This window comes from Schistocerca cancellata, chromosome 2 (assembly GCF_023864275.1).
Source record: "Schistocerca cancellata isolate TAMUIC-IGC-003103 chromosome 2, iqSchCanc2.1, whole genome shotgun sequence".
NCBI lineage: Eukaryota > Metazoa > Arthropoda > Insecta > Orthoptera > Acrididae > Schistocerca > Schistocerca cancellata.
Window position 1 is genome coordinate 744,440,700 of NC_064627.1, and position 576,716 is coordinate 745,017,415.

Below are 576,716 nucleotides of genomic sequence, written 5' to 3' on the forward strand. Positions count from 1 at the left end.
AACAAATATAATTAATATTCGAATTCGGGGGTCCGCAAAATACATTACGATGGTAGTGATAAATTTTTCATTTGACAGATGTGTAGGAATTTTAATATTAGATTTGGGAAACATACACATCTGCAGAATAAAACTTTATTTGGATAACACCTTACTAAACAGAAGCATATTGTAAACATCGCAGATTACAACATCCATGTCGTACATAATGCACCAAAGGGCCACCTATTAACCAACCTGAGAAAATAGAGATCTATGGGTATAAGATACGCCACACTACTAAAATTCTGAATGAACAAAACAAATTTACATCAAATGTCTGTTTTCACTGCATGACAGGCTGTTGTATGTCTTGATATTCTAACTCTGTCCCTTTCCCAGAATGCCCACATCTTCTTGGCTTTGTTTTCATGTGATTGTTGTGCCTGTGGCTTTCTTTCACATCATAGTATGCTGAATTCAATTAATTTTATTTGTACAATATGTTATAGTTTGTGTTTAAGAGCTAGCATTTATAATTTACTGTGGATTCATTTTTATGCTCTAGCTCTTTTTTAATTATTTTTTTAAGCTCACCCTATTTTAGCTTACATAAAATTTTAAACATCCTTTGTCTCACTTTCTGGTGATGCGCCGTTGTAAACTTAATGTAAGCAACACCTAGCAGTTGAGCCCTCTCAGCTGTTTGTACTGCAGGTATAAGCACAGTGTGCCAACAGCCCTACATTGCGAGCCACGATTGTTTATCATAGTTATATCATGTTTCATATACATGACAATGCTAACCCTGGCTACAAATTTTATTTGCTTCTCTCACTAAGTTTAAGGAGACAGGTACGTTATTTGTTAGATGCCTCTCATGTAATGTGAATCAAAGCTATTATGTTTTGTAACTTATCATAATGTTGTTGCTGATAAATATGCACATTCTTCTCTAGATCAGTCTGTTGATCAAAAATGGTTACTGAAATGAGTAAAACAAATTTGTTGGCAAAGACTGTTTTGGTTTCTACATAGTCTCTTGATTTTCATTATTCATCCTAAATTCACTCTTACTATTAATCACAAATACCACTAAAGAGTAAATGTGTTAGTATGTCAGCATGAATCCCAGGATTAGCAGGATTAGTGAAGAAGCTTTGGCAAAAGATTGATTATCAGCTTTACATACTATTCTTGCTGCACATTTCTGCAGAAATTTATTTATTTACTTTTTTTATCTCAGCTATATTGCCCCAGATTAAGAGATAAGAACATCATTGATTGAAAGTATATTAGCTGTTTCATCTGTAGCTCAACGCAATCAGAGATATTTCAAAGTGTGAAAATGTAAGAACATAGTTTTTTTACTACCTTATTGCCTGCTGCTGTCATCTCAATTTGCTATCAAGAGATCTAGATTCTTCACAGAGCAGAGTCTAATTGTGTAGCCGTTATGACCAGTAAGTCATTTTTATTTACTTGGGATTACTTAATATTAATTTCCCCCACAAGACATGGACGTTGCTGCCATGTGGTGACTTGGGTGCCTCAACGATATAGGTAGCTCTGCCATAGATGGAGCCACTTCAGAGATGTATCACTGTAGATGCAAGATTAATGGTTCTTGAAGAATGGCAATAGTCTTTTAAGTAAAGCAGGGCCAGCAGGCTGGATGATTGACTGATTTGGTGTTGTAACATTGGCCAACATTGCATTGCAAGTACTGCAAATGGCTGAAAACCAGGAGAAACTGCAACTGTTATACTTCCACAAGATGCACATCTATACTGTATGTTTTAATGATGTTGGCATCATCTTAGGTGAAATAAGCCCCATTTGGATCGCCCAACAGCGATTACTCAGGAGGAAGATGTCTCTGGGGAAAACAAATCTCGTGTTCTATGGATTGGAGCATGAAGTGTTAGATTCCTTAGTCAGGTAATTAGGTTAGTGAATTGAAACTGAAAAATGGATAAGTTTGAGTAGTGGGAATTCGTAAAGTGTAGTGACAGGAACAATAAAAGTACGTCTGATCAGGTGGGTAAGGGATTATCAAAACAGATGCATGAGCAGGCTTACCAATTAATAAGAAAATGTGAGTGCAAGTGAGCTACTATGAACAGCATAATGAATGCGTTACCATAGCCACAACAGACACAAAGCAGTCACCCACCACAGTAGCTTAAGTTTATATGTCAACTAGCTTTGCAGATAAAGAGACTGAAGGAATGTATGATAAAGAAATTATTTGGGTGGTTAAGAGAAATGAAAATTCAATTGATGGGGGACTGGCATTCAATTGTAGGAATGACTAGAGGAGAAGTGCAAAGCCGTAGAAGCATAGATGACACATGGGGTAATCAAAGAAGCATTTGGAGAAAAGAGAAGCAGCTGTATAAGCCTCAGGAGTGCTGATATCACAACAGTACTAAGCAAAGATGGGAAGATCGAAAAGTGGAAGGAATGTAATATAGAGAAGTTAGAGGAATTGGATGAGGATGAGATGGGAGATGTGATACTGGGAGAAAAAATTCATGGAGCACTGAAACGCCTAAGCCAAAACAAGCCACCTGGACTAGGTGACAGTCCCTCACAATTATTATCCTTGGGAGAACCAACCATGACATATCTGTTCTAACTAGTAAGCAGGATATGAGATGAGAAATACCCTTAGACTTACAACTACAGGGGGGAAATAGGAACACATGAGGTAATGTTGACTGTACAATTTATCTTGGAAGACAATTTCAAGAAAGGCAAACCCACGTTTGATAATATTGACTGGAATGCACTGCTTGGAATTCTGAAATAACCAGATATAAAATAAGGGGAGAAAAAGATCACCTATGTCTATAACTTGTGTAGAAACTAGACTGTAGTCATAAGCCAAAGGTTAAGAAAGGGAGGCTGCAGTTGAGAAGGGAGAGTGACAGGGTAGCAGCCAATTACCCCATGTTATTCCATCTGTACACTGGGAGAGCAGTATAGGAAACCAAGTAAAAATTTGGAAAGGAAATTATGCTTCAGAAAGAAGAAATAAAAATCATAAGGTTTGCTAATGTCATTGTAACTCTGTAAGTCAGCAAAGGTAATGGAAGATCAGTTGAACAGAATGGATAGCACTTTGAAAAGAGTTTATAAGATGAAAAAGAAAAGTGTCAGAAGGAGGAATTGAATCAGGTGATGCTGATGGAATTAGCGTAAGAAATGAGACATACAGAGTTTTAGATTAATTATGCTATTTGAGTATCAAAATAACTCACAGTTCAGATTGCTGAATTTGTTGATATTTGAAGAGCAACTTACAAAGTCTTTATAGCCGTTATGTATTAGAAAATGAAACGTCAGACACAAAAATATGTCACTGACCACGGGCTGATGTCCATACCGCTAAGATAACCAAGATTGTAAATACTAGCCATGTAAGCATAGTGTGTATGACGATAAGTAAAGCTGATATAAAGTGCAGTGGCCAGATTGCAACAGTCCAGAGTGGGGTGGGGAAGAGGAATTGGTACTGCCTGCCAGGGCATGCTGGGACTAGAGGTGGCACCCGGGAGGCTGTGGAGGAGGGAGAGGGGTGGGGGGGGGGGGTGGGGGGAATGGGGAGCAGAAAGGAGATGAGAGGAGCAGAGAAGGGCAAAAGACCGGTTGGTGCACTAGTTTAGAGCAGTGCACAATGAGGGAGGCAAATTTTGAGGTGGTTACAGGACAGAGGGAGAGGGTGCGGAGACAGTAGGTAATCATAGGTTGAGACCAGGATGATTTCGGGAGTGGAGAATGTGTGGCAAGGATAACTCCCAGCTCTGCAGTTCAGAAAAGATGATTGGGGAGGGAGAGAAACCAGATCTCTCGAGTTGTGTAGAAGCCATTAAAATCAAACATATTGTGTACAGCTGTATGTTGTGTCACAGGATGTTTGTGCCTGTCTGCAACTCAACATATAATCTTTATGTGAGTTGCAGTCTATCCTTTTAATAATATTGTTGATGGAGCAAGGAAAGCTCTTTTAAAAAAGGGAAATATAAATTTAAGTGTTAGGAGTCTTTTTAGAATGTTGGAGTGTGCCTTTATATAGAAGCAAAATGGGGGTTTTAAGCTTTAAAATGCAGAGCAACAGATTAGATGTGTAAATCAGATACCAATGAGACGATAGTGAATCAAATTGGGGTAAAATGAAACAGACTGGTTGATAGGACACATCCTGAGACATCAATTTGGTTATGGAGGTTAAAAATCGTAGAGAGAGACTATGGCTTGCATGCAGTAGCAGGTTCAAATGGATGTGGTTTGAAATAGTAGGTATGAAGAGGCTTTCAAGAAACTGATCAGTGTGGAGAGCTGGATCAAACCACTCTTCAGACAAAAGATCACAACAAGTTTTGTAAGATTACTAGTTAAGCTATTTGTTATGAATCAGTAGTCCCACTATTCTCCTGACACTGTCTGGTCTCACCACCAAACATCACAATTTTTGAAGAGTTCTACAATGTCTTTGGTAGATAATCCCTGCAGCTCAAGAGCAGGAGAGGGCCAGGTACTAAATCTTATGGGATACCATATTTTATCTTTCTCTGACCTGAATTTAGTTTTAGTCCTGTGGTACCATTTGTTAATGTAATTCTTTGTTTTCTGCTGTAAACATAAGACTCTGTCCATGCAAGGGGGGATAGCCTCTAATGTCTTAAAATTTTTATTTCCATAGTAGAATTTTCTGATCTACACAACTGAAGGCCTTACCAAGATCACAGTAAATGTGAACAGGGTAGTTTTTCTTGTTTATGTCTATGAAAGCTGAATTTGTAAAAACACGTATTTCCTGTACAGTGGAACCTTGCATGGTGAGCACAATTTATTCCAGAATCTTATTCAAAGTGCGAAACACTCGTTCAGCAAAACAATTTATCCTGTGTAAATTAATGTAAAATTCCATGCAGAAAAAGTACTAAAAATGTATTATATTTTTTAATAAGTAAACACAGTGAACAGTACAACAAGAATCAGCTTAATTTTTCAAGGAACTCCCTGACAGAATAGGAGGAGTGAGTGACCCATGAGGAAACTCTTCAGTTTCAATATGAAAGTGCGTGTATTACTGCTACTATTTTTTAACTCTTGTGGTAGCTTATTGAAAATTGATGCAGCAGTATACTGCACACCTTTCTGCACAAAAGTTAAGGAAGTCCAATCCATATGCAGGTTTGATTTCTGACTGAGTTCTTGGGAATAAACTGATATTGTTGACAAGAAATGACAGTAAAGAAAGTATATGTCAAAATACCCAGACTCGTGAACAGGGGTCGACAAGGGTTCATGAACTTACATCTCTTATTGCCTGAACCGCCTGTTTCTGAGCCAAAAATACCATTTTAGAATGGGAAGAGTTAACCCAAAATATACCGCCATATGACATAAGCGAATGAAAATAAGCAAAGTGGACTAATTTTCGTGTTGAACGATCATTCACTCCAAATAACTGTTCGAATAATAAAAATGGCAGCATTAAGTCTTTGAACAAGATCCTGAACATGGGTTTTCCATGACAGTTTACTATCTATCTGAACACCTAGAAATTTGAACTGTTCAGTTTCACTAATCATATGCCCATTCTGTGAAATTAAAACGTCGTCTTTTGTTCAATTTTGTGTTAGAAACTGTAATAACTGCATCTTACCGTGCTTTAACATTAGTTTATTTTCTACAAGCCATGAGCTTAGGTTATGAACTGCACTATTTGAAACCAAACCAATATAGCACACAACATCCTTTACTACCAAGCTAGTGCCATCAGCAAACAGAAATATTTTAGAGTTACCGGTAATACTAGAGGGCGTATCATTTATACAGGATGTTACAAAAAGGTACGGCCAAACTTTCAGGAAACATTCCTCACACACACAGAAAGAAAATATGTTATGTGGACATGTGTCCGGAAATGCTTACTTTCCATGTTAGAACTCATTTTATTACTTCTCTTCAAATCACATTAATCATGGAATGGAAACCCACAGCAACAGATCGTACCAGCGTGACTTCAAACACTTTGTTACAGGAAATGTTCAAAATGTCATCCGTTAGCGAGGATACGTGCATCCACCCTCTGTCGCATGGAATCCCTGATGCGCTGATGCAGCCCTGGAGAATGGTGTATTGTATCGCAGCCGTCCACAATACGAGCACGAAGAATCTCTACATTTGGTACCAGGGTTGCGTAGACAAGAGCTTTCAAATGCCCGCATAAATGAAAGTCAAGAGGGTTGAGGTCAGGAGAGCGTGGAGGCCATGAAATTGGTCCGCCTCTACCAAACCGTTGGTCACCGAATCTGTTGTTGAGAAGCGTACGAACACTTCGACTGAAATGTGCAGGAGCTCCATCGTACACGAACCACATGTTGTGTCATACTTGTAAAGGCATATGTTCTAGCAGCACAGGTAGAGTATCCCGTATGAAATCATGATAACGTGCTCCACTGAGCGTAGGTGGAAGAACATGGGGCCCAATCGAGACATCACCAACAATGCCTGCCCAAACGTTCACAGAAAATCTGTGTTGATGACGTGATTGCACAATTGTGTGCGGATTCTCGTCAGCCCACACATGTGGCGGTGAATCGAGGAACTACAGTACATACTGATGAAACACATGTCCACATAACATCTTTTCTATATTTGTGTGTGAGGAATGTTTCCTGAAAGTTTGGCCGCACCTTTTTGTAACACCCTGTATAAATAAGGAACAGGAGTGGCCCCAACACTGATCCTGGGGCACCCCCCACATTTGGAGGAACAACTAATAATATTCTTAAAGGATCTATTTGGCTCTATTCAAAAACATGTTAGCAAAGCCTGCCCTTAATTAATTCCAAAGTAATTAACAGTTTTGTCAAAAGTATTGTTTTCATAACAATATTTGTTAGTTTCAGGATTTAAACAAATAATTCGGCCTAACTCTTGTAGTAGAAGAAACTATAAAAAATAACTAATTTAATGAGTTAAGTTTTAATTGTAATTTCTGTAAATTTAACTTCAAACACTGTGTAGTTTCAGTACCTATTATTGTGAGGATATATAAGAACCCGATTTTTTGTCCCGAGACAGTCAGTCCATGGCTGAGTTTCAGACGAGAAACCTATATTGGTTAGATCAACAACAATGCATCTGTGGAATAAATGTAAAACAATTAGGCCGTGTGTTAAAACAATGACAGTGTCTGTTTCATATGTACCTTTTTGTTCTTCAAGAACTGTGGACTATGTGGTTAGGTTTTCACTGCTTGTAGATGTTCAATAGTAAATGATGGTAGCAGTATGTCTATGTTCACCTGCAAACTATCAATGAGGCTTGTCGAAAGTTAAACAATAGTGCACTGGCCATATTATATGTGTGAATGAGGAGTTGTGAACAGTGAACACAAGGGTGCACCTGTCAGCTACATCATTTAAAGTCGTCTGTGTTCGACTTCCACCCCCCATTTTTCAGCCAGTATAGCAACACAGTATGTCGACACCGACAACAACAAATGAAGGGGGGGGGGGGGGTCGGGGTCGGGGTCGGGCGAAACGTCACATGTCTGAATACACAGTGCACCGAACACCCCTAACAATTGGCCGCCACAACCAACAACCCATGCATGTGCCAATGTTAACATGACGATGTCAGCAACTATGGCTCAAACGAGCACGTGACCATCAGCACTGGACGTTGGCGCAGTGGTAGTGTGTTGCATGGTCCAACAAATCCCGATCCCTTCTTCATCATGCCGATAGGGGACATGAATCCACAATCTTCCAGGTAAACAGCTTCTTGACACATGTACTGTGAGACACAGACAAGCTGCCGACAGCTCCATTAATATATTATCCACGAGTCCAGCAGAGTTTGTGCAATGCACCATAACGGTCAAGGAGTATTGTACACTGGTTGCAGACCACATATGCCCCTTCATGACAATCATGTTTCCCAAAGGCAGTGGGATTTTTCAACAAGATAATGTGCCATGCCATGGTTTGAGGAACACAGTGGTGAGTTTCAGTTGATGTGCTGGTCGCCAAAGTTGAACACATCTAGGTTGTGATTGAATGTGGCGTCAAAGCTCAATGCCCCCTCCATGGAATTTACAAGAATTCAATGAATTGTGTATGTAGATGTGGTGTCAACTCCCCCCAGCGACCTACCATGGCCACATTGCTTCCATTCCGTGACATGTCTTGACTGTTATCTGTGCCAAAGGTGGACATACCGGCTATTAGCTAGGTGGTCATAATGTTCTGGCTGATCAGTGTATACTTTCCCGTAACTCGTCCTCCCCCCACCCCCCACCCCATCCCTCCTCCCTGTTGCACCCTAAGTGTTGACACTTCTGATTCAAAATTTTCTTTTAACAATTTCTGAATTCGTCCTTGCAATGACCATGTCTTTTTCAATGTGTTCCAATTTTTCTACAGCAATTTTGCTTTTACTCTCTGATGGCATTTAATGATTTTAATTTCTAAGTGATCAAGTATTTCCCCTGTTACCCATAATTTCTTTGCAGGTGGTGCAGTTAAGAGCATTAATATCTGAAACAGATCTACAACTGCCGTAGTATGGTATATTTACTGGAGCTAAAACGTTGCTTCACAATATTTACTTAACAGTTCCCAATATACAACACTAACTACACAGTGTCACTTCCTATTTCTTTCTTTTTTAATGGATCACACAAAACTTTTATAAAAATCAAAGGTATTTCAAGATATGAAATAGCACATGAATAACAGTGAATCCCAATTATTTTTCCTGTTATTACAACAAATAGCTTTTCCAAAATTTCTCCCAGAATCACTGTGAACTCTACACTACTCCCCCACCAGTACCAAAGCTATGAATTAATATGTGGTGGTGAAGACAATTTCTTACAGAGGCCAATACAACATTAAAATAAAACACATATTATAATGACAAAAAAAAGATACAACATAATTACTTGAACTCTTTAATGTGTCTGATGTGACAGTTCATTAATTCTGCACAGAGATAACTTGCTCCAAGAAGAGAAGTGCGAACCTTATAGTCCTTCCTGACTTCAATACTCTGATACTTGGAGGTTGTTGTTCTGGGGAATACTGTAGCTGGGGAATTTTGGACAAGCATTTTGCAATTCCTTTTTTCTCTGTTAGAGATAGGCTTGTTTAAGGCTATCCACTGACACGTTTGTGTGTTTGCATTTCCTCTTGATGGTGAAAGGATCATAATATATAGTATCTAATTATTTTCAAACCTATCACATCTCAGGAAGATGTGGGAACACATCTGCAGGTCCCTTGGGACAAACACTAATCTTGATGTGCTCCATGTAGGTCTACTACGTTTCAGATGTAGCATTTGCTTTTTCAAATCAGATGCAAGTGAATTGGAATCAATCTTCGTAGTTGGTTCTTCAAAAAATTCCATATACAATCTGTTCAATGTACAGAAGTGTGCAACCCCAATAGAACAGTAGGTACAGTTTCTGTCCAGTTAAAGTGTTATGGGCCAATCGCAGACTTCAGAGTTCTAATAATCGCTCAACCGTACCGTTGCCTTGAGGATGATACTTGCCCAAATTATTACACGATTGTGATCTAAACTCTGTCTCTTGGTCAGTGATTACACATGATGGAACACCGAATCTTACAGTCCAGTACTGATAGAAGGCCTTTGCTACTTTTATTAAGCTGTGATATTTTCAAGTGGTATGACTTCTGCCCAAGATGTGAAACAATCAATACAAGTCAAGCAGTAAGTGATGTCATTAGGAGAAGGCAAAAGTCCAATGACGTCAATGTGTACAACACTGAAAGATTCATCAGGTTCTACAAATTTTTCGAATTGCTATTTTGTGCGGTGAGTGATCTTGGTTTTCTGGTAGCCAACACACTATTTAGTCCATTCTCACACATCACTTTTTATGCTTGATCAAATAACTCTACCAGTAAGCAGTTTCACTGTAGTCCTTATGCCAGGACGAGCTAAACCATAAAATAGGGAAACGCTTGAGGAATGTACAGTCGGATATTTGCAGTTGTGGTGTCACACCCTAGTGTTTTTCCTGATGGAAGTTGATATGTCTCTAATTTTAAGGAACTGTTCCCAGTTTGTAATTGTTGCAGTTTTTGATCTTGTAGCTGGCTCTTGGCAGTTTCATCATAGTCCATTATCATCAATTATTGATAGGGCATCTGCAAGAATATTGTCATGGCCAATGACATGACGAATGTCAGTCAAAAACTGTGAAATGTATTGCAGTTGGCTCATCTGTTGAGGTGGTGCCTTTTCATTGCGTTGTTTAAAAGTAAATGTGAATGGCTCATAGTCAGTGTCGATTATGATGTCTCTTCCTTCCAGTAAATGCTTAAGCTTCTTTATGGAAAGGTAAATTCCCAACAATTCTCGGTCGTAGGTACTGTAGACCTTCTGCTATCAACTCGATTTCTGTGGAAAGAATGCAGTCAGTTTCCTACCTCCCTTTTCTAGTCGTTGGAGTACAGAACCAACAACATCTGAAGTGTCTGTGCCTAATGGCAGAGGTAACTCTTGAGTTAGGAAAAAGCCAATACTGCAGCATTCGCAATATCATGTTTACAGTTCTTGAAGATTTTCTTCGCTTTCTAAGTCCGCTGTATTGGGCTTTTATCCTTCCTTTTTGCTCCCTTAAGACAGTCGTGCTGTCTCCCACAAGTCCAACTCCTCGTCCAAGTCGTGGGAGATGCTCAACAGCATGAAGTAGGAGATTGCCTGTAGGTGCGAGGTACAGTGGAGACTGCGTGTGCCCTGGGACCGCTACGGTAGCTATGAAGGTCCTACAGGAACCCTGAAAAGTGATGGCTAACAGGGCTCTGGTGAATCTACGACAGGCCCAACATACCAGTAGTGGATTATGCCTACTTTCAAAAATAGAATGGGCCTCGGAAAGGACAGATTTAATCGATGACGAACTAGCCATAAACAAGGACTAAGATTTGGAACATTGAAAATACAAACGTTGACAGGAAAGGTGGAGGAGATGGTAGACATGATGGAATGAAGGAAGTTAGACCTATTGGGGTTAGCTGAAAGGAGAAGGAATAAGAGAACTGAGGAAAGGCTACTGACTGTACTGGAGTGGAAATGAGTAGGGAAGGAGAAATGGAGGGGGAATAGTAGTAAGATATGGATTAAAAGAGGAAGAGAATAAGTGATAGGATGATGAAGATCAATATATCACTCAAGGGGAAGACCATAGAGGTAATACAGGTGTATGTGCTGCAGGTGGTTCTGAGGAGAAGCAAGAGTTTGAGGAGGAAATGCAGGAGCAGATGGGAAGGAAGGATGTGACAGTAATTGAGGATTTAAATGCACATGTTAGAAGAGAAAGACAATACTGTGAAAGCGTGCTTGGACCAGAGGTTGGGGCTGCCAAAATGAGGATGGTGAAAGACTATTGGAGTTATGTCAAAGGAATGGCTTGCTGGTTGGGAACTCTTGGTTCAGGAAAAGAGAGAGCCACAAGATTACCTTGTACAGTCAAGACAAGAAAGTCGATAATTGACTACATCCTGTACGATAGTGAGATGAATAGGAACATCATTGATCGGTTGGTTGGTTGGTTTAAAAGTAAGGGGGGGAGGGACCAAACTGCGAGGTCATCGGTCCCTTGGAACATCACTGACATTAAGGTAATACCATCAGAGGCCTTGGTTAGCAACCACCGTTTGCTGGTAGTGAACCTGAGAGGGACTATGGATAAAATAAAGGGACAGAAAAACAGGAAAGACGTATCAGGGTATGGAAGTTGAAGGAGGAAGAAAGCAGGCTACAGTATCTACAAGTAGTAAAGGAAAGCATCCCAAAGGGTGAACCAAAAACGGTAGAGGAGGAATGGGGTAGACTCAGGGGAACATTAGTAAGTGTGGCGGAAGCAATATGTGGGAGGACAAAACAAAAGAGACAGAAAGAAACACCCTGGTGGAATGATAAAGCAAAGGATGTAGTACAGAAGAAGAATACAGCCTTTAGGGTATGGTTCAAGAAGAGAACAGTAGAGACAAGAGAGGAGTACCAAGCAAAAAAGAAAGAAGCAAAAAGAGTGGTGGCAGAGGAGAGAAGAAAGTGGGTGGTACAGTGGACCAGAATGATGGAAGAACATGGTGAATGTTCAAAAATGGCATTATATGGGACAATTAAAAGTAAAAGGAAGATCGGTATGACAGATTATGTCCGAATGGTGAACAAAAGTGACCAAGATGTAGAGAATAAGGAGGAACTCAATATGTGGACGGGGTATTTTGAAGAACTCCTGAACCCAAATGGAGACCTGGATGAGGAGGAACAGCAAACAGAAAAAGACTTTAAATTGAGAGAACTGGAAGAAGCATTGGGCAAGATGAAGGGAGGGAAGTCACCAAGCCTAGAGATGGTGAGAGCAGCAGTAGAGCTGAAGATACAATGGCTATATTGAGTAATGAAAATTGTGTTGAGACAGAAGGTGATCCCAGAAGACTGGAAGAAGGGAATAATTGTCCAGATGTTTAAGAAGGGAAATAGAAAATAGTCCAAGAACTATCGAAGGATAAGACGTTGTGCAAAGATTTTTGAGAAAATTTTAGAAGCATGAATTCAGGCAAAATTAGGAGGGATGGGAGAAGAGCAACATGGCTTCAGAACAGGAAGGTCAACAGTGGATCTAATTTTTGCTGTAAGACAACTGGAGGAACAGCACTATGAATATGGAATAGATCTACTAATGACCTTCCTGGACATTGAAAAAAACGTATGATAGTGTACGTAGAAGCAAAGTGTGGAAAGCCCTGGAGAATAGAAAAGTAGCAAAACAGATTATTTGGAGGATAAGGGAAATGTACCATGGAAGTGTGAGCTGTGTGAAACTGGGAGGAGGGAGATCAGCTTGGACTGAACAGAAGAATGGCATGAGGCAGGGAAGTGCACTTTCAACATTACTCTTCATTGTAGTGATGGATGATATAATGAGTACAGTAGCACAAGTTAATTGTTGAAGGAAAGATGAAATCTATGGTGTTTGCAAATGATCTGATGATTTGGGGCAATAAGGAGGAGCAAGTACAAGAGCAGTTGGACGTATTGGAATGAACAGTACAAGAATATGGGATGAAATTTAGTATAAGTAAGAGAGATGATTATCACAACAAGAACAAAGGAGAGAACAACTGAAATATCAATTGATGGAAGCCTGACACAGGAAAATGGAAAAACAACAGAGAAAAGCAGAAGCATTTCGAAAGAGTGTCAGAAGCCTGATATGGAGCACGGATGTACCCGAATCAGGAAAAAGGTTATATACCGGTCATACTATGTCCCGATCCCGACATATGCATCTGAAACCTGGGTTATGAAAGGAAGAGACAAAAGCAAAGTACAAGCTAGTGAGATGAAATTCTCAAGGAACAGTATTGGAGTGACAAAAATAGACAGGTTAAGAAATGAGAGGATCAGAGAGTTAATGAAGGTGGAACCATTACAGGAGGAGATAGAGAAATCAAGGCTGAGATGGTTAGGGTATGTTAAGCAAATGGAGGAAAAGAGGATACCCAGGCGGATACTGGAAGGAAAGAAACCAAGAGGCAGATGGCTGAAAGGAGTGGAGGAATGTGTCCAGAAGAAAGGAGAAGACTGGACCAAGGTGAAGACAGAGAGATGGTGGCAAGACAGAAGACAATGGAGAGGCCTATGTTGCAAACAGACTGTCCATGATGATGATGATGATGATGATGATGAAGTCAGTTGTGCAGTACAGTCTGAATTTGTGCCACATCTTAGAGGTAGTGGCAGTAGTAGTTGACAATACCAAGCAATTTATGGGGCCCATGGAGTTTATCAGGCAACTTATACTCCAAAATTGCTTGCACTTTCTCAGAAAACTGACAAGATTCCTCTGACATTACGAAGTACCCTAGGAATTCTGTTTCATTTACTCCTAAGATTGATTTTGAGATGTTGATTCAAAATCCGTAATTAGACAGTTGCTCTAGGATTAGTTGTAGGTGTGCTTGGTGTTCAGTACTGGATGATGCGATTAAAGTTGTCAAGGTAATGAAACACAAAACCCATTCCAAGCAGAATCTCATTAACGAAACTCTGGAATGTTGAAGTTGCATTCTGCAGCCAAGAAGTCATCACATTAACTTCATATAATCCAAATGGTGTTGTTATAGCTGCCATGGGCTTGTCTTCTTCAAAATGGGTATTTGATGGCAAGCATTAAACACATCAATTTTAGAAAATATGTTTTGCCTTCAGAATGCAGTGAAAATCTTCTATTTGAGGTACATTATAATGGTCAGGAACTGTTCTTTCATTTAACCATCTGTAATTTCCACACAGACATTAATTTTGGGTGTCATGTGAAAGTGCTAGCCCATGCAGATTTAGATGGCGTAATTAGTCATTGTGCAACATTAATTTAAATTCTTGTTTTGCATTCCCATGTGGTTTGGGTCTAACTTTCTTGTCCTAGAAAACACAGGTGGGTCTTCAGTAGTAATGTAGTGTGTCACACATTTAATTTCACTAGGAACCAAATTAGGTTTAGCTGTAACTGTATACTGCAACAGCAAGTTTGTAAATTTTGTATTTTGACTCACGTTTGTTACATTTTCCTCTAAGACCGCCGTAACTTTTCCCTCAGAACTGAGCTTCGTTACATCCTCTACTAATCTCGTTATGGACATCTACTAATAATTGGTATGTATTCAAAAAAATCATTTCCCAATATACCTTTACTGATTTTTCACAATGATAAATAGCCACTGAAACTGATGTTGCAGACTCAAATCTATGGTATGCAGTTTGATTCCGAATGTATGAATTTTGGTTCCATTATTATTATTATTATTATTATTATTATTATTTTACAAAAATGCAATACATATACAGTGAAAAAATAATCTGTGTAGAATCTTATTACTAAATTCACAATAATTGGACCTTATATGATGATAATCTGCAACACTCCAGAATGCAAAGTGGAACTTTACTCACAGTATCAGCATAATGTTTCTTTTCTGGACTTTTCACTGGACAGGTTTTTTCTTGTGCAAACTTTGCACTCTCTTGTGAGATGCACCTTCTTTTCCATGGAAGGAATTCTGTGAGCAAAATGCTTTCCTAAAAGTCTGTTGCTACACACATCTTGGGCAGTACCAGTATTTTGATATATGCCTCCTCCCTTTTGAAACTCCTCACCTAATTGTAGGAGAAAATTTGCCAAATGGCAGCCTTTGTCGTGATTTCTTGTTTTTTGGTACAAGATGAAAGTGTTCATTGCTGCCATTATAAAAAGGTGGAAAAATAATTTCTTACTACACTTTCAACAGACAGCCAATGAAATGTAAGGTAAGAGTTGATCAGTCCTGTCTTTTTGAGACAGTAGTCTAGAATGACATTAGGTTTATCTTCTTTGTCATCGCAGTTTTACTATGAACTTCTGCTTTTGCTTTTGTCATCTAGTGAAAACTTGATACACACAGAACATCTTTACTCTCCCTCCACTTCAGACAAGAAAAGTTTCCTCCTCAGGAATACAGTAGTAGTCTTTCTTTAGTTTTTTGTTGATTACACCTTGTCTATGAAGTCCTCTACAATTGGATGTACGTTATCACAGCCTTGATCTTATTCAACCACAGAAAATAAAAACCACTTGTGAACTGTAATGACTGTCAACATGAAAGGTAGACTGAATTGTCTTCCTGCTATTTACCTGTATAAACTTCAGTGCATAATAGATATCCTGTCTTTGAACCACAAGGAAACACTGATATTTTTGTCAGGTTTGTTGTTTATATAGACATGGAAAATAACTCTTACCCTGAATCCACACACATCAAGTTTTCCTCAGGTGAAAAAGATGCTAGAAACTGTGATCACAAACAATCCGGGAAAGATCTGATTTTACGCATGGCATCATGAGCAGGTTCATTCATTGAATATATGAGGCACTGTCATTTACAGGCAGATGGGAGAGAATAGTGAAGGCTATTTCTAGCCAGAACTGAAATGTGGAAATGGTTTTGAAACAAAGTTGTTTGTAGACTGGTCATTTCTTCTTTTTACATGGCACATATGGACTATAACAGCAAAGAACAAATTTCATAAAGTTTTGTCCCACATGTGCTCCACTGCATATAGGTTCATTTTGTTTGATCTTATTTTGTGTCAATGGCTTTCCCATACTTATTAGTTTATGTCTTGATGTGCTTTATCATTGATTAAAAGGGGGGGGGGGGGAGGAAAGGACTGATGTGCTGCTGTCATCCACTTCTGCCACACATCCACTTTCTTTTTTGAACTCAGATAATGACGGTTCCTAGTCTGAACTGGCCCATCCTAATTCCACACTTTAATTTACATAGCAGGTTTCTCAACCAGAACAATGAAATGGTACAATTGAAATAATGTTTTCATACCCACTGTACTTACTTTTTAAAACATTCCCTCTGGACTCAGAATCTTAAAGTGGTTCATTCAAAAGCTTCTCAATCTCAGTATTGGGCAAAAACAACATAGTCAGTGGATAACCCACTGCTAGCATAACAAGAAACCCACAAAAACTACAGTGCCATGAGTCAGTGCAATGGCTTTGAACAAATGAGGGTTGTTCTTGAGAATTCTGAAAATGTTTATGAAACATCTACATGATTGCAGCACCATGGACATGTCAGTTCACACATGCCCGACCGAACTAGAAGCTGTGAATACTATGAAAACAATGCAAATGGAGGAAGACAATTGGAACTAACTGCTAACATGTCTTATGTTTCTGAAGTTGGGTAACATTCTATGCTGAATCACTTTAGAAATAAGGTAAAAATGCATTGATAGCATTGGTCCAAATGTACCTTTGTGAGGAAATTTATTGTTAATGTATTTTCTCTCTCAGCAATTCATCTTGAGGCTTTCACTATTTCTTCACTTATACTGTATTTTTCCACGTGTAATAAAAACCATTCAGTGTCTACTCTTAAACTTTAGTTTATTTTGAAAATTATCAAATACAATGACTAGGTTGTTTTGTGATTAAGATAATGAACAAATACAAATGAGACATGATGTGACTGAACTTTTACTACCAGCTTTTAGTGGTTGATAATGACATTCAATTTTTCCACTTCTCTGAATTCTTTACACACAACACAACACACATAATGGGGAATAAATAAATGAGGCTTGCCTTTGACAGGAGAGTTGCAATCAGCAAGTTACTGACTCAACTGATCTTGTGACAGTCCTCTCAACCATTGGTGTAATTAGGTAACTGTTTCTGCTAATTAGTCCTTAAAAAGGTATGACACACGAAAACTACAAGTTTATTTGTTTTCTATGCAATTACTCATTGTGTAGTAAAATAGTTCTATGCATGCTCACAGAACAAGAGCCAGTTTGGAATGACATTTTCCAAGAAAACGCTAAACACCATTTTCTATCAGGGATTAAAGATTTTTTGTAGAACTCACAGTATGAGTTAGTAAAGTGATCACTAGTACATGCACTAGCTCTCCATTTCACTCATGAGGGGATGCTGACTTGAGTTTTTCAGAAAGGCAGAGGGGAAGACACAGAGATGCAATAGAGGGATGGCTACATGGGTGTCGTCCTAAAGTACCTTGCACGAGTGTGGGGTTGTGTGTAGTGAAAAGTACGAAAAACGGAAGGAACAATGCATAATTACTTTTTATGTTATTTAGCTAATGTGTTCCAAGTGCGTTAAATATAAAGCCACGTCCACACTGCCACTAGAAACATTGTTTCTTGTGTTTCGCATCTGTTTCTGACTTCGTTTCCTGTCCACACTGGCAGTGAAAGTTTCTTGTAGTGTATTCACATTGTCTGCAATGCTATAGTTTTCTTATAGTCTGGTGCTATGTTGGGTGACGAGGAAATTGTAGCGATATGTTGTGCTGCACTATTAATACTGGAAGCTAAACGCAAACAAAATGAAAGACTGTGGCGGCAGGGGGTGGAAACATATTATAGAAGAAGTGGTGGGAATAGCTATGGGACATGAATATGGAAAACAGCTCTGGTTTCTGTAACTTCACTTGGATGTCATGCACTGATTTTGAATTTCTGGTAAATATGATAGCACCACTTGTTTTTTAAAAAGACACTAATTTCAGGTAAGTAATTACAGTGAACCAAAGACTTGCAGTTACTCTTCTTTTTTAGCAATGGGAGATTATTTCAGAGCCTTGCATATTTATTTCACATTTTGAAGGAAGCTATATTTCAAATAGTACCTAAAGTTTGTGGAGTACTGGTGCAATTACTGAAGGATTATGTAAAGGTAAGTAAATGAAAAATATTGTTAAGTGTGCTTATTACCTAATTTTTATTTCTTCCGTATGACGTTACAAAAACGGTCAAAAATTATTTATCCCACCACTTTAGTCATCAGTGTTACTTATGAATGTGACAGGGGAATCAACACAACTTGCTGATGACCATGACGCATACACATCCACTAACGACTCCACGTTTTCATAGTAGTCTATTTGCCCACTTAATAGCATTGCTTTGGTTTTTTTTACCCGAGGCAGTTTTCACAACATTGATGCCACATACTGTCGATGGGTATTACATTCATCATTTAATTGCTCTTCCTGTCACTCAGTAACATGGAAACCACGTTATATGTCCTGTTTGGCTTCGCACGACCCACTAGCGCCTTAATAATGTCCTCTTCCTCACCATACCCTCAACCTGTCAAAACTTCCACTTTATGAAATCAAATTTCTTTCTTTCAGATGCCGATGACTTAAAATAACTTTTGGGCACTGTTCACACAAATACTTCACCCCCCATTGTGTGGGAGCAATTGAAGACAAGCACCAGTCCTACAGAGCTCTGTTGCTATTGGTAGCGAATTTTGTGAGGGTCATTTAGCATTGTGCTGCTTGCTCTCGTTGACACTAGCTGCAACGTTTTGTACACAAATATTGGCTGCCAAGGAAGTATTTTAGATGTAAGTGTCTTCAAAAATCTGGGCATAAGAGAACTTATTAACCAGAATAAACCGAACTTAGCATAAGCTGGACGCCTGCTTGGGGGTGAAGTGGAGGGGGGGAGGGATGAAAGCCCTATCTTAAGTTTTCGTGGCAGACAATGCCTTTCCATTGCAGGAAAACATTATGAAACCTTATCCAGGAATGCATATCCTAGTTCCAAAGAAAGAATTTTTGACTACGGATTGTCTCGGACAAGAACGGTTGTGGAGAACACATTCGGGATTATGGCTACGGTTTTTCATGTCTTTAGAAGACCAATGTTGCTGCAACCTGAAAAGGCACAAACTGTCACACTTACAGCTGTATATCTCCAAAAAATTTTAAGGTGAAGTGCTGAAGCACGGAATCAATATAGCCATCAAGGAAGCTATGATTCGTATGACACAGACAGGTGAGATAATCCTGGGAACATGGAGATGACACTGCATTGATTTTTATTGTGCCCCAAAATGAATCCATAAAGCCTTTTAACATAAACAAACAAATTCAAGAATTTGCAAATTTCTTTGTAAGCGCACATGGAAGTGTACCGTGAGAAAATAACTATGGGTGAATGTTACTGTACAGTATGAAATACAAATAAAGACAGGCAAGAATAATTTTTACCTCTTTATCCATAGTGTCTGTTTCTTATTAGTCATGAACTCATCCAAAAACTTTAACAGTTCGTAACCAAACCAGATTGGTGTAGACATCATGTCTTGGCAATAGGTGACCACAAGTGAACATTTTCATAAACAGTTCTCCACCTGGTAAAATCCCAGAAATTCCACTGTTTGCTGCCTGGTCCACTTCATTTTTTTAAAAAAATCGATCAAAATACTAAAGACAACATGACACACAAACAAATGCTAGTGCCATAGTAGCTGTGACATATGGTAATGGAGCTTAAACATTGTTTCCTTTGACCCATACTGACACTGCAACAGATATATGTTTCAAAACATATTTCCAAACTGTGACCACATCAAATAGGCAGAAAACGTGTCTCAGGCTCGGTGTGTCTGAGGCTTACCCCTTGTGATGATATGGTTTCATTAGAAGCCACCCATGATATTTTGATTCTGTGGGAAGAGCACAGTGGCTACATTCGTAACCATGCTTCTGGATGTAGATGGTGCTGCTATCTAGCAATGAAAATTTGAACTACGTCAATATTTCTCACATGGTTGCAGTTAGCGATTCAAGTACAATTGTTTGTGGTGAGCTAGTTCTCTCTTTCTTGATTTGTGATTAAATTTGTCTTTGAAACTTAAGTTTCACACATGGAACAAATTCAAAATACTTTCTTATACAAGTACATGCTGTATGTATTGCAACAATAATAAAAATCACATACTTTTTCCGTATTTACTCTGGTGGTTTTGTTTGAAACCACTGCGGCTGCAGGGGTAGTATTAGAAGCTTATCTTTTTTTTTAAATTTCAGTTTCGCAAAATGTTTTCTCACAAATTAAAGGATGAGGAAGTTTTGGCATGTCTTTTAGAAGAAATTCCTTCTGATGTGGACTCTGAGATTGACAGTACCAGTGATAATGAAAGTGATATTTTGGCTGAAGACAATGATCTTGATTCACAAATGCCAAGACCAGTGATATCTAATGTTGTTTCCGAAAGTGAAAATGATAATCGCTCTGAAAATGACAGTGATTACGGTTTCAGTTCTGAAGATACCGTGCCACTAAAAAGGTCTGTGAATTTTACATGGGCAAGGGATGACAGTACGATGCATTCGTCAATTTTTTAGAGGAAGTTGGTGTCAAAGGTATGCTGCCAGTTGATTTCTTTTTATATCTATTTGGGGACAATATGCTGGAACACATAGTTTATGCAACTCAAGAAAGATAAGAATTACAGACCTCTTGAAAAAGAAGAAATCAAGGTGTTTTTGGCTATAAATATTCAAATGGGTATCAAACAACCTTGCGCATATCTTGATTGCTGGTCATCACACAACGAACTCAGAGATCAGTACATTTCTTCACTTATGTCATTGAAAAGATTCATCTGAATTTTATCTCATATACATGTAAATGACAATGCCCTTATGCCACAAAAAGGGAATAAATGTTATGACAAATTGTATAAAATTTGACCACTAATAAATCAATTACTGACAAGGTTCAAAGAATGTTATGCTCCAACTAAGGAGCAATCTGTTGACAAATGCACGGTGAAATTCAAAGGGCGAATATCTTTCAAACAGTATATGCCTCAAAAGCCCATCAAGAGGGGGTTCAAAATATGGGTCAGAGCTGACAAAATGGGATATATCTGCAATTTTGAGGTATATACTGGGCAATCAAATAGTGCAGTGGAGAAATGTTTGGGAGAGAGGATTGTAAGAGATTTGTGTGAAGGCTTAGAAGGCAAAGGACATCATATATATTTTGACAATTTTTTTTACTAGTGTTCCACTTTTGCAGACACTAAAACTTGATGGTATCCTAGCCTGTGGTACCATTAGAGCCCACAGAAAAGGACTTCCTCTTCTGAAACCGGACAAAGAGTTGCAAAGAGGAGAAAGTGATTGGTCAGTTCATTCTGATGGGATTGCATGTATGAAATGGAAAGATAAATGTGTTGTCACATTACTATCAACAATTGACTCACCTGTAACTTTGAAAGAAGTCGGTAGGAAAGAAAAGGATGGCATAATTACAAAAATACCTTTCCCACAGATAGTGAAACCTTATAATTCGAACATGGGATGTGTAGATAAAGCAGATATGATGAATAGTTTCTATGCAATTGACAGAAAATATAGATGCTGGTGGCTCAGCCTGTTTGGTATATGATTGATATTTCTATTGGAAATGCATTTATATTGTTTTGACTAACCAAGCCGAATGAAAAGAAAAAGCTAAAGGAATTTTGGCAGTGTGTTGTAGCTGGGCTTGTAGGACCCAGTGTTTTCAAAGATAGTCCTGGTTGCTCAAGTGCATCATCTGAACCATGCGCCAAAAAGTGTAAAACTGTTGTTCCAGTGGAAAAACACACAACTGAATCAAAACATCTGCCAGTACATGGCACATCGAGGCGATGTGTACACTGCATCTGCACAAAAATTAACCCATATAGAAGCAGATGGACATTTTGTTCCTGCCAAGTTGCTAAGTGTTTATCAGCAGACAGGAACTGTTTCGTGCCCTATCACGGAAAGTGATGAAGTTTATGGTGGTAGTCTCATTTGAAGCCACCACATTTATTGTGCAGTGGTTTCATTTGAAACCACCAACCACCCTGTACCTGCTGAAATACTGCTCGAAATTTTTTTTTTCACATTTTTCCATAATATTGTATGAGTTATATCCTTAAAAAAAATGATTTTATTTATTTTGCGCAGTGTTTTAATTTGCATGCTTGAAATAATGTGTGTGACAGTTATTACTGAAAATTAGCATATTAATTGCTAAACATTTTACAATCAGGCATTATACAAGAACACATTTATTACAGGTTTATTAAAAATACAATAATATGGTATATAAATTGTGAATCCTAATCTAGAAACAGGAAATCACTATCCACATTATAAATAAAGCACTGAAGGTCATATCATCTGCAGTTTCTATTAGTCTTTACATCAGTTTAACAACTGTCTTTTCTTCACAAATGGCCATGCAATCATGTCTCCTTAACATTCATTTCCCTTATATGGTGGCCAAATGTATCACTGTTCAGATGCTTTACGTAACTGGCGAGCTAGTGATGGCTGTGCAAGATCCAATGGAGTTTTCTTCTCCTTGTTCTGTATGTCCAGTCTTGCACCATGTGCAACAAGCAATCTGGCTTCAGTTTCACGATTCTCTTCACATGCTAAGTGCCTGAGGGTATGAAATGAGAAAAATTAATGCTGGAGTACAAATTCTACTCACAGCTAGGAAATAAGCAATTACACAAAATCTTACAATGGTGTGTTTCCACATGAATCAATTGGATTGATATTCAATTCAGATCCCTGATCAATCAAGAGTTGTACTACTGCAGTATTTCCTCTTGAAGCAGCTCTGTGGAGAGGTGTAGCACCACGTTTGTCAGCAATGTTTATATCTGCATGGTTGGCTATCAGAATCTGAGCAATCTAGAACAAGAAAGTTAAAACAATTAAAACAACTAAAATGTGAAGATTTTATAAAAATTGCTGATTAATAAAACTAAAGGAATCACTGGTTGCAAGTGGAACAGCTTTCTTGGCTACCCTCACAAAGCATGGACTTTGCCATGTTGGCGGAGTAACTTGTGAGCCTCAATGATACAGACAGCTGTACCATAGGTGCAACGACATCAAAGGGGTATCAGCAGTGAGACAAGATTAATATGTGATTCCTGATGAGGGTCAACAAAGCTGGTGACTGATCTGACCTTGTAGTGAAGCCGTTGGCAGATGGACCGTGCTGTCAGACGTGAACGTTGAGCATACCGAGTTCATCATGCTGCTGAATGTGAGAAACTATACGACTTGTGCACACGGTAAGTGAGCCCCAATGTGGTATATGCAATCGCAACGTGCTCCAGTGGCAGTTGTCAGCTCTATCTGGCTCACAAATCACACTATTTACAAAAGGGCATGCGTAAAATTCCTATATTAGTTCTACTAAATCAAACTTTCCTGCCTTGTCCGTATGTTAGTCAGCTTGCTCTGACTGTACTACACAGAAATAAAAACTTCAATGTCCGTGAAAATGTTATAAGGCAAAAAGCATTACAAAACTATTTTACTGCAAGTAGTGCACGGTATCCTGCTCATTAAGCCAATCAACCAAACTCACCCCTCAAAGACAGTGCCCTTATATTTACATAATATCGAAGATCATAGTATATGCTTATATTAAACTAATAAGGAAGTATCAGAACCTATAAAAAATGAAGTTTTGAAAAAAAAATTTTTGGGTACAGTGGGACCTGAAACACCAACATTCCTCAATGTCGCTACAAAACTATGATGCTACTCATTACGCTACCACGACAACGAGAACTGCGAGACCATATGTAATATCTTACCATGTCCTGAAAGCTTTAATTGTAGCTATATTACTAATTGAAATTTAATTATAAAAATTGTACCAAGAGCAATGTGTTTTTAATGGATCCTAAACCTGCCGTTTATTTCAAATGGCTGACTCTCATAGTACACAAGTTACAATAAAATTTCTCTTACCACAAATATGATGCTTCTTGTCATTTTATTACAACAAATAATGCAATTAATGGAGTGTTTTTGAGAACTCCCCAGTTTTCTGGAGCTCAAACGGGATTTATACATATGAGCTTCAACTGGAAGCCAATATGTTGCCTTACAACTCTTCACCAAAGGGAGATGGCGTGCATGTGACATAGGCAGCGTTGTGCCATCTCATTGGTCAACGCTCAGACGCACGCTCAGAATATCTGACATGTTAGATACTGCTCTGCATGTTTGGAAAGACTCCCCCAAACATGCTATTCCATGTTATGACATCAGAAACTTGGCACACTTAATGTTCGGATGGACGGTCTGTGTGCTAAAGGCTTTAAGCCAATGTAGCTTTGCTATGTTGGTACAGTGAATTAGTTGCAAGCAAGAAGACACTATAGCATTTATATTTCTCAAGAAAATCTGGCTGTTAAAATGCCAAAAAAAAAACTTATACTCACACTTATGTAGTTTAAGTGGCATGCACGAAACTTCAGTTACTGTATATTTGGCCTTCACACTGGCATATTTTAGTCTTGCAACTAACAAAGCATTAAATAAAATAAAGAAACATTCCACATGGGAAAAATATATTAAAAACAGAGATTCCATGACTTACCAAATGGGAAAGCGCTGGTAGATAGGCACAATAAAAAACACACAAACACAAAATTTCGAGCTTTCGCAACCCCCGGTTGCTCTTTCCTGACGAAGCAACCGGGGGTTGCGAAAGGTCGAAATTTTGTGTGTGTGTTTGTGTGTTTTTTATTGTGCCTATCTACCAGCGCTTTCCCGTTTGGTAAGTCATGGAATCTCTGTTTTTAACAAAGCATTAAAACACAGAGAAACATTATAATAGACAAAAAAAGGACAACGAAAATTAAGTATTCACGAAACGGCTTTACACAATAAGACTAATGTCGGGAGGCCACTCTAAAAAATTCACCATCTCTTCCACTAATTATATCTGAGAGAAGTAATGTCACGTCAAATTTGTTCGAAATTAAGCAGATTTCTGTACATATGGTGGCTTGTTGCCCATGAGGTGTCAGGTTGTATGATGACAAATTAATCCAATTTACTATCAGCCTTAGTGGGGTATTCCAGAACCTCATATATTCTAGATGCAGTACAACTTGAGAAATTGTTCTAGTTGCTGTGTCTATACCTGACTTAGTTATGTAATCTCCTATATGTTTCTTATGTACCCTGTCTATATGTATGTCTTGTACTTTCTTGCTACAGTCCATGGATCCATAATCACTCAGACAATGCCCCTGTCTGTTTGGACAAAGAAGTTATCGTGTAGTTTCTCGGTTATGTAATGGCCTGTCATTTCTTCCTTGGAGACACCTGATTTTCATGGTTTAATGTGTGACAGAACTCCCAGGTTTTTGCTAGCTTTTTTGCCTCAGCTGGGGGCTTTATAAAGACTTTTAAATGCAACCACAAACTTAAGCCCCTTATCCAGAATATCTATAGTAACACCCCTAAGATTGTGGCTCCAAAGCTGTCAGCAAGAAGTCCAGCTAAGATCTGTTCCTGCAGTATTCTCAAGAAGAACAATGAGTATCTTTTATGATCACAATCCAGTCCCAAAGAATTTATGTTCACCAAAGACTACACCATGCACAACAATTCCCCAGAATTTTTTGCCAATGCCGCCTCTTTTGTATGAGCACATGACTGCAATGCCATAGTGTGGAAGTTCTGTGGTGTTTGCTAGAGTCTCATCATGTGACATCTATCTGACCTTCACATGTGAAAGTTTCCGGGAACAGTGTCCTTAACAAAACAAAAACTACCTAACATACATTGTTCCTTAGAGGGTAAGGAATGCGAAAATGTAAATCAGTGTGATTGGGACTGTCAGTTTGAGCACTATGGAATACTCTGTGATCTCATATCTTACCCATCCTTTTTCATACAGCCAGTACATGACCTAAAGATGTCACAGTCATTTGACATAGTGAAGTACAGCAGAGTCCCATTATTCTGAAGCCCACTACTCTGAAAATCCGCCAATTCCAAAAGAATTCGGATAAATATACTGATTTTTTTTTAAATTAAAAACAGGGGAAATTAAAAAAGTTCGTGAAAAAATGAATATTTATTATTAAATAATGAAGTTAAATACAGACATACACAGAGACTAGGCATTATTATTATTATTATTATTATTATTGTTGTTGTTGTTGTTGTTGTTGTTGTTGCAAATCTCATGAGTGGTGATGAAGGTTGTTCCCACATGCAAACCAGTTTGTAATGTATTAAAGTCTCCTGCCCTTCCCCACCAATTTTCGGATGGGGCTTGACAGTTTACAAAATTTCACCACCCTTGTAACACTGGAATTGACATCTGCGAGGATGGTGGGCAGATCTCCAGCGAGACTGAGGTCTGCCCTAATATCAGAGTATAGGACACATGCAGCCACAATATGGTTAACTGAAGGGCCACATCACATATTTCACACAGTAGTGGATCCTCCCGCCGGAGGAGGAAGCCATGTGTTAAAGGGCTATGCCTGATGCGCTGTCTGGTAAGCAGAACCTCCTTCCAGTGGTGAGGCTGACATGAAGTCTGCCAAGCCTTTGTGATTGATTTGAGCGACTGCAGTTTGTTGTCTGTCATCTGCAACCATTCAGTCTCCCACTGGGACATTGATGGACAGCACTATTCCAACATGCTTCCTTGGAGGTTTTGTTGGCCATGTCTGGCCAGGTACCCAGCAAAAGGTCACCTCCTTGCGACAGTGTTGGAGCCACTGTAAGGAGTCACAGATGAGCTGAATCAGTGGGTCTACTGGATACATTTGATGAAGTGCTTGCAGTCCACTAAGAGAGTCGGAACAGACAAGAAACCTTGTACAGTGGCGTCTGTGAACACTCTCCAGTGCCATCAGAATGCTGTTAATTCCGCATTATAAATTTTAATGCTGTATAATTCTGCATCATAAATTGTAAATTGCTCTGGAAGACACATTTTAAAAACTGTATAAGGGAAAACAGCAGAACAACTGAAAGCATCCTCTTGTTGGGATCCATCTGCATAAATAATGACAAAACTGTGGTACGGACTTAAAATGGATGAAAAAGTCGTAAAAACAAAATCTGGAGTACAAGTTTTAACTCTAGCTATGTTGTTGTTGTTGTTGTTGTTGTGGTCTTCAGTCTTGAGACTGGTTTGATGCAGCTCTCCATGCTACTCTATCCTGTGCAAGCTGCTTCATCTCCCAGTACCTACTGCAGCCTACATCCTTCTGAATATGCTTAGTGTATTCATCTCTTGGTCTTCCTCTACGATTTTTACCCTCCACGCTGCCCTCCAATAGGAAATTGGTGATCCCTCGATGTCTCAGAACATGTCCTACCAACCGATCCCTCATCCAGTCAAGTTGAGCCACAAGCTCCTCTTCTCCCCAATTCTATTCAATACCTCCTCATTAGCTATGCGATCTACCCATCTAATCATCAGCATTCTTCTGTAGCACCACATTTCAAAAACTTCTATTCTCTTCTTGCCTAAACTATTTATCGTCCACGTTTCACTTCCATACATGGCTACACTCCATACAAATACTTTCAGAAATGACTTCCTGACATTTAAATCTATACTCGATGTTAACAAATTTTTCTTCTCCAGAAACGCTTTCCTTTCCATTGCCAGTCTACATTTGATATCCTCTCTACTTCGACCATCATCAGTTATTTTGCCCCCCAGATAGCAAAACTCCTTTACTACTTTAAGTGTCTCATTTCCTAATCTAATTCCCTCAGTATCACCCGTCTTAATTCGACTACATTCCATTATCCTTGTTTTGCTTTTGTTGTTGTTCACCATATATCCACCTTTCAAGACACTGTCCATTCTGTTCAATTGCTCTTCCAGGTCCTTCGCTGTCTAATTACAATGTCATCAGCAAACCTCAGAGTTTTTATTTCTTCTCCATGGATTTTAATACCTACTCCGAACTTTTCTTTTGTTTCCTTTACTGTTTGCTCAATATACAGATTGAATAACATTAAGGATAGGCTACAACCCTGTCTCACTCCCTTCCCAACCACTGCTTCCCTTTCATACCCATCGACTCTTATAACAGCCATCTGGTTTCTGTACAAATTGTAAATAGCCTTTCGCTCCCTGTATTTTACCCCTGCCACCTTCAGAATTTGAAAGAGAATATTCCAATCAACATTGTCAAAAGCTTTCTCTAAGTCTACAAATGCTAGAAACATGAGTTTGCCTTTCCTTAATCTTTCTTCTAAGATAAGTCGTAGGGTCAGTATTGCCTCACGTGTTCCAACATTTCTACGGAATCCAAACTGATCTTCCCCAAGGTCCGCTTCTATCAGTTTTTCCATTCATCTGTAAAGAATTCGTGTTAGTATTTTGCAGCTGTGACTTATTAAACTGATAGTTCAGTAATTTTCACATCTGTCTACACCTGCTTTCTTGGGATTGGAATTATTACATTCTTCTTGAAGTCTGAGGCTATTTCACCTCTCTCACACATTTTGTTCACCAGATGGTAGAGTTTTGTCAGGACTGGCTCTCCCAATGCCATCAGTAGTTCTAAAAGAATGTTGTCTACTCCCGGGGCCTTGTTTCGACTCTGGTCTTTCAGTGCTCTGTCAAACTCTTCACGCAGTATCATATCTCCCATTTCATCTTCATCTAAATCCTCTTCCATTTCCATAATATTGTCCTCAAGTACATCACCATTGTATAGACCCTCTATATACTCCTTCCACCTTTCTGCTTTCCTTTCTTTGCTTAGAACTGGGTTTCCATCAAAGCTCTTGATATTCATGCAAGTGGTTCTCCTTTCTCCAAAGGTCTCTTTAATTTTCCTGTAGCCAGTATCTATTTTGCCCCTAGTGAGATAAGCCTCTACATCCTTACATTTGTCCTCAATCCATCCCTGCTTAGCCATTTTGCACTAACTGTCAATCTCATTTTTGAGATGTTTGTATTCCTTTCTGCCTCCTTCATTTACTGCATCTTTATATTTTCTCCTTTCATCAATTAAATTCAATATTTCTTCTGTTACCCAAGGATTTCTACTAGCCCTCATCTTTTTACCTATTTGATCCTCTGCTGCCTTCACTATTTCATCCCTCAAAGCTACCCATTCTTCTTCTACTGTATTTCTTTCCCCCATTCCTGTCAATTGTTCCCTTATGCTCTCCCTGGAACTCTCTGCAACCTCTGGTTCTGTCAGTTTATCCAGATCCCATCTCCTTAAATTCCCACCTTTTTGCAGTTTCTTCAGTTTTAATCTACAGTTCATAACCAATAGATTGTGGTCAGAGCCCACATCTGCCCCTGGAAATGTCTTACAATTTAAAACCTGGTTCCTAAATCTCTGTCTTACCATTATATAATCTATCTGATACCTTTTAGTATCTCCAGGGTTCTTCCATGTATACAACCTTCTTTCATGATTCTTGAACCAACTGTTAGCTATGATTAATTTATGCTCTGTGCAAAATTCTACCAGACGGCTTCTTCTTTCATTTCTTACCCCCAATCCATACTCACCTACTATGTTACCTTCTCTCCCTTTTCCTACTCTTGAATTCCAGTCACCCATCACTATTAAATTTTCATCTTCCTTCACTACCTGAATAATTTCTTTTATCTAGTCATACATTTCATCAATTTCTTTGTCATCTGCAGAGCTAGTTGGCATATAAACTTGTACTACTGTAGTAGGCGTGGGCTTCGTGTCTATCTTGGCCACAATAATGCGTTCACTATGCTGTTTGCAGTAGCTTACCCGTACTCCTATTTTTTTATTCATTATTAAACCTACTCCTGCATTACGCCTATTTGATTTTGTATTTATAACCCTGTATTCACCTGACCAAAAGTCTTGCTCCTCCTGCCACCGAACTTCACTAATTCCCACTATATCTAACTTTAACCTATCCATTTCCCTTTTTAAATTTTCTAACCTACCTGCCCGATTAAGGGATCTGACATTCCATGCTCCGGTCAGTAAAATGCCACTTTCCTTTCTCCTGATAATGACATCCTTTTGAGTAGTCCCCGCCCGGAGATCCGAATGGGGGACTATTTTACCCCCGGAATATTTTACCCAAGAGGATGCCATGATCATTTAATCATACACTAAAGCTGCATGCCCTTGGGAAAAATTACGGCTGCAGTTTCCCCTTGCTTTCAGCCGTTCGCAGTACCAAAACAGCAAGGCCATCTTGGTTAGTGTTACAAGGCCAGATTAATCAATCATCCAGACTGTTGCCCCTGCAACTACTGAAAAGGCTGCTGCCCCTCTTCAGGAACCACACGTTTTGGCCTCTCAACAGATACCCCTCCGTTGTGGTTGCACCTATCTGTATCGTTGAGGCACACAAGCCTCCTCACCATCGACAAGGTCCATGGTTCATGGGGGGGGGGGGGGGGGGGGGGGGGCGCGCTATGTAGCCTATTAGTATTCAGTATTAGCGAGAAACAATGGAACAATCTTGAGAACATGTACAATACCTTTCTTCTCACAGGTGAAGTAGAAGCTGCTTCTGCAGTAGGAAACATTGCAGAATCTGAATAACGATGTACTAACAAATTAAAACAGTTACCAAATAAAATGGTAGTTCACTCTTAAAATGTTTTGAGATAATACACATTAGTGTTCTCACTTATTTAACAATGTTGTTACCCGTTCACATCAAGGTCTATCCTTTCCTCCTTAATTAAATTTCCAATACATGATGAGGATGGAGAAAATATGGTAACACACAGGTATAATTATCTTTTCACGAAACACTTCACATTTCTATTGATTTAAGGAATTGAATGTTGAAGACTTAGCCTTTCTGAGAAATTCTTTGTTGAAGGTTTGCTGAAAGCAGTCACCCTGTAGTCTTGATTTTACTGTCAACAATCTCTCCAAATTTTCATCACCGGTAGATGATCTAAACTGTGTCCTTGTTTTAGTTACTTGACTAAATATCCTCGCACATTCTGCATTACTATGAGGGACCGTTAGAATACCTAACATAACACGAATTAATTTGTCAAATTTTAGGCTCCCATAACTATTTCTTAGTTTTCCTATCAGAGACCACTGCACATCAATTCTTTCTTCCCTTAAGATTTTATCCGGTATATCATATATCTGAAATGCACAAAACTGGGATTGTAATTCATCCATGGCAACATGATCTTTACCTGCATCTGCATTCAATAATACTGGAAACTTTTCCACAAAATACTTTAGGGTAGAAAAGGATGCATTGAAACAAATCTGATTTGCACAACGGCTGCATTTTTCAGCATTTCACTCTTCAATGGGAATTCGTGAACCATGTAGTCACAGGCGGCAATTTAGTGTATCCGAACAGATGAGAAGAATTCCACCTTCTCATCATGCTTGAGGCAATTCCCAAGTTGAGAAGTACAACTGCCAATGACCAAATCACAGTCATCCTTCTGGTTTCTTCTGCTGTGGTAATCAACCTCAAAAGGAGAACAGGATTTTATCACTGTAGGTAGTACAAATTTAGACATCAAATTCTGTAACTTGTCCAGCAGCAGATCTTGCAGTAAATGGATGTGAGGTACACTTGACTACAAAATTACATTTGTTTTGTCAAATGTAGGTATAACATTTGACAAAAACAGACACAAAGCCATATTTAAATCTGATGACAGAAACAAAAGTCCTTTCTTCACGAGACAGGTTGTACTTACTTGGGGAATCCTGTTTACTTATTTTATGACCAATTTCGTCTCTCCCACAAGCACGGCAGCCGCGGGAAGGCCACACAGCACACCAGCTGCTGCGCCTAACTGCCGAAACCGTACAGGGTGCGCTCCTGCCTCTTCAGGGCGTACATCACGTCCATGGCCATCACAGTCTTGCGCTTGGTGTGCTCAGTGTATGTCACTGCGCCGCGGATCACGTTCTCCAGGAACACCTTCAGCACTCTGCAGGTCTCCTCGTAGATCAGACCAGAGATGCGCTTCACACCGCCCCTGCGAGCCAGGCAGCGGATGGCAGGCTTCGTGATGCCCTAGATGTTGTCGCACAGCACCTTGCGGTGCCGCTTGGCGCCGCCCTTGCCGAGCCCCTTTCCTCCCTTGCCCTTGCCCCTTGATGTAAATGAACATGGAATTGGCAATTCACTAGTTCTTTTTCTTGAAGAGGCACTACTCTCAATTGGTGACTGTTTCACCTTTGGTATATGATAAGTTTGGATACACCCAAGCTGATCATTCTTCACTTCATAATTCAGCAGTCTGGTCGAAGGCTTCCACTGTTCCAGTAACCGAAGTAAACATTTGCTCACAGAAAGACAAGGGGTGCACACATGTTTCAATATTTTCTTCATCTCGACATATAATTTCTGAAATTCTTTCAGTTTCTCCTTTCTCTGTACTCTTTTGCAGAAAATAATATATGTCCAATAAATAGTCATCAATCTGGAATGGCAGACATGCAGCTCCCTTTTTCGCTGCCAAATTTAACCTCGTACTTTCCAACTTAAGAGAACTATATTCTTGTTTTAAATGGGAGAATCCAAACATTAACATTGATCTTTCTAAATTTTGTTCATTAACAAGGAGAGAACACCTACTCGTCATTGCCAAATTTGTCCACATTTATGGTGAGACAATGTGCCCCAAGTGGAAACTCCAGATGGCTAAGTGTTTAGCAAATAAAAGGAATTTTGATACGGATCTATCACCATGTGCAACTTATCAATTGTCCCTGTGACTGTTTTCAGCAAGCGGTGTTTGGCTCAGCAGTAAGACATCAGACTCGCATTGAAAGTGTCGCAGGTTCGAATCCGCGCGGAGGCAAATATTTTTGAGCTCCTTGGCAATGTGTAAACTACTGACATCACAATTAATCGAAACAACATATAGGTTATTTTATTAATTTATATAAGCACAAAAGGTATAGGCATAGGATAAAATGAGGGACTGAAAACATTTAAAAAGGGATTGTAGTTAACGCATACACGGGAACGTCGTATATTGTAAATCAATACTTCCATTCTTCTGCAATTGATCAATTACATGTACCAGGGTCATATTCATCTAAGAAACAGGGGAAGCAATAATTCTGACCGCACCTTGCCAACATTATAAATGCTGCCTTTTTGCAGTGACACGGGTTTTTTAATGTCTCCATAGAAAAACAAACTTGATTGCCATTCTGAAAACAGCTTCTTTCGTCACACGGTCCAGCAGCAAACCACGCGTAATGCAGCATGTCACTGAATACGTGCAACGATAGCTGGTGATGTATAATAGAATGTAGTTTGATGCAAGCTTCTTGGGAAGTGATTTTTTTCCTTCTTTCTCGATGAGGTAAGTGCAGTTTTGACATCTTTTTTATTAGATTTTTTTACCTGAGGATAAATATATATATCGCAGGGTTGCACTAGTGACCTACATTTGGGGGGAATTACTTTGATACTGCACGCTGGCAATCTGTCTTCATCTTGGAACAATTCATCATATATTTTTGGATTTGTTTGTCCTCCCAATGAGTAATCAAAAGAAGACATTTACTCTCTTGCATGCAGTGTGCTTCATCACATCAGTTAAATATTTTTTGTACAAGTCTGCTATCAGTTTACCGGATTTTGAAGAATCGACGATAACATTTATATATTTTGCTGCGTAAGCAATAGTTTTCCTGAAAGGCTCATAGCATATTGTGCTGTATAAGAGCGTGTTACTTTGTTCATATCCTTTTGTTTCACGCACACCACTTTTGACCCTTGGTATTCTAGGGTTCAGTCCTATGTCAACCAATACTGGCAGCCTGGAAAGAGAAGATACAAATGTAAACCCAATATAAGTGACAATGCAAAGAGTATGTCGACTGACGGAGACAAATAAAACGTCTGGCTTATCTGTCTGATCGGAGTTGATAACAAAGTCCTTGTGGTATTTTGGGACAAGAGCTTGAGTCTGGCGACAGAAATTCTGCCACAGCAAGGGTTTCCTCAATAGTTGCAGTCTCTCTTTACAATACAAATTTTGTAAACTTTTTCTGTTGGATTTTATCCCTTTGTTTAAACCCCTTGACCCATGTTGCTGAAGCTTTGAATTCCAAATCTAAAAATTGTATCACAGCAGCAAGTGCCCACTGTTGCAAGTTTCTAGTAATGTCTTGCTGATTAAGCTCCGTGCTTCTATGAAGTGATCATACGTCCAGGAATCAATTGTGTGATATTTGTAGTTACAAGTTCCACCCTGTTTAATATGTTCTTCCCAAATTTTCAAATCCCACATATGCTTCGCAAGCGTGATGCACCTTTTGTTAGCAGACCCTTCTTTAACTTCCACTTTTGTTGTGCTTCTGCAAGGTTAACCACCATTATTTTGTAATCCACTGGTACAGATTCTTGATCTTCTTTCGTTTTTTTGGCATCTGATTCATAGTAATCACCTGACGAGAAGCATATTCCCATTCTTCTGCGACACCATCAAACTGAATCAACTTCTCGTCGAACACAAATGTTTATTCGGAGAAAATGTCTAGTATTTTCTGGTGTACAAGGGTTATCCACAAAGTACATTACGTTTTGGAATTAAAAATAAATAAAGTATTGGAAATTTTTTTTATTATATACAGATGAAAGCCACACTTCAATACTACTTTTCTACATAGTTGCCATTTAAATTAAGGCACGTATCGAAGCGATGGACGAGCTTGGAAATTCCTTCGTCGTAAAATTCGGCTGCCTGCGTCTTAAACCACGTGGTTAACTCTTCTTGAAGCTGTGCGTCGTCATCAAAACGCTGCATAGCCAACCACTTCTTCATTGCTGGGAAAAAGTGGAAGTCGCTCGGTGCCAGGTCGGGACTGTACGGCGGATGAGGAAACAACTCCCACTTAAAAGATTCGAGAACTTCACGAGTGGCATTTGCCGTGTGAGCCCGGGCATTGTCGTGAATCAGCAAGATCTTTGAGCCCAACTTTCCCCTGCGCTTGTTTTGTATTGCTCTTCTGAGGCTGTGCAGAGTTTGGCAATACCTTTGAGAGTTTATTGTAGTGCCTCTTTCCAGGAAATCCACAAAAATCTCACCTTTTCTGTCCCAAAAGACAGTCGCCATCACCTTCCTTGCCGACATTGTCTGCATGCATTTCTTGGGTTTTTGGGGGGAATTTGTGCCCCCCCCCCCCCCACTGCATTGACTGCAATTTTGTCTCGCAGTTCACATGCTTAACCCATGTTTCGTCACCAGTAACGACGCGATCGAGTAATGAGCCGCCATCTTTCTCGTTAGCGTCCAAAAACGTTAACGCTGCACCCATTTGCTGATTTTTGTGAATCTCTGTCAAGATTTTTGGTATCCGTCTTGCACAACACTTGTGGTAACCAAGCTTTTCAGTAATGATTTCGTGCAATAAACTTCGTGAAATTTGTGGAAAACTCAGAGAGAGTTCCGTTATTGTGAAATTACGGTTTTCAAGGACCGCGGCATCGATTTTTTCGACAAGTTCGGCAGTCACTATGCTGGGTCTTCCACTTCGTTCTTCGTCGTGAACGTTAGTTCGGCCATTTTTAAATTTTATGACCCATTGATGCACTCCACCTTCAGTGATTATGTTGTCCCCATACACTTCACAAAGCTGCCGATAGATTTCTATCAGTGTACAGTTTTTTGCAGTCAGAAACCTTATTACAGCACGCACTTCACACTTCGCGGCATTTTCAATTAATGCTGACATTTCAAACTGTCACAGTAACTCAACGGAGTACAGCACGAACCTCTCACTAGCACTGAGCGGTGGAATGCCGCGCTAGCCCCGCCCCTAACGGACACAAACGAAAACGTAATGTACTTTGTGGATAGCCCTCGTATTTGGACGAATTTGGCGATGTCGAGTAGGCATCCTCTCCTTGTAGACTGAAGTGGTGTATTTTAGCTGGTGCTGCCTGCACTCATACAGTGAGTGTGTGTGTGTGTGTGTGTGTGTGTGTGTGTGGGAGGGGGGGGGGGGGGGGGGGGGGGTAATCCACCAAGCTGTTAAACTGCTTTTGGATGCAGAACACACTGAAGAAACATACAAAGAACTTAAGAACTTATTGAGTTCAGCCAGTGGATAAACTCAGATCATTGGGCAGAATTGGTAAAGCAGTCTGCAACTGTTCGTGAATACATAGGTTTGTTGGTAACACAATTACAGGCACTTAAACCACAATAATTGAAAAAATTTAAAGAAAATCTAACCCAAGAAGAAGCAATTCTTTTAATGGACTTTGCTGAAAACTACGGCTTTGTAATTTGGAATGAAATTCAGAGTTACTGCTGTACAAGAAGCAGCTGTACAATCTATCCAGTGTGTGTTTATGTGGTAAATTAAGTAAGTAAATTGGTAATAGTGAACCAGTGCTTTATAAGTAATGATATGGAACATGACGTAGGATTTCTAAATGCCGTCCAGAAAGAAGGGGTTAAGTGGCTGGCAGAGCATTACCCATGAGTGAAGAAAGTGCATATTTCACTGATGGATGTGCTGCTCAAAATAAGAATAGAAAAAGCTTTAAAAATTTGTGTGAGCACAACAACAATTTTTCTACTGACGCTGAGCATTCCTTTTTTGCTATTAGCCACGGTAAATCTGTGTACAACGGTTTAGGGAGGAACTACAGAATGTATATTGAGAAGAGCTAGTCTTTAACTAGCGGATGATGCACAAATAACTGCACCTGGTGTTTACTATTTCTGCAAAGCTAATACTGACTCCCCCACCACTTCTTAGATAAAGTCAATGTAGATTTCATATGCAAGAACCTCGAGAAGAGATTTTCAGCAACCGTAACAATACCTGGTACCAGAAATTTTCACCGTTACAAACCACTTTCTTGTGATTCTTTAGAGATCAGAAGAGTAACTTCTTCTGAAAAGCCTTCCTTGATTTTTTCATTCAATGACAATGCCCCACAATGCACATGCACTCATCCTCAACAAAATTCTTTTGTAGTAGTTGTATATGATGACAGGTGGTACTTTGCCTTCGTCACAAATGTCTGTGGTGAAGGAGGAGATGCTGAAACACTTTTTCTATACCCATCTGGACCAGCAGTGTCTTTTTTTTTTGGACTGAGAAGGAAGACTCTTGTTTTGTGCCTCTGTAAAACATTTTATGTAATATTGGTGTACCTACATCAACATCATTAGGCAGAATATATTTATTTTATTAAAAAGGCACAAAGTTAACAGAATATAATTTATCACTGTGGATCAAAACTAAGAGATGCTCTTAAGAAGTTTCACTGATAGTTTCAGGGGTCTTCACTGCTGAACATGTACATTTTAAATTAACATTAATTAGTGTTGCTATAATAATTGTTGTTTAGATATGCTAATTTGACACCCTAAATTAAGTTAACCTGTGCAATGAAAATGTTTCAATTAAATTTATAACTTTTGGCTCTGTACTTACATGAGGCAGCCTTATTATAGGTTGTTAGTTTACATCATCTGATTTGAATAATCTTCTGAACAATTATGTGATATATATTAAATGAACATACAATATCTATTACAACTCAGGATGCTTTTTTTAAACGATATCAGAGTTTGATAAAAATAAATATTGTATCAACTGCCAGAAAGTGTTTTACATATTTAAAAATCACTGTTTGAAACACAACAGTGTAAGTTGATTTTCTACAAATATTTCCCTAAGTCAAGAATAGTGATTAATTTTTTTCCAATAAAGATACATACCTTCTGTGACATCTGGGGAAATAAGACAGTGATGTGTTGAAAATAAGATACTTTCTGTTGTTATTTTTGTCCAAAATAATGCAGTCCAAATGACAAACTTCAGTCGTGGCATTTACATTTGTAAAAAATTTCCATTTTTCCCCTCAAATTACATGAAATATGTGGAGAAATTTTGCACTGACTATTGTCATACAGAAAGTAACAAGTAGAAAAATTTTCATGAAAATCTGAAGCAGTGGGTGTCAGAACTTATTTATCCCCATCACAACATAAAGTACTGTGATTTCTGATTTGTGTGTTCATTCATAGAAAACCCTTTAATAACTTTATTTTATTACAATGTGTACTGTCTTGGGAATTATTTAAGACCATTTGTAGGTTCCCACTAGGTTGGAGAAATGTGATATAAGCATTTTTCAATGTGTGTGTACTTTTTCCAGAAATTGGAAAGTGACACACATTAATTTTTTTCATTGTTCTCTGTAAATTTACTGCTTAAGTAATTATATGTATGTTAAGTATGTGCTTCTCTTAACTTATGAAAAAAAAAATTCCAAGTCAAAAGGTTCATAACATCTGAGTTACGGGCATTTATGTAGATAAGTACCATTTTGCGCTGACATTCTTGCAGAGTCCAGTTATCAGGATATCATTACATTTGAAATTTGATATTAAAAAAAAGTTTCTGTCTGAGGGCAAAAAGATTTTGCACAAGTTCCTATGTAATAAGTATAAGCAAATGTGCAAAGTTTCATGAAAATCTAAGATGATGGGTGACATGACTTGTGTGATCTGAGATGGAATGATCCTGCAATGTTCCACCACGTCACATAAACATAATATCATTTGGTGTGATTAACTGTGCTGTTCAATGTAGTGTAAGACAAGGTCAAAAGCATTTGCCACATCTGTAAATTGCATCTTTTATTGTAATTTTCTTAAGTTTTTGTAGGTTTGTGGTTTCATTTTCACCCTCTTCAAGTAAGGTAAGTGGCCTGCGACACACCCTGGTCCATAGGCTCACGAACTGAAGTTCATTCAGTGGCAGAAAAAGTGCTTTGATGTCTCCAGAAACAAGCTTTGTTTCTTTTGGATGGGACAGAGCATAGTCTATAAACAGTACAGTAAGATTAGGCAATCCATTTTCTCTACTGTACGCAGTCACTTTAGGGACAAATTTGTGCTTTGAACCATTTCTTGAGCAAGTTGCACTCCATCCAAGCATTTTTTTGATTACGTGAGCTGATGATAATGTTTTTGAATGCTCGTGGTTTTGCCAATTTGCCTATTACCAGCAGTGGAAGTTAGTTTGTTGCTGAGGCATTGCTACAGGTGAAACAGACATTGTTTGTCCATTTTAAACCCTGGGACATATATCTCTTCTTGCAAAGGAAGACTTTTGGTAAGCAAAGCCTTAAAACTGAGTTCAGTTTCATCTGCTTTGTACACTTGCTGCAGTGAGCAGTTTTGAGAATAAATAAGGTCTTTAAATTCTTTTAGGTGATTGGCAGCTGCTCCACTGTCAGCTGACAGCATCTCCCCAGTAATTGTAAGCTGTAATTACGTGTCCTTTCTTCCAACGATCCAAAAATCAACAGCTAGTTGAAAATGATAGGTCACCATAAATAAGCTAATTCAACTGAAGTTGTTGTTTTTTTTTTCTTTTTCTTTTTTTGCCAAAGGACCAGAAACGGGAATTTCTTTCTGTCTTGAGTGAATCACAAGAATAAGGTCTCATCATATGAAGACACTTGTTATCTGCCGCTTTTCAAGAGTTATTTCTTTAAACACTTCAAGTTTTTGTTTTAAAGTACATTAAGAAAAATTTCGTTTACTTGCCATGTTTAATGTTTAACAGTTGACATCAAGGATTATGAACGTAAATAAAAAAGGCACACTGACTTGATAAAGTAACTCAACACTCACGGAACAAAGCTTACCAATAAATTTGCAATAATGGGTTTGAAATGCGCTATGAGTCGTCAAAGGTCACTAGCAGATGTCCCCACACTTAATTTACACCTTAACAAGTCAATACGTTGATATTATTCATGAAATCCAACTATTCGTTATTCCCACTAGACTGAACAGTGTTTGGTTCCAAGTAATTCGGAATAGCAAGACTCTCTTGTATTCCATTTGTCGAGATAGAAGTCACAATGACTCTGCAGCATGGCATCTCTGTCAATTCTTGTCAGTATACTCCACAACTAACAAGTTCTTCATGAGATTTTCCCCTCTGATAAAAACTAAAGATACAGTACTATCATATAATCTTCTTTTTCTCCTTATATATTTTATTGACAATATTGTAAATTCCAGCTTTGGCTTGTTTTTATGTGGTCCTGGATTCATTCTCCACCTGAAGGTGCCACAAATACACGCTCACCTTGTAATAGTATCTTTGGAACAAAATAAAGCATCACCAGTCTTGCACAGTAAGGCAGTGTTTACACTGATGTTGAAGGTCACACAAGTGGAGCAAGAATGGGTTTTTCTGTACGGAAATGCAAGGCTGTATTGGGCAACAACAGGTTTTCAGACATAAAACTTTTATATTACAATCTTCTGGGGATCTTTAAGGATGACGCTTGTTGATGAAGACAAAATACACTGAAAGGTGGACAGGATAATATCAAAAGTGTTGTGTTCTGCTTTCACACCGATGACAACCACAGTTCACTCAGAAGTTGTCTTGTTTCTAATAGCATCTGCTCTCCCCCCTCCTGTCTTTCACTTTAAAGTGAGGGAGGGCATTCATATTAAATTAAGCTATGCTGAGTGAATTAAATTAAGAAATGAAGCATTAAAGTAGTAGATGGGTTCTGTTAATTGAGCAGCAAAGTAAGTAACTCCTGGCTAAAGTAGCAACGATATAAAATGCAGACTTGCTACAGCAAGCAAAGCACTTTAATATAAATTTAAACATTAGGAAGTCATTTCTGAGGGTATCTGTCTGGGGTGTATTAAAGGAAACAAATGTGCATAACATGATTGAAACTGTTGTCACATGTGAGGAGAAAACCTATAAAATGACATTCATTCACTCACTCCCACTTCACTCACGTTGGCCCACATAATCACTCTATCTCCTCTATCTCACAATCTCACATGCCTTAAGATGACAGAAAATAGTTAAAGTTGCTATACCTGGGATTAAACAGAAGTAAAACCACAGATGATCTAAAAGAAAGGTACAGGTAAATGTGATTGGCTGACCACTTCCAAAAGCATGGGTGAGCCAGTCACCCTTTAGACACATTAAGAACATGTCCCTCAAATTTTAGGAAACAAATTGGACAAATCACAAAACTTCAAAACTCTCGCCACAGTTGTTTGAATGTTGCTTAAAATAGAGGGCAGATCTGCTGCTACCCTCTGGTCAGAAAATGAAACACGGTCTAATAAAATTTGGCGCACTGCGATCTGCACACCACAAGCACCACACATTGGAAGACTCTCTCACTGGAGCAAGAAGTCATGCGTCACAGGACTGTGGCGCACAAAAAGATGAATAAGGAGAACCTCGTCTCATTTGTGTGGCTGGAAGGAAGTACACCTCTACTGCATTGTAGGCTGTACTACACGGAGCTTACTGTCCGTCACTTCCAGCCACTCGTCTGCCCATCGACGTATCACTCTGTACCTGAACAGCGCAACAAGAGCATGAAGGGGGATGGAACACTGAACTAACTGAGGATCACAACACACCACCTTGGCTGCTACATCTGGTCTGTAGTTCCCAGCAATACCTATGTGCCCTGGATCCCAGCAGCACACCACCATCCCCAGCCACTGTAGCCAGAGAAGGATGACTGGGATATCCTGTACTACTTTATCAGCTGGATACAAGTGTTGCAGAGACTGAAGGGCACTAAGGGAGATGGAACAGATGGAGAATTTAGCATGCATGGCACATCTCGTCTGCTATAGCACCCTCGAGATCGCAGACAGTTCAGTATTGAATACAGTGAACTCTGGAGGCAACCAAGTCTTGGAGACACGATCTGGAAAAACAATACAGCAACCTGTGGAGTCCCACAGTTTAGACCTGTCCGTGAAGAAAGCTTCATAGTTGTGGTGTTCATTTAAAATGTCACAAAATTTTGTATTACAAACAGAAGCAGAAGTGCAATTCTCCTGTAGTGCACTAAACCAAAAATTACTCTGGGCCTCTTCAGTAAACAGGGTGGTAGTCTGTTAAAACCCCAGATTTGAACCTGTATATGCCCTACACCAAGAGAGTCCACCACACACTTTACAGGGATCCCACACGACCTCATTGCTCATGGGCGATTCATAAAGAGGCGTTATATAGCTGGATAAGCAACGTCGTGGTATCCTTAAGCAGCAGGAGTAGCAAGGAGGTGACACACCTGATGCACCCTGAGAAACTGCCACTGAATGGTAAGTGGTTGGTTGGTTTAAAGGGGGGGGGGGGGGACGACACCAAACTGCGAGGTTATTGGTTCCTTGCTCCCGGTAAAATAATTACGCAAGGGAAAGAAGGTGGTGGTGGTGGTTAGTGTTTAACGTCCCGTCGACAACGAGGTCATTAGAGACGGAGCGCAAGCTCGGGTTAGGGAAGGATTGGGAAGGAAATCGGCCGTGCCCTTTCAAAGGAACCATCCCGGCATTTGCCTGAAACGATTTAGGGAAATCACGGAAAACCTAAATCAGGATGGCCGGAGACGGGATTGAACCGTCGTCCTCCCGAATGCGAGTCCAGTGTGCTAACCACTGCGCCACCTCGCTCGGTAGGGAAAGAAGAAAAGAAAAGAGACATACAGCACAATAGCAGGAGAATCGAAGAACCAGAAGAATGACAGAAGGACAACCAACACTACTATGGACAAAACAGGAAAAGAAGACCACAAAAAGAAGCAAGAAACAGGTAGAAGGGAAAAAAACAAGAGAGCAGATGACCATGGCTGGTTGACCACGAGAATAAAAAGGGAAAGCCAGACACTCTGAGACACATTAAAACATCCAGCTTTAGAATGGAGAACACAAAGGGACAAAGGACATGACCGAAAACTTATATAAAATGATAAAACCCACCGTCACGTATAAAATGCAAAACTAAATTAGCCAATGAGGTGTTGTCAGCTAAAATTAACGGCAACAAGTCCGGTAACTGAAGAGTCTATCGCAGGGCAGCCAAAGGAGGACAGCTCACCAAGATATGGGCCACTGTCAGCTGGGTGCTGCACCGACACTGAGGAGGGTCATCACGGCGCAGGAGGTAACCATGTGTCACCCAAGTGTGGCCAATGCAGAGCCGACGGAGAACCACAGAGACCCTGTGAGAGGTCCGTGTGGAGGTCTTCCATACATTCGTGGTTTCCTTAATGGCACGCAGTTTGTTGTGCGTACTGAGATTATGCCATTCCGTCTCCCAAAACCACAAAACATTGCTGTGTAGTACTGAACACAGGTCAGTTGCAGATCTCCATAAGCGGTTTCCACGTACCTGTTTGGCCACCCAGTCGGCAAGTTCGCTGTCTGGGATTCCGACGTGACCTGGGGTCCAGACAAACATCACCGAACGACTGGACCGTTCCACGGGATAGATGGACTCCTGGATTGTTGGTACCAAAGGATGACTAGGGTAGAACTGGTCGATACGTTGTAGGCTGCTCAAGGAGTCAGTATACAGAAGAAACGACTCCCCAGGGCATGAACTGATGTGCTCAATTGCATGAGATATAGCCACCAGCTGCAGCCATTGGGCAAGGAATGCTGCTCAGTATGTCCTCCATGGACATATGTGAAGCCGACATGATCATCAGCCATCGAGCCGTCAGTGTAAACCACTTCATGGCATCGGTACATGTCAAGAATCGAGAGGAAGTGGCAGCGGAGAGCCGCAGGAAAAACTGAGTCCTTAGGGCCATGTGAAAGGTCCAGGTGAAGCAACGGCCTATGTGTACTCCATGGAGGTGTACATGAATGGACCTCAAGTATAGGTGGTAAAGTCAAGGACTCCAGTTCGGAAAGAAGGCATCGGACATGAACTGCAATTGGAAGCCCTCACCTGGGCCACCGATGCAGGAGATGAACCATCGTGAGTGAGAAAAGGAAACGGTACTTTGGATGCGCAGGAGAACTACGAACGTGTGCAATGTGGCCAGCAGTTGTGCACACCTAACATGCAATGGAAGGACTCCGGCCTCCACAAGGACGCTGACCACCGGACTCGTCCTAAAACCTCCTGTCGCTAGGCGAATGCCACAGTGGTGCACTGGGTCGAGTAAACACAAGGCTGAGGATGCCGCCGAACCATAAACCACACTCTCATAGTCACAGCAGGATTGAACAAGGGGTCTGCAGACCTGCAGCAGCGTAGAGCGAGCTGCATCCCAGTTGGTGTCGCTCAGGCAGCTCAGGCAGAGGAGGGCATTGAGATGCTGCCAGTTTCCGCTTAAGCTGACGAAGGTCAGGAAGCCAAGTCAATCGGGCGTCAAAAACCAGTCCTAAGAACTGATATGTCTCCACTACGGTGAATGGATTATCATTATGATAAAGTTCTGGTTCCAGGTGAATGGTACGACACCAACTAAAATGCATAACACATGACTTTGCCGCCAAAAACTGGAAACTGTAAGCTAGAGCCGATGCCTGCGCCTTGTGGATGGCTCTCTGTAGACGCCATTCAGCAACACCAGTACTGGTGGACCTGTACAAAATGCAGAAGTCGTCTGCATACAGAGAAGGTGAAACGGACGGCCCTACAGCTGCTGCTAGACCATTAATGGCCACTAAAAATAGACACTCAATACAGAGCCCTGCGGGACCCCATTCTCCTGGATATGGGGGAAGTACGGGAGGCACCAACTTGGACACGGAAAGCATGAAGCGACAGGAAATTTTGCATAAAAATCGGGAGGGGGCCTCGGAGACCCCACTCATATAATATGGCAAGGATATCATGTTGACAGGTCATGTCATACGCTTTTCATAAATCAAAAAGACGACAACCAGGTGTTGACGTCTGGAAAAGGCTGCTCGGATGGCAGACTCGAAGGACACAAGATTATCGGTGGCAGAGCGACCCTGGCAGAAGCTGCCCTGACATGGAGCCAGTAGGCCATGTTACTCCAGGACCCAACCCAACCGCCGACACACCATACATTCCAGCAGCTTACAAAGAACGTTGGTGAGGCTGATGGGCCGACAGCTATCCACATCAAGCGGGGTTTTACTGTGTTTGAGCACTGGAATGATGATGCTCTCCCGCCATTGCGATGGAAAGATGCCAGATCTGGTGGAAGATTATGAGGAGATGTTGCTTGCAGTCAAATGAGAGATGTTTAATCATTTGACTGTGGATCCAATTTGGCCCAGGAGCAGTGTCGGGGCAATGTGCAAGGGCAATGAGGAGCTCCCACTCTGTAAATGGGGCGTTATAGCATTCGCTGTGGTGTGTAGTGAACGAGATGACTTTCCCTTCCAGCCACCGTTTGAGAGTGCAAAGGCAGGGAGTGGGGGAGGGGTGGTGGTGGTGGTGGTGGTGGTGGTGGTGGTGGTGGGTGTAATTCTCCTATGAAGAGGCTCGAGCATAGTGCAAAACCAGGAACATTTGTTGGAGTCTGGTACCTGAAAACACATTTGATACTCGCCCAGACTTTCTCTCTCGCAAAACCCCTGCTGCTGTCATTTGATAAGTCGGCGAATGCAGGCACGGAGCCGTTTAAAGGCTATGAGGTGCTCCAGGGAAGGGTGCTGCCTTGTTTAAAGCCCATCTGGGCAGGCGTCCGTGGGCCTGACGCAGGGACTGTGACAGGAAGATGAGGAACTGGTCACTACCATACAGGTCATCATGTGCTCTCCAGTGGATAGATGAGAGAAGTCTTGGGCTGCAAATTGATAAATCAATGGATGAGTAACTACCATGAGCCACACTAAAATGTGTGGTGGCCCCAGTATTAAGAGTCAGAGGTCAAACTGAGACAGTAAAGTTTCGACATCTCTGCCTCGGCCAGTAAGCACAATGCCACCCCACAAAGCGTTATGGGCGTTAAAATCTCCCAAAAGTAGGAAAGGTTTAGGTAGTTGATCAATCAGTGCAATTAATACATTCAGGAATACTGAACCATATGGAGGAAGATATACATTGCAGACAGTTATTTCCTGCGTTGTCCTTATTCCGACAGCCACAGCTTCAAGAGGGGCTTGAAGAGGCACAGTTTCACTACAGACTGAGTTTAGGAACATAAACGCAAACTCCACCTGACACTAGATTATAGTCACTACGGTTCCTGTAATATCCCTTATAGCCATGGAGGGCAGGGGTCCGCATTGCTGGGAACCAGGTTTCCTGGAGTGTAATGCAGAAAGCAGATGTAAAGCTTAACAGTTGTGGTAGCTCAGCCAGGTGGTGGAAAAAACCGCCGCAATTCCACTGGAGGATGACGACATCATGAAACTGGGAAGGCATGCAACATTCAATGAGTCAGTTTACACCTCAGTGTCACCTTCTGCCACCGACTTATTGCCTGAGCAGTGTATGTCCATTGTGTCTGAGGGTCCGGTGAGATCTAGGTCCTCAGCGGACGCCAGAATCTCCACCTCATTCACAGACGCAGAGCTTGTAGGTAGCAGTGGTGTGGGTGCCACCGCAGTTCCCTTGGCTGGACTATGGGGATATTCTCTTTGGATTTCTCTCACTGCTCCTTGGGTTTCTCTGGCTGGGAGGACTTTACTGGTTCTGTCTCTGGGACTGAGAATGAGTGTGAAGCCCTACGACCAGCTGCTTTTGGGCTCTTCAGCCACTGGCGGGTGTCACTTTTCCCACTGGCAGAAACCTGGGAGAGTGACCCAAGGGACCCCTTCCTAGCGAGAGGAGCCAAAGAAGACTTATGCTTCTCCGGCACAGAAGTGGAGACTGATAACCCCGATGGTTGGCAGGGTGTTGCTCCCGAAGTAGGTGGTGCAGGAGCAACAGGGAGGGAAGTGCCCCCCACCATCAAGGGGGCTGGCATAGTCTTGTGGCTCTGAGAGGTGACTGGGGTTGACGGAGCTGATGGGGCTAGAACTGTTATAGTAGCAGCATAAGACGATCTCATACGTAAAGGATGTAAGCATTCAAATTTCCTCTTAGCCTCAGTGTAGGTCAGTCGGTCTAGGATCTTGAAATCCATGATTTTCCTTTCTTTCTGGAGAATCCTGCAAGCAGGCAAGCAAGGTGAATGGTGCTCTCCGCAGTTGACACAGATGGGAGATGGGACACATGGAGCATAGGGATGTTATGGGCGTCCGCAATTTCGACATGTGACGCTGGAAGTACAGCGGGAAGACATATGGCCGAACTTCCAGCATTGTGATATTTTTCCAAGTTTGGAATATATATATATCCACGCGGGAAAAATATATCTAAAAAGAAAGATGATGAGACTTACCAAACAAAAGCGCTGGCAGGTCTATACACACACAAACACAAACATACACACAAAATTCTAGCTTTCGCAACCAACGGTTGCCTCGTCAGGAAAGAGGGAAGGAGAGGGAAAGACGAAAGGATTTGGGTTTTAAGGGAGAGGGTATTGTTCATCTTCGAATGTAGCAGAATTTCAATGTACTAAGAAAATCCGACTGGTAAGACTGTTTGGGATGTTTGTCAATATGGCCAACTCTACGTTCTGAATTTTTTCCTACCTGTGAGAAGAGGTGGTTGCTAATAGGAACCTGATGAAATGTGAATCACATGCAGTATTCTCTTCACCATAATAATAATACGAATATAAACATTTTGCCGTGTATTCTTTCATGTTTGCTGCTATCTTATTTAAATCCTGTCTGCCCAATAAACTACGAAACTAGAGTGAAACAACAGCAAACGCAGAAGAATATACGTATCGTGTCATGTTTATATTCGTATTATTCTTATGCGTAATAGTGATACTGTCAGAAATGAAGCACGGCAACTGACTAGATTTTTAAATCTAAGATGACTAATTTCTGTGCAGAATTTGATGTACTAAAGAAGCGGCCGCAAAGATTTTCAAACGGAGAAAGCTTAACTGCCAAGCTTACGACTCGAACCAAACTACTGTAGCTGTATCATCATTCATTCGACCTAAATTGTGTCTCATATTACAATGGATCAACTTTGTTTCGATTTGGAGGTGCGGCCTAAAACTTTTCTCTCCGCTTGAATTTCGAGTCTCATTTTTCAGGTGCGGCTTAGATTCGAGTAAATACGGTGTGTGTATATATACACACACACACACACACACACACACACACACACTCTCTCAGAGTTTTGCAGTCCTCATCTGTCACATATGGCCAAACTGCACGGACTTTCTCCACTATCACTGGTACTTTCTCTTTTCCAACATGCTGAAATAATGCAAGAGACGCAATCAAATCAAATATGAACTTTTGTAAACTAACGCATTACGACACAAATCGAAAAACCATATAACGTTATATGCATATTCAGAAAGAAATGATTGCCAATGTACCTTCTTATTGTGATACAGCAGGCTATACATGCACCTTTCCTCGTTGTATGCCTGAATTAAGACGCTTAAAACCTCTTTGTTCCATTTCATTTCTAGTATACAAAGCAATAAATAGAAAACAATGCTTTCACAAACAGCTAGTATAGAAGAGCCAACTGTAAAATGAATTTTTTCTGCATTTATGAAACCTACTTACCGAAAAAAATGCAGAAAATCCCCAACACGAAAATATATCTGAAATGAGCCACTAGCCACCTAACAATAAGCAAACAACAAGCAGAAAGCACTGTGATACCCCTTCTACACATGCACGAGTTATCAGTGCCTACTGCGCATGTGCGGATTGATGGCAGTTTAGAACTGTTCTCTATTCTGGCGTGCAGATAATGTGTCTGCTGATTTTTGTAGTTCCACCCATTCTACCGCTAGATGGCTGTCGCACTAGACCAGTACCATTCAAGGTGGACTGTCGTGTAATACCCGCTTAAAAGTCTGATTTGATAAGATTGCCATACACTCTTTTCATGATGTTTTGCACGTCAACAATGCCTTCTTTGGTTCAATAAGTTTTCAGTTCCTCTTTGGGAGTACTGACCAGATCTCTACAAGTCCCAAAACCTTTGCTGTAGTTCAAGGTGTTGTGCAGTTTAGTTTCAATTGCAAACTCCCAAGGCACTGAGCTTACTGGAGTTTCTTTACTTGTTGGGAACTAGATGTTTCTACCAACATGGTTTCCAGCAATATCCTCTAAAATTTTTTGGCTGTAGAATGGCGAAACTGCATCAAAGTTGCCCTTTTCCCATTTAACTATTAGAAACACGTTCTGACAACCAGCATGCATTCTATTACTGTTAACTGAGTCGGGAGAAATAGCTACCCAAGCCCTCGTTAGACTGAGTGTTGGTACCTACCAGTGGCCCATCCACTCTGCAAGGAAAAGGAAGAGACAATTTCAAGGGTTGAATCTGTCTCACGAATAGCACGGGAACAAGGTTTCACCCAGACAGAGCCCCACGAGCCTAGGTAAGCCTTATAAAAGATTTTTACAATCCTCAAGATCCAAGTAGTCAAGCCAAGACCCACGTTCCCTGTGACACATAATGTTCCAGTGCAACACCACATGGAGCTTGCTGAAGCATGCACAGAGCTTACAGTGATAAAGGGTTGGTGGCACTCGGCAGCCCCAGCTCATTTGATATGACCTCCTGAGGCATCGTCAAGGAACTGTTATTTTGGTAATAGAGGAAGTCTGTGGGGCTAAAACAGTAGAGGGAGACCAACACTTCATTACAGTAAACTGGTTCAAATGGATACAAGTTTTAGAGATGAGGAGTCCTGTGTACGACAGATTAGCAAGGAAAACTGCCTCAAGCTACTCTTTAGACTGAAGACCGCAACAAAATATATCAGCTTTGTTGCCTAGCTTATCCGTCTCCAGCACCAGACTTCACACAATTATTCCACCATAGTATTAACAATTATGAATAATTAAATGTAAAAGTACAGAAGAAAATATAAAAATTCTTTCCTTACATCTTTCCAATTCTTAGAGCAGGCATATTGCAGGGACGAGTGCCCACCATCACTTGTGGCATTTACATCAGCACCATTTGCTATTAATGTTCTAACAATTGTTTCTTTTCCAGCAGATGCTGCTAGTATCAAAGGCGTCATTCCAGTCTACAACAAAACAAAAAAAATATTCTAATGCCTTAGACTGACAAAAAACATTTAGTATAAACTAAAACAAGGAATAAAATATAATTATTGGTGATTAATTATGGCTACAAACACTTTAAATTTGTGACAAATACAGTCAAAACTATCCCTGCACACATCAAAATTTCAACTACATCTTTTTTTAAATAGTAGTATTAGTAATAATAATAATAATAATAATAATAATAATAATTATTATTATTATTATTATTATTATTATTATAATCATTATTATTCATTCTGCCTCAGTGACCAGGAGGCAGCTCAGGATACAATGCAATTATGGTGTTGGCATCTCTTGTGTTTTACCCTGAAGTTTGTGGTGAGTCAGATTTTATTGAGCAGTACTATTCTTACTTTCTTCTTAAGCAACATAAATGTATGATTTAATCATGTAATTTTTTTACATGATGTGTGTGCTAAAATGCTGTTATTTTTCTGTCTGTTTCATGTACCACTGATGAGATCCTGGCCAGTCATTCATCAATGTTCCAAAGATGCAGCAAATCAGCAGTGTGGACCACTGATCACAAGAATGGTGACAGTCCACAATGGTGAGAACATTGGGTCATCACTTAACACCTCTCTGGGTATTATTGTAAAACTGGACTTTAAAATGAATTTATGAAAATGAATCAGTTCAGGAGGTGGTCCGAGCTTGTATGACCATTGTAAGTGACAACAATAAATAAAATGAATGTCATTTAAATGTATATAACTATGTCTATTGAGTAGCATAGTAAATGTACCAACAAACTATACAGAAGTTACTGAAATTGAACTGACTTCAAGTTAACATTTATGAGTTAATGACTGATGCACTCTTGGAAAGGTAGGTCTTCTATTTTAACCTTTTGCTGGGCAATGAACACTGGTCTCAAATTATTTGTGAGCCAGAAAATTTCGAAATATCCACAGCATAATCTGTAGCGGAAGTGTTATCGATTTCAGAAGAAGCATCAGAATGTAGGTTTTGGAAAATTACAAAAAGGAAAAACTTAACTTCTTTTAAAGTGATTAACTTTGAGCAACACAGCAAAACAGTTTAAATTTACTGCTTTAGTGTAAATTCGAACCTGGTTGCCATTCACAATCACAGAACAACATGGCAACAAAAACTCTACTTCTCTGAGAAGCTTACTTATTAACAGTTTTGGATTAGAGGTGTCTGACAGGAAAGGGCACATAGGAATTTTAAAGAGTAAGAAATCTCACATTTTCACCACAGATATGAACAAACATTTAAGAAGAAAACAGTTTAAAGTGTAACATTTCAATGTTACATAGCAGAGCTGGTTAAGAGCATCTGTGGCCAATCAAATTTTATCAGTGCAATGTGTCACTGTTTGAGTGCAATGGAAAGAAATTCTTTTGTTGAAATCCATTTTCCATTAAGAAATTAACTATGAAGAAATTTCCTTATGAGGTATGGCCTCGCCAATTAACACGGTCACTGATATTAACTAAACAGGCCTTTGAACAATTTTAATAAAGCTGAAGAAAGAGTACAATGTCTTGTCTTATCCAGAATACACTGGCTAGACTCTGTGAGTTATTGAAGACAGAGAGGCATTCAGTTATCCTTGATATATCAAGCAAAAGGGTATACAACTGATGGAGCATGGCATTGCAGCTAGTATCAGGACGGAACATCTCAAGCTGGCAATTCACTGATGTTAGTTGTAGCCAATCTGGTGATGGTACACAGCTGCAGACAAAAACTGTTTAATCTCATATGAATTCATTACATTTGTTTTTGACGAAATGTGACAGTATGGTCATGAACGTAAATAGAATAAAACTAAATATGCTGACAGACTGACCTGCTGTGTAGTCCGAGGCCTAGGATAGGTTGGAATGCTTGTGAACAGGTGATGCCGGTAAATCTCAAAATGAAAATATGATTGCAGTAACAGACTGATTTGTAGTGTAGTGGTCATCATTGCGTAACCTACTTGTACGTATTATTCCCGATTTTTTTGAATGTTGCAATGATGCGATTTAATATTAACATGATAGAACAAAATATCAGCTAACTTTATTTGCAAACAATAGTAAATTACGAACAAGCATTCTGATTTGCTACCAACAACCGACACACTATTCCTCACATGAGTTGTTACAAACATCAACACACAACACAATGGCTGCCAACACAGTTAACTTCAATTGTACTAGCAGCTCACTAATTTTGATGCTGGAAACACAATGTGGAAAATTGCTGTAACCCTTACCATGAATACCTGTAGGTCTTAGTTAACAGCAGAATGACATTTCATCTGTTGGACATAAATGTGAAAAATTAGACATGTTTATTTTCTCTGTGGAATAATCTGAATAATCAAACTCAGATTCAACGTGTGTATGTTGCACGATTGCACCAGATACTATGTCCTCTGAAAAATATGATGCAACTACGCAATTGTATACTTTGATTCTAGCAATGTACTGCATCCACACCTCAGATGTGTTAAAATGTAAGATGGAAACACATCCAATATTACAAGAAAAAAATAAAATCTACACTGTGTATCCATTCCTTTGATTACCATCAGCTGCAACTGTAAAATCACAGTTGCGAGGTGAAAGACACTACTCAATTGAAATAGTTGGGCGGTTGCTCTGAAAACTCTGAAAAAAAGTCTCGATTGATTGGTTTCTCTGGAACTTGTGTTTATAACATTTTGTTTATTACTACTACTACTACTACTACTACTACTACTTTCATTCATCATTACACAGACAGTTTTTGCAAACATATGAAGCCCAACTTGAAAAGTTAAAAGAAATGAAACTGTGATAACTATAAATTAATAAGAACCTATTAGCTACAAAAAGATAACATAATTATTGCTGTTCTACAATCCAACACAAATAAAATTGTTATCACCATTACTAATGAGAACCACTGTTTGTGACACCACTTTATTGTGCCAGCTCTTGCACCATAAAATATATCGGAGTATTTACTGTGATTCTTGAGTTTCTCCCGGCGTATTTGATAATCAAAATATCCACGGGTGTGCTGCCGGTCTATAGTGTCCAACGGGCACAATATTTTGGCGATCATACATGTCGCCATCATCAGGTGAACTGACGGACTGAGCTCCTGTGTATGTGCCGGCACGGAGATCCGTACGCTATGGCTGCTCAGAGGGAACTGGGTTCGGTCGCAGCGGCGGCCGATTTAAATACCCTCCGCCCGCGGCGCGCTCCCTCTGCCGTCCGCTTCCCTCTGAGCAGCCATAGTGTACGGATCTCCGTGCCGGCACGTTCACAGGAGCTCAGTCCGTCAGTTCACCTGATGATGGCGACATGTATGATCGCCGAAATATTGTGCCCGTTGGACACTATAGACCGACAGCACACCCGTGGATATTTTGATTATCAAATACGCCGGGAGAAACTCAAGAATCACATCATACACCTTTACGGGGAGGAGATGTATCGCAGCATGAAGAAATTTGAAAAGTTGTGCCACCGTAGATGTCGTTTGCTAAGTACTCTTGCCTTTCTAAAGAGATGTCGTTCCGAGAATGTTGTTCCAAATTTTGCTACGGTTATGCATTACATCGATTCTGCAGCAGCTAAGAGAATCAAGAAACGAGCCAGCCTCGCATTGGTACGTGAGAGAGTGCAATTCACCCGCCGGAGCCTTGAGTTTATCTCACAGGAATTACTCAAACTACATTTGCAACTGGCTAGTAAGTTCACTTCTTTTTCCTGGGATTGGATTGATGGTGTCACCTGGGTGTCAGCTGATTCCGCCCATAAGAAGGCCACGGGACGTCAAACGGCTAAGTTCTCACGTCTCCTTGACAAACCATCTCTGCAGGTTCCGTGCAAGACTGTCATCAATTTGAGTGGCATGGTGTTGAGTGATGATGCGGTCTCGGTTTTGCAGAAAGGTCTCAACTTCGCTCCCACCCCCAAGTTCACTCTGGTCGCAGAAATTGTTAGTGCTGTTGAACAGGTTGCAGCTCGACTTCCGCCAGAATCAGCCAAGGAAATACGTCGTGAAACTTGTTGTGCGTAGACGAAATCCAAGCCGATGAAGTCAAATATCAGCAGTAAAGAGAGGGCGGCCATTCGTGATCTGAGGGAGCGCTCTGAAATTGTTGTATAACCGGCTGACAAAGGCCATGCTACAGTTGTTGTCTCCCATAAGGACTACACTGATAAGATGCAGAGCCTGCTAAATGACGATTCCTACCGGAAGATCAGCGTTGACCCTACAAAGAAGGTGGAGAACAAGACGAGGGCGCTTCTCAAGGACGCAGATTTACCGGAGGGTGACGCTAAGAAATTGTTACCCCAAGGTCCGGTACCGCCTAGACTATATGGACTCCTGAAGGTTCACAAAGAGGGGGTACCACTACGCCCCATTGTCAGCAACATCAGGGCACCTACATATTTGTTGGCCAAATACCTGATGGGAATATTAAGTCCCTATGTGGGTAAATGCCCTCATCACATCCGTAATTCCGTGGATTTTGTTAAACGCCTTGATAGCTTCAGGTTGGATGAGTCAGATATCATGGTGAGTTTTGACGTCGTTTCCTTGTTTATGAGGGTACCCCTTCGAGAGTCACTAGAATTGATTAGTCAGAAGTTTGACGAGAAGACCACTGAACTTTTTAGGCATGTCTTGACTTCCACGTATTTTCTTTTTAATGGAGAATACTACGATCAAACGGAGGGAGTCGCCATGGGTAGCCCACTCTCACCAGTGGTAGCGAATTTATACATGGAGAACTTCGAGGAGGAAGCCTTGTCGTCATCCGTATGGAAACCTACTTGCTTTTTCCGTTACGTGGACGACACGTTCGTCATCTGGCCACATGGTACGGATAAACTCCTTGACTTCCTTACACATCTAAACTCCATACACCCCAACATCAAATTCACTAAGGAGACTGAAACGGAGGGTAAATTACCTTTCCTTGACGTCTTGGTCAAGAGAAGGGCTGACGGCACCCTAGGTCATGGGGTGTATTGGAAGACAATGCACACTGATCTGTATTTGCACGCAGACAGCTGCCACCACCCTTCACAAAGGAACGGGGTACTTAAAACTCTAGTACATAGGGCGCGCACTATCTCTGACGCAGAGAGTCTACCCCAGGAATTGGAACACCTGAGAACTGTATTTCGAAAAAATGGGTACTCAGAGAGGCAGATTCAACGTGCTCTCCGCCCAACCACTGCAGCACAACCTGTTCAGATGGATGAAGTCACGAGGGAGGAGGTAGGCACTGCATTTATTCCATACACAGGCGCACTCTCAGGGAAAATCGCCCGCATTCTGAAGAAACACCAGGTCGGAACTGTGTTTTGTCCTCCAAATAAAACTCGTGCACTGGTGGGGAGCGCCAAAAATGACCTCGGTTTGAGGAAGGCCGGCGTGTACCAGATTCCGTGTCAATGTGGCAAGTCGTATATTGGTCAGACGATGTGTACCGCCGAGGATTGATGCCGTGAACACCAGAGGCACACTCGACTGATGTATCCGAGCAAGTCGGCGGTCGCTGAACATTGTTTGTCGGAAAATCACGCCATGGAGTATGACCGCACGAGGATTCTGGTACAGACGTCGAGATACTGGGACAGCGCTGTTAGAGAGGCCATCGAAATTTGCACCAATGACGACCTCATAAACCGTGACTGTGGCTATAACCTTAGCAAGGCTTGGGAACCAGCGATTGGGTTAATCAAGAGTAAATCGAGCAAACGTATAGTTGTGACGACCACGGCGGACAGAGCCATCAGACAAACGTCATCTCAGACGCCGTCGCAATCTGTTCCACCGCGCGACCGTGGCGCGGACGGTGGAGGGAGCGCGCCGCAGGCGGAGGGTATTTAAATCGGCCGCCGCCGCGACCGAACCCAGTTCCCTCTGAGCAGCCATAGCGTACGGATCTCTGTGCCGGCACGTTCACAGGAGCTCAGTCCATCAGTTCACCTGATGATGGCGACATGTATGATCGCCAAAATATTGTGCCCGTTGGAGTATTTACTGTTTCTGATTCACATGGTGCAAATGCATTTGAAATTGAGTCCATGTGGACATAATCCTAGGCACCCATGTACGAGAAACACAAGCCACAGCGAGTACACAGAGTCATCAAATGTTTCCAGGAAAAAAAAAAAATGCTTATTGTGCAAGGAATACAAGGAATAACACTGGAAATGTATCACAGCTGAAAATTAAATAGAACACTCTATCAGTTATGGTGTCAGAAAAGAAAGTATAAGTAAACTTACAAGAAGCTCGATAAATTCCATACCATCATCCAGAACAGGAGACATATCATAGACCGTGTGGTGTCACAAGGCTTAGGCCTGGCCCACCCCTCATTAAATCGACCAAGACTTATACGAATAATTGTAAGAACAGTTATTATTATTATTATTATTATTATTATTATTATTATTATGTTCTTTAAGTTTGTTTTTGGGTTTTCAGAAATACTGTGGGAAGAAAGTTTATTAATGTTGCAGATAACGTGGAAGACATTGCCCAACGATCACCACGAAAGTTCGACGTAGCAGCAAGTGGGCAAGGAATAAAACAAATGCTGCAAACTACCGCAAGCCATGGAAGAGCCTGGGCCGCGACGGCGTCGAGCTTCCTAGGTTGTCGTTGAACAACGTCAAAGGAAGAGATACTCCGCTTTCTCTTTGTAAACAGATCGATCAAGTCTTGAAAGGTTCATGTAAAACGTATATGCGGGTGACACATTAGGTGGGATCCAATGCCTGTAATACTTCCACAGTTATTAAAAAGTTGTTAGACGGCAAAACCAATAGTTCATCATTTAGATAGATAAAAAGTAGTAAAGATATAGGAAAGGAAGAGTTGCGGCGTCAGAACGAAAAGTGATACATCGCACAGCAACGAAGGAGGACGTAAACAGCGAGCGTTACGTGGTAAAAACAAATCAACTGATAAAATAGTAAGTCTGTAATTAAGCATAAAGCCACGTAACATTGCAACTGCCATCTCATCAGCAAACCTTCTAAATATGATATATTGGTGTGTGTGTATACACCACAAGCATCTAATGCTAGTTGCTTCTCCTTCCAATGAGAAAAATACACCTTGAGGGACAGAGTACTATTCTGAAGAAGCTCAACAAACTTCATCTTGCCTGAGTTTCCAGCCACGCATCCTTATGCTGAAAAGTGACTCGATGACATTGTTACTGTATGTAAGGGGATGGCACCATATGAATCATATACGCTTTCTTGACAACTGGTAATAGCTTTACACATTGTGCTCACACAAACCTTCACCTGAAGACAGTTGACTGTGTAACCAGTGCAGATTTGCCCTATGTCCCCAATTAACATGTGAGTGAATCTTACTGAGCAAGGTAACTCGCAGTTCCTTAGCATTATGATTACCGTATTTACTCGAATCTAAGCCACACTCGAATCTAAGCCGCACCTGAAAAATGAGGCTCGAAATCAAGGAAAAAAATTTTTCCCGAATCTAAGCTGCACCTAAAATTTGAGACTCGAAATTCAGGGGGAGAGAAAAGTTTTAGGCCACACCTCCATATCGAAACAAAGTTGGTCCATTGTAATATGAGACACAATTTAGGTTGAACGAATGACGATACAGCTACAGTAGTTTCGTTCGAGTCGTGAGCTTAGCAGTTAAGCTTTACCAGGTAGCCATTGCTATGCGTCAGGCGCTCCGACTATATTTATATGGGTACCCTTCCTTTTTCACGTGCTTCGTCTGGTTTGAATCGATTTCTTATTTTTCTGTGATCTGATAAGTGCCGTTCTCTTTGTTATAGGTGTTTACGTCACACTAAGCTGAAAATGCTGTACTGTGTCCTGCACTGTTTGTCGCATTCTGATAATGAGTATTTATGGCCTGTCGCCGCTCGCGGCATGGCTTGCTTTTGTGCGCGCTACTGTCGCTTACAATAAATAAAAGAGAGGAATCGTCTCATTGGCGAAACAATGGCAAGAGACTGCTATTTGTTGTTACTCACACTGCTTCTTTCAATGATAGACTGCGTATGATAGAAGATGTTCTGAACGGGAGTTTAGTGAAAATTTTTCTCCGTTTGAAAAATTTTGCAGACGCCTCTTTAGTACATTACATTCTGCACAGAAATTAGTCATCTTAGATTTAAAAATTTAGCCAATTGTCGTGCTTCATTTCTGACTGTATCACTATTAGGCATAATAATACGAATATAAACATGACATGATATGTATATTCTTCCGTGTTTGCTGTTGTCTCACTCTAGTTTCGTAGTTTATTAGGCAGACAGGATTTAAATGAGATAGCAGCAAACACGAAACAATACATGGCAAAATGTTTATATTCGTATTAATCTTATGGTGAGGAGAACACTGCATGTGATTCACAATTCATAAAAGTTCCTATCAGAACCATCTCTTCTCACAGGTAGGAACAAATTCAGAATGTAGAGTTGGCCATATTGAAAAACATCCCAAACAGTCTTGCCAGTCGGATTTTCGTAGTACATTGAAATGCTGCTACATTCGAAGATGAACAATACGGAATTTGTATTTACTTCATTGGATAATGTATGAAAATGCAGTGGTCGAAACTCGAGGTGGAGAAAAAAGCTCGTCTTCTACTTTTTTTAAATTTTTTATTTTTTTAATGACACAGAGGTTTTGGCGCCAGTATTTATCTTTGTGCCTGCAAAGCATGCCTGTGTAGCGCTACATATATTCAATGGCAGAAGTTAGTTGTGGCGGCACCTACCAACATTTTTCAGAACTTTCGCTTACTTTGCACTCGATTCTAAGCCGCAGGCGGTTTTTTGGATTACAAAAACTGGAAAAAAGGTGCGGCTTAGATTCGAGTAAATACGGTAATTGCTTCCTTGTGGATTTTCAGCTGTATTGTCTCACTGTGGTCTAGGAGTAGCATCCGACTAGTAATTAAAATGTCCTAGTTCCCAGCTTCTAGCCCAGCCATTGGTTAAATTTTGAACAGAAATCGTTAGCAATGGTGGGCAAAGACACCCAGTATAAGGAGAGAGCCTTGTTCTGCCAACAACCTTGTCAAGGAGAGAGGATGAGTGGATGGAGATTTGAGGTATCCTCTTGTCCCTGAGATAGGAAACTATCTGGGAAAGTTGAAAAAACCACCAATCATCAACCAGCATAAGGACTCAGAATGCAAAGAAAACTACTGCATTAAAGAAAATGAAGAGAGGAACAACACAAACAGCATAGTCCAATCAAGGGGAAGGCATAACATGCAAACAAAGAGGGAAAAGTGCCATCAGGGCAGCAGGAAGAGGAAACGACAGGAGGGTGGTGGGTGCAGAAGGGGAGAGCAGGGATGCACCAGAAACATTAAGTGCGGTGGGGTACGAGCCCCACCACCGACCCATCCCGACACCCACACCTTACCATCATAATGATACAACAGATATAACACCAGGGGAAGAAGACAAGAAATGGGGAAACAAAACAGCATGACACACTAGACAAAATTTAGAGGAAAGGAGGGAGAACCCGGCCGGCAATGAGGAAAGGTCAAGGCCCCCATAACCAACACCTATGCAAACTGCAGGCTCAAATTCCAGAGGAAAAATCAAGGACTTCTAGCTGAGAGGACAAACCACTTTTGCAAACAAAACCAAGAACAGATATAACCATGCAAGGGTCACCTGCTAACACCTGAGACAAGATAGGGCATTTCGCACAAAGAGCCTACAAGTGGGGGCAGTTGAGTAAAATATGGATCACTGCGGGGGAGAGCCCCACAACTACTGCGAAGATGGCAGAGGAGGGTAGATTCCCGCCAAGAGAGGCAGAGGAAAGAATGCCTTATGATGGGAGTCTCCTCAATGGTGCAAAGTTTATTAGACATATGGGTAGCATCCCAAGAGTCAGCCGACGACTGAGCACAGAGGGATTTGATTTAAAGCTGTAAATCTGCCCCTGGAGGAGTCACAGAGAATGGGAGGTAGGTGGCCACCCTCTCACCCAGATGATTAGCAAGTTCATTACCTAGGATACCTACGTGGCAAGGAACCCAAAGGAAATCAACCGAACAAGCAGCACCACCAAAATCAGTGAGAAGGTCGTGGATGGTAAAGACCAAGGGGTAGCAGGAAATATTCCGAGCAAAAGCCTGAAGGCCGCTCCTTGCGTCCATACATAAAAAAACTTGGGTGACTGAGGACTTTTTAATGAAGCAGAGAGCCCGATAGATGGCCATCAATTCCACAGTAAACACCCCATACATACGAGGCAAAAGATGGTGTACCGTGCCAACAGCACACATAAAGGCATATTCCACAAGATCAGAGGATTTAGAGCCATTGGTGTAAATAGCAATTGCATCCTGAAACCCCTGTAAGAGCATTCAGAACAAATAATGGAACACTATTGGAGCGATGGGGGCTTTCAGATTCCAGATGAGATCAATCCGAATCAGGGACCAGGAAACTAACGAAGGGGTGTGGGGAGTGGTCAGGAGAGAATGCGAGGAAGAGGACAAGCAGAGGAGATGGAATTTACAGTGGAGAGAAGCGATGTGGAGCCCAATTGGTAAACCTACCCAAGGGCGGGCAGGCAACAGCCTGAAGTCACACAAAGAATAGAATAGCAGGGTTGAGCAGAGGAAGAGCAGAGAGCGATGGCACAGGAAACCAGAAGTAGAGACCGCTGAATCAAAAGGAGAGGGATCCCAGTGTCAACCAGAAGACTATCAACAGCGCCAGTGGAAAAGGCATTGGTGGCTAAATGTAAATGTAAATGTAGTGTGACTAGGGCCTCCCGTCGGGTAGACTGTTCGCCAGGTGCAAGTTTTTCGATTTGATGCCACTTCGGCAACTTGCGCGTCGATGGCGATGAAATGCTGATGATTAGGACAACACAACACCCAGTCCCAGAGCGGAGAAAATCTCCAACCCAGCTGGGAATCGAACGGGCCCTTAGGATTGACATTCTGTCGCGCTGACCACTCAGCTACCAGGGGCGGACCGGATACCGTAACAGTGAACCATGCCCAGGAGATAAAGAGTGGAAGGGACAACTGATCCATGAACTTGACAACCATAATCCAGACAAGACAAAACTAACGCCAAGTAACGGCAGAGAAGGGTTGAATGATCCGTGCTCCAAGAGCCATGGGCAAAGAAGTGAAGAACATTGAGTTTATGAAAACAAATAACCTGCAGATGACAGGTATGGGGCAACCAAGTAAGCTTGTTGTCAAAAAGAAGACACAAGAAACTTAACTGGAGGACGATGGTCAGTTATTGGGCATCAAGGTACAGCTCTGGTTCAGGATGACAAATAGTGCAGCAACAGAAATGCACCATACTCAACATAATTGAAAACTGTGCAACAGTGTCCACATGGAAGTGCACCGGATGGCACCGCGGAGTAGTAGTTCTGTGGAGGCCACCGAGTGAGAGCTAGCCCAAATACAGAAATCATCCACATACAGAGCAGGGGTGACCAATTGTGTGGCTGACAATCTTCCCTTCCTCCAATTGTGTCCATCTTTCATTGCTCCAGAAAGTTCATTAATAGCGATGAGAAAGATGACACTAATATGGAGCCCTGTGGAATGCCATTCTCCTGTGTCCACAGAGAGCTGCCAACAGTGCCAACCCAAACTCTGAACGACCACGACAAGAACCTGGTTACTAAAAATCAGCAGGGGGCCCCTAATGATCCAACTAATGGAGTGTAAAGAGGATGTGATGACACTAAGCTGTGTCATAGGCCTTACAAAGATCTAAGAAAACTGAAAAAGAAGGCAGTGCTGAGAAAAGGCCTGCCAAACTGCAATTCCCAATCAAAGATGATGATCAATCACACTGTCCCTCCCAAAAGGGGATAGAGATCCCAAGCTTCAAGGACACAACTGAGCCAACGAGCCACCATCTGTTCTAATAACTTGCTACAGACATTGGTCATGCTGATTGGCTGGTAACTTTAAACAGAGAACGGATCCTTGCCAGGCTTAAGAACAAGAACCACAATACTGTTTCTCCATTGAGAGGATAAAATGCCTTGGAGTCAAATATAGTAAAACACCTGGAGGAGATATTGTCATTGTGGAGGACTGAGGTGTTGAAGCAATTGATTATGGATGCAATCAGCACCTGGAACTGAATGTTGGGAAGAAGTTAAGGCCAGAAGGAGCTCCAATTCAGTAAAAGGTTCACTGTAGGATTCCACCTAACAAGGGGTAAAACATAAATGGGAGCTTCAGCCCGTTGTTCCTGGAGGAGGAAGGCAGCTGGATAGCAGACTGATGCCAATACCATTGCAAAATGGGTCTTGATGTGCTCTGTGAGAACTGATGGATCTTTACGAAGGCCAACTGGAAGGGGAAGGTCCAGAATGGAAGACTGTTGCTGACAACCTTGGATGGTGCAGAGTGTAGCCCACACCTGTGATGAAACAACAGAATAACCCAGAGACTGGCAGAGTACGCATGCCGCTTAAGATGTTGCAAGACACGATGACGACTGTATACAGAGGTGGCAATGGCTGTGCTCCACAGTGGAACTGGCCTGAATGGGGCCTGGAAATCAGGCAACAGCAATGCTGGCAAAACAGATTACTTATCAGACATATCACAGACGATTTCATCAATACAACATGACAAAGAAAGTGAAAACATGACCTGGGAGGTATACAGAGGCCAATCAGCGTGATGGGAAGCCCAGCTGGGTAACATGGTCACCGGGAGGCAAGAAGGAAACGACAGAATTAAGACACTTTTGAGTAGGGGAAGCGTCATTAGGGAGGCACAAGTCATGGTCCGCACCAAATTGTTCAGTGAGGAGTCCCGGACTAGACGAAAAAGCCCTGCCCCACAAAAAGTGATGGGCATTAAAATCCCCAAGGAGGAGGAAGGGAGGGGGAAGTTGCTGAATGAGGGCAGTTAGAACAGCAGATGCAGGTGGCCTTCCAGGAGGGAGATAGAGACTGCAAACCGTGACTGCAGAGTCCAAGCTGACTCTGACAATAACTGCTTCCAATGGCGTACTAAGTGGGATCCATGTACTAACTATATCCATTTGTACCAATGTGCAGACACTGCTGGATGTCCTTAAAGGGTCAACCTGGTTCTGACAGAAAGCACAGAACCCACAACGGCTCGGTGACTGAGCATAAAAAAACTGCGATTCCTGGAGAACGACACTCTGGCCAAAATAATCACAAGCACGAAGAGCAGCAGATTGGGCAGCAGAGGAAGTTTAGATCAACAGTGAACATGACTGCATCTTACTGAGAGACTCCACTCTGCCAAACTCGTCTTCGTTTTTTCCACAAAATGTAATGGTTTGGTGGTGATGGTGAACGCCTCCCTATCCGTCCTAGTACTGACCACTTAGCAAGGAAAGTGTTTCACCCCAAGTTGATGAGCCTGGCCCCTTTCTCAATGTGTAGCCAGGGAAAGAAAGGCTGCAGGCTTATAAGAAGCAGCAGTCAATGATCTGTTACCACCAGAAGAGTCAGCTGTAGAAAAATGCCCAGATTTTTGGAGCATAATACATTTCACACGCAACGCATATGCCCTGATTCAACCTGTTCTGATAAGGGGATCTCCCCTTGGCCACCAGCCAGCCACAAAAATGGCTGTCTGGCACAGCAGCCATTGCCAGGAGTTCCGATACTCTGAAATGAGAAGCAACTACTCCTAGGCTGTTGCCACTATTCGACATGTTTCTGCTGCAGTCTGGTTGGAGGTAGTGGTTGTATGTCCAAAAATGAGACTGTGCAAAAACTTCCTAGTGTTAGGTACCTCAGTAGAGTTCTGGATCACGACAGACTGTGGTACGAAATGCACAACCCCCATTTTGGCAAAAGAGAAATCAAAACCATGGGAAAGGGTCCACCCTGAGGTCCCTCGGATGGTGCCTTGGAGCTGGTGTTCTGCTGAGGCTACTGAGTGAGAGATGTACCAAAGGCAGAAGATGTAAACATACAGTGGAGCCCATCAGAGGTCACTAGCCCACTGGTAGCAAAGAGGGAGAGAGTGACACTTAGGAGAGAGCCCTGTGGCATACCGTTCTCTTGGACCCAAGGAATGCAGACTGAACTGCCGACATGAACCCGGAACAACAATTAGGATAAAAGCTGACAAATAAAAATTGCTAGGGAACCAGAAAAACCCCAATCATGAAGGGTAAGGAAAATGTGATAGTGCCAAGTGGTGTTGCAAGCCTTATGTAGGTCAAAAAAGACTGCAATGAGGTGTTGGCATTTAGAAAAATGCCTGTCAGAGAGTTGTTTCCAACTACCAGATGGTCAGTCGCAGTACGGGGTTGGGTACGGGAGGTGGCATAGAGATGTACGAATGGAAGTTATCTGTACAACACGTTCTCTGGTCCCAAAATCATCCCAGCCTCAACCCACAGTAACCTACTATCCTCACACCCTCCACACAACTGTTTCTGCCCCTTCTGCCCTGTCATCTCCTCATTATTCACCTCAGTCTCCACTGCTCTCTGCATTACACATCCTCCGGTTTTTTCTCCTTCTCTGCTCCTCCTTTTCACTCCCCATTTTTCCCCCTCCACTCCCTCCCACACAGCCTCCCGATGCTGTGCCTGTCAGCCCTGCCCTGCCACCTCTAGCTACTGCAGGCTCCACCTAGCAGTGCCAATTACTCTTCCCCCACCTGTACCCTGCTATCCCTCCCCCTTCCCCGCCCTTCTCTGGACTGTTGCTACTATTCAACATGTTTCTGCTGCAGTCTGGCTGGAGGTAGTGGTTGTGTGTTTGTGAGCTATGCTTGCTTTCTGAAAAAGGCATTGGGTGGAAGCTTATTTGTAAGAGTCCTCTCATCATGCCTGTCTACAACTCAACGTGTTATCTTTATGGTGAGTAGAAATATATCCTTTTCATAACAATGTTGACATTCCAATGTTTTATTTTGCCTAACAGCTTTTCTTCCATCCCAAAAACATTACACTATGCAGTGACTGCTCTTTCTTTCTGTCCTATGTTTTTTCATCACATCCCAAACCGCACACCCTCCAAGCCACACTGTATCAACGGTCCCGTCCGCGCACAACACACAGCTGCCCAGATTGTTGGTGCAGCACTTGATGCCCCAAATTCTTCACAGCAATAATGAAAGTTATATTATCCCCTTTGATCACATGTCCTGCCTCATTCACTTGTATTTTCATGTGTTATTTCCACGCCTACTGGTGCCACACAAACTTGTGAACACAACCAATCCCCCCTATTCCTCTTCCCTTACGCCAACATGCGCATACTCCTATACCTCACCCATTCTGCCCCCCCCCCCCCCCACGCTTCTGTACATATTTTAGGTATTTCTGTACGTGTTTTTGCGTATTTTATGCATTTGTGCATATTTTTATGCATTTGTGCATATTTTTATGCATTTGTAAGTGTTTTTGCATATCTATACGTGCTTTTATGCATCTTTTCCAGCTCCCCTCACAACCACAATAACACCTTCACTTGCTCGTTGGAAGGGAGGGGGGGGGGGGGGGGGGAGATTCCACGATTTAGGGCAGCATTTAAGGAACAGGATGTGGGACTGGATTTTAGCCATGGAAATGGATACTTTCCTGAAATAGTGCAGAAAGATGGAGCAGGGGATCATTGTGGCAGGGCTGGTTTTATTTGGGAAATACGAAATGTGGGAAATGAGCAAGTGAAGGTGTTATGTGGTTGTGAGGGGAGCTGGAAAAGATGCAGAAAAGCATGTATAGATATGCAAAAACACTTACAAATGCATAAAAATATGCACAAATGCATAAATTACGCAAAAACACGTACAGAAATACCTTTCTCTGGATCCCACTCCTCCTTTCACAATAACCTTCATCTTTTCAGATGCCACCAGTCCCTGTTCTCACAAACCTGGTTTTGCAACAACACATCTCCATGGCAAGGCCACCTCTACTTCCTCCACAAGATACTGCTACTGTGCAAGCCCCACTACATACATCACATCTCTGAAATTTCCACCAAAATCCTCAGCCCCAAAGAAGTTTCAGTCCTATCCAAAGGCACCAGTTCAGCCCTACATCCAAATTGAACTGTGTTTGACTTGCTCTCTTCCTACTGATCCTGCAATGGAAACACTTCTTTTTTACCAATTCTTCCAACCAAAGCCAACATAATCCCAACAATGAACCCTGCCCCTCCCAGTTCACACTAGGGCTGTTGATAAGGTATTGATATATTGATATTTTTCCCCAAAAGATATCGATATGGCAATATTAAGGGCCGATATTTTTATTTTATATTTTTTTCACAATTTACGGTAAATATTTGAATCTTTTTTTTTTTAATTGTAGTAGAACAATTTTACTTTCACTGTATGAAGTAGTCTTCCTGCTTTTTGAGCTTTCATCATGTCCAGTCTTTCTCTTTGATTGTATGAATAACAAGATTTCCGTTCCACACCAGTTCCATTGAAAACTGTGTTTTTAATGCAACTGGTGTGCTACTTCTTCACATCAGCATAATTCAAAAACAGTTGCTGAAAATGATGTACAAAAATCTAAATAACAAGACTGGTCTTTGCCCTGGGCAAAGGATATGCTGACTGACTGTGTTACTAACAGAAATTGCAATGTTTAACTTCACCATATGATTTTAACACTACAACTGCTACGTCGTCACTAGTGTTTGCAGAAATGAAAAATCAGTGAAGTCATCATGAAGTGTTCCAGACAAATCCGATATGTGATGAAAACAAATGACAAACCCATCGGACATCTTTCATTGTGCCACTTATGTGCAGTTACCATTGTCAGCAAAGTGGTTATTGCCAAGCATGAATATGCATCATTTTCCTTTCAATTCTTGCTCTCAGGGAGTAAGTAGGCTGCTAGCTTGCTGATGTATGAATATTTAATAATAAATCAATACTTAAGCATACAGCTCTAAAACTGGAAGTATATTTGTAATGTGCAGCCTATTTTTTTTTTTTTAATTTTTTGTTGATACACACACACTTTTTTAGATGTATCGAGGGCCGATAATGACTTTTTTAAACACTGATATACTGGATTCCCCATATTTTAAAAAATATCAACAGTCCTACTTCACACCACTGTCATCCTCCTCCCTTCCACATAGCCACACCCTGGTCAAGTTCCAGGAATTATTTTCCTCCAGCTTGGCCTCACAGTCATTCCCCAGATTCCTTCCCAATACCACCACCCTTCCAGCAGAAGAAAGAATATCCACACACAACCTCAAAATAGATCCTGACCTTATCATCCTAAAGGAAGAAAAGTTTCCACCACTGTCATTGCGAATCCCAGTGATTACCTGGCGGAAGGCTGCTGACAATTGACTGACTACTGTTATATCGATGAGAAAAGCCAAGTCTGAAATACATTATTAATAACAAAATGGGCAACTGTTAATAAGAAATAATGCAACAGTAAGGCCTTAAGGCATGGTGGGAGGACCTAAGACCTGGGAGCATGCTGGCCAACGCCCGGCTGATGGGCAGCTATGCTTGGTAACAAGATGAAAGCTGTAAGTTATAAACACACAAAGAAAGCAGTAAGTACTTTTGACAATGGAGTCCTGGGTAATGAGCTGAATTAAAACTAAGAGGCATACAGCATGTCTGGTAAGAGAGAGATGCTGGGATGAGAGGGAGGAAGAGAGAGGGCTTCCTAGTGGGTACAGCACTATGTCATGAGAAGTCTACGCAGGGCGTATGACACAGTGCGTGACAATATTAAGACAGATGTATCTAACCTTTCACCCTGTCTCTGAAGAACCACTTAATAATAGTGCACATATACAGCCAATATGAAGTGAGTAGTCCTAAACATTACCTCATGGCAATAGCTGGCAGGGTCAAAGGGGAAACGTGTACAAAACTTGGGAACAGGATGCTCCAAGCATAGAGCATTATGAAGAAGTTTTAGAACAGTGTAAAGCATGGCGCAGCAAGCAAGCATTTGGGAAAGCCGGATTTCATTGCAGAGTTAGCAACAAGAGATGATGCACTTTTATGTTTGTTTGTCTATTTCATTTTAGGGCGCAAAAACAACAAGGGTCATACACGCCCATGTTAGGACTGTAGAAAATGACGGAAGAGAAGACAGGTAAACCCGGGGACATGGAGAAAGGTCTATAAAATACACCATAGAGAAATGGAGGCCCTGAACTAAAAATTAAATGTCCTTTGCATATTGCTACGAAGATAAAAAGTAAAATGTGGTCGACAACCGTGCGTCATTCACTGAAACAGATCATAAATAAGATGCCAAACACAAATGAGAACAGAAGTGGTTACAAAAAGGGTGTTCCATCAGGAAATGGCAGACCATCAAAGGTTGAGTGCAATGAGCACAAAGTGGTGGGGCAGCACCACTTAGCAAATGGTGATGGCTAAAAAGACAGTGCCCAATACGCAACCTAGGTAAAATGATCTCCTCGCGGCAAGAGGGCTGAGAGGTGGTCATCCAAGCTGCTGGGAGAGGCTTAATAACCTGGAGCTTGTTCCCATGAAGGAAGGAACAGTGGTGATTCAAAGTGACACCACCTGGTGACAGACAGCAACACAGAGATCATTGGAGGGAATGTAAGAACTAGCGGGCTGAAGTATGAGGATTGCAGCCTTAGCAGCAGCATTAGCGGCCTCGTTTCCTGTCAGACTGACATGGCCAGAAATCCAGATAAACATCACAGTGACTCCATCAAGAGTGAGCAAGTGACAGCTTTCCTGGACCCACTGCACTAAGGGATGGACAGTGTACAACACGCAGAGGCTTTGAAGGCACTTGGAGAATCGGAGCAGATGATGCAATTGAAAAGCCTGCGACATTGGGTGTACTACATAGCCTGAATCAGAGCGAAGAGCTCTGCTGTAAATACTGAGAAGTGTGCCCGAAGCAGATACCGAAAAACGTTGGTGCCAATGATGAAGGCACACCCGACACCACTGTAAGTCAAAGAGCCATCAGTGTACACAAAGGTACTATCGCAAAGTTCCTTGTGAAGGTAATGTAACTGAAGCAGATAGAGCGAGGCTGGAGTGATATTCTTAGAAAGTGAATGAAGGCCAAGGTGAACACAGGCCATCACATGAAGCCAAGGTGGTGAAGGGTTCAACCCATCAGGAAAGTAGCAGGTAGTGTGAAGGTAAGCTGCCAAAGCAAGAGCCTAAAGCGCCTCCAGGAGGTAACAGAGAAGAGAGATGCACACCATACCAGCGATCATAGGAGTTATCGAAGGAGAAGGCATAGGATGTGTGACCACACATGGCAGGCAGACGGCATGCATATCTGCTGAGGAGAAAGTCACAGCAGTAGTTTGGCAGCTTCTGCATACAGACTCTCAACTGGAATAGTGTAAAAGGTGCCAGAGACCCAACAGATGCCACGTGGATAGTATTAAGATGAATAAAGGAAACACCCCTAGTCTAGATTCGAAAAGACAAAGGAACAGTACTAATGGAGGAGGGTGGTTCAATCTGCTCCCCAGGTTGTACCACTGAGGACACGTAGGACATTGAGGGACCACATAAAGCGGGCCGCCACGTAAGACATATGGGAGGACCAAGAAAATTTCCTATCAAGCATGAGCCCCAGGAATTTTGTAGTTTCAATGAACAGAACAGCAACAGGCCCAAAATGTAAAGATGGTGGAAGAAACCAATTGCACTGACAGATAATTCATACAAATGGTTTTGTCAGTGGAAAAACAAAAGCCACTGTCAATGCTCCATGAGTAAAGAAGATCAAGACATCGCTGAAGACGCCGTCAAAGAGACAGGTCTGTGTAGCACTGCAACAGGTGGCACAATCATCAAAGAAGAGGGAGCCAGAGATGCCCGGCAGGAGACTGGCCATTAAAGGGTTAATGGCGATATCAAAGGGGACAATGCCCAGGACGGAACTCTGAGGCACATCTTTTTCATGGATACAGGTGTTCGACAAGGCAGAACCCATACGGGCCTTGAAAACTCAGTCTTCCAAAAATTCCTGAAGAAAATGGGGCATGCTGCCATAGAAGCCCCAGGTGCAGAAAGTACAGGGGAAACCAGTCCTCCAGCAGGTGTCATAGGCTTTCTCCAAATAGAAAAACATAGCCACAGTCTGGGATTTCCACAGAAAACCTCTCATGGCATGGGTGGACAAAGTAATGAGATGGTCAACTACAGAACGGCACGTTCGAAATCCACACTGAGCAGTTGTTAGTAAATTGAGAGACTTGAGCCACCATGCCGATCGGGCACGAATCATATGTTCCATCATCTTGCAAACACAGCTGGTGAGAGAAATGGGGCAGTAGCTGGAAGCAAGGTTTTTGTCATTACCGTGCTTAGGTATGGGTATGACAGTGGCTTCACATCAGCATCTGGGAAACGTGCCCTCTGCCCAGATGCAGTTGTATGTACGAAACAGAAAGTGCTTGCCCACAATAGAGGTGCTGCAACATCTGAATGTGAACACTGTCTGGCAATGGGGTGGACAATCAGGACGAAGTGAGAGCATGATCTAGCTCCCTCATAGTAAAGGCAGTATTATAGCACTCGCAATTCTGAGAAGACAAGAGTGTATTGCCTGAGCCTCCTCTGCTTGTTTCCAATGGAGGATGGCTTGGCGATAGTCTGAGGAGCTCAAAATCTCCACAAAATGGTGACCCACGGTGTTGGAGATAGCAACTGGTGTGTGGAGTCTGAAAGGAACAGGGGTGCTCCTGTGTTAAGGCAGAGGAGGTTAAGTTGACTGAGAAGGTCAGCCAAGAGGGCACCTCTTGGACAGGTTCTGGGCAAGCCACAAATGGGGTGGTGCGCATTAAAGTCACTGAGCAGCAGAAAGGGATGAGGTGGCTGCCCAATAAGCTGAGGAAGTCTGCCCTGATGACATCGAATGATGGAGGGTTGTGAACGGTACAAAGGGAAAAGGTCCAAGTGAGGAAGGAAAACGCAAATTGCAACAGCTTGAAGGCAGGTAGTCAGGAGATGGGCTGACTATGATCATCCCGCATGGGCAGCATGACTCCCCCATGAGATGGAATGCCACCCTCAGGGGGAAGGTCAAAACAGACTGGGAAGAAATGCAAGAACTCAAAACAGTGATGAGGATGCAATTTTGTTTCCTGGAGGCAGAGAACAAGTGGACACTGTAATTCTTGTTTGATCGAAGGACACAAACGTTCCACTGAAGGAGAGTCATAATGAGGAGAGGGAAGGAGGGAAAAAATGAAGGGGTGTCACCTTGGCAGCTGCCGAGTGCCAGCCTTCAAAGACACACTGCTACAGGGCATGGAGGCTGGAGGACCCCACTTCATGAGATCTACAAAGATGTAAGCATTCTCCCTCTGTCGATCTGCAGAACCCAGGGAAGAAAAATTGTTGGCAGTGCACAGCGGTGACATGGAGGTCAGCAGGGTGACGGTATGACACGGCCACACCATTGAAGAGGATCTCCGGGTTGGCGAAGGATAAGACTGTTTGCCTTTGACTTCTTGGAGTCTTTCTGGCTGGCAGAGGAAAACTCAGATATCTGTTGGCTGGAGGAATGTAGGAAGTCTTTGCGGGATAGTCCTTCTGTCCTTTATGGCCTGCCAGGTGTGTAGCAGATGACTTCGTCCTGTGAGGTGAAACTTTTGTGGCTTGTTGCACAGCTGGCTGAGGAGACGGTGATGCTACCATGACACTGGGCGATTTCACAACTGCAGTGTTGAATTTGAGGTTGTACGTCTGCATGGCCATCTCCTTTCTCGTGTCAGATGTAGCAAGAATAATACTGTAAGTGTCAGATGGTAGAACGCAGGGTTTGCGGCTAGCCAATAACTTGCTGCGACCGAGTAAAGCAATTTTTCCTTTATCCAGATCTTCTGGACAGCACACTCATTGAGATACATTGAACGATCTCAAGAGGAGGCAGCATGGTCGCCACTGCAGTTGATACATCGAGGAGAAAGAGGTGGACAATCACCCTCGTGAGCATCTCTACCACAGGTTACACATTTGGCCGAGTATCAACACGACATTCAAGTGTGGCTGAAACGATGACACTAGTAGCAGCGCATAGGGTACGGAATGTACGGTTGGACTGTGATAACTTCATAGCCTGGTTTAATCTTGGACAGAAGCTTCACTCTATCAAAAGTGAGAAAGAGTGTGAGTGGCACTAAGGTGATCAGAGAGGTATGTTTGAATTTCTACCTCAGTCAGACCATTGTGCAATCTAATGTAAATAACACCATGGGAAAAATTCAGAGTTCTATGGGCCTCGACACGAAGAGGATAACTGTGGAGAAGCAGAACGGCAAGCAGCTGTTGTGCTTGAGAATCTGTAGCAGTCTCCAAAAGCAAAATGCTACTGCACAAACGAGAGCAGGATTTCACGGGGGCAGCAATTGCATCAACAACTTTCTGAATAAGAAATGGATCTAACTTTGCAAAGGACTAAGCGTCCTCAGTACGGGAAACCACAAGGAACCATGATGCAGTTGGGAGCACCTTTGAATCAGGAGCTTCATTCGGTTTACTTTTTGTAGATGTGGACTGCAAAGATGATAATTGGCTCATTACGAGAAAATCCCCCATGAATGCCAGCATCTCCGATGGCGCGCTCCTTCCAACTGGAGACCTGGGACCTCCCCCCTCACCGCCACTACCACCGAGGGAGCCTCACCCATGTTAGGTGATTGTTCATACCTCCCGAACACCCGACAGAGGGACCAATCAGCAATCTGGGAAGGTAGAAGCTCAGGCAGTCATCCCTCCCTGGGGCTGGCCTGTACCAGGGAGAGCTTGCCAACCGTACCTGTCGACCCATGGTTGAGAATTACGCTTTACCCAGTCACCTGATACGCGTCAGCCAAGCAGGTAGCAGCCGATGCAGTGCAGATCACAGGCACAAGGGCAGCACATGCGCAACAGGCAACACAGAGCAGCACAACTATGCACCACAATAAAAATGCTACATAACTGGTCCATTTGATTTAGAACATAAGAGTGCACTGTATTTCTATTCTTAAATTGTAATTTTGAAGTTCAGTATGATGGCTCCAGGTAGTGAAGCATATTCATCTACCAGTGTTGGTGGGACGTCAGTTAAAGAGGCTCTATGCATTATTTCTAAGTATTCGAGGTGAATAAACAAGATCTTAGCGAATTCAGAGAAAATGTAGACACTGCTTTTGAGTTGGTCAAGCCAGATGAACATGAAATCCTACTGAATTTCAATAAAGCAAAACTAACTGATGAGGAAAGGTTGGGACTGCAAGTGTTTGAAAGAATGGGCACATGGGAGGAAGTAAAGTATGTTATGGAAGGAAATTACACAAGTAAATGGATGATAAATTACTATGCTTCTAAAATATTTCACGCAAGGCAAGGGCAAGGAGAGCAGATTTCTTTGTGGACAAGTAGAATCGACAAAATGTAGAGAGATCTCAGGGAAGCTGTAAGTTGGGTTTTAAGTCAAGAGAATGTAAAAGGGAACCATAGAGTTTGTGTACTCCTTGGGAAGAGCTTACTCTCTTCAGGGTCTAACTAACAGTAGAATTCAACCAATAGTAAGAAACCAAGGAGACAAGATCGGACTAGCAACAGCAGTAGAGTTAGCACAGCAGGCAGAAAGTGCAATATATCAATAAGAGAGCTGGGAATAGCCCCAAGGGTAAAATTTAATCGCAGAATGGACATGATGAAAAGACCAAAGGAAATTAAAAATTTGAAATGCTTCACATGTGGCTTGAGAGGAAACATTGCAAGCAAGTGCAGAAACAGTAAACAAGAGGGTAGGGTCCAAGTCATGATGGGCAAAGAGTTTACAAATTTTTGCTACATATGTGACATGCCGGGTCACACCAATGCTGATAGTGAATGAGGGACAAGATTATAGAAAATGTCAGAGAATTCTGGGGTAATCAAAGAGAAACTGACGGAGGACTACGGGAATGAAGATGCCCGCAATGTAACCTATCGGGTAATTGTGGCATAACGTGCCTGAGTGTAAAAGACATAGCGTGTTTCAACTGTAAGCACAAGGCCATTACACTAAGGATTGTCGCAAAAGACCCTGGCATGCCTGGAGAAAAGGCCGGGTGCCAATATTGAGTACAATAGGCAAAGTGGTACAGGGAAACTAAAGGGCAGCAAGGCTGCACAGTCAAGTGTTTTCACACTAAATACACCTACAATCAGGGTGATAACATGTCCAATGGAAAACGATGTTTTAACATTATATTGTGTAGAATTATGAAAAGAATTGAAATTGTTAACAGACATGGGAGCAGAGATATCTCTCCTGATAAAAAATAGTATACCTATAAACACGCCAATTAAATGAAGCAGAAAGGCTTCTGCTGAACGGTGTTGCCAGTGAAGGTGTGAGCACAAAAGGTGTGATGAAAATACACCTAAGTGTAGCAGGCACCAGGAAATTTGGACGTAAGTTTCACATGTACGTATCAAGGTTAGATATTCCATATGACGGACTAATAGGCCGAGACTTCGTAACAGAGCATAAAGTCAAGTTAGACAATGCGGACAAGGTCTTAAGAGTACAAAGGTTACACATACTCTTGATAGTAGAGGAGGAACCAAAAGGTAAAGGGTTTGAAGCAGATCAAGAATCCAACATGGAAATGGCTTCCCTGAGAAGAAAATGTAATGTAGCTGAGAGTGGAAGGCAAGGTACCATGAGAAAGCGAAAGGGAATTGGTTATTCCAAGGCAGGAGACTGCACACATAGGGTGCACCTACCTGAATTGTTGGTGAGTGTTTGAAATGGCAGGTGCATTGAATTTGTCCAAAGACAAGTGTTCAGCTGAAGACTGTCAGGCTGCTGAAAGAGGAATCAGATCCACCAGGCAGTAAGGAAGTCACAGACAAAATGAAAAGTTGCACTAGTGGAAACAGCTGGGAATTGATCATTTAAATGCAGAAGAAAGGTGTGCATTAGTGGAGGTGTGTACCGAGTATGGAGATGTGTTCCATCTAACAGGTGACACAAGCGCAGTATAGCACAGAATACTGATAGATACGGAACATGCAAGTATGGTATAAATGCTAAACTGTACCGTATCCCTAAAGTGCAAAAAGAAGTTTTAAAAAGAGCAAATTGAGCATATGCTGAAAGATGATGTAACTGTTGAAAGCAAGAGAGCCTGGAACACACTATTACTCCTCATTCATGCCAGTGGCTAATAGAAGCAGAGAATCATATCGAACAGCAGGCAATTAAATGATATTACAGTCGGCGATGCATTTCTGCTACCAAATATCACTGACAGCTTGGACCTACTAGAGAGAGAAAAGTACTTCTTGATGCTTGATCTTGCAAGTGGATACCATCAAATATTGATGGATGTGGACAGACAGAAAACTGTATTCAGTTCAAATTATCAGAATTACGAATATAAGATAATGCCATTGGGACTGAAAGGAGCCCCAGTACGTTTCCAGTGACTGATGCACACAGTTTTGGCAGGGCTGCAAGGAGTAAAAAGTTTTGTCTATTTAGACGGTGTAGTGTACTACAGAAGAAACCTACAGGAGCATAATGAGAAGAGCCGTGAAATCTTTGATAGATTACAAGAACATTACTTGAAGTTGCAACTGGAGAAGCGAGAGTTCCTAAGGAAAGAAGTGATCTTTCTAGGTCATTGTACTGTGGACAAGGGAATCTCACTGGGCATGCAAAGGTGGAGAAGGTAAAGTTCTTCCTGCAGCCAAGAACAATGGAAGAACTGAAAGGATTCTTAGGATTAGCTGGATACTACCATCAGTACATAGAACACTTCCACAAAATTGCAAAGCCTCCACATGAGTTATTAAAGAAAGGAGTTGAGTATAACTGGGGTGAAAGGTAAAATACTGTTTTTGAAGAACTGAAGGAAAAGTTGATAAATCCTCCGCTACTTCAGTAGCCAGACTTGACAAAACTCTGTTGTCACCACGGATGCTATCAACACAGCTATGGGGGCAGTGACACAACGAAAGAAATTTGGTGAAGACTTGCCCATCACATTCGCTTCCAGAGCATTAAACAAACCAGAACTAAATTATAGCACCACTGAAAAAGAATTGAAACTTCCTGGCAGATTAAAACTGTGTGCCCGACCGAGACTCGAACTCGGGACCTTTGCCTTTCGCGGGCAAGTGCTCTCCTGCGAACCAGGAGAGCTTCTGTAAAGTTTGGAAGGTAGGAGACGAGGTACTGGCAGAAGTAAAGCGGGCAAGTGCTCTCCTGCGAACCAGGAGAGCTTCTGTAAAGTTTGGAAGGTAGGAGACGAGGTACTGGCAGAAGTAAAGCTGTGAGTACCACGCGTCGTGCTTCGGTAGCTCAGATGGTAGAGCACTTGCCCGCGAAAGGCAAAGGTCCCGAGTTCGAGTCTAGGTCGGGCACACAGTTTTAATCTGCCAGGAAGTTTCATATCAGCGCACACTCCGCTGCAGAGTGAGAATCTCATTCTGCAAACATCCCCCAGGCTGTGGCTAAGCCATGTCTCCACAATATCCTTTCTTTCAGGAGTGCTAGTTCTGCTAGGTTCGCAGGAGAGCTTCTGTAAAGTTTGGAAGGTAGGAGACGAGGTACTGGCAGAAGTAAAGCTGCGAGTACCGGGCGTGAGTCGTGCTTTGGTAGCTCAGATGGTAGAGCACTTGCCCGCGAAAAGCAAAGGTCCCGAGTTCGAGTCTCGGTCGGGAACACAGTTTTAATCTGCCAGGAAGTTTCATATCAGCTCACACTCTGCTGCAGAGTGAGAATCTCATTCTGAAAAAGAATTGTTGGCTATTCTACATGCTGTGAAACAGTTCCAACTGTACATATATGGATGAAGGTTTACAGCAGTAACCAGACCATAAGCCACTGACATGTATCTTCAGCGTAAAGGATCCAACTTCACGACTCCTGAAATGGAGACTGAAGCTCGAACAATATGATTAAGAAGTAATATACAAACCAGGAAGGCTAAACAGTACTGCAGATGCTCTGACCAAAATGAAGCCTGCAGAGTATGAAAATGTAGATGTGAAACGAAAGGTAGACACAGAGAAAAACCTGTTACAGAAGCAACAGTGATCCTACAAATGTCCCCAAAGTGTAAGTAGCGCCAGAATAGAAAGTGAAAGCGTTGGCGAAGAAGAAATTTGTATCTAAACGAAGGAGAATGATATTCCTTTTGAAGGGCATCAAGGAAGGCTTAGGACATTAGAAAGAATAAAGGTATACAAGCAGAGGCACAGAAGGAAGCACAATAGTAAGGATTACATACGGAAGTGTCTGTCCTGTCAAATAAATAAGCACATGCAAGCCTACCCTTAAAAATTACAGACACAGCTGAGACTGTGTTTGAAAAATGTTCAGTGGGCATTGTATATCCACTAGACACATCAACTACAGGTAAAAGGTGCATGTTAATATTTCAGGATGATTTAAGTAAGTTTACACTCAGTTCCGATTGAAAGGCATGAAATATTACCTACAATAAGGAATCCCATGGTTTGAATTTATTAAATGATTTTTCAGACAAGAGAGTAAATTGTTAAAGGTTAAAGCATGTACAAACTACTACAGCTTATCACCCAGATCTAATGGTGTCTTGGAAGAAGCCATCAAACACTTGCTGAATACCTAAGACACTTTGTAGCAATGATCAAAGTTCATGGCACAAGTGGGTACCATATGCAATATTTGTGTTCATTACTACACCACACAGCAGCACAGAGTACACACCATTCTAACTACTGCTTGGACGAAAAGCAAATATACCAAGAGTACTGCAACAAGAGTCAGTGCAGGTAAATTACGATTATGAATCACATGTCAATAGGCTACAAGTAAAAATGCAGGATGCCCACCAAACAGAAAGGGAGTCAGCAGTAACACGTAAGAAAACCAGTAAGGAACAGTATGATAAGAACCAAAACACAAGAGTTCAAAGAAGGAGACAGGGCGTTGCCATACGATGAATCAGTAACATGTGGCAGATCCAAAAAATTAGATTTCCAATAGAGAGGTCTATTCGAAGTATTGAACATTGACAACCCTAACATAATAATAAGAATTAAAAGAAAAAAGGAAACAAAGGGACTTGTCAATAGACTGAAACATTTCTTTTAACTTTCAGGTAGGGCACTCAGATGGAAAATATTTCAACTCCTCATAATAGTAGTAACAACTACACAATCTATATCAGCATACTCGGCAAATGACTTTCAAGCTATGCAGTTTCCAACATCTTCAGGTTTATATTATGGCAATGTAGAACAAATGAAGATATACATTATCACATGGAGAACAGTGACATATGTAAACCTGGACTCTGTTATAGTGTGTTTTCGAAAGGCTGAATGACACAGTAAGGCAGCAGTATAAAGGTGCAGAGGTACATTACAGCAACTGAATGTAAGAGTAATGGAGTGTTAGGTATTAGACCAACAGGTCCATGCCGAAAAAATTACTGACTTGCAGTACCTAGTACAGCAGCTAACAATGCATGACACGCAAAGAAAAAGGGGAGTCGTTAACTTTGTAGGCCAAGTAAGTAAAATAGTTTTTGGCACACTGGATGAAACAGATGCTACATACCACAAAGAACATATAGATGCCATAAAGAGAAACTCAGAAGCATTACTAAGGTTAACTAAAGAACAAGTGACAGTGGTACGTGCCACATTATCAAGAGTACATAGAACAGTTTATAATTAGGAACCAAATAAACATGCCCTAAAGACTGGGATGGAGAGAGTAGAGCATTTTATGAAAGCATATGTGAAAGAAACAGCCATGGATTTTAAAGAGGGTAGCCTCATTTGTAACAACAGCAGAACAGATGTTGCAATTGTCAGCAGTATTTTGGCCAGTTGGAGAAATGAGCAAATGATAAACACATTTGTAAATGCATAGAAGGGCATCCAACTAATAGACTTCGCCGAGGCAAGGAGAATATCCATTAAAAACACATACTTTCCCCACAAAATAGTACATAAAGTTACCTGGATATCCCCAGATGGAAGTATGATGAACCAGATCAACCATGTTCTTGTTGACCGAGATCACCATAGTAGTGTGATTCTTCCGCGGGGTAGATATGAATTCCGATCACTTCTTGGTGGTAGTCAAACTACACCTGAAACTATCTACCAAGTGGCAAAGAAATCGTGAAAAGATGGCCCGCTTTGACAAGGATAAGTTGGAAGATGTAGAAGTGAGACAACGCTATCAAGATAAAATTGCAGAAAACCTTGCAATATCGGAGAACCTTATCAACATGGAAGACATATGGTTGGTGTTGAGGAATGCAGTGTTACAGAGCACAGGAGGAGAACTTGCTTGTCATCCACAACACAGAAGTAAACCTTGGTTCGATGGAGAATGTAAAGAATCTCTTGGGGCGAGAACAGTGAAGAGGACACAGTAGTTAGAAAAACTCTCAGAAGAAGCAAGGGTAGCCTACTGTGAAGCGTGGCATAACACGGGCAAATTCATGAGAAAGAAGAAACGGAAACACCATAAAAGACGGTTTGAAGTAGTAGAAGAAGCAAAGTCATCACGCTCATTTTTCCTGGCCTCAAGATTTGCCAGATGTGTCTACCGACAACATACATTGGTTCTAAAGGATGAGACTGGTGAAGTGGTACTGCCAGAAGAGCAAGAAAACCTATTTAAACAACATTATGAGAACCTATTGAATCGGGACATTCCACTGACGGTGACAACCCATACGAGAGTCCATTTTGGTCACCCATACGGGAGTCCATTTTGATAGAGTAGAAGTCCCTGAACCATCAGAGGCAGAAATCAGTGTTGCCCTAAAACTACTCAAGAACAACAAGGCCCCAGGAGGTAGTGGTACCACAGCTGAGATGCTTCACTTGGGAGGACAACCACTGATGGACGCAGTGAAACAATTAATATCCACCATCTGGGCAACAGAAATAATTCCTGAAGAATGGAAGGGATCAATTATAGGTCCCATCTACAAGACAGGTGATGCTACCCAAGTATCCAACTATGGACGAATTTCACTTCTTGAAATTGGATACAAAGTCTTTACAACTCTGCTGCTAAACCGAATGAAGCCACTGACTGAAGGAATTGCAGGCACATATCAATGTGGGTTCATCCCCGGACGGTCTACCATTGACCACATATTTACTTTGAGGCAGCTGATAGAAAAATTCTATGAGTTCAATCAGGAACTACACCTCATCTACATCAATTTTCGGCAAGCTTATGACAGCACTGACTGTGTCACATTATGGGAAACATTAGAGGAACTTGGCATCCCATCAAAATACATTCGTGTAATTGCAGCTTGCTACTCCCAGTCAACTTCTACAGTACGTTTTGGCAACCAACTGTCACCATCTTTCACTATACAAAATGGACCGAGACAAGGAGATTCATTGGCGCCAATATTATTCACAACTTGGCCTTGGAAAAAGTAAGCCATTACAATTGCTGAACCAGGGAAATGAAGATGGGGGGAGCAGACAATTCTGGAATTTGCTGATGACGTTGTGATCCTTGGCAGCACTCTAGAGCAAATGTGTGCTCATCCCTCCAAAATGCAAAGGAAATTGGGTTGGACGTGAACGAGGACAAAACTAAATATCTTTCAGTATCACATCGTCGAGTTCTCCCTCCTTCCATTGTTGTAGACGGGCATACCTTCGAACGAGTTGAAGAGGTCAAGTACCTGGGCTCAATATTAACCAACAAAATAGAAGTGACGAAAGAAGTACATCAACGCATAACAAGTGTTAATCGCATGTTCTTTAGCCTGAACTATCTTTTTAAATCTCATCTGATATTTAGAAGCTCAAAGTCCGTCTGTACATGACACTGGTGAGGCCAGTACTTTTATAGAGTTGGGAAACTTGGGCGACATCAGCGACAACAGAAGATTCAACATGTGCATTTGAAAGAAAGGTACTTCGGAAGATCTATGGACCTTTCTACAATAACATGGAAGGTAAATGGGAAATAAGAAAGAAAGAAAGAAAACCTGTACCAGAGGTCTGGAAAGCAACACACTGAACGAGTATTGGGACAGAGGCGACTACTATAGTTTGGCCACATCAAGTGACGATTATCGTTCAAGAAGGGGAACCAGCAGCTGTGGAGGATGATGCTAGGGACCGAAAAAGATGATGTGCCGTATGCTGTAAATACCTCTTCTCTCTCATTCCTTTTATTGGGGTTTTCTGTGCTTGCAATTTTTTTTCCTATAATTCTTCTGTTGTAGGTCTCAAAGGCCTGTTAATGCAATAAATGATGATACAAGGGGATACTGCAGCCTCACATAATCAATTCTGCACAGATTGTAAAATACTTAAGCTTGATGCATGATGAACTAAAAGATGCTAAATTTCATGTTTCTCTTGCTGACTCATCTGGTTATTTATTATTACGAAAAATTGATTTAAGCTTTTATCTCTGGTAGTACATTTGGGCACGTCATTAATATCCCGTTAATTGCTAACAATGTTTTTAACTAGTATAGAGTACTTCCATTGCCTAGAGAAACCCCTCAAATGAAAGGGAAATACATTTTTATACAGCCAGAAAAAGAATTTTGGCTGACGAGTCCAAAGGCAATATGCAAAACTTTCAATGGGAACAGAACTGAGCAAAAACAGGCATATGTGTCGACAGACCTTTGAATTATCATCAACCTTTGATCACGAAGGGCACGAAGCAAAATTACTGCAACCAGTAAGAGCAATTCCTGGAGATTGTATGACAGGGATAGCCTCAGTGAATCACAGCATTTGGACACATCTAAACAGTGATGAATGATTATTTGTAGCCCTGAAGGAAGGAGGACAAACAGTTTTATGTGGAAAGAAGCACCAAAGGATTTACTAACAAAAGGTAGAGGCAAAATAAGTTTTCACAGTAAGTGTAAACATTACAGAACCAGGGTATTCATACAGGTAGAGTAGTTCGTAATAATACTACAAAGAAAGATGTAACACTGCAAATAAGTTTAGAATTTTACTGTTGTATTGTAAATGAAAAGAAGAGAAAAGAAACATTACTGTGCTAAACTTAGGTTAATGATCAGAATACTTAGTAACCCAACTGGATGATTTAAAAGTTACAGGGAGTAGGTTGGATGACCTCCAATAAATTGCTGACATGCAGGAAGATAAACACTCCAGATATCTCTCACATTATACAATTATTACACGTGTTAGCGTTAAACAATCATATTAGATATATTAACGTGTTGTTGCAAGCATTGCAAATGTAAAGAATGTCTCAGAAGTCTATGGACTTTGATGCTACTGACTGTTGTGGAAAGATACGAGTACGAACAACCATCATGAATCAACGTCCAGAAATTAGTCTAGCTAAGAGATCTCTCAATAGAGAGGCCGAAGAAGTAGTAACTTACAAATGGAGTGCAAAAGACCAAGTCGATCCAAATTCATTTAGAAATAGACATCAAGATTAAAAGAAATTTCTAAAACTTAATGTTGTAATGTAATTGTTTACTTTCAAGAAAAATGTATGAAATAAATATACCCATTAAAATGCACCTTGATAATGTGTCTTATGTGAAACGAAATGTTAAAATGTCAATGTATTAATGTCAGTGTACTACTGTCAGTGTGTTAATATCGATGTATAAAATGTGTTTCAAAGTTAAAAAAGCAATTATGTCAAAGGAATGTGATAAAATGAAGTTCTGCAATGTAATTTTGTCAAATGTAAATAAAAAAATTCACAACTGACACTACTCTGAAGAGCAACACCACTTTTACTCGAGGGGGAGGTTTTACACCCATGAGAAAAGCCATGTCTGAAGAGTGTGGGCTCAGATGCCTGAGACTGCAGTCGTGTGTGTGTGTGTGTGTGTGTGTGTGTGTGTGTGTGTGTGTGTGTGTGTGTGTGTGCGCGCGCGCGCGTGAGATCTAATTTTGATGAAGGCCTTACTGGCTGAAAGCTATATTTGTGACAGTCTTTTTGTTGTGCCTATCTGCGACTCAGCATCTCCACTATATGCAACTTTTCACAATGTTGTTACAAGTCTGAAATACATTATTAATAACAAAATGGGCAACTGTTAATAAGAAAGAAGACAACAACGAGGTCTTAAGGTGTGGCGAGAGGAGCCAAGACCATATAAGGTTTGACAAGAGCAGCCAAGACCCAGAAGCAGGCTGGCCAACGCCAGGCTGACAGGCAGCTGTGCTTGATAACGAACTTAAAAGCTATAAACACACAAAGAGGGCCACATGTGACTTCCTGGCAGTTTAGAACTGTGTACCGAACCAGGCAAGTGCTCTACCATCTGAGATACCCAAGTACAACTCACAACCTGTCCTCACAGCTTTAATTCTGCCAGTACCTTGTCTCGTATCTTCCAAACTTCACAGAAGCTTTCCTGCGTAGCTTGCAAAACTAGCACTCCTGGAAGAAAGGATATTGCAGAGACATGGAGGATGCTTCCAGAATGAAATTTTCAATCTGCAGCAGAGTGTGCACTGATATTAAACTTCCTGGCTTTGGAATGATGTGCAAATTTACTGTGATAACGTACAGAATCAGAGGATGTGTCATTTTGTAGCATACAACATCATAGTTGACAACATATGGAAGTTTGGCTCTGGCCGTGAGTCATGCACGGATAGCCAAATGGTAAGGTGACCGCTCACAATAAGCAGGACATCCGGGTTCAAGTCCTGGACCGGCACAAATTTTCATTGTCATTCCATTCTACAGCTGATGGTATTCATTACCTGCAATTGTGAATTCATCTGAGGATAGAGAAATAAGTGACCACAGGATGGAATAAAAAACTGAAATCACTAAAAACAGGAAAAAGTACTCTATTCACGGGATACCAATAAAATTCCATAAACAGTATTTGAAAGAAATTGCTCCCCTTCTAGAAGCAGCGTACTGTAGGTCATTGGATGTGTGAAGTGTTCTTAGTATTGGAAAAAAGAGTGCAGGTCATTCCTGTTTTCAAGACTGTTAGCTGAACAGATGCACAAAACTATAGGTATATGTTTCTGAGTTTGGTCATTTGTAGAATTCTGGAGCATGTTTTATGTTTCCAAATGGCACTTCTGGAGACCAAAAATCTCCTCTGTAGCAATCAACATGGGTTCCAAAACCAACAATTGTGTGTAAGCCATCCCACTCTCTTCATCCATGAGATCCCAAAGCAGTAAGTACTGGCACCCACATTGATGCTGTGTTGCTTGACATTCAGAACACATTTGATAGTTCCCCACTGCCACATTGTGAACAAAATATGAGCATATGTACTATCAGACAAGCTGTGTGATTGGAGAGAAGAGTTTCTAGCAAACACATTGTGTAATTCTCAATAGAGAGAAATCAACAGACGCGAAGTAATTTCAGATACACCCCAAGGGAGTGTTACCAGGTCATTAATTTTCACTATATAAAATGCAATCAAGGAATATGAGTGTGGAGAGATTTAATGTGAAACGACCAAACAAACTACTTGCAAGTAAGGCGGATACCAGAAAAATTTGTTGAAAGAATCCACAGTAGTCACCCATATACGGAGTAGCTTTAAAAAGTCTTGTTTGACCAATACTTCAATATTGCTCATTACTCTGGGATCAATACCAGATAAGATTGATAGAGGAAACAGGGAAGATCCAAAGAACACAAGAGTGTTTCCTTACAAGTTCATTAAGTAAATGTGAAAGCATCACACATATGCTCAGCCAACTCCAATGGCAGGTGCTGCACGAGAGGCATCACGGTGTTGTTTACTGTTAAAGTTCCAAGAGTCAACAAGGACTTTACTGCTTTGGAATGATGTGAAAATTTATTGTGATAACTTACAGAATCAGAGGATGTGTCATTTTGTAGCATACAACATCATAAAGTTTGATTCATGTAGCACATCAGTACCCCGTTCTGCCACCTGGAGCACGAGTGTGGTGCACAGTTAAAATGTGCTACTTTCACCGGTGCAGTGTTTTCTAGATGTGTGGTTAGGTTTCATGAAACAAACTCTACAACAACTGTTCGGCGTAAAGGTCAGTGTATTGGCTGTGAAGGGCCAATTGCATGGCCACCTTGCTCCCCAAACAAGACACCAGCGGATTCCTTTCTCTGAGGTTTCATTAAACACTGTGTGTATGTTCACGCCACACCAAACAATTTAGCCAACCTGAAAAATCGAATCTACGCTGCCACTGCACAAGTGACTTGAGGTGGTCTGCTACAGAATAACACATCTACCCATTCTGTAAGTTATCTAACTAAATTTCTAAATCATTCCAAAGTTGTGGTCCTTTTTGACTCGCACATTATATCTCATGAAAAGAAGGTAAAACTAGACACACTTGAGCTCATGTGGAAGCTTACCGACAATCATTCTTACTGCGAACCATTAATAATTGGAACAGAAAAGAGGGGTGGGGTAGAGCTCATTATCAGGGTGTATACATGGACAAGGAAATAATTTCCGGATTTCTCAGTTGAAAATACACTTTCTCCGAGGTGAAAATTCATTTTCCCCGTGTTATGTGAGAGTATACTTTTCCTCGGCACTGTAAAACATATCAGTCATCAGTCTTTTGAATATTTATGGTTTTATATGCCGACATAGAATTTCCCGGCGCTTTAAAAAACCAAACTCGGGGAAAAAAACACGTTTTGGAAAGATCTTTGATGTGCAGCAGCAACATGTACACTGCATATTTTCGTGTTACGAAGATATAAATTTGAATTCCACCAAACATGACGTTACTTTCCAAGGCATTGAAATCGAGATTGCGATGCGCTTTTGTAAGCCAGTCATAGCTCATGTCACGTGATCTCGCCAGCTGATGACAGCATAGGACACGTGATGTAGTCAGCCAATAACAAGGTCACTCTTAAGTACCACAAACACACAAATAAGAAAAGCTGATGGTTTAAATTAATATTCATAGTGTTGCTACTAGAAAAACAGAGGTTTCACATATAATCATAGTCTCTAAGATTAATAAGCTGCAAAGAGAAGCTACGCTTCCACATATAATGTTGATCTTTCTTGCACGTGTTACACTTTAAGATATATCACATAAATGTGCCAGTAAAATTTTTAATAATGACATAAATGTCTGATCTTCTGGGCTCGAAATTCTTCTAGATGGTCGTCCTCAAAGAGTTTATTTTTTAATTGAGAGTCAAACACTCTGTGATATAAGAAATTCGTACATTCTCGCATATAGTTCATCTTGTGTAAAAGAAATTTACTTTGAAATTAACGCTTTCCGTGATCTGTTAGAAACTGATTCATTTCAGCATTTCCCAGAGAGTGCCGGATAACAGGCGCCACCATTCTTGCGCAGCTACGATAACACAGGAAGCCTGTATGTTCATATGTGTAAAACATTAAAACATCTTGCACTATGTCACAAAAGAAACAAGACATCAGAGGACACTTCAAGTTCATCGGAATTTCGTGAACCACACTAAAATGCATAACTGGGCTTACAGCGCACATTCGTATGTCCAGATTAGGATGTAAATTTTCTTGAGTATCAGTACTGTATTATCTCATGTTTGGTTCTTTATTATGGCATAATGCCGTGCGAGCAAAAAGATGGAAAACGTGTACCGAAATGCAGAGAACAGTTGAAACTAGCCAACAGTGTGAAACTAAACACTTCGTTTCAAATAAATTGACTGGCTCAGCGCAAAAGATTAATAAAAGCCAAATCTCTTTAACTTCATTGTTCTGCAAGGTGATTAATGCTTGACTGTCAGAGAGGTGGAAATAAAACTTGAAAATAATAACATATTTTAGCCTTCCGTAATTATGCGAACGTATTTTAATTCATTTGATAGCTCCCAGTCACAGAAATCCGTTTTGTTTTCATTTTATGTGAGAGTAATAAATGAAGAGGAAACAGCAAAATCACTATACGTAAACACAGGTCACATGGAGACTACTCACCTCCCCACCACAACTCAGACTGCTCTGTGCATCAGCCCCTGATCTACAATATTTCCGAACCGGGACAATACTAGATAGTGACGCCCAGCCACACATCCGTAGCCAGAAGCGGGAGAAGGTACTACCCATACGTGCATGCACAAGAGCCCGCCCGCAACTGCTCAAACGAATCTCATGTCAACAGCTGTCGCGTCACGCTCATTGGAGGCAACTTGTCGTTATGGATTATTGCATAGTCTTTCTAAAGCCTTTGACACATTTTGCTGTTGGCAGACACTTGTATGAGCACTATGTTTTGTTGCTGTATATGGCAGATTTCCTTTACGACTTAAGTTTTATTTTCGTTTTTTCTTCCTCTTGTTAATGTTTTGTTGCTGCAGTATTATCCTGCAGATGCAGGATACAGTAATATCCTTTGTTGGAGTATTGGTTCTTACGCATCAAAATCACAAAAATTCAATTGAAAACTAAAACAATGAAACATTCCCGGAATTCTAAAAAATTCCCGGTTTTCTCCCAGATGAAAAAATTCCTGGGTTTTTCCAGGATCTCCCAGGTCGTATACACCCTGATTATACAAGAAGTGTCCTCCCCCACATATTGAAGAGTTTGGAGGTAGCATCTTACTTTATTACATCTTAGGTAGAGAAATGTATAGGGAGACAATCAAAACACAACTCTCTATCTCTCTCCCCCCCCCCTCCCCCCTCTAACAGTCTACCATAGTGCCATTATCCTAAAAGTAATTTTGTAAGTTCTCATGCTATCACTATATCTAACAAACTGCTAAACTGCCCACAGTAGCCCCTCATTTACACACACATACTAGCAAAAAATAAAATGAGAATTTCTCACGATGACAAAAGACTCTGCATTACTCAGCAGTAATTTATCCTACAATGAAACAGGAAAGCTCATTGATAATTTGAAGATTGAGGCAGGTGCATGTCAGAACTAAAAAGTCATGGAGATTTTAGCTTTCTTAACAAGAGTTTTGTGTTCCTAGCAGGAGGAGAGGGATAAGGAAATTAACAGTTCGTGGCTTACACAGAAAAACTGCCAAGGTGCCAGAGTAAAGGCAGAGAGAACAATGAGGTAGAAAATGGCTCTGAGCACTATGTGACTTAACTTCTGAGGCCATCATCAGTCGCCTAGAACTTAGAACTAATTAAACCTAACTAACCGAAGGTCATCACACACATCCATGCCCGAGGCAGGATTCAAACCTGCGACTGTAGCGGTCGCTCGGTTGCAGACCGTAGCGCCTAGAACTGCACGGCCACTCCGGCCAGCCAATGAGGTAGAATTACACATATTATTCACCTTAAAAGTTGTAAGACTTTACAGAGAGGTTGAAGATTCATTTACAGGCCCTTGAAAGGAAAATGAACCTCTGAATAATCTCCCCCCCCCCCCCCACTATAACCCATGATGTCATCAACATGGTAGATATAAATAACTCAATGAAAAAAAGAATATACAAGCCCTCTTCCTGCTTCTTCAGTACTGCAGCCTTCCCTTACGAGGGCATAGTACATTTTTAATTCTGTTGTTCTTTTAATTGGACAATTCTTATTAAACCTGTAAATCTGCAAAATAGGATCTACTTCCTGCTTGTATCCTTCCTTCAATACATTGTCCCTTGTTGTTATTGCTAGTTTTAAGGACATCTAGATAATGTAAGCTACTGAGAGCTTCAAAACAATGGAAAATCCAGGCTGGAATAGCAACAGTATTATGAAAATGATAGAGTGCTACTCACCATACAGAGGAGATAATTCCCACACAAGTACAATAAAAAGACTGCTGTATATTTGAGCTTTTGGAAAATACACCTTCTTCCCCACACACACACACACACACACACACACACACACACACACACACACACACACACAGAGAGAGAGAGAGAGAGAGAGAGAGAGAGAGAGACAGAAATACGGAAGCATCCGATTCCACCCGTCTACTTTGACCCATGACGTCGCAAATATGGCAGATACGACCATCCATTACGACTCCAATATGGCGCCTATGATGTCAGTGCGTAAACATGACAACAAACACGAAAATACATCGAAAAACCCACACCCACCTTCCACAAAAAACCTAATCAAACTAATGGGACAAGCGTGGGAAATTGGGGGTTTTTGGGTGGGGACAAACTAAATATAAACACACAATACTACACCAAACGACAAAAAACGCTAAAATAACAAGACCCCACAACCTTCCCAAATTCCACTACACACAAAATCCACTGGAATCAATCACTTCCCTTGACCTATATAAGTCAACAAACAGCCGATACCACACTATAAATCTCAAAACTTTCACCACCATCACACTTTATCTTGCCACAAAAAACACCTAGAAAATCAAAATTGGAATCGAACACTTCCCTTGACCTATATAGGACAACAGCAACTACCGATACCGCACTATAAATCTCAAAACTTTCACCACCACCACCACACTTAATCCTACCACAGAAAAACACCTAGAAAATGAAAACTGCAATCTAACACTTCCCTTGACCTGTTATCCTTACAACATCTCCACATATAGCCGTCCCTGGTCAGAGACGCTGGAACTTTAGTAAGACTCATTTCTTCACAACACATTTAACACTACACAACAGGCCGAATAGCTGAAGATATTTTACTAGAGACAACGCACTATCCCCATCATTGCTGACAACCAAAACTGTTGACCTTGTCAGTCATATCCATACCTGCCGAAGACATAAACAAAGCAATTTACCAAAATTCACACACGGAGAACAGAAAAAAACTATAATAATGTCGACATAACAAAACCAAAATCGTTAACTGACTGAAAAATATTCCGCTGAAAGCACAGTCACCACTGATACCACACACGTGCAATGCTACCACACAAGTGAACCCCATACGCCACATAACAAGCTACCCATAAACATACCACCAGAGAGAACCACTGACCACAACAATACACCACCTATAAACACGCCACACATGCAAACTAAACCAATAACATCACCCAACACACTACACATAAACACACCACCAGAGAGCACCACCAATTACATCATCAAAACGACACCTACAAACACGCCACTCTCACAAACTAAACTCCGTGCCGTCGTGACGTCACATACCACAACAGCCTTATGTCATGGGGCAAAGCAACCAGGTGAGATTGGACGCTATCATCGACCCCCCCCCCCCCACACACTGTTTCTCGCCGCTGAAGTCAGTCTTGCGTACAGCAAATGAGACTGATGGGAGAAGCAATCTATGCCTGTTGGGTGTAAGGAGAAGGCCGAGGTGGGAAGGGGGATTGATTGCAGGGTATGGGTGGTGGAAGATGTAGTGAGAATGTGGTAGAGACAGGGTAGGGCTGCTAGATACAGTTGGATTGTTTAGTGGGGGGAGGGGCGAAGAGGAGGAGGAGGAGGAGGAGGAGAGAAGTACAAGAGAAGAAAATAAAGGAATACCGACAGTGTCTTCGACAAAGCAATGTCCCATGGGAAGTTCCATAAAACATGCCACAAAAATTTATACCACTCTTACGCAATAACATTTGTCGGCTTTGGCAATTCACAACCAAACTAAATATAAACAAATTTAGACGCCTTGCGTAGCTACAACGTGTAAGTGAAGACAGCCATGCATGAATACCCACCCACCTCCTCAGGGGTCGTAACCCCAGCAACCCATAGAAGATAAAGATGCTTCAGTAGCTGATTAGTGTTTTTTATCTTAAAAAAAAAAAATCTCACGGGATAGAACGAACAGATCAGAAAGATAAATATAATAAACTAAAACAGAAATTGGAGGAAACAGATTATTAAAATAAGTAATAAGCGTTTTTAAATTTAAAAAAAAAATCTCATGAGATAGAACGAACAGATCAGAAAAGTAAATACAATAAGATAAAACAGAACTGGAGACAGCCACACTCAAACCAAACTCCGCGCCGTCATGACGTCACACACGACAACACCCTTACGTCACGGGTCAAAGCCAACGTGTGGGATTGGATGCTTCTGTCGACCCTTCAAACAGATGTTATTTTTCAAATAATATCCAGGAAACTAGTACAGAATTGTATTCATATTTCTATCTACATTATTATGTTCTTGCTAATACCATTTTCTATCAGGTCATTAATTGCATTCTTTGAAGGCATTTTCTACAAACAGATTATGTGAGAATCAACTAAACCTCTTATATATATAATTTTCCTGCCTTTTAAAACAGTGCACACACAATTGATTGCCACCAGTGGTCAATACTGTTATTAGCGAGTAAGTCATTCAAGAGGTACGTCTCAATTTGGAAGTCTAAGTGTGCCACCTTACCTCCTCCAGAAATGTTGCAGGAGTTGACAGACTCGTAAGTAACGTAGCCCGGTACAATGACTGAGTATAACAGAAAACTTACAAGTGTCTTTAATGCATAAGTTATCGTCCTAAACGTTTAAGTTTCAATATGACTAAGGAAAACCACACAATAGTAACAACAGACTTGTCGCCGTACTATAACGTTAATTTTAAATCGTCATATCCAAATTAATAACAAATAACTATACAACTTCGAGATATCCCATTAACAAATAATGTAACTAAATACAACTGATGCTTACCTCATCTGCTGGATCGACAGGGGAATTGTTTTCCAATAGATAATTAACGATCAACTCATGTCCACCTAACGCTGCCCAGTGAATCAGCAATCTTCCATCCTGTCAAGGAAAACAAGTACCAACTACACTTCAATTACGCATCACATAATACGGAAGTTTATGGTACCGTAAGCGGAAACTCACCCCATCTTTTTGGGTGATTATTTTACTATCTTTCGATATTTTTTCTTTCAGAGTCAGTATGTTCCCTACGTAAGCAGATTCAAACACCGTACCTGACGCCATTTTGCTCAAAGATGCATTGCTAATAACAAAAACAACTCACTGACAACTCGAAGTAAAATTTAGTTGAATTCTTCAAGCACTCAACACTGGCGCCAAAAAAGTCCAATGCCAATCGCTCGAAGGCTGCAAGATGCACGTGAAATTAATACTACCGATTTATGCCAGCATTTCGCAACGCTAGACTTCGTTTTCAAGCACTGCGGCCAGATTTCTAGTGGTTATATTTTACAGCATGATCAAATCTCCTTGAATATGATATATAGTGTGATAAATCATGAAGCTTGACACAAGTTGAGAGAAATCTAAATAGAGGAGGGAGGAAGTATAAGTTACATACGCTTATACAGGCTAATAATTTTTGTATAGAATTTTTGATACCTAAACGAGGCAAAACTCATCAGGAATGGGGAGCCATATCCGACAAAGAAACACACATTAGAAACTCATAGTTCAACACTGTAAATCTATCATTAACTTATCGATAATTCCACAAGTGAATTGCAATCACATTCCCTTTATTTGTACCAGCTTGATACAGAACTCCATTATATAAAAAGGGCATCATCCTGTAGTGTTAGAATCACAACACAAAACAAGTGAAAGAATAACTCGTCATAATATTGTCACATCTGTTACAAGCAGTAAAAATAGATCAGTGTGGAACACTCATGAAACTCTTTCAGTTTCATAGCTCTTGTTGGCTTCCCATCATGAGTACAGAGCACTGCAAAATTCACACAGACCACATATTTTTAGATAACATCGGATATAATGTAAAGGTCAATTCATATTCATACTGGCCTTCATGGCACCGTCATGTCACGACACAACCACGTCAAGGTGTATTCACACTGTCTGTCACGTCAACGCTCATCACATCAATTCAAATCAAGTGATCTCAATTCGAATGGTATTCCTGAACTGTTTTTTTTTTCGCTGGAATTGAGATCACTGGAAGATGATTTTCAACTTTTTGGGGGCGAAGTGCATTTACACAATGCAGTAGCTTACACGTGTGGATGCTGGACTCCACACTTGAAAGGAAATGACATTTATTGGACTCGAATGACTTGCAGCTCTTGCAGGGATAGCTTCCATATTACAGAATGGAGACAGAAATGCAAAACAACACAAAGAAATAGCGTCAGTCCAAAAAAAAGTCATTGCATGCCAGAGAAGAGAATTTCACACACTTGTTGTGGTACCAGACGCCAAATGTAGCGTATTGACACCAAACGTAGTGGGTGGGTGCCAGGAGGTGCCATATTAAAAATCGGCGAGAACTTTCGAAATGATTTATTCGTTTCCACTACAGTGCTTCGTACGCACTCCACATTCACTTCACTCATTCTGAGATGTCCACTTCTCTTTGCTGGGCACAAGCAACCTGTCGTAACGAATTTGTTGTGCCAATGGTAAATGGCGTTCCTTGTTGGTGGCTTCTTACCATACTTTATTCTAAACATCCGTTGAACAGCTGTAGCACTCTTGTTTTTGTCGAACTCCAATACAGAGAAAGCATGCTCCACACCTGAATTCGCTATGTTTGCGACTACTGCTGACTACTGGCAAATTACCAAACTATGCTGTGGCGTTACACATGGAAAAAACTTTCAGGCTTTCTCTTCAAAATGACATATGTATGATAACTGTACAATGTTTGGTTCTTGTGCAATAAATAATTGAAAGTGTTCCCAGACTTTATGTACACCCAGTAATATACATCCATATACACATACATAAGAAATTCATAATACAATTATACATACAGCGTGTTACAAAAAGGTACAGCCAAACTTTCAGGAAACATTCCTCACACACAAATAAAGAAAAGATGTTATGTGGACATGTGTCCGGAATCGCTTAATTTCCATGTTAGAGCTCATTTTAGTTTCGTCAGTATGTACTGTACTTCCTCGATTCATCGCCAGTTGGCCCAATTGAAGAAAGGTCATGTTGACTTCGGTGCTTGTGTTGACATGCGACTCATTGTTCTACAGTACTAGCATCAAGCACATCAGTACGTAGCATCAACAGGTTAGTGTTCATCACGAACGTGTATTTGCAGTCACTACAATAGAATGAAATTTTCACTCTACAGCGGAGTGTGCGCTGATGTGAAACTTCCTGGCAGATTAAAACTGTGTGCAGGACCGAGACTCGAACTCGGGACCTTTGCCTTCCGCGGGCAAGTGCTCTACCAACTGAGCTACCCAAGCACGACTCACGCCCCGTCCTCACGAGTCTCGGTCCGGCACACAGTTTTAATCTGCCAGGAAGTTTCATATCAGCGCACACTCTGCTGTAGAGTGAAAATTTCATTCTAGAAACATCCCCCAGGCTGTGGCTAAGCCATGTCTCTGCAATATCCTTTCTTTCAGGGGTGCTATTTCTGCTAGGTTTGCGGGAGAGCTTCTGTAAAGTTTGGAAGGTAGGTGACGAGGTACTGGCAGAAGTAAAGCTGTGAGGACGGGGCGTGAGTCGTGCTTGGGTAGCTCATTTGGTATAGCACTTCCCTGCGGTAGGCAAAGGTCCCGGTCCGACACACAGTTTTAATCTGCCAGGAAGTTTCAGTCAGTTCAATGTTTACAAATGCGGAGTTGGCAGATGCCCATTTGATGTATGGATTAGCACTGGGCAATAGCCGTGGCGCGGTACGTTTGTATCGAGACAGATTTCCAGAATGAAGGTGTCCCGACAGGAAGACGTTCGAAGCAATTGATCGGCGTCTTAGGGAGCACGGAATATTCCAGCCTAAGACTCGCGACTGGGGAAGACCTAGAACGACGAGGACACCTGCAATGGACGAGACAATTCTTCGTGCAGTTGACGATAACCCTAATGTCAGCGTCAGAGAAGTTGCTGCTGTACAAGGTAACGTTGACCACGTCACTGTATGGAGAGTGCTACGGGAGAGCCAGTTGTTTCCGTACCATGTACAGCCTGTGCAGGCACTATCAGCAGCTGATTGGCCTCCACGGGTTCACTTCTGTGAATGGTTCATCCAACAATGTGTCAATCCTCATTTCAGTGCAAATGTTCTCTTTACGGATGAGGCTTCATTCCAACGTGATCGAATTGTAAATTTTCACAATCATCATGTGTGGGCTGACGAGAATTCGCACGCAATTGTGCAATCACATCATCAACACAGATTTTCTGTGAACGTTTGGGCAGGCATTGTTGGTGATGTCTTGATTGGGCCCCATGTTCTTCCACCTACGCTCAATGGAGCACATTATCATGATTTCATACAGGATACTTTACCTGTGCTGCTAGAACATGTGTCTTTACAAGTACGACACAACATGTGGTTCATGCACGATGGAGCTCCTGCACATTTCAGTCGAAGTGTTCATACGCTTCTCAACAACAGATTCGGTGACCGATGGATTGGTAGAGGCGGACCAATTCCATGGCCTCCATGCTCTCCTGGCCTCAACCCTCTTGACTTTCATTCATGGGGGCATTTGAAAGCTCTTGTCTACGCAACCCCGGTACCAAATGTAGAGACTCTTCGTGCTCGTATTGTGGACAGCTGTGTTACAATACACCATTCTCCAGGGCTGCATCAGCGCATCTGGGATTCCATGCGACGGAGGGTGGATGCATGTATCCTCGCTAACGGAGGACATTTTGAACATTTCCTGTAACAAAGTGTTTGAAGTCACGCTGACACGTTCTGTTGCTGTGTGTTTCCATTCCATGATTAATGTGATTTGAAGAGAAGTAATAAAATGAGTTCTAACATGGAAAGTAAGCGTTTCCGGACACATGTCCACATAACATATTTTCTTTCTTTGTGTGTGAGGAATGTTTCCTGAAAGTTTGGCCGTACCTTTTTGTAACACCGTGTATACACAGTTTATCACTGCATTACATAAGGCAAAAGAATGTGCTTCAACCAAACAAGAGAAATAAATCATAAGACTCCTCCGATAATAAATCTTCGTTTAACATTGCATGATGTAAATTACAAACTACAGTGTGTAGTGTTGTTAACTACCATACTCCATCCTCTTTGTCTAGTTTGTAATTGATCAACTTAATTATCTGTTTGTAATGATTTTATGTTGCATGAACTCTCTGATAGAATAAGAACCAGCTTTTAGTAAATATTCTTTAAAATATATTTTACGTTTATAGAGTCCCTTTATGTTCTTGACTCTTTGGTAAAACTTAGTAGTTTGGGTCTTTGTTCTACTCATTTTCTCCAGGTACAAGCAATCGCAGAGTTGTTTGATGCATATTGCTCAATCTTTTTATGCATATAAAAACTGCAGTTTCGAAAATGAACTCACTTGTTACTGTCAGAATACCCAATTTTTTGAATAGCTCAATGCACTGGGCCCTTTTCTAATTCTTGCTCATTTTTCTGGTGGCTTGGCTTTGCAGTTTGAACACATTTTCCACATTCTGAGCATATGCGTCCCACAACATAATCCCATAACTGATGTTAGACTGTACATGTAGTATGGTGCTTTTAGGTTTGAGATGTTAATCTCTGAACGTACTATTGGTAAGGCACTGCATGCTGTGTTAATTCGTTTTCCATGTACCCAGACATGTTCATCCCATTTTAATTGTTGATCAACATACATACCTACAAATTTTCATTATGTATTTAAAGTTTTGTTATATAGTAGCAGATGAGTTTTGCTGTGTGGGGGAGCAAAATAACTGATGATGGTCGAAGTAGAGATGATATAAAATGTATACTGGCAATGGGAAGAACAGTATTTCTCAAAAAGAGAAATTTGTTAACATCGAGTACAGATTTAATTGTCAGGAAGTCTTTTGTAAAAGTACTTGTATGGAGTATAGACATGTATTGATGTGAAACATGGACGATAAACAGTTTACACAAGAAGACAATAGAAGCTTGCGAAAGATGGTGCTACAGAAGAATACTGAAGATTAGATGGGTAGATCACATAACTAATGAGGAGGTATTGAATAGAATTGGGGAGAAGAGAAATTTGTGACACAACTTGACTACAGGAAGGTATCGGTTGATAGGACATGTTCTGAAGCATCAGGGGATCACCAATTTAGTATTAGAGGGCAACGTGGAGGGTAAAAATCGTAGAGGGAGATAAAGAGATGAATACACTAAGCAGGATGTAGGGTGCTGGAGTGCAGTAGTTACTTGGATATGAAGAAGCTTGCACTGGATAGTCTAGCATGGAGAGGTGCATCAAACCAGTCTCTGGACTGAAGACCACAATAACAACAACATATATCAGGTTTTTCATTTACGTAGAAGCTAATGTTTCTAGTTTTCAACCTTTTTTAGTATACTATCTCTACTATCTCTAATTATTACACTGCTGTCATCAAAAAATAACTTACTTTCTCCTTGTGTGATCCACAGTAGGAAGTCATTAAAATAAATAAGAAACAGTAGTGGACCTAACACACTCCTTTGAGAAACTCCAGTGTTCAAATATTCTGGGTCTGAAAGATGTTTCACAATATAATCAGAGCCAATTGAAATTTTGGATATCTCTAACCTCTGCACTATGGTATGTAAGACTTCAATCATTTATTTACCCCTTCCATTATTTCTAATGGTGCAAGTTTATCTAACAAATTTACTCCTTTTCTAGGGCTTCTAAAACCAATTTTGGAAATTTTGCTGTAGCAGCTTCTGTTCTATTCCCAGATCTGAAGTCCAACTGTTCTTATCATGGAAGTTGGTATTTATTCAAATAATCCATAAATCTTTTTTCATAATAGTTTCTATTATTTTTAAAAATGAAGAGCGCAATGAAACTGGTCTGTAATTGCCCATATTTCCTGTATCACATTTTTTTGTGTTTGAGAAGAACCTTTGCCAACTTGAGGTAATCAGGGAAGCAACTTGATGAGAATGACCCCTTAATAATATCTATTAGGGTTACTTTTATGCTGCTGGTGCTGCCTTTTAGTAGACAAATTGGAACTTCATCTCGACTCGTGGACTGTTTACTCTTACATGTATATATAGTCCTACATATTTCTTCCCTGATTATAGGTAGCAGCAGCATTGTGTAAGGTACATAGTTATTTGTAGCTATAAATTGTATTTGTGGAAGTTTTTCTTGCCATTTGATTACTATATTACTGAAGTAATTATTTACAACATAGGCCTGCTACATTATTGAAATAGTTATTTACAAAATTGGCCAGGTTCTTAGGATTATCTATTAAACTACCTTTATTTCTAACCCTTATGTTCATCTGCTATGGCTTTGTGTTACCAGTTCCTTGTTTTACTATATTCCAAATGGCTTTGCTTTTATTGTTTTAGTTCTGTATGGTCTTATCACTTCAGATTTTTTTCTTTTTTGCATCTTGTTTCTGTTTTCTGTATGCCCTTTTGTATATGAGAAAGAAATATAAGAAATAATTATTTTCTTTAATAGAACTGAGATATTTGAGAGTTTAGAATGATTTTCTAATACCTTGTGTTCTCTAATTCTTTCTACTACACACATCAAAAAAGTTTTGCTTCACCCCAGTTCCCAGAACTCCTGAAGATAAATGTTGACTGTGGATATTGTATCACAGTCACAGTCCCTTTGACTCTTCAGAGATGTCACTAAACTTGCCCAAAGATGTAAACAACCATGCATGAGCGGCGTCTATTAGACAGATGGGGTCCAACAGCCAATCAGTTCCAGTCATTCCTCCAGGAAGAAGGTATATGGCTCATGTTGTATGTAGGTCAACCATGCCTAGAAGGTCACTACTGCAGTTTGATCATGTCAGCATTGTTACTTTGTGCCAGGAAGGGCTCTCAACAAGGGAAGTGTCCAGGAGTCTCGGAGAGAACAAAAGCGATATTGTTCAGAGATACAGAGAGACAGGAACTATCGATTATATGCCTCACTCAGGCCGCCCTAGGGTTACTACAGCAGTGGATGACCGCTACCTACAGTTTATGGATCGGAATAACACTGACAGCAACCCCACCATGTTGAATAATGCTTTTCATGCAGCCTCAGGACGTCGTGATACGACTCAAACTGTGTGCTATAGGCTGCATGATCTGCAACTTCACTCCCGACGTCCATGGCGAGGTCCATCTTTGCAACCATGACACCATGCAGCGCAGTACAGATGGGCCGAACAACATGCCACATGGATCACTCAAGATTTGCATCACGTTCTCTTCACTGATGAGTGTCGCATATGCCTTCAACCAGACAATCATCGGAGACGTGTTTGGAGGCAACCTGGTCATGCTGATCGCCTTAGACACGCTGTACAGCGAGTGTAGAAATGTGGAGTTCCTCTGCTGTTTTGGGATGGCATTATGTGGGGCAGACATACTCCGCTGGTGGTCATGGAAGGCGCTGTAATGGCTGTACGATACGTGAATGCCATCCTCCGAGAGATAGTGCAACCAAATTGCCAGCATATTATCGAGGCATTCGTCTTCATGGACGGCAGTTAGCGCCCCCATCGTGGACATCTTGTGAATGTCTTCCTTCAGGATAACGACATCCCTCGACAAGAATGGCCTGCATGTTTTCCAGACATGAACTCTATCAAACATGCCTGGGATAGATTAAAAGGGCTGTTTATGGATAATGTGACCCATCTACCACTCTGAGGGATCTAAGCCGAATCGCCGTTGAGGAGTGGGACAACTGGACCAATAGTGCCTTAATGAATCTGTGGATAGTATGCCACGACGAACACAGACATGCATGAATGCAAGAGGATGTGCTACTAGGTAGTAGAGGCACTGGAGTGTACAGCAATCTGGACCAACACCTCTGAAGGTCTCGCTGTACTGTGTTACAACATGCAATGTGTGGTTATCATGAGTAATACAAAAGACAGAAACGATGTTTACGTTTATCTGTATTCCAATTTTCTGTACAGGTTCCGGAACTCTCGGATCCGAGGTGATGCAAAACTGTTTTTCATGTGTGTATATTCCCCAACAGAATGTACTATGTTAGGAAACACCTTCTCAAATTTTAATTTCAATATGTTCATGAATTCGTTAATTTTCTCATTTACACATGTTCCTGCAAATATTTCTGATCTTAACTAACTAATCTCTTTGCAAATTCGCACCTTCTTGACTTCGAAGACACGCTTCTCTAGTTAACCTCTTTTGTTTCTTTTTTTGTAGGTATTCTGAGTTCTGTAACTTGACCAAAATGCTCTGATACCACAAAGTTTTTGAGAACTACCTTACAACGAGTGGAGACATGTGAGTATATATTTCTGATTCAGAAGAATATAGGAACGTGATATTAATAGGATCTGCTGTATAACAATTATGCTTATTAACAAGTTATACAACTACAGCCACTGCCAATAATAATAACAACAGTAAAAATAATAATAACAATAATAATAAGATAGATAACTTGTCTGATAATGCAAATAATTGTTTTTGGGGAATTTTGTTGATTTGTTAAGTACAGATTATCGCAATAACAAAGTAATGTGTAAACCTTCACAACTCTCCATTTCACATTTTTGTGTATATGGGAGTTTTTACACTTTTTCATTTTTTTGCTGAAATGTACCAGATTCTAATAGATTTATTAGTTCTCGAATTTACTTCTGGGCTGAAAATCAGATATTCTTGCACTGCACCCACACAACAACTTGTGGTAACTGTACACTGCTTTGTTAAATGTTTGCTTGTAGTCACACTGATTTCATTTCGTCACACTCTTAACCAAGGATCTCTTCTCGCAGGCCCCCATTCCTTTGCAGCTAACTTTTCTTGGTAATTTACTTTTCTGTTCCCAGAATGAGATTTTCACTCTGCAGCGGATTTTGCACTGATTTGAAGCTTCCTGGCAAATTAAAGCTGTGTGCCGGCCCGAGACTCGAAATTGGGACCTTTGCCTTTTGTGGGCAAGTGCTCTTCCAACTGAGCTACCCAAGCAGGACTCATTACTGCTCTTCACAGCTTTACTTTTCTGTTAGCATCTAAAATAGATTCAACATAGTTCATGTTTACACTGTACATGAAAACCAATTCCTGCACAGTAAACAACAACTCCAAACACAAAGTGCTGTTTATGGAAACGATTAAACTCAGGCAATGATGTCTACCAATATGGACCACATGACTAGAATACAAATGGGGCACTGAGATCTGTAAGGGCCTAAAGCACACTGCTATCGACCCTATATTTAAGTGACTATCAGAGAAATCAGTGCGACAGCTTTTCGTGAATTTTCATGTATACATTGTGGGCCTATAGCCTCACTCACATTTATGATCAACAGATTTCAGAAGCATGAATAAACGTAACAATCTCACAATCGACAGTGATGTGCTTCAGACCCTTAGGAGTCTCACAAGGGAAACTTCCCATAGCCCCTCGCCCCCCCTCCCCCTTCCTCCAACAGATTTAGTGGTAAGAGGGCCTAGTGAACAGCCCATCACAACTTGAACACAGATCAAGCATGGAAACAGGAAGAAGGTGTACCGAACTGTTAAAAAAAAGCAAAATAGAAAGAGTGAACGGTCCAAGCTCACGAAGTACAACGAGCAAAGACACAGAGCCATGGCGGCATGGCTAACGCCAGCACAGTATCTCAGCATGTTCAGTCATCTGTGCTCAGTAATGAAAGAGTTGAGTGAACGGCTCAACGATAAAATTGAATGGGTGTCCTGGGACATCTGTCCCGAACAAATGCGATGAACAACAACTAACAAAATGAGATTAAAAACAAAAAGGAAAAAAGGGGTGACTTAGCTGGACTATGAAGTGAAGGCCCATGTTCAAAGCTCTATCGCGTCATTTTTTTTTCTACAAAGTTATGAACTGTCCGTCCACTTATTACCGTGTCTCTTCGTTATATTCAAATTTATGTATGTATCGTGGTGTAACGTTCGTTTGTAACAGATGTAAGGGAGAGGCCTATAACGAAAGTTGATTTTGCACAACTAGTAGATTATCACCCGAAAAGAAGTTGCTTTCGAATGGAGACCTCAAACGTTTGAAGCCAAGGCGACTTGTCAACCGAATCCTCTACCGGAAAACACGTCTTGTGTGTCTCATGTGGCATTAATGACAGTACACGTATCATATGATAGAAATCATTTATCGACGCACCTAATTTGTTCGACTGGTGAGTGAGCGAGTAAGATATTGTCCTCGATGGTGAGTGTTCATCGGAGGTGAGGGTATCATCTGGAGTGCCCCAGGGAAGTGTGGTAGGTCCTCTGTTGTTTCCTATCTACGCAAATGATCTTTTGGATAGGGTGGATAGCAATGTGCGACTGTTTGCTGATGATGCTGTGGTGTACAGGAAGGTGTCGTCATTGAGTGACTGTAGGAGGACACAAGGCTTGGACAGGATTTGTGATTGGTATAAAGAATGGCAGCTAACTCTAAATATAGATAAATGTAAATTAAAGCAGATGAATAGGAAAAAGACTCCCGTAATGTTTGAATACTCCATTAGTAGCGTAGCGCTTGACACAGTCACGTCGATTAAATATTTGGGCGTAACATTGCAGAGCGATATGAAGTGGGACAAGCATGTAATGGGAGTGGTGGTGAAGGCGGATAGCCATCTTCGGTTCATTGGTAGAATTTTGGCAAGATGTGGTTCATCTGTAAAGGAGACCGCTTATAAAACACTAATACGACCTATTCTTGAGAACTGCTCGATCGTTTGGGATCCCTGTCAGGTCAGATTGAGGGAGGACATAGAAGCAATTCAGAGGTGGGCTGCTAGATTTGTTACTGGTAGGTTTGATCATCACGCGAATGTTACGGAAATGCTTCAGGAACTCAGGTGGAAAGGAGGCGTTCTTTTCGTGAATCGCTACTGAGGAAATTTAGAGAACCAGCATTTGAGGCTGACTGCAGTACAATTTTATTGCCGCCAACTTACATTTCGCGCAAAGACCACAAATACAAGATAAGAGAGATTAGGGCTCGTACAGAGGCATATAGGCAGTCATTTTTCACTCGTTCTGTTTGGGAGTGGAACAGGGAGAGAAGATGCTAGTTGTGCTACAAGGTACCCTCCGCCACGCACTGTATGGTGGATTGCGGAGTATGTATGTAGATGTAGATATGCTTCCTTACCAGATTTCGGTATTCGTATATATGTGAATGTGATCACTCCCAAGGAAATGATGAAAACTTAATAGTTTTTCACATGAACTTCAGCAAATGGACGCAACATTTTCAAAGTCACACAGTTTTCTGTGCGCTCTATCAAAACATATGTTTTTAAGATTTTTGAAGTTGCCTTCCACTTTGGAAGTTTTTACTCCTGAATTCCTTTCTTGTAACATTGTTCACATCTTTTTATTTGCTGTTTTCATTTCTGTGAGATGTCTGTGTGGAATCTCGCCCACTCTCACTTTTTATCACACTTACTGGCTAAGTAATGTATTCTTACCACATGACTCGTATTCTGTAACCAATGCATAATATAACAATTGCCAAGATTACAGAAAGAAAACAAACATTTCAATGACTGGACGAACAGTTGCAAAAAATAAATTAAAAACACTGTCACAAGGGAGTTTTGAACACTGCTTGGCAGTCTAACATCATGACCACTTAACCACGACGCCATAGCTACTCAAATGCGATGAATGTTGTACTTCTTAAGTTTCGACCATCCGCCATTTCTATTTAATTTTTTTTGCTTTTTTGTCTTTTTCTTTTTACAGTTCACTACACCTTCTTCCTCTCTTCATGCTTGATCTGTGTTCAGTTTCTAATGGGCTGTCCGTTGGACCATCTTACCACTAAATCTGAGGGGGATGCGATGGGGAGTTTTGCTTGTCGGAGCCTCATCTAGCGGGATTTATGGCGAGAGAACGGGGGTAAAAGTCTACTGCAATGTGCTACCACCTGGAGGCATTGATGTAAACAAGCAAGGGCTAGCTGTGCACATTGTGAACCGTGCACATGATCTAATCTGTACGACTATTTGCAGAACTGTAGGTTATGAATGTAAACATAACCCTACATCATCACTCCTCAGTTTGTAGTCAATTACTTGACCTGTCTGCACACTTTCACAAATTGGGCAACTTTCTTTGGAGAGATTGTTGGAGGTGTGGGTACTTATTCACTGGTAAAGTGCACTGTAGGTTATCCTGTAGATCACTGGTGTTTGAGATCACAAGGTTATAGGCTGGTTTCAATCTGTCAAGAGAGTTGTTTGTTGGCACATTATTAATTTTTACAGTGAAATATTTTGTTTCTTGCTCCAGGACTTCATACGGGCCTTCATATGGAGGCGCTAGTTTGAATTTCATTTTGTCATCCTCACAAGTACATGATTTGTATTATGCAGATCTTTACTAACAAATGGCGTTTCCTTATCCTTGTGGGAACGTTCTTTTCGTGTAAATCGTAGCTGAGAATTGAATGCTAGTAGATCTACTTTTAGCTTGTTTCCCAACCTTACAATGAAATCACCAGGCAGAGTTAGGATTGTGCCATAGAGCATATCCATGGCTATTGAGTTATTTTCTTCGGTCACACAGCAACGCAGTCCTAGGCGAATCGTCACGCTATTTATCTAACAACGTGCTCTGATGGCTGCCTTCAATGTTCCATGTAATCTCTCGATGTTCCCATTTGATTATGGGTGGAATGCCGTAGTCTGTGCTAATATAGAACCACAAATCATAGCTAATGCATGGAACAGATCCTACTGGAACTGTGCCCCTTGGTCAGTCACTATTTGGTTAGGTGCTCCAAATCTAGTGATTCAGAAGTTATAAAATACCCATGCCATGGTTTCTACTCGAAAATCATGGAAATGGATGACTTCTGTCCAGTTAGGGAACCAATTGATCCACATTAAACAATGCATTAATTCATCTGAAGGAGATAGAGGGCCAATTAGATCGATTTGTATCACCTTAAGTCGTCCATCTGTTCTTGGAAACTGCTCAATAGTAGGTATGGGATGTCTAGTCATTTTGATCTTTTGGCGTGCTATTCAAGATTTTCTCAGTTTTAGATATCTCATCTTATATTTGAGCAAATAAATATACATTGGGTAATTTGACGCAAGACTTTATGCCAGGATGTCTATAACTATGGTAATGCTGAAAAACGGAATATCTAAACTATTGAGGAATGTAAGGATATATGTTACTTATTGATACGCCACACCATAATAATCTTCCACCACGGGTTTCATGCTGTTTAAATTTCAGTCAGGTTTGAGGACTAGAGCGAAGTCTCTCGAGTTCTTCAACACCCACTTGAGTGTCTGCTATCTTCTCGTAATCAACTGATAATTCTACTTCCACTCTGGACAGTTTGTCATCCACATTATCCTCTCTACTAGAAATGTGTCTGATATCTGTCATAAATTGTGATATGAATTGTAGGTGAAGCAGTTGCATAGGTGTTGGTTTATCGTTTTGTTGTTTAAAATCATGTATTAGAGCAATATGGTCAGTATACATTGCAAATGAACGTCCTTCAAGGAGGTATTTAAAATACTTAATTGCCAGGTACATGCTGAGAAGTTCACTATCGTATGTTGAGTATTTCTGCTGGGATAGTGCGAACTTTTTGGAGTAGGAACTAACTGTAACTATATTCCTTCCATAGCAGCACTGAACCTGATGCAAAATCTGAAGGGTCTGCAAATAATGCAAGATTGTTGTTTATATTTGGGAATGTTAAAAGAGCTTTGTTTGCAAGGTCCATTTTGCACTTCTCAAACATTTATATTGCTTCTTTTGTCGTTTATCTCGGTATTCTTCAAGTAATCATTTCGAATAGCTTGATGTTCTGTGGCACATTTCAAATACCTTCTATAAAAATTGAATATGACAATTCTGACACAGTCCCTGGAAGTTTTGAAGTTAGTTATCACTTGTATTCGTTTTGGGACTGGTTTGGTAGCTTCTGGAGTAATCACATGACTAAAAACAATTAAATTTCTAAGGACTCCAAACACCGATTTTCCGTCATTAATCCTCAGACCAGTCGTTCAAACAGGACATTAAATGTTGAGTATGTTCTTCTGGAGAGCTAGAAGCTATCAGCACCTCATCTAAGTATTCAAAACAGAAATCGTAATCTTACAAAACGTCATTAATATAAATCTGAAAGATACTGGGTGCATTCCTGAATCCAAACAGCATGAAACTGTGTGATCACAGCACTCTTTTCCTTACCACATTCAGGTAGTGGGTTTTGGTAATATTCTTTGAAGAGATCGACTTAAGAAAATCTTTTCTTGCCCACAAGGATGGAATTTACATCATTTATGTGAGGAATTGGAGAATGGTCAGGAAGGGTCTGGTTATTAAGATATTGGCTGTCTCCACAACTGCAGCACTGATCATCCAACTTTTCTACCATGTGCAGCGGACTAGCCCAATGTGATTTAGATAGGCGCCTATCATTCATTAGGGGCTAGTTTAGCGAACTTTAGGTTTTTTGGATATAACCTGTGGGCTTTTGATTACACTGGTGGGCCACTGCTGGTTGCAATATTATGCTTAATTTCTTTTGCTGTAAGGGTGGGTTTTATCAGGTCACGAAATTTTTTAAGTAGTTCAGAGTATTTTTCAGTTAGCATGGAGCGAACTGCTGGAGTTACACAAATCAGCTGCACACTGTAGTGCAGTCCCATGTAACTGAGTATTGCTGCCAACTAATAATTTTCTTTTCTGGTCTAACAACAAGCCAAACTGATGAAGAATGTCTGGGAGATTGTACCTTTTGTTGTGTTAGCTACAATGAAAGGCCACTCAAAACTTCATTGTAAGTTTCAATCAAGATTCAATAGCTTTGATCCATAAGTTGTAATCTCAGATCCATTTGCAGCATAAAGTTTGTAGCTGGTTTTTTAACTTTATCCTTGGGAGACGCTGATATAGCGGAAAAGTCAGCATTTCTGTCAGCCAGGAAACGCAAAATGAAGTTCTGTCTCTCCCAAACAATGGATATTGGCGACCTGGTATAATCGTTACGGCAGAACACTCAGCAGCTACTGTGTCTATCGACTTGAGTTTCCCTCACTATTCCATTGGCGAGGTTGGACACAATTCTCAGGTCTGCATTTTGAGAAGTAACAAAAATGAAAATGGCAGTGCTTGCCTGAACTATTATATCATGGCTTGCTGTGGCCTCTGCTACGAGAAAGTCGTTGCAATTGATACTGTCGCTTCTTATATCTGGATTATCAGACTTCATTTTCCAGCTCTTTGATCCGTACCAGAAAATCTTTCCCTTATACAGAAGAATCACAAGTCACAGGAGACACTACCGTTGAGGATGACTGAAGTTTGAGAGTGCTTCGCATTTCCATCGTCCAATCAGCTTTTAGTGCCAGTTTGTCTAGATTTTTTTTGGAGATTATTAAAATAATTGGATCACTACCTGGAAGTTTGTCTAGTCGGAGATTCCCTAAAATTTTATCTGAAATGGTCGTTTCTCCATAGTTTTTGATTTTCCAAAGCGACAAACTGGGTTTCATATCACCAATTTCTAATTTGCTAACTAATTTCCCAATTGCACATTCTTCACTTTGCTTAAAAGTCATTAACAGTCTTTCTTTAGCTAAGGAATATTAAATACAAATTTTGTTGTTTTTGTCACTGTTCATGAGATCCCATATATTTTCGACAAATCGAGGCTTTAAATGTGCTGCCAATTAACTGAATTTTGGTGTCTCAGTCTGTATTCCCATGACTGTAAATTGTTCTTCAGACTGAGTAAACCATATATCAAACTTTTCAGTCTAGAAGGGTGGAAGTTTCGCACTAACTTCGGACACTTCAATTTTCATATTACTGTCTGGACATTACTGTTCCCTCCATCTGCCACCATATATGTTCCTTGTTTAGATCAAGTTGGGGTCACCAGTTGTTGGTCTTCTTGTACAATTAATCAGAAAAACACTGTATTTCATTTTCAAAATTATTATTTGGAATTTTTCTTTTTGTTACAGGACCAATATCACACTACATCAACAACAAAACAACTGAATTCTCAATCTCTTACAGTGTATTTGAAAATGTCTTTTAATTTGAAAACAAATATAAAGTTAACACAATGAACAGTTATTTACAGAACTGTAAGTTATAAACGTAACACACTCGATTTTTTTCGATATTTTGCGGGTTATAAGTGAGCGTTTTCGGGTTTTGTTAGGTTTATCCCCTCTTCAATCCCATCAAGAAAACACTCTCCAGAAGTAGTGTAGTGTTTAAAGCAAGGAATAAGAAAAGAGATACATGGCAATTGTGTGAGAAATGTCTAGTGGCGTTGCAAATGCTTGTATTTTTCATGTATAGCACCCCAACAAAACCTCCTCAAACAGTAATATCTTCACTCCTCATCACTTCAAGTAAATACTAAGGATAGATTATAAAGAACTCTTATCAAAAATGTATATGATCTTGAGGAAAGATGTAACACAAAAATGATGAGATCTATAGTGGAAAGTACTGGCACAATTCCTATCGACTCTCTTTTCCCAGACTTACTTTGGGCAGTATCTGTCAAAACAGCAGCCTATACATTAAATCACTGTTGGTGTAAGTCTAAATGTGATCAGGTGCCTTATAAAAATGGTTCCAGAAGAATACTCATATGAGAAGATTTGGTGCTGAATGCTATATGCATACTCCCAAACCGTTTAGATTCAAATCTCAAAGTAAATCAAGGAAGATGGCAATGGTTGGTTACAGTGGTTACTCTTACCATTATAGGCTGTATGATCTTGTAACAAAGAAGACAACTATTTCACAAACATGGTATTCAATGAAAATACCACAGGCTAGCCTACAGAACTCAGGCTGAACAACATGATTTACTATTACAACTTTCTGACAGATGCAGAAGGAAATAAAGTTGAATAACTTGTTGTAAATGAACAGGAATTTGTGCAAGACCAAGGATCCTATGCTACTACTGAGAAGACTGACGTAATATCCAAGCCTATATTTTCGTCAAAATAATATTCACTACAGCATTATATGGGGAATGTGACTGAACTATAATCCAATTCTTGTAATACTAATAAAATAATAAATAATTATTTTCAACAACATAATTATTAATTTGTAAGAAATTATATTTCAGACAATATGCATGTGAAAAGATAATGAAAATTTTAATTTTTCGCTACCTATGATTTGGTAAAAAATCCTTCTTCTTGATCGAACTGTTGTACTCATAGGATGTGATTGATATCTTATAATACAGAGGCCTGTAAAAAACTGTGTTATGTTGCTAACCGATATTTGACAATAGAGTTTATGTGCTATTTAAATGAATCTTCTTTGTTTGGAGCTTTATTTCATTGTAATTCTAATCCTATATAGATGTTAAGTCTTCTGCTCTGCTACAAAAGAGCACAGCCATAAGTGCTACTGATCTACAGTGCAGTTTATTGGTAAATGGTGAATATTAAGTCTTGTAACATTGAGAAATATTTTAAAATGTCCATACATATACTGAAGCTGAAGGTGAGAAAAGAATTATATATATATATATATATATATATATATATATATATATATATATATATATATAATTTATTAGGAGTAAAACACAGCCTGAACCAAAATCAACAAGTGATTGTTTTTGTTAGCCGCCATCTAAGTAAAATATTGCAGCTGTGGTTTTAAATTGATTTTCTATACAGACATTAATGTTGTTGGTTGTAACTGCGATAATAATTGTGTATTGGTGGCCAAGGACCCACTCTGAGGTAATAAATTCCAGTTGGAATGTGAATACACTGAACTTCAATGAAAGCAAACAACATCTTACGTGTAAATTCTTATCTACTGCTGTATGAAGCCTTTTTATTTCGTAACAACTTTTATGAAATATTTTAGTGTTGTGTATGTGTGTTATTGTGTGACAAAACTGTTCATTTTGCTTAAAGAAAAGTGTTGCCACCTTGAATAACAGTAACATAAAATTCGATAAACGATCTGCAGCTAGCAAAAAATGGTTCAAATGGGTCAAATGGCTCTGAGCACTAAGGGACTCAACATCTGAGGTCATCAGTCCCCTAGAACTTAGAACTACTTAAACCTAACGAACCCAAGGCCATCAAACACATCCATGCCTGAAGCAGGATTCAAACCTGCGACCGTAGCGATCGTGTGTTTCCAGACTGAAGCGCCTACAACCACAGCTCGCAAAGAGTCTTTTAAACAACAGCACTGAAATTACTAAAAATCACTACTCTTGTTTAGTTCAGATTACTTATCATACACGTAGCTTGCTGGTTATAAACGATTACTTTTGTGAATGAACTTAGAGAAATTTACACTGCTTGACGTACAGCATTGCCTCACGTTCCCAGGTGGAGATTTCTTTAACAAAATAACGATCATTAGCCAGGAAAAACAATGATTAAATAAAACCTTGTGTTACATTAATAATAAATAACTAGTTTTATTGTAGTTTGAAATTATTGGTATCTGAAGTGTTGCAAGCAGTTGCCGAGAGCGATTGAGCTGTACTGTCTGCTTACAACTAGAACAATGATAGGAACAGATTTTCATATTCCAGGCTCACACACACACACACACAAACACACACACACACACACACACACGAAGTTAGCATTAGTAGCATGTGTGCTGTTAAAAATGGCAACAGTTCAGTGAAAGTGACAGTAGCCTTAAATATCAGTGCTTCAGTATTCCAGCTGTGAGCGTAATATTTTCAAATATACTTTTTCTGGTAGATATTTTGTACACAAATTTAGCTATTGTTATTTGTATTAGGGTTAGTTGTAAGATATTTTGTGGGATTTATTGTTACTGTTAGTGATATATTTTTGTGCAATATTATTGTCAAACATGGTTAGGCTGAAAAAGCAAGTAAAGTCGCATGAGCATGCTGATGCAAAAAAGGCATCAGATCCTCAAATAGATCAGTCTATGCACACTTCAGTACTAGTCCTTGATAATGTAAATATAGATGATAACAATTTATTACCTAATATTCCGAGCGAAAATGAAACTGAGGAGTTGTCTACACAGATGGACATTCCTGCAGTTAAACCTTCAGAAGCGAATGATAACATTTCTACATCTACATCTACATTCTACATCTACATTTATACTCCGCAAGCCACCCATCGGTGTGTGGCGGAGGGCACTTTACGTGCCACTGTCATTACCTCCCTTTCCTGTTCCAGTCGCGTATGGTTCGCGGGAAGAACGACTGTCTGAAAGCCTCTGTGCGCGCTCTAATCTCTCTAATTTGACATTCGTGATCTCCTCGGGAGGTATAAGTAGGGGGAAGCAATATATTCGATACCTCATCCAGAAACGCACTCTCTCGAAACCTGGCAAGCAAGCTACACCGCGATGCAGAGCGCCTCTCTTGCAGAGTCTGCCACTTGAGTTTGTTAAACATCTCCGTAACGCTATCACGGTTACCAAATAACCTTGTGACGAAACGCGCCGCTCTTCTTTGGATCTTCTCCATCTCCTCTGTCAACCCGATTTGGTACGGATCCCACACTGATGAGCAATACTCAAGTACAGGTCGAACGAGTGTTTTGTAAGCCACCTCCTTTGTTGATGGACTACATTTTCTAAGGACTCTCCCAATGAATCTCAACCTGGTACCCACCTTACCAACAAATAATTTTATATGATCATTCCACTTCAAATCGTTCTGCACGCATACTCCCAGATATTTTACAGAAGTAACTGCTACAAGTGTTTCTTCCGCTATCATATAATCATACAATAAAGGATCCTTCTTTATATGTATTCGCAATACATTACATTTGTCTATGTTAAGGGTCAGTTGCCACTCCCTGCACCAAGGGCCTATCCGCTGCAGATCTTCCTGCATTTCGCTACAATTTTCTAATGCTGCAACTTCTCTGTATACTACAGCATCATCCGTGAAAAGTCGCATGGAACTTCCGACACTATCTACTAGGCCATTTATTGTGAAAAGCAATGGTCCCATAACACTCCCCAGTGGCACGCCAGAGGTTACTTTAACGTCTGTAGATGTCTCTCTGTTGATAACAACATGCTGTGCTCTGTTTGCTAAAAACTCTTCAATCCAGCCACACAACTGGTCTGATATTCCGTAGGCTCTTACTTTGTTTATCAGGCGACAGTGCGGAACTGTATCGAACGCCTTCCGGAAGTCAAGGAAAATAGCATTTACCTGGGAGCCTGTATCTAATATTTTCTGGGTCTCATGAACAAATAAAGCAAATTGGGTCTCACACGAGCGCTGTTTCCAGAATCCATGTTGATTCCTACATAGTAGATTCTGAGTTTCCAAAAACGACATGATACTCAAGTAAAAAACATGTTCTAAAATTCTACAACAGATAGACGTCAGAGATATAGGTCTATAGTTTTGCGCATCTGCTCGACGACCCTTCTTGAAGACTGGGACTACCTGTGCTCTTTTCCCATCATTTGGAACCTTCCGTTCCTCTAGAGACTTGTGGTACACGGCTGTTAGAAGGGGGGCAAGTTCTTTCGCGTACTCTGTGTAGAATCAAATTGGGATTACGTCAGGTCCAGTGGACTTTCCTCTGTTGAGTGATTCTAGTTGATTTTCTATTCCTTGGACACTTATTTCGATGTCAGCCATTTTTTCGTTTGTGCGAGGATTTAGGGAAGGAACTGCAGTGCGGTCTTCCTCTGTTAAACAGCTTTGGAAAAAGGTGTTTAGTATTTCAGCTTTATGCGTGTCATCATCTGTTTCAATGCCATCATCATCCCGGAGTGTCTGGATATGCTGTTTCGAGCCACTTACTGATTTAAGGTAAGACCAGAACTTCCTAGGATTTTCTGTCAAGTTGGTACATAGAATTTTACTTTCGAATTCACTGAACGCTTCACGCATAGCCCTCCTTAAGCTAACTTTGACATTGTTTAGCTTCTGTTTGTCTGAGAGGTTTTGGCTGCATTTAAACTTGCAGTGAAGCTCTCTTTGCTTTCGCAGTAGTTTCCTAACTTTGTTGTTGAACCACGGTGGGTTTTTCCCGTCCCTCACAGTTTTACTCGGCACGTACCTGTCTAAAACGCATTTTACGATTGCCTTGAACTTTTTCCATAAACACTCAACATTGTCAGTGTCGGAACAGAAATTTTCATTTTGATCTGTTAGGTAGAATGTAATCTGCCTTCTATTGCTCTTGCTAAACAGATAAACCTTCCTCTCTTTTTTTATATTCCTATTAACTTCCATATTCAGGGATGCTGCAACGGCCTTATGATCACTGATTCCCTGTTCCACACTTACAGAGTCGATAAGTTCGGGTCTGTTTGTTATCAGTAGGTCCAAGATGTTATCTCCAGGCAAGGTCCAGAAATTCTCAAGCTATGCCACTACCAGATGGTGCTTTGCTGGCATTATTATTTGAAAAGTTTAACATCATGGAATAGGAAAAGTGTAAGCAAAAAAAAAAAGGCAAGTAAAAAGATTGAGGCCTGCACTAGAAACCCATATTCGGTGGATTTTATGTAATGCCTTACACTCAGTGAATATTTGCTGTTTCCAAACACCAGCACACGAAATGTCTCGAGAAAGAATTGGTCAGCGCTAAGGTGGAAAGAAATGTGATATAACAGCACTCAAATCCTATACTAGCCCAACATCTGCTCCATAAAATAGAGCCTCTACTCACTACGCTATGCTGTAGTTTCGTTATCAGCTTCTGTGTATTTTGTCTTATACTCTTCTATAGTCCTTAATCTCCATAATGCTTTTGATTTACATTTAATTATAACATATCCTAACGAGAACGACTCGTTTTTCACGAATCTTCAATGTTCCGTTCCCTTAAAACACCTTACTCTAATAACACATGGACTACAACGCAATAATAACAGAATTCGAAAATTCTTTAACCACCAATGTGACGTTTCTCATTGTTTTATTGCAACAAATAGTATCAGCCCTGGATCTATGATATTTCCAAACTGGGGAAAAACATTATGGTGGCGCCCCCCCCCCCCGCCCCCTCGATCGTTTGAGATAGGATGTTAAAAATTTTAAAAAATCGGTTTTTTCAAAATACGTTCATTTTGTAGTGCATGTCGTTCTGAAAAGTATGATATATAAAATATGCATGCTCGAGGAAATGTAAGACATGTTATTGGTATTAAGTGTGCCAAAGTGCCATGTCACCTCTCTTCACACAGCATTCATCTATTGCACGTCACTGTATTTGGCTCTGTGGAATTTAGATGTGTATATTTTGTAACAGAAGCAATCAGGACAGTGGAAATTAAAATATTTCATGGTGCCTCTCCTGGTCCCAGATGGCTGGTAGTGGCTAGTAGTGGGTGAAATTATTTATGACTTTGAGAATAAGAACTCTTCAGAAAAATCTGCCTTTTAGCTAATAGTTTTCTCTTTTGTCTAACATAAAATCAAATATAGGAAATATAAAACCGGTGAAGACAAGAGACAAGCAAGCCAGTACACATCAATCCTTAGGTCACAGCATTTTTTTCTTTCTACGCTTCCTACAGCTTTACAAGGGGTGCTTTTTTTCTGCATAAGAGTCTATTACATCATCAGAGTTTGTCCATCGTTTTGCTAATGACAAATCAAAATGCCGTTGTCTAATACTGAAAAAGCAGTTAATACGAATAGTACCCAAGAGTGGTATGATCTCTCGATTTGATTACATCTATTTTGTCACTATCAGCTAGATAATACGAAACAGGACTTTCTAATATTCCAGCAATTATAACATACGCCAAACAAGCGAGACTTTTTTGGCACAAAAGGTCATTTTTTATCTACCTCATTAACACAAATAACATGACAGAATACCATTAAAGAAGTACCAATATCAGATGCTTATTAGTCCTATTACAAGCAAAAAGTCTTATGTTAGGAAACAGTTTCACATTTCATTCATATGCACCAGTTTCTCAAGCTTGAGATCGAAACATAGTAGTAAGAAATTTTTATATAAATTTGGAGTCGTCATATTCGTCCAAACAATTTGTGTGATGTCCCCATTTCTTCTCCTTCCTCTTTCTAACAAGCAATCTTGTCATCATTAATTCAGCGACTATTCCTGTCATTGCCAGAACTTATTCTCTGTTTAACATCACTAACCCTGTCAGAATCACCTGTTTAGTTATCCCGCGTTTATTCTCCGGTTAGGCGTTATTAAGTGTTTGTACAATGTGTTTTCCACACAATTCCGAGAATAGAAATCGGTAATTTCCAAGAATGACTGCCTTTCGAACACTCGGGCCCCTAACGAAATCTTATCGAAGGTGCGACTCTATGTCGACAATACGACTCTTGCGGTGTGAGTTATGGAAGGTGAATTTTTCCAAACAACCTCAAGTTGTGGAAGTATAGGCTTTGGAAGAGGTGGATTTCATCCCTATCTGATGGACACCCCTCCCTTCTTATCGACGATTTGACAGATTTCTACAAGTGCTCCCTGTTCTGTGTGTGGGCAGATGGGCCACCCAATGACACAAATTCAACAGAATGATCACAGATTCATGTTGAAATCCTTGTTTCTTTAAAGTTTTGTATGACTGAAAGCTGTATGTTGCCACTTCATGCCTGATAATATAAAGAATATAAAGTGCATTATCACAGAGACAGTCAACCAAGGTTGCTTTTCAGCAGTAAGGATATCTTTGTGCCAGTTACTATTTTTGTTTCAAATAGCTAGTGTTCGACCTACTCGTATAATTTTGTTGTAAAAGTAACTTTTATTGCCCCTGTTATTTTTAGAATAAAATTGGTGGAACACCTGTTATTTGAAACAAACATAGTTAGTTGGAGAAAGATACCATAACTGGTAAAAAGTTACCCTTATTGACTGGACTAAGATTTTCTTCCACCTTGAACAAACTCAGTCTATAAAGCACTTGCAGGATTCTCTTTCAATGTCGCCAAATAACCAAATATGTTCAGCTTCATATTTCAATGGTCGCTATGTTGAATCATATTATTTTTTCCTTTTTATAAATGTAAGCTATATGTAAACTGAATGACTTATAGACTGTGACAAAGATAAATTAACGATTTGTTTTGTGGCAAGGATAATGTTTTGATACATCTGCATGAAAAAAGGAAGAAGAAACACAGTCTTCAATTTATTAATTCCTGTATCTTCAGCTGTTTGTTTCTATAAGTGGTAGCGGGCAGACATATGATTACATCCGTCGTACCAGTTTTGCTTAAAAAATGTGTATTTCAACTTTACATTAAAAGTGTTATAAAAAGTTGTTAGGAAAGCAAAGTTTATTTGTACATTCCAATGACCACACCTGTCTTTTAATCATTTCGCCTGCCACTGAGATCCTGCATCAGTAGGTTTGGAGCAGACAAGAGGAATCTTCACGAGCAGAGAAGGAGCGATCCTGCATCAGCACTGTTATAATCAGGACTACCCACAATGGAATTAATGTGAAGCAGTATGTAGCGAAAATTATGAATATTAACCTTGAATGTATTGATATTGAAGGTTTGTTGATACTGGTATCAGTTAAAGTTCACCCAATATATGTGTGCAGATTTATAAATGACCTTCCAATTTATTTCAACTGCTCTTTCCAATCAGCTTTTTTTGAGTTATTCAAGCAGCAATTATTAACCAGTTTCCATTATTCGTTCCCACACACGTCACTATTCATTGGCCTCTCTGGTATTTCCTAGTTGCTATATGTGAGTCATCTATGTCGCCAACCTTGTTTTTTCCACCGATTGGAACACTAATGTTCGTGACTGTGAGATAACATACTTCTCAGCAAAAACTCACAAACAGTGTTTGTGGACAGTTGTGTTTCAGAAGCTGTCACTTATAGCGTATAGTCTCTTGTCCAACAAGAAAATGATGTTCTTCTCGATTGATAACTTAGAAATGTCAGACCATGTATTCTTTTTATAGATGGTCTCTTCCGACACTGGAAGCAGTACAGCTGCAAAGAAAAATCAGCATCTGCACCTTTTTTGCGAAGTTTCACGGAGTTGGGTCCATGACATTCTATGTAATTCCTGCTAGCTCATTTGGGAGTACTACATAACCGAGAAATTAGATTTCGCCACTTGAGAGTATTGGCACTCGAAACTCCAACCACATCACTCTACTGTGCACAGGTGAAAATAGTAAATTATGTTCCCCTGGCAATGCACTAAATATTTACCAACATTCGCGCTACCAGATTGGGTGAATGTCTCATTGACATCGAGCCTAACATACGATATATATATATTCTTAGGTGTCCGCTCATACGATAGGTAACAATTCTTGAAAATACCCGAAAAACTGAACGCCGATTGATACTTACAGTTGTTTTAAGGACAGCATCCAGCGAGTGAAGACAAGAACTCCATGAAAATATTCCATTTCGTGATTTGCTAGGTGGATTAATGCTTGCTGCCACAGTGACAAGACCTGATTTAATGTTTTCTATCAGACAAGTAAGGCGGTTTCTTAACAACCCTTGATCTGAGCATTGGACTGCTGCTAAATGCGTCCTAGGTACAAAAGGCAAAGGTATTAAATACAGTGGTATTAAGCTTAAACTTCATGTGTATTCAGATGATGATGTCGATACTCGACATTCAACAGCAGGATATGTCAATGTACTGACCAGTAGACCTGTCAGGTGGGGATCTCACAGTTAAAAATGTGTTGCCACATATATGACAGAAGCAGTGTACAATGCAGCATCTCCTACAGCTGCCTAAATCACTTGGCTTTGTACATTCTTAAAGAAACTTGGACTTAACATGGAGCAACCAACACAAATCTTTGTGGACAGCCAAAGTACATTACACTCAAAAAGAAACAAAGAATATTATAAAAAGACTGAACACATCGATATAAAGATCCGTTTAATTCATGAAAAAAAATGATGGCCCTATTCTTGTTTCTAACATTAAGTCAGAAGATCGATTGGCAGACTTGTTAAAAAATGCACTGTCAAGAGAAAAGTTACAAATTAATTGTCAATCATTATCGATTATGTCTTTAAATACAGCAAACAAGAATGGGAGTTTTGCATAGTACAGCTTGTTATGCTGATATACTCTTTTTGTATGAATGATGTTTTACTATCTTTGACACTTCTGACCAGTTTCTGTGTAACCAGCATACTGTATTTTGTTCCTTTCCATATGCATTGGCGGAAAAAAATCGTAACACTAAAACATTGTTAATGTAGAGTAATGAAATTTTGGGAATACGCTTGCTTGGGTAACATATTTAAATGATTAACATTGCGAGGCCACAGGTTAACGTAAGCACGAAATAAGGCGTTGTAAATGTGAAATTACTAGTATGACCGCCAGAATGTTGTATGCAAACATGCATGGCTTTTGTTGTACAGGTGCCAGACGTCAGTTTATAGAATGGAGTTCAATGCCTGTTGCACATGATTGGTCAATACAGGGACAGTTAATACTGTTAGTGGATTATGTTGGAGTTCTTGTCCAATGATGCTCAATTGGAGACAAATCTGGTGATCGAGCAGGGCAAGGCAGCATGCCGACACTCTGTAGAACAAGTTGGGTTACAACAGCAGTATGCGGGCAAGCCTTATCATGTTGGGAAACACCCCCAGAATGCTATTTATGAGTAGAAGCACAACAGGTCGAATAACCAGATTGAAGTACAAGTTTTACAGTTAGGGTGCATGGGATAGCCACGAGAGTCCATCTAGCATGCAGACAGGTTGGTTGCAAGCCCTCAACTGGCCTTCTTCTAACCAGCACACAGCCATTGCTGGCACCAAGGCCGAATCGGGTTTCATCAGAAAACATAACAGACCTACACCTTTCCTCCAATGAGCTCTGGCTAGAAACCACTGATGTCGCAAATAGCAGTGGTTTGGGGACTGTGGAATGCACACTACAGGGCATCCGACTCGGAGCTGTCCTTGCAGTAACTAATTTGTAACAGTTTGTTACGTCACAGTGGTGCCATATTGCTGCTGTAGATACAGTACGATGCCCACAAACATATACCAAACCTGATGGTCTTCACTCTTGGTAATGCCAAATGGTCGTCCAGGGCCCGGTAGCTTGCAACCGTTCTCTTAATCCTATTACCCAGCCACAGTGAGGTGTTGATAATGATGTCTTTGCCACCTTAAAGGCATCCTTGACTAACATCCAGTCTCCAAAGAAACTAATTTTCACGACTGTTGCGGTGTCTGTGTACAGCAAACCTTATTTGTATCATCATGGTGCCACTGGCGCGAAATTTGAATAGACATCATATATCAGATGTAAAAACAGGCCTACCAGCTTTCGTTTGTCACACAGCTCCTTATTGGTGATACAACTTTTCCATCGGTGTATTTGCTTTGTTTTCTAGGAAATACTGTGTCTTCAGTTTTTAAGTGCCTTTGTTTTATTCGAAACATAAAACTTGTTCATCATATTCTGATGTAATTTAACTACAGCCTGTCAAACACAAGGAAAACCTAAAAATCTAAGACAAAGGTATTGAGGGAGATGTGACCATTGTAGAAAAATTTGTAACTAAACTTAAACAAACCAAATTTTCACAGAGTGTGATCTCAGTTCGTAACACTGTGTTCCTTCTAGTAAGTCTGGGTGCAATTTGATGTAACAAATGAAAACAGCGATGCTTCGATTTTCTAAAACATTTACAATATGCAAATTTCTCTTCCTAAATCTTCTTCTAGAGCGTGTGAAATTCCCTTTTCTGTACCTTTTTTTTTGTTGTTGTTCCGCACTTCAGTCTTCTTCCTCTAACATACAAGGTATCTCTGCAAGCTGCAAACTGTTTGAGTCTGGTAATTGATAATTTCGTACACGTGTAGTCTGCAGCAACCAGGTTACTGCACTGTGAATGGCTACGTGTACCTCACGCGTAAAAACACTTGAGACCCTCTTGCGAAGACCGCCATCACAGTTTAACATAACAGTCGCGACACTCACTGCTGTAGAAATTCTTACCGTTTGACAGCTGGAGCGACGCTAGCGCTCCAAGCGGCGAGAAAGGGGAACTTCAGATTCGTCGTAAGCGTACTGTTTGTTTTGCATATCTTACCTACGAGATTTACGAAATATTTAAATTATTTTTTGCCTCCAAGCATTTGTGTGATATCAGAAGACGGAGATGTCGTCTTTCCATCTTGCAGATGGCATGCTAATCTGGCTTATCAACAAGTCAATGGCACCATTTTTAAATATCGAGATCCTATAGTCTTCAAAATTTGTTTGTCCTTCTTCACTTGATCCTTTTGATACAGTTTCTATTGCTCTCTGTATCTTTTTCTAGGCACGAATAACTGCCCTTAATTTTACCACTCGTCAAAGCAGGCGAATCTGGCACTGCTATATGGAACTGGCTGCTTCTGTGCCGTGGGAGTGTTTTACAGCTTTAGATGGATTGTCGAACCTTTGTGGCAGTTTGCTCTTCATCATCAGCTGATATGGCTCATTTGGGGTCATCTGAAGAACGGGAAACAACTCGTCGGCTTTGACCAATGACGTCATAGGTTGCTCATAGATATTAATGTCTTTACTTTCGAGCCATAGATAATAAATCAGTTGCCTGCTGCGGATAAGCGCCAACCTTGTAAACTGAAGTAAATGAATGTGTTTTTAAAAGATTGCGCTAGACATTGCGTAAGATTTTTTTCGTTTGCGTTGATTTAAATAATTGATTGTTTTCAACTCTTTTGGTACTTAATTTCATTCTTAGGGAGTCTGAGATAATTTGGAGGAATAGCTTTTCATTTAGAAGAATGTTTAGTTTTTCATTTTCGTTTGTAGTTATGGATTTATCTATTCCCATGAATCGAATGTCGAACAATGTGGTTAACTGCATTCCTCGCGAGTGTATTATTGTCTGGCTTTGTTCGACGTGTAGCGGACAAAACAGGGTCTCTTTTCTTCTCATCTGCCATTCACTAGTAATTTTCTGCTCCTAAAACGAAGCAGTAATCATCAATATACACGTAGTTTGCAAGCGAATCCTGACGATACAGTTTAGGAACGTGATGGTATATACCTCTCAGAGACCTTAGGAAAGGTGTGGTACCTTCTTCTTGTTGTTGCTGCAATCTACCGCGCTACGCTATGCTGTCATTTGTAAAAGCCATTGTACAAACCAAAATAAACTACTATTTGCTTCCACTTTCACGATCGCGCCAATCCCAACAGTTTAACTTGCTGGTCGCTTGGCGCACTACTGCCACAGTAGGTAACAAAATCGAGCCGCAGTGTCGGGAGTGTTGTGGTAGACTGTGCCGCCATGCCAGCGAAAGAAGGACAGCGATTTGATTTTAGATCAAGTGACTTGAATTGATTTGCCGTGACGTGACGGACATTGTGAATAAACCCGGACTTGACGGTGCTGTAACGGCCAGTCTGAATTGGTCTTTAATTTTTCGCTTTCAGATATTATTTTTATTATGTGTGAGAATCCTGGAAACCCTCATTCATCCTTTGCAATATGTCACGAGAGAAAGCAAGCTAGAATGTTCTGTAAAGATTAACAAGACACAAAGCTTAAGCCCGGTCCACACGCAACGATCTGTCTGCGCAGACATTGGCGCAGATGTCTGTACATGCAAAAGATCGCTGCAAATGTGGTGTGTTCACACGACACAAACCCCAATCTACTACTCGCCCGCCATCTGTCGGTGTAGAAAAGAAATATCAGTGGCAAGCGACTACGCTCCCCGTAAACGTCAAGAATTTAATTCAGTTATTTTGAAATATAGAAATGGAGGAAGTTCTGTTGTGGTCTGTGTTCGCAACTTGTGTTGCAATAAACATTCAGACCAACCGCAGGAAAGAGAGAAAACGGTCAAAATTGTGTAGACAGTGGTTGCTAAAGCGAAAGCCGTTTTCTCACGTCAATTTACTGCCGGAGTTGCAGGGCGAACCTAAAACATGGACAAGTATATTCGTGTTTCTTTTTATAACAGCAGTTAATTTTAATTATGTTTGCACACAAATATATTCTTTTGAATAAACTTTTGATAAACGTATGTGAAATATATTGTTTTACATCACGTCGTGTTCCATTTCCTCGCACATTGACACTCCAATTTCATCTTCAATTGTACTCCTGCTTGGTCTCAGCGTTTCTTGATCACTAAGACTGCCAAGCAGATCAAAATACCATAACGTATTAGTATAATTGATCTACTCTGAACTTTGGATAACTCTTTTCAGTAAACAGTTCGCAACGATTTTTTTTTATTTTTCATTTCTGTTTGCCGAGGCGTCAACTGCCCGAAATTTTTCAATTAGAGCATTGTATGCTGCTGTCTTTTTGTCTCGGTCACTATATTCTTTACTTTTAATCTTCCACAAACCTGGGTGGTTTCTATATATTTCAATGAATTCACTTACAAACTCTCGGGAACGCTGACGAGCATCAGCCATTTTAATACCCTGTGCGCACAAATACAAACACTAGACTTAGCAAAAGGCTGTTTCGCGCCAGATTTGCGGCGATCTCCTGTCCACACGCTCCAACTTGTCTGCGCAGATGTGGTTTGAACCCACAGATTTGAGAGGTTTCGCTCAAACCTCCAACTCCAACTTCCAGGTTTGCACACACCTTAGGTTGGTGCAAATCTTCTGTCCACACGCAACGATCTGTCTGCGCAGATGTTTTGTGCGCAGCCATTTGCGCAGACAGGTGGTTGCGTGTGGACGGGCCTTAAACTATAACGTGAATGAACGCAATGACAATGGTTTAACTTCGATTCCGTTTAGCAAATTATATTACTGCCAGAAAAGAGATCTTTCTTGAACAGCAACCAAACATGAACAGCAGATACCGTGTCACGAACTTCACATAATTAAAAAAAAATACCCTTCCCCCCACCCCATAAAAGGAACCTTTGGGGTTTTGTTTATTCATTGAGTATCTTTGACATCATATGAAAATAGTTGTACCAACTGTCAAAACGAAACCACAACAAGTTTTGCTGTCAAAACACGTTTGTGCTTACTGTGGGTTTACGATGGTTTGCTATTGACATGTTCGAAAATAATTCTGGAAGGACTCGGAAGGTTTAAGTGGTGACGGTCATCAGTTCGGTGCCTGTCTTATTATTTCCGCGGTTATTTAAAGCAGTTTAGAATTGTTATTATTTAAAGCTAATGTGAAGTGAATGTGCGAAGCCCATCATATTTTTCTGAAAGTTAATTAACAGGAATCTAGTATCCCAAAATGACATCGTTATTTGACCAGTATGAACAAGCTTCTCAGCGTGTGAGAGGAACAACCGCACCAATTATTCGCCCAGAGATGGTAAAAGAATACTACACTTGTAAATAACCACCACATTTTTCTATCAGCTAAATATAACTTGCTACTCATTGGATTTTCAGAGTACAACAGGTTTCATACATATGAAGTTGGAAGAGGAAACACCAATATTCAGTAAACACAAAGTCAATTTTTCACCTGCAGAAAGTATAACACATTTAGCTGTCAGTAATGATCACGTTGTAGTAGCCATGGCAAATTATGTGCTTTTAAGGATTAGTGTTCAGCCACCAGAGAAGAAAGAAGGTAATAAACTATCCAATGCACAGTGAATTCCATTCTTATGTGTAAACCAAAGAAGGCTTCAATACTGTCTAATGTTCAAATGAGTTCTGTAGTTGTATCATTCTTATAAAAACTATGTTTATTCTTTAACTGATTGTACGCCTGTAGATTCTGAACTTTTTATGCAAGCGTATTAACCAGTTGTGAAAGAGAATAATGAAAGTCCTTTGGATTGTTTAAAGTAGTATAGCAGTTTGTCAGTACAAGTATATCTGAATTATAAGTTATTTGATTTTGGAGAATAATACAGACACAGGCAAGTGCATCTGTGGGAAAGGAATTTCGGACAAAGAGGACTATCCAGTAATAGTCGTTAGCTTTTACCAGTGTTGTAGGAAACATGCAACAAACGATGTAAACAGCATGGCAACTGTAACGTGATTTTCGTAAAACAGCCTAAGCTGCAGCACAATCTGTCATCATAACCTCTTGCTTTCACATTTTGTGGCTTTGCCATCTAACAATAAAACTCTAAACATGTGCTTGAAAATGTGACGTCACAGTAGCCATTAACATTAGGCCACTGGCCAAAGCGGACAGCTCATCTTGAATATCCCTCATGAATTCGAATTTCTACAGTGACCAAAACTATGTGCCCCCAGGGGGCTCATAGAGAGATAACAAATACAGGGTTCCAGAACCGAATTGTAGTCAGCACCATCAGTCATATAGTACACGCTACTGCAAGAGGGCTAGACATAACAACTGCACAAGAAATGCACTCATTAAATCAGTTGGAGATTGTAACAAGTGTGCTAGAGTGTCAGTATGCATTTATTTTAGTAATTTTCAGAAGGTATCTCCTTTCTGCATTGATGAAACTTCAGAGGGTATTGTTGATAATGTAAAATGAGTTAAGACTCCACAATGGAATGCTTCTTATTGAAGTCATTACTACTCACCTGCTGCTAGCAGGAGAAAATACATACACACTTAATTTCAGCTAGGGATTCTTTAGTGATGGGAGGCATCACTGACATGCATACTGCTTGAGTACAAACGGGATGGGAAATGGATGGTATAACAGTGTAATGGTGGGACACAGAAGACTGCTACCACCATCATAACATTCAGTTTCCCTATCCTTACTCAGCAAATCAGGGCAGGATTTTTTCACCTTAAGGTGAGACTTTGCATACATAGTACGATACTGTACCAAGTTGCCAGAAGAGTGAGAACTGGGCATCAAAAGCCAGGCTAACACTTTCAATCATTTATTAAAATTAGATGTTAATTACACTTTTGTAAGTTTTTACATCCAAGTGGACTAAAAAAATCGCGATCTTCCAAAAGAACAATTACTTCCAGTCAATCAAATTCGAAAACATAAAACTAAAAATCATTCACAAGAACTATATATTTACACAGCAGTAACTCCTTGTAAAATTTCTAAATTCTTAAAACACACCGGTAAAGGTACTCATTTGTTTTTTGAATCATAGTCTAATCATTTATACAAACTCCATTAGTATTAATTAAGTATTAAAGAATAAATGTTTAAAGGCCATTTATGCACCTTGAGAGAAAGTAAATATTCAAAGTTTGTGATACAATCAAATGCAGTGAAAATGGTTTAAACTATTATAAAATACAAGGCTCCACCGAAGTAAGGTAATTTCACATGAACAAACGTCGCTCAACAAAATCAAGCAGCCCCCGTCTGCAGCAAGCCTGATATTGCTAACAGCCGTGGGTTCCCATTCGGTGCCGACTGACATCTGATTATTTCAAAGCCAAACATTTACTGGACCTCCAATGCCCATCCAACACCTCATAAATTACACATTTCTGTACACAACTTGAAAAGAACGATAGGTAACACTTGGAAAGAAAAAGTCTTACAACTGATAACCACTGTGAGTCCCAAGGTACAAGATAATTACAATGACAACCTTAACAAGGATTTCCTCATTCTCAATTTCGTTAATTATAGTAATCACATGATGGTGTCCATGATGAGTTAAACACTCACACGATACTAGCAGTTTTAGGTAAGCTCACACATATGTAACATACAGTATTTAATCAAACCCTATGCATGCTAGCAGCAGCCTTTTACAAATTTCTGTGTCCTTATGCTAACAAGTAGTACAAATTTTTGGACTCACGATACCTTCCCCACATACAGTAGCATGTGCCTTATCGGATCAACAGATGTAGGCAACATTGTGAAATTCAGAAAGACTATAATGAGATGACAAAAACATTAGATGGTATGTAACAACGTCACATACTGTCAATTACTTGATATAATATGCCTGTTGGCTTTATGATTTATAGAGTGAATAATTTGTGCACTTATAATACACCAGTAAATTAAGCCACCCAGTGCTGGATGTTTATCAGCACAGCAGAAATACTGGATGCAGGAGTGTTCAAGTTAAGGTACCAAATCAATCCTTTGCAGGCTACAAATAAAGTATCATTTTACTCCTGTAAGTAAGATCAATAATCCTCAATATTCTCCTTCTCAATTCACGATTATAAGACATCTCCATGTGCAGATTAAGCCATCAGTCCAGGTAAGCACTGCCATAGTCCAAAACTCAAACCAGTGCTATTTGCTATACAATTCCTTTAAGAAGCCAGCACTACTCGTATACCGGGGCAGCCATGTGTTGGTGCACCGACCTTCACCTCTCGACGTCACACTCTTTCACTTTATGACTCTTGATGGCATACCAGCACGGTTTTAAAAGGGGATAGTTTGCAAATGTTTCATTCATTGGCACAATAAAATGCTCTAAATTTCTGATATGTGGGCATATCACATCAGGTTGTAATTGCATGGCATAAGGTGAGAAATATGTGGGGGATCCTTGTTAGACAGGATCACTGCATGTTACGCCAGAGTTTTGCATAAACTGCACAAAATACTCTCTGGTTGGAACAAGAAGTATTTGATATTTAATGGGAAAGAAAAGAAATTAAAGTGTTCAAACAAATTTTCATGTAATGATCTTGCAAAATTGTGACATTTCAATTTTGTTTGCCACAACTCTAAGGAAAGTGGTTCTATAAAATCCACACTAACACAGGCAATAGGTAAGCATATAAACACATGATCATGTTAATAAACCTATAGCTGTCTCCATACTATTGCCACAGATGCCAGTAACAAATTAGAGTGCTATTCTTCTGTAACAAAACATGAGGTGCACAGTAGTTCAGTTTTTCAAATAGCCACATACTATTCAGAATGCGTGTTTGGTCCTTGTGTATTTTAACTAGATCATCTTGAGTCATATCTAGGTGTAATTACCCACTGAGGGATAAACTGTAATTTTCTGATGGATAACAACAAAAGGTTCAGTTGTGATCCTGTCACAAAACTTACTTATTTTTGAAAGACCATTACTGCTATCTCTATTTAGTAAGACTGTAATATTAGTTACAAAAATTACCAATAATTTTGTTTTTTAATCAAACAGCAGCATTAATGTGAGAGACAGCGTGATAGAGGTGACGGCTTGTGAAACAACCATATGAATATCACCTCCCTCACATAACCCACACCTACATATACATTTGGCATTACAGAAGTGTCCGATACTACCCGTCTACTTTGACTCATGAAGTCACCAATATGGTGGAAACACCTATTTCCAGTGTATACGATACAGCAACAATGACATCACTACATACAGATGCCAACAAATATGAGCTAAAATAAAAATGACACAATAATGTCTCACTCCAAAAATAAAATGAAACTAACAGGACAACCATAGAAATTGGGGATTTAGGGCAGGGCAAGCTAAATAAACAACAATAAAAACTTACCACACCACCCTAAAACAAATAAAATAAAAAAATTAAATTGCACCATACTGCCACACCAACAAAACCACAGGAATTGGATACTTTCCTTGACCTTTATAGCTCAATGGCAGCTATCGATACCAAAAAGTGGTATGACACATTTTGCTTGACCTATATAGCTCAACTGCAACTATCGATAACAAAAAACCAAATATGTGGAACCAAGGACCGCCAACTCAAAAAACGAAATACACCATATTCACTATATGAATTAAAACACAACTACCTACTGTAAATATACAACAGACACAACATCACAATTACTGTAGAATAAAACCAAAACAAAAATTACTGACCAATAAAGCCTCCAGCAGTACCACCTAGATTGGCCACGTACACACACACACACACACACACACACACACACACACACACGAAAAACAAAAAAATCTCCTAAAGCATCCTAATTGAATAGCAATAAAAAAATTAGACTTCTTTCTGCACAACAAACACCAAACTAATCAGACCTAACAAGAACGTAAAAAAAAAAAAAAAAAGAAAGATTGCCTTATTAGTCGCCTCCCAACGATAAGTAAACTAACTGACAGCACAATGCAACAGTAACTATGTTATGGCTACACTATTTCTGTAGGGCCTAGATAATATTATTGTTATTATTATTATTATTATTATTATTTTCAAGAGTCAGAAGCAAAGAACTGCAAACTGAAAACTTCAAATTTCTGTGCAATCTTAGAAGTAAAGAGTCCAGCAGTCAAGTTATTTAGAAACAGTAGGAATAAGTATAGTGCACACATTTTAATTTGGTTGATTTTAAATGGGGGTGCAGGATGTGGGCGAAGCAAGGGAGAGGAATGATGCTGAGAAAGCTTGTAACGATTGTCTGCCATCAGTGTGGATAGCTAGCTTTCTTTTGTGAGAGGAATGGTGGGTAGGATTCATGACGCACAGAGAATTGCTTCCTCATCCTGTAAAAAATGGTTATTATAAATAAGCAGTACCAATTGATTCAGTGACTCATTAGTTTGCAGTTTAAAACAATGCCTGCAAAAACTAAATATTTTTCAAACTTCATCATTTTAATAATAAAAGTATTCAAAGAAAATTCTTTTTCATTCTGAAGTACAGTTTTTTTTTTGGGAGGGGGGGGGGGCAGGGTACAGTGCTAAGGTAATATCTGATTGCACTTAGGGATAATGTCTTCAGAAAAGTTGGGAACCAGTGTGGGGCAACATCAGACACAGGGCAGCTGATATTTTTGTTCTAAATTTGTGTGTTAAGCCTGCCAGAGGGCAGATTCCAAGATGGGGAAGGAACCCGCTATCAGGGGTAGGCAGGCAGCATCACAGGAATTTTATTGCAGTCCACCTGCTGACAACTTTAGGGCATTTAGAATGTTACAAGCAAAGCATGGTTCATTATAAAAGAGTGAAAAAAAGTGACAGTGGAAGAATTCTTTCAATCCAGTAACTGTTGTACACCATCTGCAATGAATGGGAAGGAATGAGAAGAATAAATGGAAAAGGTAATGCATGTACTGCAGTGGCCATACATAATGATGGATATCTGATCATTACAACTGAAGCTGCATTCCAGATAATGGTTGAATCCTTAGGCCAAATAACATCCGCAGCCTAGACCACACATTCCAACACAGACAGAAATTATCAGGGAGCAGTGCTGAATTTAAGCTACAACTAAACTGAAGAGTACAGGTTTCCAGTTACTGTGTGGGAATTAGAACATGCTTTGTATGTGGCTCACAATCCAGCACCAGAGTCAGAGTGCATTAGATACATGATGCCACCTAAACCCCACACCCGAGGGCTACCTCATCATACTTCTAAACAGTGTTTGCCTGAATGACAATACTCCAATTCCTGGATAGTAGCAACTGTGATGCTGCTCCTGAAACCAGTTAAGGATTGCACTAGTTATCCAGTGTAGCACTTGCGTGGAAATCATTAGAATGAATAACAGCTACTTGTTGGCTCTCAGTCACTATCAGAGTGGTTTCGAAAAGTATCTTCCACACTCAGTAATCTTATTCACTTAATGGCAGCAATAAAAGAAGCCTTTTTCATAGGCAACATTTAATAGTTCACCATATTGCACAGTTACTATGTGTACGGAGTTTCTGGGGGTTGTCTTTTGTTATAACGCAATCCTTCCATTCAGAATGTTGTTTTATGTTAAGCATTAGCAATCCGGAACATCTTTACCATTAACCTGTTTCCAATAGCAGTTAATGGTATAGTATCTACACTGCGGCACTTTTTCTGTTGTTCACTGTGTGTGGATAATTTAATCATGCATGTATATCATGTTAATAATCAGTCCAAAATTATAACTGGGTGACAATGTACTGAGTTTTGATCAATCTGTAAAGCTCGTGGACCTATTTTTCAGTGAGAAACACACGTGTTTGTCATGTCTGAAGAATTTCAAGACACGAGCTCTAAACTCACTAAATTTCTTAGTTTCTTATCAACATATCATGATGGGGAGACAGATGATATTGAAGAGCTGTGGCTGAGCTATGGCTGCAGTATGTATGGTTCTGGATGATCATCCTACCTGACCTTGACTCTCATTTTATGGTGAGAACCTGAGATTGTTGATGGGAGCCTTCTAAATGAGTCCAATACCTAACCTTTGTGTCCAACTTGGGAAATAGCACTTGACCACCCAACACGTGAGTGTATGTTGTAATAAGCATGTAATATCTGTTCAGTCCCAGACTTGACTATTACTACTTGATCATCAGTGGAATAAGTGAATCTAATCATAGAAGAGAAAAACACCAATTTCTTTCCAAGCAGAAGAGCAGCTCATTAAATCCAGTGTGACAGAACTCAATGTCCTGACATAAGTTTGAAGCATATTTCTTCTCTGATTGGTATTGAGTTCTGAGGTGTTTTTAACATTGGAGAAGTACAAGAAAATAAATATGCCAGAATTTATTTTTAAACAAGCTGTTTTCATATTTTTAGTTAAGTGGTGAAACTTTACAGCTATATACACTGATGGATCTAAGCATGGGAATAATGTTGGTTGTTCAGAAGTTTTACTCGACAGTGTTTATAGCATTCTTCCTTCAACAAACTTAGTCTTTGACAAACAACTCAAAGGCAGTGGAGCAGATGAGTTATTATAAAAGTAACTGTATACTCATTTGCTCTGATTCTGTAAGTGCTTTTAGAGCATTAGAAAGATATTTCTAACAGAGAAAAACATAGATTTGATGTCCTTAGGATGGCAGTATGTCTAGAAAACAGCTTATCTTGTTTTATGTGACAATGGAATGCACATGGAAAACATTTTAAAATGTGCACTATGTGGAACATTACCAAGATTATTGGGTAGGATGATTAATCTGTGTCTGAGAGGCTGCTTCATATTTTATTTTTGTGAAAGTTAACTAGGCACTTGAATCATAATTTTACAGTTTTCGGTGTCTGAACATTCCTCCTCAAGTCTTAACAGAGAGCCAAGTTTTTTATTACTCTATTATAAAGATGTATGTATTCAACTGCAAGTGATTTCATCTTGCCCCTATTTTGATTTTTTTCCCACAGAACATGTATGTTATTTATTTAAACCATTTTTGTCTTGTCTCACATTAATATAAGTAAGGATGGAGTTAACTATGGGGCCATTTATCCAGCCAGTACTGAGTCGGGACTCATATTACACTCCTCCAACTGTGTGGAGAACCAACAGTAGCCTTATATAGGCAGCATGAAGCAGCTAAAGCATTACCTAGAACCAAGACCTCCAGGAAGGATTCTACATAAAGTTGGCAGGACATTAGTCACTCAAATGGTAATGTTTAATTGGATAGATAAAAAATATACTCACCAAACGGCAGCAGAACACGCACGTAAAAGAAGGTTGTAATTAGGCAAGCTTTCAGAGCGAGTGGCTCCTTCTTCAGGTAGAGTGGTTGAAGGGGAAGGAAGAGGGGTGAAGGAAAAGAACTGGAGAGCTCTAGGAAAAGGGGTAGATTTAAGAAAAGTCACCCAGAACTGTTTGGGATGAGAAGGAAAGACTGATTGTTGGGGACTGCATCAGATGAGATTTGAAAACCTGAGAGCTTAAAGGTGGAAGACAGGGTAATATACAAGACAGAGATTACTGCTTAAATATCATACATGAGTTAATAAGAGTGAAAAGCTAATTGCATTGTACATAACAGAGGAGGCAGGGAGCTGTGAAAAATAGACAGGTAGGATAATGAAAGATGTGGAAAACTAAACCAGAGTGAAGAAAAGATTAGTTACTATGAATAAATGCTGAGACAGAAGAAATTAATGTAAATTAAGACCAGCTGGGTGGCAAGAACCAAGTGCTAGTTACCACCTGCAGAGTTCTTAGTTCAAAAGCATATTTCCTGGGCCATCACATCCAACCCTGGAACTGCTGATCCCTCCAAAAAACTACTTGCCATGACTTCCTAGAATTATGCCCTGAAATGAAATCCATTCTGTCTGAAATCTTGCCCACCGCACCTATAGTAGCTTTTTTATTGCTCTCCCAATCTCCGCAATATTCTTGTTAGACCCTATGCTCCTTGTGCACCCATCTCCCTACCCTATGGCCCCTACAATCTGCTGTTAAATTCATTCCAGAGATCTCAAGATACATTCAGAGGTTGCCTGTGTTTTGGTAGAGTTTATCATGAAACCATAGACCAACCTGTTGAAGTGCAAACCATCTGGTCAGAACCTCACAGCATTTCATGGTGCCAATTCCAATTGCTGGTATCTAACTACAGAGGAAAATAAAATAATCTGACAGAGGTACTGAATTGTCGATTGCCACAGTATCAAGGTCAGAATCCCATAAGATCAATGGAAATCATATTTCAAGCTGGAATCAAAGATTTTGCTGCATTACTGTCGTAAAGAACTACTGTTGACAATTGATCACCTGCCTTAAATGTTATGGTGCCATTGATTTTTCCTCTTGTTTCATTGAAATAAGCCGTGTGGGGTAGCCATGTGGTCTCAGGCGCCTTGCCACGGTTCGCGCGGCTCTCCCCATCGGAGGTTCTAGTCCTCCCTTGTGTGTGTGTGTGTGTGTGTGTGTGTGTGTGTGTGTGTAGAACTTAGCACAAATTTCCAATTTTCATTGAAATAAATATTTCTGAAGGTTCCTTTGCTGGTATTATTTCATGTCCTTGAATCTTCATTCATTTCCCTTTATTACCTACATCCACTTTATGCCAATGAATTCAATTTAACTGCCATTTTCCTTGTATTTTAAGCTATTAGAATTACAGATGAATCTTTTAAACTTTTCTGGGCTTCCTGTTTTATGATAAGCTAAATTTGCTGTCACACCTAAGAGTACTGCAAACCAGGGCACTCAATGTGGAGCAGGCAGAACATGATCTTATGTGGTGTACACCATGATGTAGGTTTGCTAATAAAGGCATTTTTAAAACCAGCTCAATATTCCTCCTCAGTACTGTGATTGGTGAACTACCTCTTATCACTGAGTAGTGACTCCTTATGGGGCATTATTCTTATATAATTTTATCTTTTATGTAATCAGCAACAAATGCCAATGGCTGACTCCTGCAGATATTTATCATTGATCACTTCTCCAAATTTTTCTGACTTACTACTTTGAAGCAATTAATGCAATGTACTTGAATTTTAAAGATATGATATTGACATTGATTATGTGAGTGAATAAACGCAAGAATGACACAGAATGAATCACCTCCTAAGAAATGTATTACATTCCAAAAATGAAATTTTTTAAAATTTTGAGCCACTTCCATTTTGTATTATTCTGGAACGAGAATTAATAACAGTGCTAGAGAATTCTTACAGACCATCATAATCGTCATTGCAATAAATACTGTTACACAATGAATGACAATATTTTAATATTATCAATAGAAATTACTTATCAGGAAAAGGGTTCAGTGTTGATACTTTACAGATACTTTATGCACAAATGAGATAAATAACTGTGTAAATTCTTATGTTTCCTAGTAATTTCAGATTTGTGGAAATGGCTTACACACAACAAATATCTGTTGCCTCAAGTACCTTTGCCTTGTTGATTACAGAAATTAATGAACAAATGGCTTAGCTGCAATATGTAATGTTTTATTAGCCACTGTATTAACTTTTCTTTTGACTTATAATTTTCAGGGTATCTTTTCCTTTGATAGTGTACCAAAAAGACTTCTTGGCTACTAAAGAGAACATTAAAGTTACAACATAATTATATATAATGCAATTGGGTAGATAAAAAGTCCACTCACCAAGCTCAGTCTGTCCAACATTTTGCCTGCTATACCTAGAATAGCTTTTCATCACACTCCCAATCCCCGCACTATCCTTGTCAGACCCTATGCTCCTTCTGAACCCATTTCCCTACCCTGTAGGTCCTACTGCTGTTACTGTCCCACTGTAGGATTTGCCCTATGCATCCTCATTCCATGCCCTGTAATTGGCAAAAGATATACTAGCAAAGGGAGAGCCACTTGTGAAATGACATGTCATGTACCAGCTGCTATTTATACACTTTTCAGCCTTTTACATTAGTGTGACTACCACCAAGTTATCAGTTAGGATGAATGGGCATAGGCAGAGGGTTTATGCTGGCAACACACACTGTGTTGTTGCAGAGCATGCTCTACAATGTGACAGTCAACCCTGATGCCTGTTTCATCACATATGCCATCTACCTTCTTCCCCAGGCATCAGTTTTTCAGAACTCTATGCAAGTGGGAACTGCATTACAGCATGTCCTCAGTTTTCACCGCCCACCTGGTCTTATTTTACATTAATTTCTTCTGTATCAGCAGTTCTTGTCAGTAACTATTCCTTTCTTCACTCTCTTTTAGTTTCCTTTATCTTTTATTTCCTGATCTGACTGCTCCCCCCCCCCCCCCCCCCCCCCACCTCACTCACTGCCCCCCCCCCCCCCCCCAAAGGTTGCAAATTTCAATATGTTTTTAAACGTGTGTTCTTCTGCTGCTGCTTGGTGAGTAAATTTTTTATTCATTTAGTTACACTATATAGTTACAAAAACTGATTATTGTTGTTAACTTTATTATACATGTATGTATGTTTTATATGCAGAGCAGTACTCATTGTCATAAATGTTTCATTTGCAGAAATAGATCTGGGGAAATACGCAAACCAGTTCAAGCTTAGTGGTCTGTTCCTTGATCCAACAGGGAACCATGTACTTCTGAGCATGATTTCACGGCATACAGATCATGGTTCAGAACTGTTTTATCTTTCAAAGAAATCCATCAAACCTAGTAAGGTAGGTTGTGCCCAAAACAACAGAACTCCTGTTCATTTCATAAATTACAAGGTAACCTTCCAGCTGTGTTTCACGAAATTGCACACAAGTCTGTGGGTGTTTGTAAAGTTTTTCCGTGTTTTAATGAAAATCTTTCTTTCTTTTTTAATGAAAGTGATCTATTCTTGTTTTTTAGTGTGCTAAATCCTAATGTGATGGTAAAAACAGCAATTAAAACTCAGTATTCAAAAAATGCATTTTTAACAGTTTTAATGATTAGTGTTTCAATTAATGTTATAAAAGATAGTGGACCAAGGGACCAATATTGGTCTGGAATAAATTGACATGCAAGAAAATCTTTGAAGCCTTGTGGGACGAGTGTTTTATGTAAGAATGTGGATCTACAAAAAATCTATTACTATGAAGTGGATCTAATGAAACAGTTTGTGAAAGCCATATGAAATTTGGAGAATTCTTCGTATATATATATATATATATCTATATATATATATATATATAGATATATATATATATATATATATAAAATAAAGGGAAACATTCCACGTGGGAAAAATATATCTAAAAACAAAGATGATGTGACTTACCAAATGAAAGTGCTGGCAGGCCGATAGACACACAAACAAACATAAACATACACACAAAATTCAAGCTTTCACAACAAACGGTTGCTTCATCAGGAAAGAGGGAAGGAGAGGGAAAGACGAAAGGATGTGGGTTTTAAGGGAGAGGGTAAGGAGTCATTCCACTCCCGGGAGCGGAAAGACTTACCTTATGGGGAAAAAAGGACAGGTATACACTCGCACACACACACATATCCATCCGCACATACACAGACACAAGCAGACCTTAATCCTACTCCCAACATCACCACTGCTGAAGCCCAGGCTATCCGTGATCTGAAGGCTGACCGATCCATCGTCATTCTTCCGACAGACAAGGGTTCCACGACCGTGGTGCTTGATCATCGGGAGTATGTGGCTGAGGGACTGCGTCAGCTTTCAGACAACACCACATACAAAGTTTGCCAAGGTAATCCCATTCCTGATGTCCAGGCGGAGCTTCAAGGAACCCTCAGAACCTTAGACCCCCTACAAAACCTTTCACCTGACTCCATCAACCTCCTGACCCCACCAACACCCCGCACCCCTACCTTCTACCTTCTTCCTTCTCCCTAAAATTCACAAACCCAATCATCCTGGCCGTCACATTGTAGCTGGTTACCAAGCCCCCACAGAACGTATCTCTGCCTACGTAGATCAACACCTTCAACCCATTACATGCAGTCTCCCATCCTTCATCAAAGACACCAACCACTTTCTCGAACGCCTGGAATCCTTACCCAGTCTGTTACCCCTGGAAACCATCCTTGTAACCATTGATGCCACTTCCTTATACACAAATATTCCGCACGTCCAGGGCCTCGCTGCGATGGAGCACTTCCTTTCACGCCGATCACCTGCCACCCTACCTAAAACCGCTTTCCTGACCCACAACTTGTTCACTTTCTAAGGCCAGACATACCAACAATTAAAGGGAACAGCCATGGGTACCAGGATGGCCCCCTCGTACACCAACCTATTCATGGGTCGCTCAGAGGAAGCCTTCTTGGTTACCCAGGCCTGCCAACCCAAAGTTTGGTACAGATTTATTGATGACATCTTCATGATCTGGACTCACAGTGAAGAACAACTCCAGAATTTCCTCTCCAACCTCAACTCTTTTGTTTCCATCAGGTTCACCTGGTCCTACTCCAAATCCCATGCCACTTTCCTTGACGTTGACCTCCACCTGTCCAATGGCCAGCTTCACACGTCCGTCCACATCAAACCCACCAACAAGCAACAGTACCTCCATTATGACAGCTGCCACCCATTCCACATCAAACGGTCCCTTCCCTACAGCCTAGGTCTTCGTGGCAAACGAATCTACTCCAGTCCGGAATCCCTGAACCATTACACCAACAACCTGAAAACAGCTTTCGCATCCCGCAACTACCCTCCCTACCTGGTACAGAAGCAAATAACCAGAACCACTTCCTCATCTCCTCAAACCCAGAATCTCCCACAGAAGAACCCCAAAAGTGCCCCACTTGTGACAGGATACTTTCCGGGACTGTATCAGACTCTGAATGTGGCTCTCCAGCAGGGATACATCTTCCTCAAATCCTGCCCTGAAATGAGATCCATCCTTCATGAAATCCTCCCCACTCCACCAAGAGTGTCTTTCTGCCGTCCACCTAACCTTTGTAACCTCTTAGTTCATCCCTATGAAATCCCCAAACCACCTTCCCTACCCTCTGGCTCCTACCCTTGTAACCGCCCCCGGTGTAAAACCTGTCCCATGCACCCTCCCACCACCACCTACTCCAGTCCTGTAACCCGGAACGTGTACACGATCAAAGGCAGAGCCACGTGTGAAAGCACCCACGTGATTTACCAACTGACCTGCCTACACTGTGACGCTTTCTATGTGGGAAGGACCAGCAACAAACTGTCCATTCGCATGAATGGACACAGGCAGACAGTGTTTGTTGGTAATGAGGATCACCCTGTGGCTAAACATGCCTTGTTGCACGGCCAGCACATCTTGGCACGGTGTTACACCGTCCGGGTTATCTGGATACTTCCCACTGACACCAACCTGTCAGAACTCCGGAGATGGGAACTTGCCCTTCAGTATATCCTCTCTTCTCATTATCCGCCAGGCCTCAATCTCCACTAATTTCAATTTGTCTCCGCTCATACCTCACCTGTCTTTCAAAAGGTCTGCTTGTGTCTGTGTATGTGCAGATGGATATGTGTGTGTGTGCGAGTGTATACCTGTCCTTTTTTCCCCGTAAGATAAGTCTTTCCGCTCCCGGGATTGGAATGACTCCTTACCCTCTCCCTTAAAACCCACATCCTTTCGTCTTTCCCTCTCCTTCCCTCTTTCCTGATGAAGCAACAACAAAACAGACCCACATTTTATTTATGTAGTCGTCACCATGTTGTAAAACTTCAGTAAGTTAGGCTGTTTGATGAGCCATAGGTTTCACTCTTTGAACAGTCACCTTGAATTTGGGCAATGTTAGTAAGGAACACTGTGAGTGATTTCACCAAGGCATCAAAGTGATGGGAACAAGCTATCAAGGCTGCTGGAATACAAATAATTATGGGCGACTCTTGTGAGTCACATTACTAAGGCATTAAAATGCAGTTCATCAGAGAAAAAGCTATGTTAGATGCTGTAAGGAGAACACAAAAAGGAAATATAAACCAGCTGATGCATAATTCCTATGTAATAAAGAGATGCTTCCATGTTAACACTTCAATAAAATATTAGTTCATACTGAAAAATTAAATTGATTCCAGTTCCATGTATTTTGCTTATTTTCTAGTTCATGACAGAGCCACATTGACAAAACTGTATGTTATAGAAAGAAACTGTGTTCTTATGTGGATTTAATGCCTAAAGTATCATGAAATTAAACCATTACTTAACAATAGGTAATATATCTTTTTCAATGAGCAGTTTCATCTGAAGTTTGTATGTTAGTGCCCCCCCCCATAAAAAAAAAAATGCAATATTTAACTATAATTAACTATCACTATATACTCTACCTCCCACACCCTACTTTCACTCTCTGTCTCAAAAAGAGATCATTTTTTCCTAATAAAAATCGGATAATGAATTGGTAAAGAAAAGAAATATGTAAATGAGTATACAATAACAGTATTTTGTGACATAAGATACCATTCAGCTTAGTCTTGCGTAGATCAATCAGAATTAATACGCGAAGAATGTCTCCACCAATGGTTCTTCAGTCATATTCCACGAAGCAGAGAAACGGCCTCTTGTTATGTTAGCTGTTCCTTCTATTTTTAAATACACGAAGATTAATAATATTTAGGGAGAAATGAAACAGATAAAATTAACATTTTTGAACATTTCAAACCATTGAAATTATGTCAGTGAGAAGTTTGGTCTTGATTATTTCTAACAATCATTTCTTATATTCACTGAGGAGTCAACCAATGAACATTATAAATTACCCACCAAGTTCATTTTGGTTCTTCAGTTTTGTTTCCACTTCCAGTCAAGAATACTTTTCCAACTGCAGATTGCAGAATCGCATACATGACCCTTTTTGTATTTCATCAAAATTTACTTACAGTGATCCTGAATTGAAAATAATTGCACTTTGCCTCAAATTTCACTTTTCTGAAAATATCCTTCATTCCCTGAAAATTATCCTAAATTACCAGCATTTTCTTGCTGATTTATCGAGTCAGGAAAATAGTTGCCAGTAGAAAGCTTTGCTGATGACAAGTGCTGACAACAGTGGGTGGATGCACTTGAAAAGAAATAAACAGAAGATTAAAAGTGACATGGAATAACTTTTTTATTTTCATTTATTTATTTATTTATCGACTGAATAGAATTTTCAGAATAAGGGTGGATTTGATGTGATATGCAAAAACCATTCAAGAACTGAGATTTACTCAGTGATAAATGGAGAGACACACATTGTAGATTACTAGCAGACAGGAAATTAAAGAAATGAAACAGGGAACAGACTATAGTGGAAGATGGAATGAGGGTGAGCACGAGACGTAGCTAGCTGAATGAATGGTAGATGAAAGAAGGAACTCCCTTTCTGGGTGTAAAGAGATGAGGAAAGTTGCAGTGGAAGGTTGGTAGGTCAAATTAGTAAACCTGCAGGGGAAGCACCAGTGTTTATTGCCACCCAGAAGTGAAGTTTATGGAAGCTTCTAGAGGAAGCCTTTATCTAGCAGCTGACATTAAATGGCTGATGATGGTGTAATAAATCATAGATTCTAACTAATAGTGGTATCAGAGGTTATTTGAGAAAAATAATAATTTAGGATCAGTATTAAACCATAATGAACAGCTGTTTAATTCCCTCCCCCCCCCCCCCCCCCTCCTCCTCCTCCTCCTCCTCCTCAAGCTTTAATTATGTGCAGATTTGAGAACCACTGCCCTACTGAGTATCAATGTAGTCTATTGCAGAACTGAGGAATTCACTGTCGCTTTTGCCCTTAGTTCATTACAGCATGGAAACTTTTCTGTATTAAACCAAAAGACATTTTTACTAGTAACTTCCTTTTTACAAGGAATACTATTTTGATATTTGTAGTAGTGGTGACATAACAGAAGTATTATAGATTGTTTCATGCATGGCAGCATCATCTATATAAATAAAAATGTAAATGTTTGTTTGCTCAAAACCTTAAATCCTCGAATGTTTCCCACTGATTGATTTGAAATTTGAAATTCTGAGCCAGCATAGCATTATAATGCGCATGTGTGTTTATATACCAACTGGGTTGTCATCTGTTGAGAAAACACACACACACACACACACACACACACACACACACACACACACAAAGGTTGTATCTGAAATGAAGGGAGAAAGTGAATAACAAATGGTGCTAGGCATAATTGAATAGCGTCGTTTGGCACCAAGTAGATGGGCACACATGCCACCCTAACCAACATGGTAGGAGGTCTGCAGGGCAATGATTTCAATATACTTGTTGTTGGTACTGTGACCAGGACAGTAGCACTGACGGAAGGCGCGGTGGGACCCGCGGAGAGGCCCGCGAACAACAACACAATGGAAAAGGACGGACACGACCAACGTAGGACAGAACAAATATGACAAGACTGAACAACAGAGTCACAAGGAAACAAGCTCATACACGAACCAGGAAGAAAGCAGTGTAGCGCCAGTGAGGTGTAAACCGACGTAAGCGAGTGGCCGGCACTTCAGTACGCTCTTGGGGGGCGCCGCTATTGGCCGCTGGGACCACGTGTTCCACAGTGGTGCCCCCACACTAAAAGCAGGCCAGGAGGCACGCGCCACCACAGCTTACGGTGCAGAGACCTCTATGGGTCTTCGACGTCCATGACGTCTGGCGCGGATTCAAATTCTGCGGCGCGCGGTACCAGACTTATGACATCAAGGTAAAAGAGACATCAGGTTGAAGTTTCAAGACCTTAACACTGTAGTCAACATAGTTGCGGATATTCCAGGTGGGACAACACTACAGGTTTTCTGCCTCTCACTGGGACATGCAAATGCCTCTTTGGTAGGTGTTGCATAGAAAGCAACACATGTGCACACAGTGGAGTCTGGTCCACCCTGTGTCACTCTTCCATCAAACAGGGAAACTCTTGTGTTTGTTACTGTATGGACCAGAGAAGAAGTGGAGCGCTATTATTGGGGGGGGGGGGGGGGGGGGGGCGGCAGACATTCACTATGCGTATGGGGTGGTGGATGGAAATGTTGATGCTGCCCAATGTTTGTACATTCAGTGGTTTCTGAATCTTGAGTGTCTGATCCAGGTGCATTTACTGCTATCCACAGGTCCCTATGACATACAGGTTCACTTGAGGTATGTTTTCCACTAGCTCATTCTCATAATGGCACATGCGCATTTAAGGCCTACTTCAAAATCTGGTGTATTCATTTTGTGTTATAGATGCGAAGGCATGGTGGATGTGGTTGTCAGTGCACAGTGTGTACACCAGGGCTTGAAGGGAGGGCATTGACACTGTTGGAAAACACACCCATAACAAGCTCGGGGCGTCTTGCACGGGACATGGATGTGGCATGAAGATTATTTGCACACGTACTGCCTTCAGCAGATTCACACCATTAACACAGACAAGTTTCCATGTCAGATTGAATTGTGCCAGTGGTTTTTGCAAAGGTGTGCCATTCAACTGGACTTTCCAAACCATGTAATTTTTATGGATGAGGCATCCTTTACACAAGAGGGTACGTTCAACAGTCTCTGTCAACACGTTTGGGCTCGGACAAATTGCCACCTTTGTTTGTGGTCACCAAGACTGCTCCACTGTCAACATTTGGGTTGGCTTGGTGGGTGATAATCTGGTTGGTCCATACATGTTTTCTCAGTGACTGAGCATGAACAGATACCTAATCTTTTTACGAGAAATTCTGCCAGAGTTGTTGGAACATGTTCCACTCAGTGTGTGACGGCGAATGTGGTGCCAACACGATGGTGTGCCTTGGCACTTTGCAGATGCAGCACAAATGCATTTGGATGAAACCTTTTTGAGAACTGGATAGGGCGCAGTGGGCTGGTGGCATCACCTGCACATTCCACCCAACTTGAGGCCCATTCATTTTTATTTTATTTATTTTTTCTTCTGGGGCCACCTGAAATCTGTTGTCTATGAAACACCCATTGATACTGATGAAGAGGTGATAGTGCACATTATGGCAGCCTCTGATGCAATTTCCACTTTGCTAGGAGTGTTTGAAAGATTACGTAGGCTTTCCTGGTGTAATAAGTCATGAAAGTCTCTTCGGGTTTGCTGCCGGATCCTCTCAGCAGGACTCATCAGCAGAAGCAGCATTTTCCTGAAGATGGCGACCAGTTGGATCACCGAAATATCGAGTCAAGTTGATTTTAGGATCCGGCAGCAAACCCGAAGAGACTTTCATAGTGTTTGAAAGAGTACAACAGTCACTCCAGTGTCATTGCACGGTGAGAATGCAAGCAGGAGAGAGTAACTTTGAGCAGTTTTTGTAACTGTTTTTAAATAAGGGTTATAAAACTCCACCCCAACTTCTCATTTATTTTGATGCCACAAATACAATGAAAATGTTGCTCAACAGTCCTGCTACCATGACGGCTTGGATGGCACGTTGTGTGCCTACCTTCTTGCTGGCATATGACACTGTTCAACTATGCCTAGCACAGGAAACGCACGATGAAGACATTGAGCTACGACATCAAAATATCATGCTGTGGAGATGTAGACCACCGTCAGTACATCCAATTCTTTGAGACTTTATTGTATGGGTTTTCTGTTAAAACAAACTGCAAGGGAAAAATACTGTATTGTGCTGTGAAAATGTGTGGTTTCATTTTCTTTCGTGCGGTCTATTTTACTTGTGATAGCAGGTCATTTAAATCACTAGACACATTGTTATATAAAGGGTTATTCTAAATGATGGACCCATTTTCAAAAATTCGTGTGTATTCAAGTGAGGATCAAAAATGAACAAGCTTTATACCAATGAACAGAGGTAGTTTTAAAGTTTTTGGCAGGCAGTGGTAGGCGGGGAGTGATGATTTCAGAAGTGGCTAGTAGAGTTTGTGTGGCAACGGGGCCATCATTCTGTTTCACTGTCAGTGGTGAGTGAGATGGCGGCTGTGGAGCACAAGCTTTTCTGCATTCTTGAGTTCACGAAAAGTGAGTTGCAAATTGGAGTGCAGAGCGGGCAGTTTGTACCAAATTTGGTATTCAACTACCAACTCACAAAAGCATTAGCCACTGGTTTAAGCAATTTAAACAGACTGGGAGTGTGTGCAAAAGTAAAAGCACAGGCCGACCACATATGTCAGAGGATGATATCTGACGGATTCAAGAAAGTTTTGTACACAGTCCCAGTAAATCTACCAATAGAGCCAGTTGTGAACTTGGAATACCCCAACCAATAGTATGGAAAGTTCTGAGACAGCATTTGCTGTACAAGCCCTACTGATTACAACTTGTGCAGGCTCTCAACCCCAGTGACAAAGAGAAGCATCTCACAATGTGCTAGCAAAGATGGAGGATGGTGCATTTCTGCAGCTTGTAATTTTTAGCAATGAAGTGATGTTCCACCCTAGTGGAAAAATCAACAGACACAATGTTCACATATGAGGTTTTGAAAATCCGCATTCACCATTGCAACATGAAAGAGACTCACTGTAGATCAACGTGTTCTGTGCCATATTCCATACAAAGGTTTATGGACCATTTTTCTTTGCGGAAAGAACTGTAGTGGGAAGCACGTATCAGGACATGTTGGAACAATGGCTGTTCCCTCAAGTTGTGGAAGATTCCCAGGACTTTATTTTCCAACAGGATGGAGCTCCGCCCCATTGCACCGTGATGTATGAGGCTTTTTGAATGACTCCCTTCCTCAGGTGCTGGATCAGCCACAGGGTACTTGAGGACCTGGTTTGCACTTCTAGCCACTGAGATCTCCTGATCTCACAACCTGCTGCTATTTCTTATGGGGTTATGTGAAGGAAGCTGTTTATGTCCCTGCCTCTACCAACTGCTCTGAACGATCTGCGGAATGGATCACTGTTGCTGTGCGCTCGGTAACAGCAGATACACTTTCGTGTGTGTGGGATGAGTTTGGCTACTGCGTCGATGCTTTCCGTGCAGCAGATGGTTGCCACATTGAACATTTATAACATTTATCATATTTCTAATTATTAAATAATTATTAAAAAATAATTACAAATTATTAAATTTATTTGAAACATTATGAAAGAAAACTTTGAAACTTCCTCTTTTCATTGGTATAAAGTTCGTTCATTTTGGATTTGTACTTGAATAAATGTGAAGTTTTGAAAATGAGTCCATCATTTAGAGTAACCCTGTATATTTCTTGTCCAAATAAGTATAATTTCAAGCAAAAAATATATGCATATTATTTAAATGTGTTTTCTTCCTCACAGTCAGTTTTCCATAGTCAAGGAAAGTTGTATTTATGGCTTATGGGCATTTGAATAGAATACTACCAAGGAATCTGAACTGTCCAAAAGTTTGTAATCCTACACTCTTGCAGATTAAACGTACGCAAAATATTGCTACTGAAACCACTATCCTCCCAGACTCTGCAGCTGGATAGATCTCTCTCATACCCTTTAACCAATGATTTCAACTGATTTATCCATTCATTCTAAGCAAATTCTGTTGTGTCTGACTTCTTGGATGCTGAGGTAGCTAGTAGTAATGCAGTTAATTAGAACATATGAATAAGTAATACTTCATTAATTACAGCAAAACTTATCTTTGTTGTAGTTATGAAACTGCACAAGTGAACTTGTGGTTCAGAACACAGTAAATGAGCACAATTACTGAGTGGCAAATTGATACAAGTTCAGAATGGCCTTACTATAGCTTCACTACAGCCACTAAAAACAGAAGTTCGAAGACACTTGTTGACACAGTTCTGAGAGCTTTGTTGCATGGGCACAGTTCACAGGAGATGGAAATCTCTTCACTCCCTGATGGCTGACATGGCTGTGTCATGGCAAGTAGGCAGCACAGTGACACTACTCTGACAGGAGCTTCCTGGAAGTGGGCAGGATCTGACCTCAAACAGAACTGTCCTCCTACTGACTGGCACAGCTATTTCAGGATAGAGGCATGGCAGTGGTGCCTAGGAACTACTAATATCTCATTGGTGCCTGATGATACCAGTTTGCTGTGCAGTATCTCTCCATCAGTTGATACTTCTTGCACTGTGTGCCATTCTCAGTACTCAACAACACCACAACCTCAATTTCCAATCAAGGTTTCATTTGCAATAACAGTAAACAAGGGTCAAGTTCAAAGAAAGAAAGAGAGAGAGAGAGAGAGAGAGAGAGAGAGAGAGAGAAAGCGAGAAAGCGGAAGAGGAGATCGATTTTTTTTTGTGGGGGGGGGGGGGGGGAGGGGAGACATAGGCAGAGGGAGGAGTAGACGGGCAGAGGGATATGGGCAGAGAGAGGAAGACGCAGACAATGATAAGCGGGGTGGTAGGATGTGATGGACAGAGAGAGGGGAAGGAGGAAACTATGAATAAAGAGAAGAGGGAGGATGAGATGGACAGAGAGAGGAGGAGATTAGGACATACATCCAATTCTCATCATTCTCACATATCTTTAGCAGTTGCGAAGCATTGCCAGGTTTGATAGTTGATAATACTTTTGTTAACAGGTTAGTAGAAACAAGAACCATGAAGTCACAGCTGTTGGATGGAATCATGCTAATGAATCTGAGTCAGTCACTGGGCCAATACTTCTTGGGACATCAAAAGGATTAATCCTTGAAGCAGAAATGAGTTTTGAAGGTGACAAAATATTCCAGACAGGACAGCAGTATTGGAAACAGGTTTGTTCAAACTAAGCCTTGTGTAAAAAGTTATTGTTCATAGCAGCAGTTAACTCTTTAGCTTCTCAGTTGTTTAAATGAGTGTTTGTTATTTACTATAAGTGATCTGTCTATTCACTAACTAATGAACTATTGACTAATAAAATATCCATGCACACACACACACACACACACACACACACACACACACACACACACACACACACACACACACACAAACTCGTCTCTCATTAAAGTTTCTCTCTTCAGAAGGAAATTCTTTTTCACACTTACCTCTGTAAGGCGGTCGCAGAGGGTGGGCTTACTGGTATTTGGGAGCTCCTACGTCAGGCGCGTAATGGGGCCCCTTAGGGATACGGCAGCAAGAGAGGGAAGAAAACCAATGTGCACTCTGTGTGCATACCGGGGGGAGTCATTCCAGATGTGGAAAAGGTCCTTCCGGGTGCCATGAAGGGTACAGGGTCCACCCATCTGCAGGGGGTCGCTCATGTCGGCACCAATGATGTGTGTCGTTGTGGATCGGAGGAAATCCTCTCTGGCTTCCGGCGGCTATCTGATTTGGTGAAGACTGTCAGTCTTGCTAGCGGGATGAAAGCAGAGCTCACCATCTGCAGCATCGTCTACAGGACTGACTGCGGACCTTTGGTACAGAGCCGAGTGGAGGGTCTGAATCAGAGGCTGAGACGGTTCTGCGACCGTGTGGGCTGCAGATTCCTTGACTTGCACCATAGGGTGGTGGGGTTTCGGGTTCCGCTGGATAGGTCAGGAGTCCACTACATGCAGCAAGCGGCTACACGGGTAGCAGGGGTTGTGTGGCGTGGACTGGGCAGTTTTTTAGGTTAGATGGCCTCAGGAAAGTACAGAAAGGGCAACAGCCTAAAGGGCAACAGCCTCAAAGGGTGCGGGGCAAAGTCAGGACATGCAGGGACCAAGCAGCAATCAGTATTGTAATTGTAAACTGTCGAAGCTGCATTGGTAAAATACCGGAACTTCAAGCGCTGATAGAAAGCACCGAAGCTGAAATCGTTATAGGTACAGAAAGCTGGCTGAAGCCAGAGATAAATTCTGCCGAAATTTGTACAAAGGCACAGATGGTGTTTAGAAAGGATAGATTGCATGCAACTGGTGGTGGCGTGTTTGTCGCTGTTAGTAGTAGTTTATCCTGTAGTGAAGTAGAAGTGGATAGTTCCTGTGAATTGTTATGGGTGGAGGTTACACTCAACAACCGAGCTAGGTTAATAATTGGCTCCTTTTACTGACCTCCCGACTCAGCAGCATTAATGGCAAAAAAACTGAGAGAACATTTGGAATACATTTCACATAAATTTTCTCAGCATGTTATAGTCTTAGGTGGAGATTTAAATTTACCAGATATAGACTGGGACACTCAGATATTTAGGACGGGTGGTAGGGACAGAGTATCGAGCGACATTGTATTGAGTGCACTATCTGAAAATTACCTCGAGCAATTAAACAGAGAACCGACTCGTGGAGATAACATCTTGGACCTACTGATAACAAACAGACCTGAACTTTTCGACTCTGTAAGTGTGGAACAGGGAATCAGTGATCATAAGGCCGTTGCAGCATCCCTGAATATGGAAGTTAATAGGAATATAAAAAAAGAGAGGAAGGTTTATCTGTTTAGCAAGAGCAATAGAAGGCAGATTACATTCTACCTAACAGATCAAAATGAAAATTTCTGTTCCGACACTGACAATGTTGAGTGTTTATGGAAAAAGTTCAAGGCAATCGTAAAATGCGTTTTAGACAGGTACGTGCCGAGTAAAACTGTGAGGGACGGAAAAAACCCACCGTGGTTCAACAACAAAGTTAGGAAACTACTGCGAAAGCAAAGAGAGCTTCACTGCAAGTTTAAATGCAGCCAAAACCTCTCAGACAAACAGAAGCTAAACAATGTCAAAGTTAGCTTAAGGAGGGCTATGCGTGAAGCGTTCAGTGAATTCGAAAGTAAAATTCTATGTACCAACTTGACAGAAAATCCTAGGAAGTTCTGGTCTTACCTTAAATCAGTAAGTGGCTCGAAACAGCATATCCAGACACTCCGGGATGATGATGGCATTGAAACAGATGATGACACGCGTAAAGCTGAAATACTAAACACCTTTTTCCAAAGCTGTTTAACAGAGGAAGACCGCACTGCAGTTCCTTCCTTAAATCCTTGCACAAACGAAAAAATGGCTGACATCGAAATAAGTGTCCAAGGAATAGAAAATCAACTAGAATCACTCAACAGAGGAAAGTCCACTTGACCTGACGTAATCCCAATTTGATTCTACACAGAGTACGCGAAAGAACTTGCCCCCCCTTCTAACAGCCGTGTACCGCAAGTCTCTAGAGGAACGGAAGGTTCCAAATGATTGGAAAGAGCACAGGTAGTCCCAGTCTTCAAGAAGGGTCGTCGAGCAGATACACAAAACTATAGACCTATATCTCTGACGTCGATCTGTTGTAGAATTTTAGAACATGTTTTTTACTTGAGTATCATGTCGTTTTTGGAAACCCAGAATCTACTATGTAGCAATCAGCATGGATTCCGGAAGCAGCGATCGTGTGAGACCCAACTTGCTTTATTTGTTCATGAGACCCAGAAAATATTAGATACAGGCTCCCAGGTTGATGCTATTTTCCTTGACTTCCGGAAGGCATTCGATACAGTTCCACACTGTCACCTGATAAACAAAGTAAGAGCCTACGGAATATCAGACCAGCTGTGTGGCTGGATTCAAGAGTTTTTAGCAAACAGAACACAGCATGTTGTTATCAATGGAGAGACGTCTACAGATGTTAAAGTAACCTCTGGCGTGCCACAGGGGAGTGTTATGGAACCATTGCTTTTCACAGTAAATGGCCTAGTAGATAGGTTTGGAAGTTCCACGCGGCTTTTCGCGGATGATACTGTAGTATACAGAGAAGTTGCAGCATTAGAAAATTGTAGCGAAATGCAGGAAGATCTGCAGTGGATAGGCACTTGGTGCAGGGAGTGGCAACTGACCTGTAACATAGACAAATGTAATGTATTGTGAATACATATAAAGAAGGATCCTTTATTGTATGATTATATGATAGCAGGACAAACACTGGTAGCAGTTACTTCTGTAAAATATGTGGGAGTATGCGTGCGGAACAATTTGAAGTGGAATGATCATATCAAATTAATTGTTGGTAAGGTGGGTACCATGTTGAGATTCATTGGGAGAGTCCTTAGAAAATATAGTCCATCAACAAAGGAGGTGGCTTACAAAACATTCGTTCGACCTATACTTGAGTATTGCTCATCAGTGTGGGATCTGTACCAGATCGGGTTGACGGAAGAGATAGAGAAGATCCAAAGAAGAGCGGCACGTTTTGTCACAGGGTTATTTGGTAACCGTGATAGCGTTACAGAGATGTTTAGCAAACTCAAGTGGCAGACTCTGCAAGAGATGCGCTCTGCATCGCGGTGTAGCTTGCTTGCCAGGTTTCGAGAGGGTGGGTTTCTGGATGAGGTATCGAATATATTGCTTCCCCCTACTTATACCTCCCGAGGAGATCACGAATGTAAAATTAGAGAGATTCGAGTGCGCACGGAGGCTTTCAGACAGTCTTTCTTCCCGCAAACCATACGCAACTGGAACAGAAAAGGGAGGTAATGACAGTGGCACGTAAAGTGCCCTCCACCACACACCGTTGGCTGGCTTGCAGAGTATAAATGTAGATTTGATGTAGAATAAAACCGATAAACTGCAGGGATGGATTCCTGACTTGAAATGGAGGAAAAATGTCCTGTGAACTTGTGTCCAGAACTGCCTCATTGCCACAGTAGACGGCACTGACAAATGACAGTTCCTCTGACCATGGGCTGTTCATTCCATGTGTTTTGCAGGTGATAGGGGTATTAATGGTTGTCATGCAGGATACACATAATTGTACTTTGGCTTACACCATATTGGTGGGCCACTTGCCTGGAGCTTGTACTAGGGTTTGTCACAGTATCCCATAGAACTGGGTCCTCCAAATCTAGTGTACACACAGTCCACTGCCTCCCTGCACATTCATCTGTCTGGAAGGATCCATCATCAAACAAAAGCCCAAAAAGGGCTTAAAATGTTGTGTGATGTGGTTGGTGTCTGTGAGGATACTTGTTTTGGTATAGCCATGCTGCCTCTCAACCATTTCCATCTTCTTGGCCGTACACAAATGCCATCTCAGCTTGTTCCTGACATGAATACCAGACCATTCTGCTTCTTACAGTACACTGCGTCAATCACACAGCCTTCAACACACAAGGACTGCACAGCAAGTGGTTGGAGGTACTGTCATTGGTCAGTGCCATCTATCATGGGAGTGATGCATTTCTGGACCCATTTTCACAGGCGTTTTTTCCCTCCATTTCCAGACAGGAATTTGTCCCTGCAGTATGCTGGTTTTATTAACGTTCATCCTACACACACACACACACACACACACACACACACACACACACACACACATTTTAAGGAGGTACTTAATGCCCCACATGATCCAAGTAGATGTATCAACAGAAATAAAATGGTCTTGACTGGTATTTACAATATCCTGGCACAGTCAGCTTTAGTTAGGAGACAATACTATGTTTAATGCATAAAAACATGTGATATGTGGAGTTCAAGATCACTGAAATGTTACATAATTGAAAGTGAAATCATCTTAACATAATGACATGATCAATGAAGCTAATACACTACAGGGCATTAAAATTTCAACACCATGAAGACAGCATGTAACACTCAGGATGTATACACCCCAGGACACCTGGGAAATCGGGGAAAAACGTGGGAATTTTTTCATCTAGGAGAAAACTGGGAAAAACCCAGGATCTATTTATAATTCCAGAAATTTTTCATTGTTTTAGTTTTGAGTTGATATTTTGTAATTTTTCCTGGCAAGAACTGATACTCTAACAAAGAATTTTACTTTAGCCCGCTACTGCAGAATAATACTGCAGCAATAAAACATAAACAAGAGAAAAGCAATATCAAACTTACATTGTAAAGAAAATGTGCCAGTAACAACAACAAAGCACACTGTGCACACATCTCTGATGACAGCAAAATTTGTCAAAGGCTTTAGGACGAAGATTGTGCAATATTTCATAACAACAAATTGCTTTCGATGAGCATGATGTCACAACTGTATTCATTATAACAGGTCATGGGAGAATATTGCGAATGGTGGCTTGAGAAGTGCTATCTTCAAAGTAAAGTTCCTTTTACGCAAGATGAATTACATTACGTGTGAGAATGTGCGATAAATTTCTTAAATCGCAGAGCATTTGACTCTCATTCAAAACTTAACATTTTGAGGACCACCGTCTTAGAAAAATTTCAGGCCCAGAAGGTCAGACATTTATGTCATTTAAATTTTACTGGCACTTTTGTGTTTGATATATTTTAAATAATAACATACACCAAAAAAGATGAATATTATATGTGAAAGCTTAGCTTTTCTTGTAGCTATACTATATGTATATTAATTTAAACCATGAACTTATCCTATTTGTGTTCATGTTACTTAACAGTGATGTTGGTATAGACTGACTACATCTTGTGTCCTATGCTCTGAATACCTGCTGTCATTTTCTGGCAATATAACGTGACATGAACTGTGACTGGCTACCAGAAGCACATCACAATCTTGAGTCAGTGCTTCAGAAACTGACATTCCGTGTTTGATGGAATTCATCTTTATATTTTCATAATACAAAAATATGCAATGTACATGTTACTGTGCATCAAAAATCCTTCCAAAATGCATTATTTTTTTGATGGCCTGTACTGGGAAGTTCTATGCTGGTGTATAAAACCTTTTCCATTCAAAGAATTGAAAAGTTTTAAAGTTCCAAGGGAAAGTATACTGTCACATAACTTGGAAGAAGTGTATTTTCACCTGGAAAAATGTGTATTTTCACCTGGAAAAATGTGTATTTTCACCCGGAAAAATGTGTATTTCCACCCGGGAAAAAGTGTCTCTTTAACTGGGAAATATGGGAAAAACCCTGGAATTTTTTTTCCGTGTCTGTGTATACACCCTGAACAAACATCAATTTGACAGCTTCAATGTGCAGATGGTTAGCATTTTAATACAATTGCACAAAGGAGTTATGGATAACACCATCTACATTCTGTACACAAGGAAAGATTACACAAAGGGCATGTCATTCAGAAATCAAACTTTTATGTTGATAGTTTGTGAAAAGATTGTATTATATCTCACTTAAGAAAGAGAAACATCTCTCAGCACATCTTGGAATTCAACAGCAGCAGAAGAATTGCCTATTGAGAGTATGGTTCATCATTCCACAATATTTCTGCATTGGTCAGGATTCTGCGACTGTCATTTGAATATGGAATTAGTGGATTTGGAAGATGAACTATACTCATCACCACGTAGGATCTCAGTGCCTCCACACGACTGGTGCCCAAGAGGACAGACGTATTGTTCACATGGCTGTGGATAAGTTTACTGACATGTTGTGTACCTCAAGTCAGGAAATGGTCTAGTTTGCAGTGAGACATGTATCCAAATTGACAGTACAACATTGTCTGGAGCACCACAGACTGTCAGCATGTTGACCATTGTTGCAGCATCATTTTATGGAAAAGCAGAGAGAAGTGTGTTGATAGTGGTGCACCTCAGTGGCAGCCTGGACACAGGCGTGACACCACATCATCTCTTCAGACAAGTGCCAATTCTGCTTACAGTACTGTATCTATTTGTGGAGGCTCTGAGGAGATTGAGCATTGCCAGATTGTATTCATCATCATAATAGAGGCCTAGCGCCTGTTGTGGTAGTATTGGCTGCTATTGGGTATACAACATGATTACCTCTGTTTTGCATAGCCAGTAATTTGGACAGCTGCTGTTACATTTTGGATGCATTAATGATGGTGACTGTGCCATGTCATTGAGGTTTCTGTGACGTTACCTTTATAGTAGAGGAGGAGGAGGAGGAGGAGGAGGAGGAGGAGGAGGAGATTAGTGTTTAACGTCCCGTCGACAACGAGGTCATTAGAGACGGAGCGCAAGCTCGGTTTAGGGAAGGATGGGGAAGGAAATTGGCCGTGCCCTTTTTTAAAGGAACTATCCCAGCATTTGCCTGAAACGATTTAGGGAAATCATGGAAAACCTAAGTCAGGATGGCCGGAGACGGGATTGAACCGTCGTCCTCCCGAATGCGAGTCCAGTGTGCAACCGCTGCGCCACCCCGCTCGGTGCCTTTATAGTAGACAACAAGACTTGCAGCGAATAGTATATTTGGCCATATGCAAATACCGAGTATCCTGCGGTCTTTGTAGTAGAATATCAGGCAAAGGTATTCATCTGTCACATGGCAGGAAAATTGTATCGACATGTTTTTTCCTTGCTCAAATGTATTTGCCTCCCTCCCATGCCATGCAGTCCCACGCACTTGATTGCTACTGTGCTGCTTGTTTTGTTGACAAGTTTAGTTTTGATACACATAATCAATATGTAAGCATAGTTTATTGTAGTCTCTATTTTTGAATTTGCATAAAAGTGAAATGACTGTGTGTAAACTGAGCAAAATAAAAATTTCTCATGGTGGCATTGGAAGGAAGGTGACTATTTCATGAATGATAAATCATTTGAAAAATAAATGCAGCAGTGAACATCGTAAGTTGCAGCCTACGCTTCCTAAGGGGCAAAAAATTATGGATTAAGATACAGATGTAAGTAAACTTTCGAGATCAAAAAAGCAACTGACTTTTGAAGAATGTGCTGAAATGTGGAAATCATGGGATATTAATGACCCCATGGCAAAGAAACAAAAAAAATACCTACTCTTAATTGCCAGAATGATAGCACTTGCAATGAGGCAGTAGGTTCAGTAGAAAGGGTTGATTTTAGAAGACTGATTTAATAGTGCTTTGTCTTGGTGTAAAATACCAAGCTGCCGTTACTTCTCAGACAAAATAATTCCAGAAATATATCATAAGGTGGAAGACAGTTAAAAGACTACTTTTAGAGACTGATTATATTTCCGTGACATGCAAGATGCTTGCATAATGAAAACAGTTTTTTTTAAGTTTTACTGCACATTTTATTGATTGTGAATTGAATGTCAAACATATAGTATTGAACATCAAGCATTTTGAGGGACATCACGCAGCTGAAAACAGAATGATTAGTTTACTGGAAATTGCAAGTTTATGGGACATCCAGTTCGCAGAAATTCATGTCGTTATTCATGATAATGGATGAAACATAGTGAGAGCTGTTAGTAATGCAGAGTTGGCCTCAGTGCGTTGTTTCATTCATACTCTTCATTTAATTGTTGATGATTGTCTGAAAGCTCCATCAAATGTGACTCAAATAATAGCAACAGGTAGGAGGATTGTAACTTGTTTTAATCGTTCTGGCACTGCACAAGAAAAACTGCATTCTGTCCAAAAAGATTTGGATCCCCATCAGCATGAATTGGTGCAAGGTATTAATATGCAGTGGAATTGTATGCTTGCAAGGCTGATGGAACAAAAATGTGGCCATTTCACTCTATCTCGCAGTCTGTGATATTGCCAATCTGACTACTGTACAGTGGGAGCTTTTAGAGCAGCTTTGGAAATTATTACAACCATTTGAGGAAATAAATATTTTGAATTCTGGACATGATTGTGTTTCTTAAATTTTTCTGTATGTTATTACAATAACGTGATAAAATGAGCATATCAGAACTAACACCCAAATTAAGCCAGTTGATGCTTGTCATACAGCAAGGATTGCACAAATGATTTGAAGACATCACAACAAGTAAAAATTATTTGGTTACTACTGCTTTAGACCCATGCTTTAAAATGAATGTTCTCATTAGTCAACTGCAAAGAGAAAAAATAAGGCAGTATATTTTGATTGATAGCCTAAAGAGGATCTCTGAAACAAGCAGTGACAATAGCACAAACTTTTCTCCTATTTGGGCCAAGAGGATGAGAAACAAAGTGCACAATCTAAGCCAGACTATTCACTCATCTTTTATTGATTGCTTTGAAGAGATGGTTGGAAAAAAACATATCATGAACTGAAATAGATTAACAACATATCATGTCATGACAATCCATACACATGGTGGCCAGCAAGAAAAGATAAATTACTGTGTTTGGTAAATCTTGCGACAAAATTTTTGTCGGTACCAGAAAGTAGTGTTTATTAAGAATGCCTTTTCTCTGAAGCTGGGAATATCTATGAGAAGAAAACAAGTAAACTATTGCCAAAAATGCAGAAAAATTAATTTCTCTGCACCTTATGTTCCACTTCTAATTTTTAACTATGAGAATTCAAATGCATAAACATTCATTATTTTAAAAAATGTGCTCGAGGATTACATAAATCTATTTTTTTATACCGAGTTTTTTGTTAATTTTTATAATACAAAAGTTGATTACATCCCTTTGATTTCTTTAATGATTACAAGGAAAATACATTATTATTATAAAATAAATCAATATTTTCATTTTACCAGTATTTGACTACAACCATGTATCTTACGTATTTGATATTAAGCCGAATAGTACCTAGATGTTCAATATTCATCCCAGTAGTACTTAGATATTCAGTGTTCGGTCAAATAGGATAAAAGTAGCTGAATAGGCCAAATTTCAGATAAAAGTCAAATATTTGTTGCTAGTCTGCAGATAGCAGAAGACTGCATGTTACCTGTGCTGTCTGGAACCACCTTGATATTGGGACCTGTTGTCCTTGCCAACATTTTCTCCATGTTTCTCACCCATTAAGCAAATTCCAGTCTTTGTTGCCAATGAACAGCAGTTGGCATGGGTGAATGAACCAGGCACGTGCTGCAAAGGCCCTGTAAATAGCAATGTTTGCTGAATAGTCCCTTGGTTCCTGAGCACTTAGCTGCTCAACAATTGCATGTCTATTTGCTTGTACACATCTCTGCAGCTGTTGTTCACCCCCTGTCATCTATGGCCCATGCTGCTCCGCAGTTGCTATGGCACCAGTTTTGGGGCCATTTTGCCCTGCACAGTATACTTTAACCATGGCAGCACATAAACAGTTTACAAACTTAGCCATTTCAGTAATGCTTCTACCCTTGTCCCGAAAGCCAATGATCAGTCCTTTTGGATGGCAGATAAATTGTTCCGTTTCCACATTGTGATGATGACCGCATTGTTTGCTGTATCTACCGAACATGCTTTACATACCCTCCTCTGCTAGTGCCATCAACTGTTTTCTGTAAATGGTTATTGCTTGTTGATGTTGAACATAGGCAGTGACCACATCAATGTGGCTGGACCACGTAAGACATTATCTCAGGGAGCATTGACTCCAGAATCCCCTGCTAGAGAAACAAGCCACAGATGCTACATGTGCAACACATGCAAGTCCAGCTGCAAGCCACAGACTCCAGAATATGAGCATAGGTAAGGTTTTGGTGCCCGGCTTAGCTGTCCTGTTGTCAATTCCATATCAGTGTTATCTCATTGAATTCATTGCCTGTGACCAATGGTGTCATAGTTCTGCCTGTGATAAGGCCACATTGGGCTTCCTTCATTTCTAGAACATTTTAAACTCACTCCTATCTGAATACATGTTTCATCATTAAATTGGAGAAGAATGGAGACCTCTTGTTTCTGGATGTAAGGTTTTGTTGAAAAGAGGATGACTCCTTGGGTCACAGTGTGTTTAGCAAACTAATACATATCAACCTGTATCTATAAGCTGTAAGCTGTCGTCACCCATCTGAACAGAATAGTGTATTACAGATACTCATTCATAGGGTCCAAGCTGTATCTGATGGAGTGTGTTCGTCAGCAGAGCTTAGCCATATACAATCTCCATTTTTCCAAAAGGGGTACTCCAATAATCCAATTCACAATGCATTTCAGCCAGGCACCCATTAAACCAGGAGTCAGAAGAACGGGAGACCTCCATTAGAATGGCTTTTCTGCTGTATGTAGGTGGTGGGACCTTCAGGATCAGCAGATTTGAGGAAGCACCGAACAGAATTTCTCTTCCATCTTCTGGTTCAAGTGTAAATGATGGTGGGATGCATGAAAGATGGCTTGGGTATAAGAATATGATGAATATACCAGATACTGAGGCAGTGTGGGAAACAATACATTGGCCAGACATTTTGCACCGTTAAAGACACAGGATTTCAGTGAGGTAACACCGATGGGAAATTGAAGGCACGCTGGATTAACCAGGCACTAACATCTGGAGGGCAGACATGTTCTTGAGTCCGAGGCTTGTGCCTGCCTTTCCCATGCCACATGTGGGGAGTCCGTGATTGCTTTCTCTGCCATGGGGCTCCAGATGTCAACATTCCCTGGAGTAACATTACAGCTGTACCTGTCGGCAGCTTCACTTTTCTAGCAAATCATCATAAAAATTGGCAAGCCACAATAGCTAACTGTGTTTGCACTTGAAGATGATGAGCAGATGCCTCATAGAAATAGTCTGAGTTTTAGACAGTACCATTCCACACAGTGCATGGAAAATTTCAACCCATTACAAAACTTGTTGGATTCACTCCAGCCACTGCTGAGGGATGTCTCTTAATCCATTTCTAATCACTAGTGACAATGTCTTTAGTTTCATGTATTTCTATCTGGCAAAGTGTGATATTCACATTCACTGTCTTGTAAATCTTTGTTTGTGTTAAGTATTTCTACTCTTTTTTTTAATATAAAGACATTGCACTTGTCAAGTTGCATTGTAGAACTGGTTGACTGTTAGCTCCCAGATACAATAAGATGATGATATTGTATCAGAAAAGAGAGAGGTAATTATGATATTTAGGAAAAGCGTTTGCTATGTCCTTTGCAAAACTATAATTCATTCCATAAACAAAAACTTTTAAGAGGCTGCTTTCCATCCAGCTCTTCTGCATGTAGGTTTGTTTCTGGATTAAAGCAGCCCATGTATATACTACAGCTATAAGTACTTTAATTTAAAAAGTTACTAAAATACAATTCTGTGGATGAGATCATGTGAGGTGTGTGATGCATGAACTATACACAAAATAAATTTTTAATTTGTAAATGTCTAATCTAACCATCATTTGTGTTGGACGCAGCTCCCAAGCTATCTGCCTCTGTACGGAACTAGAGAAGTTGATGGTCTGGTAGGTTGTGTGTGTGATCAGTGCATGTTCTTATTACACTTTTTTTTTGAAAAAAATTGAATTACTTAGCTTAATTGCAAGGATTTCCAGGTATTCCAAAACATTTTATGAATTTGTATGGTTCCACAGAGCATTTTAAGTCTCAAATGTTTATTATGTACATTAGCAGACTGAAGTGACAAATGAAAATTTGTACCAAGGCTGGGATTTGAACCCGGGTCTCCTGCTCCCTAGACAGATTAACTAATGACTACGCTGTGTGGGCACAGTGACTTTGCACAACTGCATGGACTACTCTAGTATGCTTCCTTCCTCAGTCCAAATTACATATTAATGCCCTAGCCTACTGGTATTCCCGCTAAATTCAAACAGCATTGCAGAGGCTCTCTAACTGTATTGGAATAGCACACCAGCATCAAATGAAGTGGAGGATCCTGCCTGAAACCCAAGCCTTGGTGCTTTAATCAAATGAAACTATGTGGTTCCAGAGATCTTTTGAAGTCTCAAACATTTATGATATTTATATGCAGACTGAAGTGACAAATGAAAATTTGGGATTGATGCAGGATGGGAAGGGAAACTGACTGTACCTATTCAAAGGAACCATCCTAGTATTTGCCTTAAGCAAATTAGGGAAATCACGGAAAGCTTCAATCGAGGTGACCGGACACAGATTTGAACCGTCCTCTTCCTGAATGAGAGTTCAGTGTGCTAAGCACTGTGTCACTGCACTATGTCACTGTATCAAATGTACAGAGCTCTGCCTAAGTTGAATTTCCATTGTGGGAATACCAAGAGTCCTATTGACTCTGTGTATGTGTTTGGGGGGTGGGGAATCTTTCAGAGGAGTATTTGTAGCACTGGGACACCTTCTGACACAACCAGTTAAGAAAACTTTGCTGTCAAAAGCAGTCACAGCTGAAAGCTATCGCTCATTTTAACAGGACACAAGCATGTTAGAATGCATTCTTGATTATAAAAGGAGGTGATGGATCATTTGAAAATGTCTCCAGGACTATATCTTCACCCACATATAACAGAACTGAAGCAGTGCATGTCAGAGAGCTTTTCGCACCAGACCAGCCAGGTGCCACCAGCATCTGCCATCACATAGTATTCCACTACACATCAACCACTTTTGCCTCACCTTGCTGCTGCCCCTGGAGCTAATTTCATCCATGCTGCTTACTGGCAGCTGATTAACTTTGGAAAATTGCCTGGGCTCGTACAAATTAGCATTGCCTGATAGTCTGTAAATCTGCACCAGTATTCAAAGTGCTGTTAATTACTGGCTATAGAACTGAGTAGGTGTCAGAGTCTCCTGAATAATATTTCTTGTCTAGAACTACAATTCCTGAACTATTATTTTATGCTTTTTTCGTCCACTGAAGGATATTTTTTCTTTTTTTTCTTTTTCGTAAGTTTACCTAATGATAGATAAACTAACTGTATCCTATCAGACATTATTTGATGTAGAAGACCTCAAAGTGACAATGAGATATTAAGGATGTATTATATGTATAGTGTAGTAGAAAATAAGTTTACATTGTGACCCCTTCAGTGACAGGATTTAGAAACAGCACTGGCAGATACAATAACAACAGCTGATTTTTAAATGTCGGGAGCTGCAACTACAGCAACTCTTGGAGCAGGTGTTGACCTACCGTGAGGTAACACCACCCATATCAACACAGACCATGCTTGCACCATTCCTGGCATTTGACAGCACTCATTAGGACTGGAGTTCATGTGTAGCACACCTGGGCCATCATCTGTGGTCACACACGTAATAGATGCTGCCCGATGATGGAAATATGGTCTTGTTTTGTATCGGCCAGAGTCTTCTTCCCTCACCCTGGATGAGCTTGTGGACAGACTAATCCACAACTGTGACCTAACCCCTAGTCGCAGATCGTATCTGAATGACTGCAGTTCTTCCAGAGTTCTGAACAACCAGGACAACTATATTTACAATGAGTTGCTTAACATGATAACATCAATGGATAATGGGAATTCACTTGCATGACGGATAACTGTGGCAAAATGTATGCAGATATCCTCTTATAGGAAAGGCTGGTACTGAACATGAACAATCAGAAAATCTGAGCCAACACCCTCAATCTACCAGATGCTAGCCATGAGAAAATACATAGCCATTGCACAGGTTTTTGAACTGGCATGGGCAGGCTCATGAGAGATTTCTTACACCATAGAGCAGCTAGTTGTGCTGCAACATTAAGGGCATTTTAGTGCTAACTCATAATGCTTGAAATTTTATTTTGAGTGTAGATTCACGGAAGAAAATGATCGAGAATACCAGTGCTTCATACATTTATTATTGTCATTTCCACTCATCTGAGAGGAGAAGTATAAAATTTAAATAAAAATTCCTTCTTTGCTATAAATGGATTTCATTGTTTTGTTACTCAGTACATTGCGTAACTTTAAGTGATGAAGCATAACAGTCGATTTTTCAGTAACTTGTAGTGCAGATGTTACGGTAAGCATTATCTCCATCTTCATTGAAGTATTGCAGTTCTGCAGCTTTCATTTTCATATATTAATAGTGCAGTTACTGTTCCTGAATTTAAATGGTACCAAAACAATCTTGTTTATGACCAGTAACAAATGGAATAGTAGAAAGGGAAAAGCAGAATTGCTTATGAATACACCAGAATGTTCCAAACCAATAAATTTGATTTGCCAGCATAAGTTCTTCTATCCGCAGTGAGTCCCATGATACATTATTATTACTTGACTGGTTATCACTTGATAATAGCACACACTATGAGCAGTCTTAATGTTACTCATAATTTGATGCTCAAGAAATTCTCATTGCACGTGAGCCCTGTCCTGGCTCTTTTTCCCATCCTAGCCAACAGATTGCAATGCTTGTGGATTCAATTTTAGTTGAGGATGTGTTGGAAGTTGTGCATATTTTGAATTTTTATATGTAAGGAGTCTTTTCCAAACAGATAGGAGGCAGATTTTAGTATAATACAGAATTTTTGGATTTTACATTCATTGTTAGTGATCAGGTGGCTCCACATACCTGTTTTTAAGCTGCTATTTGTCTCGTACTGTTTTCCTCTTTGGGAGGCAATTTAATATGCAATTGCTTTATGTTTTGTGCTTGTTGTGTGAATATCTTTTAAGTGTATGGTAGGCAATAGTTTACCACATTCATCCCTGATTATGCTAGGGGAGGGTGCCGAAGAGTTAGTGATTGCATCCCAAATAAAATAAATAAACAAATAAAAAGGTAGAGAAGCTGGTGTTATGTCATTTTGAATCTTGAATTATTTTTTCAGATGTTCTCTAATCTTTACTTTATTGCACATGTTTTACTACCCAGACCTTCTTCATGTGCAACGGGTTCTGCAGCAGGAAGAATGGCCACATCTGGAATGATGATTTACTCCATGTGATATTCATTGGAGTTTACCAGGAAAACATGTCATGTTATCAGATAGGTTATAATTGCTGATAAACATCTCAATTTACTTTAATGACACCTTTAAGAAACCTTTAGAACAAAGCAAGTTTAAACCAAGTGGGGATATCTTTTACTTGCATTGTATAGCACATCTGCTTCTGTTGTCAATTAAAAAAACAGGTGCAGTTCATCGTAGTATGACTGTGTCCAATTCATATGAATAATAATTATGGAAAGGAGAATGCAGTCATTAAGATGTAAAGAAATATAGTTACAGTAAGATGGTAACTCATGGCTCTGTCCAAAAATAACCATGCTTCCAGTTGAAGTCCACTTTTTGAGAGACAGGAGACCTGTCATTATCCTCAATTCCTCAGATTTTCTGATGCACTCTGTGTTAATAAGATATTAAACTTTCAGTAACAGATTCTAAATTCGTGGTTTTGAAAGTGTGTATGAGCTGTGTCTGTTCGACCTCTAACAATTTATTGTATTTCAGTTGTCAGCAGAAGACAATGAAGTCATTCTGCAATGAACCAGTGACTGATAAATATTTTTATGTATGTTAGGTCTTACTTTGGTGATAGTTCTAATTTCTGTGTTGTCACTGTAAATTTCAATCTAAATTAAATTTATATTCCCAGCCAAATGCAGTATATTTAAATTATTCAAATATCACATCTTGGAAACTGAAATAATTGTTCATGTAACAGGTGTTTGATATTGGCAAAGGAGAGAATGTACCAATAACAGGATTGGAATTCCATCGAATACCTAGTACAGATACATATTTCATTCTTGTGACAACTCCTTGTCGCATGTATCAGTTCATTGGCAGCGTGACAAATGCTGAAGAAAAATTGTTTTTCACACAGATATTCAGCAGCTATATATCAAACCCAGGTAATAAAGAATAATGTTATTTTCTAGGTTAGTATGAGATATTTACTTATTAGATGAACTTCATGAATTTATTTCAGAACGATTTCAAGAAATCCCTAGCAGTTTGAAATATTCCAGACTAGAGTTTCAGTACCAGGCACCTAAAGGACTCCCAAAAATCATCGCTTGGCTAACTGAGCCTGGAATATTTTATGGACAGGTAAATAAATAAAAAAACAATCATATACAGTAGAGACAAGGAAATTATTTATGTTGTGTGATCAAATTAAAAGGACAAATAAGTGAAAAATATTTCTGAAACTTTTTATGTTGACCATATTGTAGCATGAAGAACACTTCAGTCAAAAGATGTTTGTTTGTTTTTGTTATATCAGTGTGAAAGCTAAAGTGATTGAGTGTGGCAGAGGTAGGTGTCATAATGAGCTTTATGCAGCCATGGTTGCAATTCTTTTCTTGTGATTTGGAAAACAAAGGAATGTGAGTAGAAGTGCAAAATTAAGAGGCAGACAGATTTAATTTCGTTTTAGTTTTGAAACTGTACGTTCTATTCCTGATGCAACATAACAGAAGGCGAGAATATTTCCATAGGCGTTATTTATGTATCGAAACAAAGCATAGCAGACCTTGGCTCCTCATCACTTTTTAGTAGAAGATTTTTTAAATTCTTTATCCTTTTCTGATAGTTATGGGAAATCAGTGCAGCAGACTCTGAATGTTGAATGTTTTAAGAAATTATTGCAGTGTTGTGCTGGTAGTATAAAGAAGCAACATACCTATAGTCTTAAGAAAATGTATTTGTAAGGGCTGCAGCATAGCGTATACCATGTGTCTGGCAATTCCTGGTTTTATGTTCTGGTCTTGAAGCTAATGAGTAGTGCAAATGTTATTAATAAGCTGAAGCAATGGCACAAATGATGATCATTTTGTTTAACCTTGGATACCAAGGCATGCCAAATTATTTTCTGGCAAATTATCTTTGTGTGTTTTTAATGCAGTAATGTTGCATTCCATGATGATTTCACAAGTTGAACATACAAATAATAATTAATAAAATTTTCTCGGGCTTCCAGCCATGTCAGGTCGTTAAAATCCCAAGAGCTTTCAGCCAAGCTCTCCTCAGTCATTGTGAAGTGGTAAGAAGACTGCTGTGTCACCGTGGCCACATCATTATATAGCTCCACTGCTCGCTGTGATGTCACTGGTGCTCTGTTCCTTACCATATATGGTAATGTTTTCATCCTGCGTCCGTCGCGCCTGTTTTAACCTCGCAATGGCCAGGTCCCAGGCTGTGCTGAGCTGCAAACCGCTGCCCTTGTTGATGGTGTTTTCAGAGGTTTTTATTTCAATAGCTTCTTTTATGACACTATCCCAAAATCCCTTCGTCCTCATAATGAGAGATGTTTCGTCGAATAGAATTCGGTGTCCATTTTCTAAGGCATGTTCTACCACAGCTGATTTTTCTGGATAGCGTAGCCATAAGCGCCTCTCGTGTTCCGTCCGGTGTTGCTCCACAGTACGTACTGTTTGGCCAATGTAGTAACAGCCAGACTGACATGGTATCTTGTACACTTCATCCTAGGTCATCCTCACAGGCCTCATGAGCAGTCGGATTTTTGCTGGGGGCCTGAACACCGATGAAATGTTATATCTCTTCAGGAGCCGGCTAATCTTTCCCGACACAGTACCACAGAAAAACAAAAACACAAGTTTCTTGCTTTCTTCTTTGGTGGTGGTCTCTGTTGGTGTGTTTCTTGTGTGTCACACCAGATATAGCGTGTGACACCTGTTCGTGGCTGTACCCGTTTTCCCTGAAGACTTTTCGGAGGTGGCTCAGTTATACAAATAGTAAATTTATTTTATTCCTTTACTCATAAATGATCTTAATTTTTGTGTAATTTAAGGAGCAAAATTATAACATTGTCATCTTAAATTGGTGAAAGCCCCTCGTATATGTTAAGTTATAAGTGTTTTGTACAATCATCAGGAAAAGTAGTCTGACTTAACTAGTGAACTGAACTGTGTTCCTAGATCTTTCTTTTACTGTACCACATTTGCATGAAGTTAATATTCATTTTCACTTGTTAATATCTAGTGTGGCTGTTCTGTCTGGTGATTTTATCTGTTCATTATCCTACAATTAACTTTTAAGTTTGGTTACATTCTAAACTCTGATGCTAGTCCCAAAGTTGCTTGATGATTTATGCTTCTTCATCATTGCCATTATCATATCACCACCACTGCTGCCACAACCACCACCATCACTATTTCTGTGTGCTGTGAACCAATCCTCTATAGGTAAGTGGTTGCCTTTCCCTTATTTTACTTATTTTTCCATCCAGGAATTTCCAATATTGCTACGGATATAGGTCAGACATCTACGTAAAGCATCATATGCATGCAAGCTCCTGTTCTCCACAGATAAGCCAAAACATTGTGACCATCTGCTTAATAATGTGTTGGTCCCCTTTGGAATGCAATACAGCACAGATTCTACCTGATAATATCCCAGATGTATTCCATCAGATCAGATGAATTTAGTGGCCAAGACGTCAATGTGAGTTCACTATCGAGCTCCTGAAACTACTTTAATGTGATTCTGGCCTTGTGGTGAAAGTTATCCTGCTGGAAGATTACATTGCCGTCAGGAAAGACATCAAGCATCGTGGAATGAATGAGGTCTGCAGTAAGATTCACATACTCCACAGCCGTCATGATGACTTCAGTTATTACCACAGATCCCATGGTAGTCCATTTGAAAATCCTCCATAGATAATAGTAAACCCTCCGCTTGCATCTGTTTTGGGCAACCATTTACCTGTATGACAGTGTATCCAGACATGACCATTGGCATGGTGTAACAGAAAATGTGCTACATCTGACCAGACAACATGTTTCCGTTGATTCATGGGGCAATGTCGATGATACTGTGTCCACTACAGTCATAACCTAGTGTTGCTGGGTCAACATACATAGGTACACGTAAGGTTCATGTGCTATGGAGCTACATGTTCAGCTGCAAGGAACATTGTGCTCTGAAACACTGCACCAGCATTGTATTCTGTTGCCACATCTGTGTTAGAGAGCAGGCAATCATGTGACCACCTCATTCTCTGATGGGGCATGGATGTCCAACATCATGTTGCCTACTGTGGTTTCATGAGCCTTCAGCCACTTTCCATAAATGCTCACACCAGTAGAATGTTTTGACATTGTTGATGTGCCCATTCCCAGCCACTGGACTGTAATCGTCTGTAACAATCTGTCGTGTCAAAGTCACTAATGTCAGTGGATTTCCATTTGTGGTTTGAACCACTGCTAAAATAATTTACCATTTTTCTCCACTCAAGTTATATACTTTCTTTACTGAGTCACTTGCTCACAATATGACCAGAGAGCAATTAATCTAATGGTGGGCAATGGTATAATGTTTTGGCTCATCTGTGTGCAATTCGTGTAAGGACCATAAGAACAGTATGCACAAAATTCGGGCGTGCACAGAGGAATACAGATGCAGATCTGTCATCCACTTCAGTTATGGGTGAAATAGGGGAGAAGTGACTAAACAGTGGTTTGCATGATATATTTGGACTGGTATTTTGTAGAATGAGAGAAAGTATGTTGTTTTGTGCTGAACCTTTTCATATCAAGTGTATTCTTCAGTGCACTGTATTTATTTTGTTGTTATCTGCTCCACACATTATGTGCCAATCTTGAATTAGAAACTTGAGATAATTGTGTATAGATAAAAATTTTAATTTTTGGATCAACAAGACGTGATATTAGATACTCAGTGTATGATACTAAATGTAAAGATGCTGCTTTATGTATAAATCTGTTACATGTTCTCTGTTCATGAGGAGCTCCTTGTCTTGGATCTATGGAATGAAAAGTGTATATATATATCTATGTAGCCTTGATGTAAAAAAATTTTGAAGTACAGAAGCACAAAACTTGCCAGCATTCTCCATATTTTATGTTGTTATGAGGTTACTTATAATACTGGCAATGGAAAAAAATGTTTTTATGTGTTTACCTCACAGGTGTATTACTGATTCGTGTAGAAATGTTGCTTCAGTCTCTGATGGGCTATTCATTAATATGTAATAAATATTTCTAGTCCTGTGAGTGTTCATTATCAGTTGACCTTCTCTTTTCTCTACAGCTTGACACTAGCAATAGTGATTCTGTCCTGAGCAACAGCCAGCTGCTGCATTACCCTGCACCATCTGAAGGGGCTCCACTTGCATTTGTCATCACAGAATTTCATACATTATTGCTTTTTGCAGACCATGTGAAGGGAGTTTCCTTGCTAAATCATGAATTGATATTTGAAGACTACTTCAGTGAGGTGAGGGTTCTCATATTGGATAATATTAATTTTTTAATCATTTTACTTTCAGTTATCGCATACTGAGCAGCAACACTTAAAAAATTTGATGTTGTAGTTAGCAACCCAAATACATTTGTGGTCCATTTTTTATCATCTTCTTTGGTGCACTTTAATTTGGATTTTTCTATGTAGTTTTTACATTTTATGGTTAGATGAGACAAGAATAAATCTTTTGTAGTTGTATTTGCATGCAACTGAGAATTTTGTTTCTTTGTTGAATACTGATACCGGTGTGTGGGAGCTATTTTGGTAATTTACCTTCATACGTGTGGGCGAGTACATTCTCGGAGAGCAGCTATTGCTCTTGCATTAAGCAGTTTGATTAACTAGAGAATTCTGACCAACTGCATAATTGTTCATACAACAAGTTCAGCAGAACCTTGCATTTTGTTTATAAATTGCTAGTTCATTCTTTGCTTGTTTGATTGATGCTTACTTACACTTCAAAAGACCTCTTGAAATTATCAAGTACATAAGAGAGGTAGGTTACTTGTAGTTACATCAGAATACTGAAGTAGTACCAAGTTCTTGTCTTGAAATGGAGAGAGAAATGTGTGTGTGTGTGTGTGTGTGTGTGTGTGTGTGTGTGTGTGTGTGTGTGTGTGCGTGCGCGTGCATGCGTGCGTGCGCATGCGCGCATGCGGGGTGGGCGTAGGGTGGGAGAGGGGGGGTTGAATTAGAGAAGATGAAGATGACAATCATTTCCTGCAGCATTTTAACCCTCAACTCTTAGCTTTATTTGTGTAATTTTCATTACATTATTTTGAATTTAAATAAAGAGGTCCAACTCAGTGGTTTCTCTTGTTACTTGCAGAAGTGTTGCTGCAAGATTAAACATGAAGCTAGATATCTCTCTCTTTGTATGTGTGTGAGGTGGGTAGGGGAGGATAGAAGGATGGAGGAGGGGGGGGGGGCACTCTGTTTTGAACCCTAGACAATGAAGCATGGTCTATATGGAAATTATTTGTACTTTTAGTGTTGTGGATTTGAATTTCAGAATTCATTCACATTCATTATTAATCAAAAACACCATTAGGGAGTAAATTTATTGACATATGAGCATAAGAAGCCCAATGTCTTTGAGGAAGCTATTGCAAGATTTTCAATTTTTGACTGCCTGCTTTTATAGAAAAAATATACTTTTGACCTTAACTGCTTTGTCCCATAAAATTATTCAATGGTACAAACTGAGGGAAAAAGTATGCTAGCAATCCTGTCGTGTGGTTGCCACAGTGAGAGAGATTTCTAAGTATAAAGCATACAGAACAGAGTTTTTAGATTAACTAATCCACATGCTGATGCCATCTCTGAATGTAGGGATTTTACACACGTGGTGTTTCATTTAGTGTGTGCTTATTAAACTATACTCCTGTTACCTTAGGTCATGCTTTTTAGTTTAGTTTTAGAATGTGAGAGGGAGTTAAAATATTTTGAGTTTTGCCTTCATTATGTGAAATTGAGCACATTAACAGTCACTTTTTTGGTTCATAAACAATTATTTATATCCAAAATATCCAGAAGAATTAAAATGATCTACTTATATCCCTTATTTATCTGAAAACTATCAGCTCCAAATCACCAAAAAAAATTAAAAATGTGTTGCTCTTACAGCACTCCAATTTTCATCATTTGTTTTAAAATGCAGTTGGGTTAAGATTTCCTTCAACATGAATTTCTTGAAACATTCAAGGCTTACTAAAAGTGTCTTGTGTCCAGATCACACTGACATTAAGCATTCATCTATGAGGATGGTTTGAAAAGTCCTCAGAACAGAATAGAAAAAAAATATTTACATCTCCTGAAACTCTCTCTATTTTTCAATGTAGTTTCCTTGTAGATTAATGCACTTGGTCCAACAATGTTCCAGTGTCTTTATCCCATTTCAAAAATGAGTTTCCTCCAGGCCTGCAAAATAGTTGTCAACTCCAGCTATCAATTCTGTGTTTGAAGTGAATCTTCATCCATTAAGAAAAATTTTCAGTTTTGGGAAGAAATGGAAGTCTGATGGGAGCCATATCAGGTGAATAAGGCAGATGTGCCAACAATTCGTACGTTAGTTCGTGTAATTTTGTCATGGCGACAGCACATGTGTGCGTATGCACAATGTTGTGATGGACGATGATTTTCATCCTTGCTAAACCTGGCCGTTTTTTGCATATCTTTTGTTGCAATTTGTCCAGGAGGTTAGCATAGTATTCTCCCGTAATTGTTTGCCAAGTGGGGAGATAATCTACAAACAGAATCCCCTTCGCATCACAGAACACTGTTGCCATGACTTTTCCCTTTGAAGGAATTGTCTTCGCTTTCTTTGGCAGCGGAGAATCAGCATATTTCTACTGCTTTGACAGTTGTTTTGTCTCTGGGGTATAGTAGTGCACTCAAGTTTCATCTGTGGTCACAAACCATCACAAAAATCTTGTTTGTTTCTCCTAAAACGGGCTGAACTTTGTTCCGGTATGTCCATTCTCCATTCTCCTGCATTTTTGATCCGGCGTCAAGAGTTGTGGCACCCATTTTGCAGATAATTTCATTTCTAATTCTTCAGTTAAAATGTTATATACTCTTTCAGATGACATCTGTCAAGTGTGAGCAATTTCAAGCGCTTTCAATAGGCGATCCTTCATGACCATTTTGTGCACTTTTGCAATGATTTCTGGAGTAGTGACACATCTTGGCTAACCACTGGGTGGATCATCATCTAAGATCTCCCAACCAAATTTGTCCACTTGGCAACAGTTGAATATGAATGGCTGAGTCCCTTAGTGTATTCTGGAAATCGGCATGAATGTCCTTTGCTTTCATACCTTTCTTTACAAAGTACTTAATCACTGCTCGAATCTCGATTTTTTTTCCATCTTTGTAAATCACTACATGGGAATAACAACAGAGCCACGTCACCGCCACAACTCTCTTCCAAGGACACTTATGTGGCACGTGTTTACAGGAAACAGTCCAATGAATATCACATGAACAACTCGTTGCGCTAGTGCTGACCTCTTGTGGTGATTCCGAGAACTTTTCAAATCACCCTCGTACATTGAAACTTATACTTACTTTCAGCCACCTGGATACTCTTCCTCCTCACTGTTTGCTCCATGGGTGTCTGGTTAAAGAGTGTGGTAGTCGGCGTGATGGTTTTCAGGGATGTAAGGAATCAGAGACAAGTCCTTGTGTTTTGCAGCAGCAATCTTTCTGCCACCAGAATACAAGTGGTCCTCATTTTACAAGCATGAATAAATTGTGATGAGTTTGAAATGTTGAAATCTGTTGGTGTCCTCTTTCTGAGGTTTTCCATTATGTTTGTTAAGAATCTCAACTTCCTTACAAAAATACAGTGGAGAGTAGTTTTCTTTAAATTGGATAATGCAAGGTATCCTGACCTCAATTTTCATGACAAAAATTTGATGCAATTTCATCTTTTGTCCAGATGTGCTCATCTGTTTCTTAGCTAGATTTTAAGTTGGTGCTTGTAAATCTTAAAAATCGTTCTTTGTCATCCTCTGCACAGGCAAAGGGTTCTTCACTTGGGCCTTTTTACCAGTCCTCTGAAGTAACAACATAGTCCATTTTCCTGATCTCTTTCTTAATAACACCAAAGTCACTGTGAGAAGACAAAAAGGTTTGCCCAGGAACCGAGTAAACAAACAAGCGATGATTTCTGAAGCACCTCTTGAAGTCATGTTTTCATACTATTTACACATAACACCACCATCATTGGTACATATGTGGATATCAAAGTTGTGTACACAAAATTGTGTCAAATAGTACACCACTTAAGCAGATATCTTGGGTGTTGAAAGAGTTTTCACCAAATCAAATTTATTAAACATAAGTCTGTTTCTTCTGTGCAACATTTGACTCGATACTGTCTCAGAAGGGTATAAGTTTGATGTATATGAACAACCAGAGGTTTTATATCCTGTTGTTTGGATATCCATGCATCACACACCATACATGTATTGGTATTAGGCATCTTGAAACCTATATTAAACTTTCTTGTGAATATTGTTCTAACAGTATTATACCTACCGCACCACAAACCATTTCTTCTATCTTCATTTTTGTAAAGTCAGTGCATTTCAGCTACAGATTTCACAGAATCTCTCTCTCTCTAGATGTTTATGCACTTTGGTCTGCTCTAGCAATAGATAAATGCCACCTAAATATCACAAATATGTCACAAAATGCTTTAGCACAAACTGTTACTGAAACACTGTTCACATTCTTTATGCAATATGCATGTGATAAATTTCTTTTAATATCACTGTCAAAATCTGCACTGTTTCTATAAACTCTGTTGCTTGGTTTACCGTGCACAACACTGTACAAAAAAACATTTTTCAGATTGTATTTTCATAGACTATAAAACTCAGTGAAGTGGTTGTCCTTATCATTCTCCATAAGTATGTGATACTCACCAACTGGTGTTAGCTTTCATAGACTTCATAGCACATTCATAACTACAACCCTGTTTCCTCCCTAGAACAGCTTTGTTAATTTTTTCACTTTCTCTTCTTCCAGTCATTTTAATTTCTTTCATGTTTTCTAGATCTGTCGCAGCCGCTAGACACAAAATCATGTCACTGTCAGCCATGATATCAACACTAAAACATGTGACTACAAACACGTGTGCCATTGGCTACCACTAGCTGACATAAATGTTACTCTTTGACTAAGCTGAGTGTCTCACAGATTTAAAAAAGAGTCTCAATGAAGGATGTGGAAAATATTATAGTATTAAAAAAAAAAAATAAAGACTCTGCTGGGTGGGGTGGGATACCCACTAAAGTGAGTAAAGCAGTATATCACGTAATAGCACCTGCACTAACTCAAATAATGAACTGATCTTTTGAACAAGAATGCTTTGCTGGTATGATGAAGTCAGACCTCTGTTAAAAAAAGGGTTGAGAGGAGATATGGGAAACTGTCACCCTATTTCTTGTCTTCCTAACCTGTTGGAATTATTAGACGAAGTAGCCGCAAACCAAATTTAAAATTTTGTTGTAAAAATGATATTAAAAGTAACAAATATGGATTTCAACAATGGGAAAAAACCCCTCTGGATGCAATGAATAACTTTAATGAAAATGTACGCAAAGCATTGGACCAGAGAAGTAAAGTTTTAGGTATCTTCTGTGATCTGACAAAATCCCTTGACTTGATAAAACACATCTTGCTTACTTGAAAATTAGATAAATATGGCATTAAGGACAATACTCTGAAATGGCTTATATAATGCCTGTACAACACAAAACACAAAGGGTAGCTATCAGCACAAACACAGTGACTTATTCTAAATGGAGTAGGGTATCACTGGGTGTGCCCCAAGGCTCCAAATTAGGGCCAATCCTGTTCCTATTGTGTATAAATGACTTATCCGCAAATATAAATTTCCTATCTGTTCTGTTCACAAATAATACTTCTGTTTTAATTAAAGATGAAAGTGCAGAAAAAATTCAAAGCTTTATTGTGAGCATGTTGGCTACCCTGGAAAACTGGTTCCAGTTAAATGGTCGGTAACTGAACACTGCAAAAACCCATATGATACCTTTCTAAACAAACATTCAAAATGTGTGGAACTTAAAATATAACATAACAACAACTTATGGAAGAAGCTGACATAGTCAAATTCTTTGAACTAAATGTAGACAAGAACTTAAGCTGGAATACATGTATTGACTTCCTATCTAATAAATTGAACAGTTTTACATTTGAAATGCAAATAATAGCAAATTCTACTCACATGAGCACACAAAAAATAGCAAATCATAGTTGTTTTAAATCTGTCATTATGTATGGTATAATTTTTGGGGGAAGAAAATTATCAGGTACATGTGTACTGTACAGCAAAAAGAAGCCTGTCGCCCATTATTTCGGAAACTATGAATCATACCTGTTCCCTCTGTATAGTCCCATACTCAGGGAATGAGTGTAGGGGAAGCAGATGCAAGCAAGAATCCTGCGTCATTGCTAACGTCAAGGGCCAAGTGTAGGTGTTGCATTCTTCCAAGCTATTATAAAGGGTCAAACGTGTACCTGTGTTGTGTGGATGACTGTAATGAGTGCGTGTACAATGTGTGTTCCCTCCATATACATTTACGAAGTTATGATGTTCCTAGACTGCAGACAAAAATTATTTGAGAAGAGAAATAAAAAGAATTTTATGCTACCCACACATCAGTAGAAATTATATGCTTGGTCCCAACAGAATATGAGGATGACGAAATATAATAAATAAATGGGCAAAAATATATTTAATATGAAGCCAGATATTCTAAAAATAAGGCTACAGCAGATTATAAAGATTCACAGAATTTGAGCAAGATGTAACATAGTGTTATATTTTTTAAATTATGTTTATAACAAAATTGAATTATTATTGGCATCAGTTGTTCTATGTTTATTACGAAGTATTACTACAATTTTGATGAGTCTCCTGTACCTGAATCAAATGTGTGTGTTTGTGTGTTTTCAGACCGAAAATTTGCTTGATACTGCTCTCGTTGCTTTACTCTGTTCTGTGCAAGTCTCTTCATCTCCAAATAATGACTTGACTACAGCCTACAGCCTTCTGACTCTGCTTACTGTATTCATCTCTTTGTCTCCCTCTATGATTTTTTTTACCCCGTTACACACACACACACACACACACACACACACACACACCCTCTCCCTCTCCCTCTCCCTCTCCCTCTCCCTCTCCCTCTCCCTCTCCCTCTCCCTCTCCCTCTCCCTCTCCCTCTCCCTCTCCCTCTCCCTCTCCCTCTCCCTCTCCCTCTCCCTCTCCCTCTCCCTCTCCCTCTCCCTCTCCCTCTCCCTCTCCCTCTCCCTCTCCCTCTCGCTCTCGCTCTCGCTCTCGCTCTCGCTCTCGCTCTCGCTCTCGCTCTCGCTCTCGCTCTCGCTCTCGCTCTCGCTCTCGCTCTCGCTCTCGCTCTCCCTCTCTCTCTCCCTCTCTCTCTCTCTCTCTCTCTCTCCCTCCCCCTCCCCCTCCCTCCCTCCCTCCCCCCCCTCCAATAGTAGATCGTTTGATGTCTCAGAACATGTCCTATCAACCAATTCCTTCTTTTAGTCAAGTTGTGCCACAAATTTCTTGTCTCCCCAGTTTCGTTCAGTACTTTCTCATTAGTTATGCAATCTGCCTATCTGATCTTCAGCATTTTTCTGTAGCACTATATTTCAAAAGCCTCTATTCTCTTCTTGTCTAAAATGTTTATCATCCATGTTTCACTGCCATACATGCCTACATTCCAGACAGATACTTTCAGAAAAGACTTCCTAACACTTACATCTATGTTTGATGTTAACACATTTCTGTTTTCTGAAATGCCTTTATTGCTATTCCAAGTGTGCGTTTTATATCCTCTCTACTTTGGCTATCATTAGTTGTTTTGTTGCCCAAATAGCAAAACTTGTCTACTACTTTTAGTGGCCTGTTTTCTAATGGCCTGATTTAATTCAACAATATTTCATTATTCTTGTTTTGCTTTTGTTGATGTTCACCTAATATTCTCCTTTCAAGATGCTGTCCATTCTGTTTAACTGCCCTTCCAAGTGTTTTGCTGTCTCTAACAGAATTGCAATGTCATTGGCAAACCTCAGTGTTGTGGGACTAGTAAATCACAATTCACAATTCTTAGCTTCCTCTTGCATTGTAAAATTACTTTTCGGAGGTGCTCCAAAATCTGGGAGAGTAAAAGTGGATATTAATTATTCATACGTTGTGGTATAATAAATATGTAAGAGTAACATCCAAATATATCAGTAACTCTTTTTTTAAACAATTTATGGGTTAGGTCCCACTTGCATTGAAGCACACAACTGCATAGTAATAGTTTTTGTAGAACTAAATATTTAGCTATTTGCTATGAACTGGTTATAAGCCTGTTTCACTATTTTCTTGGCTGTGTCTGGAATGTATGTGTTTGGGCATTGTTTACTAAACTTAACATCACAGTTTTCGAAAATCCCTCCAATGTCTTTGGTAAATCATTTATGTATATCAAAACTGGCATGACCCAAGTCCCGAACATTACAGGACAATGTATTTAATGTTTCCTCAATCTTAATTTTGTTTTACTCCTGTGTTATTGTTTGTTAACGTCAGTCGGCCAGAGTGGCCATGCGGTTCTAGGCGCTACGGTCTGGAGCCGAGCGACTGCTACGGTCGCGGGTTCGAATCCTGCCTCGGGCATGGATGTGTGTGATATCCTTAGTTTAGTTAGGTTTAATTAGTTCTAAGTTCTAGGTGACTGATGACCTCAGAAGTTAAGTCGCTTAGTGCTCAGAGCCATTTGAACCATTTTGATTTGTTAACGTCATCCTCAGATGTCTGTTGTTAACATCTGATTCCACCCAGAATGTTGATGCATTTGACACCATAACATTTTAGATTCTCAGACGAGCTCACAGAAAATGTCAGTAGGATAGCTTTTCTTGTTTATTTAAAGTTTTTTGATTAAATCACATGTTGCTTTCTCTATACTGAATCGTACATGTAATTCCAATTGAGCATTCATTAAAAGATTGTTGCCAGAAATGTTATTCTGTTATAAGCTATTTGTCAAAATTCTTGATGACATTGAAAAGTGGGAGAAGGGTGTATAATTGTCACCACTTCTAAACATGAGTATTACTGATGAAATATGCAATATGCAGGACATTAATAGAACTGCTGAATGTGTTTAAAGTTGAGTCAGCTTGTTGCCTCTGTCACTCTTAAAATGTAAAACATTAGACACCTTCAAAAACTATGTGATATGACATGTTCTGCTGCACTTTCTTAATGTTACTGCAATAAAATTTGTATTACTGCAGTATATTTATAGTTTTAGTACAGATTAGATATTTGTTCTCTTTTGTGTATTTTTATGCTTTTAGCTGTAATTTTTTTTTTTTTTGCAGACTGTAGGAAAACTAGTCAGCATAACAAAGGATCCTATTAGAGGCACCATTTGGGTATATACAGAGAAAGCTGTGTTTCGTTACAAAGTAACACAGGAAGAAAGAAATGTGTGGCAGGTATGTTAACAAAAACTGACTTCCTCATGAGTGTGTTTACATATGTAGATAGATGGAATGCACCTCTTTATCACTTACTGGAAAGGAGCAGTTCAAAGTTTCATAAGGGCCATGAGTAACTGTAGTCAGTAGAAATTCTCAAATCTGAGGTTCTTTTACACCCATCGAGTAGGGGTCTGGCAGAACCAAATTTCAACTATGTGTTCTACAGAGAAAATACTAGTGTATAAAGTGTCTGCACACGGCATTACATGTCTGTAGTTTGTGTGGGATGATGCTACTGCATGTGTAGTATTTGATAAGTTAACTATTCTTCTGAGTAATGCCAAGTAGTGAGCACTTCAGGAAGTTCAATAAGCACTGAACAAGTTTAGATTTGGTATATATCTATGTGAAAGACAACCAATGCTTTACTGCAGAAGGAAATTATCTGCCCTTATACACTGCTGTCATTAGGATTGCAACACCAGGTATGGTAGCAAATAATGAAATTTTACTTCTTGCACATATACAATATAGTGAATGGATGATTAAATTTGTAGGTGATTTGGAAGTACACAGGTTGCAAAGACTAATACACAGAGCTGCTCCCTTCTAACATCAACAATGGATTTAACTTGGCTGGGGATTAAGTTGAACTGAGCTTGGATGACGGACATGGGTATGTTGTTCTATACTACTTCAAATCTATGCCAGAGTCCATCAGTTGAGTGAGGGCTTGCCAGTCTCCCAGCAATCCACAACCAGATTTTGTCAGTGACTGAGAGACCTGAAGAGCTAGCTGCTGTTCAGAAAAACAATAGAATGCCCTCTGTATTGAAATAGGAAACAGGCTAGGACAGCATGGACAACATGTAGTATTGCAGCCTGTTGAAACATAATGTCATGGAGACTTCAAAGATAGGCCACTACTACCAGTCTTGAAACATTGGAAATGTAATGGCTACTGTCCAAATGATCAGCTGTGTGAGGCAGAGGAGACTGAGTTGTGTACTCAATGGCTCCCCATACCATCACACCTGGTGCTGGATCTGTGTGATGACGAAGAATGCAGTTGGCAACACTCATCAGAAAAGGTGAGGTGGTACCGCTGCTACATCTGCATCTACATCTATACTCCGCAAGCCACCCAACAGTATGTGGCGGAGGGCACTTTACGTGGCACTGTCATTACCTCCCTTTTCTGTTCCAGTCACGTATGGTTTGTGGGAAGAACGACTGCCGGAAAGCCTCTGTGCGCACTCGAATCTCTCTAATTTTACATTCATGATCTCCTTGGGAGGTGTAAGTAGAGGGAAGCAGTATATTCGATACCTCATCCAGAAACCCACCCTCTCAAAACCTGGACAGCAAGCTACACCACGATGCAGAGCGCCTGTCGTGCAAAGTCTGCCACTTGAGTTTGCTAAACATCTCCGTAATGCTATCACGCTTACCAAATAACCTTGTGATGAAACGCGCCACTCTTCTTTGGATCTTGTCTATCTCCTCCATCAACCCGATCTGGTACAGATCCCACACTGATGAGCAATACTCAAGTATAGGTCGAATGAGTGTTTTGTAAGCCATCCCCTTTGTTGATGCACTACATTTTCTAAGGACTCTCCCAATGAATGTCAACCTGGTACCCGCCTTACCAACAATTAATTTTATATGATCATTCCATTTCAAATCGTTCCGCACACGTACTCCCAGATATTTTACAGAAGTAACTGCTATCACTGTTTGTTTTGCTATCATATAGTCATACAATAAAGGATCTTTCTTTCTATGTATTCGCAATACATTACATTTGTCTATGTTAAGGGTCAGTTGCCACTCCCTGCACCAAATGCCTATCCACTGCAGATCTTCCTGCATTTCACTACAATTTTCTAATGCTGCAACTTCTCTGTATAGTACGGCATCATCTGCGAAAAGCCGCATGGAACTTCCGACACTATCTACTAGGTCATTTATATACCAGGTGATCAAAAAGTCAGTATAAATTTGAAAACTTAATAAACCATGGAATAATGTAGATAGAGAGGTAAAAATTGACACACATGCTTGGAATGACATGGGGTTTTATTAGAACCAAAAAAACACCCCATATTGCTAGACGCATGAAAGATCTCTTGCGCGCGTCGTTTGGTGATGATCGTGTGCTCAGCTGCCACTTTCGTTGTGCTTGGCCTCCCAGGTCCCCAGACCTCAGTCCATGCGATTATTGGCTTTGGGGTTACCTGAAGTCGCACATGTATCGTGATCGACCGACATCTCTAGGGGTGCTGAAAGACAACATCCGACGCCAATGCCTCACCATAACTCCGGACATACTTTTACAGTGCTGTTCACAACATTATTCCTCGACTACAGCTATTGTTGAGGAATGATGGTGGACGTATTTAGCATTTCCTATAAAGAACATCATCTTTGCTTTGTCTTGCTTTGTTATGCTAATTATTGCTGTTCTGATCAGATGAAGCGCCAGCTGCCGGACATTTTTTGAACTTTTGTATTTTTTTGGTTCTAATAAAACCCCATGTCATTCCAAGCATGTGTGTCAATTTGTACCTCTCTATCTACATATTTCCGTGACTTATTCAGTTTTCAAATTTATACTGACTTTTTGATCACCCAGTATATTGTGAAAAGCAATGGTCCCATAACACTCCCCTGTGGCACGCCAGAGGTTACTTTAACATCTGTAGACGTCTCTTCATTGAGAACAACATGCTGTGTTCTGTTTGCTAAAAACTCTTCAATCCAGCCACACAGATGGTCCGATATTCCGTAGGCTCTCACTTTGTTTATCAGGTGACAGTGCGGAACTGTATCGAACGCCTTCCGGAAGTCAAGGAAAATAGCGTCTACCTGGGACCCTGTGTCTAATATTTTCTGGGTCTCATGAACAAATAAAGCGAGTTGGGTCTCACACGATCGCTGCTTCCGGAATCCATGCTGATTCCTACAGAGTAGATTCTAGGTTTCCAGAAACGTCATGATACTCAAGCAAAACACATGTTCTAAAATTCTACAACAGATTGACGTCAGAGATATAGTTCTATAGTTTTGTGCATCTGCTTGGCGACCCTTCTTGAAGACTGGGACTGCCTGTGCTCTTTACCAATCATTTGGAACCTTCCGTTCCTCTAGAGACTTGCGGTACACGACTGTTAGAAGGGGGGCAAGTTCTTTCGCGTACTCTGTGTAGAATCGAATTGGTATCCCGTCAGGTCCAGTGAACTTTCCTCTGTTGAGTGATTCTAGTTGCTTTTCTATTCCTTGGACACTTATTACGATGTCAGCCATTTTTTCGTTTGTGCGAGGATCTAGAGAAGGAACTGCAGTGCGGTCTTCCTCTGTGAAACAGCTTTGGAAAAAGGTGTTTAGTATTTCAGCTTTATACGTGTCATCCTCTGTTTCAATGCCATCATCATTCCGGAGTGTCCGGATATGCTGTTTCGAACCACTTACTGATTTAACGTAAGACCAGAACTTCCTAGGATTTTCTGTCAAGTCGGTACATAGAACTGTACTTTTGAATTCACTGAACGCTTCACGCATAGCCCTCCTTACGCTAACTTTGTTATCGTTTAGCTTCTGTTATTCTGAGAGGTTTTGGCTGCGTTTAAACTTGCAGTGAAGCTCTCTTTGCTTTCGCAGTAGTTTCCTAACGTTGTTGTTGAACAACGGTGGATTTTTCCCGTCCCTCACAGTTTTACTCGGCACGTACCTGTCTAAAACGCATTTTACGATTGCCTTAAACTTTTTCCATAAACACTCAACATTGTCAGTGTCGGAACAGAAATTTTCGTTTTGATCTGTTAGGTAGTCTGAAATCTGCCTTCTATTACTCTTGCTAAACAGATAAACCTTCCTCTCATTTTTTATATTCCTATTAACTTCCATATTCAGGGATGCTGCAGCGGCCTTATGATCACTGATTCCCTGTTCCACACTTACAGAGTCGAAAAGTTCGGGTCTGTTTGTTATCAGTAGGTCCAAGATGTTATCTCCACGAGTCAGTTCTCTGTTTAATTGCTCGGGGTAATTTTTGGATAGTGCACTCAGAATAATGTCGCTCGATGCTCTGTCTCTACCACCGTCCTAAACATCTGAGTGTCCCAGTCTGTATCTGGTAAATTGAAATCTCCGCCTAAGACTATAACATGCTGAGAAAATTTATGTGAAATGTATTCCAGATTTTCTCTCAGTTGTTCTGCCACTAATTCTGCTGAGTCGGGAGGTCGGTAAAAGGAACCAATTATTAACCTAGCTTGGTCTTGTCATTGGGCACAAAATTACTGTCATGCCTCTCTCTGCTACCATGGCAAAAGAAGCCGCAACAGTGGTATCTGCGCTGACAGACGTTGTCACACAGTCTGTGTGGCTACTTTTCTTGCTGCAAACAAACTCCCTTCCTGACTTGAGGTATGTAATATGGCTGTACAATCCTGCATGGCTGAGTGAACAGTGTGGCTGTCCTCCCAGGCATTAATCATGTGGAGCTGCTAAGATCCTGTCTGGAATTGTGTGTGGCTGACATGCTGTTGTACGTTTCTTCTTCTTGCACAAGGCATAACAGAATTGTCTCACTAAAAAACAACATTCATGGCATGAAGTTGGCATTCCAAAACATCCCAAAGGTGTTCTATAGGATTCAGGTAAGGACTCTGTGCAGGCCAGTCCATTACAGGGATGTTATTGTAACCATTCTGCCAGAGGCCGTGCATTACGAACAGGTGCTCGATCCCCGAATTGCTCTTCAACAGTTGGAAGCAAGAAGGTGCTTAAAATATCAATGTAGGCCTGTGCTGTGATAGTGCCATGCAAAACAACAACAGGTGCAAGTCCCCTTCTTGAAAAACATGACCACACTATAACACCATTGCCTCCGAATTTTACTGTTGGCACTACACACACTGGCAGATGGCGTTCACACCCTGCCATTGGATCGCCATATTGTGTACTGTGATTCGTCGCTCCACACAACATTTTCCCACTATTCGATCATCCAATGTTTACATTCTTTACACCAAGCGAGACATTGTTTGGCATTTACCGGCATGATGTGTGGCTATGAGCATCTGCTTGACCATGAAATCCAAGTTTTCTCACCTCCTGCCTAACTGTTGTAGTATTTTCAGCGGATCCTGATGCAATTTGGAATTCCTGTGTGTTGGTCTGAATATACGTCTGCCTATTGCACATTACGACCCTCTTCAACTGTCAGCAGTCTCTGTCAGTCAACAGACGAGGTCGGCCTGTATGATTTTGTGCTTTACGTGTCCCTTCACTTTTCCACTTCACTATCATATTGGAAACAGTGGACCTAGGGATGTTTACGAGTGTGGAAATCTCATGTACAGATGTATGACGCAAATGACACCCAATCACCTGACCATGTTCGAAGTCCGTGAGTTCCACACAGCGCCCCCATTCTGCTCTGTCACGATGTCTAATGACTGCTGAGGTTGCTGACATGGAGTACCTGGCAGTAGGTGGCAGCACAATACACCTAATATGAAAAACGTATGTTTTTGGTGGTGTTCAGATACTTTTGATCACATAGTGTATATTATATAGACACACACGCACACGCACACACACACACACACACACGCACACACACACACACACACACACACACAAACACACACAAAGGTTTACAACTTGGTCATTCTCCAATACAGTAACTAACCAGAGGTGAGGAGCCCAGACTGCTATGAAAGTCTGTAATTGTTATGAAATGGAAAACACACAAAATGCAAAATGGGCTCTGTGCATCAGTGTTTGAAATTAAGTAGACCTGCCACTGGAACTTTGAGAGAGAGAATGCTTGCACATCATTGGCAGCAGCATAAAGGTTCGTGGCAGTGCCCTCATGCCACAGTGGTGGGTGTGGGAAATACGGCATGATTGGCAGTGCATGTGTTTTAAATTGCGGCCACCTGGAAGGTGGTCAGTACCATAATTTCCTAGTCATAGTATTACAACAAGTTGTAGCTCGAAACATTTTGCAGAACACTTGCTGAAATCTGGGTGAGAACTCAGTGTCATTCTGATTCTTGTAGCTTGTCTTAAGACAAAATCAAAATTCCATTAAGTGCATATTTGTGTAAAATTTATTAAATGACACTTTCATGCTGGTTTCTGACATTTCGATCAAAAAGTCTTGAATGATCAGAAATTATACTGGATGATTCAAAAAGAAAGAACAAATTTCAGTTATTAATTACTGCATAACTAAAAGGATAGAAAGACATCCCTCATTTCATTGGAAGGTCCAAAGTTTTGACACAGCTGTGCTGTTGTTTGTTTGTAGCAACGTGGTGACTACACCATAAGAGAAATCATTTTGTGTGTTGGAATTTGCGCAAGAGTCAGTCCATTGTTCCACTGAATGGGCATTCTGCTGTCAATTCAGCAAGAAACCACCTCCACCCTAGCAAATTCATGGCTGAGATACAAAAATCTTGGAAATTGTTTGCATATGCAAAGGGAAGAGCACTGGTCGGCTATGCATGTCTGATGAAGATGTTGATTGTATTCAAAGTGCATTCACATGGAGCCCTCAGAAGCCTGCTAAGATTGGCAGAAATGACACCTGCACGTGAAGCCTTATAATTTGCAGTTACTGCAGCAATTGAATCCCAGTGATCATAACAGAAGCTACAAATTTTGCATTTCAGTTCTCAAGGTACAGGAGAGGACACTTTTTCTGAACGACTCATCTTTTCAGGTGAATTGACATTTCATATATTGGGTAAAAGTAAACCATCATACTGTAAGAATTTGGGGGATCACAAAATTCTGCCATCATCATTGAACAAGGAGATACTCACTGAAACTGAATCTGTTTTGTGCCATTTCTGTTCACAAAGTGTATGGACCTTTCTTTTTGGTGGAGGAATCTGTGACAGGAGTGGCATACCTGGATATACTGCAAAATTGCTTGTTTCATCATCATGAAGATTCCAGTGATTTTGCTTTTATGCATGACAGTGCCCCACCTCATGTTTACTTTAAGTTGCAGCATTATCTTAACAGCACCATCCCTCAACACTGGATTGGAAGAGGTGGCCAACAAGATCTTGTTCATTGCTTTAGGCCTCCTTGGTCACCAGATTTCACACCTTGTGATTCTTTTTCTGTGGGGTACATAAAAAACAGAGTCTTTGTCCCATCTATGTCAGCCACTCGTCAAGAGCTGAGAAATTGAATTGTTGAGGATGTTGATTAAGCAAACAGGGATCTGTTGAGTCATCTGTGGAATGTTCTTTAGAAATGCATGGTGCTCATGTTGAGTGTATGTGGGTTCGGGGGGGGGGGGGGGGGGGGAGTGGGGGGATGTTGCTGGTGGGTATTGAGAGAAAGTGGAATCAAAGGTCATATTACAAGGACCCCTACATGTACACCTGCTTCTGTACTCCACAGGCCACCTTGCATTATGTGGTGCAGAGTAATTTGTGTACCACTGTTGTTTACCCCTTCCCTGCTCCAGTCGTGAGTAGTTTGCTGGAAGAACGATTGATGGTAAGCCTCTGTGTAGGCTTGAATTCCCCTAATTTTATCTTCATGGCCTTTTTGTGAGATAGTTGTAGAAGGAAGCAATATATTTCTCTTCTTAGGATCTTTTCTATTTCTTCTATCAGTCCTATCTGGTATCGACCCCATACTGATAAGCAATATTCACATATTGGTCAAGTGAGGGTTTTGTAAACTGCCACCTTTGTTGATGGACTACATTTCCTCAGGATTCTTTCAATGAATCTCTGCCTGCCATCTGCCATTCCTGCAATTAATTTTACATGGTCATTCCACTTTAAATCCCTCTGCATACATACTCCTAGATATTTTACTGAAGTAACTTTGTCCAGAGATTGTTCTGAAATTGTGTGCTCATGCGATAATGGGCTCTTCTTGTCTATTTATATGCAATACACTATGTTTGTGTATGTTAAGGGCCAGCTGCCACTCCCTATGGAAGTCGAGGAACACAACCTCTTTCTGGGCACTGGTATTGACCAGTTTCTGGGCCTCATGGACTAACAGGATGAGCTAGGTTTCACAGGATTGTTGTTTTCACAACCCATGTTGATTCATACAGAAGAAATTTTCACTCTCCAGAAATGTCATAATACGCGCATATAAATTATGCAACTCACAGATGTCAGATATGTAATCCTACAGTTTTGTACAACTGTTCGACAACCCTTCTTGAAAATGGAAATGACCTGCACTTTTTTCCAATCATAGAAACACTTTGCTCCTTCAAAGCCTTCCATCTGTTGAACAATTTCAGTTGCTTTTCCATCCCGTGGTCACTTATTTTGGTATTGGCCGTTTTGTCATTCATATGATGATTTAAAGAAGGCACAGCAGTGTGATCTTCCTCCATGAAACAGTTTTGGAAAGAGATGTCTAGTGTTTTGACCTTTCTAGTCATCCTTCATTTCAGTACCATTAAAGCCACAGAGTGTCTGAACAGATGGGTTCGATCCATTTACTGATTTGACCTAAGAGAAAAATTGCTTTGGATTTTCTGTCATGTCAATAGGCAGAATTTTATTTTCAAATTTGTTTAACACTTCACACATGGCTTTCCTTATGCTAATTTTTTGCTTCATTAGATTTTTGTTTTTCTGCAAGGCTTTGGCTATGTTTAAATTTGCAGTGAAGCTCTGTTTGCTTTTGTAGCGGCTTTATAACATGGCTGTTGAACCATAGCAGGTCTTTTTCCATCCCTCACAATTTTGTTCAGTCACAATTTTGTTCAGTCACAATTTTGTTCAGCACATATTTGTCTAAAGCATATTGTTCAGTGGTCTCGATATGAAATTTATGTGCTGACCATTCAGGTAAGCTAAAATCTGTTTCCTGTTGCTCGTGCGAAACAGAAAGATCTTCCTACCTTTATTTTTATCCTGATTTATAGCCATATTCTGTGATGCTCTAATGGCCTTATGACAACTGATTCCCTGTCCTATGCTTACTGCATCAAAAAGTTCAGGTCTGTTTGTCACCAACAGATCTAAGATGTTACCTTTTACATCTGCATCCGAATTTACATCTATACGTACACACATATTGCACAAGACACTGTAAGGTGTGCGGCAGATGGCACCTTGTATCATTACTAGTCATTTACTTTCCTGTTAACTCTACTGATCTGAATTAACTTATATTTTTCAACATTTAAAGCTAGCTGCCATTCATCACTCGAGCCAGAAATTTTCCCTAAGTCATCTTGTATCCTCTTACAGTTATTCAATGATGACAGCTTCCCATACACCACAGCGTCATCAGCAAACAGCTGCAGATTACTGATCACCTCGCTTGTCAGGTTATTTATGTATGTTGCACTTGCCACCAGGGACAACAAACTAGATGCTATTACTTAAGAACTTGTGGGTGTTGGAGAAAACAATTCCTTTATTCCCACATATATTTAGCCATAACTTAACAATACACACATGAATGAATTGTGTAGACATGAACAGCACAGAATAACTAACAAAAGCTAAGTCAAAGAATGACTATATCACTGCACGTAAATTAACACTTTACGGAATGTTTATGGAGCACTGTACACTTGTAGGGATCGATTGTCAGAAATTGGTCACTACATGACTCTCCCCATTAATGCTAATGATACCGCAATTTAATTTCACACGCCGTCCAGCTCTTGTAACTACTTCTTTCTTGAAACTGGGTGGTGCGTCACGTGTGTCAGTGGTTGTGTCAGGGAGTGGTGTAGTAGTCCTCGACGTCGGTCTTGGTGTTGCAGTGACTGGTGTTCGCTGAGCGTTGTGGTGTTCATGGGGTACAGGAACACATCTTGTAGCTTCTCCTGTCTTCTCTGGTTTGTGTTCAGTGGTAGCTGTGGTGTCTATTGCGTCCAGAAATGCAGGCTTGATATGGTCCACTGCAACTGTGGTGGGTGTACCGTTAATCATTATGCCGAAAGTATTGGTATCCCTACTGACTACCAGATATGGTCCGTCATATGGTGGCTGCAGTGGTTTACGCACAGTATCATTGCATAAGAATACATGAGTGCACTTGTCTAGCTCCGCAAAAACAAATGAGTGTCTTCCAAGCTGGTTTCTAGGCATTGTTGGCCTCAATTGGCGTATATGCTCTCTTAATCTTGTGGCGAATTCTGAGGCTGTGATTGTATCATCTGCCATGCTGTGCAGAAATTCTCCTGGTAGGCGTAACGTTTGTCCATACACCAGTTCTGCTACTGTTGCTTTCAGATCACTTTTGAATGATGTTCGTAGACCCAAAAGTATGATAGGTAGTGTCTCTGTCCAATTTGGTGTTGTGTGACATCTCAGTGCTGCCTTTAACTGTCGATGAAGACGCTCAACTGTGCCATTTGATGTGGGGTGGTATGCCGTGGTTCGTATCCGTTTCATACCTAATAACATACCCAATGTTTTGAAAATGTAGGCTTCAAATTGTCATCCTTGATCAGCTGTAATTCTCAGTGGAACTCCAAACCGGGTAATGCAACCACGAAAAAATGTTTGAGCTATGGTCAGAATGCTGATTTGGTGGAATAAATGTGCCTAATGGTGCCCTGACGTGCTGTGTGATTTTATTCCTCTGGCACGCCAAGCATTACTTCACAAATGTTTTACAGTCTGTGTGCTTACATGGCCATACAAATTTTTGTTTGACCAATCTGAGTGTGGCTCTTACTCCTGGGTGTGACAGATTGTGCATTGATGCAATTGCCTGTGTTCTGAATTGCTGTGGCACAAATGGGCGTATCTTTCCTCTTGCTACATCACAGTACAACTCAATGCTTGCTTCAGTAAATGTCATGGGCTGTAGCTTCAATCCTTTCTCTTGTTGCAGTAGATCACGCAACTCACTATCACATTGTTGCGCATGCGCGAGGGCATCGTAATCAATGGCCTTTGTCACTGCTTCCACCTGTGCGATGTCATCTGCTACTGTGGACACTGCTTCTATGCAAGAAAGTGCATCAGCTGGAACATTTAGCTTCCCTTCCACATACACAATGCTGGTCGTGAACTGGCTGATATAATCTAAGTGTCGCAGCTGCCTGGGCGATGCTTTCTCTGGCTTTACCTTAAAGGCATAGGTAAGCGGTTTATGATCTGTGTAAATCGTGAACTGTCACCCTTCTAAAGTGTGTCTGAATTTTTTTACTGCCGCATAAGTGGCGTACAGCTCGCGGTCATATGTTGCCCAATGTTGCTGAGATGGTGACAACTTATGACTATAGAATGTAATGGGCTGCCATAACTGATCAATTTGTGGCTGAAGTACGGCACCAATGGCAGTGGACGAAGCATCAACCATGAGAGTGAGTGGAGCATGCACAACCAGGTTTGCTAATTGTGCAGCCTCTGCTAGAGCTTTTTTTATAGCGTGAAACGCGGTGTCCGCCTCGATAGTCCAGTGCACACTGTGGTTAGGTTTAGGTGCGCCTTTAAGTAGTTCATTCAATGGTGCAGTTATCAGTGCATGATTGCGAATGAAGCGTTGATAGAAATTCACTACTCCAATGAATCGTCATAATTCTCTGACTTTGAAAGGGCGGGGGTATTTGTTTATGGCCTCTACTTTACTGTGTGGCGGTCGAATACCCTGTGCATTCACCAAATATCCTAGAAAGTGGACCTCTTTCTCACCAAAAACACACTTGGCAGGATTAATTACTAGTCCATGTGTGTGTAGGCGGTCAAACACTTGTGCCAAATGCTGTAAGTGCTCCTCTTCCAATGCAGACATCACCAATAAATCATCTATATACACATGGCAAAAATCTAAATCTCTTGTAACCTCATCCATAAAACGTTGGAAGGTCTGGGTGGCATTACATAGTCCGAATGGCATTCGGGTGAATTCAAATAGACCGAATGGTGTTGTCATCGCTGTTTTAGGAATGTCTTCTGCAGCTATAGGGATCTGATAGTAAGCTTGAACTAGATCAATGGTAGAAAATATAGTCTTACCGTGAACATTTGCAGAAAAGTCTTCTACATGTGGAACTGGGTACCGGTCTGGAATGGTCCTTGCATTGAGTTGGCGATAGTCACTGCAGGGGCGCCATCCATTCTTCTTTTTAGGCACGATGTGAATTGGGGATGCCCAACTGCTACTAGAAACTCTGCAGATACCTTGTGACAGCATGCTGTAAAATTCCTGCTTTACCACTTTTAGCTTTTCGGCCGTTAAAGGTCTAGGCCGAGCGTGAGTTGGCGGCCTTGGCGTGGTCAAAATGTGGTGGACGGTTGTATGCTTGACTGGAGGGAGAATAGGCGATTGCTGTGTGATCTCGGGGTATCCTTTCAGTAATCATATATATGGTGTGTTGCCTGTGACAGTGCGTACCTCTAGTGGTATGATACAACGGACTTTTCCTGTTGTATGCAGACTAATAGTCAAATCTTTTAGTCGCTGACGTTACAGATCTGGCAGTAAGTCATAGAAGGACAAAAAATCTGCCCCGATAATAGGCTGTGATATGTCTGCCACTGTAAATTGCTATTCAAACACATGGCATAGCCCCAAGTTAAGGAATAATGTTACTCGACCGTATGTTCTAATTTTGGAGTCATTGGCAGCAAATAGATAACAGTCGTCGCAACTCCGGCGTGATAGGTGGTTTGCTGGATATACGGACACTTCTGCACCTGTATCGACGAGAAGCTAGTTTTGTTTCGCGGTCTGTCACAAAAAGTCGGCGAGTGTTTACACTGGAAGTTACACTGCTACGGTGTCTGCTTCATGTTTCCACTTGCATGGTGGCGTACACTTTCGTGCGTCATTACAAAATGTCTTGTGGTACCAGCATAAGTTTTGTAGTGATAGTGATCGATTGCGATTTCGTGACCGTCGGCGGCGTGGCCGTTGGCAGTTGTGCATTGTTTGTAATGCAGCTACCTGTGCGGTCAACTCTGCCAGTTGTGATTGTAGGGAGACTAGCGTCACTGTGGGTGAATTTTCTTGTTGGGGCGTTAATGTTGAGACACTTGATATGGGATACATTTCAATTAACCTGTCGGCCGTTTTTGCCAGTGTGTTTAAATTGCCTGCACATACCGTGAGAATTTTTTGAGTATCTGACGGCAACTGAGACAACCATATATTTCATAGCACATCATCAGTTACAGTGTTACTTGCCAGTGTGCGCAAACGTCGTAAGAGTTGTTATGGAGTGCGATCTCCGAGTTCTTCAGAGCGCAGTAGCTTCTCTAGCCGTTTTGCCTCTGATTGTGGCAAACGCATTATTAATGCGTTTTAATGGATGCATAACGATCGGTATCCGGTGGTGCAGCTAGGATATCTTGTACTTCTGATGCTAGATCTTCTGTAAGTGCTGCAACCACATAGCTGTACTTAATTTCGTCCGCCGATATTTGTGCGAGGACGAATTGGCTTTCTGACTGGGCAAACCACAATAGAGGATTATGTAACCAGAATGGTGGAGGTTTTATCGTCACCCTGTTAATTGCACTGCTGGCTTCAGGTTGAATTGAGACTGGCGAATCGGTCATTATCGTGCTGAAACGAGCGCGACACGGCTGGCGCGAAAGTTACAAACGTGAACATTGTGGAACTTCGTTAAATGCTGAAGCCGACGCGGATGTTAACGTAGTTCATCGGGATCACCAAATGTGGGTGCTGGAGAAAACAGTTCCTTTATTCCCACATATATTTCATGGACGGTAAATAGTTTGGACAAGAAGAGAATAGAAGCTTTTGAAACGTGGTGCTACAGAAGAATGCTGAAGATTAGATGGGTAGATCACATAACTAATGAGGAAGTATTGAATAGGATTGGGGAGAAGAGAAGTTTGTGGCACAACTTGACCAGAAGAAGGGATCGGTTGGTAGGACATGTTCTGAGGCATCAAGGGATCACCAATGTAGTATTGGAGGGCAGCGTGGAGGGTAAAAATCGTAGGGGGAGACCAAGAGATGAATACACTAAGCAGATTCAGAAGGATGTAGGTTGCAGTAGGTACTGGGAGATGAAGAAGCTTGCACAGGATAGAGTAGCATGGAGAGCTGCATCAAACCAGTCTCAGGACTGAAGACCACAACAACAACAACAACAACAACAACACATATATTTAGCAATAACTTAACAATACACACATGAATGAATTGTGTAGACATGAACAGCACGGAATAACTAACAAAAGCTAAGTCAAAGAGTAACTATACCCCTGCACGTAAATTAACACTTCACGGAATGTTTATGAAGCACTGTACACTTGAATGGATCGATTGTCCGAAATAGGTCACTACAAACTCTTTGAACCACTCATATATCTGGCAACCTATCCAGTATGGTCATTCTGTCTTTAACAGTGTGCAATGGGGCACCATGTTAAATGCTTTTTGGAAATCCAGAAATATGGAATCTGCCTGCTGCCCTTTATCCATAGTTTGCAGGTTATCATGTCAAAATGGCAAACTGAGTTTCACATGAGTGATGCTTTCTAAATATGTACTGATTTGTGGGCAGAAGCTTTTTTTCTCAAGGAAATTTATTGTATTCAAACAGAGAATATGTTCAAGAATAATGCAGCAGATTGAATTTAGGGATATTGTTCTGTAATTTTATGGGTGTATTTTTTACCCTTCATGTACGCTGGAGTCTCTTACATTTTTTTCTAGTTACTTGGGACATTGTCCTGAGTGAGAGATTCATGATAAATGCAAGCTATGTAAGGGGCTAAGGCCGTAGAGCACTCTTTGTAAAACCGAATTGGGACTCCATCCGGACCTGGTGACTTATTTGTTTTCATCTCTTCAGTTGTTTATTATTAAACCAAAGTGGGTCTTTTCCATGATTAATCCACTTACTTGGCACATACTTCTCCAGGGCATGATTTACAATCTGTTTAAACTTTGCCCATAATTCCTCTACATACATCATACTGTAACTAAATGATGTCCATTCATTGTCTAAGTGGGATGGTAGCTATTTCTTAATTGCTCATCTCCTAGCCTTCTTGCTTGATTTATGAACATTAGTAACCATTTTCGCTATGATGACGTGATCACATATCACTATCTCTGTACCGACACCATCTATAAATCTGAACTTGTATGCAGCTACAAGTTCTAAAATATTTCCATCATGTTGGAGACCTCGAACTAGCTTCTCAAGACAATTTTCAGAAAACATTTTCATCAGTACTTCACAAGACTGCCTGTCCATACATCCTCCAATGAATCCATAGACATGCCAGTCTGTACTCATTAGAATCAAGTTTCCTCCAACGAATATTGCATGATCTGGGCATTTTCATGCTACTGAGCATAGGCTTTCTATAAATGAGACTAAAACTGTCAGGGCAGAATTAACTTGATTTCACCGTGACCTGTTATATGTGTCCACATATCTTCGCAGTCACATTCAAATTGAGCCTCAATAGATACAATATTTTTGTTGACTGCAGTGAACACTCCTCATATGGCATCTAATCTGTTTTTTCAGTATACAAGTCATGACACACTGAATATTGCAGAGCTTTCTACTTTGGGTTTCAGCCATGTCTCGGTCCAGAGTGTAATTTGAGTATGACAGATTTCCTGGAGGGCAGTAAATTCGAGAACTTTGTTACAAATACTTCAACAACTTGCTGATAACATTTTGACGAAGTTTCTTGACTCTGAGTGCAGTTTGATTTTGCTGTTTGTGCGTCGACTGGTAGTCAAACTACCGCCTAGCGTAAAAAACTGACAGCTGCACACCACAAGTATTCTGCTACCCAAGTAGCTGCTTCCTTTATGTAGTGCACCCCTGACCTATTAAGGGGATTTCCCAAGTTGGTTCTCTGATTAACTGATCAAGGTAATTTAAAACAGTTTCTTATGATTCATAGTCCGTATTGCCTGCCCTAACCAGTTGTGTCTCCCAGACTATGGCTGGTGAGTTGACGTCTCCAACTAATACTACAACTCGACCAGGAAATTTATGCAGAATGTTCTCCAAGTTTCTCATTGAAACTTCCGCCACTATTGCTCTTGAGGCAGGGGGTCTATAAAAGCATCCAATGACCAAATGTGATCCACCTGTAACAATTGTCTTTGCCAGAATTATTTATCATTCAGAGTCTGCACTATTATCGTACTTTTTTATGGCTATAAACATACTTGCAGTATCAGTGTTCAACCTATCTTTGCGATATACATTCCAGTTGGTATTTATAATTTCATTGCTAATGGGATCTGGTTTCAGCCAGCTTTCAGTCCCTAATGGTATGTGGGCATTGTTACTAATTATAAATGAGACTATTCTGGAACTTTTCCATAGATTCTCGTGCAATCAACTAATGCTGTGTTAACATTTTCTTTCTCTGAACAATTATGATGAATGTTGCTCTGTCTGGAATCAGAACATATCTTATCGGTGCAGTGTAGGAATTTGTCTATCTTATATATATATATATATATATAGAGAGGGAAACATTCCGCGTGGGAAAAATATATTTAAAAAGAAAGATGATGAGACTTACCAAACAAAAGCGCTGGCAGGTCGATAGACACACAAACAGACGCAAACATACACACAAAACTCTAGCTTTCGCAACCAACGGTTGCCTCGTCAGGAAAGAGGGAAGGAGAAGGGAAGACAAAAGGATATGGGTTTTAAGGGAGAGGGTAAGGAGTCATTCCAATCCCGGGAGCGGAAAGACTTACCTTAGGGGGAAAAAAGGACAGGTATACACTCGCACACACACACATATCCATCCGCATATACACAGACACAAGCAGACATTTGTAAAGGCAAAGAGTTTGGGCAGAGATGTCAGTCGGGACGGAAGTACAGAGGCAAAGATGATGTTGAAAGACAGGTGAGGTATGAGCGGCGGCAGATTGAAATTAGAAATTAGCGGAGATTGAGGCCTGGCGGATAGCGAGAAGAGAGGATATGCTGAAGGGCAAGTTCCCATCTCCGGAGTTCTGACAGGTTGGTGTTAGTGGGAAGTATCCAGATAACCCGGACGGTGTAACACTGTGCCAAGATGTGCTGGCCGTGCACCAAGGCATGTTTAGCCACAGGGTGATCCTCATTACCAACAAACACTGTCTGCCTGTGTCCATTCATGCGAATGGACAGTTTGTTGCTGGTCATTCCCACATAGAACGCTTCACAGTGTAGGCAGGTCAGTTGGTAAATCACGTGGGTGCTTTCACACGTGGCTCTGCCTTTGATCGTGTACACCTTCCGGGTTACAGGACTGGAATAGGTGGTGGTGGGAGGGTGCATGGGACAGGTTTTACACCGGGGGCGGTTACAGGGGTAGGAGCCAGAGGGTAGGGAAGGTGGTTTGGGGATTTCATGGGGATGAACTAAGAGGTTACGAAGGTTAGGTGGACGGTGGAAAGACACTCTTGGTAGAGTGGGGAGGATTTCATGAAGGATGGATCTCATTTCAGGGCAGGATTTGAGGAAGTCGTATCCCTGATGGAGAGTCACATTCAGAATCTGATCCAGTCCCGGAAAGTATCCTGTCACAAGTGGGGCACTTTTGGGGTTCTTCTGTGGAAGGTTCCGGGTTTGAGGAGATGAGGAAGTGGCTCTGGTTATTTGCTTCTGTACCAGGTCGGGAGGGTAGTTACGGGATGCAAAAGCTGTTTTCAGGTTGTTGGTGTAATGATTCAAGGATTCCGGACTGGAGCAGATTCGTTTGCCACGAAGACCTAGGCTGTAGGGAAGGGACCGTTTGATGTGGAATGGGTGGCAGCTGTCATAATGGAGGTACTGTTGCTTGTTGGTGGGTTTGATGTGGACGGACGTGTGAAGCTGGCCATCGGACAGGTGGAGGTCAACGTCAAGGAAAGTGGCATGGGATTTAGAGTAGGACCAGGTGAATCTGATGGAACCAAAGGAGTTGAGGTTGGAGAGGAAATTCTGGAGTTCTTCTTCACTGTGAGTCCAGATCATGAAAATGTCATCAATAAATCTGTACCAAACTTTGGGTTGGCAGGCCTGGGTAACCAAGAAGGCTTCCTCTAAGTGACCCATGAATAGGTTGGCGTACGAGGGGGCCATCCTGGTACCCATGGCTGTTCCCTTTAATTGTTGGTATGTCTGGCCTTCAAAAGTGAAGAAGTTGTGGGTCGGGATAAAGCTGGCTAAGGTAATGAGGAAAGAGGTTTTAGGTAGGGCGGCAGGTGATCGGCGTGAAAGGAAGTGCTCCATCGCAGCGAGGCCCTGGACATGCGGAATATTTGTGTATAAGGAAGTGGCATCAATGGTTACAAGGATGGTTTCCGGGGGTAAGAGACTGGGTAGGGATTCCAGGCGTTCGAGAAAGTGGTTGGTGTCTTTGATGAAGGATGGGAGACTGCATGTAATGGGTTGAAGGTGTTGGTCTACGTAGGCAGAGATGCGTTCTGTGGGGGCTTGGTAACCAGCTACAATGGGACGGCTGGGATGATTGGGTTTGTGAATTTTGGGAAGAAGGTAGAAGGTAGGGGTGCGGGGTGTTGGTGGGGTCAGGAGGTTGATGGAGTCAGGTGAAAGGTTTTGTAGGGGGCCTAAGGTTCTGAGGATTCCTTGAAGCTCCGCCTGGACATCAGGAATGGGATTACCATGGCAAACTTTGTAAGTAGTGTTGTCTGAAAGCTGACACAGTCCCTCAGCCACGTACTCCCAACGATCAAGTACCACAGTCGTGGAACCCTTGTCCGCCAGAAGAATGACGATGGATTGGTCAGCCTTCAGATCACGGATAGCCTGGGCTTCAGCAGTGGTGATGTTGGGAGTAGGATTAAGGTTTTTTAAGAAGGATTGAGAGGCAAGGCTGGAAGTCAGAAATTCCTGGAAGGTTAGGAGAGGGTGATTTTGAGGAAGAGGAGGTGGGTCCCGCTGTGACGGAGGACGGAACTGTTCCAGGCATGGTTCAATTTGGATAGTATCTTGGATCATTAGGAGTAGGATTAGGATCATTTTTCTTCGTGGCAAAGTGATATTTCCAGCAGAGAGTACGGGTGTAGGACAGTAAATCTTTGACAAGGGCTGTTTGGTTAAATCTGGGAGTGGGGCTAAAGGTGAGGCCTTTGGATAGGACAGAGGTTTCGGATTGGGAGAGGGGATTGGAGGAGAGGTTAACTACTGAATTGGGGTGTTGTGGTTCCAGATTGTGTTGATTGGAATTTTGAGGTTTTGGAGGGAGTGGAGCTGGAAGTGGGAGATTGAGTAGATGGGAGAGACTAGGTTTGTGTGCAATGAGAGGAGGTTGTGGTTTGCTGGAATGGTTGTGAAGGGTGAGTGAGTTGCCTTTCCGGAGGTGGGAAACCGGGAGATAGGATAGTTTTTTAAGGTGGAGGGTGGCATGCTGTTCTAATTTGCGGTTTGCCTGTAGGAGGATGCTCTGAACAGCCGGTGTGGATGTGGGAGAGGAAAGATTGAGGACTTTTATTAGGGACCTCCTCTCATTGCACACAAACCCAGTCTCTCCCATCTACTCAATCTCCCACTTCCAGCTCCACTCCCTCCAAAACCTCAAAATTCCAATCAACACAATCTGGAACCACAACACCCCAATTCAGTAGTTAACCTCTCCTCCAATCCCCTCTCCCAATCCGAAACCTCTGTCCTATCCAAAGGCCTCACCTTTAGCCCCACTCCCAGATTTAACCAAACAGCCCTTGTCAAAGATTTACTGTCCTACACCCGTACTCTCTGCTGGAAATATCACTTTGCCACGAAGAAAAATGATCCTAATCCTACTCCTAATGATCCAAGATACTATCCAAATTGAACCATGCCTGGAACAGTTCCGTCCTCCGTCACAGCGGGACCCACCTCCTCTTCCTCAAAATCACCCTCTCCTAACCTTCCAGGAATTTCTGACTTCCAGCCTTGCCTCTCAATCCTTCTTAAAAAACCTTAATCCTACTCCCAACATCACCACTGCTGAAGCCCAGGCTATCCGTGATCTGAAGGCTGACCAATCCATCGTCATTCTTCTGGCGGACAAGGGTTCCACGACTGTGGTACTTGATCGTTGGGAGTACGTGGCTGAGGGACTGTGTCAGCTTTCAGACAACACTACTTACAAAGTTTGCCATGGTAATCCCATTCCTGATGTCCAGGCAGAGCTTCAAGGAATCCTCAGAACCTTAGGCCCCCTACAAAACCTTTCACCTGACTCCATCAACCTCCTGACCCCACCAACACCCCGCACCCCTACCTTCTACCTTCTTCCCAAAATTCACAAACCCAATCATCCCGGCCGTCCCATTGTAGCTGGTTACCAAGCCCCCACAGAACGCATCTCTGCCTACGTAGACCAACACCTTCAACCCATTACATGCAGTCTCCCATCCTTCATCAAAGTCACCAACCACTTTCTCGAATGTCTGGAATCCCTACCCAGTCTCTTACCCCCGGAAACCATCCTTGTAACCATTGATGCCACTTCCTTATACACAAATATTCCGCATGTCCAGGGCCTCGCTGCGATGGAGCACTTCCTTTCACGCCGATCACCTGCCGCCCTACCTAAAACCTCTTTCCTCATTACCTTAGCCAGCTTTATCCTGACCCACAACTTCTTCACTTTTGAAGGCCAGACATACCAACAATTAAAGGGAACAGCCATGGGTACCAGGATGGCCCCCTCGTACGCCAACCTATTCATGGGTCGCTTAGAGGAAGCCTTCTTGGTTACCCAGGCCTGCCAACCCAAAGTTTGGTACAGATTTATTGATGACATTTTCATGATCTGGACTCACAGTGAAGAAGAACTCCAGAATTTCCTCTCCAACCTCAACTCCTTTGGTTCCATCAGATTCACCTGGTCCTACTCTAAATCCCATGCCACTTTCCTTGACGTTGACCTCCACCTGTCCGATGGCCAGCTTCACACGTCCGTCCACATCAAACCCACCAACAAGCAACAGTACCTCCATTATGACAGCTGCCACCCATTCCACATCAAACGGTCCCTTCCCTACAGCCTAGGTCTTCGTGGCAAACGAATCTGCTCCAGTCCGGAATCCTTGAATCATTACACCAACAACCTGAAAACAGCTTTTGCATCCCGTAACTACCCTCCCGACCTGGTACAGAAGCAAATAACCAGAGCCACTTCCTCATCTCCTCAAACCCGGAACCTTCCACAGAAGAACCCCAAAAGTGCCCCACTTGTGACAGGATACTTTCCGGGACTGGATCAGATTCTGAATGTGACTCTCCATCAGGGATACGACTTCCTCAAATCCTGCCCTGAAATGAGATCCATCCTTCATGAAATCCTCCCCACTCTACCAAGAGTGTCTTTCCACCGTCCACCTAACCTTCGTAACCTCTTAGTTCATCCCCATGAAATCCCCAAACCACCTTCCCTACCCTCTGGCTCCTACCCCTGTAACCGCCCCCGGTGTAAAACCTGTCCCATGCACCCTCCCACCACCACCTATTCCAGTCCTGTAACCCGGAAGGTGTACACGATCAAAGGCAGAGCCACGTGTGAAAGCACCCACGTGATTTACCAACTGACCTGCCTACACTGTGAAGCGTTCTATGTGGGAATGACCAGCAACAAACTGTCCATTCGCATGAATGGACACAGGCAGACAGTGTTTGTTGGTAATGAGGATCACCCTGTGGCTAAACATGCCTTGGTGCACGGCCAGCACATCTTGGCACAGTGTTACACCGTCCGGGTTATCTGGATACTTCCCACTAACACCAACCTGTCAGAACTCCGGAGATGGGAACTTGCCCTTCAGCATATCCTCTCTTCTCGCTATCCGCCAGGCCTCAATCTCCGCTAATTTCTAATTTCAATCTGCCGCCGCTCATACCTCACCTGTCTTTCAACATCATCTTTGCCTCTGTACTTCCGTCCCGACTGACATCTCTGCCCAAACTCTTTGCCTTTACAAATGTCTGCTTGTGTCTGTGTATATGCGGATGGATATGTGTGTGTGTGCGAGTGTATACCTGTCCTTTTTTCCCCCTAAGGTAAGTCTTTCCGCTCCCGGGATTGGAATGACTCCTTACCCTCTCCCTTAAAACCCATATCCTTTTGTCTTCCCTTCTCCTTCCCTCTTTCCTGACGAGGCAACCGTTGGTTGCGAAAGCTAGAGTTTTGTGTGTATGTTTGCGTCTGTTTGTGTGTCTATCGACCTGCCAGCGCTTTTGTTTGGTAAGTCTCATCATCTTTCTTTTTAAATATATTTTTCCCACGTGGAATGTTTCCCTCTATTATATATATATATTAAAAAAACCACGTGTGCACACAACACACAGCCCACTACCCTAGTAGCTGCTTCCTGCATGTATGTCTGACCTATTAAGGGAATCCCACAGTTCCCTACCCAGTAGCAGAGGTTGAGAAATCTGCATTCAATACCATCACAGAATCATCTGAGCCTGTGATTTAGACTTCCACTCTGCTCCAAACCAGAGGACCATGATTGGTTGTGGGAACAATTATGCAAAATGATAATTCTGCTAGCATTCTGCAGGCGAGGCTAGCTGTCTTTAGCAGATCAGCCAGCTGCCTGTAGGAACCAAGGATGGCCTCTGAATCCAGGCAGCAGCGATCATTCCTGCCTTCATGAGCCATGATTTGTAGCCCAGCGCATCCAGTGTGCTCAGTCACTGCCATCAGAGCCTCCTCCACATCTTGGACAAAACCCCCCAGCAGGCAAACAGAGTGGACACTGGCCTTCTTTCCTGACCTGCCTGCTATTTCCCTGAAGAACTCCATCACCCACCCAACATTGGAACCCCCCCAGTGAAGGGCAATCCTACCCTCTGCACCTGTTGGGATCCCTAAGGAAGATTGGCCGCATTCCCAACAGGTGAGGTGTCCTGTGCTGGCTTAAATGTACTTTCTCATGTATACAATTCAGAGGAGCTAATATTGTGCAAGAATGGGGGGTGGATTACATGGCACAGGCTGTGAAGCAGCCATTGCGGTCAAGCATTTAGTGCTCATTAGAATGATCTGCCTCTTGGCATCAACTTTGCTGTGGCCCATAGTTTGAGCTGGCCATTTGGTGAAGTGGACAGCCAGTTGGTACTCATGAGCACATAAAAGGTTTTGCAGAAATTGATGGATGGTGTCACTGCTTTCCCAAGTGTACCTGGCTCATCAGGGTTAGCATGGGCCTTTGCTATGGAATAGGATGTGCTGGGTGAAGGTATGGGGCAGCTCTTGCACCTGAGTGTTTCACAGATGTATGACACAAGGGCAGGGGATTTGGCGTGGGCATGACATAAGGGTGGACTATGATATGTTGTAGATTGATTGGGTAACATAATACCATGAAGGGAGAGGAGGAAGGATTTAATGAAAGCTGTACCTCATTTCAGGTCACAGTGAAAAGTAATTGAAGCCCTGGTGGGGGATGTACATAAGTTGTTCCAGACTGGAGTGATATTGGTTAATGAGAAGAATGCTCCTTTCCAACTGTTTTATGGGCATGGTTGGAGAATTAAGGACGTATTTATATTCACAAGTTGTGACATATTCATAATAAGGTTTCACAGCGATACAGGAAATATTTATTTTGTTATAAATCCAGTTATGGATCACAAAAGTATATTAACCAGGTAATTAATTTTAGTAAACAATGACCTCCTTCAGATCTAAAAATAGTAAACATACATAGGTAACTTGAGGTACAATTTCTACAAATTACATAAAATACAGAATTGTAAGTCACCATTAACAAACATGACAGCGTTTCCATACCTGAGTAACTCCAGTATACTACATAATTTGTGTCATTGTATATATAGATGGTACATTCATAATAATCTGCCATACATCCTTTGTAACAAAATCAAAAAAAATTATGAGTACCGTGGACATCATTATACCAGACATTTGGACACTTTAGAAGACACAATTTATACTGCTTTGCAGCAATGAGCAACATATTTGCACTCTGGCATCCTAGATGTTGCTCCTGCACATTAGTGGACATAACTTAAAAGAAACATTGTTTTTTAGTTAATTGTACTCTCTTAAATAAAACGCGAATGACTACGCTTATATATCATGTAATAAAATGTAATGATAAAAGAGACTGTATTAAAAATAATACTAGGTTTTATACAAAATGTAGTATTGTTATACAATGCAGTAAACCATTAAAACAAAATCTGCAGTTTGCTAATGAAACGGACCATAAAAACACTTCCTCCAAGCTCACACATCGTGCCCACACAATCCATCTGCCAAAAATGATCTGACAAATTGGCTCTCAACCATATGCAAAGAAACCAACAAAAAGTCACTCAGGGCTGTTGTCACACAGCATTTACTTATTAGCTACAATTAAAACAAACTGTAACAAAGGAGGTTTTATTAAAAAATATAGTTCCATGTTACAAGACATACACAATACAATTGTACAATGCATTTGAATCATCAAATAACAAACAGGTATGCAGCTCACCAATCAAAAAGAACAAAGATTTTTTAAATGGAGAAACTGTGTCTCCACAATCCACCCGCCACTGGAAAGCACATAGGCTGGCTCAGCTATGTGCAACAAAATGTAAAAACAATTGTCAGTGGACATAATCAGTGTATTTGTTACACCTACCATTTACTTCATGTGAGCTACAGATGAACTCATAAATTGTAATGAGGAAGGAGACTTTATTGAAATACAGTGCCAACTAATTTACATTATTAACAGTACAGCTATACAATACAATAGGTAATAAAAACATCAGGTCTGTAGTTGACTAGTGAAGTAGACCAAAGATTTTTTAGTGGACAGGCTGCACCGGCACAGTTTTCCCCTATATCCGGAGCACACAAAAATAGCCTAGAGTAATATACAATGGAGTGGAAAAATAAATGCCACTGGACATAGTCAGCACTAATATCCTGAGTATTATCTAACTGTATGAGCCACAGATACAACTAAATAATTGTAAATTGAGGCTACAGAAATTTCTGATGCAAGACACAAACTGTGCCCAACCAGGAATCAGCCAAAACTTCAATATGTAGATAGTCTGTACGTTGAATATATAGTTATAGCACATACATCCATAATGTTCAAAGACAACTGTCAAAACCTAGTCCGATATACTGTGACAACACATGGTTCTCTTTAAATGTAACAGCCTCTAGATAACAGGAAGAAAATTAAAAAGTAAAAAATGAGCTAGAATACATAGGTATGTTATAAATTATAAAATGGTCTACAAATATAGAAATTAAAAGTAAATAGGAAAGCTACAGCCAAAGAACACAATCTTCAGAGATATTTTTGATGATAATTATCTGAACTATTATACTGCTGTGGTTTATTCCACAATTTATGCTACCAAAGACACTATGCATTTCATGAAGAAAACTCATGACAAGTATTCATTACGGACAAATTTGAAGCAAGAAATGGACTTTAGGTAGAATAGTATTTTATTACAATGCTACAATATATAGCTAGGCACTAGAATTGACTCATAGAAATACATAAGGACAATGGTGTCACTGAAATCATCATAGTTACAGCAGTGTCACAAGAGAACTCGTAAAATTCTTAGAACTATTCAGAGTTGCAGTTGTTCTTGAAGGTGAGAAATATCCAGTCAGTAATATAGTTTTGTTGTGGAGGCATAAATACAGTATAAGTCACTGCTGTGCAGAGCACGGTGATATAGGGGTATGTTCTTTGTATTTGTGTAGTTCTAGTTATAAGGTTTAATACTTGCTGTGTGTTCAGCAAATGGAAATTGTACTTTGTTGCCAAATATGATTTCAGTATCCTTGACATTTGGAACTTGTTATTTCTAGATAGTACAGCTCCTGATAGAAGATGGTTTCCATCCCATGGAGGAGTAAGTTGAATTTATTTTTGGCTAATTAGGGAACATTGGTCACACTAAAAATGAAAATAAGTCTTTGTTTTTGAGCAGTTGGTCTGTGGACCAAGTGATGCTCAGACCACCAGTGAGACTGGTTTATATGCCCGCAGGCATACAAAGGTGATGTAGGCAACCCGCCAGACTGCCGAATCGCATGTGTTCCATGCATGCTTGTTGTGCTTGGCCCTCCCTAGCCACTTGAGCTCAGCCAGTGGACTATGGTCACCCACTCTACAGCCCTGCTCCAAGATGGCCCTTACCTCAGCTTTTTGCCCTTTCTGTGCTTGTGTGTGCCCTGCTGCTCTCAGGTGTGAGCGTGAACTGGAACAGCCTGCCCTAGTGGGTAAGATTTTTGTTCTTGACAAGCAAGAGACCCAACTCTGTGTTGCAGTCTTCTTTTTCCAAGTTCTACTGCATATTCTGTTGCTATAAAATGTTATTGAATCCAAAGTTGTATTTCTGAAAATATTTTTTTTGGCTTCAGAAGTGAAAAATAACAAGCAGTACTTCGACTTATGAACCAAAAACCTTGAGCAGGTTTTCAGTCAGTACATGTCATTGCTGATGTCAAGGGTAAGCTAATTGATGTATGTCCTCTCTCACTGTTAAATTGTGAGACCAGCCTTAGACTGCACTTTTTATCACAAGAAGATTTTTTTTTCACTGTAAAAATACAGCAATCAGCCACTTTTTAATGCGTTTTATTTAAGCCAATATGCATTTCGGGTTTGCACCCATCTTCAGCTGGCAAATTACATGGATCTTCAGTTACTACAGTAGTACAATCTCGACAGCAGTTTGGATGCTGCAGCAGGCCTGTGCAAAAGCAACGATTCCAATCATTTACTTCAATTTCACGAGTTTTTATTTTTTATTTTTTTTATTATTTTTATTATTATTATTATTTTTTTTTATTAGTGGATACTCACAGCTTGAAGAAAACATTAATGTACAATGTAATTAAATACGATACAGATGTTCATAAATGATAGACCCTAGTAGGTTCCACAGATAGTGAAATATCATGTGAAACTTTGTGATAAAATGGCACAGTCATACATTAATTCTTTCTGTTTTTCATTCACACACAGTCTTTGAATTACAGCACACAGGACCAAATGAGATGGCGTAGTGGTCAGGTTACTGTACTGGTCAGTGGTTTCTATTCAGTCGCTCATGAACCAGTGTGGTGTGGCAGTAGAAGACAGCAAAAGGAAAGTTTTAAATTTTACACTTGGAAAATCATTTGTCCAGGAGAGTCATACAAACATAGCATTGTTCGACCACCGAACAAATTCCTGTTTGGAGGACATACAAATAGGCATCACTGGCACTGAAAAGCAGCTCAAAGAATTGAAAACAAATAAGTTGCCTGGTCCAGATGGAATCCCAGTTCAGTTTTACAAAGAGTACCATCGGCGTTGGCCCTTTATTTAGTTTGCATTTATTGCTAATGCCTCACCTAGTGGAAAGTCCCAAACAGCAGGTCAGTCCTTAATATGAGAAGGGTAAAAGAATGGATAAAAGAATGGACTGCCAATTTCAAACAAGTGTTCTTTATGTCTGTTTGCTGCAAAATTCTTGAGCATGTTCTAAGTTTGAGTGTAATAAAATTGCTGATATCCTGGAAATCATAGATGAAGGGAAACAGGCAGATTTGAGACATAAGTTTCTCCTGGCATATACAATTTTCAAACAACTTATGGGAATTCAGCCAGGTACTATTTACAGTGAGAAACTCAGGTCTCACATTGTTTACCTCTACAGGGAGGAAATGTTTTGGTGTGTATGAAGTTGGATAAACTTCATAGCTGTCGAGTTAGAATGCAATGTGCTTTGTCATTTTTATTGGGGTGTCGTGATGAAAACCGTGTTCCAACATTTGCCAAGCTTGTGCACCATTGTTGTTCCGGAAGGGAAACTGGATGCTCTACCGGCAGTTGGCTGTTTTTGAACGGTGTGACGGCGTCCAGGATTGGGTGGATCACATTACGGCGGTGATGCACCATGCCGCTGATGTATCCATACCAAAGTCAAAGGGAACACCTGTGAGGCAGCCTGTCCCTTGGTGGAATGACGACTGTTGTACCGCCATCAGAGACAGACGGGCGGCTTTGAGAAGATTCCGTCGGTGCCCCACTGCTGTGCATCTGACAACTTTCCGAATAGCACGGGCGTGGGCGAGAAAAATCGTTAGGGAGAGTAAACAGAGGTCTTGGCGTGAGTTCCTGAACTCCATCAATAGGTCCACATCTTCAAGCAAAGTATGGGAAGCCATTAGGAGGACCTCAAGGCGATACTCTCAACCGCCAATAGCAGCTATACGTGAGCGGGGATGTCTCCTAACATCTCCAAGAGACATCGCCCGGGCGTTTGCAGAATCTTTTCAAACTATTACGGCCAATTCTAGCCAGGACCCAGAATTTCTGCGCTATTGGGGTACACAGGAGAGGGCTGGTTTTGATTTCCGTTCAAAGAACGCTGAGGAATACAACCAGCCTTTCTCTTTGTGGGAGTTGGACTCTGCACTGTCCGTATCTCGGGATACCGCACCTGGTCCAGACCTGATATCGTATAGCATGCTGCAGCAGTTGGATCTGTGGTCAAAAGAAGTCCTCCTTCAACTTTTTAATGAAATTTGGAAGACAGGCGACTTTCCTAGTTCGTGGAAAGAATCGATTTTAATTCCCCTTTTAAAACCAGGGAAGGATCGGACCGAACCCAGTAGCTACCGTAGCATTAGTCTCACGAGCTGCGTTGGAAAGACATTTGAGCGTATGGTCAATAGGCGCCTGGTGTGGGTTCTCGAATCCAGATCCTTACTTACCCGCTGCCAGTGTGGGTTCAGGAGGTATCATTCCACCCTAGATAACCTGATCCTACTCGAAACAGCGATACAAGATGCTTTCCTACGTAAGCAACACCTTATCGGGGCTTTCTTCGATCTGGAGAAGGCTTACGATACTACCTGGAGGCATACCATTTTGCGGCAGCTTTATGAGTGGGGTTTCCGTGGGCGTTTACCCACACTCATCAGATCCTTTCTGTTGGACAGGTATTTTAAGTATAAGGTTGGGAATGTCCTGTCTGACCGTTTTAAGCAGGAGAACGCTGTCCCTCAAGGAAGTGTCCTCAGTGTGACAGCTTTCGCAATTGCCATCAATAGTATTGCGTCCACAGTATGACGGCCCGTGCAGTGCTCCTTGTTTGTGGATGATTTCTCCATTTTCTGTCCGTCTTCCTCCCTCACAGCTGCTACACGCCAATTACAGCTGACACTCGTGCGATTGGAGGAATGGTCTAAGACCACGGGCTTTAAATTCTCTTTGGAGAAGACCGTTTGTGTAGATTTTAACTGTTCCCGTTCTCTTTTTAATCTCCCTGTTTTAAAACTAGGAGACACTGTTCTCCCCTTTATGGAAAAAGTGAAGTATCTCGGGCTTATTTTTGATGAGAAGCTCACATGGTTGCCACACTTAAAGGATCAAAAAGTCCGCTGTTTCAAGGCTTTAAACGTCCTTAAATGTGTCAGTCATAGATCCTGGGGCGCTGACAGGGCACATCTGCTCCAACTTTATAAGGCCTTTGTGCGACCTCGACTGGAATACAGATGTCAAGCTTATGGCTCTGCAAGACCTTCCTACCTCAAAATGTTGGATGTGATTCACCATGAGGGTATTAGGCTTTCAACGGGGGCTTATTGCACGAGTCCAGTTGCTAGTCTGTGTGTCGAGGCGGGAGAGCCTCTGCTATCCATTCGGCGTCTTCTCCTCGTGGTACGGCACACGTACAGGGCCAAGTCCACTCCTCTTTCATTGGCGTCCAACACTTTTTCCCAGCCGGCACTGGCATGTCTCTTCCACCACCGTCCGGCGGCAACAAAGCCGTTTGGCATCCGTGCAAAGGAGAGTCTCGAGTCAGTACACCTGGAGGGCATTAAGGTACTCCACTAGGGATTGGAGTAGGGGATCTCCCTGGCGACTACAAAGGCCAAGATTACTTCTTGATCTGGCTGATTACAGGAAGTATTGTACCCCGGACCACCTTTTTAAAATTAAACTTACTGAGATTTTAGAACGCCATTCCGATTTTATTACTGTTTACACGGATGGATCTCAATAGGGGGATTTTATGGGCTGCTCTGCTGTGTTTCCCAATACTGTCCATTGGATAGGGCTCCCAGAGCAGTTCTCAGTTTACTATGCAGAACTGTTTGCCATTCTGCAAGCATTAGAGCATATGCGCCGACATCGTGGCACGAAATTCATCATCTGCTCCGATACCCAAAGTGCTCTACACGCTCTTGAACAGATGTACCAAGCAGATCGGATGGTGCAAGAGGTGCAGGACGCACTCCTGCTCTTGCAACAGCAGGGTAAGTATGTAATTTTCTGCTGGGTTCCAGGGCACATAGGGATTGCTGGAAATGAACTTGCAGATGCGGCCTGCCAAGGAGGCTTGCTCCATCCCACCTCCTGCTCGCTGTTCCGTCCCCCTGCAGGCCATTACGTCTTTCGTGACTCAGAAGGTCATGCGTTGGTGGGAGGCTCAGTGGCTGGATGTGAGGGATAATAAGTTGCGAGCGGTGAAGGATTCTGTCCGACCGTGGCTCACCTCCTTCCGACAACGACGCGCTGAGGAAGTGGCCCTTACACGGCTTAAAATAGGACATTGTCCTTTGACACATGGTTTTCTGTTACGCCGTGAGGAGCCACCAACGTGTCAGACATGTGGGACACAGCTGTCGATACGACATATTTTAACCGAGTGTGTTTTATATGCGGGTTTGAGGGAAGATTTCAGTTTCCCACCAGACCTACCTTCTCTTTTAACTAATAATGAGGCGAGTGTCGCTAGAGTTTTACGTTTTTGTGTGATGTCTGGCCTTCTTCCCCAAATGTTGGGATTGAAGTCTTAATGTGCTGTCCAGTGGTTTGGTCACCCATTATTTGTAAGTGGTCACTCAGCCACCATTAATTATTTTTACCTGTTTGTGCTGCTATTTTCTTTTTAGTTTTATCTCCCTGTTTTGATGTGCTGTGTCCACTCTTGCAATTTGAACAATACCAATTCTCTCACACCTCGGCTCTGCATTGAACTTTTGGGAACGGGCGCTGATAACCTCGTTGTTGTGCGCTCTAAAACACTAATAATAATAATAATAATAATCATCATCATCATCATCATCATCATTGTGCACCATATTAATTCTCCTGCCACCAGTTGCATCAAGCAATGTGTTGGCTTGGCCCTTATGCGTGAAGGGATCCGTTTTACTTGTCGACGTTTGGATTCTGTTTCCAAAGAATTGTTTCATTTCCATTTAATGGTTGCTTCAAACTTGTCTGATTTCACTTGGGATTAGTTGGATGGTGCCTCATTGACTCAAGCTGATTGGGAATACAATTCAAGTGGCCACAAAAGCCTTAACAATTTTGAATTCTGTTACTGCTCGGCATTTGGCAAAGTTTGAATGTTTCCATCGCTTGGAGTCTGATTTTATATCTCGATGTTCTGTTATAAATCTCACAGGGAAATCTATTGATGACACAATCTTATCTGTGTTAGGGAAGCGTTTAAATTTTCATTGCACACTGAAGAGTTTGCCGGTAGTTGATTTTATTAGTTCAGTTGAACAGACAGTTTGCAAACCTCCTGATGCTGCAGAGGAGGTTATGAGGGATGCATGTCATGTGTTGGCTAGGGCTCGTCCACCCAAGAGTAATATAATAACAGCGGAGAGGGCTGCTTTACGCTCTCTCAAAGTTGATCCTGACGTCATTATTTTACCTGCAGACTGGGGCAATACCACCATTGTTTTAAACAAACAGGATTATGTACAAAAGATGCAATGTTTATAATCTGATTGAGCGTATCATAGGATTGGTACTGACCCACAAAAAGTGTTGAGAGAAAGACTAGCAGCCTCCTGAAGAAAAGTGGTTTGTCGTAGGATGCTATCAAGAGTCTTAACACCTACAGTGCTGTTCCCCCTAAGTTATATGGCCTTCCGAAGGTGCACAAGGGAGGGGTTCCTTTGTGCACTATAGTTAGCAATATCGGTTCTCCAACATATCCTGTAGCCAAGCATCTTGCTTCTCTGTTAAGCCCACAACTTGGTAAGTGTGAACATCATATCAGGAACTCAGCTGATTTCTTATGTCGTTTGGAGAGAATGTGGTTGAATGACTGATATTGTATTAAGTTTTGATGTGGTCTTTCTCTTCACTCGTGTTCCTCTGTCTGATTCATTATGGTTCATTGAGGTTAGATTTGATGTTGAATTAACTGTTCTCTTTTGACATGTGTTGACAACCAGTTACTTTTTTTTCAGTGATCAGTATTATGAGCAGACAGATGGAATTGCGATAGGTAGCCCATTGTCTCCTGTGACTGAAAATTTGTTTATGGAAGACTTCAAGGAACATGCATTGGAGTCAGTGCCTTTGAAACCTGCCTGTTTCTTCAGATATGTTGATGATATTTTTGTTGTTTGGTCTCATGGTAGGGAGAATTTGAATGCCTTTTTAGAACATCTGAACTCAATCCACGAGAACGTTCATTTTACAATAGATGTGTAAGAGGATGGTTGCCTTCCATTTCTTGACGCTTTGGTTTGGAGGAAGGTTGATGGATCATTGGGACATGCAGTTTACAGGAAATGTACTCACACTGACTTGTGTTTACAGGCTGATAATTGTCACCATCTCGTTCAGCGTTAAGGGGTACTTTGTACCTTGGTACACAGGGCACATGTCATTTCCGACTCTGAGACTTTGCCAGCTGAGCTGGCCCATCTTGAAGTTACATTTCGTCATAATTGTTATAATGAAAGACAGATTGAACGTGCGTTGTGCAATTGACCAACTGTGCATTGGGTGACTGATGATAATACTGAGTTGACACCTAAGTCTACTGCCTTTTTGCCTTACGGAGGAAGCACTTCCAACAAGATCGGTCATGTTTTACGGAAATACAATGTGAAATGTGTTTTCTGACCTCCATCTAAAATTAGAGTGCTTTTGGTTTCTGTTAAGGATGATCTTGGTTTGCATAAGGTGAGCATTTATCACATTCCCTGTAGCTGTGGCATGGCATACATTGGTCAGACTATCAGGACCATGGGGGACCTATGTACTGATCATAAATAGCACCCACGATTGCAGCAGCCAAGTAGTTCTGTTACTGTTGAACATTTTTTGGATATTGGTCACCCAGTTTTATATAACAATACTGAGATATTGGCACGCACATCCAGCTATTGGGTCAATGTTATTAAGGAAGCTGTTGAGATTAAATTAGTGAGCAACCTTGTAAACAGGGATGGAGGTTTTTGTTTAAACTCTGCTCTCTCCCTTGTCAAAAAACAGAGGGACAGAGTCAGTGTTACTTCACCTGCTAGTTCGTAGCCTTTCACTTCAATACCTGTGACTTTGGTCATCTTTGGTGACACTAGTGTTCATTTTTGTGTGTGTGTGTGTGTGTGTGTGTGTGTGTGTGTGTGTGTGTGCGTGTGTGTGTGCGTGTGTGTGTGTGTGTGTTATCTTTCCTGAATTACTTCAAGAACTGAGGTTTTAAATTTGCTTGTACATTGCCTATCCGTTGCAGTTTGGCCTTGAAAATGGCGGGGTGTACTCCCACTGAAATATCAACGATTTCTCTAAATATTACCTGCCTCAGTTCCCATAAGTTGTTTGAAAACAGACAGATTCCATATACCTAAAATTCCAGAAAGCATTTGACACTGCCGACCGTTAATGAAGCATATGGAATATGTACTCAGATATGTGAGTGGCTCAAACATTTTTTTAGTAGAACCCAGTATGTGTCCTGGGCAGCGGGTTTTCAAAGGTATCATCAGGAGTGCCTTGGTGAAGTCTGGTAGGACCACTCGCACTCTGTATATAAGTAACTGATCTGACAGACAGGGTGAACAGCAATCTATGCTTCTTTGCTGATGACACTGCAAGCCACCATACAGCATGTGATGGAGAGTAGCCTGTACCACTACTAGTTGTTTCCTTTCCTGTTCCATTGGCAGATAGAGTGAGGGAAGGACGACTGTCACTATGCCACCATATGAACCCTAATTTCTCATGTTTTATCTTCATGGTACTTAAGCGAAATTTGTGTTGGTGTCAATAGGATTGTTTTCCAGTCATCTTCAAATGCGAGTTCTCTAAGAACTAAGAGCAAGCTGAGGCTCACACAAATGATGCTTTCTAAAACTTTGCTGATTCATGGACATAAGCTTCTCAGTCCCTGAGAAATTTATTATATTCAAATTCAGAATATGTTTGAGAACCCTGCAGGAAACTGATGTGGAGGATATTGTTCTGTAATTAGTGGATCTGTTCTTTTACCCCCCTTATATAAAAGAGTCACCTGTACTTTTTCCCTAGGTGCTCAGGGCTTTGTGCTGGCTAGGAGGTTCACTATAAATTCAAGTTAAGTAAGGGACCAGTGCTATAAAATTGATTTGGGTTCCTGTCTGGATCCAGTGACTTATTTGTTTACAACTCTTTCAGTTGTTTATGTATGCCAGGGATGCTTGTTACTATATTGTCCATATGCGACTCTGTGTGACAGTCAAATGATGATTCTCCTGCATGAATGATTTCTTAAATATGAACTTTAAAACTTTAGCTTTAGTTTTGCTGTCTACAACTACCACCCCAGACTAGTCAACAAGGATGGAAGCTGTAGACCTGCATAGTGATTTTACATAGGACCAGAATTTTCTTGGTTTCTTGGCCTGATCTTTTGCTAAGGTACATTGGTGGTAGTTGTAAGCTTTGCACATAGACCTTTCCACAGATGCATAACTCTCTGCTAGTCTTCGCTTTTGTTATTTGTGTGTACTCCTTTGAACCAAGAGCACAACAGTCGTTGCTTGCTCAGCATTTTCTGTTCATTGTTAAAATATGGTGGGTCTTTTCTGTCCTTAATACACTTACTAAGCACATACTTGTTCAGAACATGATATACAATCTGCTTAAACTTTGCCCGTACTACTACTATGTTCATCATACTGGAACTAAATTATTGCAGTTCGTTGTCTAAGTGAGATGCTAACAGCTGCTTATCTGCTCTTTGTAGCAGAAATGCTGCCGTGCCCTTCTTGACCAATTTATTAACTTTCAAAAACGTAGTCACTATGATTACATCATGATCTATAATCCCCATCTCTATACTGACACAATCGATAAGGTCTGGCCTGTTTGTAGCTGCAACGTCTAAGATATTTCCTTTGTGTGTGAGCTGCTAAACTAGCTGCTCAGAACAATTTTTGGAAAATGCTTTCTAAAGTATTTCACAAGACTGTCTGTCTGCACTCTCTGCAATGAATCCATAAATGTCCCAGACTATAATCGGTATGTTAAAGCAACTTCAAACTAGTATTGCATGATTAGGGTTTTACTTTCTACTGACTGTAGACTTTCTTGGGATGACTCTAGCTAGACCTGCCACAGCGGAATTGGGTGGCCGGTAAAAACATCCAACAATTAGCTTGCTTTCACTGTTATATGCGACCAGATAACTTCACTCTGACACTCAGTTTCAAACTCAACAGAGACAATAGTTTTGTCAACTGCAATGAATGCTTCCCTTCTTATGGCATCTAATCTGTCCTTCCGATAAATGTTCCATGACTCACTAAATATGTCAGAGCTTTCTACTTTGGGTTTTAGCCAGCTGTCGGTCTCAAGAGTAATTTTAGCATGAGAACTGTCCTCGAGAGCAGTAATTCCAGAAACCTTGTTATGAATATTTCACCAATTTACTGATATAATCTTGACAGTCAAAGTGTATTTACTCTCAATGCTGCCTGATGCCTCTATCTGCATATTGACTGGTGAATGTTCATTAGAGTGCCTCAAACTACAGCCTAACCTACGAGAACCCCATGTGCCCTCCACAAGTACTCTGCTGTCAGAGTAGCTCCTTCCTTCATGTAGTGCATTCTGGACTATCATGAGGAGTCCTACAATTCCACATCTGGTAATGCACATTTATAAATCTGCAGCAAAGATCATCAGAGTGTTGACAAAGCCCTTGGTCAAGACCCTCCACTCGGCTCCAAAACAAATGATCCTGATCAACTCTGGTAACAATGCTGCCAATTGCACCCCATTTATGAGGCTAGCAGCTTTCACCACCTCCACCAGCCACCTACATGAACTGAGGATAGCCTCAGAAGCCATGCAACAGGTGCCATTGGTGCTGACATGAGCCATATCTTCCAGACAACTCCAACCTGCACTTACAATGGCTGCAGGTAAGCCTGCCTCCACATCTAAGATGAGGCCCCCCAGCAGACATATGAAGCACACATTGGCTTTCTTTTCAGCTGTGAACGCTATCCTCCTAATTTGTCCATAGCATGCCTAATGTTGGAGCTCCTGATATCTAGCAAGCTCCTGCCCATGTGTCTGCTTGGACCTTACTGAAGGAGTAGCCACCTATTTACTCACAGGGTAAATTGACAAGGCCAAATGGCTAGCCTCCCATTGACCCTTCGTCTCAAGTGATATGAACACCACTCACACTTTCACTCACCCCGCTGTGAATGGGGATCCACCATGTTGGGTACAATAGGAAGTGCCTCAGCAGCAGAGCCCATGTGTGAAACAGGTGACACCAGAGGTGTCCAATGCAACATGTCACATTATCTGCCACCACTACACCCTGAGAGAGCGGCCTGAAGGCAGGTGGCTGTAGCCAAAACCACATTCATCTGTTCGTGAACTGTGGCCAGATCCTCCTGCGTCTGCATACAGCAAGCACACCTGCTATCCATCCTAGAAAAACTAACTGAAGGAGTAAACTATAAAACTGAAATTTCCCTTGTTAGGCAACTGTTGCCCTCCTGATGTGTCACCAGGGGATGCTGATACCTTAATGAACTGTGTAGTTGGCTGTTCAGAAAAAAATAATAACTGAGCTACACAAATGATCAGTTGATTAAATTATTATCTGAGTGTAATGTTGCAGAGTGACAATAAATGGAATGAGCTCATAAGGTCATTTATAGGAAAAGTGAACAGTCAACTGCAGTATATTGGGTGAATTCTGTGAAAGTGTGGCTCATCTCTAAAGGAGATTGTGGGGCCCATTAGTGAGTTCTGGTTGAATATTTGGAATAACCATTAGGTTGGATTAAAGAAAAACATCGAAGCTATTCTGAGACGTGGTGCTAGATTTGTTACTGGTACATTTGAGCAATACATGAGTGTTACAGAAATGCTCCACAAACTCATATGGGAATCCATAGAGGGAAGGCTATGTTCTTTCAGCGAAATACTATTGAGAAAGTTTAGAGAACTGGCATTTTAAACAGGTTGCAGAACAATCCTACTACCACCAACATAAATCTTGTGAAGGATCTTGAAGACAAGATAAGAGAAATCAGGGCTCATATGGAAATATATACACACTTCTGTTTTCCTAGGTCCAATTGCAAGCGGAACGGGAAAAAGGAATGACTGGCAGTGGTGCATGGTACCCTGTGCCATGCGCCGTAAGTGCCTCGCAGAGTATGTATATGCATGTAGATGTAATCTTCCTCTTTTGTAAATGAACTTGTGTTATTTGTTTAATGATTTTAACATTTATCGAATTCTGGATTCTGCCTTAACTATTTTCCATAACTGTAGACAGGAGAATCTGTTGAATGTGGTACACTGTACTTGAGACTTATAATTTGAGAAAATTAAGTGTTGTAAACTCAGAAGTTGGATACACCATGCTGAACCAAATTTCCATCTGATTTGTCCTATAAAGGAAAGAAAATAATCTGTACATAAATGTTTGCACAATTCGAAAAAAATATAATGAAATTGAACATGTGAACCAAAGCAGTTAATGCTTTTCATGCTACTAGATAATTAAAGATTTTGAATTATTAGGGACTGTGTGAACTCGTACATTTTATAGAACATTTTGGATAAAATTGTTTAAATACTTGGAAGTAAGTTTCCAACATACAGAGCATGTAATAGAAAATGCAGTATGATTTAAAAAGAGTTATTCTTCATATTTAATAACTAGATTCAAAATATAAATCTCAGAAATGGATCTCTTCTCTCTCATACCAAATTGTTCTACAGTGTTCCAATGTCCTTTTTGTAAATTAAATTTTACTTGTTTCCTCACAGAAAGAAATAAACTTTTTGTTCTTTTTTTAAAGATATTTGCGAAGAAAGGGGAATTTGAATTGGCAAAGCAATATTGTAGAGACAACCCAGCACATTTGGACCAAGTACTTGTAAAGGAAGCTGAAATGTACTTCAATAAAAAAGAGTGAGTACCTTTTTGAAAGCTCCTTTGGTTATGGATTTTTACATATATCAACACAAATTATTCTGGTACAGTGGTTGTTACATTTCTGCTTTTGTTCTGACATTTCTTTTGGTGAAGTAAAGAGAGTTATTAAGTGGCTAAATAATTTCTTCACAAAAGACACTTGGACTGGGATGTGGAAATTTTGGAAGTACACATTACTTAACATATTCATTTGTTGGTCCATCAATCCAGAATAGTGTTCTGTAAATCCCAACATGAAGCCGAACATTCAGGGATTGGCAGTGATTCTAGATATACAGTAACAATGGGAAGAAGCTGTTAGGAACTCGAAGTTGTTTGAAACTGTACTGCCAATTAACTTTTATTAAAATGCCCTTGTATCCAAGTACCTTGGCAGCAAAGAAGAAAATTGACCGGATCTTGTGTGCCACTCACCAGGAGAAGTAAACAGGAAAAGTATATTATTTAACCTCTCCTGTTCAGTGGCAGATATATGCTAACTGTGAAACTCTTCCACCTGCAAGCCTTGGGGCATAGTGATCCTGTCTGAGAAATGCACTTAACCCGAAACCTCTAGACTCAAATAAGTCTCTTCCATTCCTATCTTTTCACCCATCTTCTACATGCTACCTAAGATCTGTAAACCACATCATTGTACCTCGTTACTGTGCTTCAATGTAAAGAATCTTGGCTCATCTTGAACAACACTTCCAACCACAATCCTCAACCTACCTACCTATTATTCAAGAATGTGATCCAATGCATTCATCACCATTCAACCATTCCCATCCCATTATCATCTTGATCTACACTTGTTATTGTTGAGACAACCTCCCTACACAGTATCATCCTCTATGTTCCTGGCCTTCCCATCACTGAGCACCATTTTTCTCAGTGTTATGATGACCCAATCCCACCATGTCATTACTTACATAACTGACTAATAATATTCTTACCGATAAGTACTTCTTTATCCAGGGAAGATGTACAAGAAAACTGTTGTACAATCATGTGCACCCACATTGCACCCTTGTTTGCCATTTAGTTTATGGGCCATCTAGAGATAACCTTTGTAACCATGTGTGTGTTTCAGGTTCATTCATATTTGTCTTTATGGTATATAACCATGCGGAAAACACTCTGTCCTCAAATCTCCATGGCCTCAACACTTTTTCTCCCAGCCACATCACCATCGGCCGCTCAGCTCAGTGTGCCACCTTCCAGGATGTTGAGCTTCACATCTCTGATGGCTCCATAAAAACCTCTGGTTGTATCAGCTCCACCAACCATCAACAGTACCTCACTTTTATAGCTCTCGTCCTTTCCAAGCTAAAAAGTCTCTTCCATACAATCTATCCTCCCATGGATGTCATATGTACAGTGACGAACAATCCCTTGCTCACTATACTGAAGATCTTACTAAGGCTTGACATTCAGGCACTATCTTCATAATGTAAAACTGCAAACGCATATCCTGTGTCATATTACCATGTGACCTTAATTATCCAACCAGCCCAATGAAATGGCTGAACCTTTGCACTTCTTCATTCCCCAATGTCACCTCAAGCTGTAACAACTTAACCACATCCTTTGCCAATTCTTTGACTACCTTTCATTGTGTCATTAAATGGTGAACATCCTTCCCATAAACTTCCTCACCTTTCACAACGGTGAGTATGGGGGAGGGGTAGGGGGGGGGGGGGGGATTTGCTGAGCACCAAAGTTACAAAATATACTAGTCCAGCCTTTTGCCACACGTACTCCCAAACTCTTGCCACATGGGTTATACCACTTTGGGAGACCCAAGTACAAGATCTGTCTTATCCACCTAGCACATCCTCTTCCATTCTTCATTTTCTCAAATTGTGCCCTCATGTTCTGATTCTCTGAGTGCCCTTCACTCTCTACAACATTTGTAACCAGCAATAAGGTAGTCCAGAATATCCAGGATGCCCTTCTGCAATTACAACATCTGGGGAAGGAGGTGTCTTTCTGCTGGGTACCAGGGCACAAGGTTATCCTGGGGAACAAAAGGGAGGAGCAAGCAGCCAAGGTTGCATGCATGTCTTGATCCGAAGTTATTTCAGTGTGCCATACCTCAGCATACTATAGCCTTGCTGTTGAGATCCAGAGTGATTCATTAGTGAGATGACAGATAATAAGCTCGTGTAGTAAAGCCTACAGTGCAGCCATGGTGTACCTCCTTCCAGCCACATCAAGGGGATGAAGTCCATCTTACTTGTCTTCACATAGTCCACATCCCTATGACACACAACTTCTTGGTCCCGCGAGAGGACCCTCCAATGTGTGGTGCTTGTGACTATTTAATCTGGTGTTCTTTTGGCTATTTTTTTGTTTATGGTGATTTTAAAAGTTTGATGTGCTTACATGGCTTCTTTCTTGTTAAGTTCTAGCAGTAGATTTTGTGATGAAGCATACATCAGTGTGCTGGATGGGGTGGCCTAGCTGTTCTAGGCGCTATAGTCTGGGACCGCGCGACCGCTACGGTCGCAGGTTCGAATCCTGCCTCGGGCATGGATGTGTGTGATGTCCTTAGGTTAGTTAGGTTTAAGTAGTTCTAAGTTCTAGGGGACTGATGACGTCAGAAGTTAAGTCCCATAGTGCTCAGAGCCATTTGAACCATACATCAGTGTATCTCAGGGACATGGAAGAAGACAAAGTTATCCAGGATTTAGGTTAAATACAGTTCACTTTTTCATGTACTAAACATTGTTGATTTACTTCTCTGATAGAAATCAATCACAGATAAAAAATGTCTTTCATTATCTGGTTTTATAGTTTTGGGTGTAGCAAACTGGAATATATTTTGGTTATATTTAAAAAATACTTTTTCATAGCAAAAATGATTTCAATGCTTGCTTTCTACAGCAACCAGAGATGCTAGGCTAATAGTTAATATTCGCCGATTATTGAACAATGGTCTATCACTTAGTGTCATGTTCACTATGTTAAAATTTCAGAAAATGAATATCAAGTATTATCATTGCAATTCTGTTCATAATCTATATTCTTTGTCTGTTAATAATTTCAGTCTCTTTAACTATCTCCAAAAATAAGGCTTTCTATTTCTTTAACTGATTTGTCACACATGGGGAAAACTCATCTTTGGAATCAATGCTGACCACACGGCGAATCCATTTTTTGGAATAAATTGGGTAAAACATTATTTTAATAATACTGATATATTGTTTCAACTTCCAGTTTATAATTACACATCACGTCAAAGTGATTAGTGGTAATCGAAAAGATTCTTACAGAACAGATCTAAACATAGTGAGAGTGAGACACTATTGTCTCTATAACTTTATACAAGCAAATGAATTCTAATCTAGAGAATTCTTACTGCTTTACTGTCTTAGAATTATATTGTATTCCTTTTTTATAACTAATACTATGGCTAAACTAATTAAAGTTTATTTTTTATTAAAATTGTGGCTTAAGGGCACCAAAGCATGGCTACAAAGCCTACAGATAATGGTGTGCCACATGTTACTGGTCTGTGTTTATTTTGTGATCAGTGGGTCACGGCAGGTTTGCCAATGGGTCTGCCCTCTATTTAAGACAACATTTAGATGAGTGTGGTCAGAGTTTTAAAGTTTTGTCAGTTGTTCAACATTTTTCCTGAGATTTTAGGGAGATGGATTTAATGTGTTAACAGAGTGACTGTCTCACCCATGTTTTTTGTAAGTGACATTTGACATTTCCCTGTGCCTCTATTTTAGCTCCTCTGTTTTACTTGTGTTTTAATCTCCTGTATAGTACCTTTTACTCTTTCTCTTCTTTGTTAGCATGTACGATAACATTCTCGTAATTTTATCCACATTCGTTTCTTTTAATGTGTGTAAGGGTACTGATTCTCTCTCTCTCTCTCTCTCTCTCTCTCTCTCTCTCTCTCTCGCTCTCCCTCACACACACACACACACACACACACACACACACACACACACACACTATTTCAGTCCTCTCACAGGTATGTCCTACCCCATCTACAGCAGGGCCAACTGTGAAAGCAGCAGCGAGGTCTATCAACTCAGCTGCAATCACTGTGGAGCATTCTATGTGGCACTTATATGCTGTCTGACCTCTGCCAAGCTGTGGGCAGTAGACAGCTGGACCACTCAATTGCTGAGTGTGCCACCCAACTCGGTATGCTCTACTTCAATGACTGTGTTATGGCCTGTGCCATCTAGATTCTTCGCACAAACACCAATTTCTCTAATGCTCTACTTCAATGACTGTGTTATGGCCTGTGCCATCTAGATTCTTCCCACGAACGCCAATTTCTCTAAATTGCTCAGGTAGGAACTCTCCCTGCAAGATATCCTTCATTTCCATAACCTCCCTAGCCTCAACCTTCTCTAGTCCTTGCCCTCCACCTGCTTCTATCCCCTTCCCTGTTGCCAATCCAGTCTTACACGTGCCTCGACCCCCCACCACCCGCCCCCCCCCAGTGCACCTGCACTATTACCCTTTCTCCACTACTACCCTTTCACTTCCATCCACTGCAGCCTCCCGATGCTGCCGCACGCAGCCCATTGTAGTGTCCCTGTCACATCCCTACACAATGCCACATGTAGCTTACAGCATCTTTCTCTGTCCATACCCTGCTGTGTCTCCCTCTCTGTCTCACACCTCTTCTGTAGTGCCACTGCTCAGTCCATCTGAGATTACTACTCACCGTAGTTGAGCCTCAGCACCTGGAGTCAACAGTGACTGGCTCTGTGTGTGTGTGTGTGTGTGTGTGTGTGTGTGTGTGTGGGGGGGGGGGGGGGGGGTCTAAGAGGGGTGCAATACTATACAATTCATCCCCTGAAAGGGAAGTACTGACAACAATTTGGTCCCACAATTTAATAGTTTTTTGTTGATTTTTTTCCTTTAATACAATTAATATAATATAATACCTGAAAAGAAAGTGAAGTATCTAGAAATCATGGTCAGATACCAGTGTAGCTTCATACACATTCACACCATCAGTAGGTATGTAAACATTTACACATCATCAGCAGGTATGCAAATTATTAGAGTTGCAATTCTCTATGACAGGAAGAACAGCTACCAGACTGTATTAGTGTTATTGTATAGTGCTGTTACCAGGTGTGGTAGGGTATTAATAGTATCAGATATTGAGGGAGCCCTCTGAAAGACATTAAGATGCTGCTTATTTATGTGAAGTGGTTTTATCAACACTTGATAGAGTTTGAAAGGGGCCTCATTTTGGGCCTTCATGTGCTAGTTGAATCGTACAATATCCAGATTTGCGGTTGTGGTGTTGTCTGTAGAGCGAAGTGCAAAAGCAAGGTAAGCACCTTGCACTGAAACCATGGAAGAGTACATTCCACATAGAATGACGTGTCCAGTAGATACAAGGCTGGGAGGGCACTCATGGGGAGAGTGGTAGTGTTGGAGGTTGGAGGCAGGTGCTGTAGGGGAAATGCCAAGCACTGGAGCTTGCACTCACATTTTTAGTAATATTAAGTGCAGCCCCTCCACACCCACACTTGCACAGTTACCATTCGAAAAGATCTCCTGTCATCTCTACTTTGGTTAGTATCTAGAAAGAATTCTGCTGAAAATGCAATAAAAACAGTAATTTATTTTCACCTTACTTGTTAACCATATGTAACTTTCAGAGAAATGTTATCTTGTTCTCATGTTAAAATTTGCTTTTTTTTTTGCTAAAACACAGCAGAGTTTGAAAAACGTCATCTCACTAACGTGCAGTCGTGAGAGAATTCTTAAACTGTGGTTTATTAAGTTTCTTAAGTGAGAAACTGAAGAAAAGGAGGGTCAATAGTTATGAAAAAGCACTTCCTTAGTACAAAAATAAACGTGTAATGTCTTCACTCATGCTGTTCCAAAACACACAGCATTTCTATGGCCCTTCATTGAAAAAGTGTGTAGCTAGTGGAACAGCATGGTAGATAACGAAGTTTTGCATAATAACCATGTGGAAAAATACTCTTCTCTTTGCATGCTATCATTTGCCAAAATCTCAGTTGGATTTCTCAAACTATATATGAAATATAAGAAATGTTGTGGATATTTCATTTTGGCTTTATGGCTGGCAAGTGCACTGCAAATGAGTGTGCTACATCAGATTAATTTTCTCAAGATTGGTGACAAATCGAGATCTCCATCCAAGTCTAAAGAAAAATTCAATATGTTACCTAGATTTCATACACAGCAACTTATTATGTGATGTGCACCAAATGGAAGATCGTAGTGACCCCTAGTTTTCATTGCAAACTTTTTCAAATTTTACATGGTGTCTTACTTAAAAGCAGATATCACAAAAACAATGACAATTAATGAAATGAGGGACATGTCACCATGGAGCTGGCATATAACACTAAAAGTAACACAAAAATGAAATTTTTGTACAAAATAGTTTCCGTAAAATCATTTGAGAAAGATTGCAGAGCAAATTGTGTCATCACAGGGCACAGCTGACTGGCCAAAAGTGAGCAATCAATATTGGCCTCCCATTCTGAACAAACGTATGAAGTCCCCCAGTGCTTTGTCTGAAAATTGGTCACTGCACTTTGACCACTATATTGTGCACAGACTCTACAGTTGCTGCATGCCGCACCAATGAATGAGAAACTCTGTTGTAGCCATACCTCCTAGAGCTATGCTACACCATTGCAATGGCTGAGCAAAGGAACACTCATTCCAGTTTGTAACCTAACAATCAGGACTACAACTTCGTCTTAAATATGCCACCAGTGCGTTAAATATCATAGACAGAAATTGATGTGGACACTATGTTAGTTATTCTTGCAAAATTGTCAATGTCATGTGCTACTTTTAATATTCAGAAACAGTTGTAAATATTCAGAACTTTCCTGTGGAACTGGATTGTACAATGTTAAGTAAATCTTCATACCTATGTTGCAATAAAGTGAACTAATATTTTACGTGTTATAGTTCCTCCCAATCTCCTCCCAGAGCAAACCAAAGAACTCATCATTGTGCCGGCAAATGTAATTTCATACGGCAGAACAGTGGGACATCCACATGTGACAGTGGCCTGATGTTGGACTGCATGGGAATGTGAGGGCAGGCATACTGATCATCAGGGTTCCGGGTGACCACATCTGACCACAAGGGAGGATCGCTGTATTGTGCACCAAGCACATCATAGCCCCTTCACATCTGTGCCTGCCATCTGAGAACAAGTAATGGGCCCTCCGCAACATTCTGGGTAGTCCCGCTCCAGTAGTCAGAGACTAGGAGCACCTGGATCAGGGAATTACTGTTCCATGCATAGGCTGCCATAAACAACACAAGAAACGGCTGTGTTTGGTGGGGACTGCTGACGAATGACATCGCATTGTGCTCACCGATGTATTGGATTGCTGCACTAACCCAGATGAACATCATCAGCTAGTATGGTGACTATCTGCGGAGAAATTCCATTCTTCCAATGTTTTGCAGGGGCTCAGCAGTGTTACTTTTGGCATCATTGTGTGAGGAGCCATTGGGTATGACTTCAGTTCATGGCTGGTAGTGATTGAGGGAACCCTGATAGCACACTGGTTTGTCACAAACATTCAGCATCCTCTTGTGTTGCCTCTCATCTGACAGTATCTTGGTGCCATTTTTTGACAGGCCAATGCTCATCAATATGTGGCATGTGCCTCTTGTACTGTCCAGATGATGATGTTGAGTTGCTCCCATTGCCAACAAGATCCCCAGATCCATCCATGATAGAACATTTGTGAAATCTGGTTGGATGTCAACTCTGTCCTTGTGTCAGTACCCAGGATATCAAGGACCAGTTACAACAATTGTGGGCCAGCTTTTCTCAGAAGAGAATACAGCAGCTTTATGACACCTTTTCCAAATGAATCATAGCATTCGTCCAGACCAGAGGGGATGCTACGTAATGCTGACAAGTGGGCTCATACTACCAAGTTCCTTGTAAATCTGACTCAGTTCTGTAATCACTGAAACAACATCACATTCCTTCTCAACCTATGAAGCTTCAATTCATTTCCTCTTCTCCTTGTGGGTGCTTCACTTTTTTTGCCAGACAGTTTCTCTCTTAATATACATGACACTTTTGTCACCCATCATTTTTCTTGATCAAATGGAATCATTTTTCTCTAAGTACAATATATTAAAAAGTTCTCAACACGGTTTCAGGAAGGACAAGTCTACAATAACAGCCATAGCCACATTTATTCAAGCAGTATTGAATAGACTTGATGATGGAAACAAAGGTATTGGCACCTTTCTAGACCTATCTAAGGCTTTTGATACTGTAAATCACTCCATTCTTCTACATAAGTTAGAAACTTATGGGGTCAGAGGAGTGTCATTAGATTTGTTAAGATCGTACCTTGCTGACATGAGACAATGTGTTAAATTGTATTACACAACCGGGGGACTTATACAAACAGTAAAATCATCTTATAAAATTCTGAACTGTGGAGTCCCTCAGGGAAGTATTATTGGGCCTTTTCTATTCATTGTGTACATCAATGATATAATAATTCCAAAACATGCAGACCTTGTGAATTATGCAGACGACACCTCCTTCATAAGCTGAGGCCCTACAAAACAGCTAGCAGTGCAAAATGATATGAAGAACACTAGCCTCATCACAGAATATATGACTAAAAATAAATTGGCATTAAATAAGGAAAAGACAATTATAATGGAGTTTATGCTAAATTACAAATCAAGACAAGTGGATACTGAGCAAGAGTTATCAATTGATAAACATAAAACCTGGGTATTATAGTTGATGAACATCTTACATGGAAGGAGCACATCAGCTACATGTGTAAAAAAAATCTCGTGTAATACCTACCCGCTAAAACTCCTTTCTAGCATAATAGCGTCACCAGTCTTAAGACAAATCTATTTTATCTATTTTAGTATTATACACTCCCACCTACAATATGGTATTGAGATTTGGGATGGGGCACCAACGGTATACATGGATAGAGCTTTTAGAGCCCAGAAGAGAGCAATTAGGATAATATCGAATATTAGTAAATGTCAATCCTGTAGAGAATACTTCATTAAGTATAATATACCAACAGTGTATTCATTATATGTTCTAAGGACTACACTGTTTGTAAAAGAAAATATGGAGCACAGTATAATAAATAGTAATATCCATAGTTATAATTAGACCACGGATTTTTAGGTCGTAAAAAAGTGTTTTTTAGGCACCTAAAATAGGTTCCTTCAGTAGTTCATTTAGGCTATATCAAACCTAAAATAGGCTCTAATAAAAATGATGCAGAGAAAATAAAAATAAATTAAGATACACAGTGTTAACAGTATGAACATCTTATTAGTCATTAAAACAAGGAGAATGAATATTTACTCAGTTACAGAGCACAGCAATCTACAACATTAATGTTGAACATAACTCCAGATATTTTTGAGTTCCTGCAAGATAAAGATCTCCGTAAAAAAGATGTGGCAAAGGTTTAATTAATACATTTGTAGTTTCACATATTCTGACCATAATTGGCTTCACAATAAATAACCAAAATCTTTTATAGGTTTTCTAGTGAAAAATTTATACGCTGAAAACGAACGTTCTACATCAACAGATGTGACAGGGGTGTACTTCATTTTCGGCACATGTTGGACAGGAATGCTACAGTCAGGAGTGCTGGATTTTCCACTAACTATGTCGGCAGCTGCACACAACTCCTTTAGGCCAGTGTTCTTCTGCAAAACCGTTTGCATTTTTGCCTGTACTTTTTCCCCTACTTCACCTGGTGCTTCATTAATCTTCATTTTGACTTCTTCAAGCAAAGAAATACTGTTGTAGATAGGTCTCCCTGAGCCTTCTAATTCTGAAATTATTCTTGCCATAAATGTGTAGTGGGCCCTAATGTAAGATAAGTCCCGTTTTAAAGAAGAATCTTTGAGTGACTCCATTGCTGCAGTTACGGATGCAGCATCCTCAGGTATATTTTCAACCACCTTCTGGACAGCTGAGAGATGCGTACTATAGTATTCTGCTGCTATCAGCCACGTGCCCCAGCGGGTGACAACAGGCTCTGGCAGCAATGGGACATCTGGAAGCTGTTCTTTGAATGCCTGTATTCTGATGGTGCATTAACAAAAATTTTCTTCACCATAGATATTACTTTATTTACTTTAGGAAATTGTAGCCTTACTTGCTCTTCTATGCGGTTGATCCCATGCACTACACAAGTTACGTGCAGCATCAATGGGTAGAATACATTTAATAGTTGAAACGCTGCTATCATATACGCAGGAGCATCAGTGACAGCCAGAAGCACCTTGTTCTCATCCACCCCGTTTGGGTATAGCACATTGAGCCCATTGTTCACAAACTGTGCTATTGTTTGTTGGTTACTTTTTGCAAGCTGTTTTGAGTAAATCAAATGAGCCCTGGACGGAGCATCTGGATCTAGCTTGCCAATAATCAGGTTTGCAATGTAATGGCCAAGACTGTCAGTAGTTTCATCCACAGAAATCCATATACAAGATCCTCCAACATCTTCTCAGATTCTGTGCAATGCAGCATTGTAAGCTGAATCCACATATTTCTTACATAAAGTTGACTCTGCAGGAATAAACAGATGGCAGTACTTCTCAAGAAAACCTCTGAAAATAGGGTTTTCTAGTTTCCGAAAGGGGATGTTTATGTGCGTTTCCATCTGCATCCTGAGTTTAAGAAAAACATCAACTAACCTCCTTGTTGCATGCTTGGCAGAAAATAATTTTCCCATCTCTTGTATAATGCGGAAAACTGCCTTTTATGAGTAGACTTTGAACTAGCTGTTTTCGGCATGGCGCAGTATTCTCACACAGAAACTAGAATTTATTTTGCACTTAGAACGTCAGTAACACTTAACACGTCAGTCGCCACACAATATACTGATTTGTTTTCACTGGGAAAAAGTGAACGAAGACCTCTTTTTTTTCCTTTTACTGCGCTGCATGGGAGCGGTAGGGAAAGTACCGTACTCGTTGCTGGACATATGGCACCTGACAAATGGCCGCCTCTTCTGAACAAGCGAATGGAATCTACCGGTGCTTCAGATGAAAACATCTCACTATTGACAAATTATTTTTCGAACCGGAAAATTCACGTGTAATACCTTTCACAAAACAGAATAGTATGATAGGACTGCCTTTAGACAGCAGCGAGAAAATGCGCGAAGGGCAGTAATTTAGCTATAGAGGGCATCTACGATTAACAGTGTGATTTTTTAATCCATGCTCAGCTTAAAGCCTATGAAACCATTTCTTTGCGAAAATACACAGCTGGCCAGAACCCTACGAACGAAATCTTTTCAAATATAACATTTAGTACTCCTACGTTCGATTCTAATGTGTAACTCAAATCTTTGACCGGTTCCCTTCGCTCACCGAAGTCAAGCACTGTCGCGCTCGGCGCGTACTTGGATGGATGACCATTCAACCGTGTCGAGTGCTATTGGTAGTAAGGCAAGCAAAGGAATTGTAAACAGTCTCTAACGACCTTCGCCTTCGACGAGACGTAAAGCCCTAAGTTTACTTCCTTTTTATAATCTTTAAAAACACAAGAACTCTATGTCAGATTAACGAAATAGGTACTTTTTAGGATTTTGATGCTGAAATAGGCAAAATTAGGCGTCAATGTCGAAATACGCAATTTTAGGTCCTATAGAACTAAGGGTATTCAGTTTAGTTAGTCATGAAATGCATAAGCACCAACTTATATGCAAATTGGAGCTTAGGAAAAAAATAGGATTTGACCTAAAGATCCGTGATCTATTTTTTTACATATGAATAATAAAACACCTATAAAGAGTATTTGGTATTAACAGGGACAGCGATATAAAAAAATAAAAAAAGACCGAAGTGATAGGCAAATACGAAGCATGAGTGCATATCGACTAGCCACCTTGCTGCACGCTGGGCAGAAAATATTTTTTTCCATCTGTCGTATAGTGTGGAAAAACTTGGAACCACTGTCTTATATGATGAAATAGGCACTTTTTAGGATATTAAAGCCGAAATAGGCAAAAATAGGCACTAACGTCGAAATTGGCTTTTTTAGATTCTATAGAATTAACGCTATTAAGTGTAAATAGTCATGAAACGTATAAGTACAAATTTTTATGCAAATAGGAACTCAGGAACAAAATAGGTTTTTACCTAAAATCCGTGGTCTAGTTATAATACAAGGAAGGAAGAGGATTACCACATAAAATTCAGAAATCAAAAAGCAACCGATCACAATCCATTTTCTGCTGGAAGATTTTTTTACAACAGACTACCAAATACCATAAAAATGTTAAAAGGAAACATATTTAAAATAAAATTAAAGCAGCTGTTAATTGCTAAATGTTTGTACTCCATCAAGGATTTTTAATGTTGTATGTACTTTATTTCTACTACTAAACTATTATTATTGTTCATGTATGTACTGACTGACTATGTCCACGACTGTAAAAGTTATTATGGACAAATAAACCATTATTATTATTATTATTATTATTATTATTATCATTATCAGTTTTGCACTACACAAAATTTGAAATGTACAGATACTGTTAATAGGAATGACCATTGACAGACTAAAACAAAAACACATACACACACACACACACACACACACACACACACACACACACACACACACACACAATTTATGGGGAAAAAGTTATGAAAAAGGATAGTTGCTACTACCATACAGTAGAGATGCAGATAGGCACAACAGAAAGACTGTCACAAAATAAGCTTTCAGCCAACAAGGCCTTTGTCAACAAGCTTATTTTGTGACAGTCTTTTGTTGTGCGTAACTGCAACTCAGCATCTCCGCTGTATAGTGCATAGCAACTATCCATTTCATAATATGGTTACATACCCTCCTGTCTTTTCCATTGTTTGGTCAAGGGGAAAATGGATTCACACATTGAAGTTGTGAGTTAATTTGTTCTGTTTATGATTAGAACCCACAGAAGAGAACCAGTGTGTTCTTTGTTTTGTTACGACTTTTTTTAAAATATGGGAAAGTGACGTGATAGCACTACTATGATTTTTATATTGTATGTATGAACTTAGTCTTGACATATACATGTTGAAATCTGCTATTTTACAGATATGAGAAGAGTGCTATCCGGTATGCAGAAACACATTCTTCATTTGAAGAAATTGCTCTGAAATTTCTACAAGCTTGGCAAATTGAAGCATTGAATACATTCCTCAAGAAGGTAAACTTCATTTCATTGTTGCTTACAGCCAGCTAGCTCCTTTCAAATATCTGAAACTCTGTAGTATTTGAATTCAAATATCTGCCTGCTGCAGCCAATAATTTATCAACTTGCATATGAGAGCATGTCCCATGAGCCAGTACCTCTTTTTTGTTCAGCTAAACTTTACTGAGACTTCCTTTTAAACTCTGTGGCACTGATACTGATAAGATAAATGATAATGTCAGAAATTATGTTGGTAGAGATTAAGGTTGTTTTGAGACACATTTTCTCTCTCTGCTGCTAATTGGTATGAGCAATGAATTTCTGTTACACTTTATTTCAGAGTGAGAATTTTCTAAAGAAACCTAAATTGCTACTATGCTAACATGTGTGTACTGTCATGGAAATAGGTATAAAGAAACCTAATTACTATTCTTCACTGAAAGCAGTTGTATTTTCACAGTAAGCCAAGTGCAATATGGCTAGACCTTTCACTCTCATTTGTTAATATGTTTTTGCAGCTGTTGGACTCAAGTTCGATGGCTTTACTGAGAGAATGCAATTTGTTAGGAAACAAACCTGACCTTGAGCCTAATATGTACATGCCTCTTGCACCTTTTGAATATTAAAGTTGTTTAGATTAAAAATGGAAAATGTCACTTTTAAATATAATAACAGTACAAGTCAATTTTTTGTTTTATTGCCCCTTTAGCATGTTAAACACTTCCCTGAAAATGCCTTAACTTATCCAGTCATGTGTTAACTGTTAAGCTTGTTTCACAATCACTCTGCACTAACTATTGCTACATAGCATTTCCACATTAATTAAACAGATAATAACTGATCATGGAAGCCTCTTCATTTACATTCTACTATCAATATGTTCCTCCACAAAAGTTACTGATTAAAAAGTGCAATACTGTTTCAACCATAAATTTCATGCACGTTTCTGCGAAACAACAGTGTGTCTCAAACACTTTTTGTGTACAGACCAACATAACAGTTGCAACTCTTATTTATACTTTCTAGCATATTTCCTGTACTATTTATCTGTGACACGGCTGCACATGACTGCTCTGTGATGAAGCCTAACAGTGACTCTGTTGCACACACCAAGACAATGCATAGCCACTACTGCTGGGGCATTGTTGACAGTATACAGCAAAGCAATACTCTGTCCAGAGAAAAGCCCTTCTCAGCTTTGAAAATTCCAGAAGACAGCGATACGTAAGGAATACAATATAAGTATGTTATGATATCAGAGGTAGCAGTACTCCTCACATCCTCCCTGCCCCCCCCCCCCCCATAACATCTTTTCAAAAAAGTGAGAAAAAAGGTTTTTGGAAACGCAAAAAGAAAATAGAAATCCCACAGAAATTTTGGCCCAGCAGCAAGATTGCCATGAAAACAAATAACCACATGTTGCAAGTAACCCAACAATGGCTCACTCCTCATTTATTATACTATAATACATTAAAAATATCAGCCACACCTCACACTGCCTTACCCTTATATCAAAAATTTACAGTTGCTTATATTTTGGTTAATGTATGTGACAAGTGGGCAGTCAACGCTCATAGAAATGAAACTGGATGAGGGCGAAAGGAGAGGGGGGATAATATGAGGTGCTATTAAAAATTTTCGGGACTGGTGCTGCCATTTGTTGAAAACCTTATCTTTGGACTAATGGTCACCATCACCCTCAAAATAGTTCTCATCAAGTACACACCGGTCCCAGCACTTCAGCCACTGGTAAAACGTTTTCTGGAAGTCCTGTTCTTTGAGGGTTTTTATCACCGCCAGCGATGCTTCTTGAATCCTCTCTAGTGTGTCGAACTGATGGCCTTTCAACTTGAGTTTCAGTTTTGGAATAGTGCAAAGTTGCAAGGTGCCAAATCTGGCATGTACAGTGGGTGGGGTACTACCGCCATGTTGTTTTTGGCCAAAAAGGCCCTGGTGAGCACGGATGTGTGACAGGGCGTGTTGTCGTGATGCAGCAGCCAGTTCCCTTGATGCCAATGTTTGGGCCGTCATCACCACACGTTTTCACTGTTTGGTTAGGTAGGACGAATTCTTTGTGCACAATTCCCTTGGTGTCAAAGAAAACGATGATTATGCTCTTCACCTGTCTCGCTTTTTTGGATCTTGGAGAGCCGAGGCTCTTCCACTCAAACACACACATACGGCTCATGCTCTGTCCCCAAAACACTTGTTGAATCATTGCAAGGGTCTCTGTTGCACTTTTCCCAAGATTCGCACAGAATTTGATACACTCTCTGTTTGCAGATCCATCATAAAATTGCCACACACCAAACACAGAGTATTACAGAAATCACTGTGGACACACAACACGTCCTCCCAGCTGTATACTACTCCGTCCCTGACTCATCAGATATGCAGCTCTCGCCACCTAGTGGTGCAAAGATCTACTGCTCCTACTTTCCAGATGGCAGCACCAGTCCCGAAAATTTTGGATTCCATCTTGTATATCAGAATTCCTTATGCTAATAATTAGTTTTTCTCATTAAACAGGATCATATGTTACTATGATAAAGGCACATTCACCAAGATCTGTAGACATTACGTGCAAAGATTATGCGAAAGACAGTGCTATTATGATTTCATCAGTTCTCAAACAATTTAAAACCTTGTATACTTTTCTTTTCTCTAGTTCAACATCACTGAAAAAACTTCTTTAACTGTAATAATGTATGACTTTTACATCTTTCAACTGTACTTCCATAAGTCAAGCAATTATGGTACCTCAACTGGTCTCTAGTTACAAACAGTGATCAGTGTATGTAAAAAGAATGTTATTATATGTATAACTGCTTCTCAGTACATAGAAGAAATTAAGAAAATCCAAACTATAATAATAAACTGGAACCTAATTAGTTACCTAATGTGGTACAGCGTCTTACAACAGTGCATCAAATGCTATGCCATTACACAATTGGTAATCAAATAATTTTGAAAAACTTGCCATAAAAATCAAGTATATGGACTATCACAGCATTTATGTAGGTAATGTAAGACAGGCAAAGAGTCTGGTATTTAAATTTGAAAATGCATATTTAACATAAAGAAATCCAAGGTAATGATTAGTTAGCTGAACAAAACGCTTGCAAACACTGACATAATTGACATATTACTCTTTGGCACAACACTTTGAGCAATGTTCACACTCAGTGACAAGTTGCTGTAGCACCTAATTTTGAGATTTCTATTCCTACTGGAAGTTCTCTAAGTGTAATTGGTGCATTTTGCATTTCATTACACCATATGTGTGTTCCTCTTTTTGTCTCTCTTCAGACATGTTCACTATTTCCTCTGGAGCCTCCTTAAAGGCAGATTTAATTGCTTCCCAATTCCTTCAAGATGTCTTTCTGACTTTCTTTTAATTATTCTGCAGTTTCCTTCTAAGATAGTTGATTGCCTTCATTGTTACCATAATTGTGTCCTTGGAGCGTAAATCTTTGAATCTTACACTATCATGTTCTCCTTCTTTATCAAACTGATATCCAAGAAACTGATATTTGCCCCATTTGTGATGACATTTTTTCACTTGAAAGTCAAAAGGTACAAAACACTAGCCTAACTAACTTCTTCCATGCAAAATTTGTCACATGCAAATAATTCGAAAGTTTCACCTACAGCAGTAATTTCAAACTAAATAAAATTGGCATTGTAATACTTGTGTCTCTTACTGTGACTGTTAATTGGTGTGCTGTGGTGTGATACTGCAAACAATGCCTTTTGTGTTGCTGAGACAGTCATCTTGAACCACTGCAATTCTAAATGTAGATTTCTGTTTCACATATGATTCTCTCAGTGATGGTGCACTCCTGTTATTCTATTCACATGTGAATACATCACTCTGTTGTTCAATAATAATTACTACATACCACCTCACCAGTCTTCATCAAAACAACAGCTGTCTGCACATGATTTGCCAAATGTAAAGAAACCTAAGTTGCTACAATGATAAAGTATAGAATGTGTCCTGTCATGGAGACAGATGTAAAGAAACCTAATTATGTACTATTCTTCTCTGAGGACCAGTTGTCTTTCTGCAGTAAATGAGGTGTAATATGGCTGTACCTATCACTTAAATTTGTTAAGATATTTCTACAAATACCAGACTCAAGTTTGATGGTTTTACTGGGAGAATGCATTTTGCTATCAGATAAACATGACCATGAGCCTTATAACTTCTTTTATTTCATCATAAGGTTTCTCAATCCCCTCCTCATCTGCGTAGCTAGTAGGCATATAAACTTGTACTACTGTGCTGGGTGTGGGCTTTGTGTCTATTTTGGCTACAATAATGCGTTCTCTATGTTGTTCCTAGTAAATTATCTGCATTCTTATTTTTTCTTCATTATTAAACCTACTCCTGCACTACCCCATTTGATTTTGTATATGTAACCCTGTATTCACGCGACGGGAAGTCCTGTTCCTCCTGCCACCAAACTTCAATAATTCTCGCTATATCTAACTTTAACCTATTCATTTCCCTTTTTAAATTTTCTAACATACCTGCCTGATTAAAGGATCTGACATTCCACACTCTGGTCCTTAGAATGGCAGGTTTGTTTCTCCTGATAATGACATCCTCCTGAGCGTTCCCCACCCGGAATCCAAATGTGGGACTATTTTATCTCTGGAATATTTTCCACAAGAGGATGCCATCATCATTTAACCATACAGTAGAGCTGCATGCCCTTGAGAAAAATTACAACAGTAGTTTCTACATCTACATCTACATTTATACTCCGCAAGCCACCCAACGGTGTGTGGCGGAGGGCACTTTACATGCCACTGTCATTACCTCCCTTTCCTGTTCCAGTCGCGTATGGTTCGCGGGAAGAACGACTGTCTGAAAGCCTCCGTGCGCGCTCTAATCTCTCTAATTTTACATTCGTGATCTGCTCGGGAGGTATAAGAAGGGGAAGCAATATATTCGATACCTCATCCAGAAACGCACCCTCTCGAAACCTGGCTAGCAAGCTACACCGCGATGCAGAGCGCCTGTCTTGCAGAGTCTGCCACTTGAGTTTGTTAAACATCTCTGTAATGCTATCACGGTTACCAAATAACCCTGTGACGAAACGCGCTGCTCTTCTTTGGATCTTCTCTATCTCCTCCGTCAACCCGATCTGGTACGGATCCCACACTGATGAGCAATACTCAAGTATAGGTCGAACGAGTGTTTTGTAAGCCACCTCCTTTGTTGACGGACTACATTTTCTAAGGACTCTCCTAATGAATCTCAACCTGGTACCCACCTTACCAACAATTAATTTGATATGATCATTCCACTTCAAATCGTTCCGCACGCATACTCCCAGATATTTTACAGAAGTAACTGCTACCAGTGTTTGTTCCGCTTTCATATAATCATACAATAAAGGATCCTTCTTTATATGTATTCACAATACATTACATTTGTCTATGTTAAGGGTCAGTTGCCACTCCCTGCACCAAGTGCCTATCCGCTGCAGATCTTCCTGCATTTCGCTACAATTTTCTAATGCTGCAACTTCTCTGTATACTACAGCATCATCCACGAAAAGCCGCATGGAACTTCCGACACTATCTACTAGGTCATTTATATATATTGTGAAAAGCAATGGTCCCATAACACTCCCCTGTGGCACGCCAGACGTTACTTTAATGTCTGTAGACGTCTCTCCGTTGATAACAACATGCTGTGTTCTGTTTGCTAAAAACTCTTCAATCCAGCCACACAGCTGGTCTGATATTCCGTAGGCTCTTACTTTGTTTATCAGGCGACAGTGCGGAACTGTATCGAACGCCTTCCGGAAGTCAAGAAAAATAGCATCTACCTGGGAGCCTGTATCTAATATTTTCTGGGTCTCATGAACAAATAAAGCGAGTTGGGTCTCACACGATCGGTGTTTCCAGAATCCATGTTGATTCCTACATAGTAGATTCTGAGTTTCCAAAAATGACATGATACTCGAGCGAAACACATGTTCTAAAATTCTACAACAGATCGACGTCAGAGATATAGGTCTATAGTTTTGCGCATCTGCTCGATGACCCTTCTTGAAGACTGGGACTACCTGTGCTCTTTTCCAATCATTTGGAACCTTCCATTCCTCTAGAGACTTGCGGTACACGGCTGTTAGAAGGGGGGCAAGTTCTTTCGCGTACTCTGTGTAGAATCGAATTGGTATCCTGTCAGGTCCAGTGGACTTTCCTCTGTTGAGTGATTCCAGTTGCTTTTCTATTCCTTGTACACTTATTTCGATGTCAGCCATTTTTTCGTTTGTGCGAGGATTTAGAGAAGGAACTGCAGTGCAGTCTTCCTCTGTGAAACAGCTTTGGAAAAAGGTGTTTAGTATTTCAGCTTTACGCGTGTTCCTCTGTTTCAATGCCTTCATCATCCTGGAGTGTCTGGATATGCTGTTTCGAGCCACTTACTGATTTACCGTAAGACCAGAACTTCCTAGGATTTTCTGTCAAGTCGGTACATAGAATTTTACTTTCTAATTCACTGAACGCTTCTCGCATAGCCCTCCTTACGCTAACTTTGACATCGTTTAGCTTCTGTTTGTCTGAGAGGTTTTGGCTGCGTTTAAACTTGGAGTGAAGCTCTCTTTGCTTTCGCAGTAGTTTCCTAACTTTATTGTTGTACCACGGTGGGTTTATCCCGTCCCTCACAGTTTTACTTGGCACGTACCTGTCTAAAACGCATTTTACGATTGCCTTGAAATTTTTCCATAAACACTCAACATTGTCAGTGTCGGAACAGAAATTTTCGTTTTGATCTGTTAGGTAGTCTGAAATCTGCCTTCTATTACTCTTCCTAAACAGATAAACCTTCCTCCCTTTTTTTATATTCCTATTAACTTCCATATTCAGGGATGCTGCAACGGCCTTATGATCACTGATTCCCTGTTCCACACTTACAGAGTTGAAAAGTTCGGGTTTGTTTGTTATCAGTAGGTCCAAGATGTTATCTCCACAAGTCGGTTCTCTGTTTAATTGCTCGAGGTAATTTTCGGATAGTGCACTCAGTATAATGTCACTCGATGCTCTGTCCCTACCACCCGTCCTAAACATCTGAGTGTCCCAGTCTATATCTGGTAAATTGAAATCTCCACCTAAGACTATAACATGCTGAGAGAATTTATGTGAGATGTATTCCAAATTTTCTCTCAGTTGTTCTGCCACTAATGCTGCTGAGTCGGGAGGTCGGTAAAAGGAGCCAATTATTAACCTAGTGCGGTTGTTGAGTGTAACCTCCACCCATAATAATTCACAGGAACTATCCACTTCTACTTCACTACAGGATAAACTACTACTAACAGCGACGAACACTCCACCACCGGTTGCATGCAATCTATCCTTTCTAAACACCGTATGTACCTTTGTAAAAATTTCAGCAGAATTTATCTCTGGCTTCAGCCAGCTTTCTGTACCTATAACGATTTCAACTTTGGTGCTTTCTATCAGCGCTTGAAGTTCCGGTACTTTACCAACGCAGCTTCGACAGTTTACAGTTACAATACCGATTGCTACTTGGTCCCCGCATGTCCTGACTTTGCCCCGCACCCGTTGAGGCTGTTGCCCTTTCTGTACTTGCCCAAGGCCATCTAACCTAAAAAACCGCCCAGCCCACGCCACACAACCCCTGCTACCCGTGTAGCCGCTTGTTGCGTGTAGTGGACTCCTGACCTATCCAGCGGAACCCGAAACCCCACCACCCTATGGCGCAAGTCGAGGAATCTACAGCCCACATGGTCGCAGAACTGTCTTAGCCTCTGATTCAGACCCTCCACTCGGCTCTGTACCAAAGGTCCGCAGTCTGTCCTGTCGACAATGCTGCAGATGGTGAGCTCTGCTTTCATCCCGCTAGTGAGACTGGCAGTCTTCACCAAATCAGATAGCCGCCGGAAGCCAGAGAGGATTTCCTCCAATCCATAGCGACACACATCATTGGTGCCGACATGAGCGACCACCTGCAGATGGGTGCACCCTGTACCCTTCATGGCATCCGGAAGGACCCTTTCCACATCTGGAATGACTCCCCCCAGTATGCACACGGAGTGCACATTGGTTTTCTTCCCCTCTCTTGCTGCCATATCCCTAAGGGGCCCCATTACGCGTCTGACGTTGGAGCTCCCAACTACCAGTAAGCCCACCCTCTCCGCCCGGATCTTGCAGACTGAGGGGCAACCTCTGGAACAGGACAAGCAGCCATGTCAGGCCGAAGATCAGTATCAGCCTGAGACAGAGCCTGAAACTGGTTCGTCAGACAAACTGGAGAGGCCTTCCGTTCAGCCCTCCGGAATGTCTTTCGCCCCCTGCCACACCTCGAGACGACCTCCCACTCTACCACAGGTGAGAGATCAGCCTCAATGCGGGCAGTATCCCGGGCAACCACAGTCGTAGTTCGATCGGGGGATGCGTGGGACGAGCTGGCCGTCCCCGACAAACCCCCATCCGGACCCCCACAGTGATGCCCATTGGCAACAGCCTCAAGCAGTGTGACCGAAGCCAACACTGCCTGAAGCTGGGAGCGAAGGGATGCCAACTCAGCCTGCATCCGAACACAGCAGTTGCAGTCCCTATCCATGCTAAAAACTGTTGTGCAAAGAACGTCTGAAGTGATCTACACAGAGCGCAAACAAATCGACCCAAAATTTAAACGGTTATTAAAATACAAGATTGCCTAGTAAATGCAGTAATGCTGCTACTTGCGCACTGCTGACACACTGCTCGGCGGCGGAAGGAGACTACGCGATTTTAAACTATTCAGGTACTAAAACGCGATGCTACAATTCTCAAATACTATAATACGCCCGAAATTTATGAATTAAACAATGCAAGTACCAAAAACATGCAAAGAAATTAAGAATTAAACTATGTAACAAATGAGTGAGCTAGGAGTATACGACTTACTGCTGCAGCTGCGTATCCAATGGCGGCAGGGAGCACACTGACTGTGACCAACCGACACTGGCCGTTCAAAACAAAAACAGAAGACAAACGACTACGCAAATTTACACTATTCAGGTACTAAAACGCGATGCTACAACTCTCAAATACTATAATACGCCCGAAATTTATGAATTAAACAATGCAAGTACCAAAAACATGCAAAGAAATTAAGAATTAAACTATGTAACAAATGAGTCAGCTAGGATTATACGACTTGCTGCTGCAGCTGCTTATCCAACGGCGGCAGGGAGCACACTGCCTTGCTTTCAGCTGTTCACTGTACCAGCATAACAAGGCCGTTTTGGTTGATGTTACAAGGCCAGATCAGTCAATCATCCAGACTGTTGCCCCTACAAATACTGAAAAGGCTGCTGCCCTTCTTCAGGAACCATATGTTTGTATGGCCTCTCAATAGATACTCCTCTGTCGTGGTTGCATCTATGGTACGTCTGTTTGTATCACTAAGGCGCGCAAGCCTCCCCACCAACGGCAAGGTCCATCGTTGAAGGGGGAGACCCAAAGAGCGAAGAAAAGTAATAATTCATGGTTCCATATTTATCAGAAAGCTTAAAGAAAATATCTGACAGTGGAGAGCGATTGTTTTTCACTAACTTAACCTATCTTTGGAAGATGGACTGGACATAATGATCTACCAGAGGACTTGCAAGAAGGGAACTACGTCTTCAAGAGAGTGATGATATAACAGTGTACAGAAGTGGAAGAAGTGTCTGGTTATGGGATGGTGTTTACAAAATCTGACACAAGATGAGTGCTACACTTGGTGCCATTTCTAAGAAGGGAGAAGGAAGCTTTGAATATCTTCAATTATTTGTTCTGGGATTACTTTATAGGGAGAAAGTAAAAATTGAAAATAGGTAATGGAACAGAATCCATAGGGAGAAAGTAAAAATTGAAAATAGGTAATGGAACAGAATCCACTGGGAAATAAGCTACTGCTGAACATTCCTAAACACATGTTGTTTTAGAAATTTTACTTCACTCTCATACTGTTGCTTCAGTTTGATTGCTCTCAAAGAACAGCAGCCACAAGAGGTTTTATTTACCAGCACCACAAGGATCATTTGGATGCATTACAGACTGGCAAGAAGTCACAAAAAAGTGATTTGCCAACAGTCACTTTGACATCGTACGTCAATAACACCAGTCAATAACCTCTACTTAGATAGTGAAAGTAACTTCCTTCAGCACTTTTCATTGATAACTACTATGAGAGAAATATATATGAGTGTTTCCCAGAAAGTAATGCACCGAAATTTTTTTCTTGGCCAAAACAGTGCTATGAAGCCAAAATGTTATGTATGTATTATTTGAATTCTTCTGAGTGAGCACACCAAGTTTCTGTCACTTCCTACAGATAGTGTAGCTGCAGGACAGTTTCAAAAAGGTGTCTGTAGGTGATGTACATTACAAGCAGTGTGCTGTCATTGAATTTCTCACTGCAGAGAAAGAAACTGTGGGGAATATTCACAAATGCTTGTGCAAAGTCTATGGAGCATCTGCTGTCGCCTGAAGTACAGTTAGTTGGTGGGCATAGAGGGTGAGGTCATCAGAAGGCGGTTCAGTGGAGCTCTACAATTTGCAGTGGTCGGGGAGACGATCAATGGCTGTCACACCTGATGTGTTGCAGGCAGCTGATGTTTGGGCCATTAAAGGAAGCCATTCATTGAAGACATTTTGAGAATGATGAGGAGATGATTCACACAGTGAAGCACTGGCTCCACCACCAGTACAAGGGTTGGTGGCATACACACCCTTGTTTTGCGCTGGAGGAAGGGCATAGAATGGGATGGAGATTACGTGGAAAAATAGGATGTGGAGATAAAACACCATTCTTTTGTGTTTGTAATTCTCATTATGTTCAATAAAGAATTGTTGAAGGAAAAAAATGTGGTGGATTACTTTCTGGGCAACCCTCATACTTGTGTTTCCTTCTAAACTTGTACATCACAGTGACCTCACAACTTTGAACATAGTGTTCATCCTGCAAGTCCTCAGATGTTATGGTCAGTCAGTCTAGTATTTAATTTTTCACTTGCCAGTCATTGTGTTTAGTGACAAATTGTGAGTATAATGTGAGATCATCATTGTACGCATGTGGCAGGGTTGTAGAGAGGTTTGAATATATCAAGGTGAGTGAAACAGAGATGCACAGTCAAAAGATGATGTGTACTACATGATGCATCTGTTTATAACATAATTGTGCCACTTTCTTCCTTCATTTTGAGAGCAATGTGAACATAAAGTGCTTATTTTTTGTTCCTGTGAGGGTGGTGATAACAATCTTGTCACTGAAGTATTTGCTGCAGCTGATAGGTAGGAAACTTCTAAAGTATGACATGAATAAGTAGGGGTGAAAGTGCTTTTCCAAACTGTTCATAAATATTGTGGACCATTCTACTGACCTGTATAGTTTCTGGTGTGTGTGTGTGGGGGGGGGGGGGGGGTGGCGCACCTGTGCTTGTCAGAAATTTCTTCCTTCATATTTCATATGCGTTTTGACCATAGGAAATGACGATGTAATGGAGGTAAAAAAGATAAACCTGCACTTACTATGTAGTCCATAAGAGTGCACTGGGTTTACAATTATGAGTGAGACAATGTGCCTTTTGTGCTCTGTTTAATATGTTGACATGTGACTAATTTGCTGAGGAAGAAGTAGCAAAGAGGCGCGATACAAATGTGGCACAGGTGTACTTGCTCTGGTGCACCTGGCACAATATGAAATGGAGAAGTGGATTGGGAAGGGGGACACAACAGCAGAAGAAGGAGCCTGTGGACAAGAGATTGTGAGTACAGAGTGAGCAAAGAGGGGCATGGGAATGGCGCAGAGGATGAGTGTAGGACAGCTTATTAGAAATTCAGCCCAGGAGGACTGCAGGACTGAAGGATGTGTTGTAGGGACAGTTCCTAACTATGTAATTCAGAGATCTAGATTTGGGTGGAAAAGAGGGGGGGGGGGGGAGTAGGCAGATTGCAGGGGTCGTTTAGCAGCCAAGTATGTTGTGTTCGCTACGTTGTTCTGCCAATGAATGGTGAACTCTGCTCTTGGTCACAGTTTGGGAGTGACCATTCATTCTGGTGGACAGATGGTTGGTGACCATGCCAACATAAAGGATTATGCAGAATTTAAAGAAGAGCAGGTATGCCTCTACCTCTGATAGTGTAGGAAATGCTTATGATAAGACTGGAATAATGTGTACTGGGTGTATGGATAGGACAGTTTTTGCTCCTGAGTCTCCACAGGCGTATACTTATGTGGCAAGAGAGTGGGAGTGGGAGTGGATATGGCATAAGCATGAATCCAGATATTTCTTCAGTAGGTGGTAGAATACCACTTTGAGTGTAGTGTGGACTGTGGGTAGGATGTTGCTCATTAACAGGTATGGTGACTGATATTCAAAACCTTGGCAATGGATGTGGTTAAGTTGTTTTAGCCCATGATGATATGGGGTTTGATGCAGGTACTTTCATGCAGCTGGTTTTTGGTAGCAGTTGGAGGATTAGGGTCGGGTATGGACATGGGATAGGAGATCTGCTTTGATGGTAGAATATGTCTGGAAAGACCTCTAGCATACTGAGGAAGGTGTAACTCATCAGTACAGATATGTAATCGAGGCGTGGCCAGACTGCAGTTGAGAGGCTTTTTAGTGTAGGAAAGATGACATAATAAATTTGGAGTAGTTGTTCACAGTGGGCATGATGTGTGCAGAGTTTGCAGAGCTCTATCAGAGAGGTGTGAGCAACACCCATGAACATGGCGTACTGGGCAGAGCAGGACCAGGTGAAGTGTATGAGACAGAAGGTGTTGAAGCTGTGAAGGTATAGGGATAGATTGGCCCTGTATCTGATCATGAAGATATCACAGTTAACCCAGAAGAGACAAGGGGTTTATGGTCGTGTGTGGCTAGGAAAACATGATGTAGACCATGTGAAAGAAATCAGTGGTGATTACAGTATTAATTGTTTTATATTAAAGGGATGAAAGAGAAAGAGAGAAAATATACAACAACCTATGACATGTTGGAAATATTATTCCAACTTTACTCGTACTTATTCACTCTCGTTCATCTATTAACAGCAGTGCTACGTTTTAGTCATTTCTTTAGATGAGGAAAAAGTTTCAAAGAAGATTTCATTCATTCTTGTGAACTAAAAAAGATTTGGCATTGTATGTTCCTTTTTTCTCATTGTTTACCAATTGATATTATCCAAATCATGAATCAAAAATCTTTTGACAAGTAGTTTTTTTTAATGTTATCTTGCATTTTTTATAGTGTCTGGTGGAAAAATTAAGCCATTTTTCTCTTAAAACTGTTGTCACCCTTTTTAACATTCCAGCAATATCTGTTGCAGTTACACAATTCCTGTTCCAACTTATCATATTATTTCTGTATTTGTTGCAGAAATTGGAAGGCCTGAGGCCTCAAGACAAAACACAAGTTACAATGATTGTAATGTGGGTCCTGGAACTCTTTCTTAACCAGTTGGGTTGTTTACGTGATGAAGGGAAAGAGAGAACTCAACAGTACAGCAGTTTGCAGAAAGAACTAGACAGTTTCTTAAACCAACAACAAGTGCAGGTAAGATGATACATCATCTCTGAAATGTTCTTATTTTCTTGAATCCTCTTCACTTCAACTTCAGTGCACTAGGAAAAAAGAATGCGTGGTTGTATAATATTGTAATTTTCAATCATTTCCATTTCAGTGTCTTACATGTGAAAAGTGATCATGTCTACTAAAAACAAGTTCCAAGTGCTTCAGGCCATCACCTTTAACAGTTTGTGACTGTTTAAAAGCAACACTATATTGAGAATATTCACATACATTAATTTTTTCCAAATTTTTCTTGTGCTGGGAGAATGGATTATACTGTTGCAACATAGTGTGTTCCTATTCCCAGTGACATATACACACATAAAAAAAAAAAAAAAAAAAAATGTTTGCGTCACCTCGGTCCCGAGTGTTCTGGAACCTGTACAGAAAACTCCAATAGAGATCAGCATAAACATCATTACCGCCCTTTTCATTGCTCATGAAAACCACACATTGCATGTTGTACCACCATACATCAAGACCATTAGAGGTGGTGGTTCAGAGTGCTGTACACACCGGTACCTCTAATACTCAGTAGCACGTCCTCTTGCATTGATGCATTCCTGTATTCGTCATGACATACTATCCACAAGTTCATCAAGGCACTGTTGGTCCAAATTGTCCCACTCCTCAACGACGATTTGGCATAGATCCCTCAGAGTGGTTGGTGGGTCACGTTGTCTGTAAACAGCCCTTTTCAATCTATGCCAGGCATGTTTGATATGGTTCATGTCTGGAGAACATGCTGGCCACACTAGTCGAGCAATGCCATTATCCTGAAGGAAGTCATTCACAAGATGTGCACAATGAGAGCGCAAATTGTCGTCCACGAAGACGAATGCCTCGCCAATATGCTGCCAATATGGTTGCACTATCGGTTGGAATATGGCATTCATGTATTGTGCAACCATTATGTGTTGTACAGCGGCGTACGTCGGCCCCACACAATGTCACCCCAAAACAGCAGGTAACCTCCACCATGCTGCACTCACTGGACAGTGTGTCTAAGGCGTTCAGCCTGACCGGGTTGCCTCCAAACATGTCTCTGACGATGGTCTGGTTGAAGGCATATGCGACACTCATCGGTGAAGAGAATTTGATGCCAGTCCTGAGCGGTCCATTCGGCATGTTGTTGGGCCCATCTGTACCACGTTGCATGGTGTCGGGGTTGCAAAGATGGACCTCGCCATGGAGTTGGGGGTTAAGTTGCGCCTCATGCAGCCTGTTGCGCTCAGTATGAGTCATAACACGACATACCATGGCTGCACGAAAAGCATTATTCAACAAGGTGGTGTTGCTGTCCGGGTTCCTCCAAGCCATAATCTGTAGGTAGTGGTCATCCACTGCAGTTGAGCCCTTGGGCAGCCTGAGCATGGCATGTCATCGGCAGTTCCAGCCTCTTTGTAACCCCTCCATGTCCGAACAACATTGTTTTGGTTCACTTCGAAACGCCTGGACACTTCCCTTGCTGAGAGGCCTTCCTGGCACAAAGTAACAATGCAGACATGATCGAACTGCAGTATTGACCATCTAGGCGTGGTTGAACTACAGACAACACGAGCCATGTACGTCCTTCCTGGTGAAATGGCTGGAACTGAGCAGCTGTCGGACCCCCTCCATCTAATAGACAGTGCTCATGCATGGTTGTTTAGATCTTTGGGTGGGTTTAGTAACATCTCTGAACAATCAAAGAGACTGTGTCTGTGATACAATATCCACAGTCAACGCCTATCTTCAGGAGTTCTGGGAACTGGGGTGATGCAAAACTTTTTTTGAAGTGTGTATTTTCTATTTCCGTCAGTTCCCCCCAATTCCATTTTTGTTCCTCTTCGCACTGTCTCTCCGTACTCCACACAACTACCCTCCACACATCCCACATTGCTACATCCCGCCTCCCCACATCATTCCTTATCCACATCCCTCCCTTGCTCATCCTTCCCCCCGCACGCCCTTCCTCCCCACATCCCTTCCTCCCCACATCCATTCCTCCCTTCCTTCCCACCTTTCTTGCTCTCCCATTTGTCCACTCCCTGCGTTTACCCCCCTCCCTGTATTACCACTCATTTTCCCCTCTTCTCATATTTCCCCCCTCTCCTTGCATTTCCCTCTTCTCCCCACGTGCCCCCCTTCTCACCACATGCCCCCTTCTCCCCACGTGCCCCCCTTCTCCCCACGTGCCCCCCTTCTCCCCACGTGCCCCCCTTCTCCCCACGTGCCCCCCTTCTCCCCACGTGCCCCCCTTCTCCCCACGTGCCCCCCTTCGCCCCACGTGCCCCCCTTCGCCCCACGTGCCCCCCTTCGCCCCACGTGCCCCCCTTCGCCCCACGTGCCCCCCTTCGCCCCACGTGCCCCCCTTCGCCCCACGTGCCCCCCTTCGCCCCACGTGCCCCCCTTCTCCCCACGTGCCCCCCTTCTCCCCACGTGCCCCCCTTCTCCCCACGTGCCCCCCACTCTCCCCACGCTTCCCCCCATCTCCCAATGTTTCCCCCACTCTCCCCACGTTTCCCCCCATCTCCCCACGTTTCCCCCATCTCCTCACATTTCCCCCCCGTTTCCCTCCCCCCTCTTCCCACATTTCCCTTCCTCTTCCCACATTTCTGCCCCCCTCCTCCCAGATTCCCCCCCTCTTCCCACATTCCCCCCTCTTCCCACATTTCTGCCCCCCTCTTCCCACATACCCCCCCCCCCCTCTCCCCTATTTGGCCCATTCCTTGTAATTTTCCTCTTCCACCCATTTCCCTCCCTTCCTTGCATTTCTTCCATTCCCCACACTACAGTTCCCCTCACATTTATCCCATCCCACATTCCCCTTCCCCCCTCCCTTACACCAAATTCCTCACTTCCTGTAGTATGGTGTGGGATTTCAGTGTGTGACAGGACTATAAACAAATAAAGAAGTATTTGTGTAACTTTGTTTTTTAGGTGATAGTTGAAATGTTGACTGTTCTGTGTAGCATGTACTTTATTTTTGCAACATGAAAATATGCAACGCTACATATTATGCTTGGGAATTCCATTCAGGAAGTGTGACTCTGTGTAAAGGAACCATCACTGTGCTTGCGAATTTCTTCACTGAGATAACTCTCAGGTCTTCGTTGTGAAATAATGCAATTTCAGATTAAAATTAATTTTTCCATCAGTGATTGTAAAAGTATCATAGTAATTTCAGTATTTTATTTTTAGGAATGTGTCAAAAATAACAGAGGTACTGTTTATGACCTTATGGCGAGCCATGGTGATAAGCACAACCTTATAAGGCTAACAATAATGAACAAGGATTTTGAAAGAGTAATTCGTCACCATATCAATGAAAATAGCTATTTGGCAGGTAAAGGTTACAGTTGTAAAAATTTTCTCATTTGTAGGTATAATTCTATTTGGTTATTGTATGTACAAGCTACTTACAAATTCCAATATGTTGATATGCATTTTAAAAATAATCTTGGTTGCTCAAAGAATTATATTCTGATCTTATAAATGGATATTATTTTAAACTCAAAACTGTTTACATGCGTGTCAGTAATGTTGGCTTTAGGGTTCAACTATTTGACTAAGAATTCCTTCTGCATGAGATGCACAAACTTAGTACTGTAAGAATATGTTAAATTGTAGAAGAATTTAGATTAATGATCAGTGGTGTGTAGCTAATAATCAGTGGTATGTAACTTGTTGTTGTTGTTGTTGTTGTTGGTGGTGGTGGTGGTGGTGGTGGTGGTGGTCTTCAGTATTCAGTCCGATGATTTGATTTGATACAACTTTCCAAACTAGCCTGCTATGTGCAAGACCCTTCAAGTCTGTATAACCACTGCAATAAAGTAATACATCATTATAGATTAGCATGAGTGTGATAAACTTTCAAGTAGGATTGTACCATACCATACATTACTTCTGTACTCATTCACTTTTGCAACATGTCTTTTAGATGTGATCAGTCTCCAGACAAATTGAAATACTTATTGGTGAAACCACTCTATTAAAAGCTGGACTGAATTTGATGCATTCCAGCTGTAAAGCCTTATAAGGAAATTTGGTACAGATTTACAAATTCAAGAAGAAACAAACATGTAAAATGCTAATGATGTTGCTACCTAACTAATAAACATTTCAAAAGCTAAACTATATAAGGCACATAAAAAACTGCGAAGAAACAGCTGTACACAAAGAAATCTTGTTTGGAATCCCTCCTCCAATATGCATATGACTCTGACATACGGAACCCTCCTTATTCCTAAACTCTCTGAGGACAAATAAATTTGCAGGATTTGATGGGATCTATTCAGTGTTCCTTAAAGCTGTAGGCCTCCAGACAAAACAATGGCTCCTAGAATTCTCCAACAAAATACTGCAAACTGCAAAACTGCCAAAGATTTTCGTGAAATCGAAAGTAATCATTGTTTTGAAACGAGACAAAGAAGGAACTGATGCAGTTAAGTATCAATCCATCTCCCTTGTCAGCATGAAATATAAATTACTGGAGAGACTAATTCTCAGCTGCATCCAACAGATAATTGATAAAATAATCCCAATTGAGCAGGGTGGCCTTAGAAAAAATAGGAGTTGCTGACCTCAAGTGCTAATGCTCACAACATTGGTTCAATATGGATTTCAGGAAAGCCTCAAATTCACAGAAGCTTTGTCGACATGATGGCAATATGTGAAGTAGTGTGGGGAGAAGAGCTGATGTTCAAGTTTGTTGATGTAATTCCATGTTAGGAGCGAGCAATGATGGAAGGTTTTTGGTTTTTTGAGTGAGAGCTGCATCAAACCAGTCTCAGGACTGAAGACTACAACAACAACAAGAGTTACCAGATGCAGAAGCCTGAACACGCCTGCCTCAGGGATCAGTCCCAACTCTGGTATTGCATAATTTATATGTCAACAACATTCCAGCTACTAGCTCCAAGAAAATCCACTGTACAGATGACCTGACAGTAGTATATCAGAACAAAGATATCGAGCATTGTAAAAGTGCACCCTCAAGTGACTTCACTATACTAAACAAGTATTTTTGCAAATGGAGTCTCCAACCAAACCCAAGTCAAACAGAGGTAAGAGCATTCCATCTCCATAATACAGAGACCCACAGGAAGATAAACGTTATGTGACAGGATCAGATTTTCCCATAACTGTATCCATAAATATCTTTGTTACCTCAATTGGACACTGTCATTTAAGCAGCATGGCACGAAACTGTCAAAGAAGCTTGGCTCAAATGATTCTACTCCACAAAGTAAGTGGAAATAACACTGTAGCAAATGTATATTCACCCACACACTGCTGCAGTTTCTCTTGTTTACTTAGCTGCTGAATGTTAAGCATGGGAAAACAGCACACTTACAACTGAGATAGTTGTATTCTAAATGAAAAAAGAGGACCATTATTGGCACTTACATCTACTCCCAGTCAGTCGTTTCCTGTTCTGTCCAATGTTCTGTCCAACATTTCCACTCTGGATATCAGAAGAAAAGTTGGCAAGGTGCAAATTCTCAAGAAGATAGGACTGCATAAGAATTCATTTATAAGTAGCATTTTCCAGAATCTATCAGCTATCCACCTGAAGTCACTCAAGCCACTATGGGCTGATCTTTGGGCCGCATACAGTGTCAGTGAGAAACAGAAACAATGCTGGAATGAATATCCATCCCAGAATATCCATCTAATTCAAAGCCGATTGAGGACAGTTGCAGGGTTCGATCTCCTCAATATGAATGGTCGAAACTCGACCACATCTTAATGGGACAATGGAGATTTGACCAGTCTTGAAGAAGTGGCTATAGTGAATGTGCTGCATGTGTCTCTAGTGTGGAGAAACAGTCATTAACATATCTTGTAAGAACTGCCCACTCCATGATTTTAAATGTGGTCTGAAAGACTTGGATGAAGTGATACCATGTGCTGCAATCTGATTGTCAAATTTGAACATTAGCCTATGTGCATGTATATGTTATGCTAACTCAAATGATTATAATAAAATTTTTTTAAAAGGGTGAAAGAGATACATAGACAATTAACAACCAGTTTATTTGCTATCAGTGTTTTCAAAAGGTTTTGAGAAAGTATCGTGTAGGAGAATAATGACAAATCTCAGTACATATAATTTGTCGTCAGACTATGTTTCTACCAGGAAGGGAGTGTCCACAGAAAATGCTATTTATTACCTTGTATGCAAGACACTAGCAGGACTAGATGACAGGATGAAGAAGAATGTATTTCCTTTGAGTTAACAAAAAGCATTTGATTGTGCTTGACTTTGTGATGTGTTATGGGAAGGTGAAGGAGAGTTGGTTTCTGGAGAATATAAGCTGTTTTACAAGGAAGGTAGGAGACCACAAAGGAGGAGAAGTAGGCATATTATACAAGAAGAAACTGTATAAGAACATAATCAAAAAATGCCTGTCAGCGACAGGATGTTAGCAATGAAGATATTGAGTGACTCTTTAGATACCTAATTTTTTCAAGTGTACATCTTACATCATAAGCTAATGAGAGAGAGAGATGAACAATATCTTTAAACAGATAGAAGAGGTTTTGAAGAAAATAAAAGGTCATATAAGAACGATGTTGACTGGAGATTGGAACCATATGGTGGGAAGATGTAGGCATGGAAATGCTGGAGATTGTGGATTGTACAAGGGAATGAAAGAGGAGATAACCTGATAGGGTTTAGTGGGAGTCTTGGCTTTTAGATTTCCCACACCTGGTCCAGAAATAGTTAATAAAGATTTGTGTATGGAAAAGCCCTGGTGATAAAGGCAGGTACCAGACAGATTATGTGTTAACCAATAAAACATTATAAAGAAAGCATGGAACACAAAGATAATGTTCCTTATGTTGTTGCTAGTCTTTCATTAATACTTTATGTATGTATATGATTTAATTGAAATATTCAAGAGTAGAAAATGTAGGCTCATATCTTACATGAATAAACACAATGCTGAGTTTTTGGTAATTTTTCTTAAGTGTATATTAAATGAACAGGGTTCAACGTCATATAGGAATTGAAATATTGGGTTGGTGCATAGGTCTGTAGCATTTTTATATAAGTTTAATAAACATGACAGATACACATAACAGAGACTTTAGTCATCAATAATATATTCTCCTTTGCTATTTACAACATTCTGTCAGTTCTGGGGTAGCTTTTTGATTCTGTGATGGTAAAAATCACATGGTTTTGAGGCAAAGAACTTAACAGGCCATGTTTAGAACACATTTTCACCTGGAAAGGAAGTTACTTCAAGGCAGTTTGATAGAGTGTTGTCAGGGTGAAAATTTTGGTGCACAGGACCAGGTGAATAAGGTGGGTGTGGAGTGGCTTCTTGACCCAACTCCTGTATTGTGTTATTTGGCAGTCTAGCAGAATGTGGGTGGGTATTATCATTGAGTAGCATCACTGCATGCAGTCTTCCTGGTTGTCATTCTCAGACTGCGTCAGCAAGACCTCTCAATTGTTGACAAATAATGTCAGCAGAGATGGTTACACCTCTGTGAAGCAATCTTTAGTACACCACACAGTCACTGTTTTACTAGAAGCATAACTGTATCTTTTCTGGATGCACACAGTCTTTGTATGGAGAGTTGCTGCTTTGTTTGGGCTCAACCATTCCTTTTTGTTTCTTGTGTTAGCAGAAAGACACCGTTCCCATCATGAGTAATGATACAGGATATGAATGGTTGGTGTTTTTATGAACCAAATGATGACGAACAAGCAGAGATGCACATACGGCAACCAGCTGATTCTTGTGATTTTGGCTTAGAGCATGCAGTAGCCATACACCCAATTTCTGAACCTTTTCCGTTGCATGCAATTGTCGAACAGTGTTGGAATGAACACAGTTCATCACATTTAACAGCTCTCGAGTACACTGACATGGATCATTGTGGATTAATGCATTTAAATGATCTTCAAATCCCAAAGGCCTTCTTGAACATGGGAAGTCATTAATGTCAAAATTTTCTGTCTTGAAACAAGAAAACCATTTATTCTCATGCTCTGTCCAGTGACATTATCCCCATACGTGGTGCAAATGTTTCTGATTACTTTGCTGCTGTCATTCCTCTTTAGTACACAGACAGAAGAACATGTCAGAAACATTCCGATTTCTCCTCTTGGAACTCCATTTTGTAGTGTTCACAATTCCACTTGACATCCCAAAACGACAAAATGGCAATATATAAAGTCAGATAGTGGCAGTGAACTACAAATGAAAGATCACAATCAGTAAATAAACCCATAACAACCAGAATACCAACATGAAAAGCAAGAACACTATGAACTTATGCACCAACCTAATAAAAATATGATGATTATGAAAGGTTCAAGTGATTACTGCTGTTCTAAAATAACAAATTTAGAAATTAAGTTACCATATTCTTCATGTATGTGGTGTTTTTTTCCCTTTTCACAATTTACTTAAAAAGCCAATTTGCAACTCTCACATAATGAGAGCGTAGGCTTTATTTGGTGTGCATATATGACCATTAGTTATTGATTTATGAAATATGGTTGGCTATCAAATCAATAAGCAATATTGTGCAGTTTTAGCACTATTAAATTGTAATAGATTAAAAGTTGTTCAAAATCTTTCCTCCCAGGTGGGGACATTAAAAACTATTGTGTGCATGCTCATGCTGCATACACGAAAAAATAAATGAAATGAAATGTACAGTAATAAATTTTCATTTATTATTATAATGTTTATTTATTATAATGTTCATTTATTATTATAATGTTGTTCTACCAAGAACCGACGGAAGATGCTGTTAATATGAAATGTACAGAGCTACAAAGTGTGTATCAATGAAAGAGCTGTGAAAAATTAGCAATTAAGGGACACCAAACAAGTAGGGAAAGATAACAATGAATACTGGAGAAAATTAATGTATGGAAGGCATACATAGCAGATCTGTATGATTCTATGGCTGAGCATGAAAGATTAGTCTTAGAACATGAACAACAATGTCACAAAAATCACTGGGGGCCAATAATAGTAAAATGGGAGACAAAGAAAGCAGTCTAGAATCTTAAGGAAAGGAAAGTGATGGGCTATGATCAAATACAGTTTGAGGCACTGAAGACGTGAGAGAGTGATGCTATAACTAGAATTACAAATCTGATAAGTAGGATAAATGACGCAGGTATCTTGCCTGAAAATCTTCTTAAGACCATAATGGTCCTGTCAACCAATATAAAGATTATAAGACAACTAATTTCAAATGCCAAGTTACCAAGGCTGTGACCAGAATATTGCTGAGAAGTATGTAGAAGATCAGTTCAGACTGGGAAAAAGAAGAGGGACCAGAGATGCAATTGGGTGTCTGAGGGTGATGGCAGAAAGATTTTTATACATGAAGAGAGAAATGTGTTTGTTTTGTCGACTGGGATGATAAAGCATTTGATAGAATAGTCTGGTGTATGTTATTGAGGGTTCTGAAAGACACTGGACTAGATTGGAAGGAAAGAAGTTTGATAAAGCAACTGTGATGGGACAGAAAGTGGTAGTTAGAGTAAAAGAAGCAGCAACTGAAGAGGCGGCTATAGGACGAGATGTGGGCAGGGTTGCTATATGCCACCAGCATTTTTCAATATATATGCTGAAAAGCTAATCATTAAGGCTTTGAAAGATCAAAAGGACTTGTAGTGAGAGGAGAGAGAACAACAGTTTTCAGTATCTGATGGTATGACTGTGCTAGCAGAAATGGAGGAAGTGCTGCAAGTAATGATAGAAAATATTGTAACTGTGGGTAAAGAGTTTGAAACGAAACTGAATCAAGACCAGAGTGGTGAGAATCAGAAAACAAGACAACATGATTAATATATCACCATATGGAGTGGTATTAGTACAGGTTCAGTCATTCCAGTATTTGGGAACCTCAGTAACTTCCAGTGAAATTTGTACAGAGTAAGTGAGACACAGGATCTCCATGGGAAAGAGAGCTTTCGGGACAGTGAAAGGGTTTCTGATGGCCAGAAGCATCTCCATTTCAAGTAGGTAGAGGTTTTCCAAATGTCTTGTATCGAGTGTGGTATCTTATGGTTCCAGAACATTGACCTCAGATGGAAAGAATGGAAATACTTAGAAAGATTTGAAATGTGGTTGTAGAGAAAGTGAAATGGATTGACAGATTGAGAAATGAGAAGGTTCTGAGCAGAGTAGGAGCTAAGAAGAACTTCACAAGGATGATACAGAAGAGTAAAACATCTTTGATGGGGCACATATTACATAGGAATTGGATCATCATGGAGGGCAAAGTAGAAGGTAAAAGAGGTAGAGGAAGAAGGTGGTTCGGAATGCTAACAGCTGTGAAGAGAGGAAGAAGTTATAAGCGAATGAAGGAGGGTGCCCAGGACAGAGATATATGGAGGATATCCAGTTGATACCTGTCTGAGGACAAATTTACTGATTGAATGCATCATACAATACTTTTACCTCAGTTGGGACTTTGTGGGATTAGGCAAAACCTCAATAATGGTTCACTTCACCTCTGGAAGGTAGTGTCAACAAACTGCGGAGAGGTTTGAATCTCACTTTGGGTCATATAAAGTGGAGGGCAGTGGTGGGGGGAGGGGGAGCCACAGAGTTCTGTTCTGGCTCCATTGCTGTTCTTGATATATAGGGTGTCCCATTTATCTTGACCACCCTGCTTCATTTTCTACAAAGATATGAACAGCGGTATGACTTGTTTAAATGGCAACCTGTATTTTTTATTCGGAAATTCATTTCCTCTCCTAAAGACCTATTCAAAAATGTATCACAGTATACCATTCACTGAAACACAACGTTCTTAATTAAACAACACAACATTGATGTTGATGCTCCCAGCACTTAGTGCAGGTACTCGGGGTAATGGAAAACACCCACATGCTGGCATTGACCAAGTACAAATGTAAACACGATTAGAATACACACCTGTCAGTTCGTCAACCATCGTAAGTTGAAGAGTTGTGTGAGTAGAATGTACACCAATGAAGAGAAGGTAGAAATGCTACTCATCTATGGGGACTGTAAGTTAGAACAGTAATTTGCAATACTGTTTTCTTATGTGCGGGTACATTTAGTACAGTAGTTTAGTCCTTTTAAATACTGTTGTGTAGAGTAGGCATACAGTAAAGGCTTCCTTCCTACAAACTGCATCGACATATGTTTCTTTTATTGTTGTTGTTGAAGGTAGACGAAATGCTGCACAGGCTGCAGAACTGTACAGAGAGTGATATCCTGACAAGAACCAGCTTCCCAAATGATGTTTTATCATCTTGTTGCGACACTTCAGGAACCGGGAAGTTTCAACCCATAACAATGCATTTGTTGTAGCACTCATACAGACGAAGCTGCCAAAGTTACTGTTCTCGCTTCCATTGCTATGAATCCACATGTGAGCACATGGCAGCTTGAACACAAGATTGGCATTCCTAAAACCAGTGTACATCGTATTCTTACACGTCACCGGTTCCATCCTTACCATGTACACCTACATCAAGAATTGCATGCAATGATTTCCAGAATCGTGTACAATTCTGTCAGTGGACACAGCAGCAAATCCTCGCCGACCCAACTTCTTCTCCAATGTTCTATTTATCAATGAATGTTCCTTCTCAAACAAAGGGTAGTTAAATACAGTGGTGTGGGATGCTTGTTACTACAATTATTGGCCCTTATTTCATCCATAGTAGCCTAAATGGTACAGCGTATGACAACTTCCTCAGACGAATTCTTCCTCCTTTTCTGGATGAAGTGCTGCTAAGAACAAGAATGCTTATGTGGTATCAACATGATGGATGTCCAGCATGTAATGCCTTGTGTGCATGTCATGTTCTGAACCGAAGGTATCCTGGCAGATGGATTGGTTGAGGAGGAACAGTTACTTGGCGTGCTATGTCTCCTGATTTAAATCCTCTGGACTTTTGTCTTTGGCGATGCATTAAAGATGTTGTCTATCGCAACATTCCAACAACTCCAGAGGACATGCAGGAACGTATCGTGCTTGCTTGTAACTCTCTTCAGCAGGTAACACTGGAAGCAGTAAATAATTCTTCCAATCAGTGAGTGCACCAGTGTATTGGTGTCCAGAGTCACCACTTCGAGCACGTTTGAACGTTCTACTCCTTGGCCATGGTACAGGGGGGTCAAAGTCAATTTTTTGTTATGTTTTTACTTGGTTTTTATTTGTTTTCTGACAACTCCAGTAAGTGAATGAGTTTGCGATCCCGGGCTCAAGGTCAATGTTGTGTTATGTAATTAATAATGTTGTGTTTGAGTGAATGGTACCCTGTGATACATTTTTGAATAGGTCTTTAGGAGAGGAAATGAATTACCAAATAAAAAATACAGGGTGCCATTTAAAAAAGTCATACCGCTGTTCATATCTTTGTAAAAAACAAAGCTACAATGAAGGGAATCGTGTTGATTGATGTCCTCCTGACAGCTAAAGAACATTTGCATGAAATGCTTTGTAATTTGCATCTGGACAAACAAGTATTTAGGGCAGTCAAGATAAATGCGACACCCTGTATATAAGTGATCTGCCCCTAAACCTGACAGATTACACAAAAATTGTTCTCTTTGTGGATGACCCAAGTGTTATTGTGAAAGACATGGAACACAATATAAATGGTTTAGCTATTAAGGGAGTCAGCAACATCTGCATGTAGCTTTTGGGGAGAGCAGATGATGCCAAACTGTAACAAAATGCTATGCATACATTTCTATTGTGAAACTCTTGTAAAAGCAAAATTTTATTGTATAAAGAGGGAAGGTTTTCTTGGAAGTACCACATTCAAGATCTTTTGCAGAAACTGAATGGTGCTATCTTCACGATAAGAATGATGTCCACTGCCTCTGACACAAAAATACAAAGACCTGTTTAATTTGATTATTTTTGCTCTATTATCTCAAATATTTAGGAGTAACTCTGTGCACTCATGAAGCACATTCTTAGCTCAGAAAAGGGCAGTCAAACTGATCTGCAATGTCATTTTGCAAACTTCTTGTAGACCATGTTTCAGGTATCTCTGAATTATAACTCTTCCATCCGTGTACATATACTGAGGTGACAAATGTCATATTGTATTGGACTTACTTTTGCCTAGTGTAGTGCAGAAACTCAGTGTGGCATGGACTCAACAAGTTGTTGGAAGTCCCCTTAGAAATACTGAGGTGTGCTGCCTCTACAGCCACCTATAATTGTGAAAGTGTTGGTGGTGCAGGAGGTTGTGCACAAAATGACCTCTTGACTATGTCCCATAAATGTTTGATGTGATTCATATCAAGCAATGTGGTTGGCCAAATTATTGTCTCACATTGTCCAGAATGTTCTGTGGCCTGGTGATGTGGCACACTTCCATCCCTAAATTCTCCATCATTGTTTGGGAACATGAAGTCCATGAGTGGCTGCAAATTGTCTACAGGTACCCGGCCATACTCATTTCCAATCAGTGATCTGTTAAGTGGGACCAGAGGACCCAGTCCATTCCATGTAAACACAGGCCACACCATTATGGAGCCACCACCAACTTGCAGAGTGTCTTGGACTTGGGTCCATGGCTTTGTGGGGTCTGTGCCATGCTTGAACCTTACCATCAACTCTTACCAACTGAAATTTGAGCTCATCTGACAAGACCACAGTTTTCCAGTTGTCTAGGGTCCAACTAGTATGGTCACAAGCCCAGGAGAGGTGCTGCAGGAAATTTCTCGCTTTTAGTGAAGGCACTGGTGTGAGTGATTTGCTGCCATAAACCATTAACACCAAATTTTGCCGCACTGTTCTAACATATACATTTGTCATACATTCCACAATGATTCCTGTGGTTATTTCGCTCATTGTTGCTTGTCTGTTAGTACTGACAACTCTACGCAAACACCGCTGCTCTCAGTCATTAAAAGAAGGCTGTCGGCCGCTGCGTTGTCCGTGGTGAGAGAGAATGCCTGAAATCTAGTATCTCAACACTCTCTTGACACTGTGGATCTCAGAATATTGAATTCCATAGCAATTTCCAAAATGGAATGTCCCTTGCATCTACCTCCAGCTACCATTCCATGTTCAAAGTCTGTTAATTCCTGTTGTGTGGCCGTTTTCACTTGAATCGACTGAGTACAAATGACAGCTCCACCAATGCACTGCCCATTTATACTTTGTGCACACAATACTACCACCATGTGTATGTGTGCATATCATTTTCCCATTATGTTTGTCACCTCAGTGTATATTCCAGCTTGGAATTTGTTGATTAGACTTTTGACTCTTTCAGAAGAAATTGCAACATTCATTCAGTGAACAGTAGATGAAAATACCATATATACATTGAAAATGCTTCCTCCAGTAGTGTACAGAAAGTTTCACAATATTCAATATGTTTAATGTTCAAATGACTTCCAGATGAAATGAAAAAATTAAGTGGTAAATGACAAGTATTCAAATCCAAGTTTAAAGGTTTCCTTATGAGATGCTACTTCTGTCGTGTACATGACTTTCTTGCAATAGTTGAGGACTCTCCTATGTAATGCGTTATTTATACATGTACTCTCTGTTTTTTGTGTTTTGTTAATACTTTAATTCTTTGTTTACAAATTCTCTAAACAGCATTCTGTAAATTATGTACTGCCTCATTTTATGATCAAATAGCAATGGCTTGCATGATTCCATGGAACCTTTTAAATACATAAATATACCTACATCCAATTGAACCTGCTTTCTATAATCAATCCTTGATATCCTTCTGAAATTTTTATCCCACACACCTCCTTTCATTATCAAACTGACAATTTGTTGGTGCCCCATCATGATGTCATATTAACCAGTCCCTTCTTTTAATGAAATTCAGTATCTTCTACGTAGTTATTTAATCTACCCATCTACTCTTCTGCATTCTTCTGTATAACCAGATTTCAAAAGTTTCTATTCTCTTCCTGTTTGAACTGTTTATCATTCACATTTCCCTTCCATACAAGGCTGCACTCTGTGCAAATTCCTTCCCAGAAGGCCTTTCCCGTATTTGGTGTTAACAAATTCCTCTTTTTCAGATATGATTTTCTTATTATTACCAGGTTGCCTTTTATATCTTTTCTACTTCAGTTTCAACACATATTTTGCTGCCCAAATATCAAAACTCATCTACTACTTTTAGTATCTCATTTTCTATTCTAATTCCCCCAGAATTGCCTGATTTTATTTGACTACATACCATTACGCTTGTTTTACTGTGGCATTCACACATGTCAGCACTTGCATTCGTCGTATTCGGAATTATTACACTCTTTTCGAAGTCTGAGGGTATTTCACTTGTCTCATATGTCCTGCACACCAGGTGGAATAGTTTTGCCAAGGCTGGCTCAAGTTATAAGTAATTCTGAGGGAATGCCACATATTCCAGGCACCTTGTTTTGAATTAGGTCTTTCAGTGTTCTTTCAAAAGCTTGTAGCAATTAGCTCCCATTTCATCTTCATCTACTCCTTCTTGCTTCTGTATAATATTGTTTTGAAGTTCATTTCTCTTGTATAGCCCTCCTATATATTCCTTCCATCATCTAGCTTTCCCGTCTGTGCTTAGTAATGGCTTGCCATCTGAGCTAGACATAATAAAACTATTCCCCCTGGTGTGCAGGCTATATGAGATGGGAAAAATACTTGCATAAATCAAGAAGAATGTAATAATACCATTTCATTCAGCTGCCTCTCCTTTTCCCAATAGGTCTCTGTAATTATCTTTCCCAAAGATATTTCTTGTGTCTTATCCATGGATGTTCACTGGAACTTGTCTTTTTGTGTATTTGATCCTTGACTGCCGTTACTATTTCATCTCTTAAAGCTACCTATTCATCATCTATTGTGTTCATTTCACTTTTCAGTCAGTCATTACATAAAACTCTCTTTGAAATGTTTGGGGAACTCTCATCTTTACAATTTATCTGTGACCCATCTGCTAATATTCCTACCTTTCTACAGTTTCTTCAGTATTAATCTGCTATCCGTAACTAAGAGCCCTTATCTGCTCCTGGAAATGTTTTTGCTGTTTAGATTTTGGTCTTGAAATCTCTGTCTTACTGTTGTGTAATGTACCTGAAACTTTCCAGTGTATTTTTCCTTCTGCACCTTTTCCTGTTCCACTTGCCACAATCACAATTAAAATTTCCTTTCCTTTAATAACCTTAATATTTTTTTATATCAGCAAACATTCTTTCAATCTCTTCATCTGTAGAGCTAACTGGCATACAAACTTGATCTACAGTGAAACCTGTTGGCTTCATGTCTGTCTTGGCTACAATCATAATTTAATGTAGCTATTCAAAATGCTTTACTACCAGCTTTCCTAATTTTTTTTTCATTACTAGCTTTTTATCTATGGCTTCGATCATGTATATGTTTGTCACATATATTGCACATGTCTCCTGCTCCCCCTTCTCTCTTTTTCCAGCTCTTCCTCCCCCTTCTCTTTTTCCAGCTTTTCCTCCCCCCCCCCCCCCCCTCTCTGTCCAACCCATCCTGCCCCCAATTTTCTGTCCCCTTCTCCCCACTTCTCTGTACATCCCCACCTCCTCCATCTCCCTGACCATCGCCTTCTCCCCATCTCTCTGTCCTTCCCCTCCTCCCCCATCTCTCTGTCCATCTTCCTCCTCCTCCCTCTGTCCATCTCATCCTTCTCCCCCCTCTGTCCATCTCATCCTTCTCCCCCCTCTGTCCATCTCATCCTTCTCCCCCCTCTGTCCATCTCATCCTTCCACCCTCACTTTGTCCAATTCCTCCTTATCTCTCTCTTTTCTCCCTAAAGGGGGCTAGGTGGCACACACACACACACACACACACACACACACACACAAGGATTAGACCTTCTTGTGTATTGTATTTGATTTTGTCTTTCTTTTATAAATTCAAATATCTTTTCTTGCTGCAATATAAAATTTGTTTTCATTCTAGATGCATTTGCCTTTTTATGTTCAAGGCATCTTTATTGGATTTTTTTTTTTAGATGTCATGCCAAAATCTGTGCAGGTTTTGGTAGGATAAAAAAAAACCCACTGATATGCATTTAATATAAACAGCAAAATGTGTCTGTAATGTAAATAAATATTATATTGCAGTAAGAGAAAAGTATTTTGATTCCTATAATGAATTTAGAACTTTTCTTCACTCCAATGCATGCCAGGTGTGACTTAGTTATTTTAATCACATACACACATCAAAAAAAGTTTTGCATCACTCCAGTTCCCAGAACTTCTGAAGATAGACATTGACTGTGGGTATTGTATCACAGATACAGTCCTTTTGACTGTTCAGAGATGTCATTAAACCCACGGGCAGCACATATTAGATGGAGGGGGTCTGACAGCCAATCAGTTCCAGTCATTCCTCCAGGAAGGGTGTACATGGCTCATGTTGTCTGTAGTTCATCTATGCCTAGACAGTCAATACTGCGGTTCGATCCATGTCTGCATTGTTACTTTGTGCCATGAAGGGGTCTCAACAAGGGAAGTGCCCAGGCGTTTCAGAGTGAACCAGAACAATGTTGTTTGGACATGGAGGAGATACAAAGAGGCAGGAACTGCCGACGACATGCCTCGCTCAGGCTGCCTAAGGGCTACTACTGCAGTGGATGACCACTTCCTACAGATTATGGCTCTTAGGAACCCTGACAGCAATGCCACCATGTTGAATAATGCTTTTTGTGCAGCCACAGGACGTCGTGTTATGACTCAAACTGAGCACAATAGGCTGCATGATGCGCAACTTTACTCCCAACTCCATGGCGAGGTCCATCTTTACAACCATGACACCATGCAATGCAGTACATATGGGCCCAGCAACATGCTGAATGGACTGCTCAGCATTTTCTTCACGTTCTCTTCACTGATGAGTGTCGCATATGCCTTCAACCAGACAATTGTTGGAGACGTGTGTGGAGGCAACCCGGTCAGGCTGAACGCGTTAGACACACTGTCCAAAGAGTGCAGCATGGTGGAGGCTCACTGCTGTTTTGGGGTGGTATTATGTGGGGCTGACATACGCCGCTATACAATATGTAACGGCTGTACAATACATGAATGCCATCCTCCAACCTATAGTGCAACCATATCGTCAACATATTAGTGAGACATTCGTCTTCATGGATGACAATTCGCGCCCCCATTGTGCACATCTTGTGAATGACTTCCTTCAGGATAACGACATGGTTCAACTAGAGTGGCCAGCATGTTCTCCAGACATGAACCCTATCGAACGTGCCTGGGATAGATTGAGAAGGGCTGTTTATGGATGACGTGACCCACCAACCACTCTGAGGGATGTATGCCAAATCACCGTTGAGAAGTGGGACAATTTGGACTAACAGTGCCTTGATGAACTTAGGGATATAATGCCATGATGAATACAGATGTGCATCAGTGCAAGAGGTTATGCTACTGGATATTAGAGGTACCAGTGTGTACAGCAATCTGGAACACCACCTCTGAAGGTCTCACTGTATGGTGGTACAACATGCAATGTGTGGTTTTCATGAGCAGTAAAAAGGGTAGAAATGATGTTTATGTTGATCTCTTTTCAATTTTCCAAACAGGTTCTGGAACTCTCGGAATTGAAGCGATGCAAAACTTTTTTTGATGTGTGTATTTGCAGCTCATCAAACTGATAGGCTACTTACACATCTACTGACCGTCTTCAGAGGTGTAACAGTTTTCTGACAACTGCTCATTACTTGATGATAGGAGAAACACTGAATATATTAAGGTGTCCAGCATAACTACAGATGAAATGCTATGCCCGGTATGAAATAGAAATTTGATGTACCAAACTCAACTACGAAAATCAGATCATTATATAAAGGTACATCAACTATAAACTGGCCTTCTTTTGCTCTAGTGACCTACAAGGGGAACTGGACCCTCGGATTTAGTCGGGCATATTAGGAGGCTCCCACCATATAGTTATAAAATTCCTCGTGGAGACAAATGTTGGGTTGAAGGAAATTTGGGGGAGACACAGCAATACTCAAAATCAGTGTTGTCAAAATCTCAAGTCAAATTTAATCATAAAATTTTTTACCGTGCACCACAAATTGTACAGAAAATGAGCCATTGTCACCAGCTCAATGACTATCACTCACTGTAACACTGAAACAGTATCCTGATTAGGAGCTGTCATTAGTTGATGGTTACGGCCATAAAACGGAAAGTTCACAGTAGTTCTGAAATATGCTATCCATAAAAAGAGATGAAATTTACAGAAATTACTCGGCTGTGACTGTATAATTACACACACATCAAAGTTTGTCAGAGGCTTATGATCACTATGATATGGAAGGGGATAAAAAAAAAATTGTTACCTGAATCAATATGCAACAGATCCAAAAAGAACCAGCAAGAGACGATGAAAAAGGAGGTGAACAGGATCCAGTCAATGTGAAATTTGTTTGTTAATGTGCAACGATGGGTCATTAGTTTCTTTGGTCTTAAAAACAAATGTTTTGGGCAGTAGCACAGGTATCAGATTGATCTGGGAATAGTTTTGTATACAGAGCTTTTTTTCCTGGTTCTGTTTGTGTGTGTGTGTGTGTGTGTGTGTGTGTGTGTGTGTGTGTGTGAGAGAGAGAGAGAGAGAGAGAGAGAGAGAGAGAGAGAGAGAGAGAGAGATTCAAATGGATCCATCATTAAAAAAATTAACATACAAAATTGATGAAGATTTATAACATATCTGTTCCTTCCTGTTCAAGAGTTAAGAAAAATGGTGACTGAATTCAGTTGTGACCATATTCTTTTGAATATAACATAACAAAGGACACAAAAAACTGCAATTGCAGATGAAACTATCACAATTATTAAATCTGCCAAGTTGTTACTGTGTATAATACATGGTGGCCTTGCTCTGAAAAGATGAGACGGATTTAAAATTTTAAAAAAAGTTACTGTTGTTTGGGATAAGAAAGATTTTTCTTATTGATTATGTAACAGACTTTTTTCTGATGTACAAGAAACATAGACATAAGTGACAGCTTGTGGAGAATATCACCAATGTGCAACAATGTGGTGGCCTGTAGTCTTTTAACTTACAAGGGCAGTAATCATAACTAAATTGAATATATTAATTTTATGTATATAAATTGAACTGTTTATCAGACTGGAAAATCCAGGATGGAATGTAACAATATTGTGAAAAGGAAAGTTGCTACTCATCATATAGCGGAGATGCTGAGTCATAGATAGGCACCCCCACTCCCCCCTCCCTCACCCAGCCTCTCCAACCCCTCCGTCTAACCTCCTGACTACATATAGCTGCCCTATCCTCTTTCCACCTCGTCCCTCCGCGCTCCCCAATGGCACATCACTGTCGGCCACGCGTACCCTACTATCCTTTCCCCTCCTTCCCCCCAGCCTCCTCCTATCCCCACTCAGTTGCCACTCCTATCATGCACTGGTGCTGCTGCTTGTAGTGTGGCCTCAGTTGCCTGAAACTGCAGTCATGTGTGTGTGAGTTGCATTTGCGTGAGTGTGTGTGTGTGTGTGTGTGTGTGTGTGTGTGTGTGTGTGTTTGCTTGCTATCTAATTCTGATGAACTATTATTTGGGACAGTCATTTTGTTGTACCTATCTGCAACTCAGCCTCTCCGCTATATGGTGAGCAGCAATTTTTCCTTTTCACGAAATTGAACTATTTAAATATATTTAAATTTAACAATTAATAATTTAACATTGCGAGGAATAAAAAAGATGATGTTAGCAATGGGTATCAAACTGGAGCCAGTGAATTGCCAGTCAGTGTACATCTACATCTACATCTACAACCATACTCCGCAAGCCACCTGACGGTGTGTGGCGGAGGGTACCTTGAGTACCCCTATCAGTTCTCCCTTCTATTCCAGTCTCGCATTGTTCGTGGAAGGAAGGATTGTCGGTATGCCTCTGTGTGGGCTCTAATCTCTCAGATTTTATCCTCATTGTCTCTTTGCGAGATATACGTAGGTGGGAGCAATATACTGCTTGACTCCTAGGTGAAGGTATGTTCTCAAAATTTCAACAAAAGCCCATACCGAGCTACTGAGCGTCTCTCCTGCAGAGTCTTCCACTGTAGTTTATCTATCATCTCCGTAACGCTTTCGCGATTACTAAATGATCCTGTAACGAAGCGCGCTGCTCTCTGTTGGATCTTCTCTATCTCTTCTATCAACCCTATCTGGTACGGATCCCGCACTTGTGGTGAGCAATGTTCAAGCAGTGGGCGAACAAGTGTACTGTAACCTACTTCCTTTGTTTTTGGACTGCATTTCCTTAGGATTCTTCCAACGAATCTCAGTCTGGCATCTGCTTTACCGATGATCAACTTTATATGATCATTCCATTTTAAATCACTCCTAATGCGTACTCCCAGATAATTTATGGAATTAACTGCTTCCAGTTGCTCACCTCCTATATTGTAGCTAAATGATAAGGGATCTTTCTTTCTATGTATTCGCAGCACTTTACACTTGTCTACATTGAGATTCAATTGCCATTCCCTGCACCATGCGTCAATTCGCTGCAGATCCTCCTGCATTTCAGTACAATTTTCCATTGTTACAACCTCTCGATATACCACAGCATCATCCGCAAAAAGCCTCAGTGAACTTCTGATGTCATCCACAAGGTCGTTTATGTATAATGTGAATAGCAATGGTCCTACGACATTCCCCTGCGGCACACCTGAAATCACTCTTACTTCAGAAGACTTCTCTCCATTGAGAATGACATGCTGCGTTCTGTTATCTAGGAACTCTTCAATCCAATCACACAATTGGTCTGATAGTCCATATGCTCTTACTTTGTTCAAGAAACGACTGTGGGGAACTGTATCGAACGCCTTGCGGAAGTCAAGAAACATGGCATCTACCTGGGAACCCGTGTCTGTGGCCCTCTGAGTCTTGTGGACGAATAGCGCAAGCTGGTTTTCACACGATTGTCTTTTTCAAAACCCATGCTAATTCCTACAGAGTAGGTTTCTAGTCTCCAGAAAAGTCATTATACTCGAACATAATATGTGTTCCAAAATTCTACAACTGATCGACATTAGAGATATAGGTCTATAGTTTTGCACATCTGTTCGACATCCCTTCTTGAAAACGGGGATGACCTGTGCCCTTTTCCAATCCTTTGTAATGCTACGCTCTTCTAGAGACCTACGGTACACGGCTGCAAGAAGGGGAGCAAGTTCATTCGTGTACTCTGTGTAAAATCGAACTGGCATCCCATCAGGTTCAGCGGCCTTTCCTCTTTTGAGTGATTTTAATTGTTTCTCTATCCCTCTGTCATCTATTTCGATATCTACCATTTTGTCATCTGTGTGACAATCTAGAGAAGGAACAACAGTGCAGTCTTCCTCTGTGAAACAGCTTTGGAAAACAACATTTAGTATTTCGGCCTTTAGTCTGTCATCCTCTGTTTCAGTACCATTTTGGTCACAGAGTGTTTGTCTGCAAGTCTTTGGCTATGTTTATGTTCGCTGTGAAGTTCCCTTTGCTTCCGCAGCAGTTTTCTAACTCGGTTGTTGTACCACAGTGGCTCTTTTCCATCTCTTACGATCTTGCTTGGTACATACTCATCTAACACATATTGTATGATGGTTTTGAACTTTATCCTCAACACTATCTGTACTTGAGACAAAACTTTTGTGTTGAGCCATCAGGTACTCTGAAATCTGCTTTTTGTCAGCTTTGCTAAACAGAAAAATCTTTCTACCTTTTTTAATATTTTTATTTACGGCTGAAATCATCGATGTAGTAACCGCTTATGATCGCTGATTCCCTGTTCTGCGTTAACTGTTTCAAATAGTTCAGGTCTGTTTGTCACCAGAAGGTCTAATATGTTATTGCCACGAGTCGGTCCTCTGTTTAACTGCTCAAGGTAGTTTTCAGATAAAGCACTTAAAAAAATTGCACTGGATTCTTTGTCCCTGCCACCTGTTATGAACGTTTGAGTCTCCCAGTCTATATCCGGCAAATTAAAATCTCCACCCAGAACTATAACATGGTGGGGAAATCTACTCGAAATATTTTCCAAATTACCCTTCAGGTGCTCAGCCACAACAGCTGCTGAGCCAGGGGGCCTATAGAGACATCAAATTACCATGTCTGAGCCTGCTTTAACCATGACCTTCACCCAAATTATTTCACATTTCGGATCTCCGTGAATTTCCTTCGATACTATTGCACTTCTTATTGCTATAAACACGCCTCCCCCTTCACTGTCCATCCTGTCTCTGTGGTATACATTCCAATCTGAGTTTAGAATTTCATTACTGTTTACATCTGGTTTCAGCCAACTTTCTGTCCCTAGTACTATGTGGGCATTGTGACCGTTCATTAATGAGAGCTGTTCTGGGACCTTTCTATAGACGCTCCTGCAGTTTACTATTAGCAGATTAATATTGTTATTCCCTGTTGCATTTTGCCTACTCCTACCTTGCCGCATTTCAGGAGGCGTCTTGTTGGGCCTAGGGAGGGAATTCTCTAACCTAAAAAACCCACATGTTCATTCCACACATACTCCGCTACCCTTGTAGCGGCTTCCTGCATGTAGTGCACGCCTGACCTATTCAGGGGGACCCTACATTTCTCCACCCGATAGTGGAGGTCAAGAAATTTGCACCCCAGATCTCCGCAGAATCGTCTGAGCCTCTGGTTCAAGCCTTCCACTTGGCTCCAAACCAGAGGACCACGATCGGTTCTGGGAATGATACTACAGATAGTTAGCTCAGATCCCACCCCACGAGCAAGGCTTTCCGCCTTCACCAACTCCGCCAACCGCCTGTATGAACTGAGGATGACCTCTGAACTCAGACGGCAGGAGTCTGGTGCTGACATGAGCAACAATTTGCAGTCGGGTGCACGCAGTGCTCTCTATCGCCGTGGGCAGGGCCTCCTCCACATCTTGGATGAGACCCCCCGGCAAGCAGACAGAGTGAACACTGGGCTTCTTCCCCGACCTTTCCACTATTTCCCTAAGGGGCTCCATCACTCGCCTAACATTGGCGCTCCCAATCACTAATAAACCCCTCCCCCCGCGTGCCTGCTCGGACCTTGCTGAAGGAGTGGCCACATGTCCACTCACAGGCAGAGCGGACGATGCCACATGGCCACTCTCCACATTGGCCGGAATCTACTTGACCACTTGGCCCCATCACTGTTAGGTCAACTGCTACTCAAAAATCCCTCATACTCTGCATTTGCACAGTACTCTACACGCACTTTGAAAGAAAAATACTGGCCTTTTGCTCTGAGAAATGTAGTACTCATAGTGCCAGAAGTCACATCAGAGCATACATAATAGAAAGCAGCTTCCTTCTCTGAGACGATCACAGCATGGCTGACCATCATTTCAGCGCTCGACACTGGTTTCTAATTATTGTGGAGAGAACACCACAAAACATATCTTCATATGTTTTATTTGCACATTAGCATAAATTAAAAGAGAAATAGTGTAAATTTAGTGTGATACTTGGTCCACATTTGAAGAGAAGCGGCATAATGTTAGTGTGATATTTGCAGTTTGCTGTGGCAAATTAGCACATGATAACGGGCCGCCCCTTGCAGAAAGGCCATGACTGATGCCCAGTCTAGTCTGTGACTAGGAGAGAGTTGCTAATTCAGTTTAGGTTACATTTACAATCACAGATTTGGATTGATAAAGATTCTTTAACAGGTCTTTTTTGAAAGGTAACTGCCTGAATAGAATACAGGACTATTGACTGGTTGGGGCAGGGAAATTTTCAGGCTCTTGGATTAATTATTGCTAACAATTTGCAAGATGGCAATATTCTGTAGTGGGTCCAAGCTGTTACATTGAATTTCGAGCTGTGGCTACTTTGGAGCACTATGATACAAGGCTTTCACATCCTCGCAGAATTGGCATCACTTCAGTCTCCCAACAGTAGTCACAGGTTGGCTACAGGACCCTCTCTCTGTTGTCAGATGCTTATGTGGTGAAGTGCACGAGTCTATGTGAGGTGCCCGAATATACAGAAGTGCTGAGGGGTGCTCTCACCACCTCATTTCATTGCAGTTCTTAGATGGGACCACCCTACTGTGGTAGCAGCAGTGAGGGTGTTGCACCATTTTCAGAGCCAGTGTGCTTGAATACCTTACTTGGTATCATCCATAGTTAGAGCAGTTGGGTTTACTACCACAGTTTCTGAATAAAATGCTCTAATTAATATCAGTCATGATTTCGAAGCAATGCAACTCTTTGCACAAAGATCAACAGGCAGGATGACTTTTTCTGTGCAGATACGATAAGCTAGTTTGTACCACCTCTGTCTGCACTATAGTTCAAATGCAGATATCATGGTTGTCAACTGTTTCCCCTTTGATTAAATATCTAAAGTATCTTCATGACTTTTCTTTTAGCACACTCCCAAATGGGCTGGAGAAGTAATTCATATTCCAGTTCTTGAAAGTTTATTGTTTCGTCTTGACCTGCAACAAGATGTTGGCATGCCAGGTCATTTCTTTAATTGTAAGTGATCAGTCTCATGTAGAAGACAACAAGCTACCTTACATTTCATGTGTTTTATGGTGAATATATCTGAATTATGTACCAGATTTGTCTGTTTGCTGGTCTAGAGCATTCCTCTGTTGCCCTATATAAATGAGTTTTCATTTAGCAATTGAAATCCTGGCTAGATAAGAACCAGCCCAATGCCACCACAGTTGAGGGAACAGAAGATTGGCATGTAAAGTTAATTTTCCAGCTAATTGGGAATCAGCAGCAGACAGCTAATTAACTCAGTTTCACATTACTGTTCGTCCAGTTTCAGTAAACAGCTACTATTACCTTGCAATGGGTAACAAATACAGTAACAGGCAAATACTATGGTTGTTGTCTGAGTGAGAAAATAAAAGAGAAGGTGAAGAACCCTGTTTCTTCGCGTCAATGCAACTACACATAAAGATATTTTGGTAGTGTGAAAACTGAGGAATTTAAAATACAAAATGTTGGAAAATTCATTCTGTTGATCAAACTTGCACCCTCTGTTTTTCATCTCCCCAAATCTAAAAACAGTTTATGACTCAAAAATGTTTTGAGTCCAAGTAAAGTTTATGAAAACTGTTGTTGTGTATTTTGCAGTACTTTCAGAATTACATTACTGTGGTGGAATCTACTCATTGAGAAAATGTTGGACAAACAATATTGGCCTATAAGTGGACTGTATTGGGGAGGAAATATAAATTTATTTGCTAAAAATACAGTATTCTACTGGCAGTCAGGAACTTTTCAGCCTTTTCTTATAGCCATGGAGACGCAAGTGCTGAGTAAGTGGATTGAGGACCTGCTTTTGTTTAGTAGCTCATTAGAAAGTCTTGCATCTCTAGAAAGAGCAGATCACTACGCATAGAACTTCCATTGTCATACCTCAGCAAAAGATCTTGCTGAGAACCAGAGAAAATTCTGGTTCTACAAAGCATCACTAAGTGGTTTGAAGGCTACTAGCCAGTATCCAGTCATGTGTTGAGCAGTCCGCTGTGAAAATAGAAGACACCAAAAAGGAAGCTAAAGATTTAAATTTTGCACTTAAAAATCATTCCAGCAGTAGGATTGTAGAGATATACCAGTTTGACCATTGCACAGGCTCCTGTGTGGAGAAGATAGAAATAGGTGTCTGTGGCATTGAGAAGCAACTGAAAAAGTTAAAGACAAAGAGGTCACCAGGTTCAGATGGAATCCCACTTCGGTTTTACAGAAAGTACTCTTTGCCATTTATCACAAATCTTTTGCCCAGTGCAAAGTTTCAAGTAACTGGAAAAAAGCATGGGAGACCACTGTCTATAAGAATGGTAAAAGACATACAAAATTATGTAACAATGTCCCTGAAGTTGGTTTCCTGCAAAATTTGTGAGCGTATTCTAAGTTTGACTATAGTAAATTTCCCTGAGACAGAAAAGCTTCTGTCACAAGTCAGCAAACCTTTAAAACGCATAGCTCATCAAAACTCAGCTTGTTCATTTTTTGCACAATATCCTATGAACCATAGAGGAAGGGGAGTAGGTAGATTCCATATTCCTGGATTTCTGGAAGGTGTTTGATCAGTGCCTCACTGCAGACAGTTTGTGAAGATTGAAGCACATGGAATATCTTCTCAGATATATGAGTGGCCCAAAGACTTTTTAAATAATAGAAGTCAGTATACTGCCCTGCATGACAAGTCTCTATTAGCGACAAGAATATCATCACTAGTGCCCAAGAGAATATTGATTGGGCAGCTCTTGTTTTTTATGTACATAAACTATATGGCAGATAGGGTGAGCAGCAACCTGTAACTATTTATTGATGATACTGTGGTATAAGGGAAAGTATCATTGTTGAGTGACTGTAGGAGGATGTAGAATGGTGCAGAAAGAATTTCTGTTTTGTGCGATGAACAGTGTTCTAAATGTAGAAGCATATGAGTTAAAGCAGATGAATCATAAAACAATTCTTTAATATCTGCATACAGTATTAGTAGTGTGCTGCTGGACACAGTGATGTCGATTAAATACATAACAATGGAAATCCCAGGTTGGAATATCAACAATATTGATATTGGAATATCAACAATATTATGAAAATATGCTCACCTTAAAGATGTTAAATATAAGCTTCTGGCCAAAGGCTTCTTCAGAAAAGAAAAACGTACTCACATTCACACAAGCAAGCACACTTCAGACACACATGATGATTATCTCTGACCACTCCAGCCAGACTGCAACAGAAACGCGTCAGACAGGATCAACAATCCGGGCCTTTGCAGGGAAGGGTAGCACGGTATGGATGGGGGAAGAGAAATTGGCACTGCCTGGCAGAGTGTGCAGGGACTAAAAGTAGCAGGACAAGGCTACCAGTCACAGCATTGAGAGGCAGCAGGGAAAGGAGAGAGAGAGAGAGAGAGAGAGAGAGAGAGAGAGAGAGAGAGAGAGAGAGAGAGAGTGAGTGAGTGGGGGGGGGGGGCAGAGAAAAGGAGAGGGACAGAGAAGGGAAGAAAGAAAGATTAGTAGGCATGCCAACAGAGAGCAGTGCACAATGAGGGTGAGGCGAAGAGAATAGTGAGGAAGTGACTGGACAGAGGGGACAGAAACAGTTGGGAGGAGGTTGTGGGCACAGCAGATTACTGTAGGTCGAGGCTGAATGTTTTCAGGAGCACAGAATGTGTTGTAAGGATTATGGATAACTCCCATCTGCACATTTTGGAAAAGCTGATGGTAGAATGGGGGGAATCCTGATAGGCAGGATTGTGTAGCAACTATTGAAATCGAGCAGGTTTTGTACATCTGCGTGTTATGCGACAGGGTGGTCCAGTTTGTTGTTCGCCAGAATTTGGTGGTGGCTATCATCCTGGGGACAGCTGGTTGGTAGTCATACCAACATAAAAAACTGACCATTGATTGCAGCAGAGCTGATATATAACGTGGCTGCTCTCACAGTTGGCCTGACCTCTGAAGGGGTAGGATAAACCTATGACAGGTCTTGGATAGGGAGTGCTGCATGGGTAGATTGGGCTGGGTTTGCACCTGGGTCTTCCACAGGGATATTATCCTCGTGGCAAGGGGTTGGGTTTGGGAGTGGCATAGGGGTGGACTGGGATGTTGTGGAGGTTGGATGGGCAATGGAACACCACTTCAGGAGAGGTGGGAAGGATCTTGGTTAGGGTATTCCTAATTTCATGGCATGGTGATAGATAATCAAAGTCCTGATGAGTGATGTGATTCAGTTGATCCATTCTTGGGTGTTATTTGAAGACGAAGGTGGTGCTCCTTTGTACCTGGTTCTTTGGGGTTGCGGGAGGATTTGTGGTATGTAGGGATATGGAATGGAAAATCTGTTTGTAGACTAGTTCTGGGGATAGTGTCTGTCTTAGAAGGTCTTTGTAAGACGTCCAGCATACTGGGCAAGGGAGCTCCCGTCACTGCAGATACTCCATCCGCAGGTGGCCAGGCTGTATGGGAGGGATTTTTTGGTACTGAAGGAATGACAACTGTCAAAATGCAGGTACTGATGGTGGTGGTGAGTTTAATGTGGACAGAGGTGTGGATGGAGCCATCAGAGAGGAGAAGGTCAAAAATTTGAAGGTACACCCATGCACCATGATGTTTCCCTACATCATAACACCTGGACCCCCAAAATGATCCTGTTCAACGATGGTCATGGATGCATTATATGTTACACCTCTCAGCGTATGAGGGTACATCCAGAATCACTGCTCAGACTGAATCTGCTCTCAACTGAGAAGAGCACATGACACCAATCCTCTTTGATCATCCAATCCATTTGCTCTTGCATCACAAATAGTGCTGCTGTTGTGTGGGTGTTAACAGAACACAGTTTATTGGCCATCAGGCAAAGAGACCACTGCCATGCAGTCACTTTGCCACTGTTGAGTGTGAGACTGTATGCCTTTCAATCCTGTTAAATGTGGTTGCAATTGCATCTGCTGTTTGACTTGGAAACATTCTTGCCTCTTGCACAATGTGGCTGTCAACTGCTGCTGCAGTTGACCATGGTCAACCACCACCTCTCCTTCAAGCAGCAGTGCTTGTGGTTTGGAATGCTGCCCATGCACATGAAACAATTCTGTGAGCAGTAACGAACTCTTGAGCTACACTGGTACACTTCATCTTTCTCCCTGTTTCATGATGATTCTTCTCCAGGTGTAGTTATCCATATTTTGTCTCCAGATCATGCTGTAATGAAGTACACCACCATAGTGCACTGTAATGGACTGCTGATACACAAATACAGTCTTTCCCCATTCCTTCAGCTGCCTCGTGTTGCAGGACCAGCCCCATCTGGTGCTGTAGTCTCGCTGATCTCGTTCCATGTGACACCAAGCTTTCTGTGCACAACTCGCAGACCTCTGGCAGCAAGCCCCCTCACTTTCATTCATTTTTACTGAGGAGTTAATATATTATGTTACTTTATCTGCCTCATTCGTAGGTTCTGCAGAGCAGTACAGAGCACTAGTGTGACTCATTCTTGAAATATTGCTTGAGTGTTTTGGATCCCCACCAGATCAGATTAATGGAAGACATTGAAACAGTTGGGAGGCATGCTGCTGAATTTACTAGTACATATTATGTTCAATATACACACAAATATTACAGAGATGCTTTGCGAACTCAAATGGGAGACCTTGGAGGAAAGACGACATTGTTTTCGCAAGAAACTATTGAGAAAATTTAAAAAATCTTTATTTGCAGCTGACTGTCTAGCAAACCACATAATTGTCACAAAAGTTAATGTAATCTATTACACTGTGAAGGAAAAAATGATTGAAACGAGTTTTGTCAGTGCATTGGATATATAATAATACATAAACATGTAGTACTGCAGAGCTGAACATGAGTCCTGCCTCAGAGTAGCTAACATGTGAAGCAGCCAGAGCCTCCAAATGCAGTATGTAACGAAAGATGGGCTGGATGTGTTCCTGGTGAAGTGCTCTCTTCACAGTTTGTCAGAGAGGCCACCAACACCAACAATGACTGTTGGAGGACTGCAGTGAAAAAGTTGTTGATGAACTATGGCCTAGAAATATTTGGCGGGTGATAGGGCAAGTGAACTTTCAGGCCATAATAGCAGTGATTCCTGTCTTCGTAGCTCTCAATACATACGAATCTAGATTACACGCTTTGTATAATGGCCTCCTAAACAACCAAATTGGTATTTGTCTGCTGTGTCAGCTCAGCAATGGAGGCTGCAATATTGATATCACCACACTTACATGTAACACTCAAGTACATCATTTTAGGACAAGTTGTACCAAGATTTTGCCAACCAGCATGGTAGGAACGGTATGTAAAGTGTACTTTGTAGTGGAATGTCTTCTCTGTTTTGGGACAATGTAAACTAACATAATGGCATACATATTATGATCCCAGCCCACAGTAGATAAAATGGGACAATTGATGCAGAGAGATCTGCTGTGCTGTGATCGCAGTGCATGTTGCTATGCCTGCTTGTTCATGTGTACAACCCTTTTCTACCCACTGGTTCCACTCGCCTGACTGCTAAGCAGCATATCGTGATATTAAAAACCCATCTCACAGACTTTGACATCACTTGCTTTACGTTTCTGTATTATTTTTTGGATTTTTATTAAATAAGCTACTATAACAGACATTTCTAGGCATGTAAGAAAGGGCACTAGCACCTGTGTGCAGATCATTTGTCTGCAGTTTTAACTACTTATTGCTGGTACACTGATCAGCACATCCTGTGAATAGGGAGTGATCTGGGCCATCCTTCCTGTATATTAAAATTTTCACCACAAACAGTAGTGTATGTTGGAAAGTAGGACTGTTTTGTTTTGTGATATTATGTTTTGGTAGGGGGAAAAATGCAGTAAATTGTATTTCAGCCATACACATCCATCTTTGATGTTGTCTGTGAAAACCTTAGCACCGAGAACTTTCTATAAATGTTGTTAAGTGATGTTTTCTTGTCCTGTAATAATTTTGTTTGAATGAACATAAGTACAAAATTGACTTACCATATGCAAAATATACGTGATACAATTTTATTTTTCAATGTGTTAATTACATAACTCATTCTTCCAGCACTTGATGTATTAAAGACTCAAAACAGGAAGGAACTCTTTTACCAGTTTACACCAGTGCTAATACAGGCAATTCCTCGAGAAACAGTGCAAGTCCTCATTGAAAAAGGTCGAAGCCTTAGTCCAACTAAACTACTGCCAGCACTTGTGAGCTGTGATCGTGAGCAGGTTTGTAGAACTGAAAGTTCTTCGGTATTGAAAGAATATTTATTAAAATGAAATATCAGGGTATTGAAGGAAAATCCAATCAAGAAAATAATAAATTTGAGACAGGACTGGTGGCAAGAACTTCCAGGACAAGAAATATGTAGTACTGGCTGTAGATACATAAAAAGTAGAAATGACACACTGCCTAGCTTTAGAAACTAATAGTTCCTTCCTTTGGGAAAAGAGGGAGCAGATTGAGGAAAGTTAAAAAGGAAGGGTAGGTCACTCATACCCCAGAATGAGACAGACCTACCTGTATTGAGGATAGAAGTAGTGTCATTTTTGTTCTTATATGTATCAGCAGTACAACAAAATTTCATTTCCTGGAGGGAAGTAGTGGCCAGAAATTCTGGCTTAAATTTACCAGAACTTTAATAGTCTCTATAGTTAAAAGAAAATGAAAATCTATCCTACACATAACACACAAAATGACAGGTAAAATACATAGCTTATGGTATTACAAGTATTGTTGAAGAACTTCTTCTTGGAAATTAAATACACACACACACATACCTTCTTTATTTTTCTGTCTCCCTCTTTTCTTGCGTTTTTGTCCCCCACCCTCCCTCTCCATCTCATTGCTTCACTATTCTCTCTCTCTCTCTCTCTCTCTCTCTCTCTCTCTCTCTCTCACACACACACACACACACACACACACACACACCCACCCCTTCGTTATGATTCTTTCTCCCCCTCCCTTTTGTTCTTGTCCCCCACTCTTCCTCTCCATCCCTCATTGCTTCTCTATTTTCCCATTCTTCCTCACTGTCACTGCGTGCCAGTATTCAGCAACCACTTTGCAGAGTGAATATCTCATTTTGGTATGGGAGAATTTTTTGTCACCTTTTTTTTTCATAAATGATGCTGCAATTCAAGCAACTCAAATAGCATAACACTGTGATAATTAAATGCAGCTTCGAACGATCCTCCTGCCTTAGTCAAAGTTTTATTGGACACAAGAAATGTGAAGACCATAGAACCCAATTGGAAATTGCAGAAGTGAAGTTATGACAGTGGGAATTTATGACATAATATCTACACTGCTTGATACTAGTTAGGCAGAGGGTACAGGGATACACCAGAAGTCCTTCTGCAGCTCATACACAATCCCCTTGAAAAGATATGATTAATATATTTAGATATTAAAACACTTCCCCACTGAAATACACACATGACTAACAGTAGTTTGTGCCTCCACAGTGACAGTGAAGGGATGTTGACTAGAACTGATACCCCACCACTGGTTGCATCAATACCACTTGAGGTGACCAGTGGTGTTAGTTGCTGGTACTGTTCATCCTGCAGAGGTAAGGTTGGGGTTAGCTTTTTGACATATTCATTACTGCCAGGGATTTCTGAATACAAACAGAGTACCAGTGCATACTGACTACTGTTGACTGTTTAAGATGAAGCTATATGTAACTATTGTATTAAGGATAAGGATGCAGATGTTTTGTTGCATCGAGAGATCATTGATAAGGAATGCCTTATCATTGATAAAGAATGACAATATAGTCTTTTCAATTGTGGGATGACATGGGAAACCTTAGAAATAACATTTGTGTAATACTAATGATTAATGTAAACTACAACACCTGTATTAATAAACATTTCCTAGCAGATTAAAACTGTGTGCTGGACTGAGGCTTGGACTCTGGATCTTTGCCATTGTGGGCAAGTGCTCTACCAACTGAGGTGCCCAAGCATGACTCAACGACCCGTCCTAACTGCTTTACTTCTGCCAGTATCTCATTTTCTCGTTCAAGTCTCAGTCTGGCACACAGTTTTAATCTGCCCAGAAGTTTCATGTCAGCGCACAGTCCGCTGCAGAGTGAAGAAGTTTCATGTCAGCGCACAGTCCGCTGCAGAGTGAAAATTTCATTCTGGATTTATTGTGTTACAGCCAGTTTCATCCGTAGAACATCTTTGTGTTGCTGAGTTGTGCTAAAGTCGTGGTATAAATGATCTTGTCATATGTACTGCTAAACCCAAATCCAGAAACAGTGTCCACAGACATTCTGCCAACTGCCTGGCAAAAGTATGCTGAGCAGGCACAAGAGAACAACACAGCAGGCTGTGTGTGTTTACTGTACTACCACCAGGCAGTCAGCAGAATGTTTGTGATTATTGTTTCTGGATTCGGGTTCAGCCTACAAATGACAACTAGACCATTTATATCATGACTTCAGCACAACTGGGCAACCTGAAGATACTCCAAGAACAAAACTGGTCATACCACAATAAATGTTTAGTTATGCAAGTAAGGTAGTTTTCATTTATCATTAAATTAATGTCTATTGCAGTGCTCAACATAATCAAGATTATTTGTGTAATAACTCACAATGCGTATAGAAGCATTACGAGTTTACCCATGGTCTAGGTGTTTTATCTTCGACTGCTAATCCTGGGTACTGGATTTGAAGCCAGCCACTTCTTAACTTTTGAATAAAAATCATTGACAATGATGGCCAAATATTACTGGCTTAAGAAGTCACCCTCATTATGCCAACAGCCTTATCAAAGAGGGTGAAGCAGCCGACAGAGGCCCAGGACACTCACTGCTCATGGGGTGGGAAATTGACCCTAAAAGGTCAAAGAATCAGATATTAACAATGGCATGAGGATACATAAGGCAGTGGAAACCACTGCATTATAGACACATAATTTAAAATGTGTAATGAAGATATCTCCATTGGTAAGAAATTCTGGATCTGTCCCACATTTGGATCTCCGGAGCAGGACTGCCAATGGGTTGGTGACCATGAGGAGAAAAGTAACTGACCATTGATACGAAAACATTCTATGAGTCATAGCATGGAATGTCAGAAGTTTGAATAAAGTAGGAAAGCTAGAAAATATAAAAAAAAGGATATGAAGAGGCTCAATCTAGATATAGGAGGGGTCAGTGATGTAAAACGGAAAGAAGATAAACATTTCTGGTCAGACAAATATAGGGATATCAACAGCAGCAGAAAACGCAATAATGGGAGTAGGATTTGTGATTAGTGCAGAGAGTGAGTTATGTTAACGGCTCAGTAATAGTGTTGTTCTCACCAGATGCAACAGCAAACCAGTGCCGACTATAATAGTTCAGGTATATGTGCCAACATCACAGGCAGCAGATGGAGAGAGAGAAAGTATATGAGGGTACTGGATGGGTAATCCAGTATGTAAAGGGAGATAAAAATCTAATAATCATGGGGGGCTTGAAAGTGGTTGTAGGTGAAGGAATAGAGGAAAGGGTTACAGGAAAATGTGGGCCTGAAAGTAGGAATGAGAGAGGAGAAAGCCTAATTGAGTTCTGAGATAAATTTGAGATGATAATAGTGAATTCTCTGTTCAAGAGTCACAAGAGGAGGAGGTATACTTGGAAAAGACCCGGAGACACAGGAAGATTCCGGTTGGATTACATCAGGACCAGACAGAGATTCCAACAGCAGATATTGGATTATAAGGAAAAACCAGGTGCAGACATAGACTCAGATCACAATTTAGTAATGATGAAGAGTAAGTTGAAGTCTAAGAGAATTGTCTGGAAGAATCAGTGTTGAAGGAAGTGGGGTACTGAAGTACTGAGGAATGATGAGACCTTTTGAAGTTCACTAATGTTGTGGGTACTGCAATAAGAGATACCAGAGTAGGCAGTTCAGTTGAAGAGGAGTGGACATCTCCCAACGGAACCACAGACCTGTGAACCGGGGATTTTGATGAGTCTTCGGTATGTTGTAGAGGGACATGGCCTGGGTACCTGGCTAGCGGGTTTTCTTGCCATGGCCCCTAGTTCTTGAGAAAATCAATGTTGGTGTTTTATGAGTACCTCCTATATTTGCAACATTTGACACATTTAAACCAAGCGAGTGTACTGTTGCGGCTAAGGTTCATAGGTACTGTGCTTGTGGTACTCATTTGTCAACCCTGTAATGTTTACTTTTACAGGCAGTTAAAATTTTCACAAAAAAAAAAAAAAAAAAAAATTCACAAAATGCTTCTGACTTGCTAAAGACTAACAGGGAAATTGCTTTGAGGGAAGTAGTAGTAGTAGTAGTAGTAGTAGTAGTAGTAGTAGTAGGCTTCTAAGGGACTCGAAGCTCCCGTGCCGATCTCACATGATTCCTTCAGATGCTCCTGTCTTGTGCTGCCTCCTGCCAGTTATTTATTCTGAATCTGGTACAATACAATAATATAATCAAGATAATAAACAATGCAATACAAAAATACATTGCACCAAGTACTCCTGGATCTCCCCCTTGGTCTTTTGCCGTATGGCTTTTCTCTGTACATTCTTAACACAATTTGGTCTTCTTTCATCCTCATCAGATGTCCAGCCCATTGCCATCTTCCAGCATTTATTATATTTACTATTGTTGGTTGTTGTGATAGCTCATGGATTTCTATGTTGTGTCTTCTCTTCCAGCATTGTGATTCATTGTCAGAATGTGGACCAAAGATTTTTCTATAAACTTTATTCCCAAACACTTGTAAATGGTGGTGGTCTGTTTTTGTTAGGCTCCATGTTTCTACCCCATAGATTAGAACTGGTTTAATGATTGTATTATATAACTTTATTTTAGTTTTCCTAATCAGCAGTTTGGACCCTAAGAAATTTTATATTGAATAATAGGCTTGGTTAGTATTTTGCAGTCTCACTTTTATTTCTATATGTCTCTGATTTTGTTCATCTAACACTGAGCCCAGAAATTTGAACGGTTCAACACACTCAAATTTGTGTTCACCAACTATTATTTATTTATTTATTTATTTGAGATAGATCCAGTATGGCATGATTACGTATGGATGTGGAACGAGTCAAAGCAGATACAATATAGATATCATACAATTCAATGCATACTGGTATATTACACATGGTAGATGAATGATTCAAAACTGGTACAATACAATAATATAATCAAGATAATAAACAATGCAATACAAAAATACAATAGTAATAAAAAAACAATACAGATAACAATGACAAAGGAAATAATCCAAATTACTACTCAAATTATTTCTCTCTGTTGAAGAATTCATCTAAAGAGTAGAAACATTTTTCCAGTAGGAATTCCTTTAGCTTTTTTTTTAATAGCATTTTCTTTTCTTTTAGACACTTTATATTACTTGGGAGTGTGTTAAAGATGTTTGTACTTGTGTACTTTACCCCATTTTGTACCAGAGAGAGATTTTTCCATTCACAGTGCATATCACCTTTTCATCTTGTGTTATAATGATGGCATGCCTCATTTGTTTCATATTCAGAGGAATTGAGAAGAGTGAAAGCCATGAGTGAGAGGAGATATTGTGAGGTAGTGGTTAATATACCTAACTGTTCAAAAAGATTTCAGCATGAGGTTCTTGGAGGGACACTACATATAATTCGGACTACTTTATTTTGGCTTACAGAAATTTTTTTTAAAGTGGTGAGTTGCCCCAAAAGATTATTCCATAGCACATCACTGAATGAAAGTAGCCAAAACATGCAGACTTTGATATGTTGATGTCTCCAATTTTGGAGATTATTCGGATGGCAAATGTTGCTGAGCTAAGCTTTTTTAGTGTTTGCTGTATGTGGAATTCCCAGTTGAACCAGCTATCTACGTGAACGCCTAGGAACTTTGTGCACTGAATGCTCTGTAACTGTTGGCTCTCATGTGCAATGTTAATCTCTTCTGGGCTTGTGTAACTGGATTGGAACTGCATGTAATTTGTTTTACTGAGGTTTATTGCTAGAGAATTTGCCGTGAACCAGTTCAGAGCATTTGCAAGTGCTTGGTTGGCATTTAACTCTACGTCAGTGGAAGTTTTTCTGGCTGTCACTGTACTTGTGTCATCTGCAAACATTGTGATATTGCTAGCACTATTTGAGGACAGGGGTAGGTCATTAATATATATATAATAAATAGGAGGGGACCAAGGACTGACCCTTGTGGAACTCCATGATGTACTGTTCCCCAGACAGACTCCACCTCTCCTACTTGGGGATTGTTAACACCTAACACTATTTTTTGTTGTCTGTCTTCTAGATATAGTCTGAGCCAGTTACCCATTTCTCCACGGATTCCATATTGGACTGCTTTTCCTAAAAGTATTGTGCGATTGACACAGTCAAAAGCTTTAGTCAGCTTACAGAATATGCCAACGGGTAATTTTTTCTTGTCAAAGGCATTCTAAAACATTATTTGTAAATGTGTAAATTGCTTCAGTTGTAGATATGCCTAATTGTTGTTTACTAATTAGTGCAAATTTTTCAAGGTGATTGACAATCCTGATGTATATTAATTTTTCAAAGACTTTAGAAAATGCTGTTACAAAAGAGATAGGATGATAGTTGGAAACATCTGTCGGATCACATTTTTTGTAGAGGGGCTTCACAGTAACATACTTCATTCTGTCAGGGAAGATACCTTGATTTAGAGAGGAATTGAATATATGAGCTAGAACTTTAGAGAGTTGATTACATCTGGCTTTTAGCAGTTTGCTGGAAATATTGTCTACACCAAATGAATTTTTCCTTTTTAGAGACACTATGGTTTTTCTTACTTATTGCACGGTTATGGGAGCCATACCCATCATGTCTATAGAGTCAGGGAAAAGTTCTTTCAGAGTTTTTATTGCCTTTTCTGAAAAGCCTTTGCATGCTATTTTCTCAGCAACAGTTAAAAAGTGCCCATTAAAGATTTTAGCTACAATATCTTGATTTTGAACTAGCTTACCTTCATTGTTAAGAGCAATATTTTGGGTCTCTTTGAGGTAATTTGCACTAGTCTTATTTTGTATCGCTTCCCATATAGTTTTGATTTTATTAGTGGAGTTATTAATTTTTGAGCACAGATATATATTTTTTGATTTCTGAATGACTTTGTTCAATATTTTACAGTATTTTGTATAGTTCTTTAAAAGGTTAGGGTCATCTGTTTTTTTTTTTTTTTTTTTTTTTTTTTTTTAGGCAATGTACAACTCTCTCTTCCCTTTGCAAGAAATCCTAATTCCAGTGGTAATCCAAGGATTGTTGGTGGATTTTTTAGTGTGGGTTTTATATATTCTTTTTGGTAAGGTACTTTTAAATATTAGAGCCACTTTATTACTGAAAAGGTTGTATTTGGAACTGGCATTTTCTACATTATATACTGGACTCCAATCTACATTTTGGAAATGTGATTTAAAGATCTCAATAGTTTCATCAGTAGATTTCCTAGTAATTTTCCAGTTGGGACCGCTATTAATCTCACAAATACTGGAATTGTTAATGGTGAGTCTTTGTCATCATGGTCAGAGAGACCATTCAGGACTTGCCTGACAGCTGTATCATCAATCTTGGTTATGTCAATAAATACATTATCAATTAATGATTTTGTTCATGAAGTTATTCTGGTGGGAAAATTTACAACAAAAGCAAGATTATATGAGGACATCAAGTTCTCAAGATCTGCTCTGTCTCTGGAGTTTGTTAGGAAATTTGCATTGAAGTCTCCAACAACTATGACATACCTACTGAGTTTTTTAGATGTGATTGGTTATCCCATTGATCTCTACATCTTTGAACTATCGTGTATTTCATTTTCTCATCATTTACTTTCAGGCCAAGTCTTGACACTTCTGTTGCAAGCTCCACAAATAATTCCTAGTCTCTATTTCACTGTTTCCAGTGAGCACTATGTCATCTGCGTATGCTAACATGTTAATTTTCATTTTTGGAGGATCCCAGCAGGTACCAGTTTGAGTTTCCTCACAACTCTTTCTAAAGCTATATTGAAGAGAAGGGGGGGACAAAGCATGTCCTTGTCTTACCCCAGTTTTATTTTTAAAATGATCAGACTTTAATCCATTTAGTAAAACCCTGCTTGTACTTTCATCCATGCATACTTTGCAGAGATTTGTCAGTTTAATTGGGAAACCAAATTCAGTCATTACATTCCACTAGCTTTGTCTATGGATGGAGGGAAGATTCCTTTAATTCATTCTTTGATTCTGCATCAATTTGGTACACCTGTTTTCATAGTAATCTTCAAGTATGCATGAGTCACATCAAAGGAAGAAAATCTTTTGGAAAATAAACAAACTGTGTTTTCCAGTATAGGTTTTGAAAAATTCTTGTTCCTGCAAGGCAGTAGCTTTCATTAAATGTGCATGGTGTTCTACAGATTGGTGTTATGGTTGCTTCTATTTCTGTTTTAGCATGGCAAGCGACAGCAAGTGACACAATTCTGTAACAAACGGAATACATTGAAGAAAGTTCCTTGTAGTTACTGATTTATTAAAATAATTACTATGGTAAAAATGACTAGATTTTAATAATTTTGCATGACATTTACTATTTAATGATGTTCTGTTTGATGGAAAAAGAAAAGAACGAAACTAACATGAAAATCTGCTCAGGACAGGCCTCTGTACAAGATACTGAAGATTCATCAAAATCTGTGATTAATAGGTCTGGCGGTCCCCTTGTCAGTTGAACAGGAGTGAACATCTCTGAAAAGGGCAGTCTCTAATGTTGGGCAAACAAACATAGATACAAGGAAGATAACTGCAAAGAAACCTTTGGTAACAGGTGAAATACTTCAATAGAGCAACAAAAGAAGGAAGTACACAGATGTTCAAGCAATGAAAGGAATACAGCGATATAAATCCATTAAGAATGAAATAGAAAGTGCAGGACAGCCGAAGCGAAATGGCCACAGGAAAGATGGGAAGAAATTAAAAAATGGACTGATTCAGCATATAGAAAAGCCAAAGCAGCCTTCAATGAAGTTAACAGCAAGGGTGGTAACATTAAGAGTGCAATGGGAATTCCCTTGTTAAACACAGAAGAGAAAGCTAGTAGGTGGAAAAAATACGTTGAAGGCCTCTATGAGAGACAAGGACTTGTCTGGTGATGTGACAGAAGAAGAAATTGGAGTCAGTATGGAAGATATGGGGGTTTCAGAATTAGAGTTCAGAATTTATGAGGGTGAGTCAAATGAAAACCTTAAATTTGTAATAACAAATGGAAATTTCGCGCCGTTATCCTGTAAGTTGGTAGGCGTGCTACAAACAGCATGTAGAATGGCCTGTAGGTGGCAGCATAGTGCAGATGCACACATACCGTCGCAGTATCGGTGTAAAGATGGCCACCCCACTTGCGACTTGCACCAGGAAAGAACAGCATTCTGTTATTTGGTTTTTGCGTAGTGAAGGTGTGAAACCTATTGAAATTCATCGACGAATGAAGGTTCAGTACGGTGATGCATGTTTGTCACAGCAGCAAGTCTACGAATGGAGTAGGAAGTTCGCAAATGGTGTGACTTCAGTGGAAGATGGTCCTTGTCCAGGTCAGGCACAACAAGTTGTGACTCCACAGAACATTGCAGCAGTTGAAGCCATAGTGAAGGAAAACTGCCGAGTGACACTGAATGCCATTGCAGCATATTTACAGATTAGTCATGGGGCAGCACACCACATTGTGCATGATGTGCTCCAGTTTCACAAAGTGTCTGCAAGATGGGTGCCATGGCAGCTGATTCCTGAAATGAGAGAATGACCTGTTGGTGCTTGTGGAGAACTTCTTCGGCGCTTTGAACGAGAAGGTGATGGCTTCCTTGCAAGAATCGTTACTGTGGACGAAACCTGGGTTCACTTCCAACAACTGGAAAAGAAGAGAGCGAGCAAGGAATGGCGCCTTCCTCATCACCAAAACCAAAGAAGTTTCGAACAGAACCATCAGCAGGGAAGGTTATGCTGACTCTCTTTTGGGATGAAAACGGCATCATTTTGGAGCATTACATGCCTAGAGGGACTACTGTCACCAGTGCATCATACACAGGTCTCCTAAAAAATCATCTTCGGCCAGCAATCAAATCAAAGCGACGTGGATTGCTGTCAGCAGGTGTCCTTTTGCAATAAGATAATGCAATGTCCCACACTGCTGTACAACAGTTGCAACAATCACAGACCTGCATTTTGAGTGTCTTCCTCATCCACCATACTCACCAGACCTCACCCCATGTGATTTCCATATTTTTGGACCACTCAAAGACACAATGGGAGGAAAGAAGTTCCATTCTGATGAAGAGGTACGTTATGTGGTGCATGAGTGGTTGCACGGACTACCAAAAGAATTTTTTTCTAAAGGAATTTATGCACTTTGTAAGCACTGAAGGACTTGTATTGACTGTGGGGGAGATTATGTTGAAAAGTGATACAGCTTTGTACCACTTCTGCACAAAAAATAATATTAAAAAAAGTTTAAGGTTTTTGTTTGACTTTCCCTCGTAAAACAGCTTTGGAAGGCTTGACATAAGATAAGAGAGAAGGGTAGGTTACATTCTGTCAGAATTTGTAAAGTCATTGGGGAAAGAGGCAACCAAATCACTATTCACATTAATGTGTAGAATCTATGAGTTGTGACATACCATCGAACTTTTGGAAAAATTCCATCCACACAATTCTGAAGCTAACAGGGCATATAAGTGCAAGAACTATGACACAATCATCTTGACAGCTCATGCATTGCACCTGCTGACAAGGATAATATACAGAAGAATGGAAAATAAAATTGAGAATCTGTTATATGACAATCAGTTTAACTTTAGAAAGACAGTGGCACCAGAGAGGCAGTTCTCACCTTGCGCCTGGTAATGGGTGCAATGCTGAAGAAAAATCTAGATATGGTCATAGGATTTTTCAGTCTAGAAAAAGTGTTTGAAAGTGTAAAATGCTGTGGGATGTTTAAAGTACTGAGAAAGATAGGATCTAGCTCTGAAATATTACTTTGCAAACTTTCAATTGAATCTGCCATCACAACTAAGTCATCCGCATATGGAAGACTGCTTATTTTGTGTTCACATATCTTAATCTCACCCAGTCAGTCTATTGTTTTCAACATATGATCCATAAATAATATGAACAACAGTGGAGACAGGTTGCAGCCTTGTCTTACCCCTGAAACTACTCTGAAACATGAACTCAATTTACCGTCAACTCTAACTGTTGCCTGACTATCCATGTAAAGACCTTTAATTGCTTGCAAAAGTTTGCCTCCTATTCCATAATCTTGTAGAACAGACAATAACTTCCTCCTAGGAACCCAGTCATATGCCTTTTCTAGATCTATAAAGCATAGATACAATTCCCTGTTCCACTCATAGGGAATTGTATCTATGCTTTATAGATCTAGAAAAGGCATATGACCGGGTTCCTAGGAGGAAGTTATTGTCTGTTCTACAAGATTATGGAATAGGAGGCAAACTTTTGCAAGCAATTAAAGGTCTTTACACGGATAGTCAGGCAGCAGTTAGAGTTGACGGTAAATTGAGTTCATAGTTTAGAGTAATTTCAGGGGTAAGACAAGGCTGCAACCTGCCTCCACTGTTGTTCATATTATTTATGGATCATATGTTGAAAACAATAGACTGGCTGGATGAGATTAAGATATGTGAACACAAAATAAGCAGTCTTGCATATGCGGATGACTTAGTTGTGATGGCAGATTCGATTGAAAGTTTGCAAAGTAATATTTCAGAGCTAGATCAGAAATGTAAGGACTATGGTATGAAGATTAGCATCTCCAAAACGAAAGTAATGTCAGTGGGAAAGAAATATAAACGGATTGAGTGCCAAATAGGAGGAACAAAGTTAGAACAGGTGGACGGTTTCAAGTACTTAGGATGCATATTCTCACAGGATGGCAACATAGTGAAAGAACTGGAAGCGAGGTGTAGCAAAGCTAATGCAGTGAGCGCTCAGCTACGATCTACTCTCTTCTGCAAGAAGGAAGTCAGTACCAAGACTAAGTTATCTGTGCACCGTTCAATATTTCGACCAACTTTGTTGTATGGGAGCGAAAGCTGGATGGATTCAGGTTACCTTATCAACAAGGTTGAGGTTACGTATATGAAAGTAGCTAGGATGATTGCAGGTACTAGTAGATGGGAACAATGGCAGGAGGGTGTCCACAATGAGGAAATCAAAGAAAAACTGGGAATGAACTCTATAGATGTAGCAGTCAGGGCGAACAGGCTTAGATGGTGGGGTCATGTTACACGCATGGGAGAAGCAAGGTTACCCAAGAGACTCATGGATTCAGCAGTAGAGGGTAGGAGGAGTCGGGGCAGACTGAGGAGAAGGTACCTGGATTCGGTTAAGAATGATTTTGAAGTAATAGGTTTAACATCAGAAGAGGCACCAATGTTAGCACTGAATAGGGGATCATGGAGGAACTGTATAAGGGGGGCTATGCTCCAGACTGAACGCTGAAAGGCATAATCAGTCTTAAATGATGATGATGATGATGATGAAAGATAGGAGTGAGATGTAGGGAAAGACAGGTAATATAAAATATTTGTGAGAACCAAGAGAGAACAATGAGATTGGGGGATCAGAAGTGCTTGGATTAAAATGGGATACAACCTTTCACCCTTGCTGTCCAACGTATAGCTTTGGAGAAATAGTGATGAAAATAAAAGAAAGATTCAAGAGTGGAATTATTCATCACTTTCACTGAAGATTGCAATGTCATCAGTGAATCTTATCCTGTCACCCTGAATTTAAAATTCAGGGTGACAGGATATCCATGATAAGATTCGCTGATGGCATTGTAATCTTCAGTGAAAGTGATGAATAATTACAGGATCTGGTGGGTGGAATGAACAATCTAATGAGGAGAGATTATGGATTGAGAGTAAACAGGAAAAAGACAGAGGTGATGAGACGTAGCAGAAATGAGAATAGTGAGAAACTTAGTATCAAAATTGGTGATCATGAAGTAGATGATGATAAGGAATTCTGCTACCTCGGAAGCAAACTAACCCATGATGGATTAAGCAAGGAGGGCATAAAAAGCAGACTAGCACAGGCACAGAGGGCATGTCTGGCCAAGGGAAGTATCAAAGAAATTTCTAAGAATGAAGCATTGGAAATATGGTCCTACAATAGAATGTGTTAAAAATCGGGTCCTACAATAGAATGTGTTAAAAATCAGGTAGACAAATACTCACATTAGGTAGCAAGAAAACATAAATAAAATGAAAAAGTATATACAGGATGAAAATACTACAAAATCCAGTCATTTTCAGATTGGTGGGAGGGGGGGGGGGGGGGGGGGGTAAACTACGAAACTGGTTGTGTGTATAAATAAAGGACTCGTGGCTAAAGTGATCATATCTTTTCAAAATAATCTTATATAAATGAAAGATTTTAAAAATTTAATTTGGAATTATTTTGCACTTGCTATCCATCATTGGATGCAGGTCATAGAACAGTCAAAACAAAGGGTCTTCAATGAAAATGTATCCTCAAGTGCCAAAGAAACGTATACAATGATAGCAATAACCAAAACATGTCGCGAAATGAATAGCAAATAAAAAAATAAATGTGAATTATTTTTAAGTATGAAATGTCACATGCTCATATGTAGATTTTCTTCATTAATAAAATTAAGTACATAGAATTATGCTAGTGCTGTAGATAGTAGCAGGACAATGTGGACATAAATGTATTTTTCCTCCTTTCAGGCTAATGAGGCTATACGATATCTTGAATTCTGTGTTAATACCCTACACTGCCAACAACAAGCTATCCACAACTATCTGCTGTCACTTTATGCTAGAATGAAGCCAGATAAGCTTATGCATTATCTTGCCTCACAGGGTAAGTACAGACAAATTGCATATCATTTGCAGCAAATGTGTCAGTTATAGGTAAGCCCATCCCACTGTCGAATTAGAAAGGACAAAATGTAGATATATATTAATGTAATGGCCACATGGTTAGAGGCACCATGTCACTGATTGTGCAGCCCCTTCTGCTGGAGCTTCGAGTCCTCCCTTGGGCGCGGGTGTGTGTGTTGTTCTTAGCGTAAGTTAGTTTAAGTAGTGTGTAAGTCTAGGGACCGATCACCTCAGCAGTTTGGTTCCTTAGGAATTCACACACATTATTAAGGCCTGCTGTTTTAGATCTTGGAGAATCTTTCCCAACCAATTGTGAAGACTTAACCTTGGTCTGAACATCATAATCATAGACCCATATCTCATCACCAGTTATGATTCTCTTAAGGAATGTCTTATTCTCATTTGTGCTCTTCACAGACTGCAAGGTGCAGGTCTTTCTGTCTTGACTCATGAGCCATGGTGCCAACATGATGCATTGCGAGATGCTGTGTCAGTATTTCATGACATGATCCAACTGAAATGTCACATTCTTCTGCAGTGTCTTGGGCACTTAGACTTTGATTGGAATGCACAATTTTGTTGATGTTCCTGACATGAGCTTCGTTGGTAGATGTAGAAGGACATCCTGAATGAGGGTCATCTTTAACTTCCGTCTGGCCATTTTTAAACTGTGTGAACCATTTTTAAACTGTGTGAACCATTTGTAACATTGAGTACGGTTTATGTACTCATCTTCATCTTGAGTTTCATGCAAACTTTAAAGTAGACGCCTTGCTCTTCTAGCTCTTCCATTGTGAAATTTGCAAATTGCGCAACACAATGTTGTATTCAATACAGCACTGAACAATAACTAACAGACATACAATGACGAAACTTCCGGCAGTTGTACATTAAACACAGGCATGTGTAGGGATGCCTACCACATTTCGCCCCAACACATCCATTGGTGCAAAATTATGAATGTTTCAGAATTTTTTGAACCGACCTCATATGATTTGCAACAATATGCTTGGTTCACACAGGTGCCACCTACACAGCTCACTCATGTTCCACATTGAAATTCTTGCTGCTACTTCACTGTTGTATTGTAGGATCTCAGAGGTCGGCAACTGGTACTGAAGCTAATCTGCTATATGGCCAAAGGCTTCCGATTTATGCTGACTGAGGACTGAAATGAGACTGTTTGAGCTAGAGTGTTTCAAAATATTTAATAAAATAATACACGAAATGGAAAACAGATCTCACATTTTTCACACCATTTCAACTGACCTGATATTTTGGTTAAGGAAATGCCTAAAATAAAAATTTGTATCACATCGTGGAAAATTAACTGCTGTGGGAGCCAAATAGCAGACATTGAAACAGCAGAACTGATTAGCAAAATAGCTGCTTTCAAGTGCCAGCTGATGAAAAGCTTTGATACAGCTTCCTATTTGGATATTTTGAAGTTTTTTTATTATTATTTTTCATATAGCTTCACATTTGGATATTTTGAAGGTGTTTTTTCCCAAACTGTGGGTTAAGAGCTGGTTAGCCTTTGTAGGTGGAAGCAGACTGTCAGATTCAGCGATCTTGTTGATAAAATGAGACAAAGTTGCTAAACTGAACTTCAGTGGTATAATCAATGAGGTAATAGCACTCAAAGCAAGGAAATGCAAAGCAGAATTATAATTAAAACACAATTTGGGGAAAGGAATATTTTTGCAACCCTTAATTATAGCTATTTTTCTTTATATTTAATAATTTATCCAGTAATAATAATTTATGAGGAGCAGATGAAAACTGTTGTTTATAATACATCATACTAAAACAGTTTACAGTAGCTGCCATAAACAATAAGATTCATATGTTCTTTTACTTCAATCTTTTTAGAAAGTGCATACAATTTGTAATTTATTTACTACAATGATACATTTTGGTTGTTATGTGCAGTGTCATGAATATGTGTAATATTTTTCTCAGTAATTTTTAATTTTTGTTAAACCTACTTTTGAAGTTATAAAATTTACTAAATCTTTGAAGTTTTTGGGGGGAGGGGGGTGGGAATCACAGTTTTGACAGCTCTGCCAGGGTCACAGGATCACCTCAGTACAGCCTTACATGCACATGCTAATCACTCTTCAACAGTGTAACTGTCCGTTTACATCAGCCATGGCTTCACAACTGAAACAGTGCAATACTGAAAGAAAACAGTACAAGATTGTCAGAGATGCTTTTTGTCAACTTTCAAGCAAGGATACCAATAAAATAACTACTTATTTCCCCAGATGTAAAAAGTCTACGGTTGTATGGAGACTTCTTAGACACAATGATACACTACATATTATTATAACATACATGCTTTGATGACAAAAAATATCTTCATTATCTAAAAACAGGTCAAGAACCAAGTATGGTGTGCTATGATATTCACTACGCCTTACGGCTTTGTCGTGAGCTTCACCTGACTGAGGCCTGTGTCCAGTTGTCAGCACTGCTCGGCCTGTGGGAAGCGGCAGTAGACCTCGCACTGACTGTGGATGTTGGACTGGCAAAGCAAACTGCGAATTTACCTCAGGCAGACAGTGAGCTGCGTAAAAAGTTGTGGCTGAAAATTGGTAAGTGTCTTTACTTTGATATCTTGGAGTTGTATGATCATGTGCTTGCAGCATGTGCTTGTATTTTAGAAACTGCTCAGTAGTAGGTCATTGATCAGTGTTCATTATTTTTTTGGATTACATGGCTGAGGAAACTGATGCAGTTGTTAAGATGCTGGACTCTTGTCCTTGAGGATCAAGATCCCATTTTCTGTTCAGCCAACCCAATTTACCAAGCAAAGTGGCACAGTGGACTCGGATTCGAGAGGATGATGGTTAAAACCCACGTTCAGCCATCCTGATTTTGGTTTTCCAAGATTTTTCTAAATCACTTTAGGCAAATTCCACGATAGTTCCTTTGAAAGGGCATGGCCGACTTCCTTCACCATCTTTTCCCTAATCCCCCCCTGCGGGTTCGGGGGTCAGAATAGGCCCGCGGTATTCCTGCCTGTTGTAAGAGGCGACTAAAAGGAGTCTGAAACGTTTCGGCCTTAATGTGACGGTCCCCTACGGGGTTTGACCCCTATCTTTCAAAATTTTCTGTTAGTGCGTACCATTTGGGGAAGGACGCCTTACGTGGTGTATTACATATCCCTCTTGCCCTAAGATCTGGCACAACCGATATTGTCATGGAGTTGGCCTTACACCGTGCTTCCAGCCACATCAGCTGCTGTGTGTTCCGGGCAGCATACATGCCCTCCATTATGAATTTCCATCTTTGCCCTCCTGACGCATATGGATATTCGACACCCGACATCCAGCACGGTAGCCAGTCCGTTGTGGTGGGGTCGTCATGTACCCTCTTGGTGGTAGCCCCCTGACTACACAGGGATCGCACTGCTGATGCCTAAGCTGCTACCTCCCCACGTATGCCGAGGAGTAGATGCCTATCCCTATGGGGCATCGGGACTCTCAGCAAAGGCCATCCTGCCAGGTGGTCTTTGCTGTGGCTGGGTGGCGCCCGTGGGGAGAGCCCCTGGTCAGAGTGGATGGCGTCAGGGCGGATGACCCGCAATGAAGCGTGGTACATCATCTCTCGCTGGTGGGCCTCCACCACCAGTCTCTAAGTGATTGAGGTCTAACCTCAGCGGCAGGAAATACGAACCACGATCATTTCCCTCCCTGGCCACTCCATGGGAGGAACGTATGGCAAAAGAAGGCAGTGGAGAATATTCACCCCAGTTCCTTGTGTGTACGCGAGTTGATGGGGAATCGTTTATGTCAACCAAGCCCCAGTTTTTTGTGGAGCATTTAGAGGACAAGTTCGGGGAGGTGGAGGGCTTGTCCAAAATGCGCTCTGGTTCAGTACTCATCAAAACAGCATCCTCTGCCCAGTCACGGAGGTTGCTCAATTGTGGCAAGTTGGGGGATGTTTCGGTTAGCATCGCGTCGCATGAGTCTCAACATGGTCCAGGGTATTATATTCCACAGGGATCTTCTTCTGCAGTCCGACGATGAACTACGTGCCAACCTAGAATGACGAGGTGTTCACTTCGTCCGGCACTTCCATCGGGGTCCGAGGGATAATCAGGTAGCCACCGGTGCCTTCATCTTGGCCTTCAAAGGTGATGTTTTACCCGAAAAGGTCAAGGTGATGGTTTACCATCGTGATGTGAAGCCTTATATCCCTCCTCCGATGCAGTGTTTTAAATGCTGGAAGTTCGGGCACATGTCATCTCGCTGTACTGCCGGCGTCACATGTCGAGATTGTGGACGTCCTTCGCATCCCAATACTCCATGTGCTCCACCTCCCATCTGTGTTAACTGCGGAGAGCACCATTCACCCTGCTCACCAGACTGTCGGATCTTCCAGAAGGAAAGGAAGATAATGGAATATAAGACCCTGGACCGCCTGACCTACACCGAGGCAAGGCGGAAATATGAGTGGCTACATCCTGTGCCCATGACGTCTACCTATGCTGCTGCTGCAACACCGGTTCGAACCTCTACAGTGTCGTCACCTACAGTTCGATCTCACCTCTGTCAGAATTCACCGGCCCCCTTGGTTGTGGGGGCACTTCACTCCCTGTTGCTCCTGCCCCATCTACTTCAGGAGCAACACCACCCCAACCACCGGGGACATCTGTTCCCCCTTCCCAGTCGGAGAAGCGTGAGCCTTCTTCAGCTCCTCTCGCCCGGAAGGGGTCCCTTGGGGCCCTCCCATCCCAGGCTTTGCCCAGCGCCAAAGCGGACACCCATAAGTATCTCAAACAACCGCCGGTCGCTGGTCGTAGGGCGTCACGGTCATCTTCAGTCCCTGAGACTGAGCCAGTGAGGCCCTCCCAGCCAGAACCACCTACGGCACAGCACGCAAAGCAGTCCAAGAAAAAGGCTCCCAAGTATCCTGACATTGCAGTGGCACCTGTCCCCCCACAACCTTCTCACTCTGCGTCCGAAGATGAGGTGGAGATTCTGGCGTCCGCTGAGGACCTGGATCTCGCCAGTCCCTCGGACACAATGGATGGCTGTTGTACAGGTGGTGACTCAGTAGCAGCAGGGGCCCAGGAGGCGTAATCTGCCTCCCCAGTCCCTTCACGCCTTTCCCATCCATGGACAATACAATCCTCCAGTGGAACTGCAGCGGTTTCTTCCACCATCTCGCTGAGCTCCGCCAACTTATCAGCCTTCGCCCTTTCTTCTGCATTGCTCTTCAGGAAACTTGGTTTCCAGCAATGCGAACCCCCGCCCTCCGTGGCTATCGGGGTTATTATAAGAACCGGGCAGCTTTTGAAAGGGTGTCTGGTGGCGTCTGCATATATGTCCTTACCTCTCTTCACAGCGAGTCTATCCCTCTACAAACAGCTTTAGAGGCTGTCGCTGTTTGGGTGTGGACGCCACAGGCTGTTACCGTCTGCAGTCTTTACCTTCCACTGGATGGTGATGTCATGCAGCATGTCCTGGCTGCGCTGATAGCCCAATTGCCGCCACCTTTCTTATTACTGGGCGACTTCAACGCCCATAACCCTCTGTGGGGTGGGTCAGTGGCAACAGGTCGAGGCGCCACCATTGAGCATTTATTGGCACAGCTCGATCTTTCACTTCTAAATGATGATTCCTTCACACACTTCAGCGTGGCGCATGGCACGCACTCCGCCATCGACCTATTGATCTGTAGCCCTCGCCTCTTACCGTCTGTCCAATGGAGTGTGCATGACGACTTGTGTGGCAGTGACCACTTTCCGATCTTTCTGTCACTGCCACCATGTCACTCTTCTGGGTGCCCCAGCAGATGGGCTATGAATAAGGCTGACTGGGATTTGTTTTCCTCCACTGCCGCTATTGAGCCTCTCTCTAGTGATGATATTGATGCGGTGGTTCAATCGGTCACCACCGGCATCGTTACTGCCGCCGAATCTGCCATTGCCCGTTCTTCTGGGTCCCCTCGGCAGAGGTCTGTGCCTTGGTGGTCGCCTGAGATCGCTGAAGCGATTAGAGATCGCCGGCGGGCGCTCCAGCGTCACAAGCGACATCCCTCCATAGACCACCTTATCGCCTTCAAACGGCTGCGTGCGCGGGCCCGCCTCCTTATCCGCCAAGGCAAGAAGGAGTGCTGGGAGCGGTATGTGTCCACCATTGGCCTCCATGTCACTCCATCGCAGGTCTGGGCCAAGATTCGACGCGTCTACGGCTATCGGACCTCTGTCAGCGTCCCTGCGCTCTCACTGAATGGAACAGTTTGTACTGACTCCGACGTCATTGCAAACCGCTTAGCAGAGCATTTTGCTATGAGTTCCACTTCTGCGAATTACCCCCAGGCCTTCCGCTCCATTCAAGAGCAGATGGAACGTCGGAGCCTTTCGTTTTGCACCCACCACCCAGAATCTTACAATGCTCCATTCAGTGAGTGGGAATTTCGAAGTGCCCTAGCCGCTTGCCCTGATACCGCTCCTGGGCCAGATGGCATCCACTGTCTGATGCTGAAACACCTTTCAGTGGACTGCCAGTGATGCCTCCTCGACCTTTACAACCATCTTTGGGTCGAGGGGGAGTTTCCGTCGCAATGGCGGGAAAGCATTGTCATCCCCGTTTTGAAACCTGGAAAGAACCCTCTGGAGGTGGACAGCTACCATCCCATTAGCCTCACCAACGTTCTTTGCTAGTTGCTTGAACGGATGGTGAGCCGGCGCTTGAATTGGGTCTCGGGGCCTTCTGGCTCCGTCTCAGGGTGGGTTCCGTAAAGGCCGCTCCGCCGCCGACAATCTGGTGAGCCTGGAGTCGGCCATCTGTACTGCCTTTGCCCGCCGTCAGCACCTGGTCGCTGTCTTTTTCAACATGTGGAAGGCGTACGATACGACATGGCGTCATCACATCCTTTCTACGCTTCATGGATGGGGTCTTCGGGGTCCTCTGCTGATTTTTATTGGCAATTTTCTGTCGTATCGTACCTTCCGCATGCAAGTCGCGGCCTCATATAGTTCCTCCCACGTCCAGGAGAATGGTGTGCCACAGGGTTCTGTTTTAAGTGTCTGCCTGTTTTTAATAGCCATTAACGGGCTCGCTGCGGCCGTGGGAAATTCTGTCTCTGCTTCCCTGTATGCTGACGACTTCTGCCTTTACTACAGCTCTACAGGCATTGCAGCTGTTGAATGTCAGCTACAGGGCGCTATCCGCAAAGCGCAGTCTTGGGCTGTAGCTCATGGGTTCCAGTTTTCCGCAGCCAAGACCTGCGTTATTCATTTCTGCCGGTGACGTACTGTCCACCCGGAGCCGCAGCTTTCTCTTAACGGCGAACTTCTTTCAGTGGTGGAATCACACAGGTTTTTGGGGGTGGTTTTCGATGCCCAGTTGATTTGGCTGCCTCATATCCAGCAGGTCGTCCGCCTCTCGTGGTCTCGCAGTAGCGTTCTCGCTTCCCGAGCATGGGGTCCCGGGTTTGATTCCCGGCGGGGTCAGGGATTTTCACCTGCCTCAAGATGACTGGGTGTTTGTGTTGTCCTCATCATTTCATCATCATCCAGGAAAGTGGCGAAATTGGACTGAGCAAAGGTTGGGAAATTGTACGGGCGCTGATAACCACGCAGTTGAGCGCCCCACAAACCAAACATCATCATCCAGCAGCTCAAACGGACGTGTTGGCGGCATCTCAATGCTCTACGATGTTTGAGCCACACCTGCTGGGGCGCCGACCGATCTACCCTGTTCCGGCTCTACCAGGCGTTAATCCAGTCTCGTCTGGATTATGGGAGCCTGGCTTATGGCTCAGCTTCCCCATCTGTGTTGCGGGTACTGGACCCAATTCTCCACAGCGGGATACGCCTTGCTACTGGTGCTTTCCGCACCAGCCCTGTGGACAGCATACTAGTGGAGGCAGGTGTCCCTCCACTACAGTTACGACGCCAACAATTACTGGCTGCTTATGCTGCCCATCTTTTTAGCTTGCCCGGGCATCCCAATTACTGTGTCCTGTTCCCGCAGTCAGTCGTCCATCTGCCAGAACGTCGGGCCCGGTCGGGTTGTCCGATCGCCGTACGCGTCAAGGAGCTTCTCTCCGGGCTTGGGTTTTTCCCTGCTCCACCTCCTTTCCGGGCACCTCTGCGTACACCCCCGTGGTGTGTTCCTCACCCTTGCCTTCGGCTAGACTTGGCACAGGGCTCAAAGGACTCAGTCCCTCCAGAGGCCTTCCACCGCCGCTTTTATTCCATTCTGGCCACGTATCAGGGCTCTGGAATTGTTTACACTGACGGTTCGATGGTTGCTGGTCGTGTCGGGTATGCGCTAACTCTAGGGGACCATTCCGAACAATGTTCCTTGCCGGATGGCTGCAGCGTTTACACTGCTGAGCTGGTTGCCATCTTTCGTGCCCTAGAGTATATCCGCTCCTGCTCAGGTGAGTCCTTCATTATCTGTAGCGATTCCCTGAGCGGTTTACGAGCTCTTGACCAGTGTTTCCCTCGTTCTCGTCTCTCGTCTGGTGATGGCTATCCATGAGTCCCTGCATACTCTTGCGCGTTGCGGCCGCTCTGTGGTCTTCGTGTGGACCCCCAGGCCATGTTGGGATACCTGGCAATGAGAATGTTGACTGCCTGGTGAAAGAGGCCACTAGTAAATCATCTCTGGGGATTGGCCTCCCGGAGACTGATTTGCGGGCAGTCTTACGCCGCGAAGTTCTTTCGGTTTGGGATGCTGAATGGCACAATCTGCCCACGCCCAACAAACTCCGTCCAATCAAGGCAACGATGACTGTGTGGCGGTCGTCCATGCGGGTCTCCCGCAAGGAGTCTGTTGTCCTCTGCCGGCTGTGCATTGGGCACACTCGGCTTACGCACGGCCACTTATTGCGCTGTGAGGACGCACCTCTATGTCACTGCGGCTCCGTTTTATCTGTGGTCCATATTTTATTGGAGTGTCCACTCTTAGCTGTGCTCAGGCAGTCGTTCGCACTGACTGACATGCTCCCTGCCCTTTTAACAGATGACTCTGCTACGGCTGACTTAGTTTTACGTTTTGTTCGGGCAGGGGATTTTTATCATTTAATCTAAGTATTTCTGTTTTATCTTATTGTTTTGTGTTGATTCTGGCCTTTGGCCTCTGGTTTTAAACTGATTTTTTAATGTGTTTTAAGTGGTTGGCTTTTCCTTTTTTATTTCTATGGTCGGCCAACCACCGCCACACTCTGTGTGATTTTAGTTCGTTTTGTCTGGTCTTTGTCTCAGTTTCTCTTGTTCTGTGTCGTCTGTGCTCTATTCTGTTAATCGTTTTTATTCTCTGTTGGTGTTTTTAGTACTTGGAAAAAGGAACCGATGACCGTAGCAGTCTGGTCCCTTTAACCCCACAAACCAACCAATCTTTTCCCTAATCCGGTGGGACTAATAAACTCGCTGTTTGGTCCCATCCCCCAAATCAACCAACCAACCAACGCAATTTAGGTTTTCTACAGTTCCCCTAAATCATGTTATAAAATACTGTGATAGTTACTATGAAAAGGACACAACTGCTTCTCTATACACCCTAAGTCTGACCTTTGTCTACCTCTCAAATGGCCTCATTGTTGACGAGACATTAAAATCTAAACTGCCCTGCGTTTTTTTATTTTTTTCTATTTTTTTTTTAATTTTTTGCATCCATGGTTTACTTCCATGAAACCACAGAAAATTATGTGTGCATGACAAATTTCAAATAATTAAAGAATAGAGAAGCAAAGAGCACCTTGAGCTCCCTGCTTCACAACTCTACTTTCATTGTCTTTGGATGCCTGTGATTTTGGGATGAACTGTCACTTCTGCATAACATTAAGAATGAAGATGAATCTGCAGAAGTCCACAAATTACTGGAATGTGCCAAAATCTGATGCAGAGAAACGGGGAAGTTGATTTGGTCTTAAAGCTGATTGTGGGATTAAAAATATTGTACAAAGTGTACTGGGAAATTTTTACAACACAACTCCGATTATTATACATTTTCAAAATAATTCCTGCTACACACAGTGAATCTCTCTAGTCTTCTTAATCACTAGTCAGACAACTTTTACAAATAACTTCTGGCAACTGTGATCACCTGTCATGCCTCACAAGCAGGAGATTTTTCCTTGCAGAAATGCTTCATGCTGTGTATAAAATTTTCTCAAGGGTGCTCAAGAACTTTCAGGCCTGCTGCAGCCAGTCAGTCAGCACAAATTTGTGACTGGTGCACTGGAGTATTGTAATTATGTGAGCTCAGCGTTCATTGGATGGTATTACTTGCCTTGGGGCATGTATGCTCTGTTTACTATTTCTTAGTGAATTGTCTTTTTTCTTTTGAGAATAATGCCCCCCCCCCCTCCCCCATTTCACTATACAGTGTATCTAATTACTGTGATATTTTTGATGTTACCAAATGAGTGGCCATCACATTTAAGTGAACAGTGCTACTAGGACTTGGCAGTTCATTTACAGAGACATTCAGACTTTCAAACCATCGCCAGTAAACAAAGAAACCAACTCAGTTCTCACCTTAATGTTGTGTACAATTTATAAATTACAGATGCATTGGAAAACCTATCTTAATATTCAAGATGAAACAATTTCTCGTAACATATGTTCTGTAACATGACTACTGGCTGTTCACTACATGCTTTAAATCACAGTAATTGGCAAAACTTTGTACGACAAGCTGCTCAGCATCACAGCTACAGCACTGACAAATTATTAATGAGAAAAATGAAGCTTATTTTGTTCTTTGGTAATAGCCAGTCTTGTAATAACTTAAGTGAACCGATTAATGCAATGAATAACATTAATATATTTATTCCAGCTAATAAATAATTTAGGACTGTATGTGACAACTCATGGAATAGTAGACGCATTGAGTCATCAGTAGGCGCGCGCGTGCGCACACACACACACACACACACACACACACACACACACACACACACACACCTGCCTCATGGCAGACTGTCCCAAAAAAATGACAGATAACGCATGTAATTTAAAAGATCTCACTACCAGGGCAGGTTGGTAACATCAACATTGTGGTTTTCAGAGAACAGATTAACTGCAACAGAGAACAGAACGTACAGTTTCTGACACAGAACTCTTAAAAAAGTAAAATGTTGCTGTCCCAAAGTGACCAAATAGTTAGTGATCAGTCATTTTAAATTCTTAGGACTGGGGGGTAGGTGGAAAACTTACTTGGAAGTATTGCATTTAAGATGTTGTGCAGAAATACTGTGATCTTCACCATAAGAATGACCTCCACTGACTCTGACACTGAAATGTGGGCTTATTTACGTTGTTTACTTTCACTCTATTGTCAATTATTGTATCATATTCTGGTTCAGTTCTGAATCAGGTTTCTAGTAAATAGAGAGACCACACACATGTGCTTATATAGAACAGAACAAACAGCTAGATTTATCTGTAAATAGATTATTCATGTATTCAATTTGTGATGGTGTGTGTTATTTGCACAAAGTGAAATGTGCAAAGTTTTGTGGCATTATGTGCATTCTCTCTCTACTCTTTCCTTGCTTGCTCCTTTTTCCCCTCCTTCCCCACATCTTTTTACTGGCATTCACTTGCAACGCACTTCAAAAGAACAGTAAAGCAAGACAGGCGTTTTGGCTGGGGGATATTTCTTTCTTCATGGAAAAAATGCTGGTTGTACTGGTGGGAAGGAATATTCAGTGAATAATCTGGATGAATTGGAACAATGCTATGATTCCTCACTCTTAGGTATCTGTGGATCACTGGTGTTTTCTGCCATAGATCACTGTGAGATCTGATACCTCCTATAGACTTTCATCATGTTGTATGTTAGCCCATTTAGAGCATTGTGAGATCTGCTACATCCACAGACTTCCATGACGTTGGATGTTACCCGATTTACAGTGTTCCTATTTCTGCATTACCTTGCAGTTCAAGACGTTGGGCATCTTTAAAAACTTGAGCAATTGTCAAAATGTCCTCCAAACAGGGAGGTGATAGTTTGTATGCTGCAATGTGAACCTCCTTTCCAGCAACATTATAATTATTAGGTTGATGCATAAGTTTGTAGCATTTTTCTTTTCCATTTTGGTATTCTCATTTCTATGGATTTATAAATAGATTGCCATGTTTTTATTTGTAGTTCACTGTTGATTCTTGAGTTTGTGTTGTCATTTTGTTATTTGGAGATAGTGAGTGGACACAAGAAAATGGAGTGCTAAGTTGAGAAATCAGAAGATTTCCTCTGTTTGAGTTCAGTAGAGGGGTGACAGAAGCAGATTCAGTCAGAAATATGTGGTGGGGATAATGCCACTGGACGGAACACAGCAAGGATGACGGTTTTGATGTTACTTATTCCCCATATTCAGGAAGAACTTCGGGGTTTGATGGAGATCATTTAAACACATTAATCTACAATGATGCATGTCAGTATACTCAAGTTACATGCATTGGGAAAGGTTCAAAAATCGGGTGTATGAATACAGCACATTCTAAGCCAAAATCACAAAAATCAGTGAGTAGTCATATGTGTATCCCTGCTTGCTCATCATGGATTGGCTCATGAGCAACACCGACCATTCCTATCTTGTACCACTACTGGTGACAAGAAATGGTGTCTTTATGCTCACATAAGGCAAATAAGTGAATGGCTGTGGGGGGGGGGGGGGGGGGGAGAAAAGGCAGCAACTCCCTGTACAAAGACCTGGTCCACATCCACAGAAGATAATGTTATGCATCGGGTGGAACAGTGTCGGTATGGTGTACTAGAAATTGTTTCCCCCCAGGTGTATCCATCACTGATGACATTTATTGTCAACAACTGTGATACCTTGCAGACACAATCCAAGAGCAATGACCAGTATGAAGTGATGCTACTACATGATAACACTGCCCACATTCTGCTAGAGTGACAAGAAACACTGTTGAGGAGTTGGGTTGGAAAGTAATTCTGCACCCACCTTATTCACTTGATTTTGCACACTCAGACTTTCACCTTTCAACTTTTCCACTTTCTATTGAACAACTGTCAAGAAACTTCCTTTCCAAATGAAACTGCGTTCTGAACATGGCTTGACAAGTTTTCATCTCGAAACCACATGATTTCTACATTTGCGGAAACAAAAAGTATCCACAGCATTGGCAGACTGTTGTAAATAGTGAGGGGGAATATAAGTTATTTAACTTATGTAACAAGTACAGAACGTCCAGACAGAAACAAGAAACATTGTATTTGTGAGAGGTTACCTGACTAACTTGGGAATGGTGTTGAAGGTGCTATAAATAGATGTATCTGTCCTCTGTCATTTCAGGAAATAGGACAACTGTCAATGGAGGCAGAGATGGTGCCACAGAACAATGAAACAACAAAAGCCTTGTCTATTCCTGGTATTGTTTCTATAACAGCACCAAATGCTGCTAGTGCAGTTTCTCATATTGATGGAAAAACTGAAGCAGAACTACATACATTGTCTATTTTAATATCTCCACCAGAGTAAGATATCGAAAGATCTGTGACATTGCAGCTCATGGGTGAGGAACTCTGCCAGAAATGTGAAAGGCGGGTCATTTGGCCTGAGTTACTGACAGCCACAGGCTAAGCCAGCCGCAACAGCTCAGTCTGGTATTGCACGCCACATGAGCTCTGACAGATCACGTCTAGCTTCTATACTGATACTGACACTGCTTTGGGCATTAACTTGTTGACTTACATTCTTGGTTTTTATAGAGTTCTCTGCTCACAATGACCTTGGCATTATTTTTAGATTATGCATTAGTCTCAGGCATAAACACTTTAGTGGTGATGAGTTCTTACCCTACCATGTTTTCAGTACACATTCACACTCTATGCGAGTGTCATAGAGACCAAGTTTTTTTTAACTTCAGCAGCAACATATGTTGCTACAGCAGCGGCGGCAGCAGCTATTTGCCATCATCACCATCATCATCATCATCATCAGCAGCAGCAGCAGCAGAAGCAGTAGCAGTGGCAACTATTGCTGCAACAAGAACAGGAGGTTGCTCTTCTGAAGCTTCTGTCTCAACAGTAACAATCCAGTGTTCATTAGTTTCTTATCTCATTTCTGGTCAGGGGGAATGTCACTTTCTTTTTTCTTCTAACAGTCATTTATACGAAGTTATTTAAAAGTTACAACCTCTTGTCGACCCTAGAGATTTGTCTTTCAGTGACCTATGTGCTTGGTTAACTGAATACTATAATTATTATCACCAAAACTTATTGTGGCAAGATTATACAGTTTAATCGCTGCCTTGCCCCCGAGAGAGAGATCACAGCAAAAAGTATGACCAAGTCTGATGCTAGTGCTTGGTGAAGTGCTTAAAATTGCTAAATCTTTCAAGGTTGCTGTGGCAGCTCAGCATGCTTTTATTACTAAGATCACAGGTTAACAAGTTGTTAGTTACTATCACAAACAACAGTTAACTGATGATTGCAACTCGTTATCATTTAATTATGCCTGTAAGTTTCAACCAAGTCCACAGGTTTACAGATAACCAGCATCTTGTTAGGGACCTAAGCACTTTGATCATTCTGCTTCCTCTTCAGTGCAGGGTGACCATTTTTGTAACATTAGCTGGTGGATCAGAAACCCTCTCCCTCCTTGGTGTCACATTATCACTCACATAAATTGAAGGAACTCCAGTCCTGTTTTGAATGTGCCATTGGGCATAACGGAATCCTGTGCCCACATCGTGCAGTGGACTGCTGGGCCTGCAGCAAGTGCAGTCATTGGGCCATTATGTGTCAGCAAGTGCCTACTGGCAGCATGCTGGGTTGTAGCATGAGAACAACAGTGAGGTCCATGTCATCAGGGCTGGAGATATGATGCCTCCCATTGTGAAAGCAAGCATTCATCTTGTACACATGACCACCAACTCCACCCACCATCTCGGGCCAGAATGCAATATCATGTGGGATGCAAGCAGCAATCTGGAGGTGGTGGGGAAGGATAAGGGGAAGGGATAGTAATTTACGGCTGGGGAGAGAGATGGATCCTGTTTTGTGGAGTGTGCAGGGACTAGACTGCCAACAGGTGCAGCGTCATGAGTTTGTGTGGCAGGGAGGGGGGAAAAGGAACAAAAAAGGAGAGGAGCGGGGAAAGATGGGTGGATGCATTGGCAGAGGGCTGCAAATAAACAGAGTGAGAAAAGAAAGTGGGGAGGAGGTGATAGGACAGAGGGGGATGGTATCTGTTGGGTGGAAAGTGTGGGGACAATATGTTACTATAAATTGAGGCCAGGATAATTACAGGCGTGGAGAATATTTTGTAAGGATAACTCCAATCTGTGCAGTTCAGAAAAGCTGGTGGTGGAGGGAAGGATTCAGATAGCTTGGGTAGCGAAGCAGCCATTGAAATCAAATGTATTATGTTCAGTTGCATGTTGTGCCACAAAATGGTCTACTTTGCTCTTGGGTACAGTTTCACAGTGGCTGTTCATCCTGGTGGACAGCTGGTTGGTAGTCATACCAATATCAAAATGTGCACAATGATTGCAGCAGAGCTGGTATGTGACATGTCTGCTTTCACAGGTGGTCTGGCCCTTGATGGGGTAGGATAAACCTATGAACGGAGGGGAATAGGAAGTGCTGGGTTGGTGGCTTGGGCAGATTTTGCACCTGGATCTTCCACAGGGATATGATCCTTGTGGCAAGGTGTTGGAAGTGGGAGTGGCATAGCAATAGACTGGGATTATGTGGAGGTTGGGTGGGCGACACAACATGACTTTAGATGGATTGGAAAGTATCTTGGGTTGGACGTCTCTCATTTTAGAGAACATTGACAGGTAATCAAAGCCCTGATGAAGGATGTGGTCCAGTTGTTACAATGCAGAGTGGTACTGGGTGACAAAGGGGACACTCTTTCTGGGTGGTTTTTGGGGGTGGTGGGAGGATTGAGGTTGTGAAGGGAAATGGCGTGGGAGATTTGTTTGCAGACTAGGTCTGGGGGATAGTGCCTGTCTGTAAAAGCCTTGGTGAGACCCTCAGCATACTGAGCAAGGGAGTTTTTGTCACTGCAGATATGCTGTCTCTTTGTGGTCAGGCTATATGGGAGGGATTTTTTGGTGTGAAAGGTATGCCATCTATCAAAATGCAGGTACTGTTGGTGGTTGGCGACATAGGTGCAGATGGAGCTGTCAGAGAGGAGGTGGTCAACACATAGGAAGGTGGAATGCTGGTTTGAGGAGGACCACATGAAGTGGATGGGAGAGAAGGTGTTGAGGTTGTGAAGAAACGAACATATGGTGTCTTGTTCCTGGATCCAGATCATTAAGATATCATCAATGAACCTGAACCAGACTAGGGGTTTATTGTTTTGGGGGGCTAGGAAGGTCTCCTGTAGATGGCCCATAAAAAGTTTAGCACAGGAAGTTGGCATGCAGTGTCCATGGCTGTGCTGTGGATTTGTTAATATACCTTCCCTTCAAATGAGATGTAGTTGTGGGTTAGGATAAAGTTAGTAAGGAGTTGAGGAAGGAGGTAGGAGATTTAGAGTCTGAAGGACTTTGGGAAAGGTAGTGTTCAATAGCGGTAATACCGTGGGAATGAGGGATGTTGGTGTATAGGGAGGTGGCATCAACAGTGACGAGTAGGGATCCAGGAGGTAAAGGGGTGGGGATGGTGGAGAGTCAGTGAAGTAAGTGGTTGGTGTCTTTGACATGGGAGGCCAGATTATGGACAATTGGTTGGAGGTGTTGGTCAGTGAGCACCAAAATTCTTTCTGTGGGGGCATAATAAGCAGCCACAATGGGGCATACAGGATTGTTGGGTTTGTAGATTTTGGGGAACATATGGAAGATGGGTGTGTGGTGTGTCATTAAGGGCGAGGAGAGAAATCGATTCAGGGGAGATGCTCTGGTAAGGGCCTAAGGCTTTAAGCAGGGATTGGAGTTCGTGTTGGACTTCTGGGATGGATTACTCTGGCAAAGTTTATGGGTGGAGAAGTCAGACACTTGGCAGAAGCCTTCTGTCAGGTAGTCACTGTGATTCATAATCATTGAATAATAATAATAAGAACCTCATTCCTCATACACATTACTAACTTTATCGTAACCAACAACTATTTTTAATTTGAAGGAAAGGTATATAAACAAATCTGCAGGACAGCCATGGGCACCCGCATGGCACCCTGCTATGCCAGCCTTTTTATGGGCCATCTAGAGGAGCCCTTCCTAGCTCCCCCAAAACAATAAACCCCTAGTCTGGTTCAGGTTCATTGATGATATCTTAATGATCTGGACCCAGGAACAAGACACCCTACCTTCATTCCTTCACAACCTCAACACCTTCTCTCCCAACCACTTCACATGGTCCTTGTCAAACCAGCAAGCCACCTTCCTAGATGTTGACCATCTCCTCTCTGATGGCTCCATCTGCACCTCTGTCCACATTAAACCCACCAACCACCAACAGCACCCACATTTTGACAGCTACCATCCCTTTCACACACAAAATTCCTCCCTTGTAGCCTGGCTGCCCAGGGATGGTGTATCTGCAGTGACAAAAACTCCCTTGCTCAGTATGCTGAGGGTCTCACCAAGGCCTTCACAGATAGGCACTATCCCCCAGACCTAGTCTGCAAACAGATCTCCTATGCCATTTCCCCTCACAATCCCAATCCTCGCAGCACTCCCAAAAAACAACCACAAAGGAGTGTTCCCTTCGTCACCCAGTACCACCCTGCACTGGAACAACTGGACCATATCCTTCTCCAGGGCTTTGATTACCTGTCATTGTTCCCTGAAATGAGAGACATTCTACCTGAGATACTTACCATCCCATAATTGTTCTGTTGCCCACCCAACCTCCACAACATCCCTATCCATCCCTATGCCACTCCCAATTCCAACCCCTTGACACAAGGATCATATCCCTGTGGAAGACCCAGGTGCAAAACCTGCCCAATCCAACCATCCAGCACTGCCTATTACAGTCCTGTCACATATTTATCCTACACCATCAGGGGCCAGGCCTCCTGTGAAAGCAGCCATGTTATCTCCAAGCTCTGCTGCAATCATTGCACAGCTTTTTATACTGGTATGACTACTAAGCAGCCTGTCCACCAGGATAAGCGACCACTGTCAAACTGTGGCCAAGAGCAAAGTAGACCACCCTGTGGCACAACATGCAGCTGAACATAACACACTTGATTTCAATGGCTGCATCACTACCTGAGCTATCTGGATCCCTCCCTCAACCACCAGCTTTTCTGGACTGCACAGATGGGAGTCATTGTTTCATCATTTCCTTTTCTGAACTGGACAGATGGAAGTTTTCGTTACAATACTTTCTCTGTTCCCATAATTATCATGGCCTCTACCTACCGTAACACATTTTCCCCTTACCTTCCACTCAACAGTTTCCACCCCCTCTGCCCTATCATCTCCTTCCCACTCTCTTTTCCCACTCTATTTATTTTCAGCCCTCTGCCAATGCATCCACCCATCTTTCCCCGTTCCTCTCCTTTTTTGTTCCTTTTTTTCGCACCTCCCTGCCCCACAACTGCCTGATGCTGCCCCTGTTGACATTCTAGTCCCTGTGCACTCAACCAGACAGTGTCGGTCTTTCTCCCCACCTATACACTACAATCCCTGGCCCTTCCTCTTCCCCACCCCCTCCAGATTGCTGCTTGCATCCCACATAATGTTGCATTCTGGCCTAAGATGCTGGAGTTGCTGGTCGTATGTGTGAAGGTGTGCTTGCTGGTGTGTGTGTGTGTGTGTGTGTGTGTGTGTGTGTGTGTGTGTGTGTAATCACGCCTGTCTTCAACTTGATGTGTCTTCTTTTTTATGGTAAGAGTAGCAATCTATCTTTTCCTACATTGTTGATATTCCTAACAGGAGTTTCCATTGGTTACTTAACTTTATAGTTGTCATTTCTCTGAAACTTTCCGTGGTACCTAAATTTTGCTTAGCTCACCCACTTCTTTTTGTGGCTCTCGAGGCTGTTCAGTTAGAACTCATGTAGCTTCAGAACCATTTCGTTATTTCCTCTGTTTCCACCTGTCAGTGGGCAGTGACTATGGAAGTCATTAAAAAACTAAATGGGTATTATGTATTTGTGGTGATTTTAAGTCTACTGTTGATTCCCATTGTAACATTTATCTTTATCTCCTGCCCAAAAAATTTTTGTCTAAACTGACAGGGGCACAGTTATAAAAAATGTGTATCTCATTTTTCCTCTTGATGATGCTTCACGTCTGTTGCTAGTTTTAAATAAACCATCTTGCTTATTCATGTAAAAATGCTTACTGTTTTGGGTGTGAGTGCACTCTCCATTTTCCAAAAGTTCTTAGAACAATTGATTCACAGTATTATGCAGTGTGTTAATTATTTGGATGATATTATCAATATTGGGCCAACATGGCCGGAACATTGCAAGAATCTTGAATCCTTGTTTAAATGGCTCGTGGATAATTATTTATGCTATCAGTTGGAAAAGTGCAGTTTCTTTGTACCTAATATCAAATACCCTGGGCACATTCTTAGTCACAACAGTGTCACACACACTCACGACCATTTTGACATGACAATCAACAAGCCAGCTCCTACTAACCTTAAACAATTGTTCTGGGAAAAGTTATATAACATACTAAGTTTTTCTCAAGTGCCACAGATTGTGCACCTTTCACTCCACTGCTGTTGAGAAGCTAGTGACAGATGGATTCCAGTATGGCATTGTGGTGGTTTAGTCCCATTGGTTGTCAGATGGTTTGGAGTGCCCAATTGCATTTGTCTTCAAAAAGTAAATGCTGCATACCTCAGCTATTTGCAAGTTGAAGAGGAGGCTTTAGCAGTTATTTATGGATTCAAGAAATTTCTAGTGTATTCCACCTGCTGACGGATCCTGAAACATTGGTTTTTGTGTTCGGGCATTATTCTGAGTTCCCAAATAAGACTGTGCAACCCTGCTATGTTGGGTGCTGTTCTTAGTCTGGTGCCACTACAAAATTCACTTTCACCCCACCGACCAATACACCAATACAGACACCATTTCCTACCTATCTGTTGACCCTGATGGGGAATTTAACCATCAGAGAACTGTTTGTTTACCCTGGGCCAAGACCTCCAAAAGATCCTGAATGAATTGCCACTTACAGTGCACAAGATAACATCAGCATTGTCCCACAACCAAGTCATGAGAAGATTTTGTGGGCAATCCAAAAAGGGTGACCAGATCGTATTTCCCACCATTCCTAACCGGTTTTTAAAAATTATTTCACACTACACTACTAGCTCAATGCCATGCAAAGCTTTTAATGCTGATCATGGAGGACTCTGGTTGCTGTGTCATCATTCCACCCTGCTTTGGTCCCTAATCCTCTAGCTTCTTCATGCATCACATTGGAGGATGATTCATTTGAAGGCATTGGCCTGGCAGGATGTCTATTGTCCTGGGGCCAAATATCATCCCCAGCACAATGTTTTTCATCATGGTCCCACGTGACTATTCAAAGGACAGGTTTCATGTTGATTTTACTGGGCCATTTCAGGGAGCTGTAGGGTTTTTGTTGGTGGACATCCTTTCCCATGCACATCTTTGAGTGGATTTTCACCATTTAGGATGTCAAACAGTGGAGTCCACTTTACATCGACTCTGTTCCAGGCCTTCTGTTGCCATAACAACATCAACAATCAGACCACTGCTCCTTTTTGCCGCACCTCCATTGCAGAGGCTGACCTGATGGTCCATACCTTTTAAACACAAATGAGGAAGGACTTGCTGTCATTGATCTTGGATGCATTACACAGCTTCCCTTCAACCTATATGTTCACCCCCATTAACGTCAACAGCTCGTGGTCTAGTGGCTAGCTTTGCTACCTCTGGATCATGGGGTCCCGGTTCGATTCCCGGCCAGGTTGGGGATTTTCTCTGTCCTGGGACTGGGTGTTTGTGTTGTCCTCTTCATTTCATCATTATCCCCATCATTAGTGACAGTGGCTAGATTTGACTGTGAAAAAAATTTGACCGTGAAAAAAATTGGACTGTGAAAAAATTGGGACTTGTACAGATGCTGATGACTGCTCACTTGAGCATCCCACAAACCAAACATCACCACCAACCCGATCAACAGGGTCAGTCGGGCCAAAATCCTCGGAAAGGGACTGACTATGTTTTCATTCTTCTAAGTTGTTTTTCCTACTCATCATCGTAGGCTAAAATTCAAAGAGCTTTTAGAAAGGTTGTATCACTTTGGCAGTAAGGAGAGAACAGTTCTAAGTCATCATTTGACAAAATAACAATTCTAAGTTTCATTTTTGTGTGTTTTGTATGATGAATTTGTGGTACACTGTATATGCAGTGTGGGCCCGAGTATAAAAACACTAATTATGAGCTATGAATGAATGATGATATTTTCGTTTGGTAGAAAAAAATGAAGTTGCACTGAGAATTAGGAGTTTCAGAAATTGGCCATTGATGATATTTTCTAAAGAAAAAGAAAAAACTGGATTGAGAGGAGGAGGGGCCAGAGGGTGAGGGGGGAGGGGGGGGGGCGCATGATATCCCGTTACACTTTGGTTGTAGAAGTGATGAAAAACGAAACTCAGCTAATTATTATATATGTGTCACAACAATTTTCATTCCAGTTTTACTTCATAACCTAACTTTGTAGTAAACAAATAGTCCCCTGCCCTATCAGTAACTGTGACACACACTATTAGCCCTCCATTTGTGACGATCCTTTTTGGTGGGATATGGTATGATGTAGCCTAACAGATAATTTTAGTTCATAGAAGTCAGCTGGGATGTTATTGGTTCATGTTGCTTCAAGTACTGAGTTCTACAATGGGAATTTGTTGTAATATATAATAAAATCTTCACTGAAAGAAGTTACAAAATCCTCAAGGGACTAATTCTTGAACATAGTTCATCAGTTTGAAACCCATAAAGCGGCATTAATTAGATAAATATAATAGATCCAAACAGAATCTGCATGGCCTGTCATATGTTAATTTAGCACAACTGGAGTGTCACAACAGAGATTTGTAGGACAAATGTATACAGAAGCCATTGTGCATCATGGAAAAAGACTGCACTAAAATTTTGCTAGGGCCTCCTCTGTTGTGAGTAAAGAAACATATTACTTACAAATACAAATGAAAATGTATAAATGTAATACTTATTGCATCCAGTTGCTCTACCAGGTAAACATTGGAAGCATATTGGTTAATATGTCATCTCTAAACATGAATGTTGGTCTCCATTGTGTTGTAGCATTTGTGCCACATTTTATTATTTAGTATAATGTCGACAACTTTGTAATTTGCAGCATGTTAAATGTTCTGTGTGTGGTAAGCAACACATAGTTCATAAGTTACACATTCATGCTATGTTTGCTTAAGACTTTTTCTAAGCAACTGGAAGTTTTGAGAAATTTTGCATGTGGTGCACTGCTGTACTGCAAAGAAATGTAGCTGTTAGCAGAATTATATTGTTCCAAATGTCAGTGATATGTTATACCAGATAGCATACTTAAGTAAGTTAATAAATAAGTCAGCACTTATACCAGATAAGTGCTGGAAGAACTTACATTTTTATGCTTAGTGCAGACAGACAGTGCAGCTACAATTATCTGTGGATTTCAAATATAAAAATTTTTGTGTGATGATTTTTTGTGGTTTAAAAATGAGTTTAACTGAGAATCAGTGCCTTATGCAGTTGAATTTGGCATTCAGGGATTGTACTTCTCCCATATCACTGTTTATTGGGTCTATGAAGGCAAAAAGAAATTTTCTCGATGACCAAAATCCTCTCAAGTACCTAGCAGCAGTCACTAATGAAGAAATCACATTTTTATCTTCAGTGAGTTACAGAAGTGGTACCTACAAGCCAGCCAGGAAATTCACTCGAGTCTTGGGGTTTTCATTAGCTGTTGCATCTTGTATCCTACTTGAAGGTTCTTATGTTGGGGATATTTGCATTTGATGTTGTGTCAGCAGAAACCTAGAAGGTTTAATTCTGGTATGCCAAAATCAACATTCAGTGACACATGTTATAGTGAAACATAGCTGTTTGTATTTGACTCAAAGGCAATCAACAGTCATGCACCTGGCTTCCCTCAGAGATGCTTCACCAATGAAAGTGGTAAGCGCAAAGAATAAGAGCAACAGAATGTTGTATGCTTGAATTGCTTAGGGTGTACACACTTCCGCAATCACACATGAAGAAGGTTGGACAGTAATCTTGGCATAGAATGATGCAATATGCATTCCTAAGATTTTTGAAAATAACTTGGAAGAAACAATTGAAGTTTGAGGTATTGTTTTACAATGACAGTATGCCTCATTGTAAGGTAGATGCAACACACACATTTTTTGTGGAATCCTGAATGGACACACATCTGTACTCACTAAGGAAGAGGCACAGTTCGACACATACTTGGAAGAACCGGGATTCAAATCCCCTTGCAGCCACTCTTTTATAGATTCTCCAGGACTTTGTTAAATCTTTGTAATTGGATAGGTCCACAAACAACGTGGAAGCCAATTTTCTGGCCAATGCAAGATAGCGTTGCTTCTGCACTTACTGTGACAGTAACTTAAATTGTGACCTATTTGTTTTTTATACATCCACATCCATTTTATAGCCCCTACCTGACTATAAACTGCGATCATGTGCACGTGAGTTTGTGTGTGTGTGTGTGTGTGTGTGTGTGTGTGTGTTTTTGTGGGTGTGTGGCTGTCTGTTGTGTATTCTCGACAAAGGCCTTGTTGGCCGAAAGCTCATTTTGTGGCAGTCTTTTTATTGTGCCTATCTGCAACTCTGCATCTCCACTATATGATAAGTAGGAAGTGGCTCTGCCTGCTTATATATGCTTAAATACATTTTGTTAGCAGGCATAAAATGGAGATGTTCACAGAGTGATTTTTGAGGTTATACTAGTGAATGCAACTTGTGAAGACATGTAGATAATGTCTGAAAAGTGGGAATTTCTGTACTTTTCTAAAAATTTTCAGTGAAATCTCCATAACAAAAGTGCAGTACACAGTTTTTCATTCACAAAGGAAAAATGATTGTCGATACATCTGAATAATACTGAATGAATCAAATTTTGCCACCTTGATCTCCTCCGTTCCCTCTTTATCATACGTTAAACCAACTTAGGGAGGTTTCCAGACTGTTGAACTATGCCCAAAAATCAGAAATAAATGGTTTGTGTGGTTTGTGGAATCAGTATCCTTCATTCATAAATTACTTTGGAATCTTTCACTAGATCAAAGTTCGGTATTGGCCTTCCCCATAGTTATATTTGTATAGGTGTTCTATCTTCAATTGCTTGAGACTGCTGCCCAGTAAATATTTGACAAGAGTGACAGATTCCTGTGACTAATCGGTGATAGTATACATAAAAGTGATATTGGGTCTTTTTGGCTATTTAGATGCATTACATGTGCTTATTTGAGGATTAACTGCAAGTGTTTATGCCAGGAACTGTTCATCTGTAGTCCTTTCTGAATGCATCATCAGTTTTCCACTGATGTGACTTTCCTGTAGGCTGTTGAATCATTTATAAACAGCCTTGAAGAGCTACCAACATAATCTACAATTTGTCTTGAATGTGGTGGACAGTTTTTCGGGGTCAGCTTCCTCATATACAAATGAAAAGAAAACTTTATCATTCTGTGTCCAGACATGCTTAGTTTCAAATTGTGAAGATGCCACCATAACATATCACTTTAAAGAACTCTTTATTACAATCATCATTTGCTACATTTTAAAAATGGTTCACAACAACTTGCACATATTGTTCAAAGTGTCTATCTTCTGTTAGATCGTAGGCTTGAGCTCACCACTGCAGTGAGTTCCATACATATTGGGATACTTTTGGAATATACTGCTTAATGGATTTGCAAAATTCACTCAAGAAGAGAAGCTTCATCTGCAAACTTTCTGAATAGTGTTGTGCAAAAAGAACATCTTTTCCCCTCCAGGAATGCCCGTTTGAGTTTGTGGAGCATTTCTGTAACACCCATATGATGGTCAGACCTACCAGTAATAAATCTACTGGCATGCCTCTGAATTGCTTCAGTGTCTTCCTTTACTCCAACCATGGTGGGGACCCCACACACTCAAGCAGTACTCAAGGAAGGGTTACATAAGTGTTGTATTTGTGGTCTGCTTTACAGATGAGCTACACTTTCTTTCAGTTCTCTAAATAAATCAAAGTCAATCATTCATCCTCTCTACAACTGACATTATGTGCTTGTTCCACTTCATGTTGCTTTGCAGTGTTACACTTTGATATCTAGGTGACTGTAAATATGTCAAGTTTCACACCACTAATACTGTATTTGAATATTACAGGATTGCTTTTCCTGCTTATCTGCATATTTCCTCATATAGAACTGTCTGCCACCAACTAGAAATTCATCTAGCTTATCCTATACTCTCCTACAGTCAATCAATGACGACTCCTTCCCCTACACTGCAACGTCATCACTTGTCAGCAAACAGCTGCAGATTGTGCCCTCATAAAGAACTCAAGAATTGGTCCTAACACAACAAAGAGGCTCATCACCAAAGTTCCTGTGCCCTGTAGAATGTTTGGCGTGCTTAAGCTCGATAAATAGAGTTTTACCAGCTGAGTCCTCTAATGAACAGAGTCGACTCATCTACCTTTTACTAGTGAAACATCTGGCATCTAAACTGTGCCATCTTGTGGGACAAACAGACTTATATGTGAAGAATTCGTCCCACTTTGTACAACTAATTAAGGAGCAGTGTATACAGTCAACTTGCACTAGGATTAGTTTCGATATCAAGTCTCTCTTTAGCGACGAAGCTGTAGAGGAGACCATTTGCATCCTGCAGGAGCAGGTATCACCACATACATATGATTTGGTGTGCTTATGCCCGATCAATGTACTTCGGCTGGTGGGAAAATGTTAAGAGCAATTAGATGGGGTGGCAGTGGGCTCATCCCTCTCCCCAGTTGCTGCAGACATCTTCATGGAAGCTTTTGAGCAAACAGCCCTAGTTGCCACACCTTCACACCCCCATTTCTGGCTACATTATTTAGATGACACATTCATTATCTGGCCACACGAGGAGGAGGAGCTGGGAAGCTTCCTTCAGTATTTAAACAGCCTGCATAAGAATATTTAGCTCAACTACAAAATTAAAAACAATGGTGCATTACCATTTTTGGACCTGAAGGTTTATAGAACTGCAGATGGTGCACTGGGACAGAAAGTGTACTGGAAGCCAATCCATACAAATTGGTGCCTGCATGCAGAGAGCGAACATCACCCAGCTCAGAAGGATTCATTTCTACACACACTGACTGCCTGTGCCACCGCTTAAGTGACACTAGCAACATCAAAGAAGAATTGAGGTAGCTGCACCACATGTTCCGCACCAACAGTGATGACAATATTATAAGAAAGGCAACCAAGGCCAACAGAAATAAAATGGGAGAAGTTGGCAAGGAAGAGAACCTTGCAATACTGCACTTACCATGTGTGAAAGGTGTCAGTGAACGGCTATGCAGTGTACTCTATCGACGATGTTTGAAACCTACTTACCGCGGCAGCCACAGGATCCACAACATGATATGCCACCAAGGATGCAGTCAACAAACTAAATATTGCAGGAGTATGTGAACTACATTGTGACTGTGGAGCTGCCTGCATAGCAGAGACAGGGAGACCAGCTAGCACACAAGTAGCAGAACAGGAACACTATGTGCGATTAGCACAGCATAATAAATTGGCGATAGCAGAACACCACTGTGGCTGTGGATGGCCTGTCTTGTTCCAAAAAGCCATTGTGCTGATGAAAAAGTCATGGACTAAGCAACATAACATTCAAGAGGCAAATGAAATTATTAAGCAGCCTGACAAGATCAATAGAGAAGTCGGCTACAAACTTCCGGCGTCCTGGGTACTAGCTATCCCAGTCCAATAGGCTGCGAGTGGTCGTGGGACAGAAGGCTCACAGGACATGGACACAGTAGCCCAAACAAACAACTGTAGGGGAGTCAGTGCATTTCTGCACACATCAGGAAGGAAATTTGCTCACCAGAAGCCAAGTGCTTATATGCCAATTGTCGCCAATCACTGACAAGCTGGGTAGCATACGAAGCTTCTTTCCTATCTTCTCCCTCCTGTCATGACTAGCGTATTATATTCTAGAGCCAATGAAGTTGGTTATTTTATTATTTATTTATTTATGTAATTATTTTTAGGTGTATTGAAACTGATCTTTTGCAATAAATAAAGCCACCTTTCCTCCACAAAAACCAGTCTTGCCCCAATGGCACGGTACAACACCCAGAAGAATTTTAATCATCATGAAACTGATCACGAAAGCCTACTTACTTATGTTGTCTGACTAGTTGCATTTAACAAAAACTTGTTATCAGATTGCTTCAAAATTGCAGTTAAACTTCTCTATTTGCTAGGTTGTGTTGGAAGAGGCACAGTGTAACATGTCAACAATAGGAGAAATATATGGGTTTCCCAAAGTTGTCATTACTTACTGTCAAAACTTTAATTTAGGTTGTAAGAAAATGAAACCCCTACAGCCATCCTTATGATCATATTTATTCTGTTAGCTACCAGTTTCAGCACTTCAGTGCACCATCTTCAGGCAAAACAGTTGACAGTTGATAGTTGGAGGTATGACATCACAGTTTACGGATAGTCTGCATAAACCTTTATGTTGGCTACTGATGCATCGTATGTATGGACTGTGATAACCCCTTCATCATCAACTAAGGCCTGAAGATGGCACATCGAAGTGCCGAAACTGACAATAAATAAGATCGCAAGGACAGCTATAGGCATTTCGTTTTCTTTTTAACATTTTTATGCAGCGACAGCAACTGATATTGTTTATATAAGAATATACAACCTACAGTTGCAGGTTAACTTTATCGTTTATCTAGGTTTCAATGTTAGTAATAACGTTATTTATTTAATATTATAATGTGCTAGCACATTAGAATATTAACTTTTTGCAGGTTCTGAAGAAGACGTTATTACTAATGTTGAAACCTAGGTAAACGATAAAGTTCAACAGCAACTGTAGACTGTATATACTTATATTTCATTTTCTTACATTAGTGAATGGCCGTGGTCCCCCAGAACTCCAGTCAAAAGGATCGACGTACAAAAGATTTAATATAGGTGTATCTCAAAATTAGCATGGAGAGCTGCAGCAAACCAGTCTCTGGACTGAAGACCACAACAATGACAACAACAATATCTCAAAATTTTACCACACAGTTGGTGTTCCATAAACATTCCACTCATGTGAACTCAGCTTTAAGATGTTTAAAGAGCTGAATATGTATCCCACTTTTCTTTTATTTTTCTTAGGACACACTATAACTCAAAGAATTGTGCCTGAAACATGAAAGACAACACAAGAACAGCTGCCACCTGACTGCTTACCAACACTAACTCAATAATTCTGAACTAAAACAGCTGATCATTACTGGGAACTTTGGAATATATGGAACTGTACTGATACCTCTGACAGAAATTGCTTTAAACTTAAACCTTTACCAGAAGAAACAGCAGATTTCCTTTCTATTTTGCTGCAGATGAAGCTTTTCCTCTTACATACCACGTTATGTGACCATATACATGTAGAAAATTAACTATTGGAAGGCACGTATTTAATTAGAGATTATCCAGGTGAAGAAGGTCTGTAGGATGTTGTTTTGATATGCTAGTGTCGAAGATCCGGGTGTTGGATACTTCAGTAAACTGTGATATGAATAAAACCCAAGTGGTTGTTCAAGCTTTTTGTTTCTTTCATAATTTTATATGGACTCATGATGTTGTATATTCTAATTCATCTATACAGCACCGTGTAGAAGTTCCTGTTGAGAACGCACATCAAAAGCCATAAAACCAAAAGCGAACTACAAACAATGCTATAGAGGAGAGTTATCTGCCCTGTAGTTTGTTTTTTAGGCCAAGTGGAGCATTGTCTTGTTATAACAAAGTATGTAGTTACATTCCAAAAGGATCTAACATTACATTAGATACAACAAATCAGTAAAAAATTTGAAGACATGTTTTAAGGAAACCACCTTACATAATTGTATTTATAGATTTGATATAATTACATTGTTGTTGAGACATATGGGTCTCAACTTTATCTATGATAATGAGGAAGCTGAAAAAAGAAATTAAAATTTGTGCAATGGCTGGCAAAGAGAGCTGAAAACTTGAATTGAAGTTTGTGTTAGGGAGTGCTTTGGACTTAGGTAGTCCATGCGGCTGTGTTACTTATACTGTTATGGTGGTGTAATGGCTAGCACAGCTGCTTAATAACAGGTAGACCCAGGTTCAAGTCCTTGCTGTAGCACAAATTTTAATTTATGTCTTCAGCTTCCATCATTATCGTAGATAATTGTATTTGGTTCTATATCCTCTGTCTTGCCAAGAAACAATTTAATTTCAGTTACCGCATCCATCTATGATATTTCAATTGCAATCCTTTCCCAGGATTTATTTTGATTATTCCTGTTTCTGTATTCGGCAATGCTGTGATCATAGGTACAAGAAAATTTTTCCAATACACCAACAAAGATGACTGTTGAATTCAGGATCATCTATCATTTTCCTGGATGCAGAGACAGTCACACAACCAAAAGCAGAAATGTTTGTAAACTGTCATTAGCATGCTGCATTTATCAAGCAGTAATGTGGCATGCCATATGACATAGTTATGTTGTGCCTGTCCAGCGGGGACTACTCCATAAAGTGCATGAGTTCCACCTGAAGCTGGACTCTAGGTGCATGCCTTGTACCATGCTAGTCACCAGTCAGTCTCCAAATCATTCCAGCAGAAACCTTGCCTAATATTTCCTAGTTAGTGCTTAACCAGTTGTAAGGTAATTGGCAAACACTTGCCATGACTTTTCCAGCACATGGGTTGACCTGGGACCCTCTTGGAGGGACTGGAACGAGGAAAAATCCCTGCTCCTACATAGGAATTCAGGACTGGAACTATTGCTATACCCACTGGACCACCACAACTATGGGGAAAAGCTTTATCAAAGACAGTTCCTCAGGAAAAATATACTATATTAATTCTTCTCGTTCAATAAGCCAACTTCACCAGCTTTTTCATACATCTCTAACGCCACTTGCCGAATAAAGTTGTTGCGCAGTTTCTGAGCATGCCTTATATGAACATTCAGTTTATCCATTTGAACTAATCATGTACAATTTGAGTACTTTGAAAAGCCGTGTATAGTGAGTCCTCCAAAAAGTATTCATTTAGCTGTATATTTTTTTGTAAAGTAAGTCTGTGGCATGCGAAAAGATGTGAATACAAAATCTGACTGGCCAGTCCTGTGGAAAGTACCTCAGTAAATGATTTTTAGTGACAAAAAAAGGTTAACAAAATGGAAAATGCCATGCAGAAACTATCTCATAAAGTACTAATCAACTCATGTTTTTAACATTTAGAGCTTTCGCATGCTTTAAGTTGCAGAAATTAACTGCTTGCAGTCGTCTGGACATAGAGGTGACTAAATCTACTGTGGCAGAGGATAGAATTTTGTCCCATTCTTCTTGAAGAGCTTACTTGCCTTTCTTGTTAGAAGTGGGTCTTGCTGTGATGTTCTGTTCCAGCACTTTTCAAAGATTTTGAATGAAATTAATATCTGGGCTCTAAGGAGAGTTGTTGAGTTGTTTCGGTGTGTTGTACAGGAGCCACACTCTCGTATTTCTAGCCGTACGCTTCGCGTTTTTGTCCTGTTGAAAGATATAATTTCCTTGGAGACCTATTTTTTCGACACTAGCGTTTGTTTTTTTCCTTTAAGATAATGACACACATATATCTGCCACTATTAAACCCACGCTATTCGCTCCCATCCGACTGGAATATGTTATATTTACTTTCATCAGAAAATAAAACTAAAATCAACTTCTGATTTTTTCACTGAGCCAAAATTTCTTACGAGATACCAGGTCATTATATCGGTACTCCTTGCAGGTATTCGTGACTGTGGCGACGCATAACTTCTTGCCCCTCGACTCTAACCCCCCAGCCAACATAGGAGCACTGATTTTAGGATTTTTCCTAATTTCCTTCACGATAAACCTCACGCCTTTATCGGTCAACGAGCGAGGACCTCCGATTTGTGGCTGGCTTCTCAGTGTTTCGGTTATGCAGAAGCGATATATTACCAACTGGACTGTCAGTCTAGGTCTGCCGATTGCTCGTAAGAGGATTTGCATTGATTATGCAAGCGTAGAATAAGTTTTGTTTCAGTTAGAATCGTCTCACTACCCTTACGGACCATAATGCAAATTGTACTATCCCGGCGCCGCTAAAACCATGCGGCCGTCTCTGGATGCGGGGGTTTGACGCTAGTGTATGCCGTGGGTCTGTCAACACTAGGGCGAAAATTTTAGACTATTCAGATGGTGGAAGCTTTGTATAGAATTTTTTAATTTTTAACCTTGTTTTTCAATAAAAATGATTTGCTGAGGTGCTTTCCACTTTATATTCTCTTCTTTTCACGTGCTACAGAATTAGTGTTTAAAATGTATACAGGTAGACAAATACTTTTTGGACTCACTGTAAACGAAGCAATTCCGCGGCTCAAGCGAACACTTGACGTACGTAATTGGGCAATGCATATCAGCGTGATAGATATCAACACCATCTGTGTGCCAGGACAGAACCTAATCTTTTCGCACGTACTATCTGCGCTCACTGTCAGTGTTGTTGCAACTGCGTACTGGGCAGTGTCTGCCAGGAACAAGAGGTGGCGATTGTTCGTTGGAAGCGTTGTAGGAGTAAGTGGAGTAGCGGCGTCGCGACGCGACAAAGTGGGGTCCCCAGGCCGGTAACGGCGTCGGCGTAGCTGGCCCTGCCACGCCCGTGGCTCACCTTGGGAATTAGCCGTGGAAATACCGGCCGCTCCAGGACACGCTGCCGGAGACTCCGTCCGCCCGGCTTGCATAATGGGCCCCAGGACCTCTGCCTCAGCGCCATATTTCGTGCTCCTGTGCTTCCTCTCTATACGGCGCCCCGGCTCAGTAGAATTGTAGAGTAGGGCGGTTGAAGACCTAATTACGTATATCTGTAACGAAATTGAAACTGAGTGGGCGGGCATGTAGCCAGGCGAATGGGTGGTACATGGATGCCAACAGATAATAGAATACTGAGACGATCATCCAGGGGAAGGTATTCTGATGATATTAGATAAAATACTGGAGCAATATGGCTGCGTAAAGATGAAGAACGCGGTGCGCGAAGTCAAGAGGAAGTCTTTGTCCAGCAATAGATGTCAAGTTTATGCTCCTGCTGCTGCGGTGACGACCGGGCCGCGCGCTCTGGTGATCAGCGACGGTAGATTATTTATCAGCTCTCCTCTTTTATTCGATCAAATACTGGTAATAAAAATTTCAGTCGCCTTCAGAGCTGGAATAGTCTAAGGCTGCGTTCACAGTAGCATCTGCAACGGTCGTCAGACGCCGTCGCCAGTGGTTGCTCGGTAGCGCCGGCCGCAGTGTGTGTGTATACAACCCGGGACAACCGAGAGAAAACCGGGAAAAACCCGGTAATTTTTTCATCGGGGAGAAGACCGATAAAAACCCGGGAATTGTTTAGAATTCCGGAAATTTTTCATTGTTTTAGTTTTCAGTTAAATTTTTGTGATTTTGACTGGTAAGAACCAATACTCTAACAAAGGATGTTACTGTATCCCGCTATTGCAGAATAATACTGCAGCAACAAAACATGAACGAGAGAAAAAAAAAAAGAAAAGAAAAGTTAAGTTGCAAAGGAAATGCGCCGTATACAACAACAAAACACAGTGCTCATACAAGCGTCTGCTAAGAGCAAAGTGTGTCAAAGGCTTTAGGAAGACTATGCAATGCTTCATAACAACAAATTGCCTCTGATGAGCGTGAAGAGACAACTGTTTAAATTAGATTCGTTTGAGCAGTTGCGGGCGGGCTCTTGCGCATGCCCAGTTGAGTCGCGTATGAGTTTACCTTCTTTCGCTTCTGGTTACAGAAGTATGGCTGGACGCCACTACTTAATATTGACCCGGTTCGGAAATATAGTAAATCTTGCGCTGATGCCGAGAGCAGTCTGAGTTGTGGTGGGGAGATGGGTCGTCTCCACGTGACCTGTGTTTACGTTCAGTGATTTGGTTGTTTCCTCTTCGTTTATTGCTCTCACGTTAAATGATAACAAACGGATTTTCGCGGCCGGGAGTTATCAAATGAATTAAAATACGTTCACATAATTACGGAAGGCTAAAATATGGTATTAGTTTTAGATTTTATTTGCGCCTTCCTCACATTCAAGCATTAATCGCCTTGCAGAACAATGAAGTTATTTTCGTCGGTTTGCTAAAGAGATTTGGCTTTCTTCAACCTTTTCTGCCTTATTTGAAACGAAGTGTTTAATTTCACACTATTTGCTAGTTTCAACTGTTCGCTGCATTTCAAGTGCACGTATGGCATTATGCTATAATAAAGAACCAAACATGAGATAATACAGTACTGGTACTCCAAGAAAATTTACATACGTATCTGGACGTATGAATGTGCATTTTAAGCCGAATTACGCATTTTAGTATGGTTCACGAAATTCCGATGCTCTTGAAGTATTCTCTGATGTCTTCGTGAAAGGAGATTTTTCCATTATATGGTGCACGGATAAAATTTCTGTGTGAATAAACAACTTTATTTTATTAATGAAAGGTAGATTCGTAGTTTCACAGCGGTTCACTTTATTCTAAAAATGGTGAAAATTAGTATAGTACTGGCAGTATATGCAGATAATCAGATTCTAGTACCGGAAACTTCACTGCTCTTTAATTCTTGCCAAGAGGATTTGAGAAAGGAAGTAACAAAATTTCTGGTGACAGTATTATTTCAGATTCAGCGAAGCTTTCAATAAAGAACATCAAATATATTGCAGTGTCTTCTAGTGCACTTGCACGACGCATAGCTCCAAATTCTGTGTAGAATAAATTAAAAATTTCGTAGTACTAGGGGTGCAAGAGAGAAAATATTAACGTTTAAATTAGTTTTTAAGACATCGTAAACAGCATCCAAAATATCGTACAAAAACTTCGCAACTGTGCTTTTCAGAACGTCGTATAGGACTAATTATTGGAAGATGGAACCGCCATACGTCAAATATCAGTATGTCACTTGTAGTTTTACTTGAGGCAGAACTGCGTCTTTAATGTGAATTTCAGATTTTTTTTTAAATAGAGCTCGAATCACACCTCTACAAGTATTCGAAATCTGTTTTGCTGAATTAATTTGAAGTTGTGCAGACATACGTCAATTAACTTTCAATGACTGTTATTCAGTATAATTGTGGTAGACAAAGACAAAGTTTATAAAAATGAGAGGAAGTAGTATTCATAATTTGTAGACAGCTAATGTCCACCTGCCACAATCTAAAAAGATCCATTGCAGTAACTTTAAGCATAAAATTCGCTATCCTTGTCACCAGAACAATTTTTTTTCTGGGTTATACGTACACTGAAATTTCCGATAAAGATTTTGCCTATTTGTGGTTTCCAATAAACCTACGATTTCAATCCATAGTTTGCGAACTCTATCCCAGTTATTATATTTTTCATCCTCGATATACCATAAACTCCTCTTTTGACTAAACATGTCAGTTTCTCACAGTCCATGTTTCGTGTCGTATCTGCCATTATGACGATTTCACCGATTGTCGTCCGAAATCTGTACGCTCGGGCGATGAGATAGACTACATTGTGACCGCGCACGTAGTGACATATTAATGCGAAAAGATCGACCGATGTTTGTCGTCGGCGGAATCCACTGACATCGTTGCCACTGTGATTGCAGCTTAACTGGGAGTCACGAGCTGCACAAGCGTGCTTCAGCGACCTTCCAGTCAATGTTGGATGTCGGCCAGGTACCTTACATCTGTAGTAATTTGTAAAATTATCTTAGTGATGTGTAAATTACAAACTATTTTGGTCTTATTGTAATTTATTTTCAGGACCAGTTTCAAACCAGCTCTGTCAATATCATTAAAATCCTTCCGCATGTAATGCCGCGTCATCTTATAAAATACTAAAATCAACTAAATGTTTCAGCAGTCTTGCGGCGGCCCTCCGCCTACTGGCAAAGACCAATTAGCAGAGGAGTGGATGCTGCAATATATCGTTTTTCTAACGGTGACAGTAGACTACTGACGTTGCATGTTTCGTAATTTATTGCTCCTAAATAACGTTGATGGGTGGTAGGAGAGAGGGAATGGCTATGTGGCAGATTATTTGTAGTTTACACGGCTTGCTGACAATAGGCAGCAATTGGAAGGCCTACGCAACCCGGCCAAAACGTAGGTTTATTTTGACTTTTTAGTATTTTGTGAGATGACGCTGTAGTTCAACCAGAAGGGTTTTAGTGAGATAGGCACCACTCGCGGAAGCCTTCGTATTTATATTAACTCATTAACTCTACCAAGCTCTTTCTTTTGTTTTTCATCGTTGGGGAAGATACTAGCGTGAATGTTTTGCTGTTATCATCCTCAGACGTAAGTTACGTGTCCATCTACACCGAAGAGCCAAAGAAACTGGTACACCTGCCTAATATCGTGTAGGGCCCCCGAGAGCACGCAAAAGTGCCGCAACACGTCTCGGCATGGACTTCTACTAATGTCTGAAGTGCTAGAGAGAACTGACACCATGAATCCTGCAAGGCTGCCCGTAAATCCGTAAGAGTACGAGGGGGTGGAGATATCTTCTGAAAAACACATTGCAAGGCATTCCAGATATGCTCAATGATGATCATGTCTGGGGAGTTTTGTGGCCAGCGGAAATTTTTAAACTCAGAATAGTGTTCCTGGAGCCACTCTGTAGCAATTCTGGGCTTGTGGGGTGTCGCTTTGTTGTGCTGGAATTGCCCAAGTCCGTCGGAACGCTCAATGGACATTAATGGATGAAGGTGAATAGACAAGACACTTACGCACGTGTCACCTGTCAGAGTCGTATCTAGACGTATCAGGGGTCCTATATCAGTCCAACCACATACGCCTCACACCGTTACAGAGCCTCCATCAGGTTAAACAATCCTCTGCTGACATGCAAGGTCCATGGATTCAAGAGGTTGTCTTCATACCCGTACACGTCCATCCGCTCGATACAATTTGAAACAAGACTCGTCCGACCAGGCAGCATGTTTCCAATTATTATCAACAGTCCAATGTCGGCGTTGACGAGCCCAGGCGAGGCGAAAAGCTTTCTGTCGTGCAATCACCAATGGTATACGAGTGGGCCTTCCGCTCCGAAAGCCCGTATCGACAATGTTTCGTCAAATGGTTTGCACGCAGACACTTGTTGATCGCCCATCATTTAAATCTGTAGCAATCTGGGGAATAGTTGCACTTAATTGAACGATTCTCTTCAGTCATCGTTGGTCTCGTTCTTGCAGGATCGTTTTCCGACCACAGCGATGTCGGAGATTTGATGTTTTACCGGATATCTGATATTCACGGTACGCTCGTGAAATGGTCATACGGTAAAATCCCCACTTCATCGCTACCTCGGAGATGCTGTGTCCCATCACTCTTGCGCTATCTATAACACCACGTTGAAGCTCACTTAAATCTTCATAACCTGCCATTGTAGCAGCAGTAACCGATCTAACAACTGCACCAGACGCTTGTCTTATATAGGCAGTGCTGACTGCAGCACCGTAATCTGCTAGGTTAGGTTGGGTGTCCTCAGCATCTCCTAGTCAGACCTTAATTGCTTTCTAGTTCTGTTGGAGTTGTGTTGACAGGTGAATTCTTACTGAAAGTAAAAATGAACTAACAAGCAGTGTTGCTTGTCCTACTTAGTAAGAAATAATCCCATTACAAGTTTTGAAATGACACTTTAATCTTCAGACGACTGTTCATGTTCATTTTGTATCATCTACATTGTGGTGTTCACAAGATTTTGGCGGTTCTGTCTGTAGTAAAACTTTATTGCAACTGATGACGGTGCCTTACAGCAAACACCGATACTGGGAAATGGATTTGTCATTTTTAACAGACCTAATGACGAGCTGGAAGTGTATAACTAGCTTTGTAAGTGGATAAATGACTTCTTTTGTGTTACTTATGCCAAATTCCCTTGTCGTTGATCCGATTTTGATTTCAGATGTACATGTACTCGGCAGAAATGGGGAAACTTTATGGTACAAAATTTACAGAAACCCCTCTCATAGAGATACACATCCACAAATACCAAAAAAGGGAAAACAGGTGATCATTGGTGGACCAAACTAATAAAAGTTGAGAACCGAACAGGTAAATCCACCCAAGGGATACACTTCGATTATCGGCTTTTAATACGTTGTAGTGTAAAGCAAGATGAGAGAGAGACAGTTTTTGTGTGTGTCCATATGACCGTTAAGGAGACGAAACAATCCCTTGAAGAAGGAAAAAAAATTAATATTTCTGAAAGAATACCGTTGAGACGGTAAAAAATATGAAATTCTTTTAAAAAGTTCTATATTTTATAACGTACCTTACAACGGCGCACCAAGATTTGTCGAAAAAGTCTTTTTTTCGATATACCCCCCCTCTCACTATTTTATTTTTTATTTCGGCACTTTACTAATAGCGAAACGTATATAATCATTACTACCAAATTGTCATATATGATGAGGTGGTGTTCCAAAGACGTATGTGGTTATGAAACTTCCTGGCAGATTAAAACTGTGTGCCGGATCGAGACTGGAACTCGGGAACTTTGCCTTTCGCGGGCAAGTGCTCTACCAACTGAGCTACCCAAGCATGACTCACGATCCGTCCTCACAGCTCAGTTGATAGAGCACTTGCCCGCGAAAGGCAAAGGCTTTCCTACATATGTAGGAGAGCTTCTGCGAAGTTTGGAAGGTAGGAGACGAGGTACCGGCGGAATTAAAACTGTGAGGACGGGTCGTGAGTCGTGCTTGGGTAGCTCAGTTGGTAGATCACTTGCCCGCGAGAGGCGGCACACAGTTTTAATCTGCTAGGAAGTTTCATATCAGCACACACTCCGCTGCAGGGTGATAAATCTCATTCTTGTATATGCTTATGTTAGGTGGGCGAAATGAAAGTGCAATTTTTTTTTTCGCGGGCGTCGCGTCGGATAATGTTGTGGAAGCTGCACAGTGTTTCACGAGACAGCTGCTCGTCGTCTTCAGGTGCTGACTGACGTGTTACTGCAATGGCTCGCCAATATATACGCTGGCTCGCTAGAGAAGCGCAGGCACCAAGGGTTAAGGCTATAGCGTCATCGTAGACGAATCATAGGGCACGGCGACCTCCAGTGGCCCCTTCCGTACAAACAGGCCACGGGCTTCTCATTCGCGACGCGGGAAAAGCACGGTCGCAAGTAGCGGCATAGCGCGCGTGCGGGCAGAGTGTTGGCGCCCAGTTTAAATGTGCTGACATTGTTTATCTGTATATGTTGACTCGGATTCGTTTGACTGCGGCCGACGATGCCTTATTGCCGCCAGTGATGGTTCCCATGCTTTGCTGAGTTAAAATTCCTTGTCTCTATTGATCAGGTCGTTACTTATATGAATTTCGACTGCTTCTTTGAGGTGGAATCCCAGTACGTGGAAGCGGACGAAAGGATCTTTGTCTCTCCATAGTTCATGCTGTGTCTCATGTCAAGAAAGTGTTCAGCCACAGCAGACTTTTCTGGCTGACCCAGGCCGGTGTGACGCCTATGTTCAGTAAATCTATTCCTAACAGTGCGAAATGTCTGGCCAATGTATGATTTTCCACACTGGCACGGGATTTTATATGTCCCTGTCTCCTTAGACCTAGGTCATATTTAACAGAACCCAGCATAGTTTGTACTCGTGCTGGAGGGCGGAAGACACGTTTTATTTGATGTTTTTTGAACAGCCCGCCTATCTCAAAGGACACGCCGCCAACATAGGGTAGTAAAACCATCCTCGTGGAGTTTTCCGTTTCTTCTGGCTGTTCTAGAGCTTTAGTGCGTGCAGGTTTAAATGCACTACGGATCTGTATATCGGAGTTTTGTGCAAACAGGAGTGAAGATGACTAAGCTCTGCTAATAAGCTCCCTGCATCAGAGATAATTCTGGCCCTAAGAACGAAGTCCGCAATACGCCACTGCGTTGGGATGCGTGACGGCAGCTCATAGCTCGTATATATAGGTCAGTGTGAGTTGGTTCGCGAAACACACTGTGAGCCAAGGTGCCATCTTCTTTTCTGTGGATCATGACATCAAGAAATGGGATCCCTCCCATTTTTTCCACTTCCATGGTGAAGCAAATGCTGGGATGGACGGAGTTAAGATGTTCCAGAAATGCAGGAAGCGTTGCTGCTCCGTGTGGCCAAACAACAAAAGTGTCGTCCACATATCTACGGAAATATTTAGGTTTCAACACCGCTGACTAACGTGCTTTATCCTCGAAGTCTTCCATAAAAAGGTTAGCTACTAGGGGACACAAAGGGCAGAGCAGAGCAGTGAACGGATTTGACGTGTCTTGAAAGGAATATATAAGATGAACATCAACAAAAGAAAAACAAGGATAATGGAATATAGTCGAATGAAACCAGGCGATTCTGAGGGAGTTAGATTAGGAAAGGAGACACTGAAGTGATGGATTAATTTTGCTATTTTGGCAGCAAATTAACTGACGGGCCTAAGTGCAGAGGATATAAAATGTAGACTGGCAATAACAAGAAAAGTCTTTCTGAAAAAGACAAATCTGTTACCATCTCATAGCAATTTAAGTATTGGGATGTGTGTTTTGAAGATACGTGTGTGGAGTGTAGCCGTTTACGGAAATGAAAGGTGGACGATAAGAGATTTAAACAAGAAGAGAATAAAAGCTTTTGAAGTTTAGTAACACAGAAGAATTCTGATGGTTAGTCGACTATATCGAATAACTAATGAGGATGTACTAAATCGAGTTGTGGGATTGAGGGACATAGATTTTTATGACATAAATTGACTAAAAGAAGGGATCGGTTGATAGGACATATCCTGAGGCATCAAGGAATCGTCAGTTTAGTAGTCAGGGAAGTTCGAAAACAGTAAGCAGGTTCAAATGGGTGTAGGTTGAAGTAGTTATCCAGAGAAAAAAATGGTTTGCGCAGGACAGATTAGCGTGGAGAGATGCATCAAACCAGTCTTCAGGCTGAAGACCACTACAGCAGCAAAATACTGAAATTACTAACGCATATAACAATGAGAGTTTGACTGGGACAGAGGGGGCGGAGGGAGAAACACGGGATTCTTATGAGTCTACATTAGTGCAGAAGAGGAATCTGGCAGCCAGCCACAAGCGCAACACCTTCTCAAAAATGCCATCTTGTTGCGTGAGACTGATAGGTCTGTTCCCGTTGCTGAGCTGTCTGCACGTCAGGCTGACAAATGGAGCCAACGATTTTTACTTTGTACATCTGGGGCGTGGTCACCTTACTGTGAGCAGGAGGAATGAGGAGCTATTTAAAAGTGTGACCGTGGCAGAAGATTAAGGAAGCACTAGTCGGTCAGTACATCTCATGCCGCTGGGTTTGACAACACAGTGTCATAAATCGTCTGACGAATCGTTCCTAGTGTTGGAACAAGGAGAAACTGCACCAAAGCTGTATACACTGTTGCACTCGATAAGGCACAGAACACTTACTACTTCTGTTTACTACAGAGTTTAAGCTTTGTGTGGTCGTAAGATGGAAATATATTGCTGTGTGATATACTGGTACTTGAAACTTAGAGGTGTAACGTATGTACGCTGAAACACTGAAGAGGCAGAGAAACTGGTACATCTGCCTAATATCGCGCAGGGCCCCCGCGAGCACGCACGCGTGCCGCAACACGACGTGGCATGGACTCGACTAATGTCTGAAGTAGTGCTGGAGGGAATTGACACCATGAATCCTGCAGGGCTGCCCATAAACCCGAAGTGTACGAGGGGGTGAAGCTCTCTTCTGAACGCCACGTTGCAAGGCATCCCAGGTATGCTCAATAATGTTCATGTCTGGGGAGTCTGGTGACCAGCGGAAGTGCTTAAACTCAGAAGAGTGTTCCTGGAGCCACTCTGTTGCAAATGTGGACATGGGGGTGTCGCATTGTCCTGCTCAGTGCCCAAGTTCGTCGGAATGCACAATGGACCTAAGTGGATGCAGGTGATCAGAAAGGATGCTTACGTACGTGTCACCTATCAGAGTCGTATCTAGACGTACCAGGGGTTCCGTATCACTCCAGCCGCACACGCTCCACACCATTAAAGAGCCTCCACCAGCTTGAAGAGTCCCCTGCTGAGACGCAGGGACGGATGGTTCATGAGGTTGTCTCCATACCCGCTTGATACAATTTGAAACGAGATTCATCCGACCAGGCAACAATTTTCCAGTCTGCAACAGTCCAGTGTCGGTGCTGACGGGCCCAGGCGAGGCGTAAAGCTCTGTGTCGTGTAGTCATCAGGGTACACGAGTAGACCTTCGGCTCCGTAAGCCCACATCGATGATGTTTCGTTGAGGGGTCGTACGCTGCTACTTGTTGATGGCCCAGCATTGAAATCGGCAGCAATTTGCGGAATGGTTGTATTTCTGTCACGTTGAACGATTCTCTTCGACCGTCGTTGGTCTCTCTGATGCAGGATCTTTTTCCGGCAGCAGCGATGTCGGAAATTTGATGTTTTAGCGGATTCCTGGTATTCACGGTACTCTCTTAAAATGGTCGTACGGGAAAATCCCCACTTTATCGCTGTCTCGAAGATGCTGTGTTCCGTCGCTTGTGCGCCGACTATAAAACCACGTTCAGACTCATTTAAATCTTGATAACCTGCGATTATAGCAGCAGTAACCGACCTAACAACTGCCCCAGATACTTGTCTTAATATAGGCGTTGCTGACCGCAGCGCCGTATTCTGCCTGTTTACACATCTCTGTATTTGAATACGCATGCCTATGCCAATTTCTTTGGCGCTTCAGTGTATTTCCGCCATTGTCAACCACGTTTTGTAAAAGAATGTACCTGCTGTGACATTATCTTGCAATGTTGTGCCATTCGTATGTGCAAAAACACCAACGCAGTCATTACTTATCAGTTACAGCTCTTCGATGCGTTATGTTTTACTTTTTAGTGACACAAGTGAATGAGTGTCTCAGTGGGTAGAGGATGTCAGGCACCGAATTGAAAGGTATGTGGGTTCAGTCATCATGCGACCGGAGTATTTTTTTCTCTCACTTATCGCATCTTTCATTCCTGGCAAAGATTTGTAGGTCGACGTTGAAAAAACAATACCGCGTGACTGACCCTGTGTCGATGTGCCGCGCACAGCCACAGCGCATCACCTGTTATTTCAGTTGCGCTCTACCAAAACTACGGTTTAGTAGTTTTGCTACAGTATATAAATGACGTAGTAAATGTTAGGATTACCGGTCGGACTGGTAGCATTGGTAGGAAAAAGAACGTAAATAATGTGTGTGAAGCAAATGAGAGTCGACGACTTCTCATTATTTTTTTAAATTTGTTTTTCCACATAATTAAAACTGCACATTGTTCAGTGTTAGTCCAGTGTGTAGTCTATCTATCTATCTATCTATCTATCGATCGCTTGCGCCATGTCCCGCAGGATCCGCCATGGTTAACCGGATTTGGCATGGTAATTTTAAGGGGTGGCCGGATTCACTCACTGCCGCTACCCCGTACCCCCCAGGACGGAAGTAGTGTACCCCAGCTGTCTGCGTCTAGTGTAAATCGTGAAATAGTGTGAATGTGTTGCAAATGTCTGTGAGTCGTGTAACTGAGTCTGGGCGTGGGGACCAGCCCGGTATTCACCTAGGAGGATGTGGAAAGCCGCCTAAAACCACATTCAGGCTGGCCGGCACACCGGCTGTCGTCGTTAATCCGGCGGGCGGATTCGATCCGGGGCCGGCGCGCCAACCCGAGTCCAGGAAGCAGCGCGTTAGCGCTCTCGGCTATCTTGGCGGGTCTCCAGTGTGTAGTCTGTATCCCTGGAAAATATAAATTGCGTTTTATAAGTGATAGAAATGAGTTGATCGCGTAAATTTTACGCTTTTATGTAACCAAAGCAGTCATTTTTGATGAAAATACAGTTTACATGCTCAAACATAAAAAAATCTATATGATTTTTGTTATTATTTTGTATCCAATAGAACGCTCTTCAGCAAAGGCTAGTTTTCTGTTATAGCTGATAAATGCGAAAGTTATTTATGAAGAACAGAAACATGTTTTATATAATCTCGACGATGTATTGAAACGATATCTGATATGTTTCTATTTTGCGGATTTTTTTAAATTTTACCTTTGTTTGGGGGATTGTGTTTTATAGCACTATATGATAAACCTGAATTTTTTATAATTTTTAATACATCTGTGATGGATGTTGTAAATCAACAATTTTCGAATAAAACCGGAACTAAACATTGACATTTTCAACTTTGCCATAAACACAGTTTATTTTCGAACAACAGACAAGAGAATAATTATGTATAACAAAATGTTCTATAGGTTACGCAGCTCTTTATTGATCCTCATTCAGTTTCTAGACGGTTAACCACTTCTGGTTTCTGGGGGAATCTAGTAAGACACTGATCCATCCGCAAACAAAGGGATCTAAGGGAGATAACACCCGATAGGTATGCAACATGTCTAACGTTAAGGTAATGAGGTTACGAGCTTTACTGACCAAGGCTACTAGAAAACTTCACGTGGTCTACGCTTACTTTTCATAGTCTACAGTAGCCTACGGTAGTTTTACAGCTCTACCTGTTACCTTCATGGTGGAAATCAGTTCTTGAGTGAAGACATCAGTTGATAGAAATGGACTGCGTTTCACAAGACGATCTTTTCACCGAGAAAGAAATCGGTGCTCACTCGAAAGTAGCATATGAAAGTGGTGACATGCTTCTGAGATTGATTGACAGCTGTCAGCCACTGCACGAGTAACTGATCCTCTGCACGTCTCCTTTCATTTGCCACGGTTTTCTACTTTTACAACCACTCTATGGGCAACAGCATCGTCGGCGAACATCCTCACGTACCTTCCCACGCTCCAGTTACGCGGGATTTAATTCATTTGAAAGTACGTGGAAATTACACCACTATTACCTTGTTTGACTTACACAGTATTGTTTCAGATTTATTTTCATAGTAAAAAACTGAATATTCATCATTCCTGAGGTAATGGAAAGTGAGCTGAATGAAGTCTGCCAATATATCTAAATCCGGAAAGTCGAAAAAGTTACTTACGCTGGATTGTTTCTTTGATGACAAAATGTGTGAAGTTACTACACTGCTACTGCTGTGGCAGTCAGTCAATGATAACACTTTCAGGTCACCTCAGGGATAAGCATATCTCCCAATTTGCCACAATTAGCAGATGATACATTGGGCTTAATCGAGTATGTTTGGTTTCACGGAGAATTCCAAGTATCGTAAGGTCCTAGTTCATGAGGTTCTTACCTAGCATAAATGTTAGAAGCGGCCCATGATAATGTTAATTGAAACAATTCGTGATAATTGTTGCTCAGTGTTTAAGTAGATAGTCGTAGGACCAAAAATCCAAAGATCTTCGGCTCAGTCCTGTCGATTCTAGGATTATTTCTGTCACTTATCTCTTCTTTCATCTCTGGAAATTATTTTTATATGTGGAAATCACGAAGTTATCCTGTGGTTTGGGAGTCCACCTTAAACTGTAGGTCACCCTATACTTGGTTGGGTCAGTCAGTTCAAAAGTCGGAGGACCTCAGCGACGTATCACCTCAACAGGGCCTTCACAAGTAAAAGTATTGCAGTGTTCTAGTCAACGCCGTGGATGGGAACAGTTTTACCTTAATCTAATGGGATATGGCGACGCACGTCGAAGAAAATCTGTGTTTGCTGTGTCAAGAGTGTTAAGTCCAAAAATAACTTTCTGAGAAAGATTAATTTAAAACTTTGAAGGAACTTGCTACATTAAATTATTACGATAAAATAATCTAGTAATTGAATTAATGCTTGCCATTGTATCTCAGAATACTGTTCAGTTTCACTTTCTGTATTTCATTAGGCTAAGCAAAGAGGATTGCTTTGAAACTGTGAGGTTTCCTTGTAGTTTGTTCATCATTATCAAGTTTTCGTGATGGGATGGCAACCATTCGTTAACCACCAACCTGGAGGTCCAGTGGTTTAGATTTTGGGGTAACCTTCCTGTAGATAAATTGCTTTCCTTGCAGCTGTCGACGTACACGTCCCCTTTCTTTAAAAATGTGAAAGGTGAAGTATGCGGAGTGGAATGGTAGTGTTCTGTGAGACATACATCATCTTCTTCACCAGCGAAGCTCTGCTCGGCTTGGGACATACCAGTAGCTAAGCTCTCTCCCGGCATAACTTTTAGCATCATATCCACCCCGGCAAGAAAAACGGCATGTTAAGTTTATATCCGTGAAACACACGTATGAAGCGCCCCAACTTGTAGGTAATGTAATGTAATTTACTACCAATGATGTTTACTTGACATTTAGAGGAAGCTTACATTATTTCAATCTTTTGTAGAATTAATTTTTCAAGTCGTGTTTCCTCAAGTAGTTATTGTACACTCCTGGAAATTGAAATAAGAACACCGTGAATTCATTGTCCCAGGAAGGGGAAACTTTATTGACACATTCCTGGGGTCAGATACATCACATGATCACACTGACAGAACCACAGGCACATAGACACAGGCAACAGAGCATGCACAATGTCGGTACTAGTACAGTGTATATCAACCTTTCGCAGCAATGCAGGCTGCTATTCTCCCATGGAGACGATCGTAGAGATGCTGGATGTAGTCCTGTGGAACGGCTTGCCATGCCATTTCCACCTGGCGCCTCAGTTGGACCAGCGTTCGTGCTGGACGTGCAGACCGCGTGAGACGACGCTTCATTCAGTCCCAAACATACTCAATGGGGGACAGATCCGGAGATCTTGCTGGCCAGGGTAGTTGACTTACACCTTCTAGAGCACGTTGGGTGGCACGGGATATATGCGGACGTGCATTGTCCTGTTGGAACAGCAAGTTCCCTTGCCGGTCTAGGAATGGTAGAACGATGGGTTCGATGACGGTTTGGATGTACCGTGCACTATTCAGTGTCCCCTCGACGATCACCAGTGGTGTACGGCCAGTGTAGGAGATCGCTCCCCACACCATGATGCCGGGTGTTGGCCCTGTGTGCCTCGGTCGTATGCAGTCCTGATTGTGGCGCTCACCTGCACGGCGCCAAACACGCATACGACCATCATTGGCACCAAGGCAGAAGCGACTCTCATCGCTGAAGACGACACGTCTCCATTCGTCCCTCCATTCACGCCTGTCGCGACACCACTGGAGGCGGGCTGCACGATGTTAGGGCGTGAGCGGAAGACGGCCTAACGGTGTGCGGGACCGTAGCCCAGCTTCATGGAGACGGTTGCGAATGGTCCTCGGCGATACCCCAGGAGCAACAGTGTCCCTAATTTGCTGGGAAGTGGCGGTGCGGTCCCCTACGGCACTGCGTAGGATCCTACGGTCTTGGCGTGCATCCGTGCGTCGCTGCGGTCCGGTCCCAGGTCGACGGACACGTGCACCTTCCGCCGACCACTGGCGACAACATCGATGTACTGTGGAGACCTCACGCCCCACGTGTTGAGCAATTCGGCGGTACGTCCACCCGGCCTCCCGCATGCCCACTATACGCCCTCGCTCAAAGTCCGTCAACTGCACATACGGTTCACGTCCACGCTGTCGCGGCATGCTACCAGTGTTAAAGACTGCGATGGAGCTCCGTATGCCACGGCAAACTGGCTGACACTGACGGCGGCGGTGCACAAATGCTGCGCAGCCAGCGCCATTCGACGGCCAACACCGCGGTTCCTGGTGTGTCCGCTGTGCCGTGCGTGTGATCATTGCTTGTACAGCCCTCTCGCAGTGTCCGGAGCAAGTATGGTGGGTCTGACACACCGGTGTCAATGTGTTCTTTTTTCCATTTCCAGGAGCGTATTTTTGAATTGTGTCAGTGTTCTTGCCAGCTAGCGCATTGATGAAAGCAAAGCTCTCTGCCCACATGGGCAGTGCTACTTTAAGGTATCCACTGGAGGAGCAGAGATAAAAGTGAGGATACAAGCCGGAGATCATTTGTATTTCCGTCTCAGTCAGCTTTTTAAGTCTCGCATTCTGTCAAGGAACTTCAAATTCCAGCTGTACAAAACACTGATCCAACCCGTAGTGCTTTATGATTGCGAAAGTTGAAGTGTCCGGAGAAAATACATTACTGGCCATTAAAATTGCTTCACCACGAAGAAGAGGCGCTACAGACGCGAAATTTAACCGACAGGAAGAAGATGCTGTGATATGCACATGATTAGCTTCTCAGAGCATTCACACAAGGTTGGCGCCGGTGGCAACACCTACAACATGCTGCCATGAGGAAAGTTTCCAACCATTTCTCATACACAAACAGCAGTTGACCTGCGTTGCCTGGTGAAACGTTGTTGTGATGCCTCATGTAAGGAGGAGAAATGCGTACCATCACGTTTCTGACTTTGATAAAGGTCGGATTGTAGCCTATCGCGATTGCGGTTTATCGTATCGTGACATTGCTGCTCGCGTTGGTCAAGATCCAATGACTGTTAGCAGAATATGGAATCGCTGGGTTCAGGAGGGTGATACGGAACGCCGTGCTGGATCCCAACGGCCTCGTATAACTAGCAGTCGAGATGACAGGCATCTTATCCGCATTGCTGTAACGGATCGTGCAGCCACGTCTCGATCCCTCAGTCAACAGATGGGGACGTTTGCAAGACAACAACCATCTGCACGAACAGTTCGACGACGTTTGCAGCAGCACGGACTATCAGCTCGGAGACCATGGCTGCGGTTACTCTTGACGCTGCATCACAGACAGGAGCGCCTGCGTTGGTGTACTCAACGACGAATGTGGGTGCACGAATGGCAAAACGTCATTTTTTTCGGATGAATCCAGGTTCTGTTTACAGCATCATGATGGTCGCATCCGTGTTTGGGGACATAGCGATGAACGCACATTGGAAACGTGTATTCGTCATCGCCACACTGGCATATCACCCAGCGTGATGGCCGGCCGGAGTGGCCGAGCGGTTCTAGGCGCTACAGTCTGGAGCCGCGCGACCGCTGCGGTCGCAGGTTCGAATCCTGCCTCGGGCATGGATGTGTGTGATGTCCTTAGGTTAGTTATGTTTAAGCAGTTCTAAATTCTAGGGGACTGATGACCTCAGAAGTTAAGTCCCCTAGTGCTCAGAGCCATATGAACCATTTGAACCAGCGTGATTGTATGGGGTGCCATTGGTTACACCTCTCGGTCACCCCTTATTTGCATTGTCGGCACTTTGAACAGTGGACGTTACATTTCAGATGTGTTACGACCCGTGGCACTTCCCTTCATTCGATTCATGCGAAACCCTAGATTTCAGCATGTTGCAGGTCCTGTACGGGCCATTCTGGATACAGAAAATGTTCGACTGCTGCCCTGACCAGCACATTCTCCCGATCTCTCACCAACTGAAAAGTCTGGTCAATGGTGGCCGAGCAACTGGCTCGTCACAATACGCCAGTCACTTCTCTTGATGAACTGTAGTATCGTGTTGAAGTGGCATGGGCAGCTGTACCTGTACACGCCATCCACGCTCTGTTTGACTCATTGGCCAGGCGTATCAAGGCCGTTATTACGGCCAGAGGTGGTTGTTCTGGGTACTGATTTCTCAGGATCTATGCACCCAAATTGCGTGAAAATGTAATCACATGTCAGTTCTAGTATAATATATTTGTCCAATGAATACCCGTTTATCATCTGCATTTCTTCTTGGTGTAGCAATTTTAATGGCCAGTAGTGTATTCTCGTTTTCGAGTGGGAAGTCTTGATGCTTAAGAAAGATCTGTGGTTCGGTATAACACCAGATGCTGGGGATTTGGGGATCTGGCATAATTGTGAGCTGGATGAGACCTACAACAGCCCAGATGTTGTAGGCCTGATGAGAACGAAACGGCTTGTATAGGCAAGTCATGTGACTCGTATGGACATACGTCGATGGCCTTTGAAATCCACTCATTTCATTTCCTGAAGAAGAAAACCGTTAAATAGGCCAAAGGAAAGATGGAGAGATGGAATACATGACGACTTGGTGCAAGTCGAAGTAGAGGGTGACTGGCGGCAGGCAGCAGGAAATAGAATTCAGTGGAAGAGAAGTCTTGGAGGTATGCGCGGTCCTCTGGGTCTGTTTGCGTAAAGTAGAAAGGCATCCTCCCACGGGACGAATACATTCGTGGACGAGGAGCGGATGACGTCATAGTGTGCAATTTCACGCTCCGCTACGCTGCTAAGTGTGAAAGGAATCATCTTCCATGTCAGATTTCATCCTGGTGGCCAGTCGGATGAAGCATCAGTTTTACGTCACATAGAGTTCAACTGGTATTTGGTGGCTTTTGTATTACAGCGTACGTGGAATGAATATAAGCTGTTTCAAAACACTAGCACATTGATGTTACCTGGAAAATGCATCGTTTTCGGTACGATTTATAATAATTAAATGAGAGCAAACTACATGTCGGTAGTTAAAGGCTTGCCATATTTCATGCTTTCAGTTTTATTGACTTGCGTGCTATGAGAGGGTACTGTTTCAGTGCTACGGCACAGTGATGATCTATCACAAGCACTTCGTTTTTGATACAGTTGGTCATAGTCAAATTTCAAATAATGGCATTTGTAGCGACAGCCTTTACACATTGTTCGAGGTGTGTGAGAAAAGTAATGAGACTGACGACACTGCCAGCGATCTGCCAACGGAACCGCGCGACTGCTACGGTCGCAGGTTCGAATCGTGCCACGGGCATGGATGTGTGTGGTGTCCTTAGTTTTAAGTAGTTCTAAGTTGTAGGGGACTGATGACCTCAGATGTTAAGTCCTATAGTGCTCAGAGCCATTTTGATCTACCAACGCTGTGTTTTTGTACTCGTGTAGACCGGAGTGTTCATCCCTTCCAGGTGCTCAGTGTGAGCTTCAGCTTTACCCAGCCATCACGTGATTTTTGATAGCGCCATTAGTGAAATGGTGTTTTTGTTGCGTGTTAGGAAAATGGAACAGCGGTATGTGGAGCAACGTTTTGCCATCAAGTTTAACATAAAACTTGAGGAATCCGCGAATGTGACCACTGAAAAATTGAAACAGGTCTGTGGGGGATATTCCTTATCAAGAACACATGTTTGTCGTTGGTACAAATCAATTTTGGAAGGCCGAGAACACGTTGAAGGTGAATCTCGCTTAGGGAGACCTTCAGCTTCAAAACCTTGCTCTTTTTTCGCAGTGCAGGTATCGTGCACAAAGAATTTGTTCCTCCAGGACAAACTGTCAGTCAAGTGTTGTACAAAGATGTCCTTGAATAGCTCAGGAAGAAGGTGAGTCGAGTGGGACCGGACATTGCAGACGAGTGGTTGCTGCATCATGACGCCCCATGTCACACGGCCACTTCCATCACGGAAATTTTGACCTCAAAAGGCATTCTTCCTGTTAACCCCCTCACCTCCCCCTTCCCATCCGCCTGATCTGAGTCCTTTTGACTTTTGTCTTTTCCCAAAATTGAATTGTTGTAAAAGGACATAGTTTAAGGACTCTGGAGAGCATTCAAAATAATGTAACCGACATGTTAAAGGCCCTACCATTTGAAGCCTTCCAGTGCTGCTATCTTGACTGGGAAAGGCGGCAAGCCGGTTTATAGCTGCCGAAGGGAAATACAGTACTAGGAAGGAGACAATATTGTTGTTTAAAAAAATAAAGATTGGTAGATAAAAAAATCAGTCTCATCACTTTTCTTACAGCCGTCGCGTAGTTGATAGTAGCAATGAGAAGTGCACAAGGCGATTTGTAATCGACAAACTGTCAGTAGCAAACAGAGAAATAAAAAGAAATGCGCTACTGTAGTGTATAATTATTTATTAAACCCAAAACACACACATACACACAAATGAAGTCGAAGGTAAGTCAACGCAGAGCCGGTATCGAGAAGTCAGTGACGGGCTGGGTGGGGGAGCGGGTTCAGTCGACCCTGTAGGAGACGGCGTGTCCGGGGTTGTTCACCACCGTGGTGAGGGTCGCCGTCCTCACGGCGGGGGCGGGGGCGACGACGGCGGGGGCAGCGACGGGGGCAGCGTAGGCGACCGCGGGGGCGGCGACGTGGGCGGCGTAGGTCACTGCCGGGGCGGCGACGACGGCGGGCGCGCTGTAGGCCACGGCGGGGGCCACGGCGTGGGCGACGACGGGGGCGATGCCGCGCTTGGAGCGCGACTTGACGGCCTCGACCTCGGCCAGGTGGGCGGCGCGCGCGGCCACCACCTCGGCGGTGTCGGCGACGGCGGTGTGGACGGGCGCGGGCGCCACGGGCAGCGCGTTGCTGGCCACGCGGTAGCCGAGCGCGTCGGCCACGTAGTCGGCGCGCACCACCTCGCCGGTGGGCGCCACGTAGCTGTAGCTACCGATCTTGTTGCCGGCCGCGTCCTGCACGGCGACGTGCGCCTGCAGGGGCTCCGTGTGGCCGTAGCTGGCCTGTCCCAGTTCGTCCTGCGCGTGGTACTGCGTGCGCAGGCCCACGGGCGCTACCACGCTGACGGCGGGGGCGGCGACGGGGGCGGCGGCTACAACGCCGTGGTAGGCGGCAGCGTACGGCAGCGCGCCGTAGCCCAGCACTCCGGCCACCGGGCTGTAGCCCAGCGCGTTGTACGCCACCGGCGACACGAAACCGGGCTTCGCCAGCGCGCACGCGGCCACAGCGGAGAGGACCACCTGCGTACAATACACACCACACCACTCAGCTCCCAACTTGTAATGGCCCCATTGTGTGGCTTCATGGCTCAGTAGCAAATTGTCACGCTGCGAAAACAAACCGCTGGAGTTCTACGTCCATACTCTGCAGAACGGTACTTATTTTCGTACCGGTTATTACAGCATCTTCCTGTTCCATCTATGTTTCGAGTGCGGAAAGAATGTTTAAATGCTTCTTTGTGCGCTATAATTAGTCTGATCTTGTCTTTGCGATCCCTTCATAAACGATACGCAGGGGGTTGTAGTACATTCCTTGATTCATGACTGAAAGTTGCTTCTCGAAATTTTCTAAGGAAGGTTGTGTGAATGAATGATGTTTGTTCTTTCGGGCATGTCCGGGCGCTAAGTGGGAGTGTTGGTCAGCCGTTGAACATGCCGAGATAGTAGGCGCGTTTGCGATAAACACTGTCCGGATGGCGCAGTGGTTAACTTGACTCCCTAGTAAGCAGGAGAACCCAGGCTCGAGTCCCAGTCCGGTACACATTTTCACTCGTCGCTGATTCCACATCCACAAGTCTCAATCTCAATGCAGCTGATATCCTTTAGTTCCTTCTCTTCCCTTCGCCCCCCCCCCCCACCCACCCCCCCCCACCCACCCACCTTCAACTTACATAATTTCTAAGTAAGCTTTCCCGGGATTGTTTGCGTCTATCTTCAGGCGTTTGCCAGTTTAAGGGAGCTGCACACGTTCAGTATTTATTCACAATGGTAGTCTGTCGAACCTTCAATATCTTGAAGCAACCGGACGCCATGAATGAAATCGACAAAAACTGCCAGATGACAGCGCGATTTTACAAGGTTAAGATGCCGAACACTCAAAAGAAAGCGTGTGCTGCAATTACGTTACTAGCTTGCAAGCAACAGAAAAATTGCGGAAAAGAGGAACTGTGTCCGATAATGGTTGAAGAAAAGAAGTGACAGATGAGATGCTAATTTACTGTCAGATCAGAACCACGTATTCGAAAGATTCCGTGCAAATTGTTAATGATGATAAGAGATAAAATAGAGAAACAAAATACGTTAATGTGAGAGGCAGTTGCAGTCGACGAGAGATTAGGAATAATGAGATTTCTGACAACAGGCAGGTTATTCGAATGCTCGAAATTTAATCCTTTAATATCAGTAAACACAGTTAATAAAATTCTGTGGAAACCTGCGAAGCAATAATAATATCTGCCTGGCAAGGATATGTTGAAGCAATTAACGTAAAACTTTTTTTAACGTTTTCTAAAAAAATTGTTGAAATTGACACATATTTCTCAGACCTCTTACTAGCAGTGCAGATATATGGGCTGTTTTTCGAAGTGGAAGCATTTCTCCAAGCTGCTATTTGATTCACGAACCTATACTACATTTTCAAATAAGTAAAGTAAGTGGTGTCATAGAGGATCCTCCGTTGACTATCCTAAAGTGGTGTCTACAATGATTACTCTCACAGAAGTCCATTAAAATTGTTTTGTGTAGAAAGACAACTTGAAGAATTGAATCTGAGGTATGATATGCACAAAGCCGAACTGAAAAGATAAACAGTGCACACTAACGCCGTGTGGCTGGTTCATCAAGCTCTGCCAATACCCGAATGGAGAATATTGTCAAACTGTCAATACTCGACATCGCGTATTTAGTAGATATTGCCAATACTAAGAATATTTCGCGGGACATCAATACTGCTCCTCAGTATTTCTAATATTGATAATATGTAGATACGCGCCCTGAGACGGTCAAAATATTGATGGTTTGACAAAATATTGAAAGTCTGAGGGTCTCTTGAGTTTCTTCGGCCGCTATTCTCCTCTCCCTTGGGTCAGAGAAGCCGGTGACTATTTGTGCTGCCCTTCCCGTATACGTCAATGTCCCCTGTTAGTCTATTTGGTATGAATCCCGCACACTTGAGCAGTACTCTAGGACAGATCAACAGTGTTTGGTGAGCAGTCTCTTTTACAGAATGACCGCATTTCCCTACCATTCTGCAGATCAACCGAAGTATGCCACCTGCTTTACTTACGAGTGAACCTATGTGATCATTTCTTTTCACAGCTCTACAAATTCATGCATCCGGTTATTTGTACGACTTCGCCCGTTCCATCTGTGGCGCCCTGATATTGTAGAAAAATTTTACAGTTCTGCTTTTTTAAAGCTAGTTACCAAGTTCTGCACCACTTAGAAATGTTATCAAGATCTGCTCAGTAGTTGTGCTGATGCTCCTAGGGTTTTTTTTCTGTTATTTATTAATTCTTTCACTTCTGGCAATCCGGAATTATACCGTGCTTTGACGTCCACGTTGTACTGTGCTTTCCAAACAAGAAATTGGCACAAGCATTGAGCACAGGTTCCCGATCTAAACTCCATGACAATTAGAAATTTATTACTTGATGTTTATAGAATAAGTTTATGCATAATGCGCGTCAGGCAAACATGTAAATTCAACTATTACATAGAACAAGCACTATGCTTGTCGTACATTGACCAGCGTTTTTGCAGGTAGCGATGCCAAGTGAGAGATAGTAGCAAAATATTTTCAGTAAGGACAGCAAAAAAAGACGTTGCGTGATGATTGTAGACTCGAATACTGAAAGGCTTCGGTTAGTCTTTAACCTGTGGTCCTCACGATTTTAATTCGTCACCTCATGTTTGTTCAGAGTATTTCCTTTACTAGGAATATATGTGTGGTATTGGTTGAGCAGTACATGGTGTTAAACACTGACATTGCCAATGCAGGCATTACAATTGACTGTTAAGAAAGGCTAGTACCTGTAGCATTACGATTAAATGGAGATGGCACTCCATATTTTTTATGAGCATGAAATGATTATCTTTTAAGGTGCACTACGTTGTACCCCAGAAAGGTATAATTGGGATAGATGCTTGCAAAGTGGTATGTCGCGAACCGATCTGTAGGGATTTGACACTATTGAAGTTGAGCGAATTTCCGACCTTTACATAGAATTAAATACTCCAGCGATAGTGATCTTATAAAAGATACTGTGGCTTCGAGTAAAATAGTAGTCATTCATTGGTAATCATTCATCGCTTCGTTATCTGTGCATAATTTAACTAATGTGCACACGTTTTATGGACGTAACGAATCTCACCCAGTGCACTAAAAGTGTCTAAGTATTTCTGAAGTGGTCTGCGTTAGATACCGTACTTCGTGCTTTTAGAATGTTTTTACTAAGCCATTTATTCAGCTGAAGTTCTCTCGGATGAATATGCTCTATTGTTGAGATAATATACCGAAATTTATGCACTGTACCCGGAAAACTACACTGGAAGTGCTATAAGCACCTGAAAGGTTTCATTTTGTTTTGTTCCATTTAGTTGACGTTGCTTCAAATAACTACGTGATACTGCATTTTTTTAGGCGCGTGTGACATTTAATTTCTCCTCGTGTCTTCTACACTCGTTGTTTATGGTGAAGAATTCTGGAAATCAAAAAGACTCATTTGCCGTACTATTATAATAATTTGCTGAAATGCTGAAATACTTGACAGACTCCTAAATTTGTCACTTTTCGCGGAAGCTGCTCCCATCAGTGTAAATGATGTTTCTCTACGAATATGCATAAACGTTATTTTAAGAGAATTTCACTTCCAACTTCAGTGAGATGTAATCACACGGGCAAACAAAAGCGACGGAGTGTACCGTGGGTGTCTCTCCTATATTAATTACTCGATACATATGACGAAGCTTAAAACTTAACAGCGTAAGCGACGACACTTACCAGGAGCTTCATGGTGTGTTTTGTGGTGGACTTTGCTGCCGTAAAGTGCCTCACATTCGGCTGACCACACCTTTATATACCAGTAGCATCCAGTCCACACCCATACGCCAAGGTCGGCCGCTGGACCTTGCAGTGAAACAGAGACTTCCTTAGAGTTCAGGGACCCCCGCTGGAACTGGACCTGGTGGATTGAATTCAGATCCCCACTCCTCCGTCCCACCCCTCGCGCGTTATGCAGCGGTATGTTCTTACTACAGAAACGACCTACTTGGAAGCGTAACTTCACTTTCCGTACTGTCGTTCCACTTTGTCTTCTTCATTGAAGGAGTTAACATATTTGCAAGTGCTTTGTTGCATTTCATTACTTTGAACAAGTAAGTATGTTAGCTATCGGTTTTCTGCTGAGACAGCGTATATTTAACAATTTTTGATAGGCTGTGAATGAAATTCGAACTAGAGATGCTGGAGTTACTGGAAACACATTGGAGAGCTGTGTTTTGGACGACATAACCGCTGAAATAATACGTAATCTGCAGCGCTATGGCAGCCGTGTGTAGAAAACTGACTAGATGGCATTGGGCTGTTCTAGCCTTAACTAAACGTCTGTCGGCTCGCTGATGTCGGTGTTCTAATTTCACTAATCGTCTTATTAATCTGAAAACAAATACGGGGAAAACTATGGTGTAAGTTAGAGTTTTCACGGATAGTTGCGGTAGTAAAACATGTCTGTACCAAACAACCAGCACGAGTTCCGGATAAATGACGAATACGAAAGAATCACGTGTGTGAGGCACGTACCGTTTCCGCAAACACGAAATGTTGCAAATTGTGAACGTAGTCGAACAGGTCGATTCAGTCTGCCTAGATGTCTGACAACCTTTCGATACTGTACCCAGTTGTCGACTGATAATATAGATACAGCCGCACAGAGTATCTTCAATAATGCGTGATTAGTGCTGAATGTTCGACAGTAATGTGTACAGGACACTGAAAATTGCACGCGAGGGAAATTGATATCGCCGTTGCCGCAAAAAAGCGTAGAGGGATCTTTGACATTCTCAGTATACCGAGTGATTAAAAAGTCAGTATAAATTTGAAAACTGAATAAGTCACGGAATAATGTAGATAGAGAGGTACAAATTGACACACATGCTTGGAATGACATGGGGTTTTATGAGAACCAAAAAAATACAAACGTTCAAAAAATGTCCGACAGATGGCGCTTCATCTGATCAGAATAGCAATAATTAGCATAACAAAGTAAGACAAAGCAAAGATGATGTTCTTTACAGGAAATGCTCAATATGTCCACCATCATTCCTCAACAATAGCTGTAGTCGAGAGAATAATGTTGTGAACAGCACTGTAAAGCATGTCCGGAGTTATGGTGAGGCATTGGCGTCGGATGTTGTCTTTCAGCATGTCGGTCGATCACGATACACTTCCGACTTCAGGTAACCCCAAAGCCAATAATCGCACGGACTGAGGTCCGGGGACCTGGGAAGCCAAGCATGACGAAAGAGGCGGCTGAGCACACGATCACCACCAAACGACGCGCACAAGAGATCTTTCACGCGTCTAGCAATACTTTTTTTTTGTTCTAATAAAATCCCATGTCATTCCATGTCATTTTGTCTATGGAAAAGTATCGTTACTGGATGACTGAAAGGAAACGCTGAACTAAAAGAACAGTATTTCCAGTTAGTGAATGCCTGGTAAGTATCTTATGAGTGAAGTGCAAGAAGATGGCGATAAATAAGAGAAAAAAACTCGATAATATCTGATAGTAACTTTACTCGTAAACGTCTATAAGCTCGTACACCAACACCGTATAAATACTTACGAGTAATTCCATACAGCGTTGCGAAAGACGTGAACACGTGAAAGTAGTTGGGCAGGCGAATGGAAGACTTAAATTTGGGGCAGGATTTTGGGAAAGAGCGAGCTTTTCGTAAGAAAACTCCATACGGTACGCTGGTGTAACCTGCCCTCAATTACTGCTTCAGTGTTTGGCGTCCTTGTCTTGGACGCCTGGCAGGAGGCATTGAACGTGTTCCGAGACACTCTGGTAGATCCTTTAACTTGTTAGTACAGGACTTGAAAATTCCACAGGAACGAAACTGACATCGGGCGTGCCTCAAGAAAGCACAACTCGGGTACCGAGCAAAATTAAATGGCTGTCTTTATATGAAGTCCGACTTTTTTCTCGGAAACTATGGAAGTTGTAGTTCAATGAAACTGACCATAATTGCTTCGTGTAGTGTAGAGTGTGGACTTCGGGCTGTGTTTTTGATCACGAGAGAGAGAGAGAGAGAGAGAGAGAGAGAGAGAGAGAGAGAGAGAGAGAGAGAGAGAGGGGGGGGGGGGAGGGAGGGAGAGTGAGTACTGCACGCTACCAACTCTCCTTCCTTTGCTGACCAAAATTGGCGATAAAATTCCGTTAGTCCGTTACCGGTATTCGATTGCTTACCTCCTGCTCTAGAGCCAATCAACTAATGTGCATACAAGCGACCTTTGTTACGTGGGGGGCATGGGGACAGTTTGTGTTAAGAATTCGCTGTATTTCAAGGTACTACTCTCTTCTTTTTCTTCCCTTAATCCTCCTTTTTCTTCCCTTCATACCACAATACACTGAATTCTGGATGAAAGTAAGCCACTGAAATCTTTCTTACTTCTTAAGACACTAGACTTCTATTTGGGGAACACGCAGAGTTAATTAGAGTTCAGCTGCACTAGATATTATTGTTCTGGTAAAAAAGAAAGATTAACAATACCATTAGAGAAATATCCTGAAATTACGAATCACACGCTTTAATAACAGAGCAGCCAAGCACGTGCGTTTTTGTGATAATAGCGTTCATTGCATAAGTGTTAAAGCCAGCCATACTAGAGAATGTTCTACAGCTCTAGCCCATCGCAGAGTATGCATTTTGCTTCATCTCCATTTTCACCTTTTTTTTTACACTTTTTCGAGTGACATTAATAAATAACTTTTATTTTATTGAAGCGAAAACCATAAAGGCTGTATAAACATAGAACCAAATGTAAATAAATATCACCTCAGAGCAGAATTGTATAGTGTGCCAGTGGAAAGATTGAAGGATATAGTTATGTATTGCTGTGCCCCTTGCTCTGAAAAATACCTAAATATGAATGTCAGAAGATACTTTTTAATGTGCAATGTATCTAAAGTTTTCTTCATTACTGATGCAGGGAAGACTGTTAAAACGGCTCTGCGCAATCTAAGCGCCAAGTTAGCTTAAGAATTTTTGTAACCCCGTTACAAAACAGGTTCTTGTCATTCTCCAAGTAGGTTAGATACACAGTTTGTATATATTCGTACGCACATGTAAACACACATCCTGAAAAATGTGATCCATTAGTTAAACAATGTAGAATACGCAGTAGTGGGCTACAAATTAATTGTAATTAAGCACTCACATGTCGCAGGTACTATATACTACCCGATATATATGTTACCTCTAACGCTAGCTTGTGGAAAAATATTTTTATTTTGTAATATGACGAACGGCACGAGCCAGTTTGGCCACTGATGTTAAGGAAGAATGTTTACAATTGATTAGTGATACCTATGTATCCATTAAGGTCTGCAACTTAAGGCATTGTGTCCTGTACAGACAATTGTTTCTCTACCTAACTTATGTTACATTTTTTACATTGCGCCATTGTACAGAGAATTGTTTTTCATACTTTCCCGTGTTGTGCAGGGCGATTGTAATTAAACTGTCACTAATTGAGCCAGTGTAGGCGGAAAACTTATATACTGTATGAGTACATAGCTTGATAGGAATTATGTTCAGACTGTGCGCTGCAGAATCTGCGTCGTTAGTATTGTCAGTGTCATGACTTGCTGTTACCGCGGCGGTAGGGCTGAAACACAAGCACCAGTGTGAATTAGGGTTGCAGGTAGTGAACACGGGTTGAACAAGGAGAGCAGGGCTTTACTCTAAAGCAAAACAATATCAATAATGGGGCTGCTCTTCTCGAGTAGCGCGCGTTGAAGAAATTTACGGAGAGGCCCTCTTTCTGAACCGGGGTAGAACAACATGATTCGGAAGTTCGAATCGACTGGCGATTTGAGAATTGCTCCTGGGAGAGGCCGACGGCCAATTGCACCATAAATAACTGAAGAAGTTACCGTTGCCATGGCTGAGAATGCAATATGCAATCTTCAAGCAGTACACGAGGGGTGTACCGACAGATGAACATTCCATGGGCCATTGTTGGAAAAGTGCTGCAAACATTTGTGAAATGGATCCTCTAGTGCGGTTCCAGGCTGTCTTGAATGCAGATTGTCATCACAATGAGCAACGTTTGTAACCTGGAACGTAAACAATTAACAAATGTTATCCTCTCGTGTGGAAATTGAAATGTGTTTCTGTCGGTGGTTTATTCTTTATCCCTTTACCGTTTGTCTTTACAAATGTTTCCACAAAGTTTGATTGTCGTGCAATCACTTGTTTTTCATGGGTGTCCTCTCAAGCAGCGAAAGTTTAATTATAACGACGTTATATCTATACCACAGATCTGATAATGCTGAGGACGAAACTTATCATAAGGAGTAAAAAAATAGAAATCAATATTGGCGACCAAGACAAGAGTAATTTATTAGCACCGAACATGGTCGTAGATTCTCTAAAGGACTTCATGTCTAAGCAGATTTCCGCGAGATATTACTTGTCGTTCTTCAGGCGTACGCCATATGAGATATTTCCAAAGTTCCTTTGCACTCGCTCGAGTCAAACCAACCTATGATAATTTGCGCCGCTCTTCTTTATATAGGTCCTGCGTAATTTTTCCTTCGATGTCTTAGTCCACCTAGTCGATGTTGGTTCCACACAAGAACGAAGATTACTGGGACAATGCGAGAATCCCGCCTTGCTGACCCTGACAGGGTCCTTGTGGATGTTGTTTCGCATTGCTTTCCTCGATCTATTATGAAATCTCACGCCTGTATCCCTAAATTGTGGATGCCTGTGGCAAGTGCATTTGTAATGTTGTGTTGTGTTTGTATTGTTTCGGATGAGTGTGGAGTGAAAGGAAGAGAAACGCAGAAACCTAACACATAACCTGCTGCTTTGCAGTAACCCAAGGAGTGACATGGAGGAAGACCTCAACCTCAATAGTGTTTGATGACGTCACTATGATACACTGCGGACAGATCGGAAATTTCATACACGATATTGGGGTAATGTCTGATCATCCTAAACCTCATACCGCTACCTATCTTCCCTTGCAGACCAAATACTGGCGACGAAAATTTTCTCCGCTATCTAGGCTTGAACAAATTCGATCCGCTCTAAATCGTCACCTCCGTCTCACGGGCGTGCATTAGCGACCCCAGCTGCGGAGGCATAAAAATGTTCAATTAGCGACCTCTTTCGTAGAGAGATTGCAGTTTCTCTGTTTCTTATTCATGAACCGAAGCTTGCTGCACCCATGCTTGCACCTACTGAGAAAGATGCGGACAATTGTACGTTTTGGATGACAGCTTGCGCCGTGTGTGGTGGTGTTACGAACTGGGACTAGCTAGAGTCCGAGAATATAATAAATTCTAGAGGTTGTGGCTAGATTTAGATGTCTTATTTGATGCATTTGCATAAGTTGTAAAATCTTTTCTTTTTCTTCTCAATCCGAAAGTCGATGGGCTCATTCATAACTCCTCGCTTCTTGATGCTAGTCTCTTGGGTTGTTTTTTGTCAGCTTTAATTTCATCCGTGAAGTCGTGTCTCGGTCATCCTCCCTGTCACCCTCCCTCTATCATTCCTTCAGAGCAGTGAACGGGAATGAATGTTTTCCTTCACGCTTTGATTGTTTTTAGTACATTCCTTGTCCCTTCTGCTCTCTTAGTACGTGGTGGTTCGAGACGCTTTAGGTCCATGGTGTCTTCAGCATTCTCGTAAGATTGCAGCCTTTTGTTTTCCGTCACCCCTATCTACCAAGTTCCTTCCTCATAAAAGCTTATCCTCCCAATACAGCCTTTTAGGAATAGGTTCCTGGCACTGTTTTACCTCAGTAGTGATCTTTACCAGCTAAATGATTCGTTTGCGTCGGCTGTTCTAACTATAAAATGTAATGAACATGCGCCACCCGTTGTGATAACAACTTTCGAGGTGCACGAAGGAAGTCACTTGTGCCAGCTTTTCCAGGTGCACGACTGAGTTCTTTTTTCCATTCATATGCCACTTTCATGATTTTTGTTTCACTTCTGTGGGTCTTCAGCTCGCAGTTGTCTATTAAGATGTGATTCATGTAGTAAAGCACCTTCGATGACATTTATGTAGTTAACAAGAATCCGAAGGCAGTGGCGGAGACCTTCATTGTACTTAAGAATAGGCCAGTTGGAAATGGAATCGAGTATCGGTCAGCAGAAAATAGAACATATGGCTGATGAGAAAGGACGTGAGTAGAGAATGCCGACCGCTGTGACTTTGGGCAATTATACTTTTGAGAGAGATGCGCTGTTTAATAAGTGCAATCAGTAGTCATCAACTAAAATAACATCTCTTATGAAATTAAGCAGAGATTACTAGCAGCCAGCAGAGCCTGTATTGCATTTAAAAAAATCTGTTTTCCTCAAGGCTTTTAACTTGTATTACCAAATCAACCATTTATAGCTCACTTATAAGACCAGAGCTTACACGTGGCTCAGAAATTTGATTATTAACATCGTAAGATAGAGGAATGCTAGGTGTCTTAGAGATGAAGGTACGTCGGAGGATCGTTGGCCCAACCTGTGTTAGAGGGAGATGCACATTGTGTATAAAGATCCACTTATTATAAGAATAGTGAAATCAGTCAGATTGAGGTGGGCGTTACACGTGGCAGTAACAAAAATGCTATTAGATGGAAATCCATGGGATCAAAGAAGTGGAGTGGACCGAACCAGATGGATAAATGGACCTGAAGGAAATGTGCTTTAGGGGATGGAAACCTCGAGCGTTGGATCGTGATAACTTGCAGGGAACAGGTGACGAGGCCAAGGTTCACAATGAACTGCAGAGGCACTGAAGAAGAAGGAGGAGGAGGAGGAGGAGGAGGAGGAGGAGGGGGGGGAGTAAAGCGCTTTCCGTTCGTCGTTACATTTTTGCCCTATAGCGCAATGTTAGCTTCAAGACGGATCTTGTTGAAACTTTCGTCATTGTTATGCGATTGCTGTCAGTTTCTGAGAGTCCTTCCATCGAATTCTCTGTGTAGACAGTAAATAGTGGTGAATAACTCCGCGTAAATAAAGGCGTAGTCGTGAGACGTTGCCAGTGCGATTATAACAGTGTGCCCCGGAGAGCGGTGTCGCCACTGTTTCTTGCCGCGCCGCGGGGCACTGCGGCCGATTCTCTTCTCTTTTGTCCCGGAACGCGGGCAGCCCAGCCCAGCCGGTCTGTTGGTCTGTCTGTGACTGCCTGCGTGCGGCCATTGTCAAGGTCTCGGGCGTTGGTTGGGCGTGGCTGCCTTCGCTACTCCGCCCCAGACGCTGTTCTCAGCAGATGTTCCGACTATTTCACCATTAGCTGTTTCTTTTATCCGCAGTTCGTCTGCCGTGAGCAAACATACGATAGAGGAAAATAAATTACATTTTTACCTGCTTCCAACTCTAATTTACACTACTGGCAATTAAAATTGCTACACCATGAAGATATGCAGATGACAAACGGGTATTCATTGGACAAATATATTATACTAGAACTGACATGTGACTATGTTTTCAAGCAATTTGGGTGCATAGATCCTGAGAAATCAATACCAAGAACAACCACCTCTGGCCGTAATAATGGCCTTGATACGCCTGGGCATTGAGTCAAACAGAGCTTGGATGGCGTGTACAGGTACAGCTGCCCATGCAGCTTCAAAACGATACCACACTTCATCAAGAGCAGTGACTGGCGTATTGTGACGAGCCATTTGCTCGGCCACCATTGACCAGCCGGCCGGTGTGGCCTAGCGGTTCTAGGCGCTTCAGTCTGGAACCGGGCGACCGCTACGGTCGCAGGTTCGAATCCTGCCTCGGGCATGGATGTGTGTGATGTCCTTAGGTTAGTTAAATTTAAGTAGTTCTTAGTACTAGGGGACTAATGACCTGTGAAGTTAAGTCCCATAGTGCTCAGAGCCATTTGAACCATTTTTGAACCATTGACCAGACGTTTTCAGTTGGTGAGAAATCTGGAGAATGTGCTGGCCAGGGCAGCAGTCGAACATTTTCTGTATCCAGAAAGGCCCGTACAGGACCTGCAACATGCTGCCGTGCATTATCCTGGTGAAATGTAGGGTTTCGCAGAGATCGAATGAAGGGTAGAGCCACGGGTCGTAACACATCTGAAATGTAACGTCCACTGTTCAAAGTGCCGTCAATGCGAACAAGAGGTGACCGAGACGTGTAACCAATGGCACCCCATACCATCACGCCGGGTGAGACGCCAGTATGGCGATGACGAATACACGCTTCCAATGTGCGTTCACCGCGATGTCACCAAACACGGATGCGACCATCATGATGCTGTAAACAGAACCTGGATTCATGCGAAATAATGACGTTTTGCCATTCGTGCACCCAGGTTCGTCGTCGAGTACACCATCGCAGGCGCTCCTGTCTGTGATGCAGCGTCAAGAGTAACCGCAGCCATGGTCTCCGAGCTGATAGTCCGTGCTGCTGCAAACGTCGTCGAACTGTTCGTGCAGATGGTTGTTGTCTTGCAAACGTCCTCATCTGTTGACTCATGGATCGTGACGTGGCTGCACGATCCGTTAAAGTCATGCGGATAAGGTGTCTGTCATCTCGACTGCTAGTGATACGAGGCCGTTGGGATCCAGCACGGCGTTCCGTATTACCCTCCTGAACGCACCGATTCTATATTCTGCTAACAGTCATTGGATCTCGACCAACGCGAGCAGCAATTTCGCGATACGATAAACCGCAATCGCGATAGGCTATAATCCGACCTTTATCACAGTCGGAAACGTGATGGTACGCATTTCTCCTCCTTACACGAGTCATCGCAACAACGTTTCACCAGGCAACGCCAGTCAAGTGCTGTTTGTGTATGAGAAATCGGTTGGAAACTTTCCTCATGTTAGCACGTTGTAAGTGTCGCTACCGGTGCCAACCTTGTGTGAATGCTCTGAAAAGCTAATCATTTGCATATCACAGCATCTTCTCCCCGTTTCCGTTACATTTCGGGTCTGTAGCGCGTCATCTTTGTGATGTAGCAATTTTAATGGCCAGTAGTGTACAATCAGTATTTGTCAATGAATAATTTTCTCGAAAGTGGCAAATAATTCCATGATATAAGGATCGGGAAGCTAACTACAACGTATACGGAAACCAGATAGCAGTTATAAGAATCGAAGGACATGAAAGGGAGACAATTGTTGAGAATGGACTGAGACTGGGTTATAGGCTATCCACTATTTTATTCCACTTGTACAATACGCGAGCGGTAAAGAAAACCATGAGCAAACTGGAAAGGGAATTAAAGTTTAAGGAGAAGACATGAAGAATTTGAGTTTTGCAGAGGACATTGTCATTTTGTCAGGGGCGACAAAGGAGCAGGAAGCTCAGTAAATGGAATGGATAGTGTCGTGGCGCGGGAAAAGGTTATCACATGAATATCTGCAAAGGCAAAACAAGAGTAATGTAGAAAAGTCGAATTAAACCAGCAAATTAGTAGAGGATTTTTACTATTTGGCTTGCTCAATAACTGACCATGGTCAAAGTAGAGACGATATCAAAGCCACGCCGCTAATAGTAAGGAAAAAATTTTGAAAATGACATGTGTTAAGATCGAATGCAATTTTGAGTGTTAGGGTGTGTTTACCTGGTGTATAGCCTTATATGTAATGAAACGTGGACGGTAAACAGTGCAAACAAGAAGAGAATGAAACCTTTTCAAATGCGGTGTCATAAAACAATTCTGAATATTAGATGGTTAGATCGAATAACTAATGACTAGGTACTGAATCGAGGAGAAAAGATATGTATGGCACAACTTACTACAACAAGCGATCGTTTATAGAAAAGCATTTTTATTTACCAGTCAGCTGTATAAATTACATTTATTGGACCGGTTTGGGTTTTTTCAATCATCATCAGCTGGAAGAACTGAACAAACAGAAGAAACTATATGTAATATGACATGCTGTTTGTTCACAGCACCACATGGCCTGAGATGTCAGTCGCGTGTTTGCTGTTAGGAGTGTATGTATAATTTTTCTAAGTTTTGTACGACTTTGTCAAAAGCTGATTGTGTAGCATTGTGCGTGTAGCAATTGCTACATTTGGTACGTGAAAGTGTCTTCTGTTAGAAATATGCATTTGTAAACGAACAGATGCCATAATTTTTTAAATACTGCATATGATGATGGTTTTCAGAAATACAACTCTTAATTTTTTCGTATGTGTCTGCGTGTAGTACATGTAGTTTCGTGTGTATGTTGAGATTTCCCAGTTGATGATAATTGAAACAACCGAAACCGATCGAATAAATATAATTTATACAGCTGATTAGTAAATAAAAATGCTTTTCTATAAATATTTCATTGCTGTAGTCAGTTGCTTACATAAATTCTTAACAAGGGAAGGGTTGTGAGAACACATCCTGGGGGAAGCAGGAATAGCAAATTTGGTAATGGAGGGAAATGTCAGTGGTACAAATTGTACAGACAGACCGTGACGTGAATACAGTAAGCAGGATCAAATGGATGTAAGCTGCACTGGTCATGCAGAGAAGTGGCTTGTTTGGATTGGCTATCTTGCAGAACTGCATCAGACCAGCTTTCGGCATGAAGACCACAATAACATAATTGCAGGGAATATTTCCGCCAACAAACTCGAAAAAAGTAAAGTCGCATGACATCGTTGACAGAGATGCCCACGAGCGGTTGTTGAGCCACGTAATAGGAAAAGACTTTGCTTCCTTGCGCGCTATGGCAAATTTCTCTCACGAAACGTATGTTTGTGCCTGTAGTATATCTCTCCAAAGAGACTATGAGTGCACATAGACATTAGTGCGACGTTTGTGTTCTGCGATGATGTAAGAAGGGAGAGGATGAAACCCGCTACCGACACTCATCCCCCTCCCTGGAATAACGCTAAGGGGGCCATATGGGCTAAGGCTCCCCATCCGGCGTACGGATCACCGTCAGCCACACGCGCCGTCCAAGAGATGCTGTGGAGGTATGGTGATGTATGGTGAGTCCATACTAAGCGACGCTTGAGGTGGTGTATAGAGCGACACCAATGGTCAGTGGATGCCTGGAGCGAATAATTTGGACTGATGAATCACGATATACCCGGTGGCAATGCTGTGGAAGGGATTGGGTTTGGCGAATGCCTGGATAAAGTTACCCGCCATCATGTGTAGTGGCAACAGCAAAGTACAGATGAGGTGGTATGTATGGATGGATGGATGGATGGATGGATGGTGATCATGAACAGTACGCCATCACCTCCATCTAACCCCTCCCCCCTTGAAGATAATTACTTCCACTCCCAGGATTTCAACTACACGCCTTCGAGCTAAGCGCCAATGTATAGTCGTGCCTTAGCGATCTCTGATACGGACGCTGGTAAAAAATTGGAAAAGGTTGTTTGTAATGGAACCATTGTTTCTCACTTCCACCTAGGTCGAGTTCTGGTTTTAAGTTGCTGAGGTACTGAAATAGTGAATTTCAGTGTGGCACCAACAGTGTAGCTACGCCATCTTAAAGAAATGGGAATGCTCATATATTTAAAGTTACGTTTATTGCAAATATGTAAGTAGTGTTACAGAAGCTAAATGTATGAGCTTTTCAACGGCAGGTAGTGCACATACGTCGAACAACAACGACGACAACAATATTAGGTTGGTGCATAAATTCGTAGCGTTTTTGTTTTGCATGTTGGTATTCCGCTTGCTGTGGATTTATTTATCGATTGTCATTTTTTATTTGTAGTTCACTGGTGCTATTGGAGTTTACATACTGATATTTTGTCATTTGAAAAAAATGGCTCTGAGCACTATGGGACTTAACAGCTGAGGTCATCAGTCCCCCAGAACTTAGAACTACTTAAACCTAACTAACCTAAGGACATCACACACATCCATGCCCGAGGCAGGATTCGAACCTGCGACCGTAGCGGTCGCGTGGTTCCAGACTGATGCGCCTAGAACCGCCTGACCACAACGGCCGGCTATCATTTGAAGATAGTGAGTGGAGCTCGCAAGCATAAATGTTTTAGTCTCAACTCAGAAATTAAATAGCATACAAAATTAGTTTCACAGAAAAGGAATTCTTGGTCACAGCTGATAGCCGGTCTCTTAATTTCAATGAAACATTTGCATCTAGTTTCATACAATAGTGTTCGTATTGACGTTTAATTTTGTTACAGTGGTAGCACGATTAGTGAAGCAGGAGACACGTTTTCTGGGCATATATACACGAGCTCTTGCCAAAGCTGATACAGCGGCCTTTACGATCAGAATGTTGTTCACAGTCAGCACTGGTGATACACCGAAAAGTGTACACTTTGCATAATTGCATTCCTTGATGTCATTTGGAATGATACTTTAAGCCATCTCATCTGAATTGGGAAGAATATTCTTTAGCCGAAAGAGTGTCATCTCCATCAGCGGTGTTAAATCATCAAGTCATGTAGGGCTGTATTTCACTTTTCGGTACGTCTACCAGATTGTCGTATTTCTAGTCGGCAGAAGGTTCCGCTCAGTGAAGAAAAGATAGAGGAATGATGTTCATATTGCGAAAAATTCAGGAAAGTACGTAGCCCTCAGCGTACATTGCAAGAGGCTTACGCATGAGTTTGAATGCAGTTAATGACAAATCAATGCTGTGCAAACCCGTATAGTTCATTGCAGGAATATTTTCGATCTGCTTAATTTTGTTATGAGAATGTATTCATTAAAATGAATGGACTAGCAGACAGTACTGTTAATTTGGTGGATTTTGTTGTCATAGTTTTTCACGTGAGAAGGATATAGGGTCGTTTACCTTAATCAAATCGCCTTGGTCTGGGTTTTCAATCTGTGTGTGTGTATATTTTTTTAATCGTTCCAGAGGAATGCTGGAAGGTTCCCTTTAATAGATCATTGCCGAAACTTTCCCACATCAATTTCCGTCATTAAAATTTGTAAACTGAAGTGAATTCTTTTTGTTGTTCTTGTACCAGCGTTGTTTGCATTTCAGATGTTAGTAGTTCCATGTTTGGTTATCTTCATTCGTTTTTCCGTCTTGACATTATGACACTGATACGGGTCACGTTTGATAAAAATAAAGTGTCATGCCTGGCAACTGTATACTGTACACTAAAAAACTGATGGTTAATCCTCGGAGTACCAAGGAGTGACTGGGAAGGGGGGTACTTTGTGCCACCTTTTGAAAAAATTGTAATCTACTCAGTTACTTTATATTTTAAAATTTTGAAAGAAAAAATTTTATTGTATTTCATGAATTCTTGTACGAGATTCCATATCTGTTTTACATTGTTCAGGTAAGCGTAACCCAAAAATTTAAGTCCCCGTAGCAATGTCAGTTTCCCCAAAATGTCGTATTCAATATTTAGAGGTTTGGAGCTTTAGTTACACATCAGTATCACATTAATAAGTATATTGAGCGTAAAAGTCAACAATTGTGAATGAAATTTACGTTTTTTAAATTTTTTTGTTTATCGTGAAGCTGGTAGAACACGTTATTGAAAGTGCGTTGATACTGATGAGAGTGAGCTAAAAGGTATTTTCGGGTTATGGACCCTTCTCACACATCAGTACCTTTTTAAAAAGTATGCTGTTAAGGCAATTCAGGTACAGTTAACGAATTTACCTGTTTTAAATTTTTTTTCGGATGAGCATTTTGTAGCCCACCTGCCCTTCTTGGCAATGTGACTTATGGAAAATGCCTTGGTATTGCTAGGGTTAAGGAATAAAAATGGGACTGGAAACTTGTCCGTACTATCGGACAGCTCATAGGCCTTACTTCTCCTACTCGATGTAGAATAGCCGTTAGCAGCAGCGCTAGCATGCAATTCTTGAATCCGTTGCGCAGTGCTCGGAGACCAAGCGGGTCAGCGTTCACGTGGTCGCAGACGCGACGACGCCCGTCCTTGAGAACTGGAGCTGCCGCCTGCCCTACACAGAGCGTCGGCTGCCCGCTTGTTACGCCTCCCCCCCCCCCCCCCCCCCGCATCCTTCGTACCCCCCACCACCCCATACCACGCCCATAGCATACATGACACGACCGCGACGACGCCGGATCATTCCTGTCGTGGAATCATCATCGGAAGTTGTCGTTTAGGTACTACTGAAACCCAACTCGCTATTTTCTCATACGACTTTCTGAAAACCACAGATCAGTCAACAGATGCAGTATTTCTTGAGATCGCAGGGGAGCAACATAAAGAACTGAGTGGAGTATAACGTGGCATACTTGCAGAGGCTCGCAAACCCAGATATTCCCTCAGAGAAATCTAGTTAAATGCGACCAAGTCAACAGTTAGTTGAGAAATCGATCCGGTGGACCGAAGAAACTATCAGAAAATGAACGCAGATCTCTGAAGCGTCAGCTATTCCAGAAGGTTTCCCTTGCAGTTCTGGTACAGAGATAGATGACACGTCAGTCAGTGGACAACGATTGTTGCCTCTTCCACGGCAGTGCCGATGTCCAGAGGTTAGTGATCGCAAGAACGAAACCTCAGCGACTTCTAAAATGATATACGAGTATACAGGGTGTTCATAAATTATCTTCAAGACTTAAGAAGACTTTAATAGCTTTAAAACAATACTAGGTATTAATAGATGGTTTTCAGCATGTGGCACCTCATAAAGTTTTGTTTCATCAGTATGTGGACCCTTAGTGGCACGGATAATGTCTAGTCAATTCTCTACACGTACGATTCAAGATATCCACGGTGACATGTTCAAATGCATTGCGAATGTATGCCATCAAGTCCTGTAGGAGTCTAACCTTGGTTCTGTACACCAGATCATTTACAAAAGCCCACAGGAACAAGTCTAGTGGTGTGATGCCAGAGGATCGTGGCTGTTATCATACTGGACTATCTCGTCCAGTCCACCCTGACTTGAAACTTTTCATCTATAAATGGACGGACAGTTAGGGACCAGTGGGGTGGTGTCCCATCCTGCAGGAGTATGACATCAGGTTGTAGGTGTTCCAACTTCTGGCACAGCAAACTCTTGTAACATATACATGTAAACACCACAGTTGACGGCAGATTCGATGAAAAAGAAAGGGCGAATGATGGAACTGTGCAACTTGTGCGTCATTCCGCACCAAACTTTCACCTTTGGACGTCTCTTTCCAATTCACGTATAACGTGAGGACGCTGTGAGCCCCATATGCGAACATTATGACGGTTCAGTTTCCCAGATGCATGAAAGGTTGCCTCATCGGAGAAACAAATCTTTTCCAAAAAGTCATTGTTTGCGTCAATATTGCCTAGCATATCTACTGCAGACTGCATGTTGATGTTTGTCCATAGGTTTTTAATACCTGAAGCAACTGCACCTTGTAGGGATGTAGCCGTAACCTCTTGTTTAAGACATTGTGCTCTTTGATCATCTGATTTCCAACTCACTGGCTGCCATACCGATTTCGTTGTTGCAAACTCCTGCCGTACCTTGTTCACGTTGGCGTCTGAAACAGATGGAGGACCCGCTCCTTTGTGTGGGGAACGCTTCCTGTTTCCGTAAATGATGTATGCCGAGCCAGAATGGTTGTCGGGACGGTGTTTGCCTTTTATACCGTACTTGAACGTTTCGTTGCACTTGGATATCGGACGTCATCTGTATGAACCAGGCCACACACTGAGCTTTCTCTTATGGCGTCCACATTTTATCTGGTTTTCAAGTTCCATTTTGCGTCAGAATCACGTCAACTGGAAACTATGAAAACTGTATGAGTTTTCTTACGACATGTTGAAAGCATTTGTTAATATCTAGTATAGTTTTAAAGATATTGAAGTATTAAGCTGTAAAAATGGTTTATGGGCAACCTGCATTTGGGAAAACTGGGAGAAACTTTTCATGGAGTGATGAATCACGTCACATAATCTTGATATCAATATATGTGGACCTGGCTAACGGTATTAACCCAAATGAAAGTCAGTGGAGTTAATATGATGGTGTTGCCCTGTTTCCCGTGATTTGGCCTCAAACCATTCGTTTTGATTGGTTGCAAACGAAAGCAGACAATCATGGAAACCTGTTTTAAAAAACTTCATGCCACTTAGACTGTGCCAACACTTTAAAATTAGACATTTTGTGTTTCATCTTGGACCATTACACCGCTACTCGAAGGAAATCGAATGAATTTACTAGAGTGACATCATCAAAGATCAGAGTGACTCCTGTGGAACATTGATGGGATGAAATAGGGCGTACCACATGTAGCGTACCATATCAATTCAACCAGTTCAAATGCATCAGACGGTATGGAAAAAAAAGCCGCCTCCATCGATCCAGAAACTGGTAGTTAATTTGTGAAACAGGATAAACTGCATTCATGGATTCTTGGTGTTACGTTCCCGTTCTTATGAGATGGTGACTATCGCAATCATCTCAGTAGGAATGAAAGGAGTGTACGGTTTAACGTCTTGTCAACAGCTATATCATTAACCATAATAGAACGAGGATTGGGAATGAAATCGGCCTTACTCCTTACAACGTAACCATCCCTGCATTTGCCTTGACCGATTTTGGTAAAACGCGGAAACTATAAATCTGGGCAGCGCGGAGTGGCCGCGCGGTTTGAGGCGGATTGCGCGGCCACTCCTGTCGGAGGTACGAGTCCTCCCTCGGGCATGTGTGTGTGTGTGTGTGTGTGTGTGTGTGTTTTTTTTGTTCTTAGCATAGGTTAGTTTAAGTAGTGTGTAGGTCTAGGGACCGATGACCTCTGCAGTTTGGTCCCTTAGGAATTCGCACACATTTCACTATAAATCTGGAATACTGGACGAGATTCTGAACTCCGCTCCCATAGGCTATGCTAGTGTATTTATTATCGCTGCTCACTTGGTTACAACATCAGGAATCTAAGAGAGATGTTTTTCTGTTACAATATCATGAACTTTATCGATCATTTATGTGAAGCCGGCCGGAGTGGTCGAGCGGTTCTAGGCGCGCAGTCCGGAGCCGCGCGACTGCTACGGTCGCAGGTTCGAATCCTGCCTCGGGCATGGATGTGTGTGATGTCCTTAGGTTAGTTAGGTTTAAGTAGTTCTAAGTTCTAGGGGACTGATGACCACAGCTGTTAAGTCCCATAGTGCTCAGAGCCATCTGAACCATCTGAATAACATCGGAGATAGGCTACAACCCTGTCTCACTCCCTTCCCAACCACTGCTTCCCCTTCATGTCCCTCGACTCTTAAAACTGCCATCTGGTTTCTGTACAAATTGTAAATAGCCTTTCGCTCCCTGTATTTTACCCCTGCCACTTTTAGAATTTGAAAGAGAGTATTCCAGTCAACATTGTCAAAAGCTTTCTCTAAGTCCACAAATGCTAGAAATGTAGGTTTGCCTTTCCTTAATCTATTTTCTAAGATAAGTTGTAGGGTCAGTATTGCCTCACATTTCTGCGGTATCCAAACTGATCTTCGCCGAGGTCGGCTTCTACCAGTTTTTCCATTCGTCTGTAAAGAATTCGTGTTAGTATTTTGCAGCTGTGACTTATTAAACTGATAGTTCGGTAATTTTCACATCTGTCAACACCTGCTTTCTTTGGGATTGGAATTATAATATTCTTCTTGAAGTCTGAGGGTATTTCGCTTGTCTCATACATCTTGCTCACCAGATGGTAGAGTTTTGTCAGGACTGGCTCTCAAGGCCGTCAGTAGTTCCAATGGAATGTTGTCTACTCCCGGGGCCTTGTTTCGACTCAGGTCTTTCCGTGCTCTGTCAAACTCTTCACGCAGTATTGTATCTCCCATTTCATCTTCATCTGCATCCTCTTCCATTTCCATAATATTGTCCTCAAGCACATCGTCCTTGTATAGGCCCTCTATATACTCCTTCCACCTATCTGCTTTACATTCTTTGCTTAGAACTGGGTTTGCATTGAGCTCTTGATATTCATACAAGTGGTTCTCTTTTCTCCAAAGGCCTCTTTAATTTTCCTGTAGGCAGTATCTATCTTGCCCCTAGTGAGATAAGCCTCTACATCCTTACATTTGTCCTCTAGCCATCCCTGCTTAGCCATTTTGCACTTTCTTTCGATCTCATTTTTGAGACGTTCGTATTCCTTTTTGCCTGCTTCATTTACTGCATTTTTATATTTTCTCCTTTCATCAATTAAATTCAATATCTCTTCTGTTACCCAAGGATTTCTACTAGCCCTCGTCTTTTTACCTACTTGATCCTCTGCTGCCTTCACAACTTCATCCCTCAGAGCTACCCATCCTTCTTCTACTGTATTTCTTTCCCCCATTCCTGTCAATTGTTCCCTTATGATCTCCCTGAAACTCTGTACAACCTCTGGTTCTTTCAGTTTATCCAGGTCCCATCTCCTTAAATTCCCACCTTTTTGCAGTTTCTTCAGTTTTAATCTGCAGTTCATAACCAATAGATTGTGGTTAGAGTCCACATCTGCCCCTGGAAATGTCTTACAATTAAAAACCTGGTTCTTAAATCTCTGTCTTACCATTATATAATCTATCTGATACCATCTAGTATCTCCAGGATTCTTCCATGTATACAACCTTCTTTCGTGATTCTTGAACCAAGTGTTAGCTATGATTAAGTTATGCGCTGTGCAAAATTCTACCAGGCGGCTTCCCCTTTCATTTCTTACCCCCATTCTATTTTCACCTACGACATTACCTTTTCTTCCTTTCCCTACTATCGAATTCCAGTCCCCCATGACTATTAAATTTTCATCTCCCTTCACTATCTGAATAATTTCTTTTATCTCATCATACATTTCATCAATTTCTTCATCATCTGCAGAGCTAGTTGGCACAGAAACTTGTACTACTGTAGTAGGCATGGGCTTCGTGTCTATCTTGGCCAAAATAATGCGTTCACTATGCTGTTTGGTAGTAGCTTACCCGCACTCCTATTTTTTATTCATTATTAAACCTACTCCTGCATTACCCCTATTTGATTTTGTATTTATAACCCTGTATTCACCTGACCAAAAGTCTTGTTCCTCCTGCCACCGAACTTCACTAATTCCCACTATATCTAACTTCAACCTATTAAAGAAATAACATTTAAATAATCTTTTTTGAGTGGACTTTGAACTGAAACAATTTACACTAATTTAAATTTTTTTAAAGAAACTTAAAAATATAATTAAAACATATATATATTCTTTCGAAAATGTGCGTTACGTCTTCTTGGTATTCATTGGTGGTGGAGAGGATTTCCCTACGTCAGAACGTATACAGCACCACGCCCTCTTCCGCCGCGCCCAATTCACCTCGCCGCCAGTAGGCTGAGGGCCATTCCGCTGCAGCTGGTTCTTACTGGAGCGTGCTGTTGCATTCAGAAGTAAGCCTAAAACATGTCTTTAAAAATCTCATAATAATTCCTGTGCACAAAATCACTTTGCTCATTAAGTAGTAGGTCTGGCTCCTGACCTGTATAGCAGATCTCGAAACCCCACCAGCCGACACCGCTACAGAACCGTGTGAGCCTCTGATTCAGACCGTCCACTCTCCTGTGTACCAGAGGTCCGCAATCAGTCCTGTCAACCTAACCTAACGACTTCTGCAGCTTGTTGCACCCTACGCTCTTCATGGCATCCAGAAGGACCCGTTCCACATCTGGAATGACACCACCCAGTATTTACACGGAGTGTACGTTGGCCTTCTGCCCCTCCTTGGCAGCCATATCCCTAAGAGGCCCCATAACGCGCCTGACATTGAAGCTCCCAGCTACAAATAATCCCTCCCTCTGTGGCTGCCCGGATCTTGGAGGCTGAGAGGTTTCCTCTGAAACAGGACTCGCGACAGCATCTGGCACAGGCACACTGTCAGCCCTAGATAGCACCTGGAACCTGTTTGTCAGACTAAATGGTGAGGCCGTATGTTCGGCCCCACTGAAAGTCTTTCGCAGCGTGCCACTCGATCAGGGTGAAGGAGTCAACCTCAGTGCGAGCAGTAACTGGGCTGGCCACTGGTGCGGACTGATCGGCCAACTCGTGGGTCGTGCTGGACGTCCGTTGGATCCCCACGGTCGGTTCACAACATAGCCCATAACACTGCAGCTTCAAGTTGTGAAAGCGAAGCCAACACAACGTGAAACAGAGTGTGAAGTGTCACCAACTCAGCTCGCATGCGCGTACACTAATCATAGTCCCTATCCAGAGTAAAGACGGTGGAAAACAGCAGTACATAGACAGTAAACGACTATCGACACGCGCTACGAAACTGACGAAAACGCCAGAACTGTGTCTAGTAAATTAGATCACTACAGAGAGATTCAAAACTAAACTACCAAAGCACACAGATGAGACTAAATACGAGGGCTGTTTGGAAAGTAAGGAACGATAGGTCGCGAATTGGAAACCACAGTGAAAATCAAAACTGTTTTATTTGCAATAGTTAGCTATAATTCCAGCTACTTATCTCCATAGTCGCCGATCCAACTTAGACGTTGTCGTAGCGTTGTACTAACTTTCCAATATATTCGTTATAGAGGGCAGCCGCCTGTGCTTTCCGCCAATTCTCTACGCTGGACTACAGTTCCTTGTCTGTGCCAGACTGTTGTCTTCATAACCAGCGGTTCATGTGAGCAGATATGAATCTCATTGGGAGACAATTACGGGCTGTATTGTGGATAATCAAACATTTCCAATTGCCTCTGCAGAATGCGGCTGAGAATTGTCTTGAAGAAGAAAACGCACGACAGTTATGTAATGTTGGCTGCATAGCTTCAGGCGAAATTTCTCACCAGACGCTCGTACTTGGCGGGAGACACGATTGTTCTAGGTATCTTTATATGCTCCCTGTGTGCTCAGAAGTAAAAAGAACGACGTAACGCGATCGATGGGCGTACTAGAGACACTGTCCAACACACCGGTGCAAAACTTTATCGGATTTTCTCTGTGGTTTCCATTTCGGGACCGATCGTTCCTTACTTTCCGAATAACCCTCGTAATTCACTCCTGGTTAGGAACTTGTAAAATGTCACAAAATCGGTTGCTTTCCAACACAAACGAAAACCCGAGAACTGCGTCTAATAAATATTATATTAACACGCAGAAATTAAAAACGTCACCTACCAAAGCACGCAGATGAAACTCTGTAATTCGCTCTTGGTTAGGAACTCGTAAAATTTCACAAAATCGGTTACTTCCGTGTTACTGCTTTGCCTTGGTCGGCGGCTGCTAGCTGACTGTCAAGAGTGTGCCGAGAATACCAATTTTCAGGTATTATTTCTCACCACGGACAACACAGTGGCCTACGTCCTTCACCGAGAGCAGCGGCGTTTACGTAGATTTGCTAGTGCTAACAGACAAGCAACACTGCATGAAATAACTCCAGAAATCAATATGCAACAAACGACTCCGACCGTTTGGACAGTGGGGCGAAATTTGGCAGACGACCGACTCGAGCGCCTTTTCCAACAGTGTGACATTGCCTTCAGCGCGTCTCCTGGGCTCCTCACCATATCGGTTATAACATATACGACTGGAAAACTGAGGGCTGGTGAGATGAGCCCTATTTCAGTTTTCAGGAGCTGATGGTAGGATTCGAATGTGGCGCAGACCCCCACGAAGCCATGGATCGAGGTTGTCAGTAAGGCACTGTGCGAGTTGGTTGTGGCTCCATAGTGTGTTTGCCCTGTTTACACGGAATGGACTGGATCCTCTTGCCCAACTGAACCGACCACTGACTGGAAATGGCTATGTTCGGTTACTTGAAGACCGTTTGCAGCCCTCATGGACTTCATGTCCCGAAACAATGATGGAGTTTGTATGGATGACAGTGCGCCTTGTTTCCAGGCCACAGGAAATTTTGAACTATTCAAAAGAATGATTTAGCCACCCAGATTTCTCGATGTGAATCACATCAAACATTTATGGGAGGCGTCTGGCCATTCTGATTTAGGTTTTCCGTGATTTCTGTAAATCTCTTCAGGCAAATGCCGGGATGGTTCCTTTGAAAGGGCACGCCGACTTTCTTCCTCATCCTTCCCTAATCCGATGAGACCGATGACCTCGCAGTTTGGTCTCCTCCCCCAAATAACCCAACCCCAACCCATTTATGGGACATAATCGAGAGGTCAGCTCGTGCACAACCTCCTGTACTGCCAACACTTCCGCAATTATGGACGGCTGTAGAGGGAGAATGGCTCAATATTTCTGCAGAGGACTTCCAACGACTTGTTGAGCCCGTGCTACGTCGAGTTGCAGCACCACACCGGGCGGAAGGAAGTCCGACACGATGTCAGGATTTTCGTCACCTCAGTGTGCATGTAGCAAAGGCACATGGCGATCTAGACTTAAGCCTCGTTTTTCTCAGTTCCATTCGGAGTCTGGTTAGTCTATACCCCACTCGTTGGACAGACCACGTAATGAAACTGAAGTATTTTGCAGCGAGTCTTGCCACCTGCTAACTTGAAAAGAGGCCTATAGCAGGGAGCTGGCAGGTGACAAGGCCGCGTGCCTCGCGGTGAGCAGGCGTCACAAGTCAGGGCGAGGCCGCCCCGCCCAGGCATGAGGCAGGGCGTCGCCGAAAAACAGTTTGCCTTGCCTCGCCGTATGCTGTGGCAGAGCGGAACGGCGCAGTTCCGCTACACAAGTCTCCCCGGCACGCGCCACACACAGCGCTGACGCGGCCAGGCAGCTCATTTACTTTGACGTGCCTCTGGGGCGGGCCCCTTTAGTGCTGCTCACTGCTTCTTGCATGTTCCTAAGACCTCGCATACCAGTCGACTCGGAACAGACAACAGATCTATCGAAGAGATTCAAACACGTTAAGACCAGTATCTCGTATATTTTCGTCTGTTTGGCATATTCTGGCCTCGATGAATTGGAATTTGTCATTCGCCAGGATGAAGCTGCTACTTCCTGTTCCTCGCACTGTTGCGTTAACTGAGCGAGGTGGCGCTGTCGCACAACATTGGACACGCATCCGGAAGGACGACGGTCTAAATCCTCAGCCGGCCATTGAGATCCAATTGCTTAAGATGAATACCGCGATGGTTCTTTGAAAGGCCACGCTCAGTTTCCTTTCACAATCCGAACTTGTATTCTGTCCTTAATAATCTTATTGTCGATCGGACGTTAACCACTAAACCAACCAACCTTCCTTCGTTCTTGTCACGTTATACGATATCGGCTTCCCTGAGGCGCCATTGCCCATATTATTCGACGACCCAGCTTTTTCACCTCCCTTTCTACTGTTGTCGACCAGATCGCCAGAGGCCTGCATATTCCTCTAATACTTGTTGAAATGGAAGGGCCTGTCCTCACGGCGTAGTCATCACTTCTGCATAAGAAGTGTCTACGCTGTCTCAACGTGGATCCCGCAATCTTATCTGTAACGAGCGCTGTTTTCAAACTACAGCTTATATATTTTTGGGCGTAGTGCCTGAGGTTCAAATGGCTCTGAGCACTATGGGACTTAACTTTTGAGGTCATCAGTCCCCTAGAACTTAGAACTACTTAAACCTAACTAACCTAAGGACATCACACACATCCATGCCCGAGGCAGGATTCGAACCTGCGACCGTAGCGGTCACGCGGTTCCAGACTGAAGTGCCTAGAACCGCACGGCCACACCGGCCGGCGTAGTGCCTGAGGATCACAGCGTAGCGACTGAGGAACACAGCGATTGGTTGTTAAAATTGATATCTACGAACAGTAGGGACACGCTCACCGAAGTCTTACATGATCAAAAAACGCTCATTCGCACCAAAGTGAAGCATACAAAACAGCCATTTTATCATTGGTGCCTTACGGTACTGAGATATTGGAGACGAAAAAGACGTATGAGGGAACGAACACTATTTAAGAGATTCAAGTGTTACGCTGTCCAAGAACATTCGCCCTTTTGGGTGAGGTAAGGATTGATATAAGGGGGGAAGTTGATCACTAAACCAACAACCGAAGTGAATAATGCCCCATATTAGATTATACTTCTCTTTATGGAGAGGATGGCCCCGCACATGTCAAGACCGTAACAAAAAATTTAAATATCTTTGCGTACTTTCGTTAAATTTTTCTGTATTGCAGTTGTACCCAGAAGATAACGTTTGTACTTCGAAACATATTTCTTTATTAAATATCCTAAGTAAATCAACAAAATTTGTGAACAGGTAGCGGCCTCTGAAAAACGTTTTCACGTCGTGTTGTTTATTCGGTGGCACTCCATATTATCATGCCAAGTGCTGGGCTCGGTCGTCGATGACGAATGCAGTCTGGCAACGTTCGTTTTTCTGGGAGCCTCCACACAAGGCTACATCCATCCTGAGTGTATGCAAAACAGAGGCTCGTCTGAAAAGACGACATCAATGACGATGCTGTCATTGGACGCACCACTGTCGGTGCACCTCTCTCTGCTACTGCGTCAGGTGGAAGCCCAGCGATAGTCGCCAGTCGCCGTGCTTGACAGTCCGTGGTGCCCCAGGAGAGCCACACTGTCCATATGGATTCTTGTCTTCCTGCAAACAATCCCGTTTCCTCACTCAAATTACGTGATGTGGCTGTACGATCAAACACGGCCGAGGGAACAATATGCCTGCCCTCTCGAGCGCTAGTATCGCATGGTCGCTGATATCCTTCATGGCGTGAATATCACTCTCCTAAATCCATCGATTGCATACTGGGTGGTTATAACGAAAGAGGGCCAGTGTGGCCTGTCATTATCTTGTAATTATCATATAGCAAGGAAACATGGTAGGTATCCTACTGCGGTACCGACTTACGCTGGGAAGAAATTAGTTCCAGTTTTTGCCACCAGGTGCAAATGTGGCGCTGTTAATGCAAGATGGGCTTATAGAAATGTTTCCATGTCTAATGGATTAGGAATGGGGCGAGGGCAGAGAAGGCCAAACAAGTGAGAATGGCATAATGTTGATATTATTAAGCAGAGAAGGCCAAACAAGTGAGAATGGCATAATGTTGATGTTATTATTAACCGCCGCTTACACAGTTTGTTTAGTATGCGCACCGGAGACGTCAACGAGATGCTGTACAGCGCCAGATTGGCACCTGGTGGCCAAAATTTGAACTAATTTTTTGCAGCGTAAATAGGTTCCGCATAACGCATTAGAATATCTGCCATATTTCGCTTCCATGCGTTAATTACAGCCCACAGTGGACTTCTGTGAGTAGCTGCACTTTGATTATAATCACCCGGTATTTGCGTGACTGTCACGGTATCTCGACCAATGCGGGTAGCAATATTGTGGAATGATAAACTGATATCTCGATAGATCACGACCCTGCTGTTGGACTCCGACACATACTGGCAGATATTTCTCCTTGTAAGAGTCGTAACACGATCTTCTCACAAAAAAACATTCAAATACAATTTCTGACTGGCAAACCCGCTACGTGACCATTCCTTATATACAGAATGTAGATGGCATTACTACCACCTACTTTGTGCGGTTCTATTGAAATGCTGCTCATTAACATAGCCAAGCATGTAGAACACTTTGTCATAATTTGACATTTGTTGCATGCCATCTTCACGTTGTTTCAATTGTATGTGAACGTCCGGGAATACAAGGAGCTAGAAATCAGAGTGGTAAACACCAATCCACAGAATCACTATAGCCTGGTGCTATCATTAAACCTTAATTTACTGTAACTGTAAGAAATATAAAATTAGAGTTCAAAATTTTTACTTAAATGCTTTTTATTGAATTAACTGAATTAATAGTAAATTATTTTATTCCAAAAATGATACGAAGCCATTAAAAAACATAAAATTTTCAGAGGACTTGTACGTAAAAGTCTCATACAGCTAGCGTTATTACTTCTGGTAAATGTAAATGTGTGACTAGTTCTGGTAATACTTATAAAACAGTTCGTTTTACCATTAATACTCAGCCGGCCGAAGTGGCCGTGCGGTTAAAGGCGCTGCAGCCTGGAATCGCAAGACCGCTACGGTCGCAGGTTCGAATCCTGCCTCGGGCATGGATGTTTGTGATGTCCTTAGGTTAGTTAGGTTTAACTAGTTCTAAGTTCTAGGGGACTAATGACCTCAGCAGTTGAGTCCCATGGTGCTCAGAGCCATTTGAACCATTTTGAACCATTAATACTCAAAAAGATTTTATACTCTCTGGTAATTTTTAATGGGATCTAGATTGTACCGTTGCATAAGAGCATAGTTCACATCTGTCTCTTGAACTGAGAAACGTTGACCAGTAAGAACCTCTGTTCCGAAAACATACGTCGTTGGGTACCGAAAATTCTGCTTTCTTCTCTTCGGAACTGCAAGAGAGAAATTTCGACCCTTTTGGGCAGTATCCATGCTGTGGGCATTTGCTTTCGAGTTGTGAGTAGACCAGATATAGTTCTGTGTTTGAAGTCAATCAGTCGAAGTGCCCATTTTACTCCACAGTATGAAATATAGTAATTCACAAGACTTAGTTCCACCAATGCATAAAACAGCTTGTATCAATAAGTTTTTGACACTGTGTCAGTTTCATAAACAGAACTTACATATCAGCTTCATCTACGCCACCCATTTCATTATAATCTTGTACAACTGTCAGTGCCCCCACTTCAATCTTCGTTCCATATTTCTGGTTCTGGGTACACTGCGTACTTCATTTCCATGATAATCTGAAAGAAAGCGAAATGCACGTTTGCCCATCCATACACTATGAAGTAGTAGCACATGCCGAAAGAGTTACAGTTAGCACATTCTTCATTGTCTACCTGTTCATCATTAGCACTTAGTTCAGGTTCTGTAATATTTTGTGAAGTTCTAGCACACGCCTGGAGAGTTTTTGCATTATTATTCCGCGTAGTGCTACACAACTTTATCTTCACTGTCGTTACTACATTAATACGATGTACCAATATTATCGGGAGGATTTTCTGTTTGAGCACGGATTTCTTCGTCTGTAAGACCCTTTCCGTAATAGGCAGCCAAAGCCTGAAACAAAACAAAATCTAACGAAGTTCACTTATGTTTTACAACTCACGCCTTGTTGCTATTTTTTTTTACAAAATTAAACGTCAATAATCTTAAGCAATGATTTGTTTTTATCTACAAAAGCTCCTTAAAGCAGAAAAAGCTATAAATATCAAAGCTAAGCAACCAAAAGTCAATGTAACCTCAACTTGTGAAGTCACTGCCCGGTATCTGACGGGACTTTTAAGTCCCAACCATTTTTACTTCATAATTGAATGTTACAAGGGTATTTTATCGGTATTTTTATCCAAATCAACAATATTATATATAAAGATAGCTACATAGAAATTATCACTACCCTTAGTTCACATATAACTACTATTACTTATGCAACATTGCAGCGTTATTTCACACACCAAACAGCCATTTGCAATACAGCCGTTAAGATTTCAGGCTGACGAATAGGCTTCGGAATAGCGTGCAGCCTTTACTGACATCCAGCGTAGGAAGCGCAAACTGTATGGAATTGGAGCTTCCGGTCCATATAGGTCTAATGGGCTGTTGAGGTACGGAATTTGCCGAGACTTCGAAGTCCCGCCAGTAAATAAAGGGTTAAGAAGGAATACTTCCACCACTCTGTATGCCTCCGACCAGTGTTCAGGGCATTGTTCGCGATTGTCCGTGCCACAGCAATATTGACCATCGATTCCGGTTATTGGCGTTGCTGTACGGAAGAAACCGTATACCATCGGGGTGTTGCCTTGCTAGTGATCTCCGACAACGGCTGCGGCCCACTTTGCGTAATTCGAGCCTTGCAGTCGGCCGTAACCAGAGAACATGCTGCTGGCTCGTCAGGTGAGTCGTGCCGTATTGCACCGACTCTTTTTTTACAGCCGAGGACACGCGCCTTTCGTCGGACCATTGGTTTGCGTAACGCCATAGACTGTTTGGCATATTTTGAAAGCAAATAAAACCACTGAACAGTATTTCACGTCCCTCCACACATTCATGAAATACTGCTGAACGCTAACAGGTACTCATGGTTCTGACATTATTAGCAGTAAGGTCTCTCAGAAAGTAACATCCTTTGTTACACTGAAAAAATGTGCTGGTTGTAATTGGACGTAATCCCCTTCATTCCGTATGATTTTATACCTTTTTGAAATACGCCACCTGTATCTACAGAGTACAAATCCTTGTCTCGTTTCCTGACCAAGCCCCTTAGCATCTTGTCTCAAACTCTGATGCTGGAAATGATTTTTCTGAAGGTTCGCTATTAACAAATTGAAGAGGTGACAACTGGGTCACAGTAGATGCAGAATGATTTCTGGATGTGTTAAAACCTTACAATACAGTGGTCCAGTTTTGTCCGTGGTGTCCGGAGAAATTTTGTTGTGGAATGAATTCATATCTCGTCATGCGTTCAGTGATAGCTTCTGGCCTTCCGCGTTGTAGTCCTTCAAAAGATCAGCTATTGTTTCCTTCAAGTTTCTAATGGACGTAGTCAAAACTTTGGGTTCCAACCTTGTGATAATCCAGCTTTCAATAATTGATACTGGCTTGACCACTGAAATATAAGGAACGAAATTAACGCGTTGTTCACTGGCGATTGCCAGGAATCACGCAAGGTGTATCGTGATGTAATGTGTGGGAATTGCAGGTTGCCTATCTAACAGCATCCTGGGGCAACCAGAATTTATCAATGTTTCGCGTAATTATTGGTCGAATTTAAACATTAAAAACTCTGACATAATCTACTTATTAAGAGGTGTAATCCTACGTTAAATGTTTAACGCAATAAGTATTACAATTAGAAACTGTGTGTTGTGTTGAGGCAGCGTAACTGACGGCGCGCAAATACTCAGATTATTCATTGAGTATTTGACAATGACAGCACTTAGCGACTTCCAACAAAACTTTACATACACTATTGGCTATTAAAATTGCTACACCAAGAAGAAATGCAGATGATAAACGGGTATTCATTGTACAAACATATTATACTAGAACTGACATGTGATTACATTTTCACGCAATTTGGGTGCATAGATCCTGAGAAACAAGTACCCAGAACAACCACCTCTGGCCGTAATAACGGCCTTGATACGCCTGGGCATTGAGTCAAACAGAAATTGAATGGCGTGTACAGGTACAGTTGCCCATGCAGCTTCAACACGATACCACAGTTCATCAAGAGTAGTGACTGGCGTATTGTGACGAGCCAGTTGCTCGGCCACCATTGACCAGACTTTTTCAGTTGGTGAGAGATCTGGAGAATGTGCTGGCCAGGGCAGAAGTCGAACATTTTCTGTATCCAGAAAGGCCCGTACAGGACCTGCAACATGCGGTCGTGTATTATCCTGCTGAAATGTAGGGTTTCGCAGGGATCGAATGAAGGGTAGAGCCACGGGTCGTATCACATCTGAAATGTAGCGTCCACTGTCCAAAGTGCCGTCAATGCGAACAACAGGTGACCGAGACGTGTAACCAATGGCACTCAATACCATCACGCCGGGTGATACGCCAGTATGGCGATGACGAATATACGCTTCCAATGTACGTTCGCCGCGATGTCGCCAAACACGGATGCGACCATCATGATACTGTAAACAGAACCTGGATTCATCCGAAAAAATGACGTTTTGCCATTCGTGCACCCAGGTTCGTCGTTGAGTACACCATCGCCGGCGCTCCTGTCCGTGATGCAGCGTCAAGGGTAACCGCAGCCATGGTCTCCGAGCTGATAGTCCATGCTGCTGGAAACTTCGTCGAACTGTTCGTACAGATGGCTGTTGTCTTGCAAACGTCCCCATCTGTTGACTGAGGGATCGAGACGTGGCTGCACGATCCGTTACAGCCATACGGATAAGATGCCTTTCATCTCGACTGCTAGTGATACGAGGCCGTTGGGATCCAGCACGGCGTTCCGTATTACCCTCCTGAACCCACTGATTCCATATTCTGCTAACAGTCATTGGATCTTGACCAACGCGAGCAGCAATGTCGCGATACGATAAACCACAATCGCGATTGGCTACAATCCGACCTTTATCAAAGTCGGAAACGTGATGGTACGCATTTCTCCTCCTTACACGAGGCATGACAACAACGTTTCACCAGGCAACGCCGGTCAACAGCTGTTTATGTATGAGAAATCGGTTGGAAACTTTCCTCATGCAGCACATTGTAGGTGTCGCCACCGGCGCCAACGTCGTGTGAATGCTCTGAAAAGCTAATCATTTGCACATCACAGCATCTTCTTCCTGTCGGTTAAATTTCGCGTCTGTAGCACGTCATCTTCGAGGTGTAGCAATTTTAATGGCCAGTAGTGTTTTCAAACCTCATTGAAACTTTTCCTCGCTGGCACCCCCTCCCACCTCTCGTCAGAATGATGAAAGTAAATAACTTCATCACTTACTACACTTCCGCCGTCCATCGAGTAAAATGACGTTTTAATTTATTACTTCTGTACTACCAACTCTAATCGCAGCGCAGTTTGCAAACAGTTTCCACATATACCACTGAAGTTACCGGCAAAATTATATCGTCGTACGACACCTAGTTCAGGAGATATAACGTCATAAACATACGGATGCTTGGAGAAACTAGCTTTTATTTATAACGGTGCGCAGTAAAACTTCAGCATTAGGCATGTTGTTGTTGTGGTCTTCAGTCCTGAGACTGGTTTGATGCAGCTCTCCATGCTGCTCTATCCTGTGCAAGCTTCTTCATCTCCCAGTACCTACTGCAACCTACATCCTTCTGAATCTGCTTAGTGTATTCATCTCTTGGTCTCCCTCTACGATTTTTACCCTCCACACTGCCCTCCAATGCTAAATTTGTGATCCCTTGATGCCTCAAAACATGTCCTACCAACCGATCCCTTCTTCTAGTCAAGTTGTGCCACAAGCTCCTCTTCTCCCCAATCCTATTCAATACCTCCTCATTAGTTACGTGATCTACCCACCTTATCTTCAGCATTCTTCTGTAGCACCACATTTCGAAAGCTTCTATGCATAACGTTTCAGTTTATTACTTCTCTACTACTAATTCTATTCGCAACACGCTCTACAGGCCGTGTCTACTACATAATTCAATGAATGTCTTTTTACGACACACATTTCACGAGACATGACATCATAAACAATGAAAAGCCTGAGAAACTAGATTTTTCCTTGAAATAGAGCAAAAATTACCCAGACTATATTCACCCAGTGTTTGATAATGAGAGCACTTAGTGAATTCCAGCCACCTTTAAGTATAATTTCAAACTTTCCCTAAGCTTTTCCTGGTTACTTGCTTGAAGTCAAATGCTTAACACATTAGTAAAGTAATCAGACGTTTGAAGCTGTTTTATACATGAGAGTTCGATCTTTTAAACGGACCCATCCCTGAACAGGCTATGGTCTTAACAGTCTCTCCGCTCTCGCTTTATTATTATAAAGCAGAAGTAGCTCAGAATTTGTACATGCAGTTACGGTTAACAGTCGAAGTATTTCTGAGAAAATCGGTTAGATATCTATTATATTGTGATGTTGACAACAACGTTTACAAAAGACTGAAAAAAATCAGAACACACTTTAACAGAGGTATCATTTCCTTTGGCACCACTGACTGCACAACTCAGGAAACCAGTCAGGCTACAGAAAGTATTCAGGACAGTATGTTATACCTCAAGTTTCCTCTTCTGATGATAATCTGTGAAAAATATACAAAATATTAAAAATTCGGATCAGTAATCCCACACATCGGCCAACGACCTTACCGCAGTGGTAACACCGGTTCCCGTCAGTTCACCGCAGTAAAGCGCTGTCGGGCTGGGCTAGCACTTGGATGGGTGGCCATGGAGTCTGCCGAGCACTGTCGGCAAGCGGGGTGCACTCAGCCCTTGAGAGGCAAACTGAGGAGCTACTTGATTGAGAAGTAGCGTGTCCGCTCTCGTAAACTGACAACGGCCTGGAGAGCGGTATGTTGTTTTTGTTTATCCTAGCCTAATTGGTAAGAGCTTCTGCAGCTCCTTCCGCTTTGGTTACAACCGAACAATAACAATTAGGGTATAAACCATATTCCTTCCAATCTGGATTTCGCACTTTTTCAGAACATGAATCTTAGAAATTGTCCCATCAGTGAACGTCATTAATGTATCTAATACCTTTTCTTCAACACTGCTAGCCCGACAAATAGTTTTCGATACTCGCTGCCCTGTGCAGCTTTCTTAGGGATACTGGGAGAAGCCGGCCGGAATGGCCGAGCGGTTCTAGGCGCTACAGTCTGGAACCACGCGACCACTACGGTCGCAGGTTCGAATCCTGTCTCGGGCATGGATGTGTGTGATGTTCTTAGGTTAGTTAGGTTTAAGTAGTTCTAAGTTCTAGGGGAAGGATGACCTCAGAAGTTAAGTCCCATAGTGCTCAGAGACATTTGAACCATTTGATACTGGGAGAGAACATGGAAAATACCCCTAAGAAAACCAGCGCTTCGTGTTAAATTTCTTCATTCTCGGCATTTCTAACACAGAAAACACATACACTGAAATAGAACAACACAGCATTATCTACTAACCAAACTTGTTTCAAATTTCGAAAGCAAGAAGTAAACAAACATAAGATCATTGGTTGCAGCTAAGCCACAGCCTTCTAGATATGCCAGTACGTAGATCACAGTAGTCAGAGCCCTCTAGAATACACATACGTTTACGATCCACATCTAAAAGCTGAAAAAAGTAAGGAAAAAAAATACTTCATGCATCCGTAGACACTTTAAAATGAGAGAGTGACGTGGTACCTTTTCAGCATTGCATTCAAACTAAGTTTATGGACAAACGGAAAATGAAAATGTCCATAAACTATAGATTTTTGTAATTTGCATGAAATGCTCTGTTCATACACCAGAAATAATTAATTTAAATTCTTGGCATGTTTCACGAACAGGACCCCTCAAAGAATCATGGGTTTACTAGTATATCTCTAATGACCTCAGCGATGATGATATGCTGATCTCTGTCCTTGCCATCTGGTGTGAGAATTCTGCAAATATTCAGAAATTCGAATGGCGTTTCATCTTCCGCAGTGAATAACGCCATGACGACGCAAAGTTTTAACCTCACATCAGTGCTGTTTTTTTTTAATGGAAAGCAATTAATTTGTTTTTTTTTTTTTTTTTTTTTTTTTTTTTTTTTTTTTTTTTTTTTTTTTTTTTGAATGGTAATAAGAGGTGTGGAGAACTGTGGGCATCCCATTGATGGCGCTGCGGCGAGTCCAAGCTCCGGTTTTGTCACGCTGTTATTCTTGTGTCTTGTGCTTAAATCACCAACGAAAGTAGGTAGAAGTCATATATGCAGGTAACGCGCGCTTAAATGTTTCGTGTTGTCGAAGTTGTAAGTGCGTTATTGATATGTCCCGTAAAGGTATTTATTGTTAGAAGTTATCCCAAAGTCCTCAAAACCTTGTATTCAGTAGCTTTTCTATTTCTCGTGACACAGACAAAAATAAAACGTTACTTATGCCGCGCTGTACGGCTACGCAGCTAAAAGATAGGGTGAATCAAAAATGGACTGGTATCGAACTGTGGGGAAGATTAATTTCTCAGTATTTCCATTAATGCCAGTCTGGTTATTTTTCTGCTACAACTCGTAACTGACGAACACTATACAGTTCTTCTTGGTCTTTGCATGAATTGTTACGTGACAGGATTTGAAACTAAATTGATATGAAATATGAAAATAAGACGACAGTTTCAGTGCGTACGTTCTTTATTGTTGTTACGCAGTTATGTCAGCATGTAGGGCTAGCCCTCACCTTTTGTCGACCTGGCGTGCAGGTAAGATTTGATTAAAGCGATTCAGAGAAAAAGAAGCGACTCATGTTATGTAGAATGTCGCAAAACGTCTCTCGACGACCAGTGTGTTACTCATTGTTTCCCACATGAGCCATAGACAGTTACATTTTCCCGTGAGCTTGAGATGGAATATTAATATTAAATGTCCGAAAGAACAGACACCACTTTGATCACACAGCCACTGGTGTCTATTCGTACGCCGGCCGCTGTGGCCGAGAGATTCTAGACGCTTCAGTCTGGAACCGCGCTGCTGCTACGGTCGCAGGTTCGAATCCTGCCTCGGGCATGGATGTGTGTGATGTCCTTAGGTTGGTTAGGTTTAAGTAGTTTTAAGTCTAGGGGACTGATGACCTCAGATGTTAAACGGTTCAAATGGCTCTGAGCACTATGGGACTCAACTGCTGAGGTCATTAGTCCCCTAGAACTTAGAACTAGTTAAACCTAACTAACCTAAGGACATCACAAACATCCATGCCCGTGGCAGGATTCGAACCTGCGACCGTAGCGGTCTTGCGGTTCCAGACTGCAGCGCCTTTAACCGCACGGCCACTTCGGCCGGCTCAGATGTTAAGCCCCATCAGTAGTGTGTGGTATAAGTTGAGAAATTGGGTCTGACGGGAGGCGTGCTTTTATTACGTGCGGTTTTGGTGACCACTGTGTCCGAATGGCGTAGCGCCTTTGCCTTGTAAGCAGGAGACCTGGGTCCGAATCCTGGTCCGGCACAAACAACTTGCTCCATTAATATAAATCAGTGTCCACTGGCAGCTAATGACTTCAGTTTCTTTGTGGCTTGAAATACTAAATGTCGTGTAAATAGTAAAGACAGGTTCAGCCGCGCCAAAGAAATTGGTATAGGCATGCGTATCAAATACGGCGGTGCGGTCGGCAACACCTATATAAGACAACAAGTGTCTGGCGCAGTTGTTAGATCGGTTACTGCTGCTAGAATAGCGGTTTATCAAGATTTAAGTGAGTTTGAACGTGGTGTTATAGTCGGCGCACGAGTGATAGGACACATCTCCGAGGTACAGATGAAGTGGGGATTTTCCCGTACGACCATTTCACGAGTGTACCGTGAATATCAGGATCTCCGACATCGCTGCGGCTGGAAAAAGATCCTGCAAGAACGGGACCAACAAAGACTGAAGAGAATCGTTCAACGTGACAGAAGTGCAACCCTTCCACAAATTGCTGACTTCAGTGCTGGTCCATCAACAAGTGTCAGCATGCGAACCATTCAACGAAACATCATCGATATGGGCTTTCGGAGCCGAAGGCCCACTCGTGCACCCTTGATGATGACTGCACGACATAAAGCTTTACGCCTCGCCTGAGCGCGTCAACACAAACATTAGACTGTTGAATACTGGAAACATGTTGCGTAGTCGGACGAGTTTCGTTTCAAATTGTATCGAGCGGATGGACGTGTACGGGAATGGAGACAACCTCATGAATCCATGGACCCTGCATGTCAGCAGGGGACTTTCAATCTGCTGGAGGCTCTGTAATGGTGTGCGGCATGTGCAGTTGGAGTGATATGGAACCGCTGATACGTCTAGATACGACTCTGACAGGTGACACATACTTAAGCATCCTGTCTGATCACCTGCATCCATTCGTGTCCAATGTGCATTCCGACGGACTTGGGCAATTGCAGCAGGACAATGTGACACCCCACACGTCCAGAATTGCTACAAAATGGCTCCAGGAACACTCTTCTGAGTTTAAGCACTTCCGCTGATCACCAGACTCCCCAGACATGAACATTATTGAGCATACCTGGGATGCCTTGCAACGTGCTGTTCAGAAGAGAGCTTCACCCCCTCGTAGTCTTACAGTTTTACGGACAGCCCTGCAAGATTCATGGGGAGAGTTCTCTCCAGCACTACTTCAGACATTAGTCTGAGTCCATGCCACGTCGTGTTGCGGCACGCGTGCGTGCTCGCGGGGGCCCTGCGCGATATTAGGCAGGTGTACCAGTTTCTCTGCCTCTTCTGCGTAGTTTCTTTTAACCATTTAATTATACTGCATGCCTATGTAAGAAATGTTCCCTACAAGGTAAATTTCTTTCCTTGTTCAAATTGTGGGTTACGCGGTACTGAGTCAATCACTTTTGCAACGGTGATACCCGTAGTGGGAGAAATTACTCCAAGTGGCGATGCAAGATCCACTGTTTTATCTGTAACGGTGGGCCCCTCATCATACAAGCAATGTCTTATTTAAAAGTTTACAATTCACATTTACGTTTACAGTTCGCAGTTACCAGTTACCTGCTACGTGCTACCACTTTATTATGTTTATCTTTCGATGTATGTTAATGAATTACACGCAATTTTGTTTGTAGCGTGTATCATTTTTCTTTGGTATAGTATGGCCTTTTGCCTGTTGTGGAATTTGTAGTAGAATATGAACTGCCAGAAAGCTCACAAAGTGGATTTTGGTAGTATTCAGCGGCAGCTCTTGAGGATGTTTTTCTTCTGCTCCATCCTCGAAACTGCAAGTTTTTGTTTTGAACATTTGAAGATCCTCTTTTTATTACACTTTATGTGATTAGATATCCGTGTTGTAGAGACATGTAGGGTTCGTGTAGTGACCCCTACGGTGCAAGGTTGATTGAAGTACTGACAGGTCAGTATGAAGTACAGTTCCCCCGCCGGCACGTGGTCTGCAGCGGCAGGGGTGGTGGTGGTGGTGGTGGCAGTGCAGGAGTCGGACGGTGGCCCGTCAATAAAACATCTTGGTTAGAAAAATCGTTTGTTCACAACAGTTGCAGTGAAGGAATCGTAGTTGGAGGGACATTGAGTATCCTCCCGTGACGTAGTCGGACATGGTCGCTGCAGCGTGCTGGATGCAGAGGTTGCCCGCGAGGAAGTTGGTGCGTGCGTGACGGTGGCTGGCGGCAGCACAGAAGCGGAGCGCTGTCGCAAGGCAGCACGGCTACTGGCGACGGACAAGAGAAGGCATTCTTGGCCACCGACCTGTTTGCGGAGCCAGCGGGGCATGACTGATGATGATGATGATGATGATGATGGCGGCGGCAATAGAGCGCTCCTCTGGGCGACGGACAGCAGCAGTGTAGGCCCGCCCGGACTGGCGGACGGGGTCAATGCGGCTGGGCACTAAATAATAACTCGCACAAAGATAACGTGTCCCGCGTGAAGCTTCCAAATCGTCTAACGCCTATACTATTGCGCTACGCACGCATGCTTAATAATGGGGTTCGGCCCCTTCCACAGCGTAACAGCTGACGCATCAAGAGTCGCTGCGGCCGGCCGTTGCCTGTGTGGCGTCCCTGGCCGCAGACTGGCCCGGCCTCCCGCTGTGCCGTCCGTCTTAGCGGCAGGCCGGATTGTGTGTGGCCAGGCCTTTAGACGGCGCAAGGTTGAACCCACTGTTCCCCAGGGAGGCGAGCGTCGGCAGAAGCTATTCTCCCATCAGGTGACCCTACTGTGCGAAGGCGCCAAGTTGGCTGCATAGACGAGTAGACTTAGCTCTGCCTGCAGCTCCTGACAGTAAAGTCAGTCGGAATGTAGCACTTCCTATTTAAATTTTACCGATTTTTAACGGGATGTTGCCCACATAAGATATGACCTGTGTAGCAACTCCTTTTAAATTTACACCCCACTGCCTAACTAATTAATCTGAATGAAATATAAGGAATGTTCCTGACATGACCCCACACATTACTGCGTCCGACATGCTAACAGCGCGAATTGTTCCTTGCGAACTGTTTGTTCCTCACGAACTGTTGAGGTAGGACTACGTAGACCATCCCGTAAAGAGAAAGCGTCTAGCACACCTGTAAGTTTCCTGATTCACCGTTACGAAACTGGCTTACTTTATGTCCGGCAAAGTTGTCTCAGTGTCCCAATTGGTCTTCTTCTCCGCCGGTCGTGGATCCGAACATGCATACAATCAACTGTGAATGATGGAATGTAAAGTGGGGAAACTCTCGACGCTACTTCAGTGAGTCTCGAAATAAGAGAATGTCGTTTTGTCCTTAGACCCAATCTAACAATAATACTTGGATCTAAGTTCGCGGAGTCTAACCTTACTTTTCGATCACCATTGAAAACTCACAGAAATCTCCACATGGGATCGAATGTAAACGTTTTCCGAGGTCGAATAATGTTTTCACTTAGAACGCAAAATATCCACTTGCAGTAAGTACATTCTGTCTCACAAGCTGCGACATGGTCGCGAATCGAACAGTGACCCGAATATGGAATAAATTTCCCTTACTGCACATCTGTGATCACAAATTTACACAATTTTTTTGTCATCAGATACCGGTTTCGTTCTGTAATGACCATCTTCAGATCTGCAGCAAAAATGGGAAAAACAACTATACACTAACAGATTTTCTACAGCTTAAAACAATAAAATAGACCATAATGAAAAGTAATACTGACGTACATGTGCATTTGTGCGCTTTAAATGTGAAGAGGCATACCCGTTTTATAAAAACATGTCCACATACTAGGGCCACAGTGCCATCGTCAAGTGTTAAACACAAAATCAGCAGCAGCATCGTCAAATTCATATAAATAACAGCATATGCAAGAGTCACCTTGATAGCAGTACTACTGTTCGAAACAAACTGCCGTACATTAGCCACAAAATGTTTATGTTGCAAGTTTACCAAATGGCGCGACTTTAGGTATACACATGTTATTCAATGATTAATTGTTCATCGTACAATAAAGGGGGATACATTCAGTAAAGTCAGTAATGGGGTTATAACGTGTCAGAGCATTACAGTAATAAAAAGCGATGAAATAAAACACGACGAACGTTAGATTGTTAGAAAGGAAAAAGTTAAGAGAAGTTAAGAGACAGTAATTGACATACACTCAAGTGTCAATATTAAAGATAGTGACATAAATAATCTAGAGCTTTCAGAGTGCACAGAATAATATAAAAATTATAATACAAATAGCTAAAGAAGTCACAGTGAAGGAAAACAGCGACCTCTGTTAGCGCTAACTCCAGAATGCCGCATAGGCGAGAAGTGGTAGAGGAGCGTGACCGCCAGAGGGCCCCTCGTACCACGCGGCACGCCGTTCCAAGAAGATTAGATTAGATTAATACTAGTTCCATGGATCATGAATACGATATTTCGTAATGATGTGGAACGAGTCAAAGTTTCCAATACATGACATAATTAATTTAATTTAACAACATACTTAAGTTAATATATCAACTTTTTATTTTTTGTGTTTTTATTATTATTTTAATTTTTTATTTTTTAAATATTTTTTTTCTTAATTTATATCTAAAAATTCCTCTATGGAGTAGAAGGAGTGGTCATTCAGAAATTCTTTTAATTTCTTCTTAAATACTTGTTGGTTATCTGTCAGACTTTTGATACTATTTGGTAAGTGACCAAAGACTTTAGTGCCAGTATAATTCACCCCTTTCTGTGCCAAAGTTAGATTTAATCTTGAATAGTGAAGATCATCGTTTCTCCTAGTATTGTAGTTATGCACACTGCTATTACTTTTGAATTGGGTTTGGTTGTTAATAACAAATTTCATAAGAGAGTATATATACTGAGGAGCTACTGTGAATATCCCTAGATCCTTAAATAAATGTCTGCAGGATGATCTTGGGTGGACTCCAGCTATTATTCTGATTACACGCTTTTGTGCAATAAATACTTTATTCCTCAGTGATGAATTACCCCAAAATATGATGCCATATGAAAGCAATGAGTGAAAATAGGCGTAGTAAGCTAATTTACTAAGATGTTTATCACCAAAATTTGCAATGACCCTTATCAAAATTCAGTGAGAGTCCGTTTACAAGGAACCACTTAGTAATTTTCTGAAAGACAGTATTGACAATTTCATCAGTTAATTCTTGTTTGTCAGGTGTGATTACTATACTTGTATCATCAGCAAAGAGAACTAACTTTGCCTCTTCATGAATATAGAATGGCAAGTCATTAATATATATTAAGAACAACAAAGGACCCAAGACTGACCCTTGTGGAACCCCATTCTTGATAGTTCCCCAGTTTGAGGAATGTGCTGATCTTTGCATGTTATGAGAACTACTCATTTCAACTTTTTGCACTCTTCCAGTTAGGTATGAATTAAACCATTTGTGCACTGTCCCACTCATGCCACAATACTTGAGCTTGTCTAGCAGAATTTCATGATTTACACAATCAAAAGCCTTTGAGAGATCACAAAAAATCCCAATGGGTGGTGTTCGGTTATTCAGATCATTCAAAATTTGATTGGTGAAAGCATATATGGCATTTTCTGTTGAAAAACCTTTCTGGAAACCAAACTGACATTTTGTTAATACTTCATTGTTACAGATATGTGAAGCTACTCTTGAATACATTACTTTCTCAAAAATTTCGGATAAAGCTGTTAGAAGGGAGATTGGACGGTAATTGTTGACATCAGATCTATCCCCCTTTTTATGCAAAGGTATAACAATAGCATATTTCAGTCTATCAGGGAAAATGCCCTGTTCCAGAGAGCTATTACACAGGTGGCTGAGAATCTTACTTATCTGTTGAGAACAAGCTTTTAGTATTTTGCTGGAAATGCCATCAATTCCACGTGAGTTTTTGCTTTTAAGCAAGTTTATTATTTTCCTTATTTCAGAGGGAGAAGTGGGTGAGATTTCAATTGTATCAAATTGCATAGGTATGGCCTGTTCCATTAACAGCCTAGCATCTTCTAATGAACACCTGGATCCTACTATATCCACAACATTTAGAAAATGATTATTAAAAATATTTTCAACTTCTGACTTTTTCTTCGTAAAGTTTTCATTCAATTTGATGATAATACTGTCTTCCTCTGCTCTTGGTTGACCTGTTTCTCTTTTAATAATATTCCAAATTGTTTTAATTTTATTATCAGAGTTGCTGATTTCAGACATGATACACATACTCCTGGATTTTTTAATAACTTTTCTTAATATAACACAGTAGTTTTTATAATGTTTGATAGTTTCTGGGTCACTACTCTTTCTTGCTGTCAGATACATTTCCCTTTTCTGGTTACAAGATATTTTTATACCCTTAGTAAGCCATGGTTTGTTACAAGGTTTCTTACGAGTATATTTAACTATTTTCTTGGGGAAGCAGTTTTCAAATGCATTTACAAATATGTCATGAAATAAATTATATTTTAAATTGGCATCAGGTTCACGGTACACCTCATCCCAGTCTAACTGCTGTAGGCTTTCCCTGAAATTTGCAATTGTTAAATCGTTGACTGAACGTACTACTTTGGAGGACTGTTTAGTATTGCTGAATGGAGCTATGTCATATATTGTAACTAGCTGTGCACCATGATCAGAAAGACCATTCTCAACAGGCTGAGCATTTATCTGGTTAAACTTGTCTTGGTCTATAAAGAAGTTATCTATCAGTGAGCTGCTATCTTTTACCACCCGAGTAGGAAAATCAATAACGGGTGTCAAATTGAAAGAACCGAGTAATACTTCAAGGTCATTTTTCCTATTACCCTCTTTCAGAGAATCTACATTGAAGTCCCCACAAATAATAATTTGCTTCCCCCTGTCTGACAGATAGCACAACAAGGAGTCCAAATTTTTCAGAAATAGATGAAAATTTCCTGATGGGGACCTATAGACAGTTACAATTATAAATGTTCCTTTATTTAATTTAAGCTCACAGGCGCATGCTTCTATATGTTTCTTTACACAAAACTTTTTTGTTTCTATACTTTTTGCACAATGATAACTTTTGACATATATGGCAACTCCTCCTTTCTCCATATTTTCTCTCATTACATGTGCAGAGAGCTTATATCCACTTACATTTACCTTATCCATATCAGTGACAATGTGATGCTCAGACAGGCATAGTATATCTATTTCATCCTCAGCTTCTAAATCTTCTAAACAAACCAGAAGCTCATCTATTTTATTCTTTAAACTCCCAATATTTTGATGAAATATACTTACATTATTTTTAATTATACTTTTATGAGAACCTTTCCTTATTCTAACATTTGCAGTACTCTCCTGTCTGAGTTTCTCATTGTGCTTAGGCCTAGTTCCTATACCAGTGGTCACATGGTGTTCAGAGAGGCAGATTATGTCAACTGGGTTGGGTGACTTTAATTCATCAATGCAATTACCTAGGACTGAGATACAACTTGGTGGAGATAAAATTTCTGGTGATTGGTGAAAATTTATAATTGACAGCTGTGATTGGTGATCCAATGTGCTAGAATTGTGCTGTTTAATTTCTTTCCTAAACTGAAGATTTGTTTCAATCCTGACCTCTCGTAGAACCTGACATCTTTCTGTCTTACCTATCCTAAAAAAGGTGCTGCTCCAACACCTATAACCACTGGTATTTTACCACTCATGGCAGTGCCTCCCCCCCCCCCTTAAATTTCCTGCTATTACCCCAGCTAGTTTCCCCTTCCCTTTCCTGTTGAGATGTAGGCTGTGCCTGGTATAGTCCCACCTACTGAGAGAATCAACAGGAACCACACCAATATGAGCCCCCGCACCCGACCCAAGCAGCCGTTCCAACTCCAAATTAACTCTCCCAACAGAAGAGTTCAAATGAGGTCGGTCATGGCGTCTTAGGATAGATACAAATTCGACATTGGTGTGTCTCGATGCCGACGCAATCTTTACCAGGTCACACTCTATACTGTACCCAGGATCTCTGTCGATGCTGTTCCCTGGCCCTCCCACAATAACCACGGTGTCGTCCCTGGTAAATCCTTTACTGAGTGAACCTAAATCCTCTGTCACCTGATCCAGACTAGCACTTGGTTTGAAAAAATTTGTGACCTGGTATTCTGGTCCTAATTCCTCCTGCCGAAGTTGGCCTACACCTCTGGCATTAGAACTGCCTAACAACAAAACTTTCTTCCTTTTCGATGACTTTCCTACATTCTTTTTCAATTTCCTATTGAAAGTTTGTTGTGTCCTGTCTACACCTACCTCTGCTTGAGGCTCATCAGTTTCTAACTGAAGCAACAGGTCAAACTTATTTTTGACATTCACCACAAAACTGTCAGACTTAGTTCTAGGCCTATTCCTTCTGCTACCTGTTGCCACTTCCCACCTCTCTTTGCCCTTCTCCCTCCTTAACCTGTCCAGATCTTCCCTAGCCTGATCTAGCTCAGCCTGAAGGGCAGCAATTTTCCCCTCCTGTTCCACTATCTTCCTATCTCTGCTGCAAATCCTACATAACCACTGATGAGCCTGGTCCACTTTCCCAACACCCACGCCACTGCAGTCCCCCCCAGTGAAAAAAACTACTGCATCCATCACACCAAACCCCGGAACTAACAATTCTACGGCAAGTCAGGCACTTCTCACTCATGGCAAAAATAATACTTTAGCTAGAATAAATCAATTAAATTACCGAAAATCAAAAAAGACGTTACTAGAATTAAGCCTATTCACAAATGTATATAAGCAAGTTTCTGATTTAAAATTCCGCTGTTTTTCTGAGATCTGTATTAAAACAATGAAGGTATACGCTATTTATTATATATTTTACTCGATGGAATGAGAAAAGGACAATTAAACGAGATACTTTAACTTTGATTCTCCAAAAACGTTACGAGAATTAGGCCTATAAACAAATGTATATAAGCAAGTTTCTGATATAAAGTTACGCTGTTTCTCTGAAATCTGTATTAAAACAATGAAGTTATACGCTATTTACGGTAGTTTTCTTATTTGTTACCGAGAAACTAGTTAAGTTACCGTGAAACAAGAAACAAACACGTTTACAAAATTTAAGCCTAAGCGCGACTTCGCAAAGTTACGATCTTTTCGTGTTTTCTGAAAAAATACGCTAAGAAAAGTCAAACCTTTAACGGCAAGACTAAACGATACACTAATGCACGTATTTAATTTGTTGTCGGCGTTAAACTAAATTATATTCCTGTCTAAATCACTTAACTTTCTGGAAATGGTTTCTGGCGTCACTTACTCGGCGGCCATCTTGGAGTGATAAACCCCGTACCAGTGTATGAGCATGATTATCTGGTTAATGAAATATATTATATAAACAGAGAAGGAACTAGAAAACACTAGAGTTATGCACATACAACGTAAGAAAACGAAGTAAATACGAGGTGATATCCAAAATTTTCGGGACTGGTGCTGCCATCTGTTGAAAACCTTACCTTTGGACTAATGGTCACCATCACCCTCGAAGTAGTTCCCATCCGCAAGTACGCACCGGTCCCAGCGCTTCTGCCACTGGTCAAAAGTTTTCTGGAAGTCCTGTTCTTTGAGGGTGTTTATAACCTCCAGCGATGCTTCTTGAATCCTCTGTGGAGTGTCGAACCGACGGCCTTTCAACTTGAGTTTCAGTTTTGGGAATAGCGCGAAGTCGCAGGGTGCCAAATCTGGCGAGTACGGTGGGTGGGGTACAACCGCCATGTTTTTTTTTTTTTTTTTTTTTGCCAAAAAGGTCCTGGTGATTAAGGACGTGTGACAGGGTGCGTTGCCGTGATACAGCAGCCAGTTCCTTTGACGCCTAAGTTCGAGCCGTCACCGCCGCACGTTTTCACGGAGCCGTCGCAAAACGTCACAGTTGTACGCGAAATTCAGTGTTTGGTTGGGTGGGACAAATTCTTTGTGCACAATTGCCTTGGTATCAAAGAAAACGATTATCATGCTCTTCACCTGTCTAGCTTTTTTGGGTCTTGAAGAGCCCGGGCTCTTCCACTGACACGATTGTTGCTTTGTCTCTGGGTCATAACCGTAAATCCATTTGAATCATTGCAAGGGTCTCCGTAGCACTTTTCCCGAGATTCGCACATAAATCGATATACATGCGCTGTTCTGTTCGCGGACCCATCGTAAAATCGCTACACACCAAACACAGAGTATTACGGAAATCACTGTGGACACGCAAAACGTCCTCCCAGCTGAATACCACCCCGCACACTGACTCATCAGATATGCAGCTCTCGCCACCTAGCGGTGCAAAGATCTACTACTCGTACTTTCCAGATTGCAGCACCAGCCCCGAAAATTTTGGATTCCACCTCGTATGTAAGGTACTCTATACTAGGTGAAACTATCAGCTAAATGTCAGCACAGTAGCTCATCGTATCCGGTCAGTGAGCTGGCCGGTCTCTGTAATAAAAAAACTGAGTGAAGGGATCAACAGTGAATTTCAACGGATGTCACGTGACACCCACTACAATCAAATACAAGAAAGAATACTGAACAAAATGCAAAAAAGAAGAAAAGCAGACACGGGACATGAAATCGCTCTGCCAGTTAAGCAGTTTTGTTGGTTCTTTCTTTTTCGCTTTATAAATTTCATGCTCCTCTAACAAATTGAGAGCACGGCCTTTTCGCACCCTATGGAGAATACGGATACTGTTCTCAATGTTCCCTATAAAATACTGCCCCAAAGCAGCTTTGCTCTGTGGCTGTGAATGTTCTTTAAACCTTAAGTTATAAGAGCGGCCCGTTTGACCGACACAGGTAACTGCAATCAGTCCTGTATACAAGAGAGCCATCAGATTAGTCATACGTCCTTTTCAGTTTCTCTTTTACTCGCAGTTTTAGGGTGTTGTTAACCTGAAAGCCACATCTGACATCAGATTTCCTAAAACATTTTGCTGTTTGCAGGGACAGTTTGCCGTTAAATTTCATAGGAATAATTTTCGTTCTTCAGTTACTGGTTGTATTTTCTGTGTGTGCATGTGCCTGCTGTTTGTTATACGTTTCTTTAGCTTACTGTAAGGGCGCGTGACGTCATTTACAGAAAGGCCATTAGCCACCGCCATCTGTTTTAAAATCCTGTGCCGGCCGTGGTGGCCAAGCGGTTAAAGGCGCTTCAAATGATAGCCGGCCGTTGTGGTCAGGCGGTTCTAGGCGCTTCAGTCTGGAACCACGCGACCGCTACGGTCGCAGGTTCGAATCCTGCCTCGAGCATGGATGTGTGTGATGTCCTTAGGTTAGTTAGGTTTAAGTAGTTCTAAGTTCTAGGGGACTGATGACCTTAGAAGTTAAGTCCCATAGTGCTCAGAGCCATATGAACCGTTTTTTAAAATCCTGAGTTCTTTTCGCTTTCGGCAAAGGTAGACGAAGGGGCTGGTGCATCATGGAGGTGAAGAAGGCCTTTTTTGTATCGGGAGAAGATGGCATGAACTGGCATTGATGATACTGCCTGTACAGGTAGGTTTTCTGAAAATCGAAGACTGATGTTTGTTGTCAACTTTCCTAATAGTAAGGTCAAAGTAGTCAACGGAACTCTTTCAACTTCAGTAGTAAAGGTTATTTTTGGGTGCATGCTACCTGCTGCTTTGGTAAATGCGTTGACCTCTGGTGTCACCATCTATCAGTAATAAAGTGTTGTCATACGGTTTATAATAAGCCGTTTTATCTTTTAGCTGTGGAAGCAAAAAATTTACATTCGAAATCGTTAACAAAAATGTAAATTTCGTGTCCACTGAGTACTTTGACCTCTTTGGCAATGTTCTACTTTAAATACTGAATACCTGTTCAACATGGTTCAAATGGCTCTGAGCACTATGGGACTTAACATCTGAGGTCACTGGCCCCATAGAGCTTAGAACTACTTAAACCTAAGGACACCACACACATCCATGCCCGGGGCAGGATTCCAACCTACTGAAGCGCCAAAAACAGCTCGCCCATACCGGCCGGCCTGAACACCTGATCGTTTCACCTAGTATAGAGTGCCTTACATAAGTACTTCGTTTTCTTACGTTGTCTGCATAACCGGTCTTTTCTTGTTCCTTCTGTGTTTATATAATGTATTTCATTAACTAGGTAAACTTGCTCATGCACTGGTACAGGATTTTATCATTCTATTCTTGCAACCGCATTCCGCATGTTACGAGGGGCCCTCTGGCGGTCGCTTTCCTCTAACCAATTCTCTCCTATGCTGCATTCTGGCGTTAGAGCTAACAGAGGGCGCTGATTATGTGCGGCAGTCTGTTTTCTTCCACTGTGGCCTCTTTATCTTTTTGCTTTCTGAAGGCATGAGCTTCAGCTTTGTACTGCTTGCGAGGTAAGGGATTTCTGTGGGAGGTAATCTAGTATGAAAACTACTGGCTTGAAAGGAAAGGCACGTTTCACATGCTTCAGTTGTTGAAAGAGGGTAACTCTGTTAACGCAACCACTCATGGTCTCTCCTTGGTATGTTACAGAAAAACGACTTTCAACAAGCGAATATTACCTACTTGTGATAAACAAGGAGCAGGAGTACTGTCAACTGGAATTTGTTGACCCCCATTGGATCGCGTAGTGTGTCGTGAATGATGGGACGTTCTCCGCCAATTTATATTTGCTTTCATGTTGAACATTGAAGTTGTCCATTAACCAAATCGAGCAGGTTTTCACATAAATAAGGGTTTTTCTTTCTATCCGTTCCTGTGATGGTACTGTTGGGATCAATATTTCTTACTTCTTTAATACTTCTACTTGGTCGTATATACCACATAACAGTATGCAATAATACACTGTGTGATCAAATGTATCCGGACACCTGGCTGAAAATTAATTAAAAGTTCGTGGCGCCCTCCATCGGTAATGCTGGAATTCAATATGGTGTTGGCCCACCAGTAGCCTTGATGACAGCTTCCACTCTCGCAGGCAAACGTTCAGTCAGGTGCTGGAAGGTTTTTTGAGGAATGGCAGCCCATTCTTCACGGAGTGCTGCACTGATGAGAGGTATCGATGTCGGTCGGTGAGGCCTGGCACGAAGTAGACGTTCCAAAACATCCCACAGGTGTTCCACATGCTTCAGGTCAGGACTCTGTGCAGGCCAGTCCGTTACAGGGATGTTATTGTCGTGTAACCACTCAGCCACAGGCCGTGCATTGTGAACAGGTGCTCGATCGTGTTGAAAGATGCAATCGCCATCCCCGAACTGCTCTTCAACAGTGGGAAGCAAGAAGGTGCTTAAAACATCAATGTAGGTAGGCATGTGCTGTGATAGTGCCACGCAGAACAAGGGGTGCAATGCCCCTTCATGAAAAACAGAGCACACCATAACACCACTGCCTCCGAATTTTACTGTTGGCTCTACACACGCTGGTAAATGTTCACCGGGCATTCGCCATACCCACACCCTGCCATCGGATGGCCACATTGTGTACCGTCATTCGTCACTCCACACAATGTTTTTCCACTGTTCAAATGTCCAATGTTTACGCTCCTTAAACCAAGCGACGCGTCGTTTGGCATTTACTGGCGTGATGTGTGGCTTATGAGCAGCCGCCCGGCATGAAATAAAAGTTTTCTCACCTCCCGCCTACCTGTTATACTACTTGCAGTGGATCCTGATGCAGTTTGGAGTTCCTATGTGAAGTTCTGTATAGCTGTCTGCCTATTACACATTACGACCCTCCTCAACTGTCGGCGGTCTCTGTCAGTCAACAGACGAGGTCGGCCAGTACACTCCGCAGCTCGTGGTCTCGCGGTCGTGTTCTCGCTTCCCGAGCACGTGGTCCCAGGTTCGATTCCCAGCGGGGTCAGGGATTTTCACCTACCTCGAGATGACTGAGTGTTTGTGTTGTCCTCATCATTTCATCATCATTCATGGAAGTGGCCAGATTTGACTGTGCAAGGGTTGGGAATTTGTACGGGTGCTGATAACCGCGCAGTTGAGCGCCCCACAAACCAAACAACATCATCGTCATCATCGGCCTGTACGCTTTTGTGCTGTACGTGTCTCTTCACGTTTCCCTTGACTATCACATCGTAAGCAGTGGACCTAGGGATGTTTAGGAGTGTGGAAATCTCGCGTACAGACAATGATACAAGCGACACCCAATCATGTGACCACCTTCGAAGTCCCTGAGTTCCGCGGAGCGCCCCATTCTGCTCTCTCACGATGTCTAATGACTACTGAGGTCGCTGATATGGAGTACCTGGCAGTAGGTGGCAGCAAAATGCAACAATATGAATAACATATGTTTTCGGGGGGTGTCCTGATACTTTTGATCATATAGCATAAGTACAACCAAACACCAGTATTACTGGAAAGTAGTTGCAGAAGGCATATAATCACGTGTATTTCAGATGCACTGATGAGCCCAAACATGGCACTGCCCACCGCGAGATTTAATGCCGCCTGATAGCGTTGCGGGCGTGGACGGTATAGAAACGAAGCAGAGACAAATGGGGAATAATTCTAGGGACGATACGGACAAAAAATGGGGAAATCCAGTGACAGATGCGACCCTGACAAAGAGCAGATTGCTATGAACCCACACCTAGGAAAGGGCATCTCGGAAACTGCGAAGCTGGTCGAATGTTCATTTGCTACTGTCGCGAGTATCTATGACAGGTGACTGAAGAACCGTGAAACCACGAGTAGCCGATAAGGTGTTGGACGGCCACGCCTCATCACAGGACACGGAGTTCGGAGGCTTGCCTGTTCTGTGAAGCAGTATAATCGACGATCTGTTTCATATCTAATGGCAGAGTTCAGTGCTGTGTCAGACTCAAGTGTTTCGGAGCACACCGTACAGCGCCCATTGCTGAACATGAGGCCCTGCAGCAGACGGCACCTACATATTGCCATGTTGATCCACGTTGACGACATTGTCTGTTACGATTGCAGTGGGCACGGGATCATTGAGATTCGACGAAACAGGTCACAACACTGTTGCAGAAGCAACGAAATATGCATGCCAAATTTAAATGAACGTAGGGTAAGAAAACCAATGTGCACTCTGTGTGCATATCGCGTGGAGTCATTCCAGACGTGGGAAGGGTCCTCTCGGATGCCATGAAGAGCACAGGGTGCATCCAACAGCAGGTGGTTGCTCACGTCGGTACCAATGATGTGTGTCACTTTGGATCAGAAGAGATTCTCTCTGGTTTCGAGCGGCTAACAGAAGTGGTAAACGGTGCCAGTCTTGCTTGCAAGATGAAAGCAGAACTGACCATTTGCAGCATAGTCGACAGGAGCGATTACGGACCTCTGGTACAGAGCCGAGTGGAGGCTCTGAAATCAGAAGCTCAGACCGTTCTGCGACCGTGTAGGCTGCAGATTCCTCGACTTGCGCCAAAGGGTGCTTGGGTTTCGGGTTCCGCTGAATAGGTCTGGTGTCCACTATACGCAGGAGGCGGCTACACGGGTAGCAGGGGCTGTGTGGCGTGGACTGGGCGGTTTTTTAGATTAGAGGGTCTCGGGAAAACACAAGAAGGGCTTCAGTCACAAAGGGTGCAAGCTGAACACAGGAAGAACGTAGATACACGAACCATTGGTATAATAGTTGTAAATTGTCGTAGCTGTGTTGGGAAAGTACCAGAGCTCCAAGCGCTAATAGAAAGCACTGATGCTCAAATCGCTATAGGCACTGAAAGCTGGCTAAAGCCGGATATAAGCTCAGCCGAAATTTTTGCGAAGAACCTAACCGTGTTCCGAAAAGATAGGCTAGACACGGTTGGCGGTGGCGTGTTTGTTGCTGTCACAAGTAGTTTAACTTGTCGCGAAATTGTGGTAGATGCTTCCTGTGAGTTATTGTTGGCAACCGGAATAAATGAGTAATTGGATCCTTTTACCGACCTACCAGTTCAGCTGATACAGTTTCTGAAAGGTTCATAGAAAATTTGAGTTTGATTTCAAACACGTACCCGACTCATACGATAATAGTTGGTGGTGACTTTAATTTACCCTTGATATGTTGGCGAAAATACATGTTTAATTCCGGAGGTACGCATAAAATATCATCCGAAATTGCACTAAACGCATTCTCTGAAAATTACTTCGAGCAGTTAGTTCATGAGCCCACGCGAATAGTAAACGGTTGTTAAAACACACTTGACCTGTTATCAACAAATAATCCTGAGTTAATAATGAACATTAAAACAGATATCGGGATTAGTGAACACAGGGTTGTTAGAGATTGAGTATTTTAATCCCCAAGTCCTCGAAAAATAAGCGAAAAATATACCTATTCAAAAAAGCAGATAAACATTCACTTGACGCCTTCCTGAGAGACAATTTCCACTCATTCCAAATTAATAATATAAGTGTAGACCAGATGTGGCTTAAATTCAAAGAAATAGTATCGGCAGCAATCGAGAGATTTGTACCAAATAAATTAACAAACGACGGAGCTGATCCTCCTTGGTACACAAAACGGGTTAGAACACTGTTGCAGAAACAACGACATAAACATGCCAAATTTAAACAGACGCAAAATCCCCAAGATTGACGATATTTTACAGAAGCTCGAAATTTAGCGCGGACTTCAATGCGAGATGCCTATAACAGTTTTCACAACGAAACTTTGTCTCGAAACCTGGCAGAAAATCCAAAGAGATTCTCGTTGTATGTGAAGTATGTTAGCGGCAAGAAAAAATGAATGCCTTCTCTGCACGATAGCAATGGAGATACTACGAAGACAGTGCTGCCAAAGCAGAGTTATTAAACACAGCCTTCCGAAATGCCTTCACAAAAGAAGACGAACTAAATATTTCAGAATTCGAATCAAGAACAGCTGCCAACATGAGTAACGTAGAAGAAAATATCCTCGGAGTAGTGAAGCAACTCAAATCACTTAATAAAAGCAAGTCTCCTGGTCCAGACTGTATACCAATTAGGTTCCTTTCCGACTATGCTGATGCATTAGCTCCATACGTATCAATCATATACAACCGTTCGCTCGACGAAAGATACGTACCCAAAGACTGGAAAGTTGCACAGGTCACACCAATATTCAGGAAAGGTAGTAGGAGTAATCCACTAAATTACAGGCCCATATCGTTAACGTCGATATGGAGCAGGATTTTAGAACATATATTGTGTTCGAACATGATGAATTACCTCGAAGGAAACGATCTATTGACACACAGTCAACATGGGTTTAGAAAACATCGTTCCTGTGAAACACAACTAGCTCTTTATTCACATGAAGTGCTGAGTGCTATTGATAAGGGATTTCAGATCGATTCCGTATTCCTGGATTTCCGGAAGGCTTTTGACACTGTACCACAAAAGCGGCTCGTAGTGAAATTGCGTGCTTATGGAATATCGTCTGAGTTATGTGACTGGATTTGCGATTTACTGTCAGAGAGGTCACAATTCGTAGTAACTGATAGAAAGTCATCGAGTAAAACAGAAGTGATTTCAGGCGTTCCCCAAGGTAGTGTTATAGGCCTTTGCTGTTCCTTATCTATATAAACGATTTGGGAGACAATCTGAGCAGCCGTCTTCGGTTGTTTGCAGATGACGCTGTCGTTTATAGACTAATAAAGTCATCAGAAGATCAAAACGAACTGCAAAACGATTTAGAAACAATATCTCAATGGTGCGACAAGTGGCAGTTGACCCTAAATAACGAAAAGTGTGAGGTCATCCACATGAGTGCTAAAAGGAACTCGTTAAACTTCGGTTACACGATAAATCAGTCTAATCTAAAAGCCGTAAATTCAATAAATACCTAGGTATTACAATACGAACAACTTAAATTGGAAAGAACACACAGAAAATGTTGTGGGGAAGGCTAACCAAAGGCAGCGTTGTATTCGCAGGACACTTAGAAAATGTAACAGACCTACTAAGGAGACTGCCTACACTACGCTTGTCCGTCCTCTTTTAGAATACTGCTGCACGGTGTGGGATCCTTACCAAATAGGACTGACAGAGTACATCGAAAAAGTTCAAAGAAAGGCAGCACGTTTTGTATTATCGCGAAATATGGGAGAGAGCGTCACAGAAATGATACAGGATTTGGGCTGGACATCATTAAAAGAAAGGCGTTTTTCGCTGCAACGGAATCTTCTCACAAAATTCCAATCACCAACTTTCTCCTCCGAATGCGAAAATTTTTTGTTGTCACCGACCTACATAGGGACAAACGATCACCACGATAAAATAAGGGAAATCAGAGCTCGTACGGAATGATATAGGTGTTTATTCTGTCCGTGCTCTATACGAGATTGCAATAATAGAGAATTGTGAAGGTGGTTCGATGAACCCTCTGCCAGGCACTTAAATGTTATTTGCAGAGTATCCATGTAGATGTAGATGTAATACGTCCAAGATTGGCCGAGTTTTACAGACGTTCGAAATTTAGCGCGAACTTCAATGCGAGATGCTTTTAGTAGTTTTCACAGCAAAACCCTGCTTTGAAATCTGGTAGAAAACCCAGAGAGAGTCTGGTCGTATGTAAAGTACACTAGCAGCGAGGCACAATCAATACCTTCACTGTGAGATAACAGTGGTGTAACTGATGACAGTTCCACTAAAGCAGATATACTAAACACGTTTTTTTTTCGAAATTGCTTCACCAGAGAATGTGAACTAAATATTCCGATATTAGAATCAAGAACAATTGCCAACATGAGTAACTTAGACGTAGAAATCCGCGACTTTGGCTGGTTGGTTTGGGGGAGGGGACCAAACAGCGTGGTCATCGGTCCCATCAGATTAGCGAAGGACGGGGAAGTAAATGGCCGTGCCCTTTCAAAGGAATCATCCCGGCAGTTGCCTTAAGCGATTCAGGGAAATCAAGGAAAACCTTAATCAGGATGACCGAAGCGGGTGTGAATCGTCGTCCTCCAGGGTGCTAACCACTGCGCCGCCTCGCTCGGTACACGATATAACGATGCAGCCTAAATCACCTCATAAAGGCGAGTCCTCCGGTCCTGATTGTATATCACTAAGGTTCCTTTCAGAGTACTTAGCAATCATACACACCCGCTCGCTCGTCGAAAGATCCGTAGCTAAAGCCTGGAAAGTTGCACAAGTCACAAGAGTACCCAAGACAGAAAATAGAAGTAATACGGTGAATTACAGACCCCTACTGCTAATATCGATTTGCTGTAGGATTTTGGAACTTGTACTGTGTTCGAACATTAGGAATTATCCCGAAGAAAACGATTTAGTAAAAAGTAGTCAACAGTATTCAGAAATTATCTTTCTCGTGAAACACAAATAGCTCTTTATTCTCGCGATGTAATGAGTGCTTCCGGCACGGGATGTCAAATTGACTCCGTATCTTTAGATCTCTAGAAGGCTTTTGACACCGTTCTTCACAAACGACTTCTTATCAAATTGCGTGTTTATTGGGCATTGTCCCAGTTGTGCGACTGGATTTGTATTTCCTTTCAGGAAGGTCACAGTTCGTAGTAATTGAAGGAATGTTGCCGAGTCAAATAGAAGTAATATCTGGCTTTCCCCAAGGAAGTTTTATGGGCCTCTGCTCTTCCTGATCTACATAAGTGATTTAGGAGACAATCTCGGCAGTCCTCTTCAACTGTCATTTACCGTCGTGTAGTCATTAGATGATAAAAACCAATTGCAAAACGATTTTCACAAGCCATCTGTATGGTGCTAAAAAGTGGCAATTGACTAAATAATGAAAATTTTGAAATCTTCCTAATAAGTGCTGAAAGGAATCCGCTAATTTCGGTTACATGATAAATCACGCAAATCTACAGGCTGTAAATTCAATTAAATACATAGAGATTAAAAGTGCGAATAACTTAAATTGAAACGATCACGTAGATAATGTTGTCGGGAAAACAAACCAAGGACGAGTTTTTATTTGTCAGAATACTTAGAACATGCAACAGGTCTACTGAAGATATTGCTTACACTAACTTACCGGAACTCTTTTGGAGTATTGCTGTGCATTGTGGAATCCGCATCGGATGGTATTGACGAAGGACATCGAAAAAGTCCAAAGGAGAGCAGCCTGTTTTGGATTATCGCGAAACGGACAAGATAGTGTCACGGGTATCATGCGCCAATTACGGTGTTAATCATTGAAACAAAGGCATTTTTCGTCGCAATAGAATATTCTCATGTAATTTCGATCACCGACTTTCTCCTCAGAGTGTGAAAATATTTTGTTGGCGCCCACCTACATAGAGAGAAACGATCAGCGTAATAAAATGTAATTGTTGTTGTGGTCTTCAGTCCTGAGACTGGTTTGATACAGCTCTCCATGCTACTCTATCCTGTGCAAGCTTCTTCATCTCCCAGTACCTACTGCAACCTACATCCTTCTGAATCTGCTTAGTGTATTCATCTCTTGGTCTCCCTCTACGATTTTTACCCTCCACGCTGCCCTCCAATGCTAAATTTGTGATCCCTCGATGCCTCAGAACATGTCCTACCAACCGATCCCTTCTTCTAATCAAGTTGTGCCACAAACTTCTCTTCTCCCCAATCCTATTCAATACCTCCTCATTAGTTACTTGATCTACCCACCTTATCTTCAGCATTCTTCTGTAGCACCACATTACGAAAGCTTCTATTCTCTTCTTGTCCAAACTAGTTATCGTCCATGTCTCACTTCCATACATGGCTACACTCCATACAAATACTTTCAGAAACGACTTCCTGACACCTAAATCTATATTCGATGTTAACAAATTTCTCTTCTTGAGAAACGCTTTCCTTGCCATTGCCAGTCTACATTTTATATCCTCTCTACTTCGACCATCATCGGTTATTTTACACCCTAAATAGCAAAACTCCTTTACTACTTTAAGTGTCTCATTTCCTAATCTAATTCCCTCAGCATCACCCGACTTAATTCGACTACATTCCATTATCCTCGTTTTGCTTTTGTTGATGTTCATCTTATATCCTCCTTTCAAGACACTGTCCATTCCGTTCAACTGCTCTTCCAAGTCCTTTGCTGTCTCTGATAGAATTACAATGTCATCGGCGAACCTCAAAGTTTTTACTTCTTCTCCATGAATTTTAATACCTACTCCGAATTTTTCTTTTGTTTCCTTTACTGCTTGCTCAATATACAGATTGAATAACATCGGGGAGAGGCTACAACCCTGTCTCACTCCCTTCCCAACCACTGCTCCCTTTCATGCCCCTCGACTCTTATAACTGCCATCTGGTTTCTGTACAAACTGTAAATAGCCTTTCGCTCCCTGTATTTTACCCCTGCCACCTTCAGAATTTGAAAGAGAATGTTCCAGTCAACATTGTCAAAAGCTTTCTCTAAGTCTACAAATGCTAGAAACGTAGGTTTGCCTTTTCTTAATCTTTCTTCCAAGATAAGTCGTAAGGTCAGTATTGCCTCACGTGTTCCAACATTTCTACGGAATCCAAACTGATCTTCCCCGAGGTCGGCTTCTACCAGTTTTTCCATTCGTCTGTAAAGAATTCGCGTTAGTATTTTGCAGCTGTGACTTATTAAACTGATAGTTCGGTAACTTTCACATCTGTCAACACCTGCTTTCTTTGGGATTGGAATTATTATATTCTTCTTAAAGTCTGAGGGTATTTCGCCTGTCTCATACATCGTGCTCACCAGATGGTAGAGTTTTGTCATGACTGGCTCTCCTGAGGCCATCAGTAGTTCTAATGGAATGTTGTCTACTCCCGGGGCCTTGTTTTGACTCAGGTCTTTCAGTGCTCTGTCAAACTCTTCACGCAGTATCTTATCTCCCATTTCATCTTCATCTACATCCTCTTCCATTTCCATAATATTGTCCTCAAGTACCTCGCCCTTGTATAAGCCCTCTATATACTCCTTCCACCTTTCTGCTTTCCCTTCTTTGCTTAGAACTGGGTTGCCATCTGATCTCTTGATATTCATACAAGTGGTTCTCTTCTCTCCAAAGGTCTCTTTAATTTTCCTGTAGGCAGTATCTATCTTACCCCTAGTGAGACAAGCCTCTACATCCTTACATTTGTCCTCTAGCCATCCCTGCTTAGCCATTTTGCACTTCCTGTCAATTTCATTTTTGAGACGTTTGTATTCCTTTTTGCCTGCTTCATTTACTGCATTTTTATATTTTCTCCTTTCATCAATTAAATTCAATATTTCTTCTGTTACCCAAGGATTTCTATTAGCCCGCGTCTTTTTACCTACTTGATCGTCTGCTGCCTTCACCACTTCATCCCTCAGAGCTACCCATTCTTCTTCTACTGTATTTCTTTCCCCCATTCCTGTCAATTGTTCCCTAATGCTCTCCCTGAAACCCTCTACAACCTCTGGTTCTTTCAGTTTATCCAGGTCCCATCTCCTTAAATTCCCACCTTTTTGCAGTTTCTTCAGTTTCAATCTGCAGTTCATAACCAATAGATTGTGGTCAGAATCTACATCTGCCCCAGGAAATGTCTTACAATTTAAAACCTGGTTCCTAAATCTCTGTCTTACCATTATATAATCTATCTGAAACCTGTCAGTATCTCCAGGCTTCTTCCATGTATACAGCCTCCTTTCATGATTCTTGAACCAAGTGTTAGCTATGATTAAGTAATAAAGTAATGTAATAAAGTAATGTAATAAAGTAAGAGAAATCAGAGCTAGCACGGAAAGGTATGAATATTAGTTTTTCCCACGTGATGTTCGAGAGTGGAACGGTAGGGAAATACCTTGAATATGGTTCGAGGACCATTCTGTCAAGGCACTTAATTGTAAATTGCATAGTAATCATGTAGATGTAGATGAATATTGTACCGTGGGTCAATGGAAACGTCTCATCTGGATGGATGAATGACGTTTCTTGTTGCCAACGGTCGATGGTCGTGTATGGATCACACGCTATGCCACGGACGCAGACCGATGGGACCAGTATTGTGCTATGGTGGACACTCAGCCGAGCTTCCATGGGAACAGTTGTAGTGATGAAGGTTCCATGGCAACCGTGGACTAAGTGAACTTTATTGCTGACCGTCTGCATTTCTTCATGCCTGATGTCTTCCCCGCTTCCCTGATGGTGACAGCACCCCCCCCCCCCTCCCCTTTCCGTCGGCAGGATAATTGTCCCTGTCACAAGGCAAGAATCGTCCTAAATTGGTTCGGAGAGTATGATAATGAACTGACGTCGATATCTTGGCCACAAAGTTCACCTAATGTGAACCCGATAGAACGCTTATATCAGGCCCCAGCTTCGCGCACAAGTCACTTGTTCCTGATTACCCACTGCGACCCCGTAAACATGTAAAAAAGGGTTCAAATGGCTCTGAGCACTATGGGACTTGACATCGGAGGTCATCAGTCCCCTAGAACTTGGAACCACTTAAACCTAACTAACCTAAGGACATCACACATGCCCGAGGCAGGATTCGAACCTTCGACCATAGCAGTCGCGCGGTTCCGGACTAAAGCGCCTAGAACCGCTCGGCCACCGCAGCCGGCTCGTAAACATGTAAAAAAACTCATACTCTATATGATTAAAGTGTTGATCGTCCAATGACAGTACGGTATATATTCCTATTATCATCGCTTATAAACTCAAAAAGGACTTAATGTACAATTGTATCGTGATTATAAAAAAGATCTCGTCGTTTAGTTTGAGAATCCGTCTGCTTTCCTATCTCTCTTGTTTGTTACAAGGAAGTAATTAGCGATTTTCTTCTGTGAAAAGCGAGTGTTGCTTGTTTTAACAGTGCAGAAGAAACTTCACGTTACCCTAGTTTCACGGTCACAACTCAAGCATTCTCTTTGTGTTTAAAGTAGAAGGTACTTTAGATCGTATTATTATAGTTTTGACACACAGTAAAAGTGTAGGTGGTTGTGGCGGCTTTGTGGCACTTCCGACACTATAATGTCACTAACCCTTAACTGCTGTTAGAGTTAATACCATCGTTATCATTAGTTACTAGGAGTTTGTGTCTGATAAAGTTGAAACTGAATGGCAAGGAAAGCGTTTCTGAAGAAGAGAAATTTGTTAACATCGAGTATTGATTTAAGTGTCAGGAAGTCGTTTCTGAAGGTATTTGTATGGAGTGTAGCCATGTATGGAAGTGAAACGACGATAAATAGTTTGGACAAGAAGAGAATAGAAGCTTTCGAAATGTGGTGCTACAGAAGAATGCTGAAGATTAGATGGGTAGATCACATAACTAATGAGGAGGTATTGAATAGAATTGGGGAGAAGAGGTGTTTGTGGCACAACTTGACAAGAAGAAGGGACCGGTTGGTAGGACATGTTCTGAGGCATCAAGGGATCACAAATTTAGCATTGGAGGGCAGTGTGGAGGGTAAAAATCATAGAGGGAGACCAAGATATGAATACACTAAGCAGATTCAGAAGGACGTAGGTTGCAGTAAGTACTGGGAGATGAAGAAGCTTGCACAGGATAGAGTAGCATGGAGAGCTGCATCAAACCAGTCTCAGGACTGAAGACCACAACAACAACAAAGTTGAAACATTGGTATCTGCAAATTACAGGGATGAGTACGTTCAGGTGATACTGCAACCATTCGTTGAACGGTGTACGGTGTCTCACTTCTATCCAACTGACGGTTTTAGAACCTAGTGATATTTTCATAATATTTCTCATTATTAATTAGTATGGGGATTATTTAATTGTTGCCCGTAATTCATAAAAAATTCTGCATTCCCCAAAAGTCGTTCACGTTGTCGATTATACTGACACCTACAGAAGTCATTACAATATTTTATTCGGATTCGCGAATTTAAAAATGCCTGGTTTTGTGTAAGAGAGGACCTAATGACTTAATGTTGCTGGGATAAACAAATAAAATAGAAAGATAAACTCGTTGCTCATGTACAAAATGAAACTTCCAGGTGCACTTGAATCCTCCACCTGTGTAATCTGTAAAGAAAGTGGGAAAAGCGGCTATACAGAAAGAAGGGTGTAGGAGGAATTATATATAGGTGATGGTTCAAATGGCTCTGAGCACTATGGGACTTAACATCTATGGTCATGAGTCCCCTAGAAAGTAGAACTACTTAAACCTAACTAACCTAAGGACGTCACACAACACCCAGTCATCACGAGGCAGAGAAATCCCTGACCCCGCCGGGAATCGAACCCGGGAACCCGGGCGTGGGAAGCGAGAACGCTACCGCACGACCACGAGCTGCGGACCAAACTATATAGGTGACATGAGGCTTTCTTACACTTGTGAAAACCGCTGGTTTGTTAATTCATTCTATAACCTGAACTCGCACTTTTCAAAACTATTATGGCATAGTTCTGGTTGCTTTCACTGAGAAATTGGCGAACGGGGCGAGAGAGAGAGAGAGAGAGAGAGAGAGAGAGAGAGAGAGAGAGAGAGAGAAAGAAAGAAAGAGAAAGAGAGAGAGAGACGGGGGGGGGGGGGAGTGAGAGAGAGATTGAAATTGATTGATTCATTCTGTCATTCATCCTAGCTTTATTAAATGTGCCGTTCAGATACATTCTGCCAAGATGCACGTATTTTGCTCGTGTCATGATTCCGAAGAAACTTACGAAGACTTTTTTCGTAATGTTGCATTTGTCGCGAACGAAAATTTCAATTTCATTTCACTGAACTGCAGGGTGTTGGTTATTCAAGAATAGAAGTTTCTGAATGCAGTCCTATGCCTCTAGTCAGTTTTCCTATGGAGCATTTCTCTATAGTACACTACTGGCCATTAAAATTGTTACACCACGAAGATGACGTGCTACAGACGTGAAATTTAACCGACAGGAAGTAGATGCTGTGCTGGATCCCAACGGCCTCGTATCACTAGCAGTCGAGATGACAGGCATCTTATCCGCATGGCTGTAACGGATCGTGCAGCCACGTCTCGATCCCTGAGTCAATAGATGGGGACGTTTGCAAGACAACAGCCATCTGTACGAACAGTTCGACGAAGTTTCCAGCAGCATGGACTATCAGCTCGGAGACCATGGCTGCGGTTACCCTTGACGCTGCATCACAGACAGGAGCGCCTGCGATGGTGTACTCAACGACGAACCTGGGTGCACGAATGGCGAAACGTCATTTTTTCGGATGAATCCAGGTTCTGTTTACAGCATCATGATGGTCGCATCCGTGTTTGGCGACATCGCGGTGAACGCACATTGGAAGCGTGTATTCATCATCGCAGTGCTGGCGTATCACCCGGCGTGATGGTATGGGGTGCCATTTGTTACCCGTGTCGGTCACCTCTTGTTCGCACTGACGGCACTTTGAACAGTGGACGTTACATTTCAGATGTATTACGACCCATGTCTCTACCCTTCATTCGATACCTGCAAAACCCTACATTTCAGCAGGATAATGCACGACCGCATGTTGCAGGTCCTGTACGGGCCTTTCTGAATACAGAAAACGTTCGACTGCTGCCCTGGCCAGCACGTTCTCCAGATCTCTTACCAATTGAAAAAGTCTGGTCAATGGTGGCCGAGCAACTGGCTCGTCACAATACGCTTAATCACTACTCTTGATGAAGTGTGGTATCGTGTTGAAGCTGCATTGGCAGCTGTACCTGTACACGCCATCCACGCTCTGTTGGACTCAGAGGTGGTTGTTCTGGGTACTGATTTCTCAGGATCTATGCATCCATATTGCGTGAAAATATAATCACATGTCAGTTCTGGTATAATATGTTTGTCCAATGATTACCCATTTATCATCTGCATTTCTTCTTGGTGTAGCAGTTTTAATGGCCAGTAGTGTAAATAAAAGCATTTCAACTGTTCCTATCGGTGTCTGTTTCTTGGTGTGCCGTAAATTCTTTGTTTTGTGGAAGATGCTGCAGTTGTCGTTCCCCGGCAAAGATGAGTGATACAGACGTTCTGCTTGCGGTGCTGAAAAGAGCGTGAATTGATAAAACTAAACAAGGCCATAGGAACCAGACCAATTTAGTCCAGTCAAGCTATAGACGGACATCCTATGTGAACTGGCGCTATTGTAGTCACAATTTACCGCAAGTTAGTTGAGCAGAGAACTGTTCCTACCCTCAGCCCATATGACATTCCAAGCGCCACGGCTAGACACAGAAATGAGGTGGGTTACTGATGTGGTGTGGAAGGATCATAGGGGTAAGGGAAGTGGCGGGCATCGATTCATCGACGGGATTCGAGGAAACTTCGGACTGTCCAGCAGAGAGATTCATAACACATGTAGTGCCTACAGCGGAATAATGCTCAAAAGTATGGCTCAGTTATCCCGTCCAACCATCCTAACTTAAGTTTTCCATCGGTTCCTTAATGTGTCATCTGACTGCAAGGATAGTTCATCTGAATAAGCAGGGACCTGTTCCCTTCAATCAGCGTTATCCAACTAAAGTATTGTCTTTAAAAGACAAGTTTAGTATGATACTTGTTAATGTTAATAGTATGCACGCCCATTGGATGGTTGTATCGGGTTTATTTTAACTATATGGGAGCTACATCCGAAGAGGAGATAGCGAACTTATTGAAATCATCGCGAATGGGCATAGCGTTGTCGTATGGTTGGGGGGGGGGGGGGGAGGGGGATAGAGTGTAACTGAAAAATTACAGGTTCCAGACCGACAAACATTCGAAGGAACCACCGGTAACACTCGCGAAAAAATACGTCAAAAATTCAAAGAAACTGTCTGCACGTGCCCTGTGTATAACTTCCGGGGAGACTGAAGGTAAAAAAATACATACAGCTGATGGCAGAGAGGCATATTACCATTTACCGAACGTTCCATCTTCAAAACGCTTCAAAACGATGGCTAAGAAAACTCGTAAGGGATACAACAAAAAGTACCCTCTGCCAAGATTTTACATTGTTTTTCAGAAACTTATATGTATATTTTTCAATTGGACAGTTGGCAGAATGCAAAGTGCTTCTTAGTTCACACTCACGCTTGTCGCTGCACATATTGCAAAGTAGAGCGAAAAAAGTTGTAACGGTACAAACCTTTGGCGTGACTTTTCTATGCAGATTAGTAGATGCAGGTTCGATTCCTGGCCCACGACATTTTAGTGTAGTTAGTATTTTTATGAGCCTCGGGGTCCCCTTCCAGGTAGGGTGCAACGTAGTGGATCCAGTGACACGCAACCAACAAAACGGGTCAAAGTTGCCCAATCGCAGATATCGGACATCGCCGATCGAACTGGTGGAAGCCTTGAAAACTAGCCAAGGAGGAAACGCAAGCTGTGCGCGATTACGTGTAGTGACGTCACAATGTAACTGTGTGTGTGTGTGTGTGTGTGTGTGTGTGTGTGTGTGTGTGTGTGCGCGGGGGGGGGGGGGGGGGGGCACTAGGAGTGTATGATGCTCTACGCTATCTGAATCCAGAAAAGTGTTAACACTTATTAGCACACGGCTGACGTAATATTATGCTGCTTGCGGGAAATGGGAACGTGCGGAGGACGTAGTATTACGTCACGCCAGTTATAATGATTTTCCTCGGTTTCAAACGTATGTTTATGGCTCCCACAAACGTTTGTTAGGTCTTCAGGCGTTGTAGTTCCTGCTAGATGCTAGTAGTGGTGTCGTCTTTTCTGAAAGCTTTGTCATCGTCTCCTGTTTCGTAGCTGTTAGCTGTCGTCCTTCAAGTTCTCTGTTTCGTTTATTTTGTGTGCTTTGTGTTGATTTTGTGTCCAGAATGAGCAGTGAACGGGCGAAACGTCTGGAGCAAATGATTTGCAAAGTCCTTGACGAGTCAGCAGATGATCAGAACGAAATAGTTGATGAAAATTCAGATTACACGTTTATCGTACTATTTTCGCAGTTTGTGTCGTTATGAAAGTTTTCCTGTGGGTAAATCAAGACATCAATCCGAGCCTATGTTTCCAGTGAGCGTCATGGGCTATGTATCTCCATGTTTCAGTTTTTATCACACTGTACTCCATAATGAACGCTAAATTTTACAGATTAAGCTTAACCATTACATATATTTTAGAACACGTGACTGTTAATTGAATGTAAATACATGAAACTGCAACCAGTCACTTTTTTGAATAGTGATTTATTTTTTCATGAACCGGTTTTCAGACATTTTTAGGTTCATCTTAAGATGATTTTCAGGAAGTTACATATGTTTCTAGCATAATACTGGGTACTTTTTTGCACCCATATCAACAGATAAACAGTACTCATGGCGATACATTAAAGCATGTTCCATCATATTGTCACAGAGCCTGCATTCGGCATTATGCTGGAAACAGATATATAAATTCCGAAAAACCATCTGAAGATGAACCTGAAAAGGTCCGAAAACTGGTTTATGGAATGATAGATAACTATCCAAAAAAGTGACTGCTTGCATTGTTACGTGTTTACATACGCTAAATTTTACTTTGTTCTTGTGTTTTGTGTATTTCTTGTTTTGTGTATTTCTTGTTTTGTGTATTTCTTGTTTTGTGTATTTCTTGTTTTGTGTATTTCTTTATATTTACACAGTTTGTGAAAGAAATTTGAACAGAAAGATCACTTTTTTGCTTAGCAGGGTATGTATTTGAATACCGAAACTCCTTTTCAATTTTTTTCTCGGCGATAATTACTGTTAGATTGAAGTTTGACCTGTGGATTCAGATTTAACACTAGCAATGCCAAAACATGTATATTTAATATGCAAAGCCAAATTAACCTAAAAATGTTTTAAATTTCAACTACATATTTGTAAACACCAGTTATAACTTCCAAAATATCACATATTGCACCCAGTCCACAGTTAATGTTAACTACGTACAAGAGCAGTATTGTAAGTGTTAAATCTTGCTTACTAGTCGGCGAAAGATGCACTACTTCCAAATAAATGAATAGTTGTGTAAAAGACGCATGATTTTTGATGTCATGAATTAATTCAGCTCTTATAGATTGGAGGGCAGCGTGGAGGGTAAAAATCGTAGAGCGAGACTAACAGATGAATACACTAAGCAGATTCAGGATATAGGTTGCAGTAGGTACTGGGAGATGAAGAAGCTTGCACAGGATAGAGTAGCATGGAGAGCTGCATCAAACCAGTCTTGTATTTTGCTATGGGACACCTACAAAAAAAAAAAACGTGGTTTATTGCTGTAGAACACCCACTGCAAAAAAAAAAAAAGTTTCACTGCAATGAAAACTAGCCAACATCGCATAATTATGCAACATACACAGGGCCGTTGCTAAGTGTTTTGCTCCCCTTGACGAGAACTGAAAGATGACGCCCCCTCCTTTTTACTACCATCGGTATTCCTGATACCCCCCTCCCGCTTCAGTCCTCAGTTTTCATGCTTTTCCCTTAATGCCTTTAAAATGGATGGAGGACAACAAATTTTCTCTGTTCTAATTTTTTTCAGGTTCTGAAATTTCCCAAAATAATTGAAATAGGAAAATTTGCTGCACATTTTAAAGTAGAACTCAGCTGAATATACCAGTGCAACCAAATTTTCCATCAATTACTTATTTTATTTAATTGCAGCAAAATTGACTAATAAAGGTGTGGAACTATTTTGTGTTGCGAATAATTTTTTCTTGAATTAAGAAACAATGTTGTACTGATGGGAGACATGCCAAAGCATCAAACTAGATCGTTTGGATAATCGTGGTATTTCGTTTCCGTTTTAATTGAAATATTTGTGGAGTGAGGAATAGATCTCATGTTTTTCAGCATCCGCTTTCGTGCAATTAAATAAATAAATAAATGACGACTTGTTTGCATTTTCTGTTGAGAGTTCTACAACTTTTATTAGCCGGCCCGGTGGCTCAATGCTCTAAGCGATCTGCTTCTGATCATTTGCCCGAGATGGGTATGAGTTCGAATCAGTCCGAGACAGACTTACAGACGCCAACTCATTATTATGTGCGGGTATGATGAACTGCACTTATCTTTTTCTCAATTTAGACGTAATGAAAGAGAAGTACAAAAGCTAGCTTGTGAATACATGATTGATTGTCCACAGAAAATAATGACAGAACTAAAAACATCAACAGAACCACTCAATACAACTGATGATTGACAAATGATCTGGAGAGAGAACAACAAAAAGTCGGTCTGCGGGAGGTATTGTATCAAGTCGCAATATGATCGCGAGCCATACCCATTTCAAGCGCTTGACAGAGATAAATTAATTCGATAATGCGGTGCCTGTGTTATTCCGAATTAGCGATGCAAAGTTCCTTCAGAGATGGATTCATGTCGGAAGGAACAAGCACTAAGGCGACTACAGCCGTTATGAAATACATGAAATGTATTCACAATTGCGAACTATCAACAGCAGTACAATGGAATGGTGACAGTGGAAATTTCCCGCTTATCGCGAGCGGTCGCCTTACAATTTGGCTGTCCGAGTACGACTCACAACCAGACCTAAAGTTCCTTATGTCGTCAACCATGTGCCGACGTCTTGTACTCGCTGATGTCCAAAGGAACTTTTCATCGTAATTCGAAATAACACAGGCACTGCAAATCGCATTTATCCGCCGACACTGGGCAAGCGGCTTTCAAGTAAAATGGCTCCCCTGTATGGGAATATACATAATGGATGTGCGAGTACAGGATGTAGGCACATGGTTGACAACGTATGGAAGATTGGGTCTGGCTGTGAGTCGTGCTCGGACAGCCAAATAGGGATTCCGCGCTGGAGTAGCCGAGCGCTCAAGGCGCTGCAGTCATGGACTGTGTGGCTGGTTCCGACGGAGGTTCGAGCGCCAGCACGGTAGCTCAGCGTGGTCAGTCAGAGGGTTAGCTACCCTCTGTAATAAAAAACTGAGTCAACGGATCAACAAAGAACCTGAACGGTGGTCATCGGACGTCCGTCACGAACAAATTCATCGACCAATATAGAGCAAAATGAGACCTAAAAGGGGGAGAAAAAAAGAAAATGGGAAGGCGAACGCTGGCGATAAGCAGGAAATCCAGGTTCGAGTCCCGGACCGGCACAAATTTTGGGTCTCGTCATTCCATTATACAGCTGATTGAAGTCCATATTCGCAACTGCGAATACATTTCGTGAGATGAATTAAGGGCATTTTTGTTTCTGTTTCGTACTCAATAGCGGCTGCTTAAGTTTTGAGGTAGGTAGTGGCAATGTGTTTACTTTCGTAAAAGTAAGCAATGACGTAATCAGTGACTGTTCTGTATGGTTTTGAAAACAATTCGATATTTTAATTTTTCCTGTTTTTCGTTTTTTTTTCTCCTCATTTGCTCAGTTTGTTCGCTGTTTGAATTGAAAATTATCCCTCCTCCCCCCCCCCCTTTTCCCCCTTTGCCAACATAGGCGGCCGCCAAGTCTTGCGTAATGGTGGAAAATACCATGAGCATGTACCGGTTGATGAAAAAGTCTGTATAAATTTGAAAACTTAATAAACCACGGAATAATGTAGATAGAGAGGTAAAAATTGGCACACATGCTTGGAATGACATGGGGTTTTATTAGAACAAAAAAAAGTATTGCTAGACGCGTGAAAGATTTCTTGCGCGCGTCGTTTGGTGATGATCGTGTGCTCAGCCGCCACTTTCGTCATGCTTGGCCTCCCAGGTACCCAGACCTCAGTCCGTGCGATTATTGGCTTTGGGGTTACCTGAAGTCGCAAGTGTATCGTGATCGACCGACATCTCTAGGTATGTTGAAAGACAACATCCGACGCCAATGCCTCACCATAACTCCGGACATGCTTTACAGTGATGTTTACAACATTATCGCTCGACTACAGCTATTGTTGAGGAATGATGGTGGACATATCGGGCATTTCCTGTAAGGAACATCATCTTTGCTTTGTCTTACTTTGTTATGCTAATTATTGCTATTCTGATGAGATGAAGCGCCGTCTGTCGGACACATGTTGAAAGTTTGTATTTTTTTGGTTCTAATAAAACCCCATGTAATTCCATGCATGTGTGTCAATTTGTACCTCTCTATCTACATTATTCCGTGATTTATTCAGTTTTCGATTTTATACTGACTTTTTGATCACCCAGTACGTAATTTTAAAAGCGGACAACCGTCTGATGATGAACCTGCAGTTCCAAGCCGGTAACGGCGCTCTTTTTTCTTAATAAATATTATTATTAATCGTGGCTAGTTGCTCCTTTTACATTGTTGTAAGAATAAACCAGTATTTTTACGCAGCCACCTTCTCAACACTCCAGTTTTCGACAGAATAGCAGTAATTGCTTCCACGGCTGACAATACGACTTACAGATCAATACTGGTGTAAGTTATTAATGAGTTAATAATCTTGAGGGAAATTAAAAAGTCTTTGGGAGTTGGAGCGTAGGAGGGAGGTTCCAGATTAGAATTCGTGTGACGTAGATTTCTGAGTGATGTTGAGTGGGTCTTAAAAACGGAAGGTAGCCATGAGAGTGTGGTACCTCGCAAAGGTTTTTACGAGAATGAAATAGACTGGAGACTGGTTTTGAATGTATGTATTTGAAAGCAGAGTATATGGGCGGGTGGTATCCGAAGGAGTACATTGAGGAGGTGGGCGACACGAGCTGCAGCAGCCGTAGTGCGCGGTGGCAGGCTGCCAGCTCACTCGACCCTGTAGGAGACGGCGTGTCCGGGGTTGTTGACCACGCGCGACAGCGAGGCGCGCCGCGCCGTGGGCACCGCGACGGCGGCGGCAGCCACCAGCGGCGGGTGCGCGGGCAGCCCCAGCCCGTACCCCAGGCCCAGGCCGGGGCCGTAGGCGTAGCCGTAGCCGGGCCCGAGCGGCGCGAAGGGCGCGGCCGCTATGGCCAGCAGCGGCGAGGGGGGCGGCGGCGGCGGCAGCGGCAGCGGCGCCGTGCTGGCCGGCGTCTCGGGGCCCCGCAGCCGCAGCCCCAGCCCCAGCCGCGGCCGCAGCGCGCGCCGAGACCGCGACCGCGCCTCCGCCTCGGCCACCTCGGCCAGGTGCGCGGCGCGCGCCGCCGCCACCTCTGGCGTCTCGGACACGGGCTGCGGCAGCGCCTCGGGGCCCGGCGGCTCGGGCGCCACCGGCAGCGCGTTGCTCGCCACGCGGAAGCCCAGCCCGTCCGCCACGTAGTCCAGCCGCACCACCTGCCCTGACGGCGTCACGTAGCTGTACGTGCCCAGCTTGTTGCCCGCCGCATCCTGCCACACCGACACGCGTTACGCATTATTTAATAGAAATGTAGTGAGAATGCAATATTCATCTTTACCATTAGGCCGTATGACCACGCCTACAGGTCTGATTGAAATTTCCACTGCCATCGATGTTCCCACATCCGACTTTCAAAAACTACAGTGAGATATTGAGCGCAAAGGGTATTTTCGTACTAATTTTCCCCTCAGTTGTGTTTATTTTATTTGAACACGATTTCGAAGCCCTTAACAGTAGAGTGCCAAAAACCGTAATTCTGAAGCTCTCAGGTTCGATGCTTGATCGACCCTACGATTTTTGTTTGCCGCTTTTGTCACTTCTGGAATAGTCTGTGAAAAAAGCCTACTTGTACTCTCGTTCACTGTCCACATTTAACTCAGTCTCCTATTCAATACGACTGTGCCTAGTAAAGCATTGTGGTGTTCGAACCGAGCTTGACATTGATAACAGTGTTATAACTTCATCTTCAGGCACTTTGGTTTGGTTATCTTATTAGTACACATCCACAATTATGTCCTGTCGCAGTACTAGTGTTGTCTGTATGGTAAATATGAGACACAATGTTACATTTATCACATTAGAGGACACTGAGCTACTGCAGGAAAATATATAACCGAGTGAGGTGGTGCTGTGGTTGGCACACTGGACTCACATTAAAGAGGATATCGGTTCAAACCAGTGTCCGACCTTCCTGATTTAGGTTTTCCGTGATTTACCTAAATCGCTTCGGGCAAATGCCGGGATAGTTCCTTTGAAAGGGCACAGACGACTTCCTTCCCCCTCCTTTCATAATCCCGTGGGACCGATGACCTCGCTGTTTGGTCACCTCCTCCAAACCGACCAACCATCCATAATGTTTCCAGAACGAGATTTTCACTCTGCAGCGGAGTGTGCGCTGATATGAAACTTCCTGGCAGATTAAAACTGTGTGCCCGACCGAGACTCGAACTCGGGACCTTTGCCATATCCTTTCTTTCAGGAGTGCTAGTTCTGCAAGGTTCGCAGGAGAGCTTCTGTAAAGTTTGGAAGGTAGGAGATGAGATACTGGCAGAAGTAAAGCTGTGAGTCGTGCTTCGGTAGCTCAGTTGTTAGAGCACTTGCCCGCGAAAGGCAAAGGTCCCGAGTTCGAGTCTCGGTCGGGCACACAGTTTTAATCTGCCAGGAAGTTTCATCCATAATGTGCTTGTAGATGTATATTATTTCAAGTTCCCTGAAGGTGAAGCCATAAAAGATCTAAAAAATTGATTGCAAGTAAAGGCTGAGTGGAAAATTAGTTTAAAATACCCTTCCCGCTCCGAAGCAAAATAATTTACAGTGGAAGTCCCCAATATCCAGTGCCCATGGAATCAACAACATTACAGCTGGAAATAGCATCTCTCTCTCTCTCTCTCTCTCTCTCTCTCTCTCTGTGTGTGTGTGTGTGTGTGTGTGTGTGTGTGTGTGTGTGTGTGTGTGTGTGTGTCTTTCAACAAATACATTTAAACAGTTAAACTGAGCATACTGATCAATGGAAGCATAAATCTCCTTTAAGATTTGACAGTTTTGTGTGGGAAGCTTCATCCACCTACTCTGCAATATACATTTGCTCATTAACTACTAACACTGACTGTTGACATTTTTCTTTTATTTACTAATATACAGGATCACATACTGATTATTATGTGATCTGAACAGATATTTTTCCATTATGTGCCAAGTGTCGCCAGTATGAATTATTCAAAGTTGAATGAGTAGAAAGATAGACAGATAGATAAACATACTTTTTATTCCATAGATGCATGGCAAGGAGATCCTTATGGAAGTAAAAAAGTCATAAAAACAAAACTACATGTTTAGGAAAGAACAGATATGCTAGTGTTTCTTCCATAGAGTCTAACTGAAATGAATGTTGAATACGTACAAAATCTGAAACTCATTCCTGCTTAAAAATTAGTATGAAACGTCCCATAAACTTTTAAATGTATTGTTTCTGACCAGCATAACTCTCTGGCTATTGTTGTAGCCTCTCTAACAGAAAATAGTTTTAAACACCTACTGACACAAAGCACATTACTGCAGTGAAGATGTGTGGAAGTCAGATTTTACGTAACATTCACATTATTTGATATTATTAATAATAGATACATAACTGGTTCTGCTATGAAATGTGTCAGTAGAGTTGTGAATTTCTTGCAGGACATTCTTGAAATCACACCAAAAATAATTCATATTACACACTGTTGGACTTGGAAAACTTTAGTTTGGATTGATGTGTTGCTCCAAAACATGATCCCGTATGATGTTATGGAATATATATAACCTATATGTGCCAGCTTTTTAACTTTTATGCACAGATTATTATTTACAATACTGAATAATCAGCTCCAATGACACAATATTTTGTTGGCACAACCAGTTTTTGTTAATCACTAAGAATGTTCAGGCATTGATAGTACACTTTCTACATACTTTAATAATGCAACAGTCACAATTAACTTTTCTAAATGAAAAGTACTTGGTATAGCAAACAAACTGAAATGTTTATGACAATTCCCAATAATTCACTTGGTTCTTGCATATAGCTTTGATTGTAAAGTGTGGCTGTTGCATTACTAATGAAGGAAGAACATTTTGTGTAAGATTTAGACAACTGTACTCACTAATCAAAACAAGTCATTCACATATAGCAACATGCAACTGGAGACTTCTCAATTACTGCAGGGAGAAAAAGGGGGCTGGGGGGTGAACTTACTGCCCTAGCCACTATAATGCACCATAGTGTTTCAGTAAAACGGACATCAGTTGATATTGTTGGCCATGAGAAGCTCCAAAGGACGTGATCATTCACAACAAAGCATGAGTAAATAACGTAAGGCAACAGCAGCTGACTCAAACTTGAATATCTGTGCGAAGAATTACTTACTGGAGAAACTTTTCCAAGTTTACATCTCCTACTGTCTGCATTGATCTATTGGTCTGTTGGTTTCTAGAAACATGCACCCTTGGGATGGAATCACTGGTAAACAGCCACCATTTAAGAATCTGAACAGAACAATACCTCTGTGGTACGAAGTGAGAGTCAGTCAACATCTTTCACATACTTCTTGCAGTAACCTTTGAAAGTGACAAGAAAATCAGTAGAACAGTGTTATTGCTGCCCAAAACATATTTCAGCATGACCATCCTCCTGTGCTGAGCTCCAAAAGCTTGGTTAGAGCCATTTCCAGCTTAAGTTTCCATTAAATGTCAGTAATTCCTTGAGTAGTGCAGCCAGTCGTATCCTTAAACTCCATGACATCTTACTGTATCAGATAATATGATATTCTACATAATAGGTCCTCCTGCTAAACATACGTTAATTATCTGCAGTCTGTGATGCACTGTTAATTCCTCCATTTTTTGTAACCAATGTACAGTATAACAGTTTAACATACATTGTTTAGGATACAGCATACTATGTGAAAACTTTTAGTGCACATTCAGTAGTATCAACAAATAAAAATGTTATCTTTGCTGCAACTGAAGCTTTTCTTGTTGTTGTTTTGTATGTCATTTTTATGTACGTCAGCAATGACATGTTATGCTGGTGTTCTACAATGAATCTTCTTAGTATTTCGTTGTTAATACTCTTTTTTCCAAAAAGATTATTAACACTGAAGACACAACACTTTCTTAATTGTAAGTTTCTTTAAATCATACATAAGCTGTTTACAGTGAGCTTTAAATATGAACAGTTTTATTGCAAGTTAATAATATGGCTGTAGAGAAATATATGTATGTAAAAATATGGCTGTTGCACTGTAAGATTGGGATTTGCATGGCCTTTGTACTGGAAATAAAAACTGCACTTATGTGTGTCAGTATACATTACTTGCTTCGTTTCTTACTTGCCATATTACTAATCCACAGAGTAAACTGTTAAAACTAAAGTAGTATACAAACAATCCACATCATAGCAGACTTAATTCTAAAATACAGATAAGTAATAATATTAGCGTGATTTACTCTTTCCTTATTCACAGATTGTATAGATCAATGTAAGTCATAAATTGATGTCTTCATCATTATCATCATCATCATCATCATCATCATCATAACTCTTCATATATGTACATCTACATCTGTACTTAATAAACTGATAGACCATGTATGTATGTTACCTACACAATACTAACCATAATGATTTAATCTACCGCTTGAGCTGTGCACTCCTAAAAGGTTGCTGTTTTAACTTTGCACTGAATTCTACTTCTGTGATTGAAGATAACGCAGAGTTTGAGCACTGACAACATTATACCTTCAATTGTACAGCCCATCAAATGCAACTGACTGTTAAATATGTATATTTCTGTAGCCCTATTTTTGCAAAACACACTCTCTCTCATTCCTAGTAAACCTGTGTCAATACCATTGTAGGTAGCTAACAAAACATTATGCTATTAAATATGGTTCAATTACTAGTAAATGCAAGAGGTATGTAAGTGAATATTAAAAAATGTTCATACCTGCACTGCACTGTGGGCTTGGAATGGCTCTGTATGGCCATAGCTAGCTTGTCCAAACTCATCCTGTGCATGATACTGTGTTTTAAGGCTCAATGGTGGAGCCACTGCTGGCACAGGTGGAGGAATATGGTAGTTATAAGGAAGTGCTGCATATGAGTGTGGAACACCAAAGCCCAGTGCATTGTATGGCGCCAGTGGTGGCAGGATTACAGGGTCTCCGGCACAAAATGCCATCAAGGCACACAGCAGAGCCTGTAATTACATATATTAACACGAACTGAATATATTTTTCACTTTATATAATAGGATTAGGAAATAATCTTATTTGAAGATTTAAATGACTGTGGTATTTGAGGCAAATTTGCTTCTGATGCCAGCAGAGCAGTCACAAGAAAAACTCTTAAGTTGGTAATATCTTAGTAAATACTAAACCATAAAGGTGTTGCTACAGATTTTAAATAAAGCAGAAAAGACAACATGTTGTCATTAGCTGTACCCAACGGCTGTACATTAATGTCACAAAAAATATTTACTGAACTGATATATCTCCTCTAATAATATAAACACTCTAAAAATAAGCTGATTATTGGAATCTTTTTTTCTTTCAGTGATTGTATTCTTAGAGATCTTTTTTAATATGCAATGCTGTAATGAATAGCAATGCTGTAATGAATAGCGTGTGTGTACACACACACACACACACACACACACACACACACACACACACACACACACACACACACACACACACACACACACACGTCCTATCAGTATCTGTAATACATCTATCAGTATAAGAAGTAAGTACAATATAATCTTCACTCAGTATTGTTGTAGAGAAGCTTTCAAGGCAAGAAATAATTATAATCACTAACTCACATGTTTTATAAAACTAAATTGTTGTCCCTCACTCACTTAAATTTTTTCTCATGAGTATGAGTTCCGCAAGGCTTTATAAAATGAAGGCTCATAGGTAGTTTATGTACTTTATGTTGCACAATCATCCAACTTTGTTTCGCAATTCAGTTTACAAATTCCTTATATGCAGCTTCTTCAAAAGTGTAAACTGTGAACACCTGTGATGTACTTACCAGCAGCCTCATTGTGCCACCTCACAGTGCAGGGATGGGTACTGCCTGTGCACCGCCTGAATTGTCTTATATACGTGCCCCCAGGGCATTAGACTTGGGCTGGGTCGTCCTTTGCTTGGAGGCTTAGGCCCCCACCCAGCCACCAAGGTTACTAGAGCTTCATGTGACCTTGTAGCTGCAACAACTTCCTACTGCCTGGCACTTTAGTCAAACCCGGATACTAAACTGTCACATAGTACAAAAATAAACATCGGGCAATGATTTACATTTGGCTTAATGCTCACCATGTAGCATGAAAATTCCTACTAATATTTCATGACTTAAAGTAATGTGCTAATCCATAAAAGACCAACACATTCTCTCTCTATCTCTGTCTGTCTTCTCACCCTCCATCACTTCCAAACTCTAATAGGTCATTCTCTTTCAATATAATAATATTGATATTATTACTGTCAGTAAAAGTATATGATATTTCTTTAGTTAATTTACTGTGTTTTGTATTATGGATCTGACTCAGTGAACATGTGCTGAATTCTGTGGTTGCAACATTTTTACTCTCCTTCCCTTTTTTTAAACATGGTAACTTCCCGTAATATTGAAAAAGGTCATACGACACAAGTACAGTTTCAGAAAGTCATGTCTTTTTCAAAGAAGCTATCCAGGCATTTGCCATAGGTGATTTATGGAAACCACAGCAAACCTAACTCTGGATGATTGGATAGGGACTTGAACCGCAATCCACCCCAATGTGAGTCTTATGTTTTACCACTGTGCCTATCTACAGGTACTGAGTAGCAACATGTTAACAAAATAATATACCTCTCTTGCTGGTATATAATGTGACTCAGCCAAATCCTCCACTTAGTAAGAAAGAAAACTTCTCAGTTATTGAGAAAAATGTTTTTCTCTATGGGTCTATTAATTTAATTTGTTTTTTTTACAGCTCAGCATGTAGTCAGTGAGAAGAATGATATCCAACAGGCTATGCAGTTTCTTCAGGAATGTGATCTCATCAAAATTGAAGACATCCTTCCATTCTTTTCAGACTTTGTCACAATTGATCACTTTAAGGATGCAATCTGCACTTCACTGCAGGTACAGTACCACTGTAAAGGCAGATGTAACATTAATTGCCAGCTTTAGTGATGTAGTGGCTAAGTAACTGATATAGGCATTCTGACAATGTTATGAAAAGGATAGATTGCTTCTCACCATATAGTAGAAATGTTGAATCACAGACAGCACAACAAAAAGACTGCTAAACAAGTGAGCTTAAGGCCAAAAGACCTTTTTTCTAAAGTAGATAACACACACACACACACACACACACACTCTCTCTCTCTCTCTCTCTCTCTCTCTCTCTCTCTCTCTCTCTCTCTTTCACATCTCACACATATGTGACCACTGTCACTGGCCGCTAAGGCTGGACCTGGCATCCTGTTGTAAAATGAAATGCTTTTCTCTTCTATGTTTCTTACCCTATCAGCTATATTAATACTATCTTGCAACAACCCCAGGCTAATGAGCAATAATCAATAATCTGTCAAATTAGGGTTTTATAAGCTACCTTTTTTGTGGTTTGGTTAACTTCCTTAGAATTCCCCCCAGTGAAATTCAGTCTGGCATCTGTCTTTCATACAGTTAGTTTCATATGGTTATTCCACTTTAAATTGCTCCATATGCTTACTGTAAGGTACAGGGTGTTTATAATGAAACTTATGTTACTTGAGCCAGTGTAGATGGTGATCTATTTACCATATGGGCACCCAACTTTATAGGAGTGATATTCAGACTGTGCACAGCAGGATTTGAGTTGCTAGTAGTGCTAGTGTCATGACCTACTGTTAGGTGCTGGCACCAGTACAGCAATGTAAGGTTGAAACACAATCATCAGTATGCATTTACAGTTGCAGACAGTCAACACAAGGTTAGCAGGGCCTTACTCAGATAAAGCTGTTTTATGAAAACAACAGCAATAGTGCTGGTGCTTTCCATGAGTGTCAGTGCATTAAATAATCACAGAGAGGTCCTCTTTTTGCACTGGGATTGAAAAACAGGATTTGGGAGTTTGAATTACGTAGTGGTTTTGGAATTTCTCCTATGAGAGGCTGAAGGCCAATTGCACCACACATTGTAGAAGAAGTTACTGTTTCCATGGCTGAAAATAATGGACAGAGTGGGCAGCAGCGCATGAGCTTGTTGCGTGCCATCTGAACTTCCCATGGTCCACCATTTGAAAAGTTCTGTGAACAATTGTGAAATGGTATCTGTACAAATGTCCAGGCTGTTGTGGAAGCAGATGGTCATCGCATTGAGTAACATTTGTTTATTCAGTATTTCTCTTCTGCATGACCTTACAAAAGTTTCTATTAAGTTTCATTGTTCTATGAACACTCGTTTTCACAGAGGCCATCCAGATAGTGAAAGTTCAGTTGCATGTTATGTAATCAAACAATAATCAGTCTTTCATCACATTTATGTGCAATATTTGGCATTTGTTTATTTTCCGGCTCAACTGGCAATGCATGCAAGAAATATAAATTCTCCGCAGGTCTTCCTACATTTTCTTACAATTTTCTGGCATGACTTCTCTAAAAGCAACAGCATCAGCTTCGCAGATTCCCCATGGATAAACATAAAATTTGCATGACCACAAGTTGGAAAATAGATAATTTCAAGCATGTACGAAGAGTACTGTAATGCCAGCAATTAGTGGAATAACAAAGGGAGGAAATGATTCTTGTACACTATGTACCTGTTACCACACCCCAGACAGTGTATTGAATTTTATCTCCACTGCAACTATAGAGATAACTGATTCTGTTATGAACAAAAGTATATTTTTGGTTTCCAGATAATGTATTCAGTTTTTCTGTGTAAGTTTGCTCTATATTCATTATGTTTTCTAAGTATTACCTTAAGTAATGACATATTAGTACTTAGAAGACGTCAGTTTTGCAATATGTTGTTACACTTTAATTTGTCCTTTAGTTACTTTGACTGTCTCCATGGCCTAGTGTTTCTGGAAGATGACTTTAGCACCTAGTTTTGATTTCTGGAAACAATGTCCACTTTTACTTCGGTGAAAATGCCTTAAATGGGGTCCACTAAGAGTTCTCAAGCCAAATGATTATTTTACAAGTAATGTAAGGAAGGAGAGAAAATAATTTATATTTTCTTAATACTTGTGGTGACCTATTAAAAATAATTTAACTTTTCTTACTTCCCTGATAGGAAATATTTTTACTGATCATATATAAAATTTAAATTAAAAAAATCATGGAAACAAGACTGTAGAAATGGAGGGTAGAACATGAAGGATAGGGACAGTGCTTCATAAAGAGCTAAGTACCAAAGCAACAATTCTGTTTTGTTTGCAGGAATATAACCAGCATATTCAGGATCTTAAAGAAGAAATGGAAGAAGCAACCAAATCAGCTGAAGTTATTAGAGAAGAAATCCAAGCTTTCCGAAACAGGTAAATATTAATATGAATTTCACATTAACATAGTTAAGATCCTTACAATTACTTACTCTTCATCTAGGACTCTGTGGTATAGTCTCTATCTCTCTTATTCTAATATTAAATATTTACCTTTCAGGTATGCTCGTGTGCAAGTGCGAGATGTTTGCTGTGAATGTGAACTGCAGCTGTTGATGCGTCCATTTTACCTTTTTCCATGTGGACATCGTTTCCATGGTGATTGTCTACTGGCTGAAGTCACTCCTGTCTTACCTGCAGGAAAGAGAAATAAGTTACATGAGTTACAGGTAATTGTTTTTGTTTTATATCAAAATATTATGAGAATCAAACAATGAAAAATCCGGGATGGAATGTAAATATATTATGAAAAGGAAAGTTGCTGCTCACCATATAGCAGAGATGCTGGGTTGCAGAAAGGCATAACAAAAAGACTGTCACAAATAAAGCTTTCAGCCAGTAAGGCCTTCGTCAAAAATAGACGACACACACACACACACACACACACACACACACACACACACACACACACACACGACTGCAGTCTCTGGCAACTGAAGCCACACTGTGAGCAGCAGTGCCAGTGCATGATGGGTGTGGCAAATGGGCAGGGGTAAAGAGGAGGCTGGAGCATGGAGGGGGAGGGATAGCAGGGTAGGGGTGGGGGACAGTGAAATGCGGCTGGGGAGCATGCAGGGATGAGGTGGAAAGAGGTTATGGGAGCTATGTGCAGTCAGGGCGATAGAGAGACGGCAGGTGAGAGGTGAGGAGGGGGGTAGTGGAAAAGGAGAGAAGTAAAATGACTGGGTGCGATGGTGGAATGAGAGCTGTGTAGTGCTGGATTGGGAACACGGAAGGGGTTGGATGGGTGAGGACAATGACTAACATAGGTTGATCCCCCGGGGGGTTACAGGAACTTCGGATATATTGAAGGGAAAGTTCCCACATGCGCAGTTCAGAAAAGCTGGTGTTGGTGGGAAGGATCCATATGGCACAGGCTGTGAAGCAATCATTGCAATGAAGGATGTCATGTTTGGCAGCTTGCTCAGCAGTGGGATGGTCCACTTGTTTCTTGGCCACAGCTTGTCGGTGGCCATTCATGCGCACAGACAGCTTGTTGGTTGTCATGCCCACATAAAATGCAGCATTTGGTGGATGGCAGAATACCACTGTGGTAGGGGTAGGAAGGATAGTGGGCTCGACATTTCTCATTTCAAGGCATGATGGGAGGTAGTCAAAACCCTGGTGGAGAATGTAATTCAGTTGCACCATTCCTGGGTAGTACTGAGTTATGACAGGAATGCTTCTCTGTGGCTGGACGGTGGGACTTAGGGAGGTGGTGGGAGACTGGAAAGCTAAGGCATGGGAGATTTGTTTTTGTACAAGACTGGGAGGATAATTACAATCTGTGAAGGCTTTAGTGGGAACCTCAGTATATTTCAAGAAGGAATGCTTGTCACAGCAGATGCGACGACCGTGCGTGGCTAGGCTGTATGGAAGGCACTTCTTGGCATGGGATGGGTGGCAGCTGTCGAAGTGGAGGTATTGCTGGTGATTAGTAGGTTTGGTATGGACAGAGGTACTGACGTAGCCATCTTTTAGGTGGAGGTCAACATCTAGGAAGGTGGCTTCTTAGGTTGAGTAGGACCAGGTGAAGCAAGTGGAGGCGAAGTTGTTAAGGTTCTGGAGGAATGTGGATAGGTTGTCCTCACCCTCGATCCATATCATAAAAATGTCATCAGTGAATCTGAACCAGGTGAGGGGTTTATGATTCTGGGTGTTTAGGAAGGATTCCTATAGTTGGCCCATGAATAGGTTGGCATAGGATGGTGCCAGGTGGGTACTCACAGCCATACCCCAGATTTGTTTGTAGGTAATACATTCAAATAATAAGTAATTGTGGGTGAGGATATAGTTGGTCATGGCAACTAGGAAGGAGGTTGTTGGTTTGGAATCCATTGAGCATTGGGAAAGGTAGTGTTCAATATCGGTAAAACCATGGACATTAGGGATGTTATTGTAAAGGGAGGTGGCATTAGTAGTGAGGAACTGGACACAGTGTGGTAAAGGGACAGGAATTGCAGAGAGTCAGTGGAGGAAATGGTTGGTATCTTTTGTATTGGAGAGTAAATTGTGGGTAACAGGTTGAAGGTCTTAGTCTACAAGAGCAGAGATTCTCTCAGTGAGGGCACAGTAACCGGCCACAATGGGACCTCCTGGGTGGTTGGTTTTATGGACTTTAGGAAGCATGTAGAAGGTATGAGTGTGTGGTTGGTAGGGGTGAGTAGAGAGATGGACTCCGGGGAGAGATTCTGGGATGGGCCTAAAGGTTTGAGGAGTGACTGGAGATTTCTGCTGGATTTCTGGAATGGGGTCACTGTGCCAAGGTTTGTAGGTGGAAGTATGTGACAGCGGGTGGAGTCCTTCTGCCAGGTAATCCTTGCAGTTTAAAACAACAGTGGTGGAGCCTCGGTCTGCAGGTACTATTATAAGGTCAGAATCAGTTTTTGTATGGTGGACTGCGGTTCTTTCTGCTGACGTAAGGTTAGTTTGAATGTTGAGGGATTTGGGATTTCCCTCAACATGTGACCTAACCTTACATCCACAGAAAGAACTATAGTCCACCATATAAAAACTGATTCTGACCTTATAATTGTACCTGCGGACAAAGGATTCACAACTCTTGTTTTGAACCGCAAGGATTACCTGGCAGAAGGACTCCACCAGCTGTTACATACTTCTACCTACAAACATTGACATAGTGACCCCATTCCAGAAATCCAGCAGGATCTCCAGTCACTTCTCTAAACCTTAGGCCCATCCCAGAATCTCTCCCTGGAGTCTGTCTCTCTACACACCCCTACCACTCTGTGCACTCATTGAGAAAATCTCTGCTCTCGTAGACTAAGACCTTCAACCTGTTAAACCCAGTCTATCCTCCAATACAAAAGATACCAACCATTTCCTTCACTGACTCTTCGCAGTTCCTGTTCCTTTACCATACGGTGTCCTGCTACTGATGCCACCTCCCTTTACAATAACACCCCTAATGCCCATGTTCTTACTGCTATTGAACACTTCCTTTCCCAATGCCTGACGGATTCCAAACCAACAACCTCCTTCCTAGTCGCCATGACCAACTATGTCCTCATCTACAATACTTCTCCTTTGAAGGCATTAAGTGCAAACAAATCTGGGGAATGGGTATGGGAACCTGCATGGCACCATTCTATGCCAACCTATTCATGGGCCATGTAGAGGAATCCTTCCTAAACACCCAGAACGCTAAATCCCTGACCTGTTTCAGATTCATTGATGACGATCTTTGCAGTCTGGATTGAGGATGAGGCCACCCTACCTACTTTCCTCCAGAAACTCAACAACTTCTCCCCGATTTGCTTCTACTGGTCCTACCCTTCCCAACAAGTCACCTTCATAGAAGTTGACCTCCACCTCAAAGATGGCTTCATCAGTATCTCCGTCAATATCAAACCTACTAACCACCAGCAATACCTCCACTTTGAAGCTGCCACCTTTACATACCGAGAACTGCCATCCATACAGCCTAGCCACCCATGGTTGTTGCACCTGCAGTGACAAGCGGTCCCTCTCGCAATACAACCTCTGACAATAAAGTTCTGTGAATGAAGTCAGAAATGTCGATTGAGCAACACTAGTGACTCACAATGCTGCAACTGCATAGTGGCCAGTGTTGACAATCCGGCTCCACCGTAATACATTTGAGCATCATGTGTGTTCCATGTTGGGCCTGTCGGATGAAGTGCTTGTTTAGTGCGGTGGTTCTGAACGGAGAATAGGACAATGAATGAGCAAAGGATCAATTTAAAGTGTTGTTTTAAGGTTGGCAAGACACTGCAAGAAATGCATGTAATGATAGTACATTTTATGGGGATCAAGCACTGTCCATGAAGTGTGTGTACTGGTGGTTCACCTGTTTTCGAGGAGGCCAGGAAATTGTTTCTGACAATCCCCATAGTGGATGACCAGTGACTGCCATCAGTGACTAAAACATTAAGAAAGTGAGGACATTAATCATGAATGACCATCAATTAACTGTGCTCATGAAAGCTGATGAACTGTAGATGAAATGTGAATCTGTGCAATAAAGCCTTATGCAGGAGGAAAACGAGTTGTTGTCTTGTGCCTCATCACTTGACTGATGATCAGAAGCAGGCCTGTTTAGAGGCTTCACAGGGTTTTGTCAAAATGGTCGATGTGACACCCAAGTTTTTGAACGATATTGTCACTAAGGATGAAACCTGGCATGTCTGTTACAATCCTGAAACAAAACGGCAAAACATGGAATGGCATTCTCTGACATCACTTCATAAGAAAAAGGTTAGAGCCAAAAGATCATGCATCAAAACAATGCTCATCACCTTTCTTGATAGTCAAGGCATTATCCACAAGGAATTTCTACCTGAGGGAACGACGTTGAATGCTGCATGGTACATTGAAATTTTGACCCGTTTCATGCAGTGTCTACACAGGATATGATCCCAGTACACACAACAGTGTTTCTAGTTGTTCGTTCACAACAGTGCTCGCCCACACACAGCCTGTATCGTCAAACAGTTCTTGGCAAAAAAGGGGGTGGTGCAACTTGAACATCCACTGTACTCGCCAGATCTCAGTCCTCCAGACTTCTTCCTATTCCTTCAACTCAAACTTGCTATGAAAGGAAAGAGATTTGGTGATATTCCTGACATCCAACTAAATGTGATGCGGCTTTTGAACACCACCCCAAAGGAAGACTTGGTGCAAAGCTTCCAGGACATGTATCACAGAGCTCAGCAGTGCATAGTTATGGGAGGTGACTATTTCGAAGGACAGTAAGGTAACTGTAGTTCATAGTTCATCTACGTTAATATTACAAGACTACTGACGAACTTTGTCAGAGGTTGTAAACTGAGGGTCTCACTGAAGCCTTCACAGACTGTAATTATCCTCCCAGTCTTGTACAAAAACAAATCTCCCATGCCTTATCTTTCCAGTCTCCCACCACCTCCCAAAGTCCCACTGTCTGGCCACAGAGGACCATTCTCCTCATAACTTAGTACCACTCAGGGTTTCGACTACCTCCCATTGTGCCCTGAAATGAGAAATGTCTTGCCCACTATCCTTCCTACCTCTCCCACAGTGGTATTCCACTGTCCACCAAACCTACACAGTATACTAGTCCATCCCTACATAGCTCCCACTCCCAGTCCCTTACCTCATGGCTCATGTCCCTGTAATAGACCTAGATCAAAGATCTGACCCATACATCCCCCCACCACCACCTACTCCCTTCCGTTCATAAACATCACCTATCCCATCAAAGGCAGGGCTACCTGTGTAACCAGTCATGTGATCTACGATCTAAGCTGCAACCACTGTTCTGCATTTTATGTGGGCATGACAACCAACAAGCTGTCTGTCCTCACGAATAGCCACCGACAAGCTGTGGCCAAGAAACAAAAGGACCATCCCATTGCTTAGCAACCTGCCAAACATGACATCCTTCATTGCAATGATTGCTTCACAGCCTGTGCCATATGGATCCTTCCCACCAACAGCAGCTTTTCTGAACTGCGCGTGTGGCAACTTTCCCTACAATATATCTGAAGTTCCTGTAACCCTCCTGGGCTCAACCTTTGTTAGTCATTGTCCTCACCCATCCAGCCCCTTCCATGTTCCCATTCCAGCACTACACAGCTCTCATTCCACCATCGCATCCAGTTGTTTTACATCTCTCCTTTTCCACAACTCCCCCTCCCCATCTCTCCCCTGCCCTCTTTCTAACCTCCCGACTGCACATATCTCCCCTACCCTCTCCCCACCTCGTCCCTACATGCTCCCCAGCAGCACTTCACTGTCCTCCACCCCTACCCAGCTATTCCTCCTCCTCCCTGTCGCAGCATCCTCCTTACCCCCAACCAGTCACCAATTTTGTGTGTGTGTGTGTGTGTGTGTGTGTGTGTGTGTGTGTGTGTGTGTGTGGAAATATAAAGTTGCAGGTGGCGTAGAGAGAGAGAGAGAGAGAGAGAGAGAGTGTGTGTGTGTGTGTGTAAATATAAAGTTGCAGGTGGCGTAAATACAATTTTTTTTTAACCCCATCCACTACCTTGGTATTTAATGTTCATTGACCAATTGCACTTTGTGGTGACAGATGTGTTTGGACTCTCATAATCGATTGTTACCAATTATGCCATCTCTGATTATAGTGTTTGTAATATCACACTTTTGTAATTTTCATTGCTGTTGCCTTTTTTTTCTGTTCCAACTTGAAGATCTGTTGTGCAGATCAAAACCAGTAGTTGGTAACAAAAGAAGTGATTCTTTATTTCTTAAAACAATAGAGATCACAGTTCCTGTGACCTGGTGTCAGTTATGTAATAGATGAAAATGCACTGAAGTAATTGCTGCCTTATGTGTATTGGAAATAAAAATGATTTACAAACTAGATAAGTACTAATTGCATATCTCCGTACAGAAATCAAATTAATTTATAAATATTACTTATTTTCCATGTACGCCAGCATAAAAACCTATCCTTGGTTCAACATCTCCCACGCTCAGTGGGTGGTGGTCTTTTACTCATTCCATTGTTTATATTCCAGCCAAGATTTTCATTCCTTAATCCTTCAAATACAGTATAAGTAAATTATTTTCCAGATTTTATGCGCTCAATCAAGGTCACTTACATGTTGCTGATTAGAGAAGCTGTTGATTGAGAGACTAGCTCACTAGCTCTAAAGTGATGAAAAACTCATCCTGTCATGTCTAAATGAGAGTTGACTAAAATGCTAATATAAAATAAAAGTTTTGTATCTGGAGATATCATTAGTATCAAATAATTTTTATGGTAGAATTTCCTCAGAAAATGTGGCTGGATTTGCAAAATGGTGTTCTGTAAAACATTATGCAGGTGTCATGCGAAGACTGCTAAGGAAAAATTGGAATTTGCGTAGCTATAGCTCAGTACCATGACTATTTAATGTTAATTCATAATAACAGTAAAGGCACATTTTGAGTTGCAGACAGGTACAGTGAAAAGACTTACACATTAGCTTTTGGCCAAAAGCCTTCTTTAGAAGGGAAATCACATACACACATTCATTCACACAAGCAAGCACACCTCACGCACACGATTGTCGTCTCAGGCAACTTGGACTGGTCTGAATGTGCATGTGTTTCCTTTTCTGAAGAAGGCTCTGGCCAAAAGCTAATTTGTAAGTGCCTTTTTATCGTGCCTGTCTGCAACTCATCGTGTCACCTTTATGGTGAGTAAAAGTCTATCTTTTTCTTATATTGTTGATATTCCAATCTGGAGTTTCTATTGTTTGATAGTATTCAGTCATATACAACTCCAATAATAATTATAAAAGAATAAGAGACATCTACATGTTCTTGCTTCGTGTTTGCTGGAAAAATTTTATAGAACAGCACCAGAATGCAGAATGTTGCTCTGAACCTTAGACAAGGTAGGAAAAGTGTATGTATAAATCATTTTTCTGTCTGTGCTGGGCAACCTAGCACAGTACAACAGGTTATCCTTCTGTATTTTCTTGTCAGATACTGCGATCAGTTGAACTGATTTTTATTATTATCTACAAACACAGATATGTTTTGAGAACTGAGTGCAAGGATTCAAATAACTTTCAAGGGGCCTTTGTAAACTGTGCAGTTCTCTGCTTCACACAATACTCTTACACTGTTGCTGTACATGTGATCATTGACAGTAACTATGTACAGGAAAGCAGTGAGACATTACAGTCTCAGTAAATGCAAAACCAGCATTGTAAACTAATTAAAATTACTTGTTAGTTAATGTCTGTCTCATACCACTACAGCCGTTCTGCAGTGAGTGTCAGCTGCTTCTCAGCTAAGGCATACTCAAATAGTAAGCAGGCTGCCACTGTGGTGGGAACATATTATTATCTGCTATGACCAGTGGTAGTAAAATACACAAAGGGCAGGACCCAGTCATGATACACACATGTGCAGTTAAACACTGCACACAAACTGACACTTGTTACAGCCCATTAGTGTCAACAGACAGTTCACGCATGATGTTCAGGTGACTGGAGAGGTTCTAAGATGTGACATGCAAACTGGTGATTTTGATCAGATTCTAATTCTCACTGATTATTGACATGACACATTGTCTGTTTACATCCTATCTCCTCATGAGCATTCCAATGCTACAGTTTTTATATGCATTCCACAGCGACAGCTGCAGAGTATGTCTGGCAGAGATGATGCTGTTTCTCTGGGTTCAGCAACCATGTCTGCAAGGGACCAATTGAAGGCCGATATCGACAGCATTATTGCATCAGAATGTTTGTACTGTGGAGAATACATGATTAGGTGAGTACGTAGTAAGATGTATTGTTTGTGTTCCAATGCAGATTTCATTTCAATAATAAATATCAAATGAGAAGCAACTATTCTTCATGTTGACAGCTGCTGTCAATTAACTGTTGTGATATAAAAAGCTGTACCTATCAAAGTCAGAAAATGATACCATTATGAACATATTCTTTCAACAGTAGAAGAACCAATGTACATGGAATTTAAATAAAGTGTTGCTTTTGCAGTTCATAGTGCATCCTACTAAATGGTGACAGATGGGAGGAAGGGGGAGAGGAAAAATAACAGCAGAAAAGAAAACTATATTGTGATTAATGGGTCCATCCTCACTTAATTTTTGACATCCTTCTGTAGCTCAACACTGAAATGTTTCCAGTTTCTTGTTCCCTCATTTACCTAAAGTCCATGTTTCATTTATATGCAGTACTGTACCCATATATACAGTTTCAGAAACTTCAATTCCACGTTAATGTTTGTACCAGTAGACTTGGAAATTATTTTAATTATACCAGTCTACTTTGAATCTCTCACTTGATTTGGTTGTTTGTGTAACCTTTATCCCACTATGTCAAATTCATTTTATCCCATTTCCTATTTTTACTTATTTATTTTTGTTGATCTGTACCTTCCCCAATGTTGAAGAAGTTTCTATTGTCATACCTGGCAGTATTCACCACATTTCACCTTTTTCTTTAATTGTTTCAGTCTAAAAAGTTTGCTAGTTATTTTACCCATTCAATTCAAAATTCTTTTTCATCTTTCTTGCTGTTGTTAACCATAGCAATCATATTACATTTGAACGTTAACACTGACATCTCTTCCTCGAACATTTATATTATTGTGGTGAAATGTTTATTAAATTTCTTCACTTTTGCTTTAACATATGATTTATATAACATTGACACCTTTGAACCTCTTTCTTCTCTGATTACATAGTGTGTATATGCTTTTAATTAAAAGACAATCATAACTGAGTGAGCAATACTTTGCTAGAGCACTTTTATTCCAGTTTTCAAAAGAATGGGTTGCTGGAGCCATTAGTATGAACAGTTTAGTTTATAAGTGATAGTGTGGCTCTACAGCTGACAGAAAGTGAACTGTGATTGTCACGACAGATAATGTTGCTATGACAGACCTAATATTTTTATCCTGTAGACAAAAGTGGTACCTTACATCTGTTAGTCAGAAATCACAGTGTTAACACCAAATAACAGACACCTTATTTCTGAGCTTTCCTCACTCTGAAGGTTCCTGCCTTGGTCAGAGCTACTGCCGTCTAACCCTTCGTGGCAATATTATAAAGTAAAACCAAGTTACATTGTAACATGCACAGCTATCAAGCTTTTGCCTCACACCATCAATTAATTATGTCACAAAACAAATGTATAAGTCTCAACACTTCACAGAGAAAACAGAAGGAAAGTGCAGTAACACTGATGCTGTGACCAGATTTTTGATTTGTGAAAATTATACGTGATGTACAAGGTGTGATAAAAAAGTAATGGCAGTTTTTGTTTTTCTTAAAGTACACTTATTCATTGTCAGCTTTGTCCCCTTCAAAGTAATCCCTCTCGTATATGAAGGCTATTCGGAATGTAAGGAACAATAGGTCGTGAAGTGGAAGCCACAGTGAAAATCAAAACTATTTTATTTGCAACGGTTAGCTACACCTTCCAGCTACTTCTCTACACAGTCGCCAATTAGACTTAGACATCTGTTGTAGCGTTGTACCAACTTTTCAATTCCTTTGTTATAGAAGACAGCCGCTTTTCGACAATTTTCTACTCTGGACTGCAGCCCGTCGTCTCTGTCAAAATATTGTCTTCATAGCCAGCAGTTCATTTGAGCAGAGATGAATCTTGTGGGTAGCCGATTACGGGCTGTATTGTGGGTGATCAAACACTTCCCATCGAAAACGCTGCAGGAGCATCTTCATTGGCCCTGAAGAGTGCGGCTGAGAATTGTCGTGTAGAGCGAACCGCATGATAGTTAAGTTGTGTGCATTGCATAGCTTCAGACATTGCATAGCACCATGCCCTCATACTTGGCAGGAGACGCTAATTTCTAGCCATCTTTACACTCTCATTTTGAGCTCAGAACTGAAAAGAGTGACGTGATGCAATTGCCGGGCATACTAGACACAGTGCCCAATGCATCTGTGCAAAGGTTCATCACATTTTCACTGTATTTTCCATTTCGTGATCGATCTTTCCTTACCTTCCAAATAACACTCATGTAATACTCTTGTGCTAGTGCTTTTTCCAATCTTGGAAACACTTCTGGAACTCACTTTTCAGTATGGTGTTCAGCTTCTTTGGTGATTCTGTTTTTATCTCATCAGTGATAGAAAAACAACCTCCTTTCATCATTTTCTTCAGCCTCAGGGATGTAAAGAAGTCACAGTGGGCCATTTCTGATGAATACAGTGGCTGAGGCAACATAACAGTTTTGTTTTTTCCCAAAAAATTACAAAAAAAAACAAAAAAAATGGTGAGGGGTAAGAGGGAGCATTAGCATGATGCAATTTCCAAGAGTAGTTTTGCTGCAATTCTGGTCTTTTTCTTTGGATTGCTTCATGCAAATGGCGCATAACTTCCGGCTAGTATTCCTTATTGACTGTGTGACCATAAAGCAGTAACTCATAATACACTATCCCATTGTAATAAAAGAAAACAATGACAAGAACCTTCACATGTAATCAAACTTGTCGAATTTTCTTCAGTCATGGCCCTTCAGGCAGTTTCCATGAGGACAATTATGCCTCGGTTTTTGACATCACACCCCTATACCCATGTTTTGTCACCTGTTGTAATCTTCTTTAGAAGTTCTGGATTGTTGGCGATTTCATTGAGCAATTCCTGATTGATGTCTTATGTGAAGATGTTTTTGGTCAAAATTCAACCATTTTGAAACAAACATTCCTGGTACACATTTCATGCCCAAAACATCCCAAAAAATTGCTTGGCATCATCAGCAACTTCTCTGATGGTGATACAGTGATTTTCCAGATACAGCGATTTTCCAGGATAATTTACTTTACTTCTTCCACATTGTCATCAGTAATTGTTGTGCTAGGGCGTCCAGGGCTTGTAAACTCTTGTATTACTCGTATTAGATTTGCCACTTTTTGAATGTGGTGCTGCGCTTTCATTTCATTTTTCATGCAAAATTTAATGCATTTTCTTTGATCCATCTTTTTTGTTCATAAAAATTCACTGAGCAGCCAAAAATACATGTAACCATTTCAACCACCAACAATAAACTGAATATTCAAAACAGCTGAAAACTCAGACATGCATCAGGAACATGTGCACCCACAAGATATATTTAAAAAATGAATATAGTATGTATTAAGCCTGTGAAATTAAAAAATCCCCATTACTTTTTGAGCACATCTCATATTTTTATTTGTTATGAATCATAGCTGTTCAATAATGTATTATAAAATCTGTCCTGTATGTTTTCAGATAACATACAAACATGATAATTACAAATGCAAAGGATAGTTTGCTGCTCACCACTTAGAAGAAGCATTGAGTTGTGGGGAAAACCCACCCACATTCACACAAATCACAGCTTGTACACACGTGACCAGTGTCGTCTCCAGGTGCTAAGGCCTGACTGCAGTGAGTAGCAATCTCAGCTGAGGTGGATAGTGGGTGTATAGGAGAGGCACGGGATGGGGAGGGAGAGGGATAGCAGGATAGGACTGGGGAAAGACATTGTAGTGCTGTCTGTGGGTTGCATGTTCCATCAACTGTAATTGCAATCTCTCACTTTGTTGTGGAGCAAGTCAGTTTTACAATCATAGTACACTTTCTCAGTGCCCCCCCCCCCTCCCCACCTCTCTCTCTCTCTCTCTCTCTCTCTCTCTCTCTCTCTCTTTCTCTCTCTTATGTACCAAGTAATATTATGACAGCTTGTGTCTGGCTTCTATGAATAAGTGCTCTTGACAGTGGAGCTGCACTTTTGAAACTAGTTGTGACAAAATAAATTAATTATAGTTCAAAAAGACTTATTTGTGGAAATTTTATCAGCCTTGAACCTGTAACAAAAACATCTCCCTGAAAAAAATACCCAATATCATACTGAATAATAGCAATTAAATATGTATGGAACACATGATAGTATGGGAATTTCAGAAAAAAAAGAGTACAGTAAATTTTACATCAGTAATTGTCTAAGAGAAAGCTTTGTGCCAGATGGATGCTGCATTTGTTAACTGCTGATCAGGACAAATTCATCTGTTCCCAAGCTGAAATTATTGTTGGGACCTAGAACTGGCTGAAACCCAAAGTAGGAAGCTCTAAGATATTTATTGATTCAGTGGAATGAAATTGGTAAAACAGACTAGATGCCATAGCAGTGTGAGTGTTTACTGCAGTTAACAAAAATATTCTGTCCCTTGCGGTGAAGTTACTGGTTGTGTGTAACCGGTCTAGGTGAAACCAAGTGATAGATAGTTGTTTTGCTGGGCTTTATATTCTGTTGTGACAGTTCTAGAGCCTTTCAGAAAAAGTCTATGGTCAGTAGCGTATAAGTGTGTAAATACCCAGATCATGCAATACTTGTTGGAGGTTACTCCAACCTGCTAAGTATATGTAGACTGGGACACCTTTGCATTCTTTGCAGAGAGTACAGACGGATAATACTGTGAAGTAATTTTGACCACATTTTCTGAAAACTGACTTGAGGAGCTAGTTCAGCAACCCACAGGCAATGGAAAATTTTAGACCTTGTGGCTTCAAACAGGCTGGGCCTTATCAATGGCATCAGTAGAGAGACAAGGATTAGTGATCATAATTTCATCGTAGTGACTGTGGTTACTAAAGTCAATAAATAAGTCAAGAAGGTCTAGGAGAGTTTTTCTGCTAGAAAGAGCAGATAAGCAGTTGTTAGCATCTCACTTAGACAATGAATTGACATTATTTAGTTCCAGTATGATGGACATAGAGGAATTAAGGGCAAAGTTTGAACAGATTGTATGTCGTGCTCTGAGCAAGTATGTGCCTAATAACTAGATTGTAGAGCACTTGCCCGCAAAAGGCAAAGGTCCCGAGTTTGAGTCTTGGTCGGGCACACAGTTTTAATTTGCCATGAAGTTTCATATCAGCGCACACTCTGCTGCAGAGTGAATATCTCATTCTGGAAACATCCCCAGGCTGTGGCTAAGCCATGTCTCCGCAGTATCCTTTCTTTCAGGGGTGCTAGTTCTGCAAAGTTCGCAGGAGAGCTTCTGTAAAGTTTGGAAGGTAGGAGACGAGATACTGGCAGAAGTGAAGCTGTGAGGACCGGGCGTTAGTCGTGCTTCGATAGCTCAGATGGTAGAGCACTTGCCCACGAAAGGCAAAGGTCTCGAGTTCGAGTCTCGGTCGGGCACACAGTTTTAATCTGCCAGGAAGTTTCATATCAGCGCACACTCCGCTGCAGAGTGAATATCTCATTCTGGGAACTAGATTGTGGTTGTTGTTGTGGTCTTCAGTCCTGAGACTGGTTTGATGCAGCTCTCCATGCTACTCTATCCTGTGTAAGCTGCTTCATCTCCCAGTACCTACTGCAGGCTACATCCTTCTGGATCTGCTTAGTGTATTCATCTCTTGGTCTCCCTCTACGATTTTTACCTTCCCCCGCTGCCCTCCAGTACCAAATTAGTGATCCCTTGATGCCTCAGAACATGTCCTACCAACCGGTCCCTTCTTCTAGTCAAGTTGTGCCACAAACTCCTCTTCTCCCCAATTCTATTCAATACGTCCTCATTAGTTATGTGATCTACCCACATAATCTTCAGCATTCTTCTGTAGCACCACATTTTGAAAGCTCGTATTCTCTTCTTGTCTAAACTATTTATCATCCATGTTTCACTTCCATACATGGCTACACTCCATACAAATACTTTCAGAAACGACTTCCTGACACTTAAATCAATAGTCAATGTTAACAAATTTCTCTTCTTCAGAAACGCTTTCTTTGCCATTGCCAGTCTACATTTTATATCCTCTCTACTTTGACCATCATCAGTTATTTTGTTCCCCAAATAGCAAAACTTCTTTAAGTGTCTCATTTCCTAATCTAATTCCCTCAGCATCACCCGATTTAATTGGACTACATTCCATTATCCTCATTTTGCTTTTGTTGATGTTCATCTTATACCCTCCTTTCAAGACACTGTCCATTCTGTTCAACTGCTCTTCCAAGTCCTTTGCTGTCTCTGACAGAATTACAATGTCATCAGCAAACCTCCATGGATTTTAATACCTATTCCGAACTTTTCTTTTGTTTCCTTTACTGCTTGCTCAATATACAGATTGAGTAGCATCAAGGAGAGGCTACAACCCTGTCTCACTCCCTTCCCAACCACTGCTTCCCTTTCATGTCCCTCGACTCTTATAACTGCCATCTGGTTTCTGTACAAATTGTAAATAGCCTTTCGCTCCCTGTATTTTACCCCTGCCACCTTCAGAATTTGAAAGAGAATATTCCAGCCAACATTGTCAAAAGCTTTCTCTAAGTCTACAAATGCTAGAAATGTAGGTTTGCCTTTACTTAATCTTTCTTCTAAGATAAGTCGTAGGGTCTGTATTGCCTCACATGTTCCAACATTTCTACGGAATCCAAACTAATCTTCCCCAAGGTCAGCTACTACCAGTTTTTCCATTCATCTGTAAAGAATTCGCGTTAGTACTTTGCAGCTGTGACTTATTAAACTGATAGTTCAGTAATTTTCACATCTGTCAACACCTGCTTTCTTTGGGTTTGGAATTACTATATTCTTCTTGAAGTCTGAGGGAATTTTGCCTGTCTCGTACATCTTGCTCACCAGATGTTAGTGTTTTGTTATGCCTGGCTCTCCCAAGGCTGTCAGTAGTTCTAATAGAATGTTGTCTACTCCCGGGGCCTTGTTTCGACTTAGGTCTTTCAGTGCTCTGTCAAACTCTTCACGCAGTATCATATCTCCCATTTCATCTTCATCTACCTCCTCTTCCATATCCATAATATTGTCCTCAAGAACATTGTCCCAGTATAGACCCTCTATATACTCCTTCCCACTTCTGCTTTCCCTTCTTTGCTTAGAACTGGGTTTCCATCTGAGCTCTTGATATTCATGCAAGTGCTTCTCTTTTCTCCAAAGGTCTCTTTAATTTTCCTGTAGGCAGTATCTATCTTACCCCTCGTGAGATAACCCTCTACATCCTTACATTTGGCCGCTAGCCATCTCTGCTGAGCCATATTGCACTTCCTGTCTATCTCATTTTTGAGACGTTTGTATTCCTTTTTTCCTGCTTCACTTACTGCATTTTTTATTTTCTCCTTTCATCAATTAAATTCAGTATCTCTTCTGTTACCCAAGGATTTCTACTAGCCCTCATCTTTTTACCTACTTGATCCTCTGCTGCCTTCACTATTTCATTCCTCAAAGATACCCATTCATCTTCTACTGTATATCTTTCTCCCATTCCTATCAATTGTTCCCTTATGCTCTCCCTGAAACTCTGTACAACCTCTGGTTCTTTCAGTTTATCCAGGTCCCATCTCCTTAAATTCCCACCTGTTTTCAGTTTCTTCAGTTTTAATCTACAGTTCATAACCAATAGATTGTGGTCAGAGTCCACATCTGCTCCTGGAAACGTCTTACAATTTAAAATCTGGCTCCTGAATCTCTGTCTTACCATTATATAATCTATCTGAAACCTTTTAGTATCTCCAGGATTCTTCCATGTATACAACCTTCTTTCATGATTCTCGAACCAAGTGTTAGCTATGATTAAGTTATACTCTATGCAAAATTCTACCAGGCGGCTTCCTCTTTCATTTCTTGCCCCCAATCCATATTCACCTACTACGTTTCCTTCTCTTCCTTTTCAATTCCAGTCACCCATGACTATTAAATAATCGTCTCCCTTCACTATCTGAATAATTTCTTTTGTCTCATCATACATTTCATCAATTTCATCATCATCTGCAGAGCTAGTTGGCATATAAACTTGTACTACTGTAGTAGGCGTGGGCTTTGTGTCTATGTTGGCCACAATAATGCGTTCACTATGCTGTTTGTAATAGCTTACCCGCACTCCTGTTTTTTATTCATTATTAAACCTCTTCCTGGATTACCCCTATTTGATTTAACAATGAAATTCAGAAAATTCTGAGGAAGCAAAGGCTGTTGCAGTCTCAGCCGATGATGACAAGCAAAGGTTAGCAGGAATTCATGCATCTGTGAAAAGATCTATGCACAAAGCATACAACTACTAACACCAGCATACATTAGCATAAGATCTGGCTAAGAACCTGAGAAAATTCTAGTCCTGTGTAAAGTTGGTAATCAGGTCGAAGGGTGGTGTGGCAGAAGAAGATAGCAAAATGAAAGCTGATGTTTTAAATTTCGCATTGAAGAAATCGTTCACACTGTAGAAGACTATAAACATACCCTCATTTGACGATTGGACACAGTCCTGCATGGACAGACAACATAGTAATGAGTATTGCCAGAATAGTGAAACAGTTGAAAGAGTTGAAAACAAAAAGTCCAGATGGAACCCCAATTAATTTTTACAAAATGTACTCTGCAACATTGGCTGCTTACTTAGCGTGCATTTATCGTGAATTCTTGCCAAGTGCAAAGCCGCAAGTGACTGGAAAAAAGTGCAAAAACTCTGCTTTGCTTTTTCTCACATGATACAAAGTGAACTCTGGAGGAAGGGTAACAGGCAGATTCCTTATTTCTAGATTTGTGAAAAGTGTTTGACAAGGTGCCTCACTGCAGACTGTTAATGAAGGTATGAACATATGGTATAAGTTCCCAAATATGTGAGTGGCTCAGAGGCTTCTTAAGTAATAACATGTTGTCCTCAAGCGAATGTTCATCAGAGACAAGAGTACCACCAGGAGTGCCCCAGGGAAGTGTGATAGGACTGCTATTATTTTGTGCAGACACAAATGATCTGGCAGATTGGGTGGGTATGATGTTTGACAGTGGGAAAGTGGGGCAATTTGAAGGGTGAATTACTTAAAAGCAATCACCCACTGCCTTCCACGTATCCCCACATTAAAATTAATTTGTGTCTGGAAAACATTTCTGAGTTGTGTTAAGATATCGTGGCAGCTTAGGATGGCTACATTGTGACTCTTTGAGAAATGTACACTCCTGGAAATGGAAAAAAGAACACATTGACACCGGTGTGTCAGACCCACCATACTTGCTCTGGACACTGCAAGAGGGCTGTACAAGCAATGATCACACGCACGGCACAGCGGACACACCAGGAACCGCGGAGTTGGCCGTCGAATGGCGCTAGATGCGCAGCATTTGTGCATCGCCGCCGTCAGTGTCAGCCAGTTTGCCGTGGCATACGGAGCTCCATCGCAGTCTTTAACACTGGTAGCATGCCGCGACAGCGTGGACGTGAACCGTATGTGCAGTTGATGGACTTTGAGCGAGGGCGTATAGTGGGCATGCGGGAGGCCGGGTGGACGTACCGCCGAATTGCTCAACACGTGGGGCGTGAGGTCTCCACAGTACATCGATGTTGTCGCCAGTGGTCGGCGGAAGGTGCACGTGCCCGTCGACCTGGGACCGGACCGCAGCGACGCACGGATGCACGCCAAGACCGTAGGATACTACGCAGTGCCGTAGGGGACCGCACCGCCACTTCCCAGCAAATTAGGGACACTGTTGCTCCTGGGGTATCGGCGAGGACCATTCGCAACCATCTCCATGAAGCTGGGCTACGGTCCCGCACACCGTTAGGCTGTCTTCCGCTCACGCCCCAACATCGTGCAGCCCGCCTCCAGTGGTGTCGCGACAGGCGTGAATGGAGGGACGAATGGAGACGTGTCGTCTTCAGCGATGAGAGTCGCTTCTGCCTTGGTGCCAGTGATGGTCGTATGCGTGTTTGGCGCCGTGCAGGTGAGCGCCACAATCAGGACTGCATACGACCGAGGCACACAGGGCCAACACCCGGCATCATGGTGTGGGGAGCGATCTCCTACACTGGCCGTACACCACTGGTGATCGTCGAGGGGACACTGAATAGTGCACGGTACATCCAAACCGTCATCGAACCCATCGTTCTACCATTCCTAGACCGGCAAGGGAACTTGCTGCTCCAACAGGACAATGCACGTCCGCATGTATCCCGTGCCACCCAACGTGCTCTAGAAGGTGTAAGTCAACTACCCTGGCCAGCAAGATCTCCGGATCTGTCCCCCATTGAGCATGTTTGGGACTGGATGAAGCGTCGTCTCACGCGGTCTGCACGTCGAGCACGAACGCTGGTCCAACTGAGGCGCCAGGTGGAAATGGCATGGCAAGCCGTTCCACAGGACTACATCCAGCATCTCTACGATCGTCTCTATGGGAGAATAGCGGCCTACATTGCTGCGAAAGGTGGATATACACTGTACTAGTGCCGACATTGTGCATGCTCTGTTGCCTGTGTCTATGTGCCTGTGGTTCTGTCAGTGTGATCATGTGATGTATCTGACCCCAGGAATGTGTCAATAAAGTTTCCCCTTCCTGGGACAATGAATTCACGGTGTTCTTATTTCAATTTCCAGGAGTGTATTTCAGGCAGGAATCTCTTCACTGGAAAAAGGTTGGACAAAGTTCTTTGACCTAAAAGTGGATCATACTAAAAAAATGTATTATTGACCTAAAGAGTACAGCGCTTCACTACCAGGCTGATAATTTACACCTTACCCATTTTTTGGCAGTTTCAGGATATGCTCTGTAAACAATCTTTGATTCACATGATTGACAAAGTGTATAATATGTCATAAAATTGTAATATTAGGTTCACTGCTGTTGTAGAGTTTCTTCCTTGTTTTTATACAGCAGAAAGTAGACCAAAATATGTCTCTCATAATTATTTACTCCAGGATACAAGGGAATTCTATAGGATACACATATTAGTGACTCAGTGTATTACATTATGATTTTCTAGGTTAGACTGTTTCAACTCTGCCCTATGGGGAAGCTCCCTTGCCAGATGGACAGAGGTGTTGGGCTGCATGCCAGTTGGGCACAGGTTCTTTCAGATGTAATCAAACATTTTAATAACTTAAAATGACAAGGGAATAGTCTACTGATTATTAACAATTGATAAATTAATCCATATGTGGGACAATCGAACCATTAACTGACTGTAGTGTCTGTTGCCTTCTATACAAAAAGTATCTTTGAAGTACTCTCTATGTCAACTTACCTGTGTTTGTTTATGGGCGTGTATCGATGTTGCTAGAAATAAAAAGTAATTACATGCACTTCTATTCTGTGTATGTTATTTTATGTTGTGGGTATACCTTACCCGTATAACTGTTGACCTCAACACAACAACGGGGAAACAAATATAAGTGCTGACAGTTTATTTTGTGGACAGTTAAATATGGTGCCACGACAGCGGAAGACATTCACAAATAGTTGTGCACCATCAGTGATGAGATTCAACAAGTTTGCAGTGGAATCCAGATTTTAGAGCTCTCCCTTTGTGTATTGCAAAAATTGAACACTGAGCAGTGCTAACAACTGAACACTGAAACAGTGTGCAATAAACACAAACACAGACACCAATACCAACTACACCCCACCGTGCATTTGGTCTTTACACTATGCCATAGTAGGTGATATTAAGCCAGATTTGAAAATGCTGACTGTTCTGGTGATTTTTTTTATTTTTCATTTTATTTTATTTTATTATGTATTTTTCCCCTCCATATTGTGACTGCACTTAAGACCAAGGAATTGCCTGTCCAATGGTTCAAGTTGTTCTTCTGCATTGTTTTTGCGGTTATGGGCCCCATCGATGCTTGATCAACCTCAAATTTGATTCATAGTCATGGAGAATATCTTTGTGCACTACCAAGTTACCAATTATCATGAAAAATTTATGTTAGTGATCAGAAATTTAGACCAGCGAGTGACAACATTGGTATCAAATATTATTGTGCACCCACCATGTCATCAAGCTTACCTTGCTTTAAAACCTGAATTAATTGATTGCTGTACCAAATAAACAGACCAAAAGCTCAGACAAGCGGTACATAAAGAAAAAAGTGGGTAACAAATCCCCTTAAGAATTTTGGTGGCACCTACAAACTATGATAGACACAGTTACAGTTTAGGACAAATTGTTGTTGCATATTTGGCAACAGTAGTTACTGTCACAAGCACAAGTAGCAGTGGTAGGGCATGATGATAAACCGATATACAAGTTGTAAATGTGGCTGGTAGAATATATGCAGTATTGAAGTTGCAGGCAGTAGTTGCTGTGACATCATCGAAAGACAATGTGCCAGCTTACTCCAACCAAAGGATGCCAAACCCATCTGAAGACTCAACATCAGTCTGCTCTACCACCATGTCCCACGTCCTGCCAACCATCTCTGGGGAGCTGTGGAGTTTATGCTCCTCAGTTGAGGTTGTGGGCAGACAGGTCTGACTCCAGCAGTAACTTGGGGGCAAATTTATTAATTTTTGTTGATAACACAGTCATTCCAGGTGGCAAGCATCAAAATCCACTATATCATGCACCTAACCAAACAATGATCAGAATCTGGATTAGGTGTGACAGATCACAAGTCGAGCAAAAAGTGTTGACAATTTGGACACGAGATCAACAACAGGTGGGACAACATAACGCAGCAGTAAAGAAACCACCCATAACCGTTGGTACATCCGTGGCAGCAGTATGACACAACCTTCACTAATACTATGGCCACTGACAAAGCCCACTGTATTACAGTGGTTTTAAGTATAAGGTGTGGTCGAAAAGTTTTTAGCCTGAGATAGTTACCATGGTGTCTCTCACAAACAAAACCACCTACTGTTTTATGGTGACCATTTGTGGGTATGCAAGTCAAATTTCATGGCTCCAGCTTCGTTAGTTTTGCCACTAGGATGTGCTGTATATCATAGTGTAAGAAAAATGGTGAATATCGAGAGAATCAAGAACGATGCTGCGATTGAATGTCTTCATTAAGGGAATGATGCGCAGGCAAATTGTGGAGGACATGCAGAATACAATTAAGGACATTCCTCCATCTTATGCAACAGTGAAAAACTGGGTATCTGACTTCAAATGTGGAAGAACGAGTGTGGAAGATGCACCAAGGAGCGGAAGGACTGTCACCATTGCCACTGATGAAACAGTGACTGCAATTCATGATACGATTTTGCAGGATCATTGAACAATGTTGCAGCACATTGAAATCACATTTGGAATATCCCATGGGCGTGCTCATGACATTGTTGTCTATATTTTGGGAATGTGGAAAGTTTCATCTCAGTGGGTCCCGAAAGACTTGAATGCAAATCAGAGACGGGAGCGTGTGCAGTGTTGTGAAGAAATCATCCACCAATTTGAAGCAGATGAAGACTGCTTTCTTGCAAGGTATGTGACAATGGACAAAATGTGGGTTCACCACTTTGATCCTGAGTCAAAACAACAGCCACAACAGTGGAAACATCCTTCATACCCTCCCCCAAAAAAATTCCAGGTGCAAAAATCAGCCGGTAAGGTGATGGCATTGGTCTTCTGGGATGCAGAAGGGGTAATTATGGTGGATCACTTGCAAATGGGCATAACTATCAAAGCATCATACAACTGCACCCTTCTGCACTGTTTGAGAGAAGAGATGAAAAAAAGGTGCAGAAAATTGGCGTGTGGAGTTCTTTTGTATCAGGACAACGCAATGCCGCACAAGCTCACAACACTGGAAACTGTACGTGACTGTGGGTTCGAATTGTTACACCATTCGCCATATTCTCCAGATTTGCATCCATCAGACTTTTTCTTTTCCCAAACCTAAACAAAGATGTCAAAGGATGATGATTTGACAATGATGATGCAGTGATTGATGCTGTGAATGCTTGGTTGGACTCGAAATTGAAGAACTTTTATTTGAATGGTTCGCAGAAGTTATCTGAGAGTGCCCACAAGTGTATTGTGTACACAGGTATTATATTGAAAAATAAATTAGTATTATGAAATTTCTGTCATTCTTTATTTGTTAGGCTAGACCTTCCTGTTTGACATCGGGCTCAGATGTCAGCACATTCCAGCTTGGCGTGCACCTGAAAATAGCTAGTTGACCAGTCACACCTGAGAGCAGTAAAAAACTTAGCATCCGCCACCTATGCCCACAAGGTACCAATTGACATATGCCTTGCCATCATCTTCACTTGGACATTTGTAGTTACTAACATTCCTGAACCTATATTAGGCACTGACTTCCTTGCATATCATGCATTACCAGCAGTACAGTATGCAGCATATGAGGATACTTCACCTACAGCATGGATAGAGGATAGTGAACACCCAACACCTGCAACACCACACAGAAGTAGTCTGACTGATTTATGGATACCAGCACACCACAGCGGCATCAGATACAACACTATGTAACATATATGTGCCACACCTGGCCAGCCCATTTTATAGTGTGCCCACGTAATTTCCCCTGAGTGCCTGACAAAACGAAATTCATATTTGAATAAATGCTCCAAGTTAGAATAATATGTTGTTCTGACAGCCTGCGATCATCAGCTTTGCACCTCATTCACAAGAAGGATGGGTTTTGGCACCCCTGTGGTGATTATTGTGTTCTAAATGCAAGAATAGTCCCAAATGGATATCACATACCAAACATTCAAGATTATTTTATGTGTGCATTAGCTGGCACAGAAGTTTTCATCATCATACACTGCTGCAGAGCATACAATGAAATACGTGTGGCGTTCTGTGACATCCCAAAGGTGGTAGTAATTGAATTTTCATTTTTGCCGTCTGACCCCAAAAGTGTTGCAAAGATATGGCAACATTTTGTAGTCAAGTGCTGAAAGAGTTTCCATTTTGATTTGCATATCTTAATGATGATCATTGCAATGATACTGCCAATGATACTGAAATTTTCAAGAAACACCTTGCTTCATGAATGACAAGTGCAGGAAGTGTATCAGTGACTGCATAACTACAGCTTAGTACTGGATAAAAAGAAGTGTGTCATCGACAAAGTAGAAGTGACCTTCCTGGGACACATGGTTGCAGGATGTGACATTCATCTGTTGCTAGAGAAAACAGAAGCTCTACAAGCTCATGTGAAGCTGATACAATACCAGATATAATGATGTTTCCTGGAAATGGTCAACTTTTATCACTGCCACCTCCCAGCAATGAGGCTATACAAAGGCAGCTTACAAATGAGCAAGTAGTACATGGCACCACAGGCTGGCAGTCCCTCAAGTTGACCACAAAGCTGGGAAGAACTTTGTGTGATCTTAAGGTGAGCCTAACTAGTGCCCCTCACTCACCAGTGCCATCTGTGTAGCCCTACACCATCAAATCTACTAATATTGGCAAGCATTAATTTTTTTTCCAAAAAGTTGCAACAAGTATGACAGTGCTGGAGCACTTATGGCAGAGAAATGCTTGCGGTTTAAGAAGCTGTTAAATATTTCTGGGCACAAATGGAAGTTTATGCTCTGGAGATTTACTCTGATAACAACCAACTAATAGTCTTTGCATGCCAGGACACCACTGACAAGTGTTCCCTAGACATTCAGATGTACATAGTTTGTCGGACAGTTTATGACAGATGTGAGCCACATAAAAGGAGCAGAAAACTTTAGGGATAGTTAGTTCTTGCACATCTGTGGTTTGGAAAATACCATGGACTACAAAGAACTTGCTGCTGCTCAGATTTCAGAACCAAAGCTGCAGCATTTATTGGCCAGCTTTTCCACAGGATGGTGACTTCAAATTCTGGGGCCAAGCACACTGTGATGCTACATCTGTCAGCAGAAACCAAGGCACTACATTTCACCAAACACAGCAAATCTGCTTTAGACGATTTTTACAATCTGTAACACCAAGGAGCAAACATGACCATTAAGTTACTGACTGACCATTTTATGTGGCCATTGATTGAAAAAGGTGCTCACAAAAGAGCATGCTTCTGTATTCAGTGCCACCAATGCATAGTGGAATGGCATATACATGCTGACATCGGGCGGTTTCAGGGCTCTCCAACAAGATTATCCCAAGTCCACATCAGTCCCATACGTCCCCTTCCTGCTGATAGCTGCAGTTATCTTTTACAGCTGTAAAGAGATGTATTCGATATGTGGAACCTATACACATCACCAGCATTTCTGTCAAAACAACAACAAAGACCTCCATTGCCAAATAGACAGCATGACTCAGTTGCCCCCTCCATATCAGTACAGATCAGCTTCACCTATTCAAATCTGTTTTGTTCCAAGAATAGTCCAATTTATGTAGCATCTAGCATCATCATATGAGAAGCTACATCCAGCCAGCAATGGGATTCTTTACAGACAAATGGAAAAACTGGTAGAAGCCGATCTCGGGGAAGATCAGTTTGGATTCCGTAGAAATGTTGGAACACGTGAGGCAATACTGACCTTACGGCTTATCTTAGAAGAAAGATTAAGAAAAGGCAAACCTACGTTTCTAGCATTTGTAGACTTAGAGAAAGCTTTTGACAATGTTGACTGGAATACTCTCTTTCAAATTCTGAAGGTGGCAGGGGTAAAATACAGGGAGCGAAAGCCTATTTACAATTTGTACAGAAACCAGATGGCAGTTATAAGAGTCGAGGGGCATGAAAGGGAAGCAGTGGTTGGGAAAGGAGTAAGACAGGGTTGTAGCCTCTCCCCGATGTTATTCAATCTGTATATTGAGCAAGCAGTAAAGGAAACAAAAGAAAAGTTCGGAGTAGGTATTAAAATTCATGGAGAAGAAGTAAAAACTTTGAGGTTCGCCGATGACATTGTAATTCTGTCAGACACAGCAGAGGACTTGGAAGAGCAGTTGAACGGAATGGACAGTGTCTTGAAAGGAGTATATAAGATGAACACCAACAAAAGCAAAACGAGGATAATGGAATGTAGTCAAATTAAGTCGGGTGATGCTGAGGGAATTAGATTAGGAAATGAGACACTTAAAGTAGTAAAGGAGTTTTGTTATTTAGGGAGTAAAATAACCGATGATGGTCGAAGTAGAGAGGATATAAAATGTAGACTGGCAATGGCAAGGAAAGCGTTTCTCAAGAAGAGGAATTTGTTAACATCGAGTATAGATTTAAGTGTCAGGAAGTCGTTTCTGAAAGTATTTGTATGGAGTGTAGCCATGTATGGAAGTGAAACATGGACGATAACTAGTTTGGACAAGAAGAGAATAGAAGCTTTCGAAATGTGGTGCTACAGAAGAATGCTGAAGATAAGGTGGGTAGATCACGTAACTAATGAGGAGGTATTGAATAGGATTGGGGAGAAGAGAAGTTTGTGGCACAACTTGACTAGAGGAAGGGATCGGTTGGTAGGACATGTTTTGAGGCATCAAGGGATCACAAATTTAGCATTGGAGGGCAGTGTGGAGGGTAAAAATCGTAGAGGGAGACCAAGAGATGAATACACTAAGCAGATTCAGAAGGATGTAGGTTGCAGTAGATACTGGGAGATGAAGAAGCTTGCACAGGATAGAGTAGCATGGAGAGCTGCATGAAACCAGTCTGAGGACTGAAGACCACAACAACAACAACATGGGATGGACCCTAAAGGCAACTTTCCCATTCCACCATGAGAAATGGACAGAGGCTCTTCCCTTGGCCCTTTTATGCCTTTGCACAGTGCATAAGCTGGACATTGGAACATCTTTAGCAGAAACGGTGTGTGGGGAGCTGTCACATATTCGGGCAGACAATGCCCCCCCCCCCCCCCTCTCTCTCTCTCTCACCACACACACACACACACACACACACACACACACACACACACACACACTTGTCATCTATGGCAGAACAGCCACAATTGATACAACAGCTTCAAGACCACACAGCCAAGATCTCTTTCCCACTTGCTTTGCTCACACAGTGAACACTCAATTTTCATCCATGAAGCTTTGAACAAATGTTCTCACATCATGGTCCACAAAGATGTCTTCAAATCACTGCTCCAGGCATTGTACAATGGTACTGTGATAGGGAAATCATGCTGCTGCAAAACCACAAAAGTCTCTATTGAGTGGGCCAACCTCATGTTCCACGAATGTAATATAATTTCAGTATTTTATATTTGAATTGTATCTTTCTGTTAAACAATCAGTGTTACAATTGTGTTAACTCAGTAATAGTTATCTCACTAACCAGATTTGTCATGTACATAGAAATGACTGCCCATACATTAGCTGTTTGCCCAACTGATCCCACCTCTGCCTAACAGTGCCCAATTTCCACATAGGGGCAGTCATTGCAAAAAACACGTTGTGCTGAACACTTTGAAAATAGCAGTACAGAATACATAAAGTAATTAAACTTTAACTCAGAGAACCAGTTGATGTCTCTAAAAGCTGAAGACAAATGTAGTCTAGGGAGGTAATGTGGTGAGGGATAAAGGGCGGGGACTCTTCAGTTCAAACAGAATCTGTTTGTTGCAGGAAACAGCAGCATTCAGATGAAGAGAATATTGACACTTTTGGTCTATCAGTCAGGGAGCTCATTTATGTTAGTCAAGAGTGTACTTGATACTTGAAAAACAGCAAGGGTATGAATGGGAGAGCTCATCGAAAGATAGACAAATAAGCACGCACCCTGAAGTAAAAGCCAGATGAACATTAGCCAAATATACTGGAAAAAGTGGAGGAGGGAAAAGAAAATTTAGATTGAAATGGGTGGGGGAAACAGCACTAGTCTAGATTAATTGTGCTGCTGGAAGGTGACATGGTATGGAAAAGTGCTGATACCATAAATAACTAAAGGCTGTGCCTGGTTTTCAGGAGAACAGTATGCAAATGGAAGACTAAGTGAAAATATGCACAAAATACGGTGATGGCAAACAGTTTTGCAGACAAAGAATTTTTGTTAAAGACTTCTCTTTCTACATGTCAACATTCCAGTAAGTTCTGAAGTTTCCAATACATACACCTGGAGGCAGTATCATTGCAATGATTATCACCCTTCACTTCACTGCTCCCTCCTACCATTGTGTTTCATGACCCATATTCCATTATGTCTGCTTTGAAGGCCTTTATACAAGTCATCTTGTAATTTTTCCTGTATGAAAACATCTACACCACTAAAAAACATCTAAATCATCAAAAAGAGGGACTGCCATTTCAACACATCTGATTTTACATTCATCACATTAAATGATATTTGCTCTGAGTATATTTCAGAATACTGAAGTGGACCATGGAGTCCATACCCTACACATCACAGTAAACTGATGGTGAAGAACTTTTATGTTGTAGAATGCTAGAAACTTGCCACAACAAATAATTAATTACCACAAGTAACACTTGATGCTTTCCCAGCATGGCTTTGTGTTGAATTCTTGTTAACGCCTAGTCAGATAAAGTCCTTGACACCTTATGAAAATCTGGCAATCAACTCCTAACATTATTTTCAAATGACGTACTCTAACATTATTTTCAAATGACGGAAGAAAACTAAAGACATTTTGGAAGGAGTAACTGTTTTCTATATGCTATGGTGTTTTGTCAGGTTGCTGCTAATCAACTGTTTCATACAGCACCTTTTATAGCATCGTTAACCACAGGCTCTACTTTCTGATAGGGATACAAGAGTGGATCAGATATTAATGATGCTTTCTGTTCTGCATATTTTTAGCTGAAGAGAGCAGCTGAATATCTGTGTGGTGTTGGTGAAGATTGGAGACAGTAAACATTTGCATAACCCTATGCTTCTTATATCTAAGCAACAGGTGCATCGTACAACTGTTCACTGCGTCATTGTCAAATTTCTTACTCGTGAAGGTGTAAAAGCAGTGGAAATTTTATGGAGGTTGAAAGCACCTTTCAGTGCTGAAACACATCCAAGACTTCTTGTGTTTGCTCGGAATAAGAAGTTCAAGACAGGTGTAAAATATTAATGCCATTTGTGATTGCATTGAAGGCAATCGACATTTGACAGTATCCAAAATTGCTTCTCAGGTTAGTTAAAGTTATGGGAGCTGTCGAACCATTGTTGTGAAAGAACTAGGTCGCTGTAAAGTGCAGTCCCGCAGGGCCCCTCAACTTTCGAGTTGAAGAACTGAAGATTAAATATCTGCAGATTAGCGAAAGAGTTTCAGGGTCATTTTCATCTAAAGAGGAAGCATTTTTGAGTCACATTGTGGCCTGATGAATCTTGAGTATGTCAGTAAATGCGCAAATAACAACAAATCAATAGAGAGTGGCAAAGAAAGGCTGAAGCAGCTCCATTGGTAGCCAAAACTCATTTGTCAGCTAGCAAGTTGTTTACAAATGTGTGTTGTGTGTGTGTTTGTTTCTTGCTAGTGTGGTGATCCACCATCAACACAGCACATTACTGTGACCTTTTGAATGAGGTTAGACTTGCTTATTACAGCAAACAATGATATTAACCAATATGACAAGTCATTCTTCCTCATGTCAGTGTTCACCAGTATACTGCAGCACTCACTAGCTAAAAGATGATCTACACTGGTATAGAATCATGTGTAGCCCAGCTTTTCATAAGCATAAGTCCTCTCTGAAGTTATTGTAACTTTTTCAAGGGCAGACAGACAATGTACATAATTTACAGTTTGCATAGAATATTTATGACTGCTAACAATTTATGACTGCCAACAAAATGAATGCAAGTCAATTCCAATAGATTGATTTTCATTAAGACAAATCTTGAGACTACTGTGTTGCTAAATATATGTCTGTGTTGTCTCCCATCTTGGGGGTCCCCAGTATTGTGGAACATTTAAGAGTGGAGCTTGTGGCTAACAGTTCTACACATGTGGGTGTGGCATACAATGAGCCATTAGTGAATAGGTATGTCTTGGGTTGTTTCTCTAGTACCCTTCTATCACTCAGAAATAATGACAAAATATATTCCCAAAAATCCATACCATAATGACTGCTGTCTAGCTGGATGGCTAACTGGAATCCTACAAATAATTACTGGGGTCAGTGGAAGAAACTGCTGTCTCACAATAGCATGTTTTTCAATGTTGCATACTCTGTCTTCGATTTAATTCAAATACGAGAACATGAATACAGTCAAACAAAACAATTTATGTCATAGACAGTATGTTCTAGTGGTATATATGTAACAGCCTTCATGAGTGAAGCACCAGAAGACTAGCAAGTAGCATATTAGTTTCTCGGCATTCTCCATTTAATTTTTAAATTCTTTTTGTGTTTTTCTGAGGTTGTGAAGCTTAGTTCTTAAATCCATCATGTACTTACATGTTTCAGTGGTATAGAATCACATTTTAATAATGGTAACATGTGTATTTGCACAGCCATCATTTGTTTGTTCATTTTTGGATGGCCAGTAACTATTGACCACAGCTCAGTCAGTTACCAGCCTCCATAGGTGATGCACCAGGAGACTAGCGAGTCACATATTTAGCTTTTTTCTGTTTGTTTTCATATTTGATTCCCAAATTACTAGTAGTTGGATGGATAGGATGTATGCATGCTGTGTGTGGATGCAGGAGGTGCTAGCTGGAGTTCTCAAACAGCTGAAGACACGTATGGCCACAATTAGCTGTCTACAGGCTGCTGCCTCAGGGTATGGCAATAACAGAGTAACTGGTGCATTGCATGGGACATGTCAGGTGTCGTTTGTTCCACTCACGTGCTCTGCTGTCAAGGCACCTTCCAGCATATCTGACATTCGGGATCAGCACTGACTAAAGGGTGAGAGGGGAGTTGCTACACTGTTGGGTCGCTCAAAGAGGAGAATCAGTATGGAGGCTGGCCATCTGGCCTCACCCATTTACCCTGAGAGTAGACAGGTGACCATTCCTTTAGCAGGGTATGAGCAGGCACACCAGGGGAATCACTAGTTATTGGGAGCTCCAGTGTTATGTGCATTATGGAGCCCCTTAGGGAAATAATGTCCAGGGCTGGAAAGAATTGCAATGTGCACTCGGTGTGTCTGCCAAGGGCCCCCTCTGAGATGAGGCGATCTCGTCTGCAGCTATCGAGGGTGCAGGGTGCAGGGTGCAGTAGTCTGCAAGTCGTTGCCCATATTGGCACCAATGATGCCTGTCACTTGAGTTCTGAGGACATTCTCAGTTGTTGCGGACACCTGGCAGAAATAGTGAAGGCTGCTGGCCTCACTCGCATGGTGCCAGAAGAGCTCACAGTTTGCAGCATTGTACCCAGAGTTAATTGGGGTCCTTTGGTTTCGAGCTGAGGGGAAGGTCTCAATCAGAGCCTCCATCAGTTCTGTGATGGTCGTGCTGCACATTTCTGGACCTGTGTTACAGAGTTTAGTGTTGCAGGGCTCCTCTTGATAGGTCAGGTGTGCTCTACACAAAGGAAGCAGCTACTTGGGTAGCAGAATACTCGTGGGTTGCACATGTTTTTTTTTAAATAAAAGGCTAGATGGTAGTTTTGAGGTCCTCTGATCAATCTCACCAGTCAAAACACAGAGAGTGAAATCAGATTGTGTGCAAAGTAGTGACACTTCAACTGTCAAAATTTTAACAGTAAATTGGCAAAGCAGTTGTAACGAAGTTCCAGGATTTACTGTCTTGCAGGAAATTTCTCACTCAAATTTTTCTTTGGACCAAAAGCTGACTGAAACTCAAAGTCGAAAGCTCCGAGATAGTTAGCGATTCATGGAATGTATATCAGAAAGACAGATTAGATACCAAAGGAGGGGGAGCGTTCATTGCAGTTGACAAAAATATTGTCTCTAGTAGGGAAAATTTGAGTATGACAATGAAGTTATCTGGAAGTTCTAGGTGAAATCAAGTTAATTACTGGATGCTTTTACTGGCCACCCGAGTCTGCTGTGACAGTCATTCATGAAAGTCTATGCCCCGTATCGCAGAAATATCCACATCATACAATATTAGTTGGAGGTGATTTTATCCAACTGAGTATAGACTGGAACATCTCTGGATTCACTGCAGGTGCTAGGGACAGACTTCTGAACACATTTTCAAAAAACTGCCTTGAACAATTAGCTAGATAACTCACACACAATGGAAATATTTTAGAACTTGTAGTTACAGACAGATCTGACCTTATTGACAGTGTCGGTGTAGAAAGAGGGGTTTGTGATCATAATGTCACCGTAGTGACGATGCTTACTAAAGTTAATAAATCTATCAAGGAGGCCAGGAGGGTGTTCATGCTAGAAAAAGCATATAAGCAGTTGTTAGCATCCCACTTAGACAATGAATGAATACCATTTAGCTTCAGTATGATGGATGTAGAGGGATTATTGGCAAAGTTTAAACTGATTGTAAATCACACTCTGGAGAAGTATGTGCCAAGTAAGTGGATTAAGAATGGAAGGGACCCTCCATAGTTTAACAATCATATTCAGAAAATGCTGAGGAGACAAACATTGTTGTAGTCTCAGTTAAAAAGAAAGAAAAAATGCACAAATGTGGACAGGCAAATGTTAGTTGAAATTCATGCATCCATAAGAAGCTCAATGCGTGAAGCTCCACCATTAGCCCTTAATGAAAGATCTGGCCAAGAACCCAAGTAAATTCTGGTCATACATGAAAGCACTAAGTGGGTCGAAGGCATCTATCCAGTCACACATTGATCAGTTTAGGGTGGCAGTAGAAGAAAGCAAAGGGAAAAGTTTTCCTCCAAATTATGGAGGGAGGGCAACAGGCAGATTCCATATTGCTAGATTTCTAGAATGCATTTGACATGGTGTCCCACAGCAGACTGTTGCCGAAGATACAAGCATACATAGGTTCCCAGATATTTGAGTGGCTCAAAGACTTTTTAAATAATAGAACCCAGTACATGGACCTTGAAGGCGAATGTTCATCAGAGACGAGTGTATCATCAGGAGTGCCCCAAGGAAGTGTGATAGGACTGCTTTTATTCTCTGTGTACAGGAATGGCCTGACCAACAGGGTGAGCAGCAATTTATGACTGATGGCTGTGTGGTGTATAGGAGGCTGTCATCATTGAGTGATTATAGGAATATACATGATGACTTAAGACAAAATTTCGTTTTATAGGAAGAATTTTGGGAAGGTGTAACATCTGTAAAGGACACAGCATGTAGAATGCTAGAATGATCCATTCTTGAGTACTGTTAGAGTGTTTGGGAGACCCACCAGGTCAGATTAAAGGAAGATGTCAAAGCAATTCATCTACTGTTAGTTATGCTCATGCCATATTTAAACTATAACCTTATTTCCTTCACCAACATCATGTTATTCAGAAAAGGTTATATGATGGTTACTCTCTCAGCAAATAATACACATTTCCAATTATCAATTTATCTTGTTTTATTTTATTTTGATTTATAAAGTTGATAATTTCAAGGAATCTTCTCCTTCTCTTATAATTCTGTGAATCCTTTCCCTCTGCTATTTCCAATTGTCTTCAGTTATGCAAACCTCCTCACCCCCCCCCCCCCCCCCTCCCCCTCTTACCCTACTGCACCATTCTTTTCATATATACATTTGCTGCTCCATTCTTCATTTATTCCTTCTCAAGAAATAATGTTAACATTCTTCAGGGCTGCTTGTGTGAATTTTTCCTGTCTAATATTCATATTTTTTTTTTACCTGCCATTTAGAATTCTAATCATGAAAGTGCAACTTACGAGTGATAACTGCTATTGCCAATGAAAGCTGGATGTATCAAAGAAAACTAGACAAGTGATTCTAAGTTATTTTGAGTGTTTCATTTTCTTTATTTCAGGTCTATTGATCGACCATTCATTGATGATGAAGACTATGAGAGAGTAATGAAGGAATGGGAATAGTGTTTGCAGATGTGTTCAAACCCTGCAGGTGCTGTTGTTTATTTTATTTTTTTTAAAGAGAGTGCACCAGAAAAAGAGAAAATAAGAACTAATTCAGATTCACATTGTTTGTATTATGCTTGAATATAAATAGCTTAATAGTTTTTGTAAATAATTTCTAGAACTGTATAAACATCAAAACATTGAATTATGTGCAATAAATTCTCAGTTTTTGAAAAATGGGCTATAATTTGTAAACTTGTTTATGTTTCAATGCCAGGCATTTACTGATTGTCTACAATCTCAAAATTAAAGAAGAAATAATAAAGGTTTATATCTGTTTAACGTCAGTTTCATTTTTTATATTTGTACAATCCTTAAGTGGTGCTGCACATTTCTACTGCTGATGATGTACTTTCTTTTTGATGTTTGAAATATGTGGTATGAAACAGCACTTCGTCCACTCGGTTGGATCATATACTTTATTGAAAATAAACGATTCCAGTCAAAGAAATATGTGCATTGAAGATTATTATAACATAATGTATGAAGGAGAATAGTGAGTTTTTTTGTAGCATTAATTTAAAAGGGGGGAGGGGGAGGTTACACAGATTTCCAACTCATCAACTGTAAGTGTGCTAATTCTGTCATGGAATTATGTTGATCCTCGATGGTTGGTTGTACAATGGTTGTGTGACTGTAATATTCAGTAATTACTGATATAGAAACAAGAGTGATGGTTCTGTGGTGAATGAAATAGCAAAATGAAAGCAGTCTGAAAATCTCTAACAAGATTCCCGTTTACTTTCAGGCTTTGTTGTGTTCTGTTCACTTATATTAAGGCAATTATTTTATCAGTTGTTAAACAGTGGACAAGTTGCACACTTAGATGAAATGTGTAAGTTACCTTAAAGTAAGGCTTTGATAACTTTTAATCTACACACTTCTGACATTGTCAATGTGAAGGTAATCTATAGTATTATGAACACTGAATAAATTTTCAACTGCCAACATCGCTAAAATCATTTATTCATACAGATTAATGGTGTTGGCAATTCTCTGTTGCCATCTTCGGATCTGCAAAAGATGGGACCTAAAATGCTAGAATACAGCAACTAACATAACAGCCCACACAATTATATCCAATATTTTCAATGCAGGGAATAAAAACATATCTATGTTTAAATCATTACACAATCTTTGTCTTCAGTACAGTAAGTGGTGGTATACAAAGTATGTCCATGTTGGTATCATGAGCTATACCAGAAGGTGGGGTGTGACTTTTTAAAATAACTGCTTTTATGTACACACATTTTATTGCACTGGTTACAAGTGCTTACATTCATAACCACTGTACAACTCAGAGATCCCAGTGTAAAAATTCTTAGGGATACATAAGTACTACACCATCTGATGTACTCACGCATCACTTAGAATGTTTACACTGCGGTCTGTCAGTTGCAAAGTGGTGATGAATGTGATCACTTGTAATCAGCACTATGACCTGTGTGTACATAGCTGTTATTTTAAAAATTGACAGGCCAACTTCTAGTATAGCTCACGATACCAACATGGACACACACTGTATAGTACCACTTATTGTACTGAAAGTGAAGATTGTGTAATGATGTAAACATACATATATGTTTTTATTCCATATATTACAAATCTTGGATATAATTGTGTGTGCTGTTATGTAATTTCTGTATCCCACCATTTTTGGTCCCATCTTTCGCAGATCCGAAGATGGCAACATAGATTTGAATACTTGGGTTTTATCACTCAATTTATTCAATGCTGTTGGAAGCCTACTGAAAATGAAACTTCCCGAATGGTGCTCACCTCTCTATACAATGCTTAAGGAAGTGTTATCAATCTCATAATGAGATATGTGTACAGTGTTAGCAGTCCAAGATGCCAGAACAATAGCCTACACGAAGTTTATGAACTGACACTGCAGATCAGTCTGACTGCCCTTATCTGGGCTAAGAATATTCTCGTTGAGTGCACAGAAGTGTCCCAAAATATAACATCATATGAGACAATAGAGTGAAAATAAGCAAATAAACAATCTTCATGTTTTATTGTCAGAGAGAGTGGAGATCATTGTTATAGTGAAGGGAGCTGCATTCAGTTTCTGCACTAGATCTCTAATGTGATACTTCCAATAACACCCTCCATCTACCATCAGCCCAAGAACTTAAAATGGTTGACTTCACCGATTGTTTGATCACCTTTGTACAGTAAAATTTCAGTTTTACAAGAGTTCTACATCAGCAACTGTATGTATTGTGTGTTGTTGCACTTAAGTGTTGGTAGTTGTTCTCTGAAAGCCACATGCTGATGTTACTGACTACCCTATTAGCTACATAATTACTATTATGCTCCCTCTCTTTCACAATAACGCTTGTGTCGTCTGTCATGTTTAGTGGCAGATCTCTGATATACACTAAAAAGAGTAATTAGTCCAGAACAAAAACATGTGACACCCTCTACTTTACACGATCCCACTCAGTTTCAAACCTTGTTCACTGTTTGTTGACAATGGAGGACAACCTTCCTTCCAACAACTGTTGTGCCTTTTCCTCAGCCCCTCAACATTCCATTTATCCAAAAGTATTGTATGGTCCACTCAAACAAATGATTGTATTAAAGAAAAGAAAATACCTATTGTTTTCAACCTGTCATTTATTTCTGCTAGTACCTCATACACAAAACAATAAATACTGTAGCTTGTTTCTGTGGTTACTCCTTTCCTGAAGCCAAACTAAGAGCCTGAGAGCAAATTATGTGTCCTGATATGTGACACTACTATGTTATACCTTACTTTTTCAAAAACTTTTGAAAACATTGGTAGCAAAGAAATTAGCCAGTAATTGTTTACATTATCTCCTTCACACTGTTTACAAAATGGTTTCACTAATGAGTATTTCAGTCTGTCAGGAAATTGACCTTACGTGAAAGACACATTGCACAGGTGACTGATCTTCATAAGCTTACCTGAAGTTTCATTATACTCATGGGAGTCTTTACTCTTTAATGATGTAATAATCGAGGCAATTTTGCCTTTGCTTGTTTCCTATAGCAGCATGTGATGTGGTCGTCAGTGAACTCCAACTTTTAAGAGTTTACACATTTACCTGTCCCAATAAAATTTTGATTTAACTTGCTGACTGTTGACAGAAGTGATTACTAAGTAAATTTTTTGTGTTAATATTCCATTGCAGTGCTCTGACTGTCCTTCACGTCATGATACAACCTCCATTTTCTCGTACATGGTGTTCTAATGTGATTAGTTATCCAAATCAGCCACTTGTTGTTACTGCTTATCCACCTGAAGTTTTTTAATAGGAAAGAGCAATTAAAGAAAGTGATACAGGTTCAATGGTTCAAATGGCTCTGAGCGCTATGGGACTTAACTACTGTGGTCATCAGTCCCCTAGAACTTAGAACTACTTAAACCTAACTAACCTAAGAACATCACACACATCCATGCCCGAGGCAGGATTCGAACCTGCGACCGTAGCAGTTGCACGGTTCCGGACTGCGCGCCTAGAACCACTAGAAAGTGATACAGGTTTGAAGAAATGTGTTATATTTGTTGTTTAAGTCATCTGCATTGTAGACTTCTTGCCAAGTTAAGTCTTCGAGACTGGTTTTAAAGTTGTGCCTTACAGGTGCACTCATATCTCTAATTCTTTTATTTACTACTGTGGGATATGACTTTGCCATGATTCCATAGATTATTATTATCTGCATCATGATACAACAGGCCATTACTAATTTTCCTCATATTGTACCCATCAACCAGAGCAAAACCTATGATGATACTGTCTGTGATCATACTGTTGGTTTCTCTGAATTCTAGTTGGAAAGTGTACTGTCTGTACCAAGTTGCAAGATTCAAATAAATCCATCAACATCCTTTTCTCTGGAGAAAAGTTTGTATTGAATCCCCATGCAATATCAACCACATTTCTTTCTCAAAGAGCGAGCCTAGCACAATGTCGACTCTGGAGGGGAAATCCCAGCAGTCAGTTATAGTGACTATAAAAACATTGTAACCCATTGATATACAATGATGATTACATCCATCATTGTACACGTGTATTAATATACAATGATGAACATTTCCATCACTGTGTAGCCAACTTGTAACAGGCTGCTGTAGCAGGGCAATGCTTTATCAGTTGCTGTGACATTAGTTCACACGCACCGTCAATAGATGGCAGAAGCTGTATGTGTTGAAATAGGACAGTGATTTTCATGAGTGGACATTCACTGTGGGGTAAAGTCGGCTTTGTTTTCAATGCATCAGTAACATGTCAGTCTGATCTATAGCTGAAGCTGAAAGAATATGACTGCTGCTTGAAGAAAGTGACTTAAATGATTTTGGTGAAGAAATAGATTCTGACAACAGTGATTATACAAAACTTGCCTTTAGTGACAGTGGTATTATTCATAGTACACACAATAATGAAGGTAACTTACAAGAACCGAAAACAAATTTGCTGATGATTACTGATGAGTAGAAGTGGGACAACATTTGGAATAGCCCTCACATTAGCAACACCAATAATGAAGGTAACATAGCTAGTATTTGAAGAACCTTAGGCCAAAACCCAACAGAAATGCAAGTGGCTGATCAAGGAGAAAGTCAAGCAGAAAATTCACTATGGCTGCAAAGAAGAAACTAGAGCAATTTTGCTACAAAAATGCCCCCAACAGACAAAAAAATCAACCCATACTAGAACATACAGTGTGTGTTACGATAGAGGAAAATGTTGATAATCCTGCTTTAAATGTGATCAAAGCAAGTTTTTCAACATGTGGACAATTGTTTTGTACATATATAACAAAATAATCACTGTAAAATAGCATATAGTATGTTGCTACAAAGACCATCAGAAGTTGTCAAAAATAAGAGTACGTTGTATGGCAGTGGGTTAAACCCTGAAATGAAAAGATATTCTTTTATTTTGGCAGTAATTTCTTCCAGTAAAACTGTTTCTTCTGTTGAGCAGCATAGTCATCTCGGTTTGCCATCCAAGGAGGAAATGAAATAATAAAAAAGTATTTGGAAGCTTATCTTGCGAAGAAAATGAGGACTTATAAAATTAATTTGCAGTATGCAAAATCAGTGTGCACAAATTAGATTTTGTCAAATATGAGAGTAACTGTGGACAGCCAAATAGTTGTAAACAGCTAAATGAAAGTGTATGTTTCAGATCTACACCTACATTCATACTCTGCAGACCACTGTGAAGTGCATGACAGAAGGTACTGTCCGATGTACCACACATTAGGGTTCATTCCCATTTCATTCTCATATGGAGTGCAGGAAGAATGGCTGTTGAAATGCCTCTGTGCGCAGTGTGATTAGCCTAACTGTATTTTCGCATTCTCTAAGGCAGTGTTTCTCAGGGGGCTGATGTATACTCCTTTGTTCTGCACTTAATAGTAGTTTTTGAAACTTTATAACTCTCCCATGAGTTAAATGAACCAGTGACTATTTGTGCTGCCTGCATCTGTACATGTTCAATATCCCATGTTAGTCCTCTCTACTGTGGGTCGCACACTCATAAGCAATATTTTAGGATGGGGCTAAGGAGTGTTTTGTAAGCAGTTTACATTGCAGATTGATTGCATTTTCACAGTATTCTACAAATGAAATGAATTTTACCATCTGTTTTACATGTTATTGAGCCTATGTGATCATTTCATTTAATAACCCCAAAATTGTTACAACCAGAACTGATTGATGCCAATGTTGTTTCATTGATAATGTAATCACACTAAACTGGATTTTTTCATTTTGTGGATCACCCAGTTTTACATTCCTGTACATTTAAAGCAACTGCAATTTTAGGAGGCAGCACAGAGATACTGGCAGAAATGAAGCTGTGGGAGGGGGGGAGGGTGGGGGGAGGTCGTGATTCATGTTAAGGTACCTCATTTGGTAGAGCATGTGTGCACAAAAGGCAAAGGTCCGAGGTGTGAGTCCCAGTTTGGCAAGCAGTTTTAATCTGCCAGCAAGTTTCAACTTACCCACATCTGCACTACTTTGAATTCTTGTTGACATTTGACTGAATATTTCTGCAGCCATTTTTCAGATAGTAATTCATCAAAGATAACTGCATAATCTGCAAAATTTCTGAGATTATTGGTATCGCGTGACAGGTTATTAATATACAACATGAACAGTTTGTCTCACAATAAACTTCACTGGAGCATGTCTGCAGGTACAGGTGTGGCAGCTGAATTGGTTTAACAGCTCACACAACTCCATTGTCTTGGAAACTGATTCCTAACTTAAACAAACACAGACTGAGAGTTTTCACTGCCTTTGAGCACAGCTGCAGCTTTTAATATTCATGAAGTAAGTTTGATGTGAATAATATTGCTCATTTACTGTGGTTTCTGTAAATAATCCAGACAAATGTCAGAATTGTTTTGCAATTTAAACTCATGATCAATTTCTTCAACCATGATTGTTGGAACTGAATGAATGTACCATTAATACCATCATCACTTTGAATGGAATCATAGTCACAAAGAAGAATTAGAGGCAAACGTTGATAATAAACTTGTATGCAGACAAAGGTTCTTATTGTAGAGTGATTGCCTTGGAAAACCACAGTAAAAAGTTAAATACTGTTCTTAGTTGCAAGTAGCATCTACTTGTGTTCTTGACTGTCACTATCTCTCCATAATATTTATCAGTATTCTTAATATACATTGTTAACATTACTTCAAAATTAAATATTATGTCTTTGGGAATGGTCTACATACAGTTAGGATTATTCTTACACGAAGCTATCTACTTCTAATGCCTGTTGTTTACTGTAATAGAACTTTATATATGCGCCTGAATGCAAAGCAGTGATGAGTTCCTATGGATGAACATTCACTTTATTGTCTTAATCAATAGCAAGTGCGTAAATGTAATGGTAGGTAATATAATAATAATAATAATAATAATAATAATAATAATAATAAACCCCGTGGAGGCCCGGGAAAAGAATAGGCCTCCGGTATGTTCTGCCAGTCGTAAAAGGCGATGAAAAGAACAAACCACTAATAGGGCTAATCCCCCTTTTAGTGTTATTAGTTGGTTCAGGACAGAATTAAAGAAGCCTTGGACAAGCGCCGTCATGGTCGGGGACGACGCTTGAACCCTATGCCCGCCCACAATGGTAACGACACTGTTAGCCAACTGGAAAATGATTTAAATCCAAATAGAGGTGTTTTGCAGGATATGCTTCCTGCAACCACCCTAGAAGAAAAACAAAGACAGAGGATGAGATGGTCAGATGAAGTTAATTGACACCTCATGTTCTGTTATTACCAAGCAACAAACCTAGGAACCAACACAACTGGATACAGATCACAAGTATACACAACATTTATTACCAAATACCCAGAATTAAAATTTTTAGCAGACTAGCGGATCAGATCCGTGTAGTAATAAAAAATAACAGGATACCCCAGTCAGAATTAGAAAACATCAAACAACAAGTACAACAAATACTGGAACAAAATAATGTGCAATCAAAAGAAGAAGAAGAAGAAAATACACTAATGGACTCAAACATAAGAACAACACACATCAGTTAAACAATCAGAGGAAAACGAAATCTTAAGACAGCCACCAGAACAAGCACAAATAGAACATGAAGTGACACACATGTTAGATATAGAAGAAAAATTTCAGCTGACATATATAGAATACAAAGACGCAAATACAGACATTAGACCATTCTTGCATAGACCGCCAAATAACCCACAAGTCGAAACAACAATAAAAACTATCAACACAATCATACACAACAAAATAAATGAAAACACAACTATGGAAGAGTTACAACTACTGGTTTGTATAGGAGCACTCACTACACTAAATATACACACCAGGCAGAGATCAGAACCAACCAACACACAGAAGAAACCCACAAAACCAGCATGGCAACACAGGCTACAGATCAGAATAGAAAAACTGAGAAAAGACATTGGACAGCTAACACAATTTATAAGAAATGAAATGTAAGAAAAAAAAAAAAAAACGAAAAAGGTTAGGTAAAATCTCACAACAAGAAGTGATAGAGCAATTAGATGAAAAGAAGCAGAAATTACAAGCATTGGCCAAACGACTTAGAAGATACAAAAAAAGTGAAAATAGAAGGAAACAAAACCAAACATTCAACACAAACAAAAAGAAATTTTACCAGACAATAGATAACACACACATTAAAATAGACAATCCACCAAACATAACAGACATGGAACACTTCTGGAGCAACATATGGTCATACCCGGTACAACATAACAGGCATGCACGGTGGATACAAGCAGAAACAGACACATACAAGATGATACCACAGATGCCCGAAGTGATAATTTTGCAACATGAAGTCACCCAAGCAATTAATTCTACGCACAACTGGAAAGCCCTGGAAAAGATAAAATAGCAAATTTCTGGCTAAAGAAGTTCACCTCAGCACATTCACATCTAACTATAACTGATAATAGATGCAGAGGTGACATATCAAGCTAAAACTAAACAAAGGTCACTACACTACGCATACATTGATTACCAAAAAGCTTTTGATAGTGTACCCCACTCATGGTTACTACAAATATTGGAAATATACAAAGTAGTTCCTAAATTGATACTGTTCCTAAACATAGTAATGAAAAATTAGAAAACCACACTTAATATCCAAACAAATTCAAATAATATCACATCACAGCCAATACAGATTAAGCGTGGAATATACCAAGGAGACTCATTAAGTCCTTTCTGGTTCTGCCTTGCTCTGAACCCACTATCCAACATGCTAAATAATACAAATTATGGATACAATATTACTGGAACATACCTACACAAAATCACACATTTGCTATACATGGATGATCGAAAACTACTGGCAGCAACAACTCAACCAATTACTAATGATAACAGAAGTATTCAGCAATGATATAAATATGGCTTTTGGAACATACAAATGTAAGAAAAATAGCATAGTCAAGGGAAAACACACTAAACAAGATTATTACATATTGGATAACCACAGCGACTGCATAGAAGCGATGGGAAAAACAGATGCCTATAAATATCTAGGATACAGACAAAAAATAGGAATAGATAATACAAATATTAAAGAAGAACTAAAAGAAAAATATAGACAAAGACTAACAAAAATACTGAAAACAGAATTGACAGCAAGAAACAAGACAAAAGCTATAAATTCTTATGCTATACCAAAATTGACCCACTCATTTGGAGTAGTGAACTGGAGTAACACGGACCTAGCAGCACTCAATACACTTACACGATCACAATGCCACAAATATAGAATACATCACATACATTCAGCAACAGAAAGATTCACATTACGCAGAAAGGAAGGAGGAAAGGGATTTATTGACATAAAAAACCTACATTATGGACAGGTAGAAAATTTAAGAAAATTCTTTCTAGAACGAGCAGAAACTAGCAAAATACACAAAGCAATCACTCATATAAATACATCGGCTACACCACTGCAATTTCATAACCACTTCTACAACCCTCTAGATCACATAACACCAACAGATACGAAGAAAGTAAATTGGAAAAAGAAACAACTACATGGCAAGCACCCGTATCATCTAACACAGCCACACATTGATTAAGACGCATCCCACACATGGCTAAGAAAAGGCAATATATACAGTGAGACGGAAGGATTCATGATTGCAATACAGGATCAAACAATAAACACCAGATATTACAGCAAGCATATTATTAAAGATCCCAATACCACAACAGATAAATGCAGACTTTGCAAACAACAAATAGAAACAGTAGATCACATCACAAGCGGATGTACAATACTAGCAAATACAGAATACCCGAGAAGACATGACAATGTAGCAAAAATAATACATCAACAACTTGCCTTACAACATAAACTTATAAAACAACACGTTCCCACATACAAGTATGCACCACAAAATGTACTGGAGAATGATGAATACAAATTATACTGGAACAGAACCATTATAACAGATAAAACAACACCACATAACAAACCTGACATCATACTCACCAATAAAAAGAAGAAATTAACACAACTAATTGAAATATCCATACCCAATACAACAAATATACAAAAGAAAACAGGAGAAAAAATTGAAAAATACATCCAACTGGCTGAGGAAGTCAAGGACATGTGGCATCAGGATAAAGTTGACATTATATCAATTATACTATCAACTACAGGAGTCATATCACATAATATCCACCAGTACATCAATGCAATGCAGCTACATCCAAACTTATATATACAACTACAGAAATCCGTAATTATTGATATATGTTCAATCACCCGAAAGTTCCTAAATGCAATATAACATATACCGTACAGTTAAAAGGAAGTCACGCTTGATCAAGTTCCGCATCACTTTCCATTTTTGACCAGACATAACGTCTGAGAAAAGAAAGAAAGAATAATAATAATAATGATAATAATAATAAACCAGTGCCTGAGGACAGATTCCTGAGGAACCCTATGCTATGCTCAGAAAACATGTGAAATGTTATCTGAGACATCTGGAACTGCCCTCTGCTTCCTTTCTTCATGATACAACTTAAAAAAGGGTAGTTATACCCTAATGGTGAGCTTTATAAATATCTACACAATGTAATGCCTCAATTAGATCACAGAAGATACCGACTGGCAACTTTTTATTGTTCAGTGATTCCAAGATATCATTTGTGACTGAGAAAATGGCTGAAAGTGTTGACACACTTTTCTGAAAGACAAACTGTCTTTTGGTAATGACTTAATGAGAACTTTTGAAAATTTGGTCAAGAGAGAGATAGTTTCTGACACTTGTTTCGTCTTGAGGTTGGTTAAGGTGCCTGACTAAAGCATATTCCTTTCTCTCTGGAAGTGCTCCTTGGTTGCAAGTATGTGTTGCATATACGAGTTCAGACCTTGCAGATTTCTGTATAGCATAATTTTTAATAACCTTCTGGAGATACTAATAACAACCGTAGAAGTATTATACCTATGTGGCTGAAAGTAAGGGGAAGTTGTGTGTGTATGTAATTGTGGTTTCATTTAGTGGACCACTATAACCCATTTGAGATGTGGCAGTTGAAAACTTGTGTTGAAGATTTTAGCTACTTTCTTGCTGTCAACTATTGTTAAATTGCTACTTCTGTTCTATTCTGGTTCGAGCTGCCAGAGATGGCGTTCATGTGAGAATGAATGTGTGTGTATTTACTTTTCTGACAAGACTGTAGCCAAAAGCTAGTGTGTAAGTGGGTTTCAGTTGTACCTGTCTGTCTCAAACATGTCATCTTCACAGTATCAGTCTGCCTTTTCTGTATATTGTTGATATTCCAACCAGGAGTTTATATTGTTTAATGTTTATAATAATGATTTAACATTGGTGGAGGGAAAAGCTCCTGTTTCTCTCAAGGATGGACTCTGATAGAGTTCTATATTTGCACCAGTTCTTTTCAATTTATGTACTGCAGATATTCCTCAAGCTGACTGCAGAAAATTGACTTATGCAGCTGGCCTCGTCTTTCACAATAATGGTGAATCGGTGGATGGACACTATGCAAAATCGCTCCCCACAGAGTCATATCAGACATGCAACTGTTGAGCAACTGACCACCCAGATGAACCAAGGGGCTACCAATAGAATCTATTCAACAAATGTTCAGCATACATTGCTGCATACGGACCTCTGTGGCAGGGGCCTGGTTCTTATGCCCATGCTGACTGCTGTTCACTGATGACAAAGGCTGGAATTGGCATGGCAACATTGCAACTGGACATCCATTGATTGGCATCACATGGCCTTTTCAGATGAGTCACATTTTATGTCCCAGCCTGCAACAATCATCAGAAGGGTACAGCCTAGAGGAGGGAGCATTATGGTCTGGGGAATGTTTTTGTGGCATTCCCTGGGTGATCTTGTCATTTTGGAAAGACAGTGGATCAACACAAGTATGCATCTATCCTTGGCGACCACGTCTACCCCTACATACAGTTTGTTTTTCTTGGCACTAAGGCGTCTACCAGCAGGACAATGCAACATTGTGCACAGCTCACAGTGTATGTGCTTGGTTCGAAGAGCAACATGATAAGTTTACCATGATCCCCTGGCACCCAATTCCTGATTTAAACCCAGTTGAGAACCTACAGAACTACCTTGATCGAGCTGTTCGCACCGTAGATACTCAACCAAGAAACCTAATGCAGCTGGCCACGGCACTGGAATTGGCATGGCACCAGATACCTGCCAGTACCATCCAGAACTTCACTGACTTTCTTCCTGTACATCTCACAGTTGTCCTCACTGCAAAAGGTGGTTCCTCAGGCTTCTGACAGGTGGTCACATTAATGTGACTGGATAGTGTATGTGACACTATCTCTTCTTGTTCTGTTTACTAATACAATGGCATTTTAATTTTGGTAGCCAAGAGGCTGCAAGGTTTTCAGCAGATGGTCTCCCTGTCATTGATTGTAGCAACATTCTGCGCTCCACCAGAGACCAAGCTATTGTGGAACATGCTGGTGCTATGATCCACACTATCCTGGATGCTATCTTCATGTTCAAACAGATCCAGTTGACTGCACAGTGTCCAGTACCCAAATGGACAGCTTGCTCTAAGGCACTGCTTTGTCTTGCAGGTGTATCCACAACAGAAAGTGGGAACAGAGTGTATATCATTGACTTCCCACTCAGTAATGAAAGACCAATGACTAAGGACAACAAACCGGAAGCTGTTTTGAAGTGCTGGAATGAATAGCTCCCAATCCAGAAAACCTTATCACTCTCAATGGAATTGGTGCAGCATTTGGTAGCAATAATTCCTATTCAACAAAGAGGGCTTCAGATAGCCACTGAGAGCATCAGTTGAAAAAAGAGACTTGCTAATAGTACAGCATTGCTCAGAATGCCTTTTTCATTGTCAAAACAAAGGGTAGACAATTTGAGACGATGTCAAATTCGTGAAGGCCAGCAATGTATTGTCAGAACACTAAAATCTATCAAGTGTTTTACAAATGGGGCACTTCCAATCAATACTACTAATTCCATCAAAATGAGCAATTGAATTATGGTAAACTGCTTGTTAAGTTCTCAAAAGTAACAGGACTGCTCAACACTTTCCACCCTGTCAAAGGTAGTGTGTCTTGTAGAAATTTAATACACTACTGGCCATTAAAATTGCTGCACAAAGAAGAAATGCAGATGATACATGGGTATTCATTGGACAAACATATTATACTAGAACTGACATGTGATTACATTTTCACGCAATTTGGGTGCATAGATCCTGAGAAATCAGTACCCAGAACAACGCCCTCTGGCCGTAATAACGGCCTTGATACGCCTGGGCATTGAGTCAAACAGAGCTTGGATAGCGTGTACAGGTACAGCTGCCCATGCAGCTTCAACACAATACCACAGTTCATCAAGAGTAGTGACTAGTGTATTGTGACGAGCCAGTTGCTCAGCCACCATTGACCAGACATTTTCAGTTGGTGAGAGATCTGGAGAATGTGCTGACCAGGGCAGCAGTCGAACATTTTCTGTATCCAGAAAGGCCCGTACAGGACCTGCAACATGCAGTCGTGCATTATCCTGCTGAAATGTAGGGTTTCGCAGGGATCGAAAGAAGGGTAGAGCCACAGGTCGTAACACATCTGAAATGTAACGTCCAGTGTTCAAAGTGCCGTCAATGCGAGCAAGAGGTGACCAAGACCTGTAACCATTGGCACCCCATACCATCACGCCAGGTGATACATCAGTATGGCAATGACGAATACACACTTCTAATGTGCGTTCACCGCGATGTCGCCAAACACAGATGTGACCATCATGATGCTGTAAACAGAACCTGGATTCATCTGAAAAAATGACCTTTTGCCATTCGTGCACCCAGGTTCGTCATTGAGTACACCATCGCAGGTGCTCCTGTCTGTGATGCAGTGTCAAACTGTTCGTGCAGATGGTTGTTGTCTTGCAAACATTCCCCTCTGTTGACTCAGGGATCGAGATGTGGCTGCACCAACTGTTACAGCCATGTGGATAAGATGCCTGTCATCTCGACTGCTAGTGATACGAGGTCGTAGGGATCCAGCACGGCATTCTGTATTACCCTCCTGAACCCACCGATTCCATATTCTGCTAACAGTCATTGGCTCTTGACCAACGCGAGCAGCAATGTCGCGATACGATAAACCGCAGTTGCAATAGGCTACAACCCGACCTTTATCAAAGTCGGAAACGTGATGGTACGCATTTCTCCTTCTTACACGAGGCATCACAAGATCGTTTCACCAGGTAACACCGGTCAACTGCTGTTTGTGTATGAGAAATTGGTTGGAAACTTTCCTCATGTCGGCACGTTGTAGGCATTCTGTGCAATGCTGTACTATTAGCAAGTCTCTTTTTTCAACTGATGCTCTCAGTGGCTATCTGAAGCCCTCTTTGTTGAATAGGAATTATTGCTACCAAATGCTGCACCAATTCCATTGAGAGTGATAAGGTTTTCTGGATTGGGAGCTATTCATTCCAAGACTCCACAAAAATAAAGTTTGGTTCATATTGAGAAAGCACAAACCATTGTCCCAGGGTTGCATGTGGTCTGCCATTGATTAGCTCTCAGGCTGCCTCACCTTTTGTTCTTGTAACAGTTTTTTGCTTGGCCATGACAAAAATCAAGCAATTGTGAATCAATGAAGAATCACATTTCAAATTAAATTGTAAAAAATAATGTTTCACTGAAAATGTATACCATAGTTGTAATTGTATTTCTTAAAAAAATGAAGATTCGTAAAACAAATTTTATATGTAGGATTTGTGACCTATGGACCTAGTAAATCTGTACATCCATTGTTTAGGCACAATTCAACATTTTCTGAACAAGGCCAATCCAAACAACTGCGGCAGGTGTCTCAGAGGTCATCCAGTAATGACTTTTGTCTCAACAGCTGTCCTCCCCAAGAGAACATAGATCAACATGAGGTTGAGGGCTTGTTTATGTATATTCTCACGGTTCAGGTGGTTAAGCCACGATTTTCATTTTCCATGACACAAGTTTCCACTGACTCTGCACAGTGATTGCAATGTCCAAAACTTACAGTTACTGAGCCCACCTTGAGGACCCCAGGTCCTTCAACCCCACACCCAACCACAACTGTATGACTTCAATGGGATGCTCACAAATTCGCATGACCTGGGGGGCCATTCTGATTTTTTCCCCTCCTCATTGCTGTGGCCAATGAGGAATGATGTGATATAATTGAATTCCATGTCAAAGAAGAGGTTTAGAGGCAGGCATATATACTGCGTTGTTGCACAAGGTTTCCCCAACCTGGAATTACTGAAAATTTCCATTCTGAATAGAAAACAATATAAAACAGTTATTATAACACAAGAAATTAGAACTGGAATTATGCGGTACTTCAATTTGAATCTGTTTACCTCCAGTGACATCAGCTGTCATAAGAAAGATTCACTAACCGCAAAATTATTTTTCAATATGAATCCCTGCCATTGGGTGCTGGAAAACATAACCATTGTGCATGTCTCCAAGTGGCATCACAGGTAGCTTCCTCATGCCATAGTTAAAGAACAAAGACATCAACAGTTTCCTCATATGTCTAAATTAAAAACTGATTTTGGAATAAATACTTTAAACTTACCATTATTAAATGAGTTAACATGATGATTGTTTATGGCTTATTCTAGAGAAGAAGAGTCGATAACAATAGATTGGCATGTGAGAAAATACCAAAAATTGTTGAATCTTCAGAAAGAAGAATGATTAGATAGCAACAACGATTTCAGCTCCAAAATTCAGAACTATAATTTTTATCTTATTATCTGAATTATGACGGTACAGGTCACTAGATGTCCCGCACTTTTCAGCCTCTGGCTGGAGTATTATGAATTGCAGAAATAAGTCAATACATTTATGACAAACAAATAGTCTAGTAATATTTCCAGTCTAATGATATAAATAAAATAGTAAGAAACATTCCACATGGGAAAAATATATTAAAAACAAAGATTCCATGACTTACCAAACGGGAAAGCGCTGGTAGATAGGCACAATAAAAAAAACACACACACACACACACACACAAACACATACACAAAATTTCGAGCTTTCGCAACCCACGGTTGCTTCGTCAGGAAAGAGGGAAGGAGAGGTAAAGATGAAAGGATGTGGGGTCTATGCCTTAAGTATGTCTGCTTGCGTCTGTATATGTGTGGATGGATATGTGTGTGTGTGTGCGAGTGTATACCTGTCCTTTTTTCCCCCTAAGGTAAGTCTTTCCGCTCCCGGGATTGGAACGACTCCTTACCCTCTCCCTTAAAACTCACATCCTTTCATCTTTCCCTCTCCTTCCCTCTTTCCTGACGAAGCAACCGTGGGTTGCGAAAGCTCGAAATTTTGTGTATGTGTTTGTGTGTTTTTTTTATTGTGCCTATCTACCAGCGCTTTCCCGTTTGGTAAGTCATGGAATATTTCCAGTCTTTTAGACTGCAGTACATAAGAAAATCCAATTGAGACTGTAGTATAAAACTCACATTCTTTGAGAATATCTGGAGAGTAAGAATAATGTAATATTTGAAACAGAAAAAAATGGTGATCAGCTTAAAATGTCTGCATCAATTTAGCACATAAGGTGAAAATGGTCCACTGCAAGATCAAATTGGAATCAAAAGAAAAAGGTAATAGTCACAATAAATGCAACAGAAATAAAAGTCAATACAAAATCATTATAACCCATTTCAATGCAAGAGACAAAGATCACCAAAATTAAAAAAAGAAAGTAGTACATCCACACCTGTGACAGTACTGAACGTTGCCCCTTACATGTTACGTTAAAAATAGCTGCACTCAGTTATGTTTGTATGGTTGAAAGTAAACATATGTACTTTAAAGCAAGTGGTAGGTTTTCTTATGATCCAGCCACCTTGCTAGATCACAGAAAAATGTGTCAACAAGCGATTTAAATTTCTTGTGGGTCACTTCACAATACTGGAAAAAAATTGTCATTATCCTCCATCAAAACTAGAAATAAGATTATCAAATTGTACATGGTAAATCTTATTGAAACTGTGCCCCCAATATATTTTACACTCTCTTTCTTTCTCATTCCACCCAGCTGCAAACAAAAAACAATTTCTTCTCTGATTACACTACAGTAGCAGAAAATCTGAGGTTGTGCTAGCTTACCATGCAACAGAGAAAACACAACTTGTGCACTTGCTGTGTTTTGATGTGGGACAAATAATACATCAGATTTCAATCATGTGAGCAATTTGGTCTTAAGGTACAGTCCACTGAATATCTACCATAAAGCAGACAGTGGGATGTGGTGTGTCCATTATTGGACAGTAGCAAGTAGTGATATTCTGGTAATATTTTTTTAAAATTTATTTAATAGCTAATTACATGGCACTGCCCAATTTACATGTTTATCCTAATATTATTTAGATATAAAATGGGATGAAAGCTGACTACAGTGCACAACTAAATTGGGTTTATACACATAATTTTAAAAGCACAAAGACTGTATAGAAATTATAATGAAACATCTTTTCAAAATCATAATAGTGGGTTTCAATTGATAACTGTCATTATTTTTACATGTCACACCTGAGAACTAAAACACTAAGACGAATCGCTTCTCGGCTTTTGACAAGATCAATGTGTAGCGCTTTGTTGTAAATAATTAAAATAAATAATAAAAATAATTAAAATAAATAATACCTACTCATACAGCCAGGAGTGAAATGTCATTGGTGCTGTTTTCATTCATTGTAACAATGCTGAAAACTGTTGATTTAACTAACATAAGTCATTTTTTATTATTTTTACATGTAAGCATCCTCCTTCCTGCCCTCACTCCTGGCACAGATATGGTTATCTTACCACCAAGGTGATTTTTTCTACATAGGCCTAGTAATCAATATGTGTAATAAGTATGGCTGAAATTTTCCTATGGGTCCCAGAGTTAAGCTTACATGTCGCCCTTTTCCCTCTGCTGCCTACACCCCAACCTCAGGAGTGTTAGGGATGTCTTAATCTCTCAGAATTTTTTTAGTTTTAGTGTCTTCCTCATCCTGAGAGGTTTAATATCATCATGACTCACCAATTAGCCTAGTAATTATGGAATTCAATACTACTGAAAAAGTTCAAAGGAGGGAAGCTTATTTTGTATTATCACAAACACGGGGAGAGTGTGTCACAGGCACAATAAGTGAGTTGAGGTGGTAATCATTAAAACAAAAGCATTCTTTGCTGCATCAAGAACTCTTCATGAAATTTCAGTCATCAATTTCTGATCATTTCATCATCACCAAAACGCAAATTGCTGAAGCAGCATCAACTAAAAAGATTTTGCACCAGGTGGCTGAGTACCCCAGAGGAGGTATCTGGCTAAAAATGCCATACGATCATTTCATTTCACTCTCAATGCACAAATATTTTGTTGACTCCCACCCATGACTATCGCGACAAAATAAGAGAAGTCTGAATTTACTTGGAAAGGTGTAGGTGTTTATTTTTCCCCACATACTATATAAGAGAGGGATGGTAGAGCAACAGAATAAAGGCTGATATGAAACTTCCTGGCAGATTCAAACTGTGTGCCAGAATGAGACTTGAACTTGGGACCTTCGCCTTTTGGAAGAAATTGCTCAACCGACTGAGCTACTCAAGCATGCCTCACAACCAGCCCTCACAGCTTCACTTTCATCAGTACTTCATTTCCTGCCTTCCAAACTTTTCAGAAGTTCTCCTGTGAAACTTGTAGGACTAGCCCGCCTGGAAGAAAGGATATTGCAGAGAAAGCCTGGGGGATGTTACCAGAACGAAATTTTCACTCTGTAACTGTGTGTGTGTGTATGTGTGTGTGCTGATATGAAACTTCCTGGCAGAGTAAAATTGTGTGCTGGAATGAGACTCAAACCTGGGATCTTTGCCTTTCACAGGAAAGTGCTCTACCAGATGAGCTAATCAAACACAATTCATGGCCCTTTAATGTTTTCCTGGTCTTTCAGCAGAATAACTTCATAAAAAAGTTAATCTTTTCAGAAATGGTAATGTTTTCCTGATATACAGTAGTTAGACAGCCCTATCTGTAATAGGGAAGCTAGACCAGATATTGATTTCTACAATAAGCAAAAAAAAATCTACAAAGTGTATATTCAAGCCAAATACATTGGAAAATCTACCAAAACAGCACTCTATATTGTGATTTCTGTTCTACTCTGTGGCTGTTACATTTCTGGATGTCCAACCACACTGATGAGTCCATGTATAATATTTCAATGAATGACCTCGCAATTTTCATTAGGTGCTGCAAGCAATGATTGTAGAAATATAGAGAAATTGTCAGTGGCATGGATACCTAGAAACGTGTCTTCAAATAGGCTGTGTAACTGTTAATAGCTGTAGTAGAAATACTTACATAACTCTTATCACATCTGACATACATCAAAGATATGTAGAACTGTATTTCTGAAACACATTATCTTTTATTTATCTTCCACTAGTGGTATTTTTTGGGACAACATATATCTCTAAAGAAGACAGATGAAAATAATTATTCAGACAGCTAGAAGCTTATAGGGTGAAGTGGGGTAAGTGTAACCATGTGTTGGCATAGTTCAACTTTGACATCAAATTGCCAACTTGTTATTGAAGGTATGATTTTGAAATTTCTCATGCTTAAAGTTTGACTTATTGACTTTTAAACAATATACATTTTGTTTCTGAAAAAATAAATAATATGGTCAAATAATTGTTTTCAAAATTTTGAGTTGTGAGGTTTCACTTGCCCCACGGTTTGGGGCAAGTGTAACCTCGCATTGTTGTACCCATACAGAGCATTGTAAAAGAGACTTGGGGTAAGTGACCTGATTGCGCAATTTTTACTGAATTTGAGGATTTTTAAATTATTAAAATATCTTAAATTTTACTCAAGATATAAACTTTTTTGCACGCGCCTCTTTGTATATTATTAAATACACAGAAAATGTTCGCTAAACTAAAAATTAAGTGTTAACCTAAACCATAAAACACTGAAACAGAATGCTTCATAGTGATTTATTTTTGTTTTAGGCCAGTAATTTATTAGTTTAAATTCTACAAAAGTAATATTTTTTCTTTAGTAGGCAATTTAACAAAAATAATAAAATATCTAGTATCAAGAGAAAAGAAAACTTCACTTTATAAGTTCACCTTCAATTATTTTTCATGGTAATTGAACTAAAGTTGTTGGCAATTTGTGTTTAATACTAAACTGCCCTAATTCAACTTATTATATTCACACTTAGGCCCTAACTATTATTTAGTCACTGAATGTTGCATGAATCAAATGTAACACCAAATGTCAGGTCTCCCCAGTGACCCAAAGTAGGGTCAGGCAGCACTGAAATGACATCAGAGGATGGAACTTCCGTCTCATCTCTTCTATCAGGCCAGTAGAATGTGGTGCCACACTGGATCTCCTAAATCACTAATTTTGGTAACTTGGCCAAACTGTAATTTTATCTTTGGCTTCAAAAAAGTTTGCCTTCTTCTTCTTCTTCACAGTTTATCATTTCTTTCCTGAGATCGTCCAGTGTTATTATGGCCCCATTTTCTTCATCACTACTTATTAAAGATAGGCCTCCTTCTGTTTCACTTTCTTCACTTACTGATTCAACTTAGACTTTTTTTCTTGTTACTGACATGAGCAATCAGGGATTTTTTTTTTTTTTTCACAACATTCCGAGATGCCATTTCGGATAAAGTAACAGCACTTTGTTTGGAAGATTTACTTTTCATTACCAAGCCCTTTTTTATGCTGATAATGCTTTTCTGTTTTGCTTTCTCCTCATTATTCTTGTTTCCTTTAAAACCTTTTTCTTTATAGATGGCACCTTGAAAAGTGATAACTTCAGCTCCTGGTGGAATCCTTTTCTTCTTTGTTTTACCAGGGAGACTACACTGTCGGACTGTTTCCAATAATGAGCTTTCAAATGACAAATCAGAAGTTCCAGAACATAATGAAATATGGGTTAGCTTGGGAATGGTTGACAAAGAACTCTGTCTGATACTGGGAGAACTGCAGGGCTCAGTCGATGTAGGCCTATAAAATTCTGGAGGTTGTTCAGCTGGAAACTTTCCAAAAATCTGAGTACTTTCTGTCAGAGATGTAGCTTCCACACAGTCTATGGCTGCATTATCGTGAACTGGCAATGGATTTGTTTCTGCCAAAGATTTGGTATGAGCTACATATTTTTTATATGACTTCTGGTTCATATTTAGTTTTATCAATTACTTCTCTACTGTAAGGGAATATTCCTGCTTTTTGAAAACCACTTTTCAACAATTCAGGTGGTGTTTCATTCCATACAGCAGCGAGGAGATTGGAAAAGTCACGTTTGCTAATTTTTACTCCTTGATGATGTCTCTGGTGACGAGTTAACTTTTGGTCCCAAGTAGATTTCACACCCTTAAACACTGCTACACATGCTGTACTGTAATTGAAATGGTGGCATTCTTTACAGTTCTGTGTCATTTTATAAAAGGAAACATGGTTTAAAAATATAGTATACTTAAATAAAAAATAAAATATATCTCTCACAAACTCAGTAGACCTACAAATCCAGCACATCAGGTATTATGGTATCTATATGTACAGGAAGGCCAGTTTAGTTGATCTAGTGTGATAGCAAAAACAAGGTTATGCCCCTGCCGATTGGTTACACTTGCCCCACATGGGAAAAAGTTGAGGTAAGTGTAACTATGCCTGGCATACCAAGAGCTTTATCAAAAGAGTAAAACGAATCTCATGTTTGAAATTATCATGCAAAAGTTAGATTGTAACCAAAAAATTGTGCAGTTATCTTTAAAACTGCAAAAATGACTGACCACCAAATTCTGAACATGTCACTCTCTTGCAGAGTGAAAATGCAGACGTCAATTCAAATCCAAAAATTAATTACCAATTTATGTCAGATTTGACAACTTATGGTTAAATATAACAAAGAAAGGAGTAAATTAACATGTATGATAGGTCAGAGGTAAAAATACAGCTTCTTTAAGGCACCATAAGCCGTGGTTACACTAACCCCATGGTTACACTTACCCCACTTCACCCTACATTGGGAAACTATAATCCAAAGATACTAAAGAAAACAATATATATAAATTCTTCATCGATCTTAATAATCTGGCACACAGTCGATTTGTAGCATGGTTTTAATAAGAGATCGACTATAATGCTGATTTTTCACTGTGTGACACCAAGCTGATATACATTTAGTTCACAGAGCTACATGTCATTCATATTCAAAACTCAATCAAAATATTTTCTTTCTTTTCTTTTCAGCATGGGTGGCAAAAACTCACCACCAACTAACAAAATCAAGACTTTTGCATTGGAAACAGAGCATTTGTTCATCAAAATAAACTCTCCAGCGAGTAATTTGAAGTTTTGTTTACCTAGGGTATGCTACACACCATGATTTGCTGTTGACAGTAGCAGAAGTGCTTCAGCGTGATAAGTGCTACAGATTAATCACTAGCCTATCATGGGGTCTAGGTTAGGCTGAAAGGTGATCAGTCAGTTGCGATTTGGTGAAGTCAACAAATGTGAATTCACAATAAAGCTTGTGGGACAGATGGATCTGTCATGTAGCCGAGTGTCTACATTTGTGTCATATTTGATGCATTTTTCACTGTAATATTAAAACTGCAAGATACATTTGGAAAAGCTGTATCAGATGATAGACAAATCTCTGACATGAAGTTTGGTGCATATTATGTAGGCCCACATAGGTGTACATAAACTACAAAAAATGCAAGGGTGAGGGGATGTGCAACATAACTCTTCCCCATGTACCATAAATACACTGCAAAAAGTGAAAGGGGAGGGGGGGGGGGAGGAGGGAGGTGACTTCACTAAGTAACTTTTACTCATAAATGTTACTGACTTTTGCAGTGGACTCTTTATTTTGAAGTTGATGTACAGCACACACAAGCCACAAAATACTTGCTGGAGAATTATCTTCTATGTAATAAATATTTTGAATTTACTTTTTAGTTTTAGTGTTTTAAAGGAAAGTAGCTGTATGTTTAATATGGACATCATGATATGCTAAACAACAATCTGTTACCACCACCACAATTTTGTACACATTCATTGGCTTTGCCAGCTTACAACCAAACTGTCACCTTCCAATCCAAAGAAGAGTTCTGACTATGCCGCCACTCAGCCTGCCACCACAACTAAGATTTTGAAGAGGGACACAAGTCACATATGACCTTTACAGACTCATTTTGTTTTGGAAAATACCAAAACTTTCTCATCAGTATTCTATTAATACAACTTTTGACAACTAATTAGTTACAAATGACACAGGCCAACTTCTAGTATCATGGCACCTTAATTAGCAAATAAAAATAATTACTTCAATTGCGAAAATTTGTGAAGGGTATTGCAACATAGAAATGCATCCACTTTGTACAGTATAGTTTCTCACATATCTCCAGAATATTTACACAAGAATCCATACGAAATCTGACTACCTCTTCAGTAAACAACACAGATAACAGGTATATGAAAATTTTACTAAGCTTCAATAAATATGTCTCGTACAATTTTTACAAGGTAAATTAATTAATTAATAATATATGTATAAAACATAAATACAAAGCATTCAATAAGGAATACAATGTTTTCTTCTTCTTTTTTTTTTTAAAAAAAAAAAAGAAAGAGGGCATTCAAATACTTCATCACAGCCATTCATCTCTTTTTTTAGAGATATGAACATAAAAGTATACATACATGTGACTAAAACTCCAGGTGCTACTATAATTCCGTTTGATGTACCTTATGTTTACCAAGTGTTTATTTCTTGTAGCTAACTAATTAATCTTCATCACTGCTCCACGTATCCACAGTGACATTCCTATGAGGTATTATTCTTCGCCTGTCAGAAGAATCAGTCTTACTGTTCTGTGATTTCAGGTACTCGTCATATGCTGAATCCTGACAATGATCTGCAGTCCAGATCAGAACATTTCTATCATTACCTCCACTATACAGTTCATGGAAATGAGGATGATAGACACAACAGTTCACACAATTGTAATGGCCAGATAATGTGCTCACTTTCACACCTGTTTCTATTTCATACACAAAAATATTGCCGTCTGATGGGACATAGACCAGTCGAGGATTTGAAATTTTGGCAACATCAAACTGGACACACTTCTTGGTTTCACTTGAAATTGATCCAAAATTAACTCTTTCATTTTTGCCATTATATGTATTCCACAGACGCATTTTGTTGTCAGTACCCAGAGACAAAAGAAAAAGTCCATCTGATGTGAAACACAAACCATTGACGTAACCATCATGTGCTGTATGAGTATCTGAGTTTTCTTTGCTTGATCGCCCTTTACCATTATGTTGATCCAATACCATCAAACAGCTTTTCGCTGCTCGTACATCCCATAAAATGATCTTATTATCACAGCTCGCTGTAGCTAAAACATGTTCTTCTCTTGGAGACCAGCGGCAACTCAGTATTGCACTTGTATGTCCCCTTAATTCATGGGTGTATGAACCAGAAACTAAATCTACAAGTATCGCCTGATTGATGGACGTTGCCACTGCAATGAGCTTCGTGCCGGAGCCCACGGACGACATATGGTGCTGAAAGACCTTGCCTTCAAAACGAAATAAATCCGCCGGAGTCATACAACTGGTATCCCATACTTTCAGCTGCTTGTCCATACCACTGGTCAGAAATATTCCAGCGTCGAATGGATACCACTGAACACATTCTATACTATGTTTATGGGCATTTTTGTTCTTTCTGCTAATTTTGTACACCAACTTTGAAGTGAAGTGTGGTAAGCCACTATAATTAAACAAATCGTAAAAATGAATGGTCCCATCAGCAGATCCTGATATAAGGTACTTGCCCTGTACAGCATCGACATCTAGGGAATTGACGCCTGCTGTATGGGCATTTTCTACGTCCCTGTGCCTGCTGAGTTGGAGATTGTACGATCTCTTGGTGGTTTCAACAGAGACAAAAGATTTAGGGTCTACAATACCCGTCCTCACATCTTCCAGAAATCGAATCATTACTACGAATCCTTTCACATTTCACACAAAACGGATACGAATAAAACTTCAAATCAACTAATGAAAAAAAAATCTTCTTTCAACCACTGTGTAAGTCCGTCACTCACTTCTCCACATCAAAACAAAACTTCACAGTTCACGTACCAAACACGATATAAACAGATTAAACTCTTCATGCTCTGACACAAACAGCTGACTGAAAACCCACAGAGGTATCTGCATAATCTATGATCTTTGTAGACATAGAAAGCTTTCGCATATCTTTGCTAAAAGTTAAGCGCAACATGCAAGTTTATGTTGCTTCTAGAGTTGCCAACAAATCATATAGTTCTGCATAAAGACGAATTCACGCTGACCGTCACGTCATATCACGTCACAGCACCGTCATGAACAGGGTGTGGTCACACTGTCAGTCACGTCACGTCAAGTCGCTTACACTTAGCCAGTTACCGAACGTTGGAAGTGAAGTTATGAGTTACCATCGGTGATACGAAAAGACAGACTATAGTATTGGAACTGAGAAGTAAACAACGATAAATAGTATTAATGGCCAAAGAAAGGGTTAAATAGAGCCTATATTCCTCACACAATATGTTTTTTTACGTAATTCATAAAGTTATAAATAACTGTATTTTTCACCCAATTTTTTCTTATTTAGAGCCAGCAGCATTTATCACCATTGCCAAGTACTTGTAGAATAATGTGACCTCCATATTACGTCATTAGAGAACCGTCTTATAACAGTCACTATCATGGTAAATGATACACATTTTGAAAAATAAAATGTTAATTATGAATTTTTATATGGGTTTCAACAGTAAACACTATTTAGCTACGGACAAGTGCAATATCTATGCTACAAGCCTATCTTCTATGCAGCGTTTTAATAAACCCAGACACTTTAGAAAATAGATTTCACTTGTAATTAGTTCCATAGGAAAAATGGTCATTATACTGTTTTTTTATATCGTTGGCCAAATTTTCATATAAATCCTTAAAATGAGTCTTGCGAGACATCGAAGCACTGCATGATCGTTGATTATTAGAAGACTAATAATACTGAAAGGGAGTGGAATCCCAGGGTGTCCCAGCTCAGAGGGGAATTTTTTTGTCTATGTTGATCATTCTTTTGGCAAGCAAAGATGAGATGATTAACGTCTGCACATCTGAGTCGTTGCCTTCGACCATAAATATAATAGACTGGCCCTGACGTCATTTTCGTGGCTCCAACATCTCTGGGCTGAAGTCACGTGAATGTTGGCAAAACATGGTTGTTTCGTGTTGTGCTTATGGCTGTACTCAGCGTTTTGTCGGGGAAATGGCATTACATTACACGTGTAAGTGTGTCTAAGATAGTGCAGATGCGTTTATTGAAATCTGCTGAAGTGACTTTTACATGTTTTTTACACTTGAAATAGAGTATCACGTAAATTAAAGTGTTGAAAGTGACGCCTGTAAACTCAGACTCATATTACATTTTGGAAAGTATCTGTGATGATTCGGTTACAGAAGTAAGTATAACTGTTTCTCGTTCCTACTCATAGGTTCTGTAAGGATGAAAACCGAAGGCAGCTTTGGATACAGGCCTTGAAACGGAAAAACTTTAAGCCGTTTGCACATACGCGCCTTTGCTCGAAGCACTTCGAGGAGAAGTGTTTTGATAGGTTAGTTATTATTTACAATGTATATCTATAATTTGTATTTACAGTGTCTGTCATTTTTAAACCTAGGCTCCAAAATTATTTTCTGAAACTGCAAAGTCTCACCTTTCATCTAAAATATCATTTTTTTTAAACTAATAGTTTAAACTTTTGTAAAAATAGTGGGAACTGAACCTTTGAAGGGCACCTAAAATTGATACTCTAAAATGGACCTGCTCCTAAAGTAAACAATTTTGACACCTATAATTGACATAATTCCCATAGCCCATTTTCTTTTATAAGTGACTAAAGCTCGAAACGTGGCGAATACAATGTTTAAAGTTTGGACACGAGCCCACTCTTACTGTTTAAAAGAATTTTAACGACATTTTACTATAATTGATAGTTTATAGTAATTTCGTCCCACTGCCCACCAGAGTGGCGTTCGATGTATTTGTTAGATTTTATAAATGGTACTTTGAACAAATCCAGGTCAAATGTAGTTCTGGCATAATTTTTCACAAATAAGCGTTTGGCAGTCAATTGAGAAATGTGGGGAAAATCCGATACAAACATAGGATGGCAGACCGCTGATTTGAAATCCCGCCACGTTTTGCCAACAGTCACATGGTTTATGTTGGAGCCACACCAGCCATATAGCTTTTGCACAGCAAGGCCAGTCTACTAGTATCTATGGTCGAAGGTCGTTGCAGTCACAGGCGTCTGAAGTCCAAAGATGAAGACAGAACAAATGAGCAGGAAAGCTTCCTTAATTGAAACTTGTGGTTAACACATAGGATTAGCTGAGAGATAACACACACAAAGTATTCAATACCCATTTATTAATCACTTGTATGTAACAAATAGCAGTTAAACATGTAATGTGCCAAAAGTTAACACTGGAATAAAGCAGTCCAAAGAAGCAAAGTCACAAAGATAGGGTGCTCTGTGTCAGAGACGCCACAGGCCCCCCCCCCCCCAGTAGTGCGGAGCAGGGCAGAGGGAAGCTTCATTACACGAATTCGTAGTCTTGGTGCCAACGAGGCGGTTGTAGGCGACGGCCGGTGTGGGAAATGGGGGCATCAGTGTCAGTGGCACAGCAGTGCTATGGATCCAACAGCTGCAGGGGCAGAGACGAATCAGTGGAAGGCAGGTGGCTGTGTCGGGAGGTAGATCGTTGAGTGACCAAGCCAGTTTCAGCCAATTAGGTGGAGGTGGATGACAAACGTGTTCATACCACAATGTAGCACATGGTGAGGGCCCAAATAAGGCAGCTGCAGGGCTGCTTGCACAGTGTCGCCCCACAGCATAACAAAATCGCACATAGCTAGGTCCTTGTGGACGAACATAGGCGGGATGATGTGTGGGCGGGGTAGCGTGGAGGCAGGGCTTCCTTTAGCTCCAGCTCTGACAGATAAACATCTACATTTCTTACAAGTCCCTGGTGGTGACTTTTATGATTCAGTGTATAAGCAACTTTACTTTCTGTTTTTGACCTAGAGGGTTATCGTCTACCAATTTATTGGCAGTGTCCCTTAGCGAAATCAATGCAGACTCTGGGACTCTGCACTTCCCAACAGCCTTGAGATTCCGCATTATATTTTTAATTACAGCATATGAGATGAGTAATAATTTTTCCAAAGCCGTGGAATAGTATTTCCTAACATTACCATTGATTACCTTGACAAACACATAGAAAGGACGAGCAGTGTTGAGCTTGATCTCTGTTAGACGATATGGACGTGCTGGAAACATCCATTCAAAATGTCAACCTTGCCCGATGGAGATTGAGCATGCCTGCCAACGTTGCTGCACCGGCACGGGATGCACAGACAGCTCCAAGTGCGACAGTCGTGCTTCACGCCAGGCCAGATGAAGTGCTCTGTAATGAGCTAAGCCGTGCAAGACAGTAAAGACTCTATGATGAAGGGTGGCAGAGACTAGGGGGTGGAGCTTGCCGGTAGAGGTCACACAAAGGACAGGGATTGTCGAATCAGGTAGTATATGGGGCTGGACAGAAAGCAATGAGTTGTTGTCTGATATTATTCGCTGTCTATCATCGTCGTCAGCTTGTAGTCAGGCAAGCTCCTCCAGATTCAGTGGTGCGGTTAGCACACAGATGCCAAAATGTTCTCTGCATCACGGATATAGCATGCGTCAGAAGAGTGCTGACAGATGTAGCACCTCGGCAGAAGGTTCTTAGCTGGCTTATGAATAGCGTCCATGAGTGGCTTGCAATCTGTATAGATCGTGAAGTGTCGCCCCTTGAGGTCTCTATGGACACAGTGAGGAGCTCATGGTCGAAAGCTGACCACTTGCACTAGCTCTTAGTCAGTTTCTTGGAAAAGAAGTGGAGGGTTTGGTGGAGTCAGCAGTGTGCGGTCGTAAAACAGCACCCACAACTGAGTCACTGGCATCAGTCGTGATCGAGACATAGGTCTCAGGGTCAGGGTGGGCAAATGTGGCGGCTTTGGTGAGAGCAGTTTTAAGGTTACCAAAATTATTGAGCATCGGTTTGGTCCACTTCAACTTCCATTTTCCAGTGGTGTTTTTGCCAGAGAGGATGTCGGTGAGAGCCATTTGGATGGAGGCAGCTTGAGGAATATGGCGGCGGTAAAAGTTTGCCATACCCAGAAAACGACGGAGCTGAGCATAATCATTGGGGAGAGGAAGGCTAAGTATGATTTCCACACGAGAACTCGTCGGTCTGAGGCCGTCGGCAGAGACAAAACGGCTGAGGAAGGTATCGGATGTGGAAAAAAATTGAGATTTATCGTGGTTGACCACCATGCCATTGGCAGCAAGGGCTGAACGGACTGCATCGAGGTGAACTTGTTGCTCCTCAGCAGACGAGGCAAAGATAAGTATATCATCGAAGTAAGCATAGACAAATGGCGGAAGGAGCAAAGTGGGTTCAATGAACCACTGCCACATCTGCACAGCATTTTTCAATCTACAGGGCATGTAACAGTATTGAAATAGGCCGAAGTGTGTGGTGATGGCTGTCTTTGGAATATCCAGTGGATGCATAGGAATCTGATGATATGCATTCAAACAAACTAAAACGTAGAAAAAGGTAGAACCATGGACTAATTGAGTGAAATCCTGGAAATGTTGAATGGGATAGTTATCGATAATGGTGCGAGCATTAAGGGACCTGCAGTCCCCGCACATGCATAAGGTGCCATCCTTTTTGGGAACAAGGTGAATAGGTGAAGACCATTGCTATTGGAAGGGCGAAGCACACCCGAAGCCAACAGATCCTGAATGATCTCCTTGATGCTCAGAAGCTTTAAGGACTGTCGGACTGTTGGTGGTGTGAATCCTATGACAAGTGCCATTACTGATGGCCAGTACTCAAGAAGGAGGGTCAACAAGAAGGATCAAGAAGGTATCCGCAGGTAACGTCGGTTCACTGGCCTTGGTGAACTGGTGTGGCATAGGCGGGGCGTTAGCTGTAGTTGGCGATAGAAGGCGCTATGCCGGAACGAAGCGGCGCAAAGGATTTGGAGGTGGGCATGCAGGTGCATCTTGTAGATTCGTCTGTGGGGGTGTGAAAAAACCAGCAGGCAATGGAATGCTCGACACAGGAGCAGATTGGTGAGAAGACGCTGTAGAGGCATGTGATGGTCCGCCTCACTGTGGGGTTGCGGATAGGCAATGTATGGTATGCCGTGGATGTGACAGTTCGGCAGAGGCAGAGGCGATGCATGTGCATAAGGTCTCGTTCTGTGAATGGAGTTCGTCGATTTGTGAGCGCATATGCGACAGATCAGAGACCTGTGTTGTTCTGCACTCAGCCAGGAATATACATGTGGAAAGAATAGCCAAGGAGGGGGAGAGTGAAGTCATGCTGAACCCATGTGAGCATGGAACTGTAGAGCCAGACGCTTGGCTGATTGTGGCGGCCTACAGGTCTGATGAAAATTCGTAACGGTGTAGAAAATCCAACCCGATCACAGGTTCACCCACGTCGGCAGTGGGTAAGGTCCAAGGGAAGGTGTGAGCCAGTGATAGGTGAAGTGACATCTTGATGGAGCCATGGACCGCAATAGGAGAACGATCGGCGGCGATCAAGGCGAGGGTAGAAAGGGATAGTCTGTCGACAGTGTGCTTGGCTGCAATTACGCTAACGTTGGCGCCAGTTTCGACGAGAAAATGGATGACCATCGATATGTCTGTGGCATAGAGGCGTCTCATTACTAAAGCAGATGGTACAGCGTCGGACGATAGGCGCCATGAAGGTACGTGGCGGGACGTGGCACCTAAACGTGCCCATCGGTCTTGTTTGGGTAGCCACAAGGCACGTGGCAGTTGTGTGTGGCGTCCCCATAAGTAGCGTGGAACAAGCACAGCAGGTAGGCCGGTTGGTGTGGCAGTGCAGTATGGGAGGGGATTACAGCTAACTGCTTCAGAGCCGGTAGCTGATCGGGTTGCTTCTTGGGCAAGGTTGGCAGCTGTCGGAAGCCCACTGGCAGTATGTCCTGTAGGTCACTAGGTGGCAGCTCCTGACAGGCAGCTGAAGTGAGTGTGCTGGCCTCTGCTGACAGGGTGCGGAACTGGAGCCGCAGGTGTGCCGACTGTGGATGATGGAGAAGACGTTTGTGACAGGCGGTGGTGGTGATGAATGATTGCGTAAGCCTTATCTGCTATGTGTAACTGAACCTCGAGTGGGTCAGCAATGTGAGACAGTAGATGAAGTTGCAGATCCGAAGGCATTTTGACCATCCACAACGTCCAAAGTGCGGCATCAGGTAAAACTTGATCGTCGATTAACGCACGTAGGTGCCGCCAAAGCTGCAAAGGGGTACGATCATCAAGATGCTCCTTGTGAATAATGTGATGCATAGCCTCCACTGGAGGTTGGGAAATTGGCTTGATAAGCAGTGCTTTGGCCGTTGAATATTTGTGTGAGATGGGTGGTGAGAGAAGCAAGTCACTGATGACCTCTGTATGTGCGGTGGCTCACCAGGCAGACAAAATGGGCATCATCGTCCAAAATGCAGTGGATGTCCAGTAGGTGATCTACTAATGTGAACCAAGTTCGTGGATTGTCTTTTTGTAATGCAGATAGCTTAGGGAACCTGCCAGGTAACATATGTTGAGGCAGCACCAGCAGATGGGGATCAGTGCAGGCAGAGCAGGACGCCTCCAATGCCAGAAGTGCAGTAGAGGTGAACGGTGCGTCGCCTGAGGTTTGTGTGGGGGTCATGGTCGCATGCAGCACATGGTGTGGAGTGAACAGGTGTATAAGTTGTCATGGTGTGTCCAATCTGCAAGCCCGATGAAAAATGCGGCATGGGTATAACGGCCAGTGCCATTGCAACAGCAGGCAGGGAGTGGTCACGGTGGAGCCAAGGGGAGGCTGACCCAGTAACCAGCGAGGGTGGAATGGCTGGCGCCATTACGAAGGCGAGCGGAATGCGGTCGTGGTGCAATCATGGTAATGGTACGATGGTCTCGGAAAACGACACGGTCGAGGCGATCGGCGTCGCCAAGACGGCATGTGGGGGGTGCTGCGACACCATGTATATTAGAATGTGCTACCCGATGCATAGAAATGTTCAAGTCACAGTTCTAGAACATTGTCAGTAGGTCAAGCCATTCTGAAGGTAACAATGTACATGAAGGATAAACCACAACGTCTTTTACTGGAAAGTCATCCATGTTGTGATTAGGTCCATGTTGTGGCTGCTGTTGTGCTGCCACACTAGGCGTCGGCCATGTTGAACCGGGTAAGGTTAGTTGGCTGCTGGCATGTCTGGGAGTAAATAATTGTTCACTTTTAACCAAATTCGAAGTAGGTACACTTGTCCACTCGTGGTCGCAAGCAGCATAGTTAATGGGGCCTATTACATTTGCACTGAAAGACACAGGTAGATCCATTGCGGCGGAAACAATGTGGGCTGACACACGAAGTTTGTAAATGACGAAAACAAGCACAAAATAATTCGTGATGAGACGATAATGGTGTTAGTGTCACTGCTATGGTTATCACGTAGGATTAGTTGAAAGATAACACACACTAAGTAATCAATACACATTTATTAATTAGTTGAATGTAACAAACATAGCAGTTGAACCTGTTACATGCCGAAAGTTAACACTGGAACAAAGCAGTCCAAAGAAGTGAAGTCACAAAGATAGGGCACTCTTCACCAGAGACGCTGCAGACTCATTCTTTTAAATGTAGAGATCGCTCTTCTGTGTACAGGCATATTGTGAAACCAAGATAATCTTAGTAAGTGGGACTGTATCCATTTATAATACTTGCCTTTAGGTGCTCTTCTGTGTACAGGCATATTGTGAAGCCAAGATAATCTTAGTAAGTGGGACTGTATCCATTTATAATACCTGCCTTTAGGTGCCATTCCCCTTCCCACTGGGTTCTGATTTCCATTTTTATGTGATACAAAAGATCCAGAGATTGCAGCTTCCTTGGCCAGATAGTACTGAGTTTCATCGTATAAAATACCCTTATGAGCTTTAATCTTCAGGAAAAAAATATACTTCTCATGTCGAGAGCATACTGTTATTTCTTGGCCTATGTCTATGACCATTTTACTACTGTACTCATAGCAATTTCTGCTCTCTATGGCACTCGGAGTGCTCTTTGAGTCTGAGATAATTAGGATCCTTTTGTAATTCTGTGTTACCAAGAATCTGATGGCCTTCATGATTGCTACTGCTTCCGCCATATAAAAAGAAGTTGTTGGGAAGCTTGTGTTTTTCTTAGTGACCCATTTGTAAACATAAGGTAACACACTCAACCTTACCTTCTGCCGCAATTCATGATCCATCAGTGTAGGTTTGGAGAGTGTTGCTCCATGTTTCATGGAGGATACGCGCTTGTTATTGCATTTTGGTTGCTGCCATAGCAGTCACCAAATTACAAGTAAAGCCCTGGAGTGGGAGATGAACACACTCAAAAAGACCATTCATACATAGGAAGTCTTTTTGATTTTATAATAGTTGTGGAGTGGTTTTTCAATGAGAGAAAACTTCTAAAAAACCTGGTGGATAGTATAAGACTCTGTTGATCAAAATAGTTCTTTCTTTTCACTTTCGTTCCAATTGATCTGTAGTGAGGTCTTCCAGGATGTAGAACATGTCAGAAAAACAATAATACATGACAAATATTTACAACTAAAACAAATAAGCTAATGTAGCTTCCACAGGTCCAAAGTGGAATGATCATCTTTTTCTTTTTTTTTAAATGAATACTATATGAAAGAATCATTTTACAAAACTCATTTACTAAGGTCGCATTAATCCACTGAATTTAAAATTTGAAAAAATGTTTTTTTTTATTTATAAGGTAATAAACATATAATAGAACTACTACAATACTTATTTACAACGAACAAATTCGTTAGTTCTACTGAGAAATTCATCAGTGGAGTAGAAGAAGTTGGCCACCAATAAGTCTTTTAGGCTTCTCTTAAACTGAATATCATTGGTTGTTAAGCTTTTTATGGCTGCTGTCAAGTTATTGAAAATGAATGTTCCAGAATAATGCACACCTTTTTGTGCAAGAGTAAGTGACTTTAGATCCTTGTGAAGATTATTCTTATTTCTAGTACTGATTCCATGAACTGAGCTGTTGGTTTAAAAAAATAATATATTTTTAATGACAAATTTCATTTGGGAATAAATATATTGGGAAACAGTAGTTAGTATCCCTAGTTACCTAAACAGGCCTCTGCAGGATGATCTTGAGTTCATACCATGTATAACTCTTATTGCACTTTTTTGTGTCTGGAAAACTTCATCTTGGCTTGATGAATTAGCCCAAAAAATAATCCCATATGACATTATGGAGTGAAAGTAAGCACAGTATGCCAACTTTTTCATTTTTATATTCCCAATGTCTGACAGAATTCAGATCAAAACTGTGTGTAGCCCATCACATTTACTGATTGCTGGATGAGATGTGAGTGCTAAACTTTCCATTATACACCTGTTAGCGAGCCATTGGTGCTTAAGATGTGAAGTCACTGCCAGTGCATCTACTAAGAGCGCATTGGTAGGAGTTGTTCTCATGGTTCCTAAACAAGTCCAGATGCAGCTATATTGAAATGTCTCTAACTTACAGAGATACTTGATACTGGCATTCCAATATACTGTGCAACCATACTGAACCCTACTCCTAATTAATGTTAATATAAGGTCAATAGAACATTAGGGTTCACACCCCACCATACTCTAGTTAAAGATCTGATGTTCATGACTAGAAGGCAAATATCAATAATGGACTGGATGTGAGAAATCCAACTGAGTCTGGAATCAAACCACATTCTCAAAAATTTGGCTGAAGTTTTGACAAGAAATGTATAGCTTCTTGAGTGAATTTCGTTATAGTACACTTGATGCCTTGAAAATATAATAACTGAGGACTCTGGAGAATAGATTTCTAGGTCATTAGCCTGTAAGCAATCATCCACATCTGCCTCTGTCAGACTGCTAATTGTGGAATCCTTCGTCAGATGAGTATAGACATGCATCATCTCCATACTGGAGAATATAAAAGTTAGGAGGAATAATGTTTTCTAGGTTCCCAGAATAAAGGACTAATGATAGCTCTCTGCGTTAAGCCACTGGAATGAATCATAGGTCCCCAAAAGTGGTTCTGGTATTTTACACAGACTGATCTCTCCTCAAGGAAAGCATTAATGCTATACACACTCATAGGAAGACCAGTCCAGTGCAGTTTTTCTAACAGTATAGAGACCTGAACTTTATCATAAGCTGATGTCACGTCTAAGAATAATGATATTAAAAACTTCTTTTCGTGAAAAACAGATAGAATGTTACTGCTCAACATTGTTTAGTTATCCAACGTTCCTCTGCTCTTGATGAAGCTAAACTGGGATCACGGTAATAATCAATTAGTTACTAGCCAAGTCTCAAGACAGTTTTTGACAAGTCTTTCAAGACATAAAAGTTTTCTGGGCTGGGTATCGCATCATAATGTGAAAACTACTGTTACTGGAGAAAAACCAACGTTTCGGCCACGATTGCACCAGTCTTCTTCTGGGTCTAATGGTGCGTTCTAGTTTTTTTTCTTTGTTTTTTCCTTTTTTGTATTTCGATTCCCCACGAAGGGGGCGGGCTGGCAGCAGCTTATTACGCTGCTCTGCAGCTTACAGACTTTTTAAAACGCAAGAAGAAGATAAGAAACAATAAAAACAGGCGATAAAACGGTGACTGAAATTGTGAAACGGCGGAAAATTGTGGAAAGTTAAAACATGAAGCAAAGGGTTGGCAAAGCTGCAGACAGGTAACGTAGTAGACAGACAATTAAAAAACATGGCGACAGTCTGGTTTCTGTTCGCAAGAGATATAAAAAATCACACCCAGCGACAGTATGATGTCCGTTCGCAACACTTCGGAGAAGACATACAACACTGAACACTCACTGTAAACACTGCACTAAAATGTCAGCACAAAGATAACACACCATAGCCGAGGGCAGATGGGGGGGGGAGGGAACCTAGACAGATGGGGGGGGGGGGGGAAACAAGGAGGGAGGAGAGGAAAAACTAAAGGGGGGGAAAGAAGGGTGGGGACTCATAAGGGAGGGGAGGGGCAGGGCAGACGTGAGAGGGAATGGGAAAAGGCAGAGGAGGGAAATGCAGAAGGACTCGGGGGAGAGAAGTGGGGCAGAGAGAGGGTAGGTGGGGAAAAAAGAGGATGGAAGGGGGGGGAGAGGGAGCACAGGAAATGGATGGAGGAAAGGAAGGAAAGGAAGGGGGGGTGAGGATCAGAGTTGATAGGAGGGATAAATGGAGGGAGAGAGATCATCATGCGGGAGGGGGAGTTGATGGAAGCCACCTTGGGAAAGGAGATGAAGGGTGTTGAGATGGAGGGCAGGGGGGACACAACAGAGAAGACGTGGCAGGGGGTGGGGATGGGAGAGGAGAGGAACAACAAGGGGGTAAGGGGGATCAAGGCGGCGGGAGGTGTAGAGTATGCAGATATGTTCGAGGAACAGGAGCAGATGGGGAAAAGGAATGAGGTCATAGAGAATCCCCGTGGGGGACGGGAGGTGTATACGGAAGGCGAGGCGGAGTGCATGATGCTCAGGGATCTGGAGGGACTTACAGAATTTGGGGGCGAGGGTGCGTTCTAGCTATGCAGTGTCCTTTATATTTTGTTGTTAGTGTTCACTGCGCATGCCATTACGTCATAATTTTTAAAAAAGTAGTTAGTTTCATTGGTCACTTAAGGAAGAAGGAGAGGGAACTTTATTTTAATAGGTTATTGCGGTGGAGGGAGAACGTGACCTCTGTTGTCTATTGGCTCTTGTGTTATGTACTATGATTGGTGGTCACCGTGGAATGAGAAGTTTGCTGCTGTTTACCAACTGCTGGACGTCGGCCGCGCGGCGGCAGTTACTCGCCGGTAGTGCTCGTGCCTCGTGTTGACAGTGCGGTCTGTTGGGCTCTGATTGCTGGCAGCCAAGATGGGGCAAGCCTGAGTCCATCCTCCCTGTTCATGTTGCTAGGGTCTTTATAGGGTCTTTAAGTACTTCGATGGCCTCTCTGATTTTACGTTTCGTCATAATTGGCTACTTGGCCAACACACAGGCTTCGCTGAATTTTATTTCTTTTCCGCAGTCTTGCTGATGTTCTGCAACTGCGGATTTGTTGTGGTGTTGCCCTAGACGAATATAACGCTCGTGTTCCCGAATGCACGTTGCTATTGGCCTACCAGTCTCGCCGATGTATGCCTCTCCACATTCGCATTCCACCTTTAAACGCCTGCAGTGTGTAATGCATCCACCTTGTCCTTAGTGGAGCCTAGCACGTCCTGGATCGTACGACCACTATAGAAGACAGGCTGCACCCCAACGCAGCGAAGGTGTTTGCCTATTCGGTCAGTACCGTTTTTCACATAAGGTAAGCGCACTGTTGGCTGCAGTTTGTATATTTCTTGCTTATCTTTCTTACTTGTGTTTATCGACTTATGGCTGTAGCCATTGGCCAGAAACGTTGTGCGTAACCTTTTAAGCTCAGGTGTGATGTTTTGAGCATCACTTAGGCGCTGCGCACGGATTGCCAAAGATCAGATGACAGAGTTCTTCTGCGCTGGGTGGTGGTAGGATTGGGCGTGCAGATACCTATCTGTATGTGTAGGCTTACGATATACTCTGTGCCCAGTGTGCCCTCCGTTCTCCTGTGCACTTCGACATCTAGAAATGGGATAGCACCATTCTTTTCTACTTCCAGCGTGAACTGTATCTTCCCGTGCATATTGTTCAAATATTCGTGGAACTTGTGTAGCTCCGTTTCACCATGAAGCCATATAGCGAACGTGTCGTCCACATATCTGAACCAGCAACGTGGGCGTAAAGGAGCTGAACCGAGGGCCGTTGCTTCAAAGGCTTCCATGAATATGTCGGCTGCCAGCGGAGATAGGGGAGACACCATTGCTACACCGTCTGTCTGCTCGTAGTATTTTCCTTGCCATTTGAAGTACGCTGAAGTCAGGCACAACTCAACCAGGTCGCGTATGTCTGGTGGGACATGCTCCTGAAGGATGCAGATAGTTTCATCTACTGGCACGTTCGTAAATAGTGATTTCACGTCAAAGCTGACCATGATGTCCGTAGGTAAAATTGTTTCTCCCTTTAGGCGTTCTATGAAGTGTGTCGAGTTCTTCACCTAAGAGTCCGTCTTGCCAACTAGACGTCTTAGTTTGCAGGCTAGGTACTTTGCCAAATTGTAAGTAGGCGAATTGATCCCATTCACTATTGGCCTCAAAGGACAACTTTCCTTATGTATCTTTGGAACACCGTAAATTCTAGGAGAGACTGGTACTCTGGGGATAAGACCCTTGGCTGTGTCAGCGTCAATTCTCGAATCCTTAATCGCGGCCTGCGTCTTTCAAATTATCTTCGCCGTAGGGTCCGCCCTTAGTTCTTTGTAGATGGGATCATTTAGTAATTCTTTCATCTTGTCTTCGTACTGCAAGGTGTCTAAGATGACAGTAGCATTGCCTTTGTCTGCTGTTAATATCACAATTTCGTCGTTGTTCTTCAGTTCCACGATAGCTGCCCTTTCCTCTCTGTTAAGGTTGTGTTTCTGTGGCTTGGCACGTAGTAGACGGTTTCCTGTCTAATTTTCTCAGCTCCTATCGCAGGTGTGTGCCGGAGTGCTGTTTCCACGGATTCGATAATTTCTTACGTGGGAATCCACTCAGGTGTGACGGCAAAGTTTAGTCCTTTAGCTAGTGCTTCTGTAGCTGCGTTGCTGATGGGATGAGATGAAAGGTTCACCACTGTTCGAGATGTATCCAGGTTCCGTGTCGTCTTTGCTAGCTGCTCAAATTTCTTCTTCTGGCGAATGGCGGCGGTTTCACTAGTTGCATACGCTTGCAGGTGAGTGATTCTATCGACGTTATTCCAGTCGGTAGGCGATAACGTAGATGATAGCAGAAGATTTATTTGCAGCAACTGTTTGTTGTTGAAGTCAAGTTCTCGGCGCACCTGTTGAATACGCTCCTTCAGAAGAGATTTACTGGCTCGCCTGTAGATGCTTCTTGCTTTGTGAGTGTCGATGTTAAATTTAAACTGAAGAAATTTAGGTACAATGTCATGATCCCGACACCTCTTCAAGTAGATAAGATCGTTTCTTCTTCCTGAATGTTTACAGTTTGCGGATGTTGCTGTGTGTTTCCTGCCCGTACAGGTTGCTAATATAATTGCGTAGGCTTACGCGGCCAGAGTCAGTCGACATAAAAGTTTTCTGGGTTTGGTACCGCGTCATAATGTTTATTGCTGCTGGAGAGAAAAAAAAATTTCCCTCTCCTTCTTCCTTAAGTGACCAATGAAACTAACTACCTTTTATAATTATGACATAATGGCATACGCAGTGAACACGAACAGCAAAATAAAAAGGACACTGCATAGCTAGAACACACCATTAGACCCAGAAGAAGGCCGCTGCAATCGTGGCCGAAACGTTGGTTTTTCTCCAGCAGCGATAGTTTTTACATTATCTCCTGGTGTTTGCATCTATTCTTTTGAACTCTAGGAATCTATGCACTTTCTGTTCCCTACGACATTCAGTTAGTGCTAATCTTCTCTTAGCCACAGCTTTGGAACATTCAGCAACCCACCAAAAAACTTGTGGTTTACCAGAGAAAATTCTTTTTTCCTCTCGGGAATTGCATTGCAACTCACTAGATTAATGGCTGCCATAAGAGCTGTGTAGGCTTTCTGTGGTGTCCATACTAGTTACAGTTTCCAGATTACTTCCTGCTTAATTTGTTGATGTTTTCCAGCAGGCATCCTTTATTTTCCAAGGGCTGTTTAAGTAACACCTCCTTCTCTAACTTATATCGAAGTCCACTACTGTTTTAATGGGCTAATGGTCTAATCCAATCAAGTACCTTAAGGTCTCCCACTTAGGAACTTTGTGAAAATCCGGCGACACAAGACTCAAGCCCACTGCAGATGGTCGTCAATAAAGGGAAGGTAACACTTTTGGAGATCTATTATTCAAAATGACCAAGTCTAGATCCTCTACTGTACTGAAGAGGTGACAACCTTCTGGATCGTTCACAGCATTGCCTCGAGCACTGGGATGAGAGTTAAAATCTCCACAGATAAGGAAGGGTGAATGAAACTGAATAAACAGTTGTTGCTGCATATTGCTACTGGTTACAGTCTGGGGAGTTTTATATATGAACACAGTACAGAAGTTTTCAGTGTTTATATTCCTGCAGCTGCTACTTGAAATGTTAAATCGTTTAAGTTTCAATGTATCACATTGTAACTAAAGGTGTCCTTAACTAAGAACGCTGCTCTTCCCTTACCATCTTGTCTGTCTGACCTTACTAAATTATGTCATTTGAAAAGAACTGGCGTTTGTAGTTTGAACCACGTTTCGTGTAGAGTCACAATAGAGATATTTATTTATCTTGTTCTTTTCCAGTATTTCCCTGATCGAAATTGCTGACCAAGCATTCCATTGTAATATATTAAGGGCCATCCTGAAGTGAGGACATACTTCTTTCCAGTTCAGAACCATGTTACGTATCTTGAATAAAACTGAGGAAATCATATTGTAAATTTGTGCTTGTTCTACGTTGTCTGCTTTGGAAGATGTTACCTGAGTTATTAAATTTAATATTTCAGATGCTAGTTTATCAATCAATGCAGAGTTTTTGTCCTTCCCTCCAGGAAGTTGTCCACATGTGTCTGGTAACTTGGGAGCACCAGTGTGATGATGTGGAGCATAATAATTGTCTGTAATGGGGGGGGGGATACAGGTAAACTTACATTTACAAAGGGGGGGGATAGCAGTCAGCATAGGTTTTGTAGGCTTAGGTCTGTTAGGGTGGATGATGGTTGTGAACCTATGCTGTGTACTTTGTGGTAGAGGAAATTCCTACCACCAATCCAGTTTACTTTCACCCTGGTTTCCTGCCACTGAAGCATGTCTGTGGTTAAAATATTCTTCAGCTTCTTTGAAAGAAATGTTGAGAATAGCTGAAAATTTTTTAATGTCTTGCTGTTTCAGATACATTGGACAAGTTTTGTCTCGGTGACTTGTGATTGCCTTTGCAATTTACACAGCATGTAATTTGTCTTGAGCACATTGACTCTTCGTGGCTACCTCCACATTTATTAAATGTATCTCTGACTGATATTGATTACCTAAATGGCCATATCTAAGACAATGGAAGCATGTCTAAATGAGAATGTGGTAACGTATGTTTTTCGAGGGCCGTTACTTACTGTACCCAAGTAGTTTATTCTTTTGAACATTCTGTGTACATGAGTCATGGGGATTGAGGACTTAATGGTTTCCTTCAGCTCCAGCTGTGACAGATTAACATCTACATTTCTTACAAGTCCCTGGTGGTGACTTTTATGATTCAGTGTATAAGCAACTTTTTCTTTCTTTTTTTTGACCTAGAGGGTGGTTATCTACCAATTTATTGGCAGTGTCCCTTAGCGAAATCAATGCGAACTCTGTTCTTCCCAACAGCCTTGAGATTCCGGATTATATTTTCATTTACAGCGTATGAGATGAGTAATAATTTTTCCAAAGCCATGGAATAGTAGTAGAATATACATTACCATTGATTGCCTTCACAAACACATAGAAAGGACAAGCAGTGTTGAGCTTGATCTCTGTTGGTATTATTTTGATCACAGACAGTAGATACATTTTGAGAAATCGGAATTCCTCTCTGAGATATTTGTGCTTCTCTCAATACTTGTACTACGACTGAATTAATCTTCTACAGCGGAGCTGCCGTCTCTGAAATGGAACTTCTCTGTTTGTGTAAGGAATAAGTATCTGTTATACCTGGGTTGAGTGATGTTTCGGTTCGATACCTCATTTGTTTGTTGATGAAGATGAGTTGGGATCGCCATTCTTTTCTCCCTCAGGTCTTTATTTTGGTTCAGCATACACTTTGATGCCAGTCTTGATGTTTGGTCTGCCTTCACACTCAAACTAACAAGAGCTTCTGCCCTCTGCAAATCGTGAGTGTGTATTTCAATATGGGGGGGGGGGAGGAGGGAGGGGGGACTTCCTCCCTCTCTAAAAGTTTACTGTCAAAGTCTCGTGCACCACCAGCCATAAGAAATTATGCAAAGCTTGTGATCTTGACGAAATAATAGCTCACACACAAATTGTCACAGTAACTTTGGAAAATTAGCAGTGATGATCCGATTTATTTGGTTGCTCTAATTATCGTTTGACAGTAGTCTGACAATTCAGTTCTTACAACGCTTTATGTTGACTAAGATTATAACTTTTTACGATTGTCTTCGGTTGTTGCACATGTTACTTCCAATATATCCATTTTTGTATTCTGAAAGTTCAATGAAGTTTTTAGGGTAGTACTTGTGTCTAAACTCTGTATGCTCGTTCAACATTCCTTCGGATTTTCTCATGTGTGTATGGATTTCCTATTCTTCAAGAATGTTTACTGCAAACCCTGTGCTGAATGTGGAGTGCATTTTCGATTGTATCAGCAGTGTGATGTTGATTTTTCAAACGTAGACAGAAGCTCGACTGATTATTTTCCCTGCCTCTAATATATTCTTTATATCTGACGTTAAAATATTTTTCCCTGTTTGGCCAATGTGAAAGCTGTTACAGCTGTAATACTTGACAGTACAGGGTGACAATTATTGAACTATGTCAAATAAAATCGTCATAACATCTGAACGCTTTGCATTAGGACGTTCAAATTCCTCAGTTGGCTGCAGGGCATGATGGGAATTAGTATGCACATTATGGTTTGGTTTAGCGACGAAGCCCACTTTCATTTGGATGGGTACGTCAGTAAGCAAAACTGGCGTTTTTGGGGGACTGAGAATCCGTATTTCGCAATCGAGAAGTGTCTTCACCCTCGCCAGATAACTATGGTGTGAAATGTCTAGTCACAGAATAATCGGTGCGATATTCCTTGATGGCATGGTGACTACCAAATGGCACATGAAGGCTTTGGAAGATGATTTCATCCCCATTATTCAAAGTGATTTCGACAAGATGTGGTTCATGCAAGACGGAGCTCGACCCCATTGATGCAGGAGAGTGTTTGATGTCTTGAAGGAGCACTTTGAGGACACCATTCTGGCTCTGGCGTACCCAAAGGCCGCTGACATGAGCTTAGATTGGCCACCGTGTTCTCAGGATCTGAACACATGGACTCGTTTGTGTGGGGCTATATCAAGGACAAGGTGTACAGTAATAACCCAAAAAGTAGATATATTTTGTATGTTCTAGCTCACTAGCTCAGTCACTAACTCATTACTGCAGTTTCTAATTACCTCATGTGATTTTTTAAAATTCAGTTCTATTTAAATAACTCAACCGATTTTTGAGCTTTAGCTCAATACCTAATGTTTTCAAAACCTCTATCGATTTTAACTAATTACCTCATTATCGTCGATAAACAACCGATTTCTGACTTCATTATTTCATTTTAAATGCGATCGTAAAAAATAAATATAATGACTCATTTGTATAGGTGATGGTAAGAAAAAAAGTGAATGTCAAATTCACTCATTTTTACTTCATTCAATAAAAGGTGAAGGTAAAAAATAAATTAAAATGAATTAAAATGAATTGGTTAACAAAGGTAAAATATACAAAAAATATCACATCTTGAACTCTATATCATGAAATTCATAATTTTTATTTTTAAGTGTTTTTATTCCTTTATATTTCAGTTTCATTTGTCCTTTTCTAATTATTTCAAAATCCCAAACAATAATTAATTTAGAAAATCTGTTTGGTAAATTAATCTTAAAATCATTATTGAGTTCTCTCCAAATCTGGTATTTAAATATTCACAGCCTGTAAAACTATATAAAACATCTATCTCTAACTCACCTATTTTTTAATCTCGTTCGAGACACTAACATCTTTGAGCTTCTTGATTATAATCTCCATTTATATAGAAAATATTTTATTGAATTTATATACAAAAATTTTTATTAGACTTTTAATAACTCATAATGTCCATATGGTAATGTATCTATTCCTTTTTAAGACATATCTTTTGTTGTCATGCAGACTCAAAGCTTTCTTGTTTATTTCAACTGATTGTATCTCATGTTTCCCACTTCGAATCAAATTAATTCTTCTCTACTGTTCTCTATTGTTAAACATACAATCTTTGTAATCTTCTAAACTTATTTTGTATTTAACAACACATTTCTTAACTCCTTTACATTTTTTCTCTATTTTGTCACCAACTTTATAAGCATGCAATTTTGCTCTCAAATCACAAAATTCTTGCATTATTTTTCCATTACATTCATATTTCATTTTTCCAACAATTTTCTTGTTTATGTGTGGAATACCATTATCTGCTGGATAGTCACTTGTATCAAATTTATCAATCATTGATTTGATGTCTTCATACAAATCTTCTGTTTTAATATTGTAGATGTAACTATCTGTGTCTTGATAACACAACTCAATATTTTCTACATATTTTGGTTTCATAACTCTGTTGTGAAAATCATATATCAATTCTTTAGATAGATCAAGTATACTCATTCCAATATAGATTGGCTTATTAAATGTGATTTTTGTTTTATTCATATGGAGAGCAGCAAAATTTTCATTAAATATAGTTCTATCTTTATAGTTTGGCTTAGCTAAAAGTTTACCACACATTTTTCCATCTGAAACTAATTTTATATCCACTCTATTTTTTCATTTTCCGTTGTTTTACGAAACACAGAATTGTTCATCAATTTTAAGAAATGTTACTCAAAGTCATTTGAAGCCTTAGTTCTCTGTATGTTCAGATCTATATATTTCTTTAGCTAATAAGATTGATAAAATTTTAAAACTCTATGTATTTTTGTGAGTTTCATTCCAAGAGACAGATATTGTTTAAGATTTCTATTATAAACTACATAATTATGCTTTTCATTCAAAGTAGTTATCAATTTGCTTTCATATGTCCCTCCCACAATTTTTCTTCCAGGAGCTAATGGAAAATCTTTATATAAATCATGTAATTCTTTTGGATATTCTACGCCTACTTGGAATATATATCCATCTCGAAAAGTGTTTGACATTTCATTTATTTTTTTTACAATCAAAATTAGTTGGTTCATCCCATTTAAATCCACCATATGGTAAATATTGACTCATGGCATAACCATACAGATTGTTTGCATGTAAATATGGTTAATAATTCGATATCTTGTATCATCAAAATCTTTCAGATATTTATTATTTGCTTTTATATATCTTATTGATTGGCGACTCCATGTTGTCTTGTGCACTACGACCAGGTAACAGGTATACTTGAAAAAAGAGACAGCATTGGTCGTATATTTTTCTATTGCAAAATCGATTTTCTGTCACTGAGTGACCATCTTCAGTGCTATATTGTATAACAAATTGGGATGCACTGTTGTTACTAGACTTACAGCCTATGTGATTGCCGTAAGCCTAGTAACAACAGTGCATCCCAATTTGTTATACAATATAGCACTGAAGATGGTCACTCAGTGACAGAAAATCGATTTTGCAATAGAAAAATATACGACCAATGCTGTCTCTTTTTTCTTTTATATATCTCTTGCAATATTGTGATACTCACTTCCTATTCCGTTTTCAAACATCAGAATCATATCATAATCATGTAGTAAATCAAGTGGTTGTTGAGTAATTTTCAACATTGCATCCCAAGATAAACCTGGTGCTGTAAAATACCAAGATGGATCTAAATCATATTCTTTTATACAAGTTTTTATAAAATTTTCAAAAACATCAGCCAATAACAAAACATCAGTTTTCAGATACAAATCATGATATTCACCTAGATTTTTCATATTAAAATTTTCTCAAACCATTTTTGCACATTCGTAATCTTGATCACTTACGTCACAATCATCCAGTTTATTGTAAAATTCTTCTTTTGCTGGTGATTGTGTCTCTTCAAATTTTTTCCAAGAATCCATGTAATCAGATGGATATACATCTTTTCTGATCACTAGAATACATGTTTCTGCTGAGAAAAATTTCCTAATATTTGTCATTTGATTCTTTTTCATATTTGATAAAAGTTTGTGAAGTGACAAAGCTATAAATTTAAAAGTGTCAACAAATCCCATTTTCAAATTTTTTTGTACCATTACCAAAACTGGTGTATTTATTTTCATTGTGTGGGATTAGGTCTATCTCTTTATCATCATAACCAAGTTCTTTCAGAAAGAAATGAGAATCATATCCACATAAATTATGTAAATAAATAGGTACAAAGTCAGGATGCTTTAGTTTCAAATTACAATTATTGCACAATGGAGTAATGTTTTTTCCATGATCATGATGATGTTTTCTATTGTTTCTTGTATAATGACATTTACACTGTGTGCAAACTTTAGATTTGTTATGTCTTGATTGTTCTTCAGGTGTAAGTGGTTTCATTTCTTCAATTTCAGAATAAATTTTTCCAGTCTCTTCAACCTCTTGCTTCATGCATTCTATGCATTTTTTATGACAATTTGGTCCTATGTAAACAACAGGATCTTTATAATGTCCATTTATATACTTGATGTAGTAGCAAAATCCGTTTGGTTCATGTTTTTGATATTTAATTGTATATGATTTTTCTGGTTTTGGTTGTCAGTTGTCCATCTTCAAAAGTAAACATTCAAAATCAGCATAAATGACAAATGGAACTTTCTGTATGTGACGATAATTTTTAAAAGTTACGTATGATCCTTTATTTTGCGTTTCAAGTTTTAATGGCTTCTTAGTCAAACAATTTGATGTGTGATTATCTAATTTTTCTTTAGTATTGAAATGGAGTAAATGTAAATCACAAATAAATTTTGCTTCAGTATGTATGGTGATTCGACTCGAAACAAGCCAAGATAAATTTTTTGTGGCACAATAGTGTGAATTACCTTCTTTCTTGAAATAAAGTAGGATTACATGTCTCTCTCTCTTACATTTTGGAATTTTTAATGGATACACTTGATATGTTTCATTTTTCTCTTTCTTACTTTTCATATTTTTTAATGGATACACTTGATATTTTTCATCAAATGAATAGATGTTGATAAATTATGTAATTCATTAATTAGTTCTACACAAATATTATTTAAACCTTCTCCACTTACAAAATTTTTTGACGAATTTGTTCTTTTTAGGTTTACATATTGTACAAAGACCTTCAATTATTCTCTTTCATTTTTTGTTGTTACTCTGTGTGTTGTAGTTATCTAGATGAATCTGATTAATTTTTTCATTAAATTGTGTAGTGGTAACATAGTTATTGAACTGTGTTAGAATACTTGTATATTCAGATTTTGTTACAATATTTGATAACTCTTTATCGAAGTAATGTTTATTCCCTGCATCCTTTGCATCAATTGGATCATTTACATTCGCAGGTCTCCTGAAAGCCAATGTATCCTCTAGTTACTTTAAAAATCGCATTAAATTCTTTCTGAAATTGTTCAATGACATTGGCTATCTTTGGGGCTACTGATGATTGAAATTGTTTAGTCATATTTTCTATTTTTGGATCAATTTCACTTTTGATTTTTTTCTAGATGGAATACAGGTGCGTTAAGCCCTTCAGTTTGTTTAGTTTGACCTGTTTTATTTCCAAAAATGTCGTTTTATTAAATCTGAAATATTAAAATTATAATTCTTTCATAGAAATTTTAAAACAAATAGACACAAATAACCACATTTTGTATTCTCTCAGTATTATAGTATAGTTCATTTTTTCCTAAATAGTTAACTAGTTGTTGTGGTATAATACCACCAAATGAATCAAAAACCAATTTTTTGTCATTATTTTTATAGTAATAAATCCAATGAGTACCAACATGATTACATGCATCTAAATTTACTATTCTACATTCAGTTTATTTGGTAATTCATCAGTCATGAATATACCACGAAAGTGTTTCATTTTCAATTGTTCAGCACATTTTTCTATATCAAAATTAGATAAAGGACTATTAAGTTTTTCAATCAACTCTTCGAAATTTTTTTTGCTTTCTTCAGTCCAACTTCAAAACCAGCTGAAGCTGTCTCCGGACTGCGTCGAGCTTTTTTATCCATTGCCTGATTATGTCTTTTCTGTTCTTCCAATTCTTTATCATTTTTCTTCTTGTTTAATACTGAATTTAAAATTTCTGCAGACCCACCAGCTAGTGAACCAATAGTTGCTATATATGGTAATGCAGCTAATAATATCCACCCTCATGTTGTGTTAATCCTTTTCCTTCTTTCTTTTTTGTTAGATATTCAATAATATTTTTCACAACAAGAATAGCTAATGTAACAAGTAAATTTCCACCAACTTTCTTTGCTTTTTTCTCTTTTGAACATCAGTTAAAAATGGTTCAATTGCATTTAATTGTTCATTATTCAACTTTAATTTTATTGATTTTGGTTTAGTCTTGCCACTAGATAGCAAAGTATAATCGATCATAAAGTTATTCATTTATATAGACTAAAAGTTAATAATAATTAAAAAGTTAATAAAGATTAAATATTTATAAAGATTAAATATTTATAAGGATTTTCATAATCCCCAGCCATTTTCATCAAGATCTAAACCCATTATTAATTTTTGTTTTCCATACTTTATTCTTCTAACTGCTATTGCTGCAACTTTTTCTCCTAATGAAGCATCACTTGCATACATTCTTTCTTTTGCAGTTAACTGAAGTTCCTTAACAGCTTGGTGTCTAGATTCTAAATCTTTATGATCTCTGTATGCAATGTCATGTTGTTTACAAGCTTCATCTAATTGATTTATTCCTTCATCTCCTCTGGTTAATCTTTCTTCTAATTTCGTTCCTGGGCCACAAAATCAATAACCAGTAAGATACATTTCGAATGGTAATTTGTTAATCGAAGTGTTTACTAATCCTTTTCCATGTTTATCACTTTTCAAAAATGTGAGAGGAAGACTACTCAAAAATCAGATATGGAATTCCTTTTGGATTATTGATTATAAAATGACTAAATTTATTTGTTAACATCTGTGCTATGTTAACTTTTTCGTTGTGATAATTTTTATTTCCAGCCATTTCTTCATCATAGATTACTGCTAATCTATCGATTAATTGTCAAGCATCATTGATCCAAAGATATTCAATTGGCTTTTCTGTATATTTTTTAACTAAATCTTCACCTCTTTTTTCATGTGAACTTATTTCTGCAGAATCTGAAGTTTGTCTTCTTAAGTTTGGAAAATACTCATCAACAATTGGTTTTATCAAGTATTTATATTTATTGCCTGCAATTGATCTTATTTTATTTGGATTATTGATTAATGTCAGAATATACTGCTCCTGAATTGTATATATGTGCATAATTTGATAAATCTACACCATCGAACTTTTCATTAATATCATTCATAGTAGTTTGTTTGTCAGTTAAAAGACTCATTAATCCATACTGTAACATTCTTTCACTAACATTTATCTTTTTAGATTCATTCTTCTTAGATTCATTTTGACAATTTCTGCATTGTGTCTGGGATTCTTTCTCTACTTGGTATTTATTCAATAGATCCAGACTTAACTTAGTGTGTAGTCATATTTTGCTAGGAACATCATCAGACCAATCTTTTAATGGTTTAATTGCTGATAAATCTCCAAAAGCTTCTATATGATGACGAAATGGAATCATCTGTTTTTCAGCTTCTCTATTTTCTTCAATTGCTTTTGGACATTATCACCTAGACCTTCAATTCCTTGTTTTACTTTTTCAATAGCATCAATAACAGGTTGATCTTCTTTTTTATATTTTTCATACTCTATTCTTGGTTGTTTTTTCCAAAACTTGAATCGCTCTTTCAATTCTTCAGCTTTATTCCTATTTCACTTAGCTATTTTAACAACTTCTTCATCGTACTTTGCAAGCATTTATTAGGGAAGAAAAAACATTTTGTTTAATGTTTATGTTGTTATGAAATGGTGTATTTTATATCTGCACTTACTTTCTTTTGGTTTTCTAGTCATGTCTATTGTAAAGTATCTGAACTCAGTGTTCCAACATTTGCTACACATTTCTTTAAAATTATCAAACTTTAAATCTTCTCCAACAAACTCATGGTAAATACGATTTAAATTTGTTTCATCTTGTCTAAAGGTATTTAAAAATTTAGGTTATCTCTGACTAACTGTTTAGGTATTTTTGAGTACGTTTGAGCTAAGTAAAAACAATCTATTCCTTTATGTGTACCTCTAGTGAAATAGTATCTAATGATATCTTGATTTTAGAGAACGAAGTCACCAAATACATCAACTGAAGTTCTTCAGATTCATCTAATGGAATGTTTTCTTCGTTAGTTTCAATAAAACTAACAGTTTTTCATTAATTTTATATTCAATTTTTTCACATCTTTTTATAAATTTTTGATACTTTGGATGATCTTAGCTTTTTGAATAAACATACAAATGATTAATTTTATTCCAATTCAGCCATCCTGGAGCTAAAATATAAGTATCATTCATTAATGTTGTTTTTCCACATTGACTCAGTCCATTTATTGCACATCAAATAAAGTTAGGTAAAAGTTTACCATATTTTTTTTCAATTTCTTTTCTGGAAGTCTTATTTTTGGTTCTCAATCTGTTTTGCTCATTTATTAATAGTTTTTTAATAGTAACTGAGTAGATTATTCCATTGAGTGATAAGTCATCTGTTTAGAAAAAACGATTGACTGTTCCAATAAGAGATAGTTATACTAATGTTTCACTAGTTGGTTTTTATTCAACTTTTTTAACTCCAAATATTACATCGAAAAATAATAAACTTTATTGTGATGGAGAGACAATTGAAATTCCTGTAGGTCAGTATAGCTTGAAAAATTTTAAAAAAATTTGTTCATTCAAAGAAACCAAATATTCACATTAAAGCAAGTGAAATTCTAAACAGAATTGTTATTGAAAGTGATATAAAATTGTATATGGATATAGCGGATAGTGTTGGAAGTTTGCTAAATTTAGTAATCAAGTTGTTGAAGCTAAAGAAAAACCTGTGGCTAAAGATGTTCCTAAAATTATTCCATTCGAATTAATCAATATAAATTTCAATCTTGTTGATGGAATGTTTGTAAAGCATACTGATCATTTTCACAGAGAAACTAATATTATTGCTTCATTCAAGCCTGATGCAGAATTTGGTGAACCAATAATTCATGAACCACATTATCCTGTCAGTCTTCCTATTTTTGATCCTTTTCATGACTTAGAAATTAGTGTAACTGATGAAAATGATAATTTGATTGACTTAAATGGTGCTTGTGTAACAGTTGTTTTAGAAATGTCTTAATAATTTTTTTCCTTAATAAATCACGAATTAAATTGAGAGTTATCAGTTTTGCTCATTCCCTGTGAATGAGAAAACTAAAAATAATTTAAATGCTCCCAACAAGGATACAGAAACTGAAATAAATATTGGAGATGGTTGGCTTCATCCAAATCATGCGCAGTTGTACATGAGTATTTGTATTATTGGAAATGATCGTACAGATTATCCAATAAAAAATTAATTGATAATTATGTAGCAAAAGTGTTTGACTTCATAACGATAAAGAAAGGATCTAACTTCATCTGTCACTGTCAAAATATGCTTAGAGGGTCATATTCTTAACGATGGAAAAAATAGTAAGAGAAATGATGTACTTTATCCATTGTCAATGCTTGGTGGATTTTTAAAGATAACAAAGAAATTATGTGGGAAGGAGATTTAACTGTAATTTTTACAAGTAGTTCAACTTCTGGAGATGTAATTCTTCGATGGTCTTATAAAAATGATGCTGGAATTGAAATAAAAGATACACTTCCAAAAGAAGGAAAAATTGTTGTAGAATCTATGGAGATTCGTATTCCTGTTGTTAAATATGAACCAAATTACGAACTTGAACAACAAGAAAATATTCTGAAAAATCCAAAAATTCCGATCTCTTTTTACGAACTTCAAACTGGGGAAGTTGCTGACTTATCTGGCAAGAAGAGCTTTGAACTCGATATCACGAATTACTATAACTCAACAGAATTTGATGTATTTTGTGTTCATTGCATTTCACAGAAATCATAAAAATCATCAATTAGTTGACTCATCATTATTCCCTTCTGCTACTGTAAAATCTAAATAACTTTTCGTTTTCTGTTATCTGACATCACATGTGGAAATAGGAACTGAATCGTTTGAAGCCCCTTACAGCTGCTAATGCTTCCTGTTTGGCAATAGAATATTTTCTTTCTCGTGCATTCCAACTTCTGTTACCAAATGCTATAGTTTTTTCACTCTGTATCCTTATTTTTCTCCACTTGATATAAATGTATGCTCAGTCTGTAATATGAACTGTCTGCACCCAAATAGAAGTCTTTGGTAAACTTGGGGTTGTGAAGTATCTCCACATTACACAAGATTTCTTTAATATTTTCAAATTCCTTTTGACATTATTTGTTCCAGTGTCACATCATCTTTACCTTTGTTATCTTCCTCAAGTTTGGGGCGTAGAGTACAGGATTCCAAGCGAACAACTGTAAATACCAGCTACTCGTTAATTTTCTTACCAGACCTCCTTTCGAAATCCTACTCAAGGAAAACCTAACTTTCCTAAACGCCACGCTAGACCTAACTCTTCTACCCACCTTGGGACAAGCAGAAAACTGTAGTGTGACAATGGAGCATCTACTCGATCACAAAAGAAAACGTCGGGACGAACGACGCCACCAGCTCATAACTTAGGGACTAGCACATCAGTAGTTTGTGTAACATTGATCATAATAAGTATTGTGTACTGCTATCTCAGACGTAGAGTTGTCCAAATCCCGCCCTTCTTCCTTCAACCTGTGGTTCCACCATACTGGTACCAGGGAAGAAGTGATACAACCACAGTGAACTCTAATGAGCTGCGAAAAAAAGAATGGGGGAAAAAGCAAAGAGAGGTGCAGAAACTTCTTGCTTCAGCATCATAGCAATGTGATACTGTATCTAGTGTAAATTAAAAACGAAAACGAAGACACTTCAAAGGCTTATTCGAGCAATGAAGGAACATTAATAGATGTTTGTTTGTCTCTGTTATAGTCAGACAACCAAAATAGGAAACTGTAGGATCGGTTTAATCTAAGGAGTGAGGGAAATGTAGCGGCCCAGACACCAGCAGCTGGGACAGGAGCCCAGCAGTCGAAACTGGGACCCAGATCCTGGTCATGTCAGCCAGTGTTCTACCAGCTCAGGAGAGTCAGCAGACATGACATACGCAGCTGGCTTTTCTGTATGCCGACGAGAGAGATGTCATGTCGACTCCAGTCACATTACCGACTGACCTACCGATTACGCCACGCCAGGCCATCGACGCCTCTCCAGACGTTTTGAACGGCCTTTATACATTGTGGAAATGGTATTTAAACCACTAGGATCAGTATGTCAGCAAATTGTCACATCTGGGCCGTCTGGTGTAGCATAGCCTGTGTCGGTTATCATTGCATCTGCGACACTGCCTCTGGTGTATCGCGAACCAATGACTGCTGCCTGAGTGTCTACCCAGATACAGGGACGCCGCCTCGTTGCCACGTCGCCACTTCGTAACTGTCAGCTGTCATCTTTCACCATGTTGTGGTAGCTGAGCTGCCGCTACCATCCATGGAGATACGCCCATACCTGTGTGCTGGGATCCAAGGACCACCTCCCATCATCTGCAGTCTGCCTGCCTCAGACTATACCTGGTCATATTCATCAATAAAGTGTTCTATTGTCTGACTGGCTGCCTTCTTTGCCCACTCCATCGTCAACATCCAGCAGAGAACCACTCGAACACTGTTAGTCTGCAATAAATCCCATTAAAGTATGCCTATGGCTGTGTAATGAAGCAGAACACATTGGCGATTCTGGTCATGTCATTTACTCAGGGTAGCCGAATGCCTGGTTCATTCAGATGCAATAGCACGAGCCACACCACTCTTCTCTGATTTTACGTTGGGAAAATTTCTCGCCATCTCATCATATAATGTGGAAAGTCATGGGAGAGGTAGCAGGCCAAGCAGTTTTGTATGTAGATACAAGAACATAAGTCGAAGATTTGGCAGTGTAGTTGAGTGGGAACTTCTGTCACCTCTTTCCCTGCTCTAACTGACACTTTCTATTCTTTGTACATATCCTTTATCAACTTTCAATATTTATAGTCTATACCGAAATCTTTTAAAATTCTCAGCAGTATACTGCAGTTGATTCTTTCGAATGACTTCTCACAGTCGATAAAACAAATGCACACCTCTGTGTTCATTTCTATCATTCTTTCTCCAATCATCCTCAGACAATCACTATCATCTTTTGTTCCTTTACCCTTACTGAAACCAAATTGGTCTTCCACAGTATTTTCCTCCACTTTTGTTTTTAGTTCTGTTTAGTATGACTCTTGTTACAGCCTTTGTATCATATTTGATAAAACTTATGCCCTGTAGTCTTTGCGTTATTTTGTGTTGTACATATTAGATAAAGGTACTAGAATGGTCTCAAGTACACTACTGGCCATTAAAATTGCTACGTCAAGAAGAAATGCAGATGATAAACAGGTATTCATTGGACAAATATATTATACTAGAACTGACATGTGATTACATTTTCACACAATTTGGGTGCATAGATCCTGAGAAATCAGTACGCAGAACAACCACCTCTGGCCGTAATAACAGCCTTGATATGCCTGAGCATTGAGTCAAACAGAGCTTGGATGGCGTGTACAGGTACAGCTGCCCATGCAGCTTCAACACGATACCACAGTTCATCAAGAGTAGTGACTGGCATATTGTGACGATCCAGTTGCTCGGCCACCATTGACCAGACGTTTTCAGTTGGTGAGAGATCTGGAGAATGTGCCGGCCAGGGCAGCAGTCGAACATTTTCTGTATCCAGAAAGGCCCGTACAGGACCTGCAACATGCGGTCATGCATTATCGTGCTGAAATGTAGGGTTTCACAGGGATCGAATGAAGGGTAAAGCCACGGGTCGTAACATATCTGAAATGTAACGTCCACTGTTCAAAGTGCCGTCAATGCGAACAAGGGGTGACGGAGACGTGTAACCAATGGCACCCCATACCATCACGCCGGGTGATATGCCAGTATGGCAATAACGAATACACGCTTCCAATGTGAGTTAACTGCGATGTCGCCAAACAAGGATGCGACTATCATAATGCTGTAAACAGAACCTGGATTCATCCGAAAAAATGACGTTTTGCCATTCGTGCACCCAGGTTCGTCGTTGAGTACACTATCGCAGGCGCCCGCATCTCGTGGTCGTGCGGTAGCGTTCTCGCTTCCCACGCCCGGGTTCCCGGGTTCGATTCCCGGCGGGGTCAGGGATTTTCTCTGCCTCGTGATGGCTGGGTGTTGTGTGCTGTCCTTAGGTTAGTTAGGTTTAAGTAGTTCTAAGTTCTAGGGGACTTATGACCACAGCAGTTGAGTCCCATAGTGCTCAGAGCCATTTGAACCATTTTTGAACTATCGCAGGCGCTACTGTCTGTGATGCAGCGTCAAGGGTAACGGCAGCCATGGTCTCCGAGCTGATAATCGATGCTGCTGCAAACGTCGTCGAACTGTTCGTGCACATGGTTGTTGTCTTGCAAACTTCCCCATCTGTTGACTCAGGGATCGAGACGTGGCTGCGCGATCCATTACAGCCATGCGGATAAGATGCCTGTTATCGTGACTGCTAGTGATACGAGGCCGTTGGGATCCAGCACGGCGTTCCGTATTACCCTCCTGAACCCAGCGATTCCATATCCTGCTAACAGTCATTGGATCTCGATCCACGCGAGCAGCAATGTCTCAATACGATAAAACGCAATCGCGATAGGCTACAATCCGACCTTCATCAAAGTCGGAAACGTGATGGTACGCATTTCTCCTCCTTACACGAGGCATCACAACAACGCTTCACCAGGCAACGCCGATCAACTGCTCTTTGTGTATGAGAAATCGATTGGAAATCTTCCTCATGTCAGCTCGTTGTAGGTGTCGCCACCGGCGCCAACCTTGTGTGAATGCTCTGAAAAGCTAATCATTTGCATATCACAGTATCTTCTTCCTGTCGGTTAAATTTCGCGTCTGTAACACGTCATTTTCGTGGTGTAGCAATTTTAATGGCCATTAGTGTAGATCATGGGGCCAAATTTCTGTGTTATAAATTTTGTTTACTACCTCAGTCAATCTGGCTATTGAATTTCGATCTAAGATCAGTTGGTATTCTGTCACAGCCCAACTCTTTCTTTTCCCAGAGATCCTGAACTGCTTTCTCCAACTCCTATTTCAGTACCATAGGACCTCATTCTACTTCATTCCATTCCCCTTCATCTTCAAAAACCAGAATGGTGTCATTGGTCTATGCACTATACAACTGTTCCACACAATGCATTCATACTTTCTTTCCTCTTCTGCATGTACAGTCTTCTTCTAATGTTTATTTAACATTCCTTGTTTGCTTATTTTTGTTTCTTCTATTTTTCTTAAACATTTCACTGTTCTGTATATTTCTTCTAATTTTCTTTTATTTTCCAGTTCTTTCCAATTACTCATGTTGTTTATTCGTCTGATCCTCTCTAGCTTGGTCAGTTAACCTTCTTAGTTCACTGTTCAGTTTTCTGTACTGACTTCTTCGAGACTGTCGTTTTTGCATTTCCTATTCTCATATATTTTATCCAACATATTTCCTGTTATCCACGGTTCTGCCCTAATGTTCCAATATATTTTCAACACAGTTGCTGTACTCTTTCTTGAAGTTTTCATTCTTCAGTTCCCCAACATCTCATTTCTTTATCTGTTGTCTTTTCTTCATATGCTTTAATCTTGTCCTCATATCTGTTATGAGTAATTCATGGCCTGTTTCGGCGTCTGCTTCATGAAGGAGTTTTGCTGTGTTAAGAGTGTTTTTAAATCTCTGGCTGATTATGATGGAGTCTGTTTGATAGCTAATAATATCACCTCGATCTTTTCACGTATGTAATCTTCGTTGATGTTGTTTACCAAACATTAAAAATCCAGAGATCAAATCGTTCAGCGAAGGCTATAATTTTTTCTTCCCTTTCAAAGCTCCACCTACATTCATCTACTCTTTCACATTATACCATTCCAGTTTCCCACCTTTATAGTTATAACTGGTCCTTTTCCATTTTCTTTCTTCCTCAGTCTCATATATTTTGTCCACTTCCTCTTCGTTTACATCTGATATTGGTTTGTGAACTTGAATAAGCAATGCATCCACAGGCTTACTATTTAATTTTACTGGTAACACCCATAACTAACTGAAATGATCATCGTTATGTTTTTATCTAGCTCTTTCCTGTATATAACTCCAACTCCATTTTCCTTCTTTTCTAGCCCTTTATAATCTATCATATATTTTGATGATTCGAAATATCCTGTCGTTCCTGTCGAACTTCGCTTAACCCTAAAAGACTGACATTATATCTTCCCATTTCTATCTTCACATATTCTAATTTTTCTTTCTTATTCATCTTCACACCCCATGCAACAATCCTCAAAAGAGATGTTTTCCTTTTCTTGTCCTTTTCTTCGTTCAATTCGGTGTACTGTTCTTGTGGGTAAGGTCTAGCAGGAGATCTGATTTTGGGTATAATCCAGAATTTTTCTTTTCAGGAACAACTAAACTTCAGAGCGCAGCCCAGTGGGACTAGCGTTGCCACATGGGTCTTTAAAGCGGTGGTCTGCCCTTGTCTTTTGTCCCCTATGGTGTTGCCTTGCAAGGCTCATCCTCCTTTAGGTGTCCTACTCTAAGGGCATGAGAGTGCCCTGTCTTCTACCAGCCCATCCACCCTCCAAGAAGGCTGTTGGCTCTTGGCAGAAGGGGTCTTCTTATCAAGGGTGATATTCGGTCCCTGTATCGTTAGCTGCTAGTGAGACATATGTTGCCCCTTCTCTGTTTCCTATGAAACAGATAACAATATAGCAGAACCAATAGTATTTATTTGTCTTTTTGTAATTTTTCTCCATTACATTTCAAGGGAGAGGGTGGGGTTGCAGGGGTAAAAATTTTCGCTTTTCAGGCAAGCGAGTTAGCTGTAGTTTGAAAAATATGACAGCAGATCCAATACCGAACTAGCTATCGTAGTCACAATACTATGGGGCCATGCACAGGGGTGGTACCCCAGTGTGAACGGCTGAGAACACTGAAGCGCTAAAGGAACTGGCATGCGTATTCACATAGAGAGATATGTAAACAGGCAGAATACTGCAACGGATATGTAAGACAAGTGTCTGGCGCACTCGTTAGATCGGTTACTGCAGCTGAAATGGCAGGATATCAAGATTTAAGTGAGTTTGAACGTGGTATTATAGTCGGCACACAAGCGATGGAGAACAGCATCTCCGAGGTAGCGATGAAGTGGGGAGTTTCCCGTACAACCATTTCACGAGTCTACCGTGAATATCAGGAATCCGGTAAAACATCAAATCTCCCAAATCGCTGCTGTCGGAGAAAGATCCTGCAAGAATGGAACCAACAACGACTGAAGAGAATCGTTCAACGTGACAGAAGTGCCGTCCATCAACAAGTGTCAGCGTGCGAGCCATTAACGAAACATCATCGATATGGGCTTTCGGAGTCAAAGACCCACTCGTGTACCCTTGATGGCTGCATGACAAAACGCTTTACTCCTCGCCTGGTCCCATCAACACCGACACTGGACTGTTGATAACTGGAAACATGTTGCCCGGTCGGACGAGTCTCATTTCAAATTGTTCAAAATGGTTCAAATGGCTCTGGGTACTATGGGACTTAACTTATGAGGTCGTCAGTCGCCTAGAACTTAGAACTACTTAAACCTAACTAACCTAAGGACATCACACACATCCATGCCCGAGGCAAGATTCGAACCTGCGACCGTAGCGGTCGCGTGGTTCCAGACTGAAGTGCCTAGAACTACTCGGCCACTCCCACCAGCTTTCAAATTGTATCGAGTGGATGAACGTGTATGGGTATGGAGACAACCTCATGAATCCATGGAACCTGTATGTCAGCAAGGGACTGTTCAAGCTGGTGGAGGCTCTGTAATGGTGTGGGGCGTGTGCAGCTCGAATGATATGGGACCCTGATACGTCTAGATACGACTGTGACAGGTGACACATACGTAAGCGTCCTGTCTGAACACCTGCATCCATTCATGTCCTGGCCGGCCAGTGTGGCCGAGTGTTTCTAGGCGTTTCAGTCTGGAACCGCGCGACCACAGTGGTCGCAGGTTCGAATCCTGCCTCGGGCATGGATGTGTGTGATGTCCTTAGGTTAGTTAGGTTTAAGTAGTTCTAAGTTCTAGGGGACTGATGACCTCAGATGTTAAGTCCCATAGTGCTCAGAGCCATTTGAGCCATTCATGTCCACTGCGTGTTCCGACGGACTTGGGCAACTTTAGCAGGGCAATGCGGCACCCCACAAGTACAGAATTGCTACAGAGTGGCTCCAGAATAACTCTTCTGACTTTCAACACTTCCGCTGGCCGCAAAACTCTACAGACATGACCATTATTGAGCAAATCTGGGATCGTTCTAACGTGGTGTTCAGAAGATTTCTCCACCCCCTCGTACTCTTACGGATTTATGGACAGCATGTAGGATTCATGGTGTCAGTTCCCTCCAGCACTACTTCAGATATCATTCGAGTCTATGCCTCGTCTAGTTGCGGCACTTTTGTGTTTTTGGGGGTGGGGTCGGGGACTGCACGATATTAGGCAGGTGTACCAGTTTCTTTGGATTTTCACTGTAGAATAAAATGATTTAGGAGACACGTCTCCGTGTTTTAAGATTATATTCCATTTTAGGCTTTCGAAGTTGAGCACTTGCATTGTCTCTAAATGTCTGTTTAACTGAATTCTCCTCCATCTGAGAAAAACAACAACCAACGGAGTCTCGCACAGGAGGAGGACTTACGAAAACTATATACATTTTTTGACGTATAAATCGACATTTTCAACTAACCAATGGCTTATAGATGCTCTTATTAAGGCTGTAGCCTTTGTACGAGCTAAGCAGAGCACTGTTACCTAATACGGTGCTCAAGGATGGGACAACGCTTTTTCTTCGTTTGTCGAACAGGGATGCGCTTTAGCGCGTACCATTGCGAACATTATGCGTGCAAATCCAGCTTATTCTAGATGCCGCAAAACAGAAATTTAGTTTTACTGAGGTATTTTAGTTCAATACGTGCAAAAAAACTGTGCATCGTGTATTGACTAAAATATTTTTTATCTGTTTTTCCCTGACTCATTGATTTGTAACGGTATCTGCACGTGCTATCTTTAGCAGTCCCCTAAAACACGTCCTCAGCGTCTCTGCTTGCTGTTTCTCAGCCTATCTGAGGTTCAAGTTCTCACTCCCAAGTATGCTACAGACGAATGTCATACTTTTCGCTTTTAGAAAAATGCTGACGTCGTTTGGTTCGTCAGGCATATAAAGTCCCGTCCACTGCTCCTATAATTTACCAACATTTTCTGAGGTAAGCGAGATTTTATTGAAAGTACAACGTTTTCAGAAAAAGAAGAGAGACACAGTAATAGTGCTAAGTAGAATGGCCAGACATAACCCGATCACAATGCAAGACACGGCCATAAGAGAAAGAAGCAAACACAAATAGGTAATTTTCTGACAAGGCCACGAGTTCGTCGAAAGGAAATGTAATATACATTAGTACAATTACGAAAATTGAGAAGATTAACCTGAAGCATAGATCAGAGATATAGCACAGTCGTACGAATAATGGACAGAGGTATTGATGGCAATGGAGGCCAATACGAACAAGACTTCTTCAGACTGCTCTTTACCTTTCTTTCGGCCGTGATGTCTGGGTGGCTATGGCTTACAGCAGCACTGGAGTCTGTGATTCAGTGAGGTCGTCGCCTTGTAGACACCACCTCTGGGCGGGATGCGGTCATCGGAAATATCATGATGGTCTTTATGTAGCAGATAGGACACCTTAATTGTACTTATACGTCTTATTTTATTTGCAGTCGATTTCGGTGTTGCATTATACCGTCCTCGGGATTGTCTTTGATACCTAATGATCACCTGGTTATCGGGCAATGATCTTTATACATGTCATAGAAGACAAAAAAGACTGATGTCTGCTATACTGAACATTTTTTTCGTGCTTGTTGTGTGATGAGGTGTGCTGCTATTGAGCAAGCAATAAAGGAAAGCAGGGAGAAAATTAGAAACGGAATAAAACAACGTTCAGGGAGAGGAAATAAAAGCTTCAATGTTCGCTGAAGACGTTGTAATACGATCAGGGACTTGGAAGAGCGTCTGAACGGAATGGATAGTGCCTTGGAAAGACGTTATAAGATGAACATCAACGAGAGTAAAACAAGGGTAACACAATGTAGCTGAATTTAATCAGGCGATTCTGACAGAATTAGAACAGAAAATTAGACGCTAAAAATAGTGGATGAGTTTTGCTATTTGGGCAGCAAAATAACTGATGATGGCCGAGGTAGCAAGGATATAAAATGTAGTCTAGTAATGACAAGAGAAGCGTTTCTGAAGAAGACAATTTTGTTAACATCGAATATAAATTTAAGTTTCCGAAGGTAATTGGCTGGAGTGCAGTCTTGTGCAGAAGTGAAGACTGGATGACAGGCAGTTTTCACAAGAAGAGAATAGAAGCTGAATGAAATTTTCACTCTGTAGTGGAGAGTGTGCTGATATGAAACTTCCTGGCAGATTAAAACTTTGTGGCGGACTGAGACTCGAACTGGGGACCTTTGCCTTTTGCGAGCAAGTGTTCTACCAACTTTTTTCAAATTTTTTTTCCTCTGTCGTAAGGGATAGTGGCCCGGTGGGGGCTCAGGGCGGAAAGCGCGCAGGGGTCAAAACCCGAGGCCTGGCCGCAGTGTCCCCTCACCACCACCGGGCCCGTGTAGCCCAGGGAAGAGGGAAGTGGGAGACACAGGAATCAACAGGAGTGGAAGGCGTTGTTGCTGTTTATTTATGTGCATTTTGTTTTTGTAATATTCACTATTATTATGAAATTGTGTGGAATGTACATCAGCGACAGAGGAAAAAAATATAAATACTGGGTAAAGAAAAAAAAAAGAAAAAGGAAAAAAGAAATAAAATCCGTGCAATCTACGACGCGCTCTCCCATTCGCAGAGGTCGGAGGAAGAATCGAATAGATCGTAGGTGGCTTAAACTCATAGACCGCGGCGGGGGGGGGGGGGGGGGGGGGGTAAGGGGGGGAGGAGTAGGTGCCCTCAGCTCCAGGCACCCCCCAACTTAGTGGAGGTCTAACAAAGACCCCTCGAAGATAATTAGCAAATAATGCTCGGTAACGTGTTTTCAAGAGCTGCTTGGGCTGTTCGTAAGTAGGTCCAGAAGTCGAGGCGGGATTTAGGTCCCACATGAAAGAGATAAGCGACTGGCCACACCTTGACCCACGTAACTGCATGATATTTAGCAGCGGGAAAATGTTTTTCCTTTGGGTATAGAAACATTCGCGGTTTGATTGTGTCTGGTGGCACTCGGAGGTAGAGGGCAATGATTTGCTGCACGAAGAGCCAGAGACCTTAAGAAGAGGCACTTGTCAGAAGGTGGTCATCAGTGTCGAGTTGCTGGGAAAGGAGACAGAGAGGAATCTGACAAACCAATATTGTGCAGTTGCTGTTTCGTGGCAAATTTCCTGTTGACTGTATGATACCACAATGCCCAGACATCCGTAGGGAGGAAAGGCTGGTGGATGGAAGTCCACACTTTGGGACACTGGATGGATGGATGCTTGGTCTCCATCACATTCCGGGAAACACGGTGCTATAGTAGGCTGTAACAATCCTTAGTCCTGGGTGGGCACGTATCTGGGAGACTAGTATGTGTGTAACTGTAGTCGACGAAAAATGTCGAAATGTGAGTCAAACGAGGCACGATGTGGCCGGCAGACACCGGTGGTGAGGTGGAAGCAGGCAGGAGGACCTCGAGCAAACTGCATGTTAGAGATATGCCCCATCCAGTCTACTGTCTTCTCATAGTACTCATATACAAGGTCACAGCTCGCATACGGACTCTGACGAGCCTGAAGCCACCACCCCGTGGGGGCAGGGTAAGTGTCTCATAACAGACGTTAAACATGGAACCGTGAGATAATAGCCAAAGGCCGCCTGAAGGTTGTGCCCAATCACCGTCAGCAGAGGGAGAACTTACGCGATGTGGACCCATTTTGATGCCACATAACGATTAAGAAACTCAATGCATTGAAGTGTGTCCTGGTGGAGCAGGAGGTTCTGGCGGACGTCGTTGCGGATGGCGTGTAACAGGCGATGGAGTTTCGTTGCTGCTGTGCGTGAGACTGTAGGGGTAAATGTAATGCCCAGGTACCAGAATATCCGCACAAGCGGCAGGGGTGACACTTCACCTTCCCAGAGGACTTGTCCAATGTACATCGCAGAAGACTTGGCGACATTCATGGAACTGCCAGCGGCAGCCTCATAACGTGTGATCAATTTGAGGACTGTTCGAATCTCAGAGCTGGAGCGAATGAGGAGGAGGAGATCATCAGCATATGCCCGACAGTGGAGGGTGTGTTGGCGAAGGCTGAGGCCAAAGAGCTTGGTTGTCAAGCCTCCAAAGAGGTGCCCTAGGCAATGGTATACAGGAAGGTAGACAGGGGGCATCCTTGCCGCATGGAATGGCAGATGAGTACCGACTCTGCTAAACGTCCATTGACTTGGACTCATGAGGTGGCACTGTTATACAGACATCGGACAACGTCGATGAACGGAGGTGGGATGCTCATTCTGGCTGCCACCGAAAACAGGAAATGATGGCGCACTTTATCGAAGGCGCTATCTAAATCTATAGCGACGATTGCTGCACAGAGTGTGCAGGCCGCCGCCATCGCAATTAAGTCGCAGCATTCCCCTGTGGCAGTCTGAATGTTAATTTGGCCCCTAGGTGTCGTTTGCTCTGGGGAGAGGATATGAGGGAGTATTGTTAAGTGACACATTGCCAATAAGAGAGCGAAAATCTTGTAATCAGCATTGAGTAGAGTGAGCAGTCTGTAACTCGTGTCTGTCGAACCACGGGCTGGTTTGTGGACTGGCATGATGATGCTCTCAACAAGGACAAATAGGATTGCTTGGTCAAATGTCATCAGTTCTTGATACACAGTCGTCCACAATGGTGCCATGAGGTCCCGGATGGCACGGTAAAACTCAGTTGGTAAGCTGTCAGTGCTGGGCATCTGTTGAATGCACCATTGTAGATTGCGTTGTCGACTTCGTCTCATGTGACCACAACTGTCAAAGTATCTACCTCCGTGGGGGGTGAGGGGTAGGGGATGGTGTTTGTGATGTAATGCAAAATGGAGTCGTCTGCTTTGAGTATCAGCATCTTCTTCCCAATAAGTACGACGATAGTGTTCGACGAATGTGTGAACTATGTCATTCTGACTGGTCGCCTGCGGGCCAAGAGGCGTGGTCAGAGTCTTGATCTGCCGACGACACTGTCGTTTGTCGGACACTTATGATGCATGGATGGAATTTCCAAGCCCACATGATCGTGGCGCCGCGTCCATATCACCACCCCTTGCAAATTTCCGACGTGCCAGCGCAATTATCCTTATCTTAGTTCTTTGCCATTCCAACTGGTTGTCTGGGGTTGGCGGCTGAGTGTTCAGATCTCGGAGAATCGCAGTGATGAAGTCAAAGGAGTTGCGATGCCAGTAGGTCAAGTCCTTCCCGTATCTCATCAATGTCCTCCGGATCGTCCTCAATGGTTTGGCGCAGTCCATCCACCACGTCAGTGTCGAGTGGTAGCAGGGAAGGTGTCGTTCGCAGACTGTCCATATCTCAGTGACTTGCTGGCGACAAGTCAGTTCATGCAGACGAGAATTATTTAGCTTTCATGGCGCATGGCTGCGCCATACAGATTGCAGCGGAAGGAGGACCATGCAGATATAACCACAATGGTCGGAAAAGGCCAATGGCCAGCGTTCAGAGACCTGTATCACAGATCTAAGAGTCTGTGAGACGTATATCCTGTTTAGAAGGCTTGCAGAATGACTGCTAAGCAAGGTATGGCCAGAACAGTCGCCAAGTTGAACTTCCTAGGTATCATGAAGCAGGAGGTTCCGCACCACTATACGTAGATCCTGGCATGAAGTATAGTGTGGAACTTTATCTTTGGGGTGAAGAACGCAGTTAGAATCATCACCTAGTAGGCAGTGGTCGTATCGCCCTAAAAACAGGGGGGGCGATTCCACTGAATAAAATTAGGCCCATTCACATCGTTGGTCAGTGCCTGAAGGAGCATAGACATAAATGAAGCGTGTCCCCGTGGCAGTGAGTGCCGTGACCCAAGCTGATGCAAGGAAGGCAACGTCAGTGACAGAAATCCCATGGCAGACGTAGATGGCCACTCCATGTCCCATAGGATCACTCGCAGAGGTGTGGGCGGTATATCCATTCATATGCGGTAGACTGGCCAAGTAAACTACCTGCAGGTGTGCGAAATCAATATCAGAAGCCCAAAACATATGCTGCCTAAGGCGGATTTTCACCCTGAAACGGATGTTGTTGGTGTTGATGGTTGCTATCCGGTAGGCCTGGTGGCGGACTGCTGGAGGCTGGTCCACTCTGGCATCAGAGCGAGGGTGTGGGCATCGCAGTGGAACATTATCCCGCTCGCCTGCAGGGGATTCTGGGGAGAGTATGGTTAGTGGATCAGCCCCGACAGCTCAGGGTCCCGTAACGGATCCTGCTCCTCGACTTCTTCCCCGTGCCACGCCGTGGAGGTATCGTCCATTTTGTCTTCAGAAGAGGGTGGTCCTTCGACAGCTGGAAGTTGCATAAGACGCCATTGTAAGCATTCAGATCTAAGGTGGCCTTTACCATACCCGGAACAGGTCCAAGGTTGGCCGTCATATATAATTATTGCATGGCATCCACCGATTTGTAAGTAGGATGGGATGTGGCTTCGGAGATCAATGGTGACCTGTCGAACGCTGTTTAATGTAACATCCACGAGATAAATTTTAGCTACAGTGCGACGAGAGGAAATTATGCTTCTAACATTTATAAACATTATCTATTCGACATATAAAAAAACACTGAAAACGATGATAAATATTAATTATTTATATAATATTTTATGATGTAATTGGACATATCGATGTGTATCATACAAAGACAATGATAATTGTAAATTCCTTTTATGATCTGCGTTTGTCTTCCTTTGTTTTTACCTTTTTTGGTTGGCTTTTGTAGGTTGCGGACGCATATCAGACTGAGGTCTGTTAAAGATTTGTAATTATTTGTTAATTATTACTTGAGAATAGAGTTCATTATTATTATAAATATGAGTGAATAATTATTTGTAACTTTAATTCCTCTCTCAGTAAGCATTATCTGTGTTAATTATTTCTTTCCGCTGCAAGGAGCGCAGCCATTGATGATAGCGATTTGTATCGCGTTTTTGTATGTGTTTTCCTTAGAAAAAAATCAAATGTTTGCTTGATGAAGTCTAAATAGCGCACAATACGAAAGTAAAGTTTAATAAGCATTTCAAATACTTGCTCTGACAATAGAAAGTCTCTATCAATTGTCCGCCGCCATCTTAACAATTATCTCAGCGGCAAATTCAAATTACGCAACTCTGCAGACATAAATGCCGAACGTAATACAAATGTGTAAAAATAAATGTGCACCGGTGGTCCCGAACTCATTTTAATGAAAATAATTCGAATCAGATTGGTTATTTAAAAACAGTGCTCAAAGCACGATCCTTATAACAAACTTTTCTAGCTCATGTATGGAGCCGAAATTAATTAAGCACGAGTTGCGAAGAATATTGTTTAGGTAACATACGTCAGTGTTGTGCGCGGCTGATATTCGGTGGTTTTAATGATCATTTTGCTGAAGATAACTGCTTCCATCATAATCAATAGTTGTATAGAATCTGTTGTATGAACTGTGATTTAGTGACACTTACACAACTTACAGACAACACTTTAACACGACGTTAACTTGGAGTTCTTTAGCAACTTGACCAAATCTTTAGCCGGGAGAAAAAATATTTAGTAATTACTCAATGTAATAAAATAAGAAAATTAGTTAAATACCAAACCACTGAATAACACAGCGAACGCCACATTAGGACAGGATATGTCCGAAAATGTGTCCACTTTTCCACAGTATGGCCATGGACTGTGCCGTATGGTCGGAGTACTGTGACGACTTCCTTTGCAGGAAGTTAGAATGGTAATTCGAAAATGCATGTTGTATGCATACCGAAGCCTGCGTGGTCGATAGTTACCGCCCCCACATTGCCATTAGCATGACAGAAGCGAAGCCCCTGTTTGATCGCATGTAGGATGTGTTCGCACGTTGCGTCGTTAATGATTTTAACATAGACCATGCTGCTCACGTTTGACAAATGTACTCCAGTAATATCGTTCGCCGGCATCTTCACTTCCTCTTGTAAAAAACGCTTCACCACGAGTACTTTGTGTCGGGCATAATCGTTGCAGAAAGTAAACCACAGTGTAGATTTACGATAATGGTTCGCCATGTATCGTAGGCAGTAAGCTGGCACATAAGCAACGGCTGTCAGAACGTAAACAGGCGAGCTCGTGCTATGCACATGGAAAACACGGACGAGTTCTCTCTATTGCTCTGCCCATGGCAGACTGACGAACTGAGCTACCCAAGCACGACTCACGATCCGTCCTCACAGCTTTAATTCCGCCAGTACCTCATCTCTTAACTTCCAAACTTCACAGAAGTTCTCCTGCGAACCTTCCACAACTAGCACTCCTGGAAGAAAGGATATTGTACAGACATGGCTTTGCCACAGCCTGCGGGATGTTTCCAGAATTAAATTTTCACTCTGTAGCGGAGTGTGCACTGATATGAAACTTCCTGGCAGATTAAAACTGTGTGCTGGACGGAGACTCGAACTCGGGACCCTTGCCTTTTGCAGGCAAGTGCTCTGTCAGGAAGTTTCAGAACAGAAACTTTTGAAATGTAGTGCTACAGGAGAATGCTAAAGCTTAAATAGGTAGAGCAAAAAACTAATGAAGAGGTACTGAATCACACATGGGGAAAAAACAAATAAGTTTGCGGTACAACTTGACTAAAGGAAGGGATCAGTTCATAGGATACATCCGGAGGCATCAAGGAAGGGTCAGCTTGCTACTGGAGGGAAATACGAAGGGTAAAAATTGTAGAGGGTGACCTAGGCATGACTCCAGCAAGAAGGTTCAAATGGATTTAGGCTGCAGCTGTTATGCGGAGGTGAAAAAGCTTACACGGGACAGACTAGTGTGGAGAGCTGCATCGAAACTATTCTTCAGAGTTAAGAGCACGACAACAACAACATAAGATGTAGAACTATGATTAACCTCTATCCACGTGATCACCTGATATCACAGAGGGGTCTGAAGATGGTGTAATGTAACACAGAAACTGATAGCAAATAAAATAAAACCTGTAAGGCGTCACAGCATCAGGATTTTATGGACCTTACATGAGCTCAGTCCATAACAAAGGTACAATTCAGTATGACATCCTCAGAAAACTATATTATCAACAAAAAGCAATTGCAGCAATCTCATGTTCTGAAATCTAACAAAACAATATCTACGAATATAAGGACAGGGGCATGCATAAATAAGTTAAAGTGAAACGCATTTTGGAGACGAACCGAGCAGGTGATTAATGGCATTGGAAAATCGCACTTAACAATAGAACGCCGAGCTTCAGCGCAGAAAGGGATAAGGCCAAAACAATACATTTTTCCTTTTAACGTAAATACGGCCGGGACCGAGGGTAAGTGGTTGCACGACTTTAACAGGGCTAGCAGCGACCCGGCAAGAGAAATAAAAATTCACCTGTAACGAGATGGCAGTTGGTTGAAGCCATACGATATCGTAGAAGTAAATTCGATAGATGAAGATTTTTGATCATTCTTGCCTGTGATAACATTTTCATTTGTAGAGATAACGATTTAATAATTGCCAATTCAATGTTTCCAAGAGTTAAATATTTTGTTAGTGAGTGTTGAAAGTAATTGAACATGATTATTGTGTATCACTTGACCCCTGAAAGCAAAGTTGATAAATTATATGTAGAATGAGAAAGGGAACAGCCGTTTTGTCTTTCTAGAATAGATTCCAAACTTTCACTTTTATTAATTCATGCATTCTAGTTACATGACAGCAGCATTTCTAATTAATTTGTTACGACCCATACCAAATATTAGCTGCCTTACAGATTCATATTTATATAGGATGTCTGTTTAACATCCTGGGCTTGAGAAGACAGTTCAGAAGTGTCATCCATTTGCGCGCATATCTTACAAACCTATAAATTTACCTGAAGGTATCATCCCTACTGTATAGAGATTTAGTAACAATTACCCTCCAGCGGTTTTTCGGAAGATGGATGTATGGGTGTAGTTCGGCCGCCACAAGCACCATTGACAAGGTATCGACATTGAGGGTTGTGTTCATTCCTCTTTAATATCTGCGCAAATATTATAAAATTTCTTTCAGTGATGGGCAGTGAGAGGATTTATTGATAACTTACAAGATAAATTTTAATTCCTGTTTGCTTGCACTCACGAGTAATAGGAGGTGAACTGAAATTTCTGGTAAACTTTTTTACTAATAAACTGGAAATTTTGGTGGAAGGTACACCCCTTGGTATATGTGATTTTTGTAACGAGTTTGTTACAACTTTCGTATAGATGCAGCATACAGCTGTTTGTTAACAACTATTTAAGTGCTTGGTGTCACATGTATTGTACAATTGGACTGTGTACAAAACTGAGATGAAGCAGCTATGTAAGACTTTGCAACAGCAAAGTGGTTCCTCACTGGATAACTGAATTTAAAGAAGTCAGATGAGTGCTTCATCTTTGACACCTTCCATATACCCGACTGAGGTTTCTTCTGAAGGAATGGCACTGCATTACCATCTTGGTCCGGAATTTTGCTCTTCTGTTGACATGGAATGGCTGATCCACCCAGTTTTGAATTATGGAATACTTCGGAACACTGTGGCCTGATTGGTCGCTGTTTTAATCAGTGATGGTCTACAGCGACTCTCGTCACTGGCACAATGTTCTCCATGGCAGCTGACTTTGATGACGGTAGTTTTGTAGCAATAATGACCACGGAGATGGAGTGCTCCATGCCTCACATACTCACTGTATGGCCGTGATCGAATAGGCTAACATCACACGAGTTGTTCATCCTGTATTCGACGGTTTCGCTAGTGATAAGTATGCGATGTGATGACATCCAAACAACGTGACTCACCGGCCTATTCGGTTCGCTGTGGTGACAAGTGTGCTCTCTTCAACACTGCAGATCTCTGCAAATCAGTCGTTCGCCAAGTGTATATTGCCTGTTGCTGTCCACTCTAGGCATTGTCCTTATAGAGTAGACATAATTTACCTCATTGCGAAATATTGCTCAGAGTATATTATCCGATCAAAAGTATCCAGACTCCTATTAGTAGACATTAATATAGGGTGGGTCCACCCTTCGCCTTTAGCGCGGTGTAGACTCTGCTGCTGGGGACACTTTCAGTGAGGTAGCTGAATGTCTATGGAGGAATGGCAGGCCGTTCTTTCTCAAGAGCCGAAACCAGAGAAGATAATGGTGTTGGACGCTGGGGGACGTTCTAATTCATCCCAAAGGTGTTCCACTGCGATCAGGGAGGGACTCTGGGAAGGCAACTCCATCATTGCCTCACAGACACTGCTTATGATAAGGTGCATTGCCATGCTGATACAATCAATCTCCGCCTTCAAATTGTTCCGCAACTGAACACAGTATGCAATACTGTGAAATGTATTCATATACTTACACATGATGGCAGGTAATGTTCCCCAGGCTTCGCCAAACCCAAACCATTTCATCGGATTGCCACAGGATATAGCGTCGTTCCTAGTCATCTTCTGTCCAGAAGAATGTATGAGCAAGTTTACCGTTTACAACATCTAAAGTGTCGCTTAGCATTGACAACCGAAATGTATGGCTTATGAGTTGCTGCTCGACCACAGTAGCCCACTCTTAAGTCCCTACGCACAGTCACCGCGCTAACTGGACTGCTGGTTGCAGTTTGGAAGACACGAGTAATTCCTTCCAGTGATTTGATGCCATTTGTTACAACCACCCTCTCCAATGCTCAACCGTTGCTGTCCGTCAGTACATGGTCTCGGTTTAGCTGTGGTTCTTCCTCTACATTTCTACTTACAGTCACATCACCAACAGTCGACTGGGGCATTTTCAGAAGGGTTGAAATTCCCTTGATGGATTTGTTACTCAGGTAACATCCATTAACTATTCACGTTTGAAGTCACTGAGCCCTCCTTAACGAGCCATTCCGCTGATACTGCTTTTGCTGACAATACAATACTCCCCACTTCATTTTATACAAGCGGATCTTGTTGAATGATGAAATGTGTGTGAATTCCTAAGGGACCAAACTGCTAATGTCATCGGTCTCTAGACTTATACACTATGTAAACTAACTTATGCAAAGAACAACACACACAGCCATGCCCGACGGAGAACTCGAACCTGCGGCTGGTCCTGGTGGATTTAGGTTAAGTAGTGTGTAAGCTTAGGGACTGATGACCTTAGCAGTTAAGTCCCATAAGATTTCACACACATTTGGACATTTTTTTTTACTCCAACCCCCGGCGGGCGGGGCCGCGCAGTCCGTGACAAGGCGCCTCGAATCGCGCGGCCACCCCGCGCGGTTCTGGCGGATCTGTCCCTCGTGACATCTAGTAGTTAATTCCACATTACATAGGAGTATTCAGATTCTTTTCGTCAGGCAATGTATATTGTGTGTTGCTATCCACACCAGCTACAGTCCTCAGAGAGAGTTGTTGGTGTTGATCAAGTAGATAAAATTTCCCTCACCGCGCACTCTGTCCTGTTGTTCTGTGCATTCAGCGTCGAAGAACTGATGTTACCTCATAAAAATAAACTCCAATACGGGCCAGAATAAACCTTTCACTCTGCAGCGGAGTGAGCACTATTTTTACTCTCCCTTGCAGATTAAAACTGTGTGTCCCTCTGGGTCTCGAGCTCAAAATTTTATTTTTCACCATCGCATTGTCCACGAAAGGCAATGTCCCAGTTTGAGTTGTGGTTTAGCACACAATTGTAAACCGCCAGGGGATTTCAAAACAGCGCACACTCCGCTGCAGAGTGTAGAATTATTTATGGAAACAGTGTCTTAAACTGTGGGTAAACTATATCTCTGTGGTATCCTTTCCAGGAGTGCTAGTCCAGCAAACTATGCAAGAGAACTCCTGTGAAATTTGGGAGATGAAAGAGAGGTACTGCCGAAAGTGAGTTTATGAGGTTGCAGTGGAGTGGGTAGGGGGGGGGGGGGGGTGCAGTTGTGTGTGAGTAGCTCAGAAAGACTGGAAACGTTCCTCATTTGAGTCCCAGTCCGGCACACAGTATTAATCAATGTGGATGTTTCTATGTCCAATATTATCTTCTAAGAACAAAATACAACAAACTAGTAACTGAATTGAGCAGTGACTAGTACAGGGCCAACCTTTATGTACAAATAAAATAAAAACTGAAGAAATTTACTTCACCCTGAAGTCAAATTACTGGGATTACATGTAGATCAAAAACTTAATTGGGATAAGCATGCAAATTATCTACGAGGTGGGACCTAAAAAAGAAAAACCAGAATAACATTGCCCTGGGCGGAGCTTCTGTAGTACGCATTTCTGCCACTAGGTGTGTATAGTGCAGCCCATTGCCAGTTCAGTGCCGCCTGTGTTGTCAACTTGGGTTGTTCTGTTCGGCTGCAGTGTTTTTTTGTTTTTGCTGGCGCTGATTTGTTATTGTTTCGTTTTTTATGATAGCAAGTTTAAGTGAACAACATGCGTCTAGTTGGTAAAAATGCTGCTGAAACTGTTTAATGTCGAAAACAGCTTACCGAGATGACGCTATGGGAAAAACCCAAGTGTACGAGTGGTTTTCTCGATTTAAAAATGGCGACAGGTCGATTGACGACAAACCTTGTCCTGGACGTCCATCAACTGTCCGAATCATTCAGAGTTTCTTCCCCCAGGTCAGACTGTCAGTCAAACTTTTATTTGGAAGTCTTAAGAAGATTGCGCAACAGAGTTCGTCAAAAAAGACCCGATTTGTGGCGGACAGGAGACTGGTTCTTGCACCACGACAACGCTCCTGCACACCTGCCTGTTACTTTTTGGCTAAAAATGGCATTGTTCCACTGCCCCACGCACTTTAATCGCCTGACCTGGCCCCGTGCGAGTTTTTCTTATTTCCACACATGAAAATGGGCATGAAAGGACACCGATTTGATAACATTGAAGAAGTCAAGAAAGAAAAAGAGGCTGGAGCTGTCAGCCATTTCTAAAGATAGCTACAAAAATTGTGTTCTCGGAGTTTTTCGCGACGCCATACATGAATAAGACGTTGCCCGTTTTCAAGCCGCGTTAATTGGAATAAAATCCGAGAGCTTTCGATGACCATCTCCGCCATCGTCGTCAGGAGTTCACTGTGAATGTGGCAACATGTATATCAGACAAACAGTTCGCACGGTTGCGGAGCGTTGTGCTGAGCACAAGCTCCACATAAAACAAAGGGAGCAAACAATTTGAAAAGATATAGCTTTTAAAAAATAATTCAGGCTTTTTTTGGGACCCCATTATACATGGTAAACTTGCTCATGCACTCTTCCTAATGCACAAGCTGCGACACATAATTAGTAAATTTCCGCGTACTTCGCTTTCATTTAGTCACAACTGCAGTATGGAATACTACTTTTGGGTAACTCAGTGGGTTCAAGTACCATCTTCAAGTGGCAGAAGAAAGCAGATATATGTACACTATGTGATTAAAAGTATCCGGACACCTGGTTGAAAATGACTTACAAGTTCGTGGCGCCCTCCATCGGCAATGCTGGAATTCAGTATGGTGTTGACCCACCGTCAGACTTGATGACATCTTCCACTCTCGCAGGCATATGTTCAATCGGGTGCCGGAAAGTTTCTTGGGGAATGGCAGCCCATTCTTCACGGAATGCTGAGAGGTATCGATATCGGTCGGTGAGGCTTAGCACGAAGTCGGCGTTCCGAAACATTCCAAAGGTCTTCTATAGGATTCAGGTCAGGACTCTGTGCAGGCCAGTCCAGTACAGGGGTGTTACTATTGTGTAAACCACTCCGCCACAGGCCGTGCATTATGAACAGATGCTCGATCGTGTTGAAGGATGCAATCGCCATCTCCGAATTGCCCTTCAACAGTAGGAAGCAAGAAGGCTCTTAAAACATCAATGTAGGCCTGTGCTGTGATAGTGCCACGCAAAACAATAAGGGGTGCAAGCCCCCTCCATGAAAAACATGGGCATTCGCCATGCCCACACCCAGCCATCGGATAGCCACAATGTGTACCGTGATTCGTCACTCCATGCAACGTTTTTCCACTGTTCAATCGTCCAATGTTTACGCTCCTTACACCAAGTGAGGCGTAGTTTGGAATTTACCGGCGTGATGTGTGGCTTATGAGTAGCCGCTCGAGCATGAAATCCAACTTTCCTCACCTCCCGCCTAACTGTCACAGTACTTGCATTGGATCCTGATGCAGTTTCTAATTCCTGTGTGATGGTCTGGATAGATGTCTGCCTATCACACATTACAACCCTCTTCAATTGTGGGCAGTCTCTGACAGTCAGTAGACGAGGTCGCCCTGCACAATTTTGTGCTGTACCTGGCCCTTCAAGTTTCCACTTCCCTATCACATCGGAAGCAGTGGATCTAGGGATGTTTAGGAGTGTGGAAATCTCGCGTACAGACGTATGACATGACACCCAATCACCTGACGACGTTCGAAGTCCGTGAGTTCCGCAGAGCGCCCCATTCTGCTCTCTCACGAAGTATAATGACTATTGAGGTCGCTGATATGGAGTACCTGGCAGTAGGTGGCAGCAAAATGCACCTAATATGAAAAACGTATGTTTTTGGGGGTGTCAGGATACTTTTGATCGCATAGTGTATATTAGGCTAGCATTAAGACAGTGCTGCAAACTCGAGATAATGGTATTGCCTAGTACGTATATCTACAATTGTTTAATATGTGCTAAAGGAAACATAAAGAATTTTACCCTAAGATCTCAAATGCAATTCCATAATACTCGAAATAATAGTAATCTAAGTCTTCTGAAATTATATAACTGACTTCCAAAGGCAGTGAGCGATCTACCAACGAATAGCTTTAAGCATACCATAGAAGTGTGCTTCATATGCAAGCCATACTACTCAACTGATGATTTCTAAACAGTGATACCCAGAACATAAGCAATAAGCAGCTGATAACTACATTATGGACTACGCCTAGGTGTATGTGGCATGTATAATCGATTACACTTTTTTCTAGTTGGTGCTTAAGTTGAAACATAATTATGTATGATGATATTGTATATGTGATTACTATAATGTTTTATTATTGTTGTTGTTTTATTAACACTTTATTGTACCAGTGTGTGTGTGATTATTTTATTGTCACAACTATATTAGCATATATTTCTACTTGACGTGCACATGAATAATAATTCGTAATAGACCATAGTGACAGAGTTCCAACAGATGCATAACATTATGTTTTGTGGATGCGCGCAGGTCTCTGCTACAAAGTAGCTGGTTTGTTTGAGCTCAAGCATTCCTTTCTTTTCCTTATGTTAGCACGATGATAAAATTTCTATCATTTCTCGTCACCAGTAATGATACAGGGCGGAAATAGTCGGTGTTGTTCACAAACCAATAGATGACGAGCAAGTACGAGCAAGTAGAGGTCACTTACGGCCACCCACTGATTTTCTTGTGATTTTGTCTTAGAGGATGCGGTACCTATAGACCTGACTTTTGAACCTTACCCTCTGCATGCAAGTGTCGCACGATGGTGGAATGATCACAATTCAACTCATTTGCCATTTCCCGAGTACACAGACGTGGTTCATTGTGGATTAATGCGTTTAAACGATCTTCATCAAACCCTGAAAGTCTTCCTGAACATAGAGAACCACTAATGTCAAAACGGTTCTCCTTAAAACAAAAAAAACGTTTTCTTGCAGTTCTCTGTTCAGTGACATTATCTCTGTACACAACGTAAATGTTTCTGGCTGCCTCGGCTGCTGTCAACTGTCTATTGACCTAAGAAAGAAGAATACGTCGGAAATATTCCGATTTCTCCACTTGGCACTCCATTTTCTAGCGTCCACAGCTCCACTCACTATCTCCAAATGACAAAATAACAATACGTAAATTCAAATAGCAACAATGAACTACAAATAAAAAATGAGAAGTGATAAATAAACCTTTAGCAACCGGAGTGAGATGCCCGCTAAACCCGCTGGTCAGAACAGGTGATTAGGATTGTGGAAAGGGCCAAATAAGGTGCCGGTCAGTTTCACTTCAAAATTGAAATTTATTGTAATTTAATAACATCTTTAAACCAAAACGGCACATAGCTGAACATTTACAACTATGAGTTTCAAAATCCAATTCTTTCACGACAAGAATTTCAAGCAAGAAATATTAAAAAGAACAAGATAAATTTCAAGTGATTGAAGATATGCAGTTAAAATTGCAAATATAATATATATATTGAAATTTAATTGTGGCCTTCAGCCGTTTCTATTGCATCTCGTATATGTTTGTTCTTTCCACTTGAAAAAGAACAAGATAAATTTCAAGTGACTGAAAATATGCAGTTCAAATTGCAAATATAATATATATATTGAAATTTAATTGTGGCCTTCAGCTGTTTCTATTGCATCTCGTATATGTTTGTTCTTTCCACTTTAAAAAGAACAAGATAAATTTCAAGTGATTGAAGGTATGCAGTTAAAATTGCAAATATAATATATATATTGAAATTTAATTGTGGCCTTCAGCCGTTTCTATTGCATCTCACATATGTTTGTTCTTTCCACTTTAAAAAGAACAAGATAAATTTCAAGTGATTGAAGATATGCAGTTAAAATTGCAAATATAATATATATGTTGAAATTTAATTGTGGCCTTCAGCCATTTCTATTGCATCTCATATATGTTTGTTCTTTCCACTTTTGCCTTGAGGCTTTCTGCCTAGCTGTGATATATATATATATATATATATAAAATTTAATATTATATATATATATATATAATTTAATTGTGGCTTTCAGCCATTTCTATTGCATCTCGTATATGTTTGTTCTTTCCACTTTTGCCTTGAGGCTTTCCGCCTAGCTGTGATATATATATATATATATATATATATATATATATATATATATAAACATATACGAGATGCAATAGAAACGGCTGAAGGCCACAATTAAATTTCAAAACTTTAAAATATATTACCATAATCTTTTAAGGCAGAAGGCTGCAGAGTTTTTCGCTTAAGGGGAAATTTTGAGAATAAGGCTTTAAGCGGCTGAAGGCCCACAGTTGATTTTCCTAAAATTCAAAAATACTTTAACCTTTAAGTTTTCAGTGGGGGAACACACACTAAATGAAAAAGCAATGCAACCACAATAACTAAATTCAAAAATAAGGTTTTAAGCGACTGAAGGCCACAATTGATTTACATAAAACACAATAAAAAAAATTTTCTTTTAAAGCATTGGCTATAAGAGATTACCAACAGACCATTAAACACCCATGAAAAGGACAGTATAGAAAATGGCACTCAGACGCCTCCAGGGGGTGGGGGTGGGGAGGGGGTGGGCCTGCCCCCGAAACATTAACGTTTACTTAGGTGTGACAGGTGGTGGGCCCAACTACACTTAATCCGACGGTAATTCAACCAAGAGACAATCACGGACCGACCGACCAAAGAACTTGCTAGCCACCAATCGGTACATAAAAACTCAAAGACCAATCTGTTATGGACGTGATCATCCACAATGTAACATGTATTAAGCAGCAAAACTACACACTTTGTTGGATACCGACAACAGGTGGGGAAAGGACGCTGCCTGAAAATACGTTAGTGGCCAGGGCAGGTAACTGGAACACAAACGGCCACAAGGCAGAAAATTCCGCTGGTACATTTGAATTTGAAATAAGGTAATATAATTAACTTGAACAAAAACGAACACAGCCTGAATTTACGTCAGTGACCAGGACAGGTAACCAGAACACTAACGGCCACAAGGCAGAAAATTCCGCTGGTGCACTTGAATTGTAGTGAACCAATATAGTTAATTCCACAGCATGGTGGTTCGATTTCACCACTACAAACACTCGGTGTTGCCCACAGGAAAAGCTCCCCAACAGCGAACCACCGAAATGAACGACACAATGTAACGGACGTCGCTTGGGTACTTTATCAACAGACTACTCAACTTTGACGTCCTGGGTCGGTGAGCCACGAAACTCATGGCGGTCGGACAGCTCTGGACACACACAGACACTGCGCAGGGACTGCCAGTGGACCCAGCCGTCTGCACCGCATGGAGATATCCTCCCTGGTCTGCACCAATCGACCGACTGCCCACAGATTCCCTAGCCGGAACTATGTGCACAAGACCAAAGATGGTACACGGTGCAATATCGATACACATCGCTGCTGCCACACGTAGAAGGAGGAAGAACCACGGCATCACCACAACAATAGCAGGAAACCAAACACAGATAGACAGCCAAGTTCAAGGAAACATATAGTTCGGCGTGAGCACGGCTCAAGGAGTACCAATATGCAAATCAAAAGCCCTCGAAGGTATGCACCAACTTAATATTCAACATGTTTCACACATATTTGAACACATATGTCTCTGTGTCTCTAACGAACTTCGAACTACTGCTTTGACTTCACACAGCTCAATCAATCTCTCTGATGCCTTATCTCCTGAACTTTCTGCCATACAATGAAATAATTTTGTAGGTACATTCAGCGGCATATGCGGATACGATCAGCGAAATTTGCTGGTATTAGAGTTTGTAGCTGAGAAGTAATAAATTTAAATGCCACGCATAATGTTGCAGTCTGTGAAGGATCTCAGCGTTTATGACTTCATATATCATGGACTATGTGTCATACAGTGATATACTATTGCAGTTATATTCAGCGGTATATTTGAATACTGTATGCAAAACTTTTCGTAATACAGTTAGTAGCGGAGAATTAATAAAATTAAACGTCGTGCCTGACGCAGCAGTTTTACTGCATGAACAGCGAAAATATAGTAAGCGACAAACATAATTCCTTTCATCATATTGTGGGAGTTGTCAGCGAGATAAAGTTTCATAAATGTGTGAAATTACGTGTAAAGATTGTTGCAAACCACTAAGTGCTCTCATACTCAAATACCGGGTGAATAAAGTCCGCGAATTTGGCTGTCGTGAGCTGCACCACTTTCCCGCTCCCACCCCTGCTCCTTTTATTGGTAAGAGTTTCTTACTACCCCATAGCGATTGTCTCCAGATAGTAGACTAAGTGATATGTGTACCAAGTTTGGTTAAAATCGGTCCAATGGTTTACGAGGCGATGTGGGACATACCAGGTGATCAAAAAGTCAGTATAAATTTGAAAACTTAATAAACCACGGAATAATGTAGATAGAGAGGTAAAAATTGACACACATTCTTGGAATGACATGGGATTTTATTAGAATAAAAAAAAAGTTCACAAAATGTCCGACAGATGGCGCTGGACAGCAAAACGTCAGTGACTACGCGTGACAATCGTGTATAAAAAGAGCTGTAATGAGAGAGAGAGAATCAGATGCGCCAGCAGTCGCAGCATGTTCACGTTACCTGAAAAGGCGCTTTTAGTGAAGCTGTATTATCAGAATGGGGAATGTGCTAGTTCAGCGTTACGATCCTATTGCCATAGGAAGGGGATTCGAACGTTGACAAATGCAGCAGTGGCGAGAATGATTTCGAAGTTCGAAGCCACGGGTTGTTTAGACGATAGACCCCGTAGTGGCCGACCGAGCACAAGGCGTAATGCTGCTGAGACAGTTCAGGAAGAAATGGAGACTGTAGCGGGAAATCAGCGCTCGTGCAGCTACATGTCGCACCGCCATTCCATACACTACTGTTTGGTTGGCTCTTAGGCGTACCCTCCGATGCTATCCGTAGAAAATCCATCGGCATCATGAAACGTTACCTGACGATTTAGTGAAGCGGAGGGCATTTGCGGTGTGGCGTTTCAAAAGATGGCGGAAGATAACGATTGGCTGAGTAACGTGTTGTGGACCGACGAAGCTCATTTCACGCTCCGAGGGTCTGTCAACGCCCACACCTGCAGAATTTGGGCTACCGAAAATCCTAGAACTGTCGTGGAAACTCCATTGCACGACAAGAAAGTCACGGTATGGGTTGGATTTACCACATCTACCGTTATCGGGCCTTTTTCCTTCGAGAAAATGCGTGATTCTGGTTTTGTTACTGCTACCGTGACGGGTGAAAGGTACATCATCCCCAGCCTGGCTGATAAACTCCTGCTAGAACGTACAATGTTTATGCAGGATGGTGCTCCACCCCATATTGCTAGACGCGTGAAAGATCTCTTGCGCACGTCGTTTGGTTATGATCGTGTGCTCAGCCACCACTTTCGTCACGCTTGGCCCCTCAGGTCCCCAGACCTCAGTCCGTGCGATTATTATTGGCTTTGGGGTTACCTGAAGTCGCAAGTGTATCGTGATCGACCGACATCTCTAGGAATGCTGAAAGACAACATCCGACGCCATTGCCTTACCATAACTCCGGACATGCTTTACAGTGCTGTTCACAACATTATTCGTCGACTACAGCTATTGTTGAGGAATGATGGTGGACATATTGAGCATTTCCTGTAAAGAACATCATCTTTGCTTTGTCTTACTTTGTTATGCTAATTATTGCTATTCTGATCAGATGAAGAGCCATCTGTCGGGCATTTTGTGAACTTTTGTATTTTTTTTGTTGGTTCTAATAAAGCCCCATGTTATTCCAAGCATGTGTGTCAATTTGTACCTCTCTATCTAAATTATTCCGTGATTTATTCAGTTTTCAAATTTATACTGACTTTTTGATCACCCGGTACGTACATACATAGATATATACGCACACCCATTTTTATAATATGTACTATTATTTATTCCGTACTTCTGTGACGAATTGTACCTGTAATTCATGTTTATACGCCTACAACATTATTTCTTATCTTTATGTTCTGGTTTACGAAGATGAAAATTCATTCCCAGAGGTTTGGGAAACACCAGTACTGTTGCTGAATTCTCTTAGGAAGCGTACTTAGTCGTTTTTACGAGGGCGCTTTGTTTACAGAGGAACTGAACGGAGCCGGGATTTGGCGACAGGCCGGGCGAGGAACGAGTGGTTCCACAGCCTCCTCACAGATGGCTGCGGCAGTCCAACTTGCTCTTAGCGGCGGCTTCCTCACAACGCTAAGACGCGGAAGTTGCGGAACCCTGCGCCGACCACACGACGCCAGCAGCGAGTGATGTGCTGTGGCTGAAAAGACACCAAACGGTGACACAGGACGCCATAGAACACCACAGAGGATTGTTAAGACCCTTAATATCTTTTGTTATTGTCGCCTTTACAGCCGTCAATTTTTGAACAACAGAGCCTCTATCATTGTTTGGTTTTAGCTCTAACAACAGCCGACTAAATGAAGGGAATTCAGGTCTAAAACAGCATGTGCGTCTATACTCTGCAGACCAGTGTGAAGTGTTTGGCAGACTGTACTTCGCATCGTATCGTTACAGCTTCTGATCGCTCCATTCGCGTACGGAGCGCGAAAGGAAGACAGAATGATTGCTCAGACCCCTCTGTGCGCTCTGCGATTTGCCTATTCTTGTCTGCACGATCCATACGGGGGTCATGTTGTTGTAGTGTATTCCTAGATTTCTCATTTAAGCTGGGTCTTGAAACTTTGTAAGCAGGCTTTCTGGAAACTGTTTGCGTCTCTCTTCAAACGTACGCCAATTCAATTTTTTCAGCTACTCCGTCGCTCTCAACCACGAATCAAAAAGAGTGATCATTCGTGCTACTCTCATTTGTACACACTGAGTATCCCTTGTTACTCCTGTTTGGTATGGCTTCAAGTACCTCTAGGATGGGTCGCACGAGTGTTTTGTAAGCAATGGCTTCCGCAGAATGACTGCATTTTAGCAGTATCCTTACGATGAACCGAGGTCTGCCATCTACTTCGTTCAACTTCATATCCCTACAAAATTGTTACTTCAGGTGTATGTATGAATCGACTAATTCCGCCGGCCGAAGTGGCAGAGCGGTTCTAGGGGCTTGTCTGGAACCGTGCGATCGCTACGGTCGCAGGTTCAAATCCTGCCTTGGGCATGGATGTGTGTGATGTCCTTAGGTTAGTTAGGTTTAAGTAGTTCTAAGTTCTAGGGGAGTGATGACCTCATATGTTAAGTCCCATAGTGCTCAGAGCCATTTTTTTTTTTTTTTTTACTAATTCCACTTGTGGCTCACTGATATTGTAGTCAAGCGATATTAGCTTTCTTTCGCTTTGTGGAGTGCATAATTTTACATTTCTGAATATATAAAGAAAGGTCGCTAACCAAACTCACAACAACATCATTTCGTTGCAGATGGGAAGCTGTACAATAACGTAAAGAAGGGTTGACGGAAACTAGCATTCTAGAAAATAAGGTCATAATCACACCAGGCAGAAAAGTTTTTAGACCTCATTTCCTAACAATAATTAATACTTACAACATGTTTGTATTTTACAGAACTGAATCAAAGTACCCACCGATGATGGCGCAAAGGTATTGTAACACGTCTGGGCATTACACTGAGGTGAGAAAAGTCATAGGACAGTGATATGCACTTATCGAGATGGCGGTAGTGTCAGGTATACAAGGTATAAAAGGGCAGTACATTGGCAAAGATGTCATTTGTATTGAGGTGATTCATGTGAAAAGGTTTCCGACATGATTGTGGCCGCACGATGGGAGTTACAGATTTTGAACGTGGTGTGGTTTCCATTTCGGAAATCGTTAGGGAATTCGATATTACGAGATCCACAGTGTCAAGAGTGTGTCGAGAATACCAAATTTGAGGGATTACTTCTCACCACGGACAACGCAGTGGCTGACGACCCCCACTTAACGACCGAGAACAATGGCTTTTGCATAAAGTTGTCAGTCTTAACAGACAAGCAACACTGCGTGAAATAACCGCAGAAATAAATGGACGTACGGCGAACGCATGCGTTAGAACTGTGCGGCGATATCTGGCGTTAAAGAGCTATGGCAGAAAACGACCGACGCGAGTGCCTTTGGTAACAGCTCAACATCGCCTTCTGCACGTCTCCTGGTTTGGTGACTGTATCAGTGGGGCCGTAGACGACTAGAAAACCGTGACCTGGTCACATGAGTCCCGATTTCAGTTGGTAAGAGCTGGTGATAGGGTTCGAGTGTGACGCAGACCTCCCAAAGCCGTGGACCCACGTTGTCAGCAGTTGGTGGTGGCTCCATAATGGTGTGGGCTGTGTTTACGTGGAATGGAGCCGGTCCTCTGGTCCAACTGAACCGATCATTGACTGGATGTAGCTATGTTCGGCTACTTGAAGATCATATGCAACCATTCATAGAATTCATGTGCCCAAACAACGATGGAATTTTTATGGATGTCAATGCGGCACATCACCGGGCCACAACTGTTCGCGACTGGTCTGAAGAACATTCTGGACAATTCGATCGAATGATTTGGCGACCCAGAGTGCCAGACATGAATCCCATCAAAAATTTATGGGACAAAATCGAGAGGTCAGTTGTGCACAAAATCCTGCACCAGCCACACTTCCTCAGTTATGGACAGCTACAGACGCAGCACGGCTCAGTATTATTGCAGTGGACGTCCAAAGACCTGTCGAGTCCATGACACCTCAGGCTGCTTCTACGCCAGGCAAAAGAAGGTCCGACACGATATTAGAAGTTGTGTCATGACTTTTGTCGCCTCATTATAAAAAGAACAGATGTCTGTGTAACTCGCGGACCTAAATTCCCTTAATAAAGAGATGTTCTCTGATGGCAAACAACTTTTATCGCTTTTCGCCCTCGGAGATGTGGTTTTTGTAAAGAATCATTATGATTTTGCAAGAAAGTTGTGTATGGAGGATAATACATTTTTTTACTCGTATTGGAAAATGCGAAAGTTCTTCGCCTATGTTTTTTGGGGACGAGCGTCACTGAAGTTCCCGGCCGGCTAGCGAGACGTAGGCTTCCCGTGACTTCCGTAAATCAGCCCAGGCGACTGCCGGAGTTGTTCCTCTAACCAAGGCGTGACCCGTTTCCTTCTTCTTCCTTGTACTCCGTCGCTCAGGAGCTCCATGCTGACTACATTTTAAACCACAAACTTCCTTCTGCATGTCGCAATGCTAAGAAAGAAAACGGTCAACTTCTACAACAGCATTGAGAATGGAATAGGAAAATAATTCTGTCTTTAAACGCATTATCATATTCGTTATGCAATAAGTTATACTTGAATCAGTACTTCTGAATAACGGCATAAGTAAATTTACAGGCCACCGGAGGAAGACGCGCTTTACATCAATTCTGAGAAATCGAAACTGTTTCGAAACTGGGCAGATTTGTTAGTATGGAGTGGTCCACGATCTTTCATTAAAAGAACTTTTATAGCGTGTCGTCCGCTGTTTACACTGGTATGCAAAGCTTCAGCTTTTCGTATGAGGGCGTTGCTGCAATGTATATAGGCCTACTGCGCCGGGCGGTGTGGCCGAGCGGTTCTAGGCGCTTTAGTCTGGAGCCGTGCGACCGCTACGGTCGCAGGTTCGAATCCTGCCTCGGACATGGATGTGTGTGATGTTCTTAGGTTGGTTAGGTTTAAGTAGTTCTAAGTTCTAGGGGACTGATGACCTCAGATATTAAGTCACCTAGTGCTCAGAGCCATTTGAACCATTTTATAGGCTTACTATGTAGGGCGACTCCGATGCGGGCATTTAAGCGCCGCTTTGTCCCAGTGGTTATAGGCGCTTCAGTCTGGAACCGCGCTGCTGCTACGGTCGCAGGTTCGAATCCTGCCTCAGGCATGGATGTGTGTGATGTCCTTAGGTTAGTTAGGTTTACGTAGTTCTAAGTCTAGGGGACTGATGACCTCAGATGTTAAGTCCCTTAGTGGTCAGAGCCATTTGAACCATTTTTTGGGCATTTAAGCACTGACATGTAGGCAAGGGATTAGTTTGGCATTCGTGTATTTCCGAGGTATGTGCGGTGGAAGCGGAAACGTTAACTATGGAGGCGTTATTAGCAAATGCGTCCGAAGAGGACCTACGCGCTGATATTATTTTCTTGGCTGTCGAAGAACAAACCCAGGTAGAAAAAAAAATGGTTCAAATGGCTCTGAGCACTATGGGACTTAACATCAGGTCATCAGTCCCCTAGACTTAGAACTACTTAAACCTAACTAACCTAAGGACATCACACACATCCATGGCCGAGGCAGGATTCGAACCTGCGACCGTAGCAGCCGCGTGGTTCCGGACTGAAGAGCCTAGAACCGTTCGGCCACAGCGCCCGGCTAAACACAGATAGACATCCACCACATAATGAAGAATGCGTATGAGGCAGCATGTCTGTCGAAACCCACCTAGTGGAATGGTGCGACAGAGAGTGTTGCCGATTAATAGTAACGAACGTCTCTATCTCACAAATGTCGTAACGCAGAAGTTTCGTCAACTCTAGTGGGAACACCGGCTCAATGGTCCTGATTTCTCCCTATGCGATTATCACACCCTCAGTTCTGTAAAAATGGTCATGAAGAGTCGTCGATTCCTGTCGGACGAGAATTGGCAGCAGGCAGTTATGGACTTCTTCACGCAGCAGGAGACTGTTATACCAAACGGTTACCCTCAACCTGGTGTGTCGGTGGGGTGACTGCCTCAATAATCACGGCGATTTTGCCGCATTGCCATACCGATTCTGGACTGTACGGCCTTCGGAAGGAAACGTTTTGATCATCCCTTATAAATTTTTTTTCATCTAGCGTGAACCAGGAACAGATACTAACCCCTTAATGCCCTTGAAAGGGAGCTGTGGGGAGGTCGTGGTTTGATGGTGTGGGGTGGGATTATGATTGGTGCACGTACACCCCTGCATGTCTTTGACAGAGGAACTGTAACAGGTCAGGTGTATCGGGACGTCATTTTGCACCAGTATATCTGCCTTTTCAGGGGTGCAGTGGGTCCCACCTTCCTCCTGATAGATGATAACACACAGCCCCACCGAGCTGCCATCGTGGAGGAGTACCCTGAAACAGAAGATATCAGGCGAATGGAGTGGCCTGCCTGTTCTCCAGACCTAAACCCCATCGAGCATGTCTGGGATGCTCTCGGTCGGCGTATCGCTGCTCGTCTTCAAACCGCTACGACACTGCAGGAGCTCTGACAGGCACTGATGCAAGAGTTGAGACGAGACCGGATACTTGCGCTCTATCAAGCCGGGAAACAGGCTCAAATCGGCCTAAAAAAACTACTTAAGCTACAGCGCTTGCACATCGCTCTCTCTACGCAAGCGCTTGAATGGGGCCTTTTTTGTAGGAATTTAATGTACTTTAATTTTTTACTCGACACATTTTTGCTGAAGGGTGTGGTTTTAGAGTTATTCAAGAAAATGGACAAAAGCGATATTAAATGTGTTCTACCTCGCAAACCATTCGAAATAAGGATATGTCCATATGAAGTATTGTTTTGTTCAGAATCACTAATACTATCACTCGAGTAACTTTCCTCCTGCGTCACCCTGCATTTATAAAATAAATGGCCAGGTAGGTCAATTGTTTGTGTGATTGAGTCACCTGCTGACTCACATTTCGTATGCATACCTATTTTTATGATGTGTTTCTCATAGTTTCATGCGAGCAGTTTGCATTATAGTGCCATAATAAGTCCATCGGTCCTATCGTACAAACTACAATCCAAGTAGTGTTTGATGACAAAGTTGTTTAAGAAGAAGAAGGAACTTCACCAGTAAGAAGCTTGCTTTTCCATTCGTTCTGTTAATTTCCAACCTCCACTTTCAGTGTGGTTATTATTATTATTAATGCCTACACATTTATTATTTACAGTGGGTAAGAGTGACTCTCAAGTAGAAAGTTTCAGAGAAGCCCTTTCCTCACATATTTCTTCGGATCAAAGACTAACTTTAATTGGAAACGAGCGCTACTGATGTACTAAGATTTTATTCCCTCCAGCGCAGTTGTTGTGTTTGTCAGTACTATTACCAGTGTTCTATTGAATAACGTTTGTTCCATTTCAGACTCCTCCATCAGTTATAAACTACGTATGGACTAGAAATTAATTAGCAGGCAAATTTTGTTTGTAAGTCTTTCAGAAAAGTAGAAAGACTGTTTTAGCTTAGCAGAATTCAATACTCAAGCAACGATTACGTAAGACAGCAACCCTTTTCGTGTTGAAGGCTTTAATCAGGGGCTGTCAGCGTTAAAACAGTCTCTCAAAAACTGCTAATACATGCATACCAACCTTCATAATGATGGAAAAAATGTGTTAGTCCTACTCTATAACCGTCCACTTCTCTCTCCTTGGCCGGATCCATTACAACTCTCACCTGCCGAACAGTGTTGAGTCCTCTTCGTTTGCTGTTGGCAGTCCAACAGCTAAGAAAAAGTAAAAAGTATTTTCCATGACGAGGTCATAATAGGATCTATTTCTGGTTGCCCACGTTTGACGCGCAGACATTCCAGCTGGTTAGCGAGTTGGGAGGATGATTGTTACAGACAGCAAGAACGTGGCCTTGATGCCACAGTAATAACATCCTGTCTCACTGTGTGGTTGGTGATCGAAACCGCTGTTACACCCAGGTAAGAGTCGGCTGGATGGAACTGTCTGTACCATCGTGGCTGTGACGTGTCCAGTGTGTTGTGTACTACTTCGTACACAAAAAGGTAAGGAGAGGTGGGCTACAGAGTGGTGCAGCAGCTATCGTCATAGGAAGGGTGGGTAGGAGCAGAAGTGATTAGCGAACAAGCAAATACAGGAAACAGAAGACTCATTTTACTGGTAGCTTTCTCCAAGCGTACAAAGACTCTTTGCAAATGAGCATGCAGCAATGAAGTCCGCCTAATACAATAGTAACAAGGACACTGTAGGAAGAGACTCTCAAGCAAAGCACGAGCCATAGTGACAGGGCAGCGACTGGGCCGCGCCTCGTTGTATATTGGCTGTGTGGCTGCTGCCGAATATCCTGTACTGCAGCAACAGAGGGAGCTCGTGGTACAGAGCTGCTTGAGGCGAGGTGCAGTGGGCATGCTCCATTGGGTCTGCCAGATTCCGCATGACCGCTATTGTCGTCTGACAGGAACTTGCGTCGCCGTTACCAACTGTGGGACGCCAGTGAGGTGGTGTCGATCGATGGAACCACACAAAGATGTTGATAAATGACTGCTGGAACTTGGGCAGTTTCACTATGGGTTAGGTGTGTCTCGTTTGCGAACCCATATTGAAGAATCCAATGATAAGCTGAACTAGATTAGGTGGAGTAATTACTCAATGGAAAATCGAAGTGCAGTATTTCAGTATTAAACTGTGTTGTAGTTGTATGCCTCAACATATCACAATGAACTGCTGCAGCAGCAAGTCGTAGACCCCTAGCTCACTTATTTGTTACATAGTTTAATTCTTAATTTCTTTGCGTGTTTTTGGGTACTTGCATTGTTTAATTCATAAATTTCGGGCGTATTATAGTATTTGAGAGTTGTAGCATTGCGCTTTAGTACCTGAATAGTGTAAATTCGCGTAGTCGTCTGTCTTCTGTTTTTGTTTTGAACGGGCAGTGTCGGTTGGTCACAGCCAGTGTGCTCCCTGCCGCCGTTGGATAAGCAGCTGCAGCAGCAAGTCATATACCCCTAGCTTACTTATTTGTTACATAGTTTAATTCTTAATTTCTTTGCGTGTTTTTGGGTACTTCCATTGTTTAATTCATAAATTTCGGGCGTATTATAGTATTTGAGAGTGGTAGCGTCGCGCTTTATTGTTTACTTCGTAGATTCTTACTTAAATTGCGTGTGAGTTTCGTATAGGAGGTGTAATTTCGAGATTTAGTTACTGTAATCGTAAATTCAGGCAGATTGTAGCGCAGTCGTTAGGCATTTATACAGGTTAGTTAATACATTCTTTGCGTGTTTCCCTTGCGTTATCTAGGCACGGACTCGTGTTTCAGTAACTGTTGTTCAACATCGATTAGAATGGACAGGGACTATGATTGCTGTGTTCGGATGAGGGCTGAGTTGGCATCCCTTCGCTCACAGCTGCAAGCGGCGCTGACTTCGGTCGCGCAGCTTGAGGCTGTTGCCAATGGGCACCACTGTGGGGAGCCGGACTTGGGTATCACGGGGATGTCAACCTCGTCCCGTCTGTCCCCAGATAGGTGTGCCGCTGTGGTTGTCCCGGTTGCTGCCCGCAGTGGGGCTGAGTCCTCGCCTGTGGTTGATTGGGAGGTCGTTCCAAGGCGTGGCAGGCAGCGAAAGACGTCCCCGGAGGCTGATCAGAAAGCCTCCCCGGTGCGTCTGACAAACAGGTTTCAGGCACTGTCTCTGGCTGAGCCAGATGCAGCTGCCTGCCCTGTTTCAGAGGATGATTCTCAGCCTTCAAGGTCCGGGCAATCGCAGAGGGTGGGCGTATTGGTAGTTGGGAGCTCCAATGTTAGGCGCGTAATGGGGCCCCTTAGGGATGTGGCGGCTAAGGAGGGGAAGAAATCCAGTGTGCACTCCGTGTGCATTCCGGGTGGAGTCATTCCTGATGTGGAAAGAGTCCTTCCGGATGCCATGGAGAGCACAGGGTGCAGCCAGCTGCAGGTGGTGGCACATGTCGGCACTAATGACGTGTGTCGCTTTGGATCTGAGGAAATTCTCTCTGGATTCCAGCGGCTATCTGATTTGGTGAAGGCTGCCGGTCTTGCTTACGAGATGAAGGCAGAGCTCACCGTCTGCAGCATCGTTGACAGAACCGACTGCGGACCTTTGGTGCAGAGCCGGGTGGAGGGTCTGAATCAGAGGCTCAGACGGTTTTGCGACCGTGTTGGCTGCAGATTCCTTGTCTTGCGCCATAGGGTTGTAGGGTTTCGGGTTCCGCTGAATAGGTCAGGAGTTCACTACACTCGGCTGGCGGCTACTTGGGTAGCGGAGGCTGTGTGGCGTGGACTGGGCGGTTTTTTTAGGTTAGAAGGCCTCGGGAAAGTACGGGGTGGGCTGCAATCTCAAAGGGTGCATGGCAAATACAGGACGTGCTTGGATCAAGGAACAGTCGGAATTGTAGTTGTAAGTTGTTGTAGTTGTGCTGGGAAAGTCCCTGAGCTTCAAGCGCTAATAGAAAGCACAGAAGCCGAAATCGTTATAGGTACAGAAAGCTGGCTAAAGCCTGAAATAAGTTCTGCAGAAATTTTTACGAAGTCTCGGACGGTGTTCAGGAAAGATAGACTAGGCAGAATTGGTGGTGGAGTGTTTGTGTCTGTCAGTAGTGGTTTATCTTGTAGTGAAGTCGAAGTAGATACTCCGTGCGAATTGGTATGGGTGGAGGTTATACTTAACAGCCGAACTAAGTTAATAATTGGCCCCTTCTACCGACCCCCAGACTCCGATGATATAGTTGCTGAACAGTTCAGAGAAAATTTGAGTCTCGTAACAAATAAATACCCCACTCATACAGTTATAGTTGGTGGGGACATCAGCCTTCCCTCAATAGGTTGGCAAAAATACTTGTTCAAAACCGGTGGTAGGCAGAAAACATCTTCCGAGATTGTCCTAAATGCTTTCTCCGAAAATTATTTCGAGCAGTTAGTCCACGAACCCACGCGAATTCTAAATGGTTGCGAAAACTCACTTGACCTCTTAGCCACAAACAATCCAGAGCTGATAGAGAGCATCATGACTGATACAGGGATTAGTGATCACAAGGTCGTTCTAGCTAGGCTCCATACCGTTTCTTCCAAATCCACCAGAAACAAACGCAAAATAATTTTATTTAAAAAAGCGGATAAAGTGTCACTAGAAGCCTTCCTAAGAGACAATCACCATTCCTTCCGAACTGACTATGCAAATGTAGACGAGATGTGGTTCAAATTCAAAGATATAGTAGCAACAGCAATTGAGAGATTCATAGCTCATAAATTGGTAAGAGATGGAACTGATCCCCCATAGTACACAAAACAGGTCCGAACGCTGTTGCAGAGGCAACGGAATAAGCATGCGAAATTCATAAGAACGCGAAAACCCGAAGATTGGCTAAAATTTACAGACGCGCGAAACATGGCACGGACTTCAATGCGAGATGCCTTTAATAGGTTCCACAACGAAACATTGTCTCGAAATTTGGTAGAAAATCCGAAGAAATTCTGGTCGTATGTAAAGTACACAAGCGGCAAGACGCAGTCAATACCTTCGCTGCGCAGTGCCGATGGTACTGTTACCGACGACTGTGCCGCTAAAGCGGAGTTATTGAACGCAGTTTTCCGAAATTTCTTCACCAGGGAAGACGAATGGAATATTCCAGAATTTGAAACACGAACAGCTGCTAGCATGAGTTTCTTAGAAGTAGATACCTTACGGGTTGCGAAGCAACTCAAATCGCTTGATACGGGCAAGTCTTCAGGTTCAGATTGTATACCGATTAGGTTCCTTTCAGATTACGCTGATACAATAGCTGCCTACTTAGCAATCATATACAACCGCTCGCTCACCGATAGATCTGTACCTACAGATTGGAAAATTGTGCAGGTCGCACCAGTGTTTAAGAAGGGTAGTAGGAGTAATCCATCGAACTACAGACCTATATCATTGACGTCGGTTTGCAGTAGAGTTTTGGAGCACATACCGTATTCAAACATTATGAATCACCTCGAAGGGAACGATCTATTGATACGTAATCGCCGGCCTCGGTGGTCTAGCTGTTCTAGGCGCTCAGTCCGGAGCCGCGCGACTGCTACGGTCGCAGGTTCGAATCCTGCCTCGGGCATGGATGTGTGTGATGTCCTTAGGTTAGTTAGGTTTAAGTAGTTCTAAGTTCTAGGGGATGATGACCATAGATGTTAAGTCCCATAGTGCTCAGAGCCATTTGAACCATTTGATACGTAATCAGCATGGTTTCAGAAAACATCGTTCTTGTGCAACGCAGCTAGCTCTTTATTCGCACGAAGTAATGGTCGCTATCGACGGGGGATCTCAAGTTGATTCCGTATTTCTAGATTTCCGGAAAGCTTTTGACACCGTTCCTCACAAGCGACTTCTAATCAAGCTGCGGGCCTATGGGGTATCGTCTCAGTTGTGCGACTGGATTCGTGATTTCCTGTCAGGAAGGTCGCAGTTCGTAGTAATAGACGGCAAATCATCGAGTAAAACTGAAGTGATATCAGGTGTTCCCCAGGGAAGCGTCCTGGGACCTCTGCTGTTGCTGGTCTATATAGATGACCTGGGTGACAATCTGAGCAGTTCTCTTAGGTTGTCCGCAGATGATGCTGTAATTTACCGTCTAGTAAGGTCATCCGAAGACCAGTATCCAGTTACAAAGCGATTTAGAAAAGATTGCTGTATGGTGTGGCAGGTGGCAGTTGACGCTAAATAATGAAAAGTGTGAGGTGATCCACATGAGGTCCAAAAGAAAACCGTTGGAATTCGATTACTCAATAAATAGTACAATTCTCAAGGCTGTCAATTCAACTAAGTACCTGGGTGTTAAAATTACGAACAACTTCAGTTGGAAAGACCACATAGATAATATTGTGGGGAAGGCGAGCCAAAGGTTGCGTTTCACTGGCAGGACACTTAGAAGATGCAACAAGTCCACTAAAGAGACAGCTTACACTACACTCGTTCGTCCTCTGTTAGAATATTGCTGCGCGGTGTGGGATCCTTACCAGGTGGGATTGACGGAGGACATCGGAAGGGTGCAAAAAAGGGCAGCTCGTTTTGTATTATCACGTAATAGGGGAGAGAGTGTGGCAGATATGATACGCGAATTGGGATGGAAGTCATTAAAGCAAAGACGTTTTTCGTCGCGGCGAGATCTATTTACGAAATTTCAGTCACCAACTTTCTCTTCCGAATGCGAAAATATTTTGTTGAGCCCAACCTACATAGGGAGGAATGATCATCAAAATAAAATAAGAGAAATCAGAGTTCGAACAGAAAGGTTTAGGTGTTCGTTTTTCCCGCGCGCTGTTCGGGAGTGGAATGGTAGAGAGAGAGTATGATTGTGGTTCGATGAACCCTCTGCCAAGAACTTAAATGTGAATTGCAGAGTAGTCATGTAGATGTAGATGTAGACTATGTTTCTGTTCATAACATAAAATATAGTAGGTTGCACACTGCCAAAAAGCAGCTTTACCGTTGTTAGATTCATACGCAATGCGCATTTCCTAGCTCCAAGTAAGTCTCTCCTAGATTCTGTTGTGCTCAAACCATGCACTCACAGTAGTGTCATCTGCATAAACGAAGAATATGCCCGTCATCACAGGCGTCCACTTCATGTCAGTATTCTGACAGATTTATCGAAATAATTGTCTGTGATTCTGCTAACTGCTTATTTAGCAATGTCGATCACAAAGAAAAGTACAATATAAGTGCGTTTAATTGATATGCTGTTCACAGAAAATTATACCGTTTCCTTCTCACTGACTCGCATTCGAGGACCATGCGATCTTTACAAAACATTGTCGAAATAGTGCCAATCTTTTCTTTCACTTACCTACTATATAGCAGCACTGGCTCTATGCCCAATGCAGAATTTGACTCCAGTTCCTAGGGCACCTTTCCTCTCTCACCACTGATAAATTCATGTGGTTATAATTGTGTAGTTTTGGCCTGTCGAAGTGACGCTTCATCATCCACAAAAATTGAAGTCCACGAATAACGGCACCAATTAGCAGAAATAACCATTTTCTGTCAATGATTGGTTCAATTGGATCAGAGAACCCCGTCCATTCCGTGCAAACGAAGCCCACACCATCATGGAGTCACCACTAGCTTTCACAGTGTCTTGTTGACGAATTTGGACCATAGCTTTGTGGGATATGCACCACATTCGAACTCTACCATAAGCTCTGGCAAACTGAAATCGAAACTCGTCTGACCAGGCCATGGTTATATAGACGTCTAGCGCCCAACCGATATGGTCACTAGTCCACGACAGATGCGGAAAGCAATGTCGAGCTGTCAGCAAAGCCATTCGCGTCGGTCGCCTGCTGCCATAGCCCATTAACGCCAACTTAAGCACTGTCCTAACGGACACGTTCGTCGTGCGTCCCACATTTCTTCTTTTTTTTCTGTTATTGCTTGTCTGTTAGCACTGACAACTCCATGAAAACGTCGCTGCTCTCGTTTGTTAAGTGAAGTCCGTCGCTCACTGAGTTGTCCGTGGTGTGAGGTAATGCCAGAAATTTGCTATTTTCCGCACACACTTCACACTGTGGATCTCGGAATATTGAATTACCTAGCGATTTCCGAATCAGTGTGTCCTGTGCGTCCAGCTCCAACTACCATTCCGCGTTTAAAATCTGTTAATTCCTGTCGTACGGCCAGAATCACGTTGGAAACCCTTTTCACATGAAAGACTTGAGTATAAATGAGAGATCCGCGAATGCACTGCGCTTTTATATATTGTGTACGCGATACTACCGCGTTATGAATATGTGCATATCGCTATTCCATGACTTTGTTCACATCGGTGTTCCTTATTTGTATAAACGATTTGGGACACAATCTGAGTAGCCGTCTTAGGTTGTTTCCAGAGAACGCTGTCGATTATCGACTGTCTTGTGACAGCCAGAGCGAGAGCACCAGCAGCAGCGAGTACTGTTTGTATAAAGCGTTTATTTTGCATTTTGTTTACGACCTTCCACTAAGGAAGGGATTCTTTTTGTGTTTATCTGCTCTGCATAGTAACTAACAGTTCTTGATAAAACTTTACGTAGTTTTCGTGTTAGATTTCTTAGTGTTTTCTTGATCGTTTAGAACAGAAAGCGCCCTAAAACCGTCTTTGTTTGTTTCGCGGCCGTTAGCCACTAGTCACTTGAATCAGCAGTTGTCTTGTGACAGCCAGAGCGAGAGCACCAGCAGCAGCGAGTACTGTTTGTATAAAGCGTTTTTGTACTTATTTGCTGCGCTTAGCTTTTAAATAGTTTTTCTGGGAAAACCTAGCGTAGTTTTCGCGTCTCGTATTTCAGTGAGTGTTTCTTGATTATCAGAGTAGCTCATCAGAAGATTATCTTGGGAATTTGTCACCGTATAGGGTAGGGTAAACATAGTCATGTGTAGGGACTGTGGTTGTTGTGAGCGGACGCAAGGAGAATTGGCCACTCTTCGGGGGCAGGTGGAGGCTTTGTCTGTTAGGCTCATCGAGCTCGAGGCGCAGGCGTCGGCTCGTAGTGGCGTTGGGGCAACTGTGGTGAGACCTATGCCTACTTCGGTGGCCTTGGAATCACATGGAACCCCTGATGTCGCTGCGTTTTCCGGCAGTGAGCATCTTACCGGTCAGCCATCACTCCAGGGTGAATGGCGGACAGTGGTGGGCTCGCGCGTGCCTGGCCGAAAGGCGAAGGTGGGATCTGGCCGCGTGGCAGCTGCCTTACCCCTTTCCAACAGGTACGGGGTGCTTCCTAGTGGTGATGACATCGTTTCCGAGCCACCACGGGATGCCTCGCCTGTTGGGCCAGTGGCCGATTCTCCGGCAAGGTCCCGACAGTCACAGAGGGCGGGCCTATTAGTTATAGGGAGCTCCAACGTTAGGCGGGTTATGGAGCCCCTCAGGAAAATAGCGGGTAAGTCGGGGAAGAATGCCAGTGTGCACTCGGTGTGCTTGCCGGGGGGTCTCGTCCATAATGTGGAGGAGGTCCTTCCGGCAGCTATTGAACGCACTGGGTGTGACCGGCTGCAGATAGTAGCACATGTCGGAACGAATGACGCCTGCCGCTTGGGTTCTGAGGCCATCCTTGGTTCCTTCCGGCGGCTGGCTGATTTGGTGAAGACAACCAGCATCGCACGCGGAGTGCAAGCTGAGCTTAATATCTGCAGCATAGTGCCCAGAGTCGATCGCGGTCCTCTGGTTTGGAGCCATGTGGAGGGTCTAAACCAGAGGCTCAGACGACTCTGCGACTATAATGGTTGCAAATTCATCGACCTCCGTTATTGGGTGGAGAACTGTAGGGCCCCCCTAGACAGGTCAGGCGTGCACTACACACCGGAAGCAGCTACTAGGGTAGCAGAGTACGTGTGGAGTGCACACGGGGGTTTTTTAGGTTAGAGGGACCCCCCTTGGGCGAAACGATAAAATACCTGACGGCTTACCAGAGAGGACATTATCATCGTTGATAAAGAACGTCCGTCCTCAGAGACCAAAAACAGGAAAAGTTAACGTAATATTGGTAAACTGCAGGAGTATCCAGGGCAAGGTTCCTGAATTAGTATCTCTTATTGAAGGAAATAGTGCGCATATAGTATTAGGAACGGAAAGTTGGTTAAAACCGGAAGTGAACAGTAACGAAATCCTAGACACAGAATGGAATATATACCGCAAGGATAGGATAAACGCCAATGGTGGAGGAGTATTTATAGCAGTAAAGAATTCAATAATATCCAGTGAAGTTATTAGCGAATGCGAGTGTGAAATAATCTGGGTTAAGCTAAGTATCAAAGGTGGGTCAGATATGATAGTCGGATGCTTCTATAGACCACCTGCATCAGCAACCGTAGTAGTTGAGCGCCTCAGAGAGAACCTGCAGAACGTCGTGAAGAAGTTTCGTGATCATACTATTGTAATAGGGGGAGACTTCAATCTACCAGGTATAGAATGGGATAGTCACACAATCAGAACTGGAGCCAGGGACAGAGACTCTTGTGACATTATCCTGACTGCCTTGTCCGAGAATTACTTCGAGCAGATAGTTAGAGAACCAACTCGTGAAGCTAACGTTTTAGACCTCATAGCAACAAATAGACCGGAACTTTTCGACTCCGTGAATGTAGAAGAGGGTATCAGTGATCATAAGTCAGTGGTTGCATCAATGACTACAAGTGTAATAAGAAATGCCAAGAAAGGAAGGAAAATATATTTGCTTAACAAGAGTGATAGGGCACAAATCGCAGAATATCTGAGTGACCACCATCAAACGTTCATTTCTGAGGAAGAGGATGTGGAACAAAAATGGAAAAAATTCAGAAACATCGTCCAGTACGCCTTAGATAAGTTCGTACCGACTAAGGTCCAAAGCGAGGGGAAAGATCCACCGTGGTATAACAATCATGTACGAAAGGTACTACGGAAACAAAGAAAGCTTCATCATAGGTTTAAGAGTAGTCGAATCATAGCTGATAAGGAAAAGCTGAACGAAGCGAAAAAGAGCGTAAAGAGAGCGATGAGAGAAGCATTCAACGAATTCGAACATAAAACATTGGCAAACAATCTAAACAAGAACCCTAAAAAGTTTTGGTCATATGTAAAATCGGTAAGCGGATCTAAATCCCCTATTCAGTCACTCGTTGACCACGATGGCACCGAAACAGAGGACGACCGAAGAAAGGCAGAAATACTGAATTCAGTGTTCCGAAACTGTTTCACTGCGGAAAATCGTAACACGGTCCCTGACTTCAGCCGTCGCACGGACGCCAAAATGGAAAATATTGAAATAAACGATATCGGAATTGAAAAACAACTGCTATCACTTAGTAGCGGAAAAGCATCCGGACCAGACGAGATACCCTTAAGATTCTACAGTGATTATGCTAAAGAACTTGCCCCCTTTCTATCAGCAATTTATCGTAGATCGCTGGAAGAACGTAAAGTACCTAGCGACTGGAAGAAAGCGCAGGTCGTTCCCATTTTCAAGAAGGGTCATAAATCAGATGCGAATAATTATAGGCCTATTTCGCTTACGTCAATCTGTTGTAGAATAATGGAACATGTTTTGTGTTCTCGTATTATGACGTTCTTAGATAATACAAATCTCCTTCATCATAACCAACATGGATTCCGCAAACAGAGATCATGTGAAACTCAGCTCGCCCTATTTGCCCAAGAAATTCACAGTGCCGTAGACACTGGCGAGCAGATTGATGCCGTATTCCTGGACTTCAGGAAGGCATTTGATACGGTTCCGCACTTACGTTTAGTGAAAAAAATACGAGCTTACGGAATATCGGACCAGGTTTGTGATTGGATTCAGGATTTCCTAGAAGAAAGAACACAACATGTCATTCTTAACGGTTCAAAATCTGCAGATGTAGAGGTAATTTCGGGAGTACCGCAAGGAAGCGTGATAGGACCTTTATTGTTTACAATATACATAAATGACTTAGTTGACAACATCGGTAGCTCCGTGAGGCTATTTGCAGATGACACGGTTGTCTACAAGAAAGTAGCAACATCAGAAGACTCGTACGTACTCCAGGAAGACCTGCAGAGGATTAATGCATGGTGCGACAGCTGGCAGCTTTCCCTAAACGTAGATAAATGTAATATAATGCGCATACATAGGGGCAGAAATCCATTCCAGTACGATTATGCCATAGGTGGTAAATCATTGGAAGCGGTGACGACCGTAAAATACTTAGGAGTTACTATCCGGAGCGATCTGAAGTGGAATGATCACATAAAACAAATAGTGGGAAAAGCAGGCGCCAGGTTGAGATTCATAGGAAGAATTCTAAGAAAATGTGACTCATCGACGAAAGAAGTAGCTTACAAAACGCTTGTTCGTCCGATTCTTGAGTATTGCTCATCAGTATGGGACCCTTACCAGGTTGGATTAATAGAAGAGATAGACATGATCCAGCGAAAAGCAGCGCGATTCGTCATGGGGACATTTAGTCAGCGCGAGAGCGTTACGGAGATGCTGAACAAGCTCCAGTGGCGGACACTTCAAGAAAGGCGTTACGCAATACGGAGAGGTTTATTATCGAAATTACGAGAGAGCACATTCCGGGAAGAGATGGGCAACATATTACTACCGCCCACATATATCTCACGTAATGATCACAACGAAAAGATCCGAGAAATTAGAGCAAATACGGAGACTTACAAGCAGTCGTTCTTCCCACGCACAATTCGTGAATGGAACAGGGAAGGGGGGATCAGATAGTGGTACAATAAGTACCCTCCGCCACACACCGTAAGGTGGCTCGCGGAGTATAGATGTAGATGTAGATGTAGATGTAGTAAATTCATCAGAAGATCAAAACAAATTGCAAAACGATTTAGAAAAGATATCTGTATGGTGTGAAAATTGGCAGTTGACACTAAATAACGAAAAGTGTCAAGTCATCCACATGAGTGCTAAAAGGAATCCGTTAAACTTCGGTTACACAATAAATCAGTCACATCTAAAGGCCGTAAATTCAACTAAATACCTAGGAATTACAATAACGAACAACTCAAATTGGAAAGAAACCATAGAAAACGTTGTGAGGAAGGCAAGTCAAAGACTACGTTTTACTGGCAGGACACTTAGAAAATACAACAGACCTACTAAAGAGACTGCCTACACTACGCTTGTCCGTCCTCTTTTAGAATACAGCTGCGCGGTGTGGGATCCTTCCCAGATAGGATTTCCGGAGTACATCGAAAAAGTTCAAAGAAGAGCAGCACGCTTTGTATTATGGATAAGTAGGGGAGAGAGTGTCACTGAAATGATACAGGATTAGGAATGGACATCACTAAAACAAAGGCGATTTTCGTTGTGGAGGAATCTTCACACGAAATTTCAATCACCAACTTTCTCCTCCGAATGCGAAAATATTTTGCTGTCGCCGACTTACGTAGGGAGGGAGAAATGATCACCATGATAAAATAAGGTAAATCAGAGCTCGCACGGAAAGGTATAGGTGTTCGTTCTTTCCGCGCGCTACACGAGATTGGAATAATAGAGAATGTGAAGGCGGTTCGGTGAACCCTCTGCCAGGCCCTTTAATGTAATTTGCAGAGTATCCATGTAGATGCAGATGTAGATATGAATTTTCGTGAAAGAACCGAGTAGTCTTGAAAGACGCTACAGGTTGACCACAAAGAGTGTGAAAAGCTAACACTGAAGTTAGCCAGTAAGGACGTCAGATGCTGAAATTCATATACTTTCTCTCGCTAAAATGTGGCAATGCAGAGACATCTGTGGGTCCGTGAGTGACCACTTGCTCAAATGCTAATCATAAGTTAAATATGCCTTTTCCGGAAGTGATCAATTTAGGCTAGATGAGCAAAACCTACGTTTGTTAGGCTTGAGGAAACCAAATGAATTTTTCCTCTGTGTAAGACAGGTAGTTAATTTTTCAGCTAAAAGTACACAGTGGACTGCTTTCCGTCATTACTTATCTAGTTGTGACATGCTCGTATCTCAAATGACTTAATACGACGGCTGGCGGACGTGAACTCGCCTTTAATTAACAATAAACAAAGACCTCGTGCGAGAATAATCTGTCTTTCTAGTAGGTGTTTTGAGACTGAAATATAGGGCTTTATTCTCATGACTGCAACTGCGCTACATCGATATCGCCCCAAAAATTGGAAATTTGTTGAAAGGTATTCTTGGAGTAGATGGCTGGACGAAAAAGCGCTTAGCTTGCATAGGGTACGGCCGATAAACAACGCTGAGTTGCAAGCAGCAGCGCTATCCAAATATACTCGTAAACTTTTGGCGAGCTACACTCGGCCGGCTTGGCTGAACACACAGCACCCTACTGAGGGAAATACGGCTTCCTGGTATCCGGGAATACATGTTGGTAAGGAGTTAATGTTCCGAGAGGTGACTCATGCATGTGGGAAGGCGACTGGCCTTTTGTTTTGTAGGAGCAGTACAATAAGATAAACGCTAACAACAACAGAGGAACTACGATAGTGGCGTAGAAACTGTTACAAGAAGGGTCACATCACAAGGACACCTAATTTGACTTCCATCGTTTACGTCTGAGGAGTGGCAATGTTCGTGATATGTCTAGGTCACACGACTGTGTGATTCATGAAATTTTGTGGAGAAGCAATAGCTTTATATAACAAATGACTTAGAAAGAAACTGGTATATGTCATATTTAACAAAAACGAGAACAGGAACTTGACAAACAATTCAATGGAGAAAGAGAGAGTTCTTTGTCTGCAGGCAAACTATTACCATATTTCTACGTACTTCGACTTTACGTCCAACATTATCACCCATGGAAATAAGCAACATCCCACTTCGCAGCCAATTAGAGCTTTTGACAGCTAACAAAAAAATGGCTCGGAGCACTATGCGACTTAACTTCTGAGGTCATCAGTCGCCTAGAACTTAGAACTGATTAAACCTAACTAACCTAAGGACATCACACACATCCATGCCCGAGGCAGGATTCGAACCTGCGACCGTAGCGGTCGCGCGGCTCCAGACTGTAGCGCCTAGAACGGCACGGCCACTCCGGCCGGCATCAGCTAACAATTTATGTGATACGGTTAAGGCATTTCTTTGTATGAGTCATAGAATTCTTGTAGAAAAATTGAAATTTCATGGAATTAGTGACGTGTTCACATAATATTTAACAAAACCAATGCAAACTTTATGATAAACAATTCAAAAATGGATACAGGAGAGAGCTCTCATCCAGAGAGTATATTATTACTAGAGTTCCAAATCGTTCGATCTTATATCCAATTCTATCTACCATACAAGCGAATTACGTCAAATTTAATGTACAGTGAGAACTACCATTTACAGGAGGTGCAACTTTTATTACCTACCGTAATAGACGTATCTACAGCAATACAGGAAATGGGAAACAGTATTTTCAAACGAAATATTAAATGCCTACAATAAATTTTCCCTTCCTTCATTGGAAACGTACGTTATATTTCCTTTTTCTCCAAGTACGGAGGTAGTAATCAGACAGGAGTGAGTAAGTAAGGGAAATTTTTTACGTTTTTGGTGTACATGTAGCAAAATTTAACTGAATATTGCAAGTGTTGGAGCTTATCAAACAGTTATGTTCAGTGGCTCTTTTTCTTTTCTCATCAAAATCTTAAAGACGAAGACAGGATTTTTTTCTTTCGCTAATGTCATCGTACAAAAACACGACGCAAAAATAACGCATAGTGCTCATTCACGATAATATTGTAAATACACTTGACGCCAGATGAAGAAAGATCTCCGTCACTCTATACTTGAATTCAACTTCAAAAGTAGTGATGCTCTCCGAAAAATATGATACTTCCTGCGTTATTACGAAAAATAGACATGAATTATCAAAATAAGTTTTAAAATATAGGTAAAAGTGTTTCTTTTCAACGTATCCGATATGCATAGACAAATCTTCATTTATAAAATTATAGAATATTGATGTACTTGTTGTCTATAAAATGAGTATTCTGCAACAAGGTAGACATTTATAAAAGGGAAGTACGCATTCATGTACGTATAAAAATGAATCACGTTGCCTCCTATATGTACAACTATATAATGCCTGGACATTGTTTAACAGTCTGGAACCGCGTGATCGCTACGGTCGCAGGTTCGAATCCTGCCTCGGGCATGGATGTGTGTGATGTCCTTAGGTTAGTTAGGTTTAAGTAGTTCTCAGTTCTAGAGGACTTATGACCTCAGCAATTGAGTCCCATAGTGGTCAGAGCCAACCATTTTTTAACGTTGTTACCAAAAATTTCGAAAAGTTCTTGACCGATGTACTTCAAATTTTCACAGGATGCTCTCATAACCACTCGGATGGACGCAGGATATATATATATATATATATATATATATATATATATATATATATATATATATATATATATATATATATATATATATATATATATATATATACAGGGTGAGTCACCTAACATTACCGCTGGATATATTTCGTAAACCACATCAAATACTGACGAATCGATTCCACAGACCGAACGTGAGGAGAGGGGCTAGTGTAATTGGTTAATACAAACCATAAAAAATGCACGGAAGTATGTTTTTTAACACAAACCTACGTTTTTGTAAATGGAACGCCGTTAGTTTTGTTAGCACATCTGAACATATAAACAAATACGTAATCAGTGCCGTTTGTTGCATTGTAAAATGTTAATTATATCCGGAGATATTGTAACCTAAAGTTGACGCTTGAGTACCACTCCTCCGCTGTTCGATCGTGTGTATCGGAGAGCACCGAATTACGTAGGGATCCAAAGGGAACGGTGATGGTCCTTAGGTACAGAAGAGACTGGAACAGCACATTAAGTCCACATGCTAACACATTTTTATTGGTCTTTTTCACTGACGCACATGTACTTTACCATGAGGGGTGAGGTACACGTACACACGTGGTTTCCGTTTTCAATTACGGAGTGGAATGGAGTGTGTCCCGACATGTCAGGCCAATAGATGTTCAATGTGGTGGCCATCATTTGCTGCACACAATTGCAATCTCTGGCGTAATGAATGTCGTACACGCCACAGTACATCTGGTGTAATGTCGCCGCAGGCTGCCACAATACGTTGTTTCATATCCTCTGGGGTCGTAGGCACATCACGGTACACATTCTCCTTTAACGTATCCCACAGAAAGAAGTCCAGACATGTAAGATCAGGAGAACGGGCTGGCCAATTTATACGTCCTCCACGTCCTATGAAACGCCCGTCGAACATCCTGTCAAGGGTCAGCCTAGTGTTAATTGCGGAATGTGCAGGTGCACCATCATGCTTATACCACATACGTCGACGCGTTTCCAGTGGGACATTTTCGAGCAACGTTGGCAGATCATTCTGTAGAAACGCGATGTATGTTGCAGCTGTTTGGGCCCCTGCAATGAAATGAGGACAATGTTTCAAGCGTAAACTTTAGGTTACAATATCTCCGGATGTAATTAACATTTTACAATGCAACAAACGGCACTGATTACGTATTTGTTTATATGTTCAGATGTGCTAACAAAACTAACGGCGTTCCATTTACAAAAACGTAGGTTTGTGTTAAAAAACATACTTCCGTGCATTTTTTTATGGTTTGTATTAAACAGTTACACTAGCCCATCTCCTCACGTTCGGTCTGTGGAATCGGTTCGTCAGTATTTGATGTGGTTTACGAAATATATCCAGCGGTAACGTTAGGTGACTCACCCTGTATATAAAGAGGATATGTTATTAACAAAAAATTTTAATATGTAGACATATCTGCAGCAAATACAGGCCATGGGAAATAGTGTTTTCAAAAGAAGTATTAAATGTTTACAACAAATTTTCTGTTCCTTCACTTGGAAACGTACGTTATATTCCGTTTTCCTCCAAGTACAGAGACGACTTGACTGGCTTACAGCATTTTTTTTTACGGGCCACGAATAAAATTATTCAGAGAGCAACGTTAAGTAAGTGAATATCATCACTGTCATATTACTCAGGCGATGTAAGCAAAGCACTGCAGTAAAGTTGCCTGGAAACATGAATGTCATGTGTTCCATATAGAATTGGAGCCTGGAGTGATATCTCATGGCAATTATGGCAACACATTGTAATGTAAGTAACATGTTTAAAACGAGTGTAGATATTGTATGCGAATCATGGATGTACGAGTTTGTGAGTGATTCAGCATGTATCGGAAGCTGGCTGAGGTTACTTAGCATTTTAGCACACATTTCCTAAATTATTATTGACCCTACGTCAATATGAAACACATTTCAGAATTTAAAAGTAGAGTATTCATCGTCCCACTTCTGTATTTATTAGAACAATAAATGTAATTTATTTTTTGCTTGATGAGTGACACTCATAAAAGCATGTCACATATACTGATCAGCGAGAAATCATGGCTACCTACCTAATTGAAATAGCTGGTATATCCGAGTTTGGCCCGGATAACAGGGCGACGCGTCGTGGTATGGAAGTAATGAATTAGTAGGTCACTGGAGGGAGTTGGCACCAAATCTGCATACAAAAGTCACCTGATTCCCGTAAATTCTGGGGAGGGGGGCGATATGCTCTCAGGCCACGTTCAGCCAATTCCCAGATGTGTTCTATTGGGTTCAGACCTGGCTAGTTGGGAGGCCAGTACATCCATTGAAACTCGCCACTTTGTTCCTCGAACCACTCCGTCACACTCCTGGCCCTGTGACATGATGGCGCACTATCTTGTTGAAAAATGCCGGTGCCATCGGGAAACATGATCGCCATGAAGGGATGTACGTGATCTGCAACCAGTGTACTATACTCCTCGGCCGTTATGGTGCCTTATATGAGCTCCGCTGAACCTATGCATGCCCACGTCAATGTTTCCCAGAGCATAATGGAGCCGCAGCCAGCTTGTTTCCTTCCCTAAGTACAGGTGTCAAGGGGCTGTTCCCCTGGACGACGACGGATTCGCGCCCTGCTTTCTGCATTATGCAGAAAATATCGAGATTCATCAGACCTTACAACACTATGCCAATGTCCAGTGACGATAGTCATGTGGCCATATCTGTCGTAGTTGCCGATGTCGTGGTGTTAACATTGGCACATGCATGGGTCGTCGCCTGCTGAGGCACATCGTTACGAGTGTTCGGTGCACTGTGTGTTCAGACACACTTATACTCTGCCCGGCATTGAAGTCTGTTGTTAGTTCCGCCACAGTTCACTGCTCGTTATGTTGTACCAGCCTTCCCAGGTTACGACGTCCGACATTTACAATGAGAGATGGCCACCCAATCCCACGACGTTTGGACGTAGTTTCACCTTGGTTTCACCACGTGTTGAAGACACTCATCACAGCACTCCTCGAACACTCGACAGGTCGTGCAGTTTCCGAAATACTCGTACTGAGCCTCCGGGCCGTCACAGCCTTCCCCAATCTACATATGGGCGGCACGCTCACTGATGCTACATGAACCGCGTGTGTGTTTGACTAGCAGTCATCCTTTGGAAGGTGACGCTGCTGTCTCCTGGAAGGGTTTATATCGATAACAAATGGTTCAAATGGCTCTAAGCACTATGGGACTTAACATCTGAGGTCATCAGTCCCCCAGACTTAGAACTACTTAAACCTAACTAACCTAAGGACATCACACACATCCATGCCCGAGGCAGGATTCGAACCTGCGACCGTAGCAGCAACGCGGTTCCGGACTGAAGAGCCTAGATCCGCTCTCCCACTATCGACAACAGATCGTTGGTCACGATGTTCCGGCTGATCAGTGTATGTGAAATATAATAAGCTAGCCAAAGTTTCTTTTCCGACGGCAGAGGTCAGATATTTGTCAAGCTTTTACAAAGAGGATCAGTTAGAATATTTTCTTATCGAGTTTCTATTAATTAAAATATTTCTGCAATTCTGAATACACTGGACCAAAAAAATGTCGACTCCTTAGACATGCGATTTGTCAGGTATAGCGTCGTCTTACTTCTGACATACACAAGACGTTTTATATACTTGTGTTTCGTTATCTTTCGACAATGTGGCACGGTGTAGATCACTTTTCGGAAATCATGGAATGTGAAAACTTCCTTTTCGCCTACGTTCATGGCGTACGCAGAAACGTGTGAAAAGTGTTGTTACGTTGGATACGAGTAATATTTATTTAAAATCCTTCGATGATTTTTGGGTATGTGAGTATGCTGGAAATCAGGATATGTTCAGATCTCTGAGACAGTGGGATGTTAATTCTGCGCGTCTGTATTTTCATACTTCCTATAGGAAAAAAGTAGACCATACCTTTACCTAGTCACTTGCGAAAGTTCGGTACAGAATACATTCGCTATTCATGTGCTCTAATATGGGGCCAAGTCTACAACGTACTCGGTGGAAAACTTAACAGCACGAATTTGACTAGAGCCTGGCGCCTTATTCTTTTTCATCAGCAATTCTAGACTGTTCTTAGATGTATATCCAAAATATTGAAGTGTGTGTCAATGACGACATTACTGAGCTTATGTGAACCTGTTTCCTCCGCAAGTGGCAGCCTATGGCACACCATGAATATATCAGTGAGGAGATGCTATCACCAGCACAATGTTTAGACCGTGGGTGCATTTCAACTCACTGTGGCTCTTAAATCATTTCAAGAACATTCCAGGATGATTCCTACCAAAATGTCATTGCCGTTTCCTTCACTCGTCCTTGCATAGTCCAAGCCAGTGCGTCTCTCACCGTGGTCGAGGTTTTGACCTCCTTTCATTCCCTAGTTCGATTACAATCTTGATGCAATCTTTGAGACAAGAGACCCTAGCCAGAGTCTATTTCTGCGCACGTCAGCGGAGCTGTGAAATGAGTCGTCCTCGCTGCATCACAGCGGGGCTACTGTACAACGCTCGGTGTTACGGCGGAGATACAAACAGCACATTCATCCCGCGCGTCGACTAACGGAAGAAAACAGCACAGCCCGCGTCTGTGTCAAGGCCTTTTCCTGCACCTGGTAGCGTGTTGGTCCACTTTCGACACGCAACACAGATGAATGGACGCTGCAAGTCTTATTCGCCTGGCGGCCCTTGAGCTGCCGGTTGTAGAATTACAAATATTAGTGGAAACACTAACGTTTTTTCCTCCCGAGAGACGTCGGGTAAGTATTAGGTCGGTGCATAGGTTAGTAGCGTTTTTGTTTTGCATGTTGGTATTCCTGTTGTTATGGGTTTCTTTACCGACTGTCAATTTTTATTTGTAGTTCACTGTTGCTATGTGAGTTATATACAGTTATCGTTTTGTCATTTGGAGATAGTGAGTGAAGTTGTGGACGCTAGAAAATGGAGTGCCAAGTGGAGAAACCGGAACATTTCTGACATGTTCTTCTGTTTGACTTCAGTACAGGTGTGATAGCAGCGGAGACAGTCGGAAGTACACTATGTGATCAAAAGTATCCGGACACCTGGCTGAAAATGACTTAAAAGTTCGTGGCGCCCTCCATCGGTAATGCTGGAATTCAATATGGTGTTGGCCCACTCTTAACCTTGATGACAGCTTCCACTCTCGCAGGCATACGTTCAATCAGGTGCTGGAAGGTTTCTTGGGGAATGGCAGCCCTTTCTTCACGGAGTGTTCCACTGAGGAGAGGAATCGACGTCGGTCTGAGAGGCCTGGTACGAAGTCGGCTTTCCAAAATATTCCAAAGGTGTTCTATAGGATTCAGATCAGGACTCTGTGCAGGCCAGTCCATTACAGGGATGTTATTGTCGTCTAACCACTCCGCCACAGACCGTGCATTATGAACAGGTGCTCGATCTTGTTGAAAGATGCAATCGCCATGCCCGAATTGCTCTTGAACAGAGGGAAGCTAGAAGGTGCTTAAAACATCAATGAAGGTCTATGCTGTGATAGTGCCACGCAAAACAACAAGGGGTGCAAGCCCCCTCCATGAAAACCACGACCATACCATAACACCACCGCCTCCGAATTTTACTGTTGGCACTACACACGCTGGCAGATGACGTTCACCCAGCATTCGCCATACCCACACCCTGCCATCGGATCGCCACATTGTGTGCCGTGATTCGTCACTCCACACAACGTTTTTCCAGTTCTCAGTTGTCCAATGTTTACGCTCCTTACACCATGAGAGCCATCGTTTGGCATTTACCGGCGTGATGTGTGGCTTATGAGCAGCCGCTAGACCATGAAATCCGAGTTTTGTCACCTCCCGCATAACTGTGATAGTACTGGCAGTGGAACCTGATGCAGTCTGTAATTCCTGTGTGATGGTCTGGATAGATGTCTGCCTATTACACATTACGACCCTCTTCAACTGTCGGCGGTCTCTGTCAGTCAACAGACGATGTCGGCCTGTACGCTTTTGTGCTGTACGTGTACCTTCACGTTTCCACTTCACTATCACATCGGAAACAGTGGACCTAGGGATTTTTAGGAGTGTGGAAATCGCGCGTACAGACGTATGACTCCCAATCACCCAATTGAAATCTGTGAGGTCCGCGGAGCACCCCATTCTGCTCTCTCTCGATGTCTAATTACTACTGAGGTCGCTGATATGGGGTACTTGGCAGTAGGTGGCAGCACAATGCACCTAATATGAAAAACGTACGTTTTTGGGGGTGTCCAGATACTTTTGATCACATAGTGTATTTGCGTCATGTATGGGGATAATGCCATTGACAGAGCACGGAAAGAAATTGGATTTATCGTTTTAAGGAGCATCGTTTTAACACTAGTGACTCTCGAAGTTCAGGAAGACCTTCAGCGTTTGATGAAGATCGTTTAAACACATTAATCCACAGTGATCCATGTCGAGAACTGCCAAACGTGACGAGCTGTGATCATTCCACCATCATGCGACCTTTGCATGAAATGGAAAAGATTCAAAAATCGTGTGTGGGGGTTCCGCATGCTCCAAGTTACAGCCACCAAATCAGTGGGTTGCCATACGGGCATCTCTGCTTGCTCGTCATCAGTTGGCTCGTGGACATCACTGACCATTGCTATCCTGTACCGTTACAGTCTTTACGCTAACAGAAGAAGAACAAAGGAATGCCTGAGAAGAAACAAAGCAGCAACACATCGTACAGAGACCTGTGTGCATCCGCAAAAGATGATGTTATGCCTCTGGTGGTTCAAATGGTTCAAATGGCTCTGAGCACTATGGGACTTAACATCTGAGGTCATCAGTCCCCTAGAACTTAGAACTACTTAAACCTAACTAACCTAAGGACATCACACACATCCATGCCCAAGGCAGGATTCGAACCTGCGCCCGTAGCGGTCACGCGGTTCCAGACTGAAGCGCCTAGAACAGCACGGGCACAACGGCCGGCTCCTCTGGTAGGAAAGGAACGGTTTGGTGTACCACGAATTGCTCCCCCGAGGTGTAACCATCACTGCTGCCATTTACTGTCAACCACTGAAACGTCTTGCAGACGCAATCCAAGAACAACGTCCAGGAAGATTGCGTGAAGTGTGTAAGTTCCCCACGATGTGATTCTGAATGAAATTTAGCCCAAATTTGCCTCCCACTCTACATAAAGTCTATGCATTACCAAAACTATGTACCCACAAATTGTTATCCAACTCAGATTCGTATACTAACCTTTGACAAAACAGAATTTAATTTGAATTCAACTGTAACTGGTCTCAAAACAACTTGTCTTTATATTAAATGCGGATCAGAAGTAAGACAATTATCTGGTCCTACTCAAAATTTTCACTTACCTCGTGTGTTTCCACCGTTGTAGCAGATTTCTGGAATGCACAACAGCAAACAGCAAGCAGGCAGCGGCTATGCTAGATTTCTATTTTTAAATGAAATTTAAATAACAAAATACTCAAACCGGTACATACCACATGGCGTAGTTTGGTGAACTATAATGATAAGCCTTCTTTAAAAAGTGGGATGGGGAGAGTAATTATTCCTATGAAATAATATTCCAGGACACCGATTGTAGAACGAAGTACCTATTCAAAAAGAGAGAGATCTACACAAATAACATTTGTGTGGTTAATACTATGCTTAACAAAGTGATAAATCATTTTAAAAGGGTAAAATGTTAAGAGAGAATTTCAATAAAAACCAAACAGCTTAATCAGTTGACAAATTAATGCAAACTCAGGGAATTGGGGAGGGGGTGGCCCTTCCCTCAGCTCTGAGCAAGTAAAAGAAGTTAACTAGCTGACAATCATTCTGATAAACTAGCTGCGCAGTGGTGCATTTTTACGTCAAACATCTTCTGTTCAAAAAAATAACATTATTCAAATTTATAGTCTTTTCGCGTTTCAGTATATACACTACTGGCCATTAAAATTGCTACACCACGAAGATGACGTGCTACAGACGCGAAATTTAACCGACAGGAAGAACATGCTGTGATATGCAAATGATTAGCTTTTCAGAGCATTCACACAAGGTTGGCGCCGGTGGCGACACCTACAACGTGCTGACATGGGGAAAGTTTCCAACCGATTTCTCATACACAAACAGCAGTCGACCGGCGTTGGCTGGTGAAGCGTTGTTGTGATGCCTCATGTAAGGAGGAGAAATGCGTACCATAACGTTTCCTACTTTGATAAAGGTCGGATGGTAGCCTATCATGATTGAAGCTTATCGTATCGCAACATTGCTGCTCGCGTTGGTCGAGATCCAATGAGTGTTAGAAGTATATGGAATCGCTGGGTTCAGGAGGGTAATACAGAACGCCGTGCTGGATCCCAACGGCCTCGAATCACTAGCAGTCGAGGTGACAGGCATCTTGTCCGCATGGCTGTAACGGATCGTGCACTCACGTCTCGATCCCTGAGTTAACAGATGGGGACGTTTGCAAGACAACAACCATCTGTACGAACAGTTCGACGACGTTTGCAGCAGCATGGACTATCAGCTCGCAGACCATGGCTGCGGTTACCCTTGACGCTGTATCACAGACAGGAGTGCCTGCGATGGTGTACTCGACGACGAACCTGGGTGCACGAATGGCAAAACGTCATTTTTTCGGATGAATCCAGGTTCTGTTTACAGCATCATGATAGTCGCATCCGTGTTTGGCGACATCGCAGTGAACGCACATTGGAAGCGTGTATTCGTTATTGCCATACTGGCGTATCACGCGGCGTGATGGTATGGGGTGCCATTGGTTAGACGTCTCGGTCACCTCTTGTCCGCATTGACGGCACTTTGAACAGTGGACGTTACATTTTAGATGTGTTACGACCCGTGGTTCTAACCTTCATTCGATCCCTGCGAAACCCTACATTTCAGCAGGATAATGCAGGACCGCATGTTTCAGGTCCTGTCCGGCCTTTCTGGATACAGAAAATGTTCGACAGCTGCCCTGGCCAGCACATTTTCCAGATCTATCACCAACTGAAAACGTCTGGTCAATGGTGGCCGGGCAACTGACTCGTCACACTACGCCAGTCACTACTCTTGATGAACTGTGGTATAGTGCTGAAGCTGCATGGGCAGCTGTACCTGTACACGCCATCCAAGCTCTGTTTGACTCAATGCCCAGGCGTATCAAGGCCTTTATTACGGCCAGAGGTGGTTGTTCTGGGTACTGAATTGCGTGAAAATGTAATCACATGTCAATTCTAGTATAATTTATTTGTCCAATGAATACCCGTTTATCGTCTGCATTTCTTCTTGGTGTAGCAATTTTAATGGCCAGTAGTGTACATCATATTCATCCTTGCTGTCCTTTAAAATAAATCTTTATTCCTCTAACAATCTCAGGTCATCATAGCACTAGTGAAAACGTTCATCACCTGCCATACTTCACCTGAGAAACTATCAGACTGTCCAGAGGCAAGGACTGTGCCACTACAAGACCAAAGATTATTTGACAGTAAGATAAATTGCTCGCTCTCTGACGTGCACATCGGTAACTTACAAAAATCAAAATGACATGTCCACTATACTAGTGCTGCTACCCCACGATGACGCCTGCCCGCATTCTGCTAGTCTGACAAAAAGACTGCACGAGTGCAGGGGATGGAATGGGAAGTCATACTGCACTCCCCTTGTCACCAAGTCTTGCGCACTCAGATTTTCATCTTTCCTGCTCTGTATCGAACCATTTTCAAGGAACTTTTCCTGAAGAAAATGCGCTTCGAACACGACAAGACGAGTTCTTCGCCTCAGAACCGCGTGATTTCTATATTCGCGGCATCGAAAAGTTACACCAGCGTTGGCAGTGAAGGAGAATACGTTACTGATGACTAAAATCTGTGTTTTACGCATCTGTTGTGTTTATTAAACTTATGGAAAAACGCTGCGAACTTATGCATCCAGCTAATATTTATAAATTCTCATTTCTTTATAACAAAAAGAGCGTCAGCATTGGTCGTTGAAGTAGAAATCATTATTACTATTACAACTCGATTTGAATTACTGTGTGGCCATCATCGTACTAGTATTAAGGCCCTGTGGACATATAAATACAAGCAGTGGAACTACAATATCTGCACATAACAGTGAACAGTACTTGTCAGATCGAAGGCAGAGTCCACGCAGGACAAAGTGGCCGATGCGCGATGACCAACTTTCGTCCCAAGCGGTGGGCAAGTTCTTTAGATTGTTCGGGAGGGGAGGCCGACAATGTCTGCCACTTTTCGGTCGTTCGGCGACGACAAATCGAGGCGCACTCCCTGAAATCTTCCTCAAATGGTTTTTCAGAAAAAATTCGGTAAAAAGTTTCCTTCTTGCTTTATTTGTAGCTGTTGTGACTGAAAATTCGCTATTTTTCACTAACACAATTTTTATTTATGTAAGTTTACAAGGTTGATGACTGAACAACAAACGAAAGGTAGCAATAACGATGCCAGTAAAAGTCTCCTAATTGAAGCAAAGAAAAGTTCACTTATAATTTTCCACAAAGGTTCCTGGTAACACACACACACGAGTAAATGTCCAGTTCAGAGACAAAGACGTAATCTTCAATGGTCGAAGTCCACGAGGTCAGCATCCAGAGTGAACTGAACTTCGAGGCTGGTTCTAGCCCCTAAATAGCTGTCTCCAACCAATCACGTTTTGGCGTAGTGATACTTCCTGCAGGCCTAGAGAACCTATATAGAGGGAGAGAGTGGTCAATGGTGATAGTGACGCTGATTTGCTGAGAGCCGAGGTTGCCATGTTGTTACCAAACTAACGCTGACTTGGTACGAGTATAAATAGATACTGTGTGTATCACACACAGTATTCTGTACTATTGGTTCTCTTCAACGCTTCGAACGCAAATTCAATTGTACAGTTATGTACAAGTTGTAATACAGTAGGTTTTTGAGGTGTCAGGTCAGAGGGGTGTTCTGAACACAATATCGACACAAAGCAGCTCAACAGGCTGTGGAGCGGAAGGGGTAGGCTAGCAGTAGAACAGTGCATCACCATTGACTAGACACATTTATTGAACACATAAGTCAGGTATTACCCAAAAGGAACAATCAGTACCAATTACAAAATAATATTCTTTTCCATTAAGTCACGCAAACATTTAAACAGCCAAATAGCAATCATTTAACTGAAAGCCTTTTAGGAAAGCAAGACTAGAACATTTGAACGATGAGTTAAAATCACATTTAAATAGGCTCTGACCGAGCACATATTTTAAAACGAAATCCTCCCCTTAAGGAACCAGCGATCAAAATTAATTACATAATCCTCAACAACCATATTATATCCAAGACATTTAAGATTAAACTAATATATAACATCAGAGAGCTGCAGTTCCAAGTTTTAAGCAGCACGTTTCAGATGGACTGCACTGCAACAGTACGCCGGCCGCGGTGGTCTAGTGGTTCTGGCGCTGCAGTCCGGAACCGCGGGACTGCTACGGTCGCAGGTTCGAATCCTGCCTCGGGCATGGGTGTGTGTGGTGTCCTTAGGTTAGTTAGGTTTAAGTAGTTCTAAGTTCTAGGGGACTTATGACCTAAGATGTTGAGTCCCATAGTGCTCAGAGCCATTTGGACCATTTTTTTGCAACAGTACAATACAAGTCCCTCAGAGGATCTCCCCACACAGGAAGTTATTGCCGCAATCGACAAAATATCAACATCATTCCACGTACAGACCTAAAACAAACTAAAAGCTCTCTTAAGTTTGGTACAGTTAATTCCCTTTCAACATAACATACATAAAAAGTCTAGCCCTAGGACAGCACCAACATCCCGCAATTTAGCACGCGAAAAACTACAGCGATGCACTCATCACGTATCCTTAAAAAATCCAAGATCAGAGAGCCGGGTCCCCAATAGCGGAACATGTAACCACGCGCAGCGTGCAGGTTTGCGGGATGCTGATCTCGCCCTTAACCTCAACACCAGTTCAAATACTAGTCAGCCTACAATCTTGAACCACCATACACATTCCTTCAGTTACTGCATAGAAAGCCAATGTGATAGGTAAACAGACCAGCATATGGCAAAAGCTTAAGCAATTTCCTTACTAGACAACCCTTATGAATAGTAGCCGTAATTTTTTTTTAAACTTGAGCACACCCACGATCAAAAGACAAACAACGCCAATCATAAGGACAGTAGCACATAAGTAAGTAGTAATGGTAACTTTTGCTTAGATTGGCTACAAATCAGCGTGTGATTTAACACACCAGAGAACAATCTTTACAATATAACCATCAATACAATAGCAATTTACTCACACGTGTACTCCCCCACGATTTCGATTCGCAAAGCCATAGACAAAACGTGGAGAACGTATCACTTAGACCAACATAATGGTGCTCCCTCAGTTGCTCCAAATAACTGACTCCCTTAGTTGCACAGCAAAGAACCAGACCTAATGAAACCACCACAGTTTTCGCCTCTAAATTGTCGCAGTACAAGTGAGACTCAATCACAAATGCAATTTTAGATCACCAGTTCACGTATAGTCAATACAAGCGCCTGATTTTCACCCGTTTATAATGGCAGGCAGCAACATCGTACGGAAAAGGGCGTAGACACAAGCTCTTACCAATTCTCTTCTCCGAAAGCAGCCACCGCAACTCTCGGGAACCACTGGGACATCAAATGCAAAAATCGTTACGCCTTCACACAAATTACAGGACGCCCGCTTCCCGCTGCTTGCTACGGCGCCTTCCGTTCAGAGCCAACTTGTATATCTCCATGCGATAGGTCCGGTCCCACACTCGCTGCGTCAACCCGACAACGGTCTTCCACCTCGTCCCGGAGCACACCCGCCACAGGACCTCGCCTCGTTACTCCTCGCGTAGACCCCAGAGGGCGCTGCTTACCGCCCTGACCGTGGCCACCATAGTGGCACTATCGATATGAACCGCTTTTGAAGGACTTTTGCACGTTCTCTGTCGGTTCTATTGACGTAAATTAACTTACAGTCACTCTGTTGGTCGGATCTATGACGATACATTTAGAACTTCACAGAAATTTTAGAGGCAAAATTTTTATTTAAAGTGATTTACTGTCACTAATAATATGAATTACAAAATCATCAAGGACAGTCGAGAGGAATGCCTGGTTGCTCCGCTGTTGAGTGCAAAAACCAAAGTGAAGATGGATATATGGTGCTCGTTTTCCCAAGAAATGAAGAAAGACGTAAACAGTGGGCAGTAAAAGTCAACCGAGAAATTTGGCAGACATACACACTGTTTCACGATACTTCCATTTACTCACAAATTTATTAGGCCTATATAAATATAGACGAATGGCATTTGTTTTAATCATGTACCGAGTATTAAGCTAGAAGATCTTCTTTGGTCTCATGCGTCAAACACATGCCTTATTTTACTCGTGAAGCGGCTAGCTTTCTGTTTGCGTCGCTACCTAATTGCACGTCCCGTGCGCAATCTGGTAAAAACATGGCGGCCACGGGCCGATTGGCTACTCTCTCCCTATACAGGGTGTTACAAAAAGGTACGGCCAAACTTTCAGGAAACATTCATCACACACAAAGAAAGAAAATATGTTATGTGGACATGTGTCCGGAAACGCTTAATTTCCATGTTAGAGCTCATTTTAGTTTCGTTAGTATGTACTGTACTTCTTCGATTCACCGCCAGTTGGCCCAATTGAAGGAAGGTAATGTTGACTTCGGTGCTTGTGTTGACACGCGACTCATTGCTCTACAGTACTAGCATCGAGCACATCAGTACGTAGCATCAACAGGTTAGTGTTCATCACGAACGTGGTTTTGCAGTCAGTGCAATGTTTACAAATGCGGAGTTGGCAGATGCCCGTTTGATGTATGGATTAGCACGGGGCAATAGCCGTGGCGCGGTACGTTTGTATCGAGACAGATTTCCAGAACGAAGGTGTCCCGACAGGAAGACGTTCGAAGCGGTTGATCGGCGTCGGGAGCACGGAACATTCCAGGCTATGACTCGCGACTGGGGAAGACCTAGAACGACGAGGACACCTGCAATGGACGAGGCAATTCTTCGTGCAGTTGACGATGACCCTAATGTCAGCCTCAGAGAAGTTGCTGCTGTACAAGGTAACGTCGACTACGTCACTGTATGGGGAAAATGGTTCAAATGGCTCTGAGCACTATGGGACTTAACATCTATGGTCATCAGTCCCCTAGAACTTAGAACTACTTAAACCTAACTAACCTAAGGACAGCACACAACACTCAGCCATCCTGTATGGGGAGTGCTACGGGAGAACCAGCTGTTTCCGTACCATGTACAGAGTGTGCAGGCACTATAAGCAGCTGATTGGCCTTTATGGGTTCACTTCTGCGAATGGTTCATCCAACAATGTGTCAATCCTCATTTCAGTGCAAATGTTCTCTTTACGGATTAGGCTTCATTCCAACGTGATCAAATTGTAAATTTTCACAATCAACATGTGTGGGCTGACGAGAATCCGCACGCAATTGTGCAATCACGTCATCAACACAGATTTTCCGTGAACGTTTGGACAGGCATTGTTGGTGATGTCTTGATTGGGCCCCATGTTCTTCCACCTACGCTCAATGGAGCACGTTATCATGATTTCATACGGGATACTCTACCTGTGCTGCTAGAACATGTGCCTTTACAACTACGACACAACATGTGGTTCATGCACGATGGAGCTCCTGCACATTTCAGTCGAAGTGTTCGTACGCTTCTCAACAACAGATTCGGTGACCGATGGATTGGTAGAGGCGGACTAATTCCACGGCCTCCACGCCCTCCTGACCTCAACGCTCTTGACTTTCATTTATGGGGGCATTTGAAAGCTCTTGTCTACGCAACCCCGGTACCAAATGTAGAGACTCTTCGTGCTCGTATTGTGGACGGCTGTGATACAATACGCCGTTCTCCAGGGCTGCATCAGCACATGGATGCATGTATCCTCGCTAACGGAGGACATTTTCAACATTTCCTGTAACAAATTGTTTGAAGTCACGCTGGTACGTTCTGTTGCTGTGTGTTTCCATTCCATGATTAATGTTATTTGAAGAGAAGTAATAAAATGAGCTCTAACATGGAAAGTAAGCGTTTCCGGACACATGTCCACATAACATATTTTCTTTCTTTGTGTGTGAGGAATGTTTCCTGAAAGTTTGGCCGTACCTTTTTGTAACACCCTGTATAGGCTCTCTACTGCAGGCCGTGGCTCGAGCTCCCCCTGCAGGAAGTAGTGCTCGGAATGTCTGTTTCCATTATCTTGTATGTAAATAGCCAGTGTTTACCATGGTGCGCCTTGGACATAGACAACGCCGTCCTCTGCTGAGTAATATGGGTTGCCGGCCCTCAGGGGCTACCTTGGCTCCGGCATAACCGTAGCCATATACGCTGGATCCCTGATGACTTCCCCGTCATCATGATCATGGTTATTGTGATATTTACGTGGAAGTCAGACACTGCACAAAATTCGAAAAAGTTTTCAATGAAAAATAGGGGTCGCTATGATTTCGCGTTTTGTGCACATAACATAATATGTTGCTATGTATGAAATTTAGCTAACATACTGAATTTTTCTTTAGACTGGGTGGAGGTCTCTACCTGTCACCAATCTCGAGAAAATTGATCTGACGTAGGTCACTCATTTGCGATCGCGCTGCGCCAGCGATAAAGCCAGAGTGAAATATCCTAACATTTCTCATATTGAAACTTCCTGGCAGATTAAAACTGTGTGCCCGACCGAGACTCGAACTCGGGACCTTTGCCTTTCACGGGCAAGTGCTCTACCAACTGAGCTACCGAAGCACGACTCAGAGCCGGTACTCACAGCTTTACTTCTGCCAGTATCTCGTCTCCTACCTTCCAAACTTTACAGAAGCTCTCCTGCGAACCTTGCAGAACTAGCACTCCTGAAAGAAAGGATATTGCGGAGACATGGCTTAGCCACAGCCTGGGGGATGTTTCCAGAATGAGATTTTCACTCTGCAGCGGAGTGTGCGCTAATACGAAACTTCCTGGCAGATTATAACATCTGGATCAGATGTCACCTCAATATCCTTTCTTTCAGCAGTGCTAGTTCTGCAAGGTTCGCAGGAGAGCTTCTGTAAAATTTGGAAGGTAGGAGACGAGATACTGGCAGAAGTAAAACTGTGAGTACCGGGCGTGTGTCGTGCTTCGGTAGCTGAGTTGGTAGAGCACTTGCCCGCGAAAGGCAAAGGTCCCGAGTTCGAGTCTCGGTCGGGCACACAGTTTTAATCTGCCAGGAAGTTTCATATCAGCGCACACTCCGCTGCAGAGTGAAAACCTCATTCTGAATTTCTCATATTTTTTCATAAACGGTTTGAGATATCGAAATGAGATTTTGGCAAATGAATGCACGCAAAGAGGGGCGTATTTTTCCATATGTTTACTATACAAAACTTCATTATCTAACATGGTATTCCACTAACTACAGATTTTTTCGATGAAAGAATGTAATTTTAAGGGTCATCGATAGCTGGTGAAAAATGAAATGCTGTGGGTTTTGGAACAATATAAATGAATACATTACACGTTTATTTTGTTCCAGGGATGTGCTTTTTCATAAGATACTGACCTAATTTTTTCTCAGTTCCTTTCTTAACAAACGTAATAAACCACTGTTTCAGAATTATCTCACAATTGCAACTGCACAACATGTTAGTGAGGTGAGAATGTGTGAACTCTGCTGTATTTTGGTAAAAGAAGCATATTTTAATGTATAATCTTTACTCGAAATTCACCACTCATGACACTTCTCTGAAAGTTACAAATGGCTAAAAGCCATGCGAAAATAAATCGCTGCATTTTCGGCGGAATTCTTTTTACATACTAATCAAACAGAGGTGACAGACCTTTTTGAATGGTCACCATGCAAGTCTGGACGTGGAGGGTCCCCACTTAATATTTACAGAAAATGGGAATGTAGGCTTCAGTTCAGAACGGCACTTTGCATCCAGCGTTCGGCATTTCCCCTACAACGCCTTCCCATAACCCTAACCACTACAGATCTTCCCACATGTGCTCTGTCGTCTACGTATCTACCGGCCACAGTATTCTGTGTGGGCTTTAGAAACTGAATTTATACCTTCGGTCTGACAACTACTATTCACTGATATGTGCAGACACTGCGGTTTTACTGTTTGTGTTTATAGGTACATAGGGCTTTAATACTAGCACTGATAATGGCCACACAGTGATTGAAATAGAGTTGCAACAGTAATAAAGATTTCTACTTCAACAACCAGTGATGGCTCTCCTTTTGTTATAAATACTTGTGTGGTGGTCATGGTGCACACAACTCCTGAAGGAGTCCTCATTAAAAAAAATCTCTTTTCAATGTATTTATGTTGACTTTATTTCAGAATATTTACAATTTCTTTCAAGTGGAGTTTACGCGATACTGAAGTCCTCTGTTGGCGTGTGGCTTTGCATTTCCAGTTGCTGCGATGTTCCAGGCGACGTCCAGCAGTCACTAGGAAATGGGGGACCCAGATTTTGGACAACCTCGTTGTGCTTTGTTGCAATAATCAAAAACAGCTGAAATCAAAAGTTTAGGAACTGAGCCTCTAATTAATGTAATGAAAACGCTCCGTTTCCATTAAGACGGTCGACGGTAGATGAGGTCCTTTCATATTGATAATATTGGTATTGTATACACCAGAGAGGAAGATGTAAATGTAACAAACATTCAACAAACAGCATCGTCAGAAGTTTTATTAGAAAAAGCAAGAGAATTAAGTGTTGTTACTTGAAGAACACTGTTTGCTACACCAGGAAAATACTGCGGTAAGTCACTTTTGAATGTATTAGATGTAAAATTTCTATACTTTTGATTGAGTGTTAGGTGCACCTAAATCTGTTTAAAAATTACGTAAATTAGGTATCGGAACTGGCGCCTATAAGTATCCAGTATCCTCTTTTAGCTCTAAGCCTTTATTTGTGTGAGTTATCAGCGGATTGCGAAAAAAGAAAATAGCAGAATGGGGTAAAAGAACATAGATCTGTTGGGGTAGGAGTTCGCACGGTGTACTTTTACCCTAACAAGAGCTATTTGCGAATTTTACCCAATGAGCTGTACTTCGACTTCTAACGTATTGAAGCATTTTTTTCTTGGTGTTTATTTACCTTAGATGTCTCACTATTTACCTTAGAGAACTCGAATTAACTTTTCTTTACTGAAGTTTTTCTTTCTTTGGGTAGTGGTTTTTTCATATATACAAACCTCTCAAACACACTTCGAATACAATCACGTCTTTCTTAGTGACATTCCCCCCCCCCCCCCCTCCCAGAGTCAGACCTGGAACATCAACTCAACAGCCATTAACAGAGCCTCTTTGTCATCAAGCTCTTGGCCTTATTGAGAATGGTTTCTCAATAGGGCAACGATCCAAAGCTACTACGTTTTCAGAGGATGCCAAGAAAACTTATTAAAACCGGCAAAGCTAGTAAATACCTCAGTCGATTCGCAAAAACCATTTTCATGGGATGAAAATCAAGCAACAGCGCAGCACTGCAGTTCCCTCGATAAAGATTTTACCCGACTATTATCAGGCCATTACTATATTTACTTTTTGAATTCACCGAAAAATAAAGCTCCTAATTTATTTTTCAATGTAATTGTTTGTAATGCTTTTTTCCTTCATTTGGGGTAAAATAACGTAATGCATACGCTTTGCCTACAGAATACACAACATTATTTTTAATGGAAACTTTTATTACTCCTCTACTAATAACTGGATGACAATGAAACATCAATGCTACCAAGATGTAAAACTAGCGGTTGCATGTGCAACTGATATAATATTGCTGGAAGTTTTTTTAATATTTAGTAAATCAAAAATTTCATCCTTTTACCAGCACCTACACTATACCAGGACTTGAAATTATTGCAATTAACGGAAGTGAAAATATTAAAATATGTTGAATGTAAGCCACCGAGAACATCATCACTGAAAGATAATCATCCCTGACTTAAAAAATAGCGGATTTTTTTTTATACGAGTGAAAATAGTTGAACTTGAAATAGTGTCCTGTTCTCCACTTAGAACCGTCAGCCGAACTCGTATATTTACGAATAAAGTATTGAAAATCTATATTTGCTAATATTTCACAAAAAAATGTTCAAATGTGTGTGAAATCTTATGGGTCTTAACTGCTGAAGTAAACGGCGCAAAAAGCACCAACACCAGTTTAAAAGAAAGACATCTCACTGTCTCTGGTAGACCAAAACGTTCGGAAAGGCTGAATTAAACAAATGTACCAGTAGAGCAGCTGCGGTTTACTATTTACTGCCTAGCTATTTTGGCCTCGGATCTTGGACAAATATGCTGTGTCGAAATGTTACGTCCGTCGAGGAATAAAATAGCCGTCGAGAGAAACACTTAGGCAGCGATAATTTTACATCGTCTTCAGCTGTTGCTGTGCCTTCTGTGGCACTATCCACGAACTTTAAATGGCCTGTTCTGGTCCGAACGTAATTCTTTCCTAGAATCAAAATAAATTACTTTGAAATATTTGTTCAGTTGTCGTCTAAACTCCAAAGGTAGAGAGGATCATTGGCTGTACATTCCACTGTTGAAATTACAGTGTCTTCCCGTACATCAGCAAATTCTGACTGTTCATGCGATTCCGATTCGTGGTAAGAGAAATATAAAGCAATGCTGAGAAGCTCGCTTCTCCGCCGATGTACGTAGTTGGTTTGTAGTAAATGCTGCACTTACATCAATAATAAAGTGTTGTAATTCAGATAAGCGTTTCTAGATATAAGAGTGAGTGAAACTAACCTCAGAGTGTATAGAAAGTACAGTATAAATGACATGTAATATGAGCACAGGGCTGGTAGACCATGATCATAGAGCTCTGCATCCCGTACCTAAGGCTTGGCCAACAGCTTTTCGAGGTTCTTCAGAATGTGATGTTGTTGCCCGACAACCATAGACCTCGAAGTTGCGGCAGACCTCTAAGGATGACAAGCATTGCTCTACTCAATACGTCTGGTTCGAGATGCAGTGTAATATCGGAGACAACTACACAAATAAATAATCCATGAACCATAACTGTATTTACTAGAACACTCAAGCGAAATGTAGGACTCTGGTGTAGCTGAACACAAATAACTTCCTGGAACAGGTAATTGCCAACAACTGTCCGCAACTTGACAATACAAAGCAAGTCTGACAGCTCGCCTTACGTGTCCTTATCTACAAAGCTGTAGTCCGAGATGGCTTGCCGGAGGTCCATTGTGCTTGCGGTGGCACTGCTGACTGACGATTGCCGCAGGAGGTAGCTCGCTGGTTCTTGGTGCGAACTACAACTACAGACTACCGTTACCTCACTGTACTCACTGTGTGCTGAGATTAGACCGGCCGTAGAGGCTTGGCTGTGCAACTTACACAGGGTAAGTCAAAATATGTTACCAATCTTAATTTCGTTTCGTTTTCTATTCCTCGTTGTTAATCCCAATGGCTAAGTCAAAATTATGTAAACAATCATAATTCTGTCTTGTTTTCTGTTCCAGGTTGTTAGTACCCGTAGCTCCCAAAGTCACATTGGAGCAGAGAAGAGTGGTTGCAGGCTTGATGGAAGTTGTGCATTCGGCGACAGAAGTGCGTCGAAGGTTTGCAAAATAATTTCCAGGTAGACGGCCATCAATTCGTTTATCAATTTATCGCGTTTATCAGTAGTTTGTAGCAACTGGATCAGTAGCAGACGATTATCACGGAAATGCGGTACGGCCTAGAATTGGCAGAAATAAAGTAAACATTGCTATAGTGCAGGAGACCATATTACGGAGCGCACCATAATCGACGAGAGGTTGTAGTTTGCAGGCAGGGATTCCACAGACGACAGTTAAGCGAATTCTATCCAAAGACCTTGGCATGCGACCATATCACCTACAAATCGTTCGAGGTTTGACTGCCCGGCAGAACCAGGTACAAGAACACCGTGAGATTAAGGCAGAATTGTCGTGGATGTAGCCGGACATTGTTAAGAAATGATTGTCAGTGACGAACGTACCTTTCATACAAGTGGTCATGTTAATCGTCATAACACGTGTGGTTTACCGTGGCCGCTACTAGTGCACTTGGCCCATTTTTCTTTACAGCCCCAACGGTGAATGCACATGACTACTTGCAAATGCTGAAAGAGTTTGCCATTAATAACAAGCTCCTACAACATAGACAAGGAGGTATTTCCAACATGATGGTGCACCGCCCCAGTTTGCTCCTTCCGTTCGTGCCTATCTTGATCAAACGTTCCTAAACCGTTGGATTGGTGGCGACAGACAGTTGTTATGGCATGCCCAGTCTCCGCATCTCACACCCTGTGACTTCTGGTTATGTGGTACGATAAACGAGTGCATATATAATACAAAAGTGAGATACCTCGAAGAATTTAAGGACAGAATGAAAGGTCTGACATCTGTTCTGGCACTAAGTTGTACTATTGAATGTTGGTTTGAATGCGTTAATGGTTCTGGTGGTCAGGCTGAGTCTCTATTTAACAAAAACTCTGAGTAAATGCTTTCTCTCAAATAATGTTCACTTACTTCTGACCACTCTGCATTAGCATAAGGAGGAGTACGCTCGATCCGCGTGATTGGCTGCTGTCGGCCGTGATGACAGATTGCTTGCACGTTGGCTCTCCGCGTAACATGATGTCCTCCTGCGGTTGACTGGCATCCATGGAAAGCCTGCAATGTAAATCCGTCAGCTGTGGTGCCCATTTAACGCGGTCGTC

The 576,716-nt window shown here is 41.4% G+C and overlaps 4 protein-coding genes and 1 non-coding gene across 6 annotated transcripts; 1 reads left to right on the forward strand and 4 right to left on the reverse strand.

Annotated features, from left to right (window-relative positions):
* Positions 1-22,363: 22,363 nt before the first annotated feature.
* LOC126162553 (26S proteasome non-ATPase regulatory subunit 10-like) lies at positions 22,364-91,973 on the reverse strand. Its single transcript, XM_049919136.1, has 5 exons — positions 91,821-91,973; positions 91,638-91,736; positions 49,920-50,066; positions 22,930-23,102; positions 22,364-22,845 (listed from the first exon to the last, which is right to left on the reverse strand). Exons 1-5 carry the CDS (start codon positions 91,920-91,922, stop codon positions 22,692-22,694), a joined length of 675 nt encoding a protein of 224 aa, XP_049775093.1. The 5' UTR covers positions 91,923-91,973; the 3' UTR covers positions 22,364-22,691.
* Positions 91,974-122,772: 30,799 nt separating this feature from the next.
* LOC126162554 (vacuolar protein sorting-associated protein 18 homolog) lies at positions 122,773-451,983 on the forward strand. 2 transcript variants are annotated; one of them, XM_049919139.1, is made up of 21 exons: positions 122,773-123,143; positions 123,224-123,407; positions 134,371-134,525; positions 145,269-145,442; positions 157,537-157,584; positions 161,734-161,923; positions 162,001-162,122; positions 166,086-166,271; positions 175,215-175,331; positions 213,365-213,477; positions 226,592-226,703; positions 240,083-240,259; positions 243,458-243,602; positions 271,811-271,977; positions 285,498-285,633; positions 288,032-288,250; positions 416,269-416,420; positions 418,706-418,803; positions 418,928-419,096; positions 427,040-427,179; positions 451,866-451,983. In XM_049919139.1, exons 1-21 carry the CDS (start codon positions 123,063-123,065, stop codon positions 451,927-451,929), a joined length of 2,949 nt encoding a protein of 982 aa, XP_049775096.1. In that variant the 5' UTR covers positions 122,773-123,062; the 3' UTR covers positions 451,930-451,983. The 2 variants fall into 2 exon arrangements, with proteins under 2 accessions (XP_049775096.1, XP_049775097.1); XM_049919140.1 differs by lacking the exon at positions 157,537-157,584.
* On the reverse strand, positions 336,554-341,328 carry LOC126162555 (cuticle protein 7-like). The gene is made up of 2 exons (XM_049919141.1): positions 341,177-341,328; positions 336,554-337,416 (listed from the first exon to the last, which is right to left on the reverse strand). Exons 1-2 carry the CDS (start codon positions 341,186-341,188, stop codon positions 336,673-336,675), a joined length of 756 nt encoding a protein of 251 aa, XP_049775098.1. The 5' UTR covers positions 341,189-341,328; the 3' UTR covers positions 336,554-336,672.
* Positions 451,984-472,482: 20,499 nt separating the features above from the next.
* Positions 472,483-477,380, reverse strand: LOC126162556 (DNA excision repair protein ERCC-8-like). The gene has a single exon (XM_049919142.1). It carries the CDS (start codon positions 477,084-477,086, stop codon positions 475,860-475,862), a length of 1,227 nt encoding a protein of 408 aa, XP_049775099.1. The 5' UTR covers positions 477,087-477,380; the 3' UTR covers positions 472,483-475,859.
* A 93,307-nt stretch (positions 477,381-570,687) lies between these two features.
* Trnas-uga (transfer RNA serine (anticodon UGA)) lies at positions 570,688-570,762 on the reverse strand. The gene has a single exon. It is a non-coding gene; the product is annotated as a tRNA-Ser (tRNA).
* Positions 570,763-576,716: the final 5,954 nt, after the last annotated feature.

Bases quoted from the DNA above. Each gene is read 5' to 3' on its own strand.
- LOC126162553 (XM_049919136.1), bottom strand. From the start codon at position 91,922: ATGGCGTCAGGTACGGTGTTTGAATCTGCTTACGTAGGGAACATACTG. The intron at 91,737-91,820 runs GTGAGTTTCCGC...TTTCCTTGACAG, and splicing joins TAATCACCCAAAAAGATGGG to GATGGAAGATTGCTGATTCA. The intron at 23,103-49,919 runs GTAAGGAAAGAA...TTCTTGTTCTAG, and splicing joins GCTCTAAGAATTGGAAAGAT to ATTGCTCAGATTCTGATAGC.
- LOC126162554 (XM_049919139.1), top strand. From the start codon at position 123,063: ATGACATCGTTATTTGACCAGTATGAACAAGCTTCTCAGCGTGTGAGA. The intron at 123,408-134,370 runs GTAATAAACTAT...TTTCATTTGCAG, and splicing joins GCCACCAGAGAAGAAAGAAG to AAATAGATCTGGGGAAATAC. The intron at 145,443-157,536 runs GTTTGTTCAAAC...TGTTGGACGCAG, and splicing joins GACAGCAGTATTGGAAACAG to CTCCCAAGCTATCTGCCTCT.
- LOC126162556 (XM_049919142.1), bottom strand. From the start codon at position 477,086: ATGATTCGATTTCTGGAAGATGTGAGGACGGGTATTGTAGACCCTAAA.